This window comes from Scomber japonicus, chromosome 9, assembly GCF_027409825.1.
Source record: "Scomber japonicus isolate fScoJap1 chromosome 9, fScoJap1.pri, whole genome shotgun sequence".
NCBI classification, from domain to species: domain Eukaryota; kingdom Metazoa; phylum Chordata; class Actinopteri; order Scombriformes; family Scombridae; genus Scomber; species Scomber japonicus.
The window spans coordinates 25,783,782-26,360,497 of record NC_070586.1 but is presented as its reverse complement, the minus strand read 5'-3'; the positions used below and the strand labels follow the sequence as shown (position 1 = coordinate 26,360,497).

At 40.3% G+C, this 576,716-nt stretch overlaps 19 protein-coding genes and 5 non-coding genes across 34 annotated transcripts in view; 15 read left to right on the top strand and 9 right to left on the bottom strand.

The window, feature by feature from the left end:
• Window positions 1-8,480: 8,480 nt before the first annotated feature.
• On the bottom strand, window positions 8,481-11,938 carry ela3l (elastase 3 like). The gene is made up of 9 exons (XM_053325846.1): window positions 11,697-11,938; window positions 11,309-11,365; window positions 11,002-11,090; window positions 10,688-10,785; window positions 10,242-10,370; window positions 9,647-9,783; window positions 9,166-9,311; window positions 8,630-8,782; window positions 8,481-8,524 (listed from the first exon to the last, which is right to left on the bottom strand). Exons 1-9 carry the CDS (start codon window positions 11,779-11,781, stop codon window positions 8,507-8,509), a joined length of 912 nt encoding a protein of 303 aa, XP_053181821.1. The 5' UTR covers window positions 11,782-11,938; the 3' UTR covers window positions 8,481-8,506.
• A 3,332-nt stretch (window positions 11,939-15,270) lies between these two features.
• On the top strand, window positions 15,271-26,357 carry bco2l (beta-carotene 15, 15-dioxygenase 2, like). The gene is made up of 12 exons (XM_053325844.1): window positions 15,271-15,314; window positions 18,446-18,623; window positions 19,637-19,848; window positions 20,344-20,459; window positions 20,618-20,720; window positions 21,101-21,241; window positions 22,853-23,013; window positions 23,465-23,635; window positions 24,112-24,249; window positions 25,034-25,216; window positions 25,396-25,506; window positions 25,811-26,357. Exons 1-12 carry the CDS (start codon window positions 15,281-15,283, stop codon window positions 25,925-25,927), a joined length of 1,665 nt encoding a protein of 554 aa, XP_053181819.1. The 5' UTR covers window positions 15,271-15,280; the 3' UTR covers window positions 25,928-26,357.
• A 3,498-nt stretch (window positions 26,358-29,855) lies between these two features.
• Window positions 29,856-74,571, top strand: LOC128365185 (GDNF family receptor alpha-2-like). The gene is made up of 8 exons (XM_053325845.1): window positions 29,856-30,455; window positions 31,791-32,147; window positions 42,174-42,269; window positions 53,693-54,071; window positions 64,456-64,568; window positions 65,592-65,732; window positions 68,683-68,798; window positions 74,308-74,571. Exons 1-8 carry the CDS (start codon window positions 30,404-30,406, stop codon window positions 74,440-74,442), a joined length of 1,389 nt encoding a protein of 462 aa, XP_053181820.1. The 5' UTR covers window positions 29,856-30,403; the 3' UTR covers window positions 74,443-74,571.
• Window positions 74,572-108,206: 33,635 nt separating this feature from the next.
• Window positions 108,207-113,902, top strand: lzts1 (leucine zipper, putative tumor suppressor 1). Its single transcript, XM_053325842.1, has 8 exons — window positions 108,207-108,437; window positions 108,545-108,682; window positions 110,343-110,499; window positions 110,604-110,992; window positions 111,117-111,290; window positions 111,449-111,580; window positions 112,729-112,923; window positions 113,201-113,902. The coding sequence occupies exons 1-8, from the start codon at window positions 108,207-108,209 to the stop codon at window positions 113,747-113,749; spliced, it is 1,965 nt and encodes a 654-aa protein (XP_053181817.1). The 3' UTR covers window positions 113,750-113,902.
• A 4,524-nt stretch (window positions 113,903-118,426) lies between these two features.
• Window positions 118,427-120,301, bottom strand: hspb11 (heat shock protein, alpha-crystallin-related, b11). Of its 2 annotated transcripts, none has more exons than XM_053325850.1 (5): window positions 120,059-120,301; window positions 119,616-119,722; window positions 118,839-118,907; window positions 118,695-118,738; window positions 118,427-118,607 (listed from the first exon to the last, which is right to left on the bottom strand). In XM_053325850.1, the coding sequence occupies exons 1-5, from the start codon at window positions 120,154-120,156 to the stop codon at window positions 118,515-118,517; spliced, it is 411 nt and encodes a 136-aa protein (XP_053181825.1). In that variant the 5' UTR covers window positions 120,157-120,301; the 3' UTR covers window positions 118,427-118,514. The 2 variants fall into 2 exon arrangements, with proteins under 2 accessions (XP_053181825.1, XP_053181826.1); XM_053325851.1 differs by having other exon boundaries at window positions 119,616-119,747; window positions 120,059-120,202.
• smn1 (survival of motor neuron 1, telomeric) lies at window positions 120,267-126,642 on the top strand. Its single transcript, XM_053325847.1, has 8 exons — window positions 120,267-120,447; window positions 120,914-120,985; window positions 121,089-121,208; window positions 121,298-121,489; window positions 122,245-122,424; window positions 125,788-125,862; window positions 126,006-126,113; window positions 126,371-126,642. Exons 1-8 carry the CDS (start codon window positions 120,400-120,402, stop codon window positions 126,425-126,427), a joined length of 852 nt encoding a protein of 283 aa, XP_053181822.1. The 5' UTR covers window positions 120,267-120,399; the 3' UTR covers window positions 126,428-126,642.
• Window positions 126,643-130,627: 3,985 nt separating this feature from the next.
• On the top strand, window positions 130,628-187,569 carry rtkna (rhotekin a). 2 transcript variants are annotated; one of them, XM_053325070.1, is made up of 11 exons: window positions 130,628-130,873; window positions 177,849-178,110; window positions 178,813-178,866; window positions 180,555-180,672; window positions 180,770-180,994; window positions 181,148-181,242; window positions 181,832-181,938; window positions 182,127-182,258; window positions 183,258-183,423; window positions 183,571-183,675; window positions 185,171-187,569. In XM_053325070.1, the coding sequence occupies exons 1-11, from the start codon at window positions 130,763-130,765 to the stop codon at window positions 185,884-185,886; spliced, it is 2,091 nt and encodes a 696-aa protein (XP_053181045.1). In that variant the 5' UTR covers window positions 130,628-130,762; the 3' UTR covers window positions 185,887-187,569. The 2 variants fall into 2 exon arrangements, with proteins under 2 accessions (XP_053181045.1, XP_053181046.1); XM_053325071.1 differs by lacking the exon at window positions 130,628-130,873 and adding an exon at window positions 146,954-147,354.
• Window positions 187,570-187,969: 400 nt separating this feature from the next.
• On the bottom strand, window positions 187,970-191,331 carry mblac2 (metallo-beta-lactamase domain containing 2). Of its 2 annotated transcripts, XM_053325355.1 has the most exons (4): window positions 190,766-191,331; window positions 189,371-189,585; window positions 188,988-189,014; window positions 187,970-188,898 (listed from the first exon to the last, which is right to left on the bottom strand). In XM_053325355.1, exons 1-4 carry the CDS (start codon window positions 191,205-191,207, stop codon window positions 188,725-188,727), a joined length of 858 nt encoding a protein of 285 aa, XP_053181330.1. In that variant the 5' UTR covers window positions 191,208-191,331; the 3' UTR covers window positions 187,970-188,724. The 2 variants fall into 2 exon arrangements, with proteins under 2 accessions (XP_053181330.1, XP_053181331.1); XM_053325356.1 differs by lacking the exon at window positions 188,988-189,014 and having other exon boundaries at window positions 187,978-188,898.
• Window positions 191,332-191,938: 607 nt separating this feature from the next.
• polr3g (polymerase (RNA) III (DNA directed) polypeptide G) lies at window positions 191,939-195,254 on the top strand. Its single transcript, XM_053325038.1, has 7 exons — window positions 191,939-192,063; window positions 193,083-193,212; window positions 193,835-193,900; window positions 193,994-194,053; window positions 194,136-194,200; window positions 194,297-194,425; window positions 194,537-195,254. The coding sequence occupies exons 1-7, from the start codon at window positions 191,953-191,955 to the stop codon at window positions 194,624-194,626; spliced, it is 651 nt and encodes a 216-aa protein (XP_053181013.1). The 5' UTR covers window positions 191,939-191,952; the 3' UTR covers window positions 194,627-195,254.
• Window positions 195,255-195,333: 79 nt separating this feature from the next.
• On the bottom strand, window positions 195,334-198,727 carry lysmd3 (LysM, putative peptidoglycan-binding, domain containing 3). Its single transcript, XM_053325037.1, is given in 4 exon segments — window positions 195,334-195,902; window positions 195,904-196,442; window positions 197,148-197,422; window positions 198,621-198,727. Coding segments are annotated over 3 exon segments (975 nt in total). The 5' UTR covers window positions 197,415-197,422; window positions 198,621-198,727; the 3' UTR covers window positions 195,334-195,733.
• A 12,475-nt stretch (window positions 198,728-211,202) lies between these two features.
• Window positions 211,203-306,759, top strand: adgrv1 (adhesion G protein-coupled receptor V1). The gene is made up of 95 exons (XM_053324919.1): window positions 211,203-211,388; window positions 212,156-212,305; window positions 215,017-215,112; window positions 216,021-216,125; window positions 216,325-216,438; window positions 217,041-217,271; window positions 217,607-217,944; window positions 218,688-218,958; window positions 220,455-220,781; window positions 221,247-221,423; window positions 221,906-222,129; window positions 223,256-223,382; window positions 223,548-223,733; window positions 224,034-224,214; window positions 224,626-224,789; window positions 224,872-224,995; window positions 225,103-225,363; window positions 226,402-226,528; window positions 226,718-226,941; window positions 227,723-228,457; window positions 230,236-230,609; window positions 231,353-231,532; window positions 232,009-232,189; window positions 232,394-232,587; window positions 232,735-232,864; window positions 233,145-233,225; window positions 234,267-234,406; window positions 234,518-234,883; window positions 235,040-235,283; window positions 235,390-235,605; window positions 235,695-235,910; window positions 236,024-236,268; window positions 236,372-236,553; window positions 236,669-237,167; window positions 237,336-237,645; window positions 237,864-238,073; window positions 238,584-238,714; window positions 238,817-238,916; window positions 239,061-239,240; window positions 239,540-239,703; window positions 239,984-240,071; window positions 240,292-240,318; window positions 240,998-241,076; window positions 241,170-241,308; window positions 241,420-241,561; window positions 242,258-242,523; window positions 242,696-242,871; window positions 243,020-243,147; window positions 243,274-243,455; window positions 243,585-243,731; window positions 243,853-243,933; window positions 244,061-244,325; window positions 245,040-245,162; window positions 245,314-245,536; window positions 245,736-245,940; window positions 246,103-246,249; window positions 246,414-246,669; window positions 247,139-247,341; window positions 248,043-248,219; window positions 248,464-248,646; window positions 248,769-248,948; window positions 249,190-249,354; window positions 249,534-249,654; window positions 249,748-249,871; window positions 249,991-250,129; window positions 250,274-250,459; window positions 250,543-250,778; window positions 250,973-251,121; window positions 251,263-251,461; window positions 251,634-251,853; window positions 251,948-252,187; window positions 252,309-252,458; window positions 252,649-252,869; window positions 252,968-253,247; window positions 253,379-253,522; window positions 254,259-254,430; window positions 254,558-254,699; window positions 254,813-255,381; window positions 255,495-255,758; window positions 256,178-256,295; window positions 256,429-256,600; window positions 256,806-257,048; window positions 258,376-258,783; window positions 259,596-259,768; window positions 259,946-260,192; window positions 260,394-260,533; window positions 261,478-261,638; window positions 261,822-261,922; window positions 278,659-278,775; window positions 283,260-283,438; window positions 287,113-287,270; window positions 293,838-293,959; window positions 299,194-299,379; window positions 302,195-302,372; window positions 306,374-306,759. Exons 1-95 carry the CDS (start codon window positions 211,203-211,205, stop codon window positions 306,490-306,492), a joined length of 18,651 nt encoding a protein of 6,216 aa, XP_053180894.1. The 3' UTR covers window positions 306,493-306,759.
• A 24,467-nt stretch (window positions 306,760-331,226) lies between these two features.
• Window positions 331,227-337,957, bottom strand: arrdc3a (arrestin domain containing 3a). Of its 2 annotated transcripts, none has more exons than XM_053324924.1 (8): window positions 337,440-337,957; window positions 335,359-335,440; window positions 335,084-335,231; window positions 334,604-334,706; window positions 334,198-334,454; window positions 333,504-333,660; window positions 333,266-333,408; window positions 331,227-333,143 (listed from the first exon to the last, which is right to left on the bottom strand). In XM_053324924.1, exons 1-8 carry the CDS (start codon window positions 337,717-337,719, stop codon window positions 333,075-333,077), a joined length of 1,239 nt encoding a protein of 412 aa, XP_053180899.1. In that variant the 5' UTR covers window positions 337,720-337,957; the 3' UTR covers window positions 331,227-333,074. The 2 variants fall into 2 exon arrangements, with proteins under 2 accessions (XP_053180899.1, XP_053180900.1); XM_053324925.1 differs by having other exon boundaries at window positions 335,359-335,511; window positions 337,440-337,547.
• A 1,565-nt stretch (window positions 337,958-339,522) lies between these two features.
• On the top strand, window positions 339,523-343,085 carry arsk (arylsulfatase family, member K). The gene is made up of 8 exons (XM_053325637.1): window positions 339,523-339,692; window positions 339,880-340,009; window positions 340,115-340,274; window positions 340,547-340,829; window positions 340,933-341,104; window positions 341,980-342,204; window positions 342,433-342,648; window positions 342,755-343,085. The coding sequence occupies exons 1-8, from the start codon at window positions 339,591-339,593 to the stop codon at window positions 343,036-343,038; spliced, it is 1,572 nt and encodes a 523-aa protein (XP_053181612.1). The 5' UTR covers window positions 339,523-339,590; the 3' UTR covers window positions 343,039-343,085.
• A 1,625-nt stretch (window positions 343,086-344,710) lies between these two features.
• skic3 (SKI3 subunit of superkiller complex) lies at window positions 344,711-360,512 on the top strand. Of its 2 annotated transcripts, XM_053324817.1 has the most exons (41): window positions 344,711-344,729; window positions 345,119-345,219; window positions 345,318-345,461; window positions 345,727-345,818; window positions 345,945-346,020; window positions 346,110-346,256; window positions 346,476-346,574; window positions 346,697-346,805; window positions 346,987-347,127; window positions 347,291-347,389; window positions 347,647-347,771; window positions 349,040-349,126; window positions 349,333-349,436; window positions 349,541-349,667; window positions 349,838-350,017; window positions 350,171-350,295; window positions 350,534-350,784; window positions 350,909-351,011; window positions 351,146-351,328; window positions 351,582-351,729; window positions 351,816-351,894; window positions 352,645-352,706; window positions 352,796-352,852; window positions 352,945-353,013; window positions 353,346-353,420; window positions 353,669-353,810; window positions 353,916-354,009; window positions 354,204-354,281; window positions 354,413-354,537; window positions 354,623-354,746; window positions 355,316-355,540; window positions 355,744-355,816; window positions 355,968-356,021; window positions 356,202-356,313; window positions 356,599-356,727; window positions 356,841-356,965; window positions 357,130-357,297; window positions 358,443-358,595; window positions 359,196-359,326; window positions 360,026-360,155; window positions 360,373-360,512. In XM_053324817.1, exons 2-41 carry the CDS (start codon window positions 345,127-345,129, stop codon window positions 360,448-360,450), a joined length of 4,716 nt encoding a protein of 1,571 aa, XP_053180792.1. In that variant the 5' UTR covers window positions 344,711-344,729; window positions 345,119-345,126; the 3' UTR covers window positions 360,451-360,512. The 2 variants fall into 2 exon arrangements, with proteins under 2 accessions (XP_053180792.1, XP_053180794.1); XM_053324819.1 differs by lacking the exons at window positions 344,711-344,729; window positions 345,119-345,219; window positions 345,318-345,461; ... (1 more) ...; window positions 345,945-346,020; window positions 346,110-346,256 and having other exon boundaries at window positions 346,483-346,574; window positions 346,666-346,805.
• Window positions 360,513-361,014: 502 nt separating this feature from the next.
• LOC128364946 (uncharacterized) lies at window positions 361,015-365,534 on the bottom strand. The gene is made up of 4 exons (XM_053325563.1): window positions 365,516-365,534; window positions 364,160-364,879; window positions 362,226-362,230; window positions 361,015-361,730 (listed from the first exon to the last, which is right to left on the bottom strand). The coding sequence occupies exons 2-4, from the start codon at window positions 364,817-364,819 to the stop codon at window positions 361,040-361,042; spliced, it is 1,356 nt and encodes a 451-aa protein (XP_053181538.1). The 5' UTR covers window positions 364,820-364,879; window positions 365,516-365,534; the 3' UTR covers window positions 361,015-361,039.
• On the top strand, window positions 362,648-362,721 carry trnai-aau (transfer RNA isoleucine (anticodon AAU)). The gene has a single exon. It is a non-coding gene; the product is annotated as a tRNA-Ile (tRNA).
• A 79-nt stretch (window positions 365,535-365,613) lies between the features above and the next one.
• On the top strand, window positions 365,614-365,687 carry trnai-aau (transfer RNA isoleucine (anticodon AAU)). Its single transcript has one exon. It is a non-coding gene; the product is annotated as a tRNA-Ile (tRNA).
• A 1,084-nt stretch (window positions 365,688-366,771) lies between these two features.
• trnav-aac (transfer RNA valine (anticodon AAC)) lies at window positions 366,772-366,844 on the bottom strand. The gene has a single exon. It is a non-coding gene; the product is annotated as a tRNA-Val (tRNA).
• A 2,570-nt stretch (window positions 366,845-369,414) lies between these two features.
• On the top strand, window positions 369,415-369,488 carry trnai-aau (transfer RNA isoleucine (anticodon AAU)). The gene has a single exon. It is a non-coding gene; the product is annotated as a tRNA-Ile (tRNA).
• A 544-nt stretch (window positions 369,489-370,032) lies between these two features.
• trnaf-gaa (transfer RNA phenylalanine (anticodon GAA)) lies at window positions 370,033-370,105 on the top strand. Its single transcript has one exon. It is a non-coding gene; the product is annotated as a tRNA-Phe (tRNA).
• A 1,585-nt stretch (window positions 370,106-371,690) lies between these two features.
• fam81b (family with sequence similarity 81 member B) lies at window positions 371,691-384,366 on the bottom strand. Its single transcript, XM_053325562.1, has 8 exons — window positions 384,323-384,366; window positions 383,581-383,788; window positions 382,141-382,259; window positions 377,791-377,920; window positions 376,585-376,691; window positions 374,056-374,191; window positions 373,270-373,480; window positions 371,691-371,824 (listed from the first exon to the last, which is right to left on the bottom strand). The coding sequence occupies exons 1-8, from the start codon at window positions 384,364-384,366 to the stop codon at window positions 371,691-371,693; spliced, it is 1,089 nt and encodes a 362-aa protein (XP_053181537.1).
• Window positions 384,367-389,508: 5,142 nt separating this feature from the next.
• On the top strand, window positions 389,509-524,222 carry mctp1a (multiple C2 domains, transmembrane 1a). 6 transcript variants are annotated; one of them, XM_053324821.1, is made up of 23 exons: window positions 389,509-390,030; window positions 438,227-438,347; window positions 455,485-455,627; window positions 455,825-455,904; window positions 457,841-457,952; window positions 459,451-459,489; window positions 460,483-460,491; window positions 462,295-462,459; window positions 462,700-462,830; window positions 463,669-463,855; window positions 471,502-471,595; window positions 476,665-476,767; window positions 477,595-477,697; window positions 478,296-478,397; window positions 478,879-478,953; window positions 481,442-481,561; window positions 489,637-489,753; window positions 500,259-500,315; window positions 506,385-506,483; window positions 515,095-515,204; window positions 515,869-515,978; window positions 516,128-516,225; window positions 524,151-524,222. In XM_053324821.1, exons 1-23 carry the CDS (start codon window positions 389,509-389,511, stop codon window positions 524,220-524,222), a joined length of 2,769 nt encoding a protein of 922 aa, XP_053180796.1. The 6 variants fall into 6 exon arrangements, with proteins under 6 accessions (XP_053180796.1, XP_053180795.1, XP_053180797.1 ...); XM_053324820.1 differs by lacking the exon at window positions 460,483-460,491; XM_053324822.1 differs by lacking the exons at window positions 389,509-390,030; window positions 460,483-460,491; window positions 506,385-506,483 and having other exon boundaries at window positions 438,287-438,347; window positions 489,637-489,757; window positions 500,263-500,315.
• Window positions 524,223-528,249: 4,027 nt separating this feature from the next.
• On the bottom strand, window positions 528,250-561,619 carry slf1 (SMC5-SMC6 complex localization factor 1). The gene is made up of 18 exons (XM_053325696.1): window positions 561,513-561,619; window positions 560,958-561,069; window positions 560,123-560,201; window positions 559,665-559,890; window positions 559,356-559,509; window positions 558,809-558,937; window positions 558,605-558,670; window positions 557,948-558,094; window positions 557,560-557,729; window positions 557,233-557,367; window positions 556,891-557,044; window positions 556,501-556,669; window positions 555,653-555,798; window positions 555,164-555,277; window positions 550,489-550,561; window positions 545,636-545,728; window positions 544,063-544,245; window positions 528,250-528,875 (listed from the first exon to the last, which is right to left on the bottom strand). Exons 2-18 carry the CDS (start codon window positions 561,066-561,068, stop codon window positions 528,367-528,369), a joined length of 2,658 nt encoding a protein of 885 aa, XP_053181671.1. The 5' UTR covers window position 561,069; window positions 561,513-561,619; the 3' UTR covers window positions 528,250-528,366.
• Window positions 561,620-565,675: 4,056 nt separating this feature from the next.
• Window positions 565,676-576,716, top strand: part of kiaa0825 (KIAA0825 ortholog) — a 110,943-nt gene continuing 99,902 nt past the window's right edge. The window contains exons 1-5 of the mRNA XM_053326108.1: window positions 565,676-565,809; window positions 572,890-573,058; window positions 573,518-573,712; window positions 576,193-576,378; window positions 576,548-576,716. The exon at window positions 576,548-576,716 is cut by the window's right edge and continues 156 nt beyond it. Coding sequence (XP_053182083.1) covers window positions 565,679-565,809; window positions 572,890-573,058; window positions 573,518-573,712; window positions 576,193-576,378; window positions 576,548-576,716 — 850 coding nt within the window. The 5' untranslated portion in view covers window positions 565,676-565,678. The remainder of the gene's footprint in view (window positions 565,810-572,889; window positions 573,059-573,517; window positions 573,713-576,192; window positions 576,379-576,547) is intronic.

The following is a 576,716-nucleotide window of genomic DNA, read 5'->3' as shown; positions in this document are numbered from 1 at the left end:
GGTTGAGGTGGAGCTAATTTTCTGTAAGTTATATATTGTTTTTAATCTACAACAAAGTATGACACTTTATAAGATAATCACTATTTGCATATAATTAAAGAGTAACTGTGTTGTCAAATAAATGTAGTGGAGTAAAAAGTACTATGTGTGCCTCTGTAATTAAATGAAATAGAGGTTTAAGGAGGCATGAAATACTCAAGTCAAGTGCACGTACCTCACTGTACTGTAGAAAGTGTAGTACATTTTATCACTGCTTTTATGAGAACATGTTTCAGTGAAGAAACAACACTAAGACATACCTCCAGACCTTTAGGCAGGTTTTGACAGTGCATAAACTTTAAGAAGAGACTTCAGTGAACAGCAAAACAGAGAGCGAGAGTGTGAAGAAGCAAAGGGGGAGAAATTATGACAGAAATGAATCAAACTCTGCTGGTTGTTACTAAATAAATATAATGGCAGCAGTTACCACAGTTTCCTCCCTTCTACACTGATAATTATACGGTGGTTGCCAGATAAGGATTATACGTTGTAGTTGACTAACAAGAAGTGGGTCACTGGACTTATATTTAATAGTAACTCATAAAAATAGATTGAATGCTTTTCATTTCAATTTAAATAAAAACTATCATTTGTAATTGTTTTATGATTGTCATATTTATTGCCATTACATGAGTGATAACACACCAGAAGGACAGGAATGCAGTGACAAACTGTAAACAACTTCAGTTATAAAAAGAGAAAATAGATTTATTATATCAGTATAAAATAAACTGACCATGACTCATGGAGCAAAATTGTCATTACCACAGGTAAACAATAAGTATTCTATACAGTGCAGAGCTACATTTTATCCATCAAAATGTTAACAACACATGCCAGAGCCCAAAATGTAAGCCTCCAGAGTTCCTGCTTTCCATTATAAAAATATCAAACATCTTAATTTAAAAGACAAATTGACAAAAGCAACAAAAAGCCTCACACTAAAGAAGCTGTGACTTGAATGACATATCAGATACCACAATTGTCATCAATTGATATTATGTGACACAACAAAACACTGTGTATTCATTTCAGCACCTTCTATGACCATCAGTCCATCATTATTTCTGCATAAATATCTTGTTAATGAAGCAGAACATTAAGTTGTAGCTGCACACGAAAAAAGAATCTCATGTTCTCGTACGCACTCATACCTGAGATTAGATTTCTCTCTAATAAACACATTTCCACACACAGCCCTTTCATGAGTAAAAAAATATACTTACTATATGAGACTAAAGTAAAATGGGTTTATGCATCACTATTTATTCTAATCATGTGAATATAAGATGGTGATTGGCTTGTTACTGTCAGTAAATTAGGTTTCTCCCATCTCCTCCACTATTGAGACAATCTTGATATTACACAGTTAGTAGCTGCTGTACATTCATCACAATAAATACAATGATCATTATTCATTATTGTGACACTGAGTGTTCAGTTAGTCTGTCATCTTTGGTGAAGGTTGTCTATAAATATCTTATTGAGAGGAGCTCACAAAATGAGAGGGAGGCACGGGTATCATTTTTTGTTGCTGTTTTTAATCTCATGGGAGTCAGATTGATGGAGGCAGTCTTTAAATATATCAAATGGGGAGAATGTCAAACAGGTGCCTCGAGCTGCCTTTGCTGTAAACAACACATCAAAGCATTCCCTCTGCATTTCTTCACTTGCACTTGATCATTCCCACCTAATTTCTGCCCTTTATCTCCCTCTGTTACCCTCTCCGCCCTTGTCTCCCATATTTTCTTCTCCAGTCACATCTCCCGTCTTTCTGACACTTTCGGTTTTTCCCCGGCCTTTGCTCACTGCTCTGTCGTTGCCATCATTAGTGCTGGCAAACAGTGCTGAGCTGCTTCTGTGCTACAGAGCTTCTCTTCACCTCTGACATGTTATTGTGACTCTCATCCAACCCTGTCACCCATAGCTCTCCTATTCCACTTTGTTGTGTTGTTGCTCTTTCTCTGCCACATCCTCTTAGTTGTCTCAGATGAAGGGATGAAACATTATAGAGTAGAAGAGGACATCATGGTGCGCCAGTGTAGAGCAAAGCAAACAGACTGACAGATGGACAGTCCCAGCGACGCACAACAGAGATAAGAGGATTGGGCCTGCTTGTTGTTGTTTTTGGTCTTACCACAACTCTTAACACAGCTCACTCCAAGCTCTGCTGAGTAGCATAGATGAGATGGGACTGATGGTGGAGAAATGTGCACAGTGTGGAAGACAAAAGGAGGTACTGAGTGAAAATAATGAGTGGTTGAAGAGGAAGCCAGACACAGATAATCACTCAAAGATCAGAGTCTAGTAGGTCTACTACCCTCCTGTGACTGCATGTTGGACCTCTTGTAGATCAACAAAGTTTTCTGCCTTAAAGTCATGATCAGGATGCAGTCAGTAGGTACTTCTGTTCGGTCTTCTTCTGCTGCGGCACTTCTATGAAAACAGGCACTTTTTCTTGGCGTGAAGGCACCTTGCAGGCCTTGTAGAGGATGACAAAAAGTATGAGGATAAGCACGCCCACCACTGAATTACAGACAATGGCAGCGATGGCCCACACAGACAAGCCCATCATCAGTTCATGCTCCATGGTTGACTGGACAGCTGCCTCCAGGCTCAGTGTGGACACACCAGAGTTCAAAAACAGGTCTGAGGTCTGTTAATAGCTCCACAGCGTTCACTTCAGTTGCATGATTTAACCCTGAAAGAAAGAAAATGTATCACATGAACACACTGAGTTTAATTTCCAAGCAAATGCATACAGTACATGCTTCATGCACACACACACCTTGGTATACTTGGACACAGTTAACCTGCTTGTCACACGGGCCTACTTAGTCCGCTATTGAGGTCAGCTCAGTAAAGATTACTTTCTCTCTGACAAGCTAGTCACTGGACCAAGGTGGCTTTATCCCTACAGACGCTATATATGAAGAAACCTGCGTAGATTCAGCACCTGCATGACAGGTTTTTTCTTTAGCTGTGTCACATAAGGTGTATTTAGTAATAATAAAGCTACACAATCTAGTATTTAAAAATTATTTAGCACATGTAATGTAGAAAAAAAGGGTCAGACAGATGCAGAGAAATAATAATTCGGAGGACTTTGTTATGTATAATAGATTATTGGAGTGTATTACAGGGCAAGAAAGTGCCTTTCCGCTGCAGTTCCCTGTTGAAACATCCTTTTTTATTCTCCTTTCCTTTATATAGGCAAAGAGCGATGAAGTTATTATACTGATAAAGAGGGTGCCAGCAAGCACTTTTTCTTGCTGAATTATTTTGAATGACTTTCAACGATAATGTGTTTTCAGGAGGAACGTGTGGGCATAAAGTTGCCAGTTTTGTGTCTGATATTGTGTGTGTGTGTGTGTGTGTGTGTGAGAGAGAGAGCAGGAGAGAGGGGAGATACAGAGAGAGGGAAGAAGTGCAGTCGGTCCAAGCATGCGATGGAGAGTGTGAATATTTTTCCTTTCAGAGTTTAACTGATAAAAACTCAAGCTCGTCTACTTGCTTCGATACTTCTCTCCCTTCCTCTATAATGCATTTCTAATGAGACCACATATTTCCTCCTCTCTCCAACAGTCCTACCCTGCTGTCGAGAACTCGTTTCAAAATTATCCTTCCCTCTATAGACATATTATGACCAAGCCGAATAAAGATGGATCGCTCCAAGTCAGAGTAGGTGGCAGTGATGCATTTGATCTACTCTCAAACACATGAAGTCGGCCTCTGTTTGTACCAGATGGGTCCCTCTGAGGATGCTGGTGGCATCACTTGGGGAATAAAATATCCTCATAATCACTAACTGGGATCACTGTCGATATAATTGCCTTTGCAGTTCTGCAGAGTATTTCCAAAACATCCCGAGGAACTTTTCCTTAGAAGCCTAGTGACACTAAGTGGAGTGCTTCCAGTTTGCTGTTCCAATTAGAATGAAAGTGAGGAATGTGAAAGCTATTAGATGACACAGAGATGTGACAGTGATGAGTGTTTGTGTGCACTAGAAAGAGAGAGAGAGAAAGCAAATGAATTTGAGCAACACATTGGTGCAGGGACCGTATGAGTGTATTGATTTCAGACAATCAGTGGTGCATATAACAAGAAACCACACAGCAGTCACCCCAGTTATTCATTATCACCAATTATAACACATTTTCCCAACTCGTACTTCCCAAAGTAGACGGTTGTGGCTCATGTATTAATAACTACAAGGATAATTTGTTCTCATTTGCAAGATAAATACATTCGCTTTGAACACCAGATAGCTCTGTTTCAATTAGTGACCACACTGGAGGAAAGCAAATTAATTTAAAGGCAAAACAGATGTTGCACAAAGAGGACAGAACAGACCGCTGTGACTGCTCTGAAGTTGAACACAACACCTCATGCATTAAGTAATGCTTCAGTAAGTTAGTTAACGAAATCAGAGGTTTAAGGGATCAAATATTTGTTTTGTTCAAAGGTTCAAAGATACGAACAGCATGAGTCAGGCTCACCAAACACATGTACATAAACACACATGCACACTCCCTGAGGCTACAATCAATACACAGATAACTACAGTCCATCTGTTATGCAATGACTCTGTGCTCTGTGGCTGTAGCAGGGAGCTGTAGGTCTGAAAATGGAGTCCAGCAACAGCAAAATACAGCATGAGTGTGTGCATGGGCTTGCATGGTTGTGTTTTTGAATGGTGCCATTGACCAGCATAAAGGCCTTTTGTGTATACATGCAAACTATCCAATGTAAATGTATGCAAATGCTACATGAACCAAAGTGCTTGCTTACAGAGGCAGCCAAATGGGCAAGCAAGCAACAACCACACTCACAGCCCTCTGCCTGCAGTGACCACAAGATAATCAGGTGAATGCTTGTGCATAATGTATCACCTTGCAGTGGACATTCAGAATGAGTGGCTTCCATCTCATGTGACTCAACTATCTGGCTTTCCTCCCAAGCTCATTTGAAGATACCAGCTGCATGAGCTCAAATTTGTAGGCTACAAGTTGGAGAATCAACAGTGTTGAATGCAGAAACTATGTAGACCTGGACATAGTCAGATATTAAATTATGGATTGTCTTTACAGGAAGAGAAACCATAGGCATACAAAATTGTTAATGCATATTACTTTAAAAACACATCCAATCCCCTTTAGTTAAAGAAGAAAAAAGAACTGTTTATATTGTAAAGACTTATAAACTCGAGTCGTCACACAGCATAGCTATTCGTAATCACGTGGAAAGGGTGTGTGTGGGTTTTAAAGTGAGATACACTCTGGCATGTTTTTTCTTACTTTTTGCACTTGCACTACACGCACATCAACATTTCAACAGCATACCGCATGTTTCGCTCCGGTGTCCGGTGTCCATGCGTTTCTAGTTTCCTTTCCTCTCCTTTGTGCACTTCGGCTGCAAAACGGGGTGAGATACTATTTCAAAATATTAAAACAGATCTCCAGCAACTTCCACCATCGTTTGTGAAGCGGGAACTTTTGCGCAGAAGTAGGTCACCAAACCGTAAACCGACCGTTTGGCAATATGTCTGCGTGGCATGCACGGACGGCCAGCACTGGATGGACGAAGTGTCGGCCGGTTCCCAGAGTCTGCAGTACTGACAAGCGCAGGGCGACAGAGCGGAGATGCTGCTGTCAGTGTGGCTGCTCATCATCCCCCGGTCCCTCCCCCCTCCACCACCCATCCTTCTCTCCCTCTTTCCCTCTCTCTCCGTCACAACTAAGCTATTAATACAAAGACGCGCTTGGAACATCCCATCAAGGGCTTTTCCTCTCGCACCTCTGTGAAGATACCACAGTCAAGACTTCTGCACTGCGTGTGAGGTCATAACAGCAACACCTACAGTCTTGTCCATAGCCATTCATTTTCATTTGTAGAGCTTTATTATTATTATTTTTTGATTAAAAAAAAAAAAAGAAGAGAGATATGTTGGTCGCTCCTAGTCCTTTCAACTTGTCCACTTCCTCTTCCCTCACTGACTAAAACTCTGTTATTCGCATCAGATTATATATTGTTTAAGATATGTTTCAAAATATGAAAAATAATAGAATTTAGTTGGTCATTTTTATACAGAGTTCAACAGTTAAGCAGGTTTTTTTGTCAGTATGGGGAAATGTTGGTATTGTTTTTAACAACTGGTCTTCAAGCCTAATAAGGAGGGATCCATTTCAAAACTACACATGCGTCATGATTATTTTGAGCTTAGAGCTGCAGTGAATCCAAGAACATTATTTCTTGCTTGGTACACTTCAGACAAGCTGCATGCTGAACAGCAGCTGCACGGACTTCAAACTTGTTGCCTCCTTTTTTTGCTCATTGGTATTCAGCACAGCAGCAGGGTGTCCCTCGGGGTTTCTGTCCCACTCTTTCTGTCTCCCTCCCTTTGTGTGTGTGTGTGTGTGTGTGTGTGTGATCTCTCATAGGCTACTTTTGGGGACAAATTCCAGACTCAGGGCCAGCTAATTTGGGGCAAATTTTTCATTGGAGGTATCGGAAACAAAAGCATTGTCCCTGATTAGGAAAAGGCTGAGGGTCAGTGGTTAAGATTAGGGTTTGGTAAAGATTCGGGTTGTAATGAATGTAAGTGTCTGTTATGTCCCCAAAAGTGTGTGTGTGTGAGTGTGTGAGAGAGTGTGAGAGAGAGAGAGAGAAAGTACCCTGACCCACAGAGTTCAGGCAGAGACAAAGCATTCTTTTGAGGCCTCTCTCGCACCCTCACCACTCGCTTCAGGCAGAGGTTTTGCAGAGGAACACCACCCAGTTTAGCCATCCAAAGTGTTGAATACAAAGGTGCACATGAGAGCAATACTTCAAGGACATCATCTAGATTAAATATGAATGTGATGACTGATGATGTAATAACTGGCAGATGATGTTTTAACTTGATAAATGTAATTAAATGTATGAAATGAGACAAAAATGTAATTAAACCTGAAACATTAAATCATTGCTGGTTATTATATGGCTGCAGTTTTTGTTTTATCGATAACAGTGAAAATAGTGTAATAACCTAAGTTATTGTATTCATGCCAACGCTGCAAGTTATTAAATGATAAATCAGTATAACAGTTTCAGCTATAGTATGTTAAACTTCTCATATTCTACTCCTCGCTGTCATAATGTTATCCAGCAATTTACATGAACAAGTTCAGTTACAATCAAGTTATCTTTATTTTTGATGAGTTATTGCATTCAATGTTAATTCAGTATTGTATTTTCACTTGCTGCCTTGAGGATGCACAGTCTAATGTCACAAAACAAAGTGCTCTTGAAGACAGAGTAGGTTTATTTTTTACTGATGCCCTTCAGATGAAGACAAATAATATTTTTCATCAAATCAGACCAAATTACTGAAGGAGCAGCACTTCTGTTGAAGTTTGCATGAGAGCTTAGGTAGGAAAGTTATCACTGATTACAGGCTGGTACTCCAGAGAACACTGCTCCAAAGGTGTGATTGATCATATCAAATATAGTCTGAGGGACACACTGAAACTCCTTGAGTACCCCTTGCTGCCTCTCCTTCTGTCTGCACTTAATATATATACACCCACAAAGTCATTATTTCTTGCTCTTGCTGGCCGTGTCATGTTTGATCACTGCCTCTCATGTCAATGAAGAAGCTTGTGCACCTCCATTACCCTGTCAAAAGTTATCAGCGTGTGTCTGCGTGTGTGTCTTGCAAATGTGACAGAGAGAAAGAAGCAAGTGTGAGATAGGAAAGAGAAGAAGAGGCAATTTAATTTCCTTCTTAATTTGTCCCCCCTACTCCTTCATCCTCATCTCATCACAGTGAGAAAGAGGAGAGAGAAAAAAATGACAGAAGTGCTAATCTCGACTTTGCCATTCTAGCCTTCTTCATTTTCAGAGTGCTGTTATCATGAAGAAAGATAGACTCCCCAGCTGAGTATTACGGTTTTCATAAAGCCCTCCTGTTGAGAGGGCATAGAGAGAAACCAGGTCAGTTTCAAGCAGGGATATTAGATTCATATTTTATATGAAGGGTCCATTCCATAACCATTCACTCTAATCATCCACCTCATTGTTACTTTACACATTGTGAATAGACAGTTTTTCCTAAATGACTTCCTTGTTTTATGTGCACTATTTTGAGCATATCACATCTGTTTGCTGGTGCTGTTTTCTGGGCAGAAACATTGGGCATTCTGCACAGTATCTTGCTTTTGGGAAGCTGTCAGAACCAATTCCCTATCACAAGTGTATGAGGACACCTGCTGGACATTTGTTGACACTGTTTTAACTCCTAGCCACCTTCAGAGGACAGGGAAGTTTCAGCTAATATAACCAAATACATTCCAGGATTCCTACACTGTTCATGTGAATGTGAGTTTGTCAGATGTGGGAGTTTTCTGTAATCTGGTGGGTATCTGAACACACACACAACACAAATGAAGTTTTCTCAGTCTTTTTTATTGACAATTCATCTTCTTCTTTAGTTGTTCATCATAACCTGAAAAGATAAAGATTTAGTCATTAGTTGAAAAATGAAACAGTTGCAAGTCAGCGAGAGGTGTTCCTTCACAGCAAACTTAATTCTCTTTGCGCGTCTCTTTACCTGGTCGATCCAGTCGTTGAAAGCGGAGACACGAGTAAAGACAGTGGGTTTCTTCTCATAGTTGCAGCCGAGGCCAGAGACGAAGCTGGCAATGCCGTGGACCTCCCAGGCACCCTCTGCATTCTTACAGTTAAGAGGGCCACCGGAGTCACCCTGAATACAGGAAGAGAGGGGTTATATTTTATTTATTTGGTGGGGCCACTGGCAGACTGGCAGGGTACAACTATGTGAATCACAATCAGAATAACTGTTTCACTAAGTTTAATGGGCACACAAGGAACATTTGTCCTCAGTGTAATGCAAGAGGAAATAGTGTACTCTGATTCCTTGGACATGCTTTAATTTGAACACATTTTCTGCATTAATATTCAAAATTAGCTTTATTGGCATGACATACCATTGTGGCAAAGCAGGTTCAACAACTTGTACAATATATGTATTACAATTTGGATTTTTTAAGAGCAAAAAAGAAATAGCTGAAAGCACATAATTGAAAATAATCTCTCTACTAGTGCACACACAGAGTACAAACTTACGTTGCATCCAGCCACGATTCCATCCCCACCGGCACAAACCATGGTGGTCCTGACAGCGATACCCCACCAGTCAGGCTGGGAGCAGGTGGCATGGTCAGCCACAGGCATCAAAGCCTGCTGCAGCTTATCAGCTATGGGGCCTCCAGCTAAAACACACAGACAGAGTCTATTACCATCATCCACATACACTAGCCGTCTGTCAAATCTGCTTCACAGCATTTCCCCAAGCGCCAAATTCACAGTCCAACCCAAATTTTCAATTTAGGAGTAATCCCTCCCTGAAAAGTTTCTGCTAAAACCTCCTGCACATGATTTTCATCCCAGCTTTGGAGGTTTCCCTGGGTAACCCCAATCACACAAACCACACACAGAGCTTCTTATAAATCCAAAACATCCTGCTTGCACATAAGTCAAACACCCTAAAGGATCGTTTACATGAAGACATTTCAAAGATGCTCAGCTGAAAAACACAGTGACTTACTGTACAGCCTGCCCCATCCGGTGATGTAGCAGGGGTAGAGGTTGGACAGCAAAGTGTCGGCAGGAGGGATACATGCCAACTGCACCTGATCACTCAAAGTCACAGACTCTGACAGCTTGATCATGGCAATGTCGTTACTGCATCAGAGACAGAGACAGAGACTGAGGGAGGTGCATGTACTGGCAGGCAATTTCAAATCTTCCTCCAGAGCCGGAGAGAAGATGAGAGGTACAGAAATAAATTAGATTATGAAAACACGTTCATTCTGTATTTTTGCCTTTTTTTCTCCCACATTTCATCATGTCATTAAATACAAATAAATCAACTCAACAGCTAGTCTTATCCCTCCAATTTCCAACTGTGGATATTGCAAATTTGAGGGTGACCAAAACAGATTTTATTCGTTGTATCATCTTGTGTGCTGTGGAGAAATATGAGATGAATGAAGATGGAGAACTTGTGTCAAAGTACTGAGCAGGACTGAAGTTAATAAATGGAGTTTAAGCCCCAGTCTACTTTGTCACCTTGACACAGAACAGATGAGATTATGATGTACTGCATGTCATATCAGGAGACATAGTGGAGCTCGTCTTACCCGAAGGCTACAAAGATGGGGTTCCATTTCTCATGGACAATGATCTTCTCGGGCAGGATGGCCTTGGAGCCAGCCTCTTCCTCGATCAGGTTGTATTTGCCCACAAACACCCTGTAGGAGAGCTTGGTGCTGGAGGAGAAAACAGATAGAAAATTTGCCCTGCAGTTGATACAATACGATGAGTTCAAAGTGATGATTAGTTGGCATGGAGAAGGTTTGAACTGGGCAGCGGACCAGATGACCTTGAATGTTATTTTGGCCTTCAGGCAAAGCCTAATTGACTTGCCCAATCCTAATTTATATAAGGGTTAAGTAGGTTTTATGGTTCATCGCAGTGTTAGATAAGTAGTTTGGGGCCTAGTAACTACAATGCAGTAAGCAGGAGTGTGTATGTGTGTAACTTGTAGATGTGTGTTTGTGAGAGCATATTCCTCTGTTGCTCATACTTGATGCAGTGAGCAGCAGTCATGACCCAGTTGGCAGCAATCAGTGATCCCCCACAAGTGTGCCTCCATTCACCGTCCCTCTCATACTGCAGAGAGATCTGCAAATGGAAAAAAGACAACATGAAGGATGCAGTAAGACACAGCTTGTGGATGTATAGATGGATGGCATAGCTTGCTGATTTAATTCAAAAACAGTAATTTAATTGCAGAATTTTCAATAGCCACTGTGTCCAGCAGCTAATAAGCAGATGCCAGACCCATAAGGTTCGCCAGTTAATAGAAAAACATTGACAGATGTGTACATATTGGCGTACCTGCCAGGGCCAGCTGTGGGGTTTGGCATCTACTCCATTGACCACACGGGAAGTCAGGGGCTCAATGGGTGGGGTGCCACACCCAAGGGCTGGATGAGGAAGAAGAGGCATACATGTGATGGAAACGAGTGAGGGAGTCGTGAGTCAGGAAAACAACTGAATTATTCTAAAATCCCAGATCAGAGACAAACTGGAACATTTCTCTTTTGCTAGCTCCTTAGTGCTTTTAATGGAAGAGCACACACACAAACTTGCAAACACGAAGAAAAAGTTACACACAGAATTAGAGAATGCCAGATGTTCTTACCGCCAGCAATGAGTACGGAGACCAGCACAATGGGGATCATGTTGATTGATGCTTCTGCTGAGGGACAACAGGACACACACTCTTTTTAAACTGTCTACCACAGGCAACACCCTGCTCCAAATTCGGTAACACACACTCCTATTGGCTTGTCATGGTCTCTAGAGTTGAAGGTTGGCCAATGGCAACGAAGGCCAGTGGTTGACATTTCACACAGGTGTGTTTTCTCGAACATTTCCCGTGACCTTCATGTAGAGCTACAATGTACTATAAGTTCACCATGCATAAAACGCATGTTCAAGATATTACAGAGGCACGATATGTGTATATGAGCAAATGCTGAAGACACATACCAAACAGCCTCCACATCATATTCTGTATTTTAGCTCACCTTTATTCCTTTCCATGGCAACATCTTGTCCCTGGAACCTGGAATTAAAATTAAACGCTTGCATAACAGCATGGGAAGCCGGCATCTGGATTACTGGCACAGGCTTGTTTCCTCCGAAATGTAAAACAAAAATCAAACTAAGAGGCTATGATAAATAACCAGGACAATTAGAAACAGATTGTTTCATTGGTGCAGAAAATATCGACAACTATATTACAATCTTTTTGACTTCATCAAGTGTATGCAGCAAACTCCTGCAAAGGTATGGATATGAAATATATTGTATGACTATATGATCAAGCATATCAGACATTCAGATGTTCCGTGCAGTATATTTGCTCTTTTAAAGCCAAATATGCTATTCAGTACACTGACCGGTGTATCACAAGGCTTTTTATAATGGCTTGATTAGGACTTGAATAAGTTATGAGACTTGGAGGACACAGACACATCTCCTGAGGTATGAAAGTGTTGCAGTGTGCAGACCTGAGGTGACTGTGCATGCAAACATTGTAAATCTGTCACAGGCTGCTTGGCTAATATTACATGGCACAATAAAGGTTATGTGTTATGGTGCAGTAAACAGGTAGAGTCAGTAGAAGCAGTAGTGAGGAGAAGCCAGTACAAAATGCTTGTGTGAAAAGTATGAGAAGACTTACCTGAGGATCAAAATCTGTTACAAAGGAGCATTAGATCTGATCTGTGACTCTATTACAGTGAACTGTGTGCTTCAATATAAGTATTTCAGAGATGAAAAGGCATTTGCATCAGAATACATCAGACAGCAACCATACCCTTTGTTCATGAATCATTTAGTTTCCCAGCTCACCACTAGATGGGACAATTTATCTGCTTAGACACCAAAGAAAGTTGTATTCTTTTGCAGAAGGGCAAAATTCATTGCTTTATCTTTTCCATGTTTGCTGTGAGAAACTACTACTAAGCTTTGTAAGTGAGTCATTTAGAAAATCAATCGTCAATCTAAGTGGGTTGCAGCATCTGAAAAGGAGGTCAGACATAAACCCTGGCACTAAACATGATAGTAGCGGACCTGAATGCACCTTAGAGAAGGACTTCACAACTTAACAGCTGAATCTACAAAGCAGTTTTGTTCTCAAAGTTGGGTTGGAGCTACCCGTCCGTTATCACATGGGAGAAAATACTGGATGGCATGAAAAACACTTGAAAGGGTTCTATACCAACAAAAAAAGTTTAGTGTGGGCATGCCTTCTCTACAGCTGTAATATGCAATTAATTGAAAGATAATTAAAATGACTCATTATTCGAATCTTTAAAACATTGTTGAACTATTTACAGGTCAGTATCACCTACTTTTCTTCTCAACTTGAACAATTATGATGTCAAAACCCTGCTCCTTACTTGAAATTCATTTGCAGTGAGATTAAGTCTGTCAACTTCTGAGATGAGGATTACTAGTTTCATGTGTGAGCAAAGCATTTAACTTCATTTAGTGAAACCCCTCAGGAGTTTGTAACAGGTACACTTCAGCCTGTTTTCCCTGTCAGAACAGCAGCTGAACTCTGAATGACACTGACTCTGTGAGGTTTATGGATGGTTTATAACACTTTGGGGCAGTAAACACTGCTGGCCATTGCCATTCCCCATGTGGAGCAAAGGAGAAAGATTTTGCAATAATGTATAAATATTATTGTGTCAGGTCGGTGCTAGTGGCAACAGCCAGCTGTGTGGTTTTTAAGTTGTTTCCCTTGCATACCTCTTGTATCCAACAGTACTGCTACTATAATCGGATTTGAATTTGTATAACAATATTTAATATGTATATTTTATACTGTTTTTGTCTTTAAGAAAATATGTAGCTGCATTTTCCAATGGCTGCCTTATTTGCCACAGGCAGTGTGTTTTGGGCCGGAGGGCTGAAGTAAATCCAAACATCAGCTGTCTGCTGCTGATTTGCTTTTATCATTATCCTTCATAGTAATGTTAACAGAAGGCTTTCTTATTTGATTTAAATGTTCTTCCTCACTGCAATTTTAATTCACTGCTTCTTAACATTTTTTGGCTTATCCTTTAGAAGTTCCCAGGTTGGGAACAACTGATTTAATTAAATCTCCTAAAGCGCATCATGACCTACCTGGTCTTCCTACAGGTCTTGTACGAATTTTTCATTTTTTCATTTTTTCATTTCAGGTTTTCATTTCAGGTTTTTTCACTCAGTGGGATAGAGCAACAGGGGAGTCGTGTGACTGGGTGCAGGCTGTTTCACCACACACAGTATCACAGTGAGTTAAAGAAGTGCTTCCTGCTTGAATGAATCTTTTTACTGATTTGGTCACTGAGTTGTGCCAGTAACTTAATTTTTCTATTTTTGCTAGATTTTATCCTCTCTGCTTTTTCTGTGACAAATTAAAAATCAATTATTTGAATGTAGCAGCCACTCCCTTATTTTTTACCTTGTTAGGTCTTGGCCTTATGCCAGCAGTTGTCTTTTAATCCCCCACAACCAATTTAACATTTATATAAACTTTGTATGTACAGCTGCCCATTCTATTACTGTCTGTAAGATTATACTGTTTGCTAAGGTACTTCTTAATTCCATCTTTTTTACATATTTCCCTTTTTTGAGTGTTTTTCTATGTTAGCAGATTTTAAACTTTTACACACATACCTGCAAAAGTAATCACAATAATTTGGTTTTGGAACAGCTTTTTGAGATGTGGAAGGCATATTTTTTGGGGTTTTTTTTGTTTGCAATTTCATGCAATATGGCACGTCCAATTAATACTGAGTGGTCTTTTGGAGAAATCCTTTCTACCCTCCTTTGTAAACAGCAGTTAATTCTACTACATTGCTTTCCTTCAACCACTCCATCTAAATCATCAATTTCCAGACTGTACAGGGCTGAAATAGTGTTATGCCTGGCTCAAAGCTGCTCATTGCAACTGTTCTGGCATAGAGATTCTTCTTCGACATGTTGTAACATTTACAGTAATTATGGGCATTTTGTGTAATTTGATTCAGTAAAAAACTGTGGGAGCACTGATTGCAGTATGACACAACAGATGCATGGGAGCCAGACAATGTATAGTGAGATTAGATAAATCTGGCAAACTTGAACATGACCACGTGAACTGTAGTGCTACAGTATAATCTAAAGGTCATTTGCAGAAACATAATTGTATACAGTATGTAAAAAATTGCAATAAAGACTTAAACCACCATATTCAATATAACATTATATGATAACTTCGTCTGTTTGGCTCTGACTTTGGACTTTTGTGTATGAATTGGTGATTAATCAATTATTTTCTTCCAGAATAGATGCAGATAGGAGAAATATTGAAAATGTACTTTTTTGTTTGCTATGTTTAAGAAATCTACAGTGATGTATTATGTCACAGTAACCTGAATCATGTAGTAACACCCCTTTTTCTCTTGTCACATTTTTATTAGGAGTTTAATGATACAGCAGTCAACATTGCACTAGTGTTGTTTAGTACCAGGGTTCACTTCCTGAACTTGGCAAGGGTCCAGAGGTTCAAAGGTTTCCCTTAGGGTGTGTATAAATCCTCTGCATTCGTCTGATCAAATCCAAACAGCCAGCCATGTCCAAGACCACAGAGCCCCAGACACACAGCAGTGAGTAGACGCCACTTTCAGATGTTTAGCCAGATGGTGTGCACATATGCTCCTGTGTAGATACTGCAAACACAAAACATTTGAAGAATGAATCGAGACTGAGCTTAAGATTTTATTTTTATTCTAGCAGATTGATTTCATTCGGAGTCTATTTTAAAATATGAATGTGAGGAAAAAGTCAAGGTGTTTGGTATTTGGTGGGATTTTGGATAAATGAAATGTGACTGTTAGTACTGGTCTTAAGATTTAAAAGAGAGGTACATTTAGCTTTTAATGCTTTTTTACAAAATAACATGGCTACAGAAATACCAAGTTATTATGCGGGTAACCCTCCTGCTGTTTTTGTTTCATGCTAGCTAACTCTGTATTCCCAATCAAAATTGACTGACCTATTATTGCTGCTTATAAATCTACCATCTTTGTATTCACTTAATAGTTTTTTATTATAATAAGATTTGTGTTTATATTTCGAATTGTATGGCCTGTACTTACTGGAGCTAATACAACTTTTTTTTAGTAACATTTGTGTAATTTATGGATTTGAATTATAGTAATTGCCATCTATCAAGGATATGGCGTATCTCGATGGCCTTGGGGTCATCCTGATAACATTTTCAGTCGACAGCAGACCTCTCCTGTCAGTCTGTGATAAAGACCAGGACAAATTCCCATTCTTTGACCGGAATGTAACAACAGCACTCAGCAGGGCCCTCTTCCTCATCACTGGATTGTTCCACATCAGTTGTCTCTTGGTCTGGATTATATTTTGCTTTATCTTCAACTTCTGACACTTCCTCTTCTATTGCATCTTCACTGTCAATTTCCTGGTCTCTCCCTTCCTCACCAGTGTCCTGATCACATAAAGTATCGTTTAGTCGTTGTGAATGAATTGTGAGCAAGACCTCAAAATAACTTTGAGCTGTGAGAAAAGTTTTCTATATATTGAAACACTGTTGCAAGGATTGTTTGTGAGAATATCCAACAAGTGTGACTTGCATTTGGGGGTGTGGCAGAGGAAGTCTGTCCATCTGATGAATGGGCATGCGCCTGAATTTTATACAGTACACTAATTGTAGTTTCACCCAATTATTTCTAATGACATATCAGTTTTGACTTGGTTTAAAATGTATTTTGTGTGTTCAGGTGTCCTGTGTGGACAAAGTCATGAAAGTCATGGAAACTTGACAATGACAATCAGATTAAATGAACTATTTTCTTTTAGAGAGAAAACCTGTTAGTCAGTCCAGTTTGACAGGAACACAACAGGAGGTTAAGTAACTGGCTGACTTCACAATTGTCCTGTTTCCTATTCTATATTGAAACTAAATCTGTGTCTGTTTTTGATAATCGCTGGTTTTGAGGAAAGGACATGACTAACTTTTATTTATTTATTCATAACAAAAATGTGCCACTGTGAGGCATTGGGAATTGACATGCCTTATAGACAATTCTACCTTTAAAACAGAAATAGCACCATAAAAACTCAAAATGTACACAGAAAAAAAACATGCACACAAAGATGTGTATTTAGATACTATAAGCTTTATAGATTTTGCTCCATTCATAATGATCAATTGTTGCATTTCATGATCAGAGATGTGTTTACAAGAAAACATGTTGGCATTTTCTTTTGTTCCTGCTGCAAGGTCTCCTGTTGAATCAGAGCAAAATGCACAATATCTCATTAATAATTTTGTCATTTTCAGCTGGTGCCTAAAAGAAAAAAACTGAAAGGTCCCTGCACAGTTAAAATGACATGAAGAGAAATTAAAAAAAAAAAAAGTGCAGAAATATGACAGTATATTCTTAGATGTCATTCACTTGTACACCAACGTACCATTGGTGCCGTGAGGGAAAACAATTTGTTAAAGCAATAGCTGTTACAAATAAACTACTGCAATTGTGATTATCCAAAAGTGAAAGATAAAAAAGCAATACCTGAAGCTATTATCCACAACAGTTCTGAGCTCGTCAGTGTCTCTGGTTTGTTTTCAAGAGACTCAATTTTGAATGGAGCTTAAACTACATATAATACCCAAGCCCCTCACCCCCCATCCCACAAAAAAATGACAGTACACATTCAGGCATCATTTGCAATGCTGCCGTAATCGCAATCAAAACTCACAAAGTCAACATTGTAAGAGACTGTTAAAGCCTACAGCGGTTATCTCTCTATTGCACATTGTCTTTTTTATTGTCTGCTGTACTACTGTCATGGGAATGAACACAACTCTGGTTCTTCTGATTGGTTGTAATATCAATCCACATTTTTTTTTAAAAACTGATATTGTAACCAAAGCTCAGCATGTGGCTCAATATTGAACCACAATGATTTGCTTTTGCTAATCACGTAACTCGTTATATATGTTTTACAATCTCTATTACCTGTGGAGATATGAGGTAATGAAGGAGAATTGGTTATTGGATAACAGATAAGACAGTAGATGTGCAGGTGTCATTCACAGTGCATGACCCCAGAGAGCCAAGACTTTGCACAAGCAGGAGCTTTAACAATACATAATGTCTCATACTATCTCACTTGCTATGTTTGACTTGAATGTTGATAGCTTTAAATACACCTCAGGGAGGTGTGAAAATCCATAAAATGATAAGTGCAGTTGTATATACAGTAGAAGGTGTGAAAGTGTGAAATTCTTGTTTAGAGTTATCTCAAAATAAGACTTTGAACTGATATATATTTGTATGATATACAAAGCTGTTAACAACCTTTCTTATTAATGATTGTCTTCTTGACGGTGAAATATAATTTAATTGGTCATATACACGATCATCCAGCTTCTGCTAACGTGACTTTCTGTAAGATCTGACTTCACTTCCTCATTCACACTTCAAAGGTGGCTCACATCACCACACCTACATGTCAGTGCTGATATACAACTGCATGTGTGTGTGCATGTGTTTATGTGCATGTACTAGATAGATAAATATATATATATATATATATAGAGTGGTGGGTAAGGTGTTGGGTTGTGGGACCAAGAGTTCAGCTGCTGCAGAGATAGATTGCTGCTTGAGAGATTTTAACTACTTTACTCCATAGATTTTACAGTGTACTTTACACAATGTTCAGCCATTCAGTGACCCTCTTCTTCTCTCATCTCCTTTTTCAGCATCCAGCAGGCAGCGATGCCCGCAGGCCGCTGGGCTGGAGGGCATAGCGCCTCTTGTGACCTCTGTACAGGAAACTCCTGATCCCATCCCCACCACCATCAGGGGAACAGTTCCATCCTGGATCAATGGGAGCTTCTTGAGGAATGGGCCTGGGAAGTTTGAGTTTGGGCAAGACAGGTATTTGAGGAGCACAATAAAAAAAACAAGAGCTAGCGTCTATAGTCATCCTTGCAGCGCTCTGAAAATAATATACACAGCTGTGCTTTGAACTTAATGCTAATGTCAGCATGCTAATATTCTCACAATGATAATACTAACACTAATAGGAGGTATAATATTAATCATGTTATCATTGGAAATCCCCCCAATAGACCTCTTACACAAAACCTCACGGTGATACTAGATGAAAAGTCAGGGATCACTGAAAGTCATTCAAATTCATCCTCTGGGCACCATGAATTTAATGGTAATCTATAGTTGCTGACATATTTCATTCTGTACTTAATTAATAAATAAATAAAATTCAGTGAGCTTCGTAGGCATGACAGTTTACAAAAACATGCAGTACAAGTACAGCATGAGTACATATCAGCAATCTAAAGGATTCCAAGAACAGGACTGCAATCTGCTCATTTCCAAATCACTTCTAAATTGATGGACAGCATAATACATGATGACTAAAACAGCATTAATCAAACTCGGTATGATCTCAAGATCAATCTCAGGGGCCACTAGATGATTAATTCCTCAGAAATGTTCTTGGTCCTTGAAAAATAAGGAATATTCCTCCCTCTGTAGGCCTTTAAAGATCTATCAAATAAAACAATCTGTAAATAAATGATAAGACTAGAGCAGCTGAAGTAACAATGTGAGTGAGCAGGTTAACAGTGCAGTATGAGACAGCTGTAGGCCTACTGTAAATGTAGGAATAATCACAGCATTGGAAATTTTCATTGTATTATCTGACAGTTCAACAGTTATTTAAATCATATAGTCCTGTGACAGGCTTTCACATATAAAGCCAGAGGGGCTGTTTCAGATTTACCCATGACAGGTTTAGGATTTTTGTCACCATGTGAGGAGGTGTATTCTCACTGTCTTTATATTGTCATCCAGTGATCACCTCATGCGCTTCTCTTTGCGATACAAAAATACCCTGCTGGGCAATTTATTGTCTTTTTTTCTCTCAGATACACCCACTGGTTTGACGGCATGGCCATGATGCACCGATTCCACATATGTGAGGGCGAAGTCACCTACAGCAGCCGCTTTCTGCGAAGCGACTCATACGTCCAAAACTCAGAGAAGAATCGCATCGTGGTGTCAGAGTTCGGGACGTTAGCCATGCCTGATCCATGCAAGAACATCTTTGCACGCTTCTTTTCACGCTTTCAGATTCCTAGTATGTGTGTCTTCTGCATATTTGCATGGTTAAAAATACTTCACTGTAGCATAATGTAGCATAGGCAGTGCCAAATGATTATTAAACCATTTGATTCATTTGTGCATATAGGTAACAAGGCAGCTGTGCCAGATTACTAGAGGCAAAGTGAAAATCAAACAAATGGAGGGAAATATATTTTTTCCTCCCTACTTTCTTCTTCAGTGCACATCCCCATGGCTTTATGTGCTCTACTGTGCATTGTTTTTACAGCCTTCACATAGCTGATGTTATATTATATGGTGTTTTTTTTAGGTAAAGGGAGCATAGGTCAATACTTTTGTTTGTACAAGAGTGTCTGTACTTGTCTGTGAGGGAAAAGCACAACATAAAGCTTCTGAAAAATTAAGGAGGAAGAAATTGATGGAAAAAGTACGTTTCTAGTGATGTCTGTGAGAACAAGTTTTGCTGGAGTGCTATATTTGATATTATCCTGATATCTGTATGTGTTAACAGAGGCCACAGATAACGCCAGTGTGAACTTTGTCAAGTACAAAGGAGACTATTATGTCAGCACTGAAACCAACTACATGAGACGAATAAATCCACAAACTCTGGATACAAAGGAAAAAGTAAGTCAGTAACACTAAAAATCTCTTTTCAATGCTCAATGCTATTCGAGAGTGAGAGGCTAAAGATGATGATGATGATGGTGATGATGATGATGATGATGATGATGACAATGACAATGATGACAATCATGATGATGCTGTTTTTCTATCAATTTAAGGTGGACTGGAGTCAGTACATTGCTGTCAACTCAGCTACAGCTCACCCACACTATGACCGTGAAGGGGCTACATACAACATGGGCAACTCCTACGGCAAAGGGGGTAACCTTCCTGCAATGTTCCCTTGCTTCCCACCTGTCTACCTACAGTTTATAGTATATGTCTCTTTGCACAGTGATGAATAAGTTTTCAAGTTTTCCAGGAAGACCAGCTTTGGTATTTCTGAGCAAAAAACTAGAGATATGTCAGACCTCCTTTCAAATTGAAAATGTTTCTATCTTCTCAGCCTGATGATGTGTGTCTTAACATGTCTTTGGTTTATGTCTTTGTGGTGGGCTTCTTTACTGTCTTTAGGTAGTCTTTTGTTGTTGTTGCTGTTGTTTGTTTTGAATCTTATTTTTCCCTTTCTTACCTTGTATTTATGTAATTGTTTCTATGTTTCCATTCTTATACATACAACATATGTTTGTGGGCCTTCTCAGGTTTCTTCTACAACATCATCCGTGTGCCTCCTCCTGAAGAGAAGGGGGCAAAGAATGACTCTGCAGACCTGAATGGAGCTAAAGTGATCTGCTCCATCCGTGCAGCTGAATCCAGAAAACCTTCCTATTATCACAGCTTTGGTGAGATATACAGCATAGCAAACAGAACACACCCTCTTTAGGTTGTCTGTATGCTGGATGTATACTGAATTAATGAATTCTATGATTCTTTGTTGTTTTTTTTCCCCTCGCTCTGACAGGGTGAGTCTACATCTCTGAAAGAAGGAGAGTTTTTTGTGCTCTCATTAATTACTAAATTCAATTCTAGTCTCGTCGTGCTTCTTTTTGTCAATCACAGCTTCTTTGTCTTTCTGTTCAGCTCTCACTATCTTTCTCTGTCTATAGTTCTGACTCACACATTAAAGCACACATTTTCTCTGCAGTCATGATCAACTTTTTAATGTTTTTTTGTTTTGTTTAAACCCACTTACTTTTTTGTCAAGGATTGACCATTTATAGCAAACCGTTACACAGCTTTGGTGTGGTTTGATAAGACTCTGCACTGTTTTGCTCAAAGAAGCTCTCAAAGAATCTGACCAGGTCTCTGCTGCTTACACCTCGTTAACATACAGTATATAAACATTTGATCTTGCTTCTAGGGTTAATGGTATTGAAATTCTGGCACATAAGGAGGGGCAAAAACAAATAGGCAGAAAAGTGAGAAGAGTGAGGTTATTATGATTGCACAGGACATTGGCAAGGTTATGGCGAATATGATTGGACGTTACCAGTCAGATGATAGTCAAGAAGTCAATGAACGAGAGAGACTGTTTTGAAGGGGATCTGCCATGCATGGGGTGGAGTCATTAATACAACTTTTCTGTCTAAATGATCAGATACACTAATCTTTCTTTTTTCCCATGTTATATATTTCATCTCCATTCTGTGTTGTGTAGTGTATGAGTGTGGGAACAGGCTTATAGTTATTAATTTTCATTTTTAGTATTTTTAGTACACTGCCTTTGGGTTTAAGCTCTGTAGGTGTGCCAGCGTTTGAGGAGTGATTTATTACTTCTCCTGCTCAACTCCAACCATGACTCCACCCCCTGTTTGGCACAGCTCAAAAAATGTTCCCAGGCTATTCTGATGAAGGAGCCTCTGAATGAAGCTTTTGTCAATCAGCTAACGCAGTTTAGCTTGAAGTAAACCTACGCTTCTGTTTGTTTTTCGTACTGCACCAGATCCCTGATTATATCATATTCTGTATTTCCGGGAAGACCACCCTTGCTCTACCAGACTGTTTGGCACCAAGAAATCTCACAAGTGATGGAGCATTGTATTGTTATACCAGGCACTACATAATTACTTCTGTCAGTGGAGTTACAGGAGATACGGGTTTTATGTTTATTCCCCGTTGCATGTGTTTATGTGAAAGGTTGGTCCTGAGGCTGAGACAGGTTACTTTGTATACTGATTGGCCTGAGGGGGAGTAGCAGTGGATGTGGCTTCCCGCAAAAAGTCACATAAAAGAGCCTCAGACGTGACTGGTCATGTACAGTATGTTGTAGCTGCAGTAATTAGCCAAAATGGCAAATCATGGCAAGAATAGGTTATACACTCTCTCTAACCAACATTTAAATGAATGTATTTCTTCAGGTGAAATAGCATGTCTGTAGTGTATCTGCTTGCAAATGTAAAGATGTGTTTTTGTTAATGCATATATTTCCTCATGTTTATTCCCTGCCTCTCCAGTCATGTCAGAGAACTACATTGTGTTCATTGAGCAGCCAATTAAGCTGGACCTGCTGAAGTTCATGCTGTACAGAATTCAGGGAAAGAGCTTTCACAAAGTCATGACCTGGGAGCCCCAGTATGAAACCATCTTCCACGTGGTCAACCGGCACACTGGCAAGGTGAGTTATGATTAATATACTGGCACAATCACTTGGTTAAAGTATGAAGTGGGACAGACACACACACACACACGCACGCACACATGCACACACACAGCTGCTGAACAGTCCAAACAAGCAAGGAAAGTTTCAAGCTAATCTCTTGACGCTTGATGAAATGTTTCCCATATTCATTTTGATGAAGCCACACTCTGATGGTGCAGCCTTTTCTCATACATTGTTACTCTCAATATTCTCATCTCATTACACAGCATACCCATTAAGCATACAATATCAAGCTTAATATCACTATCATAATGTGAAGGTACAACACAAAACAGCAGTGCCAAAGAAATAGCTTGTCCTGAAACCCTTTTTTCTTTGTCCAAAAGCTTTCATAATCCTTTACTCTTTAATTAATATCTTATATTTATGAGTCCTGACTGGTGATGTGATGTGACTGGTCCAACAGGAGAGTGAAGTGAGATACAGTGCAGCGCCCATGTTCACACTACATCAGATCAATGCTTTTGAGGACCATGGCTTCTTGGTTATGGACATGTGCTGTGGTGACGATGGTGATGTCATCGGAGACTTCACACTCGAGAACCTCCGCAGAGGCTCGGGTGAGGAAATGGACAAGGTGAATATGTAGACAGTTTGTCTGAAAATCAATCCAATCCAATTTTTCATCCAAACATGAATCAGCAAACATTTAGAGAGTTCTTTGCAGTTCTTTGTGCAAGGGCCATCTCATTTTTCACCAAGGTCATCTCTCTGTCTCTACAATTTTTTTTATTAAAGTCTGTCTTTTTTTTCAGATTCATATTTAAACAGACAGAGAATAGCGAACTGTGTCTTGTATTCTCTTATTTTTCCTTTTATTTCACTAAAAAGCTGGTCAATTCCTGATGCAATGCAAAAAGCTTTCATAACATCTTTAATTCTCATCTTCAAATCGTCTCATTCATACATAAAAATAATATTCCTCCAAACCATATCGCTGCCATGTACATACAACTTTTTGTTTTGGCTTGTTTTCCCAGAAGTTGTTTTGCACCTTTCAGTCAAAAGAACCACACTCACACTTTTTCACATCTCTCTGATTTCCTTTGTCAGTTTTACAACTCATTGTGCAGAAACCTCCCAAGGAGATACGTCCTACCTTTGACTGTGGATGAGCAAACTCCTCTAGACAGAAACCTTGTCAACCTGGGTAGCTATAAAGCCACAGCAAAGAAGACAAAACCTGGAGAGGTAGGATTGAACATGATGAAATATGTTCATTGTTTATGTAAAGTGATATGTTTAACTGTACGTTACCCCCAATTTAATTTTACTGGAACCAACTAAAGAATGAGTCCTATAATCATGATCCACTCCCACACACTCTTTTCAATTTTCAAGCATGATGAGACACTGAAGGTAGTTTGCACAGAATAGTAATTTCATGACTTACAGCAGATACAAATTATGTCAAAATGAGAGTCCACCATGCAACTGAACAATTGCAATTTAACAAATTATGTGCGGCTACGTCTCTCTCTCTCTCTCTCTCTCTCTCTCTCTCTCTCTCTCTCTCTCTCTGCAGAGTAAAACTGAAACATTGAAAGAAAAGGTGACGCTTTAGTTGTCATGACTACCTGAGCAACATTGTTATCAGTCTTAGTTCTCAGTGAGAGTGGTGTTATGTACATGTCACTGCTGAAAACAGCTGTTAAAGTGCTGAAGGCTATCTGAATGCAAATATCAAGATGTGGGTTTATAACTGCAATCAAAGTAAAGTAAAAGTAAAATCAAAAGAACCTGATTTATTTAAAGTTTAAATTGAATGACCCAAATCTTATGAAGGCATCCATTTGACTGGTTTAGAGAATAATACAGTATTGATTCAAACACTTGCAGCATAAAATGTAAAGCTGGAGATACAGCGTAAAATGAATTAGGTCTGTTAGTGTGCATTAACCGGGCATATTTTTCAATTAAAATATAAAATTTACACTGATCTGAGTAAAATCCTGATTTTCCTGGGACCTTTCAGGTTTACATGACCCATGAGGAGCTCTATGATGACGAGCTGTTGCAGTACGGTGGCCTCGAGTTCCCTCAGATCAACTACAACCAGTACAATGGTAGACCTTACCGCTATTTCTACTCCTGTGGCTTTGGACACGTCTTCAGTGACTCCCTGCTCAAGATGGATGTCCACACCAAGGAGCTTAAGGTTTCTATCAATCAAAGACTACTGAGAGATACCTCATTGTTAACTGGGCTGAGTATTATCACATCAAAGTTATTTCTACTGCCGTTTCCCTATCACAGGGTGCAATAGGTTGGGGGTTGGTTTTATTACATGAAACAGCTCCGAGGTAAGGGGATGTTTATGTAATCTTCCCTGTCTAGGTGTGGCGTTATCCCGGCTTGTTCCCGTCTGAGCCTGTCTTTGTTGCTTCGCCCAATGCTACTGAGGAAGATGATGGAGTGGTCATGTCAGTTATCATCACACCCAGAGAAGTAAGTGATTAACTATGAAAAACCCCCAAAAACAATCCACAACAAAAGACATTTCTGTGATTGTTTTTTGACACTAGATTATAACTGTATGCTCTACTAGATCCTGTGAGATATACCCACAATCAGTCCTAAACATAAAGCAGACTTTGTATATATTTCTTGCATGACTTTATCAACCACCTATTTTAACTATACATGCAGGAGACAAATGGTTTGGTATTTTCATTATCATTATGGTGAAAGGGGTGTTCTGTGACCTTTTTCTTCACATTACATATTTAATCTTTTCTGTTCCTGTGTCCAGGAGAGAAGCACTTTCCTACTCGTTCTGGATGCCAGGACCTTCACTGAGCTGGGCAGAGCTGAAGTCCCTGTCAATATTCCGTATGGGACCCATGGTGTGTTTAACGAGATGGGCTAGATGTGCCACTGTTTGCAGCTCTGTAGCAAATTGCTGAAATTGAACCAGCAACCAGTCACTTTATCCACAGAATAGAATATCTTTGTTGTTGTCCTTGCCTATAAAACTGAATTGTAAAAAAAGAAAAAGAAAAAGAAAGCAGACTCATGCTATTTGTTTGTGCCTCCTTGGTAGGAGTATGTACATGTCTTTACTGTGCTGCCATTACGGTTAGAGAGATGGCAATCTTTTGGAGACTAACAAGACAGGAATCCCAGCATGGCATCAGCCCACTGATAAAGTGTGTCCTCTGCATGTTCTTGTTGAGCTCTTGTAAAATGTTGAGCATTCAGAGAGTGGCCTGAGTACCATGTGGATGGTTCTTCTTTGGAAGGATCAAACATTTTGAAATAAAATACATGAAAATCAATAAACACATTAAAATAAATTCTTTTTTTTTTTTTGTGGTTTAAACCCAAAGTGTTTTTGCATCATCACACCATTGGAAACGTTATACCCCCAGTGAGAACAGAGTAGCACTTAGGAAACATAAAAATGCATCAGAGGAAATTCAATTTCTGTCAAAGTAATGTGATAGAAATGGACAACGTCTGAAATGCCTGGAAAACAAATGGATCTAACTGGTCGATAGCCTCCAGAGAGTCTAGCAGAGGTCACATCAGAAATGTAGTGCTGCTCATATGCTCAAAACAACCCAAAACAAAGATGGCACATAGATAAACACTGACATGTTCAACCTTGGATGGGAACGAGAGCAGTTTGTTGTCGCAATAGCCTAAAAGCTAAACAGTGTAATGTAGAAAATCACACATAGGCACTACTCAGAATGTGTAGCCTACAGCTGCACTTGTCACTCCACCATCTCCACAATTGACTTTACTGATGCTTGTTTCATTGGCTATTTTCACTCTCACATTGATTTGAACAGATTGATTTGAGCTGACTGCAGGCTCTGCACCTGATACAGGCACAAGGCTATGTGAAGCTTTCAAATATATCATGACCCAATATTTTGTGCTTTTTTAATATTTCAAAATTGACTTTTAGTCAAGAGTAAGTGGGGAAGTTTTAAAGATATTTTGCAACAGCAAATCCCAACCTTCAATAATTTATGACTATACAGTATGGCCAGTCAGAAGTTTCATCTTTAGCTTCTCTTATTATACAAACTGAATAAAACAGGGAGGACTGGCAAAGCTACAGTGTACTGTTTTAATTAATTTAATACTGGGAATTAACAACACTTATGTTTTTGTCATGTTCTCTGCTCAACCCGGGCTCTGCCTCCTAATAAGAATGCTGTACAGGTCTCCCAAGATACACATTAATTAGCCCATAAATTCTAATCTAATCAGTCATGCTTAACCTCTGTGTGTGTGTGTGTGTGTGTGTGTGTGTGTGTGTGTGCGCGCATATACTGTATGTTCAGGTTAATACTCTCTCCAGTGGGCATGACCAGCAGAGAGAGATACAGTGACCTTTGCCCTAAGATAAATCTTAAGCTAAATTTGTGGTTGCAAAGCTGTTAGTTGAAGCAAAACCTTATCGATGGAGCCCAACACATTTTTGATTTAAAGTATTATTGGATGAGACATTAAACAATGAGGATCAATGATCTTTCCAAGGTGTTCCTCTAGATAAGTTACACTTTGATGGGTAAATGTGATGGGTTTTCCTGGGTCAAACACCCTAACTATAACCATATATGCCCGCTTTAACACAATTGAACTTGCATAAATATATTTGTACGCAAGTGTGCCTGATCTGATTTCAAGGTGACAGCTTCAGACTGGCTAAGCTCTTATTTGACCCATGAGAGATCACTCTCAAACCCCCCCTGCTGTCTCACTAAGCACATTGTTGCATAGAGTCTTAAGTGTGACTGTTATCTGTATCATTATTTCATATCTAATGAATTCATAATGATATCATCTGTGTTCACCATATTAGACACACTTCTCAGAAGCAGGGACTGGTTTCCCTCAATAGTAAGACCAATGTCTTCTACATACAAATTTGTCTTTCCTTATCTTCATGGTCTTGAGCCATCTTGTGAAAGTATGATTATCTGACATACAAATTATGTGCATTTGAATGTGTGTGTGTGTGTGTGCAAGTGTACACGTATGCTTATTTATAATAGTGTATGTGTGTTTCTCTGTGAGCTCTCTCTAATTGTACACACAAAAAATGCAGATGCTTTATGAAGTCAGTACAAAGCAATTGAATACACACAGAAGGGGGTGAATAATGCAACGTCAAGTAGAATAAACTTGGACCTGGTTGGTCTGGCTCAAGAAAAAAATGTGAGGAGAGGATTCATTCATTTTGCATATCATGGATGAAATAATGTGATGCCTGAATAAGAATTCACAATTCAAATTTTGTTGTTTTATTCACTGTGTTACCAACTAATGCCTCGCTCTTGATTTCATGCTTTTTGTGTTATTAGAAATTTCTTCTCCCTCCTGAGCCTACTGCTCAGGCAACTGTAAACTTTAAACAGTTTATGCAACTGATGTTCAGTGAAAAATTACTGGAATAACTAAATGCCTTCTTTGTTATCTGCTTAAATTGGTCTGGTTCTGGAAATAGTTGCTTGAAGGCATAGGGTTGCTTTTCTGTGATTGAAAAGGCACTTCCACTTAAAAACTGTTGAAGGCTAGGCTGTATCAGCCGCTGCAGTACTGATGCAGGACAGATGCAGGATACAGACATAGTGGTGGATGATGCTTTACAGTGTCCTCATAACGACAGAGGCTTCAAACTCTGGGGGGAGATGAGAATAAGCCCGGGCCAATATAGGCAGAATGAGGCTGATTTTGCCATTATAACGGCGCGCTCTTTTCCCTCTTGGACGGAAGCCTGGGCTGACAGTCAAACATCATTATGAGCCAGTGGCCTTGCAGTTTGTCACTGTCAGAGCCTCTAAATAGAGACTTTGTTTTCAAGATTTGTAAAGATTTATGACATTCCAGGCACTATTTAAGCAATGATGCACAACAAAGTCATTTTGTTTAATGTGAAGCCACTTTGAAAAATGGCAGATTCTGCGGGGTTGTTGGCTTACTTCCTCTGAGCACAAATATAATATGAGGCATTGTGCCATTTATTAAAATCTCGCTTTCAAATGGAGGAAACACAGATGTCATGTAATCAAGTGTTGGGATATTGCAGAAAAGAATTATGACATTTTCATCACCGTCATCGCTGAGTCCACCTTTGAACTCTGCACCAAAAAACCTTTTTGTGAATTTCTTGGAGTTTTGTGGATCCACAATGAACGTGGCCCTGATGTCATTCACACAATGAATGGTATTTAGTGGCTTCACTATATACTTGAATAAAAGATGCTCTATGTGCTGGCTGACGAGATATCCTTGCTATGAGTGCAAGTAGCCAACACACTCATCATTGTCTCCTACGCCTTCCTTGATGAGTTGCATTTGTGGCCTCATCACAACTACAGTTGTAATTTGAGCCAGCCAGAACAGAACTGTAAAGACTCCCTTATAAAAGACAGAGTAATAAGAAGTAAGAAGGGTAGTATCATACATTAATCATAGAAATTGTTTCACAGAATGTATGGCTTCACAGGAAATCCTATAGCAATACCACAGGAGATTAAAGAAATATCACACAGGGCAAGTGAGGTCACTATAATCTCAGTGCTGAGCACCACAGATGCATTTCCCTCCGTCTCCCTGTAGGAATATTCAAGCAATATCGCGGTGATTTTTCTATAGGGGTAAAATGTATTATTGTTCCTTGGTGTGAACGAGTCCAACATTCTCCAATGGGGGCACGCGGCGGCAGCGCCCTCTGCCGGACCACAGAAACTCCTCTTTATAAAGTGCTGCGATGCCTCTACACGCATGCAGTGCAAAAGGAGAGTTCACTCCCTTCAGAGGAGCGCACAGCTTTTAAGGAGAGCCAGTAGGGGGTAAAAATCCAGTCAGTTTTTTGTTGCACTTTCAGATGAGTTCTTCTCCCTCGTTAGAGATATTGGCGTAGCTGACAGATCATTTCACGCCAGTTTAAGGAATATTTTAGGGACAAATTGTCTCCAAGGGGCAATATGAGCGGGCAGTCTGAGCCCTTATAATGCGGAGAGATCAAGTCCGAGTAGTTTGTCGTTATGAACGCAGCACAGACGGACCCTGAGAAACTGCTTTCATGGATTGATTGATTGGTTGTTTGGCATTTGATTTTTTTTTTATTTTTCAAATCAGAGGATTCTCCTTTTTTCATGTGCGGTGGTTAGTAGCCTATATTATAACAAAAACTGTGGATTATTTTTGTGGGATCGAGGATTTTTGGAGGTGCGTCTTTATTTTGGAGTTGAATGAGGATATTGATTTTTTACAGTTAGCCTACGCCTGGGTCAAGGATCCGGAGAGGGGAATTAACCTTTCACAAGGTGGAAATATTAGTCTAATTGGACCCCAACTCCTCTTTCCTACCGCTGAGTCCAATATGAAGTCTGTCACTGTGTGGGTGTGCGTTTACAGCTTTCTTCTGCTCCTAGGTGAGAAGTGAAATATGGAGAAAAATGTCTAATGAACATTATGCATTAATGCAGAGCACAGATACATATTGACATTAATAATTATTTGTATGGAACATTTTTATATTTGGTAGATGTGCGTCTACTTTTCTGAAGCCGGACTTGTTTGAGGGCACAAGGTTATTCTGTAAAAAAAAAAAGAAGAAAAAGATGTGCATTGAAATGCTGGAGGGCGTTCACGTTACAGTCGGATGATTTGATTACATTATGTTTAATTGTCACCCACAGCTACAGACTGAACTTGGTCGTCGCAAGTGAATCATTTTTATTTCCTATTCAAGAGCTCATTGTTTGAACAGCACAATGTGTCGTTTAGTCAGTAAAGAAAAATCTCTGTGGTCTTTTTTCAGTTACACACTTGTATTTGGTCAATATGAAAAAATTAATCGTCCTCATCATCTTCATCATCACCTTTATCGCCATTAAGACGATTATCAGATCATGGTCGTCGTCAGATGCCGACACTTTCTTTCTTTGCATAACTGGGCTGCTAAAACAATTTCACAGTTTAACTTCATGTCACTCTTTTTCTTACCCGTTGCTCTCTGATTCTGATGCAGCATCCATACTCTTCTTCTCCGAGCTCAATGCTTCATATCACCACAAGGGGTCTCTCTTGTCATTTCAACAGACCGGCCTGTACTTTGGTTTGTGTGAAGGAGGTGTGTTTGAATCTTGACTTTTGTCAAACGGCAACACCTTAATCTCTGCTCTGTGGATCACTTTACTCATTGTAAGTTTCTGGGTACCAGATGTCAGCTGAGTGTAGGTCTCGATTAGGCTCTGTTTTGATATTAGATCTTTGATGATCTTGATCAAAAAATACTTAATAGGAGAATGAGAGGTGTAAGCTTGTTTGGTTTGGCAACCTCAGATGCACTAAAGTGAACACAGGTAAAGTACTGAATAAAAACTAAATTAAAAAACAAGATTATGAAACTCCAATGACCACATGGAGATAAATTAAGGGCAGACTCCATAGGAAAATTAAGGATTTAAGTGTCTTGCTAAGATGTTTTGGCATGCATAGACATGCTATCATACGCCAACAAAACCAGTTTTTTGCTTCCGCATCCAACCTGTTGCATCAAAAGAAAGAAAAAAGAAAGAAAACAAACAACCATGAAAGCACCTTTGTAATATTTGTTTGAGTATTATAAACACACACACACACACACACACACACACACACACACACACACACACACACACACACACACACACCATAACTGACACCTCAATTTACAATCTAATTTTTCTTGACACCCCCACCTTTTTCTCCTCATCCCCACCTAGATAAGGCAGCGAGTTCCTGGGATGGTCCCTCACCTTTGCCTGTGTCCGTGGCCAACAGTGCTCCTGGATCTCCAGACACTGAGTCTGGGCCCGGAGCTCAGACAGAATGGGTGGACTGCATCCAGGCAAGTGACATGTGCAACCAGAACCCTCACTGCAGCTCTCGGTATCGGGTGATGCGCCAGTGCCTTGTGGGCAAGGAGAAGGAAGCCATGCTGGACAACAACAGGGAGTGCCAGGCTGCCTTGGAAGTGCTGCTAGTTAGTCCTTTGTATTACTGTCGCTGCAAGAGGGGCATGAAAAAGGAGCTACAGTGTCTGCAGAACTACTGGTCCATCCACATGGGACTGACTGAAGGTAGGAGGCAAACACTTTTACAATTCTCTGTCATTTTCTGAGAGGTAGCCACACAAAAATCAAACTTATCACATACTAATACATTTTCAGGTCATGCTGATTCTTTGTAAAAGTACAAATGAGCGCATTAGCACATGCTTTTTTCATGTTTTTACCAATTATCCTATTATTGCAAGCAATTACAGTCCTCAGTGTCATTTGTTTCCTTATGTATTCCCTCTGTGGCTGTGAAATCAGCTTACAACAAGCTCAGTGGTGTTTTAACTGAGTATGTTTTGCATTACAAGAGCTTCATATCACAACACAACAAGTGTACAACAAGATGCATATGCATTGCAGTAAATAATTTATCTGTGAATATACACCATACCTCTATTGATATTAATGAGCAATCTTAAGCTTTACATCTATTTTAGATGAATCATCCAATCTCAAATGCAAGTATAGTTTCCAAGCAAAGATGAGAAGAATGCACACCACACCCTTTGTTGATGCCCTATTCCCTGATGCACTCTTATAGTGATATCCAGAACCTCTAATGAAAAATATATGCTTTCCTACTTTCCTCACCCTTTCTAAGGTAATGGGGCTATAATGGGATTACATTAGGTAGACCTGTTATGGTAGACCTATTGGTTTTCACCTAAAGTGTTCCATATTACTATGTAATTAAATTACAATTGTATACCTCAGTGGTCCTTATGTGTCCACTTACGCAGGACATAAAATAGCACTCTTGTTGTAACTTCTAGTTTTTACATTGCAATCCATTTAGAGGGCATAAAGCAGCCCCCTGGACTGACATTACTCTTTCATCCATCCTTAAGGGTAAAAAGTACACAGTGTTTCATATTAAGACAAATATGACTGAATCGGAGCTGTTGTAGATGCCATGCCCCAGGGATCAGGCCTAAGGGGACTATTACCCAAGAGTGACTGCTCTCCACACTTGTACACATGGCCAGTTCCACAGTCCGAGTCTCTGATGTCAAAGAAACATCACTCACAGTGATGCCGTGTAAACATGGAGGACATAATGTACTCAGCTGTTTTGACACGTGGGGTAATGGTGGAAATGTTGCAAAGACTCTGAGCTTTGAGCATTCTGGGCTTTTGTGTTGTGATCCGTGAAGTGATTCGACAGGCTGACTGCTCATAGCACCAGCTACACTTCATCAGACTGATGGCAGCAGAGGGTCCCTGACATGAGTTCAAGGGAAATGTAATGACATGGATGCTCCCCAGGCCTTCTGTCTCTTTCCCTGTCTTTCCCCTCTTTTCCAACGCTTTCTACTTTCTGCTCTCTCCATCTTGGTATGACTTCTGTCTCCTTTTCCAAGAAATAACTGCATCAGTCTGGAGTGTTTGTGTTTTTGAATACATCATGCAAGTTGTATGTCTGTCAAAGATAGAGACCTCCTGTGCCTGGAGTATGCCCTTCACAAAGTTTCTTTATGAAGAATGCTTCTCAGCAGTGTCCCGTTTTGGCCCTGTCGCCCTTGGAGATAAAACCCGCTTTAACACAAACGAAAAGCTCTTACAGTGCAGCTTTAATCTAATCACGATCCATTGTGCAGTCAAGCAAGCTTTTGTTAACGGGAAACAATCTATGTACAACATCCATCTCTGGAAACAAACACGAAAGGCTGAATCCCAACAGACCCTCTCGAAATGGTGCTAAACCACTTTAAAAATCATTTGCTCACAAAATGGGGAGGTTTCAATTGTTGTAGTGGTATGGTTAGATAACATGTAATGTTTGAAAGTTGTATTTCACTTCTGTTAATATGGAGACATGACGAGAGCAAGAATCTATGAGACATAAAAGGAAAGCTAGGACTATAGGAGAACTGAGATTTTAAAAGGCATGTGTAATTTTTACTGATGTGATAAGCTCTGTTTGAAGAATAGTCTGGTTGATGGCATATTTCATCACTTTGCACATATGGGCACTTTCCCGCGACGTAAAGCCAGTATAAAGTGTAGAAAGACATATAAAAATCTCACTCTAGCGAGAACTTGGTGTGCTGCTTATGACCCATATTGACCAGGGGCAGGATGTTGGCTCCTTAAGCTTGAGGGCTAAACCATTGTATCTGTGAAAAGACAACTGATATCAACGAGAGATGTAGTGAATCTAAAACAATCCGCTGTACTCAGACCAGCCTTCCACAAACGGCACACAGATACCCACTGCCTCAGGCAAGGTTATCTCACTACCTTAGTGTATACCCTTGATTTCAAATACAGAAACAAATAAATGTAATAAACAGTTCAATAAGTTTACCACTGAGCATTAATAAATATGTAGCCCTAAAGTGGACATACAGTCAACAGGATAAATCAGCATGATAAAGGCTCTTTTTGTGCCATTTTGAGGATGTGAACTTAAGCTTTTCAGATCAGATGTTAGTGTTGGAGCCTCTTGAATCTAAGAGGAATATAGATAAACACATAAAATTTGAAGTGTATCTCTTTTGAACAGGGGCATCAGAGAAGTGTTTGACCATGTCTTCTTAATATGCTTACAAACTGTGCACAGTAGGAAATTCAAAGGCATAGCTTTGGTTTTTAGAGGTTCTCGGAAAACATTGTATGAATGTGACTTGCTGCATTTATATACATGTGTACCTCTTGAACTTGGTTGGACTTAAGATGTTTTCATATTCAGACTGTACATTCAAGTAGATTGCTTCAGGAACATCAACTGAAGTACTCACATCAAAGATTATATTTCAAATGTGCACATTACTGCATCCCTCTATCAAGAGAAGATGTTTATTTCCCAGATGATAAGGGCTTGCCATCTGAACGACCATAACACATATAAGTGCCACGTGGATCAGTTCAGGGGCTATACTTCAAGTGATATGAAGGCAATTCAGACATTCAAAATGACCTTGGCATGGTTTACGTCTTCAAACTCACTACTCTGCTGCTTCGTTTATCTCCCCTTTTGCTTCAGAAACAAAGTTGTTGCATTAGCACCTTAAAACAATAGTAAGAACTTTATTTTCTAACAAATGATAACTCTGATTCTCTCAAATGTTTGTTTTTTAATGTATTAACTTTAATAAATATTTGAGATTTTGAATTGTGGGATGGTGTTTTGAATGAATGAATAATAATAATAATAATAATAATAATAATAATAATAATTCGTATGGACCTGAATGAAAGGCAGAAATATATCATGATCTACTTTTTATTGGTAATTTATAGATTGAAAATTATGACTTCAACATGTTTTCTGCAGAGCTTTGATTCAAAAGTTTAACACCTGCAGTTTGGAGACAGCTATGGTCAAAATGGATGATTATGATTGTTTTTCAATCATTATTTACCTGTAAAAAACTGTATCACTTGACCTTCTCTCATCCCTGCAAATGTCAGAGAAAAGAAAAATAGGACTAAAGTAAGGGATATCAATTCAACTTTCAGTTTTGTATCAGAAATTAAATTAAAAAGTGTGCTATTGATTGACGTTTCAGTTCCAGATTTTTAACCTTCTTGTTTTCATTTCAAATGGAAAATAACTGATAGCCAACTGAAAAACAGTTTTCCAACACTGAAGTAGTGGCATGGCTTTGTCTGATTGCCATGGAAACACGTAAAACAAGAAGGAAATATGTCATGTTACTTTGTATGTGAGATGTGTGTTGATTATTGCTCAACCTGAACATCAGCATCACTTTCCCGAGATAGTGCACACTCAGTCGGTACAGAGTAATGGATGCCTGCTGTGAATTTCAGAGTGATTAAAGAAATACTGTTCATTCTTTGTCCATGTTGATTTAAAATATCATGCTTATTTGAAAGTAAACTGAAGAATCTACACTCAGACTGAAAAGACAATCTTTCAATCATCAGCTAAGTCAAACCAGGCCTGCCAAAAATAGGCCCTGGTGGAAAGGCCCTTAAGTTGCAGTGTATCTTGAGCTGAAACTTGCAATGGTAATAAATAGCAAACAAAGTTCAGACACTTAAGAGCAGGATGAGTGTCTCCAAGAAGACGACTGCATCTTTGAATGGTGTTTCAAAGTTGACAATTTGTGCTATGAAACAGTGCATTGTTCCTGAGAAAATACTTAATACAGTACAAAGTGCATCAGAGTGACAACAATGACTCAGTACCATCATCAATTGTTGCTTGATGTATCTTCTTGAAATACCAGCAGAAAGCATTTTGACACATTTCAGCAGACGATGGCAGCTACGTTCCTGCAGCATTTTAAATTTTAAATACATTCCTCACCAGTGTGAATCTGTTTCAATAACAAGTCCCCGCAGCTATAATGTGGGGGTCAGATCTTCTTCTTGATTGGTATACTGTAACCTGCCTTTAGGCAACTGTACTGCACTGTTTAAATAAAAAATGAAAAAGAACCTCTGCTAAAGGGTATTATAATGCCATTCTTTGAGCCATCAGCATTGGTGCTAATGATGACTTGTTAATTGGGTTTTCTAACAGAAAATGGCAGCTGAATTCAATGCATCAATGCAGCCGTCCTTGATGGATAATCGGTGGTTTCTGCCCTGAATGAGCCGGTGTTGGTGTGAAGCATTGAGGTCTAGCAGTTTAAATCTATAAAAGAAGTAATTACTAAACAAGATACACTGGCTGTTGCACACAGGGATATTGTATAAGCAGCTGCAGTTCTTTTTCAGTTGTGCCCTGGTCCTCATGCATATAAGCCTCGCAGGTTTGCAGAGGAATTGGTAATTTAAATGATAAGTTCCATACCTCCAACACACATTATATCATAGCCTTAGCTATGAAACCACAGCCCGGCTTTTAAAGGAGGAATCGAAGATCTTTTGAAGACCTTTCAGAACAGTTTAATTAGCTGAGCCAACTTTCACTACACAGAGAAAAAAGGGAGCTCCACCAGTGCTCCACACTAGTCTTCCCCAGCTTATTGTGAGCGGAGACTGTATCTTTACATGAAATCACCAGAATACCAGAAAATTTTGTAGAATGATTTATTTTCTCCATTTTCATGGATGTCAGTGTTGCAAAGGTCACCCTCTGAATATGTCACTATATCATGCTAATATCGTAAGTTAGCATCTAATGCTGTGGACGTTTCAAGAAATGGACAGTGTGAGAATGCTGTGAACTCTATGATGGACTAAGGCAGGGAAGAAGAGAAATGGAGAGAGCAAGAGAGAGGACAGGAGGTGAGGATAGGGCAGTAGATAAATAATGAGGGTGGGAGAAAATTTAAGAGAGAGATGGAGAAACCTGAAGAAAGAAAGAGCGAGAGGGAGAAAGTGAGAATCATGGGGGGAAACGACAGAGGAGGGGAGGTTACAAAGGTACACAGTATTCCTGGGTGAAACCATCATTACTATGAGCAATGGTAGCAGTCACCGGCCATTACCTTAGCCATCCACTGTCATAAGCAGAACATTTTTCCAGCCTGCCCCGCATGTCAGGGGATAGGAGAAGCAGGCTCCTGCATGCTGAATATGTCCTCTCCACTTTCTCCCTCCCTGTGCTGGAGGCCCAGCCGACACTCGCTAGGTGGCTTCTTCATCATCAATGGAAGCAACCTGTCGATAGCCTCTGGATGTGATCAATAAGGTCTTTAATAGTTTTCCCCTCCTCGTCCTTTTCATCCCTTCCTTTTTATCTCTCGTCCCCAAAACGCAAAAAAAGATCAGTGAAATATGATGACAAAACAGGCACTGTTTTTCCTTGTAAATCTGTCTAATGATTTTCTATACTGTAAGGTGAATGGCCTGAGATGACTCCCATTCACGTGGAGGCTGGTATAGAGTGTGACAGCACGACTGAAATGAGGGCCAGATAGCGGGGTTTAGATTAGCCTTTTATAGCAGAGTGAGTTCTCAGCACCTCTCCATCAGATGGGAGGGTGAGTGACGGGCCATTCTGCTCAGTGAATACTGTCATGATGCAGGCATTAAGACTCACTCCTGGCAGAAAGATTCACAGCGGTGCTGAATGAATGTGCATTGCAGAAGTCAACTACCAGACCCAGTGGTCGTCATCACAGCATGGCTACCTCTCTCTCTCTCTCTCTCTCTCTCTCTCTCTCTCTCTCTCTCTCTCTCTCTCTCCCTCTCTCTCTCTCTCTCTGTCTTTCTCTCCCTGCGTCATTAATTAAAATGGCTGCTTGTTGAAATAAGTCAGGTGAGATTATTATTTAACGCTTTCTCAACAGTTACATTAATTATTTAGGTTATCATGTCTCAGTTATCACTGCAGCCATACAGTAACAGTTATCATGTTTACAGTAAACATTTAAGTTTTTTAACAACAACCAACTCTTTTGTAACATCCAAAGTAACTAATTTTGATATCAAATGTAAAATTGTTAGGAGAGGCTAATATACTGAGCTGCACTACTTTTAATGATCTCTTCACTATGCTGCTATACCATAAAACCACAATTTTTTCTGAAAGTTTTGCAGGATTTACACCATATTCAACATTTAATACCTGACACCAGGTATTAAAATACTGATTTAGGTAAGCGAGTGTGTAACTATTCATATTAACTTTACATTTGCATAGCCAAAGGGAAGGCTTGAAAATTTCAGCACTCATTTTCTCAGCTGTGTTTGCCCACCAAGCCACACTGGATTGGAATTGTGACTTGAAATATTATTGTGGGCTAATCCAATATGCTATTTGTATGGCTTGAAATTGAGTTTAAAATGTCAATATTACTCCAAAACCTGAGTCTTAACTAACTGAATTTATGCTTCTACATTACTTGTATTCTGAAGCACAATTCAAAGAAGGATGCATTTAAGGTATCACTTTACTTTATCTTCTCTTTGTTAAAATGAACACATTATGGTAGCAAAGATGAATTTGCTTTATAAAAATGTAATAAATTCCCATGCCAGTGTTTCCTCTGATACACAAGTGTGTTTTGAGAAGCAATTTAAAGAGGTGACTGCTCTGGCTGGCCAGATCTCTGACAGCTCATCTGCAGGCTTTGAGAGCTCTGACAGCAAATGCTCAGTCACCTTTTGTTACAATTCATGTCCATGCAACAACCAACAGGGCTTGGCAGAGGACCTCTGGCTGTGCTGTAGGCTGCTCAGGCTGTGCTTAGCTTTCTTTGTATGCAATTAATATAAAACAGAAGTTGAATTGTTATTATTCATAATGAAAGTAATATGTAATATGTAACAGGAGTACTTGGAATTTTTTACAACATTGCCTGCAGCTAAAAGAGAACAATATAAAATCAATACTAAATAGGAACACAATCAGTACAGGGCACCTTTGAAAAAACAAAACAAGGTGAATGACAGTTATTAAAATTGACTTTGCTTTCAGCCGTAAAGGGGTTGCCAAGAATGTCACTGAAAAAATCCATAGGACAGTTTCCATCACCTCAGGAGTTTAGCTTCATTGATAATGCATGTGAAAAGGATGAGTGATGGTGTCTAACAGCTTCATAAAACCCCTTATGGCAAAGGAGAGGACTGTGAATCCACTTAGAAGTAGTATTACTCTCATGCTGTAACTAGGGGAAGGCCTGATTGTCTGTCTGAGCCGTTGCCGGTCATTCTCCATACTGTCAGAGCAAATGGAGTCAAACGGAGGCTTAATTACAGCGATAAGTTGTTGCCCTGCAGCTAAAAACATCTTATCACTAAATAGCTGGGAAGAATTTTCTATTACTTGATGAATGCATAATTGGGTCCAGGGTGACTGTCAAAGAGCAAGTTTTTTTTTAAGTACAACAAGGCCTCCTGCTGTAGGTTTCTTTTTTTTCACATCCTAGGGCTTGAGTGATTATACGTGTTTTGCATTTTTGTAATTCAACATGGCTTGTAACATCCATGTAAATAAGCTTTTAAAATTCCTTGACTACAGCAGCTGTTGTGTTTTATAGGATCATCACAGTACATACTACTCAATTTGCAAATGAAATTTAATGTGGTTTAAACAACGCTGTTTGATTCCTGGCTCCCCCACATCGCAAGACACTGCCTGAACTAAATGATATGCAACCTCATAACAAGATATTTTGCTTTTGGCAGAAGATAGGGAGTGTATTTCATGTTGTTCTGTTCAGTACAAAGTGCTCTTGGTGTACTGGACAAGGCATTACACTTCTGTGGAATATTCGCCCCTTACTGAAATACACAATAGCCATGACTCCTGCTATAAAAAAAGACATGAAAGGAGGGTTAAAGGTGGTTGTTTGCAGCGTAAGTGGTAGTCTTGAACTCTTGAGAGGCTTCTAAAGCACAATATCTTCAGAAGGTGATTGTAGTAATTAGACATACCAAGAGATCTTAGGGTCTGGAAGGCTCTCAAGTCTCTCTCTTGACTAAAATGTGAAAGACAAACATCAACGGAGATGAGGATGATGTAAATCATGTTGAACAGGCAGAACTCCACTTTCAGACATATTGATCTTTACGCACATTTTTCGATAACAAACAAGAAAAGCACATACAGTCAACACTTTGAGGATTTAGGTAATTTTCTGTAGCTCTCTCTGTCGCCTTCTTTGTGTTTCTTCTGTGTCCCTTTTCCATTTTTTCCTTTCTCTTTATCTTTCCTTTTCTCTCTTTTGTGTCTCTGGTCTGACTTTCTTCAGATTGTTCCTTCTCAAACACATATATAATCATCAGCTGTGCCAGATGTCAATAGCTATATGTACTCAGAGAATGGCCAGCTGAGCTGCTCTATCTTGTTATGATTGTCAATATTGATGTAGAGGGGAGATGTAGAACTACACATAAAGCAATGACTTTGCAGTTGTACACACATCTGAGGTTGGTTTTCTTTATGACATGGACAAATGATTGAAACTTCCCATCAATTATTTATTCCTTTTCTCCTTAATTACAGTTTAGTCATTCACTTTTACCGTGTGCCAGTGTACATGTATGCATTTTCCTTTCAGTTTCAATGCACAAATTCAATTTTAACAACTTGCACCCCACAGTATCATTGTGGTTTTGATTTCTTATTTGATGTTTAAATATGTTCACAGGAGACATAAAAACACTGTAAACTGGTAAACATGGGCACACACACATATACACACACACATACACACATATATATATATACACACACACACACACACACACATAAATACACTTTCCACACAAGCCTTGCCTATTATCAGAGCAGCTGCAAGACACCATTTTATTAGCCTGCATCATCTGTTTCAAAAGCATCCAAAGAGCACGCTGATAAACAAAATGTACTGTATCTATTGATTGGATCTACTGATTGGTTGTCCAGGCAGCGCAGTCTTCTACCAACAGGTTTCAGATTTTCTCATTTGTGGCAGTGGGCCTCCGAGCCTTTCTCACAACATCCTCACTGTGTTTCTGTTGGGATCCGAATGCGAAGCTATTACACACTAGAGGGTTTGTCTCAATCACACCGAATGGCTATGAATTTTAAATGAGGGATTAGGGCCTACAGAGAAGCAGACACATGGGAGAGACTCAGTCAGTTAAGTGCTAATTTGATTTTTTTAATTCTTTGCTCTGGCAACATATTGTTAGCAGGGAAGATACATTGCTTGTGCTTTAGTCATTTAATTGCACCCCCAAATCAAACCACATCAGCAACAAATACTTTTTTCAAAAGAAAATGATTTAGCCATGATGAACATCCTGATTTCTCTATGAAACATTTACTAATCTCTCACAATGAGTCACTTATTGGTCAGCCAGTCCATTACTGGGAAATGACAACATTACAGTAAAAAAATTACTGCAACCTGCATTTGGCCAATCCATTAAAATGACAGGTTAAATTATACTTATTACAAGTGTTGCTATTATTGAGGGTCAAAAAAGAAGTCACAAACCAGATGCACTTTCTGTTTTTGTGTGTTTTCCAGGTTATTGGAGCTAAAGTACATGTTTTCTAATCATTATCTCTAATGATTGTTCCTGTTTCTGTTTTGGTCTCTCAGAAACACTGCTCTGCTCTAGGGAAGGTAAAGTGCAAAGCAGGTCATTTATTTCAGTGACACTGAAAGTTTGTCATTCTTGCTGTTGTTTCAGGTGGTGACATTGATGACTCATCCCCGTATGAACCTGTGGCACCCAACCGACACCCTGACGCGTTCCGCTTGGCCTCCATCTCCTCAGGCATGACAGGTTTGATCTTAATAGAACCCATGGTAGTTGATCAAATGACAGAAAGTACGAGGTAGATATTTGCCCAAGACTATGCAATAGAGGTTTTTTTGGGATAAGAAAAAGAGCAGTGATCTAAAGAGCTTTTGTGGTCAACTGATCTTCTTTTAATGACATTTCACCAGTCAACTGTCCTTGGCCTTTGAATGAATTGGGTGCCTACTGTTTGATCCATCTTGTAACATATGAGGGTTGTTGTGGGATTGTGAAGCAAACCGTATTCCTTTAGAGTATAACCGTACATTTTTTTCCAGTCTATTGATTTTGCTTTCAGTTTGATTTTCTCTTTGGTTTACTAATTAAACGGACTAGCAATCAGCAGGGGAGCTATAGCTTGCTATTTTATTCAGTGGTTATTACCATCATGGTATCACTCATCAATGAGATCTTATTATAAAACACAGCTACATTCGTTAATGCAGTGCAGAGAAAAAAGTTGTACCATAGGTGTGATTGGACACAGGAGTGATGCCTGTTCAATTGCCAGAGCTACAGGCTACAGTTACTTGAAAATTTGTTTGCTTTCATCCAGTTCTGACAGAAATTTCCAGAGGATGTTCTCTTCCATTTTTTCCCTTTTTTGCCAAAAGCAATCTACAAACACTGAAGACAGAACATTTCCCTTTTCTCTTGGCTGATGTATCTTGCTTTGTTTTATTACTGGGAGGTACAAGAAAGACACGCTTTTTGCATAATCCCCTTAGCTTGAAATCAGCAGTGTATCACTTGTTTTTGAAAAGACGCTTGTTTGATATTTTGAAAGAAGGAGAGATTACCAATATAAATATGAAAAAGTGCAGGCTTTGATTACATTAGAGTTTTGGAAAATGATGGCAAACTATCTTCCTTGATTTAAGTGCATATTCATCTAGAAAGCATTTAGAAAGTGCAAGGTTGCACAATCCTCAAAATGTATTATAATTATTATAATTTTAATTACACAAAATGTTTATAAGGTGCTTTTTTAAGTCTGCATCAAAAATATGAATAGGTGATAGATTTATGATAAACAATTGAGAAAGAGTTATGAGTTATGACTGTTTCATTTTATCATTTTGCTGTAGCGCCACCTAAAGGGGAATTGCCATCAAGTATTGAAAAGTGCACACGTCTAAATATGGCTGCAATGATGCAGTGTGCTCAAGAATAATGTTCATGTATGTAAAATAAAATGAGGGACAATAGTTATAATTAAAGAATATGCAATATCAAAAAACAAGGAATGTTATGAACTAAATTTGGTAAAACTGGATGACATCTGTAGGAGTTGGTAGTTTTGAGATGCCCTGCTAACCAACAGTCAGTCTAAATAATAGTCAGAGTTCAGTTATTTATCTTTATCCTACCAGTGTATGAGTTCAATTTTGCTTATGTAAAAAAAGAAAAGAAAAAAGAGTACCATACAGTACACCTAGACATATTAAGACACGGCAGGGGACTCATTGCTGTATCCATTTTGCTTCAGCTGTTTCCTCCATTCTCTCCAAGGTGAAATATTGGATTTGCGCTCCGAAATCTGTTTTGCCGCAAGCTTTCCTCATTATTTATCATTCCTGTGGACAGAGTAATTGATTGTGGCACTGAGAGAAAACCACAGGCAAACAGATAAGTAATTACACACTTGTTTTATGGAAATACTTCTCTCTTCGATTACTAAACCACACAAAAGTGTTCATAGTCACGTCTATAAATGTTGAACTGTAAGGGGACCCAGGGAATATATGATATCTGGTTAGTTGATGAGGACAGGGGAAAGTATACTCTCCAAGAGGAAAGGTAGGAAATTGAAAAATAATCTCTGCTATTTTATAAGTTTTTCTTTGAAAGATAAGGGACACAACTGCACTCACGCTGAAGTTAGAATGAAACAGAACATATGGAGGCTCTGTTTCTGCATCACACCAAGAGATACCTAACTATTTCATAGAGGCCTCTTCTTCTAATGGGTCTGTGTCATAACTTTGCAGTCCTAGCCACTCATTTTTACATATCTTTAAACTGAAAATTTGCATACACTGTACACACTCAGACAATAAGACAGTGAGTCAGTTCAATCCCGTGGGTTCTGTCCCTTTAATAGAGGTAGTGGCTACCCTCATTGACTTTTCTTCAGCAGCTGTGATAGCAACATAATCATGGACAGCTCCTTCAAAAACAGTGTTCTAATTTCTGCTTATCCTACACACTACTACTCTCACAAAGTCACATCTAGTTCTGACTTAAGTGTCCTTGTCGACAGCAGTGGGCATTTTGCCCCAAACCTCTTTGCTGGGATTGTAGTGTTCCCTGGAGCCCTGTTCCACATGGGCCATGCCTCTCCTCGCTAAAGAAATGAGGGGGATGGTAGGTTACTTTGTTTTAAGACAAGTTGGACTGCTTTCAATATTCCCACAATCATAATGCTACAAACACTGACTATTGGCTATTATTGAGAAGCAAACTGGACCTTACCGTATTGCTACTTTAAATGGACCATCTGTCAAGTTAACACAGTAGCATAACTCTTGACACAGATACTGTAGGCTTGTTGCATGTTTTCTGTTGCACAATAATGGTAATTGCCTTACAAAATTTGAAAAATGATGTTCAGCGGCCCTGCCATGGATGTATAATGAGAACTGGATACAGAGGTGGAGCCATGTTAATTCCTATGAAAGATCCCCAGTGTCACCTGAAGCCAAAAAAGCCACTTCCAGCTGTAAAGGAATTACCCAGATGAATGCATACTGCGCACATGTGGAGGCTTTGGCCAATGGGGTTGGCTAACTTCCGGTTTAGCCCTCTGGCTAACTTGAATGGGGATAAAACGTGTCGTCAGGCTCTTCTATACTTTCCAAATGTTATTGGACTGAATGGATCAAATTCTGATGGTGAAATGAATCATTTCACAGGGGTTGAAAACCATTTTACGTCAACTCCTTCCCCCATGATTGTGTATGGGAAGAATCCTTTTGGTCCCCTGTTGAACACGGAAGTTGTAATTTCACAGATTGGCCACTATTTCAAATTGGCTTTAAAGCTTGGATTAGGGCTGCTTGTGACTGCATTTGGCTCCTTGTTGATGATTGGCTCATTCAATTCCACATCTGACTCCTTCCAAAACACACAGGTAATCAGATAACCAATATGTTTATAAAGAAGAGAAGAACAAGTCACTGTAACTGTTTTAACTTAAAAACATCACATTTGGCTTTTCCTGCTTTCTTTCTCTACAGCAGCCTTCTCGGGTGCTTGCTGTAGTTTACAGTAGTCCACAGCTCCCAGTACAGTGTCGGAGAGCAATGACAACTCCTGCATGGACTACAGCACGGCTTGCACAGTTATGTGATTATGTATGCATTAATTGTTGCAGACAGTGTGCATGCACCTGCAATGGATATTGCACACGGGTCATGGCACGGACCATGCTAAGAGCTTTAGGCTTTGCTATCAGCTGGAACAAACTTGTTCCACATCCTATCCATCTAAGTGCTGCATCAGGGAAGGATTCTGCCACACTATGGCCCAGAGGCTAGATTTGCCCAGTCTGCCACAATCTGGTTTCTGTCATGAAGTGTGATGCTGCATACCTGCCCATATTTCTGAAGTAGTCAGGTAATTGCTGGGTGTCAGGTCAGAGGATAAGATTATCAGGCATCTGGTAAGGCATCCCAAGACCAGGCAATTTGTAGAGATAGGAGAGGTTAGTTAATAGAGTCATACCGATAAATCTGCCATGTTGATATATCATTAATTATTTTAAACTCCTAATTATCAATATCAGTGTCAGCCTCAAAAATCCAGTATTGGTTGAGTTATAGAAGCAAATGTGAGTAAGACGACACTGACAGCTGACTGGAATTGAAAGTGATTACTGGTTACCAGCCAGTGGGAATTCTGAGAGAAACACAGCTCTTCTCCTTGACAGTGACAGCTCTAGTGTGCACAGTCTGGTCTGCCCCCAGGACTAAGACACTAACCCTGTATCTGAAATATGATGAGGCTTATGTGTTGTAACTGTAGTTCTCCCAATACACACATGGCCTAGTAACAAGCCACCCTTATGAAAAGATGTATTGTCCCTATGAACATATCTGCTGCATACATCATACACAGAGTCAGACAGAGAGGATGTGAGAGAGAGAGAGAGAGAGAGAGAGAGAGAGAGAGAGATGACACAAATGGCTTGTTGCATTGGCTATGAAAACATCCAGTCTTCCCTCTTCCCAACAAACTAACAGCACTATATGTAAAAGTTGCAGAAATAGCACAATGTGACTCAGTTCAGCAACCATAGAGACCAACTGAACAAGTGACTGAATGAGAGAGAAAGAGACGACTTTGGCCCTTATAATCAGAATCTTAACAGTAGTACTATCAAATATAATACTATCAAAATGAGCTCTGCTTCAATGACAGAAGCAAATGACATTGCAGCAAATTAAAAGATGTATGAAAGTGCTATTCACAGGAGTCCTCTGTTCAAAAACATGAACCTACTGCACAAACCAAACATGCACAAGGCGAATTAACAGAATTGTTGAATTGTTTTCTGCTTTTTCTAACTTTACTGCTGTCCCCATCTTGTCTGCCACCAGTATTTCATAAGCATATTTAGTTATTATTTTACCATGGAATTTAGGCTTGCAACAAATCCAATTCAGTGCCCCATGATTGAATCAGCCAATCATATATTACATATTTGATTTTCTTTTTTTCATCTCTAGCAGTAATCATGTCAAAGGATTGATGCAAAAATGTACTTTAGTCTGCTCCTACATGTTTATAAAAACACCAAAATATTATCTAAGAAAAAACTCACTTAAATTAGCTTTCAAGCCAAAGACTCTTGCACTGCGGCAACCTCTTCACTTGTCACCTTGCATTGCTTTTATCTCTTCACTTGTCGTTGTAAAGAAATACATGTATTGTTGCCAATGAAAGAGACTGTTTCCTAAAGAAAGGCACTCACATGTTACTTTTTTGCATGTTCATCATTCAAATAATAGAGTGTGCTGAGTAGATCTTTCCCAAAGGAAATCTATTGATAATCAGTTCTCCTGCAAAAAGCTCTTTAGTCAATGTATGAATTGAGCACAATGAATAATATTAATGCATATTTTGCCGGTTACAATCAAATCGGACTACACATCAGTGGGAATCTAACAAAATCAACCAAAAAGATTAAGCATGGGGACGCTACGGGTAGACACATTTGTCTTGTTTACAGTCCCACAACTCCCAATGACAGACAGCTTCTCGCCCCACCAAGTTTAGTTACTTCAGGAAATTAATCATTTTTGGTGCCTGTCGCCTGTTTGATGCATGCAGAACCTTTTGTTGATGAGGAGTAAGGCAACTAACGATTACTTTCATTATTGATTCATCTGCAGATGATTTTTTGGATGATTGATTCATCATTGGGTCAATATCGACAAACAGGGAAATAGCTGTTACAGTTCCCCAATATAAATTGCTTTGTCCAACCAACACTAGAAAATATTTAGTTTACTATAATAGAAAACAGAGCAACACATACTCACATTTGAGAAGCTGGAAGCACGGAATGATGGGCATTTTTGTTTGCAGTGTTTGCACTGTGTTCATGGAGCTTGAATTACAACTCATAATCATTGTTTTCTTGGTTTCAAGGCAGAGTTGCTGTACAAGTCAATACGCATCAACATGGGTGGCTGGTTATGTTTTTAAAATGGGGGAGCAAACTTAGAAAGATGTATAATTGTGTGGGCGGTCTAGTTAGCTAAATAGTATGTTTTTCTCCTCTATAAACAGTGAGACTCCTGTGTGTATTAACAAACTATGACTGACAGCCAAGGCATGCTGTGGCAACTCAAAGGAGAGGTCCAAAAATGAGTTGCTGAAAATAGTAAAATGATCATTGATAAAAGCTGCTTAAATATAACGACCTGATTGTGGGGACTGTATGATGATAAGTTTATTCTTAAAAAGACAAAAAGAAGGATAGAAAATAACTCTAATATATCCTCTAATTGAATAATGGGTATTCTCCACTTGCTCCAATGCTCAGGCGCCTATGTGCCTCAACTCAAATCAATAAGACATCATGCATGAAGAATGTGGGAGAGTATCCTTCCTCCACAGTACACCAGGACTCCCATCAAAGCCCATATGAATGCCATATTACATACAGCATGCAAAGACATCATTGACTGTAATTGTTAATATGCTCCACATGAAATATATTCTGTTCTCTTGACCCATCGGTGAGCTAATTAACTTATTAGGAGCAGAGGGCAGGAAAGAATCCTGCATTCAGGGGTCCCTCCAGGAATTAAGTTTAACATCCTTTAGTTAGACCTTCTAACTCTCAGCACTAAGCCTCTCACCTCGCAGCTCAGTGTGCCCACCATCCAATTAAATCCAGAAAGCTATTTATACAGCTGGGGAAAAAGGACCAGTGCAACAGCCGTGCACCGCATGCTGTTGAAATGCTTGACATTTTCACATTGTCCTCATAATAATTACCATTACTTAGGCAAACACTAAGATCTTTTCGTGCATGCATACAGCAGGGGGTTTTGGTTATTAGGGGTCTGAGAGTATCTGTGTATGTGTTTATTTGTGCATGATTGGTTTTGTATACGCCTGTGATTGTGCCTGTGTGTATTTATATTACTTTGTTTATATGCTTCATTATTCTGTGTGAATTTTCTAATCAGTTTACCCTCAGCCCAGCCTCAGCTTGTCTTTCTGTGGGTCAGTAATGAGAGTTGTTGCTCAAGGCTCACTTAACAGAGACTGTTTGTAATAGTCAGCGTTTTTCTAACAAGTTTGAATTGTACAACAATGAATAATCCAGAGCATGTTTGTTGTTTTAATCTGTTAGTATGTTTAGTTATTCCCTGCTTTTGCATGTTTTTAATGAACAAATAAGCAGATTATTGATACAATGTCCTGTAGGTTCTCCTGAAACACATATCTTGTTAGATTGTTTTTAATACATTATGCATTATTGCCAGTGACGGCTGAAGGAGATAAACAGCATGCATATTAAGACTGAGGAGGCCACTGAGGACACTCAGGCTTTGAATTCCACAAGGAAGCTAAACTTGAAGGCAGATGCTCATAAACAGCTCAAGTATTTAAAAGTGTGTTTACAATGATTTAAAATTCCTTTGGACACCCTTTTCCCACCTCTCCTCCCCTCCTCTGTACACAAACAAATATTTAGACATTTCCATCTCCCTTCACTCTCTCTTATTTTCATGCTGGTTCGTTTCTCAGCTATAATTTCATGCTCAGAGGTAAAACTCAGTTCATCCCTTGGAACCGCAACATTTTATGAACTCTGTTGGTCTTCCTCTGATGACGTCTACTTGTATAACTTGCTCAGTAAGGCTTAGGGAGATGATGTTGTAGATCCAGTACAGCCTCTTCCTCCCCTCTGGGAACCACGCTGCGACACAGAGTACAGAGCTAATGACTGATGAGCCCTTTGACACAGAAATGCTTGACATGCTCCTCAGGGTCTGGACTAAAGACTTCCCTAACAAGCTCCCGCACACTCACCCAAGGCCATATTAAATCCAAACTTTGGCACCTTTCCTAATTACTGAGAACATACTCGGAGCCAAGAGCCTCTTCCTAACCTGGGCTGAACTCCCCTCTGCAGCGCAGTGTCCCTCGAGTAAGGGATGATATATGAAATGCAGAATTCAAATTAGGCTGACGGAGAGCAATTACTGGCAAAGGAAGATCCCTTACTCTTTGTGAAAAAAGCATCAAAATTCGGATATATTGTACGTGAATATTTTACCCGCTTCCTCTCATTCAGATGTGTTCTGTCCGCCTCTGTCACCTCCCTTTCTTTCTCTTTATTTTCTCTTTCTTTTTTGACACAGAAACACAGGTCTTCGGTAATTTTTCGGTCCCTCTCCTTCTTCCACACTACTGATCTCTACTATGTCATTTACTTCTCTGCTTCTTTCTCTCTACACTTCTTTGCATCTCTTGCTTTCTCCTGCTGTGTGTGCTATATGTGCGGAAAGAATAGATGCTCATTTCCACCACATTGCCAGAGAGCCCTATTAAAAGCCTATTTACAGTCAAACGGCAGGATCACCAAGAGCAATGACAGTGCTTAACTGTTGTTGACATCAACTTAATGTTATAGGCCCATTTTCCATATACATGAGGCAGTTGCCAGTAAACATTATTCGACTTTTTTTGTGATTTCATTTTTTGTGTGTCCCTAATTAATTCAACACGTCACATTGCACCACATGCGCATGTAAAACATCTCTGCACATGCTCATATTGGTTTATACAGCAGCCAACAAGTTATAAGTTGCAAGATACGATAAGGAAAACATTATTTATGAGTTTTCCAGCTCTTAATGACACTGATTGTTCTGTGTTTTATTATAGCATCCATTAATCAATCAATGCACCCGCCTTCCCATCTATCTGTTCATTCACTCTGTCTGTTCCTCACTTGCTCATTAATGTATAGTACAACAGCCAGCAAGGTAAGTTAATAGATATGTGTCAGCAATTGTGATGCTGAGAGCTGTTGATTGTACTGCTGATGGGCTGGGTTAATTATTCTGAGCATGAGTCGCACATCTTTCGTGAATTAGGCTGGATTAATTGAAAGCTCTCCAGCATGTCTCTGTAAGTGGCTGTCCAATCTGTGTCCTCTCATTTCATCGCTCTATCTGTCATGATCAAGTGCTGTAATCAACTGCTCAAGTCTCCTCTTCCGTCTTAGAGCTTTTTCCATTTTTATGCATCTTGTATCATTAGCTTATCAACTCCTTTCTCTTCACATTATGGCAGAATATGTTTGTTGAAAAGCTTTGTTGTAATGCACTTGGAAAATCAATTATCAGTCTGTAACACAATACTGCACATTTCCCATCCCACTTCTACTTATATGCTTCCTTCCTCTTCTCCTGCTGCTCTTTGCGATCATCCTTCTTGTGTGTGAGCATGTCAGAGCCATCAAGTAGGCTTTGTGTCTTATGTTTGCCTCAGGACATCTTTTTGGGTTGAGCACCAAATTCAATCTCAGCTCCCCAATCAGTGCTAGTAAAAACCCGTCCATTGCTATAGCCTCAAAAGTGGCTTCAGCCCTGCTTGGTCAGATAAATCTTAGTAGCTCATCCTTCTCCTATTTTCTTTTCATCCTGGACCCCCCAATGACCCACATTAGAGCCTGCAGATGGTCAGGGGAGATTTGGGAGCTGCAATCCATCAATATAATGTAGCCTGAACCACTGAACAGCCGCCCCGCTAACCTATCCTCCAGCTGGACCGTTCTGCCCCCCTTCAAGCCTGCTTCAGCCAAGCTTGGCCCACTTTAGTAAAACTTTGGCCTCACCTCATCCTCAGCCTGGTGTTAAAGTCAGGTCTCTTATTGATTCTCATTGTAATCACAGATCAACCCGGGTTCTTCCACTTGACAAAATGTCTCACATCCAGCTTGTAAGGTTTGATGTGCCTTACTGTTGCATAAGTAAAGGATCTGAGAAGAGTTCTGTCTGCCTTTTCAGTCACTCACTGTGCACTAACAAGTCTGAATATGTTATGCTGGCAGACATCTGTTGTGCCATGTTTATCCTTTCCTATTATAGAATGCAAAGATGAACAACTTTTTCAAACGAGAGAATGATGTATTATTTGAGAATGTGTTATAAAAAGTTATCACCCCTTTTATTTAAACAATGAAGGAAAGGTTCTCTCTGGTGGAAAAAAGCACTGTTTTGAACACCTACATCAGTTGAACTACAGTAACTTAACTCTCTGCCTGTTTATCAGAGTGCCTGCTACATTTAACCTTGATACATTTAAATGAAAGCCCTGGTTAACGGAAAGCTAGATTTACTGAGCTTTCTTCTTTCAGGGATGAACTCCTGAGATTCTACTTGTGCTATTTTTCAGTGGCAGTGAGCTTTGTTTTATCAGATGTGATCTGAAACTGCAAAATCATTCATTTTGGTGGTTTGCCCCCCCCACCCCCCACTCTTGCAATGTGCTGTGTTCTATGTATCCCCATTTCTAGGATTGATATTGTGCGATGCACCACTTGGAAACAATACTGCATCTCTGGCACACCCCTCTAAAATAAATGGTCTTCTTCCTGCTCCAGGCTGTCTGATAGACACAGAGTGAGATTGGTTCTGTTGAATAAGAGATGAATCTCTCCGGGTGTCACCATGCCACCACGACCTTTGAAATATCATTATCTGCAGGGGAGGGAGGTTAACTTCTCTAATATACCCTGAATACAAGAGAGGGGTGCCACAAGTGAACATGATCCTGTTTTATTACCGGTATATCTCAGGAGAAAGTGTGTTGTTGTTTTTTTATTACTGCCTTTGTGATACTGTATATGCTGTATCTCTGAACACCCAAACACACCTAATGACATAATCTGATTTCCAAATACGATGTGCAGCTTGAGGGGTAATTGCAATTTTTCAATTCATGAATATACTTGAAAATAAAATTAAAAATTTAAAAATAGGGTAACTTCATCTTGTGCTTGAACCATCTAGTAAGCACTGAATGCATTACAGCAAGGAGTCCTTGAGCTGAACACCTTCTGGGCAGATGTTACAGTATTTAGTGTTGTTTCCCACTGACCAGCATTCACATTAATACATTCTCTTATCGATAGTTTCCCAAGGACTCCTGTTTGCTTTACATCATTTCCACTGAACTAATTCGAATAAAGTCATTTACTTCATTTTAAGTCAAATTATTAATATATCAAAAAATATATAATTTGTATTCAATCAGGGTGTCTTATAATTCAATTTGACAGCTGACAACTTGATGATGTAGCAACATTAAAATATTCACATCATAGTAATACCTGAAAATGAATAATTTATTAACATCCAATTTGGAATCATAGCTTAATTCATTTATATTTCACTCAAGGTCTGAAACAGACTGAATCAATAATTCAGTTACAGTGGATGTGGGCTAGCTGCAGGTATTCCTCCAGTGGCTTACTGTTGGTTGAAGAAACAGAGAAGTACAAATGATATTGAAAGGTCGTTTTCAGTGTTCAAGTCAAACATTTGCAGAGATGTGAGGATTATTCTTATTTGTTGATCCTACTTTGCAGCTGAACCCTCTGTATATCAGATTGATGTTGACTGGGAGGATAAATGGGAAGATTTTTATCATTCTGTTGTGATTGTATTTGATTCAGGTCGTTTGCTTTCATACTATTAAATTATCAAACTGCTTGTTTATGAATCCCTTGAAACTATTCATCCCTCTTTGGAAATTTGGAAATAACGCTGAAAGACTATTTCAAGTGTTCTGTTCTGTTATGATAGGGATGTTTTAAATCAGAGTTTTTATTTTTTAGGTTTAATACTGACTTCTCTTTCTTCTTTGTATGTCAGGGATGCTCACAGTGGCTCCAAAAGGTTTCCACTGTGCCGACACAGAGAGAACCTGCAATCCCTGTCTTGATGCGGCCAAAGCCTGCAACCTCAACGGTACCTGCAAGAGGCACCGCTCCTCCTACATCGCTACCTGCAGCAAGGAGGACCCCAACAAAGGTGAAGTCTGCAGCAAGAAACGCTGCCATAAAGCACTGAGGTTATTCCTGGACCGTGTGCCCGCTGAGTTCAGCCACCGGCTGCTCTTCTGCCCCTGCCAGAGTGAGGGCTGCGCTGAACGACGCAGGCAGACTATCGTGCCTGATTGCTCCTACAAAGATAAGGAAAAACCCAATTGTCTGGAGCTGCGGAGGGTCTGCCGCCAGGACTCTCTCTGCAGGTAAAGGAAAGGAAACAGTGGGTGTGGGTGTACTGTATTGACCTGTGCTGTATGCGTGAAAGGATGGCAGGGCAGACATTTGTTTTATTTGTCTGCATGTCTGTTTGTGAGTGTGTGTGTCTGTCTTTGTTTTGTCCGTTTGTTAGGCTTTGCATATGAGATAAGCTACAGCCAAACACATCAGAAGGTTCATCATCATCTTTTTGTATTCATGGGAAATAAAAATAAAATAAAATAGAAACCGCATTAGAGAGAGTTCCTGTTTGATGGCAATTGCCTCCTTCTCATGGCATTCTAAAGTTTTATATTTCTCTGCTGTAACTTTGCCAGCAAAGTAATTAGACTTTCAGGGAAGCCATAGCTATTAAACGCAGGATGAAGATGTGAGGCTAAGTTGAAGGGACAACGCTCAATTAAGCTGAACAAAACATTAGTGGATCACTTTGGCTGCATGGGCCCTCTATTGGATTCAAGCAGCCGGATTCAATTCACACCTACCCAGCCGTGACTTGTTTCCTTGTGTTAGTGCTGCTGAGAGCAGGTGAAACATAGAGGATTTACTATCAGCCCTATCACCTGTCAAGACCCCCCCCCCCCCCCCCCCCCCCCCATCGAAAGACTACACATGCAGCCAGTTGAAGGAGATATGCTCTTCCTTCATTAGTCTAATTGCATAAAAAAGATGTGAGACATTTGAATAATTCTAAGCATTTAAAAGCTCATTTATGAGCCTAATGGAGTCCAACCAAGTGTTAGACCCTTGAAAGCTCATTGCTAAAAATAATACTTGTGATGTGAGAATTACCAGAAGGGAAAACTTTTGGCCACTTTTCTCTTTCCCAGTGTGACAGATGATTAGGCAGCTGATACAATTCAGTGACAATCAGTGATGGGTCCTTACAGAGTCGATGTGTTTTATACACCGAGTAGCTGTCCAACCTCAGAAGGCACTGAAGACGATAGCACCTTCTTGGATTTATTACTTGCGGTAACTGTCAGGGAATTAGACGCCAGCCACTTCTTCAGAAAAGTACAATCAATTATTTTTAGTGTTTGTTTTAATGTGACAGCTTTGTAATAAATTTGGTTAGCTTATTATGGCAGACAGAATGACCAGTATACAAGTCACAGAACATTTAAACAAATTCAAGCTGTTTATCAGCACATCTCTTTGACACTAATTAAATTGATAATATCTGCACAGTATGAATAATAGAATTAATCTAAGTGTGAAAAGATTTTGTACCACTTATTGTTTTGCTCTCCTTTAGAAATAGTGTTTTTTTGTTAATGTAAACATTATGAATGATTTATAGTCACAAAGATTCAAATTAGTCTTGATAACCATGCATAGCAATATTTTGTGAGAAGTATATCTGTTTCCATAGAGGTGAGCAGCCTTTGATGCTGAGTGTTAATGATGAAAACCCAATTCCTCTCCACCAGCACTGAACTGTTAAAGTAGGGAAACTCTATTGCCTCTCCTCCGATTTATGATTGTCCTGATAATTACCTGCTTGCCTGCATTGTGTAATCTGTTTTCAGGAGTGGCTTTCTTTGACCTTTAGGCCCTCAGGTGCCTGCTATGCACCTGCTTATTGAGAAAGATGAAATAGAACGTTAAAGCTCATTATCTGTGGCTGCGTAATGCCCTGCTGAGGTCAACAGCTCGATGAGCGTTTACACACTCATACACGGACACACGCTGGCATGCTCAGCAACCGACCAACAACAACGCAGCAGCAGCCATGCACACACCCAAACACGCACACACTCACTTGCAACCACTTTGAGCTTGGACGTGACTCCAATAATCCAGTCTCTGAGTACTGTGTTGTCCTGCAGTAAGTGCTGCCATGCAAGAGAATGTCACAACGATTCAATTAAAGAGAGGTGTCATTGGTCAGTGCCGGGCTGACAACACTCTGATTGGTGATTTTCTCCTGCCTTAAGGTGTCCCCAATCACTGTGGAATATTCCTTAAGTGTCCTCTGTCTGTCTTGATGTCCTCTGACTGTTACATGATAATCACAAGAGGAGTTATGTGTCCTAGAAGACCTTAGAAACGGTGATTTGTTATTTTATTTGATCTGGTAATTTATTGAGATAATGTAGTTACTAACATATTATATTCTTAATTTGTTCTGCACCTTCAGTATGTTGTACAAGCAAATTGAATTTAAGTCATTTGTCATGCTAATGGAGAAAAAGTCCAGAGATTTTGTGTAACCTTGGTGTTGAAATGGAAACACCCTCCCCAAACTTTTTAAAGACAAAACTCACAACACACTCAAGAACAACCCTAGAGGAAACTTTCCTCGGCTCTGTTCTACCCTCTCAGTGATATGTTGATAAAAGCAGAGGAAGATCATTCAACGACAGGATCCCCTGGGGATGCCTGTCTGACTCTAAAGGGGGGATACACAGCTAGTCCAAGACTCTTTCATTTTAAAACTGCGGATGGATTGAGAGTGGAGGGAAGTAACGGTAGGATAAAAAAGGGAGGGAGTGATAATGAGACAAAGAGAGAGAGAGAGAGAGGAGAGGGAGGGTCGCATGATTGATCTGGGCCGTAAAGCTACTGCAGTGGGTTGGAGGTCATTGGTTTGGTCACACAGCTATGGATCTCTGCAGCAAAATCTGCTGGCCATCTTAAAGATGAGCTTAGCTCCCTGCAAGACACTCTGATGACGAGAGGGTCACGGCTCAAAACACACCCAAGTCAAAATGGATTTAAAAATGTATACTCACCTATTTTATTATTTATTTTAGACTTTGAAAGGCCAGCAATTCCTTGCTTTACACCCCGAAAATGCCTTCAAATATTTGCTTTTTTGAGTTTTACCTTGAGCTTGTTAGATGCCAGACTGGCTGGGATTTCAACTTTGGAGACTGTTCAGATTGTTCCAGGTGGAGCCCAGTACTCAATCAAACAAAATAATTTCTTTTCGTTTTTTTCATTGGACAGTCGTCAGTGAAGTGGCTTACAGGAAACATGGAAAGAGAGATGAATATGATATTCAACAAAGGTTCCTGGCTGGAACCAAATTGGCTGTTATGTTGAATGCAGTGCACAGTAACCATTCGGCTACCAGGACACTCCTAAACAAGAAATAAATATTTGAAAGGATTTCATATATTTAATTTTGACTTGGACCAAGGTACCATATTGCAAAAGATTTCATTCTCTTCTTGGTCTCTGTGGAGGAAATTGTTGACATACTCTTGAGATCTAGGGACTGTAGATGGACAACGAACAAGTATTACATGGCGTAGCTCTTATTTCTTACACCTGGTTGTATTTCTGCTGCAGTTGTTATGTTATTTTCTTCCATAATCCTGCACAAACAGAGAAAAACAGACATTCCTTTTTGTTACTGTTCTCCAATCATCCTTACTTACTGTCCTCTTGTTTCTCTACGCTGTGTTCTCACCATGCTTCCAATGGATCCAGCAGCTATTCATTTAGGACTGCTGAGTCCACAGAGTGACAATGGGCTATATTTGGATGTGCTGTTTTGGGTAATGTACTGTGAGCATTCATGTGTACATGCATGTATGCAAGCAGAGAAAGTCCCTATCCATTTCCATGTCAGTTCACGCAACACAAGCCCAATGAAGCCTTACCCAAAGAACATTGAGTTGTATATGTGTAGTGTATTGATTGTCTGAAGGATCAATACAACACTTCTATCTTTGATTTATATCCCATGGTCTCCAGCCTCACTGGGTGCTCTTTGATTGAGTTCTTTGTCCACTGGTTTTCAAAGTAGGGAGCTGAGAGACAATCGATCACTATACAGGTAACCTGACCCAGTTTGGGAGATATACTGTACAAGGCTGCCTTTGCTTACAGAAAACTCACAGGTTACTACACTCTCTCTCTTTTACGCACGCACACACACACACACACACACACACACACACACACACACACACACACACACACACACACAGACTTAAATCAACAGTCTGTTCTGTTGTATCTGACAACTCAAGCCTCCACTGAGGAGGAACAGTATAGGGAGGATGACTGGCCCAGATGTCATTACTCTGTAGTTTCTGAGATGAAGCTGAAGGAAATCAGGATGCTGCTGCACTTTTATCATCAGTTTCTCTCTCTCTCTCTCTCTGTCTCTCTCTGTTGGTCTCTCTCTCTCTCTCTCTCTCTCTTACTTGCTCACTTGCACATACATATACATACACACGATTGTGCTCTTGTACTTGATATATTACCACAAACCCTTCCCTAACCCCAGTTCACACATACGGTCAATTCGCTGTGATGTACTATAACTTTAATGAGCAGCCAGGATGAACAGGCAAAAAACAGTGTGGAAATAGATTGCTCAAGAAATTAACTATTGTAAGTAAGTAAATTACCTGGTCAATGCAAACATACTCAAGATAGTCAACAGACAGCTCACTAAGTTTGAATCCTTATGTGTGATCAAGGCATTACCCATCACAACTATGTGCCTCTGCTACAATGATAATCCTTACTTTAACCTCAACCAAAACCATATTAGAACCTTAAATGTAAAAGTATGAACTCTTAAACACCCTGGACAGAGGGACCAAGGTGTCCTTGCTTTCTACAGATTTTCTCACTCGCAAGGTCTTAATCTCAAAAAGGGTCCTTACAAAGACGGAAGTATAAAAGCATACACCACACTTGCATCTGATTCCCATACCCCACCTTTATAAGTCTATGCTCAAGGTAATATCTGTACTCTTTCTATCTCCCTAGCTACAATACAAGCTATCAAAGTGAAGTGTCTTTTCTGATAGTGTAAAGCTCTGGTTTTGCAAGCGAAGCATGTGTCAATTGGTGACCTTTTCCTCATACATACTAGAGTTTGCTGCAGTGTGCGGCTTTAATCAGGCCCCAGCTCCGGCAGAGACGTGCTCAGCTTGCTGGCTACACATGAGAGCGGCAAACAGGGTGAGAGGAAAGCAAGAGAGAGATAAAGAGAGAGAGAGAGAGAGAGAGAGAGAGAGAGAGAGAGAGAGAGAGAGAGAGAGAGAGAGAGAGAGAGAGAGAGAGAGAAAGTAGTGAGAGAGAGAGAAAGTAGTGAGAGGGATGAGGCAGGAACTGGAAAAAAGAATGTGCATTTAATGCCAATACATGGATTAGTATATGCCCATTTAGTTTCCTAACTGTAATCTCTAAGGGAACATGGTATAGCGGAAAACTGCAGTCATTACTGACTAGGCCCCATCCTTTCCTCCACAATCTTTTGCTCCTGAGGTGCTGAATCTATTATTAATGCAAACATTATCAATAGGAATTCAGACTTATCTAAAGGATGGTTTATGTGTGGGTTTGAAGTGTCAATTAGGACCTGCTCTTTCACTCTTTATCCCTTTACTCTAAACCTGTCTTTGCACTTAAGAAGTCTCACTGAAAGCTGTAGCATGAATCTCTCTTTCAACTTTTCTCACAGAGTTCTTAATATATGACTAATAGCTATTTAATTACTGGTAATAACTGTTCCGCAACACATTGCTAACTCACTCTGTCACTTTTTCAGTAACAGTTCATCCATTTGTTTGACGTGTACACTTTGTGTGGGCAATGACTGTTTGCCTTGTTCAGGGTGTATTTAGGGAGTTCAGATAACCTTGAATAATCTACTCACCCCTTACCAAACAGACAGTACTGGGTTGTGTGTGTGGCATGCTTGATTTAACTTTCATTCTAATGACATAACATTCAGTAGGGGGTTGTAAGACATCTGCAGCGGGTGGCATAGCAAGAGGCAGGGAGAGAGCAAGCAAGAGAGAAATTGAGCAAGTAAAAGAAACAATAAATCGCAAGTAAGTAAGTGTTTCAAAATTAAACAAAAAGTGGGTTAATTAAATGAAAGTGCAAGTTCAGATTGTTTTTTTTTTTTTTTTTTTACTTTGGATTTGCTGCTTGATAATGCAGGGGAGGTTGTGTCACCAGACAGTTTTTGTTAGTTTAAATTATCTGCTGAGTAAGGGGTGAAAGGTTGTATCACATGACAGCTAAGCAAAATTGCCTTGTGTTTTGACTGAATGCCATCCGTCCACATTGCCCTTTTAGAGTATTGACTGGGAATCCCAATGAGTACAGAGCTGCCAAAAAAGGCAGGCCCCTGTCTAGGCACATTCAGGAGAAAATAGCTGTGGGTGAAATGGACCACCACCTTTGACCAAAGAAACCAAGAAACGGGGTCTCGGGATCACCAGTAGAAATTTAGGTAGGAGAGCAGAAGCAGAATGGCATTGCAGCAGACCAAATTATAAAACACTGAAGATTGTCCTTTAGTGGACAGAAAAAATATATATAACTCTGACATATATTATGCCCTTTTAATCAAAATACATTCATAGCACTCCATTCACAAAGTTAGTGTGGTATTGTTAGACTTTTCATTATAATTGGTATGACGCAATGACATAATTGTGCAGCACAGTACAATGCAGAAAATTCAGTGTCAAAAAAGAGTAATAGTTCTCAGCATTGTCAAGGCCCATTGTTTGCTTTGGCATTTAACACCAAGTGACAAAAGGACGCACACAAGGCTGCTGAGTCCTATTGATTGAACCAGGGTCAAATTCCCTTGCTGTGAGTTTGCACATGAGCACTTGAGGCTGCAATGACAATCAGTCTCATTGACAACACGGCATTAATGAGAGGGGAGAGGAGAGGAGAGGAGAGAAGAGGAGGCATGAGATTCATTTGCTTCATGTAACTGCTATTATGTTGCCTGCTATTGTGCCATGGTTATTGTTATATTTTCTGTAGATGAGTGAGAGATATGGCCTCTGCAGCTTCACTAGCCTGAAGACTGAAGGAAGTGATAAGAATGAAGATCGGTAATTTCCCATTTAGCAAAAATTATCATCCATAGAAGAATTCACATTTGTAGACAGAGCACACGGGGGAAGTCTCTAAACCATATAGGATTCTCAACAGACTGTTGTTTTTAATGTAGAAAGGAAGCTATTAGAGGACTTTGGAGCCTGATAACTGTTTTTCTTCCTGCCTCTCCTCCCTCAAGAGGAAATGGTTTCCAAGACTGACACTCATCTGATTTGAGTCACATTGTTTGTCACGGGCATCAAGTGATAGGAATAAGAATCCATATAAAAAGCCATTAGTTTTCTATTACTGCCAAGCTGGATGGACAGGCACTCAGCGCTCAGCCGAATCACTGTGTTTAAAGTGTCAGGTTGGCTGAAAGAAGTCTACCTCTGTGGGGGCTCCTCTGCCACTTCCCTGGGGGCTGAGTGGCTGAAATGACCATAAAACTCTGTTGAGCTAGACAGCCTGTAATTTCAGCAGCGAGTGGCGCTTCGCCGAGGTATAATGGAAAGCCCGTGGAAGCCATGAAATGTGCTGCATCCCGGTGTTGGAACACCATTGTCTGAACACTCAGGACACCTCTCTAAACTTTAAATTACTGTTTTTAAGCCATCATTGTCTGAAAGAGCTCCGCTTCTAAAAAGAAACACATTGCTTGTTCAGTTTCTTTAATCTTCCGTGGTCTTTGCCTTTCCTACAGAAATCTGACGTTCACATTCTTTATTAACACAAAAGTAAAAGACCCTTTGCCCATAAGAACTAGAAAAATGGAAAGTGCAGTTCTAAAGGTTGCTTTGTATAGGCACAGTTGAGTTTTTCTCTCTCCCCCTTTAAGTTATATCTTTTTATCACCTGTGAAGTAAAGTGCTTTCTTTTAGTCTGAACAGGGATGGGTGAGAGAGAGCTCTGAATGAAGGGGACAGGTGTTGAGAGGGATACATTTATATTTGTGTGAGTCTTTTTTTATTTATGAATTAACATTATGTACTGTGTATCATTATTTGAGTGTATGTGCGTGCATGTGTGTGCATCCGTATCAGTCTTTGCAGGCATGGTAGAGCAAGCATACGTTCTGTTCTCTGAAGCGAGGCTTGTCACGTCGAGAGGCTCTCCGGGTGATTTGATAGGAGGGTGGATGGAGATGGAGTTGGAGTAATGAAGTGAGTCTGAGTGGGGTTTGCTGCTGGAGGCCCCAAGCCCATCACACCACATTGCCTGCATCCCTGCTATGGTGAAACACACAGAGAGACAGAGAACGACAGACAGGAAGTCAGAGAGATTGTTACCTCATCACCCCATATTCCCCCTCAGCCAAATCAGCTTGTCTCAGCTGTCTTCATTTGCAGATTTAGGATGCAGCATAACAGTGAGAACACTGGTCTTTAACTCGTAGCGACAACAGAAGGACTCTCTCTGTGATAGACTGAGTTATAGCTGCATGTACACTCTTCTCTGAGTTCCCTGAATGACAGTGCTCATTCTGCTGACGGCAATAGATTCCGTTTTTGCAGATAAACATGGAGGTACAGGCTCAGTATCATTGCAGTGTATCTCATCCAATCCAGTTAGTCCAGAACCATATGAAAAAGCCATAAAATTATGAATAAGTGATCAAGTAGCACCACTGTAAGTATGTAAATTTATGTGACATTAACATTCCATCTGTTTAAGCTGCTGTGGCATGCAGTGGTGTGCACCATCAGCACTTTGTTGTTATTTTTTAAATCTCTTGCTCAGTGCACGAATACTTTCAAACTCTCACACTAACTACGGTATAATTCAATTATTAGATAGATATTGTAGGCAATTAGTCCAAATTAAACATTAACAGTTTTCAACACGTGAATGTGTATATTCATAAATAATTTGTGAAGCGCTGTTGTTATCTAAAGGGGAAATATCTGCAGGTGTTTTATTTGCACATGAAGTGATTATTAAGACACTGGGATTATTACTTACTTGAGGGACCATCAAAAGGTGAAGACTATGCATACATTTATGAGTTTTATGGGAAGTCTCTTAGATTGTCTTAGACAATAGGCTGTTCTTGCAGCACAAATGAAGGTATTTCCTTGGATAAACAGTGAAATAATGAGGGGAGTATAGAGTTAAACATGTAGAGAGTAAGAGAGGCACAAGATGTTAAATGTCTAGTGTGGACAGCAGAATTGCTTAAAAGCACATGGTCATGGAAACATGACATGAGAATCAGTCTCATCAGGCGTCAAGTTATGTGCTTGTGTCCGAACCACCGGTAGTTCAGACCAATCAGCGTCACGAATCCAGCTGCCTCACAGGGTAGGGCAGTATAGACGGTGATGGACAAATGGTTCATCCAATCATCTGCCAAGTATTTTCTGAAAGTGCCTGCCCTTTTCAGTTTCCATAGACGACTTCTCAGATAGTTCTGTGTAACAAACCATGTGACCCATCAGGTTACTGAACTCCAGGATAAACAAGATGTTTCAAAATTTAAAACATTTGTTAAAAATAACTAATAACCTCTGACTGAATAAACACATTTTGGCACCAGGAAAAAAAATCTGTCTTAATGAAACATAAACAGTACCAGCACGGCTGGCTTAAGATATAGTCTGACACTCATCTGGATGGTGAGTCATTTGTTTATGGTAATTAAAATGTGCCACAACTAATCTGACAATGATGATTTAGCATCCTTTAAAAAACACAGAACTGATTGACTTGAAATACCAGATAGAGAACATATGAAGTCAAATGCCCTTATAAACCTGTGTATGTGCGTGTGTGTACATGTGTGTATGTGGGTGGGTGGATACTTGTTCGGGTTGTGCCAAGATCACAACAGCTGGTGGTACATTACAGTACCTTTGAACTTAAGGCAGCAAAAAGTGGTCAGGCTGGGTCAGAGAGAATGATTCATGACATAGAGAGAGATAGAGAGGGAAAGAGAGAGAGAGAGAGAAATGTGCAATGGATTGTGATTCACTTAGTGGGCAGCTGTGATGTGAGCAGTACAGACAGAGCAACTTTGCACACGCTACTCCCAATAAACCCACTTAAGTGGATTAGCAATGCCACCCTGGGGGCCTCCACAGACTTAAAGCTCTTATCACAAACACACACAGAAACAAAACATACTATTTTTATCAGTTCTCTTGGTTTTTGGAGAAAGTGAGTTTGGGAGACAGTCGAGGTGTCAAGGATATGCATGGAAGAGGTATATTCTTATCCTTACATAGATTCACTACTGCTGAGTATATGTTGCTTATTGTGAGGATAGTAAATAGCTTGTTGGTAGTGAGGTGTGTGAGTGAGACCTGGTTGTTATTCAGGACACCTGTTGTTGCATGCTGAAAACAGATGTTGCATACTTTCCCCTTTTGATGCTGGACACAATTGGCAGCTGCTCGAGAGCAAAAGTGATGCCAAAAAATTATGCCCAGTGCTTTGAATATGTGTGTATTTTTGTCTGTGTAAATATGTGTGTGCATCTGTCATGTACTTGGATTTTATGACTGAACCCTGCCTCTTTCTCTGACTGTGCTGTGCTTCATGTTTGTTGCACAGGTCTAGGCTGGCGGATTTCATTGTAAACTGCCGGAGTTACCCGCCCACAGTGAGCACCTGTCCCAACCAAGACAATCACCAAGCCTGCTTGGCCTCTTACACAAGGCTCATCGGTCAGTATGGTCAGGGCTGCGAGTGACTATGTGGTGGAATGATAGTGTGTTTGTGTGTGCAAGCAAGAGAAAAAGGATCGAAATGTTGAGAGACATACAGAAATGCACATTTATCCACAATATTTTTCTCACATTTCAGATACGTAGTAAGATAGAGTGATGGTTAAAGGTCTATAGAAAAGAGACAGTGTGACAACAGTTTACTCTACCTTCAGTTTTATTCTAGAGGCAGGCTGGCAGGCAGAAGAGTGAAACCCAGTTTTTCCCTCCTGGCCTGATGTCTCCCCCCAGCACACTGGACATCAGTTCACTACTAGAAGTAATTAGAGAGAAGAGGCACATAGAGAGCGTTTACTTAATTAAAAAACTTGATGACCATCTGTTTGCTCATAGTAAATATTGCTCAAACAATGTGCCCTGACTAGTACATGCATATTTTTCAATCCCAGCCAGTGTTTGATAACGGCACCTTTGTGATGTTGCGGCAGCATCACAGAGTTTCAAATGCAAATTTGCATGAAATTCCTTTTTTTAAAGCATAGTGTTTGTTGAAGTGTCGATATTTCAGTATCAGCCAGTACTTCCCCACCGTGTGTCATAAATCGTGTAGTATGAAGTGAAAATCTGCCGAGGCGCTTCCAGGATTTCTCTGGAAAATGCTACACAAAGTGCATCTAACGCCCCTGACTCCAGCTAAAAGCATCGACACAGAGAGACATTTGAAAAGTAAAATGTTTTGGTACAGTAGTGTTATACTCAAACAGCACACACAGTTCCTAAAACACCTACTTTGCAAAATATTCATAACATAATGGCCTCTTTACATCTAAAATAAAGCATTACAGAATACTTCACCTTTACATAAACTCAAACAGTGTAAGCCCATTCCTATGACTAACATCTTGTTGTCCATTTTTATATACTATTTGCAATAAATATAGTCCATTATTGTCCATTAGTGACTCATAACTGTTAGACCTAATGTGTCTATGTGTCTGTGTTTGTGCATGGATGCCCTCACAGGGACGGACATGACTCCCAACTATGTCGACAGCAGTTTCTCCAACTGGACCGTCTCGCCCTGGTGCACCTGTAAGGGCAGCGGAAACCAAGAAGAGGAATGTATGACGTTCCTGCAGAGCTTCACCGATAACACATGCCTAAGTGAGCATACTCTGCATGTATCTAAAATGTGTTTTGTAACTGATCTGACAGTCATGTAATATTGATAAGAGCATAAGTGTGTGATGTGGTAGTTACTTTTGCTGCCATATAAAAGTAGAGCAAGGCATGAACTTCGATCTAATGCAACTTTAATGTTTTCATGTCAGATTCTGTTTTTCAGTGTTGTTGAGCTCTCCAGTGAAATTACTGTAGATGGGATGTTGTTTAGGAGTGGATGCAGGGCTAAGTGCATGGAAAAAATTAAAGGTAGGGCTGGAGGACAAAAGAAAATTAACTTAATGTCAGTCTGGATGGGTGAATGGAACTTCTGTCTGTAACATAGTTTGATACAACTTATCCACGGACACCATTTTGCCCACTGATTAAGTTGGAATTAAAGTTCTTAGTTTCCCAAGAATTTCTTATCACTTCTTATCCATCCTTTGGGCAAGATCTGCCCAGACTTTAATACAAAAGAAACCATTTGCATGTCATTTTCACATTCAATCTTAGAGAGTTTAAGGGCTTATCCTCTACGGGAGAAAATGTCATGAAAAGGAACAGATCTAGCACAAATGAAATAATCGAGGCAGCTAAAATACATATCATTTGCACAACTCATGCATAACACAGGCTGCAGCATGACAGCGTGGTTACCTCAAACATCCTTATGCTTCTTTAGAAGTAAAATACAGCAAGCTCCATCCTTGCTATGGTGGAGCGAGCAGTGTCATCAGTGCTACAAGACACCATTGCCTTTTACATGTTCCATTGTGTGGATAATGCTTTCAGACCATTTCAATAGATTGCTGGGGTACCGTTTTAGCTGAGTGTGCAGGATGAGGGATGAGGCTGGGAGCTGAGGAGGCGTCTTGAAAAATAACACAAAATGCAGCATCTTCTCTCTGCAGTCAAGGGGAACCTTGTGATAAACTTCGACACACCAGGGAAGAGAATATACACAAAACCTCACTCACTGTATGAATATATACATACATACATACATACATACATATATGCACAGGCAAATGATCTTCAGCTCCACATGACTGCCATCAACCCCATTATCTCACCATTATCATTCCATCTTTGCTGCTTCTTTGATTTCTGAAAAATAACTTTTCGTTTCTTTTTTTTTCTTTTTTTACATTGATTGACAAACCAAAGCAGGTTACAAATGAAACACCTGCGTCATACACATTCAAGCAAGAGTAGTCAAATTTAGTCAAATATGTGAGGAGGCTAAAAAGATAAAAAGATATTATAATGAAGGTCAAAACATAGTCTGAACCCTGATTCCCTTCCTCGCTCCTTCTCTTGTCTCCTCTTGTTCTTTCCTCCCTTAACTCTTACCCCATCTGTTCCTGCAGGTAGGGCAATACAGGCTTTGCCCAGGGTTTAAAGGAAAACTTACCCAGAGTCATTAAAAAAACTAAATTGCTTTGGCAATCACTCAGTTGAACATTTGAGTGCAGTAAAACATCCTGTGTGGAGGCCCTCCAGCCAACTACTTTGATTTATGACTTTATTCTCCAATCTTAAAGCATCTGTAGGGGGAGAGCTAGCTATAGCCGACCCTGACAAACAGATGCGCAACATCGCATGTCTCAGCAGTACTTCACCAGCGCTTCACTGCTAGCATTAAAGGATGTTAGGCTTCACTGGTGAGCTCTGTTTGTCTCCTTTCTGTGCTTTTTATTTTCCAGCAGCAGCCCAAATCACGAGCATCAAACAGAATGAGAAACATGAAGTGTGATCTTGTATGTGTTAAGCGTACAGGTGTTTGTATTTGTATGTATGCCTTTGTATGTGTTTTACAGTGTATTATGTATTGTGTGTGCAGCACTGGACAGAGAGTAAGGGTGGACAGAGGAGGAGACATACAAATCCATGTAGCCATATCTGGAGTACTATAGAGAACTGTATTTTTGTCCATCATTATGCATGTGTGTTCCACAAGTGTCCTGTTTGTCCTTTGCGTGGTGGTGAGGAAAAGCCATTTTCTCCTTTGTTTGTTAATGTTTTGAATTTGATCAGTCACATAAATCTATTCAAAGTCATCTCTGCATGCTGACCTTATAATGGACATGGTTTCCAAGCAATTACAAGCCTTACCTTCTCTCCGGCTGAACAAAGAGAAACAAGCCTCGTATTTTAAACAGATGAACAGTGAAAAGGTACTCAGCCCTTATTTTTCCATATCTGGCTGAAAAGCTGACTGAACAGGGATTTATCACATTTTTGCAGGGACTCACACATGCACTTAGACACAAAATTACACATACATATACTACATCTGCAGGCGGATGCATAAGCACTCATGTGTATTCACAGTCCACTGCCCTCTGTTTGAGCTGATTGATTTTCTACTTTTTTAAAGATTCCATCTCTCATTGTGGAACTGCAGGCAAGCAAATTAGAGTTCATCATCTCAAGTGCAGACATTATGCTACTATTTGGTCAGTTTGCAATTTGAGAGTGGCTGTTGCAATATAAAAGGGTTTTTGTAATGAGCTGAGGACATGAACCAAAGTTGTTGTTATTTGATGAATGTTTCCATTGTCTCCACATGATTCTCATACAGAAGGATGATTACCTTCTAAATTAATTGCATAAACATTTTAGACATTCAAAGGGAGGCGCAGCGTAAAATATTAAACATAGTAGGCAGTATTGGCATTTGATGGCAGATTCCACAAACATATCTGAGTTTAATGTTTTTGATTAGTTTGGTGTACAACTCTCAAGCTTACTGAGCTACAAGAAAAACATTGGCTCTCCATGCTCTTTTTTACTCCTTCCCCACCACTTTCTACTCTTCCCTCGTTGCCTGGGTTGCTAAAGATTGGGCACGGGACCAAGAAGTTGACTTAGAGCTGTCTGTGTTGTTGCTGGCTTCTTGCTGGGATGGTAGTCAAAAACAAATGACTTTATATCTCTGTCCCCACAGGAAATGCCATCCAGGCCTTTGGTTATGTGTCTCTCCCAGGCCCCTCAGTGACGACGAAGACAGGGTTGGATAGGTCGACAGCCACCTCAGAACCTCCCTTTGTCATCATTGAGAAGGTAAAGTATTACATTTATTACATTTATATGTAAAATGTAACACAGAGTCATTATTTACTGGTTGCTTGTCAATCAAGTTGGCTTTACCATATTGTAAATAAGGGTTGGCAAGATGAGAGATTCAAAAGTCTCTTTAGTTTTAAAATAGTTTTAAAAGCTTGCCTTAGGTTTATTAATGAGTATATATTGTGTTTATGTTAGTTTTATGTCATTTGAAATGTAAATTTGGTACTAATAAAAAACGATAGAGAGAGAGAGAGAGAGAGAGAGAGAGAGAGAGAGAGAGAGAGAGAGAGAGAGAGAGTGAGAGAGTGAGAGAGAGAGAGAGGGGAACTGGTTCAAGTCCTCCATCATGGGTTCAGAGGTTCTGGCTCAGAGATAATGTTATTATATTATAAAGAGGTCAGGTGATTGAGGCCAGGTGGTGACATTCTTCCCATTCAGCTGTTTCATGAATCAGCATTCATGCATGCTCTGAGACAAGCCACTTTTTCCTTGTTAGGAGATGGCAGCTAATGGGGAAAATCCATGTTATTTATTTAGTTTGATTGTTTTAGTTTCGTTATATTAGTAACGAAATAGCAGAAATGTAAATTATTATATTTCACAGATGTTATGTCTGAGTAACAGTTCTTATTTAAATTAAATTTTAGATTTTTAGGTATTTTAAAGCTGAAGTACATGTTCGAGGTTTTTTATGATCCATCTTTAATTAGCATCATAAACTACTGATATCTAACAAAATTAGCATAATAAGTGTCTGATATTTGACAAAATAACAAATTTGACACCTGTGTAAGCACATGGCTTTGGTCTCAATATTTGAAATATATTTTAAAGTAAATGTTCATTTTAATGAATTCCTATGAATTATCAATATTTTTCTGGGGTTACTCCATGGGACATATAAACTGAGCAAACCTCACTATGTCTAAAAAATGTCAGTTTATGAGTAATTGTTAAGAGCTTCTAACGTAGTCAGGCAGCAGTTGTGATCATCAGGGGTCGTCTCTGTAAAATCACTTCCTGTTATATGGCTTTCTTCACAATTTTAACAAAATGGCCTTTTAAATGATGGTTACACTTTGAGACACTTCATGTAATTCACTTGACTTTACATGATTCCCCAAATTATATTTAATAAAAAGAACAATTGTATTCTATGCAGAACTAGTGGATGTGGTGTTTTATTGAGAATTTGAGCATTTTTAAGCAAGTAGAATTTTTTTGGTTCAAGTTTTGATGGTTACCCCATTGGGACATTTTTGCCATAATCCTCTAACATATTCTCTCAAAATGGATCAAAAGCAGAAATTGTATACTTGGTCCACAAGAATAGAATGTGTGCAAGGTATTCATGTGTTTATTTTCAAATTTTAACCCCTTTAAATTTGACTAAACTACATGGAAACAAAAAAAGTAGTGTCACCCTGACCTGATTATAGGTCACGTCACTGTCTAACATTTAAACAGAAGTGAATCTTTTGTTGCTGCACAGATGTATCCACACATTTTCAGCAGTTCCAGCAACTTCTTTGCATAAATGGACCCATTACATGAAGAACCACAAAAACACTCCTCCACTCTTCTTCCATGAAAGGAGGATTTTGTACAGTGGCAAAACCGTAAAGCTTAACATGCTACACCATTGACATTCACATCACATTCAATCTCTATGCTTGTTAAAGCAATTGGCACATCAGAACAGACGCTTTATGATAACACAGTTTATGCTACACCCAAGATGATGACATTTGGTTGAAATACAATATTTCTCTCTCACACAATGAAATAGTGAAAGAAATGGGAGGTGGGGGTTTTAATCTGGATTAGAGGTTCTAAAATACTGGCCCAGGGCCTGTTCTCAGTTGAATGCTGTCTACTCTGAAGACTGCAGTCTATAACTGGGTTCACCGTCTGGAGCAGAAAAACATCACTCTTTGTTGTGCAGCAAGGATGTGTATTTGTCTTTTAGAACTGCACTTCATTTGCTGTTCAAGTGAAATGTGTAAATGACAGCACCATATTGTCTGCCAATGTCTGTCTCTCTTGAACAGGACAGACATATTTTTCTCTGCACTTGGGGCCAAGGAAAGGTTTTTCTTTTTTCCTTTCTTTTTTTTAATCTGTTGAGTTTGATTAGTTTTTACAGTGAAATATTGTTCTGGTTTACATATGTATTTGAGATCTTCTGGTATAAGACTAATTATGTTTTTTACTTTTGAAATACCCAGTAACCAAGCTTGGCTGAATTAGACATTGTAGTATAAAACTATACTTTGTAAAATCTTCTACTGTTGCTGCAGCTGCTGTTCATGCTATTGTTAATGTCATTTTTCAGTGACCATTACAGATATGCACAAAATCCAAGCAGTGTGCAATGTTTATGAATGCAAATTTGTGTGCTGAATAAATGACTCCCATTAAGACATCTATTTTGAGTAATTCCAGGGGCTTTCACAGCTAATAAATGGTCACACTGCACCCCAGTCATGCAGTATTGTCCTTTACGCAAAAACCCTCATTGTTGTGAAGACAGCAAATTAAAACCTTAAAAATGTTGCAAAGGGGAGAATTAATGAACAAGCATCACTGATAACAATAACAGTGTTTATGTATGGGAAAGGTGTTGAGGAGAGAGAGGATGGTCGGGGGGGAGAGGATGGTGGAATTGCTTTCTCCAAAGGTCCTGTGTGTGTATGTCAGTATTGATGCACCGCTCTGTGCCTGTCTCACTACAGCGTGGTGTTTAATTTATTGTAAAAATGGTAATTAGGAAACAATAAGACGTGTGATTACTCAAGCAGGAAGTTTATAATTAGAGAGGGAGCTGGTAGGGACATTTTGGGCGGCCCTGCATTCTCAGACAACTATGCCTGGCAATTAAAACTTGTCAAACTTCCATGGCAGATAAATTGGAGGAGTGTTGTTATGGTATGAGTTCTCTTGGCAGAAGACTGACTGTCCAAGGCTGCAAATCTCATGGTGGCCAGGACAGACCCCATAGGAACACACACATATGTGCATGAGCACGTGTGTACAAATAGTGTATTTGACAAAATATAATAGGTTTGTGATGGATGGATGGACGGAAGGTGACCATGACTCCAAAGGATAACCTATAACATGAAGTACAGTTAGAGAAAAGTGAATATAGAGGAGAACCTGCTGTTTGTGACTAAGCATGTTCATGCCAGTCATACTGCACACCTATAAGGTAATGTAGATTCATTATTATTTAAAATGTCACTGTCAGTGGTTGTGGGCTTTATTTAATGCTCTGGGAGTCAACATGTGGGCTGAAGCTTGGTTGTTTGAACATTGCAAGTCAGAGGGGTAGTCATCACAAGCCCTGCTTTGTTTATGTACAGAAGAAAACAATTGGTTTCCCATATACTAATGTGGAAATGTGGAGTTTGATGAAGAAAATTGTAATCTCGCAGTGATGTCTTGCCATGGTAATGGAGTCTGTGTGGGATGTTTGTGTGTCTTATAATTGTAATCCTGATTTTAATTTAAATATCCTCATTTAACAGATTCTTTAAATAAGAATTGTTTAAATCGAACCATCCATTTTTATTGCATTTGACATTTGATTTAAGATGAAATATAAACCAATTTGTGCATTCAAAAATCTGTCCTCCATCTCCCCAATGGTTGGTGAGAAGTTGGTGTTGCCTGTGTTCTCATGTTACACTGTCATGTGGTTGTTTTCAGCTCAATTGAATTGAATTGATCGTGAACAGAAACTGCATAACTCAGGGTTACTCAATAACTAGCCTTGGGAAATGTGGCTCTATTGCACTGTAAATCTGACAATGTGCTGATCAAAAACAAGAACAGCCACTGTAGTTACCTGTTCAATGACAAGTGTGATGCTTATCAACTGTTTTAATAAACACTTGTGTGGAACTTTGAGCATGAAAAGCATGAGTAAACAAATGCATTTTTTGACATTGTCTGTATTCTGTCACGGTGTATGCATATGTATGTGTGTGTTTGTGCTTTTTGCCATGTGTTTATGTGTGTGTGTGTGTGTATGCCTTCTCAAAAGCCTGAGTGTATGTGTGGATATTGGCTGCAGCCAGAGATCTGGACTCATGTCAACAGGCTGCTGCCACACATCACTGCCCCTGCTAATTAATTGGCTTTTAGTTGCGGATGTGTTTGGTGCATTGTCAAGCTACCCATAGCTTTTTTCTCCCTTTTTTGGCATCTGTCATTTAACCATTTCTTTATAGACTGACTCTGTGAGTCTGTTGGATACCCTTTTTTTCACCCTTCCTCCTTCTCTCCTTTTCCATGAAAAGAAAAATACCTGACCTGTTAATATAATTCCACACTATTTCCTAGTTTCATTATTTATTTTCTTGTTTTTGTGTTGCCTTGTTCTGTTGGAAGATGAGGTACTGATAGATAACATCTGAGTAGATGTTTTTTTTCTGTGTACAGGGAAATGGGCTGAAGTGCAATCTCTGCAAAGGTTACATTGGTGGAGATGAGTTGAGGCGATGGTGGAGGAGGAGGAGAAGAAAATGTTTCATGTTCCTTATGATGTGTTTCTGTATTGCTGTGCTGGACTGAAAATGATACCTCTGCAAATTGAGCGAGACTACTTTAACTTGGAGGCAAATGGTTATGCTTTGTGTTACGGGAATCCAAGAAAATTGAAAAAGTATTCAAAATGCTAACAATTTTATGGAATAGCACATAATAAGGCCATTGTAGTGTGGATATAACAGTGCAACTCTGGAGGCCATAGAGTTTAATATCTGGACTGATGTGTTCCTACTGCTCTCTGCTTTAATGTGAATATTTTTTTCTATTCTATATTGTAGTAAACTGTATTTTGTTTCAGTATACATATTGTACAAGTTGATTTTCTCTTGTGCATAAAAATAACCAATATAATATCTTAGGAGGTATGGTGTAAAGTCAAATTGGATACAGGGGGTCTTGCAACTGTGTTGGGCTTTACTTGTGGTAATTTGTGCCTTATGAAATATTGAAAGAAATACACAGCCACTGCTGGCTACAGTAGTTATGTGTTTGGCTTCGTAGCATGTTTTTCTTGTAAATAAAGTCTGTAATGATAGCTTTAAAAACAGTTTAGAGACTTGCTGGCGCAACCTAAAAGACTTTAAGAAAAAAGTCCTCGGAAGAAGCTTCCCTTTGTTGCCAACTTGTTTAAGAAGCAGAGAACATACTAAGCAGCAGGGGGTTGAAATATACTTCACATATCAAAACATTTGGTGGATCAAACACTTGAATGTTTGTGCCAAAGTGGGTCTGCCATGGATAGATGTCATTTCTTTCTCTTGCTCTGACTTTCTGACTCATGTTCTCTCTTCTTCTCCTCAGCTCTGACCCTATCCTGTCTCACCTCCCTCCTGTCTCCTCCTCCCCCTCTGTCTCATCAAATGCCAGAACAGGAGAGAAGCACAAGTGTCTGAGTCATGTCTAACCTTTACACATCTCTCTCCCTCTGTGTGTCCCTCTATCTGCCCAGTATCGTGAACCGAGAGGTGGCTCAAACAAACCCCAGGGCCTGCCAGAGGATCACTCCGCCTGTCTTTGTGCCAACGTCTGGGCTCTGCTTCCCGGCCTGGCTTTGGCTCTGGTCCTGGCTCAGCATGCCTTATAGAAGCGCCAGGAGGAGAAAAAAGAGGTCATCCACCCACAAGCTGATCCCAAAAGCAGAAGGTGTTATTTCTGAGACTGATATTAAGAAGGCTGAATCTCTGGGCAGTTGACATAAATGGCATTTATGAAAGAGGAAAAACAAAAGGAGGAAAGAGGCGGAAAATATTTAAATGTTACAACTGTGAATTTGTTGTTCATTTAATGTGATTTTAGGATGGATCACAACTGTGATGGAGCACATGGCTTTAAAAAAAGACCCTTGTTGTGAGCCACGAAGGCCATTCTCTGGGAATGATTCTTCCTCTGACTGAGACACAAAAACCTGGAAGGTTTCTATACTTTTCGCACCAAAAGGAGGGTGACAGGGAATGAACAACATAATTAAAAGAAGACAGGATTGACGTAAAAAGAAATTGTTTCAGAGGGAAAAGAAACGAGCAAGAGGTAAATGGGGTAGAGTGAGAGCGAAAAGGGAGAGAGAGAGAGAGAGAGAGAGACATATTTCTGATATCAGTCACACTTTTTTTTGTCTTGAATTGATTCTTGACTTAATCTTTTCTTGGATGAAGAGACCACAAATTTAGGGGTGGGGATGGGGGATGATTACATTCTGTCTCTTCAACACTAGTGTAAACTCTAAACTGTAAAGCCTACTCAGTGTTCTAAGTGTTGGTATAGTATCTGTGACCATAATCAATCTACCGTACAGCTCTTTCATTTGGGTGCTACAGTATACTTTTTTGGCAGACAGCAAAATTAATTGAAGATGGCGATGATGCAAGTTAATGATTCTTTGGTCATTTGAGATGTTGTTGTTAATGACTGTAGGTGTGAGTCCACCTGCACATGTGTATATTTCTGTCTCTATGTATATAAACATCACTTTTCTTTCATTCAACCTAATGATATCTACAGTACCTTGAATGGACATTACTCCAAACTTATGATGATTGCTGTATTGAGTATGAAAAAAGATGTGGTACTAATGGAAGGCTTTCATTATCTGCGTTTATATTTGTCTATGAAGGTTTGATGACAACGAATGTATACAGGGATGAGATTAAACAAGCTCTAGCTGCTTGGAAAGTCATTACCTGTGTGTGAGTATCATACTGTGTTCACTGTGTGTGTTGACAATTATTACAGCGTGTGTGCATCTGTGTTTACATCCAGGAGAAATGGAGCTTATAAGGAGCGGCTGAAATTGCCAGTGAGGGGGTTCCTTCGGCCCCTTCAGAGAGCAGAGGTTATGATGCATAGTGTAATTAACTGAAGGATTTTTGAGAATAAGGGCAAGTGCTTGTGACCCAACCAGGACATGTTTTAACTCTGTTGTTTCTCATTTTAAGGAATATATTAAATGTCCCATATATTAGGAATTCAAACATTTCCTTGACGCAAATACACACAGTTCTGGGTCATATCTATTGACTGAAAAAAACAATGTAACTTAAGATGACATTGTGGAAAAGATGCTTATTCACTTTTTTGCAAGTTAGAAGAAAGGATTAAGACCACTCGTATCAGTACCAACTCTGTCTTCTCGGAATTTAATTTATATACTACAACATTGCAACAACAAATACATTTCGTGGAAACATAATGCTGGCCGAATTACAACGTTGTCCATTTCCCCCCACCAAAAGATACAATTTTTGCAGTACAGTACCCACGAGCATATACAACATCATTATCAGATGTCTGTGTTTATGTTAAGTCACTGGCAGCACTTAGTTAGAGAAAGATCATGGTCTTAGTTAAATACAGAAAAAGACAATCTTACATCATCCTTAACCAAAGTGCTTTTGTTGCCTAAACCTGACATCATGCAGGACTCAAACTCTAGTCTCTGGTGTCATATTCTTGCATGTTGTAAACTCTCTGACCACCTCCCCCCAACTTCACAGTGATATATAAATGTAACGCTTTATTCATTTGAAAAAACAGTGCCTGTGAACATAATCCAGGCAGCGGTTGCAATTGCTAACGCAATGTAATTTGGAAACAAATTTAGTGTAAATGTAATTTTGAGGAGACAAGGTTGCTGCATGTTGAATATGAAATGAATGGTAGCAGCTGGTTAGCTGTAGCTTAGCAGTAAGACTGGAAACAGCTCGCCTGGCTCTGTACAAAGGTAACAAAATCCACCTTTTAGAAATGACAAGCTTGGGTTATTACAGCAGCGTATTGCTGCCACGCCAGGAAAAAAAAAAAGGATCAGTTTCATGTTATAACATGATAGTTTCTTGTTATAACATAAAACCTGTCATGTTATAACATGATAACATAAATGTTTCACGTTGTGAGAATGAGGAAACGCTGTGTAGAGAACAGATTAATTGAGGAATATGGCTCATTTACAGGATTTTATCAAGTTCTACTTCATGCTTGGGTTGAAACAGACAAATCTCAACAGTGGGGTATCCATGTTCTGGGCCATGGTGATGCCGGTTCACTGCAAAAGGCCAAATGCCAGTTCACAACCTGATTAACCGGGGTCCACCTCCGCCTGAGACCAATTTATCACATTATAACGTGAAACGTTTCATGTTATAACAGTATAAATTCTAACGTTATAATGTGAAAAGTTTTATGCTATAACAAGAAACTATCATGTTATAACGTGAAACGTTTATGTTGAAACAAGAAACTATCATGTTATAACGTGATACTGATCCGTTTTTTTTTCTGGTGTGGCAGCAATATGCCTCTGTAGGTTATACAGAAGGTTCTGTTTCCAACCAACCATATTTCACCAATAAATCAACATCTAATCAGGGTAAACCAACCAGCTGCTGACCAGAGCTGCTGGCCAGAGCTTAGTCAGGTCAGTAACCTTACTGTTGCGTCTCTGAATAGTGTCCCATAGTCTTTACTGACTGTCCTTTAACTGCATTGTGTATGAGAGTTTCAAACTTCATTTTATTGTACAATAATAGTAAAGATATCTAACATTATCTAGCCTAATATTTAGCATAAAAACATGAGAGTGGTATTAATCTTCTTGCCTAACTCTCAGCAAGAAAGTAAAAAAAGGATATTTCCCCAAATTATGAACTATTCCTTTAGGTTAATATGATCTTTTCAGTAAAGGAGTTTCATACTGACTTTGGTCAAACTGACATCTTAGAGAAGAGATTCTTATCATGGGACAAAACTCAAATGCCTATATAGATGGAGGACAAAACACAGTCTTTGTTCCTTTTCTTATTCCAGCTGAAGTTAATACTAGCAGATGCTTCAGCAGTCTGTGGTGGCCGAACCAAGTGGGTATCTTCTGAAATGATTCCCTCCTTTTGGAACTTTCCCTCCACTGCAGCTCAGCACATAAATGCAGTCAGGGGAAACATAGAAAGGGGATTTCATACTCAAAGGACTAGGCTTTGGAAAGCAGTCACTTGATTTTTGCACAGAACAAGGACTGTCAGCTTTGTCTGCCATCTTTGAGTAGTATTAGGAAGGGATCTCACCAGTGTGGAAAAGATGAATGATTACAGCAGCCAATAACTTTTTCAATGTACATTTGAGAATAGGATGTAAAATAGACTTGTATCATTGGAACTGGAAAGCATCAAGACTCATTTGAAATATAGGTTTCTGGTTACTTCAGCAAATCAGTGTATTCAGTGTATACACTATAAAATGTAATATTGTATTTGACTGAACATTTATTTGCAAAATATTTTGAATAGCAATACATTTACAGTATTGCAATCAATATTGGACAGAATCAGCAATGTTAATTAACTTGGACAATAAATTACTATATTCATTCACTATCATTCTTAGGGTATAAATATATACTAAAAATATGATTTGTACCTTGATGAATTGCTATTCTTTTCAAAATGTGAAGAATGACGTGCTTAAAGAATATCCAAACTTTCACTGCCATTTGCAAATGAAAAATGTTTTTTTTTATGTTTATGCTTGCATCATTTTTCCCTTCCTTGCAGTGAAAGCATTTTGGTGTCGATGTGCAATCAGGATTTCCACCAAAATGTTTATGTCTTCAGGCGACACATCAAGTATAGTGTTCTGCCACATAAATACATGCTACTGAATCAAACAGCTTTATGTTACTGGCAGATTCAGAAACAAGGTTTACAATCTGTCACGGGAACTGATGTAAAATTAAACTGTGCTCAATATGTTATAGTTAACAGTGGTTTCAGTCTATACAGTGTGGTCAGGTCTAGTAGAAATTACAATGATTTCCTAAAGTGATGAGTTTACTGCTCTGTGCTTGTGAGAATCTGAAATGTCTAACACTCCAAATCGTACTTATTTTTAACCGTGAGTTCCATATTCAACACATCTCAACAATGACACTGTGTTTGATGTTTTGGCTCGTTCTTGTTAATGTTTTAGATGTCAAAAGATACGGTGAATGTATACTGTATAAAAAGAAAGAGCAGACAGCTCCACTTTACGCATTTTTCAGCAGTCTCATCTAATAATCACACATTTGTAACATCAATCGCAGTTTCAGACTGTGTCTTTGAAAACATAACGTAACCAAACACATTAGTAATTTGCTTGTGCTGTCAGAAGTAATTCAACAACCTGCATCCATCTCAAGCATCTCTCTCTCTTTTATGAGATATTGTGTCAGGCGATGCTGCATTCCCTTTGAATTATAATGTACCACAGCAAAAGTTTACACACTCCTCTAAATTACTTTTAAGATGTAGAATATGTGATTTAGAGCTATGGATCTTTTAGTAGAAAAAAAAGGAAAATACTGCAAGCGTGATGTGTCAAAACAGTTTGATTTAAACAATCTATCTCAAACATATCTAAAACATTGACAGTAAAAGTCAAGCTCAGTGTTTGAGAATCAAAGAGCAAAAGCTTCTTATCTTACATCAACATTAAACAATTTTCACAGGGAGAAATCCATCAAGGCTGAAGCAGAGCTGCCATTTCACCAGCAGGAACAGCCACAGTGGTCCATAATGCATTACAGCCATAATGTAGTGCAGATCCCATCACAGACACAGCCCGATGCTCAAGAGTTTTCCCTTAACACACATATGTGAGCATACTATGGTGAGATGTGTTTGGCCAGTTTGACACCTGGGCTTTTCTTTACCTGCAGTTGCTTACACCTCTATATATTTTACATTGTGCCTGAATTATTTAGAGCTCATGAGTCTGCCGCAGGATTATTACTGGGGCAAGGCAAAATACTAACAGACTGCAGCATTTGTACCTGAATGATAACAAGAATCTGGTGATGTTTCTGGGTTATGTACTGTAAGAAGTCAAAGACTGACACGTTATGTTCAACACTTCTGACAACATAAAAATGTTTTTTGGCTTTCACCCTTTGAGTAGAACAAAAAAAAAAAGAGTTTTCCGTCAGTTAGTCACGCCTCCATAGTATGCCATAAATGTAAATGACTGCATTTATCTGTTAGCAGTATATTCTGTTACATAAATACAACATGAAAGTGAACTTCTGCCCTGCTCTGTATATTTTACAGTCTGCTCAATCAGATAATTTACAGCTGAAAGCTCTTTGAGCCTCCTGTTTACACAGCTGTCCCCAGAACAATGCTGTCTACACCTCCATGACTATTAATCAAACTTTGATTTGGTCAGTTTTTTGCTTACTTTTCAGAAAAATTGATGACGCACTGTAAGTGATTCAGCCTCCCATAACGGCCATCAAAACTGGCAGATAAATTAAGGCTTTTGACATGTAGAAAATGCAAATAAACTGATCAAAATTCAAAACTCCCCTCTTTTAATTCCCCCCTCCCAGGAGTGGGTCTGAGTTTGGGGTGGAAAAGACAGCAGATCAGCAGTTCTTACACAGCTTAAGAGAATGTATATGCAGGAGACCTACACAACACAAAGCACAATTTAGAAATGTACTGTATCAGAGATTTTGTGGCAGATATAGTGGATGCTGGAGCACAGGGGTGGGACAGCTTGAAAAGAGGCAGAGTAAAGTGCTTTTATGGGTGAAAAAAAAGTGAACTGTGGCAGCTGGGTTTGAATGTTTGATGTAATGCCAAAATGATATAGTCATCTGTCTGCATGAGCATAATTTAAGCTATTTAGCTAGAAATGCGTAGGACATGTGTCTGTGTGTAAGTGTAAGCAAGTGCTCTGCTGCACAACTTTAAAGTGGAAACCAGTTGCACAGTTGTGGCTGCTGCTTTTGTCCCTGTGTCCTTGCATTCCTGTGTTTAAACACCAGCTGAGTGTTCACGCTTGTCTCTGTGTGAATGCATGTGTACACAAGGCGGAGTGTGTGTGGATATGATTGAGAAGGGGTGAAAAAAATCTTGAAACAGGGAATTTGCTAGAAGAGCAATTTTCCTTTTTTTCCTCAAAAGGAATCCTTGTGGAGTCCAGTTTGTTTCTTCTCTTTACAGACGGGGTAGAAGAGGAGAAGCAGAGGATGCAGGTAGCGCAGGGGTTTTGGGGGCACGGGAATAAGAAAGCGGCAGGTAGCTGTACATTTCACAGTTGATTAATGACTCAGTGGGATGATGTCTCTTATCAACACTCTGCACATGGCGGTGAGAGAAGAAAGGTTTACTGGGGCTAGGAATGCTCCAATCACAGACGGCTCCAGTTGCCGTCCCATCATTCTATTCTGTGTTCACCCACCTGTTTTTGTTGGGTTTTCTTCTTCCTCTTCTTCCTCTACTTCTTCTTCTTCTACTTTTTCTTCTGCTTCTTCTTCTACATCTTTTTCTTCTAGTCCAGCAGTTTGCAGCTGATGCAACTGGATCGTTTACCCTTTCTTAGGTAAGGTGCCAATGAGTTGTGTCCGTCTGAGAAATATGTGATCTGCTTTGGTGGAGTTCACAGTGTGTATCAACGTCTTTGTTAGGAGATTACCACAGGAACTGATGTAAAAGATTGTAATGAGATGTTAATGAGGCTCATGTCATCATGCAGGAGAAAAGTATAGTAGACTGCCCGCAAACAGCTAAAAAGAATCAGAGTAAAATATTTTCAGTAATAGATACTGATGTGCTTGAAAATACATCACTTTCATGGCTGACAGAACTGGATGTTTGATATAAACTCCTGTTTATCAAGTTTGATACACAGCCTGGATGTGTTCATTCTTGATAAATATGTGTATATGTGGCATGCATTAATGGCTCTCTAAATATGGGCTGAGAATAATAGTTCTTTCGATGCCTGCTTGGGCAGAAAAATTCCAGCCACAGCGTGCATCCTTACCAATGTACAGTAATGCGCTCTGAATATAATAACATAAATCGCAAGAAAGAAAATGAGAAAAGAAAGCATCAAACAAACTCAAAGGAGGGTTCACATTGTCATGTGTAGCGTATACCTTGTGAGATTAACTATTACTTTAATGCCAGCGAACAATGTTCAGATGATTCTGTCACTAACAGTATGCTAAATTATTTCCTTTGTGCTTTCATTTGTTCTGCTAAAGATGTTAATATTTTACTATAATGGGAGAAACCCCTTCTGGTGGAATGATTTGCTGTGAGATATTAATGGCAGTTGTAGGGAATTAAAGTTGTAGAGAAAGACAACACTGGTGAATCTCTGGGTGGACTGCTAATTTACACTGTTAGGCTGAGGTTTTTTTATTTTTATTTTTGGCTTACTTGGACAGATCAGAAAAGATAAAATATTGTGTAAACAGAAGCTACCACTTTCTTTTCTCTAAAGTCGTTATATTGTTTTCCTTATCATTTATTGTAGGGGAATGAATGATAATACCTCTAACTTAAAGCTAAATAGGACAGTTGTTCATCATGCAACGTGATGATTTTCTCATACTCTGTAATTCAAGATGACGCTACAGGTGTATTTAAATTTATACTTGCTTATTAGAAATTTCATAATGCATTTTGGAATTTCAGCACATGCTCCCTTCAAGTGTTTTTTTTCTCCCAAACATACATTAAACAAAACAAAGGTTGGCCCAAGCAGTACCCGAGGGGTAACGGTTCCAGATGGCAGAGAGAGGTAATTGAAACTGTGAACTTCAGTAGCCTGCGTTCATGCAACCAAAGCAGTGGCTGTACACAAATATTTCTGCCTTTCCAGTGGATTTCATGCATGACTAGACAAATTTGATCAATATAAATGACACATTTGTGGTGGAACTATTTCAAGGTTTTTATATTTTATATAACAAAAAGCCTGAAAACCTTGTATAATGATAATGTACATGTCTAATCCACACTTCTGATTCAGTTGTCCATGTCATTCCTGAGGAAGGTTTTAATCTGATTCTGATAAATGGTCATTCATTATATAAGAAAATATTATAACATAATGAAAAGTACCCTTTCCAAGTCTGGATTTGAGGGCTGATTCTTTTCAAATTTAATTGTAAGTGAGCTTTAGCAAAATTATGTTACAAAATTCTCAGCGATTTTTTAGTGCATTGCCCATGCTTGTTTCAGGAGTGAGTAATGACACAATTCTGCATAGATGTCAAAAGAAAAAGAGTCAATGAGGGCTGTATGTTATTTAACATTAATACACAGGACAAGAGCAGAAAACATATATATAGATTTTTTGAAAGGACAGTTTCTTTTTCCATTGAATCGTGTTATCCTACTTTTAATTAACTGTTAAACTGTCTCCATAGTTGCTACTGTATATGAGAAACAGTGTTGCTTCTGACATGCTGTTAGACAAGTGAAAATTGTCTCAGTGAAGAGGACAGAAACACTGAGACAGGAAGGGAGACTATAATTGGAAATCAAAACAAGGGCCATATTTTTTTAAGCAAACATCTTGGTTGTTTGGCAAGAAGAGTGGACAGCAGTATTGAACCAGACCACTTGAGATGTAATTCCTTGCTCCATTGAAGAAAGACTGGACATTTCTATTGTCAAGGGAAAAAAAGTGAAGGTGGAAGAGAGAGGGGGGGACAGAGAGAGAGAGAAAGAGAGGCATCAGCAAGAATAAAGAGGCGTTGGAGAAAATGCGGGAAGGAGGGAGAAGAGGACTCAAGCTAGTGGAACTGTGAAACAATCCGATATGGATTCTGCCATGGCTGTACGGCTTTGACTGTGTCATGCTCACCCCTCTGCCTCTCACATGTAGGGTGGTTATTGATGGAGCCGTCATATTCAAGCTGAACATCTGTAATGAAATTCTACTCGTCTTATTGGATTTGGTGATGAGATCTCTGTCTCTCACACAGCTGTAGTCTGGCCTTTATTGCACAGCCACAGCCATCCTGTGGAGGGCACATAGAGAATATACACAGCACTGTATGGATTCCTGCGTGTAGGGGATTATGTTGTTGTTCGCCACTGTAGCTGTTGTTTACCCTCCCTGGACTGGTCTGTCAACAGTGCATTTTTACTGTATTTGAATACTGTTTTTCATTCTCAGAAGAATGGCAGCAATTGAATCAGGAGAGAAATTTTGTTTGTTTTTTCTGAAAACACATTTTTGTGCAAAGGGGAAAAGGCAAAAGGCAAACATAATGGTCATGGCCCCCGAAAGAAAAAGGGAGGAGTGGAAAACTAGAACCAAAGTTAGTATCAGTGCTGGCTGCAGGCAGCATGCAACAATACTTGTGGGAAATGGCATTATTGTGGGAAATTGGGGAAGTATCCTGTATGTGACTAGAATACAATAGAAGTAATGGTCTAATGCAATCATTTATTACAAGCATGAAATCTGAATATTAAACTTAGACCCATAAAGATTTATGATATGTAGTCTGTTACTGCTTGATTGCACTTTTTAGTTTCTAACGTGTTTCCTATGATTGTTTGATTGTTTAACTGATTGTTTAACTTTTAATTGATTTTTATCGACTCTTATGTGTATATCAGGTTTGCTTGAGCAGTTGTTCCTCCACCAACCAACTCAGACAACATAGTAAGATCCCGCTCCTTTTTTTTGGCCTATTTGACAGCAGGTTTGCTACAACTAACCCTGCAGTTATATTATATCAATACCATGACTCACTACTCCTGACTGGTCAGGATGCCTTCAGCTAAGGCAAGAAATCCTCCTGCATTCCTGACAACAACACCAAACTTCCCTGACTCTGTCCTTCTGTAACCACAGAGCTGCAACTGGTCAGTCCATGAGGAGGACCCCTGGCCCAGAACTCTAGATTGTGGTCTGGGGTGACAAGAAATCAGGTAGGAACTCCTCCAGCGCAGGAGTCTATCCAGCTGGTTAAAGGTTTGAGGTGTTGGGGAAGCTGAAGCAACACCTGTCAGCTGTCAACCTGTAGCCCACTGCAAGTCTCTAAACTGGCAACTTCACGTCTCCGTGGACTACACACTGCTCTCTGCCTCCAGAATGACCAGCTCCATGTCCACATGACAATACCCACATCAGGTCACAACTCTGGTCATAGGTCATCATTAGGAATGTCAGAACAAAGTCTGCATTAACATGTTGTATCAGGTGCCACTATCTGCAATATAGAGACTAAGGCCATTGAGATTCTTGCAAATGAATAGGATATTACAAAGTAATTTTACATGCTGTCTCCCTGTTATGCACTGTGTCTCTGTCAAAATCATTTGAATTACTAGCATTACATTTCTCTCTAAATCCTAATAATAATATGGTGATAACAGGGGTTGAGTATGAGGGTTTTGAAGTTTTGCTCATGGGTGACCTTAATCTTGACTAATTACCTTCTATCTCTGAGGGCCTAATAAATCATTGTATTGAATTAAATTTAACTCAACTAATTTCTTCACCTATTTGGTCAGAAATCCAGGAAAGGTTGACCCTGACAGATAATCCTATTGAACAAACCACATAAAATCACAGCCACTGGTGTGTTTGCACCAGACTCAAGTGATCATTGTCCAATTTTCTGCATTTCAGATTTTAGACGAAAAAAAAGCTTCCATCACCTATTATTAATAAAGAGAGACTTTAAACATTTTGTTGAGCAGGCTTTTCTTCATTTTATTTCTCAGTAATAGCACAAGGTTACATGGTATTCCTGACCCTGAATTAGCCCTAAGCCATTTCACAGATATGTTTTGTTCCTGAGTAATAAGCACCTTTTAAGAAATACAGTGTAAAAGAATCAGATCAAATCCTTGGTTCACACCTGAAATCTCAGAGATATTAAGGTTAAGGGATTTAGCATGGGCAAAATCGGGATGCTCAAAGTGCTCTATGGATTGGCAGATCTTCAGACAGTTGAGAAACAAATGTATCAAAGCAAGTGTAAATGTTCAGTGAAGTAATTTTGTCGATAGCTCCTGATTGTAGAGGCAATTCAGCAAAATTCTGGAACACAATTAAGTTGCTAAATCATGGTCATGATTGCTACATACTCAAGCACCGTTCTCTAGATTTTGTTCTTTTCTCAGAGAAAGAACAAGTCTGTGATATTTTTAATAGTCATTTTATTTCTTCAGGTCACCTGCTTGAAAATCCAAATCTATCTACAATTGCTTCAATTGAAGATGGGCTCAGTTGTAATCGCTATACCCCTTTTGGGGAAAGATTTTCCTGAGACAGTTTTCTGTTAAGGAGGTTTTTGATGCCCTGGCCTCAAAAGAGGCTATTGAAGCATGGCTTTTGAATAGCAGACTCTTATTATTGGCTGCACATATTTCTAAAGTATGGAAAGTAGTCCATGTACTGCCTCTGCATAAAGGTGATGACTCTAGTGATCCAAATAACAACTGCCCAATCTCACTCAATCAACCACTGTCATGTTTAACAAAAATCTTAGAAAAGGTCATCAGTAATCAACTGTGCCATTTTCTATCTCAGCATTGTACCTTAAATGCTTATCTGTCTGTTCCAGACCTGGACATAGCACTTTGACAGCAGCATATAAGGTAGTAAATGATATAATCTGTTCTCTGGATAAGAGGGAGTGTTATATTACACTGTTCATTGATTTATCCAAAGCATCTGACACAGTGGATCATACTCTTCTTTTGGATAAAATTAGATAAATTACTTTTTGACACAAATTCAAACTATTCTGTTCATATTGTACATAAATGACCTGAGCTCATTTGTTAGCTCTATTAATTGTTATACTGATGGCACAGTAATTTACTCATTGGTACTCTTTCTTGGCAAACCATTGTATAATTTAAAGGCAGATATTTTTGGTTATCCAAAGGGCCCTGATTAAACTTAAGCTTTCACTAAAACCAGATAAGACTGATTACATGCTCTTTGCCAAATCTCAAATCCACAAAGTATTACTATTAGTGCAATATCTGTGGCTCAAGTACCTCGTTATCTGATTAGATGAAGTTATCAGTCAAAACTGAAATTGAGGAACTGACTAAAAAACAAAAGTTGTGATAAAAAGAAATGTCCCAAGTCTTTGTCCAAAAATCTCAGAAGTCTGAGGTGCCCTCAGCAGGCCAGCAAAGGCATTCCTAAGACAAGGGGCAGCAGAACAGAAAGCCCCATCACCCAATGTGCTGAGTTTTGGTTCAGGAGGAGGGAGTTTGTAGAGAAGACATGTTGGCTGCTACTGTCTATACCTTCATACCCTCTTGATATTGCATATCACAGTACTCTTAGTTTTATTGTAGGTGACAGTTGAACTGGGGGAAAACAGCATTCACCTACTATTGCCCTCATAGGTAAAATCATTTTCAGGACTACTTAAATTAGACTAACCTTTATCCTTTGACATTTAAAGATTTTATTGGATGATGTTTATGTTGTTGGGTTTTTTCCCCAATGAATGCTCCTGTTTTGTCCTCTTAATGTGTCTGTTTTATCCCTGTGCAATGTAAAAAATCTGTGAAATATTTGGGATAAGATTGTTGGTTTTACACTTTTTACAGTTTTTGTTATATGACTTGGTGGTTGTGTATTTGCATGGGAACCACTGTAAATGAGAGCATTGCTCTCAATTGGTTTCCCTTGAGTAAATAAAAATAAAGGGGAACCACGTGGTCATGGGAGGAGCTTTCATCCGAATTTCCACCAGGAGGAGAAACCAAAGGCAAGAGAGCGAGAAAGAGGGACAGCACAAACAGAGCGAGGAGACAGAGTATAAAATTCTCATGACAGGTCTGGTTATCTTGAATGCAAATGCTGGCTGTGTGTTTGCTGGAGTGACACATCGGTTCTTTTATTGATAAATTGAGGACCGCTATGCTATAATGCTACCAATATACTTTGCAGGGTCCCGGGTAAAGGACCCACTCTAAAGGCATAGATGATGACAGACTGTTTGGACTGCCTCTCATTACTCTTGCACCTCCTGGCCTAGCGCGTTTACATGTTTATGACGTACACATAGTGAAAGATTCATTATTCCTGCTGCTGGTGGTGATTTAAAATGGTATGGGTGGATTTTTGGATTATGGGAGCTTTCAACAAAAAAAAGCCTCTGTTTTCTCAGTACTGAAATATTTGAATATAGAGCAGATGACCCATCAAGACACCACCGCCAGATAAAGCAAAACACCAGAAATACACAGATGATTTCTGTGAGTTTCACTTGGTTTTTGCAATCTGCTTTTTTTGCATTTACATGATTACAGTATTTTCTGTTGTGGTTGGGGGAAGGAATTGTTAGACATCAACCCTGTTACAATTACATTTTCTTCACTCCTTTGATAATAGAAATTTAGTTTGTGTCAGCATTCTTCATGAATTTTGCATTCATAGAATTTCTACATATTCTTCATGTAATCCAAACTTCAACTATCTAAAACAGACTAAATTCATACAATACACTGTACAGTGTAGAAGTCTATTATGCAAATATATTCAATCCATACCTCAGTGCAACACTGTTGAAGGGGCCAATAGGAGCTTCTTTTTTGCATTTTCTCTATGGACATGCACACACAAGCACGTTCTTAACACATAACCTGATGCAAGTGTATTTCAGACTTGTAATCATATTTACACGAACTGTACATATTCCAGTAGGAGTGCTATAGGAGACCTAATTACTGGAGGAGGATTTTAAAGGCCAATCTCTTTATAGCATCACTGTTATAAAGCAAAGAAAAAGGGCACAGTGAGCAGTTCAGTGGTGTTTATCTGTCGACAAGTATTCAGAAAAAAAAATCATTAAAAATTCCGAGTCAGTTCATGCAGAATATCTTAAGGTTTACAATTCATTACATTTGGTCCCCCCTTTCTTTCTCTCTGATGAGCAAGTGTTTCCCCTCACTGAGGGTGCTGCAGGGCTGCACCACAACTTGCTACCCCTCAACCAATTAGAAAATTACTCAGCATATGAAATACTGTACATAGTGCTTCATCAATTATAGTAAAACTGAGTATTTCACTGCTCCAGCAAATCTACCGCAACTGTGTGTGTGTGTGTGTGTGTGGGGGGGGGGGGGGGGTCTTATTTATTTCCTGGTTTTAACAGCCATATCATATATAACTGCAAATAATATTAATGAATTATAAATATTTAAGTGTGCTGCACAACCAAAAGCAGGAGGGAAATGTACAGGTCTGGACTTGTCAGTAGTTGGGGATCACTCATCATGACTGAGATGACAAGTCAAAACATCAAAGAATATTGGTAAAAATGCATTATCATAAATTAAATTAGGAATTGTAAATGGTGATGAATTAATGGAAAGTGTATTTATTTTTTAAAAAAAGAAAGAGAGAAGAGATTTTAAAAACTGAAATACGCGTCTGTGTCATGTGTGTGTTATAGTCCAGTTAAAAACACAATTGAGTTAAACTCAGATCAAAACTACAGTGAAAGTGTGGACAGAGATTTATTTTGTGGAGAGAAAGTCTCACTAAAGATGAACATGCAGAGCTAAGTGCAATGGTACAGAGCAGCCTGGGGAAGCTCAGTGTGATATTGCAAGTGCGCGTGTGTGTGTTTGCATGTGTAGCTTCACGTAAGGGTGTGTTGAAGCTTGTAGTTTTGGGTTTTTGCCAAGGGCCGTTGTACAATCCTGAGTCTGTGTACTTTATGTATGCATTGAGGCATACAGAGAAGAGGGTGGGGACGGGGGGGACGGGGGGAGCAACAAAGAGGAGCTGAGAGTGGGAGAGTTGAATGGAGGGAAGAAGTGGTGGTAAACCCCCCTCTCAGCCCTGTAACCCCCCACCACTACGCAAGCCCCCCTTCAGAGGTGAGTTCCAGGTTTGTATTCTGAATGAGCATATTGGCTGGAGAACCACACTCCACAACCAACACACCCAGAGCCCAGAGGACCCCACAGGGCCTCCAGCTGCTGTGGATGGACGTGCTGAACAAACCCAATGTCAGGTCAAAATACCTCCTTTTACAACTGCACATCAGGCAGGGCAGAGATAGAGAATACAAGAGAGGAAAAAAGAGAGAGAGAAAGGCGGGGGGAGTGCACAGAGGAAAGGTGCAGGAAGAGATGCGGACAGTGAGAAATAACGAGAGAGCTGGGGAAACTGAAGTAAAATGAAAGAGGGGGAGGGGTGATGTCTTACAGATAGTGATGAGAAGGGGGAAAGCCTATATACACCATGTGTATGTGTGTGGTGTATGTGCGTAGTGGAATATTGGAGAGGGAGCAAAAGGAAGATAGCAAAAAAGTGAGAAATCACATACCTGGCTGAAGTTTTTTTTTTTTTACCCAGTCAGTTCTCTGTGCTCTCTTTCTCCCACTACAGCAGTTTCTTGGTGAATACTGATACAGCACAGACATATACCAAATACTGCACTTTGTAGCTACAACTGACAATAAAGTTCTGAAGATAAATAATGTGATTACTCTTTCTGCGGAAAAATGCTGCATTTTGGATGCAGGAACAAATAGAAGGGGAGATAACCTTTTAAAAACAACTTACAGTTATCGTTTAATCAATCAGCACAAAATTAAAAACTATTTTGATAATAGATTCATTGTTTTGAGTCATTTTTTTAAAGAAAGATGCAAAATGTCTTTTTTTTTGCTTTTTAAATTATATTTAAATGTTAATGTTCTGGTTTCTTTAGGTTTCTGTAACAGTAAACTAAATATCTTTAAGTTTGGACTGTTAGTCAGACTTTGGGAAATTATGATTTTTCACAATTTTCTGACATTTTACAGACCAAGTGACTAACTGATTAATCGAGCAACAGATTAATCAATAATGAAGATAATTAGTTGCATTAATTGCCTTAAAATACTTGTCAATTAATCATTCATGTAATATTTAAGTGCAAAATGCAAAATATTCCTGTTATAAATATTTTGAGTCATTAACTGGGTACTGTTAAGTGAAACTAGCACAACTGTGAGGGTTGATACATAATGAGGTGGATCAATGTGGGATGTATCCAGGAAAGTATTTATCATAAATTAATAATGGTATCTGTCAGGCTTTCTATCACTGACATGATGAGTGCTCCGTTTCTTACAAAGACATCAGTGGAAACTACTTGAGATGGAAAGGAAACATGGAAAGATGTAGAGCCGTAGGGAGGGGGTGATTAATTGACAAGGTCAAGTATGCTGAAAGAAAGAAAAAAAATACAGCTGCATGTTGATGGTTCCAGCTAATGGAAGAAGACAATAAGATAATAATGGACAAACACAATGCTCCCAATTCATTCTCATAGAAATGGTTCCTCTAAATGCTTCCTGTCAATAGTGCTTCTGTCTGATTTCAAGAGAGATGTTTGGCCAGACAGCAGCATTAAAACTTCCAAGCAACATCTAAGCATTTTCACAGCTAATGTACAGATTACCTCATCATCCAAGGCCATAGCATTCAATAACATTTCATACTTCTTGTTGGCTTTCTGATCTAAATGATTCATTTAAATGACTAAATAGCATTTAGAAATGTGGGAACATATATTTCAGAGTAAATACATAGCAACGGTAGTCCAAAATTGTGGTATTTTGAGGAAAAGAACTGTAAGAATGGAGTCAATGTCACAATCCACACGATGATGTACAATCAAATTGCAAAACCATTGGCTGGAATTGTTTTTCTTTTTGCTGTCTTGACTTTAATCTTCAGCCAACTGAAGCATTCAATCCACTGACACTGGAATAGTGATGTGTCTTTGGGAAGGGGATTGAGACTGTGAGGAGGTAAAACTTTTTCTTTTTTTTAAATCCCAAACTACAGTAAAACCAATAACAGTGACAGGTTTAGTGTGACCGATTCTAAAATGCATTATGATATTTGTTCTCACTAACTGTCTCTTCTTATTTTTCACTCGCCTAACAATCACAATCTGCAAGTCACACCAACAAGTTGAGTAAAGCTGATGTCCACGCTGAAGTTTTACTCGGGTTTTCATTTAACAAGTTACAGATATAGACTTGAAGGTTGTTCTACGAGTTGCAGCTCTACCGTTCACAGTTCCTTCCCCCCACAGCACTCAGGTCTAATGAGTTGAAACAAAAAGGAGACCAACTGCTGACGTTAGTGGCTGAGCATTAGCTTGGACCAGGCCCCATGCAGACCCACTTATCTGTAAATCACCTGTGTTCTGCAAGCCGTATGGCCAATTATATTGAGCTAAACCAGTACACCAGAAACAAATCAGAACAGTGTTGTCATCCGCTTATTCCTGATCTACAGAGAAATCCTGTTACTTTATTTAACCTGTATCTACTTATAAAGGGATAACTGTATTAGGATATAATGTATTTTTCAAGATCTGGCATCTTCCTCGCTGCCCGCTTGGGTCAATCATCACCACAACGGGAAAAAGGGAGTTGTGTACATGCTGTGTCTGTGTGTATGTGTGTGAAGCTGCTCCAAGTCATTAATAATGTTCTTTTGGTCTGGCATGATTGAGTTTATTTGAGTTTACTCCACAGTACAGCTGGGCATCAATTCAATCTCTGCTGGATTTTTTCAACAAGATATCAAGTCCACATTGGAATATCATAATACTTTTTATACATGGTTCATAGGGTATATAAGGGAGCTGGTCTTCTACTGTAGGGTCAAACCGCTTCTGATCCAGGATCTGTTTAAACTTTTGGCTGTCTGCCTCAGCATTAACCACTACAGTGGAGTCCCCTCAAATGCAGGGAAATTGACTGCAGTATTGATCTCCATGTAAGAGGCAGAGATAACATTGACATGACATTATGTCTAGTAATTTATCTTTCGACTTGTGATAAAATGATTGACAGTAGAAGGGGATTCTTATCAGAGTCGAGTAGCTTTTCTATTCATCAAAATTATAAGTCACTGCATGAAAGTGAGAGTGTCTGTTCTGATAAATGGACTGTCGCAGAGAGTGTTTGATATTGGACTTGACTCTGCTTTCTCACCAAGGAAGAGAACATTTAAAACAACCAACCCACCCCCAAAAAGCCACCTTTGAAAACATTAATACTGATATCAACTCAACATTTCTCAACTTTTGTTTTCTTTTATTTTTAGTGTGTGTGTGTGTGTGTGTGTGTGTGTGTGTGTGTGTGTGTGTGTGTGTGTGTGTGTGTGCGTGTGTGTGTGTGTGTGTGTGTGTGTGTCTGTCTGTGTGTGTTTGTTTGTGTTTGTGTGTCTGTGTCTGTGTCTGTGTACGTGTACGTGTACGTGTACGTGTACGTGTACGTGTACGTGTGTTTGCACCTGTGTCCACTGGCGCACATATTTGTGTTTGTGTCCACTCTCCTGTTCTGCCTAGTAGTCCACTCAAATTACACACTCTATTATCTGGTCTCTCCAGCCAGCAAGCTCATTTGGAAATGAGATTTAAAATAGCAATAGAATTATGTGGGGGAAAAAACATAAGAGGGAGTGATTTTAAAATTGTTTTGTCAGGGGTTGATCCAAATCACAACTAGGCGTTTGGAAAAATGCAGATAGAAAGACGTAATGGCAGTGACTAACTGCTAGCCAGTGTTTTTGTGCATTCAGGCCCCCTTGCTGAAAGCAGTATTTTCTCCACAGTTTGAAATCCTTTTCCCAGGATAATTATCCATTGTAGATGTCCATCCTCAGATAATGACTGCCTCGCCACTGAGCTAGGAAATTAACAGGGACCCTATGTGCTGCAAGCACAATGGAGGTGTACTGCCCCCTGTATCAGCACTCAGCTAATTTTAACCAAGGGGGGAAATGGGGAAGCTGTTGTTAATACTCCCCTCCTGCTTATAAGGAATAACATAATTTCATTTCATGTATGATATCATCTAGAAGGAACAGAAAATTAAAAATAATGTATGAGGTGACCTGGGTTTATGAAGTGAATGACAACAGTGCCCCCTTGTGAAGCTAATAAGCAACTTCTCTGCATTCTTTAACACTACTGCTGAAGATTTGCAATGGCTCCAAATTTTGTCTTTTCTTTCATGCATTAAAGAGCTGATTTGCGCAGTTCAGCCTCATACTGTCAATACACCTTGGTTACTCTAGCTATGCTAAAAAGGATAAAGTGATCAGGAAAGATCAGGACTGACAAAATGGCTGAGGAAAATAGGCTGTGTGAAGTGGGGTTATTTTAAGGCACCAGCTCATGAGCAGTTTATGGCAGAGAATAAAAGACGGATAAAATAACAGTATGAATAAAGTGCAATCACAAGCTGGTATTATGTCTACAGCAGGATTTTTATAAGTGCATTAGTGCAGCAGGGCCTCAGTTTTAATTAGTGTGGCAAGTATTAACACATTTGTTTAGTGCTGCTGGTGTTCACAGAGGCTTAATTATATGATAGTGAAGCCCATTTTTCACCAGCCTGCCCTGTTTGTAAAGTAATAACTACTGGCTTACTGATCGCCATATTCATGATTCAATTGAGACACTTGTTGAGCTGGCATGAGGCCTAAAATCAGCTATAGGTAAGCCATTATTGCAATTTACATATATTACACCATCAATCTTTAGAAGAAACAAAAGACACCGATAACATTATCTTCTCTTGATATCATCGCTAGAGTGTGTTCAATGAAGCAAACAGATTTTGGTGGAGGAGGTGTTTGGGGTATTCTACTATTCTGGTCACGATACCTGACCATGTACCTCTCTGCACTTTATAGCTCAGTTACACTCCATATAATCCCTATTAGCAGATGCTTAAGACTCCTCAAAGCAGTTATCTGTTGCTGGCCTCTGAAGTGTTAACCACAGGGAGAGATGAATGACTTTATTGTGAAATTTATATCAGGAACATAACACCTGGGGGACAAAATAGCTAGATCAGGGTGACTTTGGCAGTGATCCATCTGCATTGCATACGGGCACAGTCACCCTGTGCTTCTACACCCCTACATCAAAAATGTTAATAATCAGCAACAGTTCCTCTATTAACCTCAAGACTTAATAGGATTATGTACTTATCTAGTCTGAAAGGTAAAATGAGGGTGAAACAGCAGCTGGAAGCTCCTAACAAAGATTCAGTGGGCGCCAGAGGCACCACTGTCATACCAGTAACTTCACAGGTTTACACATTTTCAAAGGGTCAAGTGTGTATTGATGAGCAGATCTGTACGTGTTTGGCCTTATACATTTATTTGAAGTCAGTTAATCCTTCAAGACAATGATTGTCCTGGCTCTGTGCCCAACACCTTCAACACAGAAAGTATGTTGATGAATTAAAGCCTCATCACACTGTGGCTTGGCAGAGTTGAGCAAGGTGCATTAAATCAATACTAATACCCCTTGTATGTGTTTGTACACCTAGATAGAAGGTGTAATGCCTACTATACTCTCAAATTGTACCACTCATCAGGTGTGTGGGACATATGGACAAGTTCATTGTCCTCATCTAACCTGACGGGCCTGTTACTGTGTGCTCTGACCGCTTGTTGCCAGGCTTATTTATATGCTGCCGGTGAGAGAGATCTTGGGGAGAGCAAATTGCCTTTGCACAGAGAGATACAGCTATCACAGCTTTGAAGTGTGAGTATCTGTGTGTATGCGTATGTGTGCAGAGGCTCACTTCGTCTCTTGCAATAGGCAGGACAGGTTGTACTACATATTGATGCCAGGGGAAAATAAAATCTGTGTATAGATTTTACTTATTAATGACAAGTTTACGTCGTTTGTTTTCTGGTAGCGAGCGCTGGAGATTTATCAAGTTCAGCGGGAAGCTGTGTTCTTACAGGTCAACAAGCAGGTGAATGTCTCTCTTGCTCTCTGTGCTTCACACCAGCTCTCAGTGGAGTTGTTATGTACAGGGCTTGAAGGGCTGCCCTGCCCCTGCTGTACCAGCAATGTAACAGAAGGTCCCTGTAGTGCCTGACTCCCTGACTCGTGTCCCTCGCTACAGCGGCCGAGGATGAAGCAGCCATACATCATAGGCCAACTGTGTCCTCTGAGGCAGTGACAGACAAAGCCAACAGAATCAATAAAGCCTTAGCTCAAGCCCTACTTCTGTGCACTCAGACCTTGCTTTGGCCTCTTTACCTTCTTTCTTACTTACGTTCATTGTCTTTTTTTTCCGCCGCTTGTCCATTTTTTCCTCTCCACTTCTGACTTTTCCAGAGTGACATCATTTATCTGTGTCTGGCTACAACTTCTGTCAATATTATCTCTATCTGCCCTTCTACATGGCCCCAGGTGAACATGCTGATACACAGTGGAGCAGTCAGCCTTGACAGAAGATGAAAAAAAGAAAAGAAAAGCACTTCTGAAAGAAAGAAAACACCAAGGCCTGAGGATTACCGAAGGCCATTCAGCTTGTTAGTGCAGCGGCACCTACATCAGACAAATGCATACATAATTTTTTCAGAGGGGCTGAGTGATTCAAGCTCCGGAGGTGTGAATGTTCCCCAAATAGACAGTTTAAATGATGAAGGGCCTTGTGTAGTACCCACAAACCGTTTCAGACAGCAGTGGAAATGCTATTAGAGAGATAGAAAGAGCACTGGGGAGTAGTTCACGGTAATTAAACTGGAGCGTCAATGTCACTGCTACCTGTTTACGACCCAAAAGAGTAGAAGTTTCCTGTGGTGAAGAGGTTTGGCTTTCATTTATTACTGTCGATTACCATTATGAAGTTCTCCCATAAAGGACTTGAATTTTATTTGTGGGAAATGGAACTTTCATCTCTCATGGACATATTTCTCCACAAATATGATTCTTCAGAGATAGAAATTATGTTAAAGTTGTAAACGATAGAGGGTTGAAATATAAAATCCTTTTAGAATAATTTTGCTAATTAATATTTTAAAACCACCACTCATCCTGTCTGTGAAATCACAATTAAAGATTGTGTGTAAGTAATAGCAGTAATAGCATGGAGCTTTGTTTTCATGCCACTGATCATTTTGTAAGAGTAGGCATGTTTTATACTCCTTTTATCTTATTTGATATGAGATGAAAAAAACCCAAATGAGTAAAAAACTGCGGTACTCTGCTAACTTGTAAAATAACAACTTCAATTTCATGTTTCTGTCTTTGTTGGATATTTTCACTTTGGAATGAAACTTTCCAGTTTTTATGACTTCAAACGAGGGTTGTAAATCACACAGTTACTATCTGTTTGCTCCATGTGTGATAACTTTTGTGACTTGATATTGTCTATTAAGTCTCTAGTGTAATATTGATTCATACTGTATTCATGTTCAGCTGCCTACATCACCAGTCTGCCAAAAAACGCATATGTGCAAACATGGAGCAGGCTTACATAACGAATTGGATTTTGTGAAAATGCGTTTCTGAAAAAGTGCGTTTGTGGCTTTCCATATGTGTTAAGGCATTGGTTCAATAAAATCCAGAGGGTCTGACTGTGTGTGCGTATGTGGTGATGGGAATTTAAGGTTATGTGTATATACATGAGTATATATATATATGTATATATATATATATATATATATACATGTGTGTGTGTGTGTGTGTGTGTGTGTGTGTGTGTGTGTGTGTGTGTGTGTGTGTGTGTGTGTGTGTTTCTGCAACCCAGCTGTGTCCAGACTCTAGCCACCCAACATTGACTAGGGTCACTTTCTCAGGCCAGCTGGGTCAACAACATTATGCCTGGTCTTTGTATTCAATAAAAGTATTGATTCTTCCTCCATGTGTTCATTTGAGTGTGGGTGCATGTGTGTGTGTGTGTGTGTGTGGGGGGGGGGGGGGGGGGGGGGGGGGGGCTGAGTGAAGATAAGCCGGGGCGAGACACATTCTGGATGAGCAAATTTGACATAAAATCCAATCAATTGCTGCATCCCCTTCCAAGCCTGAGTTGCTCCTTCAAGTATGGAAAACACCAAACTTACAGGAGTAATCATGCAGGTTCATTCACTTTGGCACAAAACATAAATATCTTTTAATTGTTTCCCTGTAATGCATTCTTTAGAGATTTATATGACAGTGAGTTTGAATATGCAAAAATTAACCCTACATAGACACACTCACACTCATGCACTTACACTCTGACACAAATACATAAAGGGGGCTGAGGTACATGAATAATAAATAACTACTTTTTACAATCCTGCACACCATTATTGATACCTTTAGACTGAGGTATGAAAACAGATATTTTGAAAGCACACAGGCTCTTACATAACCATGAATTACACACACACACACACACACACACACACACACACAGAAAGGTGTACTCTGTCATGGCAACACACAACTGTCATTTTCACACAAACACACACACACACACATGCAGGAATAGTCTGGCTGTTATCAGCAGCATAAAAAGGGAAAAATGACACTGTGAAGTATATCAAATTTAGATCATTCAAATCCATCTAGGTGGCTACCAAGATTACAGACTAGAATCAAACATCCAAACACATAGACATACACATCTTTGGCACCGACTGAGTGAAAAGGCGATGCTCCTGACTGTGTTCCTGGCCGCTGATTACATATCATTATCCAGACTAAAGAGGGAATATCATTTCAAGACAAATTGGCACACCGGGAACACTGAAGGAAGTCTGCAACAGTCATTATATCTCTACCAAACATGCCCAGACAGCAAAGAGGAGTATTGTACTTTTTGTTCCCACGCCAGAAAATTCCTCAAGTAACTCAAAACTTTATTTTATTATATTAATTGTGAAAGAGACAGGAGGGTTTTAATCCTAATTGTGATGCAGCAGTTGTAGAGAATTTTGAGGCAAAGATTAAGAATGAGAAAAGAGGGTAAGCTGCAAAAGAGGAAAGCAAGAAGAAGGAGGAAGATAACAAAAACAAGAAACACATGCCGACAAGCAAATGATGGACACAGAGAGAGCTGAGAGCTGAGAGATGGAAGGATGCGGTTGCACATAAAACAGGAATTCTGTCAAGACTATGCAATGGGGTTATAACCTGCGCACTGCCATGCTAATAATTTATTCAACTCATCTGTTACATAAATAAACCAAAACACCGCAGATCTGCCCCTGGCTTCCTATGTGTGCAAGAGCTACTGGAGTTGCTTGGACCAGTGAAGCAGGTTAAATCTACAGCAGCATAGTATTGTGGGTAACAGCACAGATGAGTCATCAGCCCAGCAGCCACTTACTGACTTATTTGCAGGTGCACACACTTAGACTGCACAGGTTCACATGAACATAGTCACGCAAACTGACGTATTTAATAAACTAAATAACTGGAAGTGTTTTATATCTGACAGTTTTAAAGCTGCACACTGAAACCTGCAGATATTTAGACCACTTACATACTGTGTGGTTGAGAAGAGTGGGCAACTATGATGTTCTCTATGTAGGCATACAGAGGCAGTGAATTGACTTAAGATGAATAGCAGAGCCGCAGGGCATAATGCCAGGAAAGAGAAGAAGAGTGGGAAAGAATGGTGAAAAGCAAGAAGAGACAGGTAGAGAGAAATGGATGCAGAGAACAAGTGATGAAAGAGAGAGCTAAAGAGCAGTGTATTTAAGAGGTGGACGAGGCAAACAGCGAAGGGAGGGAGGGAGTGCTGGATGTTCAGAGTAAAGAAGAGAGTGGGAGGGAGTTTAGGAGGGAGGCAACAAGGATACACTGTAAGGAGAGAGGGAGGTGGGGAGAGAGAGAAAGAGCATGTTTATGGAGGAATGTGACAGTGTTCAGTGTATGGGAGATGGGACGGACTGATTGCACCATACGAGGTGGTAAAGAGGGTTGAGAGTTGGACCAGGAGAGAATATCAGCAACAAAAGCAGACATTTCTCTCTGTCCACACCAACAGGGCTAGCTAGTATCCAGCTGAAAGTGGTTTGTCAACAGTGATCCACACAGCTTTGGGAAACAGAGCAGCAGCAACAGCAGTGACTGTGACAGTGGTGACAAGCTGACTATTATGGAGGTAAGTCACCTCCAGTTGGACTTGAATGAAGGTTATGGCTGTTTGTCTGGCTGTCTTGATGTAGCTTATTTTGCATAGTTTATAAGGAATTAAGTAAGAGAGAGTTTGTTTTAGTATCACACCGAAAGTTAGCTTGTGTATACACATTGTTAAACATTTTATCTGAACTGAAGTTGCTCAGCATGTGAGCAGTCCAACTATTCTTTTGCTTATTTTAATATGCAAGCTTAACCTCAAAGTGGAATCAAATGAAATGACTGCTTTTAACTTTTTTTTCTTTCCAGTTCTTTGCAAATAATGTTCTTTACTTTCAGCACAGCCATTACAGGACAAACTGTTGTTTTTTTTAAAATGGTGAAATGATAGGGAGCAGCATGGGGATTTATTTAAATGTTGCACTATACATAGCAATTTCAGGAAATGAATGGCCTTGCACACAGAGCTGGTTGTTATAGGTGTTTTAAGTGGGTCCATCTATATATGTCCCACCCAGTGATTCTCTAAAGTAACTGGCCAACCTGCTCTGGAATATTATGATTTTGTTGTCTCCCAGTTCCAGCACTGTCACACCTGTATAGTAATGCATGTGTTGAGACCTGTGGGGGATCATGAATTACTTTGTGCTGGTGACAAGGTGAACAGGTAAGTAAAGGGGCACCTGCTCAGGCATGCTCAGAGTTGCTCTTTACTGTAACTTGTGTACAGAGAAAAAACAAGTGAAACAAAATCACAAGGATAGGATGTGCAGGATGAAAGAAGCAAAAACAGGTTCCTTGTCTTTTTCAGGCATAGCTGAGCTATTTGTTTTTCTTCTATGCAATACAGAACTCCTTTTGTTGGTGTAAACAGGTCATTTTATATTCTTCATATTTTGCCTTTTGTTGTGGGAATTAATGTAGCTGAGTTCCCTATCTGTAGCGTGTGATAAACCATTGGAGCTGTCATGACCTGCTAAAGAAGACACGTCTTAAAATAACTGTCCCAGATACCCAAATACAGCATCCTTCCTTGAGTGAAGGCTCTGTGTTAGTGGAGTGCAGCATCCCAACAACTTTGAGAGTTTTAGCTCACAGCAATCTTACAGAGCTTTCAGCTATTCAGTCATGATTCCTGTTCTTCACCTCTTTAAAAGGAAATTGCATTGAGATGTAAGAATCAGCTGAGCAACCGTGCACAGCATGTGAATATAAGTGATGACATTTGGTGGTTATGACACCTCAAACTGTTACAATGAACAATTTAGTATTACAAGGTCAGGGGGCTTCTATTTTGGAGCTGAGCACAGGTATCGCCTGCAGCACATTATTTCCAGCTGCTTTCAGAATGATACAGACCCCTGAAAGTGAGCTCATTGTATCTTCTCTTACTCCCCCATTACACCATCCACACACACACACACACACACACACACACACACACACACACACACACACACACACACACACACACACACACACACACACAGCAGATTAGGAGGATGGGAGGATGGTTATGCTCCAGAATGACAACCTTATCAGTGAGTCTTCAGCTTGCAGGGTCAATGGGCCCCTTTGCCAGGAAAGCCCTAATTTTTTTCCACCTACCTATGCATGTCATTCCACTGTGATACTGTATCAAACAATAATATATATGACAGAGTTTTAAGAAACAGTTCACTGACTGTGTGTGTGTGACATGATGATTTTATGTAAAACTCATAATTCACTGTCATTCACTTAAAGAAAAAATAGCTACAATTTGTGATTGGGATACAATTTTAAGGTCCAGTCTTTATGATGGCTTGAGAAGTGGTAAATATTTTTGACAAACCTGACAAAATGGTTACAAAACTGAACTGTGTTAGTAGTGTTACCCTCTACATTTAGACAACAAACATGCCTTCCTCACTGGAAGCTCAATTACTGTTTAAATAGCAATCTGACACCACAACAAAGATTTTATGACCATCCATTGAGTTTTATGGGGCTGTCATTTCATGCATAAATGACACAGCCCACTCAAAACATATGATGGGTAATGGAAAAGGTAAATTATTGGTGGGTAATGGACGGGTGATAATTCAAAATGTCTAAAAATACTTTCACTTGTTACAGTACATTTTCACTTGCTGTTTTTAGAGTAGGATAAAAGCCTTACAAGTAAATATTTTATGACTATAGTGCTGGATGGCGATCTGCTGCATCTAACAGAAGACACATACAACTCTGTAAAACCATTTTTGGACAGTTTCCAGGGTGCTGCATAAGTTTGAAGCATTACAAAAAGTGCAGACACATATTGTAGGATAATATTCAATCTTGTATGGGTGGATGCAGTTCAATAAAGCAATATAAAAGGAAATTTCCGATATTTAATTTTAGGACTCCTTAAATTCATGAGCATCAATTCCCCTGCTCGTCTCCACGCTAAAGGCTCCCATTTAGACTCCATTAAAAATACATTTTCCTCTATACTCCTGCTGCCAAGGTTATGCAAATGTCTGTACTATAGGAATAGTGGTTGGCCAGCCATACAAACCCAGTGAGCGGCACAGACAACCTCCTTATCTATTAATACCAAAGGAGGTGGATTGTTTGGTTGACCTAATGTCTCATTTGGATGCACATAATAGCATCTGAATGCGATCTAATTTCATCACTAAAAGCTGGCCTCTTGTCAAAGACAAGGCCAAATGGCTGCCAATAGCAGACACTGAGATTGAATTAATGAGTCATAACTGTTTTTACTCACATGATTCAAGTGAAAATGCCAATTTAAAAGCTTTATGTGCATCCAAACCCCTCCAACCTTGAACAGAGGAGACACTGTTTGACTGCTGGGCAATACAACATTCATCAGTGTATAATGCAAAGTTAGCTCCTCAGAATATAAATCTCTCTCACATGCACACTCTGTCTTTCCACGTCTGTTTCTTTCTCTTTCGGCCCATGCTTCTCTCTCTCCGTGCCTGGTATTCCATCTCCTTACTCCAGAGCGGTAATGAGTGTCTGGTATTCTGCTCTTCAGCATTGAAGCCTTATTCATGCTCAATCTCCTTAACAATGCACTAAAAGGATTACCCAATTAGATGCTATTGGATGCCATTGTGTGCGTGTGCATGCTGTAGTGTGTGTGTGTGTGTGTGTGTGCATGTGTGTGTGTGCTTGGTCAATAAATAGATGTGTTAGCAGTGAAAGTGAAAGATAGATGGCTGTCTGTATCCCACACTTCATTCCCAGTTGACGTTCTGCTGGAGGCCACATTACTCATTCCCACATCCCAGCCACAGTGAGCAAGACACAAGACGGGGAAGTAAGAGTGTTTGTGTGTGTGTGTGTGTGACTGGGTCCCTGACAGGCCGTAGAAGATGACAGAAAAAAAACAGAGTATAACTTTTTAATAATTCAACCTATCAGCCTATCATTCTCTGGAAATGTACCCTTTGCTGTCATGTGTGAGCTGTTTCTTCTTCTCCCTGCTTTAATTTGCAAGTTTAATTTCCACTGTGTCATGACTGAGATGGGGAAATGCCTGCTCTATTACATGTGAGTCATCACTTACTTTGCAGATCGATTCCAGTTATCTAACGTGTTACATCACACTGGGAGCAATATGTTCCGCGTTTTGCATTTAGGGGATTGAACAGTATAATAAGGATTGATTTAGATTGATGTCTCCTCCAGAGTTAAAAGTAGAATCTGGGATTTTTTCATCAAATACATTTTCTTTACAGCTCTTTTTTCAGTTAATTTACAACATGCATGCCAGTAAACTCTAGGACACTATTGACCTTTTAGGATAAGGCTGGCATTATTCTAGCTCATTAATATTAAGAACAATTGAAACCAGACTAAAATCAGCAATGAATTTCCTAACAATAGTTTTGCCTGTGTAGCCATCCAATATATCTGTTATACAGCAAGCCTCAGGCCTCTCTTACCATCCAATCTACCGGATCCACCAAGCTGCCACAGCTATTATATCGAAAGATTAAAGAGGAATACTGTTGTGCAAAAACTATTAAAAACATATTGAAGTACATAACATAACATTTGGTGATAAATCCTTACATTTTTATCAATACGTGCATGAGCCAATATGAATGTTGTGGAAATGATAATGACAGTTTGATGGTGGTGCATTGCCTTTGCAAGAATAATTAGTGTTGTCATCCACCATACATTATCTCACAATGACGAGAATGAACCAGACTTTGACAAAGTAAGCCAAGCAAAGTAAGTTTAAGCTTCTTCAAGGCGTTACACTCACATAAGTAAAAAATCACAGCTGTCTGTGAAGTATGACAAACAAAGGAACCCAATTTAAAAAATCAAAATAAGTTTATTCATCATGGGGATTATACAGTATATGGCCCGTGTACAACAGTTGTATAATGACTTACAGAGGGAGCTTCCTGTAATCTAAAAAATAAGCCTGTTGGCATCAGGGCTAGTTTGGACTTTGAGGATCTTTTACAGAAATCCTGTGTTGCAAACTGGGGGTATGGAGATTAAAAGATATGGGCATTTACTGGGTTTAAAGAAAAATATGCTTTATATTCAGTTGTGTTATGGGAAATTTAGGATCTAGTTTTTATGCAGTTTGACCCGTAACAGGGATTAGAATTCAGTACATCTTGGACTCTGCAGCTTCATTTTTCATCACTGAGCAGCTTCCCTCACAACTTTTACCTTAAAAGTTCTCCAACTCTATGTTTAGTTTGGAGAAATTCAGTCTTAAAACTCAAACTTTATTGTAAGCAACCAGTAAAACATGACTGGTCTTTTAGTTAAACTGTTTTATGACAGCTTTTTATTGGAGTGTCTGAAAAATAAATTTAACTTAACTTCATAACAGCAGTTACAGACACAGTGTTTCCACAGGTTCAAATAAAGAGATACTTTATATAAAACTGTGTGCTCTAGACTGTACACATGCACAAAGAACAATAAACTGTCCAAGATTGACCTAAAAAAACAGACACACTGAACTAGATAGATTATACATGCATCTGTTAGAAATTAACATATAGACAGAGAGAATTAAAGTGATGCCATCTGGCACCACATAATGCAGAGGTACAGTGAAAACAGAGCAGAGTTTCATGGTCATTGTGATACAGGTATAAATCCTGGACCTTTATAGCACACTGCTGCCTTCCACTGGCTGTGGTAATGGATTGGCTATGCTCTGTGAGTGTGCGTCTCAGTTTGAGTGTGTCTGTGTAGGCGGAGGGGGGGTTGGGGGGGTGGTATACTGTCAGCTGGTCTTGTGCAGGCAGGGCTTTGTGTCAGGCAGGTCAGCTGGGGCTCGAAAGGACGACACCCCGCCCATACACACCACCCCCTGCTTACACACACAGATGACAAATAAGTGCACACACTCTTTTGTGCAGACACTGAAAAAACATGCAGCCAATCAGATATCAGATTAGATGCATGCACACCCCCGTCCCATCTCACCAAAGGTCTTAAATCAGGCTGTCTACTCAAAAGCCGTGAGGTCAGACTACTTGTACTGCTTATTAAAAATTTGCAATGGTGGAGAAATAAAAATATTTTCAAATGACTTCACTTTGTGTCAAATAGAAGTGAAATTGACCAGTTCTCTCTAGAAAGTGAATGGGGACATATTAGTGAAACTGTGGGGCCATCGCTCAGACATACAGTCTTGAGGGGTTGGATGGGACTAATCGAGGAACAATGGTAGTCAACTGAAAAGATCAGTGAGCGGTGCTGCTGGAAAGATTATGGCAGATCTAAAGAGATATTGTATATTATTTCGAAATACTTTGAAAAACCCTGTGTTTAAAAATTAAGTACCAGATAGTATGATGTAACATGATGTAAACTTTAGTGGAGTTCTGTCTGCAGATGTTAAGAGTTCATGCTGTTTCCTGCTCTTTGTTATAAATTCAATCTTCCAAAAAAAAAAGTTTTATTGTATTTTGAATCAGTAGAGTGCTATGTGTACATATACGGTAAAGCTGTCTGTTTTCTTCACATTAAGAAAAAAGTATACGTTTGTTCACTTGTGACAAAAACAGGGTGTAAAATTTACACTTGTTTTGTCAGCAGCAGAGCTTAGGGGCCATATATTTTCTGTTGTTGTTGTTTGTTCTTTTGGAACACCGTACCATGTGTATTTTCCTGTCATGGTGTGTGATTGTATTTCATCCACAAGGTGTTCTGTCAATAGTGTGTACTCTGTCGGGCGCTGAACACTCAGCTGCCTCAGAGACACTTGTACACTACCGATGAGACTGTGTGAAAGTGTGCATTATTCGTGTGGATGTGTAAAAGTGTGTGTGAGAGAAAGTCTGTTTGTATGTCTGAACAGCAGAATGGTGGTAAATCACTATAAAACTGAAGCTCTCCAGCCCTCTCATTGTGAAGACTAGTCATTTATTTAACACTCAAATATGGTCCTGGGCTGTTTGGGAAGAATACATCAACCGGCACACTAGAGTCCACACAAAGAGCGGCACACTTCAACAGACAAAGAGGAGAAAGATAGAGGGCAAGCGCCTTTTTTTCTCCTTCAGATGAAGTGTTGTTTGTTCAGGATGGGTGCAGGGCACCGAGTGGGACGGATGGATGTTGGGAGGGACTCTTAGGAGGAGGGAGGGAGGGAAGGATGAATGGTTATTACACATTTAGTCGATGCAGAAACGGGGGGTGTCTGGGTGATAGTGGGGAGTGAAAGGGGTTATGGGAGGGGGGTGTAAAAGATCTTTTGTGAAGGCTGGGAGTTAATCACTTGAGCGGCACACGCCGGTTCTATGGGAGCACATGTTGTACACTGGCCCCCCTGGGGGGAGCGGGAGGTCCCAAAGTGCACACACACACCCACCCGCACACGCACACAAAGTTGAATTTACATGTCAGTTATAATGCAAAGCTGGAAGACCCACCCCCTCCACAGAACAGTTAGCAGACGTCCTGGCTCTGGTGATAGTGTGAGGATTGCATTTGCTGCTGGTTTATTCAAGGGCATACACACACAGACGTGCACGTCTGAGTGTTCACTTTCTCCAGGACTGGATAGATGACTCTGCAAGGGCCTTGCTAGAGATTGATGCTTAGTAAGTAAAATCTATTGTTTCATTATTTCAGTCCCATGTCAGTGGTGGATGCTAATATCTGAGAGTGATAGTGAAGGCTGGGGTTTAGATTTAGCAGCAGGCATCCAGGCACAGCAGAATAGAGGCAGTCACAGATGTGTCAGGGACTGTTTACATCAGTGGCACAGGGGACTGCTTTGCATTTGTGCAGGTACAGATTCAACATCATATACCATTACTCTACATTTCAGCTGTTTACTTTGTAAAATATATTCTGAATTGAATTATATCATGAATGAAGAAGAAAATCAAAACTGAAGCCACAATGGAAGATTTCCAACTAGCAGTATGATTCTTTTAATGATTAGAAGGCTTCATGCAATTTAGGATTATCTTTCCTTTCCAATTTTCACCTTAAAGGCTGTAGCTGTCAGATTTTTTATTTCCTTCTACAGTGAGCCTCTTGCTTCTTTATGCATGCTACTCTGTCTCACTTGCTGCCTGACTCTGATGCATCCATTATCCTCCTCGTCATGAAACATCTATTTTGCTCATGTCTCATCTCAGCTTATAATTGTTTCCTGGTCCATGAAAAGTGACAGGCTTGATCAATGCTCCCTCCGTCATTCTTGATTTTTCACTTCCAGAATGCCCATCACCCTCAGGAAGAATCACACTGACAGCTGTGTATATCTTACAAACACCCCTGTGCAACCAATAATTATGGATTAACCTCAATAATGCTGTTAGTCACATGCTTTTGTTGCTATGGCTGTTATAAACAGTTTAAAGGCTGGGGTCCTGGTGGTTATAGCAGCCCACAGGCCTGATCAGCTGGTATGGAGTAGTGAGAGGACTTTTCCCCTGTGGTTTAGAGATCATGGCTAGTAACATCTGGGATGTCAGTTGCCTTTTAAAGGGAGGTGGGGGCAGTGAATAGAGAGCATCACTAGTACCTCTGCGAATACATGTCTGATTACAAGTTAGAATGTTAACAACAGAAATGCATCCATGTTTTGTATCCTTAATCCAAACTATCATAATTCCAGCTACTCACTTTATTAAAACTTGCATATGTCTGTGTTGTCTGTCTCAGTACTGGTCTCAAGTACAACAGCAAATACAAAATGATTGCACAGTATTATTCAGATGGCAGCACCAGCCAAGTGTTGAGTAGGCAGTAAGTAGACTAATTGCCAGTTTGTTTAGAAGAAGGGTGCCCAAAGGGTTATTTGTCAAATTCAATGGTCGAGCCATAAATCTAGACACACAAAGCCAGGCAGAGTGCCAAGATGGACTTTTTTTCAGTGTGTTTGTTTTGCAAATGTGAGCACACCTGCTTCACAGTGCATGTCTGGACTGAACAGGAAAACAATGAAGTTAAATAAAAAATGCAAAAAAAAGAAAAGAAAAACTGACAATTTGCATTAGAGGGAAGTATGGCATTCTGAGTTAATTCATAAAAAAACATTCTTAAACTATATTGTCTGTATTTAATCGCTGTCATATTGTTTTGCAGATTGGCTACTGACTGTACTTCTCTGGGGTCATGAGTCAAGTCTTCCCTCCATTATTGTGTGACTTCACCACCTGGACTCCCTCACCTATGCCTGCAGGACCATGGGTAGCGTCAGCAGCCTTATCAGCGGCAACAGCCTCGACAGCAAACACTGCAAGGCATCCGAGTTTAGGTTAAAAAGGGGAACAAACCACAGTAGAAAGTCTGGAGGCTGCAGCCTTGATGGGTTATTGAAGTGTGGCTTTAGTCAGGGCTCGACTTCATCCACTCATCCCTCTAAAGGCCTCTCATATTCCCGTTCAGGACGAAGTGAGGATTTTTTTTACATCAAGGTCAGTTCACATGCTTTCAAATAACATGTACATAATATTCCACTAAGTAAAGACATAATAACAAATATTGCACTGCTTTTTGGCTAACATGTCCTGTTCCATATAAGGTGGGCCATAAACCAAGGTCGGTGTACCACAGAGGAGGACCAATGGAGGAACATGCAGGTCGAAGGAACAGAGATGGGGAATCAGACGGGCGACTGCAAACAAAACTGCTGCTTATGACAGGGAAAATGACTGAGAGGGTTAGAAAACTGGCTATTATTTATTCTGTCATGATTTAAACAATAATTAAAACATTATTTCATTTTTAACCAAAAGCTTTAATTTTAAAGAGGTTGGCAGTCTGGAAAATCATTCCTTTCTTTCTGAAAGTTAGATGAGCATATTTTTATTGCATTAGACAACATGAAGCCACCAAAAGCAGCAGGTTAGCTTAGTTAAGCATTAAGACAGGAACTAGAGATCACTAGATCTCTTCATATGTAACAAAATACACCTACCAGCACCTTTAAAGATGACTAATTAGTGAACACAGTACTGAACAAACTACAGATACTGGTAGCAGTTGGATTTTGTTACCTTTGGAAAGAGCCAGGCGAGTTGTTTTCCTATGTTTCCTGTCTTTGTGCTAAGCTAGCCTAACTGGCCGCTGGTGGTATATCTTCATTTTTAGTGTAAATTTCCCAAACTAAGAATATTAGATGTAGATATTAATGACATTCTGGTTTTTGTGTGTGTTTAAAAGATGGTATACACACTTTCATTATTAATGGTCATTATCATAGCCTTATAAAATGTGCCTTTGCTTGACTGAAACTGTTGCTATGTTTAAAACTATTAACAAGTCATACAGCATAACCGCTCCAGACAGAAGCTTCACAGTGAAGTACAGGATAAAACATGCACAGCAGCAGGTAGTTTAATAGGTAGCAGCCATTCCTCATAACCTGTGTTGAACCTTCCCAGTTTATTAATCACCCCCTCCTAGATTAATGATCTAAGAATGCCTTGATCTTCTATGAGAAGTCATTTCTGTGCCAAGAATATGTAGGCAAACTGAGTCTCTCCTTCAATAGCTCTTTATTCCTTTTTTTTTTTTGGGGGGGGGGGGGGGGGGGGGTCGTTGTAAAGGAACAGAAAGCCGCTTTAAAAGAGACAGAGCAGAGAATAAAAAAGAGAAATAAGAGAGAGTGAGAGGGAGAGAGAGAGAGAGAGAGAGAGAGAGAGAGGGCCAAAGAGAATTTGAGGGATAGAAAGAAAGAAAAAAACTGAGAAAGGCATGCCACATCCCAGTCATGAAGTCAGTGAGAAGGAATGCTGAGCTCACAAGCTTTACCTCTACACTTCAGCAGTAGCTCATATTATTAATATCACAGAAAAGGGCTATTCATCTTCCCCCAGACAGCACATGGGGGAGAGATGTGGGATGCAGAGGGGAGGAGAGGAGGACAGAAAGGAGGGGAAGTATAGTGCAGCTTGTGACGTTCTTGGACAGCACAGGTGAGGCATGTGGGGTATAAGTTCATCTTGGAAATGAGTTTTCTCTCTTATGACAGTGAATTTTACTTGCAACTACTGCTGTGTGGCTTTTAATACTGCCAGCTTGTAGTGAGGCAATTCTGCACGCTTCAGTGGTTCTATTTCTAATATGAAAAGACATGATTGGAAAAAAAAATCTATCCTTTTCATTTGTACAGTCTTCCAGCACGTGACAGTATTTATCTCAGCCAAAAGCCAGTTGTAATTTTCAAGTTTTAGAATGTGACTCATCCTCAGCTCTTTGTACTCTCTGCAACAGTATAAGAGGACTTTTGCTAGGTTGTCAGCTAAGAGGAGGCTCTGAATATAAAAACCAAGAATAGGGAAGAGCATCCCTGACTGTGTGTCATTTCACTCTTCTAGACCACTGCTGAGAAGTCATTGGTCCGTTCCACTGCCTTCAAGCCTGTGTTTCCCAGGAGTACGACCTCCTCAGGGCATGACAGCCTGGACCACATCCTCGGCCCACTGGAGAAAGCAAGGAGTCCAGACAATAGACATAAACAAGATACCCTCTCAGGTCTTCATCTATACTGTATTGATAAACTGTTACCTTAACATTGAATTATTTTGGGTTGAATGCCAAATGACACTAAAGTAATACATCATCTCTTTTCCTTTCAGGGACTCTCTCTGACTCTGGACGTAACTCTATGTCTAGCCTTCCCACCCACAGCACCAGTGGGAGCCTAAGTGCTTCAGCAGGCCCTGCCAATCACAGTGATGGAAGCTCGGCTCCTGCAAACAGCCTCAGCAAGGGACCACAACCCAATTTCCCTCCATGGGTCAATGGAAATAGTGCAAACCCTGACTGTAGCTACAGGGCTGGATTAAATAGCGTAGGGTTGGCATCAAAGGCTAATGGGGAGGTTGGCTCTGCTTCTGCAGATGAGCCAAGCCCTCTCTCTGAAACTGCAGGTGGGATTCGGTCCCCTATTACTCCAGATGAGTCACTGATTGAAAATTTGGAACAAAGACTGCTGGAGAGAGAAACTGAACTGCAGGAGCTACAGGTACCATGCTGACAGGCAACTAAAAAAACAGCATATGCTCTTAATCAGGATCTATTTGTCTGTTGTAAAAGACTGTACATTACTGTTTGAGTATATTTACTGAGATGTCTTCATTTTACAACAGGTGAGTTTTGAGGAGAAGGAATCAGACACCTGCCAGCTATTTGAAGAGAGGCAAAGGTACTGTGCTGAGGAGATGGAAGGACTGAAGCAGCGATGCTCCACCAAGTTACGACAAGTGTCTCAGATTGCTGCAAAAACTCAGCAAGCATTGCAGCTGCAGGTCAGCCAGCTCCAGGTCAGCCCACTACCTTTTCTTATCATCCTACTTGCCTTCTCTTTTAAAATGAATCAAATAACATTGTACCTTCATTTCATTTGAGAAAAAAACATCAGATTTACCATAACTTGCACAATTGCATGAATTACTGATATGAGACCCACATTTTTACACAGGCAGAGAAGGACAGGCTCCAAGAGGACATCTCAGAACTAACCCGAGAGAAGGATCTTGTTGAGCTCAGATTGAGGTCTTACGAGACAGAGAGCACACTGCTTGCTCCAACACTCGAGGAAACACAGTGGGAGGTGAGTCATGAGTCATAGCATGTGTGATATCAGTTGGATTTGAAACGCTGTAGCTCACAACATAATCTGGCACAACCCCGAAGACTGTTGCTTGTTGTGGGAACATAATGTTCATCCATCACTGAAGGAAAAATCCACCATTTTCCACCATTTTGTATCATGTTCAAAAAACAAAGGTGAATCCATCATAAAAGGTTAAGAAATACCAGCTTCTCCACTGACATTTGCCTTAGTAGTCCACGGTGTTGAATGTCTGAATCATGACTTTGAAAAACCACTTGTTTTTTCTGCCACTGTAGCTCTCTCCATGTACCCACATTTATAACTCCTATCCAGACCATTTGCTCTAAAGTTTAAAAAAAAAAATATATATTAGTAATGGATCAAATGAAATGTGTAATTTGACAAGGGTCATTCATACTGGTGAACATACAGAGAGTAATCACCCTACTCCACAGTTTCCTTTAGCTCTTTCATGAGAGCATTTCTGCACGTTTCAGCTCTTTGTTTTGCTTTAATCTTGCGGCTGTCATCAGCTCTTGTAAACTACCAACTACCTACCTAGCTCCAAACAGTGGACAAACAGAGTTAGCTACTGACTTGCGACTAGTTGTAGACCACCAACTCCTGAGTTGCGGTGGAGACGTGAGCAGATTTAACTAACAGGAGAATGAATATTGACAGGTGGCTTCAAATTAATGCTAATGTTGGTCTTGTATGCTGGATTATTGAATTATTATCTTACTTTTGGCATGCAAATGTGAAAGTAGTGTTCCCCATCCATTACTGATATAGGAATGTAATTTAATAATTCATGTCCCTAAAAATTGCTCAACAGGGGTTTGTACTATTATTATTCACAAACGTTTATGCCACAGTGAGCACAAGATTGAACAGGTTCACATTCCTTTTCTGAGAGCTGTCACTATGGGAAATGCACAAAATCCATAACTGCAAAATGTATATGAGGCAGGGTGGACATAAATATATCAAAATAACAAAACACTTGAAGAACAATGAAAATGACAATGAGAAGATATGTAAGAGTTTCCAAAGTTGGAGGTTTCCTTTAACTGCCCCATTGGGGTATTTAAATAAAGCACAATATAAGACTGTTTAATCTTATAATTCTTTCTGTCCAAATGTAGGTGTGCCAGAAAGCAGGGGAGATCTCACTCTTGAAGCAGCAACTGAGAGACTGCCAGGCAGACGTCGGCCACAAGCTAAATGAGATAGTTGGCCTCAGGGTGTCACTGAAGGAAATCACAGCAAAGACGGAGATGCTCGAGAAACAGAATAAAGACCACGGGGACAAGCTCCACTCTCGCACCAGAGACGTTGAGGTTAATCTTTTGCTGATTGAATGACAATCCATTGCACAACTGAGTTTAGATGTGACTAACATGCCCACACAGTGCTCGTAAGATGTGAAATGAAAGGATACCTGCTATTACACTCAGCTATGACCTTCAGGCTGTTTTCAATGTTTTGGCAGATTTATATAATCACAGTGCCTAATAAGAGAGCTTACTTGACATTTCACATGACTAGACTAATAATATCAGTCAAAATGCTCTCCTTAATTAATGCCTGTCTAAATGTTTTCCATTTTTAATTCAGGTGTGCCAAAATGAACTGCAGCGTAAGAAGAACGAGGCTGATTTGCTGAGAGAGAAAGTGGGCAAACTGGAAAAAGACATCCAGGGAATGAAACAAGATCTGGCCATGGCCAAGGAGCAGCGACTGCAACACAGTTTGCAACTTGAGGCCCAAGCCCAGGGTCAGGCCTCGGAAGGACTAATCCAAGGCTCAGAGTCCCCCATCCAGAGCCAGGAGGACGAGACCAGTAGACACACCTCCACAGAATCCCTCCAGAAAGAAGTGGAGAGACTAAAGCAGCAGCTCACGGAGGAGAAGGATGCTCAGGAAAGGCTGGCCACCAACTTTGAGCAGGAGAGGCAGACATGGAACAAGGAGAAAGACAGGGTCATAAAGTACCAGAAACAGCTCCAGATCAACTACCTGCAGATGCACAAGAAGAACCAGGATCTGGAGAGGATCCTGAAGGAGCTTACTGCTGAGCTGGAAAGCCGGACGGAGCTCGGCATGGACATGAACTACAGCTCAGGGTTACAGACATATGACGATGTTATCGCCACAGAGATTTGAGAAGAAAACTCACCAACACGCTTGCAGTATAAAGAATACTGGCACTAACTTTTTCACCACGAAAATTTACATGTTTGCACGAACCAAGAGACATTACACAACAGCCACTGGACTATCGATATAGTAGAGTTATTTAATATAATGTGCAACTCTTTTAGTGATTACACTGTTTCTACTTGTACAAGAGTAAGTATTAAGTTATTTTATCTTCAAAAGAGGATATTTTTTACATTTTATTTTTACCATACTGTCTAACAGGATCCCTCTTTATTCAAATCATGCAGCTGAAACATTATTTGTTAGTTGTTCATCAATACTGTCCAGGCAACAGCTGATTTACATGTTTCGTGATAAATGTCTGATGGTAACACATGATAAGCATAATAGCGGCTTAACACCTGTCCCTACCAGCATGAACAATGACAGTGATATATCATCTATTGTGAGTCTAAGTTCCTAAACCTTCATTTACTTGGTCTTGTGTGTCCACATAACAATATTGTCAGACACTGCCCATTCTTCTTAAGGGGTGTGTGCATGGAAATACGTTTTATTCTATTTTTTAGCATTCCAAAAGAACACACATGTTTTATGATGTGAATATTTGTTATATCCACGCCAATGAAAAACAAATTCCACTTCAAAATACACGTTAAAGTCATGTTATGTGTCAAAAATGTGTTTTGCCCTTAAATTCAATTCAACACTGGAAACGCAACAATAGTGCAATCAAAAGATTTTATTGCACTGGCTGTATGTTTTTATCAGTATTGTGTACAAATTCAAGATTTCAGAGATCAGTAGATTAATCTTGCAAGGCAATAACCACATTCATGTCTTCAGGTGCTATATTAGAGTCCTGACATTACTCCACTCATACAATATGCATAATTCCACTGACCATATTTCTTTATTTGAAACAATTCATTTCCTTTAGGAATGGAAACTTCTGAAAAGGGTTGACTGTGGTTCAAGTAGATTATGGTGATGAGATTTTTGAGCATTTTCTGTGCTTTAATTACTGACAATAGAGAGAAAGAAATTCAACAAAGGGCCCAGGTGGGCTGGAGCTCTTATGGCTCTAATTATCTTAATTTGTTTTCTGTGGGTCCCACTACAAACATTAAATTATGAGATTACACTTGAGAATAGAGTGTAGCATCACTGTATACTCTTAAGTGTGCATGGATCTGTGTAATAGCAAACCTTAAGTCTGCATCATGCAAATAATTTAACATTTGTTCCAGTGTTAATATGTTGTGTTAATTCCTGATACAGAAATGCAGGCAATATATGTTAAACAGCATCTTCTTTGACACATGCCCAGGGCCAATGCAAAATTTAGGATTCACTTTGTGTGTGTTTGACAGAGAGAGAGACAGAGGAGAGAGAAAGAGAGAGAGAGAGAGAGAGAGAGAGAGAGAGAGAGAGAGAGAGAGAGAGAGAGAGAGAGAGAGAGAGAGAGAGAGAGAGAGATTAAGGGGGTTGGACGGTATACAATAAAAACAAATATTTTAAGAGGAAAACAAAGAAAAAAATCATGATCTCCCTGCAATGTCTATCTCTCTCCCGGCATTGTTCATCAAACTTCGTTAGAGTTAGCTGGCAATGCTCCACTTGGAGACAAACAACCCTTCTGAGCAGCAGCCCCAGCCATTTGGCTCTACTATTTTGGCGCCATTCCACTTCCCACAAGGGCAAAGTAGTTTGTGAAGCAAAAGTTTAACTACTCAACAACTCCACCCACTCACGCAGTACTCAGGGGCTCACATAGACTGTCAGGCCGAAACATGCACACGCTGCTGGTCAAGAATGTGTGGCAATCTTTGTAATGAGGCTGTCTGAGATTGCTCAGCTGCCCACCATTACATTACATTACCACAGCAGGTCAGGAGAGATTTGCAGGCAGACAGAGTGGAACTCTACGGTGAGGCGCAGATCAACGGTACTCACAGTCAAGTGACTGATAAGTGTTTTACAGCGGTATCTCAAGGTCTTAGCACAGAAATATGGTCAAATATTGAAGTTGCATAAGAATTGTTAATACTGCTGCTACAGTAGTGGTAGAAACTCCTTGGATGCAGCAGTCAAGGAATTAAATATACAAACTCAAGTACAGAAAATCTTGCACACTTTAAGGAAAAATGCCTCAGGGCCAAGGTACAAGCAGCAAATGTTTGTCATTTGTGCATCAGTACTCATTCAATAGTTTTACCCATTTTATTTGTTCTATCTGGAAAAGAGTTCATCTGACATCTATCTCACAGGACAGACTGTACTGACACTCTTTTAGCCAAAAGAAGAGAGTGAGCAGGTGTATCTACGTTCTAACATAAATACATTATTGGACATATCTGCATTATGTTTGCTTTAAACAATTACCAAAACTCTCCTTTAATGCACTGCATGTGAAAAAGAAAATGGGTGAACACATCTGATTGAGTAAACCACACCACCATAAACCATATGCTGAGTTTTTAAATGTATTAGATTTTTTTTTTTTTTTTTTACACTTGGTACTATTTATTACACAACTTCACAAGCAAATGCTGGATTCTGACTCAGAAATAAAGAATGCTGTTGATATATACTCCAAACTGTCTTAAACTGCACTCTTTGTAAAACCCTTATTATCATTCTGCATTCCTCTTGGACTTAAATAATGAGAAGATTGTTTTCCTAGCCCATCTAATCATCTAATTTTGGCCTTTTGATAGTGTTTCCTTCCTCGCACAGTGGCTCTTTCCAGCTCAGCTTCTGTCATGACTAAGCTGATTGGACCAAATCAAAACTGAAATCAAATTAAGGTCCATTGTCAGTGCATGTGGCTCCTTTATTGACATGAAAGGAGGACCACGCAGAGGAGATAACAAGAAATTCAAAGTCGCTGGTTGGACATGAAAGCAAATAACAGAGGTAGATAGAGGGTGGTAGTGATGGTGGGGGGGGGGGGGGGGGGGGGGGGGTGGCTTGCTCAAAATATCCATAGCGTCACTTCTACATTTGTATACAATAAATATTAGACCTTTGCAGCTATAATGTTTTCCTGCACTTAATGTAATAAGTATGCAGCTATTGCCAATGTTTTTAACAGCAGGGTAGTTGAAATGATTTTAATTATGACAGTTATTAAATTCTTCTTTATGAAGTCTACCATTTTCAATTTTGGCATGCAGTAGCAGAAAGGCTGTTTAGGAAGGTAACGGGTCGTGATATACATCTCTTTATATGAACTGAACAAGCAGAGTTTTGGTCCAGCAGATGTCTCAGTGATTGGACAGCAGTTAGGCAGCCATCAGAAGACACTGGGCGATAATTTAGCCCTGCCCTGCAGTGACATGATAATAACGCACTCATATCCTGCTGTGATTCTCCTGCTCGGCTGACAGTCAAGCACAAAAGGGCCTGAATTCATTAGTAATGGGGAGGCGCATCAGCAAACCTGTTCATCATGCAAAAAAGGGATCCGTGCTTACATATTCACAGCAAACAAATGTAATAAATTCACAAATTGAAGTATGGTAGAGAAAAAAAACAACTAATTGTACTCCTACAAAATGGGAGTTTGCACTTCATTTCAATGCCTGACTCTAACCTCTAACATTATAATAAATATTCCATACCGGTAAATAATAGATGAGTCAATAACACTGTATCAGTTTCTACCTTGCCCTCATTACTCATTACACTCACATACTCAAATGTGCTATATCCCAGCCATACCCCTGAGCAATTAGTTGCTCTAAAATATCAGGGGGCTAGTTACTCAGGCATGTATTTCATATTTTTTATTGGTTTATTCAGAGCCCCGCATGCAGACCAAGCTATAGCAAACACAGCCTCAGCAAATCCCCAAGCTCCTCCGCACTCAGCAAAGTAATTGGGGAGGGAGTCCCAAAGGGTCCTCGCAAACTGCTGAACCCTTTGCTACAGACAAGTTGAAATGGCAGTGGAGGTAGATAGGAGTCAGTGTCTGTGTGAGTCTGTCTCTGTATGTGCGTAGGATATAAGTACAGGAGGTGGCTTGAGTACTTTGTGTGAATAGGCCTGCAGTCTTTAGAGACTTGCTGGTTGGCTGGGAAACCATCTGGTTACCCAACCCCCCAGCTGCATCACCCATGGTTCCCCATTTCTATGGGGATGTCAAATTCTGCTCATTGGGGAGGGGGTGCTGTATGGATGCCAATTTAAGCCTCCACTGCTCAAAATTAGTTAATTAACTCTATCTCTCACACAGACAGAAACTTCCTTTGTAAGTAATTCCATTCATCACAATCGAACGCTTTTATTCTGAAGCTTTGCCAACTATCAGGTTGTGAAATTACTAGGAACAGTTGAATATGGCATAAAAAGCCCCATAAATGAAGCATAAACACAAGAAATGAGTAGAAGTAAACTTCAGATTTACATGGCAGAAACCTCACCTTAGCTTTCATCCACATGCTTTGTCTGCAATTGCAACTTTGCTGATAAGATTATGATGATTAGACTAATTTTGTTTATACGTAAAGTACATTAATTGATTTTACAAATCAATGTTCTTCACATATTCATGGAATAAGCGTATCAGATTCCCAATCCCTTTTACAGCAATCTGCCATGATGGACGATGTTGGTGTGTGTGTGTGTGTGTGTGTGTGTGTGTGTGTGTGTGTGTGTGTGTGTGTGTGTGTGTCTCTTATCAAAACAGACTGAGCACATAATGATGCCATATAGTATATACAAAAATACATCATGGGGCTTTAATTAGGAATATTTAAATGTGTTAACCCTGTACACTAACTCTGTGCACTGAGACAAAGTGATCATATCCTGAGGTGATGATAAAACGAAGGTGGGTTGCATTGGATCCATTTAGCTGAAAAAAGTGGAGAAAAAAACAGTAAGCTAATTTTTAATTCAATACATTCAAACATTTTACATGAGAATACCAGTTTTAACTTACTGGAACAGCATTGGTCTGAATATGTCCATCTGTATGTTCAAGTTCTGCAAGAAATGTAGTTCATCACAATGTCAATTCTTTGGCATTTAAAAAGAAATGCACAGATGCATACATGTAACAGACACATAAATATAGCATCCTCACCTTTCTCCCCAACAAACTCGAAGTTAGAAGCATTTTGTGAAGTATTCTTTTCTATCTTTAGATGCTTGACTGCAAAAAACCCCCAAAAACATGTAATTAGTCCAGTCCAACATAATCAATGTCAATCAATCAATCAATCAATATCAATTATAAATGAAGACTACTGAGCCAAACACTATGAATAGACTATGGATATATATAGTTTAAGAAAAATATAATTTATCATAGTATGAGAGTAAATATAATAAATTGTTGTGCACCATTGTCTCTAAGCATCACTGACATAAATGCACACAAATATACTAGAAAAATGTGTTACTCAATTTATCATTAAACAATACATCATTTTCACTCATATAATCAACACCTGACCTGAAAAAAAATTAACTGTCTGAAAAAACTAGATTCTTTGTGTAAAGATTTGGTAATTAAAGGGCCAGTGTGTAGAATTTAGCGTTATCTAGTGGTGAGGTTGCAGATTGCATCCAAATGAATACCCCTATACCCGAAGGCCAGTATCTGGGTTGTCTGTTCTGGGCTACTGTAGACACAAGGTGGTGCAACATGGACCTTAAGGAAGGCTGCATGTAGCTCCAATCTGAGATCAAAGTAAGCTTATACTTAAGTATTTGTTCTTCATTGATGTTTGCATCCTTACTGGGAATTAGAATCTGGATCCTGTGTAGTCCAATACTGTATGCTCAGCAGAGCTTGTATTAATCCATTCACTAAACCATTGTTTTTTTATTCATATTCTTGAAAGACACCATCACATACCATTGAAGCTGTCCACTGTCACTGCAGAAATCATCGTGGGTTCAGCAAAGCAAATGATGAACTCTTGAGGAAACATCCCAGTGGACATCCAAAACGTTTTAGTGTTTCTGGGTGGAAAGGGACAAACAGCAGCTGTTGTCTGGTGAATGCACGCCATAGATATATTGACTATATTGCAGAGAAGAAGGCCAATACGATACATTCCAAACAACGTTTTGACCACTCTTGGTGAACTGAGGTCGAAACGTTGTAACAATAAAATTAGCTTAGTGTGCTTAAAGTTATTTTCAGTGGAAGACAAAAAGAAATATACTCAGTTTGAGAGTGTTGAGGAGTGATTAGGAGTCAGTAACAGCCAACTCAGTGTTAATGAATAGCCAGCGTTAAGTTTCACTGCAGATACATAATAACCTAAAGTACCTAATTGTAGAGGACACACTCACCCGTCAATGATGTTTTCTGGTGGGTGATTCTCATCGCTGGATGTAGCGACGACAACTTTTGCACCCAGAGAAGTTAGAGAGGAATCGATCATCTTCATCGAGTCATACGGCACAGACTATGGCTATGATGCCTATTTGTGGCTAATAAACACACTATGGACACAGATTTGTCGTGTAATTGGGTCATGTAGGTAGATAAAATCGACAACTACCGCCGTTGCCAAGCCAACCGCCGCGTCGCAGTAGATATACGTCACGCTTTTATGAACGTCACTATTTCCGACGCACGTTGCTAGTATTTAGTTGTTTAGCACTTAGCAGTGAAAGCAACACAGTTTGACATGGCGAACGGATGCAAAGACGCGCTGTTTACACGCGGAGCTGGACAGGTGAGTCGTGTAGCAGTGTTTAATATTAGATGACAGAAAGTGTGTATCTGTCTACGCTACTGTAGATTTGGTTTAGGTGCTGAACTAGCCAGCTAAGCTACAATCCAATCGACTAATTCGGGTGGCAAACAAAGAGGAAATCCAAAGTATACCTGTGTCTCATTAGCCACCTTATTATATTACGATGTTTTCGAACAGCCATCGCATGCTTGAGCTGTAGCTGCACAAGTGTGTTGCTTCCCTCTTTCTTTAGCATACTTTTTTCTTTAGTTCAGGTGATAAAACATGCTCACGTCAAAAGTCAGGTCAGATGCAGTAATTAGGTTATCAAAATATCAAATTTGCTTCCGTAGTCCATATTCTTTTTTTTAATATATCTTGTCTTGATTTGCATTGAATAGGAGATGCTTTTTAGAAAATAAATCATATCACCAGAAGCTGTAACTCGGTTTTTCTCTTCTTCCAGAGTGACGATTCGGACATATGGGATGACACCGCTTTGATAAAGGCATATGACAAGGCAGTGGCATCATTCAAGGTTAAATTTGGTCCTTTGCAGTATAAGTGCTTTGCAGTATAACTTTTAAAAACTTTTTTTGAGCTTTGTGTTCATTCTCCTCTCTTTTTGCTCTGTGTGCCAGACTGCCCTCAAAGGTGAAGATGAACCGCAAGTTTCTAAGAAAAACCACCCAGGAAAAAAACGCAAAAACAATAAAAAGAACCAGAGCAGGAAAAGAACCAATGCACCGCCAGATAAAGAGGTGTGGAGCAAGAACTCATACTACAATACAATGTACTGTATATAATATGATTACACCTCAGTCATAATGACATCAACTTTCTGTTGCAGTGGCAGGTTGGAGATTATTGCAATGCTTACTGGTCAGAGGACGGCCAGCTGTATGCAGCCACCATCTCCTCCATTGACATGAAGAGGGGAACTTGTATAGTTGTTTATACAGACTATGGTAACGAGGAGGAGCAGAACCTTGAAGACTTGCTTTCAGAGATTTCCGAGGGTGATGAGGAAACGAATTCTAAGGTAAAGTTGTGCAGTTATTATTTTGTTTTAGATGAAAACATTTCTTCTGTTAATAGTGATATACTTGCATCTCTTGAGTTGATTTTGTTCAATAGTATATTTTTATTTTTTCTGTCTTCTAAATAGCCATGTCAAAAATGTAATGTCATGACTCAAATGTTTTCCAAACAGTAGATTTGCGTTAAAAGTTTTGAAAAATGACATGGTAAATCAATCTGTTAGAATGAAAGACATTGGGTTTCTTACATTTTCATCATTGGATGCCCCTTTCACACATCATCTTCAGTCTGTTGATACTTCAGTAATTGTATATTTTGGGATTTACTGCGAACAAAAGTCAGTTTTCTATGATAATCATTTTGACATGTAGCGAATGCAAGATCTGGTATTTCTAATATCTCTGTGACATTTACTTGTAAAGAAAAGCAGCACTGTCCCCAGTTGTTATTCACAAAAGAGTATGCCATTAATTTAGACTGGTCACTCTAAATGTTCAGCTTTCATCCATATTAACTGCTGAGTAAAATTGGTATTGACTGCACTGCACATTGCACAGTATGTTTGTAAAAGAGGATTGAACAGTTACCTTGCCAATTTTGTGGTTATTTCAATATGCCATTCTAGAGTGAATAAAATAGTGGGTAATCACTGTATCAATTGAGGATATGTACGATTAACACAATTCAATATTACTAAGGTATAAAATAAATGCAATTTAAAAAAAGAAGCTAAACTGTTTTTTTTCTGTAATTCAGGTAAATGAAGTAGAATCTTCAACAGAGGAGAGTGACCGGTCAAGTACACCAAACCAACACAAACAGCAGCCACAAAGTAAAACCCAAAAGCCCAAAGCCCACAGGGAACCTCCTCCTCTGTGGGCTCCTGGCTTCCCTGGGTTTCCCCCAGGCCCCCCTCCAATGCCAGCTTTCAGACAGGTAAGAGGGCAGACTCTCTGCCAACAAAATAACTGACTGTTTTCATAAATGCTATTGCTTGATATAAAACTGGTCAAATTGAGATTTAACTAATTTAAACTTTGTCCAGTTGCCATACAAAATGCATGATAATTATAATATTCATTTTAGAAAAAAAGACACTCCAAGAAGTAATAAAAATATTACCTTTGGGGAAGTAAGATTGGAATATACATCTACATACAAATATTTTTGATGAGTTTATGATGATGGAAGCGGGAATTAAGCTGTTAGCAAATTCAGCTGGGAGGGCATTACGGTCTGTGGTTAATAAGTTTAAGATATGTAAAACTGTTGGATATACTACCTATTCATAACGTTATGATGCTTGTGTCTCTCCCATAATAAATTATGCTTCAGGGGTCTGGGGATTTAAGGAATCTAAAACTGCAGATTCCATAGAGAACAGAGTCGCTCACTGCCTTTTTAGGTGTTCATAAGTTTGCTCCGATTTTGGCTGTTCAAGGTGACATGGGCTGACTTCCTGGTTCTATTAGACGTGTAAATGTGAGATGATTAGATTATGGAATCATTTACTTAATATGTCAGAAGACAGGGTCAATAAGAAAGTTTTTATTTGGAGTAAATTAAACGGCTCTCTGTGGGCTAAAGAAATATTCACTTTATTTGAAGAGGTTGGATTACAGTATACATAGTAATAATTTAACTTGTTCAATAGCCTCAATTAGTGAGAAACTATTTGCTTTATTTGAGACAAAATGGTTAAATGACATTTTATTAAAGCCCATATTATGAACATATATCCAAATTAAGCATAATTATGGCCCTGAACCTTATGTTAAAGCAAACTTATCAAGAAATCAAAGGTCCTTAGTGGCTCAGCTGAGAACAGGAATCCTTCCCCTGAACCTTGAAGTTGGTAGATTTAAAAACATTTTGGAAGATGAAAGGTTATGTGAATTATGTGAATTCAATGAAGTTGAAAATGAATCACATTTTCTTTTATACTGTCCCTTGTATGATGAACTGAGAACTCCAATATTTACTGAAATGTCTGTTTAAAAACCCAGAGATGTTCTGGTGCTCTGATGATGACAGAATGGACTGGCTGTTTAACTCTAATGTCTTTAAGTTGGCTAAATATGTATCTGAAGCCTGGAAACAGCGTCAGGACGGTCTATATGTTTAATTGCTGTAATGTCTATCTGGTTTTCATTTGTTATTATTTGTTCCTTTCTTCTTTTGTTTTGGTGTCATGTAAGCCCATTTGGGCTGGGCACTTCTGGTGCATGACACGTTTATAAAAAGAATCCAAAAAAAACAAAACAAATATAATATATTTTTAAAAGTATTAATAATGTGAACAATGGGGAAAAAAACATATAGACAACCTCTCAGGGTGAGTGTTTCTATTGCATAAGTATTGTTTTGCCATACGCATTATTGGCATTTATGTTCATATATCTACCCTCTGTATTGATACAACTATAGTACCAGTCAAAGGTTTGGACATATCTACACATTCATTCATCTACATTTTCCTAATTTAAACAGTTGTATACATTGTAACAACAATGCCAAAGACATGAAATATATGAGAACCCATAAGGAATCATAAGTTGGGTGATTGTGGAGGTCAGGCCATCTCATACCTCATACAGCACTCCACCACTCCCTGAATGGTCTTGCCCCACTCTACCTCTCTGAGCTTCTACACCCTAATGGCTCTTTTCCACTATACAGTTCTAGCACTACTCGGCTTGACTCGACTCGGCTCGGTTCCAGGAATGACCTTTTCCATTACAAAGAAGTACCTACTCAACGTGGACGGGGTGGTCATAGCACGGCTCAGCGAAACTGCCGTGACTTCTTTTTATACGTGACACAAACACATAAACAATGGAGGACATGGAGGCGATGGTATACTTGCTGCTGTATGTGGCTTTCTGTCACACACAAAGCAAGAAAATTGAGCCGTATGGCTGTAACGCTGTTCTTGGTATTTTAAAATGCCGGGTTTGATTCTTGTGTGGGACGACTCATGACTCTTCCAGCGACGACTCTTCTGACCAATCAGTGGCCGGCTGTCTGTTGACGTCACATTTAGTATCGGCTCGGCTCGCTTGGAACCTCAGCAGATCAGGTACTAAAAAAGTAGCAGGTACCAGGTACCAGGTACTAGCCCTAGTGGAAACGCAAAAAAAACAGAGTCGAGGTGTGCTGGAACTGTGTAGTGGAAAAGCGCCATTATACACCCACCCAATCTCTCAGGTCAGCTGATCAGCTGCTCCTGAGTGTGCCTAAAACTAAGTGGAAGCTGTGTTGGCTCCTAAATTATGGAATAAGTTGGATTGAAAATAGCCCTTACATGACCTGGAGGTGTGTTTTGGGTCATTGTCCTATTGAAAAACAAATAAAGGTCCCACTAAGTGCAAACCAGGTGGGATGGTGTGTTGCTGCAGAATGCTGGTCAAGTGTGCCTTGAAATATGAACAATTTGCCAGCAATGTCACCAGCAAAGCATCACACCTCCTCCTCCATGCTTCATGGTGGGAACCACACATGTAGATGCCATCCGTTCACCTTCTCACAAAGACACAGTGGTTGGACTCATCAGACCAAAGCACAGTCTTTCAATGGTTTAATGTCCACTCTTTGTGTTTCTTGGCACAAGCAGTTCTCTTTTCTTATATATCACTCCTATTAGTGTTTTAGTTTTTTTGCAGCAGTTTGACTGTGAGGGCCTTATTCATACGGTCTTTTCCCAACAGTTGATGTGAAGATGTGTCTGCTACTTAAACTCTGTGAATCATTTATGGGAGCTCTAATCTGAGGCGCCGGTAATTGGTGATTTCTGAGGCTGGTAACTCTTATGAGCTTATCCTCTGCTGCAGAGGTAACTCTTCATCTTTCTTTCCTAGGGCGGTCATCATAAGAGCCAGTTTCATCACAGTGTTTGATGGTTTTTGCAACTTAAAGTTTTTGAAATTTTCCTGCTTGATTGACCTTCATGTCTTAGTTATGACAGACTGTCGTTTCTCTTTACTCAGTTGAGTGGTTCCTGCAATAATATGGATTACTACAGTGGTAGTACTTTTTTGATTACATCGTGATTCCAGACGTGCTATTTCATAAACGTTTGACTTGTACTGTATGTATTAAGTCATAATAAGATAAATAGTAATCTGAGATTCTGGAGGGCCTTCCAGTACATTGTACATGTACGTTGATCAAATCTATCAAAATGTTTAGGTTAACCATTAACCTCTCTGTTATGCAAAATTATCAAGGGTAGTTCTCAGTATTATTGAGATCACAGTGTGTTTTTAAGCCTCTTTTTGTCTTTTGTTCTTACTCTACCAGGGTGGAGGCAGGAGATCCGGTGGTCATGGACCTGTACCTCCTTCCTGGCCTCCCATGATGCCCTTTGGTCCACCAGTGAGTTGGAATATATCTTCACACTAATGCTGATTAGAAATGCAAATACTGCAGCAGAAACTATCATTTGCACCTGTATGATGATAAGTCAAACAGACAATTTTCTGATCACACATTCTCTCTGGGTGATTTCTCTACCTCAGATGATCCCTCCACCTCCTCCGATGAGCCCTGACATGGTGGATGATGAAGCGTTGGGTGGCGTGCTCATCTCCTGGTACATGAGTGGATATCACACAGGATACTACCTGGTATGAGCACAGAAGCTAGCTGACTTATTATGGATTTAGAATGGAATTCTAGCTTTTATTTACAATCAAGGGCAGTGAGAGTATGAGGTTATTTAGAGGTTTTCTCCTTTTCAGGAGTTTGTTCTATTTTTGCTGTTATGCTTCTTAGCAAAGTAAAACCTTTTTAAAGAACACCCACCTCTTCATAACAGGTGGGAGTCCTTCATTTTTAAAAGGAGAGATATTTTAAATTAATATTTTTCTTTTTTTTTCTACAGGGGTTGAAACAAGGACGTAAAGAAGCTGCCAACTGGACAAAACTGCACCACAAATGAAATGATCAGCAAAAGATGTCACAATTTTAGTTACACAGGGTGTCACCTGGAGCAGCAGTCACCCTCCCTGTTGTGCCTGATGCGTGTCCTTGTTTCAAAAGGGAAACAAGGGATTGTACATGATTTGAACAGGTAGCTCCTTTGAGTTCAAGGAGGAGTTTTTTTGTATTCTTTGTAAATAAATTAAATAAAGGCTATCGGAGCACAGTTGTAAACTCGGTTAATTATTTTTATTATACTGACAAACAGACACACTATCATAAAATTAATGTTTATTGGACATGATATGTGTAATGAAAGAACTGATGGCTTTTTTTCCACTCATATGAAATTTTTTTTTCTCATTTATTTTACCACTTAGCACAAAAAAGCAATTGTTTTTCTGGATATTAGTTTAAGAAATATGAATGTGACAGCCTCAATGACATGTGGTTGTAATGGCAAGTATTGTCCAGCAGAAGTCAGACTAGTATAATGTAGTCACGTAACAGGAAACTATGGCAGGAATACATAATAGGCTGGTGTTTAAACCTCTACAGAATGACTGCCATGCAGAGGAAGACTCACCATTTCTAGTGTGTCTGCTCTGCACTTGTGTCTCTTGACACGCAAAGAATTTGATTACAAGCCAGACTTGAGTCCTGCTTTAGTCCCTGTGGTGCTTTCCACATAGTTAATTCACAGTATCATTCCAGGATATGCCTTGCAGTTGAGCCCACCCTTCTCCCTGAGGTGCTCCCTCGTCCACCACCCAATATAGGATCGCATCCATCATGATGTTTTTCAACTCATATCAGATGGGTACATATTTCAGGGTGCTAGTACGCAAGGTTTCAACTACAGATAGTATGAGACATTAGGCCAGCTGAAGATAGATGAAGACTGATTCTTAAATGTGTTAACATCATTCGAAGATATTTTATCTTAACATCCATTACACTTGATCAACTCAAAGTTACAGACTTTTAATGATTAAAGGGCCTTTGGAGGTTAGAGAGAGAACATGGGGGCGATGTAATATTAATACAAACCAATACTTGTCTTGCATTCATTTATATGGTATGTTTGTGAAATGAGAGCCTGAACTTCATTACTTTCTTGGCTTGATGACTGGGTCTACAGAATTTGTATTATTATCTTCACCCTGATCACCCATGAAAACAGATCCTGGAATGTTTGGGGTTTAATAATGTAAGAACAGAAGAGGAAGTAGGGCAACGGTTGCAAATACTGGATGTGAGTTTATATTTAGAATATAGAAAACCACATGTAATTACAGTGGGCTGCTATAGCCACAATCATTCTGCTGGGCCCTGTAGTGCTTTTGCTCTATGAAAAGGAAGCCAAACAGGTTTCTTATATTTCAAATACTGGTGATTTGCTGCCTGCTTACACCCACTCCTCTGGTTCTAAACTAGTGGGCAATTGATCATACTGCATATGTGTGTATGTGTGTTAGGGAGAGAGAGAAACAGAATAGTGTTTTGTGTTAGGATGTAACAGTATGATTGTCTCCTGCTTTTTATACCATGTGATCATCCTCCAGCTGCTCTAAAGCCATTGCTTTCTGAGTGAAGAGCGGTCCCTTTGTTTGTGTGCTGACTGGTCGGCATTTTATAGCCCACTGTGACTGTGCCAGTATTGCCTGCTGTATTTGATTCTCATGTAGCTGTCACTTTTGTTTTGTTGTTTTTGTGTGCATATGTGTGGGCAATAGAGAGAAAATGGGTAAAGAAAGAGGAACGGTAACAGGAGAAAATGTAGTTTGTTGGATTTACAAATAGAATATGCACTATAAACAAGGGCTGATAAGCCAGACCTATCTTCTCCTCCCAGATGGGTTTAAAATCTGCCACAGAAAAGCTTCCACATAAACCCATTGCTTGCCTGACTCTGCAGCAAACTGAGCTGCCCAAAGGGCTCGATGGAGCCCAGTGAGGAGTTAAAAGGGGGTCAGTCCTAGCTTGGGAAAGCACTGCTCCCCTCTGTGACTGTCTACCCCCTACTGACCAGAGCGGCATGAGGCTTGTAAACATAATCTGCATTTCACATAGTCCCTTCTAGGAACCAGACAGACATCCAAGTAAGATCACATTGCCGCATGAGTTACAGCGCCTTCAGCTATTTACCCAAGCTCCCAACATCAACAAACATCCTGCTTTTAAATAAGAGACTTGGGGGGAGATTAGAGAAAAAGGGGGATACACAAGCCCCATTCCCGTCTCTGTAGAAACAGAACCGCAAACACTTACTGCAGAACTACAGTCATCATCACGTTTAAGATCATGGTGCAAGCACCTTTAACCCCAATTGAATAGAGTAAATATTTAAGGGACATGAAAAGATCCATTTAGACCATTATGCATAGACTTTGACTCTGTGCTAAATGACTAGGCTGAAGTGTGAGACTTTAATAGTAAGCATAGTGCAATAAACTGTAACTAATCTGGTTCTGTAGCGTGGGAAATGAAACACTGTTTATGTTTGTTCCAGTAAACATAAACAAATGTTTGCAACCAGAGCCTATTTTATTTTTTATGATTGGCAGACAGACAGTAGATTGCAGTTAAAAGGCTGTTTATGATGCAGAAAAGAACTGAACAAAACATGCTTGCCATCAGGACATGAATACTATATATTGCCAGACAGTGGATTTTCAGGGTTCATTACGTCAACAATGGCTCACAATTATCCATACCTAGACTTTATCTTAATGCAGTAATTCCCAAGCATGCATCAATAGAGGCTTTTTAATTTATTGATGTCTTCTGGGTACCTTCAGCTTTTCTCTCCTCTAATTACTCACATTTATTTGAAAAGTATCAGGTGATACAGGTCAGCGTTGGAGTTACAGTGTGTAGATGTACAGCAAATAGGTAACTGAAGTTATGCTGGACTTTAGCTTTACATCACCTATTTTAATATATTCTAATATTATCAGTGGGTTGTCCAAAGTGTCATTAAAACAAGGGAGCAGGGACAGGGTTTTGACATTTAAACATTCCAAGGTGTAAATCTTGGAGACTTCATTCAGAGTTGTGTCTGTGAGGATGTGGCGTCTGTCTCAGTGACACTGATCCTCAATGACCTTCTGACCTTTCAGAATTCCATTCACAGCCGGTCCAGTGAAGTCCCTTGTGCAGCTCAGGTATTGTGATTCACATTCCTGCTGGATCTTGCAGCTCGTAAATAAAATGATGCCCCATGAAGGCAAAGCTTATACACTCCTGCTTTACAGCACCCTACAAGTGCTGCATACTTCTCACCAACCAAGCAGTAGCAAATAATAAGAATTACTGATCCTGTACATTTAAGAGGCTGATCTATTAACAGGTCATGACATTATTTACTCTGGTATCCTCTTATATGTGACATGCCACTGAGGCCATATGATAACCTCATTAACAACTAGATCAACTGGTGGTTCAATCATTCAAATGCATGTCATCTTCATCAAGAAGAGTTGCTTAAACCATCAGTATTCTGTGGAGACCTCAAGGTTTCCAAGGGTATCAAAGATGTCAGACTGAACTCCAAATGTAGACCCCCCCCCCCCCCCCCAAATTTAAAAAAAGAATTCTTTCATGCATATGTTGTTTATTAAAAGCACAAAGGACCAATCTAAGTGTAATATACACAGACACAGTCCTGTAGAGTGGAGTTAATTTCTCACTTTGAAGAGATATAGGACTACAGGGGATTTTGTATGTGTTAGGGTCGGTTGTACCTTGGAGAAAAAAACATCTTGGCTATAAAGGCTACTAATAATAATAAAATGGTAAAACTCATTCATTGGTGACCAATTTATAGTTATTTGCTCTAATGATGGTACAGGCGTTTATACCATGCTTAATCCCTAATGAATAACGTGCATAAACTATAAACAGGCCTTCAACACCTCATATATTTCAATAGTGAATCTCTGCCCTAAATGTAAGCCATTCATATCGCCGGTAGAGGTCTCTGGATACAGGACAGGGCGAAGTCTGCACCACATGGGGTGTCACCGTGTCACTGTGGACGCGCAAGGGGCAGTGTTTGGAAAAGTGAAAAGTCAGCTGTGAGGGAAGACTCGGTAAATCTATTTTCCCAGCCTCTAGACTTGTTTCAGTCTCAGTTTCCACTTTAGAGAACAACAAAAAAAAAGCCAGTGTGTGATTCGGAGTTTGCTCAAATCTCTCGGGAGTTTCGCCGGTGGGGCCGTTTCGTGCCACCTGGATCCGCGCGTGGCTGTTTGGCACTTTTCGAAGCGGTTCCTCCCTTTGCGCTCAATTTAAGCTCAGTTTAATACGCTCTACAAAAGTCTTTCTGTGAAGTTGCCAGAAAGCAGAGACGATGTTTTGCCGCAATCAAACAACCAGAGCCACCGTTGCCCGCGGCTCTGCCCTTGAAATGGAGATACGGCGAGGGAAGTTCAGAAAGAGCGTTTTTCTGGACACATCACAGGTAGACTCTGATTATCCGCCAGTTATCACCACACACACACACACACACACACACACACACACACACACACACACACACACACACACACACAAACACAAACAAACAATGTGGGGATCCTCTATTTACCCCTCTGACTGATGTCTCTCCCTCTACGCACTAACTTGTTTGGCACACTTTTAATCTTGTATTGAAGGCATTTGAGTGTGTACACTGTGTTGCTTTTGTGAGATATTTTAATTAAATTGCACTGGAGAGCTACGCTGGTGCGTTCACGTCCTCAAATTAAAGCTCTTAATTGCAGCATTTCCAAGCTACTTTACATTTTACTCTAAGCATAAAACCAATAATATTCCTACAGAGACTTGAAAGTGTTTCTGTTGCACTCAGTAGTGGGCTGATAGCAACTTAATTGTACTTTATGTTGTGTTCCATCTCTTATGATTTATTATTCTTACATGTTTTAATATTGTGTAGTTTTGAGAGGGTTATTGCATGACATTCGTCTTTTATAATGGCAATTTATAGTGTATAATGAACATTATACTTTTGAATTATGTTCTCAAGAGATTTCTGCTTTGTTTAATCTCTGAGACTTTCTTTGAATAACGTTGCAAAATTGCAAAACTGGCCTTCTGCACAGCCCAGGATTTCAGCCTGACTGTGTCCTATAACTGCTTTGCACAGTCAGCCACAGGGGAAATAGTCAGAATATACTCCATCCACCAAAAGTTGAGAGGTCAAAGCTGAAGCCTGTGTATCCCTCTGAGCTGTTTATCACTGGATTACAACTGGTACCCTTCATGCATGTTTTCCTCTTCCTCTCTGCAAAGCTCCCATGTCAACATCTGCTTCATATTAGCCACCGTTTGTCGACAGAGCAGACAGGTTCAGAAGCACTCCAATCCTCTAATTACTTTTACTCACAGTCCACTTTAATACTGTTCTGATGGAAAGTCCTCCCTCCGTCTATCTCACCCTTTCTCACGAACATTCACTTGCCTGTGAGTCGTGAGGAGTATGCATATTACTTCGGTTTCATTTTAGACTACTGGTGTAAGGTCATTCAGCCAGAAACTTGTTCTTGTTTTGGGTCTGTGTATGTGTGTCTGTTGAACTAAAACTAAACCCACATTGTAGGTGTACACTGTGCTGTGTTAAACTAGACAGACATGAGAAAGAAGGATGTGTGTGTATGTGTGAGAGAGAGGGGGAGACTCAATTGTAAGAGGATACTTAAGGAATGTTAATGGTGCAATACAGCAAATGGAAGAGATAGGGTAGCTATTGATTCTGGCTTTCTCCTTCCCTTTCTGAATCTCTCTCACTTTGTCATCCTTTCTGTGTATGTGTGCATTTGTGTATGTCACCACACATGTGCAGGCATATACACTTGCAGCTTATATGTATTACTACTTGTTTCTAATTCACAGAAAAACACCGCCAACCCCCGGGGAAAACAGACACACTCCATTGTATTGATTTGCAGTCACAATTATCCAGATGTGGTGTCTGAACAGCATTGGTTCATATCTTAAATACAGGCTCATATAGGCCAATCACTCATAACATCTCCTGGAGGTGTAGTGCTGTTGACGTGGTTAAGCCTGTACAGTATATCAGGCAGGAGTGATTGTTCTTCAGATGGTGTGGGTTGATGATTGTCTCCAGAGCATACCGTGTGAGCTATGTTCCTCTTTGTGAGAAGAGATGAGCATTGGCACTTGGTCTTTTTTTGGGGGGGGGTGGGTGTTTCCTACCATCTTAAATAATATTGATTTATGTGTTTCTTTTGCCTGCAATTTTGGATAAAGGTTAGATGAGGAGGGAGCAGAAGTAGAGAAATATATTTGGGAGAAAAAAAAAGAATCAAATCCAAACGAATGAAAAAGGGAAGGTTGGGGTTATGCTGAGCCATCACAGACATCCTTGAATGTAGCTTCATGGATGTTCCACCAGAGCTGTGATAATTAGTTCATAAATTGATTAGTTAACTTTTATGGAAAAATACCAAAAATGTTCAGCTTTTCGGTGCCATACATCATAGTAAACTAAACATTTTGGATTGGAACATGACATTCATTGACGTCACCTTGGAATCTAAACTATAGCAGACATTCTTCACCATTTCTGATGTTTTATAGACAGAACTGATAACGTAAACAATCATTAGTTGCAGCCCTATATTCCTTCCCCCACTTGTATTGATTGTTAAGTCTCTCTATTACTTATTTATCAGAGTAAAGACTTTGTTTTCACATCAACAATCATTGCTTCCTTAACTCTGTAATCTGCTCTCCGTTGGCTCTCATACAAGATTAATTTGTGTCTCAAGCTTTGTTGTCAATGCTAATGATCCTCTTTCAGAGACTTGGACTTCCCTTCAGCTCTGTGTGTTAGGGCTCTCTTAATGCCACTGTGGAACCAGCCTGTGGCATTTCAATGAAGCAAGCTACCTTAGTATGAATGCATCCCATTTTCACTGTGCCAGGGGAGATCACATGTGTGTGAGCGTGCACGTGTTTGTGCCAACATTTGAACCTCTTATGTAAATGTGTGCATGTAAAACGTGGTTTGTCTGGAGTTTGTGTCAGTCAATGACATGCTATCAGTGAATGAAATGCACCATGCTCAAACAGCTGATAGAGATAGAAAAGCCTCTACCGCTTTGTTGGACCAAACCCAAAGTGACCAGTGCCGACTTTGTTTAGCACACTCATTTGTATGCCTGCGGGCAATGAAAGTGTGTATTTGGTAGAGGAAAGATACTGGTTAGGACTGTCCCACGTGTACCAGAATTTAGTAGCTTGTTGAGTGAAGTGATTAAAAAAAACTCACAGTCATCAGTGAACATTTATGCATTTTGTCTGTGCTATTTTGCCTAGAGACTAGGTGAAAATGAAGCCAAGAGAACGATTTGGTAAAACTAAATATCTGCTATTATTAATCAAGAGAGTGCAGGACCAGGCTTTGGGGATTTCTGTAGACTGTGTGCCTAATTACAGCAATCAGTTATTTAAATAAAATATTAAAATGTTTAAAATATTGTTAGGCACCCAATTTGTCTTTTAGACATATTATTATGTCAAAATGTAATATAAGATGAATAAGAAGTTTAGAGTTATGGCTTATATTTTGTGTCTACCTTATCAAGAGAAGCCCTGACAGTCTGTGTTCTGACTCCACATCCTCTGAGGTCCAGTGCTGAATCATTCTGCTGTGTGCATATCAGAAATTGACAGGATAATATGGTCAGAGAGTTGAAAAAGAGAGAAAGAAACGGAGCAAGCGATTACATGCTCATACAGCATTTGTCCAGAAATCCATTCTGCAGCCGTCCTGTCAATTCTCTGCCTGCTGCTCTCAGTGGGAGCAGAGAAGACATCTGCTTTCTACATCCCTCCTCTCATCCACAAGGCCACCAGTGTGTCTCTGCACTCTGCTCTTGTCTCCGTCCTCGCCGGCTCTGCTGTTTCGGCTGAAGCCACCCAGGCATGCAGTGGGAGCATGGGTAGTACAGTTATTATTATGGAGGTGGGGATGGAATGTCCTCAATTTCAATGCTCTGACTTTGTGTTATGTTTAACTCAAGGATGGTCCCCAATTCCCCACTAGTCCGTACCACTGTGGCAACCATCAGCTATGCAGGGCCAGGAAGTGGTTATGTGTGTGTGTGTGTGTGTGTGTGTGATGACACACCCATCCACCCACACTCGCTCCCAGCTTGAAGGAGAGTATGGCAAAGTCTGGGAGTCTGCCATGTGTGTTGAGTAAATCTTTAACAACTTTGGGCTGCGGTTTGGTTGGTTTTGGTGCTCTGCCCTTCTCCACCCTGTAGATCCACACATTCTCACCAGCATGCTTCCAAACTGAAACTACTAGAGGCTTTAATGAAAATCAGGATACAATGGGTGTTTCCTCTGCTCAGCATATATTCACCCACCTTAAAAAGAATGTGTTGGTCACACCAGAGGTGCAGGAACTCCTATTTTGAGATTTTAGTAATACAGTGTTTCCTTTATGCAAAGCCAGACTTTTGGAAAAGAAGAAACTCTATGAGAACTTGGTTCAGCAAGAGAAATGTCTACATGTTTTTTGGGGAATATTTTTGCTTTTATCAGTGGAAACTGATGCTACTCAGTAGTATACCTCCCCAGTCTGAGATATTGTCTGCTGATATGTTTTCTCCAGATGCTTAGATTTACGGTTTCTAGTTTACAGAGGCAGATGTTGCACTGCTCAGCTGTCTCTCAGTGTGGCTTCTACTAGTGTTTAATGTGGCCTCGCAGGAACTGTGATAAACTAAGTTTGTTTATAAACGCATATGTGTGCCTCCCCACATACGGAGAGGGGGAGAAGTCATGTTGCCAGGGCAACACTATAGTAATCAAAGTGGGAGAACCTCAGACCATTGAGAAAAGACTCACTTTCAAGGAATGCCAATCCCCCCCCCCCCCCAGAGTCTCTCAAGGCAGCTCTGTGTACCCAGAGAACAATGGGCCATCACTGCACTGTAGCCCAAAACTAAGCCCTGTTCTGGGGCATGAAATGCCAGGCAAAGGGGCTCAGAGGCCCTGGGCTTCTTAGGAGTGGATGCACTCCACTAGATTGCTTGAACAACTGCAGAGCCAAGCTTCTTAAAGACTGGCATACATGCAGTTCTATGCAAGAGTTATGATATTGCTTTTTTAGCCCAATCTTTCAAATGTATGTGGGACTGACCAGAAGTGTTTAAATCTGTTTAAACAAGTGTGTGTGCACCCCAAGGCGTTCTGGCATGTTGGACACAGCAGGGGGACCAGGGAGATGCCAGGGAAAAAGTTTACCCCTTACAAGACCCTTCGTCTCAAACAAAGCACGACTACTAGAGCTGTATGCTTGGAGACTTTCTCGGTATGCTGAAGGATATTTTAACTAGCAAATGTTTAACTTTTTTATTACACAGGCTTTGTGTGTACATCATTGTGGAGAACAGTTCCCACTTAGCCTCTGAGTGCTAGCACAAAATGAACAATTGTTAATCTCAGTTTCTTCAAGCCGTGAGTAAAATTCAGAGACTGACTGGACTGTTTGCCTAATAAGTTTGATGAAAGACAGAACAAAGGTTTATTGTTCTAATAAAATATTAAATAAAACTTGTTATTAATTCTACTGTTGAACCCAAATAGACACATTCTTTATCTTTTTGTGCAAAAAGTAAAGTTATGTAATAGTTTGATATTTAACACAATAGCACTATTGTTTTTGAAATTTCATCAATCAAATGTATATAGCTTCCTTGCTGTAATGTAAGCTCATCTCTTTCAGTCTTGTTAGTTTTTATGATGATCAGAACAACAGCTGACAATCCTTTCGCACTGTAGATTTCTTGACTTGTTGTTAGGCCTTTTTGTATTTCATATGACCCACACACATAGTTACAGTGTGTCCACATGCACTAACCCTTCACTGGTCCTCTCCAGACAACACTTTCCTTCACAGCTTTATCTTATCTAAGTCTGACTGACCGGACATGCTGGACAAACTGTTCAATGTTTGGCTTAGATAGATTGTAGCACTGGCATTACAAAGGTAGAATTTAAACAACTTGTGTGTTAATTTGAAATGATTGCAGGATATATTTTTTTCCACAGTGGATGTTTTTTTTGCTGCAGGGGTGGAAGAGTTATTCAGACCTTTTATTTAAAAGTACCTTGTAGAGTTGACTTCTAATAGTGATTTGAAGCATTTTATAATGAGCCAGTACAATTTTGTTTGTCTCTCAAGCTACCAAACATAGATGTGTTAATGCAGGATTAAAATACTTCTTAAAAAAACAGCTTTGCAAATGTTTTTATGAGGAAGGAAATGCATTTAATACTTTTGTTAGACCTCAAGGATACACACAATTAGCTTTGGTGAGGAACACACAATATAAACGTGTTCATTTACTAAAAAAGTTTAAAGAAAAAGCAGCAATAACATGAGTTAAATGTCCTGCATTCAAAATCTTACTTAAGTCAACATAAGTAATTATCAGGAACTACTAAGTATCAAAATAAAAAGTCCTCATTATGCTGCAGAATGACTCTTGCCAGTGTGACGTTATATTTTAATGCAAATGCAATGCTGTGTACGCAGCATTTTATCAAAGTAAAGCCTATTTTTAAGTACGTAATATCATGTTAGGTCATTTAATCTATAACAGCGCATCATATTTTATGAGCTGAATATATATTTGGAATGTAAAACCCTGATCTTCAGTGTAACAAGCAACTATAGCTGTCAAATACATATAGTGGAGTAAAAAGTACTTCTCTCAATGGTGTAGTGAAATAGAAATGTATAAAAATGGATATAGTCTGGTGTTTTAAAGTTCAGTAATTGACTGAATATACTTAGTCACACCTTATGAGTGTTCTGTTTTCAAGTCCTCTTTGCTATAAATGAATACAGACCGAATACAGTTGGCTGCCTTTGTGTGACGGCCGTACATGTTTTGGCCTTGGAATGTGGTTAGTGTCTCTATGTGGCAGCTGGTGTCAGGGTGCAGTTTAACAGCTGAGGGTCTGTTGCTGATGCTGCATATGAACCCCACCCAACCACATATCTGTATGTGTCTGCATTACAGAGCTTCACTCTGAACATGATGTTACTAGAGACGGTAAAAGTACACGTGCAGACAGACACAGGAAGTGAGTCACACACACTGTCAGTACCCAGTTCACACATGTCTGTATGTCCATGTTCGTCATACTCTGTTTCTCAAACACACACACACACACACACACACACACACACACATACACACACACACACACACACCTTCAGACAGTGACTAAGCAGCAGTGTATCCTTGAACAAGGTCCCTTGCATTACCTCAGACACAGACAGGCTTTGTTCAGCAGTGTCCTGAGCGAGACTGTCACTGCTAGTGACTCGGTTAACAGACAGACGGAGAGATAGATGAAGGTGGCATAATCGCTGGATACTTTCCCACTCCCACAGATGGGAAGCTTCTTCCATGCATCATCAAACCTGTCTCATTCAGTTACTACCTTGCTTAGTGAAGTGGATAACCCAGAAGTGTTGCTCTCTGTCTTGTCTTTACTATGTAATACTGGACAAAAAAAACACAATGGATGTGTTCAGCCCCTCTTGTAAATTAAGCTCTCTCAGACAATATGAATGGCAATGAGCCACAGTTAAAGAACTGCAAAGGAAATACATATAGTGCCTAAATGTTGTCATACAGTCAAATGAGAACATGAAGAAAATATTTGACATTAAAGAAACACTGCTGTGTACCTGCTCACTTGCCTCTGAGCTTTCACATCCTTTCACTGTTTCATTCTTCCCAATCTATCAACCCCAACGCCTCCTCTCCCCAGGAGAGCTGTGTTATGTGGGCCACTCCACTTCTTTGAGGCTCAGGTCCCCTGATGTAGCAAGAAAATGGGTCTTTTTTTGTCATGTAGTGCGGTGCTAACCCACTTCCCTGATCCAGATCCACTGAAGAAGTCCTCCATTGTCTTTATCTCATGACAGTCATAGATGATTACTGTTTGTTGAATGCCCTTTACTGTATCTCTCTATCTCTGTATACACACCTCAGCAGAGACCTTAACCTTAACCTGTTGGGCTCTGTGCTAACAGACTGTGAAACAAAACTTGGCTGTATCATGCCAAAAGTATCTTCTTCTTGTGAACATAAGACCCCCCGCTGAATACAGCTCGGTTAAACATTGACAAGAAGACACCCACACACGCAGATTCCAATGTGTGGTTTCGTTTACAGTCTACAACACTTGTTGTCAGCCCCCTTTGACGTATCACAGGGGGCTTAGAAAGATAAGAGGCTTTGTCTTTATGTGGGAAAATACCATTCTCTAACAAACATATTATGCTGGACAATTTCATTAATAGTTACAGATGCTTGCATGGCTGTAACTCTGTGCATTGGGGCTTATGAAACTCAAATTTATTTCTCTTTTTTTCTTGTAAAGATTAGTGTGAAAACAAAGGAGCTGGTTTGGTTCTTTTTTACACCCTAGTATCGCACTGGGTTTAAAAAAAGTAGAGCTTTTGTTTTTTGTTATATCCTGTGTTGCTATGCAAACCAAATATGTTGACGTTGAATTAAAGTTCAAAATATTGGTAGGATAGTTTCAAATAGGCAGTGAGAGGAAGATGGACTGTGGTGACTTTGCGCTGTATGTAAATCCATTACAACATTGTCTGCTCTAAATTTAGCCAGTAACTTCACCAGGGACAAACCATTAACCTTCAGTTCCACACAGTCATTAAGCTTGAAGAATATGGGGCATGACTGTGTCAGCCCACTTTACTACATCTTTTCTACTGTTCTTTCTATTCCAGTCTTTTCTCTGATTTCTTTTTTCTGAACAAAGAGCCTTTCATACCTTGCTCCTATACATCACATCAGCACCTGACACATTGTGAAATAAATGGAGTCAGGGCCTCTCTTTCATACAGGGCAATGCAGTCGATACTGAGGAATGTTGTGGTGTGTGTAGGGGGGTGGGGGGGGGGGGTAGGTGTGTTGTGCATGCCTCTTCCTGCACTGATTTGGACAATTGTTTTCATTTTGAGTAATCCTACTGAGTTACGAAGTGATGAGTTCAAGCTAAGTCACCCACAGTAGATGAACTGTGAGTAATAACTAATGATCCGCATGTGGTTGATGGATGATGGATATGAGTATTGTGTTGTTGTTCTTACCTCACACTGTGAGGACAGAACAGCAAAAAAAAAAGACAAAAAAGAAAAGAAAAGAAAAGGAAGAAAAAAAAGAAAGCAAATCATTTAGAGCAACACCTAAATTCTAAACTGTAGCTGAAAGAACTTGTTAATATGGCCGTTTTATGTAGTGCAGCTTGGCTGGGAGATCATTGGGTGTTTTTTGTGGAGAGGAGAGGGCAAAGGGGCACACCGCCAATGATGTTGCTCTCTGTGTTGATGATGCCGAGCAGGTGTTTGACTTTATGGGAGCAGATGGGTCTATTATGCATGTCTGCTTTCCCTGCATGCTGCATAGTGTACCAGTCTCTGCCAGCATGTGTTTTAATGTGTGTGTTGACTGGTCCTGGTGGCAGACGGTGTGTTGTCACTTCTTGTTGTATCGTTGTGTTCTTCCTGCTGTCTCAGCAATTATTTTTATCGCGTCTGTCTCTGGTTTTCCATTATTGCCTACCTCAAGAAAGAGAGTTTTGTTGTGTAAAAGTGATCAGCTTGTCTCGATGTTCACTCAGGTGGAATCGAATGCTTTATCATTCATATTGTAGGTAGGAAAAGTACTGTGGATTCCTCTATGAGCATGGCACAAAATATGAGGGGCAGACAAAGGAAACTGCTATGATGAAGGATTTCAATTTTGAAGGTTATAGTCACATTACCAAAAACATCCACAGCAGGTGGATCAAGCATGAAGCAACATTTGTCAGCAATAAAGGAGGCCTGCCAGTCTGCACTTTGAAATGTGAAGACACCAAATAATCAGCACCCAAAATGTGGGTGAAAAATGTGTTTCTGTGGAACTGGAAATTATCAATGGAATATACAAAACACTTTTTTTAACAGTGTTTGCAATGGTGATTTAGTTGCTTCATATCTAGTAACTATAATCTAACATGCTGTTTCGAAATCTTAATCTTCCAAAATGCTGTGTGTAGTACAGACTCACCAGGGGAATCTCCAGTTGAGACTAGACGAAACCAGACAACCAGACGAAACAACCGGACAACTTAGGGATTATGAGTACAGGCAGACAAAATACTCCGGTGATGTCATTTTTCTTCTAATAGATGTTTAAGAGAGGAAAACAACATTAAAAAACATTTTCACATATCATTTTCAACACCACATTTAGTATACAAGTAACAAGTGCATTAGAAAGACAAGTGAATTTTAAATATCTTATATCTTATTAACATTATTAGATGTTCTCACCTATGGTTCTCACTCCTTGCCAGCTAGGATGTAAAATATGTTATTCTTGTCAGTTTGAGATATGGCCCCTCCAGTGTCTTCTCTACAGATGTTTAGATTCTTATGGTAACTTTGCAGATGTTTAGATTTGTGGGATCTGTTTTACATTTTACCCAGACAGACTTTTACTACAAACGGGAGCCTCTTGGTGAGAGCTCTACAAAAAGCATTTATTATGGTCTGGCAGAAGTGACCCTGTGGCAAATAAAGTGTGGAATTTGATGTTTTTTTTTAAAAAGCCTGACTATTTATATGTGGCGCAAAGAGCTTTGTTCTGACTCTCTCTGTCTTGGTTTCACTCCTCACTGCTCTCTTTTATGTCTGTGGAGCTCACTGTCGTCATGTCTGGTTCAAAGTAAAAAAAAAAATACAGGCACGTTATCTTTTTGAACAAGTGTTCTCTGTGTCTTCTCATTTGAATTATTTAAGTTTAAGACTCACAAAATGATGTCATTATAATTATTTAGTAAAGCTATTTGCAGCCTTGCTGAGTGTGAAATTGTGTTTCAAGTGGTGTCTCATCAGGTTGTGTTGCTGCTTATCTTCTGCAGAGGGAGCCATTGCTCCATTTCAGATTATTCAGAAGCCCCACAATCCAACACATAGCTACTCTGCTGAGGTGTTGTCTGCACCCCTGAGGGTAGAAATCAATGGAGATGAATTGCCTAATGAGTTAATTTCTCTTTCACTGAGCTGCCTGCTTCTTCACAGGGATAAGATGCTGCAGTCTCTGGTGACTGGCTGAGGTATCATTCCTTCAAGTCAGCAATGATTCTGGGAAGCAGCCAGAATATTCTGCTTAATGCTGACATGTTGCTGAACTGTCTCTATAGGGGTGTATGTGTGTGTGTGTGTTGCCTTCATAGATAACAGCACAAGGGCCCATGTTGAGACCTAAGATGGGCCCTTAAACCAAGTGCCAAAACACACTCCCTGTTCTTTTATTGCTCTATCTCTGATGAGGCAGGCTACTCCCTCAGCTCTCCCAAGCCTACTCACAGATTCATGACACATGCATAGTTTTTTTTTCCAGTTGATGAAACCTTAAATTTCCAACATGACTCCAGTTTTGATCATCATCGTCATAACATCCCCCTGTATCTAATCTTAAAGTAGAATTTAAATCACTCAGAACTTACAGACTGAAACCGATACACCTAATAACAAGGTAGAGTGTCCGTGAGATTTACAATGTCATTACACCGTCTCTGTGCCTGAGTTATGACTGTGTAGCTGTCAGCGCAGGTTTTTCATGCTCTGTAACTGCGAACTGACCTCCGGGGGTATTTCTCTATGATACGTCTGGTTTCATAGCTCGTCACACACTACTGTCATCGAGTTGAGCAGATGTGACCCAGTCATGTAATTGAAGTTCTGTAATATTCCAAATCTATTAAGTCTGATTTTTTTATGAGTAGACTGAAACTGTCGCTAGTTTCTGTGTGCCCATTTTTACACTGATTAGAACATTTTTCTCTCCCTGTGACTTTGTACAATCACCAAAGGTTTCAATTTATCTTTCAGTTGCCCTGTCTGTGTTATGCAGATGTCTCTCTTTTTCTCTGTCCTTGCCCAAGCAACTGTCTAAAAGTGTATAAATGCACTGAAAGAAAGCTCTGAATGAAAAACTCCTATTTTATTTCTTTGCCGTCTGTGTGAAACAACAGGGCGGACGCTTGCTTGGTAGGCCATAATCAGACAGATGAACCGTCAGCTGCATTTGTTTAATCCTTTGAAAGTTTTACCATGGTATCATTTTCTGTATGTACGTGTCTGTGTGTGTATGTGATATGTGCACATGGTTCATAGTGTGTTTGTTTATAGAAGTTTATGCCTGGGTGTGTATGTAAGTGTAGGTTTATTGTTTGTGTAGATACAGTGTGTAAGGGAGTCATGGTGCTGGTGGGGTTCAGTTTTCAGATTGGGTCTCGATGACAGTCAAGGTCCTTTGTTGTGGTTTGGGGCCCGGCTGGCCTGGGGCCTGCTCTTATGTCTCCCTGCCCTGTTCTGCTGCCACACTGTGTGTTAGGCTGAAAACAGTTTTTAACCTTTAGCATAGACTCTGAAGATAAAAGATGGCGTTGTTATCTGAGGCAATAAGATGGTGGTGATTAGAGGTTGAAAATGACATTTTTGTGATAAACATCAGTCTGTTTGCTTTCTTAACACTCTAGAGTATCAGATGGATCTTCTTAGGTTTCTTGTTTTTTCTTTGGTAGACTGCCTGTCTGAACAATGTACGTACTCTTTATTTTGCAGCATAAGGAGTCTGGAGATAACAACGGATACTTTAAATATATTCCAATTTATTTTCTTATTCCTACAGGCAACAATAACATTCATTCCACAAAGCTAATTGCTGTAATCTGGGTAAGTCTGATGGAGCAGGAAACTTGACTGTACAGGTTTTAAACAAACCCCCAGGGCAGACAAACTTATTTGGAAGAGCATATTGAAGGTAAACACGGAAATTATTAACAAAACTCTCCATTTTAAATCTCCATCACAGTTTACAGACCGACTTCCAGGTTCAGTTTTGACCTTTGTCGCAGTTGTGCAGTGAAATGAAATGTCTGACGTTTCAGATGCACTCACTTTTGGTTTTATTTCCAAATAAAGCAGTTTAGAATATCTGGATAAGTTGTCCAGTTGTCAACAACCTGATGACAACTTATCTAACTGAATGTTTGTTTGTCTTACCTCATCAGACATATCTATTCTGTCTACAGATTAGTCATTGCAGGCAATAGAAGATGATGAAACTGCAGTGAGAATCTTTATTTTTTGTTTACTCTTTCACTTTACTTTGCCATTGACTTTATACAACAAATTCTGCCTTGTCTTGACAGCCCTTCCTTCCGTGCTCACTTAATTGCCCAAAACATTGCAGCAGTCCAACAGCTAAATATTGACCAAAAGCTGATGTTTAAAGAAGGAAAATATAAATCAGACTTTAGATAAATACACTTTACTCCACACAAACACCTGTCTGTCTGCCTCTTTGACACACCATCACCAGCTGACAGAGTAAACCTCAACTCCAAGTCCAGCATGTTTCCTCCAGCTGATAAGGTGCACGGACAGGAAGTCTTCCATATTCCTCCACACATCCGTTCAGAAACAAGAAATTGCACCGGCTATTGTCTTGAAAGAGGTTCAACCCCTACAGAACCTATTACGCAAAGGTCAGAAGGAGGGATTTTTTTTATCCTCATTTTGTAATCTTTTCATGGAACAAGTGATTCTGTCAGTGCTCTGTTTGCCAAGTCCTCCCTTCTCTCGATTAAACCTCAGAGTTATTGTTGGATTAACTGATTGTGTAATGTATTGGTTTGTACATCTGGCCCTGCTCCTATCAGACAAAGCCTTTTAGTCACCAGCTGATAATTGACTACCCAATCAATAGGTAATCACTATTTCACAACACAAAATCCTTGTCAGGTCTAAAGCTGTTTGGCCACTCCACTAACCACTAATCTACTGTCTCTGAATACCTGAGTTTACCTCATTCTCAGTGGCTCCTGGCCAACAAGCCGCAATCTCTCTGTTTGAGCTAGTCGCCTGCCTACCTGCCTCCCAATGTGCCCTGTCATTGAGATAATAACTGTTTGTTGTCTGTTTTTCTTCAGCCTTTAGGCTTTGTCATAAGGTGTCAGTCTATGTGTTTTATTGCAGGGAGATTTACCTGCGGCATGTTGTACTTAAGGACCTGGTGCTCATGTAATAAAGAGATTCAAGACAAAATAAATGGATTAAGTGACGCTCCTTGTTCATTCTTTAAGACACATACACATCCACCTACAAACAAGTGTTGTGTCATGCCCCTGGAAAAGAATAACAGACAACTCTGTATTACTTCATTAGGAAGTTAAACCTGTTTAAATCCAATTCAGTAAAGTGTGCAGGGTGTTTGAGGTCTTGTTAAGTGAATATTTTCCAGTTCAGTAGCATGCCAGATTGCCTTTTCAGGGGAGATTGACTGGATATGAATCTGCACACAGGAAATCTTAATACACACACACACACTCACTCACTCACTCACTCTCTCTCTCTCTCTCTCTCTCTCTCTCTCTCTCTCTCTCTCTCTCTCTCTCTCTCTCTCTCTCTCTCTCTCTCTCATACAGGAGTCCCAATGTTTTTGTGAGGACTCGTAACCCTCCCTCTGTGCATTAACCTCAGCTATTTCTCTTTCCACCTCAGGAACAATAAATCACTTTCTTACTGCGTGTATGTTGGTGTCTGCGAAAGATTAGCCGGGTGATTTAAACTCTCAGGGTGGAGGCTTTACTCGGGGAAATGACCCGGTTTGCTACTAGCACCCCCCTCCGAGTCCTCTCCCGTGAGGTGAAAGGGCTTTTACATCTCCTTTGTTTTCACTAGCTTTTCCCTTTGTAGAGGAGTATAGAGGACGTGCTTCAGTGTGATGAAGTGCCATACGGACACGTGTGGGGAGAGGGGTGGTTACAAAAGTCATGTCAAAGTGAAGGTATTATTTAAAACTTTCCTTTCCTCATAGGAGGGACCCCTTTGCTCATGTGGAGCTCTTGACATCAGTCAGTGATCTTATGAAAGGCCCTGGTCCATTCCGGTGTGTTTGTGAATAGGAGAAAAATGTATACGTTGTGCGCAATGTGACGCCGGTTTCCTGTTGAGGGGTCGGTTCTGTGGTTTGCGCATGCTTGGTCTCACCCTCGCCACAAGGAAGGATACACACACATGCACCCTCTCTCCCACACACACACAACATCTGTATCAGGTTCAGGATCTAGCGCACTGGAGAAGTGAACAGGATGAACGCTTGGGTCTCTGCACTCCTACTTCTCGAGCATGTTCTGGAGAGCAAAGGAAGATGAGCCATAAACCAGTGTTCCCAGAGGACTGAAGCTGAAACTTCAGAGGAGAGGAGTTTACAGCTGAAAGTCACATGGCGTCAACTTTGGGATGTTCTTGTTTTTGAGGACAGAGGAAAAACCGGGACTGATGGGAGAGTTGACTGGCCTTTCCTTGGCCTTACGTAGAAAGTGGTGTGAGAGTATTTCTTCAACAGCTTCCTGACATTTTTGTTACTTCTCATTTTTACACTTAGTGCGAAATTCAAGTGTCTTTTGGGGAGCCGGTGTTTTTGTTGGATGTGGTAAGAATTGCCAAGAGACTGAAATTAATATTTAAAGAGGCGCGATAAAAGATTGAAATGGTCTGTGACACTGGTGTTCTGTGCTATAAAATATGTATTTGATTTTTGCCAAACGCTTGTGACCCTGTGACCTACTAAAGTGTATCTTTCCATTACATTCTCCAAATTTCGGTGCTTTCAAATAATCAGCTTTTAACAGCAGCACACACATCTGGATTTTTCAATTCTGTTATAAAACATTTATTTAAAAAAAGATTTTAAATAAAAAACATATATATTGGGTGCCATAATATCACTATTTGATTCATTTGAATTACAACTTTTAATCCCCGCACAGGGGGACTGGAGAAACAAATTAACGGTTTTAACAAATGAAATCAAGTCACAGCAGCTGTGCTCATTTATTTTAGAGTTGAAACGATGATTGTGACTCAACTTCACTGCTCAAAATGAGCATATTTGTTCCCCACTGAGTGAGATTGCATCTCTGTGTGTTGTGTTTCATTCTTGCCTCCCCTCAGCGCCAGTTGACACGGTTGTAATTTCTCCATTTATTAAAAAGAACAAAGCTCCCCACCCTGTTATGCATGTGTGGTGGCGCGGTATTTGCTATTTGTTTGTTTAAAAGGGCGTGGGGGCTGCTACAGTAATCTCTCTTCCCCTTACCCCGTTTCTTCTTTTTTAAGTTCATTACCATCACCAGAGGCGCGTTGTAGGGGTTAATTTAGCGCCGAGTTGGGGCGCGTCAGGGCGCACACAGTGGACTAGTTGTGCCGATCACTCCCGCAGAGGCGATGCCCTTTTGTGGAGGGGTCTCTTGTCACACAGAGGACAGACGGCATTCACAATCGGGACACATGGACACAAAGAGAAGAACTGCGTTTAAAAGGGTCCATTCTTCCCCCGCTGCCGCTGGGTGTTGACTGTGGGTGTTTGAGAGGATCTTTGTTGCCCGAAGAAAAGTAGAGAGGAAGAATACGCGCCGTGAACGAGTTGGGGGGATTTTTATGGACAGGGTTACTACAGCAGAGCCCATGCTGTCATCCACTCCACCTCTGTCTGCCTTCCCGGAGCGACTAGTATTCTTTTGGACAAGGAGCGGAACTTTTATGGATTGTTTTGCGCACTGACTGTAGCCTACTACAAGACTCGACTATAAGGAACACTGTCATAATGAACTTTCTCTCTCGGGTACCTGCGGGGTAGCGGTTTAATCCCGATAATTAACTTTAAGAGGAAATCATTTCTGGATATATCTTATTAAAGGATGCCAGTTGATAAATTCGCAATCATGGAGGACAAACTATGGATATTGGAGGACCTCAATATGATGTACATTCGTCAGATTGCTCTCAGTTTGCAGGTAAACGTTTCTTCCTTTTCACCATCTCTTCTGCACGTTTTCTTGCCTATATTTGAGCTGCTCTCACCAGTTTTGAACAGTCTTAAAGCTGTGGAGTGTGTCAATGAAGTGTCACCCAGGAAATAAGTATGCGTGTCTCCAACTTTTACCTTCTTTCTCTTGATTGATAGATTGCCCAGCCTAAGTATAAGCAGTCTAATAACTGAATTGTCTAATCTATTTACAGTAATGCTTGTCCTCCTAGAGTACAGTGCATCACTGTGTTAGCTAGATCAGTCTGCAGCTGTGCCTTGGTGTGCTGTGAAGTTTACAGAGGGCTTGTGTTGAAGACTCTTTTCTATGTGACAAACAAGTCGAGCTGACACTGGTGTGGTCTCTCCCTGTACAGATGGCAAAGCTCTCACTGACAGCAAACAGAAAACAACACTGCATGCCATCCATCTCTCCCCGTCTCTCCCCTTCTGGGGTTCACACACAGTCCACAGCTGCACATATGGGCCTCATAAGTCCCAGTGGGAGTGTGCATGTGCACATGTGTGTGCAGGCTAGTATTGTGTTCTGAGCGACACAGAGAAACATGACAGCACTTAGCATTAATGCAATGTGCCAAATATGCACAATATCTGTTCCTCTAACAGATACAGAGGAAATAACTGAAGCATATCTCAATCTTACAGAGCCAAATGAAGAGGAGACACAGGGCCATTGGAGATGTTACATATTTCTCCATGGGGAATTATAATATACTTTATTTTCTGGCTCCACAATCTGAAAAGATAATGCCTGTCTGTGCTGCAGTTATTCAGAGGTGTAAAAAACTTGCTCATTGGTGACTGAAATTTAGTCCAGTAGGCCTTCAGCTGTGTGACACAGGGGTTGTGCAGAGATGTGTCACCCCTGCTAACAGTTTGGCACCGTTTTCATGCATGAGGTATATCTTACCAGTGCCAAGTACATCAGAGCATGCCAAGTGGTGTCTTCGGCTTTTATCACATAAGGGGGGATTCATGACTATAAAATGACACGCACATATCTACCAACTTAAGTTTGTGTTTAGGCTAGTCTACCCTTTTTCTGAGATGTTAGGATCTCTTTTAGAAACTTTCATCAAACTCCAGAGCCACTTGCGTTGGAGGAAAGTGTAAAAGTGACTTTCCTGAAGCTTTAATGCCGCCTGTAGTTTGAAATGCAATGTGACAAACAAGCAATCACGAGGTATTTCTTACCAACAATTTGATTGTGCACTAATCAACTTATTAGTTCCTGACACAGGGCCTCCTTTGATGGATTAACTTGTTTTGCTCACACATGAAAGTGGTGATGTCTGTATATTGAATCTAGGGCATTATGTTGGAATGTAGATGACATTTTTGTCTGAAAACTTTGCAAATTTAAGCATTTTGTTGTCTCATTCCCATTTGTGTTTCTGTTAATGCAATTGCATGGACAGGAATGTGTGATAAAAAGATGGTGATCCCTTCTTTAGCCCTGTGGGAAAATGCTCTTGTCAGTTCTCGTCCTCTGAGAGTTGAGAGGTCAGGGTCGGTCGCAAAGTAGCATTATCCTGCAATAGATTTAGATTTTTGTTAGATACAAAGTTGTGCTCATCTTCAACTCAAGTATTTTTTCTGTTTAACACTCACTCACTTGCTCACTTGTTTGCTCACATGCTCATTCTTGCTCCCTCCCCCCATGTCTCCTCTGCCTGGGTGGGTTTATGAGACAGGGATTCTTTGTATGTGGCTTAGCTGCACGGCCCACAGTCCAACTGTAATTTCAGTTTGCTGGGGATGGGTTTTTTTTTGCTCCAGGGTTTTTCATAAACGTCCTGTTGGTTCATCACAAATTGCAGTTATTAAAACCCTTTCCCCCTCCTTTTGTCTTTCCCTGTGGCAACATATATCTGAAAGCCACTCCCACCCCATGCACACATACCTTTATAACATCTACTAAACTGCACCTTGTTGGTTACTTTTTCATGTGCACGTAATCTCAGAAGATATGAATGCAGGTCATTTAAAAACAAAATTAAAAACTAAGAAAATCATATATGTTTTAAGCACTGAGGTTACAACATTTCTCTGGCATGTATACTTGCTGTGTCAGGAGGAGTGAGGGCAGCCATTGTGCTATTTTTCAAGCTCAGTAGGATGTAACTTTTCTGCTCTCTGCTCTTCAGGTTTTAACAAGTCTGTTAGAATAGGAATGACTGCATTTTTGGCTCCGGTGCACTGTTATCTTTCTACTTCCCCTCCTCTCTTATGAGGCCCAGAGGACAGTCACTGCAGTGCTTCTACTTCAGACACATGCAAAGTGTAAAGCCTTTCACCCACATCGTACAGGATTCCCTCTCAAAGGAGAGATGGCCGATGGGAAACAGGAAATTGGTCTTGTGTAATTACTGTTTCCCACCGGGAGTGACAACATGATGTCACTGAACTCACTGCCATATATACACACCATTTCCTGTCACCACAAATCCGGATACACAGTTGTTTTTTTTTTCTTATTTGTGTCCCCTTGTTTTTCCTCTCTTCTCCTCTCCTCTAGTCCCTCACAAACTCTGTCCCCCTATCCTGTCCCCTTATCCCCATTAACAGCTTGAGGGCCGTAGATGGACACTTTCTCCCTGGTCTAATTTTAGCCTGTTGACTGGCCTTGAATACATATCTTGGCATTGCCAGAGTTAAATGAGGACATCAGATTTCTGATGTCATGTATTTTTGATCTTGTTATAAAAGCGAGATTCATCTCAAGCATTTCATTTTCCAAGTAAGCCATTGTTTATGAAAGTACAATACTTTCTCTATGTGTGAGTGTGTTGACCTCTCTGGGTCACAGTAGCCCTGCACTTTTCAGAAGGGGTGCAACCTGGGTCATTTAGCTGCTCCAGCTCCACCTCATAGAAATTATATTATCTGATGAAAGATTGAAGAAATCAGTGGTTCCTGATTTGGGCTCTGCTGCAGTTGTTGTATTTATTGAGGTATTAGGACACAGAACTGACCCATCACTATGTGAACCTGTGTAAAACAGTATAGTATAGACAACTAAAAATATGTTATGGAGCAAGTATGATCAGAAAGTCTCAAAATAATTTACTGAAGATTTAACCTATTAGCTGTTTTCCACTTATCTATTGCTACCAAACTAAAGCATTTTAAGTGTTCAGGCCCTTTTTAAAATGACATTAAACTAATAATCAGGGTGATAAACAGCAACATTAACTTTAATATTTATTGACAAGTTCTGTTGAAGTCCTTAAGCAACAGGAGACTGGAAACTTGATCCAAACATGTTATAGTTATGGTAGCTGAGCCTCTGACCCTGCTAGACTATGAGCTTCCATGGGGGTCAGGTAGGAGTTTCTTGCTGCCTCACTCAGGACTCATTTTGACCCCTCACACGCTCCCAAACCCTAAACTTAGCTGTAGCCATGCCTTGGATAGTTCAGGCCTCAAATGTCTGTTGGCTGATATTCATGTAGCCAGTCTTCTTCTGATCTCAGATCACTGATCATGCTGCCTTGACCACTTGACTGAGTAGGTAACATCTCTAAACCCCAATCAATGCATCGTCTGTTTTCATTTGAAACTGCACTGTAGTATTTGCACAGAAATATCTCTTCTAATTAAGTTTTGTCACCTGATAAATTGGCCATTTGTTGTCATATGCATGCATTTGAAGTCATCAAATAATGATTAAATATGGATGTTTTGCAGGATAAGCCCTGCTTACTGATATTTCTCAGCTCTAGTCCATTTAGAGCTCAGGCTTTCTAAATGTAGGAAGGTCCAGGAGGGCCAAAGGCCAAATTGACAGCAGTTAATCCCTGTCTGCAGTGGGGCAGTAAACCAGTATCTTCGTGTGCACTCTGGCTAGACTGATGAATCTCTACCCTGAAGTTGAATTTGTTGTAAGAGCAAATGTTAATCTTATTTATGCTTGAACAGCAAAACAGTGCACGCAAGGTTTAGCTGCAGTCCCCTATATTACCTTGCCTGGACTTTTAGATGCATTTCATTGAATTTTTTCCTATTCTTGTGAATATTCCCTTCTTGTATCGTTGTCGTGGTTAAAATGTCAATTTTTCATTTTATTGCCTTTTTCCATTCTTGTAATAAATTAATCTTATCAGTATTCAGGTCAGCTTCAACGTACTCCTGCAAAATACAAAGTCAGCAGTTGAAGAGAATGTATGTGTGTGTGTGTGTGGGTGTGTGTGTGTTTGTGTGCAAGTATAAAGTGTGTTAGTTCAGCTGTGAGGTTGTTTAGGTAGCCTAAGTTACACCAGACCTGCCTGCTTCAGTGGAAGGTGTGCTAAAGCTAACAGTGTGATACAGAATACACAGTCACATCTGAGCCAAAACACATTCCTTCACAACGGACCACTTCATCGTACATAGCTCCCTGCTGAGCCTGTCTGTATGTGCGCCTGTGTGCCAGTGTGTGCTAGTGTGTGTGTGTGTGTGTGTGTGTGTGTGTGTGTGTGTGTAAATATTTGCAAAGACCAACAAGCCAATACTGTAATCTATATAATCAAGCAGATTAGTACTTTGGTTTAATTAGGGACAATACGTTTGTCACTCTTCATTTCCTTGTAAATGTAGGTTTTAAGTCTTGTTACATTTGTTTTTTTGTGCATGAAAGAATTTCCTACATGAGTGCAACAGCTTTGACAGTTTCACTATGCTGGCAAAATGAATGGAAATAGTTAGGTTTGCTTGCTTAAGATTTATGTACATGTTAGTCTGTTTGCTGTGTGTGTGTGCTTTCTGTGTCTGCAAGTGTATCTTTGGCATCCGTAGCATGGATAGCTACAGTAGGTTCCAGTTCTTCCAGCGCTCTATGCCAAAAGCAGGCACGGTGTGTATGTGAGGTAGAGGAGAAAGGGAGCTTTGTATCACATCACACACACCCATCGCTCCCTACCAAGGCCCTCCTCTCCGTCTTGGAACCACAAATCTAGTTCCTAACCCTCAGCCATCTCTTCTAAGCCTTCCTCCCTCCCTACTAACCTCAGGTCTACTGACTCCAAACCATCTGGCTTCCCACCTCACCTCTGCACCCCGACGCTCCCCCAACCAACTAGATTTAACCACTGTGCTGTGACCCCCTTACACCTCTGTCCACACCCCAGCCATTGCCCATGCAGCGATTAGGAGAAGGCAGTGCAGTTCTGAATAGGCATTCTGTGCAAGCAGAAACCAGTTAGGTTCGGCAGTCTGAGCCAGTTTCCTTTTAAAAAAACAGCAAGTGTGAGCCAGGAGAGTGCGAAGGAAATAAAATACCAAGCCAAACCATGAGGTGCTGTTATTGGAACACCAACCTGACTCCCTGCACCTTCCCAGTTTGATTCTTTTTGTCATTGGCTTCCTTCTCCTCCACGTTATCTCTGCCTGAAACTATTTGATAAATTCCTTCTGCTGCTCTTCTCTCTCTGTGCCTGTATCTCAGCTTTCGGCCCTTATTTCCACACTCTTTTATCTCAACCTTCAGCGTCACCTTTTGTTAATCTTCTCCACTGTTTCTGCGTTCACCTGAGCAGGCACAAAGACACTTTGACACTCAGCAGTTTATGCAGATTTTTTTTTTTTGCAACTGCAAGGAAAATTGCAACCAGTTAAGCCATTTGAACTGAAAATGCAGGCCTAATTCAAATCAGCATGGATTGGATTAAAGCTATGTTTGAGTAGTGGTGTCAACAAGCTCACAAGCCACTGTTTTCAAGTTGAGCTATTAAAAATGTTGTTTTCCTTTGTAAAACATGTAATTAAAAAACATCTGAACATGTTCTGGAGATACAGCTGGTAGTACAGGCTGTTTAATCAGATGGCTGTCTTTGAAATTGTGTGCGAACACACATTGTGTTTTACATTTGGTAATTTGTTTAATTGAGCCTGTAGATTTTGCATTTGTGTTTGTCCATATGGATGCAATTTATGCTTGTGTCTTTTTGATCTATTTGTGTGTGCTTCAGCTTGTGAGATAATGTCTGCACAGTATATATGGTTGTGTGCAAGTTTATGGTTCATACAGTGTCTTTATTGATTTGTGTGTCTTTGCTGAGGTTTAGCATGTGCGGGAGATTAATGTGTGCATGAATAGATTCTATCTATTTCTGTATGTTTATATCACTCTCTGATTTTTTACATCTCTCCATTATCTCTACCAGCACTATGCAAAAAGTGTGCACTGGAACAGAGAGTAGGTGGAAGTCGGAGAGGCTGAAGATAAGTAGGAGGCAAGAGCTGTCCAAACAAACAATTAGAGCCATTTAAGCATTTCCCTGTGTACATTCCCATGAAGTGGATAGCATCACCAGCATTGCAGTGACCTTGAGGATTGTGTTGTCTTTTTGGTCAGTGTTTACAATGTGTGTGCCAGTAGCACGCTAAAGTGTCTTACTAAATCACTACACACTGGGATATTTGGTTGCGGACTTGCTGTGTGTGTGTGTGTGTGTGTGTGTGTGTGTGTCACTGGTGGGTGTGTTAGTCTAGCAGGTGGAACAACAGCATTTGGAGGGCTGCCGTCTGACCATCTGAGTCCGTTCTGCTTTCATTAATGATGAGGATCTCTCACCTCTCTTTAAGACATGATGTAATGACACTGTAATTGCCTCTGTCTCCATGTGTCTCTGAGAGACACAGTAACATTACAGTATTGATTGTTTTTATGTTGACAATAGGGCTGGACAATAAAATATCACAATATATTTGACCAAATACCTCAATATTGATATTGCAACAATATTGTAGGGACGACTATCAGTGCTTTCAAAAGATATTTACACAATAAAATAATCATCAGTAATTTGGATATAATGACAACATGGGTAAAGGCAAATAATATAACAGCTAAAACAGTCTGATAAGTTCAGAAAATTACATAATTTTACTGTAATGCAGTATTTAAAACCAGGAAAAGACCCTTCACAATATTATGATATCCAAATTCTAAGATGATGTATAGCCTCATATCACGATATCGATATAATATATTGATATATTGCCCAGCCCTAGTTGACAACATTTTAATCACACTAAACCGATCAAGCTGAACAGATGGCCTCACATTATCAGCTGATACCTGATAATGCTGATAATGTGAGGCAAGACTTTTTAATTTTAAAATTTAAAGACTTCTGTTGGTGAATAGCCTTAGAAGATAGATGACTGTGCTGTTAAGAAAAGCCGAAATCCCAAAGGCCAACTGTCAAGGGGGAATTCCAGTGTTTGTAGGCAGGTCAGCAGAAGCTGAGCCTTAAGGCTGAGGTAGATCTGAAGGCCAAGTCTGCTGAAAGGGGCCTCTTGTTGTGGTGTGAGATGTTGAGAGGCATGACTGAGCTGTTCCACCCCTAAACAATCCCCCCTCCTCAGACACTGTTTCACCATGATGAGATCAGTGGAACAAATTCTCCAGCTGTATGATGTCATGCTTGGGACTGGGGGGTCAAAAGCTCAGGGTCACATTAAGCTTTGCGTGTGTCTGTATGGGAACCAAATGTGCTAGGTCCTATTTATCCACACTGAATGTTCTAATGTGTTGTAGTGGCACTAGGGCGCGACCAATTTTTGGGGCTGATGCTGATACCAATATCAACCAATAATCCTTTTTTTTTTTGCAATGATTACTCAAATGTGGTAACACACACTTAATATATGTGTGTGTGTGTGTGTGTGTGTGTGTGCGTGTGTGTGTGTGTGTGTGGGTGTGTGTGTGTGTGTGTGTAGGTGCATATTGGACAAGATATACGCCAATACCATACATACATGCCATACATATCTGTGAAGAGACAATTTTGGCTGATAATATCAGCTGACTAACACACTGGTCAGGCTCTATACTACCATATTTTGTTCTTTCCTCTTTCTCCTTGCCCTCATAAACACACACACCTTGTTACCCTCTCTATCATCCTATGCCCCCTCCATCAGGGAACTATTTAAAAAAAAACTTGTAAAGCCTCCTCAGGTTGATTGCACCTTCTCAGAGATGACAGGTGTCCATATATTATTATGTATTTCTAATCGTGTCTTTTCTAGGAGATGAAAAGGTTAATCCATCTTATTTCTGTAGGGATGGACTAAAAAACCTAGACAGGGATTTCGATTGGTGCTGAGGAGAAGCACAGCTCGATATGATAGGCTCTGACTAACTGGCCTGAAGACCCCCTTTAACCCCTGCTATGCCAAGGCCCTCTGAAACAGAGTGTCTTTGGTCAGTATGTCACTGGACACAGTATGTCGTTTGGCTGTTATGTAACTACACGTGTACGTTTATTGAGACACTATTTTAGGAACACTCAGACACAGCTCATGTCCTCACAGTTGGTGACCACAGCTGTCACTGAGATCCATCCAGACTGACAGTCAGTGTATGTATATATTTATATATAGCTTTGCATATGATCACTGTTGATTTGACTCGCATAATACTGTGGTATAGGTTGCAATAGCTGTGTGTCACGGGTGACAGAAGTGTCTCATGATGTTGTTTATTAGGTTTGTCATGCTGCAGCTGTTGATACTGTTGTTGTGAACGTATGTGACTGCAAAAGATAAAGTTTCCTACACACAGTTTTTGTAGCTATACTTTCAGGCCAGTTGAGGGACGTGGTCTACTGAGTATGTAAACTACACTCCTACTGTAATTCAAGGAAAGTCCCCTGTCATATTTTATATGCTTCAGTCAATCATGCTGTGATGCTGATGTCATGTCTGGTTGGTGACAGTCCCTGGTTCACTCCCTGCATACTTGTGGTTAGACAGCAGTCAGGTTCATTGGCTGTTTGGCAGCACCTAAGGCTGCTTTAGGACACTGGGAGGGAAGCAGGTCTTTACATGTTTCCTGTGTAAGACAAAAACATATATCAACATGGACACATTTCAACAATGACAAGGAGAAGAGGTGAAGTTAATGATACAGTATCACTGTGTATGTAGATGTTGCTATGCCCCCTAATGGCCAATAGTGAGTTGAGGCCGTCTGTTAAAAGAATACGTTCACAGTTCTAAAGTCTTTCTTAAAACAATGGTCAGGTGAGCATATGAATATTGAAACAGGTTTTGCATCCTTTCACCATTCCTCCTGTTCATACTGGCCATATAAGTACAGTCCATTAGAAGACCCCCTCCAAATGCACTTATAATGTAAGTGATGGGGAAAATTATATTTAAAAAGTTTTTCTAAAGATAATACAAGGCTGCAGCCATCTGAATTAGTCAAATAAAGTGGATATCTTCTGAAGTGTCAGCCTTTAGTGTTTTCCTGATCAGCTGCAGTAGAAGTATGGTAATAAAAAGAGGGAATTTGGCACTAAAAATTGGTTTGACAAATTTGACAAGCTGAAATATCGTTAAATAAACTTTTAAATACATTTTTGCACAGAAGGAGGGCTGTGACCTTTGTTCTTATTACATTACATTCAAAGTGCATAATGAATTGATCTCTTAATGACCAGTAAGAACAAGAGAAATTAACCTATCCTGAAATATGAATGATAAAAAGAAACAGATAAGGCAAAAATAATACATAATGCACATTATTGCTGCATAGTTCAGAAGAAATAATTGCAGTAAAATCATAGTAGTGGGTGGCCCAAACTGATAATAAATATCCTATAGATTCCTATAAAATTCTGTTTTTGAAACCATTTTCTGTTAGATACACACTGTTAATTCAGATAGTGCCAATACTGAGCAATATGGGTTTTTTATTTTAAATTTTCTGTACACTGCAGTTTTGCTATTCCCTCATACTGCACTGTTTAATCATATAACTTAAATTTGTCAATATCCTGCAGTTTACACATATGATCCAGAAGAGAAAAAAAGAGTTATCACACATTTATTTTTTGACTGTTATTCCCTGTGTCTCACAGTAAATCAATCTCAGCCACAGTCTGTGTGCTCCAGTTCTTCCTCTGGGTCAATCCTTGCAAAATTGCCCAGGGACCTTTCTTAAAACAAAAGCTGTGGAAAAATATGTGAAGGAGAAACACACGCCTGTCCCTCAACAACTACTGTCAACAAAGGCACCTAAGTCAAATCTGTGCAAAGAAATGTGAATTTTGGCAAGCTTATCTACCGCGCAGTTACTCCTCAAGGCCACGATAGGAATTAAGATTTCATCCTTATTCTTACAAATTGAACAGAAATGGAACGGAAAGATGCTCTGTGATAAGAAAAAAGGCTACAACCAGTGTTTATGTCTACAGTAGGAAGGAAGAGGCAACAGTAGCAGTAGAAGAGGAAGAGAAACCCATGTTTAGGAAAAGCACTCTTGTCAGTGAGTCAATAGGAAGTGCTCAAGACTCCGAGGGAGAGGTCTGTGTAGGTTAGTCTGGCTGAAGGAATGTCTTCTCTTCCTGTGAAACGCAGCATAATGACACTGAATGGTGATATCATTCATTCAGCTGGACCCTCTGAGTCATTTATCTTGGGAAAACTGAAATTGACTGCATGTCTTTTTTTCCAGATGCCTTAAATACTCACAAATTAAGTATGTGTTGCTGGGTCAATGCCATATTTCTATTTAACAGGTGTTTTGTCTTTGTATGCATCTGTGAGTATTGTCTCTCTCACGTGTTGTTCTCTGAAGTGAACTGTGAGTGTAAATTTGTCTCTGACAGCACTTCTCTGACTAGCTCTCTGGCACAGTCACTTGCTGATGAAACCTTAATCTGATTAACTGCAGGATATTTAGAGCTCCAAGTCCTGAGTTATCAAGGCTCATCTTGTCTTTGTTGCACATGTCTACTCACCCAGAGAGATGAGCAAAGGGAGAGAAAGAGATTTGTGTAAGAAGGTTGAATTTTTAAATACCGTATGAATTTGCTAACATTCTTGCTGGCGTTTGATGCTTTTGCCCCCTACAACCCCACAGCGCAGTGAATGCTATGACAAAGCCACCCCACCTCCTCCTGTTCTTAGCCAGGGGTAAAGAGCTTTATTCACATGGCGAGATGCACAGATGTATTGTTGCACAGTTGTAATGGACTTTGTTGCTCTGTTGCTTTTAGCAAAGGCTGCCCACATGATTGACTTTCTCCTCCTCCATCCTGATCCTCCTACATGTCATCTGCTGCCTCTCTGGACTGTATATTCTCCACTCACCCACAAACAGCACACAACACAAAAAGTGATAATGTTTTTGTCTTCCTTCACTGAGATTTTATCCATTTTGCGCCTGTTGACATTCAGGAATATGCTAAGACAATACAAAAAATAAATAGAGATCTTTATCTATGTTTGATGCCTTACAGTTATTTTCTGCAGAGGTATATTTTCATAACGTTCTCATTGTTTTTGCAAAATATATCCCAAACTGTCCATTATTAGTTTTCCAGAGCAGATTTCCTGGAGTCCAACTCTCAAGTCAGCTGAGTCCCTCTAACCCCTGTTGTCGGATTCATCTGTGTTTTCCGTTTCCACCTGCCCACAAATCACTCTCATACATCACCGTTTGACAAGGCGACACGCTCTGCTGCACAGCCACTTGCAAGCACACTCATATGGACCAGACAATAAGGAGAGGCATTCACAGAGGGAGAAAAGGCACAGGAAGACAAATAATGATTTTTTTTATTTTGCCTGGAATGAGAAGTTGTCAGTTGTCAGTAGAATTACATATATACAGTAATACAGTATGTACCAACATTAGGCTGGTGGTATTACATATTGTACTCATTCTTTTTTCTTTTTATAAAATTACTTAATAATCACTGCACTAATCGTATGCTTATGACATCAAATCTGGCATGAATGCAGTAGAGAGCTCAAAGGGATTTATGTCCTAGGTGGTAGATATCTCACCTGAAGTTGCGTCATTCCTTTTAGCTGCATCTCAACAGCAGGTTTTGCTGCTTCTAAAATTGGCGCATAAAGGACACTTTACACTCTCCAATAACAGTATGCATGAGATAGTGGTTTTCAGACATACTGCTTTTTTAAGTCATGGCAGCAGGCAGGGACATGTGAGGGAAATGGGAAGTTTTGCTTATTACTGTTCAGTGCAGCTGAACATATTGACCGGTGGCTTGTGAAAAAGTTGAGTCATACCTTAAAATAAGGAAAACATCTTTTTCCACAGTGGGCGGTGTAGGCACAGGCTTGCCATTTTACTGACACACTAACAGCCCACTTCAAACTGGCCAAACTCTGGGTTGCCAAATGCTTCTTTTGCCAGTTAAAATAACTAATTTGCTTTAGACTGTGCGCTTCCATTTTGTACATTTTTGGAAGGATCCTGGGACGGACAGGAGACACTGAACTGCATGTCTGTGTATTGCAGGGGACAGAGATAGAGGAAACCACTGAACAAAATGCCACCATTCTTTCATAATATGTGGTTAAGTAGGATTAGACTCTTCCTAAAATTGCTGCTAACGCCCCTGAGATGCTCTTTAAGGACCCTTGAGGTCCCTGAACACCGCTTTGAGAGCCACTGTCTTAAATGACAATTCACTCTCCTCTGCTTGTGCGCAGAATAGGCACACACGCATACGCACCCGCCTCCTCAGAAACGGCTCTCGGTTGGTCCATCACTCGGTCAGTCTTGATCCTCCCTTTTGCTGCTTGTGCATGTGTGTGTATGTGTGTGTGTGTGTATGAGTCTTGACTGGAGCTCTGGAGCTATTAGGACAACGACAATCACGATGATGACGAGAAGGACAACACAGAGAGGGCTTCAAGCATATGACTGTTTCCGTCCCCAAATTGCCAAGTGCGGGATTTGTTTTTTCTGCGCGGACCGCAGAGATCCTTAACAACTTCTCAGGACAATCACGGCAGATGTTTTCTGTGGATATGTAATTTTACCCATAAATGGAGTTGCCACAAAGGGAAATCTGAGTTAAGGTATATCACGCTGTGTGGGGGGACGTTGTGCGGACCCTGGTGTTGCGTAAAGCGCCGGTGCTGCCAGTTTTGGAGAGTTGGAAAGCGGAGTCCTGCTCTTTCAACACGATGAACAACTCAAACAATCAAAGGGTAAGGTTTGTTGTTGTGTCCAAATGTTTATTTTCTGAAAGATTTAGAGCACTTTAAGTTTGAGCCGAAATGGAAAATGTCACTTGCACAAGGTTACACGTCACACTCGAGGTTAATTCGTCACCGTTAAGTCACGCAGACTTCCTATGATCCTCCAATGAGCCGCAGAGCAGCAGCTTTTGAGACGTCCGATTGGATCTACTATTGATTGAAGCAAAGCCTCTCTGACCATAAATTGTAAACTCTGTTTGGAGACACGCAACGCTAGTAATGAAAAAAGGAACAACTGGCATTTTAAATTTGGCTTGCTTATCTCACAAGTCTACATTCCTGGTGTAACATAATTAGAGCCTATTTTACATTTGCAAGGTAGGCCTGGTTTGAGGAATTTGGTTCACAGCTGATTCCACCAGCAGATTTTAAACATCACATTTTAACTTAAAGAGCTGGTTCATGCTGCTCTTTACCAATCACCATCTTTATTTCTAAGTGGAAGAAGATTAGGGGCTTAATAGATGAACAAGTTTTAAAAGATACCTTTATCAGAGTCAATTCTTTAATCAGTGTATGCTGAATTAAACGCACCTAGTGATTGGTTAAATAATTTACCCCATGACCTACAAGTTAATAACATGTCCTCCGAATAATCACAAAATGTTAAAATTCCATGATTTTGGTTACAGTATGCCCCTTATTGTGTTTAATGTCTATTCAGGTGCTGTAGTTGTTTCTTTACATCAGGAAACAAAACGTTACATTAACGTTACTCATCTGTGGGCATAATGACCAATTCAATAATAATGGCAAATGATGTACTTTGTACAATAAACAGCTCTTTTAATGGCTCTCTCTGTGCTGTGTGTGTGTGTGTGTGTGTGTGGAGGTTGCAGGAGTAAATGGTGACATTAATAGGGGGGTAGTAACTCTTAAATTTCATGTTGTCTGACAGCACTGTGGCATATCACCCAGCCTATCAGAGTGGGAACAATGTGACAACTGTGGGATATTACTGCAGTAATGACTTACATCTCCCAGTCATCAACCTTTCCCCTCTCTTGTGAATAACTCTTTCCTAAACGCCTCGAGTTGGCAGCACAGTAAGCCACACTGACTTGAATGCTGCAATATGTAAAAACATGTCAGAATACTTTGATTTTCATCATTTTTCCAAGAGCAATAAAAGATCAAATAAAAAAACCCTATGGTTTTCACATGAAAGCTGTTTGGCCCTCTGGATAGAGAAGTGTGTAGCATGCATTCATATTTCTATTTCCGGAAGTAGTTCACCATGCTTTCCACTGAAACAGTATTGCCAAACCTCATAAAAGTGTTGAAAAGAAAAGACATCAAAGAATGTTTTCCTCACCATGTTGTCCCCTTTAGAGCAGTGGCTAGAGAGCCTGAGCTTGTATGACAGGCAGTCATTCTGGTTTCTTGCTTTGAGTATATTTGACTGGCAGACTGGTTGCTCTGACCTCTTCCTATAATCAACTCTTCTATAGTTCACAGAAACTCTATCCACACACAGATTAACCAAACAACTGGCTCCACCTCTGTCTGTTGATTGCCTTCACTCTACTTAATGACAGGCTGCTTCCTGATGCATGAGAGAGGGAGGGAGTTACAATTTTTGCCTCATGTTGATTTAAAAGGTCACCTGCATCAGCATTGGTCAGGAATTGAAAGAGCAAGACAAATGTGGTCTTTCCAATCCTGGAATCTTGCTTGTGCCTATGTGTGTGGCTGTATCCATGTGAATGTGCAGATACAGTGCATAGAAAGCTCAAAGCATGTGGTGTGTGTTCATTTTGTCCCTACTACTGTTACAACCACAGCCGTCTCTGATCATTAGTGGCTAAAAGGTCACTGATGTGCCAGAGCATCTACTGCTGTGTTACCATACAGCATCCAGTCTGCAATGACATGGTGCTCTTTGCTGCACACTACAAGTCTGGGCTTGTTCATTACATACTGCAGATAAATGGACTTTGCTGTTAAAAGCATTCCTATTGGGGCTTTTCAATGCGTTTGCAAATTCTATAAGCAGGAGAAAAAAGTCAGCATCCTGTGTCAGTTCAATGGCCATGGAATCCTCCGGCCCTTGTCTTACAATCAATAACCACTTACTGCAGAGAAGCTGCAGCCAAGTCTCTGTCTGTCCACCCAGCTTTCTGTCTCTCCTCTGCTTATATCTGCCTCTCTCTCCCTTCTCTTCCCTCCCCAGCCTTCATTCACCTCTGCAGTCACGTGCATATGTTTTTTTCCCTCTCTGTGCTGCTGTGTGTCTGCAGTAGAGGTCATTCTGCTTTCTCTGCTGATATTGTCCATTACCTTTTCCCAGGAGGAGGCTGTTGGGACTGAGATAGGTAGGACTTCCTTAGCTTGAGAAACACATTACTCTACATACTGTACGGAATGACAGCAGCTATGCAAGAGAATTTGTGTTTGTGTGTGCGTGCGTGTGTGTGTGTGTGTGTGTGTGTGGGGGGGGGGGTCTCCTTGAGCCAGTTGTCTTAGGAATAGTGTGAAAAATGAGCCACTTCCACCCTGCTCCTCCACAATATTGCCTCTCCGCCCACCCAATTATAGATCTTTTAACTGCAACTTGTTCATATACACTCTTTCTTTCTCTGGGGGTTTCTTACTTTCTCGCAGTGTCTCTTAGCCAGCTCCTCCAGCTTTGGTTTCTGGCCTCATGACTCGAACACAAACTAAACCAAGCCCCTTCGACAACGTCCCTAACATGCCATGGCATGTTAGCAATGTTCTATCCTATTTCCCTATCTCCTTTTAGAAGCAAGTGTTGTGGTACAGTAGGTGGAGTGGCAGAGCCCGCAATGGGTTTGTCCTGAGCACCTCAGCACCAAATGAAAAGACAGTGGGAGACAAACGTGGGCTGATTTGACAGATAGGGTAGGTGTGGTAAGACATATCTGTGTATTATTAGTATGATGTACGGGATACAGTAATGGTCTGGCTCGATGATGCTGATGAAGTAGATTGGGATTGGAGTGATGGACAAACAGAAGACAGGCAGGTAAAGAGACAGCCAGACAGACAATTAGAGAGGAGTGATGACCTGGTGTTGCTCAGGGAGATTGTGAAGGGATTGATGGTCATGAAGGAGAGAGCTCAGTCCTACAGACAGATAATCAGACAAGCGGCTAATGCAGAGCTGCTAGCAGCGGATAACAATCAGACCCGGTCCACGTCTATCTGTCATGTGTATCTGAGTTAGCAGATGCTGAGCTGTCAGTCATTACAAAGCTGTTTGACAGCCTGTCTAATACCTGCTACCTGTTGTCTGCGTTGTCATTCGTTATACATCTGCACTGCCAATCCATGATTAAATTATGTTTGTTTAGCAAAATTGCTCTTATCTTGCTGATATGAGCGGAGCTACCAAAATCATTCACAGACACGCACACGCTTGATCTGTAGAAATCTAACATAATGGATAATCCATCTAGGCTACCCTTTATCCTGCTCCAATGCCCCTCTGATGAAATGCTGGCATGGCCATATAGAATCAATAATAATGATATCAAAGGCACAGCGTTACAATGCCTCAAATACACACACACACACACACACACACACACACACACACACACACACACACACACACACACACACACACACACACATTCTCTGCATACATCATGCTGCTGCTTATATGATGCATCAGTGTGGAGCAGGGACAGCAGGCAGGAAGGGTTGTGGGTGTGCAGCATGTATGACAGAGGACACAAAATAGCTTGTGGATTTGCTTAGCAAGAGAATGTTAAAGGGCTGCCATGCACACTGACTCCTTTGCAATTTGCTGCTGTCACAATGAAACATGTTTACCCGCATTTATTTATCTCTTCGGTGTCTGTTTATTTGTTGACTGACTGCAGTAAAGCCTTCATGAATGCTACCACACTGAACAGTCAGTGTCTGTGTGTCCTCTGTTCTGTATTTGCTCCACAGTGGAAAAACTTGACTAGTATGGGTCAGCTCTTATATTTTTAGACCAATTTGGCTAATACAATTTTTTTGAAAGCATATTTAACCTCTTGAAATTAGTATTTTCAGAGGCAGAAACTATGTTTACTCTGTTGCCCTACTTATTACATTTCTGGGTGGAAAAGCTCTTTAAAACAGATTTTAAAGCTAGAAGGGAGAGTGAACCTCTCTCCTGTCAAAGAGAATTAAATTCATTTGCTGTACTGACTGTGGCTGGGACCATGGAGGAGCCACCATCACTACTGTGTGCAGATTAGATCACTTCAGGCAAAAACAGGCATTTGATATTTATTAAAAGGCCATTATTGGTTATATATTGCTCTTACCTTAATGAAACCACATTAGAATATTGTTGTGTGCATTATTTACCATGTAAGACCCAGACTAGCACTGCATGTCTGCCTGCCTGTGCTGCATTTACAGCACATGTCTGCAGATAGAGGCTGTGCACTGTTCTGTTGTAGCTGAATAAATATTATGTCTAATTAGTACTACTGCCATATACTGTAACGTCCTGTTTCCATAGCCTCTCCTAAGTAACAAGTATAATAAACTCCTCTCTTAATTTAGGCATCTTCCTCACAGCTTTCAAGACTTCAGTGATAAAACCTTTCATCAAGAAATCAGACCCAAACAACTACAGGGCCATTTCTAATCGACCTTTCCTTGGTAAACCTTTAGAGAAAATAGTTTTAATCAATTACTTGTTCATCTGACCAACAACAGTTATCAAGCAAACCACTCTTAGACCTCAAAGCAGCAAATGATACATTTAACAATTACATTTTAATTGAGGGACAGGAGAAATGGACAGGTCTATCTGACTGTGTTTTAGCTTGGTTTCAGCTTCATTTAACTGGCAGGCAGTCAGACTGGGTGTTTATGTATCAGAGACTCATGGTATTGAATATGGTATTCCTCAAGGAAGCATGCTTGGCCCAGTTTTGTTTTGTTATATATGCTACCCCTGGGAACATTCTTAACCATCACCACGCCAATTAAAAAATGTATGCTGATGATACACAATTACATATCATCTCAGCATCTCTCAGCATCATCTCATTGCCTATCTCACTGATGTAATGTATGGATGGATAAATACTTTTTAAAAGATTAGATTAGATTATCTTAATTGCACCTAAAGGAGCAAGTGAATAAAATGCAAATTCATATACTGTCTATTGTTTTAAGCTTGCTATGTTTGTATGAAAGGTGTTTTATAAATAAAGCTGAGTTGAGTTGAGTAGGTTTTTGCATGTGCAGTATTATTGTGCAGACATGCGCAGAATGAAGTTTTACTCTAGTTTGTGTGTGTTTATGTTAATACGATGTCAGCTGGATCCCCCAATCTGTTGAAGACGTTCTGGAGGGCAGAGATAAGAGCCATGCACACACACACGCACACACACGCACACACACACACACACACACACACACACACACACACACACACACACACACACACACACACACACACACACACATATTTTAATTAATTATATTCTTGCTCTTCTTCTTCTCACTTCTCAATCTCAGTTGCCCATATCCGCCTCCTTGCCTTCCCCAACTCATTTTCTCACTGTCTCTCACTGTACTGACACACACGCTGTTGCAAGAACACATGCACAACACACACACACACACACACACACACACACACACACACACACACACACACAAAGACTCCAAGGGTTAATGTGGACCATTAGTAACCAGAGCAGGCTGTAAGTGCTGTAAACTGGCAGAAGGGTGAAACCACAGTGACAGACTGTGGGACTGTGAGTGGAGCTCACCTTACATGCATTCCCAATGACATTAATATGACCATCATTAATCAAGACAATGGAAAAAAACCTCTCTATCTTATGATAGCAGTATACCTCAAGTCTTAGCTTTTAATTCAGGGTGACTATTAATTAATGTCATGCAGCAGGATTGAATAATGCAGTGTGCAATTATTCAGTTTGTGATAAATACAAATATTGTATTTTCTGAAACCATTAAACTATTAAAAAGCATCAGCATATATAACATACATACACACACACACACACACACACACACACACACACACACACAGACACACACACACATACAGCCTCCAGTCATGCCTCATCTGTCCCTTTCTTTGTCATTTCACCCCGAGGGCAGTGCTGAGGGTCAATTTAGTGATATTCAAATTTGCTTAAACTCCACTCTGAAGTCCTGCAGCTTCATGAATATTATAATAAACTGCATTCACTTCAGGGTTCCCGCTGGTCGATAGTCATACAAAGACACACACAGATACACACAGCTTCAACACAACACATCTGCTGCACAGTCATTGCTGTCTTTCTGTGTCTCTCTGGCTTATACACCTTCATGTTGGACAAAAGCCTCACGTGGGGGCACCACATGTGGCTATATATACACATGTGGCCATATAGTCTAAATAAGGCAGCAGTAGCAAAAGTGATGAATAATAGAGAGTGATAAAACCAACTTCAACTCCAGAGCCCCTGGTTAGAAATGGGGCTTAGGGAGAGTACACAGAATGAAACACAGAGACAGAGAAAATGAGTACATTTACATGGGTCACTTTTGATTAGACGCTTGATACAACATTGTCTGATTACTTTGACATCAATAAACCCCAAGTTGTAACATGCATAATTGAATTGAAGAGTATCACAGTTTTAAAAAAAGAGAGAAAAGCTGACACAAACAGTATAGATATAGTATGTGATGGACCATCTGTGTACTTTTAGGGTATTTGTCATGCTAGTGATACTGCTAGTCACATTACTATTGACATCACTGGAAATTAGATGTTTTTATTCAGTATAAATAAAAATAAGTTGGGTACAGATGGATATCTATACTTATATACATTACATATAATGAATGATGTATGCCACTTTCTTAAAAGTAGTTGCCAGTGTTGCCAAAACAACACCAAAAAAATTCAGTCCTTCACTCAAGTTCGGAAAACAACAACATGTTTATTTGCTATCACCATCTGGTAAACAGAGTGCTTGATTGTGTAAGGTTGTTTATGGAAAGTTGATCATATGACAATCATATGTAAGCATCTTATAAAAGCTCTATTTGGACCATCTGTATTGTGTGTATAGAAACTGAGGAGAAATGTCCCTATTCAAACTGTATGGTGAATGAACTGTTAGGATTCAACTGCATCTCTGAGTGTATATCTATAGAAAAGAGAGCTGAGGTAATATACAACAGGAGAGTTTGGCAGGCTTAAGTGCTAGTTAGGCCGGCTGAGCTAGTTAGCACTGATTTCCTCATCCTGATTCAGACAAGGATGAAAGCCTGGGATTACTGAGATGAACACTGTGTGTGTATGTGTCACCGAAATGGTGTCAGGCTGTTGAAACTGTTAATCAGCAAGGGGAGGTTTGGGTGTGCTTATTTGCAAAAGTCAACTAATTAGAGCTTTACAAATGTGTTACAGTTTGTTGCACAGCAAGTGTTAGGATGGAGTTTGTGTGAGTGAGATAGCGGGCCACCCCTCACCCCACTGTAGATGGCAGAAAAGGAGCTTAATGCTATGGGACCCAGCAGGGATGCCATGCTCTTTCAGTAGACAGTGACACTGTGACCTCTTGCACTCCACATCCTCCCTTTGTCCCTCTAGCTATTTGTCATCTGCCATTTGTCCCTATTCTCCCACACTAGTCACAATGCAGTCTGTCGCACCAGATCCCATAGAGTATACATACTTTCTATATGTCTTATTGTTGATTGAAAGGTCACCTAATACCATATGTTTAAAGAGGAACTCTATAAGTGTGTTTCTTGTTTCGAGGTTCAACCTGCTTCTGTACAATATTCTCCACATTCATTTGGCATTTTTGCAAAAACAGTGATGTGACCAAATGTTAGTGTAGTCATTTCAATACAAGATTTGTGCATTTTTTCATTTATCCATGCTATGTCAAGGTGCTTTTGCAAGTCACATGGAGAAAGCTGAAAACATGCAACCCAAAGGACTTTTGAAAAACATTATACCAACAATCACGATACTCCTGACACAGGCAAAAATGTGAATGAGATAGAGAACATCTTTTGAGACATTTGATTTGCCAGCCTGGAAAACCTGCAGAGATGGAAACCATGGCTTGTCATTGTGTCCTACTCCCCTCAGTGCCTCCCCCCTTCCTGTCCCCCCATGTTTACCAGAGGTGTGAGGCAACTTGTCACACTGAGAACTGTCAGTCAACATGACACTTGCACACACACACACTGAGTTTGTTTGGATACTCAGATGAGATTCTTTTCTGTGTTTTTTTTTTTTTAAGAAAGTTTAGTTTTTTTTACTTTGAGAAAGTGTGGTGCCACATGAACTGCCTAGGCCTTCATAGCCATATCATTTTCAGTAATAAGTGACATGGCCAACTTCCGTTCACAGCACAACGCCTCTCTTCAAACAGTAATTTGATGTGTTAGAAAAAGAACAGGCTGTAATGATATGAAAAAAATCCAGCGCAGAGTGGATTACACTGTCACATCCGTACTCTTCATGTGTATCTTTTAATGTGTGATTAAATCCCCTTTACCACATCTCCCCACTTAGGGATGTACTAGCAGAGTACTCTCATTTAGAGAGATCACAGCAGTGTTTGATCAGTGGCTTAGAAAGACCTGCTTCATACTCATTCCTTCCTAAACCCTTTTCTCCATTCTCTGCATGGGCTTTTGGCTTACAGGAAAAGCTGGCTAATCAGGTAATAATACTGTATCAACTTGTATAATAGTCAGCGGCTCTGTCCCTGCCTGCAGGGCACAACACTTTCTGTGCTAGAAAAGTTCACTGAGGAGATTACAGTATTACTGTGTGTGTGTTTCTTAATTCATTAATTGCCTTTCACAGTCCCCAGACAGTCAGGTCTGCCAATTACTGTCATTAGGGTGTGTTTATTACTGTATGATTGGAAGAGGAAGCAGCTTGGTGGCACGTTTGGTTCCCTTTTGGTCCCTGACCCTCTCAGAAGCTGTGGAAGCTGCTATCTTCACTTTAAAGCTGTGAAACATCAAAAAAATATGGCAAAACTACTGAAAGGTAGAATTATTACCATCACATTTCTTTCAAATAGATTTTGTGAGCATTCCGATTCAGTACTTCTTCAACGTTTTGCACACTGCTTGGAACTTTGAGATGACCATTGACCATTTTTGGTCAATGGTTTACATCTGAACATAGCATTATGCCCCCCCCCCCCCCCCCAGTCCTCTTAGATGTGAGATGGAAGAAGAGCACGTGGGGGTCCTGTTGTTATTAGTGTTTTTGTGGTGTTGTTACTCATAATAAACTACCCTGCAGGTTCAATGTGTAGCTCTTTTCCAGCCCACAGTTATTTATGAGTCTGCTCTGGAACTTGCACCTACAGTTGCATAAATCTATACTCTGCATGCCTGTTGTTTGTTATATGCTGTGGGACCACACACACAGTTATACAGTAGATATATTAACACACACACAGGTGTCAGACTTCCAGGTATTATTATCTATGCGTCGCCTTCAAATGAGTCTGCAGTTTGGTTTGCCTGCCTGCTGCTTCTCCCGGTTCCCACTGTGCTACTATATGATAATGCAGACGCTGTGTATTAGGTTGAGTGTTCACAGCCGTGTAAGAGCCATCAAGCTTTAGTGTGCCTATAAATTGTTGAAGTGATCACTGCTTGGCAGACTCCAAGCTCCCTGTGCTCTCCTGTAGCTCTAAACAAATTTGTTTTATAGCTTGTAATTCACTCCAGTGTTGCTCTTCATAGGGCCAGCAGCCAAAAAATACAAATGCACTTGCAAATTAAAGTGCACACACAAAATTAGTATAGGCTGATTCGCTTGCATGCACACATGTTCAGTTGCTTCCTGTATGTATATAAAACATAATTTAGTACACAAAACATAAAATGTATCTCTTTAGCATTTTCTGCTGTGACCCCCCCCCCCCCCCTCTCTGTGCCAGGACCCAGCTGCATTGAAACACTCTGCCTTTGTGTGAGAACAGCTGGCTGCAAAGTCATTTGGATACACACGCACACACACAGGCACGATGTGCACGAGCACTCACATACACATACACACATTTTTCCATGTACACAGAGCTGAAACAGTCTCTATTGTCATCGAATAATTGAATGCATAAGCTGTCAGGAGGTGGGAGAGTTCACAGTGTTCCAGCTGTAAGAGCAAGTACTGTTGAAACTTTATAGAGATTACGCCAATGATGACATCAGCATGTTGGCACCTATAGACTGGGGGACACAGGTGCTTTGTGCCATATGAGAAGGCCCAAGGAGTGTGTGTGTGTGTGTGTGTGTGTGTGTGTGTGTGTGTGTGTGTGTGTGTGTGTGTGTGTGTGTGTGTGTGTGTGTGTGAAGTGTGTGTTGGCACTGATCGGGCATGGACTGTTATGTAGCTGGTTTTTCTGTCATAAAAGGCTAGTGCAAACACTCCACCCAGTTACTGTTTCTGTGTCTACCCTCCCTGCCCCCATCCCCTCTGTCTTCCATGACCAGTATGAAACCAGTTCCCTCCACTGTTTTCTGTTCTTTGCCCTGTTGGCATTCCAGCAGCATGTGCAGTCTGAAACACTGAAAGGGACGTTGTGGGTGAATTGGATCATTGTTTTTGAGTACTTTGGGCTTTTCGTTCTGTTTTTTGTTTTCTCCAAATCTGACTCCAGGCTATGTCTTCTGTAAATCATTATGCATTTCTGTAATGTTTATATGTCTCTCTGCATGACAGTGACATGTGTTGTCACTTATAGTCTGCTAAAACACCCTTTTCTCTGAGATCCTAGCAGCCTCTCCCTTTCCATCCACAATCTGCCAGCTTTCTGTCTCTTTCTGTCTCCATCTTTCTTCTCTTACTTCTGCCTTCATTCTCATTTTCCTACTCTCTCATTCTCAGCTCTTCTTCCAGCTAATTTGTCATTGATTTTTTTCCCCCTCCGTCATTATTCCTCTTTCACACTTTATTGCACTCTCAACTCCTCTTCTGCAACTGTGCTCTGGGTGTGGAAGAGGAAGAGGGTGAGCAAGAGGGAAAGTAGCGGAAGAGGGTGGAGAGGAAGGCGAGGCGCATAGTTGTGGCTGGTTAATTGAAAGCCAGCAGTTCGGTCAGTAAAGTCCCAATATGGGAGTGGTCAAGAATTTGCAATTCTTGGTTTGCATATGTGTGTCTGTGGAAGACACACATATGCAACACATTTGTTGTCAGTCTTTGTGTCTCTAGCCATAAAGATTGACAGATTAAGTGTGAGCAAGCTTGTGTATTTTTTTTCTACATTTCTGTTATGTGTGAATAAGTGAAAAAGACTGTTGAACTCTCACCTCTTGCTTTTCTACCAGCCTCTTTCACACTGTGTCCGTCCAACTCTTGTGGGGTTTCAGTCAGCTGTGGCATCTTGTTTGTTCAAAAAAAATGACCTTAGAGAAGACAAGCTGGGATGTATAATGGTTTAGAGGAGCCTTTAACTTTAGAGAGTGCAGGTGGCTGTGGATGTCAAATTGTTGGTTTCAAAAGTTATATAGCCTACAGAAAATGGAAACAGCCCCTACCCAACTATGAAAGATGATTCATTCTCTGGGAACCTGATTACTTGTACAAAATGTGATGTTAAACCATCCAGTAGTTGCTGAGATATTTCAGTCTTGACCGAAGTAGTGCACCGACCAACTGTCAGAGAGACCTTCCTCATGGATGGCTGCTAGCATGGCTAAAAAGCTGTAAGTTGACTTCTGAAATAAATGAGTATTAAATAATGCAAATGTGCTCTCTGCTATTGGCTCCACAATGAATTTCAGAATAATTAACATAAGTAATTTGGTTCAGTAATTTAAACACTAGTATAGAACTTCTGTTTCTCCCCTCTGCAACTTCAATCCCCAGTAGTTTTAAATTAATATGGTTCTGCTGTACAAACAAATCACAACATGTTGTTGCTCGATGGTTTTTAATACCCATTCTGTTAAACCTAACCCCGTGGACTAACTCCATGCTGTAACTGCAGCCGTCTGGTCTTGTCAGGGATAGAGGTCAGAGGTTAAGGGTCAGCGATCTGAACAGGAAAGCCTACTCATGCAGAACAACACATCGTAAACAAACCATTACACACCATCTGCAGCGGCGTCAAATCCCCAACCAGCGTCTGTGTGTTTCTGTGATCACACCCACAGACACACAAGTGAGGATCAACACACAGGGCCAGACGGGGACAGAGAGGTGACAGGGGAAGTGACCATCTGGTATCTACTGAGGAATTAAATTACCTGCTGAAAGGTTACAATGGCATTATGCATATACTGTTTACGTCATACAATGAGGCCTTCAAAATGTATTGTTGTTAGACGCAAATCTTCATTTAATATTTCAGTGTTTTTTGAAAAATGTATTTGTCACCCTGTGGAACATTTGGACAGTGATCAGACTACCAACCCTGTGATCAATGGCCAACCTGCTCTACAATCTTTATGATTTCCCACAGAAACATACTGTATGAATTAAATGTCTGCCAACAGTACAGATTCAAAAGTAATCGGTTAATGCAAGTTCTGTTATAACTCTGAGTAAATTGGCATAATGTCATGTTGAAGTTTCCTGTCTTTAGCCGTTAGTGTAACTGTCAAGTTTTGGAGAGATACTCTTCGTCGTTATGTGCCCTCACTTTGTTCCCGTCTGGAAAAAAAGACAGTTTCTCTCCCAATTATTTCTATGCCTGCTCATTTACAGAGCGTTATGCTTCATTACCTTGGGAAACGATTTGCTCATAAAGAACCCTCCACCATCTTTCTTCTTTTTGCAGAATCTCTGTTTCTTCATTGCCTGGTTGCCAACTCTTTTTTGCGATCCCTTTTGCTTTTTGTCATAATGCGTCATCATTATTTTCCTGAAAGCCCCACACCTCCTACTTGGCATTTTCACCATTCCTTCATTGCTTCCCATCCCCTAATTCTATACTCTTTCTTGCAGTCCCTTTTTTCTTTTGTTCTCTACAGTTTACTCCCTCTCTCTGCAACTGCTTCGCAAGCTCCACCCAGGCCTTTTTTGTCTTTTTGACTCATATCTCCTTTCTTCTTTTCACTCCCCCTCTCTTCTCAAGTCCCCCTTGTTTTCTTTGACAGTGTCAGCCCTCCTCAGTGTATCTGCTTGATACTCTACATGCACTGCATCCCTGTTGCTGATCCACCCTTCCTTCACCCTTTATCTGGCTGTTATCCACACTGTCACCATCACAGGCAGGCAGCCTTTCTGGCACTGCCCACCGGTCTAACACCTGCCACTTTGAAGACACTGCGTGTGTGTTCTGTGTATGTGTGTGTGTGTGTGCCTGTGTGGTTATGTTTGTGTGTGTGTTTGTCATTGTGAAAGATCATAAGAAGAAAATTAGTTTATCATCCTTTCTAGACATGTTGTCCTGCCTGTCTGTTTGTACGCTGTGTTGTTTGATGGCTTTACCTCTTATTTCCTTGAGTGCTTATAACAGGTTGTTGCACTCAGTTAGCCTGACATACTCCCAGACACATAGATTAGAGTTAGAATTAGGCTGCTTGTCTTCTATTCTGAGATCCCCTGAAGGAGAAGCCTGTTAATTTAGCTGCTATAAATACAGGACCTCCTCCTAGCAGGTCACTCTTAAGACCGACTGCATGGAACTGGACTGTGGTATCTTTATATATATATATGTGTGTGTGTGTGTGTGTGTGTGTAAATGTGTATACAGTATATATATAAACTGTGTGTGTGTGTGTGTGTGAATGTGTGTGTGCATGCGTGTGTGTGCATTCCTTCAAAGTTGACTCGCCAGCCTCGGAGGCAGTGATGCGTGGAGCATGGTTTGCGGTGCCACCATTGACAAGGACATTTGGACACAGCCTGAGCTGGGCTTTCTCTCTTTTCTCTGTATATCATAGATTCCATTTTTTGCCCTTTTGTCAACAAACTGATGAATTACTCGTGATATAAAATGTCAAAAACAAGAAATGATTATGATGATGATAATGAAACATTTTAATTATTTTTACATTTCATGAATCATGTAACTAGAGTTTCACAATTATTTTTTGTCCAAAGTCAATTTACAGTGATATAAAATCATGCTCTCATTGATCAAATAATGAATGTATCAAATCATTTTTTCAAGCACTGAATCTTGTGTGTCTTCCTTAGAGATACTAAGATTGATGTATTAAAGATGTAGATCCTACAAACAGAAACACTTTTATGCCTCTGTACCAGTGACAGCCATGTCCAAAGGCATTATGTTGTCAGGTTGTCAATCAATCCGCATGTCCATCTCATACTTGTGAAAGTGACATCTCAGGAACGCCTTGAAGGAATGTCTTCAAATTTGGCACAAAAGTTCACTTGGACTTGGACTAATTAGAATGTTGTGGTCAAAGGTTAAGATCACTGTGACCTCACAAAACACATTTTTGGCTGTAACTCAAGAATTCATATGCTATTTATGACAAAGTTTCACAGTCTTTAAGTGAAGACGGTATGTTTCTTACTGGAAATTATTCACTGAACAGATATAGATGTAAACTGCAACTTGACTGGTTGGCAGAGGCATGCAACTGTGAAGCAGTATTTCTGGTTTTGCCAGGGGGTTCAAACATTCTTTTCTTGAAATCATTTTACAATAACACCTAAGTGGTACCTAGTGCAAAAAAATCAAAAACATAAATGCAAGTTTGGTTTTGTCTCTTCTGTTTTTCCTTTATTCTCAGTTAAAATGACTCATTCTGTCTCTCTCTCTCTCTCTTTCAAAAAAGTAGACACTTAGATAAAAGAAAACCACATCAACTCTCAGAAACAAACAACTTAAATTCTCTATTTGTCCCTCATGGACATCCAGTAGTGAACTGTTATCTTTGTTTGTATTGTTGCTCTAAATTCCTTTCTTTTGCAGTCAAGAAGACTGTAATTGTTTCTTAGTCAGTGAAAGTGTTTATTTAATCACAAGTATATTTATGTAGCTACAGTACATTGTGCTAAACACACCCAGTGAGTGTCGACTTTGTGAGCTCTACTGATTATTATCTTCACCAGTATAAATACACTCGATCATACTGTGTCTGATAGTTATTCACTCGGGCAGAGCTTGTAAGAAGAAATCTGCAAATAATCACCTCCGTCCTTCTAATGCTAGTACATGTTATTGTTGCTGGTGATACTGTAATGCATGTCAGACAGGGTTTTAATGTTTTAGTGGTTTGGTAGAGGGAGTATATTTTGATCTTATGTATGATTTACAGCTGTTAGTGTAGCTTTCACCACCATGCAGAGCCAGTGTGGTTGCATCCTAAGAAGCAAGTTATTTTTTCCGATACAGTGGTTAATCGAAAATTGCATGAAACCTCATTTTGAAGGGTGCTACATCCAGGCAAGTGTCTGTGTCCAAATGTGGGTTTTTATGTCCAAACCACATTCATTCCTCTCCCGCTGAACCTCTTTCGAACATAGTGTGTGGGGCTCATGCAAGGAGAGAAACAGGTAGAAAGGAGGAATGGATGCAGAGAAAAAAGAAAAGCCGATTGAGGACAGTGAAGTGGAACGGAGTGTGAGCTGAAGGTGGAAGAAAATGAGCAGGGAAAGTATAAAAGCTTAAATCAAAAGAATAAAAAATTCATAAGAATCAGGCAGAGAGAAAGTGAGAGAGAGAAGATAAATGAGAAATATCAGAGTAGAGGAGGGGAAGGTGCATTTATCAGGCAGGGAGTGGGGTGGGGAAGAAGGGCAAAGGGAGTATTAGAGAATATTTGTGGGTAAAGTGTGAGCTTGCTAATGTATCACAGAAGAGGACAAGCACACGTACATCTCCACACACACATTCTCTTACAGATAGCCAGATGAACCACATCGTTTATTTGTTCATTCATTAATTTGTAACACCTGGTAAACACAGTGTTTTCCTAATTAGTTTAACCAGTCCTCTAAAGGCATATTTACTGATCAACAAGGAACTGATGTGCAAATGATTCAGAAGTGTTGTAGTTGGAAATAAAGCGCTGCCACCAACACTCAGGGTCAGCCCGGCTTTGCTTTTACTTGATTCCCGGATTGTTTTGTGTTGTTTCTCATCCCTCTCACCTTCTTAGTTCTTAGTTCACCATATGTTCGTTCTTCCCCCTTCTGTCTACTCTCTGTCTTCTGTCTGTTTTAAGTTCATGTGTCCAGTATTTTTCTTTTGCTGACAGAGAGAATTGGGACTTAGGGATTTGTTTTAACTCTGGACAGCATCACCTCTCCCACAGGGGGAGAGAACCAGACAGTTTGGGATTCAGGAACCTTTACTGTCTGCACGTATTTATGTGTTTGTATTCATGCATGCATACGTAAGTGTACAGGGTCTTATTAATCAGATAGGGTGGCTGTCCTTCCCTATTTGGTTTGTGTATTTGTCTGTCTGGGTAAGGTTAGGGCTTATGCATTATGTCAGTAAAGATGCTCACAACTCTAACTTTATAACTTTATCTGTTTTTCAAAAAATAATTCATATATTATATTTTATAATATTGCGCCCCAATTCGAATCCTTTTATGTAAATGTCCATGTTTAAATACCAGCACAATGACTTTGAATGATTGTTTTATTTTGATTATTTATGTTTTTTGATATGGGATGCAATGGAAATTAGTTTCTATGGCCTTAACTATACAATAGCCATATTAAAACAGCAATGCTTGGCAAATGTGTAGTATGTGCAAAATCTGGCCTTACTTTTACGAGGAACACAAAGTAAGCCCCTACCTAAATCATTACATTTTAGGGTGATAACTTGGTTTAAGATTAAGGCATGGTTAGGACAGGGTCAAAATAGGCAAGTAGTAGTAGTAGTAGTAGTAGTAGTAGTAGTAGTAGTAGTAGTAGTTTGTGTGTGCATGTGTTGGTGTTTCTGGGGTTTCTCAGTCAGGCTACAGATGTTCAGTGTTTGACAGCTTAATTCCTTATTCTTACACTTGAGATGTGTTGCTCCATCTGTGTGTGTGTGTGTGTGTGTGTGTGTGTGTGTGTGTGTGTGTGTGTGTGTGTGTGTGTGTGTGTGTGTGTGTGTGTGTGTGTGTGTGTGTGTGGTGAGTAAGTTTGCACTAAATGATTCAGCATCTATGTGTCTGCTCAGTGGGGGGTGGGCTCGGTGGTGAGAGGGCAAAAGGCAATGTGCTTGAATATTGTCTATGCCAACACTCACACACACCAGTGATCACTCCGAAGTGCTTTCAGAGACACACATCACTAATGTATCCACAAGAGAGTTTAAATCTACAGCAGACAGTCACTCTCACTTCCATCTCAATTTTACACCTGTTCTTGCCAAAAATGCCCCTCTTCGTATAATCAGAGAAGCCTATTATTTACTTCATTCCCAATTCACCCCTTTAATAATAACACAATTATTTCAGATGTGTAATTATCTATCATTAAATACTGGATTTCTTGCCTCACACTCTTTTTTCCCTGTCTCCACTATTCCCTTGCAGGACAGTGACATCCAGAAAAAAATCGACCATGAGATCCGGATGCGCGATGGAGCCTGCAAACTTCTGGCTGCCTGCTCACAGAGAGACCAGGCTTTGGAAGCAGCGAAGAGCCTGCAAACCTGCAGCACCCGTATCATGGCCTACATGTCAGAGCTGCAGAGGATGAAGGAAGCTCAGGTCATGCAGAAGGTCACACGGAGGTCTTCAGATGCGGGACCGATGGACGACAGACTCCCATGCAAAGGAAAAGTGGCCATCTCAGGCAAGTAACAAATAATAGTACATGTTTATGAAGAATTACTTGAAGAATTACTGAAAAGTAATTGTTCATGTGTTGGTTAGCTCTAGTGAGCAAAAGACTGCAATAAGAAAGAAAAAAGAAGAGAATCTCTGCCATCCCCTTAGAGTTATAATTAAATGCAGAGCTCATCAGGCACACGCTGAGATCCAGCTTCCTCTCTCTCCCTATTAGAGGATGTTTGATTCTCTGTTTATTGACCGCAGTAAACGTGGTGACTTGCAAATGCTACCCATCACAAAATGAGGACAGTCAGATGAATGATTATGAAACAGCTCTGTTTGTTTCATGGACACAATGCAAAGATAATTCACGCCAGGGAGCATGACAGTAGGGGTGACATGTTGTTGTTGTAGTTGTCGTTTTATTAGGTTTGTGAATGTAAAGAAATGAATATTAATGAGTTGAGGGGCTGGGATCATGTGTGTTCGTGGATTGAGGTTCACGTGGGTACTTTCTGCATTCCTGGTACCCAGCTGGAGAGCATGCAAAACACACACATGCACACACACAGACACACACACACACAGACACACACACACACACACACACACACACACACACACACACACACACACACACACACACACACACACACACACACACACACACACATATCAGTTGGAACATTTTTGTGGTCTAATCCCCTACCTAATGTCTTTACAGATCTTCGTATCCCTCTCATGTGGAAAGACACAGAGTACTTCAAGAACAAAGGAGGTGAGGAGCCACTTCTGTATGTGTGTGAAGAATTCCATTGGTAGTTTATTAATGTTTTATGTCTGTAGTATTTATTAATGAGCCATATCTGAAGGAAGTGGTACGTGGTTATCAAATGTGCAATTCATCTGAACTTGTGTGAAATCCTTGTATAATCAGAGGAGTGAGTTTGGGATTCCTCCTGACTACAGAACAAAAATCACCTTTATCATTGGCCAAAGGGAGGAAACACAGATGTGGACTTTTAGTTTCATATTTTAAAAATATGCTGACCAAGGAAACTCACTGAACTCTGCAGACAGACAATACAGCATGGCATTTTATACAGAGTACATAGCACAGTTCCTGGAGCTGATCATTACAATCTGTTGCAGCTTTCCAGATTTCTCTGTATTTTACAGGAACTGAATTTTTTTCTTTTTTTAGACATGAGAAACTACTGGCAGCACAACCTGACCCACTGCCTAGTCCTTTTGGCTTTGCCTCCTGTGTCTGCAAAGCAGCAGTGCTCAGGCACTGAACTGGGTCATTATTAGTAGGACAAAGAATACTGTAAGGGGAAAACAAATGAAATACATTTAAGGAACTTCCCCAGTATTTTGTGCTGTGAACTGGGTCATATTTAAATGTTTTTACGTCTCTGAATCCAACAGCACACTGATCATACAACAGCATATAATCTTAACTTTTAGCTATCCCTCCTCCTCTTGATAGAGTCAATGCGGGTTAACTCACATGCAGTCATTATAGAAGTCTCAGTGCTCATTCTCTCCCCTGGCAACTTGAATAGTATTAATCTGCATGACCTGTGCATATAAATGAACTCAGGAGACAGGTAGTAGACTCTTAACAAAGCTTAATGAGGCTGTTAGTCAAGGTCATTAAGCACACTGAGACATAAACTGAGCCCAAGAGGCATGGGGGAGGTAAAGCATGCTTCTCTCTCACATGTCCACTCATATTTTAAAGTAGAGTGTTGAGCTCATACTTGGAATAATAAGTTTGAATATTTAGTGTCAATGTGAGGTTGATAGGGAAGCGCATAAGGAGGAACAGACCTCCTCTTTCAGCCGTGTCAGTTGTAACCTTCAATTCTTATGCAAAGTGGCAAAATGATCACCTGAATTACAAGGGAAGAAAAAGTACTCAACCAGCAATACCCAAGATATGATTCCATACTTATGAATATGGGTTTTACCTCTTTACACAAAGATTTTCCAAATTTCCCATATTAATTAAAAAGAATTCCCCCAAAAGAGTGTTGCCATATAATGCATTTGTGTTCCCTGAGATGTTGTTTTATAATACGTATAGGAGACAAAGGATTGTTATGCAGCTCTGATTGACTGCTGCAACATTATAGATCATTGTGCTTTGGTTTCAAAACACACAAAACGGCTAATAGTGCTTCATAGGAATTCTTAGCACGGCTGGCCATTGAGATTGCTGAATTGGAGGCAACAATAATAGAAGTAGAAGTCTGCCAGGTGAAAGAGCTGATGTTCTTTAAACTCTTAACTACTCAGATCATATGTCCTCTATTGCCCTGAAGTAATGCAACAGAATAAAAGCTGAGGTGCTATTTAACAGATATTGTTTTTCTTTGTTACACTAAATCTCTATTTTCTGTTCTGTTGTTTTCTTTCTCTGTCCTCTTTTGCCCTGCCTTTTCACCTTTTCCTTTGTAGAACTACATCGATGTGCAGTGTTCTGCCTTCTGCAGCTGGGAGGAGAGATCTTTGACACAGATATGGTGATAGTGGACAGGACACTGACCGATATTTGCTTTGACAACACCATCGTATTGTAAGTGGACTCTATAACCCCAAAGCAACATAATATTTCATTGTTAAAGAATACACATACTTGTACTCATAGTCATCATTTGTGTGTCCTTTCATAGTAGTGAAGCAAGCCCAGGTTTTGACCTGCGTGTTGAGCTGTACAGCTGCTGCTCGGAGGATGACTACTCTGCAGGCAGCACACCCAGGAAACTAGCCAGCAAGCTGAGCTCCTCACTGGGTCGATCAGCTGGGAAGAAACTCCGGGCAGCAATGGAGCCGGGGCCATGCAGTCCTGTGAGCAACGGGGGGGCTGCTCCCCTTCTGCTGCCAGTTCCTTCTGTACCGTAAGTTTGCTTTGAAATATGAACTAGTTTACACTTTATACCAGATAGATAGAGAACAGAGCGAGAATAGAGAGAAAAATGAAATGTTTGAGAGATAACATGCATGCTATAAAACATAAAATAATTTCTGTCCACTCTCTTGTATGTTGACAGAGGCCCCAAGTACCACCTCTTAGCTCATACCACCCTGTCACTGTCACACGTCCAGGACAGCTTTCGCACACATGACCTCACCATCTCAGGCAACGGTGAGTGGCAGCCTCCATCAATCTGTCTCCTCACCATCCTTCTCTTTTCTCTGCCAAATCAGCCATCTGTCTGGTTTTTTTTAGCAGTCTCCCACTTATCACTGTCTTCCGTCTCGTCCCTGAATTCTAATACCTTCCCATAAACGACCATCTACCCCTACCCCCTCCTCCTTCTTCTCTTCCTCCTTCCCTTTCCTCTCTGTCCTCCCATGTTCTCTGACAGACAGCCATTGTCAAGGTCACAGTAATAAAAGGCTGTGCTGGTGATGCGACTGCTGTGTAAAGCTGTAATGATGTGGGCTAACAAGGGTCCAGACCCTCAGACAGACAGGCCCCTAGTGTTTTATTCATTGGCCCTTCAGACTGCTGTAAAGTTTCATTGCTGCACTTCATGACAGTCCGTGCAGCTGCCAGTCTTTTACACCCCAGTGGCGTGTGTTATGGGTAAAAAGGGGGGCACTGTAATGTTAGAATGAACTGTGTGTGTTTGTAGAATCATGAGAATAATGTTTGTGTGTGAATTTTGAATGCCTTGGGAATAATTAGATTTATTAATGTTGTTTATTTTTCCTCATCTCTCCCCTTATAGAAGAGTGTTCGTATTGGCTGCCGCTCTATGGCAGTATGTGTTGCCGGCTTGCAGCTCAGCCTCACTGTATGACCCAACAGATGATGAGTGGATGTTTGAAAGTTAAGGTAAGTTGGGAGATGTGTGTAGTGTCGGGGACTATTTCCCTCGATTTTTTTTTTGGCTTTTGCCCTGATTTATTTCTCTGCTTTTCTCCCCCTCCACTTCTCCTTTCCTATCGTATGTTGCCAACTCTTGATTTGTTGTTCTGCATCTTTTTCTCTTCACTCAACTGATCTCTCATTCTACCTCACAGCAGCTGGGAGGTGACCCTCAGAGTTGGACAAAAGTGTATGCTGTTCTGAAAGGAACAAGCCTTTCCTGCTTCCACCGGCAAGAAGATGTGGAGGCCAATGTTGAGCCAGCTTTCACCATTGCCATCAACAAGGTCAGCAAAGGAGTTGTTTTTTGGCAACACCTTAGGCATCAACAGACTAGATAGTAAGGAAGTAACCTTGTGGATTGCTGCCGGTTTCAGTCCTCAGCCAAATGGTAGAAATAAAATAAAATAAGTAAGACATGACTTCTCCAAGTAACTATTGTAAATGTGCCCTTGAACAAGGCACTGTTCCCTCAGTTGCCTCAGTAGAGCTGCTCAGTAGCAAAGACAAGAAAACTGTGATTGTGCTCCTCAGCTTTTAGGTGCAACAGTGTAAATGTTCAGCAGGGCTGAAAGAGAGCATGTATGTCTGGATTAAAAGCTTAAAAGATTTAAAAACTGAATCTCTTCAGTATCTTCTCAAGTCTTTCCAAACACAATAAGACAAAGCAGTCTGCCCCATCCAATCAGAAATCAGGTTTCTCTCATCCTCCTATTTTTCCAGGCAAAAAAAGTGATGTGAGGAGAAGTCAGTCAGCCAGTCAGGTTCTCAATCATTTTATTTCCCTTGTCTGCGAGTTGATGCCTATGGGGCTTCTCATTCTTTCCATAGTGACTCATTCAGTCTTTTGTAGCCTCTGACCCTAAACACACAGCTGACCTACAGATAAGTCAGTCAGATCAGACCTGCATGATCCTTTGTCAGCTGTCTGGATCTCCTTAAGAGAAAGGAGAGGGGAGAGCAGTGTGAAAAATGGATGAATGGAACAACACTGCTATCTAGTGGTTGTGAACATATTTGAACACAATTGGAGTAGAGCAAGGAGGTGGGAATTGGGAGTCTGCACCTTTTGTTGGATAATTGCTGAAGGGGAATGGTTTGGAAGAGGACTAATTAGTGGCTTTATTAGTGAGGGCTTATTGTCAGTGGGGACTTAGAATTACAACTGCCATAATGATCACTTGTTGCAGCACACGGTTTTGTTCATCCAGGAGTAATGGCATTCATCCCTGATTGTAGTCATTTTTTGGTAGATAATTGTATTCTTTGTCCCTCCCGTTTTTCAGGAGACCAGAATACGTGCGTCAGAGAAAGACCCTCACAGTAAAGTTCAGAATATCTGTATCAGTAATCAGTACGGAGGTGAGGAGGTCACACACACACTAACAACAGACAGCCGCGAGGACACGCATCGGTGGATGGAGGCCTTTTGGCAACATTTCTATGACATGAGTAAGTACTTGCTATGCTATATCACAGGAAGTGTGTTTGATTTACAACCACTACATAGTCATAAATTATAAGAGCTGCAAGGACATGTAGTATATTGTAATATACGTCTTGATTCGTTGAAGGTAACAGTTTGTCTCCAACATACAGGCCAATGGAAGCAGTGCTGTGATGACTTAATGAAAATTGAGCTGCCATCGCCTAGGAAACCAGCCCCTGTCACACCAAAACAGGGTTCGCTATATCACGAAATGGGTAAGAGCTCTCTGTGATTTTAACACTATGTATATAACATTGTATATATAATTAAAGAACATTTTAGCAATAGCTAGAGAATGCAGGGAAAGAAAAGTTTCTTGCATTGCATGTGACTGTTTGCAGCTTTGATTCCTCGTGTCTTTGCGCATGAGAGATGCTGTCACAATTAAAATTTCCTCTCCGATATCTCAAACTCACACTCTGCTTTACTTTTCTGCACGGTAGATAGAATGGGTCTTATCTCTGACACACTGACTCACTCTCTGTCCTTTGTTTCTCTGTTCCTCTTTGTCCTTTTCAATTTTCCTTGTGTGTCCTAAATCCATCACTCCTTGGCTTTGTCCCTTTTGTCCTTCTTTATTATTTCCTGTATCCTCTTACATTATTCATGATCATCACTACATTTTTCATCAACTTTCACTATTAAATTATAACGGATGAATCATATTCATCCTTGAATGGGTCTTTTTTTGTTCTCGCATCATGCCTCAATATTAATTTCCTTAATAAACACGCATACATACATACATACATACATACATACATACATACATACTCATAAATCTTCCTTTCTTATCATGCCCATCAACACATGAAAAAACTGCACTCCACCTGTTGCATACTTCCTATCCACTCCACTCTTTTTGTCTTGCCAACCTCCCTCTTGGTTTTCCTAACCCCCTCCTCTGGCAGCCCCCCTTGCCACACCCTCCTGTGAGGGTCTTCTGCTGCAGGATAATGCTGTGTCTGCTGAGATTCGTGCTCTGCTCTCATCCTATTACAACGACAGGTGAAGTAACAGGAATAGGGCCCGTATATATTATGTTGTGGTAAATGTTGGAGTCTTGAATTTATTGCACATCCAGGATCAGTCTCATCTGGTTGATAGTGAGTCTAATCAGCAAAACATTACAAGACAGAATCATTTTGTTTTGTCATTGTTCTGTATTAATAAAAAACCAACATTAAGACACATTCAGATTTGAAGTCTTTAAATTCTAAATCTCTTTGACTATTGTATGTTGCAATATGTTGTAAAACCAAAAATACATAATGAGCAGGATGAACATGGACTAAATATAGTTTGTAGTGTACCTTTATTTATTATTCGGCACAAGTACGCAATATATTATAATATTAAGGCAAATTACAAAGCCTACTTTAAGGACAACAAAAATGCACACATTCTTTTAAGACTAGATTTCATGACCTTCAAATATATCTAAATCCATTCAGAATACACACTTACAGTGTAATCAAAATATTCCCCAATCCATGTCTTAGTGACGTAAATAACAACATTTAAATACATTTTAAATCTAAACTGAATTGCCAGATTTATTTTCTAAATGGTAAGAAAGCCCTGACCTGCTCTAAAAAGCTCAAATCTGAGATTGAATCCAAACTAAATTGGATTTAAATACTTCCAAATCTGTGCTCAAGCTCAAGATGTATAGTGGTAAAAATGAGTTTTGCTGCATCTTTTCTGCAGTTATTGAGTCATCGGATGACCTTAGCTGCACTGTGTCAGACATCCTGGCTCGGAGGATGCAGGAGCTGGAGCTCCGCAACCAGCTGGGCACTTCTCCAACCTGGATGTCTGTGTTTGAGGAGAACAACCCCAAAAGCGCTGGTCGCCCTCATCCCTGTACTTCTCGCCTGTCTGGCCACAGTCCCTGCACCCCTCATCGACTGCCCCGGAGCCCTGCGAGCCCTCATCGCTGTCCACAGCTGGGTCTGCTGTCCTCAGATGCAAGTCTGACCTCAGACAGTGACAGCCACTGCAGCACCAGTCCTTGCTCTCACCACCATGGCTGGCCTGAGCCCTCTTCAAACTTCTCTCTCTTGTCATCTTCCCCCTCCCGCCTAAGGCCACGCACTCTGTCACTGGATGCTAAGCTCAGCACCCTCCGAGGGAGGGGTTATGGAGGAGGAGGGACCTACCAGTGCCCCTGCCAGCCTCCTTCCTCTTCACTGCTCACCCCACTTCCCATCTCTTCTCGTTCACCTCTGTCACAGCGCAGCACACAGACCACACTCTCTTGCTCCAGCTCCACCTCCAGCAACAGCTCCAGCACCAGTGAGGGCAGCCACAGCCCCGAGTCTTCTGAGGGGGCTCCCTTCTCAAGGCCCTCCCCGGCTCGACGCAGCCTCAGGAACCTCAGGGCCAGACTTGATCCTCGCAACTGGCTCCAAAGCCAGGTGTGAACTTGTTTTCTGAAAGACAAATTACACTGCCCGAAAGGCACCAGTGCTCATTAAACCATGGTTTAACTGGCTTAACATAATGTGAACCAACCTCAGGCAATTTGCTAGGCCACATGCACGGCCCTGAGGAGGATAAGCTGCCTCTAGCCTGCCTCCTGTTCGAGGATGGATCATGGAAGACCCCTTTGGGGCAAACTGGAATGTCTTCTAACATAAAAGACAGGTGACAATCACTGCAGGCAACTCTTTGCAGGGTTGCCCCAAAACAGAAGATAGTGCAAAACTAAATAGGAGGTACACTGCTTTGGGAAATTATGGGTCATGCTGCTTGGGAGACAGCGATGCTAAAAACTAAGGACTTTATCCAATAAACACACAATAAACCACACTAGGCCTATTCTCTGTCTTTGGAATCAAATTCTGCAACTGGAAATGTTTTTATTTGTCCTCTACGTCAGCCATCCTGGCTTTGCAAATGTTATTTCAAGGTCATCTCTCTTAATGCACTAGCAGTATTTTGACTGGATGCTTTGTTTTTTTTTAAGCGAAGGTTTGCAGTGTTGATGCTATAAAAGCTAGCGAGCATGTGGTGAGATGGACATGCAAGATGTGATGTAATCAGTCAAAAGTATTTTTAAATGTTAAAAACTGTTGAGTGTGGAGGGAAGAGTTGATGTCTTTTGCCTGTACTGTGATATCTACTTCAGTGTACTTATCATCTAATATCCATATGAAATATGATCTTTGAGGTTCTTCTAAAATTACTATGCACCATTTTTGTTTATTGTTTTCTCTTTTTTTGCATGATTTGACTTACAGTTAAAATGTTGAACTACTTGAGATGATTTCAACAATGAATCTGGTGAAAGCTTATCTTAATGCAAGTGCTCCTACTTACTGTACTGGTTATTACTGTGATCTCTTCAGGGTAAAAAATCTCTGCTCTGGTCTCTGCACACTATTGACAGGATATCACCGCTGACATACTCAGAACCCTAGAACAAACTAAATCAAACCAAAGCTTGTGTATTACTGAAAGCTCAAGCCATACTTACAGTATGACCTCACTGCTTTTGGAAAGTCCAATCAAATGTGAACCATCTATCAATCTAATGTCTGTTAGGCAACAGAAACATTTTACTTTATGGTGGCTGTACTTTCTATGAAATTATTCTTTAGTCAATCATTAGGTCATGGTTTTAAGAGGGAAATGGTTTGTGTACACTGCCACCTCAGTATAATTTGTTTAGTTATCGCCATTTAGACATGTGAAAACAAATCTTAGGAATAGGAAAGTCGGTGTCCCATGTCAGTACAGTAAAGCCTCCTCTTCTTTGTCTGTTGTTTACTGTGGACTTCATTATGGTAACAGTTTCTCTCTTGGGGCTCAGAACTCGGGCAACCATTTCTACTAAGAATTAAAACTGTCAAATGCTTGAAAACAGCATTTGTTACTGTAATTTAATTTTTATAAGTTAACAAATAAACCTCCTCTCTTTGTCTTTTGTTACATTATTGATTTTGTTATAAATGCAGCTATGATTATTATATTGTTAACAATTGATGTGCAGATCTTTGACTATAGATAACAATGAATGTTATAACCTTGCAAGAGTTTTCCCGTGTTAGCAGGCTTTGTGTTCTGCATGTACGCCGTCCTGGAAGGCGAACATGAAGTGAGAAATATGGAAATCTCATGTTTAAATAATATAACATTAATTATAATAAATGTTTTATCAATTTAAAATTGCCTGTTTCTTCATATGTCTACATGAGCCTTATCTGCATTAAATATCATCTTTGGAAATCTGCTATAAATATTTTACACCAGATAAAGGTAGGTCTGTCAATGGTAAGAGCTATTAAGTTGAAATCATTTCATATCCTCTACAGTCATTCATTTCAACTGTGCATCTTACATTTTCATAGATATATGAAGACATTCCGCTTATAACACCTTAATAGAAAGTTATACTGTTTTTTTATTTTAATTCTGTACACTTCAAAAATTGTGTCAGGAAAACTCTTTCTTCTCTACCATGTACACTTTTTCTTGCAGTGGGAGAGCTTTCTGTCAGATCAGTCAAATACCTTGAAGGACTCTGGACTTGATGGATAGTACAGTATTCTTTGCTATTCTGATCTGCTTCTCTTTTTCCCTCCTGCAACAAATCCCACAGGAGATGTCATCTTATGTGAATGATTGAAGATACAATTCCATAACACAATAGAGCCTGCTGCAGTCTCTGTTGCAGAAGCATCACCAAAGACAGGTAGAACACAGGCTTTATTGTCAGTGTTTCAATAGTAAAGCCAAAGATTAGTCAGCAGTACAAAGCACTGTTACAAACATAGGAGGTAGTGGATGCTGAGTCTTCACTGAGTCCTGTAATATGCATAGAGAAATGCTATGGCCATATTGACTGTGTTTCAAATATCTCAGAGGAGAACCCAAAGCTCCCTGCTTTTTGTCTGCGGTGCTGAATTGTACCATTGTTGTGCTACTGTAATACCACAACTGATTAAAGTATAAAAAACATACATCTAATAATATTAAACCCAATAAATTCATATTCATCAGTATATAACATAATCCACTAATATATTTATATTGTATGCTTCATATGTTGCTGATTATTGACTCATGTAACCCAATAGGGGTATTTTACAGAAAGTTTGGCAATTATATGATTTCTGTTGGATTACACAAGTAAATGAATAATGTTACATCAAGTTATAGATAAATTAGGGCATCATCACCCTTTCATGATGTCCTCCATATTCATACAATAGTTTTTTTTGCACTTGTGCTTTCTCCAGCTCCATGATCCCCTCTTATCAGCAGGCACTCCGTGGATTAGATGCCCGCAGCGCCACACCAGCCAGAGTACTCCAGGCGAATGTGGAGAACTTTGCGGGGCAGGTTCCAGCTCTGCTGATATATGTGGATGCAATCCGATGGAGCCGTTTGGCACCAAAGGTGTTGTAGTGTCCTGGGAGGACTTGGTCAACCTGTTAAATTGATTTGACAGTTAATTGACTTTTCAAATGATGCACGTATTGTACATACAACACACACTTTGCACATTGCACTAAATTACCAGTTGTGAGGCACTCAAACAGCATGTCTGTGGGCGAAATCAAATCTGTATTGACCTGTAGATGGTATATCACTCTGATTTAGAGGTTAGAGAGTGTACCAATAGCTGAAAGACAGATTATTGTACATCTTTCAGTTTACATGGTAAATAGCAAACTTTTCCATTCTTTGCCCCCTTTTTTATAAAAAGACTACTTTTTACAGTCGAATGTCCCTGTCATTGAGATGATTAATAAAAGTGATGTACAATTAATAATCTGATATTTTTAACATTATGGGATTGGAGACCTTATGCCATAAAAGCTCAGTCAATCTGACCAAAGAATGTGGTTCTCTTAATGAGTTTAAATGGTAAGGCCTCACTTTGGTGTGGTTTAGTTTTACCTGTTCACTGTCCACCAGCCCCACCAGACGCTCACAGCTGCTGATGTAATCACTGACGTGGCTGTATGGCAGCCAGTCAATCATGGCGCCGTCATACACAACATCTCCACTGAAAAGCATCTTATTGTCACGGTCGTGGAGGCAGATGCTACCTCGAGAGTGACCAGGCATGTGAAGCACTGTCAGCTGTTTGTCACCCAGATTAATGACATCACCTAGAGAGGAGGGAAGGAGAGATAGTACCTCAGTTAAATTCACACATATAAAACACTATATGACTTGCTGCCCCCATTATGAAACTCACATACATATCCTATATCCTTACGTTCCTCATAATTTGGTAAACTGGAATTAAGCCAGAGTTATATTTGTGCCTCCCAGATCAAATCCCTATGAGTGTCAAAGTCTAAGACACTTTTATCTAGATCAGATATGAGTCGGACAGTGTGACAGGAGGGTGAAATTGAAACATTAAGCAATGAGATATTCCAACTGCACTGCAGCAGTGGCTCTGACACAGCAGAACAAGTCTATGTATTGACTGACGGTGCAGATATTACACTGCAAGTTTGGTCCAAACTCTAGAGGCCAAAGCTATAACATAAGCTTTGAATACCAGTTAACATGAAATTAACAAGACATGTAATGTTGCCAAATGTGAATTTAATCTGTCGGTGATTGATACGAACATGTATCTGCTAACAGCACAAGTGATGGCTAAATCACTGCAATGACGTTATTAATACTCCATGTGATGCTTTCTGTAAGTATGCAGTCAGTCTCTGTCTTCTTTCATCTTTCTTTCCCCTTGAAAGTCACATAATGCATCTCAGCGCTCTGCATGCTGGTTTATAGAGGAGCTCTGCAAGCTTACATTAAGACAACTGATCTTTTTCTTGTCACATATTGTTTCACAAACTATCAATACAACGTGTTTAGGCTGGCCCACCCTGCTGACAAAACCTTTTTTTCTTCTGCAGCCTTAGTATAGCAGCTCACTTGTTATGTAATAAGGCCTGGCTGTGGTAATAAGGCTGTGTAAGACTTAAGTATTCATACAATAACCCTGTCAAACACAACATTATTTGTATATAAGCTATGTGCAAGCTCATCATAAAATTGATGATGCTACATATGGCGTCGTGTGTGTGTGTTTGTGTGTGTTTGTGTGTGTGTGTTGTAAGGTCTGTTCTGGTCTTCTGCCAAATTCATTGTGCAATAGCTCCTCTTGTGGGCATAGTCCAGGCGTACCCATTAAATCTCGTCTAATGGCACCGGTATCGACCGTGACGTTCCTCCCAAGTGAAATGCATTTAGATCTTACTATCTGCTCTTTGATCACAGATCTACTCCCCTTGCATAGATCATATCTGCAAAGGCTACCTCTCCACCTACCCTCCTGCAATATGTGTGTGGGCTGAACAGCCTTGACTTTGTAGTGCCTTGCCCTCCATCCTGGACTGGGGGCCTCGGCTATCTCCCTGTCACTGAGCCAGGTGACCGTCTCGAAGTTGTCTCCGTTAGCCAGGGCATCGACCTCGGCGCTGTGGACGCCCACCTGTTGGAACTGATGCAGACCGCCCGAGTGGTCAAAGTGGGCGTGGGTGGCGATGGCCAGCAGAGGGTTCTTCCTCTGCGGATCCTCACCCAGCAGCTTTTTGACGTCGATGTATTCAGGTAAGCTCCTCAAGCCCAGACCCGTGTCTATAACCACGTCCTGGTGCGAGCCGCGGAGCAGCCAGATGTTGGCCCGGTTCTCTGACTGGTAGAATCGCTCCTGGATCCAGAAGAGTCCGTCTCCGAGCGATTTGTGAGCGTACCAGTCGGCTGCAGACATCCCAGTTCATGCACTTGTCGACGTCAGCTGATGCGGGTGTCGCGCTGCTGTCAGGTCAGTCGGTTTTGCGGCGGAGCTGTTAGCTGCAGGTGAAATGTTTTCATTGAGGTTAACGCGATGGTGGCTACCGACACACCCTTGTAGGAGGAGAGCGCTGTCATTGGCCGAGGAGGTGGGTGACGAAGAAATTCAAGCGTTCTCCTATTGGTTGGGAACACGTCATGCATTCTGCAACGTCACACGGGGCGGGGAGAGTTAAAGCCACATTTACGCATGCTGGGTGGTGGAGTGTGTGCACACGCCGGTGTTAGCACAGCATTACTGATTTCCATGAGGTTTAACCGTTAATTTAATGATTTCAGGAGTTTGTTTACGAGCCGAACAGTAGACAGAGCTGAGTAGCTGACTGTTAATGACAAGTAAACTCGAAAAGTGACAATATGGAGGCTCAGTAAACGTTAAATGCTGCTGAATAGCCCTGAAGTACACAGACTTTTAGGATTTTACGTCTCCACATAAGGAGAAATTAACCTAAAGTCCCCTAGTGAGTATTACAACTTGCTGTATGTGGCGATGTGTCTCTGATGTTATATGTCTGATGTTATATGTCAGGGTCAACCAACGTCGCATAGTAGGCAAAGTCAGTCGATAGAAGCTGTAGCTCATGAACTTGTGTCTACACGTGTTTGACACTGACTGAAGTCGTGTGGACTCTGTGCTGCAGGTTCAGTGGAGGCTTGCAGCCATGGCGGGTAAGGGCCGTGGAGTAGCTGCCTTTACCTTCAACATTGAGGCTCTGGGCATCGGAAGGGGCAGCATGCCAGAAGCCAGGGTGGGGCCCAGCCCGCTGTTTCCAGTAAGTACCGACCATACACACACACACACACACACTCACACACATATCACATTGCAGTATATTCAATTCACCCTAAAGCTCTAAAAGTATCAGAGAGGGTAGAATTCAGACATGCAGGTGAAATCTGCATGGAGTTTAAAAAGTAGGCATGTGTATATATATGTAAACAAAAGTACAAACTATGAAGTAACCATTTTTATTTGACATAAATCAATTAATAAGAGGCTAAAAGTACTTATTATAATGATTAAGGTACTTTTGGTCCTGTGAAAAGCCTGCACCTTTCCTGAAAACAGTGCCTCATGGTTGCCTTCCAGAGAGCATCCTCCTATAACAGTTGCTCCAGGATGTCTCTATTATTTGTTGTGTAATGCAGGAGCTATGAGTTATGTAGCCTATGTGTCCTGTTCCCAATGTTCAGTGTACACAGCAGACTGGACAGCTTCAGTCTGTCACTAATCAGTCAAAAAAATCACTTTACTTTAGTTGGATGTTTGAGTTTCACTATGCAAAATGATATTTGTGCAGAGTTTGACACTAAAAGACTCACAGCTAGTTTGGAGCCAGTAGGGGTCCAGTAGCTTACTAGTTACTTGTAAGTGTGATATCATGTGGAAACTTGAAGCCTCCAGTGGCCATATGCTTAGGATGGATTCTGTGAGGTAGGAGACATCTCATGTCAGGCGTTTAAACTTGAATATAAGAACATTTGCATATTCAAGGATTCTGGATTTTTCTATGAGGGAGCAGGTGGATGTCATTTTAATAATGTTTTTGTTTAAAAATCATATCACACAATGTATAACTCCAATTATTTGGTGTTTTGTGATACTATTTTATGACAACATTTTACTGCAAATGATGTAATTTCACTCATCAAAACTAAAATGTAATGAAAAAAAGGACTAGAGCCCTTACACTGCCTCATTAAAAGGCTATCAAACCTACCTTTAAAAAAGAAAGGTAACAGCTATACTTAATTGGTATCATTTACCCTCCATAATCAATCCTTTTTCCAGAACACAGACTTCAAGCCAGTTCCACTGAAAGCTGGGGAGGATGAGGATTACATGCTGGCTTTGAAACAGGAGATGAGGGGAACGATGCAACGGCTGCCACACAACATCAAGCCTCTGTCCAAAAAGGCAGGTGAGGAGGAGAGTAGTGCATTAGAAACCTGCCATCTAATAGAAATGCTATGGCAGGGCAATTGGCTACTGTGAGGGAAGATAATAGAGCACTTAGGAGCTGAGACATTTAATTAGGGTCTTATCTGGGAAAAGGAGTGAAAGGCAGATTTATGGCAGAATATTGAGTTACAGCTGTCTCATCTGGTGGTTTTAATATGATTTCTATGGTCTGACCTGGCAGACCTTTGAAGTTCCTTTATTCAGCAGTAGTAGATCTTATCTTGTCATGAATGTTTTCAGATGTAGTTTAGGTACTTTGAAATAATACACAACTCTTATTACAATTACGCAAGTCTTAATAGACCATGTATTTTACGATAGCTAGTTATGTTTTTGGATGAACAACATGGTATGTGCTGCTGGTATCTACAGAACAATTGACTGCTCTCACTATAGTCAAAACTTGTCAGTCACATTTGAGGACACGTATCCAAGAACTAGGAGCAACACCCAGTGGCTTATGTTCATATGTGTATTATTTATGGTTCTGATGTATTGCTCAATGTAATGTGAGCATGAATGGGGACTTGTTTTAAGAGGAATGTACTGAAGCAGGACTTTCTCCTATTTACATTAAACAGATGTGGAGCGATACACGGAGAGATACCTGAAGCAATGGCAGCTGGAGGATGATGAGTGGACTCCAGGTACTTGTAATAACATATTGTCATGGGATTAGAGCAAATTGAGGAAAAAAAGGAAAATATTGTATATTATAATGTATATTCTTAATATTTTAGACTGGAGCCTTTTCCCAAAAGAATTGATGCCGCAGAAGAAAAAACCCCGGGTTAAAGAAGGTATTTCAAATATTTTAAATCCACCATGAAATAATTGAATTGAATTTTGTCAGAATGAAGACTAAATGGTTCAATCCAACAGGCACAAAGAAGAAAATTGTGAAGATATCACGCAAAGAGACACAGGATGTGCTGAGTAAACTAGATGTAAGACGTTATTTTAATGTGGTTCATGTCGTTTATAAATGTATACCCAAGAACATGTTTAGTGTATGTAATTTAACACTAATGTCAATATTTTAGGAACTGGAAAAGAAAGATGATGGGAACCCTGACAAATCTGATGATGAGGGCAAAAAGAAAACGGGGAAAGAGGAAGGCGAAGAGGAGGAAATTGAAGCGGAAGAATATGATGAAGAAGACATCGAGGAGGTTAGATAAATGATAACCTGGAATCATTTCAAAATGTGTTAAACACTAATTTTCTGTGGTCAATAAGAATGTCAGTAATATTTACTTCATCCACATTTCTTTTCTTTGTAGGACAACGACTACATTGAAAGCTACTTTGACAATGGTGAAGACTTTGCTGCAGACAGTGACGACAACATGGACGGCGAAGCAACATACTGAGACTGTCACCTCAACCCTGCATCGTTAAAAGTGAACAATAACTATCTGATTGCTACTTTTGGTTAAATATTGTAGATAAGTTGGGAATACTGTGAAGCAGTGATAGTTTTTTTTTTTATTTGTTTTGTGATCTTGAAAGACAAGATATTCTCAACGCCTTGTGTAAATAAGAAATGCCAAACTATGTGCACACTGGCAATAATTTATTCAAAATAGATGTATTTATTCTTCAGCCTGTTCCACTTTTCCACAGGTTGAAAGGCACATACTGTCAACAACACATTATGCTTTTTGATAAAATATCAAGTGAACAGTGATAAAATAAAAAGGGCTATATAACAAAGTCTAAAATTTCACATAACTTACAAGTATGAGTCATTGTGGGAATACTGTGAATTTCCCAATTTCCTCACCATGCTCTTGGGTTAGAAACAGAATGCAGTTCTCTCCAGGCAAGTTAAAAGAAAAATTCAGGGAATTTTCAACATAATTCAGAATTATAATTTTACTTTTAACTCCCAATACTGATAGTGTTAAGTAAAGAATGATGCACTATAGAAATAAATTAAATATTCAACGCAATGGCAGCAATCATACCATTCCAAACAAACATAGCAAAAATTGAACCAATCTCACTGAAAACTGCTTAAACTAAACTGAATATGCTTTGCTTAGAGTGCGGCAAACGACCCCTCACTGAGTGTCTCTCAATCTCGTGTTGCTTTTGAACTTCTTGGATAAAGTTCACTTTCTGAGAATGCAGCAGCATGGATTTTTATATTGAAAAAACAAGGCTGAATTGTATCCATCAGTTCCACAAAGTTCAACATATTTTTAGAGACAGTTGGACCCACTGTCAGCCAATTAATACTCTTTGCTTTAAAAAAAAAAAAAAACTAAATTAAAATTTTTCAGACACAGGCAATTAATGTGGTCACACCCTTACTTGTGGTCTCTCAACCCTATAAAAATTACTGATCCCACTACAAAAGTGACTTTCCCGATCAGATTGCATTGATGTACCAAGTCAATAAAAACTACTAAAAAGTGGGAACATCTTCCCAGTTTTATAATGTCTCTGAGTTAGCAACAAAGTTGTACATAAAGTTATAATCCCTTGCTATGTTTTCTCATGCGCTCAATGTTAAACTCATGTGCTCTATCCACACCGGGTTCCTGCGGCTCTCCATTAACCACATCTCCAGCATAGTGTCCAGGTCCAGTCCCTGCATGACCGACTTCTCCAACAGGAATGTTCAAATTATGTTGATGTGTCATTAGTTTGTGTAGGGTTGCCATGATGGCTTACATCAGCTTTCATGAGAACCTCATAGTACAGCAAATAAAACACAGGCGTAACAATCCCGACAACCAGCATGATAGCCACAGCCGTCCACCATCTCATGCCCCAGTCTGCACCATAATAAGGGTCCTTTCGCTGTGCTGGTTTATACTCAACCTCTCCCAGCAATGGCTGCTGTTGCTGTAGTGTTAAGGACGACACAACCTCATTAAGGCTGCTCCGAGATGGGCCTGTGGATTTCACCAACTGCTCAATGTCCTTGTCCTTCTCCTGGAGGAACCCTTCCACACTGTCTGTGGAAGCGGATGAGTCTGTGGAGGACTCTGAGGGAAAGGAGGTAACTGGTGAGATCTGGGGCAGGCGCCTGGATTCTGAAGGGGAGGCAGATTTGAGAGGTCCAGTACTATGAGTCTCAGTCAGGACACTGAAGCGCCTCACAGGAATCTTGATAGACCGCAGGGCAAAGAAGTCCTGCTCCGTCAAGAGGTTGTTGGCACGCTTTATATCAGCCACCTAGGAAACAAAAGAAATGTAAGTATACTATACTGCTTTAAACAAATTAGTCTTTCTGAATAACAGTCAACCGTTACACTAGAAAGGTGCAAATACTAACTGCAGTCAATAATAAGGAGAAATACAAGAAATGAAAAAACCCAAATCAACATATATAAAATAAATTAGGGGTAAACATTGTCAGTATGATTATGGTGGATTAATGTAGATGTTTTACAATGGCAGTTCAACAAGTTTTCATAAGAAAAGGAGCTGATGAATTGAGTTTGACCTCTTTATGACTCTCTGGCTCAAATTGAAATAACTTAAATATTAAGTGTGGTCGAGTGGTTAGAGCACATGCCACATAATCGCAGCGTCCCTGGTTCGAATATGCTGCAGGTCATTCCCCCCTCTCCCTCTCTCTCCCTCTCCCTGTTCCCTGCAGTTTCCTGTCTAAATAAAGTGACCAGTCATAAACAGATTAATTTTTGGCAACCAAAAACAGCCTGATGACGAGGATAGAAATAATTTAACATTTGATTTGTGAACAGTAAGTTACAGCCCTAATTGTACTAAGTGCAAAGACGTTTGTGTATGTATTGTAATGTAAGAAATGGGAAAAAAAAGTTCTACTTAAAAATGGAGATGAGGGAGAGTTTTAGTGGATACTCTCCAAAGAGACAAAGAAAGAAAGCCAGACACACTCTGGTCCTAAGCACTTACTGAGCAATGATACTGCAGAGAAATACTGTTCAGGGTGTCACCCTCCTGGATATCTCTGGTCAGGTAGACAATATCGTCCAATCGCTCTCTGGAGGTGCTCCTCCGCAGCCTCTCTCTGCCACGTGGCCGCAACTCGTAGCTGTCACCATCCTCCTCTGATAGATCATTCTCAGAACCATTGTTTCCAAACAGGTAGGCATGGCCACCATTAGCAGGCTGCACCATGGTGGCTGACTGGAAACCATAGTGCTGGCTTCTACTGGACATTTTTTTCACTGTATAGGAGAGAGCAGAAATAGGCTTGACTACAATGTTGTCAGTATAATCTTTAGGAATACCAGCATGGTACACTTGAAGTAACTGCTGCTTCACTATTCGAGAAAATGTGGAACTACATGCAGATGATTATGTTTCACCATCTTAAACAGTGTTGGATGTGTTCATAACTGTCTAGTATAATTTCAGCTGTCATTGTCATCCCAAACGTGACCACTGTGTGAGATAACTCTTACACTTATATAATCGTACACTTTTGACGTCCCAAATTATGTCAGACTATGAATTGAAGCTGGCTTCTGTGAACTTAATGACAGTATACAAGAACAAGCATGCATTTCTCTCTCTGAAACCTACAATTAACAGCTGTCAGCAGCAGGGAAATTCACCTATTACATGTTACTGGTGGCTACAGCGAGCAGTAGTATGCTCAATGTATGTTGAGCATACTGGAAAACAAAGCTAAAGTCCGTCTCTGGCCAATCTGCCCAGGCAAGGTTGAATTCAGCTAGATAAGACAGTATGATAAGACGATACAGACAGTACGTACAATCACCGGCATGTCAAGGTGCTCACCCGTCATGGCCACGTGAACACCACCAACTAATGGGACACCCTGTCAGATAGGTATATTTGCCTATTCCCACGGTCATTCGTAGGATTATTTACTGGAAGCGGTGTCTAGATGACTCTTGTAAACCAGAGTCCTGCCTAATGTAAGATAAAGGTAGCCTGATGCTAGCTGGCAACTTTACACAAAGCACTACAACTGCTCTCTTCTTTATCAAGCAAGCAGAGATACGATAAACTAAGTTACTGCGGCTAAAATCCCAAGTAGCAAATGTACTATTTCACCTCACCCGACCTTACTACTTAACGCTAAGGACTTATAAAATAACACAGCTAATGCTAACATGTTACCTCAGTCGATGCGTTGTCCCGTAACTTTTAAAAATATTGTTGAAGCCACCCGATCGGTGCTTTAAATTAAATTTCAAGTCGTGCCTGGACTGTTATACGTGTAATGTAGCTACAGCACGCCCACAGTTAGGATCAAGTAAGCAAACTAAGAACCATATAGGCTAGTGCTAATTAGCGTCCACCTATGTTATGTGGCGAGTGGCAGATTTCAATCAGTTAGTGGAAACGGTTCATGTATAATATGATTTGGAGGAAGTCGTCAACACCTGCCTTTACCTGAAAACAGATGAGCACTGATCGATCAGTTGTCCTGAGTGATATCCATACTTCCACTTGATTTTCTTCGGTCTCTCGGTTAGCGTTTAAACACTTAGACCTGCTAACGTAGCCACAGTTGAATCGAAACCTCTCACGCCACGTCAACAGAATATTTACGTAATGACGTTACCACAGACGCCTCCAAAGCGCACATTTATTTTTCATCGCGAGATGGCGCTACATGTCAAGACAACCGCACCTCAAGAATAAGTGGATTTTTGATTCAGGATACGATTCTCAGTTATATTCATATATGCAAGTTTGTTATTAACCAATATTTCAGCGTCAGCCATAATTAAGATTTCTGTTCAGCAGGCTACTATAAAGCCAATGCAAATGTAACGTAGCAACTATTTAATTTAATATGTGTTTTTTTTTTTTTTTTTTTTAGGTTTTTTTGTTTATTGGGTTGTTGTTGTTGTTTTTTTTTTTTTGCTTTTATCCTTTTTTTTGCTTGAATGCTTTTTTAAATTACTGAGTGGAAAAGAATGTTAACTTTTTAATCCAACTATTTAATAATTATTTATTAGGAGAAATTCCATAGGCTATAAAATAAAATGGACTAATTGGAAACCAACTTAAATCTACCTTATTTCTAATTGATGTTGAGCTCTATTGCAACTTTAGCGAAGTAGTTTATCTACCTTTTTTAACAAATGTTACGTTATACATCATTAAGTGGTATCAAATGTATTATGGTGATATCTGAGAACGTATTCTGGCTACTATTGCTTGTTACTGCATTCATAGAACAATATGTGCTCCTGCTTGGACGAGGATGTAAAACTTTTTTTTTCGTTTTGCACTGTGCCATTTTGCACAGCTAGTATAGTTTGTTTTTTTTTTTCTTACAAAACATTTTAATTTGCAAAGTTTATGTGGAGTGACAGCAGCGAGGATATGGACAGCAGCTCAATGCGTCCTCGGCTCACATGGTGGAGCTGTCCGCCACCACACTGAGCACCCTTGAGAGACAAATGGGATTAAAACATCTTGTCTCATTAGGCTCAGCGACAGAGACACGGACGAGTTGGAGTGAGTGTGCAACAGAAAACCGATCTTTGTGTCGGGACAGTGAACAGTGTATATGCTGTAGTGGCTCTCACATGGCTGCAGGAGCCCGGAGCTGTGAGTAGAGAGAGGAGAGGGTCCTGAGTCTCTTGTTGTTATTTCTCTTGCCGGCTTCAGTCCCGTTAGATGACATTCGCGCTTTATCCCATGTTGTTTACCGGGAACTCGAATTGCTGCCGAAGGACTAACCGATTTCAGTAGGTTTTTAATAGACAATACTTAATGATGCAGTTATTGGCAGCTGCTTGAGAAGACAAGGGACCTGCAAAGCCCGGGAGCGCTTATCGATGTTATCCTCGACTATACAAATATTGTAGTCATTTATCTCGGACAGAGAGGCCAAGCAAGGTGTCAGGTAAGTTGTATTAATTTATTTTATGTTTATCTAGAAAAATATCTTGTTTATCGGTGCGAGTAAAGCCTAATAATAAGGATGTGTGACGACCAGGCAAAAGTTTGCTGGATTCATCTCATAGAAAGACTTGAGATGATATCGCTTTGTGGCACACGGTTAGATAGTCTCTTAGACAATGCAAACGTCTCAGATTTATTTTTCAATAGGTGAGCCCAATGATTGGTGACTCCAGGCGCTGTTGCCGGTGGTAGATTAATAGAGCAGAGAATATAGCTAGAGGAAACAAATGAGTAGTAGATACTCCTCATCAATTATGCCAGACAGCTCAAGCAGACATGTTGTATAACACTATAAGAAAACAATTAAAAGTGGTTGGCTACTGCTAATTTCCTTTAGCTCTGTGCCAAAAATCCCCCTTGGAGCAGCTAATAAAATTGAAAAGCCTAAATATTGATTCAACGCAATCACTAAATGAATGGCCGAGTAGCCCATTGAGGACGGAGACAAACGCTTCCATGGTTACATCCAGGATCTCCAGTGTGATTACTGCGCTTTGTGTAGCTTCTCTCTCCCACTGAAATAAAACAAGAATTCAGGGGGAACTGCCACACATGGTGAGCCGGGGACCCGCTCATAAAGGCTCCGTTGACTAATCTATAGGCTTACTCGGGCCATAAGTAATCTTGGCACACTTGAAGTTGCGCACATGTGCTGTTACTGTTAAATAAACGAGTGGTGCCCGTGTGTCTCATTGTGCTGCAGTTTTTGGCGCAGATGTTCAGGCATCATAATTTACACCAGTTGATGGGGTGGGGTTTTAAGTCCTGTAATAATTGAATGTGTCCACCTTATCTCTAATTGATTTGAATGATGTCATCTTGGTGCGTCCCTTGCAAATCTCTTTTGTTGCCTCCTCTGTTCGTGGTGCCTCAGCAGAGTTAAATCCTTTTTCTCACTGGGGAGGAAGGGAGGGAGCTGCTTCTGTATCCATTCAGCACTTACACCTGCTCTCACCCCCACCGTCAGCCTTCACTGTTTCCTCCTTCTGCCATGTATCTTTGTATAACAGAGTAGAATTATGAAATCACATGAGGAATTACAGCCTGCTCCTTTTCTTTGCAAAGAAGCAGTATAAACTTGCCATGAAATGTTCTTTATTTTAATACCTTTATGTTTCCATTGTCACAAGCCCACATGTCACAGCCAGCCCGTTTTTGTTTTTTGGTTAGTGGTGTTTGTTTTGTTTTTTTTAGATTTGGGATCCTCTAAGATCCATCCTCACTTGCTCAGAGCTCAGGTCCTTTGTTTGTCAGTGTTTATGTCATCGCCTGGCAGGGGTCAGCCCCCAGTCGCCTGTGTGAGGGTCTGAATGTGATTCACTGGGCGGAAACTGTTTTACTGCCTGCTTCTCTCTCCTTCTGTCTCACCCCCCTAATGGATGCACAGTACAAAAGGGACAGTGCCATAAAGAGAGCCTGTTCAATGATGAGAGGTGCTGAAGTGTTGCACATAGCAGACAGGACGAGATTGATGTTTGCCATAGATGAGAGGGTTTACATTCCCAGTGTGTGGGCATAGAGGGAAATAGATGAGGGAACAGCTCTAGATGCACTTTACCACCCTGCAACAGGCTGTCTACCATGGATCACAGTTGGGGGGCAAGAGTTGTAAAGAATGTCTTGAAGGACGTAAAGTTGAATGGGAACTTATATATAGATATTAGTAATGCTATTTGTGATCTGCGGTAGTTCCTGATTACCTCCCAATCTTCGATATACATTGACGTTATTTAGTTGTTTTCTTATGTGTTTTCCACACCTTACCTTATATATTTATACAGTGTATATAACATCCTCCAGTAGGTAATGTTTCCCCTTCTAGGAAATATAACAAAGAACTATTAAGGCATTTACCTTGTGCACGTATTGTGTGTGCATTAATTGTCTGTTTGCATGATGATAGAAACAATGCTGGGAGTGACTACCCTTGAATGTATCCCTATTAGGAAATTTCTGTATGTGAATAAGTAGACCTGATGTTGGCAGTTTTATTCATTAAGTGTGTTTTATAACAGCTCAGTGCAAGATGATATCCCTTGTTTTCTCCTCAGTGAGTGACCTTGTGTTCCCTATTAACGTTTTTCATCATGTGGGAAGAAAAAAACAGCAAACCTACGTATACCTCTTTTTCGTTACGGTCTGGTTTTAATTTTCACACCTTGAGAGGATAAAATGTTGCACCTACTTTCCCACTTCTCTCTCAAATTACCATTACCCTCAGAAGTACCATGCAGTAGAACAATTCATAATCCTTTGGTGCATGACAGTCCAGATGTGCACCTTAAACCTGCAGTAGAATGATGGTGGGAGTTGACTGGGTTCACTGAATGCTTATTTGAGTTCATGAACCATAGGTGTTAACATTTTTGTAGCAGAAAACCAAAGACATTTTTGAAGCCTCAGATTCTCTGCATAGCTGATATGTGGAAACTCTCCCCATACCTATTAAAAACAGATCAAGATGCTTTATATTTTAAAAAGAAAAATCCTGGAAAAGCAAACATGAGGCAAACTGGGACCTGGTACAATAGTGTTTGAACAAGCACTTGACATAGGTTGTTTTCTATGGCCGTATATGCTGTACAGAGTGACTGCAATTAATTTTCACAGTTTATTTGGAGCTATCTCTTCAGTGTTTGGTGCCTAGCGTTTGTCCCCCCCAATATTTGGCACATCCGATTAAACCTCCATGAAGATCAACAAGTGTGTTATACAGTCAAGGAAGAACTCTTCCAAAAATACTTGCAACAAGAGATGAAAGAGGACAAGAAGAACAAGAACAAGAACAAATATGATGTACCAATGAAACTGAAAACAATTAGTTTTTATTGTTCCTTCTAGGTTTAATGTTACTTTTCTCTCATTTGTAATGAACTTACAGCATGCTCCTTAGTGACAAATAAGAAAGAAACAATGCCTGTTTCTGCATGTTTTCCTGTTGTTTCACTTCACTGGGATCATGAGGTCTGATGCCACCATGTCTGGAAACCACGATACAGTTTCTTTGAGATTTAGTGAACAGACAAATTCAAGTCATAAATACGTCTCGTATAACATCCTCTGGGGTTTTAAGAGCTTGTTTTCAAAAATTATTTGATAGTTCATGCTTACACAGAGGAGACAGTATCGTGTTTTAGTAGTTGTTGTCCTTGGAGCAGAGGGACAGGAAAGTGGTGGGCCCTCAGTGATGGCCAACAATCCTGAGGTCTCTTTAGTGGGCCTGACCGACCACATATTGTTCCCGGTGAGAGGATTCTAGTACAGTCGCTGCAGCGAACACTCGGCCATGACCTTGCTGTCAACTCTCATAATCACACACTCATACATACTCATGTACACTTACACACGCTTTTTGTTATATATTGCGCTCAGTAGGGGTGACGAGGAGCCCTCCTACAGCTGCCCAGCATCTCCATTCAAGTATTAAACTTGAACCCTGACCTTTTGTGATAAAAAGTAAAAGCTAGTGGCCTCGTAAAGGTCAGCCTTGGAGCCTTTTCTACCTGCTGTGCTGAATATAACGCATGACCAGTTGTTCTATATGTTCATTAACACACAAACAGAAATTTAATTTTTAATTTGTTTTGTTGTGCTAATTGCTTTTACAATCCTGTTAAATGGAAGTAGCTATGTTTCATTGCAACTTGCAAAGTGCATGGAAAATCAGTGCAGGAAACACAGAGAGCAACATCCTTTTCTCAGATGTCAAAACATAATGAAAAGTAAAAGAACAGTTAGGAAGGCTGTTTTTGCTGGTTCATAATAGCTTGGCTAGACACTAAATTAAGTTAAATGTAGTTTCAAGGACTGTTGAAAGCATATCCTTTTTTATTTAACCAATGAACAACTTACTATTCCCAAGCCATAAACCTGCCTCACAGCCTCATTTCATGAATGAACACGCTCTACGGTTGCCCTTCACTGATCCTATTCTGTAAACACACAGACCCCCACATGGGTCCCGCCAAACAGCCATAAATTCCCATGGGGTTATACCCCTCACTTGGATGTTTTGGGGGAGCCACGTGGAGCAAATCCCATGGTGCCCCCTGCTTCCTGTACTAATTTAGGCAGGTTGGGTTGAGTGGGTCACACTCAAGAGTCTGGCTGGAAGGACTTCATGGCCATCCATCCCTAGACCCTTCCTTGTTTGTTAATACCCCTCTTTGTGTGTATGTATGTGTGTGTGTGTGTGTGTGTGTGTGTGTGTGTGTGTGTGTGTGTGTGTGTGTGAGAGAGAGAGAGAGAGAGAGAGAGAGAGAAAGAGACAGAGAGTGGGCAGGAGAGAAAAAAGGGTCAGGACACCTATTTAAAACAACAACCTGTTGATGTAGGTCACTGACTCTTGGATCAATCTTAGTTCCCTCCATAACCTTTCAACCTTATTTATCCACCATCAGCCCATACTCATTCACACACATTTATCTCCGCCCCCCTCCCATCTGCCCTGTTCTTTACACCAGCCCTTTCTTTCTTTCTTTTCTTGTCTTTCTCTGTTTATCTCTCACTTCCCTCATTGTACTGTAGTTGGTCATGGCAGAGGAATTCCTTGAGGGGGAGGGGGGGGGGGGGTTTGGGGGGGTTGATTGGGTGGGTGATTCTACCATGGCCGAGATGTGGCGGCATGTGATGTATTCATCCACTTTCTCTGGATGCCTGTCATAATAGATTATAGCTTTGTGAGTAAAACATCTCAAGATCAAAATAATTTGGTGATAAAAGAGACAACACACATGAATCTGTGTATTTTTCATAGTATGATCTGTGAAGCACCACAAAAGAAGAATGTTTTAGATAAGATAAAGATGCCTATTAGTTCAGGATAATACACTGCTGAGTTTGATTAGAGTGTATGTAAGGATCCTTTAACAAATGTATGTCATCTAAATACTGCACACCTGTAAATGATCCCTCACACAGTCGTGTGAATAACTGGTTTTGAATGCGTAAGGCAGATTACAAGAAAACGTTTTTATTATTTTTCTTTATGATAATTAGGATGTGAGGACAGCACTTGTTCAGGGATTTACTTCCTCTGGCTTCAATACTGCCATCTGGCCCTTAGGTTTTTCATTGCTTCCAAGGCCTGAAAGAGAGGCTCCCCCGCACCTACTGTACCGTGGATGTGTGTGCAGTCGTAGCCTTTTTTTAGAGTGATAAAGTAGAGCGGAGAGAAAAAGAGTGAGTCTGAATAGGATGGTTTGGATTCTGTTGGAGAGGAGGCCTGCTGCCAAAAAGTGGGAGAAACAAAAGAATAGAGAACTGTGGCAATGTTAGAAATGCACACAAAACACAAAAAGGAGCATGAGCGAAAAAAAGCCTGCTCCTTAAAATTGTGTGCTGGTCAGTGAATCGTAAAGTCCCGCTTCTTCTCCAATGAAAATATACCCCCATTCTGGGTTGCCTCTCTGTTTTGGGAACTCTTTTGAAATGCAATTAGCATTTCATCCAGGCCCAACCAGTTACATGCAATGAAGTAATACCCTTTCTAATTTGGCCCTTTGGACTGGGAAGCTATGGAGAGCGCAACTTTGTTTAATCCCCTGAAAGTGCTTTTCTGTCTGCCTCCATCACTGTGTGTCATACAGGCTAATCAGTCAGCCAATGCTCAAACTGGAAAATTCTCTAAATTGCTCACGCACTAATTCCTACTCAATTGGATCCACTTTCCATTTTCTATATTCCTTCCCACTGTTTCCTAAGTAGGATTAAAAAAAACTTGTTTTTAGTTATAGGGACGTGAGATGCCATTGGCTCAACATAAGAGCAGCCGACCACAGCCCGGTGGACAATACCTCAGGAAAACTCTCCCTCTCTCTGTTTCTTTTTCACAGTGAAATGCACACTTGATTGGCAGCCTCTTGCCCCTGAAGTAGAAATGCCTGGTTTGAAAAGTATCTTCTGACAATAGCTGGAAGGCTGACCTCATGCATTTTTGTTCCTGAGAGAGGTGTTCATTCAAGTGTTTTCTGGTTCCCCTTATGTGGAATGGCATAATTTGGCTGCAATTCAGCACATTGCCCCCCTTCCCCTCTTCTTTTTGGACTAATGGTAGGTTTTCTGTTTTTTCCCCCTAAAAATAAATAGAAATCTGTTTTGTGGGGGTTGAGCTGTCCAAAATAAGCCCAGTGAGTAACACAGAGTTTTTGTCAGATTTAATGATGTATGTTTTAGCTCTACTCGCTTATTAAGTTTCTTAATTTCTTCTCCCCAAGTTCTCTGCATGGCGAGAACATTCACTGATCTAAAAATACCAGAGGGACAAACTACATGTGAAGTGCAATTATGGGATTGTGAGTTGACCGGGTATGGCAGCCGCGGATACGCCGGGCTGAGAACGGACGGTGGGTGGTTTCTGAGGTAGGGCCCGACACACATTGGGGTGGTGGCATCGCTTAGAGTAGAGTGCACTGTGCAGCTCAAACAGAAAACAATCCAATAAACAGAGCCGAGGAGGCACTGTGGTTTTGGGCCAAGCACATAGCCTGAGACTTATAAATACAAACTGTTCTAATATACTGTAGCAGACTTTCTATGACAAAATAGTTTACACAATGACACAATGGTATTATTATAAGGTTTGATTTTATTAGATTAGCACTATTGCATTTTTAGTTTAAGACACTGAGGGCCTTAACGGACATTTTTTGTAAGATATTTTGATTTTATTGGTGGCCACTGCCTTTTCAAATTAAGCACTTCTTTTATTTAGTCTGAACTGTGAATAACAATCTGGTGGTTCGACCAGAGGATATGTCCATTTTTCCAATGTTTACAGCCCTCAAGCACTGACATAGCAGTCACCCCTTACAATATGCATAAATAAAGACGTATCATGTAGGCTTTTTTATCACCTCTTTCTGTTATGTTTACTTATCTGTTTCTATTTGTCAGTATCGGTCATACTGTATGTTTATTGGTTGGTTGGGTTTTAGTGTGAATTTGCGCGGAAGAAACACACAAACGTTCCAGGAACACAGTTATATTAGTTGATGGTAATGACAGAGCAATTTCTTTTTGTGGCCAGACTGACTCCAGATCACCAACCAGAGCTGTAAGATTGATGAATGAGATCCCACTGTAGGCCTCCCAGTGTCAGACAACTGGAGTGTGTGTGTGTGTGTGTGTGTGTGTGTGTGTGTGTGTGTGTGTGTGTGTGTGTGTTAGTGACTAACTGCCAGATATAACCACACAAACTCTTCACCAAGGGCGTCTCAGTAAGAGGGAAGCCTCAGGGCAGGGATGCCACATGGGAAAGCCCTTGATTAAGACTCTGCAGACCTTTATCCCACACACCCTCAACCAAAACGGAAGTTAAAGTATTTCTTTCCTCTTTAAACCCTCCAATACCAGGTATTCTTAGTGAAATAACTAGGGGAAAGGCAAAGTCCTTAATTTGATTATAGAAACTGGTACTTTACCACAAACAGATGCCAGAGAGCTGAAGTGGCAAAAAGAGATGACAGATGCTGAATTTAATGATACAAATAACTAGCATAGTTAAAGCTTAGTTAAAGCTAAAATTAAGTCACTCACTTTCAAACATGCACATGGCACGTTTCATACAGAGGATCTTGCAGTGTCATGCTTACTACGATCCTCTGATTGTGAAGTCTTAGGCTCACAGTGAATAATTGATGCTAAAGATTACGACACGCAGGCTACTGTCAGGAGAAACCCTAGAGGTATCCGCGCCGAGCACTGACCTCAGGAGCAGCCCTGCAACCAGACACCTCCTCAGCACCTCTAACAGGGATATCCAATAGATCAGTGAGTGAGTGTGTGCGTGTGTGTGTCTGCAAGGGATCCAGTGTAACAGTGTTTTTGTTAACCAAACTCCCAACACTGTTAGCTGCTTTAAGAAAGGCTGACAGGTGATGGGGTCAAAACACCACAGACCAGTGCTGATATCATCACAGTGACTGCTCATTGTGCTTATCAGTTTTGAGCCTGCTGAGAAGGCTTTCTGGTGGAGAGCTATCCATCACAGAGACACAGGAAAATGAGTTGGAAGTGATAAGGAGACAATCAGAAGATAGAGAGGAGTGAGTGATTATGAAAGGATACTAAAGGGATAGCATGATTCAGGATTGTTCCAGAAAGGTTGAGCGTTCCTTACTTTTTTAATACATTTGTCAAGTCTATGAGAATGCTTATCTTGCATTATGTTGTTCTTCCCTGGATGGATACAAAATTGTGCATCACAGATATAGTGAATACTATGTATAGTGAGCATTGGGTATTCATTGGACGCTATGTGTGTTCCGGTAGTAAAGTAATGCAGTATTAAAAAAAATAAGTCAGCTGACTGAGCTGTCACATAATAAGCCAATAAAAGCAATTTTGGATGTTCAGAACGCAAAGTCTTTTTAGTTGTGGTGTTGTCTGTGGTTTGCTAGAGTGCCAGGTTCCAAGCCCCAGCCATCAATTTCTGTTCCTTTGGCCCACGGTACTTGTGATGGACAGGGTGTTTTCATGTATTATGAAACTCTCTAGTGTGCTGGCCTATCACCCAGCTGTCTCCCTGAGTATTGAGACCTTGCATTTTGGACGTGTGTGCTGACTGTGGCAGCTCTATCTATGCATACGCCTATCTGTGCACACATTTGACTGTGTGTCACACATTTTTGAATGTGTCTCTGCACATCTCTCTACATGAACTCTGACTCCCAGCCTTATCAATGTCAGAGGTCTGTGCCAGACACTCCATGACGCCTTTTGCTGTGACAGACAGATCCTTGGTCCTACTGTAACCCCTGGGGTCAGGGTTGGCACAATGCTTGATGCCAACACAAAACTGCCCCACAGCTTATAAGACCTGTGCCATACACACAGCATCTGCTTTGTATTAGGGAGTGCAGCATCTGGGCCAGTGGATGTGAAATGGACCATCCCTTTTTGGGAGTAGGGGTTAAAGAGGTTAGAGAGTTGGATGCTTGCTACCATCCATCTGAAAGACTGTGGTCTAAGTGATGTTATTCAGTCATTTGGAAGTGAGGTTCTTATGCACAAAGATGAACTGAAGAAATAGCCCATGGGAACCCAGACCTTTTGTTCTGACAATAGAGAGAGAAGAAGATATAGAAATAGTTAGCTTAAATGAAAAATCATTTGTTCTTTATTAGAGAGTTTTGGTGAAATTTAGAAAAGTTGTGATTGATGATTGCTATAGCCAAAAAGGCATTTGGTGCTATAACCCTCCATCATAACTCAGTTGGGTAGGCAAGTGGGTATACGCCTGTCTGTGTCTGTGTGCCTAGAAACTACACACACCCTTAGGTGCACTATTAGCCATTAGAATTGACTAATACAGTGTAAGGCAGGTCCAGGGAGGATGGTGCAAGAAAGAGGGGATTTCACTCAAGTTCTCAGTGGTGCAGGAAGTTCCTGACCCCAGGACAGAGAGTAAGGTGAATAACAGGATTTATTCAGCCCAGGCCTCTCTTTATCCGGCAATACACTCAATACACCTCTCTTCCCCCTTAGCCTCACCCTCTGTTTCCCACTATCCAACCTTGCTACCCACCAGCACTAAATCCGTTTTTGATGGATTTCCCAGCAATCTTTCCATTGCTGGCATGTGTCAGCACACACGCGCGCACACGTCCAAGCAACACACACACACACACACACAAACACACACACAATAACATTCGCACACATGTCTGCATCTATTGAATCTGGCTCAATCAGTCAACCAACAGCTTTTAATGCTGCTACAGTGTCTTGCCCTCCTTTCTAAGCTGACAAACTGATTGATGGATGGTTGCTATTTATACACCAGGCAATACTGAGAATAACTCCGATTGATATAACAGTAATGGAACATATGAAAAATGGGATATTTTCAATGTCCAACTTTCCTAAACGATTTCTGCTTATGAAAAAAGGGAGCAAACAGCATTACTTCATCAACCGTAGCTGCTGATGTTCTTTTTCAACCTTGTAATTAAGAGCAAACATTTTTTTAAAGACCTTTACGTGTTCATACTGTTGGCAGGGCGGTGTGGTGTAGATTATGAATGGGATGGGTAAAAGGCAGCAAGGAGGGGGAGAGAAAGGATTGAGTGGCCACAATTTAGCTCCCAGCTGGCTCCACCCCACTTGTCATGCTGTGTTGTTTTGTTGTGTTAACCATGACAACTGTCTCAGTGGCTCCATCCAGCTTTAGGATTATTGTGGGTGAGAGAGTTGAGCAGGAGAGGAGAGGATGTGAGAAAGAGAGAGCAGAGGGGAGTAGAAGAGACAAACTAAAAGTGAGGATGATTGGAGGAAGCAGGAGACTAGAAATGATAATTAGAAAGAAAGAAAGGAGAGTGTTGAAGTGCAAAACACACAGTGAGCTTCATGTTAAATTACTGAAATATACTGATCTGACCTGATTTATTCTGGCATGGCATATTAAATTCATATAGTCAAGAGGAATATCATATTACCTATATCCTGACTCTACATTTGTTCACTTTGATGTACATCCATCATTAAAATAGTGAATGAGTGAATAAATTATTAACTATAGAAAAAGTCTTGTAATTTTTTAAAAGTTTGTCTGGGTTTTCCCATTATCCTCAACTCTGAGTTGACTTTAAGAGGAGAGACATCCTATATCTTAACTCTTAAAACTGTACCTTGAGGGTCCCTAAATTTTAGATTTAATTTTGTATATGAATTTGTTTTTATGTTGTTTTTGTTGTTGTTTGGGTTTTTTTGGTGAGTGTATAGTTAGAATTGCATTATCGCGGTTTGAATTGCTAAAACTAACCCTAACACCTAACCCTAACCCTAACTAATGCTTTCTTAAAATCTGACTCACTGAAGCACCTTGTCTATTTGTGATTTAGTTACATCTTTGTATCATTACTATTGCCATTCATGAAGTGGTGTTGCATTTGTTAGATGGTGAAAGATATGTCAAATACATTCAATGAACCTCTCCAACTCTAAATTTGTAACTTCTACAAATATACTTCTTTTATATTTCAATGTATGCACTGTGTCTGTCTCTCCTGCAATTTTAAAAACATTTCCTCCATGTGTTTCCCTCTTTTCATAGGAATGCTCCCTGTCCTCCTGCTAGCCGGGTTGATTCAGGCTCTGTCCATCCCTGGCACTACGTCTGAGTCAGCCACACTGCAGTTCCTTGGGCAGACTGACTTTGTTGTCAACGAGAGCAGCACAGCTGTGATCCGGCTGGTAGTGGAGAGAGTGGGAGACCCGGTCAATGTGACAGCTTTGGTTCTGGTAGGACATCAGACAAACTTGAATACTATATATAATAATATCATATCAATATATTATCCTGCACAAGAAACCCCTCAACCCATAAAGCCACCCAAAGCAGACCATGCAGTAGCACCATCGCTTTGCTCTGTTAAGGCTGTCACCTTTATGTCCAGCTGAGGACCAAGTAACTTTTCATTTATGGTAGCCAGTGATGGCGAAATCAGAGAGTGTGTCTGCAGAAACGGTCTTGGAAATCACAGAATGGGTTTTGGCTTTATGTCCTTGACATGGGGTCTAGTGTCAGCTGCTCACAGTTGGAGTCTGGCAAGGCGAGCTGGCCATGCAGTGGAGTGTGGTCGGGGGTTTCCTATGCCTCTTGATGTCTTAACCATATTTCTTCTTACATTAACTATTATACCTGGACTTCCATTACCTTATGAGTTAATGAAATCCTGCATAATATGATACTTCCTGTCAAGTAACTAACGGACAGACACAGAAACCAACCGTTGAATCACAAAATCTAGCAGATAAATTCACCAGTGGAGAGGAAATAAAGTGACAGGAACACAACATCTGCTCTATGTCGCTGGAAAGAGCTGAAACAGTCAAAAACATTGGCTCAGGGGCATCCCATTGGCACAGTTGTCTAACTCATAAATCATGTACCTGCAGCATCCTAGGTTCAAGCTTCAAGCTTCTTCTCCATTTTACATTTTCAGATAATGCATAAAACGCAGTGTTACTCTGAGTGACACCATGTTGTGTTTGCTTGTTTTATCCAGCTAGAGGGATCTGACACAGGGGACTTTGAAGCCATTAATGCTGCAGCCTTTCTACGGTCCACCGAGTCCAGTAAGACTATCTTTATTGCTGTGAAAGATGATGACTTGCCTGAAGCTGATGAGACATTTACCTTCAACCTCGCACTACAGGTAAAAAGTCCATTGTTTCTCTGAAAGTTTGCGTGACCATGTATGTCAACCTTTCCTTTGCAGACTTGCAGTTATGTGCCAAATATTTCTGGATGGATGACAAATCCCTCTTGCTCCTTCTCTCTCTCCTCTCTGAAGCTACAAGCTTCCTTTCCACAAAAAGTCCCACTGTTCTAATTCTGCCCCTGACCATCTTAAACCTTAACCCCAGCGACTAAGCAATGGGGAGTGGGGGCGTCAACCACAGTAAGCCCTGAGAGGCTTTGAGCTTCAGGGTCTTTGATGTTTGTGCTCTATAGGACTTTTTCCATGGCTGGCCTGGGTGGGGCTACATGTTGTGAGAGTCTCTTAGGTTCCCCACTAAAAGACACCTTTGTGAGGAGAAACTAACTTTGACAGCCACAACCTCACCACACATAGATTAAAGTTATTCTCTAATTCTCTGCACCCATTGACTTCAATGGGCATGTCCGTTCCGTGAATTTATGTGTTCAGCATTGCGATTGATACACTATTGCAGATGAAAACTCAGTTTACAATGAATGAATGGATTCACAACAAAGTACATTACAATAATTTGTATTTATAATAAATATCTAAATATATAATATAAATAATAATAAAATCATTTCTAATAATTTACATTTTAAAGACTTTTTTGTTGGCACCATTAAACACAGAATATTATCAAAAGCCGCTACTCTCTACTATTATAGACTAGATGAAAATAGTAGAACGGACAGATGGTGTGCAATCATTGTTTTTTAGTGTCTTATGAGTCTTATATAGGACAGCTGTAGATTTTTGCATGTTTGAAAATATTTTAGGGGTAGACATTGAAAATCCCTCTCAAAAGAATTACCATCACCTTCAGGATGCCTTACACCTAGAGGCTATCTCCATGGTTTCATTTAGCCTTTAGCTGTCAAGTTTGATTGATGAGCTAGGGGGTGCTGCTCTTGCTGTCGGACTGTCTTATCCCTCACTAAAAGACCTAAAACAAAGGTTGTGCATTGTAAATCACTGATTCTCATCTCTGCACATTCACAAAACTCTCAACAGCTGTCAACAAGAGTGACTTCACAACATTGTTAATTTAATGCTACATTTTTGTGTCATCTGGTTAAAATCCAGAAGTGCAAGCCTGTATTTAGCCAGCCACTAAAGTGAAAGGCTAGCTGAGGCCAACTTAGCCCTTCTGTTTACACTACAGCGAAGACAAAGCTTTGACCAAATGCTACCCTATCAGCTTACTGAGAGACTGTCGGGAAGATGAATGTGCACTACAAGAGGTGTCACAGATCAAGCATAAGGTACAAATAAAGGGTTTATGAGGAAACATTTATCATTGCCAACAATCTGTTACAATAGGAAATGAAGTGTGTGCTACCTAGTTAGAAAGTGGGAATATGACAAAACATTACATAGAAATAGTGCAAAATTGTTGTGGACCAGAGCAGGTGCAGCCTGCCAGCAACACTAACACACAGTGGGCTGTAGCATATTCGAATGAGGGAGGCAGTGTTTTTTGTACTTTTGTACTACTTTTTGTATACAGTTCATATGACAAGGATAGCTTTTAAGTAGCCAATTTGTGTGTTTGTGTGTCGCTGCATAATTGAGTATGTTATTGTCTATGTCTAATGTCTATGATGATGTCTATAATGTCTATATTGAGTGTGTGTGTGTGTGTGTGTGTGTGTGTGTGTGTGTGTGTGTGTGTGTGTGTGCGTGCGTGCGAGCGAGCGAGTGAGCAGACTTCTGGCTCGCTTGGCGGCTTGGCTTTGTTAAATTGTTTGGAGTCTGTGTCTGTGAGTTGACCATTACAAAAGCTCAGCAGCAAAAAGAAAGCTCTACTACAGCTGGGAAAAGCCCTATTTGAATAGAGGGGTGAATGCAGAAGGCTTAAGCACTTGTTGTTGTTGTTTTCTTCTTTGCCTGCTGTCACTTTAACATGCATGCGCGCACACACACACACACACACACACACACACACACACACACACACACACACACACACACACAGTGGTTTTGTAAAGGATTTTCAACAGGATTGCCTTCAGTTTCTGGTTATTATACTTCTTCAAGACTTTCAGAGTCAATGATATTGTAGAATCCTCCACATGCACAAATGAACCTGTATCCAGATGTTTGTATGGTGCAAATGGAAAGCCTGTGCACATGGTATTAGTCAGGACAGTTAGTATTGGAGATACTTATGAAAACATTGGTAAGCTCACAAATGGAAACCTTGGAAGGTAACACAAAATAACATGTTTAATAGGGTTCAAAAAAAGAGAAACTGTCCTTGCACAGATCATAGCTTATGGTTCTATTTGTCAAGTTAAAATCTCAGTGTAAGCCTAGTGAAGTCATTGTTTGATGTTAAGCACACTGAAATTTTGAGTTTGTCAGGTCTTAGTGCCGAGTCACAGAGCACAGCACAAGTCCTGAAGAGGTATCCCACGGAGAGGGAACCTGACAAATCAACTGGGCTGAGACCAGTACTTCCTGTCTTTGTGCCTTCTCACCAGGGCCTCTCAGTGGGAGTACAAGAATGAAGTGAAGACAGGGGATAAGGCTGGCACTCTGGTTTTTACATGAGTGTCAGGGTTAGCTGATGGGGGAAGGGTTGAGGTGTGTTAAAGTACATAGTGTGTATGTGGGCTTGTTTTAACTAACCAATTCAATCAATTCTTTGTACTGTCTAGAGCTCCTCCAATGGCGTGAAACTGGGAACACCAAGCAAGGCAACCATCACCATCCTGTCCAATGACAACGCCTTTGGAATCATTGCCTTCAACTCTGTAAGAAACCCTGTCATCCACATGTATTGTCTTCATTTGTTTATGCACTTTGGTCCTGTATATAATCACCTAAAGAGCATAAAATCTATGATTAATTCAATATATAATAATAGGGAATATAATCAGAAAAAATGATATGATGCCATATTAGCAGTTGTGCCACTAGTCACAAAATGAATTCTGAAAATTGACTACTGGCCAAAATGGGCCACACCAATGCACAATGCACCATGACCACTTGCATACATTTGCATTGCAACTAATTTTATAAAGTTGATCTCACATATATTACTTACCAGTAGAAAAGGGGTCAGAGGTAGAGAAATACAGGCCCACTACAGCAATGATTGGTCCTATCATACCAGTATTATGGTTGTGGGCAATATAAGCGGGTTTCCAGGGGCAAATACAACCACAACATTCCCTGGATTAATTTATCAGTGGGAGTTTATATCATTTCTATGGTAGCTATGGCATATTAGGAACTGTTGCCCCACCAGCCCAGCTGGTCTCATATTAGTGATTCGCCTTGCTTCAAATCTATACAGGCCTTCTGACCATAGTAAATGCATTGATGTATTTACTTATGTACAGTATAAAATTATACTAAACTAATTCCTGTGCCGCATTTCTTTGCTTTCCTTTCTCCTTCTTTATTCCATTCTCCTGAATTTGTTTTGGTCATGACAAATTAAACTAGAATAGAAAAACAAATCTGCTTCTCAAATAATATGTCAATGATTATGACTCCAACTCCTTCATCTCCACTCTCATTATAATATAATTAACTCTAATTTGAATGATCCTAATTGTGAATACACAACTTTGTTGAAATAGTTCAAATTAATTAATTGGGGCTCTATTTCTTTGTTTGTTTCTTTTTCTCTGTCTCACCTTCTTCATTTCAGACTGAGGAGATCATAGTTGATGAGCCAAGAGGAAAGAACCATTATGTGCCTCTCACCCTGATAAGAGAAAAGGGAACATATGGGACTGTGAATGTGAACTTTGAGGTAAGAAGACAACATACATAAAACTAGCAGAACTAAAATACAAACTGGTTTGTTTTTAACTCAACATTCATTTGACAGTTTTTTCTTCTAGTTAAAACAAGACTTGTCACTGCAAGTTTGGAGAATTTTGACCGAAAGAGGAACATGTAATTCTCTCATTGCTCATGTGTAAATATCACTGCGACTTCTTCCTGTTCAGATCTCTGGAGGTCCGAATCCTGCCATTGAGGACCTCAGTCCAGACAAAGGGAACATCACCATCCCTGTAGGACAGGCTGTAGTTCACTTCAGTATTCTCATCCAGGATGACCAGGTACTGAACAAGATCTTCATTCAAGCCACCACATGTGACAGACATGGATTAGCTTGTGACACTCTGTCAGTCTATCTGTCTCTCTAACAATCTTTTAGAGTTACCCCAATTGCCCTGATGGGTGTGGCTGCTCGTCAAAATTTCAAAGTTTGATAGAACAAACCCCTATACTATGCAATACATTTGAGAAATACACAATTAACCATACACATACTGCTGTCTGTACAAATAACTATGATTAGCGATCGCGAATACCCGGGAGATGTCGTGATATGGTCCCGCCCACACCTCAATGAAATATGATTGGCTAAGACAACTGTCAAACTCAAGGTCATGCCCACATTGACTTGAATTATACAGGCCTTCATTACAGCCACCGAAGGTCCTGCAGGGGGAGTCGCTGATTTACCCAGATACCATTGGAAGAAAAATTGTGATGGGTCCATTTCCCGTTCCATTATATTAACCCATTGTTTCCCAAGAAATATTAGTCCATGTTTATAACAATGACCAAGAAATTATTACTAGTGTATTACTCAATGAATAAAAATGATTGAAAACAAAATAATATATGAATGTGCTTCCCTTTCTCTGCGGACCAGATCCCAGAGGATGATGAGGTGTTTTTGGTCAGACTAACGGATGTGGCAGGTGGAGCCTTTCTGAGGCCCAACGCCAGCAGTGTTCAGCTGAGAATCCGGCGTAATGACAGCCCACTGAGGTTCTCCCACTCTATCATCGCAGTACCAGAATCTGCTGGAGTCATTGTCCTCAATGTGACCCGTGGTCATTTAACTGAGGACGGGCCACTCGTCGGCTCTGTTGACACTGAGGTATCTTTCTATGATCCACTTTTTTCTTTTATCAATCTTTAGGTCTCTTTTATTATTAATATTCATTATCTGTTGACCTTACCAACTTACTGGACAATTGTGCATGTTGACTTCTGCAGTGTGTAGACATTTGGTTGTTGAAGAACAGGGCTAACTTCTATAATTATATACATGCAGTATAGTAGTATTAAAAGTGTGTGTATGTATGTGTATGTGTATCTATATATATATATATATATATATATATATATATTTATATGTACAGTATATTGCTGCATAAAAAAACATTAAGCATGAAACATTTTTTTAAAACCTCTGGACTATACTGTCTTTAGGTCTCTGTAGATTACATGGTGGTGAGCGGTGAAGGACTGGGAAGCGCCACACCAGCTGTGGATTTCCTTGACCTACAGCCAGTCAGAACAATTACATTCCCTCCATTTGTCTACAAGACAAGCCTGCTGTTTAACATCTTCGATGACAAAGTGCCAGAAATCGCAGAATCCTTCCATGTGGTCCTGCTAGAGGAGACAGTTGGAGGAGATGCTGTTCTAGTACCACCCAACACTGTCCAAGTGACCATCGAGCCCAACGATAAGCCTCATGGTGTCCTGTCCATCAGCAGCAGTGCAATACTTCAGCCAATCAGCATCAATGAAGACCTGACACAGAGGTGGAAAACTTACGAATACACTATGATGAAAAATGTGTGCACTGCCCGTGCAAAATCTGTTTTTCCATGTGTTTTTACTACAAAGTCAGACATCTCAACTCTCCCTCATATTGATAGCAGCTCCCTGACACCTGCAAATTAGATACAATCTCCTGAAATCTGGAGCGTGCAAGCAAGAGTGTGCGCTAGAGAGTGACTGTATGTGTGTGTGTGCGACTATTAACGCAGCGCGTGTGAGAGCAATGGACCTGAAATTACTTTTTCCAGGTTGGGATGTCTGTAAAGTAGCCTGGGCTATTCGAAGTGTTTTCAGTTTCATCCATTTTTTTGAGGTTCTGAAGTGTATTTCACATTTTAGCTGCCAAAGCTCCACTGCCTTATACCCTCTCTAACTGTGGTCCTGTGCTGTGCTCAGTGTGCTGTGTGAGAGGGGGAGTGGCCAGCGGCTAGAGCAGCAACAGCAAATGCTTCTTTTAGGGATATATTTATCTATATCTTTTACATTTCTTATCCAAACAACATCACTGCACTTACTCGTACTCGTAGCAAGACACCTCTCACGTTTGAAATCAATCGGATGAATGGTTCGAGAGATATGCGAATAACAGACAGACAGACAGACAGATGTTCCTGTCATTTATAGATAGATACTGTAACTTCTTTAATAGCTACAATGCACATCTAACTATGAGTGTATTTAATAAAAAGGTGTAAGTTTTTGTTTTTTTCTATCTTTCCACTAGATTTGATGGCATCATTATTGTAAGAAACGGAGGCAGCTATGGTGATGTGTCTGCCAACTGGTCCATCAGTAGAAACTCCAGTGACCGCTCCCCAGTGTCAGATGACTTGAGTCCTGCAGCGGGGACAGTGACATTCTCTGCCGGCCAGGTGACCGCTGTGATTCCAATAAACATCGTGGCAGATGATCTACCTGAAGAGGCAGAGGCCTTTATTCTCAAGCTACTGCCCAATACTGTAACCGGAAATGCTGAGGTTGATGAGCCCATGGAGGTCAGTTCAGAGGAGATCTTTGATAGACTAGTGTTTGTGTATTTAATTGTAACTTCTATTTGATGCTATGATGTGGTTGTGAAAGAGAGCAAATAGAGAGAGAAGGGTGCACTTGTTGGGGAACATATCCTCCAGATGCATGTGTTTTGCATGGTTGTGTGCTTTTGTGTGATCTACTGTAAAGTACAGTGGCAAACTTGGCAGATTCTGCAAAAGTAGACCCCTTAGTCTGTCAATTTGCTCTGTGGGTGTTCCCTTAATGTGGCTGAATCAAAACAAAACGGAAACAGCAGGCACACTCTGTGTGTGGTGTCTGTGTGTGTGTTTTTTTTTAGAAAGCATGGGTAAAGTGGTGACAGGTTTTTTATAGCTTCAATTTTTGTCCAAGCCTCTTGGCTATGTGTGAAAGCACTGGGCACATCTCAGTCTTGTTTATGTTTGAGGCATGAGATGAGATGCACACAAACCCTGCTTTGTTCGCTCACAAACACACAACACACAGCACACCACCTCAGGTTGTGAGGTTACAGGGCCTGTTTGCCATCTGTGTATAACGAGTATGCTCAGCAGAAATTTCTTTAAGAATTAACAGATGACTTTAACAGTGGGACAAGTGAGTCAGTGTTATGTTTCATTAATGTTACAAATGATAAATCATGCACACCAACACACATTATGCAAAGCTGTAAATCAGATCTTGTGAACATGCCAGGCAATGCATGAGACAAGTGTAGTTTTCAGGGAAATGAACCAGCCACAGTTAAAACGCTCATGAAAACTACTCTAGCAGACTTAGCAGAGTTAATTAAAGAGGATGCCTCTCTAAAGTTAGCTCAGGGCTCTGTTTTACTACTTTCAGTCCCACTTGTTTTCTTTCTTCTCTGTTCCTCACCTCTCCTCATTTCTTTCCATTTTCAAGATTCAGTTTTAGTCACTGAAAAAGAGGATATGTAACAAATTCCAACAGGGTATTGATGAGATATCTGAACTTCATAGCAATTACCATCTCACACTCACACTGCACCTGGCTTGGAGTTGCTACCTCTTATAAGCAGTGTGGTGAAGACCCATGTGTAACACATGTGAAATCCCATTCTTTTCCGAGACAAGAAGTGTATAAAATGAATTGCACAGAATTTAAATGTGACTATATTGTAACCACCTATAGTCACCTGTAAAGTCAGCCTTAACTTTAATTTTACTGATGGGACTTTTTGGGTACAATTTACAACTTAGCAGAGAAAAAATACCTGGCACTATTTGGAAAAAGTACCTTTGAACTTCTCAGTTTTGTCCTCATGCTTGAGTCTATCATCTTACTTTTTTCACTGTATCTGCAAACAATACTCCACAAACAAGTTATTTGTGTTCTATGAAATGTGTATTTGATCATGTCCTCCTCAGTGAACATATAAAATCTACATAATCTCCTTACCTTTGCTAATTTGTCAATTATACTCTTAATCTTTTCATGCTCTCATCCACTCTTTCCCCAGATGGTGTTCTACATCCAAGATAGTGACGATGTCTATGGGATGTTTCAGTTTAATTTGGCAAAAGAGCAAAGCATACAGAGCCAACCTGAGGGCCGTTTCCTGTCACTAAACTTCCTGCGGGATGGAGGCATGCTGGGTGATGTGTCTATGACTCTCATAGCCCTCTACATTCCTGCAGGTCCAATAGACCCAGCGTTGGCCCGTGACCAGGTTCTGAATGTTAGCAGGTCCGTTAATGTGGTGTTCTCCCATGAGCAGGATGTCCATGTCATACTGCCAATCAGGAATGATGCCTTTCTGCAGAATGGGGCTCATTTCTTAATACAGGTAACAATTCTGGAAACATGTTAAAGTGAAACACATACATAACACATGATTTGATGAAATCACATTTGCAAGCATACGTTTTCTGTGTGTTTGCTCTTTGGGATAAATCAGTCCTATCCTCATTTGAATGTGAGAATGGCTTGACACTGGCACTCAAACCTGGCATGTTTCTATGGGAATTGCCCAACTGTTGAAACTAACAACATCACCTAGCTCTTAAAGCAAGCAAAAACATACTAGAAAAGCCTTCCTTACATTCAGAACAATAATCACACCACACACTTAAATTCATTTTAACTGTAAACATAAATGTTGTGAATGAAGCTCTTACTTCAATTATTCTGTAAAAGTGACAGAATAGAAATAACGAGATGTAATAACAGCTGTACTGATGAATTTTAAGAAAAGGAACATCTAAATATCTATTCCTTGTTTGAATGTTGGTTTTTTTTCTCTTTGTCCTAGTTGAATGCGTTGGAGCTGGTAGATATTCATCCTCAAATTCCCTCAAACAGCCCAAGGTTTGGGGGACCTCTCAACCTAACCCTGACGGTCAGCCCAGACATTGCCAATGGGGAAATCGGATTTACTAGTAACACCACAGTGGTGGTTTATGAACCAGAGGATACCAATACCAGCATGGTAAGATACAACCCCCCATTTCAGCACTGGTACATACTGATAGTTTAAGGTCTGTGTTCAGTATTTTTTTATTTGATTAAAAAATATATAAATGTACTGGAAAGCAAAAATAAACCATTCATGAACTATTAGATATAAATAATCCTGTCAGGAAGACACAATACTAACCCTAACCCTAACCCACTGTTTCATTTATGTTTTTATTAATAAATATCACCTTTTTGTGAACACAATCCGGCCCACTGACCTGCTTTGTTTAACATTCCTTTAAAGGATTCCAGTGCCAAATACAATCTTATCCCCTTTATGTGCGGGGGTGGCACTACAAGATATTCGACATAAACATTTTGGTCCTCATACGCTCATACACAGTAACAAAATGCATCTCTAATGTTTGCCACCATCCTTCTAGTCAGAAACCAAGTTTTCTGTTGGTACATGTACAAATGTTTTGTAGTTCATTTTCACAATGTTTGTTGCAGGTGAACCTTCCTCTGCGGCGTGATGGGACAGATGGTCAGGCTGTAGTGTTCTGGAGTCTCCATCCAGTCGGAGCCAGTCGTGGGGATGTAACAGTGAATGATCTGCAACCTTTAAGTGGCTCTGTTGTCTTCCTCTCTGGGCAGAGCGATGCCTCCATCAATCTCACTGTCTTGGCTGACAATATACCAGAAGTCAATGAGACCTTAGTGCTCACTCTGGATAGGTAAGGAGTGACATTGAACACATAATGTTGTTAATTATCAACGTTGATTAGAAGCTTCTGTTCTGTACACAAATACATTTGGTGGGTTTAGAGTGTGAATATCATGTAATATTTTAAAGCCAACTTGCAAGTGAGTACAGTGGGATCGGACAGAGCGGGTGCGATCTCATACCATACCTCCCTTGATTCTCTGTAGATGTGTGTGGGTGGGTATGTGTGTTTGTAGTGGCGGTTTGGGGGTGGGTTCATCTGTTAGTCTATGTTCTGATGAGAACAGCACCTCTGCTTCCCTCCCACTCCTCCCCTGCAGGGTGGAGACTGCACGCTTTATAGTGTATTTCGGGTAAGTGGAGAGTGGAGTGAACCTGGGCCTTTTGTGTAGCATGAATCAGGGCCTTGTTTTTCAGAGAAGGGCCTACTTCAGGATTTTTGGGGTCTTTGGTTGATGTGGGGATGAGGGGTTTTGGGGTGGGGGACTCTGGGATGGTGTGAAAAAAAGGGAACCCAAAAGAAAGTGGTTGTGGGGAGTAAACACAGTATCTTCTTTATGTGTTTCACTCTAATTTAACCAGGCTTGATTGTATACCCTTTTGAAGATGTCAGTGTTTGTATGCATGCAGTGCCTTGGCTGTGACTGTTTGTTTGGAGTACTTCATTTCTTTGTCTCTAATTTACCCGTTATGTGATGCTTACTTGGCTCCAATTTTCTGAACACACACACACACACACACACACACATACACACACCCACACACACACACACACACGCACACACTTACTCACACCCCTCTAGAGCAATAAAAATGCTGGTACAGTGTTGATTGACATTGTTAATAAGAGGTGTCTTAACAACAGGTCTTAAGTATACGGAACAAATGATGGATGATCATCACACAATACAAGCAATGTTTAGATTAAAGCTCAGCTGTTTTGTCGTGATATTTTGCATGATGTTGATTATGTTGAACAACAGCAAATGCAAGACAAAACGTTATAGGGTACATTTATGTTATGTGCCTTCCTTGCTTACACCCAACCCAGCTTGACAATCCCTTATTAAGGAAGGCATTATAAGTAATATTTAGCCAAATACAGCAACATATTTTGTTCACTGTATGTTTCCCAGGAGTAATGTGGAGAATCAGATCCTGAAAGCTGGCTTTACCAGCAGAGAGATTGTCATATTGGAGAACGATGATCCTGGGGGAGTCTTTGAGTTCTCTCCATTCTCCAGAGGTCCATGGGTCATCAATGTAAGTCTAACTGCAGTTTCAGACTATAAGATTACATTTGTTTGTATAGTTTGTATCTAACTAGCTACAAATGGTATGAACTGATACTTACAATAATGAAACTCCACAGATTGTTATTTTATCTGTTCAGATTACATCTGTACTCTTTAAAACTTTTGCACCTAGGAGGGTGAAACTGTGGAGCTGTATGTGGTCAGAGCCCAGGGACAGCTGTTAAAACAGCTGGTACGATATGCCGTCATGCCTTCAGGAAACACTGAGTTCTACAGCGCCACAGGCATCTTGGAGTTTAAACCAGGGGAGAGAGAGGTGGCGGTGGCATTGGTGGCTCGGCCTGATGGTGTGCCAGAGGTGAGAATATTTTCATTAAAGTTAATATAATATTAATTTCCTTCATGACAAAATAATGTCCATTTAATTTGCTTTAAATCTTGTTTAGAATAATAAGTCAATTTGGTCTTCATTTGATTCAAAGTGTGTCTCATGAAACATGTCAAAATATGTCAACTGGTTTCCATACTGCTGTAATGTATTTAGCTTTTGATATAATCTATAACAGATTGTAAAGATGATGCTGTTTTTGATGCATGAAAACCTGTGTGTGTGTGTGTGTCTCTGTGTGTGTTTTTATGTGCGTATGTGTGCATGCAGCTGGACGAGACTTTTTCTGTGGTACTTAGCAGCCACAGCACTCCACCCAGTCGCCTTGGCAACCACAGGGAGGTCAACATCACAGTGCGGAGGAATGACGACCCCTTTGGGGTCATTGAGTTTGCCCAATCAGGACTGACAGTGGCAATCAATGAAAGCAAAGGGAAAGAGATGCACAAGGGTACTTTGGATTAGCACTCTTTTAGATAATAGTGATACTTTTCCATGTCAAGTGGTATCTCATTGACCCTTAAATTTAACCTAATTGGATGAATTACAGAACATTTTTCAGTTGGACTGTGAGAGTTTGTAATTTACTGTAAAGAATGTTTATGTCCTAGTTAATTAAAAACTGAACAACCAATGTTGTAAATAAAATGTGTTTGTGGCAGAAAGTTCACATAGATTAATGAGTACTTTGTTCAAGTTGTGGAGCCAGCAGGCAAAAAATGTGTGCTAAAAACCTAAAAACAGAAGCCAGTAGCCAGAGAAAAACATAATAATTATATATCAAGATTAAAAGGACCACATTTGATGACTTGAGGGAAAGTTATTTGTCTAAATACCTCTGTCTATTCTGACTCTATCCCAGCGGTGTACCATGTAGTGAGGAACAGGGGTCACTTCGGAGAGGTGTCTGTCTCCTGGGTCTTGGAGCCAGCCTTACCTGGAGACGTTAGCCCACTCCAGGGAAACATCACCTTCAAGGAGCGCGAGTACCTGAAAAACCTCACTCTCTTCTCTGAACCCGATGAGGTAAAAAAAAAAAACTTAACTGAACTCAATAATGCATGCCAACCCAATTTGAGTTTGAATTTTCATTTATTTTTTATTTAAGATCCCAGAGGACATGGAGAATTTCACCATCACACTGCTAAATGCTACAGGTGGAGCAAGAATGGGAAACATTCTCAAGGCAAATTTACAGATTAATAAGAATGATGACGCCATTTATTTTTCTGGTACGAAATGTAATCTTCAGAAAGACTAATAATATATTCATTCATTATTGCTACAGCCACTCACTCCCCTCATCTGTTTCTGACCTTCTCTCTTGCCTTGTCTTAAGAACCTGTTATCGTGCGCCTTCAGGAAGGTGGCATGGCCAACTTCACTGTTCTGAGGGCGGGACGGGCAGACTTTCTTGCCACGGTGATGTACCGTGTGGAATATGGTGATGCATCGCCAGATGACCTCACCCTGCTGAGTAATGACACATTGCTGGTGTATGACGTGGGTGAATGGATGAAGAACATCTCTGTGGCTGTTGAAGATGACAACATACCAGAGACTAATGAACCCTTCTATATTGTTCTATACAATGCCACAGGTGAGTATATGCTTCTTTTCAAACATGACGTTAGTTCAGCAAAGTATTTTATGTTAGAAGGATAGTGTCTGTGAATCAGTGGTCATGTCAGATAATGTAGTGGACATGTCAAATCTTCATATTCATATATTAATCCCTTAAAAGAATGTTACCAATAGCTGCAAGTCAGTTACAGATCTCACCTCAATAACCTTTCTTGCCTTATTGCAAGTTGTATATGTGCACAGAAGGGTAGCTGGGTTATTTAACATTGTCTGTCTTAACACTGAATGCTCTCCTAATCCCAGTATTGTCTGTCAGGGATGGGGATGAAAGACTAGTGGGCCCCAACAGGACCTTAATTAACAGGCTTCAGACTTTTTAAGACACAAAGACTGATTACTCCACTGGCCTCTTTCTTTTTACTTAATGACATGAAGTAGAGTAGAGTAAGGGTCAGGCTCTGGTTCACGCCAGGGGATTGTCCTCTATGTAGGGATTGCATTAAAAGTCAATAACCCTCATGTTAGAAGTCAATCAAACGCATACTGTGACACTAACACCCTTTACCTTGACTTTTTAATTATGAGCAGTTTTGCATACCTATTTCAGTGTTCTTGTAGTCTGGCAACTTGAAGTATATGCTTGTTAGAGGTCACTGCACTTGTGTGAATGTTATTTCAGCTAAATATGCTCTGGTAGCTTTTATTTCTTCCTTGATTTTATACAAAAAGCTTAAAGGTTTATTGAGGCTCTATCCTTGAGTTTTTTTCACTTTGACTCCTTTGCTAAGAGAAGCCCTTACTTATGAACTCTAGCTTTTTCATGAATAAGAAGCCCTTTCCTCATTGGCCTGGTTGCCATAGTTATGGCATGCTATGTTAGTGAGACAGCCTCCCCCTATTGCATGAAATATAGAATGACAATAACAATATGGCCAGCAAAATCCATGTTAGCCTCCTTTGTGCCTATATAGTGTATTTGTAAGCAAGGCATCTTTTTTGGCAACTCTGACATAACATCACCATGACTAACTTGATCTTATTTGTATAAACACAGGTGATGCTGTTGTGTATGGAGCAGACATTGCTACTGTGGTGATTGAGGCCAATGATGATGCCAATGGGATTTTTTCCCTTGAGCCAACAGAAAAAAGGGTTGAAGAGGGAAAAACCAATAATTTCTAGTAAGGAAAGTTTCTTTTGTGCACAGCATCTCATGATAATTTAAAAAAAATATTTATTGTAACATTTTCTGAAGAGTGGCTTCAAATGCTTTTAAAAATATTTTGTATTGATAAAACTGTGACATTTTCACTGTCACTTTTGAGATAAATATTTCATGATTGTTAAAATTATTTTTCTATCTGTCCCAGTGTCCTGCGTTCAAGGGGTCATTTTGGTAATGTCACAGTCTTCTGGCAGCTTTATGCCAACGACTCAATAACCCCACTGGATGAAAACCAGGAGTTCACCAATACATCTGGCTCCATTACCTTCATCACTGGGGAAGAGTCTAAGCCTATTGTCCTGGAAGCCATCTCAGATAAGCTTCCAGAGTTCAATGAGTTCTTCGTCCTCAGGCTGGTTAATATCTCAGGTGAGTTCAAGACAAAAGTGATAGATTTGACAGATAATGTAAACATGTATAAAGTTTTTTGTTTGTGAAGTGGCAGCTGCTATAATGAATGATTATTGACATTAAGGTTAAACTAAGAATAACATTTAATTTTAGTCATCAAATAGGCTTTCTATATTGAGAATTCCAAGAATGAAAAAGAAGGATCACATTAAAGCATTTTGCTGGCGATTTTCTATATTATTTAGCAAATCTCAAGTTGTCCAAAAACACATCAAAGAGTCACACCCCTGCACTGGGTGACACGTTCCTTCGTCCCTGACAACACAGGTACAGTCACGTTATCATAGCTTGTTTAGAAACAGCCCTAAATAGAAATAGTGATAAAATAGCAACCAGCCACTGCATGCGCAAAAAGTAGTGGCATCTGCTATACTATGAACCTCACTCCTGAATGTTAATATTTTATTGCCGTTTTTACTCTTTGAAGCCGTTTTTCTACACATGCTATGTTAACCACTCTTTTCAGGAACGGAGGAACATGTCACCCAATGCGGTGATTGTGACTCAGTGATGTGTTTTTAATAATTTTTGGACAGCCATGGAGGTCTACAGCAGAGAGGAATGCAATATATCAACCTTTGGATAATGCCCAATAATTGGGAGTAGGATGAGTCCATTGCTGGCTTTGCTCTGCACACTGTTTGTTAACAACAAGAAAAATATGGAGAATTACCAACTAAATCATTTAAATCATTTTCTTGTTGCAAAAACCCTTCAGTTCTTGTCTTTATATTTTAAGGTGGTTACCCAGGGGAGGATGGACGACTGGCTGAGACTTTTCTGAATGCCTCACTTGTCATCCCTTTCAACGATGATCCATTCGGTGTCTTTGCCATCACTGACAGCAACCTAGACCAAGAAGTAGCTGAAGATGTTCTCTCGGAGGATGATATGGCTGACATCACTACTTTCACCATCCTCCGACAGCAGGGTGCTTTTGGTGATGTGCGGGTTGCCTGGGATATTGTTTCTGGCCACTTCCCAGATGGCCTTCCTCTGATGGATGACCTGCTCCTTGTAGCTTCATTCCCAGATGAGGTTGAAATGAGGCCTCATGCCAGAAGACACCACTCAGCCACAGACACTTATTTTTTCTCTGGCCTTCCAAGAGCCTATGGGATTATCTCCCCTGAAGATGGGCCTGCTCCTCTTGGAAACTTTACCTTTTCTGCATGGCTAGTGCCTAGACCAGACACGGATGGCTTCATTGTCTCTAAAGGTACCAGGAATGGGACCTTGTATTATGGAGTAAAGGTCCATGTCAATGAGTCTCATGTCACAGTGATGCTGTACTATACAGTGATGGGGTCAAACAATACCCAAGTGGCTCGAGCCACTGCTGAGAAATTTGTGGAGGAGAATACATGGTTACATGTGATCATTACAGTCGATGATGGGATTATTGAGTTCTTCCTTGATGGAAACCCCATTCCTGGAGGGGTGAAGAGCATCAAAGGAGAAGGAATCACTGATGGTGAGCTATTCTACAGTATTAGAGATTTATTAAACATAACATAATAACATTATTTTGATTAGGTTTTATGTAGAGTGTGTGTCATATTCCTGTTTATTACTTTCAACTTGTGTTTGTTGTTCCTTGTAAATACAGTTTATTTATGTTTACCAAGTTATCACAACTTTTTAGCTTGTTCCACTCAATATCTACTTGGGCATAAAAATGAGGCCCCTGTGCATCTCTGATGACTCATGATGCTTGAAAACTCCATATCAAAGTACTGATACCAGATTACATTCATAGATGAAACATTTTGATGACAAATGTAGACAAATGTAAATAATTTTGTCTGAAACCTTTTATACATTGACATTTTGTTTTTAATACCAAAGAACAAAATCTACTCAGGCTAAGTTGTGACTTTACTCACCCTGAAAATTCAGATGACTGTTCACTGTTGTTTCAGCACCATGGTCAGTGTCAGAAAGGCACAAATATCATGCTCATGTCTGTGTAGTAATTATGTTATTGGTGGCCCATGTGTAAGTTTGTGAGTTAGCTATTATGATTGTGTGTGTGTGTGTGTGTGTGTGTGTGCGTGCGAGCGTGCGTGCGTGCGTGCGTGCATGTGTGTGCAAAACTGTATGTATGACTTCTTCTTCTAATTATTCACATAAGGAAAGATAACAAGTCTACATGCATACATATAGATGCATGAACCCTCGCACACACACTAATGCACATTCACGCACACACACAAACACATGCGGTCACACACACACACAAACCTCTCAGTTGCTTCTTCATTGTTCAGAACTATTGGGACTCTGCGATGCTTCAGTGACCACTCAGCCTCAGCACTGCTGGATATTGTTACTGCTAAAGGGAATCAGTCGGCATTTTCTTTTCTTTATAATTAATGCAGACAATGGTGGCAGCTTGTATTGGACCAATAGCTCCCAGAGGCGAAATAGGTGGCTCCTTGGCTAACTTCAATCACCATAGATATATACATAATCATCAGTTTTGTCATTTGTTATTGTCTGCTACTGGTAACTCATCCCACAGATGGACCACTTTGTGTCAGGCCTTTGTACTTGCTCACTGTGGCAGATTTCCTGCATTTGTCCCATTTTGTACAAGTACAGGAAATGATAGCCATGTGAGGTGTAAGTGTATTAATGAGTAATGAGAAAGAGCTAGACTAGACCTCGGCAGCATTTGGTGACTTAATCAAGATTCTGTTTTTGGTCACAGTACACCTAGAATAGCAACCAATGTAGTTCCACCATTGACAATAATATTATATGACCCGCCCCTCATTGTAATTGTAGGTGCTATATGAATAATTTAAGTAATTCATAGTGAGTTAAGCTCATGATTGATTATATTTTGGGTTTAATATTAGTTCATGATTTAATTGCATTTAAAAATATTAATTCAAGTCATAATTAGTATTTTCAATTAGTATTAGTATTTTCAGTGTTTAGAAGCGAAAATTAGTGAATGACCTGACTGTGTTCACACTCTTTTTTGAGCCATTAGAAACATTTTGGATCGAGTTCAGGAGATCAGACAAGATAGAGACAGTTTCAACAGTTATCAAGTCAGGAGAATTATACAACACCAGGAACACAAGTTATTCCAACAGCTTGTGACCCTCTTTGCACCACATAAATCTACTACTAAATGTCAGTGTTTCCTCAGTCATATTGTTTGTCATATGTGTTACATATTCTATGTCAGCTGCTGGTTATATAAAATATTGTATACTGTTTTGTATATGTCTTCTCCAGGACCTGCTTCACTGTTTATTGGATCAGATCCTGAGGGTGAACAGCGGTACACAGGCCTTCTCCAGGATGTTCGGTTATATAGGACAAAGCTGAACCGCAGCCACATCCACGAGCTTCACACCCAGCCTGCTAAAATAGACCTGCGTAACATCTCAGGTTACTTACGGTACCGGCAGGACGAGAGGCAGAAGTCGTTTGTGATAGAAGTAAGGGATGATAATGAGGAGGAGGGAGAGGAGGTCTTCTATCTTCAGCTGGTGGCAGTGCACGGGGGAGCCCGCCTTCCCCTCCCCAGACCCACTGCCATACTACGAGTCATGAAAAGTGACAATGCCAATGGACTTTTTGGATTCACCGGTGCCTGCATACCTGATGTAAGTGCACAGTATTTAGTGACGGGCATTTAGTGTGACAAATTTTCTTTTTTAAGCATCTAAAAGTACCTCACAACACTGCAGTTTGAACTGCATTTTTTTAAATTGTAAATCAGACCAAATTAGGTGTCTTCTGAATAAGCCTGAGTCAACATGTCTGTCATTATAGTAGTATTTGTCAGTGTCATCACTCAGTTGTGTTTACAGAGAAAACATATGCATAGAAACACATGTAATGGAAACCCACTGGTTTGTCAGTCCCTGTCCTGCTGCATATTTCATCACACTTCATGCTTGGCTGCAGCAAGAGCATGCTCTCCCTTTTTAGTTGGATTGGATGGGTGGACTCATGTTGGCCCCTCTCAGGTAAAGTGACAGCTGGTGTGGCTGCAGCAGGTCTACCAGTCAGGGCATTCCTGTAGAAGTAGATCAGGAGTTCCAGCACTGGAAACGGGAGATCTAGTTCCTCATTTCCATCAGCACAACAGGTGGCAGGGCTGGCAATGGCATTCCATCAGAACTAGAGGGTCCTCTCTATTTACTAGACCCTTTGGTGATAAAAAGGCATACAGGCATGTGGGCTATCAGGTACCCCTTCTCTAAATCACATTATTACTGTGCTGGAATTTGATAGGGCCATTAACTGTTAAGCATGACTGCAGTAAATGACTTTAATAAAATGCATTCAGTATTGATCACTTCCTCCAATGTTGTCATTTTTATTCCCTTGTTTGTCCTTACAGACCACTGACGAGGGCTCCACCATTTCTTGTGTGATTGAGCGTATGCGAGGATCTCTGGACCATGTGTATATTAACTACACTGTTACCCAACTGGATGTCGTGGACAGTGAGATGCCAGCCCATCAGGATTTTGTTAATGCAACTGGAGCTGTACTCTTTGTGCCTGGACAGCGCTCTGAGGTGTGGGTACTGTGTGTGAGAATGACTCAACCATTGGACATGTATGAATGTGACTTTATATGAGCTGAGGAAAACCCCTCTGAGGTAATCCACGGTCACACATGTAGGTGAAATAAGTGTGATACACCTATTGTGCATTGTTTTTACATATCAGTAAACTGATTTCAAATACATTTTTTATGTCTGGTTTAACAGCAGTATTTTAGTCACCTAATTGCAATGTTACTTGACAACCAGCCCCACCTAGTGGTTGCTTGTTTGGCATTTACTGATGAGTCAACAGGTGTCAGCTGTTGATTAAGCTTAGTCTTTAATCCTTTGGCACCCAACACACACACACCATGAACACACTGTACAAAAATAATGTACTTAGTTAGACTCTGTTATGCAAAATCAAGTATTTAATCCCAGTTGAGTGAGATACAGCCTGGACTCAAACATAACACAAATGTACTGGATGTGCATTGTTTTTTTAGGTACTGAACCTATTGGTGTTGGATGACAACCTCCCAGAGCTGGCAGAATCCTTTCAGATCGCACTGGTGTCAGCAGAGTCTGGTGATGGGAAGCCAGGCTCCACCCCCACCAGTGGAGCAAGCATTGACCCCAACAACTCTGTTAACACTATTACTGTCACAGCCAACGACCATCCCTATGGTACTTACTCACACACCAAGGAAACAGTGTTACTATTATTAGTAGTATGTTGTGATAAGTGGGTTACCAGGTTAACTGAAACTAAGTACAACTTTCTCTTACCTTCTCCCCTTCACTCGCTTCACTTTTTCTTGTAGCACATATTTTTCCCCTATCTCCTTTGTTCTAATCATCACTATAACTCACAAACACACTTATTTCCAGGCCTGCTGCAGTTTCAGCCCAGCCTTCCAGGGGAGGGTTTGATCGCTCCGGCTTTAGAACCTGCCCACATCACTGTTAATGAGGAAGATGGACAAGTCCGTCTGGCGGTGGCCAGGGCCCAAGGCCTTTTGGGTAGGGTCATGGTAGGATACAGGACCACCCCCTTTACAGCATCCAGTCCTGAAGACTATGAGGTTGGTTTCCCCTAAAGTCTTTTATCTTACTGATGCTATGCTGATTTTGATAAATGTAGAGGTTTGAAGTTGATGTTTTGGCCCCAGCTTTCAAATTTCTGCCATGTAGCTCGGATTGATTCCTGTTTTTCTGTATTTCATTGTCAGGACTCAGAGGGCATGCTGGACTTTCTTCCAGGGGAAAGGATAAAGTTCATTACTGTCACCATCATAGACAATCCTGTCCCTGAACTGGATAAGATTTTTAGAGTGGAGCTCTACAATGCTGATGGAGGAGGTATGAAATTCAGCATATTGTTTTGCTTTAGTGTCTTAATAGTAAAATTCACTATATTTTTATTAGAAGTCTCTCATTGCCTATCCTCTGTTTTAGAGTTTAAGTGAACCTGTATTCTGCCCTTCTTTTTGTGTATTTTGTGTGTTGTGCTCCTGTGTGCTTCCCACCTACCTACCTACCAACCATCCCTCCTATTTGCCTTATGACACCTACTCCTACTCCTCTGGTTTGACTCTAACCTGGTGTGATACCTGTGTGATCTTGGTGTGTGATCCATCAGTGGATCGGTTTCTGAATGGTGAAGAAAGTGGTAGTGGGGAGAGTGACTCTGACTTTCTACTTCCATCTTATCACCACCATGGTAAGTCTGCCCTCCCCAACTTCCCGAACTCCTTCATTACGGCAACTCCCACACCAACATAATTTCTCACTCCCCAAGATTGCATATCTCAAAGTCAATTTCTGTCAGGGATCAAGTAATGTGTAACTTCCGGACAAACACTATTTGGATCTGATGTTTAAATTTGATCTCCAGAAATTGAATAAGAATGACCTCTTTCTTTCAGAATAATATATTTGGCGAGTTGGATATAATTGCATAAACAACATTTGGACCACAAAAATGATTCTGAAATCAGTATTAATTAAATTCTTCAGTTGGACTGTCAGAAATGAAACTTTTGAGTGAAATATTCAAATATCAAATATGTCAGCCATGGGTACTAATGTACTAATGTTGTATACAATGACCATAGATGAAATCACTATCACATTCTTAGTATGCCTCTAACCAACTCTGAAATATATTATCAACACAGTATATCTGCAAACTAATTCACTGGCCATCCATTAATTTAGACATGGATTGTCTCATACATAAAGCACACAAATAAAACAAAGAAACACTAACATCATAGTTAATATCTACCTGTGTGGCCTTATGTGCATATACACTCACACAGAACTGTGGATGTGTACATGCATATGCATGTGTGTGTTTAATAGTGTGTGCTATTTACATTGAACTGTGACCCCTGTGCAAAGTACTGAAGGAAAGTGATGTGGGAAAAGCAAATAGCCTTTCAGTAGTAGTGGTGGTAAGTGGTTGACGTGATGTGTTGCATACTGTACCTCAGTGCTATAGTACCCTCCACACACATACTTCAGTCTAATGCACTTGAACATAATATCACTTTATTTAGTGGGAAGAATGTGTGTAAATATTATTATTGTCATTAAGCTTACTTTTTCAAATGCATCTGCTTGATTAGACTGAAAGATGATATGTCACATTTCCATTTGCTCTTCTCAAACTGTTAGATACTTTTCATTTAACCCACTGTTAAAAATGCAAATCCAAACTTTATCTAACAAATAATCATATCTTGTATTGTCTGTATAGCCAGTTTGGGAGCTGCTTCCCGCATCACAGTGACCATCGCTGCTTCTGATGATGCCCACGGAGTGTTTCAGTTCAGTCCTGATTCCCTGTCTGTTAATGGGACAGAACCTGGGGACGGACATAGTACTGTGGTCCTACAGGTCAGTAGTCAAGATATTGATACTGCTCTGGGAAGTTAGCTACTATTTTCAAATACAGCATATTGTACTGTATTATTCATCATCATACGATGTCTTTTTTTCCTCTCCCAGGTGGATCGGTTGTTTGGTGACCTTTCTAGTGTGACTTTATACTGGGAGGCTGATAACAGCTCTCAGGGGGAACTCCTCAGCACATTTGGTAACATCACCTTTGGTATAGGTCAGACATCGGAGAACATTATCATCAGAGTGGCCCAGGATGAGATCCCTGAGTTGGACAAGAATTTCACCGTGTCCTTAGTTAACGTCTCCCATGGTCGCCTGGGTGTTCAGACTTCTGCTACTCTGACTGTGCTCGCCAATGACGATCCTTATGGTGTTTTTGTATTCTCTAATGTCACGGGGCCTGTCCGACTTCCTGAAGCAGACTCAACTGTCACCCTTACGATCTTGCGACAGAGAGGCCTTATGGGACAGGTATGCCCCACTGTAGAAGGTTATAGAAGAAGTAAAGAAACTACTGCCAATTCTTTGACTGGCAGCATTCTTTAATAATACAATGTGATATGTTTTGTTGAGTTGAATTTTAAAATGATGATTCTGTGTATTTTACTCCAATATTCATTTACCTAGGTGCGAGTCACGTATGGGACACTAAAAGAGGCTGATCCAGCACCTTACATGACCCCAGGGGTGGGCCGAGCCTCTGAGGGGCGAGACTTTTTTCCTCTCCTAGATTCTGTCGTGTTTTTTGCCAATCAGAGTGAAGCAAATATCACCCTCAGAATTCTGGATGATGAAGATCCAGAAAGAGACGAATCAGTGTTTGTTAAGTTGATCAGTGTTCAACTCATCAAAGGAGAGCAGGAGAGGCTCAGTAAGCTACTGACACAGATTTTACTTCAAGAAATCATTTTAGATATAATGATACTTCAACCATACCACACTACACTGATAACATATCTTCTAAATGTCCCTTACAGTTTCCAGTTCCCCTTCTCTGGGCCCCAAGCTGGACATTGTTGCCCAGGTGATAGTAGAGTCCAGCGATGATGCTTTTGGAACCCTTCAGCTGTCAGCTTCTGCTGTCAGTGTGGCTGAGCACTATGTTGGTCCCATAATAAACGTCACACGTGTAGGGGGGATTTTTGCTGATGTATCTGTCAAGTTCAGAGCTGTGCCTTTGACTGCCAGAGTCAGTAAGTGTTGAGCAGTGCAAATGGTTTCTGCAATTTGTATGTGGAGGTTGGCCATGTTCATATATATGTGCGTATGTGTCATGCTATAGGTGAAGACTACAGTGTGGCCTCCACTGATGTGGTCCTTCTTGAAGGGGAGACCAGTAAATCTGTGCCCATCTATGTCATCAATGACGTGGTCCCTGAGCTGGAGGAGACATTTCTCATTGAGCTGCTCAATCAGACCACTGGAGGAGCTCTGCTGGGAGAGCTCACACGTGCCATTATCACCATACTGCCTTCTGATGACCCTTTTGGTGCCTTTGGTTAGTTTCAGTCTTTCCATCTCATATGTACAATCACACTGTTTTCACTATAATGGTTTGATTTAAGTGAGTTACAGCATCGTTCAGCAAGTTTTTCACTTTGTTTTATTTAGTCTTCCAGTCTGTCCCAGTCACCATAGAGGAACCAGGATCTAACTCCATTGAGGTTTCGCTGCCTGTAGTCCGTAATGCTGGTACTATTGGAACAGTTGTAGTCCAATGGAAGGCCACTGTCAATGGTAAACTAGCTGTAGGGGACATAAGACCCACATCAGGAGAGGTGAGGTTTGCTCCTGGAGAAACCATGAAGACGCTGCGAGTGGAGGTCTTAGCTGATGATGTTCCTGAAATCACTGAGGTAATGAACTGAGACTTAATATAACAATATGAAATATCTAAATTAAGATGTTTACTCTATTTACAGTTCACCGTGTATATCACACTCTTTCTGTCTTTTCTAGATAATTAAGGTAGAGCTTACTGGCGCCAGTAATGGAGGAAACCTTGGAGCCGACACATCTGTTAACATTATAGTGGCAGCCAATGACAACCCATATGGGACTGTCTACTTTGAACAGTCTGTTTACCGCGTTCAGGAGCCATTGGAGGGAGTTTATAGAGCCAATATTAGTGTGCGCAGGAGGTACTTTTGATTTTTTTTCTTCTGCATTAATAGTTTTGTTTTGTACTGCTTACATTAACCTCCCTTTTCCTATCATCTGTCTTTTTCTCCTTCATCTCCATTGCTTTTATTCCAGGGGGGGTCACTTTGGTCGCTTGGAGATCCTGTACAGCACCTCTGAGATTGACATTGTTGGTTTGGCTCATGCTGAGGGCCAGAACCTGCTTATGTACTATGAACTCCCAAACCCAGGCATTCCATCCACTACCCCTCATCAGACAATTAACATCACTGGTCAGAGAGACCCCCTGGCTGCATGTGCTGCTGCATGTTTGAGAGAACATGCTTGCCAGGCCTTCTCTCTTTCATCAGCCGTGACCCCACCATCTTGCACCTGGATGACTTCAGGGGCGGACCAGCTTACTACAAAATCCCAGGTTATGACTTATTTAAAAAATGTCACGGCAGCTGCAGTCCTGTTCAGTGCACAGGCTGTGGCAGGGAGTGACTACACCCCTGTGATAGCTCAGAGTGCCTTTATGGAGGATGGTTCAGGGGTGGCCAACCTCACAGTCCAAATTTTGACTGATAAATTCCCTGAAATGGACGAGAGTTTCTCCATACAGATCTTAAAGGTAAAATCCAATAATATGTACAGTATTTTTCCCACTATTGGTTTAATTTGTTTTATTTAAACACATGCTTTTCAAGTTTTACAGCAAATTTTATAACAAGTATATGTATATGTATATGTATATGTATATGTATATGTAAGTAAAAGTATAATCATATGTTGTTTGAAGGTAGAGCTGATGAATCTGACGGTGGCACAGAAGAATCTGCCCTCGATTGGCCAGCCAGACAACGCTGTGGTGACTATAGGGATGAATGGCGATGCATTTGGTGTATTTTTGATATACAGCATCAGTCCCAATGCTACTAACGAGGGCCTCCATCTAGAGGTTCGAGAAGAACCTATGGTTGTGGTGCCCCTGGTTGTAGAAAGGAGGGGAGGGAATCTGGGGACTGTCACTGTGGAGTGGAGGTTTGTTGGAGGGGAAGCCACACCAGATGCTGACTTCACAGGGACTGGAGGGACTCTGGTTTTTAGTGGTAGGTGGATCACTCACTGATTAGCAATAGCATGCAGTTTTATAATTCTCTATGAGGATATTATATATTATATTATATAAACAACTGAATTACAACTTCTCAGAATTCATTATTTGGGACAATATCCATATTAAACCTTCATCATTGGTCAATGTATCTTGGAATTCTTCATATGATCCTTCACCATGTTCAATGCACTTTATTCTCTGTCTCGACAGGTGATTTGAAGAAGACAATAGAGATAGTAATCAGAAATGATATTGAGCCAGAGGACAACGAGAGCCTCATGATTGGTCTTGTTAATACAGAGGGAGGAAGTCGAATCCTGCCCAACTCTGATACTGTAACCATAGTGATACTGGCTAATGATAATGTGGCTGGGATTGTAGGATTCCATCCAGACTCGCGTTCTGTCATCGCCAGAGAGGGTACGTAGCAATTTTTGATGCTCTGCAAATTTATTTGGATGTACATTGGACATTGCATATGTCTATTATCACAGCCATACATTACATTCATAATCCTTTCCATTGCCACTCTCACTAGGTGTCCTAATTATGTGTGGGTGCAAAGGAAAAGAAATTCACTCATAGCAATGGCAGTATGCAGCAACAGGTGGCCCATGTAGCTGCCTGTCGTTATCCTGAAATTATGTATGCATGAGCAGTTGACGTCTCCCTGAGTAGAATCCATGCAATTAGAGACCCTCAACTGTCTCTACCTGAATCTATAAAAAAATAATTACATTATCTTCACATACTTATAATTTAAAGTCATAAAACAGGTGTGGACAGGCTTCTCATGTACTGCACTATCCTATTCTGATTATGCATTAACTTTTCTCACAATTAATGAAAAGGAGTAAAGAAGACAAAGTATGTCAGATTACTGCTGGTTTTGCATCAAGTGGATTGATTTTGTCATATTTTGTATTACAGGTGAGAAACTGTCCTTGTTAGTTTTGAGGACGGGTCCAGGTCTGGGTAATGTCACTGTGGACTGGACTGTACAAGGGCACCTGGTAGACCGGACCTTTACCAAAACATCAGGGAGGCTTTTCTTTACTGAGGTACAGTTCAGTCAGTGGCACATACCAGCACACCATTATTGTTGTTGATTGTTGACCATTATTCGTGACTGAAATTGAAAATGAAATGAAAATCTCCTACAGGGAAAGCTGAATGACACCATTGTCCTTCAGCTTCTTGATGATGCCACACCAGAGGACAAAAATGAATACAAAGTTTCCTTGTCCAACATACAAACCTTTGGTAATAAATCTGCTCTTAGTGCTAATGTGGTTGATAATCTTGCATGAGCTTATGATATGATACACATATGCTATATTTCTAAGAATGTACCTCAAAATAACCCTAATCAGAATTCTTACACAGATTGACATTCTCCTGATACAGGCATTGCAGTGACCGGCCATGCTGCCTTCGATGTTCAGGCCACTGAGGCAGTGCTTAGTGTGGACACCAGTGATGTACCCTATGGGATGCTGACCATTGCCCCATCATCCCTTATGGTGACCACAGAGGAACGGGACCGAACTATTAACATCTACATCAACAGGGAGTTTGGAGCTTCAGGTCGGTGGGCCGAGTGTAAAGGCAAAAATGTGTAGTAGGAATGAATATGTTTCCTTTGAATTAGATTTATCCCATTTAACTTCAAACCACTATTTTGTTGAATAAAGTCCAGTTCCTCAGATAGAGATTAAGCCTAGTCCTAGACTAAAGACAAGATTCTGTGAAAATATCCATTGAGAAACAAGTCTAGTCCAAGACTAGTCCAAGAGTAGACTTGTCTGGGAAGTTGGCCCTACATGTACAGTATATTTTAATTCTTGACTTTTTAACTGATACTATGCCAAAATGTTTTTGTCCAGGAGCTGTGAATATCACCTATGAGGTTATCAGAGGTTCTCTACAGGACCTGTCCCAGGTAGAGGGTGCTCTCGCTGACCCGGGTCAAGACTTCATCTCTGGTACTGGTTTTGTGATCCTTCAGGATAGACAGACTTCTGTTGCCATCCCTGTCACCATACTGGAGGTAAAGAATGTGTTGCATGATTTATCTTTCCACTACGCTTCGTCATGTAGAATTCTTTACTGCTTTACTTATTGAGTGTAAAACAGTAAGGGAAAGCATCATCAATCAAGAATCAATCAATTTTATAAAAACATTGCACCACCATCAGTCTGTTATTAAGAAAATATGTAGATGTGAATCATGTGACTGATATATATTCTTGTTCACAAAATCAACGTAGATGAAGCAGATTTGTTTGAATGTTGAATTTTCCGCTTTTTGTATCCCTTTGTTTTACCAGGATGATATTCCAGAGTTGCAGGAGTTCTTCCTGGTCAACATTACATCAGCAGTACTCATCACAACCCTTGCCACTGTTCCCCAACTAGGTATGGAGCAGTTAGGCAGCTTAAATCTGATCTGTACTGATTACTGAATTTCTTTGCAACATTACCGTCTTGAATTTCATGTAACAATCTTAATAGTTTCCTCATTGTTTCTCTCTGTTATTTAGTATTTTCTCTTGTTCTCTAGTGAAAAAAGTTTACTTTCTTCCTTTTCTTCCTATAATTTATCCTAATTCCACACCACTTTGCTCTATTTGATGAGTAGAGGTTGTGTATTGCACATTGCCAGGTAAAATATACTTTCATACTGTGTGTTGACAAGCTTTGCCTGAAATGCCATGTAGCCTGTATTGTACAACGTTGTAGTTCACTGTCAACATGCGCCATGACAGAGCTTGTTAGTTACTGCTACTGTTTTTGCATAATTCAAACCACAGTCCAATTTATGAATGAGTAACTTTAGAAAGTGATGAGTAGACAGAATACTACAGGCAGAGCAATGCTTGGAGGCTCCCAGAATACTATAAGCCTTCTGCCTGGAGACGCACAGTAAACACCAGGCCGCTCTTTTGGCAGCAGTCATTATGTGGCTTGGATGGTGAGATTGATGCTTTCCATGATTGAGGAAGCCTGGGGATTTGGTGGGAGCCGAGTAGCACTGTGTGGTGAGGAAAGAGAAAGCCAAACTAAACCCATAGCTGGCCTCCCAGTGCCTTGGCCATAGAATGGATGGTAGAAGACTATTCAGGGGGTCATAAATCAGTCCACCCAAAAGACTTGGCTGCTCAATTTCCCAAGCCACTTACAGGAGACACTCCTTAGCTGTAATCCTTCGCTCAAATGTGGCATGAGAAAACTTAGATCCTCCAGAGTTTGCTGTTGCACAACTTGCTGTTGGAACTAGCACTGTAGTCATAGCCCTAAATTCAGCAATGTTGCTAGTGCTAAGTGTTTTTTCTTTCCTCTAGACACTGAGGGTTTGGTTGCAGAGGTCAGCATTTCGGCTAATGATGGAATTAGAGGAGTCATTGAATGGACAAACACCATGTAAGAAAGTACCCATAATTAACAGATTTCTTTTATTGAGTCACACATTCTGTAATTAAAGTTTTTCTCATAGAAATATGTTCTGGTTTCCAGGTTTGAAGTGAATGAATCGATAGGGGTGCTGACTCTAGTGGCCTACAGGAACAAGGGGACATATGGAAATGTTTCTCTTTTTTTCTACGCTCAGAACCTGGAGGCTCAGCAAGGACTGGATTACAACACCAGCGAAATGGTCAGCCACTCACACACACAGTCAGATACCCACACTTGAAACATATCGTGCACTGTATAGTATTTGTAGTTGCATGATTTTAATCAACTGAAAACCATTCCGTCCACCCAGATGCTCAATTTTGTTGATGGCGAAAGGCATAAGTTTGTCGAAGTGCAGATCATTGATGACACCATTCCAGAGGGAGCTGAGAGATTCCAGCTTATCATGTCCGAGCCTTCCCCTGGCCTGGAATTGGGCACAAATACTACAGGTAGATAGAGCAGAGTAGAATGCAATATAATTTGGGAAATTTTCATTGCAGTTGTATCAGTAAGTGTAAGACATTGGAACATAAACCTTCACTGTACATTTGGTTAAAATCTTGGCAAGTCATGGTGAAGAATTAGTGGATAATAAATTAACAAAATGACCATAGAAGATACTTGTTCCTGATCGGATTGTAAGTTTTATAGGATTTGTAGGATTTTTAAAATTCTTTAGTTTATTTAGCGGTCTATATCAAAGGGCAAGGTAAATAAAATAATAGGTACCATAGCAACAGTAGATTTCATTTATCCTGTTTCTAACCATGAGTTGAACTGACCACTAACAAACTAATACAAATTGATTAATTTAAACACAGCAAACTTTTTTCTTCTATGGTAAGTGGTAAAGTATAAGCACAGTACCACACAATTTGGTGACATGATACTTGAAAACACCAAACTCCAGGAAGGCCACCACACAATATGTTATTTACATCAGGATAAACAAGGTTAAATAAGGACACCTTATCATGCACTCTGAAACAGGACAGGACACAAATTGAGGCATCACACACAACACAATACTAAAAATCTTAAATTACTGAATTTACAAGAATTTATAATGCATAAGAATTCATTCTCATGTATCCATATGTAACTTTGATATTATTTTCCTTAAGTGCATCTTTCTGTTTTCTTAGCAACAGTGAATATCCTGGCCAGTGACGATGGACATGGCGTCATTTCCTTTAACACCAGTGAGCATTTCTTATTGAAGGAGCCCACGTCTGTGTCAACGCTGAGTGAGAGTGTGGCCACACTGTATGTGGTTCGGAACCCTGAGAAAGGCACATTTGGCACTGTAACTGTTCAGTTTACCATCACAGATGCTAATGGCAGCTTAGCAGAGAACGACCTTATGCCAGCACAAGGGTTTGTGGTACTGGAGGATGGAGTCAGATTTAAGGTAAGAGAATGTAGGTTTAAAGCATTCAAATGTGAGAAATCATGCACGTGCATTTTTGTAATGTAAAGTGGGTCTTATGTTTTGAGCCCTCGTTTTTCTGCCCATACCATACAGAAGAGCATTGTGCCAAGTTTATCTGGCTAATGAGTTATTGTTTTATGTGTTGTGTCAGATGCTGGAGATCTGGGCAGTGCTGGATGCTGATCCTGAGGCGAATGAGACTTTCACAGTGACCCTGTCCAACCCAATAGGAGGTGCACGGCTGGGTGACAAACTCCATACTCTCATCACTGTCCAGGAGAACCTCGCTCCTTCTGGCTTGTTCCGCATTGGACCCACTCTCAACAGGTCTGAATCGAATTGCACCAAGAAGACCCTCAAACTTAAGAAAACATAAACTACATAAAATGTTTAGAAATACATAAGCATATATACAAATACTCAGGGAAAGCATATCAGTGTAGTCTTATCAATTACATATGTGTTTTCTGGACAGAACTAACACAGAAGTGGTAGCTAATGAAGGTGATGGGCCAGTCTTCCTCATGGTGTCTCGCAGCAATGGTCTGGAGACAGCTGTCAGTGTGGAATGGGTGACAGAGTCCGTCACAGCTGTTGCCTCTGGTGAGACACGTATTCAAAGTCTCAATCTCCTGAATGTCACCTCTGTTCTTCTGTTATTCCTTTTATCCAGTTTCTCTGCGAATAAGAAATGCCATCATGATTCCTTCTTTTGCTTGATTCTTCCAGAGGGTAATCTCCTAGTGATGGGTGTGTACCAAAGCTTTGAGGACAACCCTACTTCTGCTTGGTGCTCCCTCCCTGAAGGGCCTTCTTTTCTTGCAATGAGACTGGATAAGAGTCCCACTGTTGGATCCTCACACACTTTTGCAACTCTCTATCAATGGCAAGGTGTTTTTGTGTCAGTGGAGGTAGGTTAACTACAATATTGTAGTGTCATTCAGCACCTGATCCTCCTGCAAATGCTTATGCTTGCAGAGCTGATTTATAGCTATTTACATTACAATCATTAAATATATTTTTCTCTTTTGTCATTCCAGTCAGTCAGGATTCAGGACCCGAGCTCTTGCATTGGGTTTGCAGTTAATAACTCTACGTACATAGCCATCACACATAGTGGCCCTCCCTTTTCCCCTGCTGCCAACCTCAGCATCTTTAAACTACAGATGGACCTCAATGTCACATTGGTAAGCATATCCTAATTGTGCTACTTGTTGCTTACATCATGTTATTGTACATTGGCACGGTTGTATCACCTTATTTTGGATTACTTTCAAATGAATCATGAGTGCAAATTGATTTCTTTAGGAACAAACCATTGGTGTTGAAGCTTTGGATGTGAAACACTTCTCCACTGAAGGCAGAGATTATTTGATTGCATCAAGTCAGGTGAGTCTGATTGTAAGGCTTGAACTCAGTATCAAAAATTTGAAATTGTTTTCAGTGGTGTCAATATCATTAAAATGGATAAAACTTCTTATAAAAGTCTTGCTATTTTGTTTGTTTTGTGCTACAGATTTTTGTTTGGAGTGGAGGCTCCTTCACCCTCCACCAGACACTTAACTTTGAACAGGACATCCTCAGCGTGACCCCAGTCACTCTTGCAGCTGTTCCTTACTTGGTGGTGTGTATAGACAAACAGACTGCCAGCTGTCTCCTGCTTAAGTGGTTCAGTGGAAGATTTCTGAATCCGAAGCCCCTCCCACTCAATGGCAGAGCCAGTCAGGTGGAGGCAATCCACACAAGAGCAGATGACACTCTTCTATTGGTTGTTATTGAAGGTGACCTATCTTACTTTGGCATCCCATAACATTAAATAGTTTTCTTTATTTTGCACATCTAAAAAACTACTTGCAGTTTCTTCTTGAATTATAAGAGCATCCTTAAACAGATGTGACTAGCTAAATTTAAATTTAAAATGTATGTGCTAGTTGACTGTATTGCAGAGCCTACGTATTTAGAAATGGCCTACAATGGAAGTTAAATGCACCTAATCTATGGTATGTTAAGAGGATGGTTGTGTTTTTACAATGATGAGATGCTATTTTCTGTGGTTCACTGTTCTTTCATTGTGTGGCAGTTAGATGCTGGCTTGGACAGTACAAACAAATCAGTGATACTTTAGAAGGCACACGAAAACTATGTGTGTATTACAGACAAAACAGCCTTGTTCTGTTGTCTCAAGTAAGATGACAAAATTAAGACTACAGAGCCAGATCATATATTTATACTACGCTCTGTATATTTTGATGAGACATAATCTCTCTGAATCTGCAAAAGTGGTGAGTTTTCCTGGTTCAGACCTGTTGTTGGTTTACTGGAAAGGCCTCAGTGTGGAGGAGACCAGAGCCACAGAGGGACTCAGAGGTTGTAATTTGTCAGTCTTGGGTGTGTCAGTCAGACCAATCCTTATGTTACATAAATGTGCTATTCTAGTGTGAAAGAATGTACATGTGTGTCTATTTGTGTGTTCATGTGCGTGTGTCCTTCTAAAGGTCTTTCTCCATCCTGTGAGGTGTTACGATGGGGTTCGGGTCAGCCTTTACCTCAGCTTTATCAGTCCATTCCTCACCCGGGCCTCACCTCTATTCACCCCTTCACTGCTCCTTCTGGAGTCAGTAAGTACTTATGTTATACAATAAAATAAAATGCTTTGTTTGTAAAGATAACTTTCATCATTTTAATCCAGTTGTATTTGTCAGGTGTGCTATTGAAATCCTTTCGCCAGACATCTTGATTAAATTAATGAAATCTTATTATTTTTCATAGCTTATGTCCTGCTAGCCGGTAAAAACAGCTCATCACTCTACTCCTGGAGGTCTGATGTAAGCCTGCTCACCATGATACTGAGGGCCCCTCCTGCCATTAGCTTCCTTTCTTTCATGGTCCCATCCCTCAACAACACCAAGACCCTTTTGGCTTCCACTGAGGAGAACAGCTCCACAGTTTATGAATTCACTTCTGTCTCCAATCAATCTGATTTCATACCCAGGTACCCACATTCATATTCTTTCTTTATTTCAGACCCAGAGGGATATGGATCCCTCTGGGTCTGAAATAAAGAAAGAATATGAATGACATTGTTTTTCCTCAGTCTGGAATCTGCTAATGTTAGCTCATGAAGGGAAAACCTGTTCATGGACAAATAATAAAAAACTAATTTATGTTGTTTTCTATTTCTTCACATTCAGTTATGGTGAGTTGCACTTTCTACCAGGCGACAGCGAACTGCAGATAGCGGTGAATGTCATTGATGATGGCATCCCTGAGAAGCAGGAGAGCTTTCAGGTTAGCCTGAAGAATCCAAAGGGTGGGGCTGAGATTGGTTTTGGTGGTCAGGTGACTGTCATTGTCCCGACCAACGATGATGCCCATGGAGTCATAGGCTTTGCTCAGGTAAGCAGATAAACCTTTAATGTAAGATAGTCTGGGTATTCAACCACAGTAGTCATCATGTTACAGCAATTGTGTGTTAAGCTTTGTTATGTAAACCATATCAGAATCATCTAACGTAATTTTAAGTGTCACATTCATCTAATTAATATCACCTCTCTGCAGAACTCTTTGTCTATGGAGGTGGAGGAGCTGGAGCAAAATAATCAAATTTCTCTGAGTGTCCAGAGAAGAAGGGGGACTTTTGGCAGACTGACTGTTCACTGGGCTGCAGATGGCAGTCTGGCAGACATTTACCCTACTTCAGGAGTGGTGAGTTAACCTCCTATTATACGTACTTATCACTATATTACATTACTGTATGTATGTATTGACAACATGTTTGAATATCAAATATTACCAAATTTCAATAATGGAAAACTAATAAGGTGTCCTTGATTTGTGAAATGAAGATACATTTTTGTTTTCTATAATAGGTGACGTTTTCAGAGGGTCAATCAGTAGCAATCATCTCACTGACTGTGATAGCAGATGGTGTCCCAGAAGTGAGAGAGAGTGTCACTATCACCCTCATGGATGTCACCACTGTGGGACTGCAGGATCTACAGCAGGCCGCAGTCATTGACAAGCAGCGGGCACAAGCACTACTCACCATCCTACCAAATGGTTCTCCCTACGGGGTGATTGGATGGCATCTGGACTCCCAGTTTATACTAACAGAAGAACCACAGAGTAAGAATTTCCATTGCAAGAGAGAGAATGAACAAGTAATGATTAGCCTTTAAATGTGTATTTCACAGTGCATTACAGAAATATTGAAGGATAATCCTCTATTAAGAGTTCTCCAATAGAGTTAAGCTGGTTACTGAATACCAGTCATTCATCTTATTTTTGAGTAAGGATTCTTAAGGCGCTTTACGGTAATCACACTTTGAGATTTACTGTAAATGAGATCTGCAGTGGTTTCCAGGATTTGAAGTAATTTAGGATTTGTCTCCATCTGTGTTTTGGAGGCCGGCCGAGATGTCAGAGTAGTCTGTGTCATAGGGTAACATACCTTCATACTGTTCTTCAAATATTATTTCACTTTCCAGTCTGGAAAGACTCAAGTTAGTTTTGCTATTTTCCATTATAGATCTTGGAAATATCATTTTTGTGATGTTTCAACATTTTGTGACCTCCTATTTCTCCCAACCTGCAGGGGTTCCAGTCAATGTGACTCTATCCATAGTGCGGGAGCAGGGCTCTTCAGGTGAGGTGGCAATCCATTACCAGACTAGGCCAGCCCTATACCAGCCCCCATCCAACCAGGCCACTGCAGGACGGGACTACACTGCCAAAGATGACACCATCGTCATGATCGATGGTGCAACTGTGGCCCTTGTCACTGTCACAGTCCTACCGGTAAGTTTGGACTGTTGTGTAATAGAGTTGATTAAATCTACCTGAATGAAGAATATTAAATTAGCAATATGACAAAAAATGTGGTATTTTTCTTAAAATGCACCAGTCTCCTATCATTTATTGGAATGAAGTATTTTCTTGCACAATCACAATTTTAATTTTACTTTCTAAGTTTCTTTCTTTCCTTCCTTCTTCTCACACCTCCCACACTCATACACATTTAGACTGGTTTTGCAGATTAGAGCCTGTTTCTTGCCTTCAGCATAAAACTGACTATCTGACTAGCCTTAAAATGTTAGGTGTATTCCATCAAAAAAGGGAAAATGCAACTTTTCCTTTCTACATACCGTTCAAATACTCCCTTTGTACACATTTACTTTTGATAAACGTTTCCTTACTTTGTACCCAGTCTTATTGTCCATCTCCCATTAAGGGGATTTTGTGATTATGTTTTGTGTTTACACTAGAGATTGAAGTAAATGATGTGAAACACAGTTTTCTGCCAGCCCTTTGTAACTGCAAGGCTTCATTAATATTGTTGTGTTGAAAATGTTGTGTTATCCAAGATGACTCCTGGCTGCACCATTAACTGCAGTTTTGTAACCACCAAACTACATTTAGTGACAAAACTTATGACTTTGAGAAAAGGAAGAGCATCTATTCCTACATATTGATGTCTGCCTAAATGTGTGTTTTCTAAGGATGAAATTCCAGAGCTTGCAGAGAGTTTCCTGGTAAATATCACCAGTGTGGAGCTTGTTAGAGGGTCGGCTGGAGCAGGCCAGCCCAGTGTTAAGAGACCTGGTATGGAAGTAGCTGAAATAACCATTCAGGAGAATGATGACCCTCGAGGTATTCTTCAGTTTAATGTGTCTGAGGTGAGTGCAGGATCAGCTCTATGGCTATAGCTTAGAAATTACCATGTTAGAGATACAATCTTGTTAGTGAATAAATTAATTATATTCGTTTTGCAGTTTGCAGTCCTCTTCAACAATCTCTGAAATGATGCATAGTGAAACGACCAAAATACTAAATTAATAATGTAGCAGATATTTAAATCCAAAGTCATATTCTTATTCATATTCAAAGTCATTAAGTATTATTTCTAAACATCTTCTCCAGAATATCCAAGGAACCGTGCTGGCCTTTGAGATACCACCACCAGACAACATCCTCTATCTGTCAGTTTTGCGACTTGCTGGTACAACTGGAAGACTGATCATCTACTGGGAGGCTCAGCCCCTCACTGCTGATTTTAATGACTTCCACCCTACATCTGGGAACATCACCTTTCAAGATGGACAGGTAAATTGTTAAATTATCCAGATTTAATATGAACCTGAATTAAATATCCTTGAAATCCTCTTATTTTATTGTTATCTTGAAATCCTCAATGCTTTATGTTGTTTCCTCGCCCTTGGTCGTAGAGAGAAGCCATTATTGCCATCACTATCTTGGACGATGAACAGGTGGAGTCTTCGGAAACCTTCAGAGTAAATTTACTGCGTGTGATTGGTGGTGCTCGGCTGGGAGATGTGACTTCTGTAACTATCAGCATTCCACCTAATGACTCACCTCTTGGACAATTCGGATTTCGGGAACAGGAGGTGAGCCTAAATTATTCATACTTATGTATACCTTCTCAATCAGCAGATTTGTGGATCACCCAGACTTAAATATATGTACGTTCATTCCCTCTCATTGCTCCACTGCAACAAAATAAAGCACCAACAGCATCTCAGATCCTTCAAATATCATCACAGTGACCATCAGCTCTGGTATAGCTGGTTATGCGTGTAATTTTACTGTTGGTGTCATATATGATAACCTTAATTGGTCCCCTCTCAGGTTACTGTCAGTGAGCCAGATTTTGCAGATGATCCCGCTGCTGTAGCAACACTAGCGGTGCTGCGTAGTGAAGAAGGCAAGGGGGCAGTGACACTTGTGTGGCAGCTGGAAGATGAGGCTAAAGATGACCTCTCACCTTTCAATGGAACACTTGTCTTCACTGAGGTACGATATAAAAGGAGTGGTGTCACTGTCCCACCGCACAGTATAGTATTAGTATTATTTCTATGTAATGATTTGTGAATGTCACTCAGAATATATTGTTCTTTTTTATTTAGGTCTTATATAGGTATGATGTTTTTTTCATGATGTCTGCTATACAATTATAATGTTAAACTTTCCAGAGTGAATCATTGAAGACGTTTGTGATAAGAGCCCTCGCTGACACTATACTGGAAGGAGATGAGCACTTCACTGTCCGGGTGTTTCCTGCTGAGAGTGGCGCTGTCATTGATCACCTAAATGGTCAGCATTTAGAAAAAAAAGTTGCACAATGACTGCATCAATGTATTATTTATTGTCTTTCATTGATCTGTCCTCCCTTCACTGGTCCTCCAGGATTGGCCACCATCACTATCAGGGCAGACAAGGCTGCCCTGGGAATTGTTGGAATAGCAGAGCCATCCAGGAACATCATCATTGGAGAACCCCAGGGAGATTATAATGGCAGTGCCGTGGTCAGGTGAGATAAACATATGAGAGCTTTAATTTTCAGTGCCTCCTTTGATTAGTTAAGAATTTCATGTGAATATATATATATATATATATATATGTGTATAATTTTGTGTGTGTGTCTTCCAGCCTTGTGCGAGGACCAGGTGTGTTTGGGGAGGTCCAGTTATATTGGAACATAACTCCAGCTGTGGCTTCAGAGTTCAAGGAAATCTCTGGCATTGTGACTATGAGAGACAGACAGTCTGCTGCTACCATCACTCTGAAGGTACTGGTTAATATGGACTGTGTTCATGGAAAAATTGAGTGATTGTCTGCAGAATACACATATGTAGACCAAAATAGCATCATAATAATGAACTTCTCTGTGCTTTCCATAAAATGATCCTTATCACATCTATCATGATGCCAGGTCCTGGATGATGATTTCCCTGAGGAGCGACGTGATTACCAGCTGACACTCATGTCTGCTACCCCGGGACTGGAAATTAGTCCCATAGCACAGCATGCCAGAGTTATAATGGCAGCCAGCGACAACCCCTATGGCCTGTTCTCCCTCACCCAGGACCAAATCATGGCGACTGAGGAGGAGGGGGTGGTGAGTACAGAGTCATATACAGAGAAAATTTGATTTAGCTACTGTAGTCAAAAACCTAACCCATAGCTACATGTTTTCCCCAGGTGAATGTGGCCGTTAATCGTTCTTTAGGCAGTCTTGGCAGCGTTCGGGTCACCTATCAGACCTCTGGCAACACAGCGGACAGTGGAGCTGACTTTGCTCCAGCCTCAGGAAGACTACTCTTCACCCCAGGCCAGACATCCCAACAGGTCTCATTGCATATCTATGATGACAGTTTTCCAGAGGGGCCTGAGGTTTTCTTCCTCAACATCACTGCAGTGGAGCTAGTCACTGTCAGGTACAGTAAAATTAGTTGGATAAAGGCGATGAATCGATTTTTATAGTATTGTCAGAAATTATGTTGCAAGTTTGACTGGAGTGTCCTTGTCATTTATATTACAGACACTTCATAGCCTTAATTTATTCAAAATATTGTGTCTATATGAGTTATTGTCAGTTACTCTTCTTTCTGTGTCTCCCTCTGGTGGTCAGTGCTGTGGACTACACAGTGAAAGAGTCCGGTCTCCAGCTGGACCAGCCCCCAGCTATAGGCAACATCTCTTCTCTTACTGTAGTCATACAGAAGAATGACAATGTCGAGGGTATCCTGGAGTTTAGGCAGGGCTATTCCAACATTACAGGTAAATCAAAACAAAGGCACACTGAAAAGGAGCTGGTTATTTTTATCTTTTGTGCAATGTTAAAGTGAGGCAAAAACAAATTTGCAATGACCCAATGTCTTAGCATATGTAAAATCCTTGTTTCTGGCTTCTTTCTTTCAGTTGATGAGGATGTGGGCACTTTCTTGATTCCAGTGGTGAGGAGAGTGGGTTCATATGGACTGGTCTCAGCTCAGTTCATTTCAAAAGGCTTGAGTGCAAATCCGGACCTTGACTATATCCTGAATAATGGCTCAGTTGTGTTTGTCCATGGCCAGAATACCAGCTACATTACAGTTTCTATCATAGATGACCAGGACAGGTGAGAGGAGAAATGAAAGACATGTAGATTGATTATTTAAGGTGTACTGTATATTTTGAATAGAATATCAGTGCTGAAATGAACATAAATCATCAAATATGTTTTAAATGATCATACATTTATATGCAGATATTCTTTGATTATAATGTAAAGTTCAAATTCTCTTCCCCAGTGAATATGCTGAGATATTTGAAGTCCTGCTGGTTGGAACTACAGGGGGTGCAATCCTCGGCTCTCAAAATGTTGCCAGGGTAACCATCACCAAAAATGATTCTCCAAACGGGGTTGTGCGTTTCCTCAATGAGAGCCTAATCACCTTGGTCAACCCAAACTCAACTCTAAAACTCAACCTTGTCTTGGAGAGAGCAGGCGGTCTAGTGGGCAATGCAACGGTATAAGGCAGAGAAAATCCCATCACTTCAGTTGTGGTTGCTTACAATTTACTGTCAGATCTCAGGTGTGTAAATTTGTTTTACCCTTTTACAGGTTGCCTGGATTATCCTCGGCCCTAACAGCAGAAAGGTCCTTCCTCCATTCAATACAGATATTAGAGAACCTGTGAATGGGTCCTTCTTCTTCAGGGAGGGAGAGGAAGGCACACATACCATAGAGCTGCTTATTCTTCCCCATGGTGAAGTGGAGGTGGAGGAGACATTTGTTATAGAGCTCAACATCCTGTCTGGGGACATGGATATAGATTCTCAGGCTGGCTCTGTAACACTGAAGGTACTTAATTTAATCATGACTGCAAGGTTGATTTCGCTATCATGAATTACAACACTTTTTGCAGAAGGACATGCAATAGCAGGCCTTAGCATCTCTCTCTTAATGTGTTTTTGTCTTCCAGATTGAGAAGTTTGGTGACCCAAATGGTATAGTCCGGTTTACTGAGAATGCTCTTCGTGAACGTGTCTACAATGAATCCACAGAAGCAGAGGGACCGTTTGACATTTCCCTACAAATCATACGCAGAGAGGGTGTCATGGGTGACATCATGGTAAGATTGTGTATTTATGTGTATACGTTAGAACATGCCCCATCTGTCACCAGTAAGCAGCAGAAATATAAGGAAATGTATCAATTATCAGTCAAATACAGTATCAGTGTTTCAACTAGCTGATTTAAATCCTTTGTTCTTTATTTAGTCTCTCATTGAAACATATACATATGTTTGTCCAACACCTCAGGTCCACTGGGAGATACAGAGTGACTCTGATATGGCAGGTGACTTCCTAGCCTTATCTGGCTCAGTGATGATCCTACAGGGCCAAAGGGAGGCAGAAATTGTCCTCAGGCTGATGCCGGATACAGTGCCAGAGCTGGAGGAGCTCTACATTGTCCAACTCACAGCTGTGGAGGGTGGTGCTACCTTGGATTCCAACCCAAACCTCATCAGCACCCACATTAGGTTTGTCATTATGGTTCTGTTATACTCAGGAACATATATAATAGAAAGTAAAAAAGTCAAATCTGTCATCAACTTTCGCCTTCATCTCTTATCCTTAGGGTGAAAGCTAATGACGAGCCCCATGGCGTGTTTTCCCTGAACCCTGAGCAACAGTCTATAATTGTAGTGGGATCAGGTTCAGAGGTCAGCCGAGTCCTGGTTATGAACGTGACACGGCTCGGAGGGCTGTTTGGCAATGCTAGTGTTGGCTATAGGATCAGTGGAGGCATAGATGAAGTAATGGACATTGAGGAGATACTGGGAGGACTAGCTGAAGGGAGGCTGTTGTTGAAGGAGGGAGAGTCCTTCATTACTGTCACTGTACCGATCAGCAGCCAGGTAAGGATAAGGATGCTTAATGACAATTAAGACCTAAATTAAATTAATTTTAAAAGGACCCATGTAGGTTTTTAGCTTTTAAATAAGCACACACACAAAGTTTGTTTGTTTTCCTGCTTTATTCCCTGTAGGTGTTTCTGACAGTGGGTGAAAGCTTAACAGCACAGCTTACTGATGTCAGACTAGTAAGTCCTATTCTTGGTTCACCTCCTCGTCTACTTCATGAGGCCAGTGTTGCTACCGTGACTGTGCCCAAAGAAGCTGCCAGCTCAGAGGTGAGTTGTGGATATGTTTTTGTTTGTTTGTTGATATATGACCCTGCAAGGATAACTTCCTTTCCTCAACTTCCTTCAGGGCACTCAGAATTGTGAAAAGTGGTAGGGCCTCACTGAATGCTCAATGACATTTTGTTAGAGTGAATATGTCTTCTAGCGATATACATATTGTGTCACTTGGCAGCTTTCTGCTTAGAAAGAATTCCTTTTGTAGAGTATTTGATTTCCACACAAACACCATTGACATAATGCATCAATTTTAAGGAAGAGTAATTTACACTTACAGATAACTGATCGGTAAACATAAGTTTGTTTAATTATTTCTCAGCCGGCAGAGGACAAATTTTGACGTACTACACCATAACCTTCTGAAATCTCTCTCCACAGATTTTGATATAACATAAAACTCACTTCTAGCAACTGTAACTGAGTTAATGCTGAGTTCTTGACTGCTCTGTGAACACTTAACTGTTCCTTGTCAATCCTTTTGAAAAATCCATGTAACACACTCGAGCTAATGCATTTAACTCGCTGCTAACAAGGAAATTTAGAGAACATGACAAACATTGTGGATGCTACAAAAAGACATTTTATAACAGATAACTTTCTCAGCGCTATGAAATACAAAATAATTATAAGATAAAACAATGCATTCATATATTTTTTCTGGTTAATGATAAAGGAGACAACAAAACAGCAGCATTTCTAATTATCCTGTCTCACTTATGTTGTGCAGGTTGGTTTTGCCTCCCTGGCCCTAGAGGTTTCAAATGTAGAAACTGGGAAGTGTGAAGCAAAAGTGACGCGAGAAGGGCTGTTTGGAGAGATCAGGGTGCAGTGGAGAGCAGGGTATCCTTCAGGACAGGGTCCTTCTGGTTTCAGACATGGAACTATCATGCCAAACTCAGGTGAGATACCCTGTAGGCAAATAAACTCTGAAAAACTGAATGATAGCAGCACAGATTCAGGCATTTCACTGCACTTGCATTATTTATGTCAATTGTTTTTTTTAATGTGCTCCTTCCTCATATACAGGCTCACTAACCCTAGCCCATGGAGAGAAGGCTAAAGCCATATCTCTGACAGCTATTGCTGATGCATCTGAGCCAGCTGTCCATGCCATACACCTTACTGCTGCCACCTCCAGCACTGCTGCAACCAGTATTGTTAAACTCAGGTAATGGTGTTACAGTGGTCTGAAGTTGTAGCACAGTCAATATGTGTATCTAGAAGTCGCAACTGTTGCATAAAACATTAAGACAAATAAAATGTGTCTGTCTGTCTGTGCAGGTCAGGATATACTGTGGCTGAAGTGGAGCCATTGGGAATCTACCAGTTTGCCCCTGAATCTCGGCAGCTGGTTATCACAGAAGACATCCGGACTATAACACTTTATGTTCAGAGACTCTACGGTTCTCGTAGCAACAGGACTCGCCTGTCCTATACAACAATAACAGGCAGCGCAGCAGCGGGAGAGGACTTCATTGCAGTGCCAGACGGCCACTTGGTCTTTGACTCCCCTCGCCAAACCAACACTTCTCTGCGCCTTTCAATACTTGATGACTCCCTTTCAGAGCCTGATGAATACTTTCACGTCAATCTAACAGATGTTCGCCTCCTTACTTCAGTCTCAGCATTGGCAGACACTTCTCCTCGCCTTAACCCTCAGCACAGCTTGGCCACTATCACCATCCTTGCTAGTGATGTGACTGGTGGAGTGCTGAGTATTGGCCCTGGACAGATCCAAGTACCTGAAGACAGGGATGAGGAGACTCAGCTGGAGCAGAAAGTGGTTCTGAGGGTGCGCAGGTCTGACAGTGTGGCTGGAGCTGTGAGAGTTCGGGTACAAGTATATGGAGGTGTGTTTGTTTTAATACACTTTGATCTTGCTCAAATACAATAAATTATATCAAAATTTACTGTGACGTTTACAGTTTTGCTTTAGTTTTTGTTGCTGTGTGATTTCATCCAGATGGAAGCCCATCACCTCTTCCCTTCAATGTGGATCCTGTTGGGACCTTAGCAAAGGAGAATCAGGACTTCCTCTTGGAGTCCACTATTGTGACCCTGCAGGCTGGTCAGAATGAGACCGAGGTTATCCTTGTCATCCTGGATGACTCTGAGCCCGAGGGACAGGAAGTATTCTTCATCTACCTCAGTGATCCCGAGGGAGGGGCACAGATCACAGACAGTCCAGATGAGGGCTTTGGGGCCTTTGTCAAGATCACCATCCTTGGTAAAATAACGAACGAAAGATCAAGTAGTATTTATTACTGGTTTGTTTTTAGTTCTGCAAATTTATTAGCAAATAAATTTGTTCCAACATGTTAATTTCTTATTATGTTTTTCCATGTTCTTCTGGCTATAGCACTGAATTAATTCAAAGTGTGTCCTTGGGGACTAATTAAAAAAACCTGTAGACATGTGTTTGTTATTTGAATGAGTCAGTGTCCTCCTCCAGTTTCCACTAATGCTATTTGTTTTGCATTGCTGTAACATTAGTGTCCCGCTGCTATTTTGGGCTTCCTGGCATTACTTCTCACATAATCATTGCAGTGGGAAGATTATTAGGATTGATTACAAAGTGCATAATTATGTGGTTGTCTGGCTATGATTAAATTAATTTGTATCATTAATTTGTACTATCTACAACAGGGAGTGACTTCCACAATGGTATTGTAGGCTTCAGTCTTAATTCTCTGATGGGCCAAGTTCTGGATGAGGATTCAAAGAACAGAACCACTCTGCTATACCTACAGAGACAAGAAAACAGGTAATGAAACCTAAATTTTTTTGCACTCATTAGGTTAAAATTTATGTTAATATGAAATTGCCTCAAAGAAATTCTTCTGCTTTCATTTTTTGTTATTTCTATTTATTTTGTATGGTCTTTTCTCTCTGATCAGAGTTTTTGAGGATTTGCAGGTCTTCTGGAGAGCTACATTCAACAAGACAACTCTAACTCTTGTCAATAATGGAGTCGACCTAACCAAACAGCTAGTGCAAACTTCAGGAACTGTGCTGTGCAGGAGAGGAGAGATAATATGTGCTCTTACGGTGGTGGCCCTAGATGATGAGGTAATAGAGAGGGATCAGTCCCTGGTGCAGGTGGTGATATTGCATGTTGGTGTCTTCCTGACCTTTAAATACACTTTGTCCAATAATTAAAAATACAGTTTTTAAGCCAACATATTTTGGGGAATAATAATTAACATTATGTATGTAAACATAAGAAATGTTGTGATGCACAAAATTAAACAACCACTCACCTGTGTTTCCGTAGGAACCAGAATACCAGGCGTGGTTCTTAGTGGAGATTTATCAGGTGGGTGCAGGTGCTACGATTAATGCAACAACCCGTTTTGCCAACATCACCTTGGCTGAAAGCGACGATCCACAAGGAATTGTGTACTTTGCTGTTGGCCACAGACTGCCCATCGCCACCCTGATAACCACAAGGCTCAGTCTCCAGGTCTACAGACGAGCAAGCATAGCTTCTGCCATGTCTGTACAATATCGCACATTGGTAAGTTACACACAGATGTTTAGCTGTTAAGCACCAACATACACTATAGCACATGCATGCACACATAAAGTACTATAAATATAACTGGGCATACGAACAAACATGATACACATATCTTGAAATTTTATTTACAACTTGTTGTAAATGCATAATAAGAAATCCCATCTTCCAATCAAGTCTAGGCTGTAATCATATCGGGCCAACAAGGATTTTCCACAATCGTTTAAATTGTAACACCTGAATGAAGTATATTTGTCTCCAACTGACCTGGTTTTGTTGACCCTATCCACCTAATGAGTCAATCACAAATCTAGTAGTCCACTGATCTATTTTGGCTCCTTTATAACGCTGTCACTATTAAAGCCAGTTCAAAAAACTATTTTATTATGTCACATTCTACCTGCTACCACCAAGCCCCGAGACTGGGACATGCAGGGGTTTTGTCACAGGTTTTCCCTGATTTAACAATACTGGAAAATTGGAAACATTCTTTTTCAGAAACATGATAATTCACAGCTTACGTTGTTTTCTAATTTTGGACACATCATCGTTGATTTCTGTATCCTTCAACAGAAATGCCAGAAAGATACAAAAAGTACCAACTTTGCATGATATAATCCTTCATTTATGTAGCTATTTTAAAATGGAATGCAAATAGCAAAACTGCATCTAGTAGTTATCTTACATTTCATCTGATGGTTGAACCTCAGACGATTTCACAATCGTCTTTAGATTTATGGAAATATTAATTGTGTTCATGGTTTATTGATACTTATAAATTTTCAAGATACCAATGTTCCCTCCTCTCCTTGCATCTTTTATATCATTGCCACCCTTTCTCTCTCTGAGGAATAATGATTAGACATATCTTGGCTGCACTCAGCTCAGGGGCATAAAGTCTCCACTGGCACTCACAGTATTTGATATTAGAGATGAAAGGTAGAGAGTGTCTAGCGCACTCAACAAAATTGAAAACCCTCACTAAGACACATGGCCAGGTCACATACTTTCACCTCTCAGAACTAAAGCATGTTGCAACATATAAGCTTTTATACATATTAAAAGCCCAGTCCCTCATTTACATTACATCCCAACTTTCACAATGTGGTCAACTTCACTCATTTGCATGTCCTGCAGCTGGAATTCAGACCATGTAGATGCTTTGTACCAAAAGGGAATTTTGCTTTTAATAGAGTAGCCTGAGGTATAGTTGTTTTTGTTGGGTATTTTCGGACAGTACATTTTTTGTCATTTTATAATTGTTCTGTTGATGCTGGTAATATGACTCCATGAAAAATCATAGCATCTATGTTTTTTTCTTCCCTAGGAACTTCCCAGGGAAGAGATGGTGGGTCCCTCTATAATTTGGCCTGCGAAAGCAGGCATGGATTTTCCTAAGCAGGAGGGCAGGCTAACCTTTGATGTGGGTCACCATAACACATCATTGGACATTTACCTGACACCTGACCTTGCCTCATCCTTGCCCACACCTAAGCGCTTCCAAATCGAGCTCTACAATGCTACAGGGAGTGTCAGAGTGCACCCTGAGTTTGGGCTTGCTAATGTGACTCTGGTGTCAAATGCAGCAAGTGAAGCTGTGTGGGTCTTACTGGACCAATTACACCAGCCTCTCGACGCAGCTATATTGAACCAGGTTCTGCAAAGACTGATCGATAAGGTCGCCACACCACTCAATCGTGAGCAGATGATCGCTGTGCTTGAAGCTGTGGAAAAGGTAAGAGGGTTGGAGAGATAACAGACAAAAGTATTTCCGCTATACTTAACAATAACCACACCATATTTTCTTACCCTTACCTTTACTTTCTTTGACGCTGGAAGAGCAAATAGGACAGTGGGCTATCATAGTATTTCACTGTTTCATCTGCCCCTACACATCATCATTATCATGATATGAGACAAGACATAATCTAGAGTTATCATTACTTTTTTAAATGTACTATGATTTTCTTGTGTTTAAAATCCTCTGAAACCAAAAGTAAATTTCCCCAGAGTGCCATTCCATTGTCAAAATGATAATGCTAACTCTGGTCTCAACAAAAAAAAAACAGAATGGTTACAATTTATTTTCACTCGCATCATATTTTTAAAATCACTTCCACTGCACTATTTTGACAACTCTGAACCCGTTTGTCATTTGAAAAGGTCTCAGTTGTCATCCTACATGAGCACTGTTGTCACTACTGTGCTCTACAGTATTACGTGTGCTCAGCCTCCAGACAAGCAAAGACTACATTTTAATATGACAGTGTGTGGGGGGGATAGAAGAGAGAAAGCAGAGACCGGAGAAATGCCAGCATGAGGATACGTGGGAGCAAAGAAAGAGTGATGAGGAGATGAAACACTGCAGACGCAAATGAAATTAATTAACTATAAAAAACCAAAAGTGCTGCATGTCAGAGGATAAATATTGTACCTTAAAGTTTGGTCAAACACAGATGACATGCATATCAGTGACAGATGGATGTGATAATACCTGAAATTCTCAGTGCATTTTTGTTCCTGTCTCTGTTTTTTTTCCTGAGCCAGGTTATTGCAGTGGCCAACAGGGTTCCTTTACAGGAAAACAGCCGAAATTTGACCTATGACCTGCTGTGTGTCTTGGCCAATCCAAGCAGAGTCGACACACGGGGCCTTAGTCACCTTGCTGAGGTGGCTGAGCGATTTGCATTCTCCCTCCTCACACACAGCCAATGTGAAATGTGAGTCCCAGCACAATGAGAGTGAAGAGTGAGGAATGCTGTTAAATCTGCTGAAGATGGGGAATATCTTGCTTTGAAATTTTGAGATGTCGAACATTGTGGAAATGTACAGATAAACAATACAGAAGAAACTCCAAGGATTTGGTCTGTTAAATTTTTTTTTCTGTGATTTTCCAGAGGGGGAACCATCCTGGACAAATGTCCATATATGACCATCTCTGCTTTCCAGTGGTACCCCACACAGATCAATGGACACAAATTCAGGGGTCGTAATGCAGACTTCTTCCAGCTCCCAGATACTCTGCTTGCAGTGCCAGCTGGCTTGACTGCCGACTGTAGCAACCTCAGTCGGATTCAACTGACCGAGTTTAGAACTGAACACTGGTTTCTCACCAATGATACAACTACTGCTCTCAATGGGAAGGTAGGTAACGCTTATTTAGTATTGCTTAGTTAACTGTAAGTAACAAAGGAAATTATGTTGTGCATGTTTTCTTTTGGTGCTGGGGAAATAATTTGATTGAAACAGCAGGTGGCAGTATTGCCCCAATATAAACTAGCCATATCTTTTTCAGTTTACTCCAAAGATGAAGTCTCTTCTGCTGTTGCCTCTGTTGATATGTAGGTATTCTCAGCCAGCCTCCAGGACAGAGGGTCACGACCCCTAGGAGATGGTAATGAGGTGGTATACCGTATCCACACACCTGGTCAGCAAGTTAAACCTGGCCGGTCTCTGTGTCTTCTCTGGAATCAGACCACTGCAAGGTAATCCACCATAGACACAGCTGTGCAGGTACATGCTCAGCTTTTAAATAGGCTAAAGACAGCTACTTGACACCCATAATTATATATTAATGTGCACTGTTACTCGCCCGCTAAACATGCAGTACCAATTAAAAGTAAGGACACACTTTCCCATTCACTTGAATAAGAAAGTGTGTCCAAGCTTTCTATTAACTCTCTATTAATTGTCATTTGGCTCAACTATATCCTTTATATCCTCTCTTTATACATTTATGCTATTTGAATATGTTCTAAAATTGCAACCCTTTGCTCACATCTTTCTGCGACTCCAGCACTTACTGGCACAGTTTGTTAAGTGGAGCCTCTCTGTGACTGTGAGTAAAGTCACATTGCTCTCTGTTTAAAATCTGCACACTCTGAGTCCTCCCACTCGCCCTCAGTTTGTTGAGGACATTCCTGGGGCTTTGAGCAGGACTTGGCTGGAACACACTGTTACAAGTTAAGAATTGGCAGGTTTGGTTTGGCTGGAACAGCGACTTGGACGATGTATCCCAGATAACAAAACTGATGGGAGAACTGATAAGGAAAGAGAGCAAAAGGTGGCGAAAGAAGCAAAGTCAATGACAGGGAAAGGACACTGAAAATGTCACTGCAGATGTTTTTCACTTTTGAAAAATGGCTCGCTCAGTGCATGTCTGTTCGTATTATATCTTGTTATATGTTTGTGCCATTGAATCTAGCACAAATTATAATGTTCTTGTTTGTCACAAAGAATCTTTGAAGGGTAAATGTGACATCAAATAACACTTACTGAAGTCAAAACACCACAGAGCACATGTCAAGTCATTGCCTTGCATTGCAATGTTTTTTCAGTCTGTTGTTAGCATAGTGTCTTTACTTGTATTTTCCTTGTCTTTCCTTGCCTTATCCTACATGATTTCTCCATCTCCTCTCCTCACCTCCAGCTGGTCATCAGATGGTCAGTACTGCAGGGTTGTGAAAGAGAGTGGCAACTATGTGGAATGTGCCTGCTCCCACTTGTCTATCTACACGGCCCAGGCAGAATTTACAACTTTTGCATCATACAATGAGGCCTTCTATGCTTCGGGATTTATCTGCATCTCAGGTACAAAACACTGTCTTGTTATATGTTCTCTTCAACATGTCTTACATTGTTTTCCTGTGTTTTTGTGTCTGCCCATTTGCCTGCCTTTCTCTATAGCTATCTCTCTTCCATATTCATCCCACATTGTTATCAGTAGTCATTAATTTATACTAAATATTGGTTCTGTGTTTTCACTCTCATCAGGCTTTGCATTGGCCATTATATCCCACGTGCTGTGCTCCCGTTTCCCGATGTTTGCTGCCAAACTTCTCACTCACATGATGGTGAGCTGCCTTGGAACCCAGGTAATATAATAATTTTGCAATCCTCTTGTGTGGTACAACAACACTTTTTCTATACAGGCCACAGTTTTAAGACCCGCAGTTGACTGCTTATGAAAGCTGAGACCTTCATAGTCCCACACCATCTGTGTTTGCATCTACTGATTTTCTGTAGGGCTAGAAATATAGATGGATGAGGAAACTGTTGAGGTTGTTATAGAGACATTTATCCCATTTTGCTCTATGGATTGGTAGCTCACATATATTAACACAACTGTGATGTGTCTGCAGTGCAACACACACCTTCACTTTCACAAGTGCATATAAAAATACTGACTGAAAAATAGAAGAAAGCACACATGCATTTTCCCATTTTTATTAACGTCTTTTACATGTACACACACACACACACACACACACACACACACACACACACACACACACACACATATGTATGCAGCCAACCTCTCTTACTGGCCACCACACATGGCACAGGTTTTTTTCTTGGAAATGTGCATAGATGTGAAAAAAACATCATCAAATGTCATTGGTTAGTAGTTTGCGGGCCGATGCGTCCTGACAACGCAACCATGCCCCCCGCACTCTCACCCATTAAAAACGCAAGCTGTCACATAAGCAGTGAGCGAGATAGATATGCGGCTGCAGGTTAATCTCTCAGCTGGTCCTGACCATGTGTGTGTGTATGTGTGTGTATGTGTGTGCGTGACCGTGTGCGGGACTGGTAATTTTCCACTGGTCCCCCGTCTCTTTGGTTGACAAACATGAGCCCCTACTAAAGCAGACTGTCGTTGGGGGCTAACCACCTCAGGCTCAACCTGTTTATGGCCCAGAGAGAGCCCCTGAACCTAATAGGGTTTTGGATGGAAAATTCCGTCCTGTTCTGTTTCTTTGTTGATACTGTACTGTATATTAAGGCCTTGTTGGCACATGTCTGAGATTGTGCTATAGTTTATAAAATACATACGTGTTTTTCTGTGGCCTTCTGGTCAAGGCCAGCTGATGAAGGCCTGGTTGAGTGCCAGACTGTCAAACTGAAGGCCTATCTGAATGTACACTCTGGTATTAAGATGTACCCTCTAAGTGGTTGTCTGGTACTGCTGAGAATATTTTGGAGGTGATGATGGGCTCACGGTGCAGGATGTGCTGAATTAAAATAGACCAGTTGACGTCATTGTCTTCACTTAACTATGCACTTTGTCTTAGATCTGGAATGACTACCTAGAAACAGACGTAAACAAATGTAACTTCCCTTTTATATAAATCTCTAGGAGAAGATTTGTCGGTCAAGTCTACTTTTGCTTCTTCCCTGGTCTCCTCTTTCTGTAACCTTTTTTGTGTCCAACACATCAACTATCCATAGTTCTTACTGAAAAACCAATGAAATGGTCAAATGAATCATTGAATGGACTGAATATGCTTTATCAACCAACTTCCACTATTAAAACATGTATGCGCATGTATGCAGTTGGCATGAGGCTAAAACGTAACAATTGATAAGACGATCTCACTGCAAGATCTGTTTAGTAACTGCTTTGACTTTTTTTTTTTTAGAATAGCCTTCCACATTTTATTGGAGATAAGCTATATCTTTGTATTTTAGGTGAGCTATATTTTAGGTTTTAGTTTCTGGCTTCCAGTAAAGTAGGCTGTCCTAAACGTTTCCCAATGGTTATATAGTACACTATAAAACAAAGTATACTGTATATTCAGTGGATTTAGATGCTATTGGTGAAAGGATAAGTAAAATCCATTCAATCTTTAGCCTCTATTTATTAAAAAACTATCATATGCATCATGCATGCTGTCACTGTATAGATCAATTTATATTTTATATAAAAGTATAATTTCTTATTGTATGATCCCATTTACAATAAGATGCCTCTATGTCAGTAAGGATTCATCTGAGTCCACATCTCAGGATATTACATTTGCTGCTACAGCACTACATGGTCAGTCACGTGACATGCCATTGGTAGTCATGCATCTTTTTGACTTTGTAATGCTCCACAGGATTATATTTACCGTCAAGAGTAGGCATTAGGAAGTGATTAATGTTAAATTGCTGTATTAAGAGGTCTAAGGATCTTGCATCTTTGATCTAAGAGATGTAATCACTGTGACAGAAATGTCTCCTGAACTTGTGGGTCTCAACCTTGCTCACGCCTCATCATTGATTTGAACTGTCAGGTCCGGCTCCCACCACCTCTGACAGAAGAGGACTCTCCATCTGTGGTGGCTGGATTGTAATTAGTCACTGACGCTGCCCTCTGTGGGCAGAAAATTAATGCTGCTGGTTTGATTTATTTCTCAGCAACAGCTACAGTCAGCAAGATAGAACTAGAATAATATCCCACTCCGCAGTAAGACTCTGAGAGTAGAGAGCAGGTGGAGGAGATGGAAAAGGTGGCGATTCATGGATCAATTTATGTTTATGTACCTTTTAATTGTCTTACAATATGTGCAGCCACTGTCATTTCACTTCATTCCTAGGTGGGAAATGTAACAGACTTGAGGGTAGCAAGGGTAACACATTAAGCTATGAAACCACTAACAAAGTAAACGAGCATGAGTATAAGCACAAACAAGAGCTGGCAGGACAAAAAGAGAACATTAGGTAGACTTGCAAGATTAGTGCAATATGACGTCAGTTCCAAACAAAATGTATTTGGTTCGTTCATCATCATTTGTTCCTCTATTTTCCATCTCCTCCTTATTTCCAGGCATCACATATTTTGACATCATCTCTTGTCAAAGAATAAATTAGAAGAAAATAAGCTACAGCAACAATAGCTGTTTTGCAGATGCTCTTTTCTGTGAGCCACTCAAAAAAGGCTGTTAATCTCATCTTCATTGTCCCTATGCAACTGAAAAATGAAAATTAATTAATTCATCGCTCAATGCCACATCAATTGGTAAGGCTATCAAAACAGCAAGTTGGTCTCTGTTGTTCCATCCTCAACCTTTTTTTTAACTATCGGTGTCCATGTGACTTTTTGCAACTCAGGAAGACCAGAAAATGTACCTCAAATTTCTTGAAACTGCCACTGTAGCGTACTCCCAGTGTTTGCTATCCAATGCACATCCAGAAGTTTAACATTTATCTGGAGCTTTAAGAAAAGTACTGTAACTCTGACTGTACAATACTAGTTATATTCTGTAGGCAACTTTATTTCAGTCATAGAAGCAGGTTTTTGAAGGTGTCAGGAGGTCAAACAGGTTGGAACTGATCTGTGTTGGTATCAAGATACACACGGGGCAACAGAGAGCAGACACTGACAATGATACAGTCGGCCACCTACCGAGAGAAAATAATGATTTTCTCTCTCCCTGGAAGTGGTGGAAAGAACTTCTTTCCACCACTTCCAGGGAGAGTACTCTCACTTTAAACCGTGGTGTGTGTGTGTTTGTTTGTTTGTGTGTGTGTGTGTGTTTGTGTCTGTGTGTCTGTGTGTGTGTGTGTGTGTGTGTGTGTGTGTGTGTGTGTGTGTGTGTGAGTGTGTGTGTGTGTGTGAGTGTGTGTGTGTGTGCCACTTTGTCGCGTCAGAGGTAGTGCGTTGACAGGCTCTGGCCAGCAGTTTGCCCTCTTCTCAGCAAGACAACTGAAGATTGTCTGTGTAGAGTGGAAATTTACCCAGTGCATATGTACTGTGTAAGTGAACCTCATCTGTACGTCTGTGTGTGTGTGTGTGTGTGTGTGTGTGTGTATGTGTGTGTGTGTGTATGTGATGTTAGGGCTTATCAAATGACCAGCAATTTGACTTGAATTACAGCTGTATGTGGTCTCAAATACAGGCACATGTAGTTTTGCTGTTTTACATACACCACTGACAGCAGAGACAGGTCCCAAATTTGATGAACATTTATGGGTTGATGCTTCTATTAAAACACAACTAGATGGCCGATTATCTCATTTCTTGTTTAATTTGCACACCCTGTCTCTTCTTTTCCTGTAATGTGGCACTTCAAGCTATTTCTCATCACATTCATAGTATATCTTATATTAAAGTCATCAGTGTTTCCCTTCAGACCATTGCCAAGCATATTCCCATAGTTGTTTCCAGGAAAGACAGATAACTTCCAAAGAACTTATAATTCTCCTGTAGTACTGTATGCTGTACCTATAGTGTCACTTACGCTATAAAACGTACAGCTTCTTATTTATTAATTACATATTGAAAGAAATTGAATATTTCATATAAAGTCTGGCAGCTTAATCTAGACTGTGTGTGCGTGTGCTCAAAAACACATATTCAACTGCTAGTGTGAGAAAGGAAAATCTCGTCTCCATCATTATTGCAAAAAAAAAACAATTTAATTTCTTATCCATTGTGATTCAACAGCTTTCCACGAATCAGACAGACATTCCCACACTCAGTACTCAGTTAAGTGTTTATCCCAGTGGTTCCAGTGTTTTTTATCCCTGGGAGGTGTTTAGGTGACTCTTAGTTCTGGTTATAAAGGATTTCCGGGTAACTCTGGGACCGGCTCCAGCATTCAGAACATTACTACTGAGTCCACAGGCACATACAGGACACTAAACCCTAACCCCTGACACAACACCCACCACCCTCACTTCCCGTCTTTCAGAAGAATAAAGAAACTCTCTGATTGCTGCACGAATTCCTAAAAGTTCCTGTTTGTCGTCAGCGTGTATATATATGTGGGGGCGGTATGGTTTTTGAGGAGCGTGCATGCAGTTACTCAGCTCCCCGGGAAAGGGGATGAATTGCGTAATCCAAGACCTTACCATGTCCTTGTCTGTAGAATGTAAGAGCCACAGATCCAAGTCTTTGTAAACAAAGTGAGTGACTCTGTTTTTCCTGAGGAAGTTTATCTGTTCCCATCATGGCCAATCAATCATTAAATCAATAAACAGAGAGAGAGTTTTTATGTGTCTACCCCTCTGTTTGACGTCAGAGAATACGCCTATCTTATCCTTTTCTGTGCTTAGCCCAGCACATGTTTGAAGACAAAAAGGAAAAGCTAAAGGAAGGACTGCTGTTTTCTTCTCAGTGTTTTCTTCTCCCTTCCTTCCAGTTTATTTTTAACAAATATAATAAAGAAAAGGGCCATTAATGCTTTGACAAAGATGTTCTTTAGAGTGACTTTTCTTTACTCTGTAGTCTTACAATGTTATTTTTTCTTGTAGTTATTAAGAAATGAAGAGCAATATACAGTGTATTACATGTTGTTGATTTTAATGCAATTTTAAGCTCTTTACTGTGTCAGCCCGAGCTAATGGCAGACAATTGATGGAAGGGTATAAAGTATCGGCAGTCAATGCCTGTGTTACTGTGTGTGTGTGTGTGTGTGTGTGTGTGTGTGTGTGTGTGTGCGTGTGCGTGTGCGTGTGTGTGTGCGTGTGTGTGTGTGTGTGTGTGTGTGTGTGTGTGTGTGGACAGAACAGTGGAGAGGTGAAGACGGCCTCTTGGGAGACTCACATTACGCTTCACTAGCTGGTCCACCACCTTGTGCGTAGTACTTTCCCTGACTCACCTCCTCATCATCTGGCCCATCTCTGCTAATAGGATCTTTCTTTTATACAACACTCAGCGTTCATTCATCTTGACTCCCCTGTGTCTGTTGTCTGATACTGAAAAACAAAGATAAACCACACAGAGTAAAAAGCTGTATTTGTGCTCTCAGAAAGTTCCTTTCATGTCTTAATTTTCCTGCTTCACTTTCATCTGTCCTTGCGGCTTCTTTCTACTCTCACCTCAGCTTTATTTCTCAAAATGATGACTGATGTCCCTGTTTCTATTCTTTGTCCCCTTTATCATTCTGGCTGCTGCTGGGCTTAGCTGGGAGCTCTGACATTATGAGCCACAAAAAGACTGTCTCACTCTGTCTCAGCCTCTCCCTCTCGTTATCCCTGTGGAAGTGACCGAGCACATCCTGTGTCACTCATCAGTTTTGATGTTCCTTTTCCCTAAACTGGTTGTAGACAGACCACTGATTCTTAAAGACTCACCAAACACAGGGATTTCTGCCAGGACCGTTTTCGTCATATTTTAATATCGTCAACAGCGGCCTGAAAATACCCTGTGGAGTTCCTGTTTGTTTACATTTGGTGTTTCTCACAAGAACACATTGTGTGTATCCTTTAGCAATAACAAATGTGCTGAACATTCCTCATAAAACATTTGCAAATCAGATTTTTGTATTTATTTTGAAACCTGCATTTGTTAAATACATGTTTATGTTGACTAATATTCTTCTTGGACCACAGATGTCCATCACCTGAACAGCATAAAAATGACAGACTTCATATAGTAATAGCGTGCATGTACTACACATTTGCATTACTGTCCTCAGCATTTGGCAAAAATGTGTATCCTGTCACCCACATGCTATTAAGTATCCTCACAGTAGAGCACAAGATATTTTGCCCCATAGTGCAACAGTTTGTGAAAATAATGCATCATTTACATTCTTAATTTCTTCACTTCTTTTCATAAATTAATTAAAGTAATATTCAACACATTTTTTGTCATCAGATCTGAAGCCCTTATGAAAGACTGTACACCCTTTAAATCTTACAGGTGCGACACCATCAATTTCATTTGAGTTGTGATAGAAATGTAACCTCCTCTGCAGCTGTCACCCACATACTGTACCGTTGCAAAATGACAGAGCCTTAAATGCAGTAGCTATTCATGAATTGCTCTAGTTATTTATCTACCAGGGCGGTCAGACATCAGTCTTATCTAGATTAAATCATGGAGTGATTCAATTCAGTATTTAATTCATTTTGCTCATTATTGTAATGGATAGTAAGGACATAATACCATTCAGCAGTATAGTATTTGCAGCATTAATCATTTCTGTTTAATGTACTTTTGCATAAGTTTCATCATAATGGTTTCCTAACGATCAGATGTGCTGCACCAGACTCTGGCCTTTTTGGACTCTGGAAGTTACACTCTCATTTTTGCCAAATGTGTGTTGTTTTAACAGCTGGTGACCCTAGAAACATGAACTTTCCTCTATTTCCAGAAAAAGCCCAGTAAACAGCGACAGGAGGCCACAGTAGCCTTCCACCTTCATCAGGGCACGTTTCTACCATGAGCTTCTGCTTCGCCTTGTTCCTGTGACATACAGGACAGCACATATCCAAGAGCAAATCATACAAGCTGTCAATGCCTTGGTGGTTATTTCTGGGGTGACTGAATATTTCAGTTATACACAGCATTTGACAGTTTTACAAGTCACTGTGTTGAGTACATCAAACAAAATAGCAATGTTCAGCACTTGTAGTAGATTAGATCATTGACAGCACAACTCAAAGAAATATAAATGCATCCAGAAACTATTGATAAATATGGATATTCTGCTACAATATGCTGTTTACTTTCATATTATTTTAAATCAATATTTCAAACTTCCTGTGCATTAGGCATTTAATCTGCCTGTCCAGCATATATGACCTAGTACATCCCTTAAGCTGTAATACATTGACTTCTCATCAATTCCCCGCTTCAGTAGATAAAGATAATACAATCAACAGATGGATATCTGAGAGGAACATTTCTTTTGGCAAGTCAAGTCCAGGGCTTGTGTCATTTAACAGTTGCTAGTATTCCTGTAATCGTATGCCAGTATGAAGGAGTAATAATTTATAAGGCCTGTAGGTAGTAAATGTATTAGCACAAAGAAAAACTGTTGAAAATCCAACAGCCACCATTGTTAACTTGCTGTACTTTCCATGCTTTGTAGCAGCCGGCACCGTTACCTGATTCAGCGGGGTCATCCTGTTTGCCATGAAGGACTTTATCAAACAGGGCTGCTGACACCATGAATGATAAACAAAGTGGGGGCTAGAGAAGTCTGCAGTATCCTGTTCTATTTTTGGAAATTGATAGCTTGTCTTGGCAGACCTTTATGTGTAGAGTGGAGTGAACTTTGGAGGTTTAGAGGAGTGAAAACATGATTTACCCTGAAACTATTGAGCTCATTGGTGTTTCCACCCTAGATAGATAACCTAGGTTTTCTAGGTTAGATTGAACACGATTTTTTCTCCTGTTGTAATATAACACAGCATATTACTGTAGCATTAATGTTGTCTGTGTTGAGCTACATTGTGCAATTAATATTTACTGAATATTTATAATGTCATTAATTGTGAAGATTCTTGTGCTGGGCCAATGAGAGAGAGAAAGAGTGATGGAGTAACCTATGTGATGCCAGCTTAATGGCCTGAAATAGAAAATAAGTTGCCTTATTTCCTCGAAGAATCAGGAGATGTTGAATGGAGGAAGGAAATGGCGGATGGTGTAATCAAATTGAATTGAATCTATAAAAAGATCTTTTGTTCTTGGCTTATCGCTTTATCTTGGCAAATTGTAATCAGTCTATTTAGTCAGCTTTGTTTCTAGCTTTGCTTGAATCTTGACTCTCAGTCTCATTTTGAGCAGGATTTAATATTTTGGGTGACATGATGAACAGCAGGCCCACCGCTGATTATGAGTGCATTAGCTCACAAACAAAACATATCTATATAACAAATACATTAAACACAAACACTGATGAACACATATACGCCACCAAATGTGTGTGAATATGCTCATGTATAGTCAACATAAAAAAAACATATTCAAATGCTGTTCACACTGCTTACCAGCCCAATCCTCGATGTAGTGGTTATGAAACACATGCTTATGCTTGCATTAATGGATGCACAAACATATATAAGTGTGCCCAGATGGCCTTGTGAGCAAATACCAATATAAACACACACTCACACACACTCAGAGAAACACATAACATCCAATACATTCACTCAGCCATTCACTCACAGTAACCTGTAGAGGTCTCTGTAGCTCCACAGCCAGAGCCAAGTGCAACAGCAGATGTGAATGAAGTGCCTAATCAATGAGTCCCTAGAGTTTTACTCTTTTTTATGACTAGTGTTTTCTTTTTGGAGCACACTAAGACACTGCTGCGCTGTTATCCAGTAGGAGATGTTCTGATAATGAATCCAGTCTTACAGATGTCTAAGCTGTAAAAAATTCCCCCTTATCTGAACAGCCAAACAAGAGGTCATCTAGTACTGAGTCATCTAGGTAGATATATACAAATAAAAAAAAATCTTTAAAGTTAAACTACAACCATAACATTAATCTTAGTCTAATCTGGTTTGGATATGATGGTTGAAGAGGGCCAACGGAGAGACATTATACAGCACATGATAATAGAGGTGTCGCTCTGATTAAGTCTCAGTAACACAGTGAGCTACCAAAGCACATAGTACTGTATAGTCTAGTGTGTGTGCAGAAGCAGCATGAATTAAGCTTAAAGTATTTATCTCAGACTCTTCACAAATCGATTGACTTTACATTCGCTCATTGATAGACACTGAGAGCTGCTGTAGATCAGCCAATTTGCATGGAAGGGATCGCTCCTAGATCGATGGCCTGTTGGACTGCTGTGGATGAGGCTGCTTTAGTGGGTCCATGTAGTTTTCTGTAGGCTTTCAATCAATATGATTAGATTTGCATTTACCTGACTGATAACCAGTTGAAGCATGAAAAGTACTACTGATCTGGAAGTGATGCAACAAGTCACCAAAAGAGCAAATCTGTGTGCAAACAGCTTTCTTCCTGCAAACAGGTTAATTGTTTTACACTTACATGTGTTGTAAGCCACATCACACTGTCAAATTGAGCATACTTGTGCATATATCAAGAAGACATGTCACATCCATTGCGCTATCCATTGCATTACATTTATAAATGCAAATCCTTGGCAACCACACAATAAAGACACATCATTCTGTGCTACTGTAGTCTCTCTTTAAAGTAAATAATCACCACCTTTATTTTTGTGAATTTGGGCAAAAGGTAGCCATGTTTCTATGAAGTTTTGCTATGTGGTATTTTGTCTGTTAACTTAGAATAGCCTATAGAAAACATATAATAGTCACCCCATGCCCATGGATTTCTATATGTGGGTTGATGCACACCCACATCATGTATTCACATCAGTATGTGTGCACACAAACAGTTGTGGTAGAGCAAAGACCCACTGAGCGTGTGTGTTTAGGGAGCTGACCTTGAGCAGCTGGTTGCAGTGTTTGTGTAGCTATGTGTGTGCACATGCATTCACGAGTGCTTGTATCTAGTGTCTTACAGCGCAAAGAGTTCTCTGTCTTGGTCACCAGAATGGCTCACACCAGATGCTGAGGAAGGAAATTTAAGAGGCGTCTTTCAAGTAGCCCTGTTTAAAAGCAGCTGAAAGTTTCCAGCAACAGACCCTCTTTGACTCAAATGTGAATGTGAGAAAGGAGAAGAGGCCTGCTGGAATGCAGCTAAATGTGCTTCATGTGGGTGGTACTGCTGAGATTCATGAGTATTGATGGGAGATGCAGCAATATCAAAAATAACATTAGAAACAACGTTTCTATTTACATGTGCTGTCACTATGGAACTAATTATGATGAGACATTGTCATTACATTTAGTTTACACATGTCTGTACTACACTACAGAGAAAATTGTAATTGACAAAACCCAATTTAGGAATTTGCACTGATTTCATGCATACCCTTTTAGACTTATGGAACATGACACAGCAGGAATACATACTGTACAGTTTATACAGATTGTTTTATCTCATTGGGTTTTTTATTTAAATGATCAGACTACACAGAACACGTCTGGGATGCTCCCTGGTTTTCACATTACTAAGACTTGAAACTGTAAACTTCAAAGTGCTGACAGTCCCCTATTGTTGTGTCACACAGCATTAAACTGGAAGTCCGAAACCTGCAGGCTCTAAGGTTATTATTGATTCTGGGAATATGTCACTCAGAACAGAATGCGTGATAGTCACTCCCAATTATGTCCCTTCCTGTTTCACACAGGCACGTAGGCATAGTATTACTTTATCGCTGTATGTGCTCACGTAAGCAAATGTAGAAGCAGTGTTGTGGTTGTTTGGATGTGAAACAAACCAAAGGGGAGTGGGTGTTTATTTGCCAACAGCTAGCTCAGCAAGTAAGCCTCAACCTGAGGTTCAACCCAAAACACCTGTGAACTTTACTTCTACACTCTGACCTTAAGCAACTGAACATGCTATTAAAAAACAAAAATTCAAAGAAACACTTACTGTAAGATAGCTCATTAGCACACACACAGGATATGTTGTGGTGAACCAGACAGTGAGTCTCAAAATATGAAAGACATGACATCATTAGCTATGTCCTGGACAGTGCTTTCAAAATGTGGCATTAGACACTTGACGCCTGTAACATATTTTTCCTGCTCAACTGGGACACGCGCATCCCACGTTGGTCTCATGTGTTTTTGGCTTCTCCTTTTATTTCAACAATCTCACCTATCTTGTCAGCAAATGTTAAATCACCTCACATATATTACCTCCTTCTCCACATACACTGGCCCACTAACCCAGCTATCAGCCATCCCCATGTGACCCGCTTCTTGCAACTGCCTATCCTGGACGCCTTTAGCACATAAACAACATGCTTGCACAAACTGAGAAGCTGCGGCACGTGAGAAGACTGATGATGCCTGCACATACTGTAAAGCAAAAAAAGAAATAACATTCTCATTAACACACAGTCAGTAGTACTGAAATGAAAATTGTTGGCTAGTTACATTGCTACATTTAAAACAACATTAATTATAACAGATACTTAAATCTGTAGTTGTACACATCAAAGCTGGCTTCGCTTCAGTTTTTTTAATAGATCTCTCAGCCATGCAGGAGGAGAGTTGGTATGTCTGATAGTGATGTTGCTTGACAGGAATGCATTGCTCCAGTGAGAAAATGATGAAGAGTGTGAGGGTGGAATGGTTGTCTTATATTTCTCTTTTTTCCTTTTCTTTTGCTTTATCTCTTTCTGAACAAAGGCTTAAGAGGAAACACCCAGGGTGCAGGCTGAGGCTGGAACCAGCTAGATCAGACCGGTAGCTGTTAGAGAGAAGGGGGAGGTGAAGGAGAAAGGAGGAGGAGGAGGAGGAGGGGGGAAGAGGGGTAGATGAGATGCAGGGTGTAGCAGAGGATGGAGAGGGAGTTGGGGGTAGAAGAAGAGGATGGCTTGAGGAAGCCTAGAGGAGGGGAGAGGTGGCGGTTAAGTGTTTTGGACACAAGTCTAGATGGATCATCTGGCAGGCTGACAGCTAAGGCCCCATTCCCTCAGTGATGTAATGCATCAGGCAGATGCTATTTTTAGCTACACTGGTACACAGCTTCCTTAGCGTCAGCACACAGGGTTATCGATCAGCAGCAAAACTCACTGGGAGGACGAGAGCTGCAGCCACCAGCCATACAAAGTAGTTGCACCAAATATTATTTTTTATCCTTGCAGTTTGGTGTTGCAGTATTTCTCTCCTTTGTTAGGTCTAGGATAGTTCTATTTGATGTACAGTGGATAACTGTTTTTGTTTTGTACTTTTTTTATATAGATTTTTGTTAATAATACATCTTTTACATTTTTTAGAAGGCAATTTGGCAGTATGGCAGTTTGCCGTCAGCCTCTGTATCATTTCCCACTGTTGAGCTTAGGTCTGAAAAAAGGCATTTTGTTCATGTCAGACCTTCATATCATATCAAACTTATTTTAAATTGTGTCTACAGATAAGACAGAATCATTCTCAAGGCAGTAGTAGATCTGGAACAAAAGCAACAACAGTGAACTGACAGTCTCTCATCTGCTTAAGGGCCACAAAATAAAAGGAAACTCTCTGATTGGACATTTATCTTATAGGAGATGGACCTGCTGTTCAGGCTGAGGATCTAGGGCAAGACAAGGCCACAAAACCATTTCTCTCTCTCTCTCTCTCTCTCTCTCTCTCTCTCTCTCTCTCTCTCTCTCTCTCTCTCTCTCTCTCTCTCTCTCTCTCTCTCTCTCTCTCTCTCTCTCTCTCTCATGTGCTGTCTCTGGCTGTTTTCTGGGTGGTGTGGTGGACAGAGTGAGACAGCACCTTTGGTAATAAATCGGTAGGCATTCTGCTATTTGTGTGTGTGCTTTGGTTTGTTCCTGTTTTACCAGACACAACAGCATGCAAGCACACACATAACACAATCTGCACTGCCATGACTTGTACTTAGTTTTCATGCAACACCTCCCAGTCCTTGCTATGAATAAGTCTGTAGCCTTAGGGTCTAGACAGGTCGACTCCCAGTGTCTTACACAAAAGAGAGGGAGACCTGGGGATAAAGGGCAGAGCAGTAGATAGGCACTGATAAACCACCCTGCTAACCTATTCCCTCTGGCAGGTCATCATTACAACAGTCCTGACATATACCTGTGTTGTTTTCACAATAGGCTGAACAATAGCCACAGTTATAACCATGACCTCCATACCTACTTAGCTAACCTCAAATAATAGGCCTCCAGAAAGGCCATATCCATATAAATCCTGACCTTGTAACATAGAGTAGCATATCTTTCAAAACTGCAGAGCTTGACCTGAACACAGACTTCTCTCAGTGTCTCAAATGATAGCAGTCTCTATACTCTCTCTCTCTCTCTCTATATATATATATATATATATATATATATATATATATATATATATGTATATACACTATACTTGTTTCCTCAACATAGCTCAAGCAACAGGTGAAATGAGTTTTACCATCCCAGAATTAATGGCTATAGTTTAGATATGTCCAAGCCTTCACAGTTAATTAAGTTCATGTACTTTGCGCATCAGTACTGATCATTTGAACAGTTACTGATGAATGTGTGAAGGATCAGTCCTCTGTGTCATAAAACCTCCCCTTTGCAAACACCCTACCTCTCCCTCTTTTGTTTTAGTGTTCAGTTAGTGCTGTGCAATGTGACATTTATCTAGTTAGACATTCAGTTTGTTAGTCCTAAGTGTAATTATCTACAGGGCGGGTGGATAACTCCCTTATCTCTCTCACATCGAATTTCTCATTCCAGTTTTACAATAGAGTCTTCATTGCTGTGGTTTCATTAACAAGGCTCCAGTTTATTCTTCCTCTGAAATCTGTTCTTTTGAACCCTTATTGGAAACATTAATTAATACAAAATAAAATATCTGGTAATGGGAGAGTTTTACAGCAAAGATCTGATTGCTGCTTTCAAAGCAGTTATGGCAGATCATGATCATAGTTTGGTTTGATTTCAACTGCACTTAGACTTATGTTCATTAACAGCTTCTCACATATGAAAAAAAAACTCTTGAACCTATAACTTCTATTTTTTTAATGTATAATTTCATGCCCCGTGTTTAATTTTAGCTACATGATATGAAGTGTGATATATTAGCCAGACACCAAAGCAATAAAAACTTGAAGGCAATAAAAAGTTGTGTCAAGTTCCTATCTATGCACTTGTGTGTGTACTTGTCTGTGAGATTGCTTATCTTTGGGCCTTTTGAAAAGGCAGATGGCCAGCAGACTGTCTGTAATCAAATGAAATCTTTATGGAATGAGCCCTGTCACCTGGTGGCTCACCAAACGTGATTCACTATACCTGTTTACCTGGTTTTCTAGCCTTGGCCTGAGCCTGGTATTTTAACACTCAGGTCCATGGAGGACACAAACACAGAGATACATGCACATCTGAGAGGCAACCACCTGTTAAAGAGTCCACTCAAGCCACTGCACATACACGTTTAAGCCCTTTGCCCTCCCTTCCCAACATGGCAATTTCTCTCAACCAGTTATGTCATCAATTCTCCACAGGTTAGTAGTTTCAGTAAATTGATACTGTCCCTGTGGCTGTTAGAGTTTGTCACGAAAGGTTATGGTAATTTTTTGGATGTATTGCACAAAGCTGTGTACACACCCCATAACTGCCACCCCTGTTGCACATGGCGGACTTTGCCAGGCTTGGTGCCCATTGCTTGAATCCATGAAATTAGAGCTCTTAGTGTTACACAAACATGGGTACATGCATGTTTGCTCATGATTATGTGTATAGCATCCTGCAGTTTATTTAGTATTTCTCACTGAGTACTTTCCCCATTGTTTTTCCTTGGAGTGAGTATATGGTGTGTCACGCTGTGCCTTTGGCCAAAGGAGGCTACCCTCTGCCAAAAACACACAGACCTGCAGCTTAATCTTTGTTCCCATAAGCTACCTGAACAGCTTCCCTCTCAGGCCCAATTCCAAGCAGTTCAGGCACAAGTTTCCTTCCTGTGCCATCCCTCCCACTCACACCCTGCAGGGCTTGGAGCATGGATAGGAAACTGACTCATGATTCTTATTTTTCTTTAAAGGCCGTGACTTTTCCACTTACTCGACAGGGTTAGTAAGAGCTGGAAAATCCAGGACTGATCATTTAGGGTTTTTCCTGCTAAGTTTCCAAAATGGGAAGAGGGGGAAAAAAATAACAAGGAAGGGAAGAGGAAGAGAGAGAGACAGAAATTGAAATGAAACAGAAAGAGCAATGTGAAGAAAGCACACAGAGAGGGGACATTTGAGGAGGGTAGACGCTGACATCACCTCACTCAAACTGGTACTGTAGGACTTTTGGTGTCTTCCAAAGGGCATGTCACTTAATATCAGTCTTTATGCAGAGTAACCTCAACACAACACAGGTCTCACAAACATAAGCCCTGTGTGGGTGTATATGTGTGAAAAACAGGTCATGTCATTGCTAAACATGCCTATTTACCTGGTTACTATAGAGACAGTCTTGCTATACAAATGAGGTGAAATCATAGGGTGGTACTAAGAGTACACTAGCTTGCTGTTGAGATATTTAGAGCTCTTGTCATCTTGCTTCATTACCATTTGCTTGGCTCTGTTATATAAAATGAAACCTTCCTTCTTTACCTGAAACTGTTTCTGCTACTGTGTGTCCCTGGCAGCTGAGTGTAATGAATGCATGTAACATTTGACACCAAGTTACCATTCACCCCACATCCCTTCACTCCCTACTCTCTTCCATTCACCCTCTTTCTGGTCCATGGCACTGGCAACAGGCCAACAGGCTGCAGGTTATGTAACAATCGCCTGGCTGTGTTGGCAGCACACTTTCTCAGTGCCGAAGGTTAATGAAGCTCTGTGATGGACAGAAGAGCAGCAGTATTTTCTGCTTCCCTCATGGGTTTCCAATGTTACAAATTGAATTTTGGCCCTGATATGTTTCCCGCCTACAAAAATCTCTCTCCCTATCTCTCCTGCTGTCTCTCCCAGTCTCTGATTCTCTACAAATACACACACACACACATGCTGTTTTCTGCAGTGAGATTCTGTTGTGCCCTTTATTCTGTTATTTGGAGCACTGCAACACCCACATATTTGTACAAATCTTTGTTCATGTGGGATGACACCAAAGGAACATTTTTGTCAGTGTTGTTTTTGTTGTTGATGTCTTTATTTTTGCTCCAGCCTGCATACTGTAGCTTACTGCATGGTGATGTAACAGGTCTGCAGAATAGGATGTCTCTCTTTGGGAGGGGGGGCTATCTGAATCCTGCCGTCCTCCTTTAAAAATGCATAGACTATATAGCAAGCAATAAAATGCTTCATGGTCAATATGACCTGCTGACACTGCAATGAATGCTGCACCTATGTGCATGTGTTTGCCAGCTACTCATAAAAAATGTCACCACATTATCTAAAAAGAAAAAACTGTGTACATCCAGTATTAAAAACTTGCTGCTACTGCTTTCAAGATGAAATAATCATCATGGTAATCAAGCAGTGAATGGCATAATTCATTATACTTCTTTATACCATATCATTGTTTTTGCCATATTTTAAAATTTTGTTTGTTTTTTCTCTCTTTCTTTATAGATCTGTTTCCTGGTGTCAGCTTTCCGTGGTCGAATGCTTTCAGAGGACAGCTGTGCTACACTGGCGCTCTTCTCTCACTATTTCCACCTCAGTCAATTCTTTTGGATGCTTATACAGGTAATGAAATGTATCAGGCAACACTAGAAAGCCTACATGGTGATTAAAAACATTTGCTCCTTATGGCATTAAACTGAGATATTTGGACATAAAGATTATTATTTCCTTTAGATTATTTCTACAGGAACAGGTCTATCACACCTGGACATACCCCAAAGAGAGAGTCCTCATTTAGAAAAAGTTTTTGCTGTCATTGTTGCCATTGTCCCATGCAGCTAGACTGTGATATATATAATATGTTTCTGATATTTGCAGAGAAGAGGAAAATGTTCCATTTGTGTTCATTCATGTGGAAAAATAGACATGAAAGCCTCAATAAAGTCAGTTTGCTGATCAAAGATAAAGATACAGATCAAAGACCTATAGTACAACATATGTGTTGCTGTATTATTTAAGATCAAGTCATTTCTTCATTGTAGCTTCCTGTATTTAACAACAGAGGTGTGTTTTAAGAGAGGTATGGTTTTTCTCTAAGAACAGGAAATATGATTTTTAATGAAGAACACCTGTTTTTAAAACCTTATTTTCCTCATGATTTGACACAAACAGGGTAACCATTCTTTCTTTTGTTCTTTATGTGAAGCATGTGTTTTTTTAACGTATTAAGAAGTGAAACTTCATTCCTACGCCACGTGGGCTTAGGCAGGTTTTCATTAGAGGGTGAGATGAAAGTACCAGAATGCTGCATAACATGACCTATAACCCTAGACTGGTACCACTTAGTAATACCTCACCCCAACAGCCTCCAACCCCCCCTTCTTGACCGTCTGGCCTCTATGTCTTCTTGGCCTCTTTTTTGTGGCGTAACAGCCAAGAACAAAGCCAACCAGGCAACCTGACCCATAGCTTTACATTCCCACATGAAGATTTTAAAGCTTCATATACTCTGGCAGCTTCTGGGAGTCTAACTGGCACCACAAACATGAAAATGATCTTTTCTCTGCTTATTTTTATCTGTTCATTGTTAATGCATTGATAGAAGATAAGTCATATTCATGCCACACACAAGGCCAAAGAAAAGAATATGATTTTTCAGCTAGCAGTGTAAATCTTTCCTAAGCCAATTTTAATCCCTCAAAGAGACTATGGATGACTTGTGACCAGCTGAGAGAGCACAGGAATGTGGTGAATGTGTCCCGGAGCACTTCATCAGCTGCTTTAGAGGGGAATGCTGCACTAGGGGTAGACCCTTTACCTCAGCTGATCCTCCTTCCCAAAATCCTTCCTCATAGTAAAATTAATTGATTTTCATAATAAAAACACAATAACATTTTTGTAAGTTTAAAAAATATGTATTATAGCCTGGTTTAACAGATTTGTTTGAGGTTAGGAAACGTCACTATAAGGGAAAGAAATAAACAGACGACCTGTGCTAGTAAAGCAATTTTATGTTGAATTGGGTTTTTTGTTGGTGGCACACATATTGATCTTAGAAATGACTGCAAACCAACTGATCCACTAGATTCAATGATTGATGATAACAGTAATGAATGCTTATGAAATGTGATCAATTGTCATTATAACCTATTATCTCTTAAAACTGTTGTGTGTCCGACTCAACCATAAACTAGACAAAAAGAGTCTCATTCAAACTGGGGTAAATAAGATTTCTACCAGATAAACATGGGCCACACATTTGAGCAGTTTATTCTCTACTAGACCAGTATCCCAAGGAGACCTGTCCCTAAATGAACTTCCTCATCTCCCCCCTTTTTTTCCTCTCGTTGTCCTCCTCTTGCGTAAGCCACTGACTGTTGCTTTGTTTCCATCACCCCTCAATCTTTTTACAACCTGTGACGTTTGAAAGTGTACATAATAATAGTTTATGTAGTGGATATAATCTCTCCTGGCACATATGTTATTATTGGTGGAGTATTATGAGATTAGCCCTTTTAATAAGCTAATGTAGACTGATCACAACAGGGGTTATACAGGGACTGAGCAGTGCTGAATGTATGCACGCTAGGTTTCTGTTTTCCATAAGGTATCAGATTGTTTACCAGATGACCTCTGAGATATCCTCAAGGTTGATGGATTAGACTAAAGACTTTCATGCGGCTTAAAACGTGTTAGAATTTGGATGAAGAGACTTGACAGCGAGATTAAATGTATTTAGACATTAAAAAAGTGGATTTAGACACACATGGTAGTGGTTAGAATGATAGTGGAGCTGATATGACCTAGTGGATTAAACTATAATTCACCCCAGAGAGTTCAAATTTAAGAAAAAAAAGCACTTTGAAATTTTTACATTCACACACTGTCAGAGATTTACTTTTTTTAAATTGCTCTTGTTCTGCCAACAATTATCTCTAGTCATTTCTTTTCTGTCAGCAACTATAGTAGTTGACAATGAAAATATTGCTTCCACTCTGGCTTTCATTGATGTGTGGCACTAAAGCCCCTTTGTCCTCACCGACGTCTCCATATCGACTTCCGTGAGGTCTCTCCGCTCATTTTTCCCTCCTATCAGGTAGCTGCTTCCAGCTAAGTGGCTGATATGAGCGGGCGCCAGAAACCCATCTCAGACCACGAAGAACACTTAAATCAATAACTGCATTGTGTGTGTGTGGGTGTGTGGATCTGCACAACCAATAGCTGGTCAGGGGAATATGCACTGACATAATGCCAGAAAACGGCCAATAATTAAATGACTATCCAGACCAGATTTTTCTTGACTGCAGAGTTTATTGGGTGGCTGCGTAATATTACATAACAATACAGTTCTTACAGTCAAGAGAGACGTGCCAAGGCCTTAGGAGTGGCTTACTTTGTCTTTTACTGAGCTAGTTAACCAGACAAGATCAGATTCCAGTGTTTTGCTAATTACATGTTTGTGGATAGTTGTTAATTGATAAGACAAAAGGTTGTGGTCAGACACACAGCTTACCAACAGTGTTACAGCTTCAATCATGGTTGAAAGGCCAATTCACCAAACTTACAAAAAAGTAGTTACCTTTAGTGGTATACATCAATGCAGATAGCTTTTTTTAGTTTATATCCCTCTGCTGCTCACCTAGTACAATTTGGATAATCCACTGACTAATAAAAACTGTGGGTTATCCAGAACAGACACATTTTCAGTGCCGTGAGAACCATATTCAAAATTCCATTCACTTCAATTTTATTGAAATCTCACATATATCCAAATTGTGACAAATAAAAACAAGCGAGAATAATATATTATTTGGGTATACTGGCCTTTTAAACAACCAGCATGACAAAAGAATAGTCAATCGTCAGGAGAACCACTCAGCGAGCATATTGATCTGTTTTTCAGCCTGGTAACACGTTGCCTTGTTCTTATAGCTGCAGCAGCAACAGTCAAATAAGCAGCTGCTGCAGAGGAAAAAGTTCAGCACAAAGTTACCCATAATCCATTTACTGTATCTCAGTGGCTCCAGTCTGCTCACAGGAAAGGCTGTTCTTGATTGTGACTGACACCATGCTATTGTCTCCCCATGCAGCACAGTCAAGCTGTTATACAACTGCAGTGTGGTTTCACATGCTGCATATGTGTGTTTGTGTCCATTGTTGTGGGTTTGTGCAGCAATGTTGTGTCAGTGGTTATACAATATGGTTATGGGGGAGACAGGTTATCTAAGGAAGAGGTCAGCATCTCTTAACCTCCTGTCATTAGTTGCATCACAGTGCTTGCAAACTGATGGACAGTCACAAAAGTCCTCTGTTATTCATTGTAGTGAATAACAGACTGACCTGTTGCATAAATGTTTATCACTCTAAAGAAAAGAAGGAAGTTTAAATTGCTTCAGCCATAATGTCTAAATCCTTTTTGTCCTTGTTGGTTTCCGTGTATTCCTTATATGGTTTGTCCTAGTCTTGTCTTTGTCTTAGTGAGGCTAGACAAGGTGGAGGTCATCAGTCTTAACCTCACACAGAGGGAGTAGGCTTGCACAATGAAGACCTGTTTTTGTTTTGAGTTCAACTTTAAAACTTAAAATTAACCATTGCTCTTCTGCAGTGTTTTTACACACATCTGTATTGGGAAGATAAGCTTTCGTCTGTTGAAGTCTTCGCACTAGAATAAGACATTTTGTCTGTGTTGTAACCAACAGGTGTTCAGAAAAGCCTCTTATGTAACAATGAAGGGCTCGGTATATCTGACGGAGGAGAATATCAAAGCCTGCCAGATTACAAAGCAAACATAGCTATTGTGGGTGTTATAAAGTGTCTGTGTGTGTGTGTGTGTGTGTGTGTGTGTGTGTGTGTGTGCCTGTGTGTGAATGCCTGTGTGCCTGTGTGTGTGTGTGTGTGTGTTTGTGTGTTTGTTTTCAAGCTTCAGTAATTATGTGGATCAAATGTCCTCATAAGCATAGAAAAATGAAAACAAAATCCCCAAAAGTGAAGATATGTTGCCTTTACTGACAACAAGGAGAGGCTGATGCTTGCTGATGATTTTTGTTGTTGTGTTTTTTAAATTTACAGTCCTGTACACAATTTGTTTTCTCTAACTGTGTCCACAGGCGGTGAACTTCTGGCAAGTTCTGGTGATGAATGATGAGCACACAGAGCGTCGATATCTGCTGTACTTCCTGTTGGGCTGGGGACTTCCTGCTCTAGTCATCATCATCCTGGTCATCGTGTTACTCGGAGGCTTCGGATGGACCATACACGCTGTCTACGGACTGGTGCAAGGGGATGTGTAAGTGCACACAAATAAGTGTGTAACTGTAAAAAAGCGTATGTGTTTATTAGTGTTTATAAGCGTTGAAGGTGTAATAAACCCAATGCCCACGTAATCTGTTTTTAAAACTAAACCAGTGTGAGTCAGTCATGGTGACATCAGTTTCTGTTTCAGTCTTAGGTAAATTCCCCTACACACTTAAGTAAAGCAAACAGAAAACACCTGAGCCAATGACATCATGTGAGGAGGTTGCGTGTCCAATCAGCTCAATGAATAAATGAATGAGTTTCAGTGTTTGAATGCGCCTCCTCATATAGAAACTCTTTACCTTGGAGGTGGAGGCTTTCACACAGGGAGCAGCAAGGAGGAGGGAAACCTGAAATAACCCTTATATTGTGTACTAACTGTGTGTGCGTGTGTGTGTGTGTGTGTGTGTGTGTGCACTTGCGCTTGCGCACACTTTATGTGTGAGGTATAAATATCCAGTTCCTATCTATATTTAGAGAACACCTGAATCCTAGAACATTACAAACGAGGTCACTTTGGGAGAAAAAAAACAAAAAACAGTGCAATGATCCGTACAGATGTGACCATGGTTTAGTGTGTGTAGGTGTCCATGCAGTGCTTGTGAAGTAAACGTTTGTCTCTCCTCTGAGTGGCTGCCTTTCATGTGTGTGTATGATGGGCGAAGTCAAACACTGATGAAGTTAGAGCCCCTAAATCACATCTAAAATTAGCCAGTGGCCCTAGGTGTGGCTGTTATCCTTGGGATCAAGTATGTGCGCTGGCTTCCTGTGGGTGTATGTGTGTGTGAGACAGTGTGTGTATGCACTGTAGTATTCAGTTTCCAGGGAAACTGACCTTCCTCTTTGGGGCTTTTGACTCTCTCTCTCTCTCTCTCTCTCTCTCTCTCTCTCTCTCTCTCTCTCTCTCTCTCTCTCTCTCGCTCTCTCTCTCTCTCTCTCTCTCTCTTTCTCTCTCTCTCTCTCCATCTGTGTAAATAGGTAGCTTCTTGTTTTCTAAAATTGGCTTAGTTTCAGCCTGCCTGCCAACAAACAGGTGTCAGACGCAGACCTTGTGTCAGTAGACATTTTCATATTTCACTATACTTCTTCAAAAAGGTTTTACAGTAATATAATGTATTATATATTATATAATATATTATATACAGTAATATAATATATAATATATTATATTACTGTAAAACCTTTTTGAAGAAATATAGTGAAATGGTAACATAATAAGGAAGGGCGCTGTTGAATGAAACTTTTTTTTCTATGCATTTGTCATAATATCACATTTCTTTCATTGTCAACCCTGATGTCATGACTTCATGCTAGTATCCTATCTTCCATATAGTAAATAATACAGAGTGCCTAAAGGTGTTCTTGATAGGTCTCAGTTTATGTGGTTGAGAGGTCCTGTTATTACTTGGTGGGTTTTACTGTGGCTGTGGTAGGTTGTATATCTTTCAATTAAATTGAGGTGCCACTTAAATTTAATGCATCTTTAGATTAAAGTATGGATAAAAAAATATCTGAACATTTAAGCAAGAAAGATGGAATATGATTAAAGTAACAGGTAGTGACATTGCAGAATGATTAAATAGATAATTATTTATCACACCTAATAATACTTTGTTCACCTCCTAAGTGTTTTAGAACTGATACAGTATCTTATAACCATAATTTTGATTCGATTTTGATTTGAACAAAATGCAATTTAAATACAGCTGTGTCTTATTACTGTAAGTGTTGTTTAAGGCCAGCATGATAAACTGTGTAACCTGGACATGCTAATTCATCATCAGTGTGGCTACTTTATTGCCTTGCTCTAAGTAATTTCCTGTAGAGATATTTGATTCATATAAGTGAATGTTTATAAGCCATTACTTCACATTGTAAGTGTGTTGTACATATAAAAAACTAAACCCCTGCAGCATCCATAAGAAAATTCCCCTCACAATAACAAAAAAAGAAAAGAGACAATATATGATCAATCAAAAGGCAGGTATTTCCACAGTTTAGGTGCAGACCTACAGAAAGCAGCTTCATCATACGTTTGTGTTTGTTTTGTTAGTTAAGTAGCAGAGAATCAGTGGATCTGAGGGATCTGAGGGATCTACAAGGGTCATTGCATCATATCAACTAAGCAGTCAGGGGAAAGTCCATTAATACCTTTATATGCAAGAACAAGAATATTATAACTTATCCTAAAAGTAACTGGAACCCAGTGCAGACACTTTAAAACAGGAGTGATGAAATCTGGTAGCAGTGTTGAATGGGCTGTAACTGATTTATAAACTTTTTAGTGAGACCTGTGAACGGCGCAGTAATCAATCCTACTTGTAACTAAAGTATTTGCAAGCTTCTGTGCATCTCTGGGAGGAAAAAAAGGCCCAACCTCGCTTACAATCTTGAAATGATAGAATGCTCTTCTTAACTTGCTCACTTCATTTTCGCTCTCCCTATCCAACCTGAAGTCAGGAAAATTGACCTCTGGGTAATGTTTCTTTTTTCATCCACTGCAGGAATCCCTGAGATTTCACTTTCTTGTGAGACTTTTAGTACAGTAAGGCCACACACAGTACAAATATCCATATTACAGCTTGTTTACACTCTCACAGTCTGGCTGTCTTGCTGGGACGGTGTAATGTAATGCTTTATTTGGCATACTTCATGTCATGTTATGGCTAGCTTTGTGCCAATTATTTCCCTGTGATTACTCAGGCCTGTGGCGAGGTCCTATCTTTATTTTGTGCTCCCACCAAACCAGGGGCTGAGCTGAGTTATGTGAAAAGGACAAAGTCACATGCATGTTTTGATAGTTGTTTGCCAGTTACAGTTTATATGAGGAAGTTGATTTTCCCAGAGACAAATATTTCGCTCAGTTTTATTCAATGAAGAAGAAATGCATCAAACTGGACACAAGCTGGGAAAGGACTCCTGAGATTTCCCGGAAAAATGACAGAAAGATGCAAAATAACGGACACACACCAATAAAAAACTGATGAAAAGTACACAGTGATAAATCATATAATGAAAAAATATTATTCATTAGAAGTTTAAATAGATTTGACTTTTGCCAGCAGTGCTTCCCTTTGACCTTTTGTATCAAGCCTGAAATTCAGTTTGTCCTCACTGAGTGTTAAACGTTGCTCCTTTGGCAAGATCAGCAGATGAACTCACATAACCACTCCACATTTATCTGCTTCTCAAAGCGGGCAAATGCATCTTGTTATTTGTTCTTGCAAATGTTCTTTCATCCTCAAAATAGAAAAACACTTTTAAGCGTCTTTGGCCTCAGATATTATCCCACTGTAGCTGCAGGGTGACCTGGTTGTTGAGAAGATTTAAAAACATGTTTTTTTTTCCTTCTGAAGGCAAAGGCTGCTGTTGAGCAAGAATACTGAGTCTCAAGCAGGCTCAGAGGTCTCACCAAGCAGACCCTGTTTGTGAAACTTGTGGAAACAGGGTTTTAACTTAAGTCAATATAGAGCAATAAAGACATGTAATCCATTTCTGTTTTGTAGAGCTTACCCTTGAGCTTGGTGCATTCTTTATGTCACGCTTTTAGCTTGACTTCCCCCTCTCTCGCTTTCCCTTTCCTCTTTGTTTCTCTCTTTGTTCTGCTCTTTTCAACATACAGTAAATAAAAACACTCACTCACATCTCTGTCTGTCCCTCCTCTAGGTGCTTCATCCCAAACATCTATGCAGCGCTGTGCACAGCAGTGCTGGTGCCCCTCATCTGTCTGGTTGCAGTGCTTGTCGTGTTCATCCACGCCTACCAGGTCACTCAGCAGTGGAAGGCCTATGATGACATTTATCGTGGACGCACCAACAGCACAGGTACCCAACCAACCAGTATAAATGTCAATAAGTACACAAACACACCTGTGTATTTATACATGAGCATGATTTTGAGAATGTTCCAATTACATATTGTACTTCAGGAGGCAAAAAAGTCAAGATGAAATTGCCTACGTGTGCAATCACACAATCTCATTTTTTGTATGTCTCTCATGCACACCACAGAAACAAGTAGCCCGCTGCCTGGCTGCCCTCAGGAGCAGGACTGCATCCACCCCTATTTTTGGCAAAAAGTTTTGGCCCCTATTTTGCTCAGCTACAGTCTCTGTATCGGTCTGCTGTATGCACCCGAGAGATCCATGATATGCAGTTAAAAGAGCTCATTCAGGAACAAAGTATCACCAATACTTGCTTGTATGATGATATAATACTATAACTATAATCACTTTTATGCAGCCATTTTACTTCTTTGACTTAGTGTAACAGTTTGCTTGACACAGTTTTAAGCAGCATGTATGCAGCTGTTACGGATGGTAGTAGAAGTGTGGGATGAGCTTTGGGTGCACACTTCAACTCCAAAACCTCTACCACATCTAAACTGTTTTAATTGCTTGTATGTAGTCATTTAAAGCACTAAATACACTAAATATAATGTTGAAAGACAACAACTAGAGTGCGTACAACCTCAAAGTTGTATTTTATGTGACATTCTTCTTTGCTGAGAAACAACCATCATAGAGTTATGGTTAGTATAAATCAGTTGAAATTATTCAGTGCAGTCGATCATTCTACCCCACAGACGGGAATCCTTGCCAAAGCACTTTAGTCCCACAGTGTCATGGCCTAAGCTTGTTTTGCTCAGTTCAGGTCCTCAAATGACAAAGCAAAGCCTGGAATTAGTGCCACTCCTTTGGCTGGCAAGCAGTTTGCCCTACACGCTGTGTGTGGCCTCTGAAGCAGGGTAGCAAATCAAAACAGTGCTTTGTTGAGCTGCAGGTACTGCGAGCGTGCATTACTTAAAAAAAGGGAGCAATATTTTCTCATATACAAACCACACTGAGGCTAGATCTCATCCTGTAAGATTTTTTACCTAACAGGCCTACTGTACTTTGAAAGTCACATGGACAGCAAAGGGGACATGCAAGAAAAAGAGAGCGAGAGATCAGCAGTAGACGGGATGGTTTTAGGGTGAGTTGAAGAATAAGTAAAATAAGAATAAGGTACTATGTTATATGTTGAGTAAGGAAAGCAGAGAGGAAGCAGTTAGCACAGCAAACAAGGTTTCAGCAGCTTTTAAAAGTTAGTGTTTATTCAGAGAGAGAGAGAGAGATCAAATGAGAGGAAAGGTAGGCACACTATTCAAAGCAGCAGAAGTGAGTGTGTATGAGGCACAAACAGGACAGGCCTCGAGGTGTGAATGTATGTGTTCACTTTTGTGTAAAAGAGCTGCACTGTGAAAAGTCTGCTTGTGAAAGGGAATTCAAATTCATTCAAAAACAGACAATTAGAACGCAACGTTCCTATTAAAACTTCATGCAGTGAGGGATCAGGGTTTGCTGAAGCTGTAGTTTTTGATCTGGACACATACTGACACAATACAACCAAAGCAGCACATATTAAAACCATGAACACAACATGCACACAAACGATATGGACTGCCTTTTGTCACCTTTTTCTTTCCTTTCCTGTCCTTTTTTTGGTCGTTGGTTTTGGTTTTTAGGCACAGTTGACGACTCTGCAATATCAGTATTGGCTTTGTCTGAACATGTCCAGAGTTCAAAGGTGAATAAAATAAATGTGAGGGAATGGCTTTTTATACTTTATTGTTCTAATCACGTGTCTGGTAATTCCCCAAATTCACTATCTCTCATTTCCAAACCACAGGCACTGCTAAAAAAAAAAAAAGCAGTACAGTAAAAACAATATGAAAAAAATCTTTAAGGATTGATATTTCAATCTGGTATGTTTTGCAGGTACCTTGTGCAGTTAGAGAGTTGGTCACCAACATTTTCAAATTCCGTACTACAATAAAGAAGCGATGCGATAAGACGAGGGCTAATCTGTGTGTGTACGTGGGTGTGAGAAGCCCACATGTAAAACTCACAGGATCCTGTTAGATATAGCAGGACTTCTGACGTCAGTGAAATCAAGCATGTTTGAGTGTGCACATGCACATTGGTCCCAACCTGCAGACGTGTACCTGTACCTCAGTGAAGACTGGAATGCTGAAAACAAAGCATCAGCTTAACCAACCATACATAGCAGTGACAATTCAAATAATCATCAGTAAGTTGTTATCACAGCTCACAGTGCAGTGAATCAACAAGGTGTTTTTAAGACATGATGTTCTTTTGTTGCAGCAGTGAGCAAACTTTCAGTTTTCATATGAGCACATTTCAATGAATAACTTTTATTGTGCTATTTTATGGCTCTGAATTTCCCTCACTGCACTTTGATCATTGATTGGTTTAGGAATGTGGGGGGAAAATAACTGATGGTTGAAGTTTGATTGCACATTGTAGCATTATGTATTCATCGTGTTTGAGGTAATGAAGTTGCTTTATCTGGCTGCCAGACATATAATTAATAATATTTTGCTCTCACAACCTCATTATCATTTGCCTTGAAATGCAAACTTACATGGATGCTGGTTTAATACATTTATTTGTAATGGCCACATTATCCACATACCAAGATTTCAACTTGACACTGTGATTATTTTGTATCAACAGCTTTGAGATTAATGTAAATACTGAAACAGCAATGCCACACTGTGTCTGTGTATTCTAATGTCAATAAGGTTTGTAATTCAAGACGACTGCTTCCTGTTTTCTGTTTTCTGGAGGTTAGGACTCATATTAATATTATTATTCCAAACTATACAGTTATAAAGTTAGTGCTGGGTTTTTATTAGGGGGGGTATGGTTTTTTAACTGAAGGACACATTCTCACTTATTCGTAGGTAGGTGTTTCCCTACCAGCGTAAAAGTATACAAGAAAACATAACTTTGAAATTTCAGTACTAAATCAGTTTGTCAGTAGTTTGATAGTGTTATTCTGAATATTTGCAGCAATTAAGCAATGTTCATACTTAGTGCACACACACATTACTTGTGTGCATGTGTTTATGTATGCTCAACACATACAGCGTGTTGTTATTACAGCTGCTGACCTCTGTGACAGTAATGTCAGCACCATCTTGACTTTCTGTCTGGCTGTTTTTGTTGAACCAACACTCCTCTCTCAGTTTGTCTTCTCACAACAGGAACTCCCTGATCAAATGTAAACTGTCCGCCTGTGGAGAAAAAAAGCTCCCTTGTGTCTAGCAAAAATACTCTAGAAATAGTTTAGTGCAAAAGTTGCACCAGTGGGGGTTTAATATGTTTGTTTACTTTAGATCTGCCAGACAGAAAGATACCTATGACATCACTCTCAGCTTCAGTGTCTGTGTGGCGGATAGTTGAAGATGCATTCATTCATCTTCAAACAAATCTGCACACACATAACTAATGAAAACTTTTGCCTGCTCGGCTTCTTTCTTCTTCTCTGTAGTGGTATGAAGCCAAACAGCCAGTCATTCAGTCAGCATTTTGCAGTCCATCTCCGTTTGGTTCTGGGAACCTGTTCTTACTGTGGGAGCGCTGCCCTGTCCACAGCCTGGAATGTGCTTACATGGTTGGAAAAATAATACCAGGGAGGGAGGAGATGGAGACAGATGTGCAAGAAAGAAGAAAAAGAGATAGAAAAAGTCTATGCTGCTCTAACTGGAAGGAGTAGGAAGTTTGAGAAGACAGTTAAAGCAACAGATGAAATGGCTTAATATGCAGATTTATCAGCTCTGAGAAAACATACACCAAAGTGAGACAGAATGTCCAGACTGAGCATAAGGCAGGAGGAGACTGGGCATGAAATGATAATACTGAAGCAGTGGAAAACAATGTGCCTATAAAGACTTATAAGGAAAAAAGTGTCAAAGGGAAACATAGTGGCATGGAAAAGAAGAAAAAGCTCTAATAAAGTGTAAGGGAGAGCCAAAGGAAAGTTGCAGTGAGATAAGGAGCAGTTGTTGGAGCAGAGGGGAGCTGACAGGGTGGTGGAAGTGGCACCTACATGAGGGCTTTTCGTGCAAACTTGGGCCCCGTGCCCTGTGTTTCCATCCTACTTGTGAAGTGAACTGTACAGTCTGTCCCGGATAACACCAGCCAGCACACTGCAGCTAGAGTGACTCAACAGCATAATTTTGAATTTGTATGTTTGCTCTTTGAGTTTAGAAAGTCAGTTTAAAATAAGCATTTAAACCTATCTGGGGTACGTTTGAGTTCAGTTAATTTAAGGTGTTTTCTTAGAATGTGTTTGTTATGTAAAATTCAGGTTATGGTGTTTTGTTACGGTCTGTTTGACAAAGTGTGCTCTATATGGTCAGGGTAAATATGACAAAATGGAGCATGAATGAATGTTATCAATGGTACATCATGTTCTCAGTCACACAGGATCCATTATCATTACTGTAAACGTGCTGCTGCATATTTTATCTCGCTACACCTTATCACACATACACAAATACATACACTGCAATACTTTCTATATATTTAAAATGCATATCTAAAGTAAAGCACTCATTACTAAAGTCAATTTGAGGTATTTGATTAACATCTGTGGTCTTAATTTCCTCTTGAGTTAACAGCAAATATCTAAGGATCAGAGCCTGTGGTTATTTTTTCAGTGTCTCACACCCTGTTTCTATCCCTCTTCTATCCTCACTTTTTCCATTTGGTCCTTTTCAGTCCTAATAATCTGCCATGTAAAGCCTGTATTATATCAGCTGCTAAGAATATTTCAGACCAAGACTAATGCTAACAAATGAAATAGATGTGAGCCTCTAATTTGATAGTGATGGCAGTTACATTCATTGAAATCTCACATTTTTACAGTACCTTAATGAATATTCTGCTGACAATGTTCAAATTTGACTTTCATACTTGTAGCAAAGGAGCAAAAAAAAGTATCTTCCTCTCTTGGTGAAGACATTTTACTCATCAAGTACTGTACAGCCTTTTTTTATTTCAAAATGTTACACAGAATTTGTTCTGTTTTGCTGGATAATAATGAGCTGTTTTATTTATCAGGCCTTGCACTGTTTCCCTCTTTCTCTCTCCCTCTGATGTGATTACTCATTTTGCCAGTTGAGTCAGTCCACCCTTCATTGGCAGTCCTCGTTTTGTTTGTCCTCTAATTAGCTTTTCCAATAATATGTGAAGGAGTGATTTTTCAAGCTGTGAGGAACACTATGAACTGATGAGGTGCAATGATACCTCTTTATCCTTTCTTCAGTCTACACTTCTCTTGAACTTCTCTTGAACTCTCACATGCCTGAAAGTAGTGTATTAGCTGTGTAAAACTCTGTTTAGAAATAATTGCAGCCAGAAAGACGTCTTGATGGCCTGTTCTTGTCTTACAAACATTTGAACCATGTCCAAAAAGAGAAGACATGTTTGAACGAGGATTAGCTAGGTTAACAGACTCACAAGTATATTCCCATTCCCTAGAGAGGTGTAGTGTGCTAAAAGCTGGGAGATGAAGGTTTGTCAAAACTAGAATAGCAGTTTCTGGAAGCTCATTTTTAGTTTAATCATTTTAAATATCAATGTTAGGGTTATTATACTAAGGAATATCATTAGGCAATGTATGATGCATTTTACTCTCATTCATGAACATTTGGAAGCAATACATAATCAAACAAAGACAAAATCGTCCACTAGACCTGTTGTGGCTTAAATCCATCAGCCATGATTTACTTATTGTAAGAACCGTTTGACTTCTAGGTGACAAATACCAGGTACATTTACACACCTTTTAGTTTAGTCGGTTGGTCAGGGTGATCAGTTCTGTCCATGTTGATAATTGATTCCATTTGGCATTTTACAGTACATCATATTTTAATGTGGCCATGCAAATGTTCTCCACTACTTACTCAAACATAATGATTTTTTGTACACTTGAATGAATGAATGAATGAATGAATGAATGAATGAATGCTACTTCTTGTACTACAAACTGCATTAGCAGCACTACACAGATTCAATGGATCTGTACATTATGTGCACAGATGTGTGTATACTGTAAATAAGTAACTATATTTCAACATGCTCTAATAAAAACCACTTGAAACAAAGATTCAATGTCCTGAGTGGGGGAAATGGAGCACTGCCCTGAGTGCATGTTTACATGTGTGTTTGCTTACTGGCATATGTCATGGTGTGTGTGTGTGTGTGTTTTCCAGTAATACACTCGTTTCTGTGCACCAATCACTGGTTTGGCCTTTAATCAGGGTCACAAGAATCCACAGGGTCTCCATGTGAAGTGTGCAGTTCCTTCTAAGGCCTTCTCCTCCATCAAACATCCCATCTATGTACAACCATTAAAATAATATAAAGCAGGCATTAAAAGCTTTTACTCACCTAAGGTAATATAAATATGATAAAACTCAGCTGGATTTTACAGTAGTCATAAAATGAATACAAAAACCTTTCTGCGATGTATGTAGTTGTTGATATACTTTATGTAACATTGTTTTTGATACTTCTCTGTTGTTATCTTGTGCTTCAGAGGTGCCGCTGGTCCTCTACCTGTTCCTGCTCATCTCTCTGGTCTGGTTGTGGGCTGGACTCCATATGGGCTACAGGTACCTGTGGATGCTCATCCTCTACGTCATCTTTAACTGCCTGCTGGTGAGCTCATTGGTTTTATTTATCAGTTTGTGTGCTTGTCAGCTTGTCTGTTTAGTTGTTTGCTTATTTATTTGTACATTTGTGCAATTATTTTTCCAAAACTCTTATTAACAGCAGTTGTATTGCATTTCCCTCTTGATTGCACACTGTAATAATGAAATGAATGAACTGATTTTGTAGTTGTCACCTTTGCCAATGCAGAGTTATGAAGTGAAACTAATGTAAAAGATGTTTTGATGTGCACCTCCATGCTTGAAATGTGCTGGAGTTTGTTTGCCAAGTGTTCCCTTTTCCACTTTGATTTTAGTTGACACCATTAAAGCTTCACTCCTTTATTTTTTCATAAAGCTCCCACAGCTCTCCCAAATCTCAAAAGTTACCTCCCACCCAAATGTTTGTGTTCTGAAACTCAGCTATGAACTGTGCATATTATGCCAGCTGGAAATATGGGGATTTGAGGGTGCTAGAGGGCACATTAATAATATCAGGAAATGTATTTTTGGGTTACAGTAACAGAGCTTTCTTTCTTCTATGTGGTCATTGCATAGTGAGTTTGCATTGTGTGGTGTGTGCTGCTGATTTCTGACTTGTTTCTGTTGTTGACTTTTGTTGAGGGAGTGATGAAGGCTGCTTTGTCCCACTTTGAAGCCCCGCTTTGAAGTGTTGGGAGGCAGAGCAAGAGGAGCGCCTCAGGAGTGGAGACAGAGAAGGGTTATCAATGTGATACATCTCAGTGAAGCCTCAAATTGCCATCTCGCTCAGTCTCCGCTCTTTGTTGTCTCTGTGTTTGCCTCTCTCCGGCTGCTCCCTCCCTTTATTCTGGCTCTGTGCTCAAAGTATCAGTGGAGATAAAGAGGATGTTAATAAGACACAAAAAATCTCTATCACTAAATATCCCCTCCCAGCTGGATGGGATATAGTTGGGTGGAAATGTCTTACTTCTTGAGCCAGAGAACAATGTGTCTTCTTTATAATATCCAGGAAGCTCCCCTGACCCCACCCCACTCTCTTCGGTACAACAGGTTCTTTTCTTCCTTGTTTGGTCTATAAATGCTTGTGGTCTCTTCTGTCATCGGCTTACGGACATCATCTCCCTGTAAAGTGTGCCATAAGAGGTCTGTGGTAACCTAGAGTGATATGTGGCATCCACATGCCAAAGACAACAGTGTTGAACCAAAGTAAACTTCTTCTATTGGTAGAGTGACTGATGAAGAGAGGTGATGTCAACACCAACGGTTGCACTTAGCACTTGATTATGAGCTCCAATAGTGTTTGTCCTACTCTGTGACATCATGTGGTCAGTTTCTTCAGCTGACCAATAGCATGATGGTGCTCTTAAAAGTATGAGGACATTTGTATATTGCAGGAGTCAGTGTGTCTGTCTCCTGAAACATTGAATGGCCGTGTTACATTCCTAAACTTGATAGATGTCATTTTTTTGATGACCAATTCAAACTATTCTTTTGACTAAGGTGAAAGTCCTGCCTCAGTCATGCAGCAACATCACCGTCTTTTGTGCTTTACTTATTATCTTACACGAACACACACACACACACACACACACACACACACACACACACACACACACACACACACACACACACATTGCCTTTCTGGTGACACATTCTGGTGACAAGTTGACACACAGAGCCAACCTTTCAAACTCTGACTTCTCTTAAAAATACATATTTTAAAAAGTACTCTGCCAATTGATTTTCAGTCCTTTCTCCCACATTGCAATATCAGAGCTCAGACGAAAACAGGAGCCTCTGGGGTTCAGTCTGCAACTGCAGCAGGAATGAGGAAGGATTCATCAGAGTGGAACAGACAGGTAGAAAGCCCCAAAGCCACAGTCCAAGGACATTGATTAGCAGTAAACAAACTCATCTGACCTAGTTTTTATAACAGGCTGCTTAGGAAACAGACAGAGTATCAGTAGAGATGCTGTTGCCATGTACCAAGCATGGTTGCAATTAGATTTGCGTGTGTATGGGTGCATGGATATAAAGGAAAGAAAGCTTTATGGGGGAAAAAAATGTTTTTTTAGCTGTGAAGGGGGAACAGTTGCCGTTACAGGGCTGACATTGTATGCTATTGTGAGACTTCCATTAGAGACTAAATGAAAGTTTAATGAAACAAATGTGATATGATGAACAAACACACTTTGTTTGTCATGATCTACAACAGATGCAAAAGTTGTAAAGTTAAACAAATTCAGTCTCTCTAGTTCAGTCTATCTAGTTCTGCACGCAATGTGGAAAAGCTTAAATGAACAGAAGAATGACAAAAATACACTCTTGTGGTTAACAAACTTTGTACTTAACATATTATACAGGCTAAGGTGCTGCATAATCACCTGTTTCTTGTAACATTAGTATTCCACTAGCTGATTATTTAAATACACTCTTGTATCCTTTATTTAAGTCTTTAATGTATTGTTTTCCCTTGTTCCATTGCCTTAAGGTTACATGCTATTATATTGTAGGTCTCTACTGCAAAGAATAGTAGAGTCATTGTTTTTGTTGCATTCAAGCCGTGAATTTTCCATTAGGAGAATTTTCCATGTTTGTGTTGTTGATGTCTGTGTGGCCCACATCCCAACAGCTGATTACTGAACACCATTAAACCGCTGCACATGTTACAGCTGCGCACAACTGTGTTTGTGTTGTAGAGCAGTTATTTCTCTTTTGTATGTGCACACTGTTTGCTAAAAGTGACCTTTAGTCTCCGGTAGAATTCAATAGAACCAAACTGTCAAAGTGCTCATGTTTGCATCAGCAATGAGGAAATTATGACTATTTTAATGCACAGATCACTATTTTCATTCTTTTTCTTGCCCTTTTCCTGCCACCCCTCATTTTCCATTATGTCACGTGGTTAGTCTGGATCCACATCTGTGCCACATCAGGCTGAACCAGGAGACAATAATCAAATCACGACAGCACTACCCCTCATTATCTCCTCCTGTGGCGGCCCCGCTGCCGGTAAACCTTACCTTATTGTATCATTGCAGTTAGAAACATCCATAACTGTGAAGCAGCACCATGCTCCATTAAAATTCAATTCCACCCCTGTTTCCTCATTCAACCTTTGTACTTGCCTAAAAATAGGACACAGGATATCTGTGTGTTATTATGGAAAAGAAGACCCAGGCCCACTCATGTGCACACTCACGCTATCAGCTGTGTGAAGAATTAGGATTCATGGGAAGGTCTGTGTTGCACACAACCCACAACACTTTTCTGTGTTTGGATTGAAGGAATACTGCATCAATTATTCAGCTGAATACAAAAAATGTTTTAGTTCCAGACAGTAACATTGTCACTCTAGCATGAGCCAGACCAGAAGAAAGCAAACAGCATGTCTCTGTGAACTTTATGTCTTTAGAGATTTATCTTTTGAATGACCCCTACTTTTTCTGTACCCTGTACTTACTTCCATACGTGCCCCATTTTCTCCCTCTTTTATCACTTGTTTCTCTCTCTTGACCTGACCCAGCTTTTTTCTCCCTCTGCTGTACCTACCTTCCACCCTTCCCTGTCCTTCCTGCACTCCTTAGGTCTGCATTTCCATCTCTAAAGACGTGGCCTGATCAGGGAACACTTACATAACAGGCCTATGGTAGTAAAGCTTGTTCCCCAGGCTGCTAATGATCTGTGCTAATCACCCACAGTACTGTGATGATGGACCTACAGTCATGGATAGCAACCTGCACAACCAGACAAGACACACCTGTTTTAAGTGATTACACAAAGGAAGGGTCTGTCTTTTACTTCATCAGAAAAATAAAAAAATGCAAACAAAAGGTCCCAAGTATACAAATCATCCAACACACTACTAAACCAAGCTCCTAACCCTGAGGTCTCCCACCAAGTGACGTGGAATAAATTTCTTAAATAGAAGCTAAACCACACTTGCCTGTCCTCAAAGGTTACGTACATAAATATACAGCACACTCAGACACTTTATGTAACTGAGGCTATAAAGCGCAGCTAATGACCTGTGAGGTGTTCCATGTGTTATCTACTTTCATGGCTTTTTTTCCCTTTCTTACAAGCTAGATGTTCCTGTTTTAAAGCACACCCATAAACACACAGTTTCCAGTTACGTCCCCCGTTGACTTTCTCATAATGTTGATTGCAACCATCAGCACTGTTTATAACCCCATTTCTTTGTCAATATCCCTCGGGCACATGGGTAATGATGATGGCTTCACTACATATACTGTAGGAGCGTGCCTGTGGTTTGCAAACATGCAGCTTTATAGTTTAAATGTGTAACAAAACTGCATGTTGCATAGTGAGATGTGAAATATTCATGACACTTTGGGACATTCGCACCCACTGGGACCTAAAACGAATTTGTTGCTTTGCTTCTGCCAAACAGAAATTACTTGTACTTTTGCTTTAAGTGTAGTGACAACAAACAAAGCCACTGAGGAAGTCTGGATACATCAATTTAACAATTAGCTTGACAGATAGTTTGGTTGTCTGCACATGAAATTAAACCAAATCAGTCATTTTTGATTGTGTAAAAAGGTTTGTATGTGTGCAGAATTGGTTGTGTATATATACAGGTCATGCACCTGTATGCACACACATTCACACACTGGTGCCTGGCCCTCCTGTGCGTTCCATCTCTGTCTGCGGCTGCCGTCATCACCCGGTGATGGGTGTTATGAAATACAGGAGTGACTTGTGGTATTTGACACTCTGGTGTTTTGGGGTAATTCACAGTCCGGTGCTGTTGACCAAGAGGATTTGGTAATGACAAGGAAGCAGAGAAAGGAGAAGTACCAGGGTGCCAATGATGTCATGATGGCCCACAGATGAAATAATTCTCCATCAATCATGCTTGAACAGATACTGCTGCCGATAATGATGCACAAGGATTTTCACTTCATTAATTTAAAGAAAGCTATAATTGTGTTTTGAAGTTTGAAATTTTATAGATTCATATTTTAATGAGTTACTTCAGAGTCTCATTTAAGTGCAACCTATATAACAGAATACATTTTACTCCTAGATACCAGCATTACAAGCAGCCATGAAACCTGCTAGCGGCAAAGAGACTTTGTGAAGCCAGTAATGTTACGGGCTCCATGTCTGACACAAGCTTAAGATTGAACGTGTGTGATGCCGAAGAGCTTTGCAAAATATAACGGAACAGGACAGTAGAGACTGTTGAACTTATTTCTTAATCCTGAATGCCCCCCACCCTCTCTCTCTTTACAGGGCCTGTATGTGTTTGCAGTGTACTTTGTCATGCACAACCAGCTGTGTTGGCCAACTAAAGCCAGTTACACAGTGGAGATGAGCGGCCATGACAGTCCAGACTCTACTTACCAGGGAGGGGGACCCACCACGGTGGGAAGTGACATCAGTAAATCAACTCAGAACCTCATCAGCGCCATGGAGGAGGTATGACACAAGCATGCTCACACACACACACACACACACACACACACACACACACACATACATATTTTCCATCCTCTTCTGTTTTAATCACTCTTATTTTAGTTGCAGTGCACTTCATTGTCAACTTTTAATTATAACTTCATCTCATAACTGAAATTATATTCTTTACTATCTGGGTCATACATTTATAGATTTTCCCTGTAGGTTATTAAAGCATTTTGACATCTGACATCTGTAGATGCAGCAATCAGTCCAAAATTCACTTCATGGTTCAACTTTAACTCAATGTACCTGCTGCAGTTGAGTAAGCAGGCAGTTTTCTTGTGCAAGCAGGACACATTGATACCCTCACTTTTGATTCCCCTCTAACAGTGGATGAGATGAAACAAACAAATGTACAACCTTACAGTAATTGCACTCATGTTCCTCCCAAGAAAAGGGTAGCGATGTTCCTACTTCTCCAGATCCCAGCAATTAACTTTATTAATAAAATGTTATCCTAACTATTTGGAACGATGACCAGAACTATGAAAATAAGACGCAGGATGTTAAAAAAATTGTCCTGTAAATACTGATTGACTGATGTAAAGCTGATTTTCCTCCTCCTAGTCCTATTTTTCCCATGCCCTCATTCCCATGGCTCTATTTGCCCATTCCTGCTCCTCCTTCACACATTTCTCACACCAGCTGAGCGTGACTCTAGAGGGAACATTCATACTCACTCACACTCGTTTGTTCTGTCCACTTCAGACTGATCCTCGTTATGTAACATCAGTGTGAAATTGTGCGTGTGTAAATGGTCCGTCTTCATAACTCCTTCATAACAGCCACATCAACTCTTCTTGACACAGAAAACATAATGTACACACACACACACACACACACACACACAGGCACACTACTACTATAGTCACCCAGTCTCCTCAGCAACTTTTTCCCTCGAGAATACCCTATAAGGAGTGAGCTGGTGAGAGAAAGAGGGAGAGAAAGAAGGAGAAAAAAAGGAGGCAGGTTTAGCTTCATTACTCCTGGGAACTTTCTCCTCCCTCTTTCTTTCTCCATCTATCTCCCCACGTAGCAATCCAGTAATCTTGTTTTATTCATGAGAGCACACTCCTGCCTTTCTGATATTTGGCTACAGCCCAGTAAGAAAAATAAGAGGCAGAGCACACACAAGAAACCACTAAGAAGAGCAATGTGAGTGTTGGATGAGTGATGATTTGTGGAGAGGATTGGCTTGAAAGAAATTGGAGTGAGATCAGAATAGGGGTAGGAACATGTAATTTGAGGGTAAAATTGCTCATTGAGAGGTTGGAATGATCCAGTCACTGCTCCCCTCAAAGTGGATCTGAGGTGCCTGGTGGTGCTTAATTCACTTCACTGGAAGGCTCTGTACCTGTTACAACCCAGCAAGCATCATAAGCTGCTGGATCACACAGACACACACAAGTTTATGCATGTACATGAACAGATGAGACATTTATAATAAGAAGAGATAATGGATCTTGTTTTTTTCTAATAAAAAGGAAACACACAAATACAGTGATACACTTCTGTTGGAAAAAAAGAAAAAAAGGGAGAATCTCAGTTTAATTCCATCTCTGCCTCTCTATTTTTATCCCATCACTCCCCTCTTTCCCCTCATGGATGTATAATTTGCACATTTCCCCAGAATGTTCAGCTTTAGACTGTGCATCATCTTTCGACAGTGTCGGCAGCATCATATGTATGATTTGAAGTATTAAGTATGAAATCCCAAACCCGCTGACCTCGCTCTCACCCCATGAACTCGCTGTGACCCTTTGGGTTGGCCTTAACCTTTCGGGGTACTTGGACAACATGCACTCTGACTGACCCTAACACATCACAGACATGATTAGACGGCTGACAGATGCAGCCATACTCTGAATTAAGTATGCATGTGCGTTTATGTGTGAGCGTATTGATGAAAGGAATAGTTGACCCAATTTTGCCCTCTGTTCATGTCAAGTTAATGTTTTGGTGCATTGAACTTATTGTAGTCAACAACACATGAAGACTGTTAAATGTACTTAAAGAGAATTGCACCATAAAAAAACCTCTGAAATGTTATCTATGATAAATTAAGGTACTTTATTAAAATTAAAGCAATGATTCGGCGTAATTTCGACCTAGCATCATATGCACCATGAGGTCTATCTAATCAGCGCCTCAGCCCTTTTTTTTCATTTGGTCGCAAAATAATGGAGTTAGAGCTGCTGCTGTAAACATTGTCGAAATATCGCGAGGTCCCGCACAGCACATCTAGAGATCTGTGCGGGACCTTGCAAGATGTTTACAGCTTTAGCAGTAGCAGCAGAGTAAAAGCCATCAGGTAAGTGTTTATTTTAATAAACTCCTGGTGTACTTACAAACTTTTTCCAATGCATCGATTTATGAGTAAAGACTCTATTTGTACTACTGTAGAAGTTTGATAACAATCCAGGCATTATTAGTGGGGTAATTTACGAGATACACTGGTGGTCCTGTTAGCGCCTGTACTAAGCCATTCGGCTGATGGCTCTAACTCCATTATTTTGCGACCAAATGAAAAAAAGGGCTGAGGCACTGATTAGATAGACCTCATGGTGCATATGACGCTAGGTCGAAATTACGCCAAACCATCACTTTAAGTATTATATAAATAAAATTGATATTTGTATTATTTTGCAACTACTGAGCTTTTTTAGAGGGAATTGAGGTTAAATCATAAAATCAGGATTCAATTAAGGTTCTTGGCCAACAATGACTATAATACATAAATGGGGAAACTTGTGTGTGTGCTTGTGTGTGTCAGGTGTCAGCAGACTGGGAGCGAGCATCGCTGCGGCCCAGCAGTCAGCCCAGCAGTGTGTTTAAGCCCAGTCCTGTGATGGGGACGTACACCACCGACGGAGGCTTCATCAACACCAATCTGGTTACTGCAGATGAAGAGTCGCAAGAGTTTGATGACCTCATATTTGCCTTAAAAACTGGTGAGGATGCTACCAACACACACAAAACATGTTTCCTGCAGATTATACAGCGGTAAGAAACTAATGGCAGGAAAACAACATTTCCAAGAGTTTCTCGTTCATGTTTTAGTAAATTGTTAATCAAACACGTTGGAAAATCTATGATGATTTGCCTCTGATCCTATCATTTTTTATATGTAAAACTTATTCCAGGCAGAAAATAGCAGAACATATAAAGTACCTGTTTCCCAACCATGACTGGAAGCATAAAAACATCCTGTGAGCATGTCGGTCTAGTACTTTTCCATGGAATATGATTACACAGGCACTGTGTACTGTGCAAAACCACGATCCAACACAATGTGGTGGCAACTTTTTTTTTAAATTACAAGAAAAACACATCATGCTTCTAAAATATGACCTTAATTTATCCCCCTTCTGGACCAGGGCGTGGCACATGTGGCTTAGAGCAAAAACACAAAAGAGATATTATGAGTTTATTCTGTGGTGAATGAATGCAAAAGTGAGTGTGTGTGTGATGTGTGTATTTGATAGTATGTATACATATCCATAGCATCCATTAGCTTCATCCCTGTATAGTCATTCCTCTGCTGACCTTAAATCTCTCTGCTACCATGGAAACCATTCTTCCTCAATCGACATCAATGTTTAATGAGCTGAGGGCCCAAACTGCTCACTGATATATCACCAGTCCAGTATACACAGTCTTCTCTTCACTCTTTCAAATCACTGAGTAATTGCTTTGCAGTGTCCGTGTAAGAATCAGGCCCAGCTGGACAGCAGCCAGAAGGAGCCTCAATACACCAGGACACTCCTCTGCTGTTAATGTGAGACATTACCAGAAAGAGAAGGACTCCATCGGAGTAACTGTTACCACTGCTGAAAAACAACTGATCTGATTATGTCATGGTCGTATACTCTTACAGAGGCGGCTGTCTTACCTAGTGTTAACATAAATAAGCAATGATGCACAACTTTAAAATGAGTGCAAGAACCTGAATAAATGCAGCATTCATAAATCTAATTTGAAGATCTACTGTAATAAACATGTCTGTAATAAAATAACTATTTTTCTCAACTTTGAGGATAGAGAGCAATTCTTCAGTTGTGCTGGTGTAGATGTGATTTGCAGACATAAAAACAGTAATTATAAGTTTTAGTGTTTAGAAAATTAAGGCTCTGAACCAACTAAGGCATTCAGCCGTAGCAATGTAACGTAATGAAGAGGCTTCTCTGTCATAAATCATGAAAATCTACATGATTGTTCTTGTTACAGCTTCAGCTCAGGGAATGAATCCATCTGTGGTGCCTTTACAGTTACAAAATTCTTGAAGTTGAACCTGAAATTTTCTTCTGTGGAAAACAGAATCAAACATGTCACCAACTTTATTGTATTGAAAAAGTATATTGTGTGTTTTTGGATTAAGTGCTGTTTGGAGATGAATCAACAAGTTGTAAATTCTGCTTTAAGGTTATCAGAGACTATTGTCTGTCCTCCAGTAGCGAGTCCTCGTGCTGACAGCTAACCATTTGATCTTCAGATTTCTCACCATCAGCTTTTGTCTCACGTCTTAGAAAGAGCAATAATCTAATCCACCAAATGGTAGTTGCCTATGAGAGAGATAAGCGATATCTAGTGAAGATAGACTGAGTGACATAACTGAACCTAATAAGAACTTTAAGTTATTGGGGTTGGGTCAGGTCATGCCGAATGTCTCCGAATCATTTTTAGGATTATTAGAGTATTTGGTCAAAATAATTTCAAGAAGATACAATTAAATATTAACAATTAATGAGCAACTCCAAGCTCCTGACATCTTTCAGCGCAGTAAAAGCTACAGGCCTGAGATTTGATTTGACCTTGACGGCAGGTTTTTATCTTGAAACAATCATCAAACTTCACTCTGTGTGTTCAGGTACAAAACAGATAACAGTGCAGAGGATATGCCTCTAGGATGCAGCACCTGTTAGTGTGCGTCCAAGAAAAACAAAACTGGTCACCAAGGAGATAGCCAAATTTAAAGTCTAGCAGCTGTGAGTTTGAGAGACTTAGGGGTGATAATGAATGTGGATGCATGCACTGAGAGGATAGCATTACACTGTGTGAAAAACATGGACAGAGATAACCTCCTATACTCTTATTGACTGTGTGGTGACAAATTGAACCAGAGCCAGATTTGTGTGTTTGTACGTGTCAGCCTGCATCTTGAATAAACAGACTGTTGTAGCAGCAGGACAATTGTCTCTGCTCTTATCTTGACTTCTTCCTGCTGTCTTGAGTCAGTGTGGTGTTCAACTTGTAATAGTCTCGAGGCTACAGCACACAACCCGAGGGAATTTATTGGTGCCTTCAGATGCAAACTCAGCGGTATGAAGTAGTCATTCATATTATTCAGCAAAGAGGCAAGTTTGCAAGACTGAATTAATTCAAAGCAGTTGGCTCCTCACAGGTATTTGGCATGGCCTCAAGTAAAAAGTAAAAGGGTTATGCTGTTTTAAATAGAAACTTTTTAGACTAATTTTAGTAACATGATAACATGATCCAATCTTAAATTTGTAACCTCACAGGTCTCAAGAACTTTCTTCCATAAGCCAGTAGAGTCTCCACACTTTCCCTGATGACCCCTGACCTTCTCTTCATCCATACATGTCACACTAAACTTATAACCTGGTTTAATCTCAACCAGTCAGTCAGCAGTAAAGATTATTCACTAATCAGTATTACATAATAGGGTACCGCCTGACAGGGTCAGTAAGTAGGACTCTAATGAGGGTACTCACACTTCATTTGGTAGTGAACCATTAACACGCACATGATGAGATACACACGTACCATCAGCACATCTACTCTGCGTAGTACAACTGAAGGCTAATCATTGACGTGTTGGTTTTACAGTGAAAGGGCAGCTTTTTCTTGCAAAAGGACCCTTGACATAACTGAGAATGAATCATTATGGGTCAGAAGTCAGACCACTACTCCACTTATTTAAGTCACAGGTGTTGTCAGACTTTGTCAGGAATAGAGTGATAAAGTCCAGGACTTACAGCACCTGTCAAAACATTTGGACAGAAATTCCCATTGACTTGAATGAGAAAGTGTGTCCAAACTTTTGACTGGTGCTGTACGTAGTTCCATTAATGTCCCTGGTTTATACAGTTCACCATCCTTTATCAAAGTGGAGACCACATTCAAAGTCAGACATTAAGAAATAGGATGTAACAAGAACTTAAACACAAGATTCAGTAATCACATGAACAAACTATTAATGTGTTTATACATTTTCTCAGAAAGATACTTTCAGCAAGTAAAAAGTATTTTAGCTACCCTTCCATAGACAATTATCCTTATTAAAATGTCTAGTCATTTTTAATCTGCATCTACATCTTTAGAATACATCTCAGGATTTCTAATGTATTGTATTAAATACAGAAGTGAAAGTTAAATTCCCTGTCCCACAATATACAACAGTTTCTGAATCTACACAAAGAAATGTGTGAAATCTTGGCCCACTATTTAACTTCCCACCAAAATATGTTGAACTGTAGAAGTTCTGATGATATCCTTTAAACAAGCAGTGCAGAAAATATCTAGTAACTTGCTTGTTGGTGATAGGATTACTGAGCACATGTTTATGATACACTAATACACATATGGTGCCACAGTTTTACCAACAGGCCTGCTGTGTGATTTATCCTGCAACTTTTGGGTTACTTTGTTTCACTGCTGATTTCCACTCTTGCATAACAGTTTGAGTCTGCTCCTTATCCAACCCATGGCCACGACTGATCAGATACAGTCCTAAGATTATGAAATCTATTATTGATTACATAATTACATGTTGGCACTAAGGGGGCAAATGTGACAGATAATCAGTACTGCAAATGATTAGTTGTGTTTGCTGTAATAAAGACAGGTAACGCAGTAAAAGTACATACTCTGCACAAAGACATGAATCATATATGGTGACTGAAGTGTAAGGTGTCATTTCTGTCTGTTTTAGGGACCGGCCTTAATGTCAGCGATAATGAGTCCATCCCTGGAAGCCACGACGGAGGGAGTGTAACCAACTCCCAGATTGTCGAGCTGAGACGAATCCCCATCGCCGACACACACCTCTAACCTTTTCCTCTGACACACGTCCTGTGTCCTCTACTCTTCATATCGGAGAGAGAAATTACAACGCAGTATTTTTATATTATAAAATGCTTTTGCACTAAAACTGTTTTTTGAATAGAGCATTTTCATATAGATGTTTGATATGAAACCTTGTGATTTGTACTGTACATCTGTTTTTTATATATATATGTATGAACCTATACATAAATGTTTTACTAAATTAATTTTTTTAAGTCCCTGATGGAGTTGTTTTCTGAATGTATATTTGGTTCTTTTTTTCTTTAGAGACCTAGCAAATGAAATAGCCAGATGTACCCACAGCATGACTATTACTGCTAGGGATGGAAATTGTGTAACATTGTTAATAAATGATTTACTTTATATTTTACATCTGGCTGTGCTGACTCCATTTTTACTGCTCATTCAAAATTGTCAGTCAAAAATGTCAAAGTGCAAGAGGCAGTTTATGATTGGGGGGTGGGGGGTGGGGGGGGGTCAGGCGGTTATGTAAGTCTCTGCAGAGGTCAAGGTTCACACCCTCATGAAGGATGGTTTGTGTGATGGTTTGATCGCTGCTTCAAAGGCATTTCACAAACTGGTTCCACATCATCTGAGACTTGAGAGATGAGCAGAAGTGTGACTGCTGTGCTGCTGTCTGCAGAAATGCACCATGGCAGACAGCAATGAATGGGATTCATAAAATGTTACCAATGCAAAGCAGATGAATGTGGAGTAAGCTCTAAATACTTTAAAATTGCATTATGTTAGCTTTTCAGTCATATTTAATTCAGTTTCACTTAATACCATACATTTTTTAAAGCAAAGTCTAGTCTTTGATCTGCTGCTGTGAAGAATCAGCTAGTGAAAACGTACAAGCAACTGTTCCCCTTTTCAACTTTGGCATCAGCTTTGATCCTCTTGGAATCCACCGTCTACTTGACCCTTGTACTGCCCTTTAACCTCTGTCCTTCTGTTAACTCAACTTCTGAACTTGGTCACTAGTGTGCACAAGAGGCTGTTACTTTTACTTTTCAAGAAAGAACTGTTTGTTGCCACCAACACCATATTCTGCTCGTTACAGCTACCCTTCCAGACGTGGGCTGGATGCTTGGGGTCATGTTGCCAACATATAATGAGAAAGCAGCAGCAGCAGATGAGTGTGCTACTTGAAGATATTTTGACACTGAGGAACCAGCTAGATAAAAATGTTGCCTCTTGATATACCTCCCTCCCACAAGCTAATGACTCCATTCTCCTTCCCACAGCAAATGGAGGTGAGAATGTGAAGGGAAGGATAAAAGGGGAGTAAAAAGAATGATTTTTTCCCCCACTTATACATTGAAGTAGTTTATTTTTATTTAGGAAGTGACTCAGAGCCAGTCTTTTCTCACACAGAAATCTGTCAAATCTATTGATCTTCCTCTCCCCACTCTAAAGCATGGCTGGATGTGTAGGACTTTTATTTCATCTGTTCTTATTTTCTGTCCACCACTCTAGCTCTTGTCCACCCCTGAGGGACAAGCAGTGGGCACACTTTTGGATTTGACTTCACTAGAGGGTGGAGACGTTTCTCAGACACATCTGCCCTGACAGAAATCATATCAACTCCCAAAACACAACAATGTTCAGTCTGCATGTCCTCTCTGTTTCCTGCCACATGATTTCATCACTTTTAGACCCAGCCTTTAACCGTCAATATGAGCCCATCCACTGGGATTTGAAGGAAAACAAAGCAACAAGGTCATTACTCCATTTAACAAAATAACACTCTATTGTTTGATGGCAGCATCTTCTGGGTTTGTGTTTCTCTAGCAGCAAATGAGTTCATAATAATACAGTAAGAAGTTTTGATTGTCATGTAGCATTTCCAAGGGGCTCATTTCATTATGTACCTCCCTCTATAAAGAACAGTTAAGACACAAGCAATTACTTTTTATGTATTACTGCAGTCTGCCATCATGATAGCATTACAAACTCCACATATTTCCATTATGTATCCATTAGGTTAAAACTTCTGTCATGTCTGTAGGCTGCATTATATCATCATTGTTAATGAGTCATTAACATGAACAGCAGCTGTCATCAGTAACCTATTAAGCTTTAGGGGGTACAAGGACAATGGGTTTGCTTGAAGACAGCAAGACTTCCTGCCCTTTAGTCAAACCTGCTGATAGACATCTCAATTAACTGCTGTATGAAAACTGCTGACTACTAGCTGGCCCTGTGCACATGGCATATTTTATAGCATATTCTAGTTATGTAATGAATTGTGGTGTACAGTCTTTCCACAATTATTGTGTCTAAAGCTTAGATCAGTTTATGAACATTAAGATATGGAAGTGTCAAGTCTTCAACTCAAATTAGATATTTACATCAACTTATTGTGTTATTATATTTATGGAGGATCGATGGTAATCCCTGTCTCTGTTCAAACACTTCTCTATTTACGACGTTGATTAAGTAACTTGTCCAGGTTCTTTGCCATTGCAGTGTTCCCCACAACTGTCACATGCGAGGACATAATCATACACCATATAATGGTGGCACTTGGGCGGTGCGCTCCTGTTTCCCAGATCTGGAGCCACAAGCAAATCATAGTAATGACTTATGTCAACCAAGAAAAACCAGAACTGGCCCACATCCTGAATACACATACTTTACCAAAAAAGGCTCACATTTGATATGGGCTGTTTATTTGCTGTTTTATATGTGGGCCATTTCAGGATCACATCCATTATGTCTGGGTCAGAGGAGGGCCAGCAGTGCAGCATCATTGCCTGAAGTGGCCCACATTGTATGCTATCTGGGATGTCAGACCATCACATACCTATAGTGTTTCAATGTGTGGGGTCTTGTCTTTTTGGTATACCAACAGAAATGTTTAACAGGACATATCATACATTTTTGATTTTCTGTCAGTTATATACTGTCAGAATTGGGCTTTAACATGTAGGTCTGTATTTGAGAAATGTATATTTTGAGTAAAGAATGGATTAAAAGGGGCTACACAAGGGGCAGCTTTTTGGACCTAACCAATCAGAACAGAGTTGGCTCACTGGGAGGGGTGCCTTAAAGAGACAGTAGCTGAAACAACCTGTTTCAGACAGAGACTGACCTGAGGACCAGTATAAGAGAAATAAGGTCCAGAATTGTGTATATGCTCTTTTAAGTGTTGATTGGTTGTGGTTCTGACTTGTTATGGCTCCTTATAGCCACATAAAGTAGCCTGATGGGCTCTGTTGAGTTGGCAGAGTCCATGTATGTTGTATGTTAGGTATAATTTTCATTGTCCACAGTTTGTGGGCCATTAAAATGTGACTCGAAAGTCCATTCTTCACTAAATGTCTCCATGATAACTAAACATCAGCTGTCCAAGCCCATTAGATATGGCTGAAAGGTCCAGATAAAAAATAGGTGGCACCTGTTTTGTTTTGTTAAATCGCTATTTCCAAGGTTAAGAACGACCCTTCGGGCTCAAGGATTGAAGGCAATTTAAATATTGAGCTACTGTGGAATTAGTTCCTCCTGATGAAAGGTAGTCAATTGTCTGAATGTTTCTCAAAGAGGCATTTTGAGTTTTGTGAGGCACTGATTTGGTGGCTGATATAAAAGTAATGAACATTTTCTGCCAGCACTTCACAGGGTCTCAAATGAGATGCTGAGAGCATCAATAAAAGTGTTCAAATTATCTAAACTGTCTCTCTCAGCCATAGGGGGAAAGCAATTAAACAGCCACAGCAAATAGCTCAGTGTCCCAAACCACCAGCCTCGGTCCCAAAGACACCAGGCTGGAGGAAAACATGTTTATGTTGAAGTCCTTGGTCTTCTTGCCTGTATGCCCTCTCTATCTATCTGTGCCCAGAGGGAACTACAGAGATAAGACTTTAGACTTCCAGGCAACAGCTGATTCATGCTGGCTCACATTCTGTCTGAATAGATGCTCTCTCTCTCTCTCACACACACACAGATGATGACTCTGCATTTCTAGCTCTCAGTGAATCACCACATCTCCACATCCTCAAAGCAAGGTTGTCAAAATAAAGAAGGGGACGCAGCAAACACAGGGTGATGAAAATAGCACTGATTCTCACCAGTCATGTCCCATCAGGGATCGCTCGCTTTTAACACCTCGCTTGGAGGGGGAGGAGGCAGGGGAGAGGTTCTGTCTAAATATGAATGCATTTGTCTTTCCAGAAAAGCCACAGGAAATTAAGGTAAACCCTCAAAGGAAAGCAATGTCATTGTGTTTCATTCATCTAAAGTCTTTTATGACTACAACAATCTCAATGGATTGCATCAGTCTTTAAATTCAATGGAAGGGTATGAATTTCTGAAACACGATAATGCCATCTTTTTGACTGTTTTTCCTTCTTTTTTCTCAACAATATAATGAATGTAAGAAAACACCTCTATAATTCTTTAGCCTGTGAATGAGTGTACACTTTGCGTGAATATAAACAAGTAAAACCTTTTAATGGATGCAACACCTCATCTCAGACTACAATAGAGTGACCCAGTTCCACACATAAAGCCTGGCGGCAGCAGTCTTCATCTATTAAATCAATACAGCCAGACAGTGAGTCAGGGGCCACTGATGCTGATGAATGGGTAAAACAAGAAGCAGAACATCAACAATCAGGTTTATTAATTGCATACTTCCTGTTCACATCTTCAAAATAATCTGTGCTGCATTACATTCAACTTGTGGTGGAAAAGAGGCATATGTTAGGAGGTTATTGCAGTTTGTGTACATCTTGTGCACTTCAAGTCTCACAAAGCTGCAGACAAGTGACTTTGCAGCATAGATGTAATTTGATCAACCAATGAGCTCCCTGTGACATCAGCCAGATAATCAATAATTTGCTTAAATGTCATTTGAAGAGTACAGAAGCTAATTTTACAGGTTTTACTCACAATAGAGATTCCTATGAGGCATTCAAGATAAGAACTACTGATAACTACTAATGCCTCAAATACAGATGCTCAGTTCATAACACACTGTTATGTATGTGTACCTTACTAACTAACTTACCTAGCAGACTACATAACGTTTTTCCCAGTGTATGTTTGACACTCAGCCGAACCAGTTCTTTGTGTCCCACAGAGACTGCTGACCAGCACTACTGTCTTCATCCTCAACCTCAGAAATCAGTTGAGTTCAAGCACAGATGATTTGCACTTCTGGTAAGTATTTGTGAGTCCGTCTATTACGCACATGGTGCTTGAACTCCCACTACATTCCCCATACTCCTGTCGCTTTTCCCTGAAACACACCACAGAGCAATAAAAGAAAGGTAGGTCACCAAGTCAGCAGAAACTTAATTCACAGGCGTTTAGATGAACACAAAGTTGCATGATGTAAGGACAGAGAGCAGGATGGCTCATAGACGGTTCAAAGTAAACATATTTAAATGAAGGTGCTGAGGAGGCATGTGTTTGCATATGTTAAAGTTATCATCTCATCCTCCCTGTTGTCCATGGGAGGAAGCAGATAGTGAGCTCTGTGAGGATGTGATGTGAACATATCCTTACACTGTAAAATATCTGAATGTAAGTTTACAGGAAATTACTGGCTATTAGCTGCATTACTTTCACAGTAAGTTAATGTGACATTTTCACAGTCTATTACTATAAAATGACATTTGTTTGCTATGACTTCACGGTGACACACAGTCTGCCACTCCATTACTGTGATATATCAATATGTTGCTGTTGAAGTTTGGCAGGCTAGAGAAACAGCCATGAGACCAAATAAAGTCTGAAAACTCTAGATAAAAAGCCAGTGAATTTCTATTACTGTGAGGTATTGGGGAAATGAAATTCACTTAGCTTAGAGAATCTTATATTTTCACATTTGTGCCTGGTTTATAAAATGTTAAAAGGTTTGGCCCCTTCTCCAGAGTATCCCTTATATACTTTTTACTTTTGACTAGCATACATTTGTGATGTGCTATTGTATTGCATGTATTGTACTCTATTTTTGTATAACTTTGTATGTTTTACTCTCTACTGTTTGTTTCTCTGGTTTGCTTTGCTCTGACCTACCAAATCTAAATATTCATCAGGACTGTTGCTATGGGTTTGTTTTTGAGTCATCTTAGTGGTCACTGGTCACACACTCACCTAATGATGTTTTAAGTGGTTAAGTCTCCAACAAAGCTGAATTGTTAAAGTTGAAGGTCTTGCCCTCCTTCTTACAAAGCTCAGTGTACATAACATGACTGCAACACACGCAACATGCAGTGAAGCATAAGTAGGTAAAGTCTGTGTGCATGGTTGTTTTTTCCTCAGAGGTTGTGAACACATGCTTGCAGACCTGTAACTGATACACAAACTGGTAAAAAGGAGATTACAGGCAGCATAAACTGTTCAGCCTGCAAGTATGCAAATGCAAGCTTGCAGCACAGAGTTTACAGTTACAAACATAAATGTCCATGTTTACAAAACTACAGTCACTGATAACAGAAAAGACCTGATTTCAAGTACAACTTTTGGAAGGTATTATATCTCTATAATTCTCAATCTTTTATAGAGAGGAGGAGGAAAGGCAAACATGGAGGGAACATCCATGCTACTGCCCACATTCATACCCCATTACATACTCCACTACATTCATTTGACAGTTTAAGTTACTTTTCAGATGAAGATTTGAAACAATGGGTAATGTAACATGCTTTTAAAATACAACACATTGTTAAAGATTAAACTACTGGTTTCCAACCTTTTTAGTTTTTGACATCTTTTTTTAAAAAGCAGTGTGTAGTCTGGGTCACATTTCAGATGCCTATGAGTTGTTAACAGCTCCAACGACTAGGGATGTTTTCATCTAAATTTCTCACATCGTTTCATTTTACTAAATGTTCACCTTGACCTTTGGAGGGGCCTGACCCCAAAGTTGGGAACCACTGAACTAAATTAGCTAACTGTATATAAAGTAATTCAAACTAGCTCCACCTCCATCAGCTACACCGGTAACATGCTGCTTACACACTGACACTTCAGTATTAATAATCTAATGATGTCCTATATAATAATATATCAGTCAGAGGGACCACACCACTACTTTTACTCTTACATTTAGCAGCTAATACTTACTTCAGACCAGATTTTAGTGTTTTCTTCACTTAGCTCAGTCAGGAAGACTATCTTGGGGCATCAATTAAGACATCAGCTGTTCACATCACCTGGTTACATCTAACCAATAGCATGGTGACACACCTTGATTGTCAGCCTTTCATATTGCAGTTGTCTTTTTAAATATGTTTTCTCCCTCACTGCTTAAGTGCTTTCTTGATGCTGTTTTGCATGACCCACCACCTCCCCATCAACGCCCAATCTTCAGATTCATCAGTGCATCACTTCATCAACCTCATCAGCCTGATCAGTCTCAGCATAAGTCATCAGACACCACCACCAGTGTGTGGACTCAAGGAGGGATCTATCTTGCTGCTGCTCAGGACTCAAGTCCAAGTGCCAAAGACTTTGACAATACCTAATCATCAATATCATTTTTATAATAAACAGCTCGTCTTGCTTCATTCTCTGGTCTCTCCTGATTGAAATGTCAGCTGGAATGTCAACACAGTATTTAAATATCTTAAAAGGACAGGTTTACAAATTTGACAAAAAGTCAGGTGTACATTTGAACAGTGAAAGAGGTTTTTCTCATTGTGAAAGAGGTTTTCCTCGCTGTAATAATTTGTCCTGTTCATAATGGCTATTGAAGATACCCTTCAACTGCACTTTCAATGTAAGTGATGGAGACTGTGTGTCCACACGGTCATTTTGTGTAAAAATACATTTTTCAAAGGTTTATCTGAAGCTTATATGAGGCTTCAAAAAGTCTGAGTTAGTCATATAAAGTGGCTATCTGACGCATTTACAGTCTTTTTAGCATCAAATTATCTCTATAGATATCTTCTTGATTTGACTAATTTGGACAGTTGAAGCTTTAAATACATTTTTGAACAGATGGAGGACTGTGCATTTTGGCCCTGATGGAGACTTCCTTGAATCGAACATGTTTTATCAGATGAACTTGGACAATCACTCACCATGTCTAAGTATAAGACAGAGGCTTATAAGAGAAACATTATTGTCAGGCAAGAAAACTTTGATGTGTGAGAAATAGGCCAGATCTGGGATCCATCGTCTTGGTTACTCAGTTAGTGGAAAAAATATGAGTTCATTTGATCGTATCTTTTGAATGTTATGTGGTATTATAACATCTGTTGTGTTTTCCTGTCAAAAATAACAGTAACCACTATCAATAATTCTTTAATTGACGTGGATCGTCTTGTGTCTCCTTCAGGAGAGTGACAACAAATATTTACTGTAAAATTTCTTGTGTGTTAAAACGTTTATAGCTGTGTGTCAGCGGACATTTTACTTCCTACTTACCTCTGGTTCTTTTCACCTTTAAAAATACGTTGGTAATGTGATTGCTGGTGTGTTTTGGAAGGAGGCATTAAGAGGAGGTTATTTTGGGTCAGGGGGGCCACAGAACAACAAGCCTATCGTCAACAACAAGCTGCATGCAGATTGCAGTGGTTTATATTTCAAGAGACACATGCCTCATGAGATCTATATAACAGGTTTTAGAGCTGGATGATTTTTTAAATCTTTATTCCTGCAACTGTGGTAACTTTCACCTCTCAAACAGTGATCATGAAGCTGGTTTTTGGTCATGGTCTTTTTTTCACACTCAAAATAATACCAATATTTCAGCTGGTTTAAAGATGCATTTGTTCTGTTTTCGGTAGCAGCAGAGAAGCAGCGGCAGAAACTGCATTAAAACTGATAATGACAGCTCAGGTCACACTGAACTTGACTGTAATTTGATGTAAATGGGGATAGAGTGAAGCAGCTGAAAGCGTCAGAAGGTCTTTGTCCGTACTCTTCTTGACATGATCCGACACTCTAGAGCTCTCATAAGTCTGGGGATCGTTGCTGTGAATCAGGATGTCGACAGCAGTGAGGAGGTCATCTGGGACACTGACACACAGGTACACTGTAAAAAAAAAAAAAAAACAGCCCCACCTTTTCAGTTCATTATGTTAGATCATCATTACAGAGTCCATCTGTAAAATGATGACTTACTTTGATGTTTTGTTTTCTAATGTTTTTTAATATGTTTCCCACAAAATCTTTTTTTATTGAACACAAAATTCCAAAACAGAAACATACCAAAACCTTGTCAATCAGTTAGATAACAAACACAATTTCATTACTCACCATATCTGAACCATGGATGAATTATAAGAGCTCGACTGCAATCACTGCAATACCATGAGTGACCACTGGGGAAATGGGCTGCAAGGCTAATTGGCAGTACCCTGTCTAGCTCTTAGAACACATCCAAAGGGAGAACTTGCGTCAAGTTCAATTTCACAGTAATTTCCTGTGTAACATCCATACCTGCATTGATTTCACAGTAACAATCAGAGTACAGTACTATATGGTGTGTGTGTGTGTGTGTGTGTGTGTGTGTGTGTGTGTGTGTGTGTGTGTGTGTGTGTGTGTGTGTGTGTGTGTGTGTGTGTGTAAGCATATTCACACATTATATTGCCCCTCATTCAGGTGGCACATGTTGACTTTTTCCACAATGAGGTCAGAGCAGAGCTTTCCTTTCTTCACTTTGACAAGTCAAAGTGACTTATACATCTTGTCATCTGGTCAATTACATCCACACACGTCACTGAAACATTGGTGTGTCTGATATCACCAACAAGTCCTAGAGGGTATCTGGTGGCTTCAGGCATCACTGCTTGAAAACTTAAGCAATGTTTATTCTTGGGTTGTTAGATGAAGACTTTGGCTTTCTCCAGCCAAATATGGAAGTATATAAAACTTGGTTACACTTACTCATAAGGCTTAGCTCATAAAGAGTTTATAAACAGTAAATAATTGCTTATTAATGGTTAACAAATGCCTCATTATTAGTCCATACCAAAGGAATAATATTATACTACTCAGTGTACTTTTCATACACGAAAAAGGTCAACTCGATCAACAATGTCATCCACTTCACATGTTTGAGCACACACATTCCATCCTCATAAAATGCATTTCCGCGGTTCTGTACAAAATAATTAATTAGAAGAAATGAGATGGACTGCATGAGCAGTTGGACATCGTTCGTATTTTCAGGGAGTCCTACATTTGCTCATTTCTTATTTGAAGCTGACACTCAGATAACATGACCTTTTGGCTCTTTTCGTCCACTGACTGCAAAGGTCAGGCAGATTAGAAGAGAACCTTGTGGAGGTGTAGCCAGGACCACCAGAGCAAACAAACCGTCTTGAGCCACAGACGTAGACATCATAGATCAATGCAGCATGTTCATTGAAATGAGTTGGTTCATTGATTGAAATTGACAGCAGGGTTCAGCAGCGGAGCCAGAATTTGACTGTATTGAAGCAGAGAAAAAAACAGAAAAGGCCCAGATAGTCTTTTCTTCTAGGTGGCCTCTAAAATGTTTATTTGATGTCTTTTGGTATCTGTTTTGCTGCCATATTACAGTGTGCTGAAACTACAGGCTGTAGCTGCTCTATGAAATGGGATTCTGCAAAGTGAAAGGCAACACTGTCTGTGGTGGCCTTGCCAACATGCCTGACCGGGGAAGGGGGAGGATGGAGGTTTAGCCTTAGCGTGTCTGCAAATGACACTCTGTCTTGTTCTCACTATGTGGTCTAGTTGGCAGGATTACTTGATTGTAACCTCTACAGCATGTGTTTGCCTGCTTATCGTTTTTTATTTAATGTATGTCCATGCATGTGTTGTTTTTAGTGTGTGTGTCTGAGTGCACATGCATGTCTTTATGCATGTAAACATATGGTCAAAAAACTTTATTGACCTCATTTTATGTACGCGTGAGTGTGCGTACTGTACATACTGTACGCTTTTCTGTGCCTGAAAGTTGACACTGGAAACTACAAGGTCCTGATATATATTTGGAACCCCTCCAACGGCCTGAAATAGTCCTCACGTTTGGGCAGATGAGTTGTTTTGCTGGGAACACAGACCTTAAAGAGAGCCACAAAGCATCAGTCAGATCTGAAACTCATCCAGCTATCTTTTATCCCAAGTGGGCTTTTGTGTGACACAGCTTTATTCAATCAAAGCTTTTGAAGTATGAAAGGGTTATCTTACATTTAAATTGATGAAATGTCTTTATTAAAGCGATATGTATTGAAACAACCTTTTGTCTGCTTGTTGTAAACACGGTCACGGTGTTCCAGTGCAGGTCAAGTCAATGGGACTGGTTTGTGTAAGCTGTGCTGTCATCACCACAACTGCCACACCCATTAGTACTTGAGTGTTCTCATGCAAGAATGTTTGTGGGGCCATATGTGCTTCATGGATGTATGCAGATTAAGAGCAGAGCCTTGATTATAAGTATTTCAAAGTCAGCAGCTATTTGTGGCAAGAAGTGAAGTGAGTTACAAACTCTCTCTTGCTGATCCTACTCTCACTCTCCTCTGACTCTCTCTCTCTCTATGTCTGGCTTACACTGATTACTCCCTCAAGCAGGCTGAGACCAGTTATTGCTTATCACCCACAAGGAGCTTTTTCTGTGGTAACTTAATACATGGGAGAATGAGATAGCTGTCCTCCTGTCATCCTGTGTGGAACTGTTTACCTTGACCACCACTTTCACTATGACAGCTGTGGTCACAAGTATCATCATCATCATCATCTTCATAATCACCATGAATCATCATTATCAAAAGCAGCAGCATTTGTGTAGTAAATTCTATCTTTGATTGAAATACATGAAGGGAAGAGATGACAAAATAACGTCAATTTATAATAATGATAATATAAAGTCACTATGCTTGATTTCTCAATGTCAATTTATATCAGACTTGTTTGCTTCAGTTCAATGTAAAACTGGACACTCACATGTGTAAATGTTGCTTGTCTGGATGGAAGAGCACTTTACGACCTCGGTGGTGAAGATTCATTCTATAAATACCACAATCTAAGCACAATGAGTGGAAATGTGGGCTATCTTGCTGTCAGATATCTCAGCTCTTCTATTCACATCTATAGGCACGCCTAACAGATAACAGACAACTGAAAAAGGATAACAACTAAGCAAAAGAGGAGTGAGCAATACAGAGGGAAACCGCTGGTGACCTCAGTGGAGAGACGTGTGACCTTTCCAAACCAATGGAAATGACACATCAGAGAAAGCAATCCTGTCACACTGGTTCCTCTGTGTGTGAGCTGAGCCAGACTCGGCTGGTTTGATCCAGCAGTTCGTCTGCAGCAGCAGCAGCAACAACATGGCATGAGGCAGAATAACCGGCCCGATCAGGCTCTGACTGCACACAAGAACAATATCAGTTATTGTTGTGTGTCCGTGATGAAATGTAAAATGCAAGGCAGTTTGAGCAGGTCTTGAGGGTTGGCGGTGGGGTAGCAGACTGACCAACTCAGAACAATGGAGTTACTGTGATGAGGGGGAAAAGACGAGATCGGAAACAGAGGAACAAGTATACTTTTCATTAGGATAATGAAAGGTGAATTAAGTTTTATATGTTTTATCTCTTCTCATCCAGCATTCCCATGACTTCCCCTCAGCCACATGCTCTGGGAGTCCACAGTCTGCGTCCAAGCACTGAGGACAAAAATTAGGTCAAAGAGCAAGAATAGAGATGCTTAATTTATTCCTAAAATGTTGTCTAGTAAAGCAAGCCCCGTCTCATGCAGTTATCTCGCCTTGCTGTTAATAGTACTTTGAATATCTTTACCAGGAAGTGTTTATTCAGAGTTAATATGATCTTTAAAATGTTGCATGCTTCATAGGTCATACTGTTTGTTGCCTCCCACCTGTTGTTTCATATTGCCTGGCATGGAGAACAAAAGAGGGAACCGCATGCAAATGTTCTCCTGGTTGAATTACAGTGGTTGTGTGTGCGTGTTCAGGTATTTTGACTGGCCATACATTGGTAGTTAGCAAGTGTGTCACACTTCATTACCCTGGATTTTTGTCCAATTAAACCATGGAATTGAGTCCTGTTCTGCTCTGGTCATCATTATTTTAAGTTTTTTGTATTGATGTTCTTTTCCTGTCCAAAACTAGTCAAACAACAACCTGGATTACAGTGGTGCAAGACAGGACTTCAGCTGACACTGCCAGTTAAAAGAGAAAACAGTCTCAAAATCACTTAATGCCTCCTACCTGAAAATATGAAAACATTTTTCCTACAGCACTTTACACAGTCTTCTATTAAATGGTATTTTTGGGGTGCTCCGACACCCTACTGTTTAAGATGCTACAAAACTGCAAAGTCATTAGTTTGATTCCAGCAACAGACCCTTGTTGTATGTCTCTCTCCCCTTGTTCCCTCTACCAATGCAGAAGTAGGCTACCTTAAACCTGCATTCTTTCTAATCGCCAGAGGTTCAATTGTATAGGTCTATGAGAAAATAAATAATTCTTGACTTGATCTCCTGCCTCAGTAAACATTTCCCCAATGAGGTTATGGTCTCAATTGCTAGTTTGAATTCTTCTTCAATACAGCATGATGTTATTTTGTAAATTATGGTCCCATTTAGTGTAAAAAAGACACTAAAACTGAGTGAGCTTAAGGGTGTAGCTTTATTGTGATTGACAAGTTGCTACCATGCCGGCAATGTTAGTTACATTTGTAACGTTTTACAATCCCACATTAATATAGGTGTAAAGGTGTAACTGTTGCAATTCAGTTCATTACAGCTGAACATTTCGGTCACCTAAAAAGTCTTGTTAAGCATTTGGTTGTACTAAAAGACCTTCTAGGGAGTCAACTGCTCAGTTTTTCCAGTAAATACATTTTGTTTTAAGCATCTTTTTCACTAGCCAAAATTAGCATACATTATCACAGTTAACAATAGACTGTAAATGCACTGTGCTAGCTAGTGTTAGGTTCAGTTCCACCCGCTCGTCCAAATATGGTCACTCCTGGCTCCAAATATCCAAGACAGTCAAAACGGCCAAAGTCGAGGCTTCACAACAGGACCCAAAAACCAATGACTGATGCCACAGTGGGGGTTTTTTTACAGTCATGATACCATCACAAAACATGGTAAGAATTGGAGAACACTGTAGCTTTGTGTTTAAAAAGGCAGACAACAACTATAATGTAATATAAGATGCCAAAATGTCCTTAATGTTGACCTTATAAAGCATCCAAGTCACAACCTACTTTATCCAGTTTGCTGTGAAAAGAAGCGGGAACCAAGAAACAGCTGCGCACATGCTGAGCAGAGCGTGAACTGGTCAGAAGACGATTGCACTGATATGTGTCACACATTCCTCTCTGTCTGCTCAGCTCACAGTGATGACGAACGCAGCTTTGCAGCTCCCTTCATTTGGAGGGAAAAGAGACCGGCTGCCAAAAACTGACTCAGTTGGATGAAATGAGAGAGGCCTTTTAGTCTCTTTTTTCATCGGGCAGCCGCTTCAAATGATTAAAATGAGTCACAGAACTGGAGCAGACTGGACCGAGCTGCCCTTGCACTGAAGTGACTCTAGTGAGTAAGTCTCTACAGTGAAATGATTAAAATAGTTTTGGACAGAGAACACAAATGAGACTATTGTGTGAATGATATCCTGACTTCAAGCATTATAAAAAGTAACGAGCTAAAGGGGCCAAATAAAGACAAAGTGACTGAAAAGATGCAATATGATTTTAAATAGATTAATTAAAGTGTGTACAACAGAGAGAGTTCACTTGATAGTAAATAAAAAACACTCATAGTACATATTTGCTGATACCACGTGGAGGTGTGCGTGTGTGTGTGTGTGTGTGTGTGTGTGTGTGTGTGTGCTCATATGTTGGAGTAAGAAGAAGCAGGCGTGGACCTAGTAGGGGTGTGATTCATCCCCTTTTTCCTATTGGCTGATTGTGGTCAGCTGAAGTAGTGCGCCCACTGCCCAGGACAGGACCCTCCTGACTCAGTGGTGATTTGTTGCTCAGAGAAGAGGAGAGGAGAGGAGAGGAGAGGAGAGGAGAGGAGAGGAGAGGAGAGGAGAGGAGTTTTTAACAAAGAGAAATCAAAGACAGAAGAAATAAACAGAAACTGAAACAATTTAAAGAGGAGCTGGTGAGATTGAGCCGAGATTAAAAGAGCAAGTAAATAGAGGGGACATTCCACTATCAAGAATTGTCAGATCATAGGAAAAATGAAATATTATTATGAAGCTCAGAAAGTTCCACAAAGTAGTTAAGCCCTTTCCTAAGCAAATTCCTCTCACATCCCTTTGCCTCCACTGCACAACAATCTTTGCCAAAACTCACAGACCCAACAGAAGATTCAGCCTCGCTCCAAATCTTCTCATGTCATTTCAGATGATAATGAGCATGAGAGTGGAGCAGCATTGTTACTGTCCCTGATGTAGCTCATGGAGAAAATACATTGTGTCAATACATCTTAGCTATTGGGTACACAAGTGTGTGTTTGTGCATGAGCAACAACTCAGAACTGGTTTTATAATGACGTATCAGAATTGTTGCAGGTCATTTATCTGTTGTGTAACATAACACTGTTGCGTATGTTCTTTGTTGTCTCAGAGCCAATGGCATCAACATTTCAACAGCTCTTACTTTGTTATGATTAATATCTTTTGTGGCTTTCATCAAATTGTCATTTGGCCACAACTAAGTGTGTTGCTCTGGGACAATTTGGACACACAACTAAGGCTTATAATGACTTGTGCTTGCATGCATGAGTGTGTGCCTGCATCTCGTTTAGCCACCTGGTCATTCCTATCCATTGTACTGGATTCAGCTTTAGAGACACCAGCTGAGCTGTCCGGCCATGTTGTTTACATATCAGTCTAACCCAAGGAGCACAGACAGACTGTTCTGAAACATGAGATGGTGTCTCGGGATGTCTGGCAACAAATTTAAGGACAAGAAATTTAAGTCTTGTCAGCAGTGAGCTACGCTACACCTGACTTGTTGATAAAATGTTGGATTGCAAAGTGGTTTTTGATATTGTGCTCCATTAATAGCTGAACTCTTGTGTGAAACAGTGTTACCAAGCTTAATTTTACATCTTGATTCCTGCAAAAAGCTATTTCTAGAAGATTATACCTTTCAATATCTTACTCAGAGCAGAGAGGGCACAACAATGATAAATACCTCAACATTATACTATTAATTTTAAAAATAAATGTACTTTTTAAAAAACCTTTTTACTATAATGAGAAAGCAAAAGGGAATAACTGATGGACAGAAAACTCCTTCACTTAAGAGTTTTTCAACTGTTTATAATTGAGCTGCTGCTTCAGGGTCGTTTTTAATGTCAGCTCATATATAGACTAATCAACAGCAAGTGTCCCAGTCCTATTTTGAGCAAGGCCAAAGGGAAATTTTTATGAGATCTTTTCACCATAAAGATGGCTTAAGTTTTGACAGTGCAATATCAGATCTAAAGGCAATACCTGAATATAAACTCAAAATAGCAAGGCAATGTTCTGACTCAAGGCCAATCAACATACATCCTTATAAACATTTACTCAGCAGCTTTAGTGCAGTTACATTGCACACCATTTTTGTGGACTGGAAAATAGGAACTGGAGCTCTGTGTAGAGTTTATTCTCATAGGAGAGAATATGAAATAAATAGTTTTACTGTAGATGTATTGTACTGCTGTTCCACAGCTTTTCAACCACAACTAACCCACCAATAAAATCCCCCTTTAGACTTGTAAACACCTCTCTGAAGCTGCTTGTGCAACTTGCCCTATTTTACTCTGTGTATAAGGCCTTCATGCTATTTTGGAAGTCACTAGGATATCACCTAGAGGGTGTTTAAAGCACGGATCTGGGTTAGAGAGGGAGGACCATGTATGTTTGGAACCTATCACGTGCACCGGTGATGACCTGGAAACCATACATGAGGCATACAAAGATCAACTTGTTGACCCACAAAACTGTTTGCTGCAGTCAGTGTTTGGGAATGTGAAAATTGTGACAGCACACAAATTGTGATTATTGTACGCAACAAAACATCTGTATCACACACCAATGAGGCATTCAGAAAAGGGGTTGCAAAGAAAGAGAGTCAGAGGGAAGAAGGAGATTGTGTTTAAAAAAAAATAAATAAATAAAAAAAATAAAAAAAAGCTAAAATGAATGTCCCAGTTTTGAAACAGAAGGTCATCTCTGTGGTAAACTCCATACCGTGCAGGCAAGATCACAAAGGACAGCATATGATTTGCCCGTAAAGAATGTGCATCTAGTTAGGAGGAGAATGGCAGGCGTTTTAGATTAAAGGAACTGAGTAGTGGAAAAGGTGGAACAAGTGCAAGAGATAGAGGTGGGGGAGTGGTGGGGGAGGGGAGGGGAGGGTGCAGACATGGGGTAAAAGGGTTTAGCGAGATTGGGTGAAGGATGGGGAAGAGGCGACAGATTGGATGTTTGGACGCAGAGGGGGTGAAATAACAGTGAGAAGTGACTGGAAGGCTTGGACGCGCTGCCAACCAGACAGCCCGCCCTCTGCAGGCCCCGCTGCACCTGTTGTTTTTCAGGAGGGAGACGCATGGGGGGTGTGGGGAGGGGGGTAGGGGGTCAGAGTGGGAAGAGCAAAGAGAGGAGGGGTGAGGAAAGGGGTGCCTTTGCTCCCTGTGACTCAGGAGAATCTCAGCAGGCACAGACAGGGAGCTGAGGGGGGATGGGAGCTATGCAATGAGTCAGCCATGGCTAAAAAAGGAAACTGAGCAACTTCCACTGGGGACCAGCAAGGTAAAATAAGACAAGTGGTGAAACAGCACTCCTCAGCCCCTAGTCCCCTTGAAAAGGAACTTAAGGTGACCAAAGACATTGGGGAGGGAGTTGTATAAAAAGCATGTCAATCATGCTTGGCTTGGTGGCTTGCCATTAGATATCATATTCTAAACGCCACAAATAGACTTAATAACACTTAATAACAAACATGAAAAGGGACTTTAAAGTAACCAAATCACCTGGCATCTCCTTTTCCATGAGGTGCTGACATCATTTTTTCTGCCCATCTGTGTCTGTACTCTCAGATAGAGCTTCATCTCATACTGAATGCATTCATGAAGGATATTATAGATACTATATCAAGACCCTTTAGACGCACAGCTATTTGTGCAGACAGATAATCGAATTACCACTGCACAAGGTATTAACTGCAGCATCTGTTCAGTTTATAGGAAGACATTTCAGTCTTTTTTTAGGGTTACAACAGAATTTCATCCTCTCGTATGTTCTGGAGTCAAATTCTCTGTGACATAACAGGAGAGGTAGAGTGTCATTGGTGACGGTATCTCCCATTCCTCCCCCTGAACTCTCAAAATACAGCAGAGCATCGAGCATGGCTCACCATGGTGAGGAAATGCAGAAATTATATACTGCTTCACCTTGGTGCATTTTCAACATAGTCATGGGTGTTGGTAATGTCCAGCTGACTTTGTTTTTCTCCTTGGATTCAAGTCATGACTCCCCAAAGTCATCAGTCTCTCTGACTTGGTTGTGTTAAGAAAGAGAAAAGTGGCCATAGCCATCAGAACAGATTTAGCTCTGTAAAGCTTTTCAAACACATCTGGTGATGATCTCATTAAGAAAGAAACTTTACCTGTGAAGTAAAACTCTGTGGAAGCTCTCATATGCTGTAGATGACAAATGGAGGAAAACAGAGAGGGGGGGGGGGGGGGGAGAGTGAGAGAGTGAGAGAGAGAGAGAGAGGGGGGGGGGGGAGAAAGGCATCTGCCCAAATGCAATGTGTCACATCAAAAATGAACTCCAGGTGACTTTTTCTTTGTGGTCTGGCTCTGATATGATTTTAGACTGTCATAATCGGGCCTGACAAAGCCTTCTGTTTACCTCCTCTGCCCAGGAGGATGGCACAGTACAAGCAATGAAGCATAGCTGACATCCTACCTACGCAGCAGTAAAGCTGTATGATTTTAAATCCCTGATCAAAGTGACATCATTCTCGGCTGTGCATTGTGCAACGTGCAGCCCCTTTATGACTGGATTCTCATCTTAAGTCTCACAAGTGAATTTGAGATCAAAATGACGCAGTTCTGTACAGTATTTCTCCTTAGAAAATTAAAATGACACCTAATATTAGCTTCAGCACCTTGAACTTGACCACTTTGTTCAACCTTGTCTATATTGACCATAGTCAGTTCTCTAGTGGGAGCAAGAATAAGTGCAGACTGTGCGGGGCTTCACCCAACAGTAGTAGCAGTAAGGTCTTGAACTTGTGGTGCTGCGTAAGGGTTGCAAACACGCCAGTGCAGTCTGTATTTGTGTGTGTGTGAAGGAGGGTTGGAGGTGGAATTCTGACCATGCTGGGACTTTGGTATGGCAGGGATGGGAGTCCTGGCATGGGAACATAGCACAGTGTCACTGTGGCTATCAGGTTCCTGTCTGTACTAAACATGGAGGGCTACAACAGCCCACACAGCTCTACTGAGGATATTTAAAAAAAAATTCAATTAGCACCATCATCATGAATTACACTCAGTCTGGGTATCAAGGCCCAAGGGCAGACAATTTCTACTCTTTCTTTAAAACCAATAATTTGATTTCCATACACTAAACAGAAAATATGACACATCAGTGAGGTGAAGACAGACCCTGTGGACTTTAAGCTGAGATTAGAAGAGGAATCTGACATCTGTCTTTCACAGAGGGACCAACTTAGACTCACACACTCTAAAAACCTGACAAGTGACAGATACTGTTTATGTGCAGCAGCTGCTGTTGACATGCACACACTGTATTAATGTTCAATTGAAATGTTTTTGCAGTGAAAAGGCATGTGCACATATGTGTTGACAGCGACAAGATTCAGGGAGAAAAGGTCACCACGAGGTTCCTCTTAATGCATGTTCTCTCTCTGCTACAGTAAAATTACAACGTAAAAAAAAGAGTGAATAAAGCAAGCGACAGCCTGCTTTGCGCCATGGTAAATTAACGGTCCAATATGGTGCATTCAGTGAAGGTAAACATCTTTCCCAGCAAGGTCGAAATCCAGTGACAAAAAAGCAGCAGTCTCTGCTGTCAGCCGCCTCGTGCAAATGTGCTTCAAACTGGAATGAACCAGCTGCCAAGAAAGATCATGAAGAAAAGCCCTTGGAAAAAAAAAGGAACGCCCCCCCCCCTCCTCCCCTCCTCTGCCTCGGTTCAGTCTATCTCTAGTTCGTTCTGTTTCTTCCTTTGTGACCAGTGAGAAAAAGGAAGTATAGTCTGTACAACACAGGGCAGATGGGGAGCTGGCTGCAGTGCTGCTGCTGCTGCTGCTGCTGCTAGTGATGTGTGTGTGGGAAGGGATGAGAGATGCTGCAAATGACTGGTGACTTCACTGATGTACTTTTATACAGGATGTAATGACTAAATACACACAGACTTACTAAAAGTCTTTATTGTTCATGAAATAATAAATCAAAATAAAAAGCTATAAACGAGTCGTAAACTTTCTTTGGTCAGTGAGTTCAATGTTGACATACAAGAAATGATAAAGAATAATTCATTTATATGTTCATTTACCCATGACACAAGATAATTTGATGTAAACCTTGGCATTGGCTCAAATGTCAACTTAGTAACTGACTGAAGAAGACAGTGAACTTTGATGCCTCAGCACACAGAATGACTACGATAAGATGAGGAGAATACAGAAGGTATTATTATATGACAGGAAGGGTACGACTAGTTTGAGACCAGCCTCTGGAAAAAATCAAGCAGATATATTGGTTATATGATTTTAGAGTGATAAAAGGTTTAGGATTATTAGAAGAAGGCTGCTTTTAGGGGAAGTACAGTTGCAGATCACTCATGTGGAACAAGTTGAAAGCATTTAATGTTTGACACAAAGCAGTGACATTTACAGAGGAGCATGTGTGTTAATGATAAGCAAACAGTAGCCAAATGTGGTCAATTATTCAAGTTCTCAGCTGAAGAGGTTGGACTGCCTCTTCAAAGGGTTGTGCTGTTTGATATAAAATGTGTCTGCAAATCAATTGAATCCTTAACATAATTATTAAGAGATGTTCCTCAAATGCAACACATTTTATGGGACTGGATATGTATAATATAATTTTTAAAATATGATTTCATGTTGCCAGGGAAACAGTTAAACTCTATGAGGGCACTATATGTCTTTGGCGTTTATAAAACAGTCACAAACTCTCACATTTGTTAACTCATATCTGTTTATCTGCTCATTTGCAGACCTGTAATAATATTGGCTGTTCCATTGTTTCGAGGAATGCGTGGGCTCACATCAATGCTGCGCTCTATGCTTCAGTGCAGGGATGAGTGTGTGTGTGTGTGTATTTCTATTATGTCACAGTGATGATGTGGCACTGGCAAGCAGGCGTATGGGGGCCTCAGTCCAACCCCCTTACATCCATGCTGAACGTGCCTGGTCACAGCAAGCTGCCGAGAACCTCTGAATCATAGGGGCTTCTGGGTGGTGGGATTAGCCGGTGAGAGGAAACAGCTGAGGCCTGTGTAGTGTCAGCACTTGCTAATCAACACTCCCACCGCACACACATACATGCATGCCGCCCCAATCTATGCTCTCCCACAATAATCCCCTCCTCCTTTTTTTCAATCCACAGGGGTCAGACACCCACAAAGGCCTGGGCCCACAAAAGTCAAAGGGGGCTGGTGGGGACTGAGGGGAGGAGGGTGGGGGACAAAGGCAAACTGAAGTGCTTGGTCAAAGCTGACGGGGCTGCTGAGTCATCACTGGTGCAAGCTTGAACTGATAATTTACTAAAATTCCTGGTAAAGTTGATGAGCTATCATTTTGTGTTAAACATGTCAGGTTTGGAAACCACAGCCACAGAGGGCATTTAGATATCAAACTGCCAGGTTCAGTTACGCAACAGCAATGACTTTCATATTTTTCAGAGCTCATTCTGCGCATTTTGCTCTAGCTTGACCTGTGAGACATGCGATACAATATATTCATTCATATCAGGAATTATCGAATTTGCTGTGCTCATTCGTACATACATGCTTGTATTTACCAACAAAATCAATTAGTATAAACCTAGGTTGACGTAATAAGAGTTTCTCTACGAGTAAAATTGATTGACTGCTCACGACATGGCCTGGTGAACATTATAAATAGGTCATGTGTAGACAAACTGTTACCAGAATGAGAGCAGGCCTATTTCAAAATAGAAATTTGCAACATGTGCAGGTTAAATATTTACTTCAACTTGAAACAAGTCAAACCACAAGGATTTCAAAACAGTATGTATCAAAATGATAAGTGCCTGGTCTACAAAAGTAACATCAACAAAAATGACCATTTTGTGCTTGAGGATTGTGTATTTGAGATTACAAAGATTAAAGACTCAATTAAAATAAAAAATGGTGTAGCACATTAAGGTCTCATGCTGACACCTCACCCATCACTGCTTTGCAGCAGGCCAGCTTGTCCTCTCGTGTGCAGCACATTCAGCCGGGATCAATAAATCATGGGTTTTGCTATATGTTGACCTGTCACTGTGGGTCACTTGGCATGTAGCCATCAACAACTCATATCAGGTTTCACTGAGTTTTCTTAGAAAGGGGTCCTGTGAGCTTACCATGTTTCTTTTCAAGGCAGTCGAAGACATGATCTGTTATCTTTCATATGTCAAATAGAGAAATGGCCTATAACTTATCAAGAATATTTTGTTCCACTAATAAAAAACAACTGAGCGTATAATATAAGGTGAGAAGATCTGGCTCCCTGAATAAATTAGACCTAAATCATACAAGTGGTACTTGAACACTGGTACTGCTCTGGCTTTCCCTCTCCTCCTCTGACCTGAGGAATCCCCACAGTTAACCGCTGGAAACTTTGGGGAACAAAAGACCAATGTGAACATGTGTAAACAGAGTGAAGAGAGGAAAGTCTCCTGAGTGCTCTGTGTCTGTGTGTCTGCTCGGAAGGATCCCATCTGTGAAACCGAAAACTAACACAGGACAAAAAAATAATAATATGATTACATTTATGTGGCACAGTTGTTTAAAAGAATTGGTTTAGAACAAAAGTGGGACTCTCAGAGTTATCTTCCAGTTTGAAAGGCCTCACATTTACTCCCAGCAAGGCCAGATGCAGTTTTTTAAACCACCTCTTGGGGCACCATTGTACTAGTTTTTGGAAGATAATCTGGGTCCAGCAGTGTCAACCTGTGTGCTTCTAATCTTGTGCTGTCATGACCCAAATATACTAGATTTAGGTGAAGCAGTGAGTAATGATTAATCATTTTCAAGTAATTTTAACTCTTGTTTGTCTTTCAGTCAGTGGGCCACTTGTTTGTGTACTTTTTGTTAAAGATTTGCTAAATGTGTATGATGACACATGATGATGAATTTTATTACTATACACTTGAATTAATGTAGTCCAATGATGTGTATTTATACAGGAAAAGCTCACAGTGTGGTGTTCTTGTATACCTGTTCAATCATACCCAGAAAAACACATCACAGCATGTTGTAATTTAGAACAAAATGTTTATTCAAATCAAAAGGAAGAACTAGACAAAAGGGTAAATCATTCAGAACATAGTATATTCATAGAATATCTATACATCGTCATGACTGACAGACAAAAAAAAAAAGATAAAAACAAGACATACAAATGGAGAATGAAGAAAATTCAGTGAGTGATATTGCACTTTGTTTCTAAAATGTTTCAGATCCCATCTCCCAGTACTTTTACTCTGAACATTTCAGTTCCTGCTTTTATCAAGTCAGGAGTTTAGCTTAGTTTTGACACTGGACTACTTAGAGACCCAAGCAAATGGACTATGGAATTGACCAACCTGAAACAAATATGTAAGCTTATTCATTACCGCATAGCTTGATTCGGTTTCCCTAAGATAAAATCCAAACAAAAGAACTGCAAACAAATATAAACAGGATAGAACGGGGGTTTACCGTAGAGGAGTCTGCTATCTCATGTTAACTAAAAGTGTTTCTCAGGTGGGGGGGGGGAAGGGTGCTGATCAACAGCTGCCACCCCCCCAGGCCTGAGAGAGGGGGGGGATCAGAGAGGTCAGGGAGACTACAAACTCAGTGAAGTTGCTTGTTAAAATTAAAGGAAGCGAACTACATCAATGCCCAGAAATACATGAAAAAAAATAATTAGAGTCAACCTTATCAGCTTCAGAAAAACACAATCGAGAGGCCTGTCCAGGATGTCATTACTTAAAACACTCCCCCCTCCCCCTACCCCCCCCCCCCCCCTTCCCTTTTTGTCCTCGTTGAATAAACATGGAAAGATTTAAAAACATACAGATGTGTACAAACAAAAATAAAAAGGAGAACAAGAGTCAACATAGACGCTGAAAAATGAAGAATCATGATCAGGTCTTTTCTGTGTCAAGGCCACTAAGATAAGATCACTTTTTTAATGATCTGCAGTTCATTGATTACTGTCAGAAGCTGTATATATTTAGTTGCCAGCTGGATCTCGATAAGAGCGTGCACACACACACACACACACACACACACTCACACGCGCGCACACAACACTTACAAATTTGTGTCAGCTACGTTTAAAATGTAAACTTTTAAAAAAAGTCACTAACCTCAAAAGATTAAATAATGCATAAATGTCCTACACGTCACTGCTTTACTGAAAAAAAACTCTAGTAATAACATGTTAGTACCACATGATTTTTTACCCCCCAGACCTTCACCACTGAATGCTTTTTTTTTTTTCTTATAAAAAAGTGCTGCTTATCTTTTTTCCCCTCCCCCCGACTATGTCAAACTTCTGTTACAGCTGGTCTATTATGTTGAATGAGTTCGAAAACCAATGTATTACTCATGTCAACCTACTACTACTTGTTCTGACCAGTCTGAACAGAAGTTTAGCAACGTCCCCCAGCTTTTTGTTTGTGCTGGATTTCCTTTAAATGCAGAAGCAGTGTCATTCCTCTATTACTTTTTTATTTTATTTTTTATTATTATAAGTAGCATTCTGGCTTCACTGGTCTGGTCAAATCTAACTGTTTGGTTGGATGAACTGGGCAAGTGCAGCAGGACAAAAAGGGAATGTGATTCATCTCAGAAAGCTGCCTTGCTTCTCTGCAGGTCTTTTCTCTCGTTTTGGTAGTTTAAAATAAAAACTTCATTATTTTCAGCAGTGCAATTAAAAAAAAAAACAACAACATTTTTTTCTCTTTTTTTCCCAACCGTTTGGCAAGTGAGAAGACCACCTGAGACAGTGCTTTTTGGGCAGTTATGCAAGCCTGGCTTGCCCTGAGATTAAGAGTAGCGGGGCTGCAGGCAATTAGGGTGAGGCAAGTCCCTCCACAATGCACCACCTTCAGTCTGTCTCGCTCTCTCTCGCTCTCTCTCTCTCACACACACACACACATACACATACACACACACACACACTTCTGTTTTCAGCTACAATTTGAGTGGCAAATGCAGGTCTGCAACCCCCCTAGTCCAAATCCAGAGCAACCTCAACACAATACGAGGCTAAAAGCTATTCTATGATTGGAGCTAAATACAAGAACAGAACAGAACTAAACTCAAGAGGAGGGAAGCCACACTTGGATCCAAGCTGAGGAGGCAACATCTTAAAGAGCTTCCAGATGGAGTTAGTGTGCTGCAGTTTGTTTGTTTTTTTGTTTTTGTTTGTTTGTTTTTTTTGTAAAAGTCCAGTCTAGTTGTTATAAGTCACTGAGGAAATGTCATAAAGGAGAAAAAAGTAATTTCTTGTACAGCTCAAAGAAATTCAGTGCATTGTTCTTGTCCTTTTCAGTCTTTTTTCCAAAAAACAAATCCTGTTCTCTGCGATGCTCAAAGTTGCAAATGAAAGTCTTCAAAGTTAAACTTGCAGTCTCATATTCTTAGTCTGGCGCATTACAAGACTGAAACCAAACTATTAGTGAATTTTTTTTTCATTTCTCATTAAACGGAGCCACACAACTCAAGTAAAGAATAAAATGTGCAAAACAAAATCCCAAATGAGGCAGGAGGACCTAGTCTTTGCTCTGTTGTTGACTGCTGCCACTTTCATTCATACAGACTATTGTGGTAAGAACTTTGTTGTTGTTGTTGTTGTTGTTGTTGTTATTTTTCTCTCTTCATCCCATTTTCTTAAGGTGATTCTGCTGAAGTCTAGACATGATTAGTCCTGCTCTTTGTGTGAGGAGCCATGTCCATATGTGCCATGGGTACAGAAGAATCAATGGTTAAAGAGGAGCTTGGCAGGCAGAGCCTTGGTGATTCTTCCTCGACGACATCAATATTGTCACCAGGGCTCTTGCTACTAGTGGGGTTCTTTTTATACGGACTGAATACATGTTCATCTGTACATATCCCACCCTCAGCAGGCTGACACAGGAAGGAGGTGAGACCCCAAACTAGTGACTCCTGTTTCTCTCACTGAGGGAAGGCAGGAACAGATTTGTCCAACCCAACTCAACGGTCCATATTTGTCCAAGTCTTTGTTGGTTGGATACGTTTTTCTCTTGTTGTCAACAGTGCTGTGCAAACGCTGTTGATAGAGAAAAATAAACAAAGCTGAGCCTTGCAGGCAGGTTCCTTTGGGATCCCCAAATCAATCAGGGGAGTTTAAGGGATACCCTCAGCGTGATGGACAGGTGTCGAGCCTGCGCTCCTCTGTACGGCTGGCATGATCTGGGTTAGGATCGATCTGGAGTGGAGAGGAGAATAGGAAAGGAGGGTTTATTTATAGCAACTCCAAGCTGATTTAGTTTATTCTGTCATAGAAAGATAAGTGAACAGATGCTCTATCCTGTGCCAACTGTTGCTTACCTCAGAGTACAGAGGAGGGGGCTGGAAGCGGAACTCATGAATGTAGGCGAATAGAGGACCGTCCAGCTCCTCGCGGGCTGCTGGGACATCGAGACTACTCTGCCTCTGCTCATCTGTCACAATTTCTGCATAGCTTGGAGGAGCTACAGAAAAAGACCATGCCATATGTTAACATACTGAAGGAGTTATACTTAAACTACAATTATTATATACATAACAAGCAAGAGATCCAACCTACCTTCAGGCCTCTCAGGCAGACCCATGCCCAGCCAGCTCATGCTGCACTGGCTGCTGACGCTGGAGGTACGTGAGCCGAAGGGGTGGAGAGGGATGGTTCCGATGACCAGGGGCAGGTTCAGGGACAGGTTTATTGCCCCAGGTATGTCCACATATACCTGAGCACAGACACCAGAGCAGGTTAGAATAATGCAATTCATTCTGTGGTATAAAGGGAGTAGTTCAGGGCTCTGGAGCTGACAATTTAGGATGAAGTGAAATAACATATCTATTCTATGCTATGTGCATCAGTTCAACAATATGTGGGTCAATGTCTTGAGGTCAGTTGCTTATGCAAGGTAGTCCTAGCCTGGTGACTGTCTGTTCACAGGGTAAAGAGGTTATTAGCACCCTCAAGGCAGGTGTTACCACAGATATTCTGGGCTAATGCTCTTAGCATGTGGAGATAACACCTGGTGCAATCCAGGACCCAGATTTGGCAATGCTAGCTGAGTCAGCCAGGTCCTTTACCAGGAAACACGCTGACATACTAGGGAATATTGATTCTGTACTGATTATGGTGGTCAGTAATGGTGATAATGAGGACATGAGGGAACTAACGAAAGCAGAAACATCTGTGTGAATTGCAGTCTTTACGGTGGCAGGTTAAAAGAAGTTGAATGTAGCCCAAGTTAAAAAAATAAAACTGTGCTTACCATGAGTGAGTACTCCACTCTGATGATGCTGCAGTCCAGAATGGAGGGTGAGACAGGTGGGATCTTCAGCATCTTGCCGCTCCAGGTCTCTGTTTTGCCCGAAGAGAGGGACTCTCCCCTCAGGTTGGCCACCAACTGCTTGACCTCCTTCATCTTCCCTTTGGCATAGAAAGTTTGAGTCTGGTAGATGGCTGCCTTTGGCACCACCATGCGGGATGAGCAGTTCTCAATCTCAGCAAAGATCTGGATCGACTCTCCTACAGAGTTGGAGTGAGGGAAAGGGGAATAAAATGAATTAAATGAAGTTTCATTATGTATCCAGAATCTGTACGAGGTGATAGATATCTGGTGAATAATTGACTAACAACGTTATCAGCTGCATAACCAATCATTAACTCACTCTTACCTGGGGTGTATCCCTTCCTTTCAATTTTGGCACTTAGGGAAATAGGACCTGAGGTGCAGAACCAACAGCAAAGCGTCTTGTCTTTCGTGCCGGCCTGTGGTGACTGAAGAAAAAAAGAGATGCATTAAGTATAAAAATGGAGAAGGTTCCTTAATATTCCCCCCCACCTTCATATAGAAAGACAGGTTAAGGAGTCACCCTGGGATGTTACTAACGTGCAGGCTCTGTTCCAGCTACTCATTGGCTAATCAGTCAAAACTAGATAACTTTCTCGTTTCCACGCTCATTCGATATTTATTTTTCCACAATTCAGGGTGGACAACCAAAACTGCAGACATATATTTCTGAATGATTAAACAGGCCAGTTCTTTCCAACGTTGCCCCACAATTAGGAAAACGATGTCTAGACTGAGTCACAGTTAAGTCATATTCCTTCATGCAATGCCTCTGCCAGCAAAAAGGCATATTCAAAAAGCTCACCAGCAATAATGGAGTGTTGATGTCAATGTGCTCAAAGACTGTAAATTCCTTCTTGGTCTTCATGGGCAGGAGCCATGGCCTGTGGAGTTCTGCCTTTACCCAATAGCGCACACTGCCATGCTTCCCTTCGAAAGAGGTAGCCAGAGGTCTGCAGAACAGAAGAGGAAGAGAAAAAAGGAACAGGTTACATTTAACCATAAAACCCCTCCACATAGAATCAAATGAATTATTACACAGATGATATCTAATCTCAAATGTGGCATGAAGACACTCACGTCTGTGGAAGCTCAAGGCTGAATGCATACTCATGTCTTCCTGAATGGATAGTGGTGAGTCCTTCCTCAGAGTTGTCATCGTCTGAAAAACAAGGAGGACAATATTCCAAACACATGTATACCATACCTGGATAAAATGTTCTACGAAGGCATCTGAAAGTCATACCAAAAACACAGGGTGGGGGAGACAGAAGAGAATAAAGTCGATTTTACAATCACGTCTGTCTGTAAATAATTTATGTATTGAGAGATAAGTAGCAGTCCACTATTTAGAGCATACTACAGAAGTTGATTCTTTTGGGGGGTGGGGGGGGGGGGGGGGTAGTGCCAGAAACTAAAAACGTGCAAAATTTTGCTATTTGAGGAACAAAGACCACATCCTAGAAAGCCCATTATGTCATATGCGACATAGAAACCACAGGCTAGAACGGGAACTAGACTATATGGGACAACAACAAGAAATGTTAATCTGCAGATTCATCTGTTTCACTACCAAGGACCAAGATGTTTTACTATTTTCCTCCGGAATAAAACGCGTTTATTTTTCTAGGCGTGGACACTCGGTTAAATGTTGAAAATGATTACATGTAATTTTTCATTTACAACATTCAGAGTACATTTTAAAGAGCTGGGTCGACAGGCCGGGTCTGCCAGCTCAGCACTCCCTCCCCCTAACAGCCAGGCAGCCGTGTGGTAAACAAGTGCGGAGCTGTCAGTCAAACGGCAGACTCCAGCAGGAGGAGACCGGCCTAAACCGGTGCGAGCAGCTTCCCACAGCCGCTCAGCTCTCATTACGCATTCACTGTGCAGCACCGCAGTCTCCTCAACCCTGCTCCTACCACCAGCTACTGCACTTACAACACCGTTTCTACAACTGCTACCATACAACACAAAAGCTTTTATTATTAACCTCTGCTCGTGACAAATTATATATCTTTTATTGAATCGTTATTACCGACGAGTGACGTAGCTCGCGGCGCTATTTGCAACACTTTATCCACTTCATTGTAACTGATAATTAAAAGTAACCAGTGCTCTTCTTTATTTGCTTTAAGGTTGCAAAATATCCAATAACTGGAATTACAGCTGGCACAGCCCAGTTAGTTCACCTGCTGCACTCAATAGTGGACCTGACACTATTGCCCATTCATTGTTTAGATGATGGAAAACACCAAGTTAACCCAAAGCATAATGAACACACTTCTGTTAAAACAAAGCTCACACAATATGCTTTTAACATATTAAATATTATCTGGATAAAGTGAATACCCTTTCTTATTTTTTTTTTTGCTGCAGGAGATATACAGGTAATCAATGCAACATATTTTCCTGCAGAAAAGCATAGTGCATATTGCAGAGGAAGAATAAATTCAAGGCAAGTGAAATGGAAACAAAGTGCCAGCTTTCTGACTTTATATAATCAAACTGGAGACAACGTAATACTATATGGTGCAGGTGTTTCCTTAATTAAAAAAGTTGCAGAATTATCTGCTTCTCTTCTGCAAGACAGTGATGTCATTGGCCACACATGAGCACCTCAGCCAATTAGGGAGAGGCGAGGGGCGGGGTATGCGCTTTACTCCGCCCTCTCCCGGTCCAGTTTTCTGAACAGGATTGAACCGCTTTGAACAATGGGTGGAAACTTAAGAAAAAGCCACAAAGAAACACCCTAAACGATGCAGTAATGCGCTAAAAAATTATAACAAAGCTGCAGACACATCATTACAAGTTGTTACTTTGTCACCCGTGTCTCAAAAATGACTAATAGTCGTTTTTTGCACTCGAAATACATTGAAAAACACAGCTGTGCTATGGCTGTCATTCATTCTGACACCTTGACACAAACACGATGCAGCTGTAACCTGCCACTGCCACACACCACATTTGACTCCGTCTTTTTAAAAAATAGCATATCTAACTTTACATATTCTTAATAATGTCTATAGTTGTTATTTTCCCAGTTTGTGTCATTCAGGATAACAGCATCTCCAGTGATCCTCCACCATCACACACAAACACACAGCATCAGTCAGCTTCTCTAAAACTTTTGCTTAAAAACACAGAAAATCACAAACTCTTACCTCTCTCATGTCCAATCAAAACGTCTTTGTGATTTAGATATTCCACTTCTTCAGTGTAGTTTTGCGTGTAGGCAGTGTTGGATCCAGCATTTCTAGATTCAGTCCAACGAACTTTTGCAAATCCTTTTGCGTGGATTTTGAGAGATTTCACACGGATTTCTCCGGTGACTTCGATGATCACCCTCCCTGAGACGCAGTCCCCGCTGGAAAACACGGGAACATTGCTGTCATTGAGACAGTCGTAGCTTACTGTGAAGCTCTTTACCTTTCCTAGCACCATGGTGGAAAGGAGTTAGGCTACGGAGACCTAGAAATAAAAAAAAAAGAGTCTTTGAAAAAATAATTTCATAAGAAAAATGGATGCAGTTTTTAGACACTGATCAGTATCTCTGCCCTGCAAAAAGCAGTAGGCACGATCAGTGGCTTCTATGCGAGCAGTTCATTGAGATGTGTGAAGGCTGAATAACAGCAATGGATGCTGTTATCGTCCGCCTCTCTGCGAGTTGGTCTCCAGTCAAAGACAAGGAAACCCTCGGAGCTCAGCTCACTTTAAGCGACGGGCTGTGTGAAAAACAACTTCGTGCGCATGCGCGGGGCTTCACTGCCCCCTCCTTCCGCCTCTTGGAACAAGGCATAGGGAGCAGTGTGGCACTGAGCCAGATGACAAGTTTGGTCAAACAGCTGAAAGACTGCAAGAAAGCTGTGTTACCCGAGGCAGTTTGTAATTTTTCATCTATAAAATACATGATGAACACATCTTTCCAATAAGTCTCCTCTCAGTTCATTTTAACATATTTATTCAGCTCTGAAATGAGGAAATCATCCACTGATTGACCTGCAAATTCACATCTCCAATTTATAAATGACAATAACCATTGTAAATAGTGCATCAGCTCAGAATCTGTTTATAGACCTAAAGCTTTCAGTCATGTGTGTGGGCATATGGTTTATGCGTCTGCACATTAATTATCTCTATATAATCCACACATATGTTCTTGCACAAATATCCAGGCTCACCACAATCTCTACATCCATCAGCATTTACAACAACAGCATAACAGAGCTGAATTATTTGTCTTCTTCATTATACCTGCAGCAGTCCATGGAGAGATGCTGGCCAACAATTTAAGGCCAAGGCCGAGGATGTGCAGACTTTCAGAGAGCCCTGCAATATAATCATCAATCACACATGCTTTTGTTTTCTGTCAAGACTGAAAGGATCCATGCACAAACACGGGGGGCAGGGATTTTCTCATTGTGTTGAACTGGCAGTATACAGAAAAACAACTCTGAGGCTCAAAACGCCACCTCGCGGCCACTGAAGCCTCTCAGCTGAGCTGTAGTGACACCTGTTGAACAGCTCTAGCTCATTTACACAGTTTTAGACAAGCAATGAACCACTGCAAACGCACCCATTTTAATCCACCCTTTCAATTCAAGGTACCCATCAGTTAATACATTGCATTTGTAAATAATGGACACTTCATTTGCAGGAGTGTTTAAGATGTGTGCTGAACATTGCTGCAAGATCTGCTGTAAACATCAGTGCCAACGTTTGATAAAGATTTGACACTGAAATAAACATTTCAAACCAAAAAGATATGAAGTAGTAACCTCTTATCATACTTATTATATATAATTACAAGACTGAATAAACTGCCTACAAACTATTAGCTTTCTCTATTTATAAGTCTATTACTCGATTTTTAGTTTGCTCATAGACGTATTGACATATGTTTGTTTACTACAACTATACATTACAACTGTAAGCAGCTGATGGTGACAGCTCAACAAAATTGTTCAATACAGATGTTTTTGTTTTTCTTAAGATCAATGCTTCCCTCTAGAGTTTAAAACTTGTCATTACATGCAAAGTTATTTTATGGGCTTGTCTGTTTTGATGAACGACATTTTCATTTGAATTACTTTTAAAAGGATTTGTCAGTGTGAGGTGATTAATGTTTTCAATTTCATAAAAAAAAGTAATTTTACATGTCACTCAGTAGATTTAAGACTTTTAATTTGAAAACGAGTGAAAACGTCACCCGGATGTTTATAATCTCTCAGAGTCGGAAGTAACCAGCAAAAGTAAAGTTAAGCACTTATTTTTATACCACCCCTCTACAGTAGACAGTTTTGTTGACTGCCACGATGAAAGCGTTGGTTTTGATTTTTCTGTTTCAACTTTATGGTGGAAGTTTGTGCCAGAATGGAACAAGACCAAACATTGTGATGGTGATGAGTGATGCATTTGTAAGTATGAATGAAGTTAGTGCTCTTCTGCTGTAGAGTAACCATCACAGTATCTTGTTTCTAAGGGTAAAGCAGCCTCAGAGAACAGGCTTACTAATTAAACTGCATACAGAGATGATGTATTTCTCGCAGTAGTTCTTCTCTTGATTATGTGTTGGTGAAAATGTCAGTTTTCTTGTCTCTGTAGGATGGGCGTTTGACTTTTGATCCTGGTAGCAAAGTTGTGCAGTTGCCATACATAAACTACCTCAGAGAGCTTGGGACTACCTTCCTCAGCGCGTACACCAACTCTCCCATCTGCTGCCCATCAAGAGCAGGTAAGAGATACAGTTAAGCTAAAGTTAATCTGTTTTTACTCTTACTCTAAACCATTATTTGTCAACTGCCTTTTTAAAGTGTGCCTTTTTAATCTTTATTCCCAGCAATGTGGAGCGGTCAGTTTGTTCACCTCACTCAGTCATGGAACAACTACAAGTGCCTTGATGCAAATGCGACAACATGGATGGATTTACTAGAGAAGAATGGATATCAAACAAAGATGATGGGCAAGAAGGACTACACCTCAGGGAGTCACTCTGTCAGGTAGGTGGATGAAAGTAGTCTAGACAAGAAAATGCTCTTACTTGATCTTAATAACTAAACTAACACTTGCACATAATACACACAAAATATTTTTTAGGGACCCACTGCATGAGGACTAATGAGCAATAACAGACTTTGTATGTGGGCAGCTATTTTCCAGAACAATGTGAATCATCTTTTTGGATGCTTGTTCTCACATGTTTCTTTCCACTTCCCCCTTTTATTTGCCTGCCTTTTCTTGGCATTTGTATGTGTTTGTGCAATTACTGCAGTAATCGAGTTGAGGCATGGACACGAGATGTTCAGTTCCTCCTGCGCCAAGAGGGTCGGCCTGTGACGCAACTTGTTGGGAACATGTCAACAGAAAGGATCCAGAAAATAGACTGGAAAAACACAGATATGGCCACACAGTGGATCCATCAGAGAGCTGCGTCCCCACATCAGCCCTTTGCTCTTTACCTCGGCCTCAATTTACCTCACACCTACAAAACTGAATCCCTGGGGCCCACCGCAGGAGGATCCACCTTCCGTACCTCACCATACTGGCTGAAAAAGGCATGTTTTTTCCTTTCTCTGCTTCTTAAATGCTTTCTCTCTCTCAGTTGTTGCAAAATTATATTTTATGTCTTGATAGAAACTCTGTATTTTACCCTCGTAGGTTTCTTCTGATCTCATCTCGGTTCCTAAATGGCTCCCCATGGCTGCCATGCACCCTGTCGACTACTACTCCACCTTCACCAAAAACTGCAGTGGTGATTTTACTGAGGAGGAAGTCAAAGAAATTCGGGCCTTCTATTATGCCATGTGTGCCGAGGCAGATGCCATGCTGGGTTAGTTCACAGCAGTAAATTCACCAAGGATTGGTTGCACTAAGCAGGAGTTAGTTCAGAACAAATAATGTTTCCATGATAAATAATACCAAAGGCAAAACCTGCAAGAAGTTTTGTTCAGGTTTACAGACCAAAATATGTAATGTATGAAGGAACCAATCAGTTGTGGAAAGAATTGACTCATCATTCCTATAGGATCTGGAAAAAAAATTCACATTCACATTGAAGCACTGAGGAGCACATAGTGACAAATTATCACGTCTGGCATAGAAGTACAGTAAATGTTTGCAGTTCAACTAATGTACCACTCTGCATATAAAGCAATGGTAAGCATTGCAGGTAATGGCACATAGTTAGACATGAGTAGGATCAATAATAAATACAGTTTACAAAGCCAATTCCACTGAATGTGCAGAAGTTGGTTCAGTGCTGGTTCTGCTTTACAGTCTTAGACATAACAAGGCAGAAGTATCACAAGAAGTGCTGTAATCACATTTACTGATCAGCTTTTGACTTTTCAAAATTCCCTGAATCTCTCAGTAACATATATCATACTCCATTTCAGTCATATCGACCTTCATCATATTTTTTCATCACAATGAAGAACACAATGTTTGTACTGTGTTCCACTTTATGGTGCTGAATCTTCTTAAAACATAAAGTTTTACAGTCTAGACATTATCTAGTTGATAATGTTGTTACAGTTTAACTTTATGAGATGAAGCCACGATTACGACCAGCATTGGGATCCTGTTATGTTTACCGCCACGTTATCATTTTATTGGTGTTGTTAATTATAACACATTTTTCACAGTGGTGGGCCTGTGCTCACTCTATGTCTTCCGCTCTCTCTCTCACTCTCTCACACACACTAGGCCAGGTAATTGCAGCACTGAGAGAAACCAGCCTGCTTCACAACACTGTTGTGATCTTTACGGCTGACCACGGGGAGCTGGCCATGGAGCACCGGCAGTTCTACAAGATGTCCATGTTTGAGGGCAGTTCCCATGTTCCCCTGCTCATCATGGGGCCTGGGCTGGTATCTGGCCTGCAGGTCAACCAGCTTGTGTCTTTGGTTGATCTCTATCCCACTATTCTGGGTGAGGAATGGACAGAAAACACTATTGTATTGTCTGTTGATGAGTATAATCAGAAAGTATAGTTATGTACTTCAAATTGGCATTTAGAGATTTAGACGGTTTTATTTAGACTGTGAAAGCAGCATATCATAGATATAACATATAAAGACATATCTGGTCAATTTTGTGTGTTGTATTTCAGTTTCATGCAAGACAATTCTGTAGTCTGAATCTTCTCTTATTTTACAGACATTGCTAGTATTTCAGCAGTAGGTAATCTCAGTGGCTACTCGCTCCTTCCCCTGTTATCCAAGTCCAGCTGTTTTTCCAAGAGGCAACATCCAGACTGGGCTCTGAGTGAATATCATGGTTGTAATGTCAATGCCTCAACATACATGCTGAGAAGTGGACGGTGGAAATACATCACCTATGCAGATGGTCAAAGTGTCCCACCACAGCTTTTTGGTGAGTTTATGGCTTCAGAAATAGCTCAAACCAACTGCTCCTATACGTCCATGAAGGAAAAAAGCAATCATAAAGCTTTGGCTCCCTTTCATTTTCTCTTTGGCAGACCTCATACTGGACAAGGACGAACTTCACAATGTGGTTCACAAATTCCCAGATGTGCGGGCACAGCTGGACAAGCTATTGCGTAGCATTGTAGACTATCCAAAAGTCTCTACAACTGTCCATCTCTATAATAAAAAAGCTTTTGGTGATTGGCGCCAAATCCTAGGGAGAGACTACAGCCAGGTCATCGCTAACCTCAGATGGCATGTGGATTGGCAAAAAGATGTGTTAGCTAACCAGAGAGCTGTTGACAAATGGCTCAATAGCTCTTTGTTTTTACTGTAATAATAATAACTTTAAGTTGTCTTTTTTATTTGCTGAAGTCTTATGTAGTATTTTTATTCCTACATTCAGTCATTTTGTTAAATTTTCTTCCCTTGTATTGCTGTATCTGAGTAACTGTGTGTGGGGTAACACACACAAAAGCACCCTACAGCTATTATGCACATGACAATAAAAGAGCCATATGGATAGTAAACAATGTTAGATATAGCAAACACACTCTGTTTTTAAAGTAATGTACCTTTTAAGTTTATGGATCTGGTAAAATTTCATATACCACAAATAATTTATAAAGCAAGAAATAATCTACTACCAGGTAACATACAAAGAAATGTTTTTCAACAGAAAGAGGGGTTATAATTTGAGGCTGTGAAGAGTATGTGCTAAAACACAAACATAAGTTTGTGGGTAAGTACAAACATAAATTCAAGAAGACAAAGAGGTAAGAGGTATACGGATGAAGAAGGGTTGTGCAATCTGTTAAAGTTCTATTTTATTGACACAGTGGATATTTGAGTTTAACACAGAATTGGCAAAGTTGTTTTTAAATTGTATATATGAGTTTATGGTTGAGTAAAAGAGAAAGAAAAGGTTGGGTAGAAATAAGTAAGTGTATACTTCTTAATTTAATTTTATTTATTTATTTCTCCACAGGGACAATGTACATTATTATACATATTCAGAGAGCTAAAAATGTAAATGCACCCAATTGCAGCCAAGGGCTGATTTCCATTGGTAGTCCCCCCCCCCCCCTGCCAGATGTTACCGGTTATCGTCCAGAGACACGTTAAAATGGTATTGCACATTTCATGTTGCTTCCAGTACATCGTCTGCAAACATTTGTATATGTGTATTTTTGCAAGCTGTTGGCAAATCATTAATGTACAGTGAAAAAAGTATTGGCCCTAGGATCGAACCTTGTGGGACACCTACAGAGCAAGTAAGAAAGGAAGACCTGACCCCCTCGATAACAACACACTATTTCCTGTTAGATATGATTGTATCCATATGATCACCTGTTCTGAAAAGTTAAAAAGAGTTTATTAAGTAACACTTTATGATCTACTGTATCAAACGCCCTTTTCAAGTCCAGGAACACTGCACCAACACATGCTGACTTGTCGAGAGACTGAACTCCTACTCTTTTTTGCACATATATTTAATTTGTGTTGTCAATGACAATTTGTTTATTGAGACTGTTGTATAGAAGTATTGTTAATTTCATCATAGTGTTATTCTTGTTTTGTTTAATCAGTTTTGTATTAATATATGTTCAAAATAAAAATAGACAAAGTCAATAAATATTTTGATTAATATGGCATAACATATATTTTGATTTTTGCACGTTGTTATTTTCACTGTTCTTGACTGCAAACGTTTGTACTCAGCCTACCTTTTCAGCTGTGGAAAGTAAGTCTTATAAGTACGATTTTGAGGTACATCAGTATTTCCATTTATGCTACTTTTTACACTGGAGTGTGGAGAGAGTACAAAGCAGGACATGTCTGGTCAGCTTTCTACAGAGAACAGGTTTCAAGTGGAAAATCTGGCTGAAGAAGTCGTCGTCACTTCTTTGTCGGTTTCTTCTGTCTGAACTCACTCGAACTGTAAGGGAGTCTTATTTTGAAAAGGCTGCCTCTCTCGCACTTCCGGGTCATGGACCGCAACTGCAGAGCAACTTGTCAACGTAAACAGTGAGTGGCCCAATTTTTCTACACATATACTCAGCCCACGGAGCTAAATGCAAGGCAAACGTGCTCAACTATCTCTATAAAAAGTTTGTTATCTATTTCTAAAGGTTTGAAACGAATTGTCATTTTAAAATGACATGGTTTAGAGGCTCCAACAAGCTAACACTTAGCTTAATGCTAAATATGTTAGTTTGCTGTCAAGTCATCTGTCATCATCACCAAGTCATATCACCACTTCTCAGTAAAACCTTTGCAGTTTAGATACATGCATATATAAGTTAGCGTTGGTAAACTCAAACTTCGTTCAGATTATCAGTATTTTACGATTTGATTTAGTCGATATGGGCAACAGTTATGATTTGTCATTGTATTTTGTTCTTTTGATCACTCAGATAATCTCATGATGTCTAGTAAAGAGGTGAAAACCGCTCTGAAAAGTGCCAGAGAGGCTATAAAAAACAAAGAGTTCAAAGAGGCTTTGAAACACTGCAAGGTAAGGCATCTCATATTCAGATGCTGATGAAAGTGAAGACCATTACTTCTACAGTGATATTGTGCAGTTGACTTTGCTCTTTTTAATGTGGTTTTCAGGCCGTTTTGAAACTTGAGAAGAACAATTACAATGCATGGGTGTTCATTGGTTTGGCAGCCAGTGAACTCGAACAACCAGATCAGGCACAGACAGCCTATAAGAAGGCGGTGGAGCTCGAGCCTGAGCAGCTACTGGCATGGCAGGTAATATGGGAAATGTAGTGGTCCATGCTTGCTGACATTTCAAGGCATTCACTGTGTTATGTTACCATAAGCAATTCATTTACTGATAATGTGTGTTTGATATGTGTTTAGCTGAAATGATAGCAGTTCAATTATAAATGGTGCCATTGGAGAGCATAATCCTTAAAAAATGTGTCCATCTTTAGCGAGGATATCGCACATTATACTACATTTCTGCCCAGGCCCAGTAATTATGTAACAGATCAGTAATGCATTGGTGTTTTAGGGCTTGTCAAATCTTTATGAGAAGACTGATCAGTGGGATTTCAAAGCTGAGCTTTCTAACGTCTATCAGAAGCTGGTTGAGCTGTATGCAAGGTAAGATATACATTAACTTTTATTACTATTTTACCAGTATTTCCACCTCCTATCATTTGAACAAAGTGTTGTAGTTTAGACAGATTTTGTGATGTTACTGATTCTCATTATGTTCTCCATCCACAGCTCTGACAAAACCAAATGTTATGAGATCATCAAAAAGCTGTCAGATATCTACCAGTCTGACAAAGAATATTCAGAGGTACGTAAGTTTAACATGTGTAAAAGTGCACAGTGTGTTCAATGTACTTTTCCACACACATTGTAAGGCATTTGTATGTGTGCACATAGTTGGCGAAGGTTTGGCAGCAGCTCATTCAACTGAAGGAGGAAGAGGGTGTGGACAAGAAAGAGTTACTGCAGCTATGGCAACAGATGACCCATCTCCTGTCAGAGTGCCTTAATGAGGAAGAGCAAGACAATGAAACTCAAAACCATGTAAGACTTTACCTGGTATCTACTTATACTCATGCTTGTACACTCTTCAACACATAAGAGTCCATTATTAATCCACTTGTTCAAAACCCTACAGTTAGTTTGCCATATGTTGTGGTAGTCATAAGCTTCAGTTTTTCCTGCACGAATATAAAACACCTAATAATACTTGTTCACTATACTGTCTGACTGTTGGTCTCTGTTTGTATTTTTGTTTATCAGTTAATCACAGCATTTGAGAAGGCCATGGTACTCATGGATCCTGTGCCAGGAGAAGAGCACAGGAAGACCTCAGCTGACTATGTCAAATGTCTTTCTAAAGTAAGTTCATCTTCTCTGATGTTTGTATGCCCTTTCACCATAGATAGGATGCTCATACAGTATAAAAATAGGCTTGTTTCTCCTTAAATAGGCTGATTATTCTCAATCTGCTTTTGCTGTAGCTTCCACAAGAAGAAGCGAAAATGAAAGAGGCATGTGAGTCCATGCTATCTCTCTACCCCACCCAGAGTTATCCTCTTGAAATCCTTTGTTCTCACTACCTCAAAACAGGTAAGAGTTAAGTTGTCTTGCTAAGTTTAAAATTTAAGTTCAAAGTGGTTGATTTACAGATATTCAAGAGTTTTTCATGAAGTGCCACTCTCAGACATTGAGGGAAGTATTTTGCCTTTACATAAGGTGTGTCAGAAAATAGCAGAGGTAATCTTAGTACATGCTGTGTTTTCATTTGAAGGTATCCAGGATGAGGACTCATTCAGCTGTTTTTCCCGGCTCCTTGATCTGGCCCCTAACAGTGGGTTAGGTCACTTGGGTCTCGGCACCAAAGCACTCAAAGAGTGCAGGTATAAAGATGCCATTAAGGATCTTGCACAAGGTTAGTTTGCTTTTGAACAAGTAATGCATTCTGCTCTTAGTATAAAAGGCACCATAATACTTTATATTGAGACATTGAGACAATTAATGACAATCGCTGTAATTTGATTTTGAAGTTGGAATTGATACTAACTGCTGTTGATCTGTCTTTTTTTATTTACTAGGGTTGAAGAAAATGAGCTCCAGTACAGGATGGTACAATTTGGCTCAGGCTCAGCTCAACATGCATAGATACTCAGACAGTGCTACATCATGCTCCCAAGGTATTTTTTTTTGTCTGTTGTAAATCACTGTAGACATGCAAATGATCTCACACCAGCGTCTAATTACTGTCCCAAAATGAGCTAATCAAAAGAATATGACATGTCATCATGACTTCATCAAGAATTCATAAAAAAAAAAAAAAAAAATTGTGATTGAAACAAGAATGATAACCACCATCTTTAAAGGGCAGCTGTGTTTTTTTTCCCCTCTGAAGCAGATACTGAACTTCAGTGTGTGTCTGCTTGTGCCTCATTAGGTTTGACAGTGTGTGTTTCGGGAGATGTGGAGCAAAAGGTTGGACTGCTAAAGCTGAGGCTTGAGGCTTCAGTCAGGAGTGGAGGGGAGAAGGCTGCAGACCAGGCTTTGGAGACATTTTCACAGGTAATCAGTGACATATCTACTCATAGATCCATACAAATTTACTGATACTTTTCAATGTTTCCCACAGAATTTTGAGAGACTATGGTGGTTGGACCTGAGTCCGACTCTCTAGAGGGGTTGGAGGTTATATCTACACTGCAAAATTAATCTATGCTTATATCTATAGCCCTACTTATAGCTCTTTCATGCAGCCATATCTAACATGTCATCTTCTCTATATTTCCCCCATTTAAATTGCGTAGCCTATGGCAAAGATTTTAGATCGTATAGCGCTCTAGAATATTTGCTCTCAGGTGTATTGATACATTTTGGTTCAAAATGAATTATGTGTTTGTGACGAGAGCAATCACCAGACTACAGCAAAGAAAGAACAATCGTTGCTTCGTTTTTTCTTTTTCTTCACCTGTAATTCTACTGTGGTGACACACACTCACACAAGCAGGGGGGAAGGGGGGGGGGTGGTGGTCAGAGAAGCAGCTTAGAATTACTAGGGCAGACTACTAAACAAGAGATGAGGGTTTTCCAGCATGTTGACATTTTACATTTGCAGGCAGGGAGTGATGCTTTTTATATGTTCTTGAAGATTTAAATGTCAGTGCTGGGGGGTGTTGACGTGTGAAGGAAAAGATCAAATTGAGAAAACAAACATGCTGTCTGGGGAGGGGGACAATCTCCTCTACTTGATTTTTGATTTGACTAATAAAACTACTATACTACTGTTACTTCTAGTTATTAAAACCGCTGCTCTTGCTGCCATTAAGACCACTGCTGTGGCTACTATGACAGCTCTTGTAGTTGCTTACCGACAACTCACAGATTCCATTTAGTTGCTCTTTTTATGCATTTCTTTTTATTTACATATTGCATAGAGAATGAAAACATGGAATTATTCATCAGCAGCTGCAGAGCAAGAGTTTTGACGGTGTTGTCTAAAAGTGTGTGAGAGTGATTGTTTACAATACTGAGATGGACCAACATCAGTTTATCAGTTCAATTAAGGACACTAAGGACTTTATTAAGGACACTGCTTATGGGGGGTTCATATCACAAATCCAGCATATCTAGCATCTTGTATGTACATTATATTTAAATGTTCTGTTGAGTTTGTTAGGCACCAAGAAATTCGGCAGTTCAAAGTTGTTTGTTTTTTTGTTATTCTTTAGTATGGAGATGTAGTCACAATCATGAACATATATTTGTAGTGCTACGGAATGTCAAAGGAAATGTCATGTGTATGTCTTTCTTTTTTTTTTTTTTTTTTTTTTTAGATCCCTAATGCTGCCAAAGATCCAGTTCTAGTCTCTCTTAAAGGACGTGCATACCTTAACAAAGGACAGGTTGATCAAGCACTTAAGGTGAAGTCATTTTTACCTTTTCAGTTCTGTGAAAGTGTAAAAAATGTCACGTTTATGATGTGATACAATAGGAAAGACAATATTGCAACAAATAAATAATTTAAAACATATCCAACTTTTGATGTGATTCCTGGGTGTGATGAATATCTGTGTTGTATTAGATCAATGATATATTGTTGAAAACTAAATTATTATATGTTCCATAGGTGTCATCGGAGCTGTTGGCCTCTGATCCAAATCTGGCCCAGGGGTTGGCACTAAGAGGACTGGTACACTTAGCTGAAGGCCAGCAGCAGCAGGCGGAACAGAGGTAACAAATTGTGTTTCTCTTTTTGTCATTGTTTCCGTCCATCTTGGCAAAAGAGGCCACGGTTTGGGTTCCACATTGAACATCTTGCTGTTTTTTTGACGTAGTTTCCTAAAGGCGGCAGGCCAAAGCCCAGACTGTGGAGAGTATTATTTATTGCTGGGACGACTCTACTGGGACATGGGAGAAGAGACCCGTAAAGACCGTGGCAAAGTACACACACACTTGCTCAAGGTTAGTACAAATATTGATTTGATTGAAATGTTTTTATAGGTAAGTGGAATTGTATTTCAAAACACTATGTAACCATTATTTTAAAAATGTAATCTCCAAAATATTTATGGTCCATTCTATGAAAGATCAGGTTTTTATCTTGGGCTAAAAACCTTATTTGTCCATTTCAGGCTGCAAAGTTGGACCCACACCTTGGTTGTGTATTCCGCTACCTTGGACATTATTATCGGGAGGTGGCAAATGACCATGGCCGGGCACGAGGTTGTTATAAGAAGGCCTTTGATTTAGACAATGATGATGCTGAGTCTGGAGCTGCCTCAGTGGATCTCAGTATGGCATATGAGGATATGGTAAGTGGGGGGAAAAAAATCCAAAATGTACAAAGTTGTCAACTGCAATGTTGACACTTTATGGTGTTTCCTAACAGTTTGTAACCTTCTCATGCTCTTCCCCTCCTTGTCCTCCTTTTGTATCGTCCTCTTCTTCTCCTCTAAATTCTATAGGACACTGCCTTAGCAATACTTCAGTCAGTGATAGAGAAGGCCACTCCAGGCTCGGCTAAATGGGCCTGGATGAGACGAGGGCTTTACTATCTGAAGGTTGGGCAACATCAACAGGCTGTTGCTGAGTAAGAATTTCAAATCTGAGACAGTAAAATATATTATAATATATAATATAATATAATATGTAATTAGCCTACTGTTTGTAATTTTTAACATCATTCAAGATTCAATATTAATTTTATTGTAATTTCACTGAGTATTTGCATACTCACCAGTGCATTTAAAAAAAAGGAATAAATAGGTACTAAAAATGATCATACATATCATAATAAGCATTTTTGATCATGTATTTTATGTTTATAGTCTGCAGGCAGCTCTGAGAGCAGACCCTGAGGACTGGGTATGTTGGGAGTGTTTAGGTGAGGCCTACCTAAACCGCCGTAGTTTCACAGCAGCTCTGAAGGCCTTCGGTAAGGCCCATCAGCTTCAACCCTCCTCCATCTATAGTGTCTACCAGGCTGCTGCAATCAAACAGACGTTGGGCAAGTTCAAAGAGGCGGTTGCAGAGTACTTGCAGATCACAGCACAGCAGGATTATGTTCCTGCTCTTAAAGGTACGTGTTTGTCATTATATCTGATGCTTGCATTTCATATAGTATAATGTTATGTACTTTATTGCATATCTGTCTTTTCACTGAAGCTGGACATTTAATTAGATTTGCATGATTTGTTGTTCAGGTCTTGGGGAGTGCCAGCTCTCTTTGGCAAAAAGTTTAATGGAGGATTCCAGAGATGGTGGAGCCATTGACCTCATTCAGCAAGCAATACAGAACCTTTTCAAGTAATGAGTAGAAGTTTATTTAACTTGTAAATGTGGAAATCTTGAAGCTTTGCTTGGATTTATTTTACTACACAATCAGACAGATGGATTTCACATTTCATCTATCTATCCTCTCATAATTCTGTGCTCCCCAGAGCTGCAGAGCTACGTCCAGATCTCTCCTGTTTGTGGAAGCTTTTGGGAGATGCCTGCACCGCAGTCAGCACAGTGTCTCCAAACAGAGCCCAGGTTCAAGTGCCAGCCCCACTAGCTGGTGTAGACACCAAGACCCAGAGCCACATGATGGATCAAGCCCAAACTGTCAAAGTTGGTGAGAGGTATGATGTCAAACAGGCACAGACATTTTAGAGCTCTCTGTAGCTTTTCTACTCAGTTTAATCCCCCATCTTTAACATCAGTGAGAGAACATTATTTGACTTGGCACTGTTATTAAAAAGTTTACACTGTATAGTTTTAATGGTATACTTTAATGGCTTACTTCTGATTGTTGACCTTGAATACAAAGCCTTCCCTTGCTGTCTGTCATTAGTATCCAAATACTGAACATTAAGTGTGTTTTTTTGTTTACAGGTGCTATGCTCGTGCCTTGAAGCTAATGCCTGAGGTCCCCAGTCTTTGGTATGACCTTGGACTCAACTATTATCACCAGGCTTGCCTTTTCTGCCCTACAGAGGTAGACCAGAACTCTCCATCGCTGCTCCTAGAGAAAGCCGAGCAGGTAACTCACATAATCCAACGCAACAGCAATTTTCTATGATTTGATCCCAGAAAAGTTATTTTAAGATGTTTTCCCTCTCTTTTCAGTGTTTGAAAAAGGCTATCATGATGGACAGTGAGAATCATTACTTCTGGAATTCCCTGGGAGTCATTTCCATGAGCAAAGGTATGCTACCAGATTGCACTTGTGCCACCAACATTTAATTGAAAAACACCCACATGATGACCTGAATTAATTTATTTGTAAACATTTCATAGTGAAATAAAAATGTTCCACAAATATTTTAGAAAGTTATATTATTTTATCAGCTTTGAAAAAAATGATTTCAGTTATTTCATTCCTTCCTTTTTTATATCTTCTTTTAGAATGAAAGCCATGAGAGCCGTCTACTGTAGCAATTGCTTTCTAGTCAGACTGCTGCAATACTCATTATAGTGCTCAGTGAGAATGGTGACCTCTCAACAATACATTACTTTCACCTTGCTGCATGAAATACTCAAGTGATTACTCTTGGTGAAATGCAATACACATTCATTTATTAGACAGACAGAAAATGCATAGCCTAATTATCTTTTCAGATCTGATTAGTTTTTGTCAAACTAATCAATTGGATATATAATCATCATTCATTAAACCAGCATTTTCAAGTTGATATTTGTAGTTGAGTTCATAGGACTTGGTTTTACAACCCTGTATTGTAATTGGCATCATTCCTTGAGTGGGGGTAAATGTTTCAGTGGGGTCATCAGGTGGGCACCCTCCTTTCTTGGTGTTTGGTTATCAGGCCCATGCAGCAACAAAACTTCTGGAAGATCCATACTGTTATTACTGTTAATAATTGTAGTATACTATTGTGTGTCAGTGATAGAGGAATTAATGCCTTTTTATCTTGTCACTTTCTTTCTGTCACATCAGGTCTTGAAAACTTTGCTTTGGCTCAACATTGCTTCATCAAGTCCATACAAGTTGAATCAAGTGTAAGCACTGCACATTTAATCAGGTGATTAATGTTATTCCCAGAAAATATTTACTTGTTTTTATGAGATTTTGTAATATTTCTTTATAGAATGTTGTTGCCTGGACCAACCTTGGTACCATGTATCTGAAGAAGGACAATATAGAGGTGTGTGTTAAACCGTTTTTATACATATTCTTTTTGTTTCTATCTTAGTTGGTGGATACTTTCTTTGTTAAAATCTGATTTTATTTTCATAGCTTGCACATGAGGCCTTTAAGATTGCCCAGTCCCTTGAGCCGCTGTATGTCAACTGCTGGATCGGACAGGTATTCAACCCATCTTTTATTACATACACATTTATGTCCCATATATGTATACACATAAGACAATTGATCTGACATTATGACCAACAAGAAGGATAATTTGGTAAGACAACCAAGATAATTTGATTAACTTGTGCGATACAATTGTTCCACAGTGTTAAGGAATTGTAGAGACATTTTGTAATGCAAGGATTTCTAGTTAAGAAATACTTTGTTTGAGTCCAGAACTGGATTTCATTCAGTTGATTAACATGCATATGAATACAGAGTACACATTTTTTTGATCTCTTCATCTTCTCCTAAATTCTGGTTATGTATCTTTGTCCTCTCACCAGGCGCTGATAGCAGAGAGAGTGGGAAGCTATGACACCATGGATCTTTTCAGGCACACCACTGAACTCAGCACACATGTACGTGACCTCCTACTACAAGTTGCTTTTGTAATAACCAGTCATTAGATGGCTAATTACAGTTTAATCTCTGCATCACCTTTCTTACTCTGTTGAATGTTCAGTTCAAGGCTGTTTGCTACTAGTAAGGAATTTGACACGATACCACTATGAAGAAAATGGCTTTCTTCCTACTTTGTCAGACTTCATTCCTTGCCTTTCACTCCCTCTTCATCTACATCTCTCTATCACTCACCTTCCCTCGGCAGATGGAGGGAGTGAAAGGTTATGCCTACTGGGTGTGTTCCACCCTGCTGGATAAGAGCAACCGAGACTCTGAACTGTACCGCTACAACATAGTCCAGATGAACGCCATCTCTGCTGCTCAGGTGGCACTCAGCAAGTATACAGGTACAGAAGTTCATGTTTATGTACATGCATATCCATGGTGGTATTTGGATCATGTGTTAGAGACTGATCTTGTGCTACATGTAATTTCCTTTGCATCTTTTTCAGAGAGGATCCAGTCTGATCCAGATTCCTTCATTATGCTTGGTTACCTGAATGAGCATCTACAGCTGAAGAGACAGGCCTTACAGGCTTACCAAAGGTGTCTGTCTAAATTATACTGATTGACCCTGTATACTCACAGATTTTACCTCAAATGCATGAAAGACGTACTGCTATTTCATCTATAAGAAAGCCAATTACTTAATAATAAGAAGAAGAGGAAGACAAACTAAACTAATGTTTTTTTTTTTTTACTCTTTAATTTTGTATTTAATCTGAACTCTCTTTTTTCAGAGCTGTTGAGCTGCTTCAGTCGATGTCCTCCACAGAACAGCTAGCTTTTGCTCAGGGAAGCTATGGTCGTGCTCTCTGGTAACAAATATCTGTCTCATTATCATTTTCCTTCAACATTTTTGGCAAAGAATTTCAACCAAACTACTTAATTACATATTATTTCACCATGAAACACATAATCAGCATGCTTCAAAATCCCTTCCTCCCAGCATCTCAGGTCAGTGTGAAGAGGCTGTGCATATTTATAAATCCACACCACTGCAGGAGCTCAGTGATCTGGCTGGGCTGGCTCTGGCCTACTGCAAAGCAGGACTCATATCAGAAAGCGTAAATGGTGAGGAGCCACACTTAAATCAGAGACAGCATATGCATGTACATGCCCTGGTGGCAGAGAATAAACTGTTTTGTATGTTCTTTAGCCTATGAGCGTGCCCTGGCTATGGCTACCAGTGAAAAGGAGAAGGCCTATATCTTGACAGCTCTGGCATTACTGCAGCACCGGCAGGGTAACATAGACTCAGCCAAGACTCTGCTGTTTAAATGGTGAGTCCTTATGCTGGCAGTTTTGTATGATTATGTCCTTTTGCATTGACCCAAAAAGTGTTCTTTACAATACTGATAACATTTGTTCAAAGTATATTGTACAATTTTAGATTGAACTCAAGTAAAATTGATTAGTGTATTTTTCCTTATCAGTCCTTTCTCAACCTGCAAAGACTTGACACTTACTAGAGATAGATAAATCATGTTTATTTTATTACTTTTTATTTGTTGAAGTTGTTAATTTTTGGACTGTTTTGAAAAGTGTGAAATTGCGTCACAAGCAGTCATGGCAGAATATCAAAGCCACAAGAAAAGATATTTCCTGAAACCAATCCTGTGACTATGGTAGTTTCTTGCATCAAAAAGCTTGAGAGTTTGCTAATGCTGTTTAACAGCAAACTGTCATGTTTTAGATGTGTGATTTTTGCAAAATCACAAATTTGCCAAAGAAAATCTTTCAAAAGAGCTGTAGTTCTCAACTGCATTGCTACATAATGATAATGTGATGATAATGCTTCTATTGTACTTGCTTGAAAGCTAAATGTATTTTGTCTGTTTGACTTCAACAGTTCAATGTTAAAGGAGCCAATCTCGGAGTCTCTGCTGTGTTTATGTGCCCTTGGATTAGTGAACAATGATACTACACTAGCTACTGCTGCCCTGTCTGAGCTGTTAAAGCAAGGCTCATCCTCTGGGAGTGTTGTAGAACAGCGATGTCTACTCACCTGCACTTTGCTGGCCCTGCAGGGCAACTACAGTGCAGTGCAAAGAGAAGCTTCGAGAGCGGTACACAGGTAAAATGTCCAAATCAGTACTCACCTAACATTATGTTCACCTAACATTATGTTCATTGATTGTCATGATAAATGCTTAGGCGGAGAACATTATTAAATGACAGTATTTTATCAGCATCTATTGACAGCTGACAAATAACCACACAAGTATCTGTATGTTTTTAACACATTGGTGTAATTAATGCTGTATGTCTTATTTATAGCAATCCAGGTAACGCATCTTTGTGGGCCCTGCTGTCCAGAGTGGTACCACAGTACTACCCCAGGAAGGCAAATGTAAGTCTGCACACACACACACACACACACACCTCCCCCAGAAAATTTATTATACTGAAACACACTTTTAACTGAACAGCCTTATTGTGCTGTAGTGCTGCCGTATATTTCCAGTGGAAGTTTTCATGGTTTAGTCCGCTGTGTATTTCAGGGTGGAGCGATGGCTGGCCATGTTGCCTGTCTTTCCAGTATGACCCAAGGAAAGGTAAAATAATGGCTATATATTTGTAATATGTTGAAATAGCTTAGCGTGTCCTCTTATTTTTTTTACACTTTCTTTCACTTTATTAATCTAATTTTCTGGCTAAATTTGAGATTATATATTTTATATAAGTTTTATTGCTTGTGTTTGTAAAATAAACAGAGATGATTTGTGTGCCTGCAGAGGGCGTTGTTGTACAGTGGAGTGAACCAGCTGGCTAGTGGTAGACACTCTGGAGAACACAAGCACAGGAATGCACTGAAGACTATGCAGAAAGCTGTGATGCTTTGTCCTGGTAGATATACACAAACATGCTGAACTACATCACATATATACTTTTTTACACCACCACATCTTTACAATTCAATCTTGAAGAAGTCATTTCTACCATTCTCTAATTCAGGTGAGATAGTGTGTCATGAAATATTGTTTCTGGGTTGATTTGATTTCTCTCTCTCTCTCTCATTCTTCCACATATTAATGTTGCTCATATGTATAGTAAAATAAATTTTTGCAGCTTCGTCAGATGATCATAAAGCTAGTCGGTGTGATCTGAGTCTCACCTCTCTTTTGCTTTCAGATGATCCAGCAACATGGGCAGGATTAATTGCTGCCTGTCACACAGAAAACACTTCCTGTTACCTCTCTGGCTCTGCTCCTTGCAGAAAAGGCCTGGAGCAAACCCTAATGTCTGTGGTTTCTGAAAAAGGTGTGTGTGTGTGTGTGTGTGTGTGTGCTGTTGGTTTTATGATGGTTTTCACCGCATTTACTATATAATGTATTTGTTTGAGTACACGGCTGACATGCTTTTCTGCATCCTAGTACGTACTGTAGAGGAGATAGAGCGCCCTCTAGCCCAGTCTTTGGAAGGCTGGGTACTACAACAAGCAGTGACTGGTCTCATGCTTGGAGGACAGCTAGAACAGGCAGAAGCTCTCTGCTCACAGGTGAGATATGATCACATGCACACTTTATGTACTTTTATAGACAGTACATAAACAATGCATCAACAATGCACTTAGTAATAAAATAATAGAATTTAAGTTATCCATCTGAGCCCCCTCCCCACTTTCAGTGTTGTTTTTCTTATGCTCTTCTTGCTTTTCCCCAGGTGCTAAATGTTTCTCCAGAACACCCAGCAGTTATGTTGTCACTGAGACAAGTACAGTGTCAGCGTCTCCTTGTGGGTAATGATGGTGGTACTGTCCTCCCAGAGTCTGTGCTGGAGCAGCTCAGCAACACTGTGATGATGAACCCCACCAACCTTGGGGCATGGCATGTAAGTGGATAGTCCATCATAAGAAACGATGGACAGTAGCTCCTTAATTTCAAGCTCCAGTTGTTTAATGGTACAAAATTTTCAACGGAAATAAAAAAAACAACCAACCAAAACAAACTGCTAGACTGTAGGGCTTGAAAATATATTATAATTAATGTATATTATAATTAACTTTCCTTTTACTCGTCAGCTTTTTAGCACTTTTTATTACATTCATGAGCCAGATGCAACATAATTTTGTTCTGCTGTGCACTTGTCCTGTGTATACTCTGAATGACAGTAAAGTTAATCATGGATCATGATTGTCTCAGTCTTGGCTAGTCACTCATTTAAATGCTTACATCATGTTGTGTTATAATGATAAATTGGCTTCTTTTCCTAACCACAAACAGACATGTCCTCCTGCTTCCACTGAGACATTAGCCTAAAGACCATTTCTGTCCCCTGCCGTCTCAGACAGCTGCACTTGCAAGCAGCAGAGAAGCCACATTATCTCCTCTTTAGCTTTGAACATATTGTCAGATTGTAGCTTAATTTGGTAAATGACAACAAATGCTATAATATCAAGTGTGGAGATAGAAATGCATAATATCACAATGTTATAGTCAGTTCTATATAAACGTAATTATTATAATTACTGTTGACTGTATGATAATTCAGTAATAATATAATTTATATTATTACTGAATTATCATACAGTCAACAGTTTCATGTAGTGACAGCAAATCATTATCCATGGCATCTTTATAGGTCCTTATATCATGGATAAAATGTGGAATTTGTTGTTGCTGCAAGAAATAAAGTTGAAATTTTGTTTTGTTTTTGTTATCATAAGAATGTTGTATTGAGAAGTCATTGTATCATGTATTCAGTTTTTGTATTTTTGTACCAATAGCTTTATATTTGCTTTAGCTCAATATTGACAGTGGATTATTTTTTCTCAGTGATTATCAGATCTAAGCCCATGAATGATTTAATGTGTTCTCATATTCTTCACGGCTCCTAACCTTTCCTTATCTCCTATTGGCTCCAACAATCTTTGTGCTCCTCTATGCTTCACCTTTTTTTATTTCCTCTCCCTCCCATACCGTTGTAATTTTCTCATCCTCACTCATCTTATTGCTCTCTTACTCTCCTTCTCTCAGTGGCTGGCAGATGTGTATCGTAGCCAGGGCCTGCTTGTTCAGGCAGTCATGGTTTACAGACAGAGTCTGCAAATTGCCTCACAGCTTGGCCTGCACAGCTGCCAAGTAACGAGCCTGCTTCGACTAGCTCTGCTAGCTCTAGGACCCTGTATGGTAAGTTTCTATATTAGGTTAATTAAGTACAGAATTTACAGCACATCATCACATATCTCTATGCTACAATACTGTGGCCAGAAATAAGCACATTTTAGAAATTACAAATGTAATAGTGTTGCTGGATGGAGGTTTAACTTAGTGCTGTGTAACAATACAAACACAGCTTTTCTATTTTGTCCTACAAGTAATGATGGTTATTAGCTATTTAAACTGATGACAGGCTCTCTATAGGAACACGTGGGGTAGACCTACATATTACTAAGCACACATAGTCACTACAGCAGTGATTTGAAACCGCATAGCCAGAGGCTGCCTTTGTCTACATCACCTTCATATTACAGTAGAAGAGATGAGACATCTGTGAATGTGTAGCAGTCAAGGCCATGTGGAAATACAAACAAGATAAGAAACTGCCTGAGTAATTCAACTGATTCAAGCAGATATGGTTTGTGCTCAAAGACCATTTTTTTTAGAAAACTGGAGGTGATTTTTTTTGAAGACCTGCACTATCTCTGTTATTGCAAATTTAGCAGATGTTTGTTGTATGGTTCTCCCAGCTAGTTTTACCCTTAACCCAGTGTGGCTCTGACCTCTCAGGCAGGTGTCCCAGGAAATGACTGGAAGGACCTTGTTTTAGAAGCCACTACAGAGGTCTTGAAGCTGGGTTCGTGCCCTATGGCCCTCCTCTTCCAGGCCCTGCTCCAGTATGTTACCAAGATGACTGCGAGGTAGGTGCTTCTCCCTGTGCTCTGTTCCCACTGCTCGAGCTAGTATGCAAATGCAGGCTGCAAGTGTGTGTGTGTTGATTTTCCATTGATATGAATATTCACAGGATTCTTGAAACTTCAGATTTATGCATCCATCTGTCTTTTCAAGGTGTTAGTACTTTTGGAACTGCTGAGCAATTTACAAAGCAAAGTTACCCTGTTCTGGCATATTAGCCTTCTGTTGGTAACCAGCCTGCCAAGAGGTTTAATTAGAGTGTAACATTCATTCAGAATGATGAGAACAAACACGTCAATCATCAACTGGCTAAAGTCCTTGAGAGATGCTGCAGGAAATCCCCCTGTGCCAAGCTTAATCACTGTATCAAGAAGCAATTTCAGAGACATGGTTTTCTTTATTTATGGGAGAAAAGAAAAGAGAAGATTCAATCCATACCAACAGGTGTACTATATATTTCCCAAATGGCACATTTATGCCAGCTAATTTCAATTGGACAACAAACCAGATCTGCAGCAGTCCCATGCTCTATTTTTTCAAGAGCATCTGTGTAGCTGTCATTGACATTAACACAGGCAGCACAAAAAGGAATCGTGTCCTCTCGTCTCATACAGTTTCCACTCATAAATCTAGAACATGTTTTTATTAGCAAAAGACAGGTCTCATTTTAAACCTTTGCCCTTTTCTGTGTGTGTCCTCTGCAGGGACACCAGGCGATTGTTGGAGAAGCTGGTATATGTCTCCTCTCAAGACTTCCCAGTGACTGTCGTGCAGGTGGCCAGCTGGTACCTCCTCAGACACCTGCATGCCAAAAATGATGAGGAGCTACTGAATGTGAGCACACAGCTGTCTCATACCTACACCAGAACCAGATAGAAACCTTTTTAGTGATTGTGAATATTAATTTAAAATGCGTTTCAAACCATGACTTCTCTGGAAACACCATTAGTGCACAAATACAATTGCATTTCCTCACTTTTAAATGATCTCTGTGCTGGTTGTTTGCTTTGATCAAAACTTAAAGATAAATGTATTGTCCTCTTTTTTGCAGGTCCTTGTGGAGCATGCCAAAATGTATGGAGATCAAAGACTGCTGAAGTTTCATGCACAGCTTGTTTCTTCATCCTGAATGCTGAAAGTCTACAATGAAATCTTTCTAAAATCATGTACTGTAGCTATGCATTTATCCCACTGGCTCAACCTAACTCTAAATTAGCTCTTCATTCATAAAAAATGATAGCAAACTGGACATTATTATATAAGATAGATAACTTTATTGGCATTACATAATTCCTTGGCATGACATGATTCAGGTATAAGGAGACCAAATCAATTCAGTAAATCAAAATCATGATTGTAATATTTCAAAATGCAAGTGCAGGCTGGAATAAAGTCATTTTGCTCAATACACCAAGATTGTCTCATCTTCATTGCACATAATCCTAATATACACACTGAGAATATAAAGCTAATACAGCAGAAATTTGAACATTATAGTTGAACTTAAATTACTTATCTACACTACTTAAATTCCTGAGTACGTCTTAACCTCACAGATCCTTAACACATGTTCAGCTGTAAAATGTTCCTGATTCCAAATATTGATTTCATTCTGAGTTTCAACCCTAACCCTAACCCTAACCCTTCTCCGTTCACATGGATCCTGGTCCCATCGGTGCATCTCAACTCCCATCTTTTTTCAAAGTCCTCACTCCGTCTCAGTAGTTAACTCGACAGACGTGCCTGGTCATGAGAGTGCAGATGTTTTGCCCACAGCCCCAGCACGATTGCTTGATGTGTGGGGAACCCTGCTGGGTCTTTCTGTTGCACAGTGAGCACACATCCACAGCACCACCACCACCATGCGATGCTGCACCCCCATCTCCTTCAGTGAGATTTTTGAGACTATTAGCTACAAGCTGTTGAAGCTCTTTCAGTACGTTGTCTGGTGCCCTTGCGATGCCTACCACCTTCACTCTTTTAGGGTCAAACACACAATCCTCTTCTAGACCGCTGGGCACAGCTTTCATGCCACAGTTGGGGGGCACCCAAGCAGTGTCATAGCCCTGCGAGCTCCAGGTGTACTGCATTGGATGGTTGTCCTGGTCAATACGCTTGACACGGCCAACACACACATGCAACTCAAGGCTCACACGGTCAGAAGGGGGATTCTTTAAAGGATAACGGTCTGCCTTTTTCTTATCTCGACTGACATACACGCCCTTCCCCAGCATGCCTCCTGATGACTGTTGAAAGCCTCGGGCAATTATGAGCCGTGCGTTGGCCACACTGGTGCCATGGTACATAGTGTATACACCCCGGTCTTTGGGCTCTTGAGAGGCTCCCAGCTCCACAAGAGGAGAGTCATCGTCATAGGTCACCTCCCAGCCATAGAACTGCACTGACATCCTGCTTTAATAAAGGATTCTGTTGAAGCCCAGCAAAGATCAGCAGATCTATGAGAAATTAATACAAAAACAACATCATGTTAGAACAGATTCTTGACATTAGTATTTCAGTTTGACTGGATGTAGCTTTAATCCTTCAGTGTCACAGAGATTGTGTTGCACTATGACCCAGTCAGGAAATTCAGAAAAATGTTATCACATACACTATTTTGACAGGATTACCGAGATGTTTAGATAGAGGAGGACAAATTTAGATAGCTATTTAAAAAAATATTTGTACGAATAAGATCACACACGTTGACAGTAGTTACAGCAGCCATTATCTGCTTTTTACAATATCTGATCTTCCCTTTGGCCTGTAAGTTGTAATGTCATGTTGATCCCTGTAGCGTAGCAGAAAATACGTCCGTAGTTCGTAACCCTACCTACAGTTAATAAGACCATATTTAGTAGGGAAAAAACACATCTAAATGAGTTGTATTTAATAAAGTCTTACGATAGCTGTGAAAGCTAAAATTCTTCACTGGGTCACAAAATCTCGACGGGTCAGAGAAATGGTAACGATAAATGGTAGCGAGTTAAACTAGTTCACACAGCTCGGATTGTTACGCTTCATATGTTGTCAGCTAAAGCAGTGAGTATATTTCAACTCAGTCAACTTTAAGCATTTGAACTATTCATGAGTAGTATTTACTTACACCGTATCTATGAACGTTGCAAACGAGTTTTTTATTCTTGTTTCAGATTGGAAAGTTAACAGAACTTACTGTCAGCGAGGAGTCGTTTTCTTTCATAACTTTCAGTTTCTGTTCAGGTGATATTCGTATGGTTGGATCTCGCTAGCAATCTCACAATAACAATGAATGGAAAACTGTAAGAAACCGTATATATACACATGATTTCACGTGGAAGCGTCATGGCCGGTTAGCTCAGTTGGTTAGAGCGTGGTGCTAATAACGCCAAGGTCGCGGGTTCGATCCCCGTACGGGCCAACGATGCTTTTTGTCAACCTGCCTTTGACACTACCTTGGGCTTCACACACTGTTGCAAATAATCTGCTCAGAAATATTATTGAACCTACGAAAGACTTCACATCATAAGCATTTCATTACGTTATAGAATAAGATGATCATAGTTACTATTAGTAGGCTGGATTACCAGCGGGATCCTGAAACCCTGCCTTGAGGAGGAATCATGTACCCTGAGCCTTGAATTATTTCATAAGATATAGTATTTACATTGTACATATTCCTAAATTAGTTTGTGTTTAGTCATTGTAGCCTTCCACACAGCAAACTCAGGGCCAAGCAGTATTTCAGCAAAGAAATATTGTGCACCATGCACAAAGGCAGAGGAAGGAAGTTATGATGGACTCATTTTTGCCCAGGGGTTATATATATGTGGTTTTGCTTGCAGTGTGCTGTTCCGAGCTGTATTCTTGTTCTGGCTTCATGAAGTCTACAGTTCTGGTGTCCAATAACAAGGCTGTTATACTTTGTTACTCCTATTAATCTACCTCTTGAAATTAAACATAATTCATCATTTAATAATCCAAGCATTCTTTGCGTAGTTTACATTTAAGACCGCAACCAGCAGGTGTGTCCCATGGTAGCACATGAACAGGTAACTATAACTAACCACACCTTAGTTCTCAAAATATGTCTGTACTTGCTGTTTATTTTTCACTACAGCTTTGACAGTATAGACACACCTTTTTTCAGGTGCTTTGTAACCTGCCAAAATGTGTGTTTAATTCACTGAATTTGTAACTGCATCTGTATGAAATCATGAAGCCATCACTTATGGCATTTCTGAGTCTTCATTACTAAATATGGAATCATATCAAACTGGACGAAGGGTCTGATATCATAATAATGACATTTATTGGCTTAAGACAAGTTACATGATTTAGTGTTCACTAAATCCTTTCTATCATCCCAGTAAATCAATATTATTGAGTGTTATAACATCACATTTCAAATTTTACATCACATAAAATAAGGAATTAGCACAGTTGAGCTGGAATGAATTCAATATGCTTAACATATCATGACTTGATTGCACATAAATATAACGCATGCTGATCAGAGTGTATAAAACTATGGTCCAATAGAATAAAGAAGTAAACATAGAACTGTCAGTACCATTAACATCAATGCATTAACATATTCCACCAATAGAGATCCCCAAAACATGTTCAGCAGTAAATATTTGAACATGTCATACCGATTACACTAATCACTTTAGGGGAGGAAAAGAAAGATATGAGTCCTGTTTATAAAGTTTGACACCCTGAGTTGTGAATTTTTGTTATGGTTGATTTCAGGTTTAGTTTCTCCCTCACAGCCTCCAGCTCATACAAAGTCCATTTTCAACAACTCTTTTGTTTTTCAAGCCATCTTCTCTTGTAAACCTCTGTCATGGTTTGGCGGAACAGAAATGCTTGGACATGAGAATACAGATGTTTTGCCCACAGCTCCAGCATTTTTGCTTGGTGTGTGTAGAGCCCTGCTGGGTCTTTCTCTTACACAGTGAACACACATCCACTGCAGCACCGCTTCCTCTCCTGTGTTTTTTGGAACTTTTTGCAAGGAGTTGTTGAAGCTCTGCCTGGATGGTGGCGTTTGGTGCGTTTGCAATGCCTGTCACCTTCACTCTTTTGGGGTCAAACACACAATCCTCTTCTAGGCCGCTGGGCACAGACAACATGCCACACTTGGGGGGCACCCAGGCAGTGTCATAGCCATGCGAGTTCCAGTTGTGCTGCATTGGATGGTTGTCCTTGTCGATACGCTTGACACGGCCAACACGCACACGTACCTCAAAGACCACCCGGTCTGAAGGATTACTTCTTAATGGATAATTTGACGCCTTTTTCTTATCACGACTGACATACACGCCCTTTCCCAGCATGCCGCCTGTTGACGGTTTAAAACCACTGGCAATGATGAGCCTTGCACTGGCAATACTGGTGCCATGGTACATACTGTAGACACCCCTGTTTTGGGGTGTCTGTGACGCCCCCAACTCCACACCAGCAAAAGAAGCACCATCATCAACCACCTCCCAGCCAGAGAACTTCACTGACATTGTGCTTCAGAGACGTGGCAGATAACAGATGTTGTTGAAGCCCGACAGACAACAGCAGCTCTGTGAAAAAAAAAATACAGAAATTAGGAATCATGAAACAGTGTAAATGACTGATTAGCTATAATTCTTCACTCCCTGACTAAAGAAAGTAAATAGGTGCCAGGATGAACTACATGGCATTCTCATACATGAATCACATTAGTCTGTGTTGTGCAAATGAAAATGCAAGTCCCCTGTTCAATCTGTTTGATTCAATTTCAGATCATTTTTATTTCACTCTGAAAACCATATGTATGTGTTTGTATGTCTCTTATGTGTGATGGATTATCTGTTTGCGTCCCTCTCTGATATCCGTTCATGTTTGCTGTCTCAATACACATTTCCCCTCTAATGTCCATTCCAGGGGAGCCATTCCCTCAGTTTGAGAATCACTGACAACATCTAGAACCATATTTGCGGTCTGCAGGCTGTGCCTCAGAATCAAACCAAACTTTCTAAACTAAGTCACAGGAAGGTTATGGGCGATGTCAGTCTGATCAGGCGAAAAAAAAAAACAACCTCCTTCATAACTTTTAACATAACCCAATGCAGTACTTTTTGCTTTTGTGACTTCTGGTCTATAATTTTGGTAAGTTTATCTGCAACTTCTACAATTCTAACGCTGTTCAAAGTTTAATATTCAGTGGCCAAACTTACCGTCAGTGAAGACTTCTCTTTGTCAGGTCTGTTAAGTTTTACTTTCTGTTCAGTATTTTGGCTGATGTTTTTATTACGTCACGTTTCAGGCTGGGCATGGCCGGTTAGCTCAGTTGGTTAGAGCGTGGTGCTAATAACGCCAAGGTCGCGGGTTCGATCCCCGTACGGGCCAATCAAATATTTTCTGGTTGCATTTATTTACTATGATTGTATTTTATGGGATCAAATAAGGGTCAAAAAGATTCTGTACTTGTACAATGATGTTCAAATATGTAATGAAGCTTTGAAGGTGTAAAAAATATTTTGTGCATGTGTAACAATATTTTGTGCATGAATGTGTGTAACACAGTTGTTTAGTTGTAAACTTACAAGTTTTGTTCAGCTAGACAATCTTCACATATGAACACCATATTTGAAGCTCAGATGTGATGGCCAGAAGTAAAAAGGTTACTATTATGATGCCCACCGAAGTTAAGCGCTCAGATCGCGGCTGCTCTTTGATTGGATGGTAGGTTGGCACATGGGCACTCTAATGGGCGGGCACCGGGTTGATTGGCTATTCATTCAGCCGTCAACAGGGTCAAGATTCGTACTTGTAGCTTGAGTTTTGTAAACTTGTAACTTCAGGGTCGCACTTGAAGGTGGGAAATTTGTGTGTCCGTCGGAGTTTAGTTTTACACATGCACAAAGTGTTTTTACACGGGCACAAAATCTTTTTACAACTACAAAACTTTATTACACATGCACAAAATCTTTTTACAACTACAAAACTGTGTTACACATGCACAAAATCTTTTTACAACTACAAAACTGTGTTACACATGCACAAAGTGTTTTTACACGGGCACATAATATTTTTACAACCACTAAACTTTATTACACATTTGAACATCATTGTACAAGTACAGAATCTTTTTGACCCTTATTTGATGCCATACACATGCACAAACTATTTTTACAAATTCAAAATATTGTTACACATGCATAAAATCTTTTTACACCTTCAAAACTGTGTTCAAACTTTATTACACATTTGAACATCATTGTACAAGTACAGAATCTTTTTGACCCTTATTTGTTCCCACATAGGAGCTGTGTGCAAGCAGGTGATCAGTGGTGTTCTTGTCCTGTTTTTCTTTTCTTCTATATAGTCTATCGTTTTTCCTCAAGAAGTATAACCAGCGGCACACGCTGCTGTATATGAATAACTATTTGCTCAATTTTATATTAACTTTGACTGAATACCAACAAAGAAGTGTTTCCGCCCGGTCTCGAACCGGGGACCTTTCGCGTGTTAGGCGAACGTGATAACCACTACACTACGGAAACTGTTCATCAATTGACGTAAAATGCGTTCAAGAAAAAAACAAAAGGAAAAATTATACAAACACATTAATAATAGAGGCATCTCAAATTGTGAGACCAAATCAAAATGTACATGTAGTACAAAAAGTAAAGAGATTTGTGTTTGGTAGATTACTTCTTTGTTGTAACAATGCTTCTTGGCAATAAATCTTATACCGTTGGAAAGCCTGTTTATTTACCTTTTAAATTGTGCCACAATTGTATGGAACATGCATTTGTGGGATGAGCAGCAGAGCTGAATTTGTGGGTTGCATCCATGAAAAATTTGGCAAATCTCTGCCAATGCCGATCAGTTTATTCTGCTATTGACTCTTATTTGGTTAGGTGGATTGGATGACTGAAGTCTATGAAACCAGACATATTGGCAGTTTAACAATGTATTCATTTAACAAACAGGAGCCTCAGTAGTGTGTGGAAGAACAATACACAACTACAAAAGCCTGGCACTGGCACCTGCTCCTCATGCTGGTCACCTGACTGGTCACCTGACTGGTCACACACTGCTATAGGATAGCATCCCATTCTTCAACCAGCCATGTAGTAACATGTGAGCATAGGACTGTAATAATGATGATGGAAGAGTGGGGTCTGTGAAGAGTTTGGGGGGAAAAAAAAGAGCCTCCTTCCTATTGGCTGTCTCTGTTACAGCTATTCACGGCTGGCCGTTTCCTACCAGCTGCTGATTATTTACCAAGATAGACAAAAGTAATATCATCAACATCATCACTGGACCATGTCAATGTAAAAAAAGGAGGTGTAAAATGGCTGCCAATCTTACTATTTGTATATATTGTGATGTGAGGAAACACAGACTCACTGTGTGACTGAATTGAATCCACAGATGTCACAAAAGAGGGAGGAGGTCATTCCACTTACATAACTACATTTTAAATAAACAGTTTGTTATAGAACCTATGTATTCAAGTACAACTTTTCATCACAAAACTTCGAAGGTAAGACGGAAGTGTTACTCGCCTTGGCTAACTTGAGTGGCTCCGAATTCGCAGGAACAAAACTTTAAGCAGATGTTATTTGGACAAATTAGCGTCACATTGTGGATCTAAAGGGCTACTTTCTCGCCTAAAAAGGTTAGAAATGTGGATAAAGTGATATATTTACAGAGTTAGAGCTCAAATAAAATCTGCTTCAGCCTGCTGATTTCAGCTTGGGTAGTAACGAAATGCATTATGGGTTGTCGTGTAGTTTACTGACTGGTCTTCTCACACCGGTCAGGCTACAGAAACAAGCAATCATTTTGAGTTGGGAGCTAGCTAGCTAATCGATTACACACCACTCAAAGAAAGACTTCCAGTTGAAGACTGGCTAACGTTAAATACTGTTGTAAAATTAATTGGTCGAAATTAGTCGTTACCCTGTATGATTCATCACTTGACATGGCACAGGCTGATCGATTGACACACTCGGGAACGAACCTGGCAACCCGACTGCTGGAATTATTTTTGGTTGTTGCGACTACGATCTCGAGACACTAGATGGCGGTGTTCTGCTCATTCTTCAACCTTTAACTGAGCAGGACCGTTTGGCTCTGGTTCTGTTTTTCCTCCCTCGGAGTCGGTGCCAGTGTGTGCTATGGAACTATTATGATGTTTGCCCATCATAGACAGTATGGTGCCGACCGAAGTTAAGTAAATTAAGCAACGTGCTGATTGGCTAATCATTCAGCCGTCAAAACAGGGTCAAAATTCGTACTTGTAATTTGAGTTTTGTAAATTTATAAATTCAGGGTCGCACTTGAAGGTGGGAAATTTGTGTGTCCTTCGGATTTAGTTTTACACATGCACAAAGTGTTTTTACACGGGCACAAAATGTTTTTACAACTACAAAACTTTATTACACATGCACAAAATGTTTTTACAACTACAAAACTGTGTTACACATGCACAAAGTGTTTTTACACGGGCACAAAATCTTTTTACAACTACGAAATATTTTTGACCCTTATTTGATCCCATAGTATTTCAACATGTTATTAAACTTGAAATACGTATAGCTTATATAGATGTGGTTTCATAGAAGCTGGGAATAGAGCCAGCGAGAGAAAACACTCCACATTGTCACCCAGTTAGGATGCCCTTTTGGTGTGTGACTCAAACTGAGAGTAAAATAGAGCTCCTCTTCAATCTGATACTGTCACGACTCATTAAGCTCTGCCACCTTGCTGCAGATGAGCCTGGATTTGATGTCACCTATGTGCCTCAGGGACTCAATGGAAATGCATCATGCACAGACAGGAAACATGTCCAAAAGAAAGGTAAAGTTAAGAAGATCAGCAGACATATAACGACCCCTCAGCACCACTTTGTGTTCCTGTGGCTTTGCGCTTTCGTTTAACTGGTTTGTCGTTGCTACCGCTGGCAAATTCATGAAAATAAGTGAATTTCATAGATAGTTGATATACATCAGTTAACATCTGACAGCAGCTGAGGCAATTAGTGATATTATCTTTGCCAACTCTGTTAATTTTACTCTGTTCAGTGTGTAGCCTTTTGATTACGTCACTGTTTAGTTATTATGGCCGGTTAGCTCAGTTGGTTAGAGCGTGGTGCTAATAACGCCAAGGTCGCGGGTTCGATCCCCGTACGGGCCAATAGAATATTTTCTAGTTGCATTTACTACTATGGTAGGCTGTGTGTAGGCGCAGGCCCGTTTTTCTGCGTCTACAGTCTCAACAATTGACCGTCCACTGCTGTGTCATTACATACAGCCAATCAAACGAGAATTCAATCCAACTTGTAGCAAGCGATAGGAGAGCGAGAAATGTCTCAACTCTGAGCGATTCTGAGCGATTCTGGCTTCTAACGGAACCCAACTTACTGTTTGACCTGACAGCGGCCATCTCGTTAATGAAATATTAAGTAATTTGCGTAGAAACATCGCCATTTATAACCCGAATGTAAATGATAATATGACGAAGAATGGAGCGCCGTATCCTCCGTTCTGTTTAGGGCTCACTTGTGGTTATGGGAAGGCATAGCGGAGATAGGATAGGTTGGGGCTGGGACAAGATTCCACAGATATTATGAGTAAATAAAATCTACAATACCTTTTGTCACAGTAAATGACAAAACACGAGACGCAACTATACATTACTACTAATATGGTTATGACGATAGCGGAAGAAGATCATCCGAGCCGAAATAGCTCAGTTGGGAGAGCGTTAGACTGAAGATCTAAAGGTCCCTGGTTCGATCCCGGGTTTCGGCAAAGTGTGGTTAATCCTTTTTTTTTTTTTTTTTTTTTTATATAAAGCCCCCAGCAGTCAGTGGTGGACGAAGTACACAGACCACGTACTTGAGTAGAAGTTGAGATACCTAGTGTAAAATATTACTCCAGTAAAAGTGAAAGTGCTCCCTTTAAATGTCGACTTGAGTAAAAGTATAAAAGTACTTGGCTTCAAATGTACTTAAGTATCAAAAGTAAAAGTAATTTGGTGTAATGTAGTTCCAATGTCTTGGTATGTCCTTTATACACTCAATCAAGTCATTTAAGGTTAAAAAGCCCACTAACACCACCCTGAAAACAAAATGTTTTCCATTTGTGATATCTGGTATTGATATCTTTTGAAATTATCATAAGCACATCATACTAAATGGAAATCACCTGATTAGGAATTAATAGGGAGGGGCAAAACCACACTAGACACATATTTCTTTAACTTCCATGTGTTGGCAGGGCAGGCTACTGGACAGCGAAACTTTGTCAAATGAATGCTAATAGAGATATGGATGGAGGAGAAGGCAAGTTGGGACAAGTAGCCAGGTAGGGGGCCGGGCCAAAACTGCTCGACACACGATGTGTTCTGATTGGTACACTTGCGGTGCACGTTCATTTGGACCTGTCACAGCAGCTGGTCATGCATGCATGTTGTGGAAAGGAACATTGAAAGGAACGACAGGTTTTTGGAAAGTAGTTGAGTAAAAAGTAAGATTTTCCTCTTCCAAATGTAGTTGAGTCAAAGTATAAAGTCTCACAAAACAATGATACTCAAGTAAAGTACAGATCCACTAAAAAGTTACTTAAGTACAGTAACGAATTACTTGTACTTCGTTACTGTCCACCACTGCCAGCAGTCTATTCAGATCACGAGTCAGTTTATAGCGTCCTATACTAGTAGGATCGTTTAACACAATCATATCACACTGATTTGCCTTTGTCCTCCAAATGTGACTTCAGGATATATCCCTGCCATATCCTTGTGCACTTGTACACAGTAATAGTCAGCTGGTTTGAAACAGGGCAGTACAGACAAGATGTTATAGCAGTTATATAATGAACAAATACCTGTCATGTCTGAAAAATATTTCCATTTAAACAGCAAAACTAGACCTGCCAGAATTTGCAACATCTTAAAATAGTGACATTTTAAACATGTTATATGACTAAAAGAATAACATTTGATATATTATAAATGTCCATTTATTTTAAAATAAAAATAATACAATACAGTTTTAATCATTGCTGTTGGTGCTTTCATGTAAAAAAAGATGGATTAAGTTTAAGTGAAATGGTAGATAATCTTGTTGACTTTTTAAATTACACACAATGAATCTGTTATTGATATTGTCAGTTATGAATGATGACTTAATGTCTGTAATCACATACGAAAACTCAGTTTCATCAGTCAGCAGACAGAAGTTATGTAGACAGTTAGCTCAGAAGCTGGGAATAGAGCCGGTGAGGAAACACACCACACTATGTCACCCATAGGATGCCTTTTCGGTGTGTGATTCAAACCGTTGCTTCAGGACAGGTGTGAGAGTAAAACAGAGCTCCTCTTCAGCTGATAATGTCACGACTCATTAAGCTCTGCCACCTTGCTGCAGATGAGCCTGATATCCTTCTGAAGTTTCTCCTTGTCAAGGCAGGATTTGATGTCACCAATCTGCCTCAGGGACTCAATTGCGTCATGCACAGACAGAAAACCTGTCCAAAAGAGAGGCAGAGTGTACAGAGGATCGTCAGACATTATTGTTTGTATGAATTATATGTATTTTAATGGAGTTGCAGTGAATGCGATGCATCTAATATTGTAGAAAAAGCACTGAAACCTAGCTAACCTAACCTAGCTGAGGCCCAATGATTTGCAATAGCTTTCTGCAATAGATCAAGCTTGGTAATACCGCTGGCAGAGATGACAGGAGAGACCATTCTGTATGTGAGTGCTGCCAGAGATTGAGGTCTTATAATGGTGCTGAGAATAGCTTGTGGTCTGCTTGCACTGTGCTCATTACTAAGAAAACCATAACATTAACTTTGTGCTAGCTTATCTTGTTGCAAATGTGTTGGTACTAATCTGAAGGCTAAAGGAACCATCTTAACCAACCTTTTTAACAGGCAGTGATGTTTGCTGTTACTTTGATATCTCACTCATATCCTTATATTCTCAGTTTTTAATATCTGGATTAAATTTTCTGTGATTCAACTCATCACTTATCATAATTTCACTGGATAGTTCATAACATACTGCCTAAAATGGATATATTTTTAAATATAAAAATCATAAGGAAATGATTGTGAACTGTGATGTGCACAGAGGATAAAGTCTATTGTTCAATGATGGCATATTAAATCTCTTTCTCCTTCTCTTTCTGACTCCTCGCCTGTCTTGCAGCGATTATTTACGACCAGCATCAATTATGCATTGCTTTTCTCTCTTCTCCTACGATCACCTTCCATCTATTCATCCTACACTTAAAATAGAGTCATGGATAGATGGCTCTCTAGCACTGAGATCTGTGCCTCAGCTATGATTCATAGAGCAGTTTACTCCTTATTTACTTTGTCTCTTCTATTTGTCTACTCTTTAATAAGAGCTGGAGACTCAGAAGGGACTGACAAAAAGTGGAGATGGCTTGAGATCTAGTGCCAGGGCTCCTGGGGAATGTGCATCCAATAGGTAGAGCAATGAGATGTGGTTGGATGTCACCAGCAGTTTGATGCAGAGCTGAGCAGCATGACTTATTTGATTCAAGGTAACTATATGAAGCAGCTGTAGCTCATATTCAGCTAATTCCCTCTGGTTTGAAATTCCTGATGTATTTTTATTTAAGATCAGGAGCCTGTGTTAGTTTTATGGTGGTGGTACCATTGGACGAAGATATCTCTCTTCCTATGCTTAATTTAAGATGCCATTGTCACTATATGAAATATTAAGCATCTCATTTTCAGGCAAAAGAAATGGAGCATATTAGTCAAGTCAGGACACTTCAGTTTATGACTAATTATATACATGACCCTCTCTCTGTCTTTCTGTCTCTTTTGTGAGGTGTTTTTAAATGTTTTTTTCCTTTGATGTAAACAATAAAGTACGTGTAATATGTGCATATTTACTCACTGATGACAGGAAGTTAGCGACAGTTGTCACCCACCTTTGTGGTATTCCTGTTTGAGCAGCTGCAGCTCTCGATGGAGGCTGTTCTCCACTGAGGATATTCTTTTACCAAGTTTGGTTTCAGAGCGCTTCAGCTGATCTGCCTGATCTGCCTGGTGGTGGTCGGTTTTATCCAACTGGGTCTCAAACCGCTCTACACGGGCCTCCAGAGCATGCAGTCGCTCAACTAATCTAGATTCTGCCTGTAACTGAACACAGAACATCACACACTTTTTATTTAGCACATGTGAATAGTCCTAAACCTTAATTTTGATCTGAATATAGCTCTTTATAACATTTGAACTTTACAAGTTTACAAGAACATTATTTTTGAAATATTACTGTAACTGACATGTAACACAATGTGAGAGGACTGACTGCCTCAATACTTTATTTTACTTTTTCTCCATGGCACAAAACAACAACTTTCAGAGATGTGTGCAATTGCAGAGGACAAAAAGGTCAATGGGAAAACAAAGTGCAACATGCTTATCCAGCTTAGTGAAACTGCATTTGAATAAATGCATAAAAGCATAATAAGAGGCAGTTGCCTATTTAGTGAGTTCCTAGGCAAAAGCCTCTCTTTAATCCTCTACTAATTAATTAGCATTTATTCAAAGTGTTTTTTTTCTGCTGAGTCATAATAGCAGAAAGCATGATTGATCCTGCTCATTTGGAAACCACACAGAAAAGCTAATCGTTGAGAATGAGAATGTATAAATGTGACTTGTATTTTCTCATAGTGAAAATTGTTGCAGCAGTGTAGTTCAAACAGCTGCAGTACCATTGTGTCGTGCAGTTGGGTGCGGAGCTGCTGGCTGCTCTGTGCATGTGTCTGGACAGAGCTGTGGAGCTGTTGCTCTGTCTGCTTCTTCAGTGTGTCTGTTTGCTCCTTGGCTTCCTTTAGGTCACTTGATATCCTGCAAAAAACATCAGAATGTATGGTTTCAAGAGCACCGGGAAAATGCAATAACAGCTTAAAACTGTAAACTTGCAGGTTTCAGTTATTGGTATAGACACAACAAACTGTAGTTGAAGTACAGTAGACAAGTATATTTGGGGTGCACAGACTGGTAAATACCTGGCAACCAGAGGACTGAGCCAGCATGCTTGCAGTAAATTTGAAACCATTATATACAAACTCATACTTGGCACTACCAGCTGCTTGGCATTTGATAAATAGTTTGTCAGTTTCCAAAACCCATGCTTTATTGACACCCCTTGTTTAACATTCTGTGATATTCTGTCACTATTATATAGTTAAATTATATTAAAAGCAAAATGCTTTTGTTCTGCTCTTTGAAGCTGCTTGAAAGTGTTTCGTCAGCGTTTCTTTGGTAATTAGAGGTGAGACCTTTTTAGCCATTTTTTTTTATTTGGCTTGATGCTAAACTCAGCAGGCATTGCTACTATATGGAGGCACATATTCTCACATTTGCATACACACTTACACAACCAAATACCAGAATGCACATCTGCACACATGCACTCCTATGCACAGGAAAATGAGAAAGAGTGCATACATGTTGTTTATCTTATGACCTTTGTATAGCTCTGAGCAGTGTGTTTGTGAAAGCAGAAAAAATGTCCTTCTCCCTGCCATACTGGAAGAAGTTGACATCATTGCTCACATAGCCTTATGGGTTAAGTGATGTTAAAACATCTCAGAGGAATGCTGCAACCTTAGACATGCTCAAGGAAATAGTGTGGGCTGTGTTGTACTGCAGGACATGACACACAGTGTCTCATTTGGAATTCTCTCTTGGGTCTACTTTTCTGTTATATATAACCCATATTGGCCCTTCCATTCAGTTGATCTTCTTTCTCCTAACTCCTCTTTCCTGAACCCTTTAAAATGGACAATCGATGAGGCAAATGCCAGGTGTATGTGTGTGTGTGTGTGTGTGTGTGTTTGTCTGCACTACAGAAGAGTCTCCTGCTACAAATTATAGATCTACTGCTGGAGAACCACCTCATTTATTACACCACGCTGTCTGCCTAATCTGGATAATGTTCACAGTTGGTAGGCCGGACGTACACCAGACAACAGAACAGCTGATCTGCAGGGTTCCAAATGTCATTGTAGGACCCTTTGAATCAGCTGTGTCTGCTTCAAAATGACTTGGCCACACATGAAGTTGAAAGTAAATAAATAAGTAAATAAACTTTAAATAAATCTATTTCAAGATAAATACAGCAACAGTCAAACCTGGACAGGTGGAGGGAAGAGTATTGCTTTTCATTTATTCATTCATCTATTTTTATCTTTTGATCCTTTTTTCTAACACTATCTGTGACCTGGTTTTCATTACAGTTTACAACAATAATAAATAGAACATATTTGTCATTCATGTCTCTGTTTCCCCCAGTGGTAATGTGTGCAGTTATTTTTGCATATTGCTGCCAATAGAGATTATTTATCAGTTGCATTAGTAAATCAACTAAGCTAACAGCTTTGCTGTGCCTCTAGCACTAATATGATGATGGCTATGGCTCTAAAAAGCACAGCTTGGTGGAGCTGTGGAGAGAGCTGGGGCTTATTTGATAAGGAAATTAGTAACTCATAGTTCTTTTGTAGTATGTAAATCTGGACAGAAACTAAAGGTATGAACAAGACAATGGCCACACTTACCAGTCTCATGCAGCACACTGAATACAAAATTGTTTTAAAAAAATGTATTTAACTTTATTGATATCAAGGTAAAACTCTGATTATGGTGTTTGCATGGTTTGCAGCAACCCGATTTCCCCACAAAACATAAGCACATGTTGTTCAGAGCACTTAAATCACAAGGGTTTTGTTACCTTTAGTGCCAGTTGTACAAATTAATATTAGTATTATACACCAAAAAGTGCCCAGCTCACAGGCTTATAAAACACCCCTTACATGACCTACATTAAAACATTTTTGCTGGCTTCAAAGGTTTTTAGCAAGGCTAACGGCGTGGCTCTTTGGAATGTCGGCCTGTCAGCTCACTAAAACTACTGGAAGGATTGTCATAACACTTTATTGTAAATTTTAATTTTAAAGAGACATTTGATGTCTGCAATTACACCCATCCCTATCAGTTTCAGCTTTACTTTATATTAAATGCTAATTAGCAAATGTCAGGATGCTAACATGCTTGAAAACAATGAACCTGCCAAATATTACCTGCTTAACCATGTAGCTGTAGTGTACCTCCATACAGCAGCACCTCTACACAAAAACCACTCCATGAAAAGTGAAGGAAGAAGAAATCTGCATATATATATACACAGGCCTCAGTGATTTCAAAAAAGTAGGTCAGCTTGTTTTAATTAATGGCCTCACCTTGCTTCTAGGAGGTCAACTTGTCTATGCAGATCAGACATGGAGCTCCTTTGGCCCTGGGACCGCTCTGTCAGTGACGCCTCTAGTCTGCCCAGGTCATGATAAAACTGGAAATAGGAAAACAAACAAATTCTGTAAAGTAACAATAGAGTGTTTTGTGGCACCGGCTCCATGATTTGACCTTGCACCCTTTGCATTTTCTGCTGAGTCGAGCTGGTTGAGCCATTGCACCACTCCTGTGGTCATTCAGGAAGACTGGGACTAACAGTGGTGACCCACTTTCTCTGCTTTTTCAATTATCTTTATGGCACATGCTTGACCACCGCTCCAAAGGTAATGTGCTTCCATCACAATGATTTACCACCCTGGGCTACCAACAGAACTGAGTGCAGGCAGAATCACTGTATACTGGGTAGTCAGGTTTAGATTTAGTTAAGTGATGGAGAGCATTATAACATCAGACATATGTGGACTTATATGGGTTTCAGTATTTGTTCAGATATTGATAAAAAAAGAAAAAGCAAAACCTGAACACAAATGGGGCAGTGAAGGCTGTTTATGGAGAGACCGCATGCAGATTCTACTCACATCTCATTTCCTCCTTTCAGAGTTTGTGGTTGTGGTGAAGCCTCCGGGTTGACTAGATAAGACTGGTTTCACTCAGCAGCTGTAAGCTCCAAATCACCTGATAGCCACTTTAGATACTTTTTCATACATGCAAGCTACATTTAAATGAACATAATCATCCTTTTGTACTTATTTGAGACTGTATTGTTTAAATCCAGTCTCAAATAAGGTGGGCTAAGGATTAGTTTGTTTAGTGCAATGCAGCACCATTTAAGAACCTTCCACACTTTATGCTACAGATTTCATGATGATTCTACTTTTGAGGATAATTCAATCACATCCAAGTTTTAATGTCTTGAATGTCACAATGAAGAAGAATTTGGTTTTCTTACAAAGTACCATAAAACAAATTGAAGTTATCTTTTTCTTTTTAACTCAACAGCAGTAATGCTACACTCAGCTGCTGTATACTTCTTGTAGACAATAGATTAATTTTTCATACTGACTGATTTACTTTTAGGCATCTAGCACACCATGTCCACATCATGTACACCGCAGTATATATAGGGCATAGACTTAAATTAAACCACAGTCATATGTCTCTGCTGCCTTTGTCAGCACTAACTCTTGGTCTCTCACTTTGACTTCAAGCTCTTGAAGCCGTGCATCCACCGCAGACTGGAGCTCCGTCACCTCCTGCTGCAGTCTAATCACCTGCCGCTCCCAAAAGCTCACATCAGCGCTCAGCGTGGAAATGCTGGCATCACACCTGAGATGATACACAGGGAAGCAGACAGGGATGGTGAGAGACTACTGAATCAGAACAGCTGGATGGCAGCGAGTTAAGGAAAGGTTTGATGGCAAGGCAATTTTATTTATATAGCACCATTCAGAATTCAATTCAAAGTGCTTTACAAGGGCATATATTACATTGAAAAGAACACATTAACATTGCACTTGAAAGTAAGAAGTACACTACATTAACTCTCTGTTAATGTAGTGTACTTCTTACTTTCAAGACAGTACTTACTTTCAAGACAGCATTAAGACAGTTTTGATACAAAATAGATGAGGGGATAAACTATTAGATCATTATAGATTAAACTACCCAGCAGTAGCTACAAACATTAAAATTATGTTAAATTAACATTTAAATGTTTATTTTATATGGAAGTGTATCTGCACCTTTATTCAAATGGCAATGCATTTTGCAAATTGGCAATTCAATGTTCAATTTTGTAATGCAATTTGAAAATGCATTTGGAAATTCACAATTCAGTTTGCAAAGTGGCAATGCAATCCTCGCATCACTTTATATTTTCTTAGGTTAAACACAATGAAACACAACAGTGCCCCCGCTTACTGGAGTGCATTTCCACATACGTTATCTGCACCAAAATTCAAATTGAGAATGCAATCTGTCAGTTCTCTCATCAAGGAGGGTCTTCCTTAACACTCACGTGACTTCTCAGCTGTGTCCAGGTATTGGGTAATACAGGTAGCAATGTAACCAATCAGACACAGGTGTCGTTGATGTGCGTGCACGGGTCAAATGGAGGAGGCCAGAGCGAGAAACGGTCAATGTGGTACGGACAATTAAAGTGGAGAAGGAGAGCGTGACCGAGAAACATCCAGAGAGGGGAAGGTCAGAAGGACAAAAAATGAACTATAATAACTTTGACCAGACAAGGACCTGCGGACACATCAGTGGTTTTCTAACCGGCGGAGGGACAGACAGACCGGAGAGTGAAAGTGGACAGGTGAGTAACATCAGCTCTGCTGTGCTTCACATTTCAGTAATGTTACCTGTCTGGACATTCAGTTTACTGTCTAGTTTGTCAAGATATGCTGTTGTTGTGATTTTAGCTGTAAAGTAGCAGAGGAGTTGCTGTCTGACCCTGCACATTAACACGGCAGCTAACGTTAGCAGTGTGCTAACATACGACCAAACATTAGTTGATGTTAGCATTGCCATTTGAATAAAGGTGCAAGAATACCATGTTGATAATGGAATTCACATAATTTAATTTTAATTCCTAATTTTCATTGAGATAATTTAAACTGTATTGAAGATTGAATTATCACTTGCATATTGAATTGTGAATTGCCAAGTGCATTTTCAAATTGCATTACAAAACTGAAGATTGAATTGCCATTTTGCAAAATGCATTGCCATTTGAATAAAGGTGCAGATACGCGTCCATACTTTTAAGGCAATAGGTCTGTAATCATACAAGTAAAATGGAACAGTAAAACTTTGTATAACACAAGTAAAACTTTAAATGTAGGAATTAGACTTGTAATGGAGTATTTCTATATTGGAGCATTGTGACTTTATGCATCTGAATACCTCTTCCATCACTTGGAGCAGCATGTTCCTGCACATTGTTTTTCTCTTTCCCTCTGTTCTGAAAGCAAGTTTCTTTTCTAACAGACTGCTAATTGACCCTCTCACTTTATTGTTTTACAGTTTTCATGAGTGTTTGGCATCGACGAGGTAAGATCAGTTCTCCTATCATCTAACAATTGAGTTGATGCAACTGGAAAATGTAGTTCTTTTAGGGGGAGCAACAGTTTTTACAATGATTGCTTTGAAATGCTCTCTGTTACAATTCTGTTTCGCTATTTGGTGTAAAGTTGAATAGCGCATTACCTGGATGGGTTTCTACATCTCTATCTACATATGAGTCAAGTTGTGTGTAGGGGTTGCAGCGGCTCTTCCAGTGAAGCAGTTGGTTACACTGTGGGGGTTCCTACATTGACATTACATATATTTTTTTAAGTGTTTAAGTGCCCTTTTGTGCATAATTTGGGAGTTTAATGACTTAGACTAGTATGACCATTTAATATGTTTCATACCTAAAAACATTACAAATCTATAGCTGTTTGGGGCCCTTTTAGTTGAGGCCCCAGGCAGTTGCCTATCTTGTCTAATGGTAAAATCCACCCATTTTCTCAATTATCTTTTCTATAAAAGGTAGATTTGATATGGGTCTGTAGTTATTTATTAATTAGGCCTGACCGAAGAGAATTATTGACTATTTGTAGTACTTCATAAAAACCTTTTTAAAAAGCTTGTAGGCTGCAGTACATGTTTTCATTGATATAGTGTTTTCTCATTACCTCTGTTATAATTGTTCTGTTGCTAGCAGCAATGGCTATTTTAAATAAAACACAGTAATGATCTGAAAGCACAGATTCAGTAGACCCTTGGAAATAACTAGATCCAGAATATGTCCCTTGTTAGGTGGGTTAAGTTAAGTGGGTTGAGTTTGTGTCATGCTGGGAAAGTCCAAAGTTGTCAATATGAATGTTAAAATCACCCTCTATAGCAAGATGGTCAAAAAGACATGGAGATGAGCAAAAAGTGAGAGAAAACAGGGGAGGAGGATCTGTACTGAAGCACACACAGTTCGGATGTCAGACAGCCAGACGGGTATACAGATAAAAGAAGACAGGTGACCTTATCAGTACTTTCAAAGGTAAGGTCACAGAGGCCAAAAAGCTGTGCTGAATCCTCAGCAGTGAGACTTTGTCCTTTGGATGCTGAACAAACCCATTTGCATTTTCTAGTGGATATATATTTGTATCTACTGATGAGAACACAGGCAAAACATGACAATCACAGAGGCAAATTAATTCAATAGATTTATCACCGAACATGATCAGAACATGAAGCAGATGACCACGTACAACCTCTTGCTTCTGACATATTCTTCATCAGGTTTGTGTGAAATGCATAAACTATGCTTATGCTTATTATCATTATAGCAAGTTATCTCCTTTCTATGCTTAAAATTCACTATGCATGCAGAGTTTTTATCTGCCTCTCTCTGTCAGTGTTAGTGCTTGCATATGTCGATACTACTGATAGCATACAGTGAAAGCTCAAAACCAAAATGCTGCAGCTAATTATTGAGATGACCAGTGTGAGGTTTGGGGTATTTCCCAGCAGACCACTACATCTCTTCTATAAAGAACTCCACTGAACAAAACAGTTCATCAAAAACCACAGGCGCTAAGCTTGCTTGATTATTTATGACCAACACCAGAGGTCATTAGACTGAGTATGTGAGGCTTTTCTACAGCCCATATTGGACCATATATCAGCTGTTTGTTGAGTAATAGGCAATCTCTCTCCTCACCATTGAGCTGCTGAACACCATGCATGATGGAAGCAGGCCTTTTGTGAAACAACATGTTGAAAACATTACACTGTGTCTTTGATGTTATTGCCTGATAAGAAATTAGATTACTTCAGATGTTTTGACCAATGATTGCTTGGAATGCTATATTTTTCATTCAAATAATCCAACCTCCATAGTTATGTTGCAAAAACGCCAATCCTAATGCAAGTCCTGTTAAATAGAGTGTTGAGATGACTTCCTCTCTTCAGCTTGTCCAATTGGGGACAAAAATCATGTAACCAATTAGGAAAAACCTGATTTTTGGGTCAGTGGTTAAGTTTAGAGTAAGGCAAGTAGTGGTGATGGTTAGGGTTAGGGTAAGTCTCCAGGAAATTAATGTAAGTCTATGCCATGTCCTCAAAAGTAATCATGATCTGGTGTGTGTGTGTGTGTGTGTGTGTGTGTGTGTGTGTGTGTGTGTGTGTGTGTGTGTGTGTGTGTGTGTGTGTGTGTGTGTGTGTGTGTGTGTGTGTGTGTGTGTGTGTGTAAATGCCACAATGGATTGGAAGAGACTGTGAGACCGTGAAGAGCTGCCAGACAGGATGCAGGCTATTTCATTAGAGAAGGAGATAAACAAGTGAGATATCTGCAAGGAAAGTTGATTAGTGAGATCAGCCGTGCATTAGACCTAGGACAAAATAATTGTAGCATTCCTCCAAAAAATGCCATTGCTAAGTATTAATCTTCTAGCAACTGGGACTCATTACATTGTTCTATTTTTACAGACTTTGTTGTTTGTTCCTCATTGTTTGCTGTCTGCAAACAACAAGCTGTCTGCGAACAATAAACCTGGTGTGCATACCTGGCTACTCTTCCTCGTAGGTCTCCGATGACAACTTTATTCTTCTGGTCGAGGTTTTGAACAGCCAGTGTGGTTGCAGAGGTGACAGAGTCTCGCTGGGCGGTCTGTTTCTCCAGTGCCTGCTCAGAACAAAAAGAACAACCTTGATAAATGATCAGTTTATTGATTGAAATAATATAGAGATATATGAAAATGACCTGGCAGAAAAATAATGATGGTAAGGGATTGTGGCATTTTAATGCCGTCACCAGGTAGGGAGTTCTGGTCTTCTGAAATGAAGCCAACGCGGAAGTAACTTAGAACTGCATTCTATCAAAAGGCCACCAGGGGGCGACCGTTTTGGTGTCAAAAGGACTTCCGTCTCTATACAAGTCAATGGAGAATTCACCAACTTCTCACTTGATTTCTAACCTCAGTTAACGTTTTCAAATGTGTTTATGGTCTCAATCGCTAGTTTAAAGCCTTCTTCAATGCAGTATGATGTTCATTTGTGAAATTTTGGCCTCCCTGATTTTATATTTGACGATAAAGCAGGGTATGCATTAGGGCGTGGCTACGTTGTGAATGAGATCCAGCCCTCGCAACCAATCGCAACCTCCCCACTCCGCTGTTGCCTCCGCCCATGGCCCTGCCTCATGCCCATATAAGTAGAATCTGTGTTTTTATTTTTCCCAGCATGCACCTGAAATTTCCAAGATGGCACTGCCTAGATTCGAAACTATTGGCTTCTGAGCAGCAGTCCACAAACCAATGGGTGACGTCACGGATGTTACGTCCATTTCTTTTATACAGTCTATGGCTGTGTCTCTGATAACCCAGCACCAAAGAGATGTGCCTTTGCTTTATGATGAGAACCAATAATGACTGTGTGATGTTGCTTTCATCTGATTTAGCAGAGTATTCACTTCATGGTTTATCTTATTATGTCTTCTGTGCAGAATTAATTAGATCTTAGAGATTAATGTAATATTTCAGATAATGTCAACCTCTAATCATGTTAATGCTCCATTTGGTATGCATTAATGAAGCAGTTTCATGGGCTCGCTCTGTTCCTGTAAGGCATGTTGGCAAAGTGTGACTTGATGTTCAAAGATGACTCCAAACACTCCGTCAAACTCTCTCAGTCCACCCTTTTCGAGTAATTCTTCTGACTGACATTTTTTGCATAACATGGGGATTATTATTTAACTACGTACTGGGAACATCATTAGTGTTTCTGCTTATATAGTCAAAATGTCTTAGAGCTGGTGATAATGAGGGAAGGAGTCAGAGAGGCTTTGCTCAGGACCGTTCTATCAGACTTAATCAAATCAGCTGCGAGTTTGTCAGCATGAGTGTATGTCTAGATGTGTGCAGCACATCAAAAGAGATGTGGAGAAGAGAGCAGATAAAAGAATGGGAAGGAAAAGAAGACCACACAGATGAACAATAAACTTGTACCTGTATATCCATGCTGAGCTGTTTGACAATGTGTGTGATTGTGAGTATGTGGTTCTCCAGCAGCCTATGGAAATGGACCTCAGCCTGGATGGAGCCTTGGGTGGACCGCAGGCTAGCAGCCACATCTTCTTTGATCCTGAAAGCCTGCTCCAGCAGCACAGCCAGCGTCTTTTCCTGACTACTGAGACCACCCTTGAGGACATCAGGCCTTAATTGTGAAACAAACAGAAACAGAAAAACAAGTCTGGAGTTTTAGAAGCTCTTTATTATCCATTTGGTTTTCGCAAATCATGCAAAGTCATGTGAGTATCTTTTCTGGCACTAGGGGAGGAACACATTTAGAGGGAAAGAATCCATAATATAATGAAGCAATCATCTACCCAGACAGAATGAGATGGTATGCATTGGTTTTCATACCCACAGGTCATTCTCAAACCAGATCTCTCACTGACTTCAAGGCCCGCGGTGTGCTCTGTCACCCTGCCTGATGCTTTTGTGGATTAAGGATTAAGTTGATCAGTGTGATTCACAGCAGTGTTAGAAAGGTCGCTGGTGGTTCCCAACCTTATTTCCATCCCATCAGAGGGGGAAATAGAACTTATTACTCTTCACAGATTGATTTTAGAATTGAATTGGTGAGCCATAGGAACCAAGGAAGATGAAGAATGTGAAGGCAAGTTTTGATGGTATATAAAAAAATATAATACACATTACAAAACAGTAAATCAGAATGAAAAGTTACCTGCTGTGATACTGGTGGGCCTTTAACTTGGACTCATGTGACATTCTGCTTGTCTAAAAAGAAAAGAAAAATCATGTTGCGGAGAGTGGAATAAGTTGAGCCAGAGGGTAAATTGATCCACCCCCTATATCGAGGCAACTGTACACATTTGTTGTCATGTGATCATAAATTCTGCAAGCACCCTTCATTTCTCTTTGTCTGTGATGGAGAGAAGTTAATTGTGCTGTGGTAAATGATGTGGTAAATTTTTTCTTCACAAAAAAGCATTTAAAATTTCTACATTTCAGCTATAATGACTGTTATGTCAAAGCAAATGTATCCAGGTCTAAAAACATATCATACATGTTGATGATGCCCCAGTGTATTAAGCCATGTGACTAATTTAGCTAAAGATTAGCCTGAATTGCTAAACTAGGCAGTTTCCAAAATGGTGGCTGTGGAGCAAAGTGAGCCAAATGCCTTGGGGTAAATAGAGCCAGTGGTTCAACTTCCTCACCATGAGGCAAAAGTTAATTTAAGTCTAAAAAGTCTAAAATGGTATTTCAATGCCCAGACCCATACAGAATCTGCAGACTTTTAGAGTTTTTGGCGGTGATCCAGAATGATAATCTGCAGAATTCTGTGGAATATTTTTTTGCTAATGTGATAGATAAGAAAGATAAGATAAGAAATATAGTTTTAGTGACTTAGAGCTCAACCACATTGTTCTGGGAATGAAAACAAGCTTTCGCTCACTGATATAAAACGCATATCTTTTCCTGTCTTTGTTCATATTGCTGTTAGCTACTATGACTCACAAATACTGATGTGTGGTTTTATCTGTCCACTGTGGCCGGCTACTTACACAAAGTCATATTCGATTGGGTGAACTTTTATAAATTCCTCTGAGCACATTATGAGCAAACATTTGAGACTAGTTTGCAGAAAAAGTAATAATGTAAAAATACTGATTTTATGGCATATTTGGCATATAATAAGAGATAAATAAGCAATTAATATAAACGTGAGAAAAGGTCATTTTCATTCCACCATTCATAAACACCATTCATACCTTAACATTTTGAGTTTCAAGTAGTATGTTTATTGGTGAAAAGTCTACGGAAATCTGAGGGAGCAGATTCTGTGTGGGCCTGATTATTATAAAAGTATTGGCTGTTGCCTCAGGAGGTAGAGCGGTTGACCATCAATTGGGAGATCAGTGGTTTGATTCTCGGCTTCTCCAGTCCACTTGTTGATCTATCCTTAGGCAAGATATTTGATCCCAAATTGCCCCCAATGGCTGTGCAACGGTGTGTGAACGGGTGAATGTGACTTGTAGTTTAAGAGTGCTTTTACTCCAAAGAAATACTGTGAACTGCAATCTCTGTCCCCAACAACTGGAAACAGAATGGTTTTGTAGGTAGGGTGTGCATAAGATCAGATGATTCAGTATGTCAACTAAGGCAAAGTGATCTTTAAAGGTAAAGGCAGGTAAATACAGTAGGGCCTATCTTGAAAGATTGAGTACTATCATTTTCGGTCAAGATTGGTTCAACAACTTTAAACATTACCTTTGTCTCAACCCCCTTTTTATTGTAGGCTACAGTTATTTACTGTCTCTGTTTGATGGGTGGAATGTTGAATCATTGAAATACTGAAAAGATGACGTATGAAAATTGTCACCATTTGTATTAAAATATTCGGAATAATAAACTTGTATTTGGGTTGATATATATTGTTTAAAGATACCTTTTTAAACATTTTCAGGTGGCCACTAATTTGGATCAACTTACCCCAAAACTGGGGCAAGGTGAGCCATAAGACCACTTTTTTGAGAAGTCATATTTCCATTTCCATTGATAGGAGACATCCTGAAATTACAGCAGATGTTTTACTTCTGGATCACTGTTCCTTGCTTAGAGGATAGCATAAGTAAAAAATGGCTCAATTTATCCCACTCTCCTCTATTATATATAGGTGAGACATAATGTAGTTATTATTCAGTGTGTGTCTGATGGCAGCCTTACCGCTCGGTCACATTCTTATGTTAAAATCAATAAAACAAATATTTCATAGACTATCTACAGGCATTACAATAAATATGTTCAATTTTTATTAACACCAATATAATAAGCAGTAATAATTGTTTTTTTTTCAGTTTCAGAATACTCACAGACCTTTGCTTTTCTTCCTCTGGAGTTCATATGTTTGGGCTGTCACTGGGTAACTGTGGTCTCCTTGAGAGGGGGTGTGTCTTCCGGCCAGTGTGTATTTATCAACACAGTAATGTGAGAATGATGTGTAGTGTTGAAGCAGCTCAACTCTGCAGAATATCAGCCAACATTGGATTGTGAACATTAGTTTAGCTTGAAGTTCAAGAAATGTGGGTAACCAACTGATCAGTCCACAAAACAGCATAGTAATAGTTCTCAAAAGATATTTGAACATGATAAGTTAAACAGCAAGTGCACTTATTTGTCCAAGGTAAGATCCCTGCTGCTTTTCACTTCAGCCTTCTACATAATCTATGATCTGGATGGATGACAACTACCATTTTATAATTGGAGAAGGTTGCACTTCAGCAATGGAGTGCTAAACCAAAAACCCAGGAAGCATGTTCCAAAAATATGAAAAGATAACACAGCTTGTGTGTTGTGGCACAGAGCCTTCAACAGAGTGTATCATTTCATAATATGTTTTTTTTTCACTTTATTCTAACACTTTATTTGGTGTCATGAAACATTATAATTGGCACCCCATTACACTGGAGTAAACCTAATCATGACAGATTATTACTGGTATTTCATTAAGGGTCTACTGCATTCATCTGCTTCCTCTTGTAAGACAATATTAGCATATAACAGCTTTAAATGCAGCTAAATGTGACTAATTACTGTACAGATTACCAACACATACTATCAGCCATTCAGTAAGCATTTGCCTGTCAAAATCTGTTCTCAAGCTGTTTGAGTAAAGCACTAAAGCTTAGTTTTTTCAGTGTATCTGTGCCCTGGACCAGCACTAAGATGAACTGAGGTTGTATCAGGTTGGTCTGTTTTGTTTGGTGTATGCAGGCTGTGGCTAGAAAACAGAATATGTAATGACTTGAACTGGGCAACGAGAGTAAGGGGATGTTAACCAACCCATTAAATGTGTCAGCTTGCATCCTCTCTCTCTGCTGTCCCACTGAACACAACACAAAAGTATTCTTCATTGTGTTGTACATGGCTATTCATTTTACATTCAGATTTCCTCTAACTGAATGAATTATGGAGGGCATGATCCATCCCCTGGAGTGAAAATGGCCTTATCGCGTTTCATTTAACCAAGGCTCAGCCTACATCATGCAGTGTGAGTCAAGTTGTTCAAGTAGTCACACTGAATTATGTGAAATTGCAGTGGACCCCACATTATTGAGTTTGTATGTATCTGATTGCAGGTGTGTGTGTGTTCTCAACCGCACACACTGTGGGTTATCACCAGGAGCAGGATCTTTAATAGGAAAGGTCTGCACAGTGCAGACTCATCAGTTATCTATGCTGGCCCAATAGAAAAGCCAATGGCAGCTGAGAGGGATGGTTTGGCTCACATGCTTGAATCTCCATCTACTTAAATGAAGAATGGATTCAGGGCAGTTCACTGTGTTGCTGCCAGTGCCCTCTCAGTTGTAATTTAAGTGATTTATTTTGTCAGACGGATGAGATCAAGTGATCCCAAGCTACACAAAATTCAGACTCCTCACTGACTACTCATCAGTTTTTAATATAGATGGATTGATAAAGATTACTTATTGCTTTGTCTACACGTCACTAACAATGTTACAGTTGTTGTATTATGTCCTCTTCTATATACAAAACTGTAAGTCAATGTTTATATCAACAACTCTCAGCTACTAAAGGCTGATTATCATTTTCTCATTATTACAGGTCAAAACTAAGAGCCCCCAACAGAAGGCTACTCACACCTTCATCATCACTTCTACACGTGATGCAGAGGTCAGATTAATGTGTTAAATAATAATAAATGCCCATGCAGGCAAGATATAAGGCCTACTACGATGCCTTAGATTAACATTTCCCCTGTGTAGTCGGCTTAAATGAATAAGGTTATAACATCCCTTTTTATATTTTACCTGCTCAAAGTGAAATTTCACTGACATTGTCTGCAGTGTAAAGGTCAGGTTAAGACCATGTGTTTGTACATGTTTGTGTGTAACTGAGAGTTAAATGGAGGGAGGTATTCATTTTAATAATGGTCTCTGTGTGTTTGTTTATATAAGTGTGGGTACAGTGTTAACCAGGGGGGACGGAACAGGCCAGTACTGAAGCAAGGGCCAGAAGGGAAGATGTAATGAGTGATTATACAAATCGCAGCAGCACAGCTTCCAAAAAGAGAAAAGGCCTGTATGCTGCTGCATGTGGGTGATAACATTCACTGAAGCTAGACCTATTTGACAGGAACAACTCATCCAAATATGCCTACAGAGCAGGATCATCCACATTACACAAAACAGAACAAATTCAAAATCTCTAAAAAAAATGTAAAATGTTATATTTATTGCCAGTCATCTTTAGATTGACCAAGGTCACTGCTCTAGAAAAGTGAGTCTGGAGGCTGTTGCTCACCATGCACACATATATCACACTGTAAAGGGATAAATTCAAAAGGGGGTGGCAGGGGTTCCACAATTGTACCATAAACCTCTCCATGAGGCGTTGTGGGGTTGCATTATGCAATCACTTGCATAGAGATTATCCAGTCAAATTACATGGTTGGCCAGAGGGAGGCGCGGTGCTTCGTTCTTCTTTCATTTGAACATATGGGGAAGTTTGACCAAACCCTGGTTAAGCACAGTGGACAGAGCAGAGACGCACAGACATTCAGCAACCGTCTAGCAAACATTTTTATGTATCCCAGCTTAAGTGAACACTGAGCTCCAACTTTACCATTGGTTTTCCAATAGATGAAGCTATAACTTGTCATTTAAAAAGCGTGCAGCACAGTGTGTGACATCAATTTACAGTACTGCCTGCACAGGCAACCTTCTACAAGGTTCGTTGGGAGACTTCATCATCACAGTGTGCGTCTCCTTCTTGGCGCCCTAAAGTGATCATCAGTGGAAGTGCTCCCGTGCTGCAGCAGCACAACTGTGACATCCTTTCACTATACGGAGTGTGCTCAGGCTGGCTGGCTGCTGCACCGGCACCATGGAGCAAAAATCACCTAAGGATGAAGGCGCCGCTAAGGGACAAGAGTCTCTGTCCTACCAGCGGAGAATGTGGAAGAATTTCCAGGAGAAAACCAAGCCATGGCTTAGTCCTAAATTGGGATCGGAGCGTCGTGGTACCGGTGGTGCGGAGGGCAGCAAAAAGGAATCGGGGTTATGGATGTTTAAGAGGAAAAAGAAACAGCTGGACCGGGTGTTTTCGTCGTCTCAGCCGAATCTGTGTTGCTCTCCCCCGGCACCTTTTGATGCAGACAAGTCACTTGGAAGTGACTCGGTTCCCGGCACCAGCAGCGACGGGCAGACCCTTGGCGCAGCTTCTGGGGCCACGGGGAGCAAGCCCGAGCTGACTGCGCACGGGAGCCCCAAACTCCCCGTTTCCCAGCTGATAATGTACCAGCAAAAGAGCTCCTCTCTCGGCTCTGCGTGCTTCGAAAAACTGGTGGTGGACCCGGCCGCGGTGATGGGAGAGGAGGAGCAGCTGCGTAAAAACGCAAGTGATTCTGTGAGTAGAGACGCATATGGTAAAACACTCATCTGATAGATTATTTGTTACCACCAAACAAAGCTATTGCAACAATTAAAATCCATTAGGAGGTGGGCTGGGCTGGGCTACATTGCTCTGAAAAATTGAATAAAACAGACAAGTTTCGTGATGCTGCTGGTACAACGTGCTCGCTTCTCATATCATGTGACACACATTGATTTGCCAATGCACTGCGTTCTTTACTCTGTCCTGTCGCTTGTATGGCTGAATGGGCCAGGTGACTACAACCAGTTACGGTGTATGCCTATGTGACCATCACCAGTGCCAAGATTACATCACAAGCTGCTTGGTTTGATATCATTCCACCATATTACCATCACAGTCATCCCATGCCATATAGCATGACTCTGTAAGGTTATTTTAAATTAATGTCTGTGTGTCTGGTACGATTTTAACACAGACTACATGCTCTCATTAACAGCCTCATTTTGCCTGCTCACATCCTTTTCTTCCAGTTAAGGGATTGTCCCCTTAGCGTCACAGTCCATCTGTCACAGTGCCCTTGCCTGTGGTCAGACGCTGCAACAGGCACATATGCTCAAGGGTCCATCATGTCTTTCCTTTTCATGAAAAGTGGCCAGTTGGCAACAGGATAACAGGAACACAACCAGCAGTATTGGAGATTGATGGCATCTATATTCCCTCACCACCCAACGTGCTGAGTCAGTATGGCCTAGTAAAAAGCTACAACACGAAAGGTAATGACATGAGTTAGGAGAAAATCCTGGTTCAGTTATATAGAAAAGGCTGTATGATTGGTAATGCTTTCACTTCATGATCATGTCTAGACCCACAACTGGTCCCCCGGTGATAATCCCATCCACTAATCTCAGAGTGTGTTATGCCATTTCAGACAGACTGTCCTAATAGTTGATAGTACTGTCAATTATTAAATAATATTGAAGTTATTGTAAAGGTTTTTTTTCCTCACCACTCTTGAAGTGGTCTTAAACTGCTCTGAGCATCATCCAGAATGATGTCTAGCTGTGATTTAGCATACAAGTATGCTTCTCACCAGTGGGCTCAGTGCCAAAGATCTCTTATCCATTAGATCTCTGGGAGAAGTGCACTGCAATCAGCTGAAGAGGTAAAGGAGAACAAGTATTAACGACTTCATTGAAATATATCTTGCAGCTTCATCACAGAATTTCACCAGTTCATTTAGCTACATAAATACACTGATATCTCACTTTGCCAAATAAACTTTTAGCATTCAGCGTGAGCCATTAAATACCTTCTGTGGTTGCCATGTTTATACAAGTGTTGCTCATTTCTTGGATTTATCGCATGCCTGAAAAGAAGAGAGCAGTGGCAACCACTAATTTACAATAACAAAGCTTCATCCTCTCAGGCTGTGGGAATGTGATAAGAGAGTTGTTGTTAGCTTGATTATATGCAAGTACAATCACAGATCAGTAGTATCTTTCTGAATTATATAATGAGTTCAGAGGAATAAAATGGGAAACAGGAGATAAGGTGATGGGCTATGAGAAGAAATAAAGGTGATGGAGAGATGAGGTTAGTTCAAATTAAATAATAGATGATGTCAATTGAGATAAGAGACAATTAAAATGAAAGGAGATTAATTCCTGTGCTGTGCTGTGTGTGTGTGTGTGTGTGTGTGTGTGTGTGTGTGTGTGTGTGTGTGTGTGTGTGTGTGTGTGTTTGTGGGAGGGTTCAAATATGTGGGAGGGAAGTCGATAAAATGTTCAAAATTACAACACGCAGGCAGATAATCGACCTAAAAATGTCTATTGGTGAATGTGCATTTCTGTGGCTATATACAGAGTACATGTGCATGTTAACAATGCACTCAAGGTATGTGCTGCCTAAACACTTCCCTACCACAATGAAATATTATAGTCAACCACCAATCCAGCATCAGGTGAGTGTATATCACTCCTCATTACTGAAATGAGAGCATAGAGCTCCAAGCCACAATTTCATAAATGAATAAAGAATAAATATTTGGAAGGTAAATGACAGAGGATATTAACACCAGGTTCTGGGAGTCACTTCATTATTGATTCATGGAGGAAATAATAAACAAATTTTATCTAGCTGCTCACAATGCAATGCAGTTGGATTTGAATATGTTAATGTGTATCAGTGCATGTGCATGTTTTTGTGTGCATGTGAAGGCCACATTAAAAACATGCAACAGGGGAAAGCACCTGCTCAAACAGAGAATGGTTAGTCAGTCTTGATATTGAGTTGCAGCTTCTTTTGTACTAACCCTTTTTCACACATCAAAAGCTGTAACACTGTGAAATGAATAAGGGGTATTGGCTTTACCTGGATGCATCTCAGTAAAATAGCAGGAGTTTTGTTAGCCATAGGTAGCCTATGTTTTTTTTTAAATACACAGTGCTTACATTATGAATCAATATACGAAGTCCACATTATATCCAATTAAATGATTTATTGGAAACCAAACAACATAGGCATGAGGTGTGGAGAGTAACTGCACCAGTACACCAAATGGAGTATATGGATGTGTGAGAAAAATGTATGCTCTACAGAAAAAGACAATAACACCAAAACAAACCCAAAACGTGGAGAGATGTGAAGCCAAGGAGAGAGAGCGAGACAATAAGACTGATATTCATAGAGGCCTAGCCAGGTGTCATCACAATACCTCAGTGACCCACCCTGTCTGCCAGCTCCTGCAGGAAGTGGCCAATTGAGCCATTGCAGGCAAAAGGTGGGGTTGTAACAATATCTATGTTTGAATCTTTTTTATTTTGCTTTTCCTCTTTTGGTCTCTTTTTCCATTTCATATTTAAATGAGTTTTTATTATATTTCAATACGCTTTTCACACACTCGTCTCATACACTCTTTGTTAAATGCATATTTCATATTCATTGAGCTAAACCTTCTTGATTTCATTCACCCCATACAGCTGCTCTGTAGTAGTCATTCTCTGCTGTGGTTAACCCTCTAACCCTCAGTCTTCAGCAGAGTTTCCCTTCAATCATTATGTGACTGAACTTTTCTTGAAACCTTGTGTCCTGTAAAAAATCGCTATAAAATAGCATTGAGTGGAGACAGCTTTATTTTATAGGCCAGACTGACCAGCTCATAACAAAAAATAATTGTAGTCCTAAATGCCAGTGAGGTAATACATGTGTTTATCTATATCACCGACGTGGGGCATTGTGTTAACAGAGTGGGACGCAATTTACCATAAATCCCTTGTGAGTAACCTTTATCAAATCTAGACTGTGGTTTCGTTTTTTGTCCGGTGAGCCATCTAGACCTGTACTCATCTCTTGCCACTCATTCTACCTTGTTTGGTGTCATTCAGGATTCTCCTCCCCATGGGGATTCCCTCTGATTGTTTTCCTTCCACTAAATATGGCTGTGAAATCCATAGTCCATAATTTATTAATATATTTACACAGTAGGACCTATCTCATTGTGTATTAAGTCTAAAAACACAGTAATTAACATGATACTGTAGAGATCACAGTAGGCCTACAACACACCAGAAAATCACAATAAACGGTAGGCTATGTTATTATTGAAAACCACAGTAACTAATATATGACTGTAGACTATTGCAAGATGTGTTTGGCCTTTTTAACAAAACATGTTACTTTATCAGCCTGTAGAGCAATCAAGCCATTATCATGCCCAGTTTTACTCTGATCACTCAATTTGCTAGTTGTGTACTGTACACTGAAGGACTAGCCTACATTTTAACTCTGAAGTTATTAGGGTAGAAAGACCTAAAATCGTCCCTCCCTTACCCCCAAAACAAACAAACAAACAAAATCACGTAGAAATCAAATGTGACGTAGTGACGTACTATAAACGTAGCTGTGCGTCAGGTGGCGCAGTAGTTTTTGTCCACGCTATCATATTTGTGACAGTTAGACCCCCCCAGATTACGGGAAATAAAAAACAAAACAAACAAAAACAAAACAAGCGGAATTTAAGAAAAGAAAAAAACCCACCACCAGTAGGACAGCCAGAAACAGCTGCACCTGGGCAATTCTCCGGGTCCAAAAAAGCGAGGGAAAATGACAGGTGAACTGTTAGCATCTCATGAACTTCTGCAACTGTTGCTAACACCCATTTGAACTGTTTGGGGCCAACATACAGGGCCAGATATAACCACATAGCTGCTATACAAAGGCAGAAGGAGTAGATTAAGTCAACAGTTGGATATTAGGGTATATATATTTAAACACCTTACCATTACTTCTGTATCTTACTGGCCGGGGGGAACGGCTACTTTCATCGACGACCCATGTTTCACACACCGTATGTCCGGTTAGCGCAACGCTGACTTTAATTATTGGTGAGTAGTTAACTCTTTGGCATTAGTCTTACTAGTAACATGTAGCTGTGCAATGATTTATACGCTCCTCTCATTTTAAGCTGCCTGCTTTCCCATGTTTCACTGGACGGAAATGTCGCTGTCCATGGTGTTGATTTGTGGCTGTATTAACCTGGCAGGGCTGCATCCAGACTAATGGGCTGCTGAAGTGGACTCAAGTGAGTTTCTTCTAAGCTTCAATCAATTTCAATGTATACTACTTTGTCTCCATGCTTGACCACAGACGTGAATTAAATAACGTCTTTGTGTCAGAGCTGTTATAGTGCTTTCCCCCATGTGTTCACATTAGTTTTAGTCAGTGGTGCAATGTAACCCAAGTAGACAGTATTGATCCAAGTAGAAATTTGGGGCACTTGTACTTCACTGGAGTATTTCCATTTTATGCTGCTTTGTACTTAACATACTTTATACTCCATCATACACATTTTACAGAACTTTTTTACCTCACTTCATTTGTTTCACAGCTAGAGTAGTTACTTTCTAGATTCATGTTTTACAAACAAAACAGGATGATCTTATGTAATATGAATCATTGTTACATTGAACTGAACAGTATGCTTAATAGTTAAGATTAGCCCCATCTTAACTATAGTAACTATAGTAAAATACTTCTTACACAATAGCTTTAATAAAAGGCCAATACTATAAAATATAATAGTATCACACTCATTTTCTGCATAGTAGTAGCTTGCTTTACTTTTACTGAAGTAATATTTTCAATGTAGGTCTTGTAATTGAGTATTTTCACAGTGTCGTAATACTGCGTTCACTTAACTAAAGGATATCAATACTACTTCTCCCTCCACTGGCTTTAGTATAGGGTATGTAACCTTCATATGAAAGACAAACAAAACAGGCAGCACTTTTTTTTTCTTTTAAGAAGAGATTCAATCAACTCTCTGTTTACAGTACCAATTCAGGTCTCCCCCCTCCTCCCTCCATCCTCCCTTATGCTCAGCTCATATGGAGTGCTTTAAAATATTCAACACTTATGAACCAGAGAAGTAGGTTTTTGTGTCACAGAGGCTATACACCCACAATCTAATGCTAAATATATCAGATGTAAAAGATGCATGGAGGGTATTCCCATTCATGTAACTGGCTCATAGATAAAGTGTATGGCAGCGCCTGAAGAGAATACACCTGTTTTTTTATGTACATGGGCAGGACAAGAGTCTAATCCATGTAAACCACTGATTGAAGGCTTGTAGTTAGTAAACCAATTATAATAAATATTGGTAAATATTCTGTAATGGCAGAATCAGGATTTGTGTTAAATCTCTAAACCTTCAATTAATTAATTATTCATAACATTGACACATTGTTGGAAGAAGCAAGGCAGACACTTTTGGACTCTACTCTTAGATTTTGGCTGATGTTGTAGAAACTATATCTATACTGTCTAGCTCATGCCACAGAAGACAGTTCACAGCCTTGTGACTTATGGAAAAGGAGTCATTTATTCTGCACAGAAGAAAAGAGACTGACTCTCACACACCCAAATGAACATTATATACAAAGATAGGCAGAGCTACAGAAGTCAAAACACACATCAGTGTCTCTTGTTATTTTCCACAACCCCAGCTTGCTCGTCACCTCATTCTTCCTCATCACACTCTGCTCCCAAAATTTGTCCTTGATCTGCTGCATTCTCACATCACATTCCTGCTCTTTAGTTGAATCTCTGCACATACACCCTGCCTCTAACTCTTTCACAGAAAATAACCGTTGCTGATTTACCTCTGCAATACCATAATACTTTTACTTTTAATGAAATATACAGCAGCTCCATACATTTAGCATATCAGATACATTTTGGGTGGCTTTAGAGACTGTCCACTTTGATATGGCAATGATTGTGAAATGAGCAGTGTTTATATGCTGCAGGAAAAAAGTGTCTTTTTTGTGACTGAGATCTGATTTGTGTTGCTAGATTCGCATCATGGCCACTGAAACAGCCTGTGGCCTCGTTCTGGAGTGTCCTGATGGCAGCTTAAATTAGGGATTCATTGCCATTGTCAGTTGTAACAGACACTGACAAGCACATGATTGATGCTGACCTCGCAGCAGTCTGGGCAACAGGAACTTTTGGAAAAAACACATTGGAGATATGAAGTGTGACTGGCACCATTTGGGGATGCTGATGGATTTTTGCTCACACTCAGTGATTAAGTGTCTGTTAGTGGCGGGTGTCTGCTTCCCACACTGAGGAGTGTGCCCTTTTTCTGCCATGGGAACCTGTGAAGTATGTGTGATAGAGGAATCGAGTGGTTTTACCTGTAGACGAGTGCAAGGATCAGCAGTAAATGTAGATTTAATTTAAGCTGAAGGATGTAGCATGGTAGCTCAGTTTTTTGCAGTGTTTCCTGACAGACTGAAGCTGATGTCCAGTTCTCTTACTTCACTTTTTTCACAACAGCTGCCAGCATCCAGAAACATGCAGCTTAGGTGCATCAAAAGCCTTAAGTGTCTGTACTCTGTATTCATAAATGTGAGCATTATCTACCTTTTAGCTGTGCATTGAAATAGTGACCTGAATACTTCATCTGACTTCTTCTCCCTTGATACAGATTCTGATACCTCAACTCAGAGAATCTGATACAAGGTCCATGTTTTCTCCCAAAATTTAAAATAAGTATCCCTCACTGCGTTGAACTTACTGGAATAATCTTTAAGGTTTTCGGAGGCATTAAAACATACTCAGCAGCTCACTTTTCTATTCATGGACTTTTAATACATGAATAGATTAATGGACATGAATCACTGTCATAGAAGTCTGGATGTCACCTCAGTCACCTCTGGATGTTTGTGGGAAATTATTATCTTAAAAAATTCTGACAACACACAAACATACACTGAACACCCCTAAAGAGCATGCTTATTATATTGCAAAAGCTATCAAATTCAACTATGACTGTTACTAATGATAATAAAAAATAATCAGTTAAAATGTTTGTCTTCCAAATGCTTATTTTGAACAAAAGTAGAAAAAAAGACATTTAGTTTAAAATAACGTGAAACATAGAAAAGCTGCAAACTGTCACTGTGTAGAGGCTGGAATGGATACATTTAAAAAAAATATGGCCAATTAATTTTTATGGTTAATTTTTTTCTCCATGTAAGCCAGATTAACTTTTACTTCATCAAACCTAATGTCTTACTCTATTTTGGTTCAGCTCGTCTCCTTCTGTCAGTCTTGCAGCATGTTGTCTGAAGTGTTCCTCCAGCAAGGTCACAAACTGTGTTTCTGCCGGTCCTTGCTCTCAGTGAGTCTTCTTTTCCTTCCTCCCATCACCCCCCAGTACGTCCTTGATGGATAACCTTACCTGCACTGTGTCCCTGATCTATCTCACATCTCTCCTCTGATCCTAGTCTTAGTCTCTCTGATAACAACATAAAAGCTCTCTGAGGTCAAATCCAAAATATATCTCAGTCTGTCAGAAGAACGACATTGTGTTACATGCCAGCTTTGCTCTTTCCAGTCTCAGCAGGCCCCATTACACATTCTCATACACATACAATCTGGTAAAGGGAAACTTGAGTATATTTCAACTGGGACCCTATTTTCCCATCTTTTTGTGACTAATGGGGTGACTAACGAGGACAACAATTTTTGAAATTGGTCGAGTATTGAGAGAGAGCGCTGCAGCCGGTGGCCATGAAATATTCTGCAGTGTAATCCTTTGGGGCAATAGCACCCTGTCAATGTACGTTCACTGAAAGTGTTTGTTTTTTGCCACTGACAGGCTCACATTATTAATATAAGTGTCTGGCAACATTATGGAAAGGACCCTATGAAGAAAAAAAGAAAAACACTTTCTGCACTCCAACTCCTCCCGGCACTCATCTCTTGTTCTCAGCTGAATATTCAGCCATGACAGAGCTGGAGAGAGGAGTGCCGGGAGGAGTTTACAGCTTAGTTTTATGTAAAGTTAACTCTTCCGAGATTTCAAAATGAGACTTTTCCTTGAGCGAGAATCGGTGAGGCATAATAATAAACTGAGCACATCAAGCAAATGGTAGAAAGAAAAATGTTTTATTTCTCTGTTGGGGCCTTTCCATAATGTTGACAGGCACTTATAATAATCTGATCCTGTCAGTGGCATAAACAAGAACTTTTAGTAGACGTACATGGACAGGGTATTACATTGCAGCACATTTCGTGGCTGCCGGCTGCAGCGCTCTCGCTCAATACTGGACCAATTTCAAAAATTGTTGTCCCCATTAGTTGCTTAGACAAGAAAAGATGGGAAAATAGGGTCCAGTTTCCTTTTAAGCATCTGCAGCTAACATATACACATGCATGCACAGACTTACCCTCACTGAGCACCTGGTGTTGCAAACAAGCTTACGCATGACAGTGGAAACTGCTAAATGACTCATGAGCCCACCTTCCTGATTTCCACTCAGAGCAAAAACGAGACTGATCACTGTCACAACACTGTCCCCCTCCCCCTCCTCCTCCTCCTCCTCTTACTTATTACAGTGATAAAGCATACTGGTAAATACTGCATATTTACAAAGGCCAGAAGCGGTGGCAAACATGATCGTCAGTCAGAGTAATGACAGAGCTGGTAACAGATGGGTCAGGCAGCCTTTAAATCAATAGATGGAGCTCGGGAATTAGCTTTCTAACTCTTAATGCCGCCCTCCCACATAGAACAATTATCACTGGATCGAGTCAGGACAAAGCGGTGGCTCAGTGTAGGTAGATGATGTGTGTATGTGTGTGTATGAGTAGGGAGGCTGGTCAAATTACAGATGACGTCCAACAATGACTAACCTCCTATGTGATATTTGTTGAATATCAGGATAACAGATAAGTGTTTGTGTTATTTGAGAGAAAGGCCATGATGAGCGACAGCGTAATTGTCTTGTTTAAGAGCCCCAAACAAAGCCTTTGTATCTGCTACTTATTGTATCCTTCTCTGACCTGCAACCCCAGCGCTCTTGAAAATGAACAACCTAGCAGCTGAGCTATAACAGCGTTTTTAAAGTGGGTTGGTTGCACAAGATGAAAGCAAGGACAAATCCCAGGCAGACAGACAACAGTGACATGGCACAGGTGGGTTGTGGCCTTCCTCTGTGGACAAAACAACACGTAGTGACCAAAGGCTGTGGGACGTTTTCTCTACTCCACATGCTAATCAATCAATCATTTGCAACTCAATGTAGACCCCACTTCCTTAGTGGTGAGTGCATATTGAATATTTGCAAATGAGCTTCCCTGCAGCATAGATGAAGCTGTCCCAATAGCCACTGAGTCCTAAGTGTTTCTGTAGGCCATTAGGATCAATATAGGAGCTCGGCTGTATGTTGGATGTTCCGCATATTAAGTGGTCATGCGTGCCTCTCATCTCAATTCAAGACTTAAATGAGCTGATTTATTTATTGTCACACTGATACCTAATTTGGGTTTCACATTAGTGTATTTAGTTGCCAGACACAAAATGTCCTGACAGTCCTGTACTGTTTCTGGCATAAAGTGTGCGTATCTGTGGCTGAATGATTGCATCAGATATAATGTGGCATGATGCCTTATGTCATATACTATTTCTGCCTAGATTCTTTTTTGTCAGAATGGCTATTTTGTTTTTATTTTGCCACAAAGCTGTTCAATCAATTTATTGAGATAGATTTATGGCAAAATAGTATATTGATGTAACAGTTACTGTCACTTCCTGAAGTTGTAAACATAAATAACAGAACCAGGACAGTGGCGTGTTTTATGCTTTAATGTTTCAGGACACTGAATTATTTTTGTCATCAGCCATTTGAACTCAAGGGAACAATTTTATATGATTTCCTGGGAAGTCACTGTATTGATCCACAGAGACAGTGTGAGTGAGAGAGAGAGATAAAGAGGAATAAACTTGTTGATACCATTATAAAGAGGTGGGGTTTTATTTAAACCCCACTGCATGGTTTCACTAATGCCTGCACAGCATTCAGTGAATATGGTGGTTGCAGAAGAAAGTGGACCTGAGCTGCTCCAGTCTAGGACTGATTTAGAGTTATAACTGACTGCCAATTTTCACTGCAGCTCACTTTGCTGTGAAAAACTGGTCACAAGAAATGTGCCAAGACAAATTAGCATCTTAAGATCTGGCTGCTATTTCTTTTCTAAGACTATGACTTCAACATGGATTAACTCCTGGACTAACAACATTATTATCTTAACAATTTGCTCTTATTGTCTTTGTCTGTTTAATTAATAAGGTCAAAATATATATTTTTCTCTGTCATTTTTGTTTATTTTTCTCTGAATATGCATAGTGGCAATGTCTGAGTGTTTCAAGTTAGTGTGTTCACTCTTCTAGCTACTGAATAGCTTCATCCTTTCATTTCATTCAGTGTGTGTGGGTGCGTGTGTGTGTGTGTGTGTGTGGGTGTTTGAAATAGCATCCTCATTAGATTATGGAATATCCATTAGCCGTCTACTGGATTCATTAAGTGTTTTATGTTGAAGTCCGTATGATTCCACAGTTAAGTGTGCTTTATTTTACTCAAGGTTAAACTAAATTCTAAATCTATCTAAATCTAAATCTTTTTAATTCTACATTTAGGGGATTTACTTTGTACTGATTCTCAGCCTTTACATTTCAAGTAATGCCAAGAGCAACTTAATTCCCAAGAGTCCGCAGAAACAAATACCTTGATTATTAATGCTACAACATATTTCAGTGCATTTCAATAAATTTTTGTTTATGGTAAAGAGAAATAGCACAAGAGAACTGGGTGCACAGACAATGTACATCATTCACAGAACAGGACATGATCAGTCGTTTGACTTTATTCCTTTCTCTGACTAGTCAGACATGAAAAATTGGATCATGCTTGTCCCTATTCCCTGATGAAACCCATCCTAGCCCCCCCTTTTTTGTTACTGACATGAAACCTGCAGGTGAAAAACATCATATTAGACAATGTGACAAATTCAATTTTCTTTCAAAGGTGACTAAAGAGCTTCAGACTAACTCAATTTAAGCAGCTTTTGGATACTTTGCCCACTGGCTTGCCATCTGCAGACATGACTACTGCTGTCCTGAAACATCGGTGTGGAAGGATGCACCCCGTTATGGCTGAGTAGAGCTCAATATGGAGAATTTTTCACATGAAAGCCTGTTTTGTTTATTTAAATCATTGCGCATGTTAGCTCGACCACGTGTCCTTTTATAAGACACACAATGACACAACTTGAACCAGTTCATAACTTATGACTCAGAGTGAGAGATTAGATTTAAGACGTTTCTCACCTCGCTGTGGCTTTCACATGTCAGTGGCTCATCACAAAACCTATTGAGTGCGTTTGCGTCAGTGTATCAGTGTGTATTTTTTTTGTGCTTGAGGGACATTTAGGCTCAGTGCCCAATGATGTAATAATTAAATTGAGTTGGACCTAGTGTAAGTTTTTTTTCCTGTGAGGTTTGTCATCAAATAAAAAATCAAAAGGGTCTGATCACTACAGGAAATACATTAGGATCAGCAGGTCAGACAGCAGACATGATGCAGGCAATATCTGTCATTAATCCAGATCAGTGGGTCTTGACAGTAACAGTGTGCTTTGAAACTGGTCAGTGACACTTTAGTACATAATTAAGCTTTTAAGTGGTGCTCCAACCAAAATCATGCATTGACTTTGTGAGTTGACAATGATATAAAATTGTGAATAATCTGACATGTTTTTGAATGCAGATACTCTTGCATAGATTAATTTAGAAAATCTATTTGAACACAACAATGTCACAGCTGTGCTTATGGCAGCTTGTTGTTTTAATATTCATTTTGTGTATTTCATGTCTGTAAAGCATACTTTGTCTGTCCTCTAAATTCACTGATTAGATTAATAACAATTTACACACTTACATAAATTCAATTCGCAGAGCTGTTAATCTGGAAAACTCAAATTTGTCACTTCATACATATTGTTTCTTTGGGTGTCTCTGTGAAGTCTTCCTTCCTTAGGTGGGTTTATTTTCTGACTGTGTGAAAGCAACATCCTTTTTGGCACATCTCAGTGTTGTGCCGTGTTAACCACAGCAGAGAATAGAAGAGTAGCATCAGTATTTCTGTGCTTTCGTTATGGGATGCTGCAGGTTGCTGCAGGTTGCTACAGGTTGCTACAGGGTGCTACAGGGTGCTGATGGTCAACTCAGCCTGTTAGTCGAGAAACTGACAGCATGAAATTAATTATCTGTCATATCTCAGAGAGAAATCATGACATGATGGTTTGTATCAGCGTTACCTGCCTTTACAGGCCTTACTCCTGCTGAATTTGACTCCAGCATAGAAGGGACTTGGTGCCACCTGCTGGTACAAAGGTGATGTGGATCTCTGGAGAGTGAGGAAACTGGCAGGATATGATTAGAGGCATTTGGCTTAGGGATGCTTAGCCTCCATTAGTATCAAACCAAGGCCACTTTCTGCACACATTGCACTTCTTTCTGCCCACTCTGCAATCTCCCTCTGAGATTAAAAGGCACTTGTACAATAGTTTAAAAAGGTTTTTGTTATTAGCCATTATTAATGCATAAATCATATTTACTCTAGTCTACAATAGTGTGAGATGAATTGATTCTAATACAATTTAAAAGTATGACTGTCTTGTTATCTGGTTTTATCTGGTTGTATCCAAACAGACTGTTGTATACATGTAGCCATATATACTCTTACTTTGGGTAGTTCTTCTTCAGTGAGATACATTTAAAGACAAGCAGGAAGAACATTACATGATATTATGATTTGTTGTAAAACTAGACGGGTAAATTGGCCAGGAGGATTTTGTTTTCAGCTGGTAAGCTTATTGCAGATGTCTTGTGTATATAGAAATGCCAGAGTGTCAACGGTACATAGTTTGCCCACCAGAGAACACTGACAGTTTTCAACTGGGTCATTATTCTTAAATCTTTTTATTTATTTATTTATTTAAAAAAAATCATAATAAAAAGAGTATCAGCTGCTATATGAGTTTAATTGTGTGTAGAGTAGTGTGGTGAGAAACAAGTCCACAATTAGAAGAGACTTTTGCAGGTTTATTTGGATTAGAAATCTATGCATATAACTGCATATAAGTATGTGCCATGCATACAAGTAGCTGTGCTTACATTAGTAGATGCTCTTATTGGCGATATTGTTGGATTAGTGCTAAAATTAGAGTGTTCTCAATCACACCAAAGTCCAGTCTCAGTGTGGTGCTGAGCCTAATCTTACAACTTGGACTGCATCCTGAATGCCAGCAGCCAGGCACGGGCAGCTTTACTGCAGTATTTCCTCTCCACTGTCAAGAGCTTGTGGCTGTCTCTTTTTGGCCTCAGTCTATGTATTAGAAAACAATCCATTTTAAAAAGTCAATTAAATTAGCAATGCTTTTCCATCAACTGATTAGAGAGATCTGCATCTGTGTGTCTGTTAGACTAATTCTGATAGTCTGACACCTTCATGATTCTTTACGTGCTTTGCAACCAAGATTTTAACACCGAAGAGATGAATCATTGACTTAAAACTTACATTTTCTGAAGTTTTGTTGAAGTTGGGATCATTTCAAATGCATGTGTTCAAATATTTTTTTCCCCTAATGGATGAAAGTTTATGTAGGCGTCTGGAAACATTCAGTCTGTATATCTGCCATACATCTTTGGCAGCTGAACTGTTCTCCCTGGTGAACTACTGACTGTATTTCACAACTTCAGATTTCTTTTTTGAAGAACATAAGACCTTAATGCACCAAGTGATAGGAGGTGGGAGTAGGATGAGGAGAAGAGGTAATTTGGCTATAGGCACATTTATATGGTTCATAGACCAAGACATGCCACTGTTATTTCCCACCACTGAACAAATCATAAATCACACTGATGCACACTGCAGCAACAACACACTGCAGAGATGGAGAGAGGGCATATTTTGTATCTATTAAAGCTGGAGACAGTAGTTTTTATGCAGTGTTTTATTCACTAAATATAACACAGTATTGACATTTCATTAAAATCATGGGTGTTTTCTAAAGCGTGGCAAAATGTTTGATGTGTTGAGAGTTTGAGAGTTAATCAGTCCTCATTTTCAAGTCTCTGCCATTTATAAGATGTAAGAGGATTAAAAAGGTCACTGAAATATGTCTTAATTTTCCACTCCTTTCTTGTTTTCTTGTTTGACCCCATCTGTGTCCCTGGTATAGGAACTTCTGCCCCTGATTGTTTTCCAGAACTCTGTGGGTCACCTGGGTTCTCTTGCTTTTGGTGTATTTTCATCTCTTGTTTGTCCATCCATTCCTTCCATTCTTTCTCCATCAGCAAAGCCTCCTCCTCTTGCAACTGTGAGCCCCCCCCCTCCTCATGTCTGGCTGATTCACTCATCAACTGGCTGGTTTCAGCGATATCTGATGAAATTAGTAGTGATTCCTCACATTTACCTTCACAGTGTGCGCTGTCATCATTGGAGATATAGCCAGTATCACTGGAGGCATCTAACATAGTCCTTGAGATTAAATTTTTTCTATCTATTTCATCATTTTTGGTGTTATTCCTATAATCTTCATCCATTTTTCTTAGTCGCCTTGACATCCTCTTCTCTTGATCCAGCTTCATGAGATAGACAGATTTCTGTTCTGCATCTTCCTCCACCAGCTGTGCCAGCCACTCGCCGAGTGCTGCCAACATATCTTCTCTGAGCTTTCGATTTGTGAGAAGGATCTCTAACTGCAGCTCTGTGATTCGCTTCTCCACCTGTTTATTCACCATTTTCTTCATCCATACGAAATAGAGCCTCCTCTCTTTTGCCTGCTTTCTCCATCTGAGCGTTCATTAAGACAAGAGTCATTACACAGAAGAACACAGAAGTGATGAAATTCCCAATGATGCTACGTCATATTCTTGCATTATTCACATACTGTGTGATCCAGTTTGTATTGCATGTGTATTCAAAGAAGATGAATTAAAAGGTACTTATGAAACAACAAAATGAAATTAAAAACTGTACCTGAAGGGAGTGAAACTGACGCGTTTCTTTCTACTAGTTTTTGCCTTCAGCATATCTCTGTGCCCCATGTTCTGTGTGGAAAAACAAAAAATGATTTAAATTTTTGGTCGTCTTTTTATACCAAAAACAAAAAAAGTGCATGCATCTGTTTCTCTTTTTCTCCTGGAGCCAACTCCACCAGCTGCTCATAAATTCAAACATAACAAGCTTAGTTATAATGTAAATGTTTATTTAATTCAATCCATTAAAATATGCCCCGATTGGCACTAGTGTGTTTACTAAGTGGGGATTTATGCAACTCTAAATTGAAATCAGTTGCATAACACAAACTAGTTCGTATGTAGAGATGAGTTGTTACTAGATAATTGTACATTCTAATTACCTGCTTCATTCAGTTAACTTACAGTTATAAATATATATAATATATGACTTAATATAACATTTTACAGAGTTTGACAGACAAAGCAAAGGCAGTCTAATGCAAAGAAAAGACATTTAACACAGAAAACACTAACAACTGACATCAAATAACATTTACTATTTAAACATTAGGCAGCCTGTTGCTCCCTATTGGACACTGCTACAAATGCTTCCTAGCAACCAATTCACACATTACTTAATTATTAGTGTTTGGTACATAACACTTACATGCTTTAGTGAATCGCTAGTTATTTAGTACATCACTAGTTTGAAACTAGTAAGTAGTTATTATGAAGTTAACAGACTTAACACACGACTTTAGGGATGGATTTACAATTAGCTGATCCCTTCCTGTTCAGATGATGCCTAGCAACACAAACAGCAGGAATTCGGAGGCCCAGGAATTATAATTCATAATGTTTGAAAAGCAAGGTCAAAGCTACTGTAGTTATAGCTGTGAGTAAATTAACAACTGAACAAATATTTTTAATTTGATTAAGCTACATCTGGCACTTTGTTGGCCATGGTACAAGCAGGATAAAACCCCCCAAGTCTGCATGTTTCATACTAATGGATGATTCTGGAGCAAAGCACGGTACAAAAACCAAGTCTGAATTATTAGCAGCTGTACAAATATTTCCTGTTGAATTTTTAGTTTCATTAGAAGCTATGGAATACAATATGACTTTTTATGTCTTTTAAGCTTTTAACAAAATGTTTAACAGGAATCACTACAGTATCCAGCTAATGCTACACTACTACTAACATTACTATAAGTTAAGAGTAGATTTGGTAGGTTGACGAGTTTCATGCAGGCTCACACATTACTAAATGTAATTACTGAAACATTTTCCTATAAATGGACCTACCTTAGTCAATAAGGAATTGAAATTTGTCTTTATGTAGCTGCACTAACAGAACAGTGATTGTCTGTATACATTTGAACTATGTTGCCATGTAACTTCCACATGCAATCAAAGTATGACTAATTCCTTAAACCAACAATATGATAGAAAGAATAGATTTCATATTTATTTAGAGTATTCAGTTGATATTTTATTATAACATGATCTTTTCTGTTTTTAATGATTTTATGTTATGTTATGCTACTGTACATTAGGCTGTATTAGGCAGTATTTGTGTCGTTTTGCCAAAGGATTTAAGTCATTACTGTTCTCATCTGGAGCTGTTTTCTAAATTTCAATATTTTAGACAGATGTCCCTCTTTGATGTGCAAATTTGCTACTCATGCTCATTATAATAATTTTTTCAATCCTTTTTGTAATCCTTAAGTCCCACTTGCAATCCTCAAACCAGCCAAGTTAGATTTTTTTCCTGTTACCCCTGAAATCAACATCAGTTAGTGACAGCTGATGTGACCTGCCAGCAGCAATGTCTGTCAAAGACAAATAATGAAAATCTGCTACCTGACTGTTTTGTGCAGTGCTCTTTGCTGATTCTGTTATATAAAGATGAAACAACAGATTTGCCTTTGAGTTGAGTCACTCACACTGAAACAGGAAGCACTCATACCATTTTCATGAGTAAAATGATCGTACTGTCATGAAGGAGAGCAGCTTTGCAACAGCAGGCTAAAGTAGACCAACACAGAGGGCTTCAGTCAGTAAAGCAGGATTAACATTTGATCTGGTTCATTAAAATATGGCGGGATTGGCCCGGAGCCTTAGGGCCATCTCAGGACATTTCTAATAAAGAACTATATATATATATATGTAACATAAGTAAGTATTTCTAATCTTAATATGATAGACATGTGCAATTACTGGCTTTCTGTCTCTATATGACAAACAGTGACAGTGCTAAATCAGGCTTGTTTCCAATTCCCATCAGAGGCTTGCCAGCTAGTCTGTGTTGTGGTGGTGGTGGCTGGTATCTCCACCTCTAACAGGTGGCTGCTATTTCTAAGTCATGATTATGACCATAGGCCGTAGTGTCTATAAAAAGGCGTGCCACGTCAGGGCGTTTCACTTCTTGTCATTTCATTCTTCACTGCCTGTCACTTTCATTGGAGCTCTGTTTACATGCTTGCCTCTTTTTTTCTCTGTCACATCTGTCATTGTGTCTCTTTTTTCTCTTCATTCATCATCTCAAGGACAAATAGCAGAGGTGTTGAGTTGTATTCCTGACTTGTAAAAATCTATACTAAGAAGCATGAGGACTGGAGGATCGTCTTTCTGTTGAGCTTGTAGTGTGTTAATGTAGAATGTGTTCATTCATCAGTCTGACATTAGCACGTTGCTTACTCTGTGGTGACCTGCAAAGCCTCTGCAAGGATCCTTGTTCCCATTGGTGTGAGCATCTGTTGTTGACACAGGCTGAAACACTGGAAACAGTCGGACACACATATACACAAGTACTCTTGCATGCACGTTAATAGAGAAACGCACCAGTTGTGTTCTGTCTGTTATATGTTGCTATGAAAGAAGTGGGACTCTTATCCATGTGCTCCACAGAGTCTGCGGTGAGTTTCATATCTTGATGGTGTGACTGTCATTTATTCTAAGGCTAATTCACATCTCAGATTTTAACGTGTACTACTATAAGTACTGTATATTATTAATGATCCTTTATGAAAGTGATGTCACTTTTGATGGCCTACTTCTTAAACAGGAAAGATGTAAATTGTATTAACATCATTTTCTTCAGATCAAAGTTTGACATTTTATTTAATTCATTTAACACAGTCGACAGAGAAAGCAGTTGGCAACGACACACTTGAAAAGCTTAGTGAGTTTGAAGTGAATAGAAATTTCTGTCTTGCTTTGTTGATCTGACATGTTTACTACTACGCTTTACCTCAATGTCAGGGACACTCACCACAGACACAACACAGGCAAATTCAAATCCAGCTCACTTATCTTTATATGTCCTTGAGTGTGAAATCACATACCCTTACTTGTCAGAAATGCACACATCAATATAGATTTGTGTCATCTTATAAGAGGTCATGCATCTCAAATGCAGCTATTTGTTTATGTGTTCATTTAACCGATTGTACTGTGTGTGCAGTGGATACAGTGGCTACAGTATACTGTGTTTTGTCTTATTGTAAACTTACTGTAATAAGAAAATATGATGTTTTTTAAAACAAAACAATCAGCAACACTGATTACAAATAATGATACAACCCAAATGTGGTGCAAATTTGAGCATTTTAGTTTGGTCATGTCTGAATCAAACCTCAGACAGTGGAAAACCATGTGGAAGACAGGGTGAAAATATGACATTTATGTTTATTTAATGAAATCATTTGAAGAACATTACTGCCTCCTCATCAGTCCACACAGGGCTGACATTTATGTCTCTTCACTGGAGTAGAAGTGAGCGACGTTTCAAGTCATGTGATGATTAATATATGCCCAGTATTTTTCCATTGCACTTTATTTTCTTTTGATCCATCCATGAAGCGTTCCAGTCCAGCCAAGCCTAAAAACTTTTTTGCAGTATTTCAACTCTTTGCATTTCCACTCAGGTTTATGTTTAAATTGAAAGTGCACATTATAACAGGTGAATGAAATACACATAATGTCAACAAATTATTTATAGGAAGCAGTGGAGAAACAGTTATACCCAAGAGACTTTGTGAAATCTGTGATCGTTTGCAGTCTGAGAGAGAGAGAGAGAGAGAAAGAGAAAGAGAACAAGAGCAAGAGAGAGAGAGAGAGAGAGAGAGAGAGAGAGAGAGAGAGAGAGCTTTATTATTATTATTATTTAGCAGTGGCACTGAAGTGTCAGTCATCGTCTGGAAGCCGAGAGCGTTACTTCCCAGCAGCCATCTGTTTATCTCTTCCTGTCTGTCTCTTCATCTGCTTTGAGATTAAAGCATGATATCTCTCCTGTTGTTATTCTCTTTTCACAACAGTGCATTACTAGGAGGATTACTGATGTATTTTCTATTGTATTGATTCAAACAGGAATTCTTAAAGGATTCTAGGCTCTCTTACAAAGTGTCTCTAGTCATGGAAATGTTGATCAGTTTGTCCATTTGTCCATTTTTCTCTTGACTGATTTCATCTGTATTTTTAATTTAGTGTTAATTAGCACGTGATAGCATGCTTAGATATTTCAAGAATTTGGTAGACATGTTTAATATCTGATCTGCTAAACAAACAACGTGCAATACGATGTTGACTCTTAGTCTGTTGACTCTCTCTTTATTTCTTCTCTCAATATTTATTTGAAATGTGTGAGCATGTAATAAAGCATCTTACACTGAGTGTGTACACACCTCAATATATGAACTGTGGACAGTATGTGCTTGCTGGTGACTATCTATATATATATGAGGTCATATATTTCCATCTCTAGAGTTGGGCTACAGATAGGACTCTGGCCTTTCATGATAGATCTGAAGCAGTCCACATCAATTGCAAAACGGTTTATATCACCTGATAGTGAATCTGCAGCCTCTCTCTCTAGTGATCCTCTGGTTTTAGTAATACCTGCCTTAAATGTCTTCTATTTTCTACTCTCTTACTCATCACCTTAAAACATTTTTATTTCTTTAATATTCAGGGATTTCATGGACTAATTGACCAAGACTGAGCTGACAAATTAGTGGAGAGGGGAAAATCCATCCTTGTAATGTTGCTGTAGCACTATTAGAAAAGTGTTACATAGGAACAGGGGTCCAGGACAGTCATAAATGCTCTGATACGACCAGGATTTATTTATTTATTTTTAATATTAAAACAATTTCCCAGAATGGCTTGTGTGGGGACCCGTGTACTATCAGTGGTGATAATAAAACCTTGTTGGCTGTGAGAATGTGCATGTGGGTGTAGTTCTAATGAAAGAGGATGAATCACAGGGTGAAACTTGTAAGGGTTGTTACTACAAACGCTCAGGTCTGGAGTGTAGGCTTCTTTCCAGGTCTGGAGTGTAGGCTGATGTGATGATACACTGTGTGGGGAAAGAATCCCGGATTGTTTAAGGAAAAGCCTTTCCTGTCTTAACACTTTGAAAGCAGTTTTGGTGATGCCCCTTGCATTTCTGGGTCTCTATTTGTTTGATGGTATTTATTTCTGGTCTGATGGATAATATGTGACTGACCTGAGTAGCTATAGTAGAGCTTCATAGCAGAGAGATTCAACAATTTTTCACCATTGTTCAACAGTCACACTCAGGAAGAGATCCTCACAAAGGAGTTGAGCACCCACACAACTGAGTGGAAGAGTCATAATGCTAAATGTATTGATGAGTTCTGCAGAGATCAATCTCTAACTTCAGCCCAGTTACTGTGTGTTACACAGGCTTCTGAATTTGAATCTTTGAGCTGTATTGGATAATTGAAGATGTCCTTGAGACTTAGTAGTTGGCATATCTTAATGTTTTTGAGTCACACATTCTTAACTTTTTTTGATGTTCAAGAAGATAATTCAAAAAGTATAAATGTCACATTAAATTGTTTTTGTGTTAGGGATTTTGTGTCCTTGTGAAACAGTTAGTATTGTTTGTCTCTTGGCTTTATTAACGGCATTAAATCGTCTGGTGAAGAAAACAAAAATCAGTGCCTAGTTTCAAAGATTAATTGTGGTAATTTGTTCCTGTCTTAAATAGAGAGGTTGTGAGCCTGCTTTGTGTGTTGGGAATGTGATTCAGTAATAGCTGATCAGTTGCCTTTTTTTCTCGTGGACGGCCAGATAGACCAGGACAATCTCATGATACAGTAAAGACAAGAGACGAGGCATTTGACCCATACCTGCGTTTCTGCCCCTGCTGAATATTATACCATTAGATGTATTATTGAAAGGATGAAGTGTACAATGTTAGCTAAGTTCATGTACCAAGCTTGGTCACGATTGATCTTCAGTTAGTAGATACAAATTAACTAAAGGGAACAGAGTGTAATTCAAATTCCAGCACAAATAATTCAGTAATTTCCTTGAAACGTCCCTCATGGACTAACTCCTTTCTTTAAATTTTAGCTCTCTAAAAAGTGTATAATGTGAACTGTGAACTGAGCAATGTTAAATTCCAGTATTCGTCCAAGCCAGAGCCACGTTCAAGACCACGAGACAGCTGCTTACTATATGTGACTTAATGGTGAGAATAGCTTTGTTTTAATGAGGTCATGACCTCTGTTGCCTGTTGCCTCTGCTCCAGTTAAAGTCACCTGCAACTCACAAAAACAGTAAAAATACAGTTTCACAACATGAAGGAGAAAATACATTAAGTGTAATTGTAAGATCTATAAATGCAAAGAGGGATACATAAAAAATAAAACATATGTAAATCTTGTTTTGTGTTTGTGTGTGTGTGTGTGTGTGTGTGTTTGCACTGTTGTAGAAACTATATCTATACTGTGTCTAGCTCATGCCAAAGAAGACAATTCACAGCCTTTTGACTTATGGAATAGGAGTCAACATTATATACAAAGATAGGCACAGCTACAGAAGTCAAAACTTTGTTATTTTCCACAACCCCAGCTTGCTCATCACCTCATTCTTCCTCATCACACTCTGCTCCCAAAACTTATCCTTGATCTGCTGCATTCTCACATCACATTCCTGCTCTTTAGTTGAATCTCTGCACATACACCCTGCCTCTAACTCGTTCACAGAAAATGACCATTGCAAATTGACCTCTACAATACCATATATATATATATATATATATACAAAAATCATACAAAATATCATAGTACATGCATACATTTTGGCTATGAGCTAATTTAATTAAAGTTGCCCTGATTAAGTAGCAGATTTCAGCTAGACTGGGTACTTGTAAAGAAATTCATTAGAGAATTAAGATGAGGCCACAGCTTTATCAACGGGACATTCTTATTCTTTGTATTTTCAGCAACAAATTACAATGAGGCAATTCAGAATCACAAATGCAAGTTTAGTCCTACCAATTGGCATTTCCTTCCTCTTAATGTCCTCTAATTCAAGTGACTGATTACTTTTAGTTTATTTTCATGTTCGTCTTTGTGATGCTCAATTTGAGATGGGCAAATTGGCAATCTGGCTGAAACACAAGCTGTCCAAGAATGCTGACAGCTCAAAGGAGAAGTGAGATAAAGGGTTGGACATGTGGTCGACACAGTCAGGAGGGTGGCGATAGTACAAGTAGCAAGTGATTGAGCGAGCAAAGTCAAGAGAGAAAGAGAGAGTCAGACAGAGAGAGAGAGACAGAGAGAGAGAGAGACAAAAGTAAACAGCAGTGAGAAAAATCCATGTATAGATCCAGGAGAAGCAGTGATTCTCTCAGGAGGAGGTATACTGTCTCTGGCCTCCTCTGTTGGCAGCCACTGGGGCTACTCAGCTTTTAACTAGACCATGTCCTTTGTACATCACTGCATCCCTTTATCCATTCTTTGCCGTAACTTAAACCTCTCATCTCTCTCTCTCTCCACCCCACTTTTTGTTCCACCACTTCACCTGACGTCTTATTTCTCCTTGGAATTTAATTTTGTTCTGTTATGTTTGCACTTTGGTCCTCTGGCCTTGTTGTAGCTACTGGTTTCATTTGCATATTTGTAGAATTCTGACTTTAATGAGCCTCTTTCATTATTTACTGTGATTTTTTCATCTTGCTCAGTATTAGTACTGATGGTTCCTGTTTCTAATTAATGCCACTGGCAGTTTTTTACACCACTACCATGCTGGTCTGCTGTGCTAGCTTTTTAGCTTATGTCACCAGAGCCATCACAAGCTAACTATGATGAAGATGAGGTGTAGTACATTTCTGGAGTTTCATTTCTCTGGGACAAGAAGACTCCAAGGAAGTTACAACCTCCCATAACATCTTGTTCATCTTGATCAATCTTTAGACATGCTGGTTGGCAGCCAGGCTAGCTGTTTCCAGTATTTTTGCTAAGCTTAGCCGCTGCCTGCAGTAGCTTTATATCTAGTGTACAAATGGGTGAGTGATTTCAATATTTTAATATAAATCTCAACAAGAAAGCAAATAAATACATTTCTAGAAATAACCAAGTATTCCTTTATATTGATCTGATATTGATCCACAGTAAATCCAGTTTATTTTGTCAATTGTATGATAAAATTCAATGTTTTTCCATCAGCAGCTCAGATTTTAAATTTGGGTAATTGGGTTGGTACTTGGTTTTGGCAGACCCTGAACTGATGTATCAGAATCCGTTTCAGTAGAGAAAAATTGGATTGGGAATCCCCATCCCTAATCATTTTACAGTTTAAGCTCTACCCTGCTGGCAATTATATCATCATGAAAATATATAGTAGTCAGTCTTTGCCAGTGTCTTTACAGTCATCTGATATCTCAGCTGTACACAGATTGTCATAGACAATGAGTGTGTAGGTGAACAGGCAGGGGGCTCCAGGCAGTATTTGGCATTCGCACGACACCAAAGAAATATGAAGCCAATTTTTTGATGTTCTTGTGGTTCTAGCAGTCAGTAAACAGAAACCTCAAAGATGAACAGAACAAAGATGAGAGGAAGGGGAGGGTTGCAGTATGATGTTTTAACACAAAGAAGAGGCGAAAGACAGAAAACAAGAGTAAAGAAAGGAAAATGGAAGAGGACTGGGAGGAAGGGGAGGAGCAGTGATCAGACAAAAGAGCATCATGTGTGTGCCACCTGTGGCAAGCTGCTTTTTGTGGGCTCCTGCTTTTCCTGCTGAGATATAGATTGGTTGATCCTTGTGATTATATGCACAGTGTACTCGCTACAGCTTTTATATCTGTGCACTTGTCTGTCTGCCCTGTTTCTCTACCTCTGCCACTTCCCTCCCTTCCCATCTGTCTGGCTGCTCTACAAGGCCACCCTGCTTCTTCTGGCTCTGATAGAGCCTCTAACCAGTTCCTTCCAGTGGTAACGCTGCAGAAGTAGAAGCATGATGAATGAGGAGAAGCTTGTAGAGGCCTTGAGCTTGTGTCAACTCCACTGTCTGCAGTGGTTGTGGCTGAAATGTTGTGTTAAATGTGTATGTGTTTAACTGATGTTCTGCTGTGCATGTGTGTTTGTGTATGTGTATGCTCTGCAATGTGTGATGAGTAATGAGAAGACAGATGGTGCACACTCCAGGGTTCGGTGGTGCAGACATGACATCGCAGGAGATTCAGGCAACGATGGAGGCATTGCATGGGTGTGTTTGTTTATCACATGTATGTGTGTGTGTGTGTGTGTGTGTGTGTGTGTGTGTGTGTGTGCGCACGCATGAGTATGTGTAGAAAAGAAACAACCTGACACATTTTATGACGTGACTGTATTTTGTGTGCATGTTTGTTACCTCAATAGCAGAGCTTGGGCGTTTTTGTGTTTATTGAAGCATGAAAGTGCACAGACTATTGCCTCAATCGCCACATGTTCTCTTAATATACACCAACTTACCCAACTACAAGCGAACATGTACACATGCACACGTACTGTACATACTGTTATTTTTCTCTGAGCCCTACAGGTCTCGGTTACGTAAGTGTAAAACCTGTCAGAATTGCTTTGGCTTAAGGAAAACATGCTTTATTACTGTGTGCACTGAGGCATCAAAACTCATTTTGTTTTAGTTTTTATTTTTTCTTGAAAGATTCAGTTTAATCAGTTTCTCTGACATCGCGCTCTGGGCTGTGAGGATGAGGGGCTGTGAGGATGAAGGGTGTTGTGTTGAATTGAGCTCAGCATCTGAAGTCATCAGACCTGCTGACAGATAAGACGCTAAACAAGCCTCATACAACAGCACACATGAAAGGGACAGCTGTCGTGTCCTGGGGTCGGACTCTATTGTAATGTAAGAGTGCATGCACCGACATACACACCCACAGCTCCCTCTCCTCACTCTGCCTCGACAGAGTTTTGTCGTGACTCTGCAGAGCTGTTGGTGCCAGGAAGCAGAGTGGCACCTCCCTGCTGTCGTGCCCCCTGTTTGGCCTAACAGTCATCCGGTTTCGCTTCCTAAACGCAGAGGGATCAGGGAGATGTTATAGAAAAAAGTGAAAAATGGAGGCAATATGCTCCCTGTTTTTTGAGCCTTTCAGCATTTCCTTTCCTTTCGTTGTGCCATCAGGTGTTATTTATTTATATTTCCATCCTGCTTTTCTTCTACCGTATGTAGACTATCGTATCTCTCCTGCTGTTTTTTTCTTATCAGCCCCTGAGTCTTCTCTTTTATTGTGACTCCCCTTTGCTGCTGTCAGACTGTTTTCCTGTCTGACATTCTCTAAATCGACCATCCGATCTCCCTCCTCTTCTCTCCCTTTTTTTTCTCCCACAGGTTCATCTTTCAGCCATCTACGCTGCTGTGCTCTTCTCTTTCTCCCGCTCGTTAATGCATCACCTTTCCTTAACACATCTCTTTTTCTGACTTGTGACGTGCACCTTTCCTCAGTTTCTCTCACTGCCAGACTCCACTAGAATGATGGCTCTGGGTGAGGAGCGCCCACCAGGTGTGTGATACGAATAGCGAGCAGGAAGAAAAGCGCGGTGGAGGTGACTGACAGGGAGAGAGAGAAGGCGAGAAGTTGGAGGGACCGGCCATTACATTATTTACAGCTTACACATGTACTCAGCAGGAGATGACATGATACTTTTATCAGCAAAGCATGCTGGGACATTTGCAACATATCCATCTTGTGTGATATAATTTATGTAGCTTGTTGTTCATTGATTACATTATTTCTGAACATTGAAAAAATAAGAAGCCTAATTAATGCAAATTAACTGAAGTTAATTGTGTTTTTCTTCACAAACAGTGTACAATTAATTGTTTCTTAAACACTGATTGGCCACCTATGTGAAAAAATCGAAAATTACCTCGACATGATGTCCTCAAGGGGAAGTTCCCACTCATTTGGTTTCAGGGGGCAGGTTTTAGTTTCTATTGTTCAACAGTGATTAATTGTTTGTTTGTAGTTTGCCACAAGTTTGACTTGGCTTTTAGTCATGTGCCTGCCATGGTTTTAAAAGGGATTGCACATCAACACCAGAAACAAAGCTCATTAGCTTAGTCACCATTTTCCCCACTGTTAACAGACAGCTGCAGGAATTGAGAGCAAATTGGCTTTCTCATGAATAACAAGAGGAATAAAAGTAGCAGAAGTTTATATTGCAGAGGGTTAAAGAGAGGAAAGTTTAAATCTGGTGATGACAGATACTGCATGTAATATCAACAGTATTCATTGCACCAGGCTTTACGATTATTCCTGCCCTACTTACTTACTCAGTTTTTTTCAATTATTCAGACTCATTATGGCTGCAGTCAGACTTAATGTCATATTGACTATAAGCGGCCGTGGCTTTCGGGGTGAAATTGCCAGTTTGCCATGTTATGATAGCTATAATGGATCGCACTTGCCGAAAAGAACCACAGGAAGTGTCAGAACACAAGTGGCAAAATAATGGCATCACTGAAAGTTATACCTAATAAAATCTAATATTGACACTTATAATCTTTAATCTGATTTAAAAAGACTTGACTTTGATTATTTGTATCTGGTTTCGTGTTAACTTCTCCAAATAGGCAACACAACAAAAGCTAATTTAGGCAATTGAAATGGGGTTATTAGATGCTGTTTCTCCTATTCTGTCGATATTATGTGAATTCATGCAATATTGTCTCATCCTGTCGCTGCAACAAAGATAAGACAGGAGAGTGTTAAAGATGTCAGTCAAGCCCAGTTTGCACTTGTCTTCACATTGCTGAGAATAAATCTAATCAGGCAGCAGTGAAAGTGAAGACACCTGTGTAGGTGGGCTATGAGTGTGTGTGCGCTTTTAAAGATGTTGCAACAACTAAATACTGTAAAATGAGTATGAGTTGGAGGGAAGATGAAAAAGGAGCGAGTAGGATGAAAATCTGTAAATGCAGTGCTGTGTATGACAGGATTGACAGGATTGGTGGTTTAACCCCAGATCCATATGTAGAAGTGTTCTTGCCCCTGATGGCCAGACCATTGCCTTGCATTACAGCTCTGCAGCTGTTGGGGTGTATGTGTGTCAGTGGACATGAAACACATTGTAAAGCAATATTGTGTAAAAGCGCCACATTTAATGTAGTCTGTACTTTTTGTACACTACATGGTACCCCTTATTACTGCTTCTGTTTTTGTCCTTTTTGTCTTTCTCTGTTAGTTAAACAGAGTGTCGCTGCCTGTTTGTTATATTGTTAAATAACACGGACATGTAGTCTTTAGCAAATGTCCAGCTGAGAGGATTGGCAAAGATAAACAAGCTCTCTCACTGGCTAAACATCTGCAGACCTTTGAGACAGCAGCTGGCTGCGGAATCTTGGTTTTGCCCCTGTCCACTTTTTTTGACATTTTTTCATCCCGGCGGATTAGTCAATCCACTGTGAGCATCTCTGCACAGTTGTGAGTGACAGAGAGAGAGAGAGAGCGGAGAGAGAGAGAGAGAGAGAGAGAGAGAGAGAGAGAGAGAGAGAGAGAGAGAGAGAGAGAGAGAGAGAGAGAGAGAGAGAGAGAGAGAGAGAGAGAGAGAGAGAGAGAGAGAGAGAGAGAGAGAGAGAGAGAGAGAGAGAGAGAGAGAGAGAAGAGAGAGAGAGAGAGAGAGTTGGCTGAGTGACTGCCCGTGGGGTGTACAAGGAGATCCTCACAGCTGGTTTCTCTTTGCTATGTGTGTGTGAGCAAGGTAGGGAGCGAGCCAGCGTGTGTGTGTGGCTCATATAGGAGAGTAAGCCAGCAGCAGCAGCGGCAGTAGTACAGTGGAGCGTGATCTGTGTCTGGATGTTAGCGCTGCCTCTCTCAGCTACGGGACGAAGCCTCACTGTAGGTATACACTCACACACAGCTATACACACATACAAGAATACACAATGCTGATTTCTGTTTTTTCAATGTTGGCTATTCCTTTCTGTGTACTGATATATGTTTAAGTGTTGATGTAATCAGTGCAGAGGCAAAGAGTGGTTGTTTAGGAGCGTTCTTTTCTTCTATGAGTATCTTAGTCCTCAACACTAGAAACAGTTGAGGGTGGTGATGAATGGATTAAAATGCGCTGTTTATCAGCAGAATGTTTCCATCACTTTAGCACGTTCACAGATTTGCATGCAGAGCAGATTTTCATAAAGCATTTCCATAAACCTGCTTTGTTTATGTGGTGGTTTGCACTCTATGTCACCAATAGAAAACACTGGCTATCTTTACACTATGTGCAGGTGTATCTGTGTGTGTATGTGTGTGCGCGTGTGTGTGTGTGTGTGTGTGTGTGTGTGTGTGTGTGTGAGGTGGAGGTGCAGTGGGTGTGTCGTGTCCAGTTTCCAATAGTGTGGAACCTGAGCTAGCTGCTAGTATGACATGACATGGGACTGTTAGTCAGACTCCAGGAGAAGAGGGAGAGGAGGAAAACAGAAGAGAGGGGAGCTTAAGAAAGGTTTAGGATTGGGAAATGTGAGACAGATTGGTGCAGCTGAATAAAAGAGGAATGTTCAACTGTCATGATGAGATGCTGTAATAGGGCGAAAAGAGAAGGATAGATACATTTGTAGGAGAGCATTCCCCTGGGTGAGGTGAGAAGGCTTCTGTGTCCCCCACCCTTCATTTGTCCAGGTCCACACCCCTCTGCTCTGGCTCTCCAGCCGCAGTCTTTTTCCCTCAATTCTTGTATCAGGGGCTTGGTGCTGAACGTGCTTAGAATGAGAGCAAAAAGGACTGGGGGAGATGGGAAAGAAAGAAAGTGATGGAGGAGGAAGGTAAGATTGAGGAAAGGTAACAGAGACAAGAATGGAATTGAGAAGATTAGAGAGATGGGGGAAAAAAAACTACAGCAGGTAAAAATAGAGGGGATAGCCTGAGGGATCGTGATGGGTCTTTCCTTACTGACAATCTCAAAAAGCTGAAAACATTGCAAGGTTTCTTCAGGCGTGCTTAGATTGTTTAAATACAATTTTTCTTCTCAATTTTCTAAGTCAGTTCATTTAAAAATAAAAAAACAAAAAGCTGCAATTTTTCATTTCACACAATGACTGTGTCATCTTAAAATAATCCAATATTTTCATTCCCTTCCTAGAAAGGACTGCAAAAAAAAAAAGCACAACTTGCATCTGAATTCCTGAATAGTGTTTCTTGACAGTGCTTGCACATCCAGTACAGTACAGTACATGCATAATGGATACTAAGAAGTTCTCCTGGCAGAGAGTAATGCGCTTTTAAAGCAAAATACTGCATATGTAGTGTGTTTCTAAAGTGTGACTGGATCATTCATTTTGTCATGTGTAATAGTATGTTCTACTTTACAAAACAGTGTGAATACCAAAGCTGAATAACAGATCGGATGTCAATGAAAAAGTGAGTGGATATTTTTTCAGTTTAGAGATAATTGAGATTAGACTAAAGGAGCTTAAACCTGGAATAAGCGTTAAATGGATTAAATACATAAATGGTTAAGAATGGATCATCTAGATTCAAGTTTAGTATCAGCATCATCTCCATTTATAGGATATATATGACTCATTCATCTAAGAATAAAGAAAAACTTGTCCGTTCAACCAGTCAAAGCTGCCGAATTACAACATTCATCAACTACTTGGACTATTTTGGCTCCCAAATAGAGTTTCAGAATTTTAAAAGAACTCCTAAACTATGACTGATTACCTGTCAATATGCCCAGTGTGGCTCAGTAACAGCCAACATTTACAGCATTTGGCTGGTATAAATGTCTCATTTGGGGAAAGAAGGAGACTGTTGATCTTTGTAGATGTGATCGATAAGCTACAGTTTCACGTGTGGTTGGTTGGTTACTCATTTTGGAGCGGCTCAATGTGAAAGTAGCTAGAATGCTTCATTGGTTCTTATCCCATTAAAACTAAACTCATTTAATATAACAGATTGCTAGTAAATTCAGTTTCACAGCGGTTGATGTGTTGGTGGATGTGCTGATTTCTTAGTTTTGAATGAAATGTCACAATCAGTATTGTCTAATGATTGAAGAATACCTGCATCCATTTTCCCCTTTATGCAAATAGAGGTGGGTATTTCTCAGGGGCTTTCTGGCACTTAAGTGTTCATACATTACACCGCATTTCATAGAGTGGTAAAAAGTTTCTCAAAGTTCTGCATTTCTCAGATGAAGTTTCTCATTACAAAATCACACAGTTTAAATTACAATGTACACCAGAACCTGAGTCAATCTGCTTCTCCATCTCACCTTCACTTACTCTCTCCCTCTCACAACTGTGTTTCTCTCTTTCTCTTTCCATCACGAAGCACATCACCTCTCATCCATCACAGCTACAATTGCTCTCACATTTCAGCAAAAGTGAGTGTAAAGGCTACACACTCCTGTCATGGTGCCAGTTGGTTTCTTTGCCAGTGTGGAGGTGGCACCAGAGTCTTTGATCAGCATCATGCTCGTGTTGTGAAGGGATGGCACTAGCTGGCACAGAGACGAGCCTCTCTATGTGATGACAGTCAAGAGTCGCTGGGTATTTCATTTGAGATATGTTGTAGAAATCTAAGTAAATCGATTTAGTTGCGTGCTTAGAAAGGAGATATTTTATGAAGAGCTTTGGTAGGTTATGACTGCAGTGATGCCAATCCATCTGGTCATTGTACCTAACCTTTAATGGAGCAGGTGGTGCTGGAACATGTACATGAGGTGTAGCTTTAAACACTTTTCTGCAGCTCCTACTGTTTCTGTTATACATCAGATAAGCTTGCTATTATTTAATAACTGCTCTTCCTTAACAGCTCACACAGCTTTTCACATTCCTAGTCAGAGTGGAGACCAATGAACAAAAAAAATGTAACGACCTGAATAAATGCTGTTTTTAAACAATGTGGTATCTGAGAAGATGCTGCTCAGACCAGATCTATCCTCAGCATCGTGACTCAGACAATGAGGGTAGGTGGTGCTGTTAGGGGAGGTGATGCTGATGAGAGGCCATGTCTTGTCGCACATCAATATAGTGCTGTGAACGTAATTAAAAAAGGGGCATCTCATAACACATGGTAGCCTATACTCTAGTCTACACAGTCTGACAGAGGAAATCCACACTGGGGGGAAAATATGGCAAAAAAAGTACGGAATTATTAAAATGATGGACAGAACATCCCTCCTGTCTCATTACTACATACGACTACAAAAAAAAAACACAAACACCACCACTGGCTCTGTGAGCTTTTATTCAGTGTCGTCAGATTTTTTAATGGTTCACAGGGGAACAGCATCACGCAGGGGTGCATTCCAAATGAGACAATAATATTTGGGGAAAACTATCTTACTGGGATATGAAGTCAGAAGAGGTTACTAATAATGCCAAACAGTAGAAGCGGAATGTGTAACAAGTTAAAAACAATGCGTCTTTTCTTTATACATCATGTATCAGACTCAATAAAAGCATTCCCATTAAAACAGTTAATTTTCTATGAATATATCAAGTGATACATAAACACGTTGTGAGTTGAATCAGTGGGCATCCACATAAACAACAATATTCTGGTTAAGATGAAAGAAACAAAGACTTGTTTTCTCCATCTAAGCTAAAATATATTCATATATATTCATTCAAATATATATACAATACATCATAAAGCAATATGCTATTTAGTTTATTAGCATAGGTTCATTTTCATAAACCCCAGCTGCACTGGATTGATGTTGGTCCAGTGAAATATATTCTGATTGTTATTCTGTGAATAATGTCTCCCTGTTGCATGCTCAGGCGGTGTTTTGATACCGGTATTAGCATTTATAACAGCTGGGTGAATGTTACACCGTCATCATCAAAAACACCTGAGTGTCTGGTCATGTTAGTGTCTAATGGTGGCTAATGTTTGTTTGCACACAAACATGACTCTAGTGATCATACTGGGACGTGACACCTACCCTAATAATCACATTTACATGTAAGCAGTAATTTTGTGCATAAGAAAGAGTAAATATGAATACTTTACTCACTTTACCAACTTGATTGAATTGCTTGATAGAAAATGCAAATGCCATCAATGTAGAGTGATGTGAGTGGTTTCATTTATGAGACAGATTTGTGGCTCTTATGCATAACTAATGAGAGATATTAATAAGAGTTATTAATGAGAGATATTAATGAGAGATACAATAAGCAGTTAATGAGCGATAGCATGTAATGACTCTTAAATCAGCAGTGATATTTATCACAGCAGTACACCATTTTAAAAGGATTCCCAAAAAAGTGATGAGTCTATCTTTTTGCTGCCTGAAAGCCCAAATATATATGTACAGTGTTCTGGTGGAGCACGCAGTGCATCAAAAAAGCACATCAGCAGTGTTTTTAGCATGGTTCTGTTCTGTTGCAGATGCTGAGCCAGCAAATGGAAGCAGGGATGAATGTGTTCCTGATGGATGTGCTCTGCTCTCTTCAAAGCTGCACTGTGCTCTGTTTGCAAAGCGTGTCAGCGTGATCTCAGACCGGCATTGACTCGACTCTGGTTGGTTGACAGGTTGGGTTGGCAGTAGGGCGACCAGCTTGTCTGTCTGCGATGTCAGCAACACTTGACGCTCCCAGCTTGGTTTGACATCGCACCAAATTCAGTGGTGACAAACACATGGGGAAAAAACCTGCTAATACTCTGCAGGCTGCCAATATGTTTTCTGTGTTTCCTGTTTCTTGATCTTATTGAGTCAATCTGTGTTTACTTCCCCAAAAAGGCTGCTTATCTATCTGTCTTACTGTCTGTGTCTACCTACCTGTCTTCAGTTTCCTTCCTCGGTATCTCGCTTCAGGTTCCATCTCTCATGCTGTCATAACCTCCCTGTCTAGTTCACTGTTTTCTGTTCATCAGTCTACACTTATCGACGCTTATTTGCCTTTGAAGCTGACATTCTTCCTCTTCCTACCTAGAAAACTCACTCTATTCTACCCCTGCTCTTTCACTTCCTCCCACCTCCTCCGCCTGACTGTTTCTGTGGAAGATCTTTCCTCTTCATTATTTATGGAGAGCGGCTGCGTTATGTAGCTGTCAAATGCAGTAGACAAGAAAGCTGTTTCTCCAGCATTAACCTGTGCTGGATTCCAGGCACATTCATGTCTCGTATGTTCTGAAAACTAACGTGTCCTCGAAAGAGAGCCTGTGAAAGTACTTTGTCAAAGCAGTCACCAGGTGTCTCACGACAGAATGTGTGGCAAAGGGAAGTTTAATAGTGTTGCATCAGGATTTGGTATTAACATGCTACGCACTTGTTGTTCACAGCTGACGCAATTTATAGAGCATGTGTTTGAAGTGGTAAAATTAGAGCTTTCCATATTTCGCTGTTAGACTGAATAGTTTCCTAAAGCCATGTGGACCCCCTAGCATCATTCATCATCTCATTATCCCTCAGCTGCTGATGGTGATGATGAAAGTGGTACCACTGGTAGAGAGAAGGAGCTGGAATGCCTCAAAATGTACAAGAATTCAACACATTTTAAGATTTAGGATCAAGCTTTACAGTTAATGTTTGCTTTAAACAGTAACCGTTTGATGTGAACCAATCAGACTCTGTATGGCTGTGTAAAACATACTGGCTGTGGACGAGAGAGATTCATGAGTTGACTGCAGGCAAAACTGCATTTCTGTTCATGTTCTGCTTGTTCAGCTTTGTGTTTGATAAATATCTTGAACCGTCTCTCTTTCTGGGGGATTTTGTTGCACACTCATGCTATCAAGAATTGTCACCACTCACTCAAATAAAAATATTAGTCTGTTGCAAAAATTTCCCCTTGGAGACAATAACATTGATGTTATTTCTTCTAAAATCCACTGGGAGACCGGTGTGATTTATCCACTTCAACCCAAAGAGGAAAAACGTTCTGTAAATGAAAATAAGTCTCAGTAAAGAGATAATGCTTCTGTTCACTATCTTTGTCTCTTTTAACGTTGTCTGTGGTCTGATGGACAGAACACACTGTTAGTAGAGTCGGATGAATACAATGCATTCTGGTTGTTGTAGGGGTTCTCCTTTAATAGAGGTATGGGGAACCTATAAACTTCCTCTTAGTTTTTATAGTCCTTGCACAAAATTCAACTAATTGCATATTTCTACTACATAGGTGACCTAGTTTGAAGAAATCATCATATTCACAGCGATGAGTTTTTCATTTAACACAGAGCGGACCACTGATTCACAAATCATCCTCTGAACAAAATGTAATGCGGTCGACCAGTTTGCATCCTTCTCAAGGGGAAGAATAAAAAGAATTTGTGTGAGACATACTCTAAATTTACACCCACGCACACACACCCACACACACACACACACACACACACAAACGTGTCACGCACAAACTCACAGACTACAACTTAATCTTGCTCATCATGGGATTTACTATGAAAAAGGTTCTCTTCTGTTCTCACGCACGACTCAGTGTTTATCAGTTTGCCACCCATTTAAACACATACCAAAGTGGGCCAAGCCATGCAAGCTCTACTCTAACATCTGGTGTGACTGGGAGGGAGGGTCTTGACACATCTGGCAGGACGGATGGGTATGGAGGTCAGAGTGGTAGATTATAGGGATACACAGGGCAGGTGGGGTGACATTAAAGCTGGAATTATGCTTCTCTGGGCTGCACATAGCTGAACTGGGCATTTGGAGACACTTTTGGGGATGTTTCTTTTGTACTTGTATATAATATGTTTACTTTTTTTTTTTGGTTTCCTTATGGGAACTGCTTCCTGGTAGAAATTGAATCAACAGTTTTCTTCATGTGAAGGTCCACCAGGTCTGCAACCACGCGTTGTTGAGGTTTGGAGGGTGTGTGTGAGAGATGTCCTTTATTTGACACTTCCATACATCTCCTCTAAAAACACATCACAGGGAAAAAAACAGTGCAGAATAATTAAAACCAAAATAAATAGTAATACCAGAATAAATAGTTTAAAATGTCCTGAGACAACCACCATTGAAAAGCAGCTTCCAGGATTTTAAAAGCAAACATAAAGGGCACCTATAAGTGTTCATAAAGTGTTTTTATAGTCCATCAATAGCACTACCTGTGTGTGTGAATGAGTGCATGTGTGTGGGGGTTGACGGGATGTGTGTGCTGAGTATTTAAGAGTCTGACAACCTGAGGGGACCAAACTGTTCAGCAGTCTGTTGGTTCTATTGTGGATGCTCCTGTATCTCCTCCCAGCCTGCATAGGGGAAAACAGGCTATGGGACGGGTGGGAGTGTCACTGATTATGTTGAAGGGCCAGTGGCTACAGCATTGGTGGTGGATGTCCAATAAGGATGGTTGTGAGGTGTTGACTTGAGTTACTCGTAACACCTTTCTCTGTGTAGCTTTTACAACGTTAACACTTGTCTTTGGATAAATATAACACCAGCTTTAGAAGGGTCATGATGATGTCTCGGCAAGGGTTGGCACCATACTAAAATCTCAAACTCGATATCGATACCCAGGAAAATATTCGATACTCGATACCATTTTCGATACTGCGGGGATGAAAAGTGACAAATACTTAAAGACATACAAAATATTTTTATTAACATGAAAAACTAAAAAAAAGCTTTTTCAATCTCAACATGGAACACGCTTTCTCAGCAGAACTGTAGATGCTAGTTAAATAATCAGAAAATGAAAAAAAACAACAATAAATGCAAAATAAATAACCAATATATGACCAAAATTATTTTTATAACTCTCTTTATTGGAATGCCGGATGCTGTCTTACCTGCTGCACAGCCTGTTGAGTGTGCGTGCACTGTAGTATCGATACCTTGGCAAATTAGTATCGTATCCGGATACACCGTTTGAGTATCGATACTTTTCGGATATTTTTGACAACCCTAGTCTCGGCTGTCAGAGAGAGCAGCGCACATGATCATTAAGGCGTGCTACTCCTTTGTGATGAGTCTAATACCTTATTTTGGTCCAAAGAAAGAGGCAGTATGAAAGAGATGATTTGTTTTATTTATCATTCCCATTCTGTTTATGTTTATTTCAGCCTCCATCTTCTACTGTACTTCTCCTTCTCTCTGGTGCATCTTGACTTATTTGATGTAAGACTTCACATGGGTACAAACCAGGCTTTCTAGTATGTCCACTTTGCTCTTATAATAACCAATTCCCCAGAGCATTGCTGCGATCTAAAAAGAAAACATTACATAATCGTACATACACTCCCCACTGCATTTACTGTCTGTATACTCAAACCTTAGGTTCACTGAGCGGATCATTTTAATGAAGTCAGACAAGTTGTATGACACATGCAGAGTGTGTATTTTAGCTATAGGTTTTTCTCTCTTCTTTCCATGTGTAAGCGCCATGCTTAAGTGTACAATTACTGCACATGCAACAGATTATAATCACAGTAACAGTGAAGGCTTTTTTGTACATTGTCCAATCCTACAGCTTTCTGAGTTCATGATTACAGCTAATGCGGTATTTAGTTATATTTTAACATACACAATTACATTTCCAGCATTGTTTCTTAAGGTAACACAAAGTGACTTGTTTTCTTCTACCAGCAGCATCAGCATTGTCCTCAGGGCTGGGTATGCTCTGAGGATATTCTAACCTGATTTGACAGGAATGTATGCAGCACTCTGCCACTCTGTACAGGATGTCAAAGGAGACAGATAGACAACACAAGTCAGCTCAGACTTTTCTGTCCTTAGTTTATTCACTGTTCTCCTGCCATTGTCCCCAAATAGTAAGGCAGGCTTCCCCTATATGTTCAGCTCATGATTGGGTTAAAGGCCACAGCTGCTTCTGACCACAGACCGAAGAGAGACTGTACTGTTCTTTTCATCAGGATGTGTCACTGCAGGACACCTTAAATAAGAACAGACAGGGGAAGAAGTCATGTCCTCAATGATCATGATCTCCATTGAGAATATGTTGATTTAGCTCTCACCTCTCAGTTTCTCTTTGTGCTTGGAGTGTTTAGTCACTCAAAGTCATTTACAGTCATTATTCTCCTTTTCTCATCACTCACTGTGCTCGACACAATGGCGCTCAAGTCTACCTGATTGATGCCCACTGCTTCTTCATGTAATGATATCTACAGGATTATGAAAGATTAATGTTTGGTGGTTTAATGACAATTCCTTAAGAGCCATGATTTGATTAAGTGGCTTCATCCCCTCAGGAGTATTTATTTTATATCAACGATAATGAAGAGCTATTGATTGTTGTAATGGATAGATGCAAAAAAAGAAATCCTCTGGAAATCAGTCATCTGATAATTAGTGCAGATCAGTTCAGGATTTAGTGGGCGGGTCTGAAAATCCCACCCCTGCTGCTGTAGAGGTATAAATACATTCAGCGCACACTACTACTACTACAGTCTACAATTAGCTGAGTTAGCCGCCAAGTTAGCTGCCAAGCTAGTAGTTGAGCTAGCGGCAGAAAGCTCTCAGACGTAGCGTCCGTGTTTCTGGTAGAGGTAGTGACTTTGATTGACAGGTGACACTTGGTAGGGGGCGGGGTTTCACCAAACTCGGCGGGCACGCCCACAGCGTTTGGGAGCAGAGACGGAGGCTGATTTTACACAACTTTGAAGCCTAATTTCATATATTTTTATTTTATTATTATATTATATTATATTTTTAATATTTTCATATTCTTTAATCATTCAAATTTGGCAGGGTGGTTAACAACACACTTTTCTGTGGTATATCAAACTCAAAACACATATTTATTCTTACTTTACACAGACTTTAAAGACAGGCGCTTGTTTTTTTTTGCTACATTTACATGTACCAGACCATGTTGACACTAGAACTATTGAATAGCATTGTGTTAAATGTATCACTGACCCAGATTCTACCTGTTAATGATACATTAACTAATTAATAATTAAAATTTAATTAAAACCAAAGCTGCATTTATGTCTTGTGGAAGTTACGGTAGTTTCTATCCAAGGGGTAATTACCACTAGGAATTAAATATTTTCCTCAAAGCGCTGATCATGTATCATCCCCCATTTTACAAGATATCTATTCCCTAATTCACGGACTATCCAAAAAAACCCACTTATACCCACACAACTCAATGCTAAATATTGCAACTATTACACCAACAATAACATCAGCAGTTGCCATCTCAAGTGAGCTGATGACATTCAAACTATGTTGGGTATAATGCTGATACATAGTTTCGGTTCAGGTGATAAAAAACACACTTTGTTTTAACTCCAGACATCATAGACAGAAGAGGACTGATGATGGAGCTGTATGCAGCGCAATGATGTTCTCTCTCTTTTTAATTACCATTCTTTTATTCATGTTAACACTGACACATTAGTGGTGTGGTCTATACTGATATTCAGTCTCATTTCAGTGAATTACAGCTCCTCTGTCTAGCCTACAGTTGAAGCCATACCAGATCTGAACAATTTCAGGTTTTTTGGCACATCATTTTGAGTAACTCTCACTATCTATATGCAGAATTGCATTAGCAACCAAGGCAGAGCCTTTTTTTCAACTGACATTTAGACAAGCGAAATATTCTTCTCTTTCTTATTCACTGTGACATTGAACTTTTTAATCAAATCATTGATTTCTACCTCTGACTCCGGGTCTCCCTCACCAGGCTTCTCTTTTTTCTGATCATGAAGAATTGATAGACTGTGAACTCTCGCCATCTGCCCTGTTAAATCATCTTTTAGCATCAGGATAATGGGACAGGAGAGAAGAGTACATTTAACATTATCTTCTGTCTCAGGGAAAACCGTGACATACAGAGGTAAATCTGAGTGATACTATAAGCCTGAAAATTTGACATCTGCAGTGCATGTACGACAGTATAATGTGACAGATTCAGTATTTAGCATTTTTGATGTGAAGCCTGGCAGGCACTTTCAGTTATCTGTGATATTTTGACACTGTCTACTCATCTACTCATCAGGAGTTTTGAAAAATCACCTATTCGAACACATCAGTAAGTGTTTCAGCTGTTATCAGCATTATATCTGCTGCATCCAAAGACTCATTACCCCAGTCTGAGACCCACTCTATCTGTGACACCGAGACAGTGAGGAAGCTTGATCTTTGTACAGTGCACTCCAGGACTATTATTAAGAAAAGAACACACCAAAGAGACCTCATTATCTAGCTGAGTGGGTGTTGGCTGTCTACCTGCTCTGGCTCTGCGTTTTGTCACATTATACATTACCCGGCTACACACACTGTAGGGAGAGGACAGTCTCAATAATGGCCTTGAGATAGTGGTATTTAATGGAGCAGCTTATTTGGTTGGGATGGTTTAATGGAGAACATTTGTCAAAGTTCTGTGACTGGCACTGTGTGATGAGAACGAGCAATAGGTGCACATTTGTCATCAAAAAACACAATATATAGTGCCAATATGAAAACGAATATAATGTTGAGAAGAGTCTCAGACACCTCAGAGGAAAAAATGTATTGTGTCTGTGTGGTTTAAGTGAGAGGAGAAAGACAGTGGAGTAAAAAGTGAGATGACTGTGATGGGCTGTGATTCACTTGTCATTGATGAAGCGATGACTTTATTGAGTTGCGTACAAAAACCTTCACCATCTGTGACTAATGCTGGCTGAATGGACAGTGTCAATCCTCAATTGGTGTGTTGGCTTTCAAGTGTTTGTGCTTGTTTACTGTATTTAATTGAGTTATTTATGTCACAGTCATTACTCTTCAAGTACTGCATGACTACTACGATTAAAAAAGAAAATGTTATTGATGTTGAGAGGTGAATTCTTTTAAGTTATATAAAAACTATTTCCAGCTTCTATAAAGTAATAGCCACTGTTTTACATGTAACATTATAGGTTGCATTACATAACAAGACCAGGCATAAATGGGGCCTTAAAAACAGTGGCTAAAACTATTGTACTTTGTAGAATTTGGAAATTTTTTCTATATTGTTGTCACCCCAGGTTAATGACACTGCTGTCACGAACGGACATCATTCCTTTCTGAATCATTTTTTGAGAAGGAAGACTCTGCTATTAATTGTAGTTTTTGCAGGGCTCACTTAAGCTGTCTGGAAGAGGTGGAACACGGTTACTCTTCAAATTAGTGGGCCAGTGTTTTCCTCATGAATGTGGTCACGCTGAGATCACATTTACACCTGGCTGAGATCCTATCACAATGTGAGCCTGACTACCTCCAGATGTGGTCTGGCTGATCTAATCACAACATGTTCTGAGTGCATTTTCACTTAGATACTGTCAGATACTGTAGTGTATTGTAGGATACAGCAGGAAACAACCTCAGCCTGAATCTCTTCCTTTCCAGTATTTTCCACCCACATATGTGCTATAATTAGATGGAGCACATGAAAGATGTATTTCTAGAAATTCAATAGGCCTTACAGGCAGACCTGAAGAGCCTCACCTTCCTTGTGTGTCTATCATTACAAGTGTCTGTGCATGTGTTATCAACACTGATCTGCATGTTGCAATTTGTGGGTATTTCAAAGGCTATGGGTAATAGTTACACACAAGATTAATCTTATTCAATGTAATTCAATTTCTTGAATTCACATGTCTGAAATTGTGCAAAAAAACAAACAAAAAACAATGATATGAAACAGAGAAATGGAGCAAATTTGTGAAAGTTAAATGGTAAATATTTGGCATAAATGACTGAAATGATTAAGTGATTATCACAACAGTTGGCAATTAGTTTTCCGTTCTCCAACTTATCAATTATTTGTTGTACATGCATGTGGTGCCGTGCTCATACGTTTTTATCTGGAACCCTCGAAATATGTGTTTGATGGATGACTGTGCAGGTGAAGCTTGTGAAGAATCTCTGTGGCTGAAAATAAATCCATGAAGAGAAATAATGGATTCACTGCATTATTCTGTGAAATATTGCAACTCCGACTTAGTTTCAGCCTCCCTTTATTAAACACACCCTCTTTATACCCTATTTTGTGTTCATGGAAGACATGGGGATATGATGTACCTCAAACACACACACATAAAGGATTTTAGTTTTTCTGGAGTAGCAAAGTAACACTCAGATAGTATTTTTCTAAAATTCTTTAAAGTTCTAAAAGACGAGAAGAAATGACAGACTTCATTAGCATGTGCCATTTTTTTGTATTTTATATTTATAGTCAATTACCTCCTACATGTGGAGCTTCCTGTTTGCAGGATCACTTGCATTTATGAAGGAAATGTTTTCATTTATCTTGTTTTCAAAATGTTAAACTACACAGGAATACCAAGTTAGAGTCCAGAGTCATTTAAATACACATATTTTACTTGAAACACATGACCCTGAGAGATAAAACTGCATAGTGCAGCCAATGTGTATCTATTTTTGAGTAAAACTATCAAAATAAAACAACACGATAGTACAGAATCTTGAATTTGTTAAGACTTTCCAGGCTGTTAACTTTTTTCTCTGTGAATTTATTTGTACCAGTTTGAAACCAAACACACATGTTTCTTCAGGTCATACAGCAAATAAAGAAAACAATGATATCTTGTAAAACCTTAGAACATAATATACTTTTTCTCTTTTGTTATGATCAACTTAAGTTACCCAGAGTACAAAGGTCCTCCCTACAGGTATGCAATTACCCAGCTTTCATTATGAGATCCATTTTAGTTATATTGAAGAAACACATTTACTCAGAAACCTTCATAATGTGGTTTGATTAAAGTATTGTAGCAGAGCATTATTAGTTTGATAATAAAAATCTGAACACAAGAGAATCCTGATAGCTGAATTTTTACTGCGCATGTAACGTCCCTGTTTTGACTCCAGCCAGGGACCTTGGTTGCATGTCATACTCAGCTCTCTCTCACCCATAGTTTCCTGTCTGCTTCTTAACAGTCCAATAAAGACAGATATAAAAAAAAAACAAGTCAGCACAGGAGCTTTCCCACTCTGAGTCTACTCACAATGTCTCATTTCAGAAATGGAAAGAATTAATTTGATGTGGTTTATGTAAATAAACCATCAATTATCCATAAAAAGACACACAAATCAATCCATTCATGGTAATATTGTACCTTCATCCAATAGGTGAAACATTTTCAAGTTACTCTGTGGTCTGTTGTTGTGGTGTGCATTCATTAATCTGGTCTAGTCTTATTGATTGTCTTTTATATGAGTTTTCACTCTCTTAGGACATTAAATTATTCCTCTAAGCTTTCTGACATGCAGTAAGGCAGAAGATAACAGCACATAACAAGAACTATGAAGATGACAAGAAAGGGGAGAAAAATACATGTTTTATGATGAGTAGAAGGAAGTGGTGTCTGACCTAACAGAAGGAAGACGGTAATGAAGTCCTTGTTAATGAGCAAAGCAGTTATAGGGTATTGTAATACAAGAACAGGAACAGAGGTGCAGAGCCTGGAAATTACCTGCCACTGCATTGAGTAATTTAGCTCTGGGCTAAATACAGGCTTCCTCCTCCATGAAGACACCACTGTCATGACATATCATCTAGGAAAAGAAATATATGACATCCCAAAGGGGACGTTTTTGAAGCATTTTTTCTACTAACCTGCCTTTTACATGTGAACTTTTTATAAAACTCCCCCAGTAGGCTGTTTTATAGCAGCAGTCAAGGTTAAACCACAGGGCTCAGCTTAAAGACTAAAACAATGGCACAGCACCATCATGTAGTACAACTTCAGTCAGCCACCCTCACCAGAAACTGTGATGAGACGCCTCTGTGACTGTGTTTGGCTGATATGAAAATTAATTTAAATAAATTAGTTTTTTCTAGACTATAATCAGACAAGTTGGGATATCGAGGCATCAAACTTTGAATATGATAAGATACAATTTACTACTATTGCTATGTATGTTCAGTGTAACGTGATATAATTCAACATAATATGATTCAAGGCGATATGATGCAAGAGTTTGGTGTATTGTATTTGATGTATTTCTGAAGCACACACAAGTCATAAATTAGAAAAAACATATCCCGTTTTTAATTTAGATATTTTGTTTTGGTTGTACTGCAACACCTAGACCTTTCACAAGTCTTTTGTAGTGTAGTCTCCATTTTACATGCATATGCTATATGACCTAAACAATTAGTGTCAAAATAGTTAAATAGTTATAATAGTTATAATCTAATGACTCTGACCTGTAGAACAATTATTCTACAGCACAAGTTCCACTTAACCACTTAGCTGTAGCATGCCAGCACACGTAAGAAACAGAGAGGAGGAATCAATCTAAAACATTTCTAAATAATAAAGGCATCAAGCTTCTTCTAATAACATTTCTATAATAATACCAATGTAGAAATGTTAGAAATGCATCATGAGTTCATCCCATATGGTGTCTGGTGCACACTTCCTTTAATCAGAACAATAGCATGGTGAATGTTTGTGCCGGTGCACAGATGCAAATGGGTGAATCTTCCCATCCTTAGCTCAGATGTTTCTCATTTTACAACATCATAACCTTTTATCACAGTATGTACCTGAGAAACCTCTAAACCTCTGTAGAGTCAAGTGTAACCTTTCACAACTTGCCATTATCTCTCACAGCCTGAGGAGCTCCTTTGGCAGGGAGGGACGGGGGGTGTGTTACAGTGGGTCATGTGGGGACACTGAAAAGAAATAAAACATTATGAGCTGCCAGATGAGAAATTTTGTTTTCTGAGCTTACTCCATGTTTGTCCTTTTTATGAGTTTGAGACTGTTGCTAAAACTGGATGCTCAAGAGCGAGATGTTGATTACATTTCAGATTTAATTAAGGTGCGGGCGAGTCAACAAAAGTGAGGCTGTTTGACTAAATGTTTTTTTATGGCTTTATAACAGATCTGAAGCTCGATGCAGTATATCTAGGTAATCTACTCAACACTCTTCTGCCCTCTCTCTTAGACTGTAAGCAGATAAAACGCATTGTGTCTGGCTGGAGACCGTCGGTGCAAAATATCCTGTTGAATATTTATTCTCATCCTTTCAGAGAAGCATGAAACATCATCTGTCTTACATATTGCTGAAGGACTCCTTCCTATGATTCATTATTGATGACCCCTCACATCTACACACACACACTAAAATGAAAGAGCAGGCAGCACTGTCACACACATACCCACTCTTTGTGCACGTAATAACATGCAAACAGCCCCCAGGAGATGATGGTAGAATGCCATCAATATTTGCAATTCAATGTTGAACTCCGTTTATTCCATCAAAGTAGTATTTAGTTAATGGAAAAGGAAATTGTTATTGATTGATATTTGAATGGATTCAGCTGGGGAAAGGTTGTATCAGCTGAAGGCTTGTCTCCAAATAGCCAGAGCACTTTTCCACTGTAGTTCTCCAGGGATTATTCAATGTAAATGTAAAGTGCTCTGGTAGTTGAATCCCAATGGAGAGGTTCCACATGAAGCTGTAATGGTAATGGTCCTGTATATACACTATGCTGCATTGAGCAGTATGCCGACACACACACACACACACACTAAGATATACACACCTCTGGTTACGAATGGGCAGCTTATGTTTTTTAAGTTTAGAACTTTGTTTTGAGCGATGATTGATTGTGAATAGTACAGTATGTAAGTATAACAAATCATGTTTTTACCTAGAAACTGTATACATAAGCAGTATATTTCTGGGTGCACCATGTGTAATACTGAAATACTTGTATTACACATACATATCGATGAAGTGTAGGCCAAATAAGCACACTCATACACACTGTCTGTTGACTTGTACAGTCTCTGCTAGAGTCTGTTGCCCTCTGGAACAGGAGAGAGACTGAACACTGGGTTTCAGCAACTATTGTGTACTTCTCTGTCAGCTTCAAAGAATTGTGAAACTCAGAGCAGGTGGAGTGGGAAAAGCCTTGGCTGTCTTTCCTTTCTCTCTTCTCGTCTTCTCCATATCTGTCATTGTGAATTTGTGTAGAGTGCGTCTTTTTAGGGTGTCTCAAGTCTCTGAGGTCGCAGTGAGCAGATGACAGTGAAAAACATGAAACATTTTCTGTATAGACAAGCCTGAAGCCATTTTTAATGTAAGCCATTTTTAGAAACTGATCCTATATTTGGCAAAACACACTAAGATTTGAAATGGCAAAGGGTGATTTTCTTGTGGGATTTTATGACATAAGACGCTTATTCTGCTCCTTGCACCAGAAAAACCATCCTTACCCAACGGGGGGTAGTTGTCACTTTCATTGGACATGACTTTTGACATGCAAAACTAGCAAGTCTTAAACTGCTCGGTCTGTCTGTGCTTTGCATGGTCTGAACAGCTGTAACTTGATGGCCTGTTTTGTCTGGTTGCTTGTTTTAGTGAATATTTTATTGATCTTATAATGTATACCGTCGTGGTATCTGCAAATCCGTTGTAAGTCCTCTCATTTTAAGCTCCCTTTTTATGTTTGTGTGGATTTTAATGTTTGTGTCTGTTAGTAGTACTGTACATCATACACATACAAAAAATGCTGATGTTATGAAAAATAGCAAGTACTGAACATTGGATGCATGTGCCACAGAGAAGAAAACATGCACCTTCTGTGTGGCACCTCTTTTTATTTTCGCGATTTTGTTGTATTTTATTGCTTTCACTGTTATTTTATTGTTTTTAATTGTTTTTACTTATTCCTCTCTTTATTTATTACCTGCTTTGGTACACCAAAAGGACTGTTGTAAAGGGCTGTATAAATAAAGTACATTTACATTTATGATGTGACCCCACTTGACACTGTGCTGCAGACTGTATACGTCTGTGTGTCACTATTTGATAGTCATATTTATAGACAACAGGACTTAATGTTATACGGTCAAACTCCCACGACTGTTGCTCAGTACTACTGGCAGCATCCACACACAGGCACTGAGTTCAATTACAGTGTACTACATGCACTGCTGACCCCAGGTTGATCCTATCTAATCATACAGCTTTAACTCTCTGCCTGTCCCTGAATGTTCACATTATATTTCTCCAGACATTTTCTGAGCTGGTGCACCTGTTCCCTAACAGATTAGATTTTGTTTCTGAGATTTATTTTATTTTTTCATTTTTCCCAAAAGATCAACTCGGTTTCCCCCGTTCCTCTGTTTTACGCTGTTTGACAGCAGGTGCGGTCAGGCTGAAATTATTTTGGATTGACTTTTCTCTGGAGATTTGTGAGTTTGAAATGCGGAACCATTTAGTACCGCATTTCTTGCCCGGCTGCTTCTGTTTTTGATTCTAATTACTATATTACAGTAGGACTACATGGATCAAAGTGTCATTATACTCATCATTATTCACTTTTTGCCTCAGTACAGGGATATACCTAAAGAATGGAAGAACATTGCTGCATCACTATTATACTATATTCTACTATTGATGGCACCATCATACACAGAGACACCAGGGATCCCCTCTGTTTTGGGTTTTTCAAAACTCACTGTTACAATGATTTTTGTCCAAACCAATAAAATAAGTTATGGTTGCGCTATGTAGTCAGTTTGTGTTCAAGAACAGCCTGGCATTATGCTGAAGGAAAATAATGTTATGATGACAATGTTAACGGAGAGTCTCTTTCTTTCCATTTGCATCCTTGTTTTCATCTGTTCTGAGATCTCTCTGCTATTCTACGTCTCTCGAGGGAGAGAGAGTTGCTCTTATGTTAGCATTGGTAGTCCGTTAGTAGCCTCCCAATGTCCCACTAGCATTTTTCTGCTCTTTTATAGTTATTCTTAGCCTCAACTCAGACTACGATAGCTGGGGAGACGTGACAGGAGTGCCCACGCACGGGTTGTCTAATAGGCAGGAGAGAAATGAGGGCGGGAAAGTAAGATGAGCAAGCAATAGAGAAAGCAAGTAAGCTGTAGTGGATCTCAGAGAACAGCTCAACTCGTCATGTGGCTGTAAATGTGCCTCTAGCTCCTATGGGAACCACGACGAGAGCCAGTGGGGGCTTCCAGAGTACAGCACAGACCTCAGGGTTGCAGCATGACACGCAAAGCCACATAGATGACCCCTCCAAGAGACTGATGCTCAGAAGCTTCTAAAGATGATTTCATGGCTGTTATGACTAATTAACATGCTTCACAATCAACATCGACTATGTAATGTGCTAATACTCATTTGCTCTCCATTTACCTTTCATTCTGTTCTAAGATGCTTTTTTCTCTGTCTAACATGATTTATTGAGAGCATAATGATGCAGCAGAAAAAAATCTCAACAATCAATAAAAAAAAGTTTAAGATTCATTGACTGTAAATATTGATGGTCTTGACTCAAACCAACATTTTAAGTTAAGCTACATTTCATGAAAACAATGCATGCTGTCAAAGATTTATTAGAGTTTGGATAATTTTCAATTTTGGACTTGCTCTAATACTTACCTGCATGGAACATAAATATTGTTGGGTCTACAATTACTGAGCCTCTTCCATACTTTTGTTTCTTCCCATTAAAAAAAAAAACTTTTTTATTAACCACACATGGGTCCGGCTTCATCTTCTTATTATTTACTTTTTCTCTTGTCTTTCTCTTTATCTTCTCTTTGCCCTTACTCAAACTACTAAGCTGTGTTCATGTTGGACTGTACTGGTTTACCTAGGACCCTTATGTTACTTCCTCTCTCTACAGGGCATCAACATAGTGGGGCCCAGTAATGCAGAGCCCCCACCTCGACCACCCAGCCCAGCCATGTACCAGCTGGATATCATCCTAAAGAAAGGGAACAACCTTGCCATCCGAGATCGCACAGGTAGGGGCTCTGTTTCTTTACCATGTTACTCATCGGCATGGTTTATATAGAGAGACAGGTTAACAGCTTTATTTAGCCCTTATCTATCCCACTAAACGAAAGCTACCCTATTCTGTCCTCTGTCTACCTCCCTCATTTATTTTGTCACTGTCACAGGGAATGAAACACACTGATACCTTTTACCATCCTCAAAAAACTGAACTATCTATGTCTTTGTTTCATTTTTTATCTATTCTTCTGCTATCTCTACTACTTTAGGGGTCTCTCTCCAGTTTTACATATGCCTCTTTTTGTCAATGTAATATTTTTCTAGGCATTATTATACTTCTTTTCCTCTGTCTCTTATCTGTATCCTTGTGTAGGGTTTTATTAAATCACACATCTTGTTCTTGCAGCTCACTTCATTTTCTATGTGTGAAGTGAGATGGAATTACTGGGAATGATGTGGCACATTTCCTGCGCATCTAGGCATGAAACGAATCCAGCTTTGCTTTAAGCTAGGACATCACATTTTGAGCCAAGCCAGTTGATGTGGTACAATCCCCCTGCGTACTTTTGTGTAATTTGACAAAATCATATTGTATTTCCTTTGCTAAACTGCATGATACTACAGATGATACATAAAAAAGTCTACATAAATTAAATTGTAGGAAGAAATAACGTTAATGATCTCTGTGTACCTGTATAAAATATAATGTTTCATATTCTGGTACTCTTAATGGGATTTGCTGTTTCTCCAGAGTTGTCGTATGATAGTGATTATACCACAGGTGTGAGACAGATAGCCTCGTACCCTCAGGGGAAGCTGTCTGAACACAGCTCTTATACTGGGCTTTAGCAGGTGATTATGGCTGGCATAGTGGAGGAGCCAGCCGGCAAAAACAAGCAAGGGCAGAGACTTTCTTATAAAAACTCAGAGATGGCAGTTTGGATCGTGACAGATGTAGAGGTCTCATTAACAGTTATAGCTGTTACCATGACGACAGATATGAATTGGTTGCCCAGCTCTTTTCCATACATTTTGGCTGGATCCTTGTCCCTCCCGGATAATGAGCTGTGAGGTGTAGAGCTATCGTGAACCAATCAAGACAGCTCTTTAGAGAGAGGGAGAGACAGGGGCAAATAACAGAAATATGGTGGACTGAATTCAAATAAGCAATAATAAGTCAGCAATAATAACAATCAGTGTTGTTTTCACACACAACATTCTGAATATGAATACAATACAACTTGATGCCCAGTTTTAAAATGTACTGTAGATACAGAACTGTTAGGTCATTTGCATTTTGCTGCATTTTTATTGCAGGCAAGGGATAAAGACAAACATGGGATTGGGTTCTCGGTTCCTTTTTAGCTAGGTAAGTAGAACACAGAAGAGTCGGTATGTCAAACACAAGCAATTTGCAGGGAGAAGCAATTTAGTTCTTCTACCTATTGATTCACTAAAAGCCCCAACATGAATTATAAATGACAAAATAGTTTTCAGTTTTGTCTGCAATAGATTTTTAAGCCACATTTTTCAGAAATACCTCTGGAATATGACATTTCATATATTCAATGAACCTACAAGTGAAACTAAAAATAACCACGCTGGAATTAACTGCTCAACATGCAGGCAGGCAGACATAATAATCACCTCATTATTTCCTAAACTAGTGTGGCATCATATCAAGATACTCAAAACACTGCTTTTTCACTACCTGGAAATTTGATTGGAAAACCCCTAAAACATTCACCATAAAACACTGGAATTATTTACCTCACCAATATGTAGAATATTTTAAAAAATCTATATATTAACTGTATTTTCAATTAAATTAAATAAATCAGTCTGAAAACTGGGTAAATTCAAGGGAGACTTAAGTGGAGCTTTACAAGAAGCTAACCAAAGCAAACACGCAGCAAACAAATAATGCATGCACAAAGGTGATGTATGCATCTAGAGACCAGGGTGATTAGTCACTGTAGTCACATTCAAAAGAGGAGGGGGAGAGAGGCCCAGTGGCAAGGGCTATCCGGTTTCACATTAACGCATTGTCATCTCTGATGTCCCTTCAGTTGAGTTCTAAATGATGGGAGCTGTTCTGTGCTTGAGCCAGAGATGAACTAAAGCTGAAATAGAAAAGTCATCATTGACAATTAAAGGATGTGTTACCACAGCAAAATTCCCTCAGTTAGAGCAGATGAAGGCAGTGGTGAATACGATCAAACATGAGAAATGAGAAATAAAATTCCGCCCAACTGACATTTAATTTTTACCCAGAAACACTCCTCCCTTTTGCTATCATTATTAATTAGGGCAGATACTTCTTTATCCATTTGTAACTAAAATGATATATATTTTTTGACCACACACACATCATGCTGGAAGCAAGCATTTTAAACCCCTGCTGAAAAGGAGGAAATATAACTGATTTTTCACAACAGGAAAATGAGAACAGAATGCTGGTTCAAATGCAGCCTTAATATGTGCTTTTTCAAACGCTGTTCTGTTTGTGAACAGTCTATGAAGCCTCAGTTATTGTCCCTCAGCTGTACTCCTGCCCTGCAGTGTCTTTTATGATCACTTTCTATCATCTTAAAGTACTGACTGTAGTTGTTTTCCTTATATGACCTGATATAGTAACAATCTCCAAATATGATTTCATCTGATTTGATCAAACGTCATTATATATTTTGTAAATGGGAGTGAACACTTCAGTCCAAGCACTCAAATTAATTAAACGACATATGAAATACAAGCCTCTCTTTACTGGCTGTAGAAAAGCCTCTGCTGCAACTGTCGAGTGCAGTCAAGTTCCTCGTAAAGCATTTTCATCTCTCGTCCTCTTACTCTCTTGAACTCAGGCTGACATTTATGCTTAGCATGCAGGTGCTGCCAATTAAAGTCTGTGATGGTTTATGGTAGAGCAGAGACACTGAATTTGGGTCATAGACACAGGGGAGATGACATGCTGGAAGAGTAATGCTGCATTATACCTATGTGTCACCCTATCATGGTTTTGTACTGTATTCACCCATTAGCCTTGATGATGACAGTTTCGCACCACTGCTACTAAAGGGTTGCCACTGACCTGATTACTCTTCATTTGTCTTCATGTGGTGATCAGAGGTTGGTTGTTACTTAGCTGAGCCATCACAGTACAGAGATTTTCCTCATCCTCAGAAGACCATACAAGGCTTCCTAATAGGAATAAGGAAACATCGCTTTCTCACTTGCCTGATGTTAAATGGACAAGAGTTTTTTATATGACCATAATAACTGGCTGCCTTGGCCATCAGTCTCTCCTCAGCCTGCACAGAATCAAACCACTTTACAATTTGTTGCCAGGAGAGACAGCCAACAACCCTGTGTCATGGTTTAATAAATTGACAAGATAACAGCAAATATACATATTGGATATGCATAAATGAAGTAGGCGTGAGGTAAATAAATGTATTTTGCAGCTTTTTTGTAACAAGGTATGGCTTATATAGAGGAACTGTCAACACTGATGTTATGATTTGCCATCAAATTCTGCCTCCGTGCATATGTATATATATCATATACACACACACATACAATTGTGTTCAAAACAAATTCTACCTCGCTTTGAATTTCACCTTATATTATATGAGCAAGACTATGTTGTGGCCCAAGGGAACTAACCCTGCTTTAGCTGTCATTTATGATGAGCCAACAGTGGTGAAGCTTCCTAGATGACCTCAGATGAAAACACACTGCCCTCTATCCTACCTCAGGTCCCTGTAGGTGAGGAACCACAGGGTGAATCCTGTCAGTAGTCCAAGACCTGAAACAACATCCTGTATTGTCATCTTGCATTACCTTTGTTTTGTGTGTGTGTGTGCGCGTGTGTGTGTGAGAGAGAGGGTTAGGGTTACAATCAATGTTTGGCTTTAGAGAGCTGTAAAGATGCAATTATTAATGTTAAACATGACCTATTCCTCTGAAAGGTGTGTGTGTTGGACAGTTTTGTTGTGTTAGTATGTATGCCTTGAACGTATAGTACCATCTCTGCATATGTTTGCTCAGTTTATCTCTAAGGAATATCTTGTAAAATGTTTCTTCATTTCTCTAGACTCTCTGAGTTGAATTACCATTCCTTGTGTTGATATGCATCCTCTCTGCTCTCTCCTCCTTGGTTTTCATGTAATAGTTAATTGGATAATTATTCAAATGCACCTATCCTAACACACACATTAACATAAAAGACTCCTATCTGAATGACTAAATGTTATCTCTTTACCAGCTTGGTTACATATTCCTTATCAGAAAAGTGCTTTAGAAACATTTAGACACAATATTCCCACAACTGATATGAAATAAGCTCCAGATCATATATTTGTGCAGACGTGTTGATGTTTATTGTTGGCTATAAACTATAAACCAGTGACAGATATGATACTTATGTGTAATAATAGCCAGACTTCTAGTCCTTGCATATCTCTACTAGAAACTCTTCTCAACCCATGAGAATAAGCAATAACTAGCTACATGGTTGTAGTCTATGTTATTTGCATAAGCTTGCTCTGTGTGTGTCCTGGCTACTAGAGTGTGTGCACGTTTAGTTTCAAGTGTTTTTTATTAGAGCATGTTGAATACAGTTATACATTTACAGTATACGCACATCTGTGCGCATAGAGTACAGGTCATAGTGCACTTGTTTTTTTTTTTTTATAACATAATAGATGAAAAGAACCGATATAAAATGTGAAATGCAAAATACAAAGAAAGAGAAATAGTTAAGAATATAAAAAATAATAATAATAAAAAAAAATAAATGAATAAGTAAGTGAATAAGTAAATTTAAAAAATAATCAATAAAAAAAATAAAAAAATCAAATCAAATCAAAATCAAAATCAAATCACATAACAAGGAATAAAGATACACATAGCCCTCCCCCCACCCTACCCCGTCTTACTCTTCTGTCTGTATACTACTATGTTAATGTGAAGGGGAAATATCAATTTCTGATAGGAGGTGTGAGATAATGACTGAGAGGAGACCAAATTTTGTCAAAGTATGTGAGTTTATCCATGAGAGGATATCTTATCCTTTCTAGGTGGAGTGTATTAGTAAGGTCACTGAGCCACATCTTTGTGGTGGGTACTTCTTTTTTTTCCAATGCATGAGAAGTAACTTTTTTACAATAATACGACTATAGGAGAGGAAACATTTTTGGAAGGTGCTTAACTTTATAACATCATCTGATGTCCCTAAACTAATAATGAGTGGATCAGTCTCTAGCTGTATGTAAAGTATTTTTGGATATTAAACTGAAGATATTAAACCAATAGGTCTTAACCTTGGGGAGTGTGTGCATGTTTAAAGGACTAATATTAGTGTGGAGGTATTTTCAAACTACAGTGAATCTAATTATCTCTTTTTCCACACAACAAGATGTGAAAACAGTGAGAGAGACACAGCTTGACACACTGTCGGCATGTTGTCTTTTGTTTTACTTCAAGTCCCTTTCATTGCTTTCTCACCTCTCATATTATCCTCCTACGTGATGTGCACTTGCCTGCTTTATTTTGGTTTCTGCTCATTCAGCTCAGCTTTATGATGTTAAATACCATCTAATTATGATGGTATCTCACACTTTTCAGCAAAACCATGTTGCACATTAGTTCAGGTTCATTTAGGGTGGATGTTAGTGCAGGATACAAAAATAAATTCCACAGTATAAAGCAGAAGCTTGCAAGTGTGTGATTGTGTGGAATTGTAATAAGGTAGACTCTCAAGCCATCTGTCAGGATCCCATAATGGAATGTCTTGTCTCTTCAGCCTTATCCAATACATCCCGAATGCCGATTGCATTCTGGGTAATGGGAAACCTCACTGTTGCGACCATCCGTCAGTCCTGACACTACACATAGGCCATTAACACACACACACGCATGCACATACACATACAGTACTTGTAGCCACACAAAGTGCCAACAATCCGTGGTTGTGAAGCTTTTCTAGGTTTTCCCCTTGAGCGTGACTGACTACTTTATGGGCAGCTCTACCACATTTTTCTCCTCTTCTGTTCTCACACCTCATGACAAGGCTCAGTGAGCTTCCTTCATGCTGTGGTTCTTAATAACAGCCTTTTTGACAGTCAATGTGTTGGCCAACTCTGCATATGACCTGCTGCACTGTAAATTAACAAAGCAGTGAGTGCCTAGAAGAAGGAAAAAGTTCAGGTTAGTACCATATGGTTTATATGGTGAGATGTTATCTTCTGAAGGTATCTTCTTTCACTATTTTCATTCCTTCTTCTCGAGGTGAGACAAGTTATCTTTGTATGTGTTTGTGTCCAATTAATATATGTATACTGACATTTTCTGTAGATTCTTAGTTATCCAGGTCATAGTTGTCCATGGAGGGTTGAACTGAGGGCAAGTTGAAGATACTTGAACATTTTCGAACTGATTGGTGGTGCGTTTCAGGTATTTAACTTCGGCAGGCTCGCTATCAAGGTCAATGACACCACTTTCTTGTTAGTGCTCCAGGCTGTTGCTACGAGTAGTTGGAATCATGTCACATGAGGCCAAATTGTTGCTAAGTCTCTTCTCAGAAGGAAGGGATAAAATGACAGCATTTTAGATGAGCAATAAGTGGTGTTGTACGGTAGAGCTCCTTCCCTGTTGAGAGATGTTTTTCTCCACTTTGATGTAAATGGCCTCCTTTACTCCTCTTTCAAACCATCTGTCCTCCATATCCAAAACATGCATGTAGTTGACCTCAAAAGATTGTCTCTTATCTTTCGATGTAGGCAAACTGCTGAGTCTTGACCTGTGGAGTTGGTCCTCCAGTGTTGAGCAATGCATTTGCTTAATGGTCAATGGTAGTTGCCCCGATATACAAGTCTGTGCATTCCTCACTGCATCAGGCTACATATACTAGATTGCTTTGCTTGTGTTTGTGTATATGGTCTTTCGGGTGGACCAGTTTCTGTCTTAGTTTTGCCAGGTTTGAAAAAACACATGGATGCAGTGTTTATTGAAAATCCTTTCTCAGATACAGTGTTTCCTCTAGGATTTCTTTCAAGGTATGGGTGCAGCAATGTTTTGTTCACCCCAGTAAGTGGTGGTGATTGGTCTAATAAGCAGCAACACAGAGCTCTCAGGACGCTGTGCTCTCACACATGCTGCATTTATAGTCACTAGCTCATTTGTGGGGGTCAAGGAGGCGCTATCAATATACGGTAGACTCCCGGAAGTTCCGGGAGCATTGGGATGCCTGCTGTGCGCCACGCGCCTGCTGCAATTCTGAAGGCGTGGCAGCAATAATTAAGCCGTGGCGGCTCACCCCGACAAAATGTACATAGCGGATGTTGTTGCATTTTTTCTCTTTTCTTCACCACCCATACACTGATATTCATTTTCTGCTTAAGTCAATTGCCTCACATCGAAAGAACTAAGTGTTGTACTTGAAATGTGAACAGGTTGTCTGCTAGACTGAAACAGCACTGGTTTCATACTGACATTATGCATTATTGATGGCTTTCTAATGCTATCAGTAGGCAGCTTGTCATCAATATTCATTGTATTTTTATACTCTGAATGCTATCAGTAAGTCTCAGATCTACTGTGCAAAACCTTTGCCTTATTTCAAATAGTATTTTTCCAAATCTGACCAATAAGAAATTACTGATAAGAAATAATATTATGCTTTTGAATACAGTTTGGATTTTTGCATTCAGCTCCCGATGCTATTTTTTACTCAGTGCTGTTTCTATTTTTGTATTTTTGAGTATTGATTAAAAGATAATTATAACCTAGAAACATGAACTCTTAACAATAATGATCTTTTTTTCTCATGGAGTATGATACTTATTTTTAGTAAATGACATCATACTGTTCTCAGTGGGATGTAATTACCTGCTCATATATTATCAGTTAATAATTCAGGACAGTTTGGCTGGCCTGTACTGACACAGAAAGCTATTGATCATGACTATGTAATGAGTATCTACAGATTGATGATGAAAATGATGGAGCCGAGTAATGAATTGTTCATCTCATCATTGTGAGGCCATGACAGAAACTAGTTTTTTATTATAGAAATCTGTGGCTAATCACAACACTGTGTTACTGTCATCTTCTATCCTGCAGTCCGTAGCAGGTACCTTTGAAGTGGGGTAGACTGTTCTTTTAATGGGTTTGCGTTAGTTCATGCAAGACACAGAAGTCATACAACACAGCTGTAATCAACTGACAGCCGTTGAATGAATCAGCATACCTTATCAGTCAGACACCAATCACAGCTATTCTCACCACAAGGTGGTCCCTTTAAATATGACTCCCACCTACACTGATCTTGCTACACCAACACTGCTTATCACGCTGCTGCTGCTGCTGCTGCTGCTGCTGCTGGCAAAGCTGGCGTCCACCACCCCAGCCTCCACCTTTCTGGTTCAGGGTCCCATCATGGCTCAAGGGTCAATCTGAAATTCATGTCTTGCTTTAGGCCCACTCAGATAGGGAGCATCTTGGAGTGGAGCCTTCAGAGCCAAGTAAAACTGTATTTCCATTTGTCGCAATAAATGGTTTGATCTATGATGACAGTGTTCCTGACTGAAGTCTATTAAAACATTTTTAGTTAGTATCTTCTGTTCTGCATTACGAAGCAAGATGGTAACTTCTAACTTCCTCCTGGCCTTTTTTGTGAATGATTGTTAGAAATTGTATGCCAAGCAGGAGAAGTCTATTCTAAGCATTAATTTCCAAGAACTGGGGTCAGAACTGGAGCCAGAACTTGGGACAGAATTTGGGCCAGAACTACTGTCACAGACAGACAGGAATCATCCTTTGTTTTTCTAGACTTTTTAACCTAGGTCACGTCCTCATGTCTGCCATTACTGCCAAGACTTCTGTCTGTTTTACTGCCATGCTGCCTCTCAGTCCAATAAACTAGGCAAGTGTTTGTCCTCGCATGTGTTTATTTGTGTGACTGCAAGTGCTAATGTCGCAATACTTCTTTTTCATTGCACTTGTGTGCTTATGTGTGTGAGGAAGATAGTGAGTTAGAAATATAGAATGAGAGAGGCACAATGGTGGTGCTTTTGTCAATGGAATGACCACCTATGTGGGTCAGGATGTGCAAAACAAATGAGTCCTTAGTTATTGCTCTGGGCTTTGTCTGGAGCTTAGGGAGACATGGTTGCATGCATTGGGACCATCGCTCACTCCCAGAGCAACACTGGCATCAAAATGGAAACATTAGATTTTGATTAACTTTTCTGTATTTTCAGTCCACCCCTATAATGACTGTTAAACCACAGCAGCAAATCTTGCCAAACCTAAATGGACATTTAGTTGACTTGACTCAGATATATATTTTTTAAAGGTTATGTTTGGCTTTCATCTTCATTACGTAGTTTTACAATTAATACAATAATATCTTGCCAATAATGAGAAACAAAAGCTGGTAATATAAATATATGGAAAATTCCAAATTAAATGCTAAACTAGATATTGTTTTGCAGTGCTACATATTAATACTTTGTTGTTGTTATATTTTCCCTTAATGTAATATATCAACAACTAATTTACAGTGGTTCGAGACATGATGGTCAAAAAGTGAATGTTTTACATATACTAAAAAGTCAAAGGTGTCAAATTGGATTGCTTTGGCAAATAATCTTCATTCACGAGCAAGGAACACATCACCAACGAGATACGTTTTAACAGATTTATTGACAGAATTTGAATGAATTGTGTATCCTTGATGCGGAGTGATTCTTGATACAGTTTTTCTTGATGCGGTGTCGGGAGGTCGGACGAAGGATCCGCCGCTGCGCCCGGGCAGTGACGAACCCCCAGGAACCTATAAGAGAGGAGAGAAGAACAGAAGAGAGGGCGGGGGGGAGGGAAACTCAACAGCGAGAGTGAACGAGGGGGAAGCTGTTAGGTCTGTTTATATAGGAGCCGGAAGGGGTGTAATTGGTGTGTGTTCCCGCTCCTGAAACTGCGCATATCAAGCTTCGATTCTTCTTGATCCCAGAGATGGTATGCAATGCAATGCAATATCTGGATGTCCAACACACACGAGCAATGTAGTCACATGTGGAAACTGGGTGATGCAAGAGAAACCTGGTGATGCAAGTGACTGATAAAGGAGACTGACACCCAGCAGTTGTGTGCTTTTCATCTTCATGGCTAACCATACAGGTTGTTTATGCTACACCAGCCAGCATGAACTTTTTATAGTTCATGACAATAGCCTTGTATTTTATCATGTATCCATGTATTTTACTAGCCTGGATGTCAGAATAAACAGAAAGTGATGAACTTTTGGTCCCTTAGTGCACACATTGGCTTACAAGGTTTTCCAGATTAAGGCCTTGCTTTTTAATTCAAAGCTTTTCAGCACCTCCTCTGCTGCTAATGCCTCTGCTGAGAATCTCCTCTCCAGGCCTATGATGAGGTTGATGAGTTAGCTACTCTAGCCTCTACTGCTACCCAGCATGATGGGGATGCACTGTTTATTGCAGCTTCAGGAAATCTGTTTGCTCCTTTATCAGATTGCTTGGTCATACAGTATGTATGACTTTGTTGGTTAAGTTTTCAATTCACTTACTTACTTACTTGGACTTGCATTTATGATACCTAGTCTATCAATTGCATTTTTCACTGAATACCAAAGACAAGTTTAAGCTTATTTATGTACCATGAGGCCAATCTAGGCTCCTGAAGATTGAGCAAGCTGCTGGAAGATGCACCAATATGTCAGTGCCATAACGTTCTATAAGTACCTTAGGCAGGAAAGAAATATACTGGAGTTCACAGTAGTGTGATGGGGTTTAACAAAGTAATTTCATTTAGAGAGCTGGGGGGGGGAGTGGAAGCAAATGAAAGCAAAATATGAGATGGAAGATGGAGAAGATGTTGTTGAATGTAAGAGGAGAAGATAGACTGAGAAGAGAAGAACAGTAGTCATAAAAGCAATAAAGCTCACGAGGTACAGTGACTACAGAAAATGAATGTTTCTAAACCGAGCAATACAGTGGGCCTATATCACATTTATACACAATTGTATCAATAAAAGTAAAAGCTCCTCCAGATCAAAGACAAACATAACTTATTACATGAAGATGGGTTTAACTCATACATGTCCCTCTAATGTTAGTTTATGTTGTATAGAGATGCACACTGCCTCCCATCTGTGATGAACAACACGCTATCCAGAATTGGTCAGTTTTATTATGCATATTGCTATATTTACCATGTGGGATCATTAATTCGATCATTGGCTGGTTTGTATTTTAACCTTATATTTAAATCCTTCCTGGATTGTAGAAATGTTTATACTAGTAAATAATATAAACATTTCTAAATAGGCTGTGTTTTAGTGTGTCTACACAGGTGTTATCTTTTTATTGTTTTACTTTTTAATTCATAACCTGTTCATAACATGTAAATGTTGTTGTAACTGTAGTTTTTTTTCCAGTCAAGTAATAATGCACAGCCACACAAGAATCAGCAGAGATACAGCAAACAATGGAAGACAGAAAGCGAGAAAGAGAGAAGCATTTAGTAGTGATGATTTCATCTGTGGGAAGCCACTCCTGATATTATGTGGACTGTGAAGATTTGTAGGATGAGACATAAGTGGTAAGTCCACTCTAGCTTGTTTTAACATGATAGGCTTACCCTTCAAGGCTCACTCCAGACTGGATTTGCATGAGTTATAGTTAAGTTGAGGATATTTTATCCATAGTGCAACAGGACGGACAGGACAACATTCACCACAGCATACCATTAATAAAACGGCCATGTATACAAAACTTAATCAAAAATAAACAAAGTATCATGAATATGAAAGCCAAGCTAAAGAAATCAATGTACAGCATAAAAGGTTTGCAATGCAGAAGTCAGATAACCTAAACATATTAAAAATAAACAAAATACCATTAATAATTACACAGACAACCATAAACTAAAAACAAAATGTGCTTAATTTAGCCTGAAGCAATGTCCTTTTTTTAAAAACCACTCAGATTCAAACTAGAATTATCTCTGCCTCCTACTAAAGTGCATTTCCCCAAAGAGCTGCTGAGTGACAGTCATCTCTCACAGTATTTAGAGCCTTTTGGTGAAGTTGAACTTCATAATTTGAAGAGAGAGATGGGAGGTAGTGATGAGTCATCTAAGATCCACTCTTTACTCTTTATGGTACAATTTTTCTCCAATGCATATTTGTTTCAAACTACCTAACCAAAGTGTGATTGAGAGAGTGAGCACACTTCCTACAACAGATGGGTAAAACTGGATCATAGCTTGACATCTGTTGAATCTGTCATGAGACAATTTTAAGATTGTGTGAATGTGGCTTTCCCATTTAAGGTTTGCAAAGATGATAGTGCCAATAAATTTAAGCAAATAGGCGGTTTCTTACCAGGACCACCAGTAGATGAACATCTTCACAGTCTCCAGTCTCTTTAGTTCAGTCACTGCACCAGCTGCCATACATATCCTCACCTTCATCTTATATGCTGATTCATCTGACTCACCCACACCTTGTAGTAACACCAGCAAATTTAAACATTTTAACTGAGTCATCATGAGTATAAGGAATAAAGGAATGAAAGAGCACAGTCAGCAACAGTGAGGAGCCATGCTAATTGTAAGTGGCTTAGAAAGAATGTTTTGAATTTGAACCATTTGTTTCATGTCCTATTTATTGTCTAATAAAACACATGGCTTCATTAGACAATAAATTGGATAATGGGTATTTTGTTTTTCAAAATCAATCTGATTTTATTTGTTCAAATGCTTACCGATTACCTGCCAATTAAAAGATGATAGAAGGTTACGATCATACATTTCAATTATTGGTAGTGGGGCTGCCCTTTCCTTCATGGATCAAAGACTGTTCCTTTTAGTTTGCTGCATTCTCAGGTGTCTGGCAGAGTGGTTGGCTTACTGGCAGGCAGACACAGTGAGCAGTATTTTCATGGCTGTTGCCCATTAAGTGTCCAGTAGAGATACATGTGTGGTGGATTATGATTTCAACTGCCTGTCAGGAAGATAGAGAGCAGCTTTCAAAAGTAAGTCTATCAGGGGCTTTTATATCTGCCTGTGTGCCACACCCAAAGCAAATGTACCTGCTGAATATACCGCTGGGTCCTCTCACACACAAGTTTATTTCTTCTCTCAGCTGCTATTATGCTGTTTAGTGGTTGGTTTCAATAACAATCACAGAACACGAATAACATGACTCACACACTCACTCGTGACCAGTGTGTGGACCCAGGGGGTTCTTCCAGAAGGGAAGATAAGGGAGTTTAATCTAATTTGGCTTTATTATGTCTGCGTCTATTCCTAAGGTTTATGCCCTGAAATAACCCAGCATTGTATGTGGCAGATTAACTGTATATTTACACCTGGTGTTAAAATAAACATGAATAATGTTAGTAGTTACAACCAATGCTGTCAACTGCTTTCCTGACCCTCATTCCTTCAAACTGACCTTTTGTATTTGAGTTCTGAGCAATACAAAGATGTTACGTTTGACCTCACTGATCATTTGTGTTTTATTTGAGGACATGATTGCTGTGTTTAACCTGCTTTTGATTTCAGTTTCAGTTCATTCTCCTGTTAACAACGTGTTAATCCCAGCATGCAAAGCTAAAGGAGTGTTTCACATCAAGTGTTGATCGAGTGTTGTTCTTCAGGGTGTATTTAGAAACTCATGGCACATACATTGTAGACATTGCATTGCAATCATTTTCTTTTTTAGAGTGCTGTTAAATCTTCTAAAACATAATTACAAGCTTTTCTTGCCTTTTAGTTCACAAGAATTAGCACTAATGCCACTGAGTGGTAGAAAGACAGAAAATCTTTTTCTTTTGCTTTGCACAGCTGCACTCCCATACACACCTAGGGCACTTACTTACTTTGCAGTTTATCAGTGTGTGACACATTGACTTCTTATTCCCACTCTCCCACTACACAGTGCTTCCATTTCTTAGCCATCTGCCTGCAAGCTGGACAACCATCCGTGCTGCACCAATCTATCAAACCTGAGTCCAACCCCAACTGGTTTTAGGCATTTATGTTAACATTTATTAATTCTTCTAAGACCTATTGATCTTTTAATACCTATTGCGTATTGACCTATCCATCCACCATCTCTTATGTGGGGCATACAATCATTTTCTTTCTTCATGGACTTTCCCCATCTGTGGGGAAATATTATATACATGTCATATATGGTGGTTGATTTCCAAGAAGGCACTTCTGCGATCGCTACTCTGTGCTGTACCCACGCTTACTCATATTCAGCCTCCACCCACCTACTGCACAGCATCAGCCTTCTCCATTTCATACGTTTCAGCCTCTGTGTGTGTTTATGGTACAATAAAGCTGGCACTCTAGGATGCAGAGGCTCAGAGCCAGTGATGTGTGTCTGGGGAATATCGACCCAGTGGGTGACACAGAGAGAGAAAAATACATAGAAAAGAAGTTGCTGCAAGTTAAGAGAGTAGAAGCTTTTGCCTCCATTATGCATTAGAGGACCACTCTTTAGTTCTTTTACAAGGAATTGTTTCCTGTTCATCTATTTCATGCTTGATACTGCACTATATGTTATAACATTAGAAACAGTAGTCACCATTCCAGACATTTCCTCTCCTGTTACCTGTGTCCCCTCGCTGCAGCTGTCCTGCACTGATATGTCAAGGGAAACTGTGAATGTGTGTGTGTGTGTGTGTGTGTGTGTGTGTGTGTATGTATTTTTCTAGTGCTTTTGCTGGTGTGCATTAGGTGCTTTTGGTTTGTTTAAATGAGAAGAAGTGGACATCTTTTCCCAGAATGCCAGTTTTAGTGCAGATTTTGCCACTCACACATCAAAGTTTGCTGGCAGCTGAGAATAAAATCAGCAGTTTTTTACTCATACCAAGCATATTTTTTAAAATACTGTCAATGACACACTTATGCTAAACCCAAATGACAAATTAATAGCATTATATTCCAGATAATTACTTGCGCTTTATCAGCAGAACCATATCTTTTTGCTCACATCTCTTGTAATGACAAAATAACTCATGTCAGTCTTGCCATTAGTACTCTTTAATATCTTTAATACACATCAGTCAAGTCATTGAGTGAAAATTATATATTTGCATTTGTTCCACTTGAGCTGATGGACCCCCCGCTTGAAATGATGAGACATGTGCGAACATAGACAGAGTACAGTCTTTTGTCAACACGTGTCCTCGCTGTCAGAAAACAGAGCAGATTATCATAACAGATAAACAACAGGCTACAGGTTTATGGTTACAATGTATGGTGTATGTATCTATAAGGTGTAGTTCACAAGTTCACTTACATTTTTGTTTTTTTTCCCCACAGTTTGAGAATTATTTGATAATAGGATTGCCTCCACCCCATCTGCTAATGACTTTTGTCAGTGGATGATAACCTGACACTGATTTGAGACACACACAAACAAACAGATCAGTTCAGTTTACTGTTTCACTGGACGTTACTGTTTATCATCTCTACACTGAATGGAGCTATGAGATGGCAAAGATAGAGGGAACGATAAAAGAGAGCAGTTTTGTGATGTATTTCACTTTTGCAGCCATATCATGACCTTAGAGCAGTCTGTCATGTACAGCAAAAACACTCTCCTTTGTGTTAGAGTTACAATAGTGAAACCACCATCATCAGGGTGCCTGTGTTGGCATGTTTTTATCTTTGTGTTCATGTGCCTCATGTACTCTGGTTTATCTTCATGTGACTTTTATGTTTAAATTAGTTTAATAGTATTTTGATTGATAGATGTTACAGTTTTTTTGAATCTGTGGAAACCTAAACATTGCAGAAAGTGCAAATACTAAAACAAACGGACAAAAGGTTTATTAATGTATATCTTTCTTACAATGAGTGGTTCACCTACTGTCCTAATATCACATGCAGTATCTGGAACTCCCTCAACGTGAAACATTGTGGTCTCTCATTACTGCACTGTCCAAAGAGAAACCTAGTGCTCACAAAAAATAATCATTAATAAAAGGAAATGAGCCTCTCTGTGCAGCTTGTACTTTATCTATGTGTACATGTGCATTAAATATGTATATATGTGAAATGCCTGTGATTAGTCCCGTCTAGATTCCAGTGGACATTTAATTTTGATCTAAATCTGGACGTGAGCAGACTGCCAAGCCAGTAAACCTGATTATCTCAAAGACAAATATGCCTCTGAATGCAAACCACTGCCATCATGACTGTTTCAGTCTCTCCAAATCTATGTTGTGGCTTGTTGTTTTCAAATGCCTATGACCTTATGAACTTATGAACTTGTCTGATGGACTGAATGTCATTGAGAAATTAAATTGTTGACCGTTTTCTCTGCCATTATGGGGTGTTTTTACCTGGACTCTGACATTCTGTGCCTGTCAAACCACTTGACTTATGCTGTAGTTCATGGACCTTTGGGAGTAGGAGGGTAGAATAAAACAGAAATTGAGAGAAAGATGGATGCTCATATTTCAGGGCAATAACATGTAGATTCATAATTATATTTGTTGTCATGATGAATGGTGAATGCATAGAGAGAGATTTATAATATAGACCTTCTAGCCTGTTTCCTCATCAAATGCACTGTGTGTCTGTGTGTGCATGTCATATACTGTCAGGCTTTTTGCATATGTGTGTGTTTACATCTCTGCATGTTAGATCAAATGTTAAATTGTGCAAAAACTCATTTTTATTTGTGAAATGGTTGTAAGCTGGTAGGTCCAATTCCTGCTCAATATTACTTATCAGAAAGAATGAAGTTTCACACCAAAATCAGCTGTTTCTTTGGCACAATAACATACTGTAAACCAATGGCTACATCTAGTGGTCAAATGTAGGCACTGTATGGGACCCAGCTTCATCCACAGTAGACAATGACTCTCCTTAGGCCTTCAAAGTAATGTGTGCCATTGTCCTGACCATCAGCATGCAAAGCTAATATGAACCCCAATCCCAATTGTACATATGATATACAGTAGATATTAATCCTGAAGTGAGACATGTTGAAGAAGGCGATCTTCTTAAACTCTTTAATTTGACCCTAATAATTTACCCTGTAGATAGATAGACAGACAGTATTTAGCTTAATCCTGTGTGTCTGATCTTTTTCATCCCCAGGGACCAGTGATCCATATGTGAAGTTTAAGATTGCAGGGAAGGAGGTGTTCAGGAGTAAGACTATCCATAAGAACCTCAACCCAGTCTGGGAGGAGAGAGTCAGCCTTCTGGTAGAGACCCTGAGGGACCCACTCTATGTCAAGGTACATCATATTAATCCTGAGCACCAACTGCCTTCCTGCTTTAATATAAATTGATGCTTTATTTTGTGGGGCTGTTCAGTCCTCACTGGACATGAACACACAATGTTTTGTAAACTTCCTTTTTAAGCCAGTTATGAAAAGTATGTGCAAATAATTTCAAAAACAAAATACATTTACAATGCATTGTGTCTCTGTAGGTTTTTGACTATGACTTTGGACTTCAGGATGATTTCATGGGCTCAGCATACCTGTACCTGGAGTCACTGGAACATCAGAGGTCTTTTTTATCTTTTTGCCTAGGCTTATTTCCTTTTTTATCCCTCTTTTCTTTTATGTTAACACCTCCCTTATCCTCTAATCTCTCTCCTGTCTTTCTACTTAACTCTTCCTTGCTGTGTCTCTGCTAATATGTTAGTGTTGCTAGCTGTATAATCTGCCCCATAATAGACAATAAATGTTTAGTGTTTAGTGATTGTTCAGGCAGCAGCTTTTTTCTCACATTTAATGCACTCATCCTGATCAAATATAGCCTGTGGTCTCCCTCTTGTGGCAGCCTTTGGAAACTCACCTCAAACCTCATGAAGCACATCAGTGATACATTTGTATTTTATAGCACGGATAAGTATATGAAGAGGAATTTAACTGCATAATGGCTGGAGGTTTTTTGAGTGATTTAAGTCCAACTGGAGGGCTTTTACATCAGCGAGTCATGTGATCAGGCACAGGACAGAGCAGAGATATTTTTAGACCAGAAAAACATTTTTTAACACGTCTCACTCCCACAGTTTTAACTCTCCAAGCACACATCACACCTTAAAATGTTCCCTCAAGCCTTCTCTCTCTCATAAAATAAACATATAGTCCACAGCAGTTATAGTTTCTAAACCTTAATTGATAGGGAAAGCACTGTCATATTTCCACTGGCTGCAATCCAATCAGCAGCTTGTGTGTCTCCTCTCACTGCCGTTTCTTAAGCTTACAGATTCTCTCTTCATTCAGACTGTGTACACATATTATACATCCTCATGCTCAGCAACTCCTGCTGCCACTAATAATCATATAATTGAGCTAGAAGCGCTATATGTTTCAGAGATCTAATCATATTCATATTCATGGGATCTTTGCCTTCTCAGTGGTTAAATCTGTTCATGGTCAGTTTCCTTATTAGATTACAAAGTTCTGAGTTCAATACCTGCCCCGGGCAGTACTCATCATTATTAGCCAACATTATTAGTCTTGGTAGAATTTCAAAGCAATTCCATTTCCAAAAATGTAGAACAATGATTTTCAGCTTTCAGCAGTCATACACAATTTCCTCTGAAATTGCATTTTCTATCTACTAAAAGTTGTTGACTTTCTGCTATATAGAGATACTGCCACTTACCTAATCTCTTTTATCATAAATCACTTTACAAGATTTGGTGCTACAGTTTTCAGTGTGAATATCTCAGCTGGAAAAAAATCAGAATGTTAACATGACATTGTTTATTGTGTGCACTTTTTTATTAGAAAGTTTTGCCACATTTACATTTTTCAATATAATTTACATTGTGTATGTTATCATGAACTGGCCAAGACTCCCAAGACAATAGGGAATCACACATGAATGAAGAAATTAAAAATGACATTTATTGTCAACTTAAACTCAAATAAAATAATAGTGTTAGTCAGCTAAGTCCATAATTAATTCAGTGTGTGGTTAAGTGTAGTGTGTGATGTGTGCAAAAAAAACAAATTCTAACCAAACTGGCTGGTGGAGTCCTGGGAGGAAGAGAAGAGAAAGATGTTAGAAATGAAGCCTCTTAAATAGGCTGAGGCCTAATTTACTGATGTTTCCTGATGTCCTCTCCAGCTGGCAGGAAGTCAAACCAACCACACAAGCAGCAGGCACCAAGAGAGCGATGTTACAATGTCAAATGATTTATCTATAGTTTTCAAAGATAAGTTCACCCTGTTCATGAGAATTAGTTATTCAAGTTTATTTTACTGCACAGGTCAGTCAGTTAGGGAGTGACTTTAACTGACTACACATTTGTCTTCACTCTGTGATAAGATAGTTGGTAATAGTGGATAGTCATTTTTCATATCTGCATCCATTTACATTCATGTACATGTACATGAATGTGGAATTGATACACTGCATAGCTATGAATGTACAATATTAGTATAGTATGGCTTTTTATGTGAACCTGGTTAACTGTGCTTCCCTGTAGGACACTGGATGTGACGCTGGACCTGAAGGACCCACAGTACCCTGAACATAACCTGGGTAGCCTGGAACTAGCTGTCACTCTGTCACCGAAGGAGGGAGACCTGAGGGATGCTGTAAGAAACATAATTAAACTCTGTCAGATTACTCATTCATCTCTCTTTCCGTCACTTTTCCTGCAAACATTACTTTTCCTTCTCATAAAGAGGAATCATACCTCCCTATTTTACTTACCCTGCTATGTATCATTTTGAATATGTTACACCAAGATAAAGAATAATATGCCTGATATACTGTAGCTAAATATAGAAAACCTGAATAATTAACTGTTTTTTTTTTTCAGTAAGAAAGCAAACAAATCAATTTAAATTTTATAATATTCTTAATCAAAGTGTTATTTTAGTTTAAGTGAACTCTGTGCTCGTACATCACGAAGCGAGGCAGGCTGTGTTGAACTGGAATGTGCTGGCTTCATTCATCCTCTTTTACTGGAAACTCTTCAACTCAGCAAATACATATGCATAAACACAAGTGTAATTAATATGTTCTGTGAAAAAAGTTCCATGTTCAAAGAGCACTGGATTCTCTTTCCTAATTATGTTGGCTGGTGCCTCTGCGGACGTGCTCGATGTTTCAGAGTTGCATTTATTTCTGTTCAATTATTTGTTTGGTTAATTGGACCCCTGCATGCTCGATCCGGAACAAGGCAGAGTCATGGGGGAAATATTTTATTCCTTTTGATCTGATGTCTTAATTCTGCTGCTTATTTAGTACTGTAGTTCAGAGAGTCCACATTTGACAGAACAAATAAACTCTATTTAGGTTAAGCATCATTTTGGATTTCTCCAACTGTGAAGAAAATGAGTACAAGGTTATAGATGACACTCTCTGTTGCCATCTACTGGTATAGTAAGGGATGAATACTGAACCTTTAATCTACTTTTAAATTAATCTTCTGTTAAACTGTTAATAATGTGGTCTTTGCAATAATCATACGGCATCAACAGTGTTTGCTTTACATAATGCTTATTTTCAAGTTGAGTGTTGTGATGACATTGGAAATTGGACATTATGTGAGTTTATTTGTGCACATGTAAATAGTCCTTCTGGGTAATGATTATTTTTATAGTTGAAACTTTGGAAGAACAATGTTTAATTGTTTCGCAAAGTGTCATTATTGGACCCAAACGAAGTAAAAAGCAAGCAAAGCAAACATGTAAGCAGTCTTATTTTCACTCGCTGTCTTTTTTTGGGTCTATGAATGGAAATGCACTTTGTGAAAGTATCAAGTATGAGAATGATGGTTATACAGTATGAGAGGCACAAACTGCTGCTAATGTATACATACATGTTTATCTGTACGTGTGTGCGCATGTCTGTGTATGAAAATACTTCATAACACCATATGACAAGTAAGACTGCTTCTTATACACTTCCTGCTTTACTTAACTTGCATGAATGACAACTGCCCCCACTCCTTATCTAACCCTCCCTTGCACCAGGCCAGGGCTAACATCTGATCTTCATACACCCCATGCCCTTTAACCTCTGACCCTGCAGCTCTAAGTGGGAGACAGTGGGGGGTGCTCTGTAACCGCTTTGTCTCATTTACAGACCATGCTTTTGAGAAGGAACTGGAAGCGATCTAGTAAGGTAAACTAAAACAGCATGTAACTCCCCCACCCACAAACTTCCAAATGTACTGTAACCCCACTACCGACCGCACTGCACTTCACCTTTCCTGCACTCTTCACTGGTGTCCTGGTTCATGGATGGAGTCTCCCTGGCCCTCTCCTTTCCTCCCTTCTTTTCCTCCTCCCACAGTGGTATTACCAGTTTTCTTTCTTTATCAGTTCTTTGGTTCTCATTGTCACCAGCTTATTTTCCACAGGCTGCAATATACCACCAAAACATCTATTTTTACATCACCTGAGGTCATGTAAATACTGTTTTATGAAATGCATGTGCCAACGTGCCTGTGTCTATTCATGAGTATGAAGAGAAAAGTTATATTTAATAGACAACAAGGGTGGAAGTAATGCATTACAGTGACTTTTTGTTATATATCATTTTTTGGAATATGTTTTAAGCATATTTAGTATTTCAAGCTTTGTCCTTTTCAACAGTTTAAAAGTTGTAACACTTCTGCTCAACTTGAGCCCCAAGTACTATATATTCATGCTTCTTCCACCTTTGATCTGCACAGTGTATTGCAGCTGCTGTGTGAGAAAATAAAGCAATTGGTTTGCTTTTAGGGGTTTTCAAGCAGTCCTGTACAGCAAATCAACTGTGCAATAAGAATGCTTGTTGATTGTTGATTCTGTTGAATGACTCTTAGACCCCTTTATGTCAAGTGGAAACCCTTCGGAGTTCACATTCTTTTGAGTTCACATCTTACCATACATACGATATTGCTACCTTTTGCTTTCATTTTTTAATTCTTGTGGGCTGTCAGGTTGAACAGAGGGCATGCCAGTTGAGGACCTGCTTCTTCTCATTGGCTCTTGCATGTAGCACCTATCTTTTTTTATATGGAACAATTTAGTGCACATAAATTGGTTTACTTACATACGTTTGTTTATAATCCTCATTTTTCAAAGTTTTTGGTATCCTTTCCCTTGCTGTTTAAAAGTCAAGAAAGTTGAGCAAGAAACAGTGGATGAGTTTGAAAACTCCATTTCACTTTCAATCTCCTAAATTGCACCTCCTCACTTTCCCGTAACTAACGTAAAAAGTTTGATAACCACCAAGAGACACAGATACACATTTGAAGTGTGCTTGGTTGGAGCTGGGCAGACGTCCTGCTGTATCGCGCTTCCCTAAACCGAGCCTTTGAAGCCTCCAAACTGGGCCACCCCGCCTGTGACTCGGGAATGAGCTCAAACACTAACTAACTAGCTACTGTGCTACCCCACCAAAAAAGGCGCTGCTCCTGAGTCCCTCCCTGCCTCCGTGCTCGACTGCTTACAGTACAGTTATTTTTACACAACCACTTCTTTTTAATGAAGCATCTATGTGTGTTGAACCAACAGTAGAAGATGCAAACTATTCAAGAAGTAGTTTGAGATAATAATTATGAGTCAGAGGCATATTAAATCCAGGTCTCTCTAACTTCAGCACAAGGCAAACTGCTTATTTTGGCACTTCAAACGTTTTTCTTCATCCAAATGGCTGACAGGAGTTGAACCGTGTGTTCGTTTTTAAATGTAACTTGGGTATCTGCTGTAAGACTTTCAGCCTCTGAACATCTTTGTGCATGATCTCGCTCCTGCTGTGCTCTGGCAGAGGGATATGGATTTCCAATCCAAATAGCCCATGGTTTTCTGTAACAAGAAATGCGTAGCAACAAAACAAGGAAACAATTAGGATTGTGCTCGAGTAGGACATAACGGCGACCTCTCATCATTAGCATACAGTGTGTTAGCAGCAAGTGTACAGGAGAAATGAAAGAGGTGGGAGTTGCTGTATGGGAGGTTGGCTGTATTGCAGGGGGCCATTCGCATTGTTTAATGTCTGGAGAATGGAAATTAAGAGGCTCCGTCTCCAGATCAAAGGCCTGCGCTTGTGAGGCAGGGTTTGTTCAGAGTTTAATGAAATTCACCCACAAAACAAAAGCTATGCTAATAAATTCTCACTAACGAGGAAGGAGGGGAGAGAAAGGCAGAGAGGGAGTGAGAGAGGGGTGTATTTGTTTGACAAATAAATACCCTGCTCTTTGTTTTAGTGAAGGATACTGACATGATTCAAAGAGAGGTTAAATAGGCCTGTAAGTGGTGAGGCAACTGTTGGAAAAAATGGACTTTAGTTTGTAATAAAATCATCAATCTGAATTTGCAGGGATGCCAACTTACAGTATGGCCAGATGGAATAAGAAATGTTCCGAGTGGCACTGCATCTCAGTGGTTTGCCCATTTTTGGTCACTTGCTTCCAGGTCATTCATTATATTTCTAATTTTTACCAAAAAAAAAGACCACACTGATGCAATGACATATATATTCTTGTGCAGACTTTGAGCAGTTTCTTCTACAGTTAATTCAAAAGTAAAAATGTTATCCGTAAATTCATTCATTTTTCAACAAAGGCAAACACAATGTTACTATACAGTTGCTGATTGAATAGTAGAATACAATCCTGTCATTAATTGATGATCTGGCATGTCAGGAGAGCTCAGACCCCAGGAATAAATTGTGTTAAATTATCTCATTTTGTGCTCCAGTGTTGCCGTATGTGTTTTGCCTGCTCATTTCTGTTTTGTCTTGATGTATTTTGATGTGTTACTGCTGATTGTTTTCTGGTTTACAAAGTGTATATATGCCTAAAAGTTCTATCTTGTGGTTAATTATTGTGTGTGTGTGTGTGTGCGTGTGTGTGTGTTCGTGGGTGTTTGTGTACATGCATGTATCCGTATGCATGTCTGTGCGTAACTGTTTCTGTGAATGTGTGTTTACTTGCTACAGTATCAGAGTATGCGTCTGTCAGATGTGCACAGAAAAGCCCAGCTGTGGCGAGGTATAGTCAGCATCAGTTTGATAGAAGGTCGCAGCTTCCAGCCCATGGATGCCAACGGCCTCAGTGACCCTTACGTCAAATTCAGGCTGGGGCACCAAAAGTACAAGAGCAAGGTAAACACACTCCTTTTTGATAATACTATCTTCATATGACTTTAATCACTTTGAACATTTGAACTCAGCTAAAATCTTCTATCAACTCAATCAATTTTTCACCGTATTTTGAACTATGCAGCTGATGACTATGGACCCTTACAGTCTATGAACTATCTACGTTATTAGCTTACAAATGTTATAGTATATAAAGACACAGTGTTAGACACAAAAATGTATTTCCTTCTTTTGTAATCTCAGACAATTCCCAAAACGCTGAATCCTCAGTGGAGAGAGCAGTTTGACTTCCACCTGTATGAGGAGCAGGGTGGGTATGTGGATATTACAGTCTGGGACAAAGATGCTGGCAAGAAGGATGACTTCATGGGAAGGTACAGAAATCTCTCTCAGTCTTTCTGTAAGCTATATAAATATATCTTTCTTCTGCCAGATGGTGTAGGTAGAACAGCTTACCAGAATTAAATAGTTATTATAGGTACTATTCAGACGGAAGATTGCATAATGACATTATTACTGGTAATATTAGTCCAAAATGTCATTTGTTCGGATTTACTCATTTTTTACTTCCTCTTCAATATCCAGTTGATTACTGCAACGTATGGCAGTCCTTTGAAAATTGAATCCCTGGCTGAATATTAGGCCATTTCCTGGGGAAATGAATTTTTCATAGTTTTTTATCGGCATGAAGGCACTTGAGGAAGCCTTTCCTTTGAACTCTTTGACCCAAGTCCAATAATTACTATTGGCCTGCCTTGATACTAACTACAGATATATTAAGGGCATGCCAGAAAATCAATTCAGCCAAGAGAAGATGCTCTCAAGTGCCTACTTAAAGGTATTAATTGTGTCAGCTTTGGCCAAGTTGTCTGCAGTTGCAACTATATATCCTACACACATGACTCTTGCTATGTGTATACTATTGTTAAGGTGTTGCTATTGCTATGCTCAATTGCAACATGCAATATACAGTACCAGTCAAAAGTTTGGACACACTTTCTCATTAAAGCAAATGGGAAGGCGTGTCCAAACTTTTGACTGATACTGTGTATATATATATATATATATATATATATATATATATATATATATATATATATGTGTATGTACTGTATATATATATATTTTTTTTTTTTTTTGATGAAATGATAACGACTATAAACAATACTTTATCGCTGTAATTCTTTGTGTGTTTGTGTGTGTGTGCTTTAGGTGTACAATCGACCTCTCGCTTCTCAGTAAAGAACACACACACAAGTTGGACATGCCGCTAGAGGAAGGCGAAGGTGTGCTGGTGCTGCTGGTCACACTCACTGCATCCGCCGCTGTTTCCATCTCAGATTTGTCTGTCAACATGCTGGACGACCCACATGAGAGACACCAGATCATGCAGAGATATGTGAGTTAGTGTTATTGTAAGAGTGTCTTCACTTTGTGTGAATGGGTTTAGAATAAGATAGATTAAATTAGCTGCAGTTACATGCTCACTTTTTGTTCATTCTGATTAAAATCATTCTGATTGATTTCGGGTCAGCTGTTCACAGCTGCACGTGATGTAATACGTTCTGGTGATTACATGCACCAACGCATTTAATCGCAACAGCTGTGTGATATGCACAAAATAAATCATGAATACATCAGGGGGATATGTCAAAATGTTCCGCAACCAGACAATTCTCTGCTCTCTGTTTAGGAGTGGCTGAGTGCAGCCTGACCACTACACTTTAAGTGAAGTTGTCAGGTTAAGCTAACCCATCGTCATGTCTTGAGGAGTTGCAGCATTTATTCACTGAGAAATAGCCTAAACTGCTACATTCACAGCTGCTAACTTCATATGCTCTTTGTCTCTCTACATGTTGCCTAATGTTACCCCCACATGGGGCAAAAATACGCAGAAAGTATATATTTATTCCAACTAGGGAGAAACAATTGAATTAAACATGTACAACTTTTAAAGTCCATGGAAACGTGACCACTGAGGGAACGTGTGCGAAAGGAAAATACTCAGAGTGGAGAGCTCAACTGAAATATGTCAACATTAGAAAGAACTTGTGTCACGCTAACCCAGCAGAACTGTGGTGTCAACTGCCCTCTTCTAGATAAAATGCTATAAAAGGATAGAAGATAAAATCAGGAAAAAATGTAATACACAATACACAATGACCAGTATGGTGCTGTTTCCTTAATACTTCATGGACTACATGCAATCCATGTGTGTGCTTGATTTCCTTGCTTTAATTTGTTCACACACATCTACAGCAAATCTTACACACAAGTAAAGTGAATCTCATGCATTTGCCCCTTCCTTACTGACTGCCCATCTTACCTGGCACTGAGGCATGTTGCTTGAATTGATGGCTGTCTGACACATGTTGAAATATCCAAGTTGTAAAGACAATGAGAACGATTGTTTCTTTTGCGTTATGAGTCACTCTGATGTTTCAAACAATAACTCCCTCAGATATTTATCATCAGACTTATGAGTGTTATAAAGTCACTGTTTATTCACATGCTCTGAAGAATCGCACTTATTCATCCAAAGGAGTATATTTATTCTCCAGTAAATGTGCTAAGATTTGACAGAAAATCCACGGGGCAAGATTTGAAGTAAGAAGACGTGGAGAGCGAGGGAAATGATGGGGTGCACACAGGGAAGGAAGGAAGAAATGGACAGATTGAGAGGTCAGGGAGAAGGAGAAGGGAGATCACAAGTTTATAACAGGCAGCACTGAGATGAGCTGATGGGAATAACTATTTGGAGGATTCAGGCTGGTTTGTTTGCTTCAGCATCCTACAGAGATTTGTGCAGATTTATGATTAATGCATGCAGGCTCAGTTATTTGTGTGTAAAATTTCTCTGCTTGTTATACTGTTGTCATTGATTTGAGCTTAGTTTTAGAATGAGAGAGAAAGTGAGAGCCCTAAGGCCCCATCTGCTCCAGAGGCCCTCCACTCAACACAATGGTTTCAGCCTATGTCTTTGTCTTAGCCTAGTTAACCCTTCACACCCTGTCATCCTTAGTCCTTACCACAAAGACACGCTCACACATCACTCACAGATGCTCGTGCACACACTTTCAATAGATTTCATTGACATGTAACAATTCTCCACACATCAACTGAATGCCCTGTTGTATTATCACTCAGTGCTGCAGTCATGTTAGATTGAAGTCATGACTTATTTTAATAGGAAAATGGAAGATATTGAAAACTTGCTGTTTCAATTATAAAATTTGATTTAAGAGAAAAATGGGGCAACATGTGTTTCATCATTACTACACCTATTCCATTTCATTTTTAGGAGGTTTAGTTGAAACACATTTATGAGTGCTTGTGTATGAGCATATGCAGCACGTGTCTGTTCACACACTTTACAATAAGTAACCGTTTGTGTTTGTGAGAGTCAGTGTGATTATGGGAAGTGGTCTAATTTCAGTTAGGGTTAGGTGCGGTACGTCCCAGCTGGTGTGTGTTGGCATCTTTTAATGTGTGCGTGATCACAAGCGGCGTGGCTCCACAGGCCGAACACGGGTGCCACGACCTAAATAGCCGTGGCGATGCCTTATTGGCTAGCCACAGGAGGTCGACCACTCTCCTTTGCGCTGCAGCAACCACCCAAGATCAGAGGGGGGAGCTCTAGGACCGAGATACACACACGCTGTGCTTCTTCTCACAGTCACAAAATGAGGGCAGGGAGTGTGAGTGTATGTGTGTGTGTGTTTGTGTCTGTATGTGTGTAATAGGGGGCGAGAGGTAAAGGGTGAGGGTTGCACCGGGAAGGGAAGGCGTGTAAAATGAAAAGAAAAAGCTATTTCACCTCTCTCACAACTCATGCAGACCCCGTTTTTCTGCTCGGCTGAAGGCGAGACATTTTCCTTCCATCGCCTACTTCTTTTTCCTGCCTCCTTCTCTCTTTTGCACTCCCCATCTCTGTCCTGCTCGCCCGGCAGCATCAGCTCTTTGTCTGTCGCCACTGTGGCCCTCCTGTAAGATGAAGGGATGGAGAGATAGGGGATGGAAGAAGGTTGGGGGTTGCAAATGGAGGGGCACAGTGAGGTCGGTTCGAAGACTTGAATGGTCTCTACCTATTTACATATTCCTTTTCTCCAGACTGGCTGTCTTTCAGTTGGAGAATTTAATAAAGATGTACCTTATCAAAGAGCACTGATAAGACCAAGTACCACCACATATATCAGTGCTGCTCAAAGCCCACTAATCTGCCCAGTGTATGTGCATGTGCTAGTGTAGGTGTATGCTATTGTGCTCGGGCACATTTTTACTGGCTGGTTTTATCAGCTAGAAATCAGCTGTGCAACACAAGCCTTCACAAAGCATCCAGTACTGCTAATCACACACAGGCACGCGTACACAGACACATGCAAAAACAGCACCTACCTGCGACAGCTATCTAATAAAAAGAAGGGGGTTGGCAGTGCAATACAAGTACCATGCTGTCATCATCACAGCTTTAAAGAGCAGGTATAATCACAAATAGGATGAAGAAGAGAAGACAATTGAAACCCTTTGCTTGTCTCAGCTTTCAGCCGCGTGGCCCACCCTGCTCATCATGAAAACACACACATAAGATTACTTTGAGCTAGTGAAGTGTGTAGTGGTGGATTGCAAAGTATAGATATTATAAATTAAAAAAAAAAAAAAACAACACACTTTCACCTTCATGCATACAAACCCACTTTGATAACCTGCGTCTGTGTGATGACATTACTAATTTTAAATCCCAGAGCTGTCCTTGTTGTCACTCTCTCTCTCACACACCATTTCTCATATGGTGTCAGTGAGGTCACTGTGCTGCATTTGGCAGGTGTTTTTTCCTCATCCCTATCTGTGGCCATTGAAGAAAGCATATAATAGATACCTGAGTGCTGGCTTCTGATGCTAGCGCATAGCTCATTAATGTCCCTCTCATTCTAGCTGTTCTGCATTGTGATGGGTTTCTGTGCGCACACGTGTATGTATGCATGTGTGTCTGTGTGTGTGTGTGTGTGTGTGTGTGTGTGTGTGTGTGTGTGTGTATGCATGCGTGTGTGTGCTAGGTTTGCGTATGCCTGTGTACACTTGCATGTATGTGTGTGAATGAGTACACATGAATTTCTTGTGCAAACTACTTTGAATGCAGCTGACGGCAGGGCTATATGCAACACGGTGCAATACACTCACTTAGTGACAACTGCCTTAGATGTACTATTGCTCACTGTAACCTTTCCTTCATCCCTAATTACTGTTTCCCAGAAGTAGAGAGGGACAGAGGGAGAGAGGGAAAATGAGAGGAAGAGATTTATGTATTATGATGGCAAAGGACCACACACACTAATGGCTCTTAATGGGCCTGAGGTGGCCGCAAGATGGGTGGATGAGAGAAGGAGGACGTGATGACCTCCGCTGAAGTGGTGGCACTTCACCACCCACCTCCATGTATGTGCGTGCGCACACACGCACACACACATACACACATACACACATGCAGTTCCTCTCCCACCCACCCACACTTGCACTGCTCTAAGGTACAGATAAAGGACACAACCTGGACCGGAAGTGAGATAAGGGACTGCAGTGAAGTGTAAGACAGTAAAGAGTAAACTTTGAGACAAGCTTTGACAGACAGCGTTTGTGCCTGAAATCCATACTATATACATATTCTGTTTACTCATACCAGACAATATACATGTTAATAACAGTGGATTTTTGAGTGTGCTGATGGTGGACAATATTGTCCTGCAATACACTGCAGAAACAGATGATATGAGATCTGTCACTTAAGGTTTTTCTGTCATTTTCTTTTAATAAAAGGCGTGTCTAAGTCATCATTTGTTGTGTGCTAACTGCAAAAACTATAATGTGATCAGATGTTAGCATTTGGTTTGTATCTGAACATTTCAGTCATTTGATTAAATGTCCCCTCAACTGAGCAGCTGGTAGGCAGATGCTCTGTGTGTGTGTGTGTGTGGGTGCATGCGTGTATGTTTGTGTGTATGTGTGTGTGTGTGAAATGTTACTTGCAGCTCTGATGAAAGGTGGCACGATGCAAAGATGACAGCGATTCATAAGCCTATGCTGGCTCTAATTCGTTTGTGTGTCTGTGTTGTGTGACAGAGATGGGAAGAAGAAAACGCCACAGTGACAGTGTCTGTCAATCACAAACAGGGTGAGGGTTTGTCTTATGAAAACCAGCTCTGTCCTTCCATCCTTCTCTTTGCTCCTCTGTTCCTCCCTCCTTTTATCTACTTATCCCCTTTTCTTACCTGTGTGCTGCTGCACCCCATAAGACCTGATGTGTGCGTAGGTAGGGGTAAATGAGGGAGTGGGGGTTGGTCTTGGCCTCATCTCTTTTTCTTTCTACCTGTCTGTCAGTCCATCTATTGCTGGCTATCTTTCTCATGAGTATTCACATTCTTGTGGAGGATGGGTTTGTTTTCTCCGCCAATCATGGACCAAAGCTGAACCCAAATGTCCCCTCAGGGAGTCAGTATGGTGGGAGGAAGGGATGGATTGTGGAGGATGGGTTGGGGGGTGAAAGAATATCTTTGCATCCATACATTAAAGATTGGATTTTATTTTTATTTTTTCGATATCTTTACCATTTTGTTTTTATGTATGAATGTGGGCCTTTTTGATACTAGAACTGGTGAGTTTTGAGAGTACTGGTTTCTCTATAAAAAGCCTTTTTCATTTAGCAGATAACTTTTATTGTCATCCAAACTAAAATACAGTCCAACATTGGCAAAGTTTTTATTTAAAGACATTGAAGACAAACACAAATACACACGTCAATGCAAGATGCCAACTGCTTCACTGTAAAGTCCACTCTCAGTGTTTGTGCGCTGGAGGCCCCGAGTTTCCACATCACACTTGTGAAAGATATATAATGGACTACAATTGGCTCTAAACCTGCTGTGATGTCACAAATTCTGTGATTAGGTATTTAAAGTGAGCAAAGATATATTTTCCTCTTTTAGCATATGAATGCTAGCTTTACAGTGTTAAACTCAGTGAAGCTCAAACAAGGAACAAAAAGAGGAGGTGAGGGGTGCTTTAAATGAAGATCTGAATAAACAATAATAAAAAAAATGATTATTTAGTGCCGACTTTCAAACAAATTGTATTCTCTGCTGACACATTTCAGTCAGTACAAAAAAAGTTATTGACATTTGATCCCCATCCTTACAGTTGGGAAATCGTCATCCTGTGCTCTTCTGTTGAACACTGACACATGCTATCTAGTCAGCCATTAGTTTGCCCTCGTCTCATCGCCTGTCGCCTTCCTCATGCCCTCTCCCTGACTCTTTTTCTTCCAGAGTCTCTCTTCTGAGCTGCTCCTCAATAATCACAACAAGCAGCTTTATCTTCAGAGAAATCATGCCTTAAAATTGAGAGTTGTCCCCTCTCTCTCTCTCCCCGTCTCTCTATGTCTCTCTTTCTCTCTCTTTCACACACACTCTTTCCCCCCTCTCTTTATTTCACACACTCTCCCCTCTCATCTCCTTTAGAGAGCTTTTGGACAATGATATCGCTGGAAACAGGCAGAGTCTGACAGAGTTGGTAATAATGAATTAAGTCTGTAGCCTGGCCTTGACTCTGAAATTTAAATTATAATTACTCCTGTGGGGATGGAAGGGGTTATTGCCAGAGAGAGAGAGAAATAAATTGAAGTGAAGTGCATTTCCACTCTGCTTTTAAGACACGCCGACATGCTACTCAATTTGGCCCCAGTGTAGGTTTTCTATGCATGTGTTTATACCTGAGTATTTGGGTGTGAACAAAAGCACAAGTTTATGTTTGTGTGTGTGTGTGTGTCTGTGTGTGCGTGTGCGTGTGTGCCTTCGTCGGTACCTGATCTCCACAGGTCATCCTTTATTCAACAGATATACAAACTAGTTTGTACAGGTACAGTCATTATCATTATTAATTCATTGTACATGGTTATTAAAACCCTGTATAAAGTATGGTGGTAGAGTGTTTTGCATCCTCATCTCTTGACAGTGTATGTAAATGTAAGTTAATGGTGTGTGATTTAGCATGTGTGAGATTTACTGTTTTACAGTTGAGTTTATCGACTGTGAGTGTTTTCTTCCTATTTTGTTAACAGGTGATGTAAACTGGATAGTGTAGAGGTCAGTGTGTGTGTGTGTGTGTATGTGTTTGCCTCCTAAGTATAATATCACTGCCATTCACGCTCCACTGGATGTGTCTCCTCACTGCAATATCTCTATTATTATATTATCAGCCCGATACTCTCTCCCTCTGTCTCTCTGTAAAGTAAACAAACACACAGACAAAAGTGTTTGCAATAAACAGTGAGCCCTCTACAGAGCCATTAATATCAATACGATCACATTTCTGTAAATCATACATGCATTAAGTGCTGTAATTTCCTCTTCCTGTTCATTTGTTACTTAACTTCACATTTGATATATTTAAATTTTCTTGCTGCTATTTTACACTCTGAATACCTTCTTCTAAGCGTAGCACGTTCAATTATCCATCTATCAACTATCCAGACTTATAGGTTTTGGTTACAACAACTTATAATTCACACAAAATGATGCCTCAAAGTGGCAGCTATGGGTCTAGGGATGGAGGGAGGATGTCCAAACTGTTTTGGGACAGCTCTGTACATTCAGCCGTCATACTGTGAGTTAAGAATGTGTAAAGTGCTGAAAATCTATCTATCTATATATCCTTATTTAAAACTTTCTATGATCTACCTTTTTTACAATATGTCCATCAATGTCTCATCTTCTTCACCAATATCAGTAAAGCTCCATTTTTATCTCAAAAGTGCAAAGTTAGGAAACATTTCAAACTAGCAAGCACAGCTATTCAGCTAAATTAAATCCGGTCATTTGTCCTCTCTTAGACTTCACTATAAATGCCAGCGCTACTGTACATTTTCAAATAAGGACTGTTAAAGGACATATTCTACCCTTTCCTCTCTTAATGAAATGTCAGGCTATTGACCTGCCTTTCTCTTAAATGCTAATTCGCCATCCTCTTTGACCTCTCACCCCTGTTCCTGTGATGTTTCAGAGCCTGTGGAGGTCATTGCACAACCTGAAAGATGTCGGTGTAGTGCAGGTAAAAGTCATCAAGGCTGAGGGACTGATGGCAGCAGATGTCACAGGTAAGACATTGACCTTAAGTTCAAACAGCAAGCCTGTAACCTCTGCAGTCCTCGTATACACTCCAAAAGCTACGGTCTCCTTTTTCACTCATATATTCATGCTCATATATTCATACATTTAAAAGCGATATGACAAATAAGCCTCCACTTCTGGTGTTTTTCCATTTCTGTTGTTCCTTTACTGTCAGAGTGAAAACTGCATCTGATAGCTGATACTATCAATTACAGTAGTTTTTTTTTTCTTTAAATAACTTTTTCTTGAGTTTTGCATCCAGACATTGAACAATTTCTGTGGCACATTTTCCTCCATTCGCAGTCTGCCATAAATCTTGCCAAAGATAAAGTCAGGGTGTAATTTTGGTTTAAGGGATGATCCTCTGTGAGAATCCTCAGAGAGAGTTAAAGTCTACTTTGTGCAGGACGCTAAATTTGTCTCTGCATTTTTAGAAAAAGATGCAGGCTGCTCATTTGAATAATAGAGAAAAAGTACACATTTGAACCAACAAATCTCTCTCCCTCCTCCTCCCTCCTCCTGCTCTTTCTGTGCTTGCTCTCTCTGAATCCTCCATTCTCCATTAATTCTTACTTTTAATTAGGTCTACAGTGGACAGGCCTAGTTTTTCACTCTGTATTATCTAGCAGAGAGAGACAGAAATGTGTGTATGTGTGTACGTGTGTGAGAGAGAGAAAGAAAGTCCAGAGTTTTTCTCCATTTGAAGCAGCCACAGTCCCATTAGCCAATACAGAGTGGCGCTGGTTGAGTTGGGTTATGCGTGGAGCGACCGGAGCAGCCGGAGTGCAGGGCTAATGGCTCTCTGGCTTTTGAATTTCACTCGGAGCAGGAATTTGCTCCGTGACCTCGTTGTAGAGCTCATCATTCAGTCTGAGCATCATGGATTCCTTCTAAAAGGAAAAAAAAATCAAAAAGAGTAAAACTGTGGAAATTTAATGTCTATTGGCTGTTTGTTTGCCTTTCGCTGTGTCTCTGCTGGTTTGACGCGGTCATAGAGAACATGTTTGATTTTAGAGCAGTGTCTTCAAAGCCTGTGGTGATCTGAAATTATAACTACAGGCTCACTCCACAGTAAAAGTGCAGCATGTGTTGTGGTGCCAACCAAGGCTAATATTTTATATACAAACTACAAGTCACGCACAAAACTTCTAGAAATAATAAGTTGAACTCTGATTTGAAAACTCTAAGTTAGTTCTTATATAGGAACATTTGTGTTTGTTTCTGACAAATTTTACTGTCCAGTTTTTACTTAAAATGTGAGAACTGAATTCATTTGATAATCTTTTTTTTCATGTACACATTTAAACATTTGCCATATGTGTTTCACAAGTTTGATTGCACATGCTGAATTGTAGTACACTGTACATGTGATTATTGTTTAAAAAAAACAGGTTTGCTTTCACATAAAACATTTTTGTTTGCCAAGTCATAACTGGAGAGATTTCTCTGTCTAATTTTCAATCTTTGAATTTTTATGTTTTTTTTTCATGTTTGAAAAAATATTTTTCTTTTGTTCCATAGCAAATATTTTCTTTCAGCTGTCTAACCCTACATATAGTAGGTGAATAGATACAGATAACAGACAGGCAAAGGGGCTGTTTCTATATGGCTTATTCTTGTTTTGAGTCTGTGTATGTGTGTGTGTGTATGTGTGTGTGTGTGTGTGTGTGTGTCACTAGCAGAAACAATAGCTCTGTAAGAGGCACATAAGAGCCCTCACCACATAAACACCCTATTCTAACAGCTCAGACCAAGAGAGGGTCAGGAGCAAGGTGAGAGAGAAACAGACAGACAAACAGACAGACAGAGAAAGCGAGAGGAGGTCAGTAAGAGAGAAATAGTTCACCATCTCTTTCCCATTCATGCTGCCTGTCTCCTCTCCTGTCTTGCCCCCCCTTCTCTCTCTCTCTCTCTCTCTCTCTCTCTCTCTCTCTCTCTCTCTCTCTCTCTCCCTCTCTCTCTATCTTTTTCTCTCACTCTCTGGCCATTTCTCTCTCTAATTGAAGTGTTTTTGTGGAGTAGCTCCTCTTCAGCCCGAGTAGGATAACTGAAAATAGTCTCTAAAACCAACAATCCCTTTTGTCTGCCAGCTCTTGTCCCTCTGAGTGGATGCTATACTGTTAGAACATAGTGGCGTGCGCACACACACACACACACACACACACACACACACACACACACACACAGACACACACACACACACACACACACACACACACACACACACAGACTTCTAGCAGAAAAACCACGGCGTGCATAGACTTCATTCTTTTTCAGTCAATATTAAAAAAACACCTACAAGTAAAATGTTGATTTTTCCACTGGGTATCAGTAGACACATGGAGGAATACTGTAGATAATCTTGTGCAGCCCATTATAAGCGATGAAAAAATAAAAAAATAAAAGCAACAAAAATGCAATTGATTTACATTTTAAAGTCTGAATCATAATTAATTGTGATTATACAGAAACATGAGAGCGTGCGTTCCCTCTCCAACCTCAAAACTCCTCACTAACTCTAAGCTTCCTGCGAGGCAATTACAGCGTGCTCTCTTGTCTCCGTACCATATTCATCCTCCACACTTATCTTAGGGCACCCAGAAATGAGTTTGAGCCCGCTCGATGCTGCAGACCCTCTGGAAGCGCTACAGAGACGGGACCCAGAGGGGGGAGGAGCTTTGCTCGGACATTACCTGGATGATCACTGAGTGGCGCTCAAACCTGAGCGTGTAATTGGTTAAGACAGCTGCCTCTGGTGCTGGCGGCCAATAAGGTGAAAGTTCATCACCAATGACAACTGGCTCTCTGCGGCAGCACAGTCTGCCATGTCATTAAAAACTGAATATTAGACAGAAAATGGGGGAGGGTTGGCGTTCTGCAGAAATAATTTCCATCTCTTAATTTTGGTGATTGCATTTAAATTTAATCAAACTTGATTTGTGGGGGCAGCATCATAATTGTTTATGCTACGGGAGCTCCGGGTCGATTAAGGGGGATTTGGTATATTCAGTACTGTAAAATTATTGAATGAGAAATGCTGCTAAAATATTTGTTTTACTTTCAAAATCTCTAATTTTTTGTGGATGGTCCAATTAATAATTTGCTTTTTAACACGTACAAAATTTATGGGCAATGCAGACAGTTGATACGGTTAACAAAGTGTCCATACATAGCTGCATGGACATGTATGCTCCTTAGTCCATTATCTTTAGTCTATTTTAATGTATCCTGCTTTTTATTGTAGGAGTCGTAGCTGTCAATATCCACTTCAAACACCCTGCATCAATAGAACGCCACAAACACATATGAAAGGAAACACCTACGGCTCAGCATTGATCACAGTGACATTTACTTTGCACACCCACTAAATGTCCTGCCCTTGTCACAACATTTGAAGAAAATCACACCAATCAATGACACTCACACATGCATGCTTTCCATGACACACACACACACACACACACACACACATGCACACACGGACACAGACGGACACAGACAAGCACATACACGTGCGGCGAGGGGCTTGAACTGAATCCCAACTGTATGGAGTCTTATTATGCAACATTGCTGCTTTTACTAACATTTCAATATTCTCAATAATTTCCCTGGGATTTTGTGTGGGACATATATTTTTTTTTAACTTCCTGACCCAGCCTTTTCAAGTGATAAGCTTAAACAAACAGCACAAACGGCTCCCAACAGTTCTCATAAAAAATAATGATCAAAGCTTGAATTAAGAGTTTTGTTGTTTTTAGTTCATTTTGAGGCAATTGAAAGGAGGTGGGCTGGCAGGCGTGGGGAGCTGGTCTCACTCCTTTCTGTGTACAAAGAAATTTAAATGTAAGACGTTAGTAAACAAATAGAAAATATAGGACATTACTGGTTTTGATTATTATAGTGCAGTATGCTATTCTCAGGAGGTGTACATAGATCTGTAATAATGTTTTTTTTATTTTTTTTCTCTCCTCCGTCTCTCTCACTCTCTTCCTATCCAGTTACATAACCGTAGTAAATTCTGAATTGAAAGTTTTGTTGGAATGAATTAGCATTAATGAATGTGATTTATAGGAAACCATATATCATATCTGTGGTGTATAACATCTGAGGGTCTTTAAAGTTCTCACACAGTGTATTAAAGTTTTATCTTTTGGCAGTGACAGGCCACTCAAGTTATTTCATATGTGGTTATTGAGTTTTTAAAATGATTTATACTGCATTTGGATAAACATTGTTTTGTTATTATTGCTTTAAAAACTTGTGTTGCTTGTGTTATATTAATGAACCTAGTGTTGGAGCCAGTATATGAAAGCAGTGATTTCTCTAAAAATGTAAGGAGTTAATTTGAGCATAGTTTTTATTTATTAACCTTGCTGAAATGATGGTTAGGAAATATTTTCTATGTCATTCTTTCATTACTGCATTGCATGCATTTCTTTCACTCATTTTTTTTCATAACATCGTTGCTGCTAGCATCTCGCTGCATGCATGGAATTGCTAATCAAGGACCAACAGCGTTTATCACACCTCTGCTCGGCTGTCTTTATCTTCTACTCTGAACTTCTGTGGCCCTCAGAGCCACATCACCCTCTGTGTTCTCCGCACCATCCATTCTCAAAGTCCTCTCTTTTTCTCCTCCCCCCTCATGACTGCCCAGGGCGTAGTTGTCCTGAAGCTTATCTTTTAGTTGTCCATGTTCCCAGGGTGTGGATAGAAACTTGCAGCTGTTTCACTGATATACTGTTGTATAATACATATGGCATTGAGGCTAAAAATGAGAGAATCATGTTATTACAGTTCTGATAAGTCCAGGATATTGGAGCTGTCATGTGGTGCAGTATAAGGAACATGCTATATGCTATCTGTCCTAATGACATGAAGGATTGGAGATAGACAAAAGCTGTTTGAATAACTTAAGATTCACTCTTTCCTTGAAACCTCAAGGTAACAAAAGTTTAGTATCTGTATTGTATATATGTATGTACATCTCTCTTTTGAGTAAGAAGGTCATTCATGTATTTTTTTAATTTTTTTAGTTTTTTATTTTTCTCACCAGGTAAGAGTGACCCATTCTGTGTGGTGGAGCTGAGTAACGATCGGCTGCAGACGCACACAGTCTACAAAAACCTCAATCCAGAGTGGAACAAGGTCTTCACTTTGTGAGTGGCTTCTACAATACCCATATATCTGTGCATGTACACAAATATAATAATATAATACAAATCTATTTTAATAATTGTTAAAAAGAAATAGAATTAACTTTTTGTGATTCACAGCATTCTTTAGTTTTTTGTATGTTTTTAAAAGTACATTTTGCACTGATTTCTTTTTTAAATGTTGATTACAGATTATTGTGTTTAAACCTAAAAATATATTTACAGTCAATGAAAATATAACTGCTTATTATATAGTGTTTCAAATGTATTGTATGAAAATAAATACAAAAATAAAAAAAATCTAGGAATACATTGAATTAAAAGTAGGCTTAATACATTATTTCCCCTTTTTTAGTAAGACATGATTTTCAAATCTACTCTACATCATTTCATATATATGACATATGCTTTATTTCAGACTCCGAACTGGTATAATTCCCAGTGATGGGATGAGTTAATTTAGTCATTCTTTGAGTGCCCATCTTTCTCATAGCCTCCTTTCTATACATAACATCAGCCATCTTCTTACTAGCCTAGTTTTCAAAAGATTACACTTCACACTCAAGTTCTACTTAGCTCGTGCAGTAATGTAGTGCAATATTAAATGACACATGTGAACGATCATTTTTAAACATTTATGTTAATGTATTGGAGAGTATGCAGATATGAAGCATTTGTTATGCCTCAATGGGGCATTTCAGATTTTAAACTGTTTTCTGTGTGTCTTTAATAATTAAAGAAGCTTGTGCAAGTCATGATAGCTTTCACACTTTCAAATATGTAGCTTGTTTAAGTATACCTCATTGGGGTTGTCTTTGTGTGTGGTCCAGTAACGTGAAGGACATCCACTCAGTACTCGAAGTCACTGTTTACGACGAGGACCGAGACAGAAGTGCAGACTTCCTGGGGAAAGTGGCTATTCCTTTACTAAATGTGAGTCAAAGGCAGATTTCTCTGCGTGAGATTTTTTTTCCTTTCCCTTGGGGATAATATAGAGAACATAGAGGAACGGAAAGAATGAAAACACACAGTGGAAGATATAAAAAGCAGAGGTTATTTTTGCAACTCCACAGATGAGACTGTTATTATTTCACAAAGAGAGAGATGACAGGGATGAGAAAAAATGGGAGACTGGCTGAGGGAAAAAAAGAGATTGTTAGGTGAGAAGAAAGAAAGTGAGGGAATGAGAGATGATATGAAAATGACATTGATCAAGAGACGGAACGACGCGATTTGGAGAGCAAAAGAAAGACAGAAGAGTGTCTCTTATATTTGAAAAAATATAGATATCTTGTGAAAGAACTGTGTGTCTAATATATCCATGCTAGACTGTACAGTGTGATTCCCCAGGATAGTTAATTTCTGTTTGACAGAGCCGAGCTGCAGTGGGTAATGAACAGGTACTTGTCAGAGTTGCCACAGTTGTTTTGGGTTCCCTGTCAGCGCCAGCAGCTGGGGTTCAAAGGTGGCCTGGGGAGCCGATTCAGCCGGGTATTGCCAGACAGACGCCTGTCATGTCCCTCTCCCACAGATCCAAAATGGAGAACGCAAAGCCTACGCCTTGAAAAGCAAGGAGCTGACAGGGCCAACAAAAGGGGTCATCTTTCTCGAAATAGACGTGATTTTTAATGCTGTAAGTCTTTCTTTTGCTTTTTTTGAGTCTCCCTGATTTTTTTTTATTTTGCCCCCCACTCACCATTATTCTCTCTTGTTCCCTCCAGCATTCCCCCCTTTACGCTGCTGTTGCCTTTATTCTGTTTGTCCCCCCCTCCCCTCCCTCGCTTCCATCTCATTCCTCGTCCCTTGTCCCTCGTCCTCGTTTTGGCTTTAATTATCGAAGACTCCCTCTCAGCATCCTTTGTTCGCCCATTCACTATCGCTGTGTGTGTCCTATAGCGGCCATCTTACAGCTTTCTCTCCATTTTTTCCCCATCCGCTGACATGGGGCACACTCTACGCATGTGCTGTCATGTTCTGTCACTACATAATGTGTTTCAAAAAACTTCAAAAATAATTCTCTTTAGATCCTGCATCCTTTTGTATATGTGTCATTTCAGTCTCACCATTTGCAGTTTTTTTGACACTGTGTGTGTTCACTCCACTCCATCCTCCAGGTGAAGGCTGGTCTCAGGACGTTGATTCCCATTGAGCAGAAGTATATCGAGGAGGAGCCCAAAGTGTCCAAACAGGTACATCAACGGCTAACACTTATTCCCTTCCACTCCAGCTCATTTTTATCTGTGTCCACCACTGTATCCCCTATTCTGACTGACGGTCTGAAGCAATACCAACAAGCCAGGAGAGTGGCATCTTGTAAAGCACAACTGTGTGGGCAAGATACAACAGGGTGATTGAAGGAAAAACAGCATTTTGTCTTTTTTTTCCCTTCCCTCCTCTCTCCCTTCTCTCATCTCTCACCCCCCTCGCATCCACTCTGACTGGTGAATAGAAATGTCAAGCTGTCAGCTCTGGGGTGCATAAGTAGATTGGCCATCCTTATAGTTGGCCCTTTTTGCCACTGCTGCTTTGCACTTCATTGTCACGCCGCTCAGTGTGGCGGCATCACAAAGGAATGAATAGTAGGGGCTGGCCCACATCAGACATGTCATATGAGTGACCGTTTGGGCTGTGCAGTCAATTCTGCGCTATGCACAGCCGAGCACAGCACACACACTAGCTCCCATACCACCCTTTTGTCGACCCTCCATCTATTCCCCGCTTCCCTCACTGTTTCTGCCTTCTCTGTTGCTCTCTGTCATGCTGGCCCACTCTACGCTTTTCTCCCAAGTGCAGAATCTCCATTTCACCTCTGACTCGTAGAGATGACCCATGTCAGCGTCTCGCAATGATGATGTCACTGGCTGGTTTGGAGGGATTGCCCCGTGAGGACTCTTTTGTGTGGTAGCAGCTCCCCTGCTGTTGCTTGCTGCTTAGTGTGCAGACACACACACAGACACACACACAAACACAGACACACACACGCGAGGGAAAAGAAAAGAAAAAAACACGTAAGCTGCCTGCCAAACATGACCATTTACTTGTAATTATGACATTTGACTTGATAAATGACTGTACCACTTTTCTAAGTGTTTTAAAAGGATAACTCAAGGCAGTCTTTGAAATAATTCATGAAAAATGAAATATTCTTATCAAGGCAGTTATGGTAATAATGAGCCAAGAAGAGTACAGCCTGTACATCAAGTGCATGCACTGAGAAACGTGGAAATGGATGATTCACAGTCTTCCTGTCTTGTGTGTCCCCAGCAGGACAACATACAGTCATCCTCAGTTTGGCAACAAAAAGCTCCACATAATTATACATAGAGAAGGAGGGATCCTCCTCTCATCTAGCATCAAAGCATCCAAGACACCCCGAACCACATGCAAACACACATATATAGAGACAATAGAGTTTACTGTAGTGCTACAAACACATACTGTGTACCCACAGTGTACACGCACATTCAAACACACACACAATTTCCCAAAGAGTAAAATAATGGCCTAGAATTTTTTGAAGAGCGATCTGCAGAGACAGTTTGTCCTTTGGGAGCACTTTCTCCTGGTGGTGACCTGATTGGGTGGTTGGCGTTCTGTGCCGCTGTTATGCTATTCCCTGAATGGTTGGCAACCCAGGGGGAGGACAGCAGTTAGCCAGTTTTCTCTCATCTCTGGCCAAATGCCGGGAGAACCCTCAGGGAGGAGAATCCAGGGACTGTGTTGGAAATTGTTATTATTGTACTTAATTTTATCACTGGGATCGTAGACTTAAAGAAACATTGTGAGTCAGTTTGTCACACTTTAAGCAGTGCTTTGTCTTACATGCTGATTCAAATCCATATATAGCTAACAACACGCTAATATCCTCATGGTGTACTCAATGCTGGAATGTTGTCATATTGATGCCAAACCGAGGTCAAAGCTGCACATCTCAAGTTGTAACTTAATGTTCTTGTTAACCTTGTTAACCAGCAGAATGAGACACACAACTTACCTGGCTGTTCCAGCTGTTTTATTATTTGCCATTACCCACTTAGTTATTATATCCACATTATTACAACTTTAACTTCAACTTCAACTTTATTCTTATAGCACTTTTCACAGTTGATCCAAAGTGCTCTACATAAGAGAAAACAAAACGAAAAAAAAAAACAGTAGAGGAGAAGAGAAATCAGAATGATGATAAAATACTGACAACAATATGATTAATAAAAATAATACTAGTAAAAGCACAGGGTTACACAGAGCACATGGTGACAGCAGCACAGACCTACAGAGACTTCAGATAAAATACCTGAGCTGGTTAGGTTAGGCACTGGAAGTTATTTATAAAAAAAAAATGTTTCAGTGTGTAAATATTTTGTGAAAATACCAATAGCCATCTCTTCAAGAACAAGATCAATATTGATGTATTTAGTCAAAAATGTCCATGCCACCCTGCCCGAACTGTGTTTGAGTGTTTTTGTCACACCAAGTCTCATCGGTTCACAATACAACACATTAATATGTCTTCGTTACAGGATGTCCATATATTTATGGACTGTATATGTCACTTTCACAGTGGAGTGATACATCATGTAATATAGTGCCAGGCTACTCTCCTTGCCAAAGCACATTTCTGACCTTAACTGTTCACTTGTATAAAACACTCACTGTTTCTATCCATCTACTTTCCAGCTGCTGTTACAGAACTTCAATAGAGTTAGGCGCTGCATCATGTTCCTGATCAACACAGGTTGCTACATCAACAGCTGCTTCGAATGGGACTCTCCACAGAGGAGCATCTGTGCATTTGTGGTATGTAGATGTGCACTTAAATATACAGTACAATACATTTTATCATATCACACGTATCAAATATACATTTACCCAACACAATGGATTATGTATTAGATTCACACTAGAGAATGGTCCAGTCACAGAAATGAACTCAAATGCAGTAATCCAGCTATTCTACTTACTTATTTTTCTGGCTGTGATCTGCGCGCATACACACACGCACACACACACACACACACACACACACACACACACACACACACACACACACACACACACACACGCACACACACACACACACACACACATATACAGTAGGAGAGTACCATGTTGTAAGTGGACAATCTCACACAAAGTATGGATCCTTCACTGGTAATTGTGCACTCTAATGCAAGAGATTGTTGATGTCTCAAGCACAGTTAAGTACATTCATACAATGAACCCCCCTCTACACAGTGTTGTAACACTCAAATATCTTGATATGATAGACTTCAGTTCTTTTCCGACATTGCATTGAATGTTTGAGCACTCATGGTATATCTATTTTTATAGTCTTATTTGCATCTCGCATGCTGGAAATTAGTGGAGAGTTGGTGTTGTAGATTAAATACTTATAAATACAGCCCTCATACATGAAATTCCGCTCCAGTCTATTGGAGTTTGACAAGATGTTCCTGCAGGTGAAGGAAATGGCAGCTTCTTTCTCTCTTCTCCCATCAGCCTCGTCTTCATCATCTCTTTCCACCCTCTCTCTCTCCACCTGTCATCTCTGTCTGGTATTAAAAGGTGAAGTGTAATTGGACAGCAGAGCTATCAGTAAAAGACATTCTCCTGTGGGGCGGTGAGTGGCTGCATGGAGGTTCCTACCCTAAAGATGACAGAGCAGGCATTTAATCCTGTCTGGTTTGGTGTCCTGACTTAAGTAGCTACAGGACAGGTGGACCCGCCCCGCCCCAGCCCTTTACTATGGGGGCACTAAGTGTCTCCACAGCAGACATTAGACATTAGCAGCATTTGGCTGTCTGACACCAATTTCATCTCTGCAGAGGCTGTAAAGTGTGTGCGTGTGTGTGTGTGTGTGTGTGCGTGTGTGTGTGTGTGTGTGTGTGTGTGTGTGTGTGATTGTACATCAGGTCACAGTGTCATCACAAGACGTGGGTCAGAAGAGACATACTATTGATCAGTTAACATTTTCCCTCTGCGTGTATGTGAGGGACCCGAGTGCAAACCTGGCGCGTGCATGAACGTTTGCGTTTGCTTGTGTAAGACTGCACTGGGCACAAGTCCTCATATCTTATCTTTTAGAAATAAATGAAAATGTCAGACAAAAAAAAAGTCAAGGAATTCACGGAAAACAAGGTCACTTTAGAATTGCCAATCTACATGGTGAATGGAGAGGGGAGTGTGCAGCCTTGGATAGTGCAGCCTCCATGCCAGCACACACAAACACACGTGCACATGCCTTGTATAGCTCTTCACCCTTTTTGAAAACACAGCATATAGTACATCCATTTCTTAGGAACAGTACAGACTATTCATATTCTCATTGTACTTACTTAAATTCAAAGTATTCAGATGTCGATAAAGGATGTATCTAGGCCAAGGACATAACGTTTTATAGTTTATAGAAAGTCTGAAATTTAGGTGTCATTGTGCTTTTCCTCCCCCTCTCTCTCGCTCTTTTGTGAGTCTGTTATCGTAGGAGTATGCACTTAGCTAAAAGCATCAGAGTATTTAGGACCTCTCCTCTACACAGGTACACCCTCCCTCCCTTCCCTTCCATTTCTTCATCCCTCTCTCATTTCTCCCTCACTTTGAGAGGCCTCTTAATCACTTCGCTCATCTCTGTAAGTGGGTTTTTATGGGGGGCCATCTGGCCAAGGTGGTGCGTTCATGAAGGTGTACGGCTGTGTGTGATTATGAGCTTGTGTGTCTTCACATGTGCATGTGTGTTTCTGCCGGGCTGTCTTTCTAGACAGATGTTACACTTAACTTTCCAACACAGCTCTAGCTGCAGAGGTGGAGTTGTGGGCAATTCATCCTCTAAACTTACGAATGTGTGCACTTCGTAACTGCTTAGTAAGCCTGAGGGGGAGGAATATAAGCATGCTCACATATTTGTGGGATTCTGTAAAACGGCCTTGCATCAAAATGCAGTTGTCATACTGTGTCACTTCACAGCAGTCCCTCCAAAAAAACATTCAAAATCTTCTTCATGGTCCCTAACTCTCCTTCTGCCCAGTTCTGCAATGCCAGCCACATTTACACATCGCTCATTAGTGCCAGCTGTGATTAGTTTATATGTTGTGTGTGTTTTGTGTGCATCTGAGAAAAAGAGAGATATCGCATAGTCTCACATGCAGCTATTCTCTCTCCCACACCCACACTGCTGTCACCCACCCATCCCGACAGTGAATCAGCCACCGAGGCAGCTTTGCCTGAGGCGTTGGCACAATGGACGGGACTGGAGTTACCTCCTGTCCTGCATGATGGGTGGTGTGTGTGTGTATGTGTGTGTGTGTGTGTGTGTGTGTGTGTGTGTGTGTGTGTGTGTGTGTGTGTGTGTGTGTGTGTGTGTGTGTGTGTGTGTGTGAGTATGGGTGGGTCTTGGTGTCTCCGTCTCCCTGTCTCGGGGTTAAACGTCTGCTTCCTCTCTCCACACCTGCAAGCTGAGTGTCTTTCCCTTCTATCTGTCCATCCATCCCTGTTACTCTTTATCTATCCTCCCCTCCCTTCCTCTCCCCTCCCTTTACCTTCCCTCCTGGAGAGCTGAGGCCATTGTGGGGCTGAGCGGTGTTGGGTTCTGTTCTCCTGCTGCTGCCAGCTCTCCCCACGGCCCCTGCAAGACAAGGCTGTTATTGCCCGAGGGACCGCAGGCCTCAGCAGCTCTTCCTCCAAACAAATTTGCTGTAACTTTATCTGCAATTGGGCCCTGAATTGGGAGCAAATAGAGGCAGCTTTGTGAAGCTCAGGGAAGGGCGAGGGCAGCAAGCTGGGGGTTGTTGGGGAGGCAGGGGAAATGATACCGGGCTCTTTTATGTCAGGCAAAGTAGGACTCTTATCAGGAAGAGAGCCCAGACAAGGGAGCTACTTCTAGAGGAAACTGGAGCACCTATCACCTGCTTTGCATTTAGATAAAAATTCACCCTGCTGAAATAAAAAAGGGAAAAAAAAAGCAAAGACAGGTAAAGAAGCAACTATTGGAGTGTGTGTGTATCTGCGTGTGTGTGTTTGCACACGTCTGGCAGTTTGATACACACACACACACACACATGCACACCCGGTGTAGAGATGCCACAGCAGTCAGTGGTACACACCACTCCAGGTCTCTTTAAATTGCTCCTTTGACTCCTCTTCAAAGAACCTGTCTAACTTTTAAAAGTTTTAAAGTCGGGAGTTCGTCTTTGCCCACAGCAAGGGACAGCTTTGAAAGATATACTTTCACATTTTACTGCTTCCATGATTTGCAAAATGAATGATAGTTGAAATATAGTGGCATGACTAACAGAGAATACCAAGTCAGAGTTTAATCACCAGAGATAGAGACTCAACAGAAAATGCATAAGGACTTTTGTTAAGGAGTCAGGGTACTTCTTGTTGGTACTTGTGTGCAATAACAAAATTATGGCTATAAAATAGTGAATGTTTTATTATATTTTTCCATATCATTACAAAATGACTGGCTTTGACATATTCTATTAAGTGAATCACGCTGATTTTTATCGGATGAAGAGCGTTAATTCTGCAGTTGCTCAACAGTATGTTCTGCAGGAGTACAGCAGGGGGCAGTCTAGCACCACTGAATGATGTGTAGGCAGTCCGGTCACAAACAGGACACAATCTCCCACTCTCTCTCTAGTTCCCTCGAACTTAACAGGACTTTTACTTGCTATCTGGCAACACTTAGTGCCAGCATGGAAATTGATGTTAGAGAGATAAAGGGGAACTCTGAAATCCAAACTTCAGTTTCACTCCACTGAGACAGAGCAGGGGGAAAGTTAGCCTGGTGTGTGGTTAATGTAAGCCAAAGTACTGAATATTACCCTCCCACAGTGCTGCGGCTCAGAGCCGTAAGGATGCAGGTTGTGTTTTGAAACAAATAATGCAAGATACAACTCTCAGTGTGCACTGAGTGCTTGAATAAATCATTTTGACTTGTCTTTTTTTTGTTTTGTTTTTTGTTAACATTTTTAATATATCTTCTTTTGTTCAGGGGATTTCTTAATATTGAAAAAAGCATCAAAGATTTTAACTGCAATTAATTCCAACTACAGAGACTTGTCAAAATTATTTAGTTTACTGATTTTGTCTGTTGGTATTTTAGCCAAAATATTACAAATTATTCCATCATGGTTTTGCTTTGTTCATGTATGTGATAGTCTATTTTAATTATCATTCTCATTTAAATTTCAGTAAGTGCTCGAATGAAGCTTGCCCAGTTCAAATGCAGCCTTTAACTATATTTGAAATGGTTATTAGATCTGACAGTGGAATTTATTATTTTACTTTGTTTTATGACAAGTGAATAGTTTTGTTCCTAGAGATGTCCTCTCTCTAAAGACTTTCTGAAGCAAGTCATTTTATAAGAAATTATGATACATTTTAGGACAAAATTGATTTGTTGGGCAAACTTAAATTGTCAATCTCTCTGTTTTTATTTTGTCGCCTAAGTTGTTGTTTTAAAAAAAATACAAAATCAAATGTCCACTATGGAGCAATTACCAAACTAACTGCACAATATATATTAATCACTACTGTTCAGTATGAGGCAAGATAATCACAGACAGTTATTAATTAAATTATAGTATTATAGTAATATCATTACTCTACTGTTTAATTCTCTCAAGACTAAATCAGAGAGTTTGCATAATTTGAACAATATAGAGGCAAACATATACATGGACTCAAAAACACTTACAGAGTTTGTATGAACAGTTTTACATTACCAGACAGGTAAGAATTCAGAAGTATTAAACAGAACAGCAGGAAAGAGGCATGGTGAGCATCTCTCTATGTGTGTGTTCGCACGCTTACAATGAGCCGTCACAGACCACGACATAATGTGTCTGTGGCCACAAAGAGTCATCTACAAATTATTCCCATAGACTGCATCTGGATATTAATTTAGTATTTTACGTGTATTTTTTCTTCTCCATCCAGCATGTTTTCATCATGTTTTTTTTTTTGTCTTTCCTCCGCCTTTCTCTGGTCACTGACATCCACAGCAGGCTACTTCCCACTCCCTCTTCCCCAGGCGAAGAGCCTGCTATCTGGTGTAGTGAGCAATGGGGGGTGGCTGTGATCGTCCAGTCTTGGTGGAAAGGTCTAGGCACTGCAGGGCCCCTATTACCCAGCCGGGGGGCACAGAGACAGGGCAGGGCTGCCCACTGCTGAGCCTGGGTGTCCGGTTCCTCCAGCTGCCAGTCAAAACTTCGCCCTCAGCTATAACCAAATGGAGGAGGAATGAAGGGGGACGACAGGTTAAACAGCCTCAGGCATATGCAGAAGAAAGCCAGACACACACACACACACACATATATATATGTATGTGTGTGTGTGTGTGCGTGTGTATCTCTCTTTCTATATATATATATATATGAAAGAGAGAGAGAGATATATATATGGTTTTATACAAATATCAGGATAGTGAGGTGCAATTAATTAGTCTGTGTGATAATGATTCCCTGTTGAGAGAACCGCACGCTAAATATATTTACTGTGCACTATAAGCCTACTGTACAGTATATTTATAGCTGGTTATTTGAATTGAACAGTTTGTGTGTGTCTCCATGAAGATGTTTGTAATTCAGCTGTTATTTATAGCTTCTTCCAGAATAGGTTTAAAACAAGTGAGCTCCTTTGTTTGTTTGAGTCAAGTCATGATTCTGCTCCTCAATTACTAATTGTTTAGTTAGAGTTTAATCCAGTGTTTATTAGTGTTACAGATTATGCAGATTTCTGAATTATAATAATTTGCAGGAAGATGGATAATTTTAGAGTGGTTACATTTTGAAGAGAAAATGCGGGTGTAAACATGTGTTGCTTTGTATGTCTACATGTGAGTTTCTGTTGCTGAGCTTACACAGCACTAACAGCTTTTTATGATAAATGAAAGGAAATGGTTGTGTGCTTATTAGTAAACAAATATGAATTATTGAATAGTTTCTTTGCAATTCTTTTATACAGCTGTATCAGACAAAGACATGTGGGAAAGAGTAGTTGAGTCTGACGAAGACAGAGAAAGCTTTTGATCCTTTTGGGAGATTTAGTTGTTACACCAAGGCCATTTGGGTTTATTTGGAAAATAAATTTTGCAGTGAGCAGTATGCAGATGTACTGGACATTTGTCATGTTTAATTTATTTCTATTTTAATGTGTATACTCAGTGTCTGTTTGTGTGCATTTTTCATGGAGTTATAGTTTTATTCAAAAGTTTGGATATGAGCCTTTCAAACTTTTCAATGTGAGAAGGGGATAAGCTGAGGATAAGAATTTTGTCACGAGGAGTTGTTTGCACTGATTCTCGGACGCATGTGTGTGTGTGGGAGGGTGCAAAGAAAATTAAATACGGACGGCACAGTGTGTACGAACGTGCGTGCGTGCGTGTGTGTGTCCGACTGGCTCCACTACGGTAACAGCAGACCTACATGCACACTCTTGAGGGATTGTTGAACCTCATATTCGTATTAACCTTAGATTGTAAACACGATGAAGAGCTTGATTTTCATTCTCCCCTCTCCCTCTCTGCATCTTTCCCTCAAAAACAACTACACACACACGCGCGCGCACACACACACACACACACACACACACACACACACACACACACACACACACACACACACACACACACACTCTTGTTGATGATTTCAGCCAAACAAAGGTAGACCATAACTGGTACACAGACCAATAAATCTGCTTTATACAGTAATGGTTTCAGTTTCACCCCTGTTGAAAGTTTCCCATTAAACCCGGTTGTGAAACAGAGATGCATTTTCTACAGAGAGTATAATTCATTACAATTTTTTTTCTTGCTCATATTTGAAATAATGGATTTCTTTCACTTGATTTTGATATACATATTTTGCTAATAAAATATAGAGTCACAGACATGCCTTGCATTTTCAGCATTTGTTGTAATTGCTGGTGAGGTAGCAGTAATCACAAAAGAATCATCAACATTAAATTATTTTAGATAAAAGATAATATGTAATTACTTTTGATTTATTTGTTTCTAACAAATTTCATTTCCACAAAATATCCCTTTTCTTCCAGATAAACTTTGAAACATTTGACACAATACTCTTTTACAATTGACATAAAACCGCTATAAAATAACAAGCTTCCATCATTAGCAATTTTACTTTCCCACAGATATCTTCTCCCAATCACCGCAATGATCTGTTGTCAGAGGCTAAAGAGACCTGCCAAAACCAGAATACAGGGTTTTAGGAAAGGTTAATTTTCAGATGGTACTTTTCTTGTTTGGTGATGAGAGGGGAGGTATAGGGGTTATGGTTTTGGCAGATGGGTGAAGAGGAGGTTAGAGATGGGGCATAGGAGTCTTTTCGGGTAGGAGAGAGAGTATTGGGGCTTGGAGTGACAGGGTTAGGGACTCAGGGTGTGGGGTGTGTGAGGTCAGATGCTGAGGTTTTGGGCTGAGTATAGAAGGGTCAGCTTTGACGTGCTGCAGCTGAAACGTTACATGACCTCAGCCCCTGGAATGATTGGCATGAAGGAAAGAGACTCTGACGGCTCTTACTCATCCTCCTCAACGTCCTCCTCCTCAGCTGAAGGCCCAGAAAGACTTGAGGGTCAGGATTTTGAACCTAGGCTCTGTGCCACCAAGCCTGTAGCTTTGTCAAAGCACAGTCTTATTTTTACGCTTTGTTTCATGGTGGTTATGATTCTGCATATGAATGTCTTTGAATGTGTGTCCTTTCCAATCGCACATATGGTCGGCGTACATTCTCAATTTGCCTCATGAGGGTCAATATGGGGTCCTGAATGTATACATTCCTAAACCACACTGTTTTCACTTTTTTGTTCTCACTTTTCTTTCGCTGATCGTTTCGTCTTTTCTCTCTTTCTAGCTTTTTGTCATCGTTGTGTGGAACTTTGAACTCTATATGATTCCCCTGGCTTTGCTGCTGCCATTGGCCTGGAACTACATCCTCATTGCATCAGGGAAGGATACAAGGCAAGATGTGGTGAGTGACCCCATAGCTTCTTGGTATCCCTCCGCCTTTCTTTCATTTCACTGTAAATGCATCTTTCCAGCATACAATGCAGGGTTAATACTTTCAAGCAAACTTCATTTCATTGATACTTGATTTGATACAAGCGGGGCATATTTATGAAGTGAAAAACATACACATACAGTACTTTTCTTAAGAAAAATGAAGATGAGCATAATACAAACTTATGATATTTAAAATATAGCACTTGATTTAATTGCAGCCGTAAACATTGTTCGAAATTGGAGTTTAAGAAAAAAAAAATCTGCTGATTTTTTTTTCTTTTTTTGTTTTGTTAGAATTTTAAAAAATCCATCTAGCCCTTGAGCTGCTTTCTCACTGCAATCTCACATTTCTCACTTTGCCTTCTTTGAGGCAAAGAAAAGGCAGAAATAATAGGCTGTCACCTTGAGCTACGTTACGCCACTTACCTGGTAGTATATTTATTTAATTCATTTATTTTTTATCTCTTATACCAATTAAATGATGTCAAAGCAATGTCATGGAAAACAGACATGTTTTAATCATGGCCAGGCACATTTGGAGAGTAGGGAGTGAAAATGAGAGCGAGAGCTGGACTATGGAGTGAGCGTGAACAATGAAGTGATTAATTTTAATAAGTGCCTTTTCTGAGACTGAGTTGAAAATAACCAGTTAACAGACCTCAGATTTCCTCTCGCCATCTATATGTGTGTATTTATTTCTTCATAAGGATTCTTTGTGTTAGATTGGATTGGATTTGCTACTGATATTACATTTTTTCATTATAATGAACCAGAGCTCATTGGTGTGTCATTGTATTATTACACATAAGAATGGAATATAATAAATGTACATAACATAACAACACAGATTAACTGAGTCTTCAGAGCTAAGCTTCTCTATTTATAATTCTCTATCTCCACATTTGTTAATTTAAAAAGTCAACAATTCAATCAGCCACACAAGCCCTGTGAGACAGATGCAAGCCGTCTGTTACTTGACAATTATCTGGCGGTTATTTAGTAGTTTGTGGTACACAACCTGAATATAGTCATGTAAGTGAAAAATTGAAAGTTTGCAATTGCAAGTAGACTAAACACTCTTCATTTGTAAATGACAATCAGGATATTTTGCCTCACCTGTAGATGGCGACATTGCTTGACAAAAAAAAATCACGGATGCCTTAAGACAAAACCCAGCATGATGATTTGTCACCTCTACCTTCTGCTTGTATTTATCTAGACCTAATGATATATTCTTTTCCCATGTACCTCCTAATTAAAATGAAGCAAAAAAGGTTATATATTCTTGTAATGTGCCACTTACTCAACATACGTTTGAGAACATGCAACTCCTACTTCATGCAGAATTGCTTTTCTCTTCTTGAAAGGGACTATTGTTTCTCAAGTACCTCAGGAATTGGTTAGGACATTAAGGCATGTTTATACTGTTGATACTTGTTTGATGAGTGCCTTTTAGTACAACAATACTGTTCTGTCCAGTTCTACAAAGTTGGCCCGTGCTATGAGACAAGAGGAGATATGGACACCTTTTAATGCGCTGACATGGGATCTTGCAGATTTCCTCTTTTTAATAAATGATAAATGTACTGATACCACATTTAGGCTTGTCTGGTCAACATATTGAAAAACTACTGAAAGCAGAACCATTTCAATGACATTTACTTTTTTCAGTACACTATGAGTATCTTCTTTCATGAAATTTCTTGCTCAATTGTAGTCCACAGGAAGGCATTTTTTGTGTGTGCATATTTTGCTTTTTTGAAGGTTGCCTGAATATCATCATCTTTAAAGTGTGCGACTTGAGGGTGTTTGGTTGAATTCAGAGAACTTACATTCAACTTAGCTGTTTGGGATGAATAGACCAGCAAGGCCAGGAGTGTTTTTAACCATGAGAGCCATGCTGCAAAATTGAGTCTTTACTCCTTTCAATTAAACTGTCCACTGCCCAACATGAGCATAATGTGCAAGGTTTAAGAACATTATACAGGTGCTTTTTACAATTCAAGTGTTGTTGGCTTGGCTCTACAGAGGACTGAAAGACAAGTTGCTATGGGCTGGTGGTGAGATAGTCTAAAGCAAATGTGCAGTAGAAGAGAAGGGGGTGGCAGTGCTATGTGCATCTGTACTGTATGTAAATGTGCAGGTGTGTCATGTTAGTGATTTTCTGCTGCCTGATATAGTTCGGTCTGTTCTCTTTTATTCCAGGGTTATGATTCAGGCTCCACCAAAGTGTGGAACCACTGCGCACACACACACACACACACACACACACACACACACACACACCACACACACACACACGCACACACACGCACATACATATTTGCATGTGTATTCACATTTCATGTGAATATAGAGATAAAAATACTCAATATGCGTCTGTGTATAAAACATGCGTTGTATTTCTATCCAGTGTATGTGTGTGCATCAACACACGCATGCATATGCATGACTGTGTGCAGACATTCTTTGCCACAATATATCCGATGAAAGTGGGATTAATTGTCAAAGATTAGCACCATTAATGCTCCTTTTCTTGCCACTATGATAGTTGTGCTGAACAGTACGGAGCAGCACGGGCGACACAAAGAAGATTCTCTGACAATCACAGCGTCTCTTGTCTCGTCGTTACAATCTTACTGCCTCGGGATTGGTGAATGCATTGAACCTTTTTTCCCTGTTACATTATCAACTCTCTGCCTCTTACAGTCATGATATTACTATCTTATGTCACATACAAACATATAGCAATAAATAGAAATTGGATAAACACAGTACAGTAAAGGTAATTGTGTAAGCAAGCAGTATTATTAGATATTTGTGTTTGCAAAAGATGTACACACACTCAGTGCACTCTAACACACACTTTCAGACACATGTATCCCCCGAGTCCTGTCCCTGTTTGTTTTCAGAGTTTCCCAATCTGTGGGGGAAGTGGGTATAGCGAGAGCATACAATATCTGCGTTCTTCGCTTCCTCCCCCGATCCCCTGGATTCCTCTTCCGATTCTTTATCAAGCTGAAGTCATGGACAACTCACTGTTTCCCTCTCGCACTTGGCAGAGAAAAGAAAAGAATAGAAAAGAAAACAAAGGGAAAGGGCTTTCTAATTACTTTAAACAACACACCAAATTAAAGCATTGTGCTGAGCCGAGCAAAGGGTCAGCATCCGGAGCGCTGTGGTTTTCCAACAGTCTGGGGTGAGGGTAACGCCAAAGGAATCTCTGTTGAACTCACTGTGAAGAGTGAGAGAGAGAGAGCGGGGTAGTGTGGGGGGAGAAACAGAGAAAACAAAACAAAAAAAGTATACACTTGAGTACAGACTTCCTAATGAACTGAAGGGCCTTGCTTCATCTGATGGGTTCAATGTGAGGACCCTTCTCCGATTTTACACCGCAACCACAGTCCATAGCCCTGTCTATGGCAGATAAACAAACACAGTGTTCTCTACATGCTGTAATTCACCACTCAGGGTCACTGCCTGTTGTGCAGTTACATGCTGCTTTGCAAACAGATCTCGGATCAGCGCTCCTTACCCTCGCCCCAACCTTGACCAATACCTGCTAAGCAGTCGGAGCGTCCTTAGAACAGCGATTAAAGGAGGCGATGCACCAGCAAGGTCACTGACCTCCTCTCTTATCATGTAGCACTGTGACCTGTGAACCCTGACTCCTCAACACTGTTACCTGACCTGCATGTCATGCTGTAACATGCTCTCTGAAACAAACAAACAAAGGGAGAGAAGGACCTTTTATGCTTTTGACTTTATGCAAAGTATGATACTGCTTTTACTTTGGCATTCAAAGGTGATAATAAACTGTCAAAGGAGGCTCATCGTGTCCTTCTGCATTTATGTGGAGTCCCCAGTTGTTGGGAGGTGGAGCTTTTTAATGACACAACCTTCTCCTTTCCATCTCTATCTTGTTTTGATACCTGGAAGCGTTTGGGGCCTAGATCTATCCCTAACCTGTTGCAAAAAAGCTGTCAGTAGGATGGGCTCGGTCAACCAGAGGACAGACTGGAAGAGAAAAAGGCTGCAAGGCGCGTGTGCACGTATGTGTGCGTCTTTCCAGAGCAGTGTGTCGTATTCATGTGTGTGCCTGCTTGCATGAGTGTATATGATGGGCATGGAGATTAACGAGCACGGACACATCCCAATAGAAATCCTTCTTTGGCGTTCTGTTGGCCCAGAAAGGCCCTTACCAGATGTTACGAAGGTGTTAATTTCAGTGCAGGCTGTCGTAGAGGGCACATACAGAACATGGTGATGTCTCTTTCTACCACAGGATGACGGGCAATTAGGCCTCGTCACACTGGAGGACCATCCTCTTTATCCCATGCTTCAGACCATTACATAGATTCACCCACTGAATCGGCTAACCCATTACAGAAGAGAAGACCTTAATGGCCTTAAGATACTTCACACTTACAGACGTGCCTCCAACAGCAAGATACAGCTGACTATTTTCAACCCTCTCAACATCCTGAGTTAAAAAAAAATGTACTAAAGTTTTCTTCTAATAGTGTTTTTGTATTTGTTTAAATTCACACAGTTCTACTTGTACAAGTTTAATCTTTACTTTCCTAACTGTGAAACACTCAGTGAGACAGGTGTGTATTGTTCATTAGTACAAAAACAATCAGGTTTATTTCCAAGACAGTAATAATGTCTGTTTTTTATTTGAACATTGTATTATTTCTAGAACAAGACTTCATTGCCATTTTTAACTATTCTATTTTCTCCCTGATTTTGCATCTCAAAAAAATGCTGCATCTCTCAACACACTGTGCCTTGACATCTGCCCTCATTAAGAGCCATGCACAACACAGTTAGAGAAGAGTAAATATTAAGAAAGCTGGGAGAAAAAGAGGGAACACAGCCTATTATACCTCAACTCCTCCAGAAAGTCACACCTCCACTTTTTCCCCATAAAGCTGCAACTGAGGAAGGAAAAGGAGGACAAGGAAAGGAGATGGAGTAGGAGCAGGAGACAAAAAAAGACAGAGAGGCGTTCAGAGAGACAGAGCGACAGAGAGACGGAGGCAGAGGAAAGCAGCGGTGGATGGCAGGCACTCCTCGGTGCAGAGTCAGACATGGCAGTTGGTGACAGGTGACAAAATCAAAAGGTCATGTCACTTTTAACTGGGAGCGCCTGTGCCCCGCTGATTTCCCCCGTGCCGCCCCGACATCACCGCGCTCATCTCTGCTCCTCTCTGCTCCTCTCGCTTGCCTCTCTGTCTCTGCTAAACTGGCAGATAGGATGGCAGTCTGGCAGGCAGAAAGACAGGCGACGGGCATAGTTTGAAGCGGGACGGGAGCATCGGGAGCATCAGGAATGCCACTGCAGAATCCTCCCAGCCTCGCTTTTCATCATGTTGTCTCTCTTTCTCTTCCTTTCCTTCCATTTGTCTAACTCCATTCATCACACTGAACCTTTGTAACTGTCTGTGCTCTTTGCTAACAGCGTCAGCAGCTCAGGGTGTCTGCCTCAGTGCTTGTTGTTGTTTTGTCTATACAGTAAACCCGCTGTAGCTGTTGGCAAGTTTTTCAGTTTAAACCTTGAGCCTTATGTCTACAGATGTGAGTGTATGTGCAATAGACTGAACATCACATATGTATCAAGTGTCTTTTCCACAATTGAGCACGAAAAAAACAATAACACAAAAGTGTATCGTCTGTCTGAGATGGACAAACGTCTTTACTGGATTTACCAACTATCTCAATGCTAGGATGATCATTGTGATTTCCTGTAAATTGCTGTTGAATCTCTGACTAACTGTACTTGCTGTTTTGTCAGCCGATAAGCAATGACGAAATGTACATTGAGTTGAGGGATAGTAAAATAAGCATTGCTAACACATCTTTTCCAGTGATCACAGATTTTGTGTTGCTTTCATGAATATGGAGCCGCCCTTCTCACCCCCACCCCCAGCCTCCAGCTCCTGGTAGCACCCCGGCCTCACCCCTATCTAGCCCCCTGCTGGGTGAGCCTTGGCTGGGGCAGTGCAGATGGAAGGGCCCCCCTCTGAGGGCCGCGGCTCTGACAGCTTGTGAAGGGCCCGCATGGGTCAGCCAAGCTCAGCCAGCAGCCCTTATCAGACGCACAGCCCTCCCCCAGTCTGCAGAAACTGTGGTGTAGGCAATATGCACACACATACACACATACACATGCACTCATGGATAGCGCATACCAAGTAGGGCCTTGAGATCCCCCAGCCAGCCAGTCGGCCAAACCTCAGCAGCTGGAGAGGTTAAAACCCCCTCACGTATCAAAGAGGAAGAGCAGCAGGAGGATGGAGAGAGGGAGGGGTGGAGGAATTGGAGAAAACAGGAGGAGAAAGTATATCTTCATGTTCGCTGGGATGTCTGCTTTGACGTCAATTCCCCCTGCAGCCATCATTGGGAAGGTTAGGAGGGGAACTGACATAGCTACTAGTTCAGGTAGTGGAATTTAGATTATTCCTATGTGGAGTGTGTGTGTTTGTGTGTTTGTTTCATTGATCCAAACAGGATCCATCCTGTTTTACTTCCATGAAAATACCAAGAAGCCCCTCAAAGTACAGTTCGAAAGGTCCTCTACACTTGCCAAGTTAGCTGTAAACTTTCCGGGATATTTCCGTACAGTCTATTTATCCTTGCCTGTTACCTAAGTTCCAAGTCTGTTTTGACCCTTTTCACTTACCATATAGGAACTATAAGGTACAATCCTACTGTTAATCTTCCAACATTAAAGTCAGAGCTAGCTTTCAGTGAACACAACTTCTCATGCACAGCCAGTATATTCAGTCAGGTGCTGCTCTGTCGCAGAAACATCTTAGGTAAAAATCAATCAAATTAACCACCACACACTAAACTGACTTTACTGTGACTTTATTAGGAGCCAGAGCAAGCTTTGTCAGAGTTAGGTGAGTAAGGGGGATACAACTGGACATAAATCAAGATTATACAATTTTTGTCCTTGAGAAAGACTCTAGGGGTGCTGTTGTGCCGCTCCATGTGTGCAAGTAGCTCCTCTTGGGGATCAGTAGGGTAGTAGAAATATCTACCTGCGCCTCTCTGCTGATAGACACACAGTTCTTGAAAAATGTCCTTCCCCTGTTCCCCTTTACCATTCTAACAACATTTTCATCATATTTTCAGTCAATCAGTGTGTGCAGCAGGGGATCGCACAGACAGGAAAACATCAAATCCAAAAACTGTCTGGACTTTTCAGCTACCTTAGATTCCGTCTGTCTTGCCAGACTTTTTTGAAATTCACCCCAGACAGTTTTTTAAGTATCTGTGTTCACTTTAACTGACGCAGAGTAACAGTAAACAGTAGATACATATCTGGCCCTGTAACACTGAATGTAAATAACATGAAGATATTGAGCATCAGTCACTAAATGGAGTAAAGCAATTGTCATGCAAGGATATACTGAAGAATTACAGAAACCTAAACAAGAAGACACTACACTGCGTCTATGATCTGGTTCAGTAGCTGCATTTTCTTGACTAAAGTGTGATAAAGGATTAAGCCATTCACACACATGGTCCAGTTCATTTCTGTCTTCCCATGGACAGTATTTTGTATTGATGGTCAGTACAGTAAGAGAGGAGTAATCAGAACAATGTAGCAGAGCTCCTGCTGGGATATGAGCCAGTGCTACAGAAATGCGATTCTTTTTTCTTCTTCTTTTTTTAACTCAATATTTGCATTTACAGATGAAGTGTCACCACTCCAGAACAAAGACAAGGTGTATATAAAAAACAAAAACAAAAAAAATAAAATAAGAAAAAATGTAATTATTTCAAATCAGTTTTTTAGGTCACAAAGCCACATATGTATGCATAGACTTTATTTTACTTTAATACACAGCTGTTTGAACTCTCAATGTCATTGTACTCACTTATATTCTTTCTGTGTATTTTATATTATCACCATCTTTGTATGTATTTATGGTGCACAGTGTAATCTGTAAGAGTAGCCTGTATCATCCCTGTATTATTTGAATAGGTCTGAATATGTTAATCCCCCACCTCACCAGATATTGAATTGACTGGAGCAGCTCTGCAGGCAATGTGAGCTCTACACGATCCTGTCGACAGCAAGGCTTTGATGCTGCCTTGCTGTAATGATAGTAATTCAAACAACATGATAATGGGGGGATAAGCAGACAAATGATATCATACACCAAACAGGTCTTAGAAAGAGGGAACGAATGAGACAAATAGAGAGAAAGGTAGAAGGAGAGAAAGGAAGATGCTTGGAATTCATCGGCTGCACTGAGGTAATTTATATCCTCCCTTACTGAGACAGTAGCTTCAGTGTGCGCATTTAGCCGTGGCAATCTTCAGGGCAGATGACATGTTCCATGTCTTTTTATTTATTAATTTTACACTGTGTCTCATCACAGGAAACATGACTTCTCTCTGTAACCAGAGGCGATAGAGGAGAGAGAGCAGAGCGGAGAGCAGAGGGAGACAAACGACTCTATCATTCTCTCTGTCTCTCTAGGTCATGCTTCTCCTGCTAGCTCATGCTCATTCTCTTTGTTTAAAGTTCGGAGCGTGTGCCAGGCATGCCCTAGTAAAGCCTCTGTGTGGAGGAATCCATTATGTTTGTATTTTGGCACGGGTGAAAGGATTTGGGTGGAACCATGATGACTTTATAAACAGTTATAGTTCATTTGTTTAGAGATGCCAGAAGGCTTTCATTTTACAGTATCATGTCTACATCTTTTGCCTCGGCTGAGCGCAAGAATTCCCTCTCTGGTATTTGTATAGTAGTGGTGAATGTATTCTCCATCAATAAAGAGATTGTGAACTGTGAACAGTCGGGCTTATTTTTCTAGACAGTGATGGAGTCTCAGTGAACTGGGGAATAACCAGTTGCTATACAGACAGTTTCAACAAGGAGTGTCGTGCACGCACGCACATCATTTTGCCCAAGTCACCAAGAGCTATTGATAGAACACATACACATAGACACACACACATGCACCGGTACATAGCGCACTATTGACTCTACCCTCTCAACTCTGCTGTTCTGAACTCCTCTTTGTTTGTGTCGAGAAGCTGCATTTACATAAGAGGCTTATGTCAGCCGCCACATAGTTTTCCCCCTTATTCCAATGAAAAACAAAAAGGACAAAAGCTATTGTCTCGTTAAGTAATGATTTTTGGATTTCTCCAAACTAGTCTGTGCTGTTCTGGACGTGGTTAGGGGGTTGTGGTAGTGTTGAGTCTGGGTGAAGGTTTTTATGGTTTGGGGGTCGGGAGGTTGACAGCTGTAAGGCTTATGATACGGGTGTTTGTTTATGTAAATTGGGAGCAACAATATGACCTTGTAGCTTTGATGTTGTGATTGACAGGAAGAGGATGGATAGGAGTTTCTGCACCGATCTGTACTCTTCTCTTTGGTGGTATCATACGTGAACTTGTGCCCGATCACAAAGACACACAGTGAGTGAAGCACTGTATCATTAAATACAAATCAGATACAGTAACACACAGTGACTCAAGCTACCTTTTTTTTATACCCCAAGACATTTGTTTCTTGGCTTGCTTTTCACATACATATAGAGGTCTGAAGTGTATGTGAAGGACTGCATTTCCCATTAAGACATTTTTCCTACTACATTTCATTTCCTGTTAACGCGTATGTAAAACTAATTTTGTTTCGTTCTATTACTGAACAGGAGAAGCTACAACTCGCATGTGCTATTGTTACTGTAGTCTGTATTCGTATGTGTCTCTGACTGCGTGCACAGAAGTGTGTCTCTGTCATTTTTTCTATGTGTTGTACAGTATGTATTGGGGTGTCTTGGGGCTTCAGAGCTACAGCAGCTCCAGTTTCATCGGTTTTGGACCACTGAAGCACATAGTTGCTGTTCTTTGTGACTTGCCTTCTGTGCTGCAGGTTTCCTTCTTTCTTCTTCCATGGAAAACCACTCTGTGAGAGGATATGAAACGATAGATTGATGTATGTGTAGAAAATGGGAGGTTGAGGTAAGAGACGGGTACAAAGGTCATAGAGGTCAGGAGAGACCAAAGGGAATCAGAAGAAGAGTTGTGCTGTCTTGTCCCCCTGAATAGTGTAAAATTTGAATGCTTTTGTGCAATGCGATTTGAGTGGATGAATAGGCTTTAATCCTCAGCCCGTTGAAATTCAAAGCCAGAGCATTTGCTTACATTTCCAGAAGTGTCAACGCATTTGAACAACAGAATGTTTCTAAAATTAAATTGTAATTCTAAACCATTCTGAAGCTTCTGACACATTAGCACACACCCATCCAATAGTTGTGCTATCTACATGCTTTCCATACTCATTAACAAACTCTTGCCAGACATAAGCATAACCAATCAGCTTTAATATGCCTCTCTGGGTGTTCTGCCAATGTTAACCCTGTGTTATCTAATGTTTATCTGCACCATAGCTGTTACATAAACATTTTTATATCTCTTTCTGTTTTTTCTCGTTGCAACTGTCAGCAAGCAATGGAGGACCTGCTGGAGGACGAGGATGAGGATTTTGACAAAGATGACAAGGTAATTATGTCTTGTGTCAGGGATGCACTCACACACAAACACATACACACATGCATGCACACACAGACAGACAGACAGACACACACACAGACACACACTGCCTCAGGAGGAGTTGACACTGCTTCATAGACCGGAAACACAAGCAGACGAGTGAAATGACTCGATCTTCCCCTCCCATCTCCTCCCCTGTTTAGTCACTGCTTGAGGCACAAACACTTGTACAAAGATTGTACAACCTTTTCACCTTTTGGAAAAGTTTTCTCTGTAGTTATATACACAGCGCATTCCTCACCTTTCTTCTTTGTGGCTTGCTTTGCTTTGGTCTGGTATTTCACTGCAGTTTGGTACAGTATCCTAATTTTTCCCTCCATATAACACTATAGAGAATTTACGTTACTACAGTCACACTTCAGCCCTGTTTCCTGTGAACATGCCCCCGTATAAAGTGCTTAGTTAGCTATTTAGGCCCATTCACTGCTCCTTTATGTCCCAGTAAAACAGCATCTGGGCTTGTCCAGACACTATCAGGTAACAACAGGTGGCTGCTTTACTGCCTCTGCTCGTTTACACTGTAGGAACAGCTACTGAAACAAATGCCACTGGATAGGATACAGTACTTTGTCAATGTTCCACTCAGGGATGGTAATTGAAATGCAACAGCAGCTCTGTGACCATCTACAGGGTTGTCTGGGTTTTGGTGTGGCACATTTGAAATGAAGACAATTTTCTGTTTGATATCACAGTGTGATCAGACTTGAGCAGTCGTAAAACAAGGAAGTGTAGCTCTGACACATTCTAACGTGAGCTTTTAAGTACAGCCCAACGACTTTAGTGTGGAAACCCGTAAAGCACCTTGACGGGAATATCTTGAATTTGAAATTAGTCCAGCTGTTATTTGATGCCTCACAGCCACACTCCAGCAATATAAAGGTTAGTAGGCTAAGATGTGGTAATTTGCACGGTCTGGTTTGGTAATCTTTTTGGAGGAAAACCCTGGCTGTTTGCAATGGTAATTGTAAAGGCCTTTGACCGGGCAATTTGATATCTTAAAATTATTATGCCTCAGGACATGCTGAATGCTGAATTTTCTTATACGATTCTAACCCTGCTTACAACCTTTCCCAATTTTAAGGGCTACAAGTTCAAGTCTGCAGTAAAATGGTTAAAAAAGCACACTTATGTTGCAGATGGTCAAATAGTCATCCCAACAGTAAGTCAGGCAATAAGTCAGCCAGGCAGCCAGTTGGGCGATGAGCACACAAAGATACGTGAGCATTACATCCTCTCCCACAGTGATGCAGAAGCAAAGTTTCATGGCTGTGAAGTTCCAAGGCTGAAATGTACAGGGGGCCACTGACTGAAGATATGCACCAGGCAACCTTGAACCTTTTTTTACCCCTTCTTTACGTCTGTTCTCCATCACTGCATTTCCTACCTCCTCTCAGGGAAAAAATACAAATACAGGCATTTGAAAAGCTGCAGATTATATGAAATACATTTTGGACTTTCATATTGAAATGAGGTGCAGCAGCAGCTTGTGCAGCCTCCGTCAGATTTGGTGCCAAACTGATTATTCCACATAAGAAGGCCTTGCTCTCTGTGCTCACACAGGGCTGGGATGCTGGATAGCACAGCCGCCACAAAGGCTACAATTTACCAACTCTGGCTTCATACATTTTGATCTATTGCTCCCCTCAACTGTTAGCATTTCATTTGGGCTGTAGGAAAGTTGAAAGGGGGGCATTTTTCTTTTTTCTTCGCCTATATTTCTCTCCTTCTACCCTTCCCTCAATCGTCCCCTTCCCTGCCTTTTTTTTCTCTTTCATCCTGACACATACGGTACTCTCTCTCTCTCTCTTCCTTTTGCTCTCCCTCAAACCTGGTTAAGTGCAGAACAAATGGAATTTCAAGGCTTAACAAATTTGTCTTTTACATTGGATATGAGTTTTTCTTTTTTTCTTTTTTTTTTACATTCGATATGAGGTACAGCTTCAGATTGTATGAGTAAGTATGAAGGACGGGTCAAAGGAGGCCTCTTTTATGGCACAGGCCTATAGGGGAGAGAGGGAAGAAGAGAGAGAGAACGAGAGTGAAAGGGAAAAAAAGATTAATAAATGTGCCAAGGCCTCATTTTAATTGAACTTGAAGCATATGTTGCAAGTATGTACAATTCGTCCCAGATGTTTACTCCGGCCATGTGCACAGCGCTTCCCAGTGCACCACAAGGCAGCTATTAGCTGGATAACCTTTGCTCCAGAGGCTAAATGGGGTATTACATGGCCAAAAAGTAGAGCACCTGTTTTTCATTGCATAGAAGACCCCTTGCAGGCTTTTTGCCTTGGATCACCACATGTGTTTTGACTTAGCAGATTGTTGGGCAGACGTGAAAAGTGTCTTTCTTGTGAGCAAGCACTGATATTAGTCACTTAATCTCAATGAAAGTCCAGCATCTAGACTAATTGATGGGGACGGCTCAGTTGTTAAAGCCAAGCAGGCAGGCACATGAGGGATAAAGGAATGTTAGACATGAAATAATTTATTTTTTTCTTCTACTCTTGTCCTCCTGCTCTATGAGTGTGTGTGGTGTGTGTGTGTGTGTGTGTGTGTGTGTGTGTGTGTGTGCGTTAATCTTCAACATGGTACGTTGATTGACTCTTATTGCCTACACACACACACACACACACACACACACATATACAATATGTCAGCAATATATTGCCAAAATTTTGAACCTCTGCTTTCAATAAAACACATTTTATGATGGCAAGTTGCAGATGCAGCTTTTCACCAAGTGACTACAGAAGCAGTTGCATACATATTGAAGTTGTAGTTTTACAAATAACAAATAAGATACACATTCAGCATGAAAAGATGTCAATATGGCAGAATTAAAGTTCTATGAGTAAGGAGCATTCATTTGCACAGTAGGTCTCAAATTTGATCACCTTGATACAGTAGGTACACTGATTTTAGTTTAAGGGACACTACTTTTGGGACTGTATCAGAAATGTAGTTTTCTATTGATTGATGATGATGATTTACTCTCTTTTCATAATTATCTTTAGAGGTTTTCACTTAGAAGAATGTAATAAAACTTTATTACTGAAGACATTTTGGCTTGTCATAGCAGTTAAACACAGGTGTAATTAATAACATGAACGATAGCTCCATTCAATGTATGTGCCCCAGTGAGCCATGACACTGAGCACCAGGGACCTGGAAACAGTTAGAAAGGAAAGCAGCAATTGCCAATGTTAGTTGGATGTCCAAGTGTCCTGCACCTCCTCACATCTCAGCCACCACTAATTCTGTCTTCTTTACACTTCAGTTCATGTGCCTGTATGTGCCTTTTTAGTATTTTCCAATACACCTTGAAGTAACATTGCAGGACATGGACAGTGTAAGACAGCAGCGACATGCAGCTCATTCCCACAGTATATTTACAGGCTACCAGCTGCAGGGGCTTCACTGTGCAATGTAGCCTGTGATGTTTCTTCTCACCTGAGGGCTCACTGTCCAGAGCTGGCACGAAGCTATCACCTTTAGGCTCAGCATGGGTGTGAGTGTTTGTGAGCGTAAATGTGTTTGTGTATTTTGTGTGAGCGTCATGCTTGTGTCTGTGCAGTGGCTCAGCTGTCTCCCAGAGGGGGGGCTTACTGGAAAAAGGGAGAGAGAGTGAGAGAGATAGAGAGGGAGCGAGAGAGAGTCTGAAAGAGTGAGGAGATTACCCTCACACGGTTGACTGGTCACTGAAGCGCTCGTGCTCCGCTCAGCTAGGCTCCACTAGCCTCAGGAGGACCTGACACAGATAAGATACACACTGCAATCATGTCCTGCTCACGGGCTTACTGCTCAGTGCACTCCCTCTCTCTTTCTCTCTCTATCTATCTATCTCTCTCTCTCTCTCTCACACACACACACACACTAACACACCACATGCACCCTTCAATTTTTTTTTTTTCATTCTCCAGTTTCTTGCTCATTTTCTCCTTCCCTCCCACATGTGCAGAGATGATGGTAAATATAGAGTGGACATTATTCATTAGCTCAAACACATTGAACTGTAAAATCTAAATTACTATACTGAAATGAAAAGTCCTTTTTTTAGTCTTATTTATGGACCCAATCCCTAAGGCAATCCAAGTGAACCAGCAATGAAATCTGTTTTTAGCCCATAGCCGGGTCAAACTGTAACCTATTTGCTGTGTGTTATTTTTGACCTTCTGGGGCACCAACTGAGTACAGGTAAACCATATAGAATTACAATACAATTTGACAAATTTAGGATCGCTTTCTGTGATTTATGAACACCTTGCATGATGCTGAATGTTGATGTAGTCCAAAAAAGGTTGTAACAAATTATAATGCAGGTGACTGAACAGTGTATGTAAGATTGAGCATACAGTACATGATCCTCTGTGCCTTCATCTCTGCTGCCACACAGTCTTCTTCCTAAACCACAATATCTCTTTATCCTTCTCATCTATAGTGCTGAGACAGCCTTTACACCCTCTGCTGCTTTCCCTGTAGGCATGACTCATGCACATACACTAACACACACACACACACACACGCCTGCACATATGTGTGTGTTTATCAATTCTTTGGGAAGTACCGGTATATAACTCCTGGCCAATGGCTAGTATCAGCACACGTATCCAGTTCTCACCCTGAAGGCCTCACAGCTGTTTTCAGCTACTGATTTAACTTTTACATACGCTATCGCTCTGCTCTCTCTTTGTATCTACCTGTCTCTTCTCTCCCCAGCTCTATCTCTGCTCCTGTTTGCTCTCTTGCATAGGCTCTCTGCTCCACGTTATGTTAAATAAGGTTTGCACACTTTGTCTCTGTGTGAATACGGTTAAAAACAGTGCAAGTTTTTTGACTTATCTCCAGATAGCACATGGAGCTCTGCAATACCTTCTCAAGCCCCGACTTTCCTCTCTCAGTCCCAGTCACGGCACTGCGCCGATCATTCAGATAACGACATGGCATAATGTAATTGGACTAAAGAGAGCATTGGGAATTATATCAATGCTCCGGAAAAAAAAAGTGTGACTGAAATGTTGTTCTAGGGAGGCTATTGAGCTTGTAATGCAGTGGGGTTGTCCTCAGGTATCAGGGGGTTTTTTGAGCTGCTGAAGAGAATGGGAGAGAGAGCGACAGAGGGAGGGAGAGGGGAACAGAAAAAAGTTTCAATCTCTGTGTTCTTTTCTTCTCCCTGCCTGTGAAGGATGAAAAGCGTCACGCTGTAAAAGATACTTTTGACTTTTCTGCTTCATTTTTCTTTCCATCTCACTGTCTTTCTTTCGTTGTTCAGCAGAGACACTGGTAGGAACTGCATTTTAATCATGTTTGGCTAATAGAGGAAGGAATGAAAACAAAAAGGAGGGTGAAAGAGGCATGGAGGGGTATTGTCTCTCTATGCAAAATACACTGCATTGTTTGTTTGTTTTTCCTCTTTGTCACACACGTACATCAGGTGGATCATCTCTCACTATCTCTGTTCCCCCCAGATACATATCTTTTTCTTTGTCTTTCACTTTCTCTCATTTCTCCTTCATTCTCCAAATCTGCTCCATTCCCGTTTCACTTTTACTTTAACTCTTTTGTTATTAACATGAAATTTTGTTCTTAGGGCTTGTTTTGCAGTTTGTACAAGTACCTACCTATATACCTATAGGTTAGTACAGCGTTATACTCACCAGAGTCATTGTGGAGATTGTAGAAATGAGTGCTCTTCTGGATTCAGCTTTGCAATAGTCCAGTATATGCCTCAAATTGCACTTTTTACAACAGTCAAGTCACTAAACAAAGTTGAATATTAAAAAAACAACAACTCTCCTTTGCATTGCGCTACTAAAGATGCTTTCAGCATAGTGCTTGTGTTTACAATCTCCACAGAGAAGGTGGTAAAACAATGTTGTTCTTGCCTATAGCCTGTTATATTGGCCAAAACATCAACTTTAAGACCCTAGTGGTAAGCCATACCCTTTTTTTCTTTAACCCCTTGCACCTTAATTTCTCTGGGTTGTAAAGAGAAAATCTTACTGTAATCTATCCACAAAGGACCCTAAACCAGGCCCCTGGGAGGACAGCCGTGATAAAAACCATATCCTCGAGGATATGCTGGCTTCCTGGCACTTTGAGTGGATACGAGCGATGGTGGTAAGTTGGCATGTGTGCGGCTCTGGCACTAACTCCTAATGGTGTGTGTCGCTGTCTTCTGGTTTCCTACTTAGCTCATCGTTTGTCCGGCGGCCTCTGTCTGCTGTCCTGGGGTTTGTGTATAGTACTTGTTCCCTGTCCACGTCTCAATCAAACACCCACGCTATGCACGTTCAGCCCGCAACCCAACCCTGCCTCGAGGCCTCCGCCTCTGCCTGCTCTTTAGGGTGATGAGGACGCCAATGGGGCTCCAGCATGGAAGACTGTTCCCATCTTTTTGTGTGACTTCCCTGTAGCACTGTAGACCCTGCAAGGTGACAGCTGTAGATTGAGTTGTGGCAGTGTATTAGTGTATTAACTCTGTGTTGCTACTGGGACTGCAGGATCTGAGGTGCTAAATGGTGACATTGGGAGTGACTCAAGTGTTTGCTGATTTGCTAATTTTGAACCTGTAATTTCTGCAGTGGCAGGGGCCATAAGGAAATTAATTCCCACCACAGAGTTGCTTAGTGTACTTTTTGTCAAAAATAGACTTTGAGATTTAGATTTTTTTTTTAATGGCACTAATTGCATTTCCTCTTAAAAATAATGATTATTTTCACACTTTATGACCCATAAGTCACTGATAATAAGCACCTAACAAACTAATTTCCTAATGGGGACTCTCAGTGCCCTAAAAGTATAATATGTGTGTGTGCGTGTGTGTGTGTGTGTGTGTGTGTGTGTGTGTGTGTGTGTGTGTGTGTGTGTGTGTGTGTGTGTGTGTGTGTGTGTGTGTGTGTGTGTGTGTGTGTGTGTGTGTGTGGTTGTGGTTGTGGGTGGTGAGGTGATTTGAACGTGCTTCTGAGCGCTTTTTCTTAAAAGTTGCTACAGAAACAGCAAAACTATTTCATATTGCTGGAGCAAATCCCAATGCTCATTATGCCTAATGCAGCAATGTCTACTCCCCCAACTGTTATTGTTCTGAGTCACATACACAAGAGCGGCTGAACCAACTGAACTTTTTGACTGATGAACTATGCATCAAAGGCTTACGACGAGCACTCGTTGCACTGTAGGTGAGGAGTTGTGCGCTCTCATCCACCCAAAGTAACTCTCTTCGAGACACTCACCGAATAGGATGTGGAAGATGGAACACTCATCCCTCCCGGTCTCTCATTGGACAGAATGTGGAGCACAACACTTGACAGCGGTGTCGTCTGAATTTGAAAGTCAGACATGTTAGAAGGCAGCCGCCACCTTTTCTTTTAACAAGAGTCATAAATCTGTAATGAGCACAGAGAGGATGCATATTTTATTTGAAGACGTGATCCCTTCACTTCATAGCAATGCACTCTCGCTCTGTCGTGTTGTTTTTTCTACCAAAACAAAGTTTAAAAGTGGATGTTAAAGCTTTTTCTTGCCTGTGCCTCTCTGAACATGAATATGTAATTAAAGGTACACCAGAGTTAGTACATGTTTTTATAGACCTAGGTGATGAATCACATATAATTTAAAATGATTTAATTAATCAACAATTATGCGATATTGTGTAGGTATGAATCTTGATTTATAGAGGAGAAGAAAAATGAAACTCCTGTGGATAAAAACTCAGAAATGACTATGTGTCTTTAAAACAGATTTTCTCCCAACCTCATTACCAAATAGCTGTACCTCATCTACATTTGCGTATTATCAAAGTTTCCTTATTCTCTCATCTTGCAGCATGGCAAAAAGCAATGAATACAGAGTTTGGATTTCATAGTGCTATATGTTTTAAATCAACACAGACAGAGAGAGTGAAAAAGACATATAGACAGACACACTGACAGACAGACAGACAGGGGGAGATGTGTTGGAGCAGCTAAACCAGGCCAACAGAGGACAAGAGTAATGCTGTCCCATTCATCACATTCTGCCAGGCTGGATTCTGGGAAGGACAGGGGAAGGAGAGCGCAGGAGCAGGGGAGCAGAGGTGAGGCAAGGTGGGGGAGAATTGGGCAGGGGGGTGCGGGGGTCGAGTGGTGTTCGGCAGGAGGTGAGGAAGAGGAAGTGATCAAGCGCAGAAGTTGTGGGGTGGTAGTCATTTATGTGTGTGTGTGTGTGCGTCCGACCTTGAGTCTGATGGAGTGGCTGGTGTGGTGGAGGTGATGAGAGGCCCCGGGGGGAGATGGGTAAAGATGATCAGTGGCAAACAACCTCCTGCCACCCAGACACATTAGAGGCACACACACAAACGCACTCTCATAACACCAGAAACCTTTCTCTTTGGGATAGGAAGCAGAGGTCAAACTGAAAATAAGTCACCACCACCAACTCTTCCTTTTATTCCCTCGCTCCCTCTCTCTCCCTCTCTTTTACATACGTGTATATTTATCCTCGCTATGGGACTAGGCTGGGTGAAGACACTAATTAGTACTAGAGAGCATTGTGTCTGCCTGGTCCACCTCCAGCTGACAGTCTTAACTGTAGTTTGACTTTGGCTTTGTGGGAGCAACACTCAGTGCACACAGATATTCTCAAAGAAGTCTGTGTGCGCACACAGACATAGACACTCTCCTCACATTCATCCGTTTGGGCCTTTGGGAGTGGGACGCCCCATCACATCTTAACGTGGCCTTTGTGTGTGTGAGCTGCCTGATGAGGGCCAGGAGGAGGACGTGCGGTGCATCTCAACATGCTAGTTAAACAGATATTTATGTGTTTATGATAAAAAGAGAGGGAGGGAAATAGAGATGTATTCCCCACATTCACCCATGGATTAGTTGTTGTATGGGCTAAATTATTTATTAAAACCGCAGCCTGAAAAAAAAAGGAACATCTGCTTCTTTCATGTGGAGCTGGCGAGGTGCCAGGTTGCATGGTGGTATCTGAGGCTGGTCGCAGGGCCTTTGTCTCGTCTTGTTGTCATTTCCTGACAGAGGGGAGATATTCTTCTAGGCCACTGGGTCCCCAACTTTTTTTCCTCTTAACTCCCAGTGGGATTAAATCTGTGACTCCTCGCTCCCCAGCGGACTACTTGGAATAGACACTATTCAGACACATTAATTTTCATATTAAGGTCTGCATTTGGCTTACATTACCTCTGTGGTAAAAGAAGAACTATTTAAATGGTCAGTGTCAAAGATATAAAGTACTTACTGCAAAAAATATCCATTGTAAAATATCATTGAGTTTATTGTAATGCCTGGAAAAGTCCCAGTTGACAGATGGCCAAATGTGTTACTCACATTTTCATTAAACTAATTAAACTGCTTTGCAATACAAATATAGCAACGCAAATTATAAACTATCACTGGAACATTTAGCAGTTTTGACCAATAATTGTAACTCATGTATTGAACCAAACAAAGACAAAAAATGATAGATCTGAAAGCCATTGATGTGAATAAGCCTCACCTCCTACTAGTGAACAGTATTTCACTTTCATCAATTACTAAATTATTTCTATATTTAATTATTCACAGAAATGTTTAAAAAGACGGCACAGGTAAATGTAATGTTTATGGGAATGGATAATTACTTTATTTTACCCATATGTTATTTTGTAAGGAGAGATAGTAACACATTAAATGTTAACCATACCATACAGCAGATGCTAATTGAATGCGCTATTTATTATTCTGTCATACTTAATTCTTACACTGGCTTTGGAAATTGAATCAGTGTTGCCACTAAAGCATTCCGCAACTTGACTCAACTTTTCACTTTTTTTTTTTTTCCTGGGGTGGAAATGGGAGGGATGTCGACTCTCTCTGCTGTTACAAAATCAACAAGCTTTCAGATGCCCTCTGGGAGCCACATATTAGCATCCTGTCACGTTTTATTTGACATTTCAATTTTTACTGTGCTGCCAGAGTGAGAGAGGCAAAAAAGAAAAACAAAGAAAAACAGGTGCAATTTTAGCACAGCAGCAATGAGCAGAAGCCACTTGTGGTTCAGACTCATTTTGTGGTGTGATTGGATATATGATGCTACATTATAACTGTTAGGTTTATCATTTTTATGGCATAACACAGCAGGGAGAACAATGTGATCAGAGGTTAAAACAGTCTCTGATGGCTCTCTCTATTTCCACCCAGTAGATATAGGACAGATATTTGAGTCCATCGTAATAGGCTAAGTCCTCAGTGACCTCTCTCTTGTTTAGCTCTAGGCCTTGGGTCAGTGAAGAACAAACTGTCTTTGCAAAGTTTACAACTGCTCACTATGCACTTTTGCATATAGATGTGCTCTGCTATGATACTATCTCTCCGAAAGAGAAATGGAACAGTTGAGTACACAGAGGCATTGCACATCTTTCCTTTGTTAAATATTTAATCAAGTGTTTCAAGGAGTTTACCACATTTGTTTACCACAATTTACCAGCAAGTGCAATATTGTTAGCCTGACTTGGCTGTTTCTGTGTATGTGTAGGTGAGAGAGCGCATGTCCCTCGACTCTCTCTGGTGTCACTGAGGGTTCTTTCTCCTTAACGCATGTAAACAGCTCACATCACTTTAACGAGCCTTCCCTTGTCTGTTTCTCCTGATGGGAGCAATCCCATGGTGCAACCTGCTCCACACATTTGTACACAGGGTGGCTGAGTTCTAAAGTGATGGCTGCTTGGCTGAGATTTCATATCACACTACACACTATGATGCAAACTTTGGACATAACCACAAAAGATGCATTTATTGCCTTTAAGCGACATACACACAATTAAAAGATTCAAGTCTCCCAACAAAGGACACTGACTCACAAAATATTTCTTATACCAACCTGATGAGAGTTAATTGATGTCAAGGAGCCTCTGCTGCATGTAGAAACATTTCATTCACAGGGTAAACAGACTGTCTCAGTGCAGATTTTTATTTCATACACAGCAGTGTGTGTTACTCCGACTTAACCCTCACGTTGCACTCTGATTGGCCCTGACCCTTTGCTACAGATTAAAAAACAAATGATATTCAGAAGGAGAGACAGACCAACACACAGAAAAGGACACAGAATGAATAATAATCAGAGAAGTGTACAAAGGCCTCAAGATGTCTTTGTATTTATATTAGATTGATACTGGACTATGCATTTAAGAGACCCACATTAATGCTATTTTGCATTAGTGGTAAATTGTTTCTTATTAGCAATGAAAAATTAATTAACACAGTATATATTTTTTCTTGCTGTTTTGAAATTCTTGCATATATGTTGTTTTTGTTTAATGCTGCTGCACCAGTTTGCAATTATTTTGTATCCCTTTTAAGAATTTGGTTTATATCAAATGCAGTTGTGGCAGAAACTAAGCCAATAGTTTTATCTCACAGTCAGAGATTATTACTAACATTAATTACATTTCATGCCTTATCTTATGTATTGTACTGCACTTAAACTGTACTGTATATACTGATACATGGCATATGTACCGAACACTAAAGAACACATATAATATCTCCACACATTCAGGCCTCTCTTATAGCAAATGAAGTCATCTAGATTGAATGCTCTGTCATCTGACTGCAGTGACAATTTGTAGTACACAGACTGAATTGGCAGTTACTGTAACATGTCAGCATAACACATTGCAGATGAACCTACAGTTGCAGTCTATTAAAATGCATGATGCTGAACTCATTAGGCAAGCTTATTACACTATCTGTCTGAATGATTCAAGCCATGCAGCACCATCCATCAAGACACTGCTGTCAGAGGTGCAGGGATTTGTAGCATACTTTGAGCATTAACATGACTGCAACTGTAGCCAAGTCAAAGCGAGAGGCCTCACAGATTTCATTTTATTAGCCCTGCCTTCAGGTCTCCAAACAAACCATCTTAGTCTCACTGACAGACACAGGAAGAGACAGATGGAAATACAGGCCCTGAGTCTCCTGTAAAGATCCTGCTCCTCCTCCTGAGTGAGAGTGGGAGCTGGTCAGGGCTGGAAAACCTCAACACATATCACATGTGAGCTAGTGGTTTACACACACATGCACACACATACTCCACTAAACCACATTAAGTATGATAAGTCCTTGACTTAACTTGCACTAGTGACGGATCCGCTCTTGAGGATGTGTAAACATGTGTCTGAGTGAGCTCACCTCCCTGATTTAGATTTTTCACAATTTTATTTGATATGTAAGTTGATACGTTAAAAATCTTTCCATAACCTGAATGTGATGTGTGAATGCCTTGTGTCTCTCTTTATCGGTCTGTATCAATCGCCTTTCTTTTAGTGGTGACTGACATTGCAGTCTAAAAACGTCTACAATCTACAAACGTGCTCATTAAAGACAGAAACTGCTTTCAGGAGTCAAGGGCCCTCATAGTCTAATCTGTGTCGGTGTACATCGTTTGTAGAGTCACACAGCACGACCAGGTGTGCAGATCAACCTTATCTAATAGCTGTAGGGTGTGTGTATGTGTGTGTTTGTGTGCATATTAGGTTCCATTATAAGAACAGGTTGCCTGGCTCCATATGTGCGCAGTGTGCGGGGAAGCTGGGAAAACAAGGTTCTCCGTGGCCCTCTGTGTTATTGCTACCTCCCGCCTCCCCGAGCCGTGTTTGAAGACAGGAAATAGGAGTCAGACCGCAGTCCGAGGGGCATGTGGCAATGGTTTATACTCTGATGACCTCTGACTTATCCTCTCCACCCCCGCCTGCTCTCTCACACCACTCCCCTGGCCCTCAAACACTCTCCCCTGAGTCTGGGCCAGAAAATAAAATGGCCTGACCCGGCCCAGTCCTTCTCGGCTCGGCCTAACCCGGCCCATCACAATAGCCTCTACACTGAGATTTGTTTGAGCGAGCAATGAAAAACAGATGGCTTCCGAGGGAAGGACTGAAAAGAGGAGGAGAGCGGGAGGAAGAAAGAAAGGGAGTCTTGTAAAATATTTGCAAAGAAAAATAACCCAGGGACGCTGTCTAATTATATCTATTTGTCTTGTGTGGTTTTGCTGGGGAGGCCATGTGGTCTCCCTGACTGTTCCATGGTTCATTTTTCACATTATCTGATCCTGGACGGAGAGCAGAAAGAAGAGGGTGGCTTTGGGGGCAGTGGGGGGTTGTTTTGAGTCTCGCTGGGAGGGTTGCGGTAAGGTGGGGGGCTGGCCTTAAGGAGTGAAATGTGGTAAAGACCTCTGGGGTCCTGGGGTTTTCAGTGTCTTTGACTGCTTCACTGTCTTCTTTGGGTTTAATGATAAGGATTACTCAGAGGTTTACATCTCTAATCTAACCATGTCCATCCATCTTCATCAATAAAAGCCATTGCTGCACATGCTGTCTCTCTAACAAAAGAAAAATACTTGTGGCTATTGCTTATTCTGCCATAAACTTCTGCTTGCTTTTAAATGTTTATTACTAAAGCTTCAGTGTTTTTTGTTTCTTTTTTTTGGTTCATTATGCAACCAGTTCACTTATGTTGCTGTGTAATGTCCTTATTTTTCCCAGCTATATCAAATCTATATTCTTTCTTATTTGATCTATGAAGATGTCTGTTATCTTCCATTCAGCTCAACACTCAGAAACAGAGGAAAAGCATCAATTCATCCATGCAAGGATACATCTAAAATTACCAAAATTACACTAGATAACAGTAATCACTCTCACTGAATTAGGAAGTAAAAGAACGTATAGAGTTGCGTGCTAGCCGGAGTGCCCATGCACAGGAACCAGATCTGGGTGATGTTATAAGAAAAGCCGTCCACTTTTTTTTTCAAATTCCCCTGTTGTTACTACTGTACAGTATTGTAAACTGACCATCCATGATCATATGGATGCTTCTCTGATGGTAATACATAGCTTTGCTCTTCCTGTTATGCCCCACTTTTGTCTCCCAAGCATGCCCACCAACCACATCTAGCCATGACCAGTCTGGGTGTAGATGTCCTCACTCACCCAATGGCTATCCATCATTCTCTGTCACCTCATTCTGTCCAGGTCCATCCTGTCCCTGCCTGTCAGTCAGTCAGCAGGCAGCGTGTTGACTGTTGCATGACTTCTTAACTTATTCACTTTGTTTCAGAGAGAGTGGGGGATTGTAGATTTTAGATTGCCTGCCTAGTTTGTGGTCTCTCCCCCCGCTCCCCACAACATTCTGAAGTTCTCAACCATCAAAAGTTGAAAAGGAAGAGCTAGCTCTTCATGGTGGGTGACGGCCTTAATAAGGATGATAATGATGTCACAGTTGGTGACATCATCACAGTGTGCCAGCCAGCAGAACAAAAGAGGGCTCTGCCTGGTCTTCTTGGCTGTCTTGGCAGCACCAGTGAGAGGGAGAAAGAGCGCCCAAAGATTGATGTATCCATTCGGCTTTCAGTTTAATTCTGACTCTCTATTCACATATTCAAATTTTCCTGTGTGAGCTTTTGTAAGGAGGAAAACATTTTGATTTGTTCTGCCGACTTTATATCTCTATTACTGCCTGGAATGAGAGCACTCCGTCAGTTCATGTAGGATATCTGGTGATTTGGCATCCACTCCAAATCTTTGACGCTATTTAAAATGTATTGTTTTCACAAAGACGCCTGTGCCCAGCCTGTCTTTTCTCTCCTTTTTTCCCTTTCCTCCCCCTCTCTCACCCTCTCCTCACTGTCTCTCTCCATCTCTTCCTGTCTCACCCTTGTTTTCTTTCTCCCCCTATCTGTGCTCTTGCAGGACTCTGAGAGAAAGGGCTTCATGAACAAGCTTTATGCCATTCAGGACGTGTGCATCAGCGTGCAGAATGCACTGGATGAAGTGGCCTCCTACGGCGAGAGGATAAAGAAGTGAGTCGTAAGCCCGCTCTTCGGCACACAGCCCGCTGCGCTCTGCTCCGCTTCGCACGTCCCAGAGTTTTGTTTTTTTTCTGCAATGCCAGGTTGCCCCGCTTCCACTTGCCAGCCTGAGTCTAACTCAGTGCTGCTCTCAAGAAACACTGCCAGCGTGACACCACAGCCCTGAAAGACAAACACACAGGCTATCTGTCCATCACTTCTCACTTAACCCACATTGACCTTCTGTTAGCTCAAACATGTACACCTTAAACAAACATCACTATAAATAGACACACAATAAAAACAACATTCATTTCATGTACAATAAGGTCTTGACATTCACTTAAACATATACATATCAAAGTGAAGGCAGGGAATTTCTTTGAAATTAAATGTTGGGCTGCCTATGCACTATATGTTCTTTCTTCAGTTACATGTAAAAACATTTTAAATGTTTCTATAAAGATAATCTATAAGAAGGTGTGAATTGCATTAGGCCATTTCAACCTGCAATACTGACCTTCTGCTCAGTTCTAGTGAGTGTAATGAATTGTTAGTACAGGATCAGCTTTGAGCTTGAAAGTAATAAAATGCTCTTTCTGACTCTGCTCCCTACTCTTTCTTTACTGAGCATTTTCTCCCAATTTTAATATGACTATTTTTCCTCTCTTTGCAGCTCATTTAACTGGACTGTGCCTTTCTTAAGCTGGCTAGCCATTGTGGCTCTTGGAATGGCAACCATCATCATCTACTTCATTCCTCTAAGATATATTGTGCTAGCCTGGGGTGAGTTAATGTCAGAAATCTTTATTTACATCTATTGTGAGGTCAAGTGACTGCATTTAATAGTTATATACAGTATGTATTCATATAGTCTATGTTGATAGCCTCTCTTTTCCAAATCTTCACTACCCCCCCCCTGTCTCTCTCTACAGGGGTGAATAAATTCACAAAGAAGCTGCGAGACCCTTACACCATTGATAACAACGAGCTGCTAGACTTCCTGTCCAGAGTGCCCTCAGATGTACAAGTGGTAGGTGAACTTTCCACTTTCATCTTTGTCTCATCTTTTATATCTTTCTGACACAACCTCTGTCAGTCTCAGACATGGGCAAGGGTCCTTTTACTATTTTTTACCCTTTATCTGTTTCTTTCTTTTTCCTCCTTTCAGCTGCTTGCTGGGTTTATACTCTACACTTTTGTACTTGTGTGGTGACCTGACCATTGTTTTACCCGCTTAAACATCTAATCTAATTGTTTCAAAGTCATTTCTTTGTTTTCCTATTAGTAGCTTCCTAGTCTAATTCAATTTCCACATACATAGCTGGAGCTGTGTAATAAGATAACAAGGTTAAGTGAGTTTAGTGCCCAGCATATAACTAGGCTGATTGACTCCATACACATACACTCACACACAATTACAGTTAGCTGTTGTTTCCCAGCTATGTTAGTAATTGGAACAGAGTGTAAACCAACAGTTAACCAGCCCCATGTGGTTTTGCTTCTACATTAACCGTGAGATCAGATTAACTTTGTGGCTGAAGACTACAGATGCTTCGTTAGGTAAAATATAGGTGTGTAAATGGGCTTGTGTGTGTGTGTATGTTAACTCTGTAACGTGCTGTGCTGCCCAGGACAAAGTGCAGTTTAAACTGCAATTAAGCAGCAGCTTGTGAAAGTCATTGTGTTATCCAGCACCGATGGTGTCCGCTGTGGCCGTTAAGCCCTGCTGTGCTGAGTTCAACACACACACACACACATGAACGCACGGATACACAAATGTGCAGACTGAGGTTGTACGACCTAGGGCCTCTGATACAACCAATCCCCTGCCACATCAGCACTGACACACTTCCTCTTTGATCGCTTTTTGCCCACAACTTCTTTCATCTTTACAGGGTCATAATCCTTGCTCCCCTGCGCACCCCTGCCAGCCCCCTGTGTTCTCCCCCTTTTGGCCCCCGTGCAGTTTTACAGTTTCATAGTTTTCTGGGGCCTGTTGCAACGATTGGCACAGGGCAGGTAGCCATTGCCTTAAATGAGCGCAAGCTGTCCCCTCTGGTGAAGTGCAGCCACCTTACACACCCGGAGCCTGAAGGGGCAGAGAAGTGAAGGGGCCCAAGCCCGGCAGGTACGAGGCCTTTACAAGGCCTCTAATGAGGGCCTGCTGGCTGGGGAAGGTGGGGGCAGACATACTGCCCTGGTCTGGTGCCCGTGCTGCTGGAGTTGTGCCTACTGTATAAGTAATACTGTAAGTGCTACTGTAACAGTTATTGCTGCAGCTGTTGGAATGGTAATTGTTGCCAGGTTTCTCTGACAGTTTGGAGGCTGACTGAGTAATGAGGGTGAAAGACCAAGGGAGAGGGTAAGAATAGATTTCAGTGTAGGAAAGATGGAAGTGGATATAGAAATATGGGAGAAGAAATGAGGACAGAAGGTAAAAGTTGAGTTGATGGTTTGATGGAAATGATTGGTCTGATTATTTAGAAAAATTTAATTCTGTTCATTTCAAAAAGATAAGGTCATTGACATTTAGATTTGCTGCTCTGTCAGAACTGAAACATGCACTAATCACTTTCTCACTGAATCCAAAGGTTAGCCCACTGCGAAGGCATCCTGCTCTGCGGTCGTTGGCTAAAAACAGACAAGAACGTTCTGCTTCGCAGTGCATCCCACCGCTTCCTCCGGTGGTGGGTTCAGCTCATTGCCTGCCCCCATGTTACTGGGTCAAAGCCGTCTGTGGGGATTGAGCCCCGAGGCTCTCAGATGATGCAAAGAGGTGCTGGGGTCCAAATGGAGCGTCCCCTCACGGGCACGTGTCCATGGCACCCTATGGCATTGGTGCAGGGGCCCACTGTGCCTGACACCCTGGATGACTAATGAAGTGCTATTTTAGGGCCCCGGTGTGACCTAACACATACACATGCTCTCCCAGCAGTAGTGCATGTGAGGTGGGTTGGGGGTTTTTTAGTGTAGTGTTCCGCATCATTTGGAGGTGCTTCAGTGCAGCCAGAACTGATGAGGTTCTAATGACTTTATTTACAAAGGGCAACCACACTGGACCATAGTCCATCATAACATGGAGAACACTGCAGCAACTGCAGAACAGCTTTTGTCATTGTTTTCTTATCCTCCATTTTTCTATAGTGCAACAACACTTTTTATCTGGTACTTCAGTCTTGTTAACCAGACTCTCCAAATCTCTGACACTGGGCCCTAGCACCATCAAATACTCTCTATAGTCTAAATCCCCAGCAGTGAATGTAAGCTGCAACAGGCAGAGAACAGTTTATTTAAATCATTATGTCCCTCTATGAGAAGTGACGATAAAGCCTTGCTTAGGTATTTATGTGTGCAGGTTCGTTTGTGTGTGTAACAGTCAGTGTTGCTCTCTGGCTAAGAGTTTCTGGTTTGGATCTTTTACCAGCATAAGCTATCTTTATGGTCATTATCAGGGAATCCTTCATGTCCTCTTAAACGAGGCCAAACTGAGCACCTTTATAGTGTTAACTATTCCCTACCTGGCGTTTGGGAGGTGTCAGTGCACTAGTATGTTTTACGACACCATTAGCTATGTGAGCTAGGGAGTGCATAAGTAGGGCCAAGGCAATTAGCATGCCAAGTGGCCCTTTATGATAGGTGTAAAGGAGCTGGATCAAACCCTCAGTACAAAAATAAGCATGAATTCCAATTTAGCTCCTAATGAACAGTGGGGAGTTGGGTTAATATTTTTAGACAACATTTATGTTGGGGATGAAACCTCTTTGGGTATATTAGGGTCAAAGGCAGGATAGTTAAAGGCTGATACGTTGCCAGATGCCATCGCTCACATCTACTAGAGGTCTCTCTCTCCTTTGCTTTGTCCTTCCCCCACTTTTGTTACAAATTTAAACATTTCACTGCAAGTGGCCAATTAGTCACTATTCAATGTCGTACCACTGCAGCTAATAGGCAAAACTTTCCTTACTTCTTTTTTTGCTTACTAGCTTATGTCACCTTGACATGCCTTTTCTTTCTCAACAATAGACATGAGTGCTGAATCCTACATTCTGCAGATGTCTGAACTGTACACAATTGTGTTTCCCTGGAAACATTTAATAACCCTTATGCTCTGTTAGGTGTCACATGAGATGAAACCCACTTTGAGTTTTGTGCTCTCTGGAGAGGACTGCAAACAGAATAACATATTATCATTAAAATGTTGCTCCCTTGCCTTTCTTGACTTGATTCGTCTACTCACGTATTTGCCTTTTTTTTCTGCGCACTGTCACCCGCCCTGGTTTCGCCTTGTCTGTATGCCCACACCGGCATCATCAAAACAATGTCAAAGGTTCAATGTGAGAGGGAGAGAGAGAATGAGAGACAGTGAGAGAGGGAGAGAGGCAGATTTCGGGATGCTTTGTGGGTAACACCGTTAAACGAAGCACGGTACACGGCGCCCCTTCAGCAGAGCACACTTCAAAGCCTGTTTTGCACTTGTACTGTCAACATTTGGTAGAGGAGAGGAGAGGAGCGAGGGTGGAGCAGCCTTTGAGCAGCGCTGGGTCTTTACCCACTGCCTCTCCTGTCGATGTTCCCCCTTTAAGCTCCCCGCTCGTGCTACCAAATTGCTTATGTGCATTACCACACTTTTTTACTTTCACCCAATTCCGGTTTCTTTTATTTCGCTAACGTCCCACATTCTCCTCACCTCCTCTGCCTTTTCTTCTGTTTTTTGACTTTAACTAGCTCTTGTTTGTCTGCAGCGGGGAGCCAAGGGTATAGCATCAGGCAGGCCTGTCACCTGTAAGGTGGAATTGAACCTGTGACGCATGAGCCCCATTTTTCTTGGCTGGCAGCTCTTCAGAGAGAAAACTGTTGTTTGATTGAGATATTTTTTTTCCCCCTCACTCTTTCTTTTTTGTCGATCCCTCTCGCTACTTTTCATGACAAACAAAAACCCTACTTTTTACTGACATGCAAACTTTTCTTTGTTTGTATGTACTCACAAAGATTTTTGTTTGGACAGGAATGTCAACATGCAGATTTAAATTGCCGTCTTCCTTTTTTTGCTGTTGTAGGCGTTTGGTCGTATAATGGAACCACTAACAGCCAGTGATCCCGTACAATATCTGTCCTACTTTTGGATATATGGTAGCGTGTAAGGGTTGATTTTTCTGTGAATGCAATTATTTCCCATTAACAGATATACTGTATGTTCACATAACTGCATTTTGTGCAGATGTGCTGTTACTCCATCACTCATGAGTGAATTAAATAATTCAACCATTCAGTCACTTGATCATCTGTGGATACACCATTGTCATTGATCGCAGTCAATGTGGGCACTCTGCCAGGACAGTCATGGTCCCCTAACAAAACTACCACTGCACACACACACAGATGGGGCCATATAAACCCCTCTCTGTCCCCTGGGTTTTTACTTCGTTGTCTGCTTTAGTTGGCAAGGCTATAAAAGGATCCACACCCACACGAGAACAGTATCTGTCATCACCCGAGTGTCCACATATCTCACCCGGACTCTTCTTTGCTCTCATTGTTTTCTCTCCTGTTTCCTTTGTTGGTTTGTCCCAGTGTCTGCCCTACCTCCCTTGATCTTTCTGTCTATTTCTGTCCCTTCTATATCTCTCTTCCCATCATTCCTTAACCCCTTTGTTTTCTCCACCTGGATTATTTCTTCGTCATCTTTCAGGCTGTCTCTTAGCCTCTCTTCTTCTCTGTCAATATATCTGACAAACCGGTTGTATTTGTACAGCTGTTTCGTAGGATGTTAGTTTGCCTTGTGGACAGTGAGAAGCATCCAGATCTGAATCAGTGCAGTCTGGCTGCCTAGTGAGGCGTAGAGAGCAACACATGCCGGCCTAACCACTCTGTAAGCACTTTAACGGGACATTGGTGACCACCACTGTTAGACAGAGGAACAGACATTCCCCACTGTATATTTGTGTGTGGAGTGTGTGGATTTATATGGGATTTTAATGATGCGAGGATGACAGGGTGTTTTGCGTGATGTGGGAGGCGCGGGTGTATGTGTGTACATTTCCTTTGCTGGTATTCATGTGTCTTCATTCTTTTGCGTGCACACACACACACACACGTCTCTTTGCATCTCAGATTTGTACATTGCAGGCTGAGGATAGTGGAAGGCTTCACTGAAGCGGCAGTGGGAACCAGTAGAAGATGGATGATAAAGGCTTATTCCCAGCCAGCGCTGTGAGACGCTGCTGTTCCCGTCCACAGCAGAAAGACTCACCATGAGACAGAACAGAGAAACCATATTGACGTCAGTTTGTTGTCTGCCTGGAGAATCAGAGAGGGTGTCAGTCAGTCAGACAGGCAGAGTAGCCTACAGTACATCAGCCTAGGAGGGATCCCACAGACAATACTGGCTCTTTGGTGCTGTGACTGTTAACTCTTTTTTTCTCTCTCTCTATTAGTATTCTGATTCAGTGGCTAGTGCTTGTCAGTGTCTTGAATCTGTCTAGGCTAGCGACTGTATTTTTGTGTATGCATGCACGTGTGTGTACATCTGAAAGTGAGACTGCTAGTGTGACAGTCTGTGGTTGTTGACGCTGAGCCACTGTCATGCTCTTGTGTCTGAGTGTCCATCACGTAAGAGCCTCTTTTTTTTTTCAATGATCTGCTAGTTGACTTTGTTTGCAAAACATGTCAAATATAGAAATTGGTGATAGTAACCCAGTGATAGTGCTGAACATGTTCTGAAGTTATTGTAATGTGCCACTAGAAAGTCTGATTATAAGTGACATAATAGTGATGTTAAGTAGTTAAAATTATAATGCTGAATTGTAGGATTAAGTTTAGGTAGAAAATCTGTGTGTCTACATTTATGCAGCTGGTGCTTACATACCATTTACAAAATGCAAGGTGTAAAAGAAAGTAAAATCTTGCTTTTAATACCTCAAAAGGTAGAACATGGCACTAGAGTTGTTGTGTTGGGACTTGTGCATCGTTAGGCCTGTTTAAAAGAGCATGCACATATGGTGCTGTGAGGTGCTTTGGATTAAAGTGGTTCTTAAAGTTACTACAAGGAACTTTTAACTGGTTATGAAACAGTCTCATGATGCCTCTATATGACCTACATAAGCAAACGATACCATCAGCAAGAAGATTGGCTATTTATATGTGGTTGCCACTAGGTCGGATTCCCTACAAAATCAGACGGAATTTCAGCGGGCAGAACAGAAGAGCCTGTGTTTACATTACATGTAGCACTGTATCATGAGGGAGTACATATAGTTGATAACGTCAAAAGTAAAGTTAGACTGGTTGCTTACCCTTTTTTGTAAAAAAGACAAGGGAAATATAGAGAGAGCACAAGTGGGCTGAGAGCACAAGCAAAAGAGAGAGAGCAGCAGTGATTGAGTGAGCTAGAGAGTGAATGAAGACAGCAAGCAGCAGTGAAGCAAGAACAAAGCAATGAATCAGAGAAATAAAATGTTATTTTCTGATTATTTCACAGTTGAAAAAAACGGTTGGCTGCTGTAGCCCCCACCCGTTTGACTACTGCTGGTTAGTAGGATTCAGACACGCTGTGGGATGTCCAGTAAAAGACAGAGGCAGTTGAAGTTGAGTTCGTTACATTCTAAATCACAGATAAACACGGCCACACCTCCACACAACCCTGCAGCAAGTTACAGCATTATTTTGCTTCACCGTCGTCACATTACAATTATTGATCTTACATGGCCACAAATGGATGCATTATCTCATTGCTATGCATCCTGCAAATTGCTATATTTAAAAAGAAAAATAGTATTAAAATAAGTATAAAAAAATGCAAGTGCTAGCCAAGATCTTTATGACAGGAGGCAGTGGTGCTCATGGGAAATTCAGTCTTCATTTCTGGAAAATGCTACAGCATTCGTCTACAGAGGGCGCTAAAATCAACACAAAATGAAAGTTCCTTGTAGTAACTTTAAGCTAAATAAAGGAAACTATAAAGACATTTTAGATTTTCCTCCCATCTGTCCCTCAAATGTCCTGCTGTCCATTGTCAAACCATTTAAAGTCATCCTAAGTAGTTGTGAAACATTCACGTTGGTGCTGCTGTGCCTAATCTAATGGCTGACAGGCCCTTACCCATCTCATCAGGTGAGGTTTTCTCTAGTATCCACTGAGGGAGAAGGGGACTAGCTGCACATAGACAGACTACTTTCTGATGGCTAACCACAGTTCACCCAGTCTGAGTGGAAAGAGAAACAGAGGCGAGATTCTACTTTGTCATTTTTTGGTTTGTTTTTTGTACCATGAATGACGGTGCAGAAGCACTTTGGGGTTTTTGTCAGAAATATGTTGTGTCTGCCTGACTTTAGTACAGTATTTAGATTTTCATCCCACATGACTCAGTCACCTCATGATTGGTCCATAAGCCTCATTCAGTGCAGCATGTATGAAGCTAACAGACAAAGTCACCATGTGATCAATAATGAGGTGATACTGAAGTAACTACCAGCTAAACACAGGGTTACAGTGCTCTCTGTCTCTTTCCCATCGCTCTGCCTTTTCTCTACTCACCATCTTGCCATACTGAGATGACTCTGTTGTCTCTCCAAGCTTTCCCATGAGCCCTTGCCCTGTTCTGTGTTTGTTTGTGTGATCCCTTCCCTTAGGCCACTGTTCCACATCTGTGGAAGTACGTGTGTGCGTGTACATTTGTGTGTGTCTGTGTACGAGTGTATTTGGAGCTTTGAACAGAGTACATGTTTGTGTGTGTGTATGTGCATGTGAGTGTACATGTCTTTACGTGCATCTGTGTGTGTGTTTGTGTGTTGTAATCAGTGTGTAATCCCTTCCCCGAGGCCACGGTTCCACACAGCTGGACCCAGAGAGCCTCTGGAGGGTTTCTGTGCTATTCAAGCATCCTTTGCTCTTTCCACCTGACCGGGTGGTGTGTGTTTGTGTGTGCGTGCGTGCATGTGTTTCTGTGTGTTTTAACAGGTGCAGTACCGAGAGCTGAAACTGGATCCCAATCCCAGTCCAAATAAAAGGAAGAAAAACAACCCCGGGTAGATGACTGTATCCGCCCACCAACTCCTCTCTTCTCCACTTTTCTTCTCTTGGTCTATTACTGGACACTGAGGAACGGAGGGAGACGGCTCGGGACCAGCGAGGCTCAGCTATCCTTCCTTTTTTTTCCCCCCCTTTCCTTTTTTTCTCCTCTCTTAAACCTTTTTTCTGTCTTTAATTACTCATGATGTACAGTACCATTTCCTGAAGTGTAATTTTTTGTAGAAAAAGAAAAAAAACAAACAAACAGTACAAGACAAGTCCAAGTACAAGAAATTTCCTGAGTTAGTCTTATCGCCATTATTCTTTTGATTGATTTTAGAGGCGAGCAGGAAGGATGGATGGAATGACCTTTTTCTCAGCCGTTATGAGCCACCTTCCTTGTTTCTTCTCTCTGTCACTCTGACAGCTCAGAGGACTCTGTCCATTTGCTGGCCACAAGTGTCACACAATGAGTGAAATTGCTCCAAAAACGACATATTCAGTGCATCCATTTTTTATCAGAAAACAAGCCTTATACTAACATTGTGCATCATAACTCTGCAGTAGACTTTCATTTTTTTAAGCTAATATTGTAGTTATGAAAATATTTTTTGGAGTATGTTAATATTTTGTAATTGTTTTTGTACTGAAGTATCTTTTCTTTTCTTCCTCTCTTGGATGTGGTAATGATGTTATGTTCACTGGCAGTAATTTGGACCATCTCCACTTTTACAACTCAGCCAGACAAGCTGATTAGTAATTACAGTGGTAGCCTCCAGATACATCCTTCTACACGAACACAAAACTGGACAAACAAACTGAAAGCTTGTGGTGGTATCTGTCCGTCTGTACTTTAATGCAATGGCCAAAATGTGACTGCAAAACACACACAAAAAAGCAAACCCACAGTGGGCAGTGGTATGCCTATAAACTACAGTGAGTTTCTACTTCTTAAAAATAGATAGTGTTTATATAATCATCATTAAAAAATACTCAGAGGAAAAAAGAACAACACTGTTGAGACAGTTGACATGATGCCACTGAGCGTTTATTACTGCTAAATGCTCAGATACTTTTGCTGTAGCCTCGTTAAGCCAGTTAAAAACACGTCAAAATCTCCAGTCAAGCAATCAGTCAGTCAGTCAGCGAGGCACCTTCTCTCTCTGTCAGGAGGCGCAGCAGACTGGGCCTGCTGTCATGGTGTTAATATAGATGTCACCCAGTCTATGCAGAGTGTCGCAAGGCAGGCAGGCCTTTAGGCAGCCACAGCCCTAATCTTGTTTGAAAGGCTGGTCTCCTTTCCTCTCATCTCCCTGCGTGTTTGGCTCAATGGCCACACATGGAACACACACTCATGCATGCACGCACGCACACACACACACAGGCATGCATGCATACTCAAAAAAGAGAGAGAGAGACAACCTCTCATGTGAATACACAGGCTCTCTAAGAGATCTCTGTCACACATACTGTACATACTTGCTCACAGATGAAAACACAAGATCCCATTTGAGCAGGCATATTCTCTCCCTCTCAGGCACACGCACGCACACACACACACAAAGACACACTCTTCTGTGATGCTGTGCCCCAGGCTGGCCGCCCTCTCCATCTGCCCCACCTCCTGTGCCCACAGCTCAACTTTGATCTGTCTTTCCAGAGACAGAGGCTTGTGTATGTGAACTGTGTATGTAAGAGTGTTTGCGTATACACGTTTATGCAATCAAAGACATATTGCTTTTCTCAGTGTTGGTGTGTGTTACAATTGTATCTCCCCTCCAGCTGTAGACTGATGCGTCGCTTCATTTGGCGCGTGTGTGTGTGTGTGTGTCAGCATGTACAAAGTGCGTGTGGTGCAGCAGAAACGCCAGCTGTTATTTGGTGTTGGGTTTGCTAGTGTAGAAGTCCGTCAGCTAGATGAGCAGCAAGTCGCTGTGTGACAAGACAAGGCTCTAAGGGGCCTGAGATGTCAGAGATGGAGGGATATGTGTGTGTATGTGTGTGTGTGTACATATTTTATGCTATTTCAGATCCCTCTTCCCATCATGCTTCTCTCCGTTTGCTCTCTCTGCGCTTCCCTCATTCGTCAGTGAGCAGGGTTGCGACCCTGTCTGAAGGGACGGTCTCCTGGGCTTCGCACTGAGCATCTGTTGAAAGATCACAGCTCGGGCTACATTTGAGGAGGTCTCCTCTCATCCTACTGATCCCTGCCTCCATCTTTCCTCCCCTCTATCTTTTTGTTCCCAGTTCTCCCCCTTTGTCTGTCTGTCCATCTTTATCATTCTAAAGCCCCCTTCCCCAATCTAGCTCTACTTTTCCACTGCCATTTTATCATCCTCTTACCCTGTCTGTCTGTCTGCTTCCCATCCCCTCTAACCCTCTCCTGCTCCCTCCTTCCCTCTTTACCCATCCATCTCCATGCTTAAATATCAACAGGCTTGAATCTGTCACTCCAGAGGGCCATTGATTTTGTTTTGTTGTTTTGAGGAATCCACTTGAAAGACAATAACAGACTGTCCCCCAAGAGCAGCGTCGCAGACTGATTATAGCCTCCTCAACAAATACACTCTGGCTCATGAACGATGGCTTTTTATAATGCCTGAAGGGACCATTTGAATACCTGATATGTGTCTACTACTGTATGTAGTATTTTACAGAAAAATGTGGTGACTATTGTGTGGTATTGCATCCAAATACCATTTCTTCTCTTTGTCATTTATCATTTGGTTTTGGCTATGTTTGCAAGCAAACCAAAGTGTTTTTATTTTGTATGATGCAGAGAAAAATCAATTATATAAAAGGAATGTATCAGACTGACAGCTGTAAAGGAAAAATAACTTTTATTTGCACCAATTTGAATTGAGACTATTTATTTTTAAATGATACTGTACATAGCTTACTACTTATTAATTTATGGTTGTATTTTATACAGTATGCCTGTCGATGGTCTGGTGATTATATTGTAAAGTAGGTGTATGCCTGCCTCATTTTCAAAGATATGTCTTTTTCCGCCTGCAACGTTGCCTGCCTATGACATCATCTTCATGTGCCCAGTTCTGACCAGTTTCATTTCAGGACAGGAATACTGTATGAGCTGCAACGTGGATGGGTCAGGAGAGGCTAAAGTCACGAGAAAATATGATGATGTATATATTTCTGGTTTGAGAAATGAAATGCATCTGATGTATGTTGCTTATTTTGAAAGAAACAAAAGATTAACATGAGATTAAATATTTTTTATCATCTTCAGAATGTCTGGATTCTTGCAAAATTCTTGCTTTCCACATAGACATGCCGACACCTGTAGCAGCAAAGGGAATAAGACTATTCATCTCATTCTCAAACACCGCACTTCAGGTTCAAATCCCCCCTCTCCTCACCTCTGTTGCTCCATCGCCCACTCCACCCACTCCAACACGCAGGCCTAAGCCCCTCTCCTCATTCATGTGCAGCCTCAGGAAGTGGCTCATTCCTCACTGCTGTCTGTATGTCTGAGAGTGCACATCGATGTGTCATGCATCTCAAACCATGATAACTTCTGTGAGAACTGATGTTACTCTTTTACAGTGGCCCCCACATGATGCTACTCGATCTGTAAGTGCAACTTTCAGATGCCACGCCCCCTTGACTTATTGATATAAAATCCTTTTTTTTTTAATATCAAGGCATGAAATTGTAAAAACTAAACTTATTTTCTTTATTTTGTCATAAATAATAGTAACATCTGTTCAACATTAAAAAAGTAGAAAAACTCACTTGAGGTAGTAACAGTCTACACAGAAATATTAGTGTTGCTATGGCAACATTTTCCATGTCAAAAAGCAACATTTTCCATTTTAGAAGTATTTGAACTATGTAGTGAAATATAACCAAATTACAAAATGTAGTTACAATCAAATGCATATACAACTGTGTGTCTGTAGAAATGAACCTACAGTCAATTTTAAGAAAGAACAACAAAAAACAGCACATGCATAAGCATTTACCTGAATGGGAAAACAGGAAAACGCAACATTAGTTTAGAAGCATGCATCCACAGAAGGCCAGGAGGTGTGTTCTAAGGTCATGGTGGATTATATAACTCACACAGATGCACTTTGGTTAGCATTTTAACCAGGTCGTCTTTCCTATTTGTGCATTGAATGTCTTTTTCATTGAATTAATGTCACAGGTCAGCCACTAGTGCTTCTCCCTGAGATTTTAAATCCTCTAGTACCTCCATAAGCAACACAGTGTTCTCTCCATTGCACTCTTTCACTGCCTGAGACACCTGCCCCAGGTAACTCCCTCTGCCGACCTCCAACATTGTCTCCACATCCACCACCAGCCTCACTGCCCGCTGGTCTGTCCAGCCCAAAGTCACTTTTTTGAGGGAGTTCTTCTCCAGGGCTCGAACCAGCCTGTTCCCCAGACTCAGGGTCTTGTCACTGGACTGTATGCGGCTAGGAAGGCCCCTCGGAAGGCCCCTCTCTTGCCGGTAGGAGAAAATGAGGTGTGACAGCAGAGAGGATCCGGCCTCCAGGAGGGGAAGGTTCAAACCCTCGGACACATTCTTTCTCAGGGTAGAGTCACCGACCTGAGCACTGTGGAGGAGCTCCTCCCTCTGACTTGTTGCAGAGACAAGATCCAGTGCAGTCCGCCCAATTCCATCAGTCTGTTGGAGGAGAAATGAGCCTGGAGGGGACAGAGGAACACAGAGTCAGATAACACAACTTTACTGTCCTCAAAAGAACATTCCTCTCACAGCTCGATGCTGCTACGTGTTGCTTCAAGGTGTTGGTACATACGCAGTACACATAACGAGCTTGTTTGTCCAAGATGATATAATGATGCCTGAAAGGATTGTATGCATGGGCTCAGCTCTTCCCTCTTTAAAGCTGACTGCTTCTCTGTCTGCTGACTCCTTCAAAATGCAGCACCAAATGGAAACAACCTGAGACAATCATGACTGCAAACGTTTTCCTGTAAATACGTGTGACAGGCATCTATTTCTTTTGCCCTGCTACACTGAGAGACAGAATCGATGTTAATATGAGTATTTTCAAAAAAATGAACTGAAAAGTCAACTCAGATTTTTTCTGGTTGCACGGAACGCTTCATCTATACTGTACAAAGGCAGAGAGAGGGTCTTTAAGAGGTCCTGATTGCTCTATAGAAATGAGACAACTCTGCATGAAAGCACAAGGATAGCAGCACATCATGTATTCAGCATGTCACAACCTTCACACACGCACACAAAACAGAAAATCTAGATACAGCCACTACTCAATCATTCATGCACTATGATCCTCCAGGATTTATTCTACCTTTAATAAGCTCATCTTTATGTCGCCTCTTATCACGAGCATCACCTGAAAAGTACTTGTGAGGAAATTAGCACAGAGGACATTTGGTGATTTAAAATTATATTTGATAACATTCAGCTGTAGTTTTGGTAAGCTGCAATACTGAAGAATTTGATCAAATTTGGTTTTGAATGGAAGACTAAGAGGTTAATGAGTGTAATGTGAAGCATCATTATTAAATAAGGCGGAAGAGACACTGCACGGGTCACTGCAGAACACAGCAACAGATATAAACAGTGTGCAGACACATACATGAACCCACATGCTATACAGTACACACACTAATACAGATACTCCCCTCACACACACACACACACACACACACACACACACAGTGTAATGATGAGTTAAAGTGAACAGCTGTTTTCCCACTGGGCCTCAGTGCCAGGCAAGGCTTTTAGCTCAGTCCAGTGCTAACTTCAGCTGACACCTAGTCGTAACTGTGTGACAGGCGGGTCACTTTGTGTTTGTGTAAAAAGCACAGAGGGCTAGTGACCTGATGGAGGCTCTGCTTTCCTGTAGCTTTTTGATGTAATGCTGTGAGCGAGCTCATTTCTACAGTATCAACAGTAGCACTAACACAGGGAGCTACCATGGGTGACAAACTCGCAACAGACCTTGACTGTGACATCAGAAAATTGCTCTGTTAAAAGTTCACGCTTCTTAGAGATGTGAAAAAGTGGTTTGCGAGGATGATTTGTTCCAGCAAAGTTTATGAACTAATCCAAATCGTTCGTGACTGCGGCACAAATACTCTTGGCTTGAACTTTCAATGAAGATCAGCAGTAATAATTTAGTGAAAGAGACAGATGAGGCACGCTGATGTTACAAACACATATCTTTACATCTAAAATATCTTCAGTAACCTTGCCTTCACCCTTTCAGACCTGCTTCTCCACATTCAAACTGAACATGACAGTCAAAGCTGAATTTTGAGTTTGTTTTTTCTCTCTCAGAACAAGAAAAGTTACAAAGATGACAATTACATCCCCTCTTTCTGCTCTTCTGCTTTGTCTGTTCACACTGAAAGCCATTTCCCGGTGTCAGACAGGCCTGTGCGCACTTAGCCTACATGGAGCAGGTCGAGTAAAGTGTGAGCCCTTTGTTTGCTTTCAGACAGACCCATTTCTATGGCAAAATGCTCTAGATGGCACTTGACTGTTCAACCTCAGCAATGCTGCGGCCACTTGTGAGCAAGTTTACAGCTCTGTGGAGGCTTGGCATGACACACAGACGACTGAAAGGCAGTTTGATACTACTGCTGGCAGTTGTTTCTCTTTGACAGACACTGTGGGGCTGCAGAAAGCATGATGTTTTAAAGGTGGGACAATTGTGTGTGTGTGTGTGTGTGTGTGTGTGTGTGTGTGTGTGTGTGTGTGTGTGTGTGTGTGTGTGTGTGATGCATTGTGACATAAACCACACTTACTAAGCCTCCCAAATGCCATTTTGACAAAAAGACAGAATGTAGCGTTCTTTTAAATGACACTGTATTAAAAAAAAAAATAAAAGTTAAAAATGGAACGTTATGCATTCAGAAATTGCTCTCCATCTCTCTGCCTGCCACAGAACTAACACTATGTGTAGCAGTTATGAGATAATCGGTGAGAGCTCACGTAGCTGTTAGTGGGGAAGGTCAGCGCTCATCTACCTTTTAGTGCTTCAAGCCTGAGTGGCAAAAACTCAATCTGCATAAATTGTGGCATTAATCTACATAAACTTTTACATAAGCGGGGAAATTTCAAATGCAGGGGTCAGGCGTCGGGGGCAGCAGTCAAGGACGTAAGAGCACAGATTTGATCAAAGTGGCCACAAGAGAAAGACAGAAGGGAGGGAGAGGGAGACGGAGCGGGATGGTGTGTGTGTGTGTGTGAAAGAGAGAGAGACTGAAGTTGCACACAGCAGGTCATAATCACCAGGTTCCTATAACAAGCTGTCCTCACCATTATGCTCATCCAGTAGGAGTGACTGTAATGTGTGAAGCCAACCATGGTGTGACACATTGCAGAAAGGTTCAAGTCCACCAGAATGTGGATATGTTTGTGTGTGTGTGTGTGTGTGTTTTTTTAACCACCACTATAGTACCCTATAAAGACAATCACAACACAATGTCTGCTGGAAAATGGATCCACCATGATCACTTCTGGATGAGCTCTTAAAAAAATCAAATAAAAACAGGATGGTTTTAGAAGACTACGGTTGTTTTTCATTGCAGTGCATCCTGTTCAGTGCCTTTCTTTAAGAGGACCAGCCTTGGATCAAGTTCTGCAAGGAGCCTTTAAGCATGGGAATACAAACCTATGCACCTTATACAATGTTTCCTACCTGAGGAGGAAAAAAGAAGAGTGGATAAAGTTTACTTCTTCCACTGCTTTCCCTGGCACAATACAGGGACATTTGAACTGCTTCTCAGTCATACATTGTATATTTGCATGGGTGTTACAATCTGTTGGATGTAGTACAGAATTACATGCAACACATAAAAGACATACAACTGAACAAAAAAAGGGGCTAAATTCAAATGTCTGCAGAAAAAAAGCATGCATAGTGTATGTGCATAAACTAAATTCATGAATTGCTTGCTACACCAGTGACTCTTGATATGCATGAATTTCCTTCCAGTTAAGTAAAATGAAACTGCTACAGTATGTTCTCCTCTCATGGGAAATTCAGTTGTTGAAATGGCAAAGATATGTAAACGAATATCACAGAAATAGGGATAATTTAAGCACAAAGCATCAGACAAAAGCAGCACTTACACTACAAGCCACATATCGAATTACAACTGCAACAGAAATCTTGTTGCACTCAGGTTTTATGTGTGCAGTGACCAACAGGAAATGTTCCCTTTTACTGATGACGAAAATTGGAAATGACAATAAAACTGATACAAAAAACGCAATCTGCTACTGTCTTTCAGTCCAATCTAACCTATCGCTGCCTCTTTTCTAGCTTTCCTTCTGTCATGTCTGTCAACCCCAGCCCTGTTCACTCACATCATCAGCAAGTGAGAAGAAAGAGGAAAGAAGTGCAAGATTGAAAGGCACAGTTTTCCAGCGTACCCTGCCGTCATTGTGTCAAAACCAGCTAACAGACAGGCTCAACACTGGTGTGGGGAGGACAGGTCCACTGCAGCATGGCCCTGAGCTCAGCTTGCTTTAAAGCCTGTACAACTGAGTGTGTGGCTGGGTGTTTGATTGTAGATTTGTCGGCCTGCGTGTTTTCTGCTGATTGTTATATTTAGATTATATTTGCATATTTACCTGCCTGACTTTCTCTCTTTTATTTCCACTAAGTGTGTTTTTTTTACTTTGGGCTGATTTTCTGTTTATTTATCTCCCTGCCAGCATTAGAATCCTTCACACACTGGACAATAGAATCCTCCACTGTCATCCATCATGGCATAGAAATGACAGTCTTATGTACTACAACACAGCTTAACTGCACTACATTCAGACATCATTGGACATAACCGGTGCTAAATGATACATTTACAAACAGAAGTCATGAAAATAGCATCACATGCTGTTTATTTTGTACAACACACACACACGCACACACATACACGCGCACACACACACACACACACTTATGAGCTTCTCGGCTGGGGAATGGTTTTGGTGCAGGGCCGGTGACTGAAGTGAATCCAGGTGCTGGCGCTGGGTGTCAGATATGCTGCAGTGGAGATAAATACAACACCTGGGGTATTACATGAGAGCACAGGGTAATTACACCATCCTTTGTGTGTGTGTGTGTGTGTGTGTGTGTGTGTGTGTGTGTGTGTGTGTGTGTGTGTGTGTGTGTGTGTGTGTGTAGGTGTGTGCGTGCGTGTGTGTGTACATGAATGCAAAAATGCCCCGCTAAGACCTCAGCTCTGAAGCTACGGCAGAGGGAGGGAATTCACATGCCGAGCAAAAGCCACCGCCTGATGCACCAGCCAGATGCAGTCTACACACAGACACACAGACACACACACACACACACACACACACACACACACACACAGACACACAGACACACACACACACACACACAGAGCGCAAAGCCCTTTGGCCTTTAGAGGGCAGGCGAAGACAAGAAATATAAAAGCAAGAGTGGAGGAGGGGAAAATTGGTGCAAAAAGAGGGAGGGAGGGAAGGAAAGAAAGAAAGATGCAGTGCTCCCTCCCCCTATGTCTCTCTCTGTCTCTGGTCTGAGGCTGGGGCTGAGGCTGAGGCAGACAAGCTGGGAAGCAGGCAGCTCCACAGCATGGTAAACATCCTCTCTCTCTCTGTCTCTCTCTCTCTCACACCCACTCTCTCTCTCTCTATCTCTCTCTCTCTCTCTCCCTTTCCCCCCTCACTGCCTGAAAAAGAGAGGCAGGGTGAGTGTGAGAACTGCAGCCAGGGGCACGGCATCACATATCCACAGGGAGCTGCTAGCTAGCGACTAGAAACCACAGCAAAAACAACAAGGCCAACCAAGTGAAGCACCAGAGCAGCCAGCGGAGAGGCATCAGATAGAGGAAAAAAGAAAGACCAGCCAGACATGTGAATGTGCTAAGATCTCTCTGCTTTAGCAACAGTGGCTGAATGCTCACTGATTTTTTCTCTTCCCTTTTCTAGTGTGGTATTCAGCAGATAAAAACAAAGAAAAAAATGGCTGGGAAAAATGTGGAAGGTCCATTAGATGAAGCGGTTGGGCCAATATCTTGTATCTTGTTTTACATATAAGGAAAATACAATTAACCAATATTAGTGGAAGACCATTTCAACATTGTCAGTTTAACAGACTGTGTCTGATTAACAGATTCAGGCACTGATTACAGTCAGATCATAACCTTTTACAGGAGGTGTGGAGGGGTGATAAGGTACAGTAGGATGTGAAGGCATGGACACCAGCAGCTGGCTTCATGTAATCCCCTGCCACTACAACACCTCTGGTGAGAGGGGGCATCAGATATACTCTGATTTACTGGATGCTGATCAGCAGTGGGCGATTAGCATCTTAAATGATCAAAGTGGAGCCCTAAATGAACTCTTAACTGGTCTCTTGAATCAAAAATGGCTAAGCATTACCATCAGCTATTAGGATTTAAAATCATGTCATGCACTGAATCTTCATATGCAAGCAGATGAACAGTTTCCTATGATGCTATTAACATGCACACAGCTGCATTTAGTTAACCACGTTGGAGGGTAAAAGTGAGTATAACTGTTCCAAACAGCCACACTTCAGTAGTGAGAAACTTCCTCATAGAGAGGGGTGACATGTGAAAAGAAGAGGGCATTCAAACCCTGCTTAACCTGTCACCTCAACAGACTTGGCCAACCACTGCGTGAAGTAGGCGTGAATATCAGATTGGGAGTGACTGACACTTTAAGACAAACCTTGACTTTAGAATTCAGTTTCTGCAAAGCTCTCATGGGCACAATGAGACCAGTGGCAAAGACCAGTGCAGACTATGTGAAGTTGGTATTTTCCTAATCATTAAACTCTCGTTTTCATACACAGCACCCATGGTGCAAAGGAGAAGGTGAAGCGCAACAATATAGGTGTTCTGTTCAAATTAAAAAGTGCAAGGCGGAGTGTTCGTTAAGTTAAAAAAAAAAAAAAGCTCTTTGATGTTGCTCCAAGAATCTGTGTCTGAGGACTAAGTGCGTTTTTGATAATTTGGTGACTCCAACAGTAAGCAGAAACTGATTACTTGACAGCAATGTGCAGCCACTAAATTTAAAGTGACTTCTAGAAATAATGCCACAAAATCCCACCGACACCAGGCTGCTGCTAAATAACCCCATAAAGGGTCGTTTTAAAGAGTCAGTTAAAAAATGCAGATAGCTTAGCTTTTATTGGCCCAGGTTTTGAGTTATTTCTTTCTGCTTCTGCCGCAATACAATCGAGGTGAGTGGAATTTCATTTGTTCTCACAGCATCGACAAATAACATTAAAAAATACAAACGCACAGTCTCTTTCCAGAAACAATGTCCCTCTCAATTAAGGGAAAATAATTAGAGGCAAATCAGGAAGGAAGTAATCTTTTAGAAATGTTCTCTGGACTGTTGTGGAAACACACACACACACACACACACACACACACACACACACACACACACACACACACACACACACACACACACACACACACACACACACACACACACACACACACACACACACACACATTTTGTTATGTCAGAAAAAACACAGGTGTAAAGATGGCCATATTCTCCTCATCAATATACGACGAGTCATCATTAATGTTGTTAGTAGCACCTGAGGTTTCTCTACTACTAAGATGAGAGGCCTGTTATCAATCATATACTTGAACAACTGATTAACACACAGTTTTGGCAACATTAACAATACTGTTGAATATGACTGTGCTATTATTATAAGAGTGTCTTTTCTGACTTGTTATTTGACATTGTGTTGGGAAAGTCACACTTCACATAACTTCTGCCTGACTTTAGACTCTTGATGAATGAGTAGCTGCTTCCACTGTGTGCACATTCTTGTAGCGCTCCAAACTCTTTGTTTTCTTGAGATGTTTTAACAATTTAGAGGTGAGCTAGAGGTGGCCTTCACAACTGTAACAATTAAAAGACCAACACTCCACAATCGCTGCAGGGTGTAGTTCATCATTGAAAGACTGGTTTAAGCAAACACTCTTAACTGCTATTGAATGTCTTCTTCTACACTTCATTTTTCACTATATGGCCCACTCTGCCAGACTTCAAACATCACCCTATTGTTGACTTTCAACACCTCATGCTGACTTATTTTTTAATGAACTTCAAATGAGTAAAATTCCTCTCTTGCCTGTACTTTTAGTGGCATTATCTTTTTCAATATACTATTCAATTCCTTGAGTTGTTGTTGAATGTTTTAATTTAAAAAGGGGTCAAAGGAGTATTAACATTTGTTTTTATGGAGTATACGATGATGTGAGTTCAGGGCTAGAGCACAGACAAAGAGAATGATCTTCATGGCCAACAAAACAAAATCATCTCTGGCCCACGACCATGCTGTATTTCCTTTCAATCAGCCCAGAAGGTAACAAAAAGAAAGGAATTAAACCTTGAAATTCAGCTTTCTTTTGCAGATATAAAGAGCATATTTTCAGCACTCACAAGTTCACCTCTCTCAATTATCATGTAGTCCTGTAAAATGTAAAGCTCAAGATGGACCTTGTAGTTGAAAGAGGGCACCAAAATAAATACAAATAATTTAATGTTCCCTGGCCTTTAACCCTTTCCTTCTCAGATAATCTAGCTCCTGGTGGCCTTCATGTTCACAAAATTTATCAAGAGAAAAAAAAGTCAAGATGTGTGTGTGTGTGTGTGTGTGTGTGTGTGTGTGTGTGTGCATTACAAATGTAGTGCTGAATGGAAGTCACTGGACGCAGGCATAAGCGACGGCATCCCATTGACATTGTTGTTAACATCCTATATTCATCCTCGAAACGTCTTAAGATATCAGTACTTTTGTGGGCAAAGGTTAATTGAAACCAAAACATGTCAGAAGACTTAAAAAGTTCACCTTCCAGCAGTAATATGGAACAAAGAAAGCTTCACTCAGCCACAAAAACTCAAATCTACATATCTACTAGTGCTAATAAGGAGCAGCCAGCAAAGCCACACAGTATGATATAGCTCAGATTCACATCATGCTGAGGAAGATATCAGAGGAAAACTGCAAAACTGTTTTTTGGACAATTTCTGTGTTCCTTCAACACAAAACGATCCTCTCTCATCTCTAACATTACAGAGTTGGAAGAATGAGAATGAATAGACTAGAGGATGAGCAAACTAACAAGAACATTCAATCCTGCAGTCACAAAAGCAGACATACAACTATTGACAGACAGGCCGGTTATAGCTGAAGACAGATCCAGACATAATATATTTCAGATTTGTTGTGATACCAGAGGGGGCTGAAAAAGAACAACACTACTACATTCCTAAACAAATGTATGGATGGATCATGCTCAGAGGATCAGGACATGTCTGCAAGCTGGGGACAAGAACAGTGGTTGAATGATCGTAGCTGCAAAGATTGCCAAAACATCATGGAAGCAGCACGGAAAAAGAAACATGTAATGTGGAATGGCAAACAGGTGATGATTTTACCGGAAGTTAGAAACATTTCCCCACTGTCAAAGAGCACTCGGCATGCTCTACCCGGCATGTCCGAAGATTTTCACAAGTAGAAATAGCACACATATGCCCCTAGTTTAGAATCAGCGGATACATTTTCTACCAAAACCCCTATATGTTTTCCTTAACCCATTATCTGGACATATTTCTGGATATGTATATTCAAAGCAGGGGGCTTTTGGACTCTACTTGTCCTGTAAGTCACGGACATAAGTGGATTACTGTTCTGTTTCATTTCAACATTATTCTTGGTGCTAATATTCTTTATGGCAGACTGGTTTTTGTGGATGTTGCAGTGGTGTTTGGTAATGTCTATATTTTAATACAAATACACTAATAATGTAAATGACCAGAAAATGTGAATAAACTATGTTGTGCAATTAAAAGGAAGATGATTTTGAGTTATCTGAAAACTAAAAACAACATAATATATTTGCTCTCTCCGGGAATCAGTTCAACTATGCAGGGACTGGGTGGGTTTGTGCTGGGTTGTCTCAAAGTGGAGGGGTAGCTATATTAATCAACAAATGTTTACAGTTCAGACTCAGAAGGAAGTTAAGGATAAAAAGGGCAGATTAGTTATAATACTAGCAGATATAGAGGGGCAGACCCTGATCCTGACCAAAGTATATGCACCCAATGCAAATCATTTCTTTATAGACTTTGAAAGTTAAGTCACATGATATTGGACATTATTCTGTAATACTAGGAGGAGATTTCAATAGTGCTTTAGATAAAATCCTTGATCACAGTAAGCCTACATTTAGCAGAGTGCCTGACTTGGTTTTAATTGTTAAAGGAATGTACATCTTTGGGCCTTACAGATGTTTGGAGACTGTACCATCCAAGAGACAGAGATTATACTTTCTACAAAAAAGCCCATAAGTCTATTTAAGAATGGACGCCTTATGAATATCATGTGATTTGTGCAGGATTCTAAAGATTCAACAGCAACTACTTCACTTGACGCTGAGTAAGCGTTTGATAGGATAGAATGGAGTTACATGTTTTACATGCTTAGAGCTTTTGGGTTTGGCCAAAAATGTCTGAGATGGAATCCTTTATAAAGACCCAGATCCTACTTTAGACTTGTTAAAGGTACCTGACGGGGGTCAGCATCGTCACCAGCTCTCTTCTGTCTAGCTATCAAACATCTATCTTTATGAACTCACATATTCAGCAAATTATAATTAAGGAGTCTACACATGTGTTGTTTATACTCTATGCAGATGACATATTGTAGTTTGCCTCATACCCAGTTATATCTGTTCCATTACTTTTAGATTATATCTCCATATTCTCTTCCCTTGGCACATCAGAAAAAATAATTGAAATTAATTTATTATTATTATCATTATTATTATGTATATGTCAGTCGACTCATTGACCAGAATGTTTACATAAAAATCAAATCAAATACTAATTACATAAAATAAATAAACAAAGTGGTGCTGACCATAAGTAGGCTGTAATAAACCTTTGGTAACAAATCACAAAATGATCACCCCAGTCCTTTGTGGTCTAGGCCCCTCGTCTGTATAAAATACACGTATGCACACACGTTTATCTGAAAAGGGGTTTCACTCTCCTCTTCGAGCACAGTGAGGTACAACCGGGGGAGACTGTTGGATAGAGCTTCACAATTAATCCTGGCAACCACCCGAAAAACGAAGAAAGAAAGGTTCAGTGGGGTAGAGGGATTGCTAGGTAGTGAGAGACAGACAGGAAGAGAGGAGAAAGAAGAAGAGCCTAGTTGAAAATTCCCAGTGAGGGAAGTCCTTGAAATACAGCCTGGAGAAACCCACAGTTGAAACATCAACACCCGAGTGAAGCCGAGGGCTCAAAACAGTACCTCACCTCTAATAGTACGAGTGCTTAGCTCCATGCAGTTGCCAGTTCAGGACCCACAGGGAAATAAGTGCTGTGCAGAATGAACTTTCTTTACTGTGTTGACAGAGAAGAGGCCCAAGTGTGTGTAAAGCACTACCTTTGTGTGTGTGTGTGTGTGTGTGTGTGTGTGTGTGTGTGGTGGGGTGGGGGGGGGGGGGGAGTGTACAGACAAACCATGACTGACTACAATGGTCCAAGGGGACTGTGTGTTTCCTGTGCCACTGAGCAAATGACATCTTTCTGCTCCACAAACACTCATTCACATTTAGATCTGCAGGGACTGCGGGATGCTGTACATCAAGCGTGTGTGCACTAAAATCCAAAGAGAGATTGAAGTATGTAGCAACCTCTCTTGCCTTCTTTGAACCTTAGTCAAGCAATTAGACAAAAGAGAAACAACAACGAAAAATACTTTTACATACCTGAACAATTATTCCTGATCTACACTGTTTCCCCTCCTAGTATCTAATAGAGTTAGTGTGTGTGCGTGAATGTGTGTGTTTATGGGTCGACGTGGACTAGCTGCGCTTACTAACATGGTGGGCTGTATTGAGAGGACGCCATCAGCGATTACGGTCACAGGGCAGAGGGATGACAGCTTAAAGGCTCTTTTCTTTATTTCTCCACTGCCTTTGCTCACTGACACGCCTCCTCTCTCTCTCTCTCTCTCTCTCTCTCTCTCTCTCTCTCTGTGTGTGTGTGTGTGTGTGTGTGTGTTTGTGTGTGTGTGTGTGCCAAGTTTGAACTGCACAGCTAAAGGCTTCGGGTCATTTTCCATTCCAATCAGGGGTACCGGCGGCCCTGGCCACCCTGCAAAATTTAAAAACTCCTACCAGCTGAGGAAGGAGCACAGGGAATGTCAGCACACATGCACACTTACAAATACTTAACTGCAAGCCAGTGCAAACTCATTACAGTATTTGAGATTCAGAAAAATATTTGTGCATGCATACACATACACAACAAAATATATAGCCAAGGCCACATCCATAATGTGTGAAAACAAGCCAGGCACACACACACACTCTCACACAGGGTCATGTGGGATGGCCTTGGGCAATGAGAGGAGGAGGGGAGGAGAGCAGAGTCAGCCTTGCCCTCATCCATGGCATCCTTTCCTTGCCAGCCCTATAAGCCTGGAGGGACTGAGGTAGAGGGGGTAGGGGTGGGATCCATCCATTTCCCCCCCCCCCCTACAATTCACCCCTAAAAATGCACATGCACACACACCCACAGCACAGGCCTCCAAGCAGACAGGCTTACAAAGGGGTGAGATCACTCCCAAATAAAGGCTTTGTTGGTGTGCCAGTGTCAGTGTTGCCCTCTCTGGCCTACCAAAACCTTGGCAGCTAGGTTCAGCCTGTCTGTTGGAAACAACTAGGACAACGGGGTGAATGCTTCAATGAATAACATAGTTTCAGGAGATCTAGCGGGCACTCAAAAGAAGAAACAAAAAAAAATGGGAATATAATTTTAAAAAAAGAGAGAGAGAGGAATGGAAACGCATCTGGCCCACTAGCATCATGGGACAGTGCAGTGAGTCTCCAAGGCCAAGATTTAAAAAGGAGTCTGATGTATGGGTGTTAGAAATGCAGCCACAAGCACAAAAGACCTGCTGGAGTTTGGAGTAAAAAGTGGAATGAACAACTACATAAAGATGGTTACGGTAACTAAGTCAGATGTTTCCCCTAAAGCTAAAACTTTCCACATTTAACAGACTTAAAGTAAGTGAAATCTTAAAAAAAAGAAGGAAAAATGAGCCTATTGATGGTGTCCATGGCAACCAGATGGAGATCACGAAAAAGAGACTGTGAAAAGCAGTATAGCCTGGAGTCAAGAAGACCACCTCCTCACCAACTCCCTGCTGTAGCCTTTAGACAACCCACCATCAAGGTATGAGGAAATAGCAAACAGTCAGGAGAGAGCTAGTGAGAAAAAGAAGTATAATGTACAAGCCTGCAGGTGTTTCAAATTGAGAGTATTCTCCTTCCCGTTGTTCTGCTTGGTCCCTGCGAAGAGACCTGGCCTAGACGGCAGGCCAGACGTCTGCTGCACAGACACACACACATACACACACACATGCACTTACTCTCTCTCTCTTCTAATTTTACAGATACAGATAGCTGCTTCTTCCTCTGACCTCTTTTAATTTGCTCTACCTCCTGTTTCTGACGAAGGGCAAAAAAAAAAAGGAAAAAAGGAAAAAGGGAACGCTCACTTGTTTCCTCTCCGGGACCAAACAATCCCAGTCTAATTTATTTTTTGAGGACAGAATATGTACATGTGTTAATGGGAAAGTCGAATCAAATTAACTATAATTAGTCAAACTGAGAAGTGAGCAGAGGCAGAGGTATGTTACATGAGAGACTTGTTCAACGCTGGCAAATGGCACCCCCTCCCCACCCTACCAAATACACAGACGCTCACACACACGCACAATCACACACACACACATACATACACCTCCTCTGCCACCTGCTGCCATACACCCAGCTACGCCACCCTCTCCTGAGCTCTGACACCCGTCACGCTCACTTCAACCCCCCTGAGCTCAGACTGTATGTGGCAAGCGAACATGCAGACACACAAACTAGTTCTGTTGTGACACATTCCCACAAAAACCTGCATGTGAATTCTGTGAGCGGCAGATCCTGACTCCTTTAATCTTGTCAGAAAGACATTAACAGACATCTTATGAGGTGATGGCATAATCTGTTTGGACAGACACTGTAGAGCAAGATTGTATGAGGATTATGAAGACAAGCAGTGGGGGCAGAGGGAGAAATTGTATAGATGATCTAGAATTCATACAGTGAGGAAACAGGCAACCACTACGGCCTCTGAGAGACAGCACCAATTCTATTTGCACCATATATGTACAACCTATAATTATGTTGTGTTCAGGTGCTGTAGGTAACCTTAAGTATCAGTTCTTATATAATGTTCTGTGTATCTTATCTGAAAACATCAGTTTCTTGACCCGAGCTTGTCTTGTCCACACCAAAAAGCTTTCACAATAATACTACCAATAAAATACCCAGAACACACACACAACTATGACTGTAAGCAATAAAGGGGTAGTCGAGTGATTTAATATTTACAAGAGATAGAATTCTCAAAATCCAGGCAGCAGAGCCTAAGAAATCTTGACTCTTAGTCTTGACATCTCCAGAAATACTGGATCCGTCATTTCCCATAATGCAACTCAATAGCAGCTTTCATTAGACCTTCTCCGTCTGGTAAATGCCCATGTTTTTAAAAACCATGCACCCACTTTGTAGCACATGTTTAATATATAGAAATATTAAGTTGCCGAGCCAAAGCTGAATGAACCCTGATGACATCATTAGGTTTATCTTTTAAGACATTGGGAAGTTCCCTCCTGAGGTATAGAAGACATATAACTGTTTTCACAGGCTGAATAGTACTCTGTGATAAATAAACTGAAGTTGACCCTTTAAAAAGAAAAAAAAAAAAGACTTCATGTCTGATACTCAGTTCCAACCATCAACAGGTCCTGCGCTCTCCCATGAAGCTAGTTAAGATAAAACTGGCCTCGCAAATAAGGTCGAAAGCAGCATTCAATTTGCCAGCAAGCTCAGCTACATTTGTCGGCTACATTAAATTGAAAGCTTGTCTTGGCTACAGCAGCAGTGACACACAGCCCGCCACTGCAGTAAATCATTAGCTAAATGGCTAATTCTACAGATTAGCTCTCTTGGCAGCTGACTGGCCAGACAAGTTAAAGGTGTTTTATTTTAACATTATATGATTCCATCAATGTGACAGGAATCATTTGGTTTAATGAATCGCTTCAAGGAAGATGGATTACATGAAAACATATGGTAACAGTCTGGTATATTCCATCCAATTAGGGAAATATAAACATGTACCATTTTTAATTGAACATGCTTATGTAATGATACTGACAGGGATACAGGTTGGTTTAACAATCTACAACAGAATGAAACTAAAAATAAAAATAAACGTGATTGGCTGAGTCAATTTATAAGCAACATACATTTTATAATTAAATTTTTTATTTATTTTTAAGGTACCTCTCGCATTGTTATAATAATCATTTTCCATGTAGCAGAAATTGACTGAGTGAGAAGTCTGCCAGAACGGTGCATTCATGTACTTCCATCCATCTGTTGTATAGATTAAAAAATGACTCAGCTAATCACATGATAGCTTGTGAATGCAATACTGCAGCCAACTCTTGAGTGTTGCTGAATGTCAGTATTCAACAGCTTGGATGCCAACCACCACAGACCTGTGTATAACACTCGACACTCACAAAAGTACCAATGTGCTGCTTAGCAAACGCTATGCATGAACAATATTACTTACTGAGAAATGAATATTTAGCCATCATTAATGATTAGAAATTAAATCAACTATACATATTTGAGTTATTTTATTTTGTGTTAGCTAATTTTGTTTTACAATTAAATCTTTCTTTCAAGTTGCAACTCTTAGCGAATCTACCTGCGTGCTCCAGTAGCATTTTGGCAATATCCATGTGTCCGTTGAGCAGAGCATCATGAAGAGGACTGACTCCTCCCACCTGACTATTAATGACAGGGATGGGGTGGTGACGTAGCAATGCCTCCACGCATGCAGTGCTGCCATGGTTGCATGCTTCATGTAGGGGAGTCCAGCCTGCATGATCTAAATAGTAAACAAATACACACATACAATGCTCAGTAACAAAGATAAATGGTTATGGTATCCTTTAAGGTTAAAAAGGTTCAACTTTTAAGATATTGGAAGAATGCGCTTTCTGGAAAAACGTAAATTAGGTACAACATTTAATACAGAATTACAGGTATCAATAAGTTGAATACATATGAATATTTTCAAAATTACAGCAGTGGGCAACTTTAATGTTTAATTGGAGTGTGTTGATAAAAAAAACTGTTTTGAAAGACTACTTATGGCGTGAGAAGGTTAACCAACTGCATTGGAGCTGAGTCCCTGGTTTGTGCTGAGCTCTGTATGCTAACAAGTCAGCTAACAAGTGAGCTACCAAGGGCTATTAGGAGGTGCCCAAATTGAGATACTGACAAAAGACAACTTGCTAAAATGGTTTAAACTAATATTGAAAGTGGTGCAGGCTTTTAAACTCCATATTAAAGCCAGCAAGAACTTTTAACAATTATTATCAATGACTTATCTGTCTATGTCCACTGACACATTAACATGACTGAAGTAAGGCTGCTAAGGATTGAAGTTTAATAATCACTGTCCCATTAGATGTGTTTAAAATGATTGTTTTAGGATTTATGAATAGGTTGTTTCTTAACAGTGTTTATGTATGTTATACGTAATTATAATAATATCAGCATTTACCAGAAACATCCAAATAGTTCGCCAATATTTTCATGTTTTACACCCTTTCTTTCCAAAATCACAATGGTAATGAATGGACAAGTCCCAAGGCATATTAAAAAAGCCTATTTGAAGCACATCATAATGTAGAACTGTTTTATCTGACAAGAAAGGACTCCAACCGAAAATGTTCTCCCTCAATTAACATGGGCCTCATTTTGGCAGACGACTGAAAGGTGACAGCGGTAATTTATTTTACCATTTTGCGCACAGTTCTGCCTGATCACATTTTGGACATAACCTCTTGCATGAGCCCCCTACCGAGAAGCAAGTTAATTTAGGTTGTTATTAAAGGGTGATTACAAAATCGGAGAAACCTTTAAAACAGCACAACATTTCCATAAAAGGAGGATAAGTCATTATATTTGACCTAAAGGGACAAAAGAAAGTCATTCTGAAATATCAAAAGGCATCCAAGTCACTCAGCAAAGTGACTGTAAATCTATAAATCTAAGCCTCCAAACTCATCCCACTCTTCTTAGACACACCCTTTACATTTTAGCTAAAGGTTAACCTCAATGATGACGCACACGTACTCCTATTTCTTGTCTCCTCTTTTTTTTTTCACCAATGTTAATCGCTCCTCGAAACCCTAGAGCAAACAGTGGGAGTGAAGTGAGATGACGGTGAGACAGAGGTTACAGAGAAAGAGAAAGCAAGAAAGTCTTACCTTTAACATTGACATCCGTGCCAGGAAGCGCCAGGATCTGAAGCACCGTTTCCACTTGGTTCCTCTTGCAAGCTCTGTGGAGGAGGGTCTCTCCTTCGACCAGGACACACACAACGGACAAACACACCCAACAGAGAGAAGAGGCGGAAGAGAAGAGAGAAATCCGAAATTAGGGTGTGCCCGATGTCCTGCCCATTGTCCCCCTCCATATGGTGAACACGCCAATAAAATACCATCCCCAACCACCAAAAAAAAAAAAAAAAAAGAAGCCTGACCTAAAAAAGTACGACCCGCCAATGAGGATGCAAATTAAGAAGACTGATGAGAAAAGGGGGAGATCTTTCAAGGGAAAAAAAAAAAAGGGACGGAAAAAAATGAAGATGGAGAGTTTGGGGAAATTCGCCTCGCTCTTTTCCTCTTTTACAGACAGAGATTTTCCACTTACACCCTGAGCCCAACAAAGTTAATATCGGGGTAGTCGGCAAGTGATTGAATGTAGTGGAGAGAAAGTAGTCTTGCTTCCTGTCCGCTCATCCCTATATTGTTACTTGAGAGGAAGTTATGGTAGACAGCCCACGCACAAAGCCTCGAAAAGGATTCTTCACAGATCCAGGGTTCAAAAGCTCCGCTGGGCATTGCCAGTGTCACCACGTGATATTTAATCAGCAAACTACCAGTGAACAGGCATGGAAAAACCTCTCAAGGATTACATTTACATTTTTAAGCACAAGTTTTCTCCCCTTTCTTCACATCTTTACTCCGTCCCTTATTTCTGATACAATATTAAATCAGGAATATATTAGTGGGCCGGAGCCCCCTCTTTTCATGTATGGCTGAACTTCAGAGGGGAAGTTAAAGGCCAAGCATGAGTGGCTCTGTGCTTGCCAGTATAATACAGGACTGCAAAGCCCATAATAAATGCTTTACTAGCTCTCCCCAGGATGCCACGCCTGTACAGGGGCTCCACTTCAGCGTTCACAGAGCAGAGACTGGGGCAAAAGGAGGTGGAGGAGGAGTAGGAGGAGCGGGAGGGAGGAAACAGGGGGGCAAGAAAGTGGTCGAGGAGAGGGTGAAAGGGTTTCCTGGATTTCAAAGCATGTAGGGGGAAATATTGAAAATGCTGGATCCTATTCATACTGAAGAATTCCTTTCTTCCAAAAGATGTCTTTGAGGATGCTTAAGATGTATTAAATGCCATCCCCTGGTAGTAAAGAGGTTGAAGAGTGGGGGGAAAAAAAAACAAAATAATAGGGAAAAGGCAGCCTGGTTTATCAAAAGGATGATCATTTATGTTCTCCCTAGAAATGTGATTCAAAACTTCACTAACAGAAGGAAGTCAAAAGTTTCGAAAGGCAAACATATTTCTAATTCTGATTATATGAAGCTCAGCAACAACTACATTTTATAAAATGATACATGCTTACGATATATTCTAACATTTCCCTACATGGTACTTGTTGCTGCACAAACCTCTAAAAATCAAACTTCTATAAACACACATGGTTCATATTGTCCTACTCTGAAGAACTACTCCACAACAAACAAAATAAGATTATTGTCCAGTATATTGATATGATCATTTCTTTCACTCCATAATATTGGTATCAGCAGTATTGATCGGGCCCTACTGCAAAGCTTAAAAAAGCAGTGACTGCAGTGACAGTAAAAACATAAACACATTGATAGCAGCTTTGTCACTGCAACTTATTTCAAGCATGTTGCTCATAGTCAGGTAATGTATGAAATTTTAATATCCAACTCCATAAATGAAATGTCTGGAACTGTACTGTGATTAAACAGTTATGTGTTATAATTTTATATACAGTGGAATAATTAGTTTGAAACCCCACAGGTAAAATGCTCAAAAATCACTGAAATCACACAAGAAAAATGTACTAATCTGTCATGAATACTGTGTAGTGAGGATTTTGTATATCACCAAATTCTTACAAATGTTTAGATACCATACATCATTCCAGTTAGAGGCACTATGCACTGTATTATCCCACATTCTGTAGTGATATGTTACTAAACATTATCTATACTCAGTGATTAACACATTGTTAGTTCATAATTTCAATCTAATTGTCATTCTGAAAATGTATACCGCATTGTAAAATGTAGCATATATATTCAGAATATATTAACTTCCATACAACAGAACACATCTGTTTGCAGACATCAGAAAACCAATATTCAAACGGTTGTACAGTATCAGAAACGATGACGATGTAAATGAATGAAGCACAATGATATTTTCAATCCAAAAAATCAAAAACACCCCAAACAGTGGGTGGACCCCACTCAAAAGCTACAGTCACTAATGAGTAAGCTGTACCATGCGGCACATCAATGTTCTACATGGACTTCTCTGCTATTACTGGCCTCTAAAACGCTGTGATTAAACACCCATTCCACTACACCCCATGTGTACACATCCTCGCAAATGCCAGGGCCAATCCACGCACTGTTAAATCACTTTAATGGCTTCAATTTGGACACAACGCCTCTATTATAGGGGTAATTGCATGCTCAGCATTTACAAGCACGGAAAGGATAAATCCGCCTGTCCTTTTCTATAAATTCCCTGTTTCACACTTTAATAGAAAAGTTAAATGTATGTGTTGCTCTTTATATCCCTCAGTCTGCTTGCTACACTCCTGTAAAGTGTTGCTTGGCTCGACGATCTCTCGACCAGAAAGCTGCTGGAAGCCTGTAACAATGCTATTTGTCAGGAATGTGTTAGGAAGGTAATCTGTGCCAGTTATTGGATATATTTAAAACTATTTGAAGAGTACTGCTTTTGCTGGTTCTAAGAGTAATGGCAACATGTCAGTTTCCCAAAATCAAGATTACTGAAGCTTTCATTGTGCCAAAAATCAATTAGTGGCTTTAATGTCACTGGCCATCTTTGAATAATTGCACTGGTAAAGATTTTGAAGGGGGTCTATAATGCTTATTTCCATTTCTGTAATTTTATTCTTGGACTATACTACAGTAACATTTTTTTTACATGATTCACTATTCAAAACACTCCTTATTGATCTTATACTGGCCCTTCGTGCAGCTCTTCTGTTCAGCTTCAGTATCTTAACAGGCAGTCTTAGCTCCTGTCTGTTTAGGCCCCCCTTTTGACAAGCCCCATCTGATCTGGTTGGCCAGTTTTCTGGAGGCATGCGAGGGGCAGCCATATCAGAGTCGTGTTAAGTTAGTGCTGATGCAAACACAACATTTCCTGCTTTACTGCTTCATATTAAAAACTTTTAAATGACCAAATAACAAAACAAACTTTTATTGTGAAGAAATTACAGGAAAATGAATTTGTTCCTCGCCAAATTAGTGGAGCTTCATAAACAGCTCTAAAAACCAGGCAACACAACAACATATGGAGACATTTGGAGCTCTTTGTTGAGCAGATCAGTCAGAAATAATGCTGGGAGAAATAGTATAAGCTCAAACAGTGACGCTGAAGATGATGTTTGATGAAGAGCTACAGATTACCAACATACCTCAAACAGGTAAACAACGAAAAAATGCCTGTGCATGGAGCAGATGACCACATAAAGAAATGCATCATGAGGTGACAGCAGCTCGGGCTAATAGTACATTAAACCACTGGAAACCAAGTGTTCAGAGTTCTGACACTGGTACTTTTACTCACAGGGTTTGCTTTTACATAAGTTTACCTCATTATCTGTAATGTGAATATCTGACATTGTAATATTATATATATATATGACTGAAAATAAGGAAAAGCATAATAGACTACCTTTAATGTAGGATTTACCCATTTACTCTGCCAACAGGAAATAATGAGACACTGAAACAGAGTTCATCCCAAATCCCAACTCTTCTCAGCTATTTTGACAAAGATACCAAGGTTAATGGAGGCGAAATAGATGCATTATAGCATAGAAGTGCGGCATATTATAAAGTAAGCTTACATATGTGGCTAAAAAAGCCTGTAAGAGAAGGAGAGGGAGATGCGGGGAGAGAATGGGATGAGATGGAATGGGATGAGAGGGCGAGAGGGGAGGATGCTATGCCTATGGTTCATCAAAAATTAATGCCAACTGCATCGGTATAGAGATCACGTAGTGGAAAAACAACACATGCCAACAGCCTTGAGTCTCCTGCTTTAACCCCCCCCATCTCCCCCAACTCCTCTCCTTTACCCTCCACCCCTCCTTTGCTCCGGCACAGGGCTTTTCTGATCAGGTGGAGGGGGGAGATATGAGCTCTGACACCTTCGAGAGTTCACATAGAGTGCCATGCCTCTAATTGCAGGAAGTTCCACCAGTGCAGCCGCTGTATATCTGCAGCGCTACCCTAATTGCTACATTTAATATCCTTAAAATGGAGATCTGAGGTGCACTGTGCGTACTAATATGTGGTATTGTTTTGTGTGAGAAACCTATTAGTTCTGTCCATGCCATTCATTTATTTATTTATCTATTACTTTTTTAAAAGGTGAATGTGACATGAGGAAAAAGCAAAACAAAACAAAGTGCAGTGTTGAATTTCAATGCGAGTAGAACCAGCAGAGGAGGAGGAGGCATAATGCCGAAGTGGTGATATAGTCCAAACTCTGCCCCGAACATACACTCAGGCCTACTTATGCAGCCAAGTTGCCCTTATAGCTGACTAGATGGAAGCGTGGTCCGATGCAAATCAATCACTCTCTCCATACATTATGTGCTCTTCATTAAACTGAAAGTGATGACAGAGCTATCATGCCCCTCTTTACTGATGACCTAATGCAGTGCATCAGTCCATTAAAAGTCCACTCCTTGCAAATGTGCGGCAACATTGTCGAGCAGTGGTCTGTGTATATGTGAGTGTACGTGCCATACCTGCTGCATTTACTCTGGTCAGACCTCTAGGGATGTTCTCTTTCTCTGTGCTTGTTTCATTCACCACAGTGCTCTGAATTTGAATTCTGTACAGGGACAAAGGACACAGTCAAAGGAATTATAAGAAAATTCCTAATTCAATGAGAGATTACCCATGATTCACATAAACAAGTCCAAAGTTTCAATGACTGACCATTTAAGTATGACAGTGTAGAGACCCCAGTGGTACAGAAAGTGGAACGGGCATCACTGCACTGTGAAAAGTGCTATTAGCAAATGAATCCCTCATGACTCTGTATCATCTTATATGAAATCTGACAATATCTGTCAAACCCCTACTGTGTTGGCCACACACGCGCACACACACACACACACACACACACAGACACACACACACAGACACACACACACAGACACACACACACTCCTCAATTCCCATCTCAAAAACACTTTTCCTCCCACTTAACGCCTCAAACGCAGAGACGGAGAATTCGATGTGAGCAAGCACATTAGGAGGAATAACTAGCAAAAGAAAGTGAAGCCTCTTCAAAGTAGTGGCGTGCTAATAGCTGTGGGCTGTCACTAGTCCTGTGAGTGGGTATGGGAGATCTGCCTGCATGAAGCCTGACAGGTGTCTGTGTGTATACGTCTGTGCACGTGAACGTGCGCTGCATTGAAGCAGAGTGCCATCCATATTACAGGGAAGAGGCTTGTTCCCTGGTAATTGGCTTGTTCAGAAGCCAGGAAGGAGCTCCCAGCAGTGAGAAGGAAACATGCGTCCTGTCACATTGCTTGTTATTAGCAGGGACAAGGCTGAGAAGAGATGAGACGAGCTCTGTGTATCTGTCTGTGTGTGTGTGTGTGTGTGTGTGTGTGTGTGTGTGTGTGTGTGTGTGTGAGAGAGAGAGAGAGAGTCCATAAGAGTGTCTGGGATGAGGGTCAGGGCTTCGAAATTAACTTTTTTCTTCAGTGTCCCGCAACTGTCCCGACTTCTACTTTCAACTGTCCCAGACTTAACAAACATTGCCCCAAATTGAAGTTCTTTTTTTTTTCAATCTACACAATACATACAGTTTAATAACTTTGTTTCAGTGACTCGCATCTCTTCATTGACGCACTTTGATCCACCATGGAAGTTCTGCTAGTTGTTCCCTGCATTTATATCTGAATTTGTTTCAGATATAAATGCAGGGTGTTTGGCCTCAGTTCAAATGCAGTTCAAATGTGAACCTGTTTTATGAACCGATGAGCTGATCTGTGCACCTCTTTCAAAACTTGCCACTGGCACTGATGTCTTTGCAACACTTTGATATATGATATAATTCCCTTTGGAAGATATTTGTCCCACAGATGAAATCTAACTGCAGCAGCGGCCACATCAGTTTATCTCAATGTAAAGTGAAGCTTCATGTTTTTACTGGACAGAACAACAGTGCTGTCTCTGGGGCTCTATATGTACAGATATCACCACATTTCAGTAAATATAAATGTATTAACATGAGCAGATCAGTCTATATTAAATTCCATTTTTATATAGGCTGATCTGTTCAGTTTGGATTTTTATTATAGCTACATTATAGACTGAATAACATCATTTACTGCATCTCTCTCTCTCAATGATAATGTTATTGTTTTGTAAAAAGTGTTTGTGGAGCGTTGAGTTGAGATTATTCTGTCACAGTACTGTCAGGTAGTTGTTACTGCTGAGCTGCTCTTGTTCCAATTACATGATGACAGTACTGCGTCCCTCCCTCCTTGGAAGTTTGTGTCCTAAGTCAAACTTGCCAAGCCTGAACTAGTAAGTACACAAGTCCAAACATGCCCTACTTCCAATTTAAACAGGCCCTATGATTGATTTTGTTTGTAAAAGCGCTCCTGTGGTGTAGCATAGAACTTGTTCCAGTGCTACCTCACATTTTTTTTGAATGTGAACACCTGACAATTAAAACAATTTGTAATGATGATTACTATACTGTCTCAGAATTGTCCAGATACCATATTTTTGTATCCCAGGTGTTATTTGTATTGTCCCCAGGAAATCCTTAATTTCAAGCACTGATGAGGGTGTACCACTTCTCAACTTAAACCACGTCAACCAAGTGTCCTCAGTTCATATAGGCTGGCAGCTGTGGAGGTTCACAATACTTGGCTTGTATACACCCCAGCTCCCCCTCCCCTCATGATCTACTTTAGAAGACCAGCATGCTGTCAGTGGCCCAGCTATCAATTCTGGGCCTAAGGCAGCATGTGCCCTTGGTGGCTGACTCTCAAGAAACTCGTGAGCAATAATGAAAGTGCATGTCCAATGCCACAGCAAGAAGAAGCTATGTATTACATTTTCTCCTTGCTTTAATTCCAACTAAAAGGCCACATCCAAATGAAAGCCAAAAACTAAATGGATAAAAGTCCCTCCTTTGTTCAAATATTTGCTGACTTTGTCTATTTAAAGGCTTTTCTTAAATCAAGCTTGCTCTGGCTACACACCGGTCTGGTTCAAAGAGACGAAGCCAATATGGCATAGTCAAATGATTTGAAAAGATAACAGCTCTACACCGTGGGTGATTAAGCCAGCAGGAGGAAACCTACGTGTAATTACAGCAGCAACAGCAGTCACAGCCACGCAGCCAGCCGGCAAGTCATTGGCCATCTAAATACTCAGTCAATCAGCCGGCCTGTCAGATTGGATTAGATGCGTGTTGTATTGCCAGGCTGCCTGTTGATGCAGAAGAAGCATGCTTGCCATCATCTCATACACTACTGTAGCAGCCTCAAGTCACAGTAAACCAGCCTAATGTGTTCTAACAGCATGAGTAGAAAGATACAGTAAAGGGGTTGTATGGCTTCTCTCAACCGTTAAGACCTGCTCTGACTCTTTTCATTAATCCAAAGCCCAACATCTTGCTCAGGGGGTTTGTCTTGTGTCCTACAAAACACTTTAAAAAGGCAAATAAAAACAGAACCATTTAACATCAATACTTCTCTGCTGAAACCAAAATCACATTCATGCTATTTATATTTTGACTTGTCTTGTAAAGCCCTGTGAAATACTGACAAGTGTTTTAACTATAAATACAGTTTTTCTTTCTTACATAAAATATTCTTAAAATAATGTTACGCTACCATTTTAGTTCCTTTTCATCTGCACTGAAGCATAATAAAGAAGTGTATTGAGAAAGCTTAAGAGATTGAGGGGTGTGTCAGATTTATAAATGTGAATCATGAATTCAGCCATGAAAAAAGGAGAAACAAGATTTTCTTTTGGTTTCTGTTCTCAATTTATCACAGACTTTGTCATTTTGATTTCATTCTTTCTTTCAGGGTCAAATGATTCCACATACCCTTTGGCATTTCTTTATCTCATGCGCACACATTGCATTCCTTGTTTTGATACAGTTCTTCTCATGTCTACGTTCAAATAAACTGAAGTCTTCAAACTGTGGGGGGAAAATTAAGTAGAAATAGAGATGTGATGGGAGGAAGAGAGGATCTGGTCAGTGCATGAACCAGTAGCCTTCACATGAACCTGCTCCCTGGTGACTCCTGCCCTTCTCCAGGCCAACTACCTGCTGGTGGAACAGCAGATGTCTGATACGGGTTAGGGCGTGTGTGTGTGTGTGTGTGTGTGTGTAGATGTGTGTGATTGCGTTCAAGACTGCAAAGAGGGATTTAGTATGCGAGGGCAGATTAAGAAAGGTGGAGAAGGGGGGCGAAGGCTGAGAGCTGGTGGTCGTGAGGGAAGACACAAAGGCCTGATGGGATATCATGGTCTGTCTATCTGTCGGCTTCCTGTCCATATCAGACTCAGCTGTGCGTGAGTGTATATAAGTGTGTGTGTATGTGTGTGTGTGTGTCTGTATGTGTGAGAGGAGGGGTCTAACCTCCCTTTGCACCCCTCCTGTCAGCAGGCACGCACTGATAGGATCAGACCTGGGCATGACCCATCACATGCCAACTCCTCACACTCCGTCTGACCTCCATTTGCCTCTCCCCAGCTTTCCCTCAGCCCCCCAACACACACACACACACACACACACACACACACAGACACACACACACACACACACACACACACACACACACACACACACACACACACCCTCTCTCTCTCCAGGTGTTCCTTTGTTCCTCTCCACTCAGATTTCCCTCAGGTTTGTATATTTTCACCCTTTTTGCTCATCCAACCAGCAACATGAATGAATGCTGTTATACATGCCTTTTGTTAATTTTTAAAACTGTTACAAGGGGAATTGCACCATTAGCTTTTGAGGAAGCAACAAGTCACACTGATAAAAAAGTAATGTCTAGATGTGAATCTAAAGCAGTTGGATTAAGTGGTTTTGCACAGAAAATGTTGAATTACAAGAGCAGTAAGCACAAGACAGAGAAGGACAATGGACTTGCAATGAACTGTACACACTTCCGTTTGAAATTCCCTAGTTGATCTTTAAACACAAGTCGATTTACTTCAGGTTAAAAGTAGTCTTGTATAAGACACTGAAATAAGGAAAATGTGTCCCAAGTTGACTAAAAATGTATTTAGAGTCTTAGAGTCCTCATTCTGATATTATGTGCAGCCCCCACCTCTGCATGAATGTCCTTACATGTTCTGCTTCAGGCTCTTGTGGAAATACAACTGAGACTAAAAGTGGTAAAGACAGACAGCTGTGTGTGTAACTGACCTGCAGCCGGTGCCTGGGCTGGTGCAGCTGTGGGAGGTGGGTTCATTCCTGTGGCGAGCACCACTGGGACTCTGAACTAAACTTCCCAGAGCAGGCAGGTAAGACAGCACCTGTCAGAAGTCACACATACAGCCACACAAGGTTAGACAGTGCCTTTATAGTGCAAGTAGATGTTTGTGTGTCTTTAGGGGACACGAACCGTGAGTAAGAAAGCCAGATGTTCTACTGCAATATAATGGGCATACCACATCAGCAGTCTTTGTCTCTGCAGCACAGAATTGCATTGTAATCTAAACCAATTTTCACACTGCCAAGTTAACTAATGTAACATCTGTGTTTTATTCCTCTTTACTATAATATAAAAGCAGAGTCGAAAATTTAACAACAAAACTACAAGGTATTATAATACATTTAATTCCTTTATTATTTGCTATCTTTATACATGTAGTTTCATCAGATTTGATCAGAGCCAAACATATACACACCATTTTCTTGAGAGAGAGGGGTTCATCTCCCACAGTAAATCCATTTCTGCAGCAGAGACTCCTGAATATGGCATCAGCCATCACTAACTTAAGTCGGGTGGAGGACACGCTGACAACCAGCTCTGCCAGAACCACTGGAGACACATCTACAGGACAGAACAGATACCATACTGTCAAATATGAATTTTGACTTAAAAAAGCAAGTTGTCTTAGTCAGAAAAACATTCCATAATCAAGCTGTCACATTGATGCATGGGATAACTTTCAAAAAATAAAATCTAAATTCTTCTGCTTAATATTGTGAATGAATTTGTTCATGTATTGTATTGCACATTTTAGCATATTTGGGGTTCAAACCTTGAATGGGTAGAACCCTTCTGGCTCAATTACTGGAAATTATGTGCAAATGCTTCCTAAGAAATATGAGCGCAGTCTTCCAGATGGTGGCGCTGTAATTAAGGCCCAAAAATGCAATCTTTGAAAGACCTCGCCCTTAATGCCTCTTGGACCATAAAAGTCTGCCACAATGGATTTTTTGCTAATATGTATAAACTGAAAAAGTATACCTAAACATTTTGAGCTTGACCCATAGGGGGCGCCACAAAAGCCGCAAACGCATGTCCGAAAACCCACTTCCTTGTTCACATCCAACGGAACATAGAGCGTGTACTTACTGAAATGCAGCAAGCTCTGTAATGATGACACAAGTGTGCAATTGGTTTTACAGAATTACACTAGCTAAAGTGAATTTGCTCACCTTTGTAAAGTCTGAAACTCATTTGTTGCTGCTTGCCGCTTTAATTTTTGGTGAGCGCAAAAATTTGAACGTGCAAATTGTATTTTCATACCCTGGCTAATATAAGCGAAGTGCTCTGCAAGGTCTTTCAGGCCCTTATCCACCAGGTGCTGGTTCAGTTTGAAGTGCTGCTGACACCAGAACTCCACCAACACAGACAGGAGGTCCAGAAGCATGGTCGCCAGATGCAGCTTCTGCTTCTCATCCCTCTCAGCGTAGTGCTACAGTGAAGATAAACAATATACCACTATTGAATTAACAAGAATTAACAAGTTCCAAGAAGGCTTTTGTCTGGTCAGATCACTAATATGACTAAAAAATGGATCAAAATGTCTACACTTTTGTTGGGCGACTGTAACTTTAATAAAGCCACTTTCGTTGATATTTGTAATATGAGACTAACTAAATTACTAAAACAATATATACAAGTCATAATATTTACCTTTGTGGCAGCCTGCACCAGCAGCTGGACAAGCTGTTTCACAGCACAAGACAACAGTGTGGAGCGCTCCCACACAGTCCAGAATGTTCTATATAGCAAACAGCCTGATGCTGATACCTGAGATACTCCTGTTCCCCGAAGCAGTAGAACATCCCTGAGGGGGTGAATGAAACAGCACACACCAGTTAAAATACAATGATTTGTTGAGGATTTCTTGAATATGCAAGTTCTATACATGCAACAAAGATTAAGTCCTCTGTTGATGTTGATGAACAGAATGGAAAAGAACTATGCATTTAAAACAAATGTCTTATCTCCCACAGTGTGTATCTATGTTGTTACCCAGTGGTGATGGAGTGGAGTTCCCCCTGGAAGAGCTTGAGGGAAAATGCCAGGAGGTCACTGTGGAAATGTAACAGTGTTGGCAGAGCAGGTCCAGGGAGCGGGTGACATGAGAACTCATTGGACAGGCAATAACTGAAGGACAAATGGAAAAACAGTGCATATGAGAAAAGAAAAGTCTATTACTTTACTAATACTACACAATGAGGATTACTTCTAACTGAAAAAGGAGTTTAAGTATATCTTTCCAAACATCTAAGAAATGAAGAGGGCACAAATACTGAAGAGAATAATTTGTCAAGAAGTTTCACAAGTCTAGAAGTTTACCTGATGGCTGTCTGTAGAAAAGGCCACAGGCCCGTCTTACACCGAGGACACTGTAACACCTTACTAAAATAATTTTTCACTGTCTGGGGCGCCAGCCAGGGAGGGTTGGTAATGAGTAGACTATACATGACATGCTGGAAATTTCTCAGGAAGACAGTTGTGGCATGACCCTGTAACATAATAAACAGACAACAGTCTGAGTGGTCTGGATATTTTGATGTACAGCAAACATGTAAATTTACAGTTTAGTATGACAATGGGCCTGATAAAATTCCTGAAAGGCAATAAATTCTCGAAATCTTGTGAAACAGGTTAAACTTTCAGACAGGCCCGGAGGCTCATGCAGCAGCAGGTGGGAATTAATACAGTCTGGTAATTCTGGTCCTACCTGCTGTGCGTACTCTAAGAGAGAAACCAGGTACTGCGCTGGTGGCAGCAGACCTGGGAACACTGCACTTCTGATTGAGTCCAAGGCTTCAATGAAGAGACCACACTCTATCATACTACCAACATTGCTGAAGTCTGTTTCGGTTGCCTAGAGGAATAAAAGAACAATGATGAAACTTAACGAGTATATGGAAAAGAGGAAAAAAACATGGCTCTAAAAGAAACAGATGGCAGAAAGAAGGGGGAAAAATGAGGGCAGAAGGGTAATGGAAATAGGAACTGAATGGGCATCAAAGGTTCCTGTGGTCATTTCTGACTGTCAGCTATTGGCGAATAGCATTTGGAGTACAGAGCGTACAGAATGGAAATACACGGGCACTCATAATAGCAATCTGATGGGGATCCACTTGGGTAAGGTATGGACAAGACAGTGGAGAGTAATGTTAATAGGCCTGCCAATCAAAACTCTCAGATCAGCTGACAGTGGTGGTTAAATCAGTGACCTGAGTATGATGCGCCCTTGCTCTATATGTCACTTTCCATTGAAATGTATGACATAAAGGAAATTGAATGACCTGATCTTCTTGAGGAAACACAGTTATTTTACAGATGTGTAGTAGTGATCAAGAGTGGGGGGTGGGTATGCATGCCTGTCTACCTGTAACTGTGGACGATGGGGGTCATGGTAACCCAGAAATTCAAGGAAACACAGTCTTGGCCGGCCCTACAGAAAAAGACCACATTAATAATGTCAAATTTGTATAATGCAGTCTATTAAAGTGACCATGAAAGTAGACCAGCTAAAGTTTCATGCATTAATAATTTGAAATCACGCTTTAGCGCTTTTCCGTAATGAACACACCTGCTGTTTGACGACATAGTCCCTGAGCTCCGCTTCAAGCTTAGACAAGTCAACATCAACAAAACTGTCCTCCTTCATCTCAGCTGGGAGATCATTTGTTACATGGAAATTCATATCTGCACAGTTGCTCTGCCAAAGGGAAAAATGGGGGCTGATATTTAATCACAAACAAGATTTTCAAAAATGTTTAAAAGCTTTAAACAGCATGTTTGAGAAACTAATTTTGAGCAAAAACAAATTAAAGCTGTTGAGGCTCATATTCGACAAAATCAAATATGAAGATATTTTTGACCTTGATTATAACAATATTATAGGGATGACTGTTGGTGCTTTTACAAAATCTTTAAACAATGAGATTTTTGATAAATCATCATCAGTAATGTGGATGTAATGAGTAATAGAACAGCTAGTTCTATTTCATATCCAAAATCTAAGACGATATCTAGTCTCATATCACAATATCAATATATCAACACATTGCCCCGCTCTAATTTACACTATAAAGCTAGCCAATTCAGTATTAAATCCTTCTCTCAGACTTACTTACCCCAAAGAGATGCTGGACAATATGGGTTACAGGATAACAAGGAGCATTAAGGGAGTTTGAGTTCTCTGTAACAGGTTTAGCCATGACATGAGTGATGGCGGCTTGAGGGGGAACAGGAGAGCGGTATACTTTGGCCATGCCGGCTTTTAAGAGCCTGTGAGAAATAAATAACGATTCACAATTATCATATCTTGTAACGATTAGATTGTATAAATGTTTACAATCTGATGTGTCAAATTAGTTAAATTACTCAACACTGGTGATAAATCATTTTTCATAGATTTTTTTTTTTTTTGTGCAACACCTCACCGTTTGAACATGGCCCTGCGAGTAGGCTCTTTGATCATAAGAAGAACCCTCCAACCCTGGAAGGCCCCTGTTAGTCTTCCACTGGCCACCTTCTCCCTCCACTGTCTGACAGGGTAGAAGGTGGATGTGGCACCTGTGGAAATGGCCACTTCATAGGGTCCCTCTGCAAGCCAAGAGCCATTCCTAACACTGTCCAAAACATAGTCTGGAGTCACAACCCACTTTCCTGGGAGGAGAAAAACAGCAGAAACAGTGATGAAGCAAGATGAGCCAAAAATCAAATGAACTGGAATACAGTGGGGTTGAGTCAGTCTTGACACTTTAATGAAGGAGAGCTACAGTGATATGCTGGAAGTAGCTTAGTTAGATGAGTGATCTGAGTATAATTAGGCTAATCAAATATGACTAATTTTTGAACATTTACCATCATCATTATTATTATAATCCTTATGACTGACCTGCAGCACAGGCTGCCAAAAACTTCTCACTGGACAAAACCTGAGGGATTATGAGATGGGTGCTGATGTCCTGATAGACCTGGAAGATAATGAATGCATCAGTACATGAAAATATAAGACACTAATATATTACAGGTGGACTTCACTTGATAAAGAAAAAAACATTTCTCTGGGAGAGGCTGGAGTGATAAGGATCAAATGAAAATCAAATAAGCCTTTGTTTCACAGTTTTGTATTAATCTAGACAAACACGCTTCACATGTTTTAATAACTTATTTTGTTAGATATAATTACAGTTGGTTTAAAGTCATTCATTTGTACAGCATCATTTGTATAAAAAAACACATTGATGAATATGAAGTGAATTATCAGACAGCCACACATGTGGGAATAATACTGTAGTTTAAACCTTTAAGTACAAGTTAATTACAGTATCTAACATTAGACTAACCTTTTCAAAGACCACATAATGAATTAAAACTGTAGAAAACCATAGTAGGAAAAGATGCAACCAGCAACCCATCAGTATGTTACATCCCAAAGAACTACCACTTTACAGTTGTCCATCAGTTCTAAAAACTACAATACAAAGCACAAAGAATTCTCTCTGTGTGTGAATCCATCTACTTGACAGACACAAAGTCAAAAAGGAACTGCTGTCAGTCAGAGACCATTCTCTCTGCATGTTTAACATACCGCCCCTGTCAATGAATGTAGCTCATTCCTGCTGTCACATATTATTAAGCATATACAGCCGGAATCTTTAGACTGAATACTTATTACATGTGTCAGAAAAAATGAAGATCCTAAAATGTCTCGCTCGATCTCTACTCACTGAGCCACCAATGTACTTCCCCCTCAGCTGCTGGATCCCTTGGATCAAAACTCTCTTCTTTTCAGGGCTCTTGATCCCTGAGATTTGAAACACATGTCTGCAGCGCTCCATTCTGAAGAAGAAAAGGGAGAGGATTTGTCAGTCTATGAGATGCAAATTACAAGTTAGGAAACGTCATTTCAGCAATTACAGAGAATAATGCTGAAATTCTTGTTTAACTAGTACGTGACAAAGTGCTCTCACTATTGGAAAACAAGGAGAGTAACATTTATACAATCTGCATACATGACGTGACATGTTACTTAGGAGTGGAAGGAATTCATTTGTCTGAGTCAACATAATTTAAATATTAAAGTTTGAGAAAAGTTATTGAATTGAATGTACAATAACATATGGGTACACTGAAACTTTCAGCAACAACTGCTTGACATAGACAGCCATACGAGTGCACAGTCCGGCTCACAGTTGACTACATGAGCACAAATCCGTCAGTTCATGTTCATTTCATCAGTATTTGATTTGAAGTTGCTTAAACACAGCTGATCGATCAGGTACCTCTCTCATGCTACAGATGACTGTGTGTTCCTCCAGTGACGAGCTGGCGCGCCAAAACTCTGACATCTAATACGGTGAGCAGTGTTTCCTGTGTGTGTGTGTGTGTGATCGACTGCTTATTCCTAACATATGTTCAATTTCGTCAACAGACACACACGACGACGTCTCTGAAAAGTGTAAATAAATAGTCGATAGGTGTGAAATCTTCAGTTCGCCGCCCATACCAGCCATGTGTTGACATAATCACGGCACAGATGATTTTGTTGGAGGGGGCGGGGGGGTTCATTCGCATATTGCATATGTATTTTGGGCCACATGCAACGTTGAATCCATTATATTTTTGAATAAAACACTTAATGTATTTTAACAACAAGTGATTATACATTATACATACAACTAGAAAAAAAGCGTATTTTCCGTTACGTCAGAGTTATCTACCACCTATTTGCTTTGCCAGTTAGACTCTCCCACCGAGCGGAAGTTTTCATAGAGCTACTTCCAGGTTGTTGTCACGGACGCTTGCTGTCCCGGAAATATCCATTTTACAGCAGTGATTGATTAACGGGAATATCTGATCGATCGATCCCTTTGAAAGGTGATTTCTGACAGAGAAGCTGCTCGTTAAGCCGCATAATTGTTGACAACAACAACTACTACTATACAGCAGAGCGTCCGGTTAACGTTCAGCCACAGCGATGCTTCAAGATCCATCACATTAATTCAATTATTATTGTAACCTGGTGGCATGTAAGCTGTAGAGTTGTCTTAGTTTCACCGTTTTGGCATAACCACAAATTTGTATCGTTGATAAATGTCAGAAATTAGTGACTGCAGATGACGCTTTTCATATTGTGCCAACCTATAAAAGGATTCATATTTCATCGGGAAAAGAGTATGAAGATGTTATGAAAGGTAAGATGCACATTGATGCATGTGTGGTAGTTCAAAATACATTTTGGGTATGAATCAACAGCATTAAAACGTACAGATCACCTGTCAAAGTGACCTAAACAAGTACAATCAGTACAGGCAATTATGTGATAAATAAATAACCCTCTGTGGTCCAAAAGGTCTGATTGTGCCTGGTTACATGGCCAAAAGTTAACAGCAGTTAGACGAGTTTATCATTGAATTTAATATTGGATTTACAGTCTAAGGTCACTCTCTCTTAGGTGTGTTACTTACCTGCACATCACAATTTAACACTGTAAAATACTCTAAATGACTGTTGTCAATGAGAATAAAATGCATTTTCAAGGCCCAATAATGAAATGTCAGTGACCGATTAGGCAGTAGACAGAAGATGCATAATCAACAACATGTTTTTATAATTGACCAATTAATTTAAGTCAGAGGTGAAAGAACATACCAAACATTAACTGGCTGGAGCTCCTCTAATGTGATTAATTGCTGCTTTTCTCTGCTATACAATATTGTTAATTAAATACCTTTTGCCTTTAGGCTGTTGGTTGGACAAAACAGGCAATTAGAGGATGTCACCTTGAGGTCTGGGAATTTGTGAGACTATAGACAAATTGATTCATCAATTAATCATAAAATAATGTTGAAATCTACTTGAAATAAAAAATAATTTGCTGCAACCCCAAGTGGGCACCAGGCATCTTTGCAGCTGTTGATTCAATGTCTTTTTTTCACTTGACAATTTTTTTTTTTTTTACCTGTGAAGGAAATATCACCATATGTATTTGTTGTATACCAGTTAGAATTACAACATATATAAATGTTGAGGTTTACGATAACTGTAATAATGGTAGTTGGAAGACAATAAGCTACATAATATCAATTGCTCCAGTGTGACAATATCGTCTTGTTTTTCAATGGTTGTAATTGACTCATTGCTCAGGGTACTTTAATACTGTTGAATGATGATGATTATTTCACGAAACAGCAACAACAAGTAATATGAGGATTAAGTCATGTATTATTCATTCCCTCGGTGTAAGCTAATCACATAGGCATTTGTTATGATGATGCCAAGTTGCTGCGCTGCAATTTCTGAACAGGCTTACGCTACATATTTTAAGAAGATGTTATGTCCACATATTTCCCTTAGGTACAGAAAAAAAAACTGACCTATACATTTGAACAGGTTTGAGGAAATATGTCACTATATCAAATGTGATGAGACTAAAGCTCATCGATAAGCAGACAGGACTTATTTTAAAGAAGAAAATCAGTCAAAAACAGTGTAGCAGGACTATATGTTTGCACAGTAACAGTGGAGCCAAACTCCCCCCTGGGCATGCATGAGATAGTTCTCAGCAGTATTGTGATCTCAGGATATGCACCTATTTAATTTATTATGTTTCTTTTGCCGCAGACTGTTAGGTACGCCCTTTAAAATAATGTTGACTTTAACTTGACATGCTCTAAGTGGCTTTAAAGCGGCGGCCTGGGGGACGTGCTGCTAAATATTTCAGGACAAACTCATTACTGTAAATGGGCCTGTGTGTTAGCCTAGCTGGGGTAGACAGGCAGCAACAAGAGAGATAGGACAATGATGTGTGTGTGTGTGTGTGTGTGTGTATGTGTGACTGTGTTCCTTACTGTGTTCTAATAGCTGCAGAGTTGATGTCTCAGGCAGGCAGCATCTCAGCGCCCGGCCCGGTTGTCCCTGTTGCAACACTTTGAAACACACAGGGGCTCCGCCAACATCTGCTTTGTAAAGAGCTAATGACAAGACAATAGAGACCGGATGATTTAAAGTATAGTACTAATGAGGCCCTGTGTGCTGCCTGGAGACTCCTGACATACACACATATTGCATGTACACACTCATGCTTAAGATAACAGATGATATATTGGCAAACCGGGAGGAAAACACCCAGCAGACACACAGTGTATACATTTAGACCTTCTGTCCATCTGTCCATCCATCTTTCATACACTTGTAGAAAAGCATGGTGTTGAAGACGGCACACACACAGACAGACACGTGTGAAAATACACACACACTGTCTGGCTCAGCCCATATAATTACAATGTTGGGTTTCCTAATCCTTGGATTGAAAATCTTCCCTTTCAGTAATGGCTGCATATAGACCTCTTCTCAGACAGTGGCGCAGAGGGAGTGTGATGATGAGGGGAAACAGTAAGAGAGAAGAAGAGAGGAAGAAATAATAAAGGACAAGCTTAACTGGTGAGGCTGTCAGCAGAGGAAAATAATATTTGTCCAGCTGGACAGGCCTCCCTTTGTGCAGGCTAAATGAATGTTGAGCTTCCTGTCTGCCCTGTCAGAGAGAGTGGCACAGACTGTGTGCAGCAGCGAAGAAGCCGAGCGGAGTGCGGGGAGCTGTTTGGAGTTTGACAGGGATTATTAAAATCAGAGCAGATGACGAGGAAGGGGTGAGAGGCGGAGTGTGAGAAAGCCAAATTGACACAGACACTCTCCATTACCTTCCACTTGACTCGCGTTGATGACAATGTTGATATGAGACCCAGCAACGTGGCACTGGCGTGGGATTGGCTGTTAGCATGAGCGTTAAGCACCACAGGGTAGGGGGGCGGCCCTCAGTTCTGGCGGAGACGTAAGGAGATGAGTTGTTTATTTAAAGCCTCGACTGAAGAGCATCTCACCTCATTGTTTATTTATTTGGTCTATCTTTTTTTCTGTGTTAACTCACTGTAGTGTCAGTAGGTGGAAATGGTTAGAGACTGAGCCAATGCATTTTGATCAGGGGTCTTCCTGCTGCAAATGATTTTCCAAGGAAAGAGAAGGGGAAGTGGAAGGAGAAGCAGGGAACTGTTTTTATTAATGATAAGCTTCCTTTTGTTTCAGGTGCAATTGATTTCTGCCTCCTAATAAGACTCTTGTTTGAGGACATTTCAAATTATTACAGTCCATATGAGTGTGTTTGTGTGTGTGTGTGTGTGTGTGTGTGTGTGTGTGTGTGTGTGTGTGTGTGTGTGTACAGTATGTGTCTGTTTATGGTTTATTTCTTGACAGACAGCTGTGATAATACAACACTGCAGATAGCTCAGTCGTTTGATGTCAGTCTACATTGTTGATTTAATCCTGACACCATTGCTGTCTTTTCCATTACTCTCTTTTATGAACTGGAACATGTCATGTGTTGTGTTTTTCATATTATACAGTAAGGCCACCTCTCTGTTTTCTCTCCAGCTCCTCCTCCTAGCAGAGTAGTATGGAGTGGCCGGGGGATTTTCCTGAAGACCATGCCTTTGTTGAGCTGGGCGTTCCAGGGGTTTCCAGTGACCTGGACTTTGAACAGCTTCTAAAGGACACAGAAGAGAAACTCAAACTCAATGCCAGCAGGTCAGTTAGAGTAGCAAAAGCATTGACTTAACATTTCCTCATCTTTAAATTGCCACAGTAGTGTCATTTAGTGTTCCATTTTTTGTAATTCACATGTCCCCCAATCATTTATTCATGTAACCCACAGTTCTTTTACATTTACTTGACTTTGAAGCCAGATTGATATTAAAAACTGTCCCAGTTGACAATAATACCCCTAATAAGTAGATATGGACATGAATTTTTTAAGGCAGTGTGTTGAGAGATAATTTCCTATTGGGGATTTCCATTTTTTTCTGTGGATGTCAGATGACTGGCAGGAAGCAAAGCTCAATGCAGTGTGCAGTTGAGAAATAAATGTTAAACAAAAACTTTGACAAAACATAATTAAAGCTTTGTTGGTACTTTGATGGATTACGTTACGCCTTTATGCCAATTTTCACATCTGTGGAAGTTGTTTTTTTCTCCTGTTAAAAGATTAAAGAAAACAAATGGCTCATTCTGAAGGTGGGGAAAAAAAGAATGATTTCTTTATGCTGACTGTGAGACACCAGCAGGAATATAGTAAAAGTGAAGTGAAACTTGTATGATTGACATGCCTTAAAACCCACATCAGTAATATTGTTTACAGTGGCTCCAGCAACAGATTCATGACACCACAATAAAAAGCTGAAACATTGCATCCATCTTTTATTGATCTGTTTTATTTGATTCTCTCTCTCTCTCTCTCTCTCTCTCTCTCTCTCTCTCTCTCTCTCTCTATCTCTCTCTCTCTCTCTCTCTCTCTCTCTCTCTCTCTAATCAACATTGTCATGTTTGACCATATACACACACTGATTTTCAATAGGGTATTTATTTGCATAGATATTTATTATAATACAAGTTAAGTATAATTGTGGCAGCATTACTCAGGAATGAATGGATAGATCATTCCACTTACTATATGTCAGTCTGTCTGAAGACAGTAAATATATCCTAATCCAGATTACAACTGACACTGAAATTAGAAAAAATAGTCTGTTTAGATGGCTGAACACTTCGCTGACACATTTGCAATAGGAAAATAGCTATCAGAAAAGCATTGAATATACACTTGCCTCTGTTCACACAAATGGTAGTGTGTCATGAGGAATGTGACTAGTTGCATGTAACTATGGGTTTTTAAGTAACCACGGTATTGTAATGTAGGAAATTATTTTTCCTTAATAATCAGTTTTTTTAAATGTATATGTAAATGTGTTCTATTTCTTCATGGTAACTCAGGTATATTTGAGCTGATTTTTGAGGATTGGATAGTTTCATTAAACTTTGAATTTTACATTGTCCTAAAGCCAAGTATTTAATAATATACTCTGAAAGAAGAAGACCCTTGGTGGGTCAATTTAATTAATTACAGGAAGAAAACTACCTCTCATAATATGCTGTGGAAGAAATGCAGTGTAGCAACTTAAATTTGGTGTTCTCCAGTGCACTGTCACTCAAGACTGAAATATAGATGTCTGTCAATGATGGCAGACAGGGATAGCACAAATAGATTGATAAAGAGGGAGACATGGAGGAGAGAAGAAAAAGAGAATCTATATTTCAGGTCTTTTATCGTTTTCGGCGTTGTGAGGCTGAGGGCAGATGATGAAGGACAGGCTAAATGTAGCAAGTGAACAAAGCCTCACTCTGGCACCATTAGTGTCTGGGACTCATCCCTTCCTCCCTCTCTCTGTCCCTCTCTCTCCCTCCCCTTCTCTCTCTTTCTTTCCTTCCTCCTTCTAAATGGGAACATAATAATTGAAGATTCCACATCTTGAAACGAAAACCCTTGGGTAGGTAATTCAAGGCTTATTACCGAAGGCCGGGCCATTTTTCTGCTTTCTAAGCATTAAAGGGTTATTTTGTGTTCCTGCAGATGGGAGAGGGATAACCATTATGAGAACAAAGCATCCAGATAATGGAGAATGGGCTAAAAATAAGGCAATCCTCCTCTCGCCGTGGGGGACCACTGGTCAGTGTCTCTGTCAGACTACAGCTAACTTCCTCCCAGACTACTTCAGGATAGCCCTTTCACTATTGGGACACATCCAGGAAAACAAAATCTTGCAAGGCCTCTATTTTTCCTCAACCAGGGTGGGCTGCAGACATATACTGTACACAAATCCACAGCTCACTCACCTGCTGCCTAATTGACTTATCAGTGTCTGGGACAAATTACGGAAGTGGACGAGAGGAAAGGGAAGACGAGAGATGGTGGAGACAGAGCTGCCCACAGCCATGAAGGACTTCAACCTGTTTATGGGTCAAAGTGACTGGCCTGCTCCCAGTTCTCAGATGTCAGAGATTTGCCTAAGAGCTGCTCCCTAATTGAAGGAGATTAAGATAGGCTGACAACGGAGCTGGCTCCCCCAAATTGAAATGCTGTAATCCATTAGTTTTCATCAGATGGGACAGTGGTGCGGTGCAGGGTTGGGTGAGGGAGTGGGGCTGGGGAGTGGTGGGCCACCAGGAAAAGACCTCTAATGAAGTGTCAGCACAGGCCAAGAGACTGCAGACAGATCTCTAGTTTCTCACTGGCAAGGTAAATGACTCTCACTGGTCGCCTGCCAATCTCGATCACGGTGCAATATCAATACTTTTAAATTTGATTGTGTGTGTGTGTGTGTGTGTGTGTGTGTGTGTGTGTGTGTGTGTGTGTGTGTGTGTGTGTGTGTGTGTGTGTGTGTGTGTGTGTATTGAGTGCTTCTGATAATCAGGATTTGGCATGTGTGTGCAAGCAGTTGGAGTTGAAAACCTGCCACACTATAAAATCTATTGTACAAGGTTCCTTTTCAATGAGCAAAAATACTGATCTGCAGTCCTCACAGAATGTAGTTGATTTTGGGTTTAGCTGTGCGTGACGCGTGTGTTAAGTTAGTATATCAGCTGTATCGGTTCTCCGGTATCATTGGGCTGGGGGCCTGGGGATCTGAGGGTTGAGGGCACTAAGTGGGCGACAGGCCGGGCCAGGACGGGATCTGTTTTCAGCTTGTTCATTCAACCCCATTCACTCCTTTTCCCCTTGCAGAATGGGGCCCTTTGATGGAGGAAATATTTAGTTCTCAGGCGGCTGGTTTGGCACTGACTGGAGCTGGGGCTTATTTGAAAGGGATCTTCCTGCCCCCATTGCCTCCAACCCCCCACCTCCTGTAGGCGAGCGGAGGGGAGCAGAGCGCGACAGACAGACAGCCCCACAGCAGCCCACCCACACTAAATTAATTCTGACAAGGAACTTAAGATAACGTCAAAGCGCTGACTAATCGCGGGATTGGGTTTCTGTTAGTCAGGGAGCTGTGAAATGTGCCATCATATCTAATAAAAGACCTCCGGTTGCTCCCTTTCTCTCTCAGCGGGGGTGAAGGTTGGGGGGGAGCACAGTTACGGTGTCGACTGTCTAGCTAGACCTGTCTGAGAAACAATTAGATTTCACTTCAGCAGTGAAAGTGCAGTGTGTATGTGTGTCAGTAAGGCTGAGATGATTGACATGTTTGTCGAGAGGCCTAAAGAATCCTTTCCTCAGAGTTTCCTCTGCCTCTTTTCTCATTCTCTTGGCCCTTTGTTGAGTTCTGCTTCGGTGTTTTTGCCATTACAGGTTCGTCCATTGTCGTCTTTACTCAGAAGGAGGAATGGTTTTATTTTCTGTGACTCCTCTGTTTTCTACCCATTTTTACTCTCCTCTTCTCTCATTCTCCCTCTGTCTCTTTGCTTGGCGTCTGAGCTGCTGGCAGTGGAAGTCATCAGGTTTGGAGCTAATCCTGCCAAGTTGATTAGGCTGCAGGTAGCTTTCACATTGGTGGGCAAAAGGTCACCACATTGTGGAGAGCTGGATGGACTTCTTGACACAGACCATCCACATTGACTTTACAACTTACAGCACAAGGCCCTAAGGAGGGGTAATTGAAAGGCGAGAGTAAAGAAAAGAAAATTAGGAAAGTAAGAGTTTTGAGGAAAGAAGAAGGAAAGAGGGGAAAAGGAGAGAGAAAAACTGTGGAGGCAAAGCTTGAAAATTTATCTGAAGAGGCAACTGGAAAAAAGACTTGGCTGTTGCTGTAGCCATTAGAGTACATTGTTTTGTTGACTGAAGGCAAGGGCGAGATGATGGAGAGTGGGGCTAGAGTGAGAGTAGGCTAAAAGACATTCTCTCTCCTGTCTCAGTCTATGGCCTCATATGGGTTTCAATTCAGCAATCTCTCTCTGGTGTGTCCACACATGGCAAAATTGAGTTCAAAGACCACATCTCACAGACTCTAAGGCTGAAACAGTGGATGTCTTGGAGTGCAAGGTAGCTGCAGTTTAAACTGACCTCAGTTCTGTTGTAAAACTTGAGAAAAACCACACAGTTAATATCCATTGCGCAGTCTACTTACGTTTTCTGTTTTTTAATGAACTTCTGACAGTCGGTGAAAAGTGAGCTACAGATGGAAGCCCATTTGAAACCTGCTGTCTATGTTAAGTCCTGGGGTGGAGCCCAGAACCAACTATAAACATGCATAGGGCTCCATGCTGCCATTTCATCTATTTATTTGCAAGTCATGGTCTGATAGAGAAATCTGTGCAATTAATTCATTTTTTTAATTTCCTCTTAAATGTATATTTCTTTGCTCATATTTTTACCTTGAGAAATTTTCAAAAATAGGAAAGTAAAGTTGTGATTTTTTAGTAAGTTGTATCTACCACCTTTTCTCAGAAAGTCATAGCTGTATTCTCTTGAGAGAAATCAAAGTCATAGGTCACACAAACAAACTGAACAGTCCTTTGTGTTGCTGTATAAAATGGTGTCGATTAATTTTACACACAGCACCGTCAGCAGTTCTGAGCCATGCTGGTAAAGCTTGAACCTTGCTGTTTTACAGCTATAGTGAGCTTTGGGCATGCATAGTTAAGAGTCGATGCACTCACAGTCTGTCACAAGTTCAGGGCATTATCCTTCCTGTAACACATGCATACATGAATGCAGGCAAATACAGAACCATGCACACTGGAAAAAATGCATAAGCAGGCATTTACAGAGGAGGGCATAATAAAGACCTACTTTAATGAAAGAGATCTGCACTTGTGGAACAAGTATTGCTTGACATCGAACACACCCACTTTTATAATCAAGGTTTCTGTCAGTCAGCAAGTTTGTGTGAAGAGAATAAAGTTAAGTGCATCATCTAGCCTGTCTTTAGGAAAAACAAGAAGAGAGTGGAAGAGATAGTTAAAGAGAGAGAGTGATAGCATTAGTCGGTGTTCAGGCTAGAGGATAGCGGTTTGTAACAGTCTATAACATTTTATCCCCCTGTGTTTTTCCCCTCTGAAACGAAAGTGTGTCAGATTGAACGGTTATTTAATGTGTTGCCATTGTAACACATCTGGATGTGTTCATGGCCCAGGAGCAGGCAGGAGGCAGTTTATAGACCTGCGGTAAGGGATGATCTGTCTGATGGGGAAATGGGACTTTGGTACACACACACACACACACACACACACACACACACACACACACACACACACAGAGACACATATCAGACCATGGTCACAATTTCGGGACATTACATAGATTTACATTAATCTAATCCAAAAATCAGCTTTTGCCCTATTGGGGACACAACTTCTGTCCCCAGTTGGACAAGCCTTCTCCAATTAACTGGTCTAAATTCTGAAATTTGTCCTTAGAAGTATCCTATGACAGACCACACACACATGCACACAAATTAGAGAGACAAACATACAGTTTAACTGATTAATATTATAACTATCTATTGATTACTTTTTTTATTAATCATTTGATCCCTTAAATCAAATGTCAGGACAAATGCTTATTATAATTTCACAAGGATCAAAGTGATGTCTTTAGCCATTAACCATTGATCATCATTCATACATTTTCTTGAGTTTCTCTTTTTTTTTTATTAAGCAACCGATGATCCAATTATTAATATCAGATGTATTACAGTATGTTCTACACACACACTCTCATTCATGCAGCTTGTGCACATTTATAAACCCACAGTCACCATAAACACAGCAGCAGTGTTTTCAACAGCATAACTTGTTTAATTATGCAGTCATGTAGACCTACACACACATACACACACACACAGTTTTACATTGGCAAATATATATGCATTGATTTGCATGGAAATGACTAAACATGTCGGGCCCAAACATGTCATTTCTAATCTGTCATATTAAAGGGGGAAGTGGAATAGGTGATGCTGTCTGCTAAAATCAAAAGAGCTACGTGTGTGTGTGTGTGTGTGTGTGTGTGTGTGTGTGTGTGTGTGTGTGTGTGTGTGTGTGTGTGTGTGTGTGTGTGTGTGTGTGTGTGTGTGTGTGTGTGTGTGTGTGTGTGTGTGTGTGTGTGTGTGTGTGTGTGTGTGTGTGTATATTTGTGTCAAGGGGAAGAGTAAGACGTGAAATGGCAAGGAGTGTGTGTCTCAGATGCCTACCGATGCCTGTAACGCCACTCTACACCAGATGCTAAGCACACACTCACACACTGATATATCGATGTCTGTGTTCATTACTGTTGATGCTTCTGTATCTGTCGTCTCACAATACAGAAACTGAATGAGGATGAGTGAGGGCCAAATGCGATGTGGAGTGTACATCCATGTCTGTCTTTAACATGGTGTCTATATGGCTTTAATGTGGCTGCTTTTGTGTACTTCTCCTCCTGGTGTGTGTATGTTTGATGTCTGTGGTGATATTTAATCTCTTGAGAGTCTTCTTTCAAAATTAGGATAATGTGTCAGTAGATTTGACAGTCACAGACTTTGTTCGATCATGTCTGGATAAGGAAGGAGGCGAAGATTAGTTTTAGCAATTCAACAGGAACATGCACCAGATGGTAGAGCTCATTTCCAAACTAGTTGTAAAGTAAAAGTTATTTGTTATTAGTAGACAATACTGTAAGTAACACTGTGAAGTTGAGACTAAGTTGATTGAAAATGTAATCTGTTTCATATGTATCTCCTCTTTGTTGTTGTTCAAATGTAATCTAAGGGAATTTTGGAAGTAAATGTTCCAGTTTGGTAATGTATACTGTTTCAGCTCTTAGACTTACAATGTATGTATCTCTTTGTCATTCAGCATTGAGAAGCAGATGATGGAGCTTCAGGCCAAAATGGGAGACTCCCGTACAGGGGAACGTCCGCCGAGCCCAACAGAGTGCCTGCAGTGGTTCAACCTCAGAATGCACAATGATGTTAAGCCTGTTACCACAGGGCATCAAGAGCTCATGGACTTCTTCAGAGGCTTGGTAATACATTAGGATGATGACACTGACTGATGTAGATGATAATAATATTAATATTTTCCAAATGATGACCATATATTTTGCAGATAATAAAACGGTAGCAAATTACATTTTTCAAAAATGAGAAATTTACTAAGATTGAGATTAATGATAATTCATGATGGTTATGTTGATTCAAACGATTTTATCGATCGACATTGATTATGTGGAGAAACCTCAATTGCACTGACACACATCTGTTGAAATGTAACTGTTTATTCACAAGACCTTAACAACCCCTATAGTTAGTAAATTCATTTGTCTCAAAACATTTTTCATAACTTTTATACATGAACTGTTTCATGGGGTCAGATTTGGGCTGCTGTGGCTAATAAAATTGTCATTCAGACTGCATTGTCCACTGCTCTTATCTTCTGGTAGTTCAGGATATTAACATTTTCATCCCTCCTCTGCTCCATTCAGCAACATTACCTGAGGTCTGAAGAAGAGTGGAGAGAGGAGGCGACACTGCAACTACTGCTGAATCTGTCATCCCAGTGTGGTGTCTGCTTCCCTTGTACCCCTTCTTCTACCCCCTCGTCTTCCTCCCTTCAAGCTCAACTAATTGCCTCCTCCGTCCATTTGGTACACACATTCAGAGATGACGCTTCATTTGTGGTAATACATGATTTTTAATTCAGTTCAATTGATTCTTTACAATTAATTAGTTATTGAGTTAATTCATTTAATTTGCAATTCAGCAGTTGAGTGCTGAGGTATGACAAGCTGATCAAAACCCAGAAAAAGTTCCTGAACTATGCACATCTGATTTTATAACCAAAGCAGCAGCTTCTCTAAAATAATGACACTGAGCCCTTTAAAGCTCCCAAACAAAGGCTTGATAATTGCACATGTGAACCTCTGTACCGAAAGGAACAAGATACATGATTTGAATAAGCTGGTGCTTGCTAATTCCATTCAGATATTTCCGGTATCTGCAACTCATTTAGATTAATCTATTCAGGACTCTAAGTTATTGGTTAATGGTTTCTCACTCTTTAGAGGAGATAGAAACATACATGGTGGTGGGTGGAGGGGATAGGAATTTTTTGTAAGAAGCCATCTTCCTGTAAAATTACGCTCTGATTTTATGCTGAATGATATAGAAGCATTGTGGGTTCAGGTACTTCTACCCCACCTAAAACCAACAGTGGTGGGCTACTGCTATAGACGCCCTGATGCTGACTACTTCACTCAATAAGTAAAGCGATTGACAGAGAATCTGATGTGAGCAGTGAAATATATTTGCTTGGAGATATGAATATAGACTAGATAGCCAGTAACTACCCAAGGGAGAAAAAAATATTATCATTAATTAGTGCTTGTAATAGATGACAAATTGTTTCCTTGCCAACAAGAGTTTTCTCAAAGCAAGTAGGCCATACTATGCTCAAATATAGTCTCTGTACCGGTAAGTTTTAGTGACCACAATTTGGTTGCTCTCAGTGGAAAGGCTAACATTCCTAAAATTGTATTTAGACAGTCATACAAAAGATTTGTGAATTAACTTTGTGAAGGATGTTAGAAATGTTGGAATGGTTGTGTACAGTGCCGACAACCCAGAGGTTCTTTTCAACTGCTCTCATTGATATTTATAGAAATTGTTTGCTAAAACTAAAATAGCCCAATAGATTAATATACTTGTAAAGAATTTAATGAAAGAGAAGGATGAAGCTAAATTGATAAAAAAATACTGTAAACTGAGAAACCAAATTACTAAATTGAAAGAAGAAAGAATATTATAGGCAAAGAGTTGAAAGTATTAAACGTGATGGTCAACTTTAGAATACCTTGAATGAAATCATGGAACAAAGAAAAATGCATGTGCTTCTTTTGTTGAATCAGATGGTATGTTTTTAACTAATCCTGAAGATATCGCTAACTATTTTAATTACTTCTTTTTCACTAAGTTGAACAATCTGAGGCAGAGCCTAAGTGGTACTGATTCTAATCATTGTGAACTGATAAGTAATGCAATAATGAATGGTAAAAAAAAAAAAAAGTCAATTCATTTCAATTCAACTGTGTAGAGACGACTAGAAATGTTAAGATATTGTTGAAGACTTCCTGAATATGTCAGTGCAGGCACAGGCAGTCTTGACAGCATGTTGTTGAACATTGCTGCTGATTACATTTCAGGTCCCTTAAGTCACATATTGAACAGATGTCTGCTATGTGGAGTGTATCCTAAACTGTGGAAGGAGGGGCAAATTATTTCATTGCTTAAGGATAATAAGTTACCTTTCAGTTGGCCTAATAGTAAACCTATGATTATTCTCCCTCCGCTTAGCAAAGTAATGGAAATAATCATTCCTGTTCAGATCCAAGACTACTTTAACAACAACAGCTTGACTACTAAATATCAACATGCATTCAGAAAGAACTATTGACTTGTGCAGCACTTATATAAATGACTCATGATTGGTTGTGAGTTACTGATGACTCAAAAATAGCAGGATCAGTTATGTTCCATTTCAGTTTCACATTTGACTCATTGATCATGTTTTAATTGAAAAGCTCAAATTATATGGTGCTAGTTCATTGGTGACGAATAGTTAGTTTAGCATATGGTATGACTCAATGAAGTTGTCTGGGACCACTTCTGTTTTCATTTTTTAATGACTTTCTGGCTGTGAAAAAATGCAGGTGTAACAATGTGCACTGACAATTTCATTGTATGTTATGCAGCAACCACATGCCATGATTTAAATCAAGTTTTGTATAGCAAGTTGAAAATACTATATGATGTAATAAATTAGCCTTAAATATACCCAGAGTTAAAGATATTTTCTTTGTGTTATGACACAATTAGATGGTGAAGCTATCCATCATGGACCTAGCACATTAATACAGTTGTTAGAGAAATGGATCGGGTCATTGTAGTCACAAGAAAAAGTTCTCCTTATGTACAATCACACATACTGTACTGCTAGACTTTTTCTGGGCTGTTCTATTAAAGTTAGCTCTAAAAAGTTGCACTCCAGCAAAAGATTTCCTCAATCATGGCCACTTTTCAGATATCTCCTACTGTAAATGTGGTATTGTTGATTATTGTTGTGTTTTTGTACCTCCATTCCATTTGATTCTTCCATTTGAAGATCCAGGAAGTGTGGGATGATGTGCGTCTCCAGCTACGCCGGCACCTGCTGAACCGACTGGCTTCCCGTAGCCCAGACCATCCTGGACCCAGACTAACTTCTACTTTGTCTGTCGCTGAACGTGTCCAGTGCCTGCAGCAGCTTTGCTTCCTTTACCCCGAGTCTGAAGCTCTCACACATTACCAGGTACATTGAAATAGTAAAATATCTTGTGAAGTATTCTGTAATTATCTGTAATTCTCTGTTTCAAGTATAGTTTCCTTATGAACTAGGGTTTTTTGGATTGTACTTACTTCACCAATATGATACGGTTCTAATTTTACAATGAGATATTATTGTGATTATCCTTATCCAGGGCCTAAGAAGCCAATCTGTGTTGGTTCTTCTGCACTCTGCCATGAGCTCCAGCCCAGGCGGTGAGACTGGCTTTGACAAACTGACCATGGGCTTCCGCTCTGTGGTCCCAGCTCTAACCCAAGCCCTCACAGAGGACCTCCATGTCCTTCCAAGACTAGCAGAGCCAC

Excerpts from the sequence above, each read along its gene's own strand:
- ela3l (XM_053325846.1), bottom strand. The coding sequence starts at position 11,781 with ATGCCGGCTTCCCATGCTGTTATGCAAGCGTTTAATTTTAATTCCAGG. Across the intron at positions 9,784-10,241 it reads CCCATCTTTGTAGCCTTCGG|TAACGACATTGCCATGATCA; the intron begins GTAAGACGAGCT and ends TCTCTGATGCAG. Across the intron at positions 9,312-9,646 it reads CGGATGGGGCAGGCTGTACA|CTGGAGGCCCCATAGCTGAT; the intron begins GTAAGTCACTGT and ends TGTGTGTTTTAG.
- bco2l (XM_053325844.1), top strand. The coding sequence starts at position 15,281 with ATGTCCAAGACCACAGAGCCCCAGACACACAGCA. Across the intron at positions 20,460-20,617 it reads CTCTGGATACAAAGGAAAAA|GTGGACTGGAGTCAGTACAT; the intron begins GTAAGTCAGTAA and ends TATCAATTTAAG. Across the intron at positions 20,721-21,100 it reads CAACTCCTACGGCAAAGGGG|GTTTCTTCTACAACATCATC; the intron begins GTAACCTTCCTG and ends GGGCCTTCTCAG.
- LOC128365185 (XM_053325845.1), top strand. The coding sequence starts at position 30,404 with ATGAAGTCTGTCACTGTGTGGGTGTGCGTTTACAGCTTTCTTCTGCTC. Across the intron at positions 42,270-53,692 it reads CATCTCCTCAGGCATGACAG|GGATGCTCACAGTGGCTCCA; the intron begins GTTTGATCTTAA and ends TTTGTATGTCAG. Across the intron at positions 64,569-65,591 it reads CTCTTACACAAGGCTCATCG|GGACGGACATGACTCCCAAC; the intron begins GTCAGTATGGTC and ends ATGCCCTCACAG.
- lzts1 (XM_053325842.1), top strand. The coding sequence starts at position 108,207 with ATGGGTAGCGTCAGCAGCCTTATCAGCGGCAACAGCCTCGACAGCAAA. Across the intron at positions 108,683-110,342 it reads CAGGGAAAATGACTGAGAGG|ACCACTGCTGAGAAGTCATT; the intron begins GTTAGAAAACTG and ends TCACTCTTCTAG. Across the intron at positions 110,500-110,603 it reads TAAACAAGATACCCTCTCAG|GGACTCTCTCTGACTCTGGA; the intron begins GTCTTCATCTAT and ends TTTTCCTTTCAG.
- hspb11 (XM_053325850.1), bottom strand. The coding sequence starts at position 120,156 with ATGAAGATGATCGATTCCTCTCTAACTTCTCTGGGTGCAAAAGTTGTC. Across the intron at positions 119,723-120,058 it reads CCAGAAAACATCATTGACGG|AAACACTAAAACGTTTTGGA; the intron begins GTGAGTGTGTCC and ends CTTTCCACCCAG. Across the intron at positions 118,608-118,694 it reads TTCAGACCAATGCTGTTCCA|CTAAATGGATCCAATGCAAC; the intron begins GTAAGTTAAAAC and ends CACTTTTTTCAG.
- smn1 (XM_053325847.1), top strand. The coding sequence starts at position 120,400 with ATGGCGAACGGATGCAAAGACGCGCTGTTTACACGCGGAGCTGGACAG. Across the intron at positions 120,986-121,088 it reads AGGCAGTGGCATCATTCAAG|ACTGCCCTCAAAGGTGAAGA; the intron begins GTTAAATTTGGT and ends TCTGTGTGCCAG. Across the intron at positions 121,209-121,297 it reads ATGCACCGCCAGATAAAGAG|TGGCAGGTTGGAGATTATTG; the intron begins GTGTGGAGCAAG and ends TTTCTGTTGCAG.
- rtkna (XM_053325070.1), top strand. The coding sequence starts at position 130,763 with ATGTTTTGCCGCAATCAAACAACCAGAGCCACCGTTGCCCGCGGCTCT. Across the intron at positions 181,243-181,831 it reads CCTCACCATCTCAGGCAACG|AAGAGTGTTCGTATTGGCTG; the intron begins GTGAGTGGCAGC and ends CTCCCCTTATAG. Across the intron at positions 181,939-182,126 it reads GTGGATGTTTGAAAGTTAAG|CAGCTGGGAGGTGACCCTCA; the intron begins GTAAGTTGGGAG and ends TCTACCTCACAG.
- mblac2 (XM_053325355.1), bottom strand. The coding sequence starts at position 191,207 with ATGTCTGCAGCCGACTGGTACGCTCACAAATCGCTCGGAGACGGACTC. Across the intron at positions 189,015-189,370 it reads GGCTGGTGGACAGTGAACAG|ACATGCTGTTTGAGTGCCTC; the intron begins GTAAAACTAAAC and ends TTTCGCCCACAG. Across the intron at positions 188,899-188,987 it reads GTTTGAGTGCCTCACAACTG|GTTGACCAAGTCCTCCCAGG; the intron begins GTAATTTAGTGC and ends TCAATTTAACAG.
- polr3g (XM_053325038.1), top strand. The coding sequence starts at position 191,953 with ATGGCGGGTAAGGGCCGTGGAGTAGCTGCCTTTACCTTCAACATTGAG. Across the intron at positions 192,064-193,082 it reads GGCCCAGCCCGCTGTTTCCA|AACACAGACTTCAAGCCAGT; the intron begins GTAAGTACCGAC and ends TCCTTTTTCCAG. Across the intron at positions 193,213-193,834 it reads GCCTCTGTCCAAAAAGGCAG|ATGTGGAGCGATACACGGAG; the intron begins GTGAGGAGGAGA and ends TACATTAAACAG.
- adgrv1 (XM_053324919.1), top strand. The coding sequence starts at position 211,203 with ATGCTCCCTGTCCTCCTGCTAGCCGGGTTGATTCAGGCTCTGTCCATC. Across the intron at positions 224,215-224,625 it reads AGGGAAAGAGATGCACAAGG|CGGTGTACCATGTAGTGAGG; the intron begins GTACTTTGGATT and ends ACTCTATCCCAG. Across the intron at positions 260,534-261,477 it reads TGGAATCAGACCACTGCAAG|CTGGTCATCAGATGGTCAGT; the intron begins GTAATCCACCAT and ends CCTCACCTCCAG.
- arrdc3a (XM_053324924.1), bottom strand. The coding sequence starts at position 337,719 with ATGGTGCTAGGAAAGGTAAAGAGCTTCACAGTAAGCTACGACTGTCTC. Across the intron at positions 334,455-334,603 it reads AAGGAAGGGATACACCCCAG|GAGAGTCGATCCAGATCTTT; the intron begins GTAAGAGTGAGT and ends CCAACTCTGTAG. Across the intron at positions 333,409-333,503 it reads TCTGCCTGAGAGGCCTGAAG|CTCCTCCAAGCTATGCAGAA; the intron begins GTAGGTTGGATC and ends CTTTTTCTGTAG.
- arsk (XM_053325637.1), top strand. The coding sequence starts at position 339,591 with ATGAAAGCGTTGGTTTTGATTTTTCTGTTTCAACTTTATGGTGGAAGT. Across the intron at positions 340,830-340,932 it reads CACCATACTGGCTGAAAAAG|GTTTCTTCTGATCTCATCTC; the intron begins GCATGTTTTTTC and ends TTACCCTCGTAG. Across the intron at positions 342,649-342,754 it reads TGTCCCACCACAGCTTTTTG|ACCTCATACTGGACAAGGAC; the intron begins GTGAGTTTATGG and ends TCTCTTTGGCAG.
- skic3 (XM_053324817.1), top strand. The coding sequence starts at position 345,127 with ATGATGTCTAGTAAAGAGGTGAAAACCGCTCTGAAAAGTGCCAGAGAG. Across the intron at positions 351,730-351,815 it reads TCCTAGAGAAAGCCGAGCAG|TGTTTGAAAAAGGCTATCAT; the intron begins GTAACTCACATA and ends CTCTCTTTTCAG. Across the intron at positions 360,156-360,372 it reads ATGATGAGGAGCTACTGAAT|GTCCTTGTGGAGCATGCCAA; the intron begins GTGAGCACACAG and ends TCTTTTTTGCAG.
- LOC128364946 (XM_053325563.1), bottom strand. The coding sequence starts at position 364,819 with ATGTCAGTGAAGTTCTCTGGCTGGGAGGTGGTTGATGATGGTGCTTCT.
- fam81b (XM_053325562.1), bottom strand. The coding sequence starts at position 384,366 with ATGTCACATGAGTCCAAGTTAAAGGCCCACCAGTATCACAGCAG. Across the intron at positions 377,921-382,140 it reads CTACGAGGAAGAGTAGCCAG|GTGTGATGCCAGCATTTCCA; the intron begins GTATGCACACCA and ends GTATCATCTCAG. Across the intron at positions 376,692-377,790 it reads TTCAAGAGCTTGAAGTCAAA|TTTTATCATGACCTGGGCAG; the intron begins GTGAGAGACCAA and ends TCCTATTTCCAG.
- mctp1a (XM_053324821.1), top strand. The coding sequence starts at position 389,509 with ATGGAGCAAAAATCACCTAAGGATGAAGGCGCCGCTAAGGGACAAGAG. Across the intron at positions 455,905-457,840 it reads GAGTCACTGGAACATCAGAG|GACACTGGATGTGACGCTGG; the intron begins GTCTTTTTTATC and ends GCTTCCCTGTAG. Across the intron at positions 478,398-478,878 it reads TAGACGTGATTTTTAATGCT|GTGAAGGCTGGTCTCAGGAC; the intron begins GTAAGTCTTTCT and ends TCCATCCTCCAG.
- slf1 (XM_053325696.1), bottom strand. The coding sequence starts at position 561,068 with ATGGAGCGCTGCAGACATGTGTTTCAAATCTCAGGGATCAAGAGCCCT. Across the intron at positions 558,095-558,604 it reads CCCATCGTCCACAGTTACAG|GCAACCGAAACAGACTTCAG; the intron begins GTAGACAGGCAT and ends TTATTCCTCTAG. Across the intron at positions 550,562-555,163 it reads CAGGCACCGGCTGCAGGTCA|AGCACTGTGGTGAATGAAAC; the intron begins GTTACACACACA and ends ATTCAAATTCAG.